This window comes from Nomascus leucogenys, chromosome 22a, assembly GCF_006542625.1.
Source record: "Nomascus leucogenys isolate Asia chromosome 22a, Asia_NLE_v1, whole genome shotgun sequence".
Lineage (NCBI taxonomy): Eukaryota > Metazoa > Chordata > Mammalia > Primates > Hylobatidae > Nomascus > Nomascus leucogenys.
In genome coordinates, this window is record NC_044402.1 from 97,979,847 (window position 1) to 98,556,562 (window position 576,716).

General features: G+C 37.9%; 3 protein-coding genes and 1 long non-coding RNA gene across 7 annotated transcripts; 3 read left to right on the forward strand and 1 right to left on the reverse strand.

Annotated features, from left to right (window-relative positions):
• Positions 1-20,054: 20,054 nt before the first annotated feature.
• On the forward strand, positions 20,055-23,078 carry MARS2 (methionyl-tRNA synthetase 2, mitochondrial). Its single transcript, XM_003253896.3, has one exon. It carries the CDS (start codon positions 20,092-20,094, stop codon positions 21,871-21,873), a length of 1,782 nt encoding a protein of 593 aa, XP_003253944.2. The 5' UTR covers positions 20,055-20,091; the 3' UTR covers positions 21,874-23,078.
• Positions 23,079-41,366: 18,288 nt separating this feature from the next.
• Positions 41,367-108,961, reverse strand: BOLL (boule homolog, RNA binding protein). 4 transcript variants are annotated; one of them, XM_003253897.3, is made up of 11 exons: positions 107,434-107,728; positions 104,023-104,166; positions 101,273-101,364; positions 99,362-99,416; positions 97,953-98,028; positions 93,953-94,080; positions 88,223-88,294; positions 78,346-78,393; positions 77,418-77,546; positions 64,557-64,655; positions 41,375-43,065 (listed from the first exon to the last, which is right to left on the reverse strand). In XM_003253897.3, the coding sequence occupies exons 2-11, from the start codon at positions 104,149-104,151 to the stop codon at positions 43,042-43,044; spliced, it is 852 nt and encodes a 283-aa protein (XP_003253945.1). In that variant the 5' UTR covers positions 104,152-104,166; positions 107,434-107,728; the 3' UTR covers positions 41,375-43,041. The 4 variants fall into 4 exon arrangements, with proteins under 4 accessions (XP_012362512.1, XP_003253945.1, XP_003253946.1 ...); XM_003253898.4 differs by lacking the exon at positions 107,434-107,728 and adding an exon at positions 108,372-108,961 and having other exon boundaries at positions 41,378-43,065; XM_003253899.3 differs by having other exon boundaries at positions 41,378-43,065; positions 107,010-107,697.
• LOC105739877 lies at positions 93,952-97,113 on the forward strand. The gene is made up of 2 exons (XR_001115851.1): positions 93,952-94,012; positions 96,324-97,113. It is a non-coding gene; the product is annotated as an uncharacterized LOC105739877 (long non-coding RNA).
• A 17,984-nt stretch (positions 108,962-126,945) lies between the features above and the next one.
• PLCL1 (phospholipase C like 1 (inactive)) lies at positions 126,946-471,959 on the forward strand. Its single transcript, XM_003253900.4, has 6 exons — positions 126,946-127,754; positions 405,974-408,448; positions 411,071-411,274; positions 423,476-423,551; positions 425,890-425,999; positions 468,873-471,959. Exons 1-6 carry the CDS (start codon positions 127,515-127,517, stop codon positions 469,053-469,055), a joined length of 3,288 nt encoding a protein of 1,095 aa, XP_003253948.4. The 5' UTR covers positions 126,946-127,514; the 3' UTR covers positions 469,056-471,959.
• The last annotated feature ends 104,757 nt before the right edge of the window (positions 471,960-576,716 follow it).

Sequence of the window (576,716 nt, forward strand, 5' to 3'; positions counted from 1 at the left end):
GTTACTTGACCTCTTCAAGTTTCAATTTCCTCTCCTGTAAATGGTACTTACTTCATAGGCTTCTTATGAAGGCTGAATGAGATAAGCTTATCTCATATCTTAACACTAGGCCTGGCTAATAGCACAAAATACATTTGTTGATGTGTGTACATTATAAAACAGGTTGGGAGTAGGAATAGGAAGGAAGTGATTCTGCCACTGCTTCCATTATTTACAAAATAAACCTTATCACAGTTGAGATTCTAGAGAATACAAGCCTGAAAAATTTTTTCAATCCCATTGAAGGCTGAGCATGAAAACTCTCAAAAGGGGGATGGATTCTTTATTTTATAGATCACTATTACCTTTTTTCTTTTCCTACTGCCTACTTGCCTTTAAATGTTTTATTTCTCAGAAAAATCTCAGAGAAAAATTCCACAGTCTTTCATGCTCCAGGATGAGCACTGTCAGTGGTAAGCAATTTCTGGATGAATTTGACTAAAAAGACATCCAACTCTGACCCAGTGTGACTCATTTGACTGTTCACAGTACTTTCATGCCTGTCATTTTCCGTATCCTCTTTGGTGTGGTGGGCTGTGAGGTCCTGTATGGCAGAAATGGAATCTTTGAAGGTCACTAGCATCTACTGAAGTGCCTGGAAGATTATTTAAGTGCCCATTATATTTATTAAATGCATGCTATATTCCAACCACTGAACTAGGTGCTGGTACACAAGATAATTACACATGCCCTCTGCCCTAAAGAAACTTACAGTGTAATGGGGAATACAAACTTATATGCAGATAATTTCAATGTAATTTGGTAGATGCTGAAATAAAAGTATGCAAAAGATGCTATAGAAACTCAAGATGGGGCCTCTAACTCAGCCTGGAGGATGATGTCTGAATTGTCCTCAAGGATAAATATTTTTAAGATGATAAAGAAAGGTGGATAGCATGTGCCAGGAGAAGAGCATGAGCAAAATCATGGAATCATGAAAGAGTATGGCATGTCGAAGGAACATGAAACAGTTGACAATTACTAGAACATAAAAAGTGAGAAAAGACTAAGCTGTAAGGGAGGCAAGGGGTAAGCTGTAATGAACTTTGTCTACCATACAAAGGGAATTTGGACTTTATTTTGTAGGCAACAAAGGTGAGTCAAATAATCAAATGGAATAATCAAGTGAGGAGTCTGAAGCAGGCAAGTGATATCAGTTTGCCTTTTAGATTGGTTACTGTGGCTGATTTCAGAAAGATGGTTTTACTTAGAGCAAGAATGGAGACCAGTCAAGAGGGTAAATGCAATAGTCCAGTAGAGAGCTGATGACTGAACGAATGTGGTACATCAGTAGGTCCTTAAGGAATTATTTTTACCTTTAGTAAAAGGAACTATAGTCCCTTAAGTTCATAATTGAACAATCACTTAAGTGATTTTCTCCTCCAAATTCTAACAAAATAAAATTTAATTAGACTCTTACGATATTTTAAAAACATTTTCATTTATCAATATGGCACACATCCCTGCTATTTTGACAATTATATGGGATTTCACTGCATTAATACAATGCTTACCAAGTAACATTTTGGTCATTTTCAAACTTTTACTGTGAAGATTTTTGTAAGGGTTACTTTTTTTCCTCACTTTGGATTATTTCCTAAATACTTAGATTCTACTTCATAAATGGTCAAGTAGTTTACACACAAGAAACCAGTTAGAGGATGGGCATAGTGGTTCATGCCTGTAATCCCAGCACTTTGGGAGGCCAAGGCAGGAGGATCACTTGAGGCCAGGAAAATCAGGAAGCAATAAGCAGAGAAAATGCATTCTAATGACTAAATAACTCACGTGTATTACTTATCTAAATATGTGGTTGGCCATAAAACTGTTTAAGGTATCAATCTTATATGTTTTAAGTTTTATCAGTTGTTACCACATATTTTGCCTATATCTTTTATGCCTATATATTTATATAAAAACACTTTCATTCAAAAATTTTTCTCTGATGGGTGCAGTGACTCACGCCTATAATCCCAGCACTTTGGGAGGCCAAGGTGGGAAGATCACTTGAGGTCAGGAGTTCCAGAACATCCTGGCCAACATGGTGAAACCCCATCTCTGCTAAAAAAAAAATACAAAAATTAGTCAGGTGTGGTGGTGCATGTTTATAGTCCCAGCTACTCGAGAGGTTGAGGCATGAGAATTGCTTGAACCTGGGAGGCGGAGGTTGCAGTGAGCCGAGATGGCGCCACTGCACTCCAGCCTGGGCAACACAGTGAGGCTCTGTTTCAAAAAAAAAATTTTTTTTTCTGCCTCTCCTTTGTGTCCTGAAGAATAATCTGCATCTCTTCAGTAGTGTATTTCTCTTTTTGGAACAAATATTGCTTTCTGTTAGTTTTTAAAAAATTAATAAACTTATTTTTTTAGAGCAGTTTTAGGTTCACAGAAAAATGGAACAGAAAGCAGAAAATTCCCACATGCTCCATTTTCATACATGCACAGCTTCCCCTACTATCACCATCCCACCAGAGTGGCATATTTGTTACAATCGATGAACTTACGTTGGCACATCATTATCTCCCAAAGTCCATAGCTGACATTAGGGTTCACTTCAGGTGTACATTCTGTGAGTTTTGACAAATGTATAATGACATGTATTCATCATTGTAGTGCTACACAGAGTAGTTTCACTGTCCTAAAAATTCTATGGTCCACTTATTCGTTCCTCCTTATTGCTTTAACTCTGATTCACCTGGCAATGTAATATAAAGGGTAAGCTATAGATCCAAGTCATTTCTCTTCCAGCCTGATATCTAACTGTCACAACCACATTTGTTTCCATAGAGAATCTTTTATCAATGATGTTTCCTCAGGCTTATCATATATTAAATACTAACAGTAATTAGGATAAAATTTTGAAATAAATGTCTTCTAATTCAGGTTACTTTTTCTGTAATGAATTATATTTATTTGCTGCCAATGGCAGATTTCAGGGACAACTTTCAGTTCTGTATTGTAAATAGGGTTTCCCCAAGTGCAGGTTTTTATGTGGCTAGGTATGATGGAGATGTATTATCAATTCTTGCCTGTGCTCTAGTATGGGCTCCCTTAGTCCTTGAATGAATGAAGGAAACTTATGAAAATGTAGCATAGGCCGGGTGTGGTGGCTCACACCTGTAATCCCAGCACTTTGGGAGGCCAAGGTGGGCGGATCATCTGAGGTCAGGAGTTTGAGACCAGCCTGACCAACATGGAGAAATCCCGTCTCTACTAAAAATACAAAATTAGATGGGCATGGTGGCACATGCCTGTAATCCCAGCTACTCAGGAGGTTGAGGCAGGAAGATCACTTGAACCCGGGAAGCGGAGGTTGTGGTGAGCCAAGAGCGCGCTATTGCACTCCAGCCTGGGCAAAAAGAGCGAAACAGCATTTCAAAAAAAAAAAAAAAAAAAAAAAGAGAGAAAAGAAAATGTAGCATAATATTCTGATAGCTACTAGGCAACTTTGGATCACCTGAGTTTACCAAAGACACAAAGCTTCTAAGAGTTAATTATGTATCATCCAATCCATTCCCTACAGAGAAAACTTTTGCATAATAGTAACTTTTAAATCTAGTCTATCTTGGATATCCCTTCTCAAAGAAGTAAATTCAACAACTCAAGTATTTATGGAGTGTCTACTGTATATGTAAGGCACTACCTGGACACAAAGATGAAAAAGCCACATGTTATGCTCTGCAGAATTCACAAGCTAGCAGACTAATGCTGAGTTTTAACTACTTACTGTACCATTGGTTTCATTATGCAGTCAAGTTTCCCAAGATGTTAATGACTTATTGAAAAACATCACTTATTGAAAAAGCTATTCTTTGCTTAATATTTAGAAATGCTACATTTATCACATTATGGTTTAGATAAACTATGGTTTAGATACTTTATCTAAACCACTTTATAGTTTACATAAACCATGATTTGTATTTTGACTTTTAATTTTGTTCTATATTCTGGTTTCTCAGCATCACACACTTCAAAATTTTTATGGGTTTATAATTTTTCAATGTCCAGAAATTATAAAAATATATTTCTTTTTTAAAAAAAGTTACTGACTATTCTTAACTATTTAGTCTTCTGGAGCAGTGTTTTCAAACTGTATGGCAGAACTCTTTGGTTCCAAAGAGGTGCCAGCTTTGGTGAAGAGAGAGGGTTTGATCATGAGGGGAGGCCAAGCAGGCAGGCTCTTGGTTTCCCTCCATTCTTTCTTCAAACAGAACAGCCTAGCTTTGATCAGTGTCATACACCAGTAACAAACAATTTAAAAGCCCTAACTATCAGAACACGACACCATTTACATTAGAAATAAACTAGGAATAAATCCATCAAAATATTAAGCCACACTTATATGTAGAAAATCATAAAACTTTACTGAACAGCGCTAAAGGAGATTTAAGTAAATGGGTATATATTCATAGTCATTTTTAGGAACCCTTAATATAGTAAATATGTCAACCTCCCCAGCCCTTGACACCTATCATTGAGCTATAGATTTAATGCAATGGTGACCTAAACCCAACAGGTCTTTTGGAGGGAACTTGTCAAGTTGATTTTAATAGTTATGTAGAAAGTAAAAGGGCAAAAAATGGCTAAGATTCTTCTGAAGAAGAATACGGAGGACAGGTAAATTCTTCATATATTAAAATTTAGTATAAAGCTACAGTAATTAAAATAGTGTTTTTAGCAAGGCATAGATAAATTAGCCAATACAACAGCTAAAGAGCCTAGAAACAGACCTGGCACATGAAAATGTAATATATGATGAAGGTGGCATGGTAGGTCAGTGGAGAAATGGAACTGAGAAAACTGGTTATCCATATGGGGAAAAATTGGATCCCTACCTCCTGCTATACACGAAACTTTCAGTTCTATATAAAGAACTTAAACATCCAAAGCAATTTAAAAAAAAATTCATTTATATTTCTTTTTCTTTTTTCTTTACTTTTTAAAATTTTACTTTAAGTTCTGGGATGCATGTGGAGAATGTGCAGGTTTGTTACACAGGTATACATGTGCCATGGTGGTTTGCTGCACCTACCAACCTGTCTTCTAGGTTTTAAGCCCCACATGCCTTAGGTATTTCTCCTAATGCTCTCCCTCTTCTTGCCCCCCACCCCCTGACAGGCCCTGGTGTGTGATGTTCCCCTCCTTGTGTCCATGTGTTTTCATTGTTCAACTCACACTTATGAGTGAGAAAATGCAGTACTTGGTTTTCTGTTCCTGTGTTAGTTTGCTGAGAATGATAGTTTCCAGCTTTGTCCATGTTCCTGCAAAGGACACGAACTCATTCTTTTTTATGGCTGCATAATATTCCATGGTGTATATATGCCACATTTTCTTTATCCAGTCTATCATTGATGGGCATTTGGGTTGGTTTCAAGTCTTTGCTATTGTAAATAGTACTGCAATAAACATACATGTGCATGTGTCTTTATAGTAGAATGATTTATAATCCTTTGGGTATATACCCAGTAATGGGATTGCGGAGTCAAATGGTATTTCTGGTTCTAGATCCTGCAGGAATTGCCACACTGTCTTCCACAATGCTTAAACTAATTTACACTTCTACTAACAATGTAAAAGCGTTCCTATTTCTCCACATCCTCTCCAGCATCTGTTGTTTCCTGACTTTTTTTTTTTTTTTTTTTTTTTTTGTGACGGAGTCTCGCTCTGTCGCCCGCCCAGGCTGGAGTGCAGTGGCGCGATCTTGGCTCACTGCAAGCTCTGCCTCCCGGGTTCACGCCATTCTCCTGCCTCAGCCTCTCCGAGTAGCTGGGACTACAGGCGCCCGCCACCATGCCCGGCTAATTTTTTGTATTTTTAGTAGAAACGGGGTTTCACCGTGGTCTCGATCTCCTGACCTCATGATCTGCCCGCCTCGGCCTCCCAAAGTGCTGGGATTACAAGCGTGAGCCACCGCGCCCGGCCGTTTCCTGACTTTTTAATAATTGCCATTCTAACTGGCATGAGATAGTATCTCATTGTGGTTTTGACTTGCATTTCTTCAATGAGCAGTGATAATGAGCTTTTCTTCATATGTTTGTTGCCTGCATAAATGTCTTCTTTTGGGAAGTGTCTGTTCATATCCTTCAACCACTTTTTGATGGGGATGTTTGTTTTTTTCTTGTAAATTTGTTTAAGTTCCTTGTAGATTTTGGATATTAGACCTTTGCCAGATGGATAGATTGCAAAAATTTTCTCCCATTCTGTAGGTTGCCTGTTCACACTGATGGTAGTTTCTTTTGCTGTGCAGAAGCTCTCTAGTTTAATTAGACCCCATTTTTCAATTTTGGCTTTTGTTGCAATTGCTTTTGGTGTTTCAGTCATGAAGTCTTTGCCCATGCCTATGTCCTGAATGGTATTCTCTAGGTTTTCTACAAGGGTTTTTATGGTTTTGAGTTTTACATTTAAGTCTTTAATTCATCTTGAGTTTATTTTTGTGTAAGGTGTAAGGAAGGGGTCCAGTTTCTGTTTTCTGCATAAGGCTGGCCAGTTTCCCCAGCACCATTTATTAAACAGGGAATCCTTTCCCCATTGCTTGTTTTTGTCAGGTTTGTTGAAGATCAGATGGTTGTAGATGTGTGGTGTTATTTCTGAGGTCTCTGTTCTGTTCCATTGGTCTATATATCTGTTTTGGTACCAGTACCATGCTGTGTTTATTACTGTAGCCTTGTAGTATAGTTTGAAGTCAGGTAGTGTGATGCCTCCAACTTTGTTCTTTTTGCTTAGGATAAAAAGCAAAAATTTTACACTTTTATGTGAAAATATGGATATTTATTCTGACTTAGAGTACAAGAGTGTTTTTAAGGTAAAAATGATAATCATAAAATAAAATTTAATAAATATAATTAAGGCTTCTGTTCATTAAGACTCCTTAATGTGAAAAGGCAAGATACAAATTGGTGGGTGATACTTGCAAATTATCAACTAATAAAGGAATAGTATCCAGCAATCCCATTACTAGGTATTTATCCAGAGGAAAGGATGTCAGTGTGTCAAAGAAACATTGGCACCTCCATGTTTATTGTAGCAGTAATCACAATAGCCAAGACATGGAAGCAACCTTAGTGTCTTTCAACGGATGAATGGATAAAGAAAATGTGTGTGCGTGCACACACACACACACACACATGCGAATACTATTCAGTCATAAAAAAGAATGAAATCCTGTTATTTGTGGCAATACAGAAGAACCTGGAGGACATTATGTTAATAAGCCAGACACAGAAAGACAAATACCATATGAGCTCGCTCATATGTGGAATCCAGCATAGTTGATCTTATAGAAGAGTGGAACAGGGGTTACTAGAGGCTGAGAAGGGTAGAGGGAAGTGGGGGTGATAAGGAGAGATTTGTTAAAAGATACTAAATTTCAGCTAGATAGGGGGAATAAGTTCTAGTATTCTACAGCACTGTAGTGTTACTTTAGTTAACAATGACCTATTATATATATTTTCCAAGTAACTAGAAGAGACGATACTGAATGTTCCCAACACAAATAAATGATAAATGTTTGGGATGACGTATGCTAAGTACTCTGATCTGATCACTATACACTATATGTATTGAAACATGACTATGTACTTCATAATTATGTACAGTTGTGCCAATTTAAAAAATAAATCTAAAAAAATGCATACAGAAAAAGTACATAAAGAACTCCTGCAAATAAGTAAAGAAAAAGACAAGCCAATAGAAAAAAGGCACAAAATATAAATAGGCATGTCACAGGCAAAGTAACACATATGGTTCAAGTATATATGAGGAGATGCTCAACTTCAATTGTATTTGGATAAATGTAAATCCAAACCACAACAAGGTAACATTTAAAAAAGTTGTGGCAAAGTATAAATAATACTGTATAAAACTTACCACCTTGTGCATTTTAAAGTGTACAATTCAATGGCATTAAGTACATTCACAATGTTGTACAATGAACACCACTATCTAGCTCCAGAACTTTTCATCATCCCAAGAGGAAACCCCATTACCAATTAAGCATTCACTCTCCATTCCAATTTTCCCCGAGCCCCTGGTAACCACTTACCTACTTCCTGTCTCTATACATTTGCCTGTTCTGGATATTTCATATAATGGAATCATACAGTATGTGGCCTTTTGTGTCTGGATTTATTTTATTTTATTTTATTTTATTAATTTTATTTTATTTTGGCTGAGTCTCACTCTGTGGCCCAGGTTGGAGTGCAGTGGTATGATCTCAGCTCACTGAACCTCTGCCTCCCAGGTTCAAGCAATTCTCGTGCCTCTGCCTCCTGAGTAGCTGGGACTACAGGCAGGGGCCACCATGCCCAGCTAATTTTTTTGTATTTTTAGTAGAGATGGGGTTTCGCCATGTTGGCCAGGCTGGTCTCTAACTCCTGGCTGCAAGTGATCCACCTGCCTTCGCCTCCCAAGATGCTGGGATTACAGGCATGAGTCACCGTGCCCAGCCATTTTTTTTTAAACACAAATTTATTTAATATAAATTTTAGATTACACAGGAACCTGCAGAAATAAAGACTTAAAGAAATAGGGAAAGTTGTGTATTTTTCAGGAAAGTTTGGCTGCAGAGGTATGATTGGATGACAGATGGATGTCATCTAATGGTAATAAACTGGGGGAACTCAGCAAAACCTATTTGTTGAGATTCTTCTTGGTGCCTCTGTCTTGAGAACATTTCTTTCCTCTGGGTATAAGGAGAAGCTCTTTGTCTGGAATGAGGATCTCGTGACCTACTTTCAGGGGAAGGTCAGCTAGGTTTTGAAAGAAAGAGAGAGACAGGGGTATCATCACTCTCTTGCTCTTTTTTTTCCTTTTAAAATTTTTTTAAAAAAATTTTATTTCAATACTTTTAGGGTAACAGGTGGTGTTTGGTTACATGAAAAACTTATTTAGTGGTGATTTCTGAGATTTTGGTGCACCCATCACGGAGCTGTACCCAATATGTAGTATTTTTTTTTTTTCATGGAGTCTTGCCGTGGTGCCCAGGCTGGAGGGCAGTGGCGTGATCTCGGCTCACTGCAACCGCTGCCATCGCCCCGCGTTCAAGTGATTCTTGCACCTCAGCCTCCCGAGTAGCTGGAATTACAGGCACGCACCACCAGGCCTCACTAATTTTTGTATTTTTAGTAGAGACGGGGTTTCACCATGTTGGCCAGGCTGGTCTGTAACTCCTGGCCTCAAGTGATCCACCTGCCTTGGCCACCCAGAATGTTAAGACTACAGGTGTGAGCCACCGCATCCAGCATCAATATGTAGTCTTTTATCCCTCACCCACCTCCCACCTTTCCCCCACAGTCCCCGAAGTCCATTATATCATTCTTATGCCTTTGTGACCTCATGGCTTAGCTCCCGCTTGTAAGTGAGAACATATGATACATGGTTTTCCATTCCCGAGTTACTTCACTTAGAATAATGGTCTCCAGCTCCATCCAGGTTGCTGTGAATGCCATTATTTCATACAAATGAAATAATGGCTGAGTAGTATTCCATGGTATACATATACCCCATTTTCTGGTATACAGCCAACCCACTTGTTGGTTGATGGGTATTTAGGCTGGTTCTATATTTTTTAGGCTGGTTATATTTTTTCAATTGTGAATTGTGTTGCTATAAACAAGTTTGTGCAAGTGTCTTTTTCATACAATGACTTCCTTTCCTCTTGGTAGACATCGACTAGTGGGATTGTTGGATCAAATGGTAGCTCTACTTTTAGTTCTTTAAGGAATCTCCATACTGTTTTCCATAGTGGTTGTACTAGTTTATGTTCCCACCAGCGGTGTAAAGGTGTTCCCTTTTCAACACACCCATGCCAACATCTGTTATAGTTTTTAATTATGGCCATTCTTGCAGGAGTAAAGTGGTATGTCATCCCAGTTTTAATTTGCATTTTCCTGATAATTAGTGATGTTGAGCATTTTTTCATATGTTTGTTGGTCATTCGTATGTCTTCTTTTGAGAATTGTGTATTTGTGTCCTTTGCCCACATTTTAATGGGATTGTTTGTTTCCTTTCTTGCTGATTTGAGTTCCTTGTAGATTCTGGATATTAGTCCTTTGTCAGATGCACAGTTTGTGAATATTTTCTCCCATTCTGTGGGGTGTCTGTTTACTCTGCTGATTATTTCTTTTGCTGTGCAGAAACTTGTTAGTTGACTTAGGTCCCATCTATTTCTTTTTGTTTATGTTGCATTTGCTTTTCGGTTCTTGGTCATGACCTTTTTGCCTAAGCCAATGTCTAGAAGAGTTTTTCCGAAGTTATCTTCTAGAATTTTTATGGTTGCAGGTCTTAGGTTTGTCTTTGTTCCACCTCGAGTTGATTGTTGTATAAGGTGAGAAATGAGGATCCAGCTTCATTCTTCTACATGTGGCTTGCCAGTTATCCCGGCACCATTTGTTGAATAGGATGGCCTTTCCCCACTTTATGTTTTTGTTTGCTTTGTCGAAGATCAGTTGCCTGTAAATATCTGGCTTTATTTCTGGGTTCTCTATTTTGTTCCATTGGTCTACGTGACTGTTTTTTTTTTTTTTTTTTTGAGATGGAGTTTCACTCTTGTTGCCCAGGCTGGAGTGCAATGGCACCATCTCGGCTCACTGCAACCTCTGCCTCCCAGGTTCAAGCAATTCTCCTGCCTCAGATTCCCAAGTAGCTGTGATTACAGGCATGCACCACCATGCCCAGCTAATTTTGTATTTTTAGTAGAGATAGGGTTTCACCATGTTGGTCAGGCTGGTCTCGAACTCCCGATCTCAGGTAGGTGATCCGCCTGCCTCAGCCTCCCAAAGTGCTGGGATTACAGGTGTGAGCCACTGTGCCCCGCCAACGTGCCTATTTTTAATACTAGTGTCATGCTGTTTTGGTAACTATAAACTTGTAGCATAGTTTGAAGAGGGGGTAATGTGATACCACCAGATTTGTTAGTTTTGCTTAGTCTTGCTTTAGTTATGTGGGCTCCTTTTTGGTTTCATATGAATTTTAGGATTGTTCTTTCTAGTTCTGTGAAGAATGATGATGCTATTTTGATGGGAACTGCATTGAATTTGTAGATTGCTCTTGGCAGTATATTTATTTTTACAATATTGATTCTACTCGTCTATGAGCATGGGACATGTTTCCATTTGTTTGTGTCATCTATGATTTCTTTTAGCAGTGTTTCATAGTTTTCCTTTCACCTCCTTGGTTAGGTAATATTCCTAAGTATTTTATTTTATTTTTTTGCAGCTGTTGTAAAATGGGTTGAGTTCTTGATTTCTCAGCTTGGTCATTGTTGGTGTATAGCAGTGCTACTGATTTGCATACATTAATTTTGTATCCTGAACTTTACTGAATTCATTTATCATTTATCAGATTTAGGAGCTTTTTGGATGAGTCTTCAGGGTCATTTTTATTTTTATTTTTACTTTATTTTTATTTTTTGAGATGGAGTCTCACTCTGTCACGTAGCCTGGAGTGCAGTGGCACAATCTTGGCTCCCTGCAATCTCTACCTCCTGAATTCAAGCAGATTCTTCTGTTTCAGCCTCCCAAGTAGCTGGGATTACAGGTGCCCACCATCATGCCTGGGTAATTTTTGTATTTTTAGTAGAGATGGGGTTTCACCATGTTGGCCAGGCTGGTCTCAAATTCCTGACCTCAAGTGATTCACGTGCCTTGGCCTCCCAAAGTGTTAGGATTACAGATGTGAGCCACTGTTCTCAGCCAGGTATATGATCATATTATTAGCAAACAGTGACAGTTTGGCTTCCACTACCGATTTGGATGCCCTTTATTTCTTTCTCTTGTCTAATTGCTCTGTCTAAGACCTCTAGTACTATGTTGAATAGAAGTGGTGCAAGTGGACATCCTTGTCTTGTTCCAGTTCTCAGGCGGAATGCTTTCAACATTTCTCCATTCAGTATAATGTTGGCTGTGGGTTTGTCATAGATGGCTTTTACTACCTTGCAGTATGCTGATTTTGCTGAGGGTTTTAATCATAAAGCAATGCTGGATTTTGTCAAATGCTTTTTATGTATCTATTGAGATGATCATGTGATGTTTGTTTTTAATTCTGTTTATGTGGTGTATTACACTTATTGACTTGCATATGTTAAACCATTTCTGCATCCCTGGTATGAAACCCACTTGATTATGGTGGATTATCATTTTGATATTCGGCTAGCTAGTATTGGATTTGGTTAGCTAGTATTTGTTGGATTTGGTTAGCTGGTATTTTGTTATGTGCTTTCCTGGTTTTGGTGTTCGGGTGATACTGCCTTCACAGAACGATTTAGGTGATACTGCCTTCACAGAACTATTCTTTTGGAATAGTTTAAGTAAGATTGGTATATTCTTTTTGAATGCCTGAGAGAATTCAGCTGTGAATCCATCTGCTCTTGGACATTTTTTTTTGTTGGCAATTTTAAAAAATACTATTTCAGTCTTGCTGCTTGTTATTGGTCTGTTCAGTTTCTATTTCTTCCTAGTTTAATCTAGGAGGGTTGTATATTTCCAGGAGTTTATCTGTCTCCTCTAGATTTTCTAGTGTGTGTGTGTAAAGGTGTTCATAGTAGCCTTGAATGATCTTTTGCATTTCTGTGGTATCAGTTGTAATATCTCCTGTTTCATTTCTAATTGAGCTTATTTGGATCTTTCTTTTCTTGGTTGACTTTGCTAATGGTCTATTAATTTTGTTTATCTTTTCAAAGAACCAGCTTTTTGTTTCATTTATCTTTTGTATTGTTTTTTGGTTTCAATTTCATTTAGTTCTGCTCTGATCTTTGTTATTCGGCTTGGGTTTGGTTTGTTCTTGTTTTTGTAGTTTCTTGAAGTGTGACCTTAGATTATTTGTGCTCTTCAGTTTTTTTGATGTAGGCATTTAATGCTATGAACTTTCCTCCTACCACCACTTTTACTGTATCCCAGAGGCTTTGATAAGTTGTGTCCCTATTACCATTCAGTGAATTTCCAATTTTATTCCACTGTGGTCTGAGAGGGTACTTGATATAATTTCAATTTTAAAAAATTTATTGATATTTGTTTTGTGGCCTATCATATGGTCTATCTTGGAGAATGTTCTACGTGCTGATGAAAAGAGTGTATATTCTGCAGTTTTTGGGTAGAATGTTCTATAAATATCTGATAAGTCCATTTGTTCTAGGGTATAGCTTAAGTCCATTGTTTCTTTGTTGATTTTCTGTCTTGATGACCTGTCTAGTGCTGTTAGTAGAGTACTGAAGTCCCCACTATTATTGTGTTGCCATCTATCTCATTTCTTATGTCTAGTAATAATTGTTTCATAAATTTGAGACCTCCCATGTTAGGTGCATATATATTTAGGATTGTGATATTTTCCTGTTGGACTGATTTTTTAAATCATTATATAATGTCCCTCTTTATCTTTTTAAACTGTTGTTGCTTTAAAATTTGTTTTGTCTGATACAAGAATAACTACTCCTGCTCACTTTTGGTTTCCATTTGCATGGAATATCTTTTTCCACCACTTTCTCTTAGATTTATGTGAGTCCTCATGTATTAGGTGAGTATCTTGAAGACAGCAGATACTTGTTTGGTGGATTTTTATCCGTTCTGCCATTCTGTAAAATTTTTTTTAACTTGAAATGTTATTATTTATATATTGGCGTATAATAGATTATTTAAAGCTGTTAAAAATTATTTAAAATAGTTTTTAAAATTATTATAATTTAAGTTCTAGGGTACATGTGCACAATGTGCAGGTTTGTTACATAGTTATACATGTGCCATGTTGGTGTGCTGCACCCATTAACTCGTCGTTTACATTAGGTATATCTCCTAATACTATCCCTCCCCCCTCCCCCACCCCATGACAGGCCCCGGTGTGTGATGTTCTCCACCCTGTGTCCAAGTGTTCTCCGTGTTCAATTTCCACCTATGAGTGAGACCATGCGATGTTTGGTTTTCTGTCCCTGTGATAGTTTGCTCAGAATGATGGTTTCCAGCTTCATCCATGTCCCTACAAAGGACATGAACTCATCCTTTGTTATGGCTGCATAGTATTCCATGGTATATATGTGCCACATTTTCTTAATCCAGTCTATCATTGATGGGCATTTGGGTTGGTTCCAAGTCTTTGCTATTGTGAATAGTGCCGCAATAAACATACATGTGCATGTGTCTTTATAGCAGCATGATTTATAATCCTTTGGGTATATACCCAGTAATGGGATGGCTGGGTCAGATGGTATTTCTAGTTCTAGATCCTTGAGCCATTCTGTAAATTTTAAGTGGAGCGTTTAGGCCATTTACATTCAACATTAGTACTGAGATGTGAGGTGCTGTTTTATTCATAGTGCTAGTTGTTGACTAAATACCTTGTTGTTTTTTTTCCATTGTGTTATTGGCTTATAGGCCCTGTGAGATTTATGCTTTAAGGAGTTTCTATTTTGGTGTATTTCAAGGTTTCATTTCAAGATTTAGAACTCCTTTTAGCAATTCTTGTAGTGCTGGCTTGGTAGTGGTGAATTCTCTCGGCATTTTTTTGTCTAAAAAATACTTTATTTTTCCTTCATTTATGAAGCTTTGTTTTGCTAGATACAAAATGCTTGGCTGGCAATTGTTTTATTTGAGGAGGCTAAAGATAAACCCAGTCCCTTCTGGCTTGTAAGGTTTCTGCTGAAAAATCTGTTGTTAATCTGTTAGGTTTTCCTTTATAGGTTACTTGATGCTTTTGCCTCACAGTTCTTAAGATTCTTTCCTTTGTCTTGACTTTAGATAACCTGATGACTATGTGCCTGGGTGATGATCTTTTTGTGATGAATTTCCCAGATGTTCTTAGAGTTTCTTCTATTTGGATGTCTAGATCTCTAGTGAGGCCAGGGAAGTTTTCCTTGATTATTCCCTCAAACATGTTTTCCAAACTCTTAGATTTATCTTCTTCCTCAGGAACACCAATTATTCTTAGGTTTGGCTGTTTAACATAGTCCCAACTTTCTTGGAGGTCTTGTTCTTTTTTTTTTTTTTTCTTGAGACGAAGTCTCGCTCTCTTGCCCAGGCTGGAGTGCAGTGGCCCGATCTCGGCTCACCGCAACCTCCACCTCCCTGGTTCAAGCAATTCCCCTTCCTCACCTTCGCAAGTAGCTGGGATTACAGGCGCACACCACCACACCCGGCTAATTTTTTTGTGTTTTTCCTAGAGACAGGGTTTCACCATGTTGGCCAGACTGGCCTCGAACTCCTGACCTCAGGCAATCCGCCTGCCTCGGCCTCTCAAAATGCTGGGTAATCCCAGCCATGCCCGGCCTGTTTATTTTTTTAAAATATTCTTTTTTCTTTGTCCTTGTCTGATTGGGTTAATTTAAAAGCATTGTCTTTGAGCTCTGAAGTTCTTCTTCTACTTGTTTGATTATGTTGTTGAACCTTTTAAGTGCATTTTGTATTTCTCTAAATGTGTCTTTCATTTTCAGATGTTTTGATATTTTTTTCTTTATGATATCTATTTCTCTGGAGCATTTTTCATCCATACTCAGTATTGTTTTTTAAAATTTCTTTCTCTGGTATCTTTTCGAGAAGCTTAATAATCACCCTTCTGAATTTTTAATCTGGCAATTCAGAGATTTCTTCTTGGTTTGGATCCATTGCTGGGAGCTAGTGTGGTCTTTTGGGGGTGTTATAGAAACTTGTTTTGTCATAATACCAGAATTACTTTTCTGATTCTTGCTCATTTGGGTAGACTATTTCAGTGGAACAATCTGAAACTCAAGGGCTGCTTCTCAGATTCTTTTGTCTCATGGGGTGATCCCTTGATGTGGTGCACTCCTCCTTTCCCTAAAGATGGGGCTCTGGCGAGCCAGACTGCAGACTGATTGTTATTGCTCTTCTAGGTCTAGCCACCCAGCGGTGCTACCAGACTCTAGGCTGGTGCTGCAGAATGTCTGTGAAGAGTCCTGTGATGCAGTTCATCTTTAGGTCTCCCAGTTGTGGATACCAGCACCTGTTCTGGTAGAGATGGTAGGGGAGTGACGTAGACTCTGTGAGGGTCCTTGGTTGTAGATATATTTAGAGTGTCTGCTTTCTCAAATGCTGGTTATGCCAGCAGTGAAGCTGTCACGTGGGCAGATTCAGAATCACTGGTTATCCAGGGTGTTGCAGGCAGTGGAATTAGCTGTTATTTTCTCCTTCCTTGGAACAGGGTTGTTCTGTCATGAGTTGCTGTAATGTCCTGAGTTGGTTGGCCTCTAGCCAGGAGGTAGTGTTTTTGAGATAGCACCAGAGTTTTTCACCAGTCTTGTGGAATTTGCAGTGGCCTGCCACTTATTTTAAAGGATCTGTGATTTGTTTTGGTTTTCCTGATATGCTCCTGCAGTGGTTGCTGGAGCAAAAGTTCATGGTGTGAATCTCCCCACACTGTTCTCTCCATCCAAGTGGGAGCTGCACATCAGCCCTGTCTCCTAACCACTATCTTCCCTCTCTCACTTTTTTCTTTTTTATTGCTGAGTAATAGTGCATCGTATAGATATATCACATTTGTTTCTCCATTCATCAGATGGTGGACATTTGGGCTGTTTCCACCTTTTGTCTATTGTGAATACTGCTGTTATAAATAAACACTAGTGAGATAATACTTTACATCTATTTGACTGACAAAAATTAAGACAGACAATACCAAGTACTGGAGAGATCTATTCAAGGGTATATTGCTGAGTAGAGTGTAAATTTGTTTAACCATTGGAAAATAACTTGGCATTATTTTGAAAAATGGAAAACTCATACTCTCTATGATCCAGCAATTTCATTCCCATGTATATGTCCAACAGAAACTTTAGCATATAGGCACCAGGAGACATATACGACAGTGTTAATAGTAGTATTGTTTCTAAGAGCGAAAACTTGAATCACTGAAGTGTGTATCAACGGCCATTTCTTTAAGGAGTTCTGCTTTAAAGGGCAGGAAAGAAATGGTGCAGTAATGGAGGATGAGAATTTTTTTTTTTTAAATGGGAGAAAAAATAGCACACTTGTATGCTGAGGCAGTACTTCAATGGAAAAGGAAAAAAAATAGTAAGAATTTCTGGATAACCTGGTTTCTCAGACACTGAGCTTCAATTTATCTGCCAGTTCTGGAGAGTGCTGTATATACCTTCCAGTTTTAAGTTTTACCTATGTTCACTTGCCATTTTTAAAAAAACTTGTATTAGGTTCAGGGTACATGTGCCTGTTTGTTATATAGGTAAATTGTGTGTCACAGCAGTTTGGTGTACAGATTATTTCTCCACCTAGGTAAAAAGCATAGTACCCAATAGGCGGTTTTTCAGTCCTCACTCTCCTCCCTTCCTCCACCCTCAAGTAGGCCCCAGTGTCTGCTGTTTCCTTTTTTGTGTCCATATGTACTCAATGTTTTGCTCCCACTTGTGAGAACATATGATAGTTGGCTTTCTGTTCCTGTGTTGGTTAACTTAGGATAATGGCATCCAGCTCCACCCATGTTGCTGTAAAGAACATGATCTTGTTCTTTTTTATGGTTGCATAGTATTCCATGGTGTACATGTACATTTTCTTTATTCAGTCTACTGTTGATGGGCATTTAGGGAAGATTCCATGTCTTTGCTATTGTGAAGAGTGCTGCAATAAACATAGGAGTGCGTTTTTTTTTTTTTTTTACAGTAGAATGATTTATATTCCTTTGGATATATACTCAATAATGAGATTGCCGAGTCAAATCATAATTATGCTTTGTGTTCGAGAAATCACCAAACTGCTTTCTATAATGGCTGAAGTAATTTACATTCCCACCAGCAGTGTATGTGTTCCTTTTCTTTGCAACCTTGCCAGCATCTGCTGTTTTTTGACTTTTTAATAATATTCATTCTGACTGGTGTGAGATGGTATCTAAATGTGATTTTGATTTGCATTACTGTAATGATGAGTAATGTTAAGCATTTTTTATATGCTTGTTGGCCACATGTCTATCTTCTTTTGAGAAGTGTCTGTTTATGTCCTTTGCCTTTTTAATGAAGTTTGTTGCTTATTGATTTGTTTAAATTCCTTATAGATCCTGGATATTAGACCTTTCTTGGATTCATAGCTTGAAAATATTTTCTCCCATTCTGTAGATTGTCTGCTTACTCTGTTGGTGGTTTATTTTGTGGTGTGGAAACTCTTTAGTTTAATTAGGTCCCATTTGTAAATTTTTGTTTTTGTTGCAATTGCTTTTGGCATCCTTATGATGAAATCTTTGTCAGGTCCTATGTCCAGAATGGTATTTCCCAGGTTACCTTCTAAGGTTTTTAGTTTTAGGTTTTACATTTAAGTCTTTAATCCGTTTTGAGTTGATTTTTGTATATGGTATAGGAAGGGGGTCCTGTTTCATCTGTATATGGCTAGCTAGTTATCGAAGCACCATTTATTGAATAGGGAGTCTTTTGCCCATTGCTTGTTTTTATCAACTTTGTTGAAGACCAGATGGTTGTAGGTCATTCTTAAACTGCTGGATTAAATAAGAGCACATCAACTGAGTATCCAAAGTTATATTTTATATCTCTTATACAGAATTCGATTGGTCCACCTTTCATCATATCACTACAGAAATCAGATCCAAGTTACCATATGTGTTCAGTCAAAGGTTATTACACAGCAGTCAAAATGAATGAATTACATGCAACATGTATTAAGAACATATGAATGCAGTTACATGCAACAATATGGATTAATATAGTAACAAAATGTTGAATAAAAAGGCAAGTTGAAGACTACATGTAGTATTATATCCTTTTTAGAATATTTAAATACAAGCAAAATTAAACAACGTTACTTAGACATACTATGTATGTGATAACACAAATGTGCAAGAACAAAATTCAGGACAATGACTACCTCAGGGAGGAGGACAGTAAGAGAAGAAAAGGAGCACACAGATCTAAATCATTGGTAATTTTCTAGTTCAGTGTTTCTCCAACTTTAATGTGCATCAGAATCACCTTAAAATCTAAATTACTGGGCCCTACCCTCAGAGTTTTCTGATTCAGTAGGTGGGGGATGGGGCCTAAGAATATACATATCGAACGAAGTTCCAGGTGCTGCTAGTTCTGCTGCTCTGGGGACCACACTCTGAAACCACTTGTAGTTCTTAGATTGGGTTGTAGGTTCACAGCTGCTCCATTTTATTATTAAATGTATATGCTACTTAAATTAAATGAAAAAAAAAGATCAAAGATGACAGTGTGTTATGAACCAGGGATTAACATTAATTCAATTCTGGGCTCCTGAGGTTTCCTCCCCCCCAAAAATTCTAAGGTTCCATTACTAAAAGCAAACTTGAGAAACACTATTTTAAAAGAACTTCAAGACCATTAAAAAAAATTAACTATTTTTGAGAAATAAATTTGAAAATTATTCTTTATATGCACAGTGACAGCATATTGCACTCTACTTTCCTGGATCTCAATAAACTTTGGCAAGAACTTGGCAGATCACCAATCTACTTTTGTTGATTCAACAAAAACTGTTTAAAGACTTTTCTTCCATTCTCAGTACTTATCTTTCTCTCAAAGTGCTGTAGGTAATGATTTTTCATCTTTTTTCTCTCTCCCTCCCTTACAGATTGATTTAGGCTCCGAGATAAAATTTAGATGACATTTTAGATATTGACTGGGCATGTGCAGAGCCATACTCTGTCTTGCAATATGCCAGCCACGGACGGGGTTTAGACAAACGGCTGAATATAAAACTCTTGCCTACAAGCAGCTCAGCCTAGAGGGGGAAACAGATTCATAAATATAAAATTACAATCCAAAGCAGGAAACACAGTATGTTATACGAAGGCAAAGCGGTTCGTCTTCTTTCATAGCCTCTCCTAAACCCGGCTACTCTGAGCTATTTTTCTGGCAAGCCGCCGTCCTTTGGGGATCTCTGGCGCCGTGGCTCTCGGCCTGCGGCGGGCGCAGGCGCAGGCGCAGGCGCGGGCGGGGCGGGGCCGGGCGGGGAGGGCCGGCGCTCGGGGCCGCGTTTTATTGGCTTTCCGGCCGGAAGCTGCAGCGAGACCTGGCTGCGCATGCGCCTCTCACACGTGCTGTCAGAACACCGCCTCCTCCGCTGGCGGCCGGTCTGCACCATGCTGCGAACGTCTGTCCTTCGGCTGCTAGGACGCACGGGGGCTAGTAGGCTCTCTCTCCTGGAGGACTTCGGCCTACGCTACTACAGTTCGGGCTCCCTCAGTGCCCGCGATGATGCTTGTGATGCGCGCGCCTACTTCACTACACCCATTTTCTACGTGAACGCGGCGCCGCACATCGGGCACCTGTACTCGGCACTACTGGCGGACGCCTTATGCCGCCACCGTCGCCTCCGAGGTCCCAGCACGACCGCCACGCGATTCTCCACTGGTACCGACGAGCACGGGCTGAAGATTCAGCAGGCAGCAGCTACTGCGGGCCTGGCCCCGACCGAGCTGTGCGACCGAGTCTCTGAGCAGTTCCAGCAGCTTTTCCAGGAGGCCGGTATCTCCTGCACTGATTTTATCCGCACCACGGAGGCCCGGCACCGGGTGGCTGTGCAGCACTTCTGGGGGGTGCTTAAGTCGCGCGGTCTGCTCTACAAGGGCGTCTATGAAGGTTGGTATTGCGCCTCCGATGAGTGCTTCCTGCCTGAGGCCAAGGTCACTCGGCTGCCGGGCCCATCGGGGGATTCGTTTCCTGTATCTCTCGAGAGCGGGCATCCAGTTTCCTGGACCAAGGAAGAAAACTACATTTTCAGGCTTTCCCAGTTCCGGGAGCCACTCCAGCGGTGGCTGCGGGGCAACCCTCAGGCGATTACCCCCGAACCATTTCATCACATAGTTCTTCAGTGGCTGGACGAGGAGCTGCCCGACCTGTCCGTGTCTCGCAGAAGTAGCCACTTGCACTGGGGCATTCCGGTGCCCGGGGATGATTCGCAGACCATCTATGTATGGCTGGATGCCCTGGTCAACTACCTCACTGTAATTGGCTACCCAAATGCTGAGTTCAAATCTTGGTGGCCGGCCACCTCTCATATCATAGGTAAGGACATTCTCAAATTCCATGCCATCTATTGGCCTGCCTTCCTCTTAGGGGCCGGCATGAGCCCGCCACAGCGCATCTATGTCCATTCCCACTGGACAGTCTGTGGCCAAAAGATGTCCAAGAGCTTGGGCAACGTGGTGGATCCTAGGACTTGCCTTAACCGCTATACTGTGGATGGCTTCCGCTACTTTCTCCTTCGGCAGGGCGTCCCCAACTGGGACTGTGACTACTATGATGAAAAGGTGGTTAAGTTGCTGAACTCCGAGCTGGCAGATGCCTTGGGAGGTCTCTTGAACCGATGCACTGCCAAAAGAATAAATCCTTCTGAGACCTACCCAGCCTTCTGCACTACCTGCTTCCCTAGTGAGCCAGGGTTGGTGGGGCCATCAGTTCGTGCTCAGGCAGAGGATTATGCTCTGGTGAGCGCAGTGGCCACTTTGCCAAAGCAGGTAGCAGACCACTATGGTAACTTTCAGATATATAAGGCTCTGGAGGCCATGTCCAGCTGTGTCCGGCAAACTAATGGTTTTGTCCAAAGGCATGCACCATGGAAGCTGAACTGGGAGAGCCCAGTGGATGCTCCCTGGCTGGGTACTGTGCTTCATGTGGCCTTGGAATGTTTGCGAGTCTTTGGGACTTTGTTGCAGCCTGTCACCCCAAGCCTAGCTGACAAGCTGCTGTCGAGGCTGGGGGTCTCTGCCTCAGAGAGGAGTCTTGGAGAGCTCTATTTCTTGCCTCGATTCTATGGACATCCATGCCCTTTTGAAGGGAGGAGGCTGGGACCTGAAACTGGGCTTTTGTTTCCAAGACTAGACCAGTCCAGGACTTGGCTGGTGAAAGCCCACCGGACCTAGAAACTCAAGTTCTTACCGGCTTGCGGTAAAAAAGCAAATGTGTTATTTTTTTATTTCTTATTTTCAGGAAAGTTATACTAGTATTTTCTTAAGTGTGTAATCAAATGAGCACATAAGCTGTGTCCCTGTGAAAAGAGGTTTGTAGCCTTTCAGGTGCCTACTCCTATTCTTCATTTCTCTGTGACCATTGATCACTGTCCTTTGTGCATTGTGTGTCTAAGATGTCTTCAGCGGAAAGATGGGTAAGAGACAGTGTTGCTAATGCTGTTCATTCTTTGTGCCTCCTTCCAAACCACAGTTATTTGCCCAAACTACCTCTCGTGGCTGGTGTTTCATTGGCCTGGCCTCTGCTTCTCAGGCTAATTAGTGGAGTGACTCCTTTCTTTGAGGGTCAGGGTTGGAGGCCCCTTACCGGGGCTTTTACAGGGGGATCCTACTTTGTTACACATGTTGGGTTTCCTGATAAAAAGAGAGTATTTTATTAAACCTTTGAACCAGTGTCCTAGACCAGATGATTTTTGCCCATGTGCATCCCCATTTAAATTCCTACAACTAAGGCTCCCTGCTTTGTTAATAGTCCAACAGTTGGGTTGTGTAACATCACACTTCAACCGGTAGATGGCTCTAATCTCATACATTTAATTACTAAAGAGTGAGGATTCAGAATATTTAGAATAAATTAGTTTTCTGCTTTCTAATTTTGCAGCTCTTTCTATTTTTATTGCTTTTCTTAAAATAAGGGATAGCTTTGCAACCACTGTTGTTTTAATGGAAAGCAAAAAAACCCCCCAAACTTATCAGAATCCTCGTTCTTTTTCAGACTACTGAAAAATGACATTTACTCTGTTAAATGTTTAATAAGTGAATAAGTAAATGTATCAAGTTGTTTATATAATAAATTATAAAACTCTTGAGGCACTTGGTATGTTAAAAATTTTAAACTTTAGTAACATTAGGTTACAGGTATGATTTAAAAATTTGTAAATAGTTCAAAAGGGCAATGTTTTCTTTATATTTCTTATAGTCTTAATTTTGTTATCCATGTACATAATTTACCTCATGATTTCTTTTGATCAGGATCTATAATACAATATAGAAATTGTGTAATAGTTATAAATGTTAATACACAATTTTCAGGTAATTTTAACTGATTATTTCTTTTGCTCTTTTAACTTAAGTTATTAAAGTTTAAAAGTTTGTAAGTACCTTATTCAGATCTGTTCTGTTGCATTCGTTGAAGGTGATGGTGAAAGGAGGAACTGACCAATGCTTCAGGAGTCTCAAACTGGATTTAGGAATCTCTCTAAGGCTCCATAAGAGAACATCACAGAGAAGATGTTAGCAATTTACACAGTGACTACAACATAGTAAGCCAGAGTTATGTCTCATAGGTGATTAGACAGCTGGGCCAAAGTTCAAAATGAGAACTTGCCTTGGAATATACATTCTAAGTACGGTAGCAAGTAGAGAGGGCCTGCAATGAATTAAACTATTGTACTGGTAGTTCCCCTGGATTTATTCTAGGTGCCACCATTCAGTTCCAGTTTCTATTTATTAATCAGTGAAATGAGGAATTTTTGGTTGCTGGAATATTGCTTAGAAGAGAATGCTTGAAGGCATTCTAAAGGTGGAAGGACTGTTTCCACAAATGTTCCTTCAGACCCTTCTTATTCATAAGTCTGGGCTTTCCACATGACATGTTCAAGTTAACTGCTGGGGTTATTAGCACAGACTACTGGGGCATAGGATGTAGGAGTGTAATATCTCCTACAGGTGGATAGAGCAGAGAGTGGAAAAAGATAACATGTATTTACATGGATGAAGGAAAACATATTTGAAAACCAGTGAGACGATAACTTCTGCCTTTGAAGTGCTCTTATAGCAGTGTTACGGTTCCTACCATGGATGGAGACAGTGTCTTCTACTTGAATGATCTTTCCTATGGCCTAGTGCTGGTCAATACAATCGATCTTTGCTTGCTGGAGGGTGTCAATGGAGTTCTTTTAGTGCAGCCTGTCATTTGTGCAGGCACTTAGCTGGCTACCTGGATATTTGTGATACTGGAGGACACAAGAACATAGGGGAACCAGATAGGACAGGGCGTAATTATTAGAAAGGATATTTAATTTAATTAATTATTTATTTATTTTTGTGTGAGCAATAAAGCTTTTTAATCACCTGGGTGCAGGCGGGCTGAGTTGGAAAAGAGAGTCAGCGAAGGGAGATAGCGGTGAGGCCGTTTTATAGGATTTGGGTAGATAAAGGAAAATTACAGTCAAAGGGGGTTGTTCTCTGGCGGGCAGGGGTGGAGGTCACAAGGTGCTCAGTGGGGGAGCTTTTGAACCAGGATGAGCCAGGAAAAGGAATTTCACAAGGTAATATCAGTTAAGGCAGGAACAGGCCATTTTCACTTCTTTTGTGGTGGAATGTCATCAGTTAAGGCAGGAACCAGCCATCTGGATGTGTACGTGCAGGTCACAGGGGTTATGAGCTTAGCTTTGGCTCAGAGGCCTGACTTTCCAAAGACAGGATATTTTAAATGGAGGAATGTGTGGTAAGTCGGATCTGACTTCTATGGTGATACTGAAGATGAACCAGTTGGATTCTCTATAGGAGGCACAATAGATACAGCAAATATTCTTTGAGTAATTAGTGATGTGTTTGAGTTGATCCAGCAGTTTAAGAATAGCAAATGGAGAATAGGTGAAAACTGGAGGGGATGTACTTCCAAGAGGGGGCATCCTAACCACTTCTGGTAGGAGATGATACACTTGTAGAATTCCCTACTCTAGCACTGTTAATACTTTATCTGGCATTTTCTGGATTCCTTCGCCAGAAAGTAACTGTCTTCCAAATACTGTCCTTGAAGTCCTAATATTCATTTTGGTGTGTTCCTGGAAGCAGTATTGCAGGAGGTGATAGACCACTGCCTAGATCAGGTATTCATGGATGTCACATTAGGAGAGTAATAAAAAGACGTCAACTCACTCAGCGGACTATAATGCTCTCTGTGAAGTCGTGAGAAGTGGGCAATGCACATTTTAAGTGGCACCATTATATACTGGAGGGCTGTTTCACAAGTGAACTCATAGATGAGACACCTCAGAAGTCAGAAGACCTATGGCTATAGGAAGGAGCATAAGAAATAGATATAATCTCTGATTTTATTGAAACCTCAGTTTATTCTGCATGTAGACCTCATTATTTCTCTTAAGAATCTGTGGACTTTTTAGGGGCTATGAAGAGCCCAATAAATTGAATATGAAGTTGATGTCAGAGTACTTAAGAAGGGCCTAGGCTGGAACATGGGCCCTGGGACACTGGTCTTCCCCCTTCCCCCCACCCCCCACGGTGGTTGTTAACTGTGATTGGGACTTAGCTCTTTAGCTCTGGAAAATGTCAAAACTGAAGTGAAACCAGTAGTTGGTCAGGTTGTGAGCCCTCAATGAGGATGACATCATCATGAAGTAAGACCTGGGGTGCTGGTGGGTCCTTGCCTTGTCTTTTGTGAGAAAGTGAATATCAATGGACCTAAAAGGATGTAGACATATTGACAGCCATTTGTCTATTTTTGCAGAAATGGTTTACTAGTTCAGAGAGCTTGAGAGGAGCTAGGACACAGGGGTAACCAAGAGCAGATTCTAGAAGAAAGCCCTTGAGTCTCTTGCAAAACTAAGATAGTATAATGTATGTAATTTCAGCACAACAAAACTCACCCTGCCCATTCCTCTTGCAGGAAGATTGGAGAGGATTGGTTAACTCTTATCAAGAGGAACACACCAAATTCGGAGGTTAATAACAGTAACAACCAAGTTAATTAAGGTTAATGGGAATTTTAACCTTTTAGGAAGAGTATCTTATTCTTTCTGGAGACAGGACAGGAGAAGCCCAGGTAAAACTTCCTTCCTATGTCACCAATAACTACTTTGAGCAGAGGGGAAGGGACTAACCAATTTAGAGGTGAAATTAGCTTCTTCTCTTTAGTAGGTAGTCTTGGGTTACCCAGAATAGATCCTCTGAATTAAAGGAACTACCTAGCAGGAAACAGTTGGCCATATTTAAATAGTTTGTTTAGGATTGTATTACATTAGTTTCTACTTACTTTTCACAATGAGGGAAGGGAACTGGAGGGAACTACATACCAAGAGGATCTTCCTATGGCCCCGACAACTAGAAATAATATATCCTCTACCATGCCTCTTTTGACGAGTACCACTTGGGAGGTTCAGCCATACTTGGATGTTCACCAAGGTAAGCAAGGCATAGTACATATGTTTCATCCTTGGCCTTGAGCTGAATTTTACCCCCTTAGCTAATGGCACAGTTTACTCACCATGGATTTTAAAGTCCACTGCTCCTCACTTAAGTACAGGATGGTGTGAGATGTCAAGATGTTTCAGGAAACCAAGTGTGCCATCTGCAAGAAGAAAATTATAGCTCCAAGGAGAGATGAGCCCTGCCCTTGAGTCACTTCTGGATGAAACATCTGCAGAGGGCCTGACTCACTGGGCAAGCTGAAGGGACAGACCCAGGAGTAACTATGGAAATGGAGGATGCTACCTTTCTTAGATTATGATGTGGGAGAAATGGTACTAACACCTCCATGCTACTGCTATTAAGGCCATGCCTTGTACATGTACCCCTCATTAGTTGAGAATCAATTGTTTATGGGATTTAACATGATGATGAAGCTTCAAAAACTAGATAATGATTGTTATAGGTTGGTATCATCATACTATTCTCTTAATACATTCCATAAAAATATGACCAATTACACATTTTTTCCTGATTGTATATTTTTGGAACACATTAAATAAAACAGCTTCAGTAGTTTGGCTTCCTTTGAAACCAGTCTAGAAGCTTCTATTGGTTAAAAAGCTATAGGTATTAAAAATATAAAGTTAATAAACATAGTATACATCTTAGGTTAATCACAAAATAATACAAATAGAATGTATTTCTTTCAAGCCAGATGAAAAGAGAAGTGAAAGAAAACAATCCAACAGAAGCCAGGAAGGAACAATGCAATAGAAGACAGGTAGGAGAAAAAAGAGGCAAAGAAAAAGGAAAAATATTGTAAATAGAAAGCCCAAAATAAAATGGCAGAAATAAATACAAATATGTCAGTAATTGTAATAAAATAAAACTTCATGAGTCTTCTGTCAAAAGACAAAACTATTCAAAATTAAATTTAAAAAGCAATATATGTAGTTAAGAGGGATATACTTAAACATAGAAGAAACTAAGACATATGAAGAAACACTAGGCATATATTAACCAAAAGAAAGCTGGTATAGCAATATTAATATTACACAATCTATACTAGGGGGAAACCATTACTAAAAAAGTGGAATTTAAAAGGAATAATGCACCAAGTTACAATTATAAACTTGTATGACCTAACCACATAGCCTCAAAATGTAAAAAGCTAAGATTGAAAATTACAAGAAATGTTCAAGTCTATAAAAAAAAAAGGCCCACACGGTAAAAGTATAACAACTCATACTAGACATTAGCATTTCAGTCTTTAATGCTTACTACTAAGTGTATCATCACTGCTAAATGCACGAAAAAAAATTAAGGCAGTCAAGGTTTTGTGACTCTAAAACTTTGTCTTTTTCCATCTATACCTGTGTGAAAATAACAGCTTGCTTTCTGAATATAACTGTCAGCCAAATATACCTATTCAGTAAGTCCTCTCAGTGGGTTACTAAAAGGGGGGAATCACATGGCCATAATTTTGCCAAATTTTCTGTTAGTTCAGTAATAAGTTGAGGGGTGAGAACCAACAGTTCTGTATTCCTTATTTGTGTTCTCTCATTTATTTTTCCCTTGAGGTACTCAGCGCCTTGAGGTACTCTTCTTGTGTTTAACCCATTTATGCCTGAGGTTGCAATTTTTTGAATTTTTGCATTCAGACCTTGGCGAAGACCTTGAGCAGGATGTAAAATAACCCCCACATGCTTGGTGTTCCAATAATGGAACACTAGGCATAAATGGGCTAATGAGAAACTGAGGTACAGAGATTAAGCAACTTGGCTAGGGTTATACAGCTTGTAAAACAGGAGAGCCTGGGACTCAATCTTGTGTTAATGCTAAAGCCTTAGCACCAGCTTTAGTACCAACACCACAGTCAGTCAGTGTGTATATACTGAGGGCATTGTTTTAAGTATTGTGGGGAAGAGGAAGTAGTATAATGAGATTTAAAGATCTGAAGATGAAAAGTCCAAATAAGAACCTTGAACTGAAATACATCAGTTAGTGTTTCAAGATGAGGAACCTGTTTGTTGATAGCCAGATTATGAAACTGATGAGTGCCAAAATAGAAATTCAGAAAAATATACTTAACCTTTATCATGAAATATGGTATATTTCACTTTTGCTTTTAGTATTTTCTTTTATATCCTAAACCTGCTTATATGTGCTGTGCAAATTGTTAAAATTTTAAATAACTGTATAGTCCCTATTTTTGTTTGTCCTTGTTTTCCTATTTTGTTTCTTAATTTTAGAATGATGTTCCAATTTTTAGAATCCAGCAGTTCTCTAAGTGAAAGTATATAGTCATAAATTCATGAATCTAAGTATTTTTTAATGATATTTTACTAATTATTTAAATATATATTTATCTCTGAACATGAAAACATCAACATTCAAAAGTTTTATTTGAATTAACTATTATAGTAACAAAGCCAGAGAATTTTATTAGAGGCCACAAACACTGAAACTTTTTCATACATACAGTTTTAATACAAATGAACTTATTAATATGACATCCATTTACTAACAATTTAAGTTCTATGAATTTATCAAACATTTATTACTGTATTCTTATATCTTTCCTAACAAGCCTGCAGAAACCAGATTAAATACCCTTGACTGTGGTTGTTACCAAAGCAAATACCACCCTGTTAGCTAAAATGCCACAGATTGGATAATTCCTGGTAAATTAAACACCTCATATCACAGTTGAGATAAGCTCTTATACCCCCAAACTAAGAGACTTTACTATGAATTGCATAATGAATACACAATGCTGTATTTTACATTTTTTCTGAAGTGTAGCTATTTTGTTGGACATGATGTATCTTTGAAGAAATGTGTTGAATCTTATTTTTATATAGGTCTCTTAGCTATCATCTAAAATGTATTTAAAGAAATATCAAAAGGCATTAAAGTTCTTGCTAACTTGGAAGGCCAGGAAGGCCTATATTTTTATTCCATGTTTAAATAATTTTTTCAGGATTCTGTCTAAATGCAAGCAGTATAGTCCCATAGCAAAGCATGATGGGTGCTTTTTCAGGTTTTTTTTTTGGTATGGCAGGCTATGACTTTTTGACAGAATCAGACTGATAGATCATACAAAATGTCCTGGATAGCATATTTTAGATTACCTTTAAAACTCACTTAAGGAATTTATAAAGGCTTTCTCTCTTTTTTTTTTTTTTTTTTGAGATGAAGTCTAACTCTGTTGCCTAGGCTGGAGTGCAGTGGCGTGATCTTGGCTCACTGCAACCTCTGCCCCCTGAGTTCAAGCAATTCTCCTGCCTCAGCCTCCCGAGTAGCTGGGATTATAGGCACCTGCCACCGTGCCCGGCTAATTTTTGTATTTTTAGTAGAGACGGGGTTTCACCATCTTGGCCAGGCTGGTCTTGAACTCCTGACCTCGTAAGGTAAGAAAGGCCTCCCAAAGTGCTGGGATTACAGGCGTGAGCCACTGCTCCCGGCCTATAAAGGCTTTCGTAAAGAGTCTTCAATTTTGGTAAATTGAAGTTACTGCATTAATTTTTTATATTTAAATTTCTATAAAATTTATTTTACAGAAACATCCTATATTTAAATAAAAAGCAAAACAGTACTGAGTTCTGTTTGATTTTATAAGTAATTACTGGACTATTATATCAAGTTAAAATGTGTGAGAAGCCTATTGATTTATAGAATAAAATTGTAAGTACTAACATAAGCAAATTTTTGAAAATATATATGGTTAATTGCATGAAAGCTGATGATTGCATTTTCATGCCATTTTAAGAGTTGAAAAAAGTAGTTTTTGGCTTGGCTATAAAGGAAATATTTTTAACATTCATTGTGATATTGTTTAACCTACTACAAAAAATAATAATAGTCCTCAAAATAGTAAGTATTTTCTTATTTAAATGTTACGTACATGAAAATCAGCCTCTAGAAGGTAGTTAATTCATAACAAATTTTAAGTAAAACACTTTTGGTTGTAACTGATATCCTAAAATTAGTTTTTTAGCTTAAGGAGAATATGTAGCACTTCTTTCTTTTTCCATAATCCATGGAGATGATCTAAAAGTGGATCTATCAGCACTGAGGCATAAAATATAAATGTATAACTGTGTAGCTATTGTAAAAATTGGAATCAGTATGATATCAGTTAGAAAAACATAGGAAAAATAGTGAAATCTTATTGCTTAACACAGAGTAGAGAGAAGGGGACTACCCAAGTTAAACCAAGTTATCGAAACTCATCATTGGTAAGTTGGTTGAGGTAGATGTTTAAATATTCAGTATGTGAAGGTAGGTAGGTGAGTCTGAGCTCAAGAGTTTTAAATAAATTGTCTAAACAGCTAGGGCGTAAGCATGAAAATCTATTTGGTAAACATAGGATTGTTGCTGCATTTATTTTAATTTTTCCTTAGACATAAGGAAATAGACAACATTAGGATATTAAATATGTTACTTTAATTGAAAGCTATTCTCACAGACAGTTGGAAATAGCCTGAATAAAATAATGCTAACAGGTTAACTGAAGTCAGTATGTGGGTACCTATATAGGGCAGGAAAAATTTACACATATTAGTATCTTTTAAAATATTTTGCGTAATAGTTCAGATACTAATAAGGATTTTAGGAAATTTCTTTTATGTGTTGCTACAAATATATAAATGAATATTGTGTAGCTTTATTTTGGTATCAAAATTAGACATGTTAAAAGCAAAGATTCTGAGTGTGATTAGCAATTAATACACATTGTATTAAAATAATCTCAAATTGTTAATGAATACTTTAAAATTATCATCCTTTAGATGTTTTCTCCAAAACATCAAAGGAAAAAAAGGTATGCTTTTTAGGCAATACTTTTTATATTAATGAAACGTTTATATACTATCATTGTGTTGTTTCACAGCTATATGAGGTTAAAGATGAGAGTTTAGTCTCGGTATCTTCATTCATTTTTATACCATGATTTATAAAAATGTTGATAATTAAAAGTTAAAGCATTGATCTTTTATAGTTATTAAAGGTATTTTTGCTATCATGGATATGTTATATTACAAAATAAGAGCCAAATATCACAATTTAAGCAGAGTAAGTTTTTTGGGGGCAATACATTAATACATTTTCCTACCATCTCTGTTCTTCTGTACTTTATAGTTTGGAGTGAGAAATAAAGTAATATATAATATTTGTAGAACTGAATGAAAGTAATGTGGAAGCACATCAATACATTTTGGTAAAGAGCCAATTGCCTAAAATAAATTAGCTAAGAAAAACACTTCGATATCAATCTTTCTTGAACTAATATACAATGACTCTCAGACTCTTAAAATTTACAGATGGTGTGGAACAAAAATGCCTTGTTGTACACTTGAATAAGCCTGAATAATATAGGATTAACATGTATGCTGAAAACATCCGACAAGCTGAATATGAAATAGATTGTTTCATGATATTTTGACTAGGGCTCTAATAACACTCTGCTGGGCTTGTCCTACACAGCATGTTACTTTAAAAATAACTGGCTGGGCGTGGTGGCTCATGCCTGTAATCCTAGCACTTTGGGAGGCCGAGGCAGGTGGATCACGAGGTCAGGAGATAGAGACCATCCTGGTTAACACGGCAAAACCCCATCTCTACTAAAAATACAAAAAAATTAGCTGGGCGTGGTGGCGGGCGCCTGTAGTCCCAGCTACTGGGGAGGCTGAGGCAGGAGAATGGCATGAACCTGGGAAGTGGAGTTTGCAGTGAGCCGAGATGGCTCCACTGCACTCCAGCCTGTGCAACAGAGCGAGACTCAGTCTCAAATAAAATAAAATAAGATAAAATAAAATAATAAAATAAAATTAAAATAAAAAAATAAAAAAAAATAAAAATAACTGCAGAACTCAGGCCTGTAATCCCAGCACTTTGGGAGGCTGAGGCGGGTGGATCACCTGAGATCAGGAGTTTGAGACCAGCCTTGCTGACATGGTGAAACCCTGTCTCTATTAAAAATACAAAATTAGCCGGGCGTGGTGGCAGGCGCCTGTAATCGTAGCTACTCGGGAGGCTGAGGCAGGAGAATCACTTGAACCTGGGAGGCAGAGGTTGCAGTGAGCCAAGATTGCGGCATTGCAATCCAGCCTCGGGGACAAGGGTGAGACTTCGTATCACAACAAAAGAAAAAACCAAAACAGAACAAAAAAACTTCAGGAAAAAAAATTAAATAGATGGAGTGGCCTTAGGGTGTGCCAAAATATTCTTTAATGTAACTATGCTATTACATTTTATTCCTAAATCCAAATATTTGAGCTCAGAAACATTAGTACATTATCTTTTATGACAAGGTAAAATAAAATCACCTGAAGTTATTATTGGGTTATCTTCCTAATATTATGAGAAGATTTTTTATATATAATTCTTATTCTTCCCCAACAGAAGTACAAATCAACTTTAGATCTTAGAATGGATGTGAAATTAAAATAGTAAAATCCTAGTATTTCCTAGTATTGTGCAATCGAATTTTATTAAAGGCCAGAATAAATTTTCATGTAGTCAATATAAATATTGCTTATTTATGTAACTTATTTTTATTGTTTTATTAATCTAATCTTCTATAAAAGGAGTATAATGTTTTTACAGAAGAAAGTTGGGATATATATTAAACAGGCAATATTTAAAGAAAAGTTACTGTGGCAGTTATTTAATTTTAAAATGTTCTAGTTAGAGTGGCATTTTTCAATTGTAAAAAGCTTCTCTAATTCTGTGAAAGCAATCATAGCTTCTTTGTATGTAAAAGGTGAAATATGCGCGGTGGCTCAATGCCTGTAATCCCAGCACTTTGGGAGGCCGAGGCGGGCGGATCACGAGGTCAGGAGGTCGGGACCACCCTGGCTAACACGCTGAAACCCCGTCTCTACTAAAAATACAAAAAATTAGCCGGGAGTAGTGGCGGGCGGCTGTAGTCCCAGCTACTCGGGAGGCTGAGGCAGGAGAATGGCGTGAACGAACCTGAGAGGTGGAGCTTGCAGTGAGCGGAGATTGCGCCATTGCACTCTGGCCTGGGCTACAGAGCCAGACTCCGTCTCAAAAAAAAAAAAAAAAAAGATGCCATAGGGAATAAGGATCTTTATACTTCACGTATGGATGGCAAAAGAGGGCCAAAAATAGATATGGTGATAATCCAGATAATCATTAAGTATGTTTAAGAATAGTGTAAACTTTGGCCACTGTAATTGGTATAAAATAAAAATATGGTAGATTTCTGGATTTTTATATATATACAGATTATACTTTATAGATACTAATGTTTGCCAACATTTCTAATATAAACTTAGAGTTTGAAATGTTTCATCAAAACATTTAATACATGTAAAATATATACAAAGTTAAATACAGTAAAATCAAAATAATGTGGAAACTAGAATCTACTTGACATATCTTCCTAGCAAGATAGGGCTTTTTTTTTTCAACTGTACTATATTATACAAATGGCCTGTTGCTACACATATTCTGTACATGCCATGGCTATGTCTACAAATATGAAACAGCTGGAATAAAAGGGAAAAATCTAAACATCAAAGATGTTTGTACGTGGTTGTATATGAAATTATCATGTTGACAAAATAGCCAGATAATAACTAAATTTTTCAAACTCAACATTTTTGTTGTCTTATAGTTGTAAACTTTGTTCTATTTGTTACAGATTATAAGTCTATGTTACTTAAGTGTGTGAATGAATAAAGGAAACATTTAGTTTATCCTGCATCTCCAATGTTCTGGTTACTAAGATTTCTTTAATTCTCTTAAAAAAGCAAAAACATTTAACCTTAAGCACATCCAAACCCTCATATTTGTTACCAGATCATATATGGGGCTAGTTGTTTTTTATTATTGGACAAAACAGTTATCCAAGATTCTACTTAACAGAATCAGTAGAGGAAGGTGGAGTAAGAATTGAATCCTCTGCTCTGAAATCTTTTCTAGGATGAAGGTGTGGGCTTTGAGAATATCAAGGTTTCAAACCTACAGACGAAGGCTGAGAAAAGCTTCTCACAGAATGTAACCTCGGTTCCTATTAAGAGATTTAAAGAAAATTAAGGTTTAATGCATTTTAAATGGCTCTAATTTTATAATTACTTGGGGAAGATTTAAAACATCAGATTAACTGGGCCTGGATTCTGCGGAGAGAAGGTGTGTTTTAGGAAATTCCTGCTAGAAAAAGTAGGTGACCTTATAACCTGCTGCTGGACAAGGAGGCATTCTAGGGCTATAAAAAGAGACACACTTTAAGGGATCTGACGCCACATCCAGTGGTATTTCTAAACTATTAGGTTATGCTTTCTTTGTATCATCCCTGAACTTTGGTAAAGATTTGTTGAAAAAAAGATTTATGAACTTATGATATACAAAATTAAGATGAGATCTGATAGGTAATAAAGCAACTATCCAGAGAAAATCAGAGAATTATTAATATACTACTTCATGTTAATAGAGTAACATCCTGTTAAAACATGCAACGAATAGACTCTGTGTCCCAACAAATGATTTTTATTCGATCCACTGCTGAACATAAGAATCCTTTGAGATACTGTTTTGCTCAAGAAACTGAGAATAGGAAATTTCAGTTAAGCCATCCATAACGAATAAATGCTTACTTCAGGAGTCAAGATGTAACCAAATCCTTTTACCTAAAAATCTTGTAATTTTCCTTGCCTGCTTTAAGTGATTTGAGTTGTGATTGAAGAAGAATGCAAGCATCAAGGAGGTGGGGTTAACTTCATAAAGATGAACACAACTTTTGAAGTAGCACTTAGGCCAAATCAACTGCCCGGCCTGCATCTAATAACAGAAATTTAATACTAAGTGTTCTGTTAGTTTTTCCAAAAACTTAACTAGGGACTTACATAGTTAAGGGAAATGAGCTAAAGATTCTAAGGTAAAAGGCAAAATTTTTGTAAAGAGGTATGTTTCATTATATATTGTAATTTCCATGATTTAGGTACGTAGGCCACTCTGCTGACTTACCAAAGCATTGAGCATGTCTGCCAACAATCAATTTGCCACTGCTGGAATAGGTAAGTATCAGGAGTAAGTAATAAAAACAATGGATAATTTCTCATGGCATATAAGACCTAGATAACTCTAGGGTCGAGTGTTTTAAATTGTGCAATTACACAGAGAGTTTATTCTTATCAAGTATCTTAAAGCAGTATGAATAAGCTCTCTGTGTAAATGCACAATTATCGCTTGTGAAGTTATAAAATAGTCTACCAACTAGGAAAGAAACACATTTATGATGTATTTTAATAATAAGTTAAAGGTGGTTTATCAAAATCAGTGTTGTGAAAAAAATTCACTCCAATGACATCAGACTATTTTAACCTTAGGCACTGTTATAATTTTTGAGCTAAAAATACTTCAGTGGACAATTATGATAATGACCCATTTACCTTAGAGCCACATCCAAGTTTTATCAGTATAAAAAGTCTGGTACCTGTCATTAGGATATAAAAAGGAAAACTAAACTAGAATAACCCTTTCCCAAAATAGCAAATTCTACATGGAGGGCCTGTACTAAGACTGATACATGCCTACATTGTGGCAATTAGCAAGAAAAATTGAAAGGAAGAAAGAAGAAAAATAACATTTATTTTTGGTGAACTTTATTCTTTAATAAGCAGTGGAAATGTGCCATGTTCCCAATATACAAAGAGGTCACGGCACAGCCTCTAGGTATCTTCTGCTATAGCAGGGATTAAAGTTTTTCTGGGATACCTTAGAAGTTCTTTCTTCTCATGCTGTGTTCCTTCTTATATTTCCCAGAACGCTGACTTGCACAACGCTTTTGAAGAAAATTAAATTCTGGGGTAATTTATTTCCACTATTTTGGTTAGAAAACTGGTTCATATTTAGGTTACTTGATAAAAGCAGGATTAAACAGTTTTATGTTTATCACAATTTGTTTCTTTTTTTTAGAAGTGAAATATTTTTCTGATTCAGATTCCTGGATGCTAAAGGGATTAGAATAGATATTTATCTGAGTTAGATTTAATTTTGGTGATTCAATGAAAGATGGTCCATAACTCTTGGGTGGGACAAAAATTATTTTTGAAAAGCATTGTGTTAAGGAACTTTCTCCTACCCTCCTCCCACCACCACTCCCCAGAAATCACTTGCTTCCTTACAGGTGACCATTTATTAGTAAAAAAAAGTTCTGAGTTCTAACACTTAATAGTAATGTCACCTTGGGAAATTCTCTTAACCTTTCTGAGCTTCACTTCTGTCATAAAAAAGTGCCTGATTATCTCACAAAAATATTGAGTGGATAAAATGAGATAATGCATGTGAAGTGCTTGTACATTGTAAGGTGCTATATAAATATAAGGTATTACTCTTGTTTTGAAATAATATAGTCGGAAAAAACGTGGTATTTTAAGCAGGACTTTATAGCACATCGTCAACAAAGTTAATACCATTTTTACTTGGAATATTATCATGGACTTTGAACAATCTTCAATGATTTAAGCAAAGCTTTTCTGTAGAACAGTGAACACAGGTTAAGTGACCAAAATTTCAAGACTAGTATCTTAAGACTATTCCATAGTTATAGACTCTGTTTCTTCATATATAAAGTAAGGGATAATAGGATCTCTGGGATTTATTTGAGTCCTTAAATTATATAATTCTATGATTTCATATTTATAACATAGGAAAATAGGCTTATATCTAAACATAAGCCAATCTGTTTATATAGCTGTATCACTCACTGGCTAAACTGGAAACCATAAAGCTTCAAGGGTTAAACTAATAAAGCAGTCCAGGCCTAGCCCCTGTAGCTTAATCCCTTTTTAGGCCATACTTTTTGATCCTGATTTAATGTTACATTTATTGTGTAATATATTAATAGGGTTAGCTATATTCCAATTTCCCTGAGACAGTCTAGGCTTACGCTTACTGTATTACTAGAATTTTAGTTTTGAAAAACAGTTTTTGACTAGAACGATTTTATAGGCTTATTAATATGGCAAACTTCTTTGTTGGCCAATAATCACATATTTCAAAAAATATGTAATTTTAATTCTTTTTGGTGCCCCCTTTCTCTCTCAAGTATTCATATTTGGATGATAAGTAGATGATTACCCCATATAAGATCTCTGAGCAGAGATCAGCAAAGTCAAGAACTGGCTGACTAATAGAAGGAGAAGTTAAAGCAGAATTTGATATGACTGATGAAACATCAGAGGACCTCGTCTATAGGTGAATCACCTTGATTTCTATAAAGATAATAAAAATCAAGTCTGCTGCTCATCAATGCAGGTGGGGGTGAGATTCAAGAGGAAATATGTGTTGGAGAAGAAGGACTCCTAATTCTGAGTCCATATAATGTTGTTTCAGAGAAGGTTAAACTAATAATTACATTGGAACTTGGCATGTGTCTAAGGATGTAATCAGTTCTGAAAAAAGATGTAGTTATGTTACTACACATGACCCTATTCAGGCAGACTGTAATTGTAAGTCTGTCTTACTTTAATAGAACGAATTGTACTTTATTTAAATAAAGATGAGATTTCTTTTGAAACTGCATGACCCGAGATTAAATCATGTCAGTAAAAACTGTACTGTTACTTACCTTTAGCTAGCATGTATGAAGATGTTTGGCTTGAAGGATGTTTAATAAGGAAAGACCAACTGGATGATTTATATGAAGAAATGACATTTAGAATGAATTCTGGATGTTTCTCCAAATAATTCATCATTTAGAAGAAAATAAGGAAAGCTGAATTCTCTGTAATGGATATACAAAATTTAAGCAAAGGTGACAGTGATTTAGAAAGTAATTTTCATGAAGCAAGTGAATGGATTAAATGAGTTGTAGAGTGTTAGGTTTATATCCCAAATCAAAGTTTGAATCTTTAAAAAAAGTGTTTAACTTCAAAAAGTCCCATCAAAAAAAAAACACATTATCTTTTCTTCAGCTTTCTAAACTTTTCCCATATCATGGCATAACCATAATATTCACATGGCACAGTGGGGCTAAGGGAGCCTGTGTGCACTGAAGGTGATACGAAAAGGTGTCCTGAATTCTCCATTGCTGTTTTTAATATGGTTACTAAGATAACAAAGTAATTTATTCACTGGGGGGTAGGGGAAAAAATAAATAATGCTTTAGCCTACCAATACAAACAAATACATATACTCCAGTTCTGTAGGAAACCACCAGTTAAACATTTGATGCATGAAGAACTAAATCTTTTTTTTTTGTTTTGTTTTTGTTTTTGTTTTTGAGATGGAATCTTGCTCTGTCACCAGGCTGGAGTGCAGTGGTGTGATCTTGGCTCACTGCAATCTCTGCCTCCCGGCTTCAAGCGATTCCTCTGCCTCAGCCTTTTGAGTAGCTGGGACTACAGGCGTGCACCACCACACCTGGCTAGTTTTTTGTATTTTAGTAGAGATGGGGGTTCACCATGTTGGCCGGGATGGTCTCGATCTCCTGACCTCATGATCCACCCGCCTCGGCCTCCCACAGTGCTGGAATTACAGATGTGAGCCACTGCACCTGGCCAAGAACTAAATCTTAACAAGGAATTCAGACTTTTATATTTCTCAAAAATCAGATGTTGGTCAGTTCCCCCTAAACTAGAAATAAGTCCACAGAATTTTGATCCATTAATTACATGGGATTTATCAGTTGCTTTTTTGATACCCTCTACAAAGGGATGGAATGATAGCTGTTAGATAAAGCTGCAAAAACTCACCTGTTAAAAAATTAGAACCTGTCGCTAGCCTCAGATTCCCAGTCCAGACACCTAGAATAGGTGCCACACTACTTGTTAATAAGTAATATTACAATAATATTGTCTGTTCTAATTAACATGTTTTCTGTTATACTTCTTTATATCTATACATTTATGCATACATATATATTTGTGTATATATATTATATATAATATAGTTACATAAAAGCTCTAATCATCAAGATATTTCTATAAAAGGACTTCACTATAGATTATCACAAAGCCTCAGGTTTCAGATGATTATATTCCATTAGATTAATTAAAAAAACAGAATGAATGATGACATGAGCAATTGTACCCCAGTGGGCATCTGAAATTCAAATACTATGACATATTGAAGGACGAACTTAGAAATGTTTTTATCTCAAATGCTTCATGAGTGAAAGTAAAGCCACTATTAATGTAAATACCGCAAGTCCCATTTGATGGAGAAAATACTTTACTGAGATAACGCATAGATTATATGATAGACCCAGCCTTCACAAATACTTTTTAAAGGAATAAAACCTATCAAAGACAAAGGTATAGAGAGAATGCCACAAAACTTGTCAGTGGTTAGTAAAGGGAGAAAATAAATATTAAGACATTAGGGGCAGTTACTTTGAAGGCTTTATACCTCTGGAAAGAAACCTGACTCATTATAAAACAAAATAACAACACAAAACTACCATCTTTTAAAATGATATTTTTTTCCCAGGAAATAAAAACTCTTAGAGATGTGTTTTTATCTTCACCATCTCATGCAGTAAGAAATGGAGAAGAAAAAAGTAGGAGTCTAATCAAAGAACTTTCTTCTTAGACATTCTCTCTTCAGGCCTAAGGGTATACCAGACTCTCATGGGTACATCCCAAGAAGTGTGAGGATCTAGGTCCCCAAAATTTTCTCTGATGACCAACCACCAACTGTTGCTTATCTCCTGAAGTGACAAGACTCTTGGCAGGGGAGGAAGTGAGGGACTTTGGTCTCTAAGTATAGAGAGGTCACTTCTCACACTCCTGTATTTCAAAGGGAAGAGTAAGTCCAACAAACAGCAGCCACTGTAGTTGCTAATCAGAGAGTGGTATTCAACATGTAAGGATAAAGCTGATGCGATATTTTTAAGGACTTATGCACAGGGATAAAAACAAACACTGAATAGAGTTGAAAGAAACAGCACCAATTATGAATATTATTTATATTCATTCTTTGGGTAAAATTTTCCTCTTTGCCACTTTTAAGTCTATAGGGACTTCAGGATAAATTGGAGTCAAACTATAGATCTAGAGGCCAACCATTTATTACAGTAACAAAGAGCATGTTGAAGCATGATATTGAAGTTGTGTTGGATGCCCTCCTAACGTCCTTTGATTCTGTATTTTAATTCTATTGAAGTGCAATTTCTGGGAAAGATACAAATAATTTTTATGTGTGACCCCAAATCATTATTTTATAGTTAAGTGTAGCATAAATCCAGGAAACACACTCCTACATATGGGGGTTATCATGTATAAATTTGTTTGAAAATAATTGTACTGTTCTTGTTGGTGGAAATTTATAAAGCAATCTGTTTTAAACTAAATCATACCTCTTTCCAAGCCATCCTTCTGAAATCAGCTGACAGAGGAACTTAAAGCCTAATTTCCCAAGATTCTTTATCTTTTGACCTGTTACCATCTTTCTATCTCTGATTGTATTAGATATTTTTGGAAAACAGGCTGCAAAGTTATTACCTTGTGATTTTGGTACATGTACGAATATCTGTATTATCCATTTTATTCTAACCCCAGTGAATTTCAGATAATTTCTTCAGATTGGCCTTTCAAAATGGGTCCTAAGTAAAACCTTAATTTTCAAAATTATCAGAGATATACTACAAAATAGAAATAAATAAAATGGGCTTTACTTAGTATATGTAAGGAGAATTTTTGTTCTCTCAGTCTGTTTTTAGAAGTAACATGTGTGGGGCCGGGTACAATGGTTCACGCCTGTAATCTCAGCACTTTGGATGGCCAAAGTAGTAGGATCACTTGAGTTTGAGACCAGCTTGGGGAACCTAGTAAGACCCTGTCTCTACAAAAAATAAAAAATTAGCTGGGTGTGGTGGTGCATGCCTGTAATCCTAGCTACTAGGGAGGCTGAGGTGAAAGATTGGCTTACACCCAGGAGTTTGAGGTCACAGTGAGCCATGATCGCATAACTGCATTCCAACCTGGGCCCCAGAGCAAGACTGTCTCTTAAAAAAAAAAAAAAAAAAAAGTAACATGTTTGGGCTATTAAGCTAGGCCATGAAGAAGGCTGAATGATATCCTCCATTTATTCAGATTGTCAAACTCCAAAATTTTTATTAGCTTCTCAAAATAAAGCTAAATTCTAAGAAAGTGCATATGTATAAATTATGTATGTGTGTATATATGTATATAAACATGTATATATGTGTATGCATATAATCTATATGGTTGTGGAAGAAACACACTTGGGTATCAATTATCATCAAAATTCCTTATCCAATAATACGTCATTAATTTTTATTAACAGTCCAGGATTTGTATAGCATCTTGTTTAACATTTGAAAATCAAAACAAACTTTTTGGTTCTCAAGGATAGTGCTATTAAAAGAAAATCTTGAACATCAGTGGTTAGTAATTTTTTACTTGCAGAACAAAAACTTTTGAAATTTCATTGTGGGACTTAATCTATTTACATTCCTAAAACTGAGAATAATTAATGTATTTGAGATCCTTGTATGCTAGTATACATTCATAAGGTTCTACTGTTCTCATGAAACCATTTGACTGGCAAACATATTCATTACGGTTTCAAAAGAAAACACCCTATTTGGCTCACCAGAAAAACCTTTGTGATCTATATCCTATTATTTCTACTGCTGCTGCTGAGCGTGGAATACATTTGGGGTTGAAACAGAGGAGGAAAGAGATAGATTTATTAGGGTAATACCAACTTTTATGGCTCCCCTGCCCCCTCCACCTAAAATTAGGAGGTCAGTGAAAGAACTGCAAATGAATGTAAAGAGGAATATTTCCTGTACTACTGTAGAAATTTTAGAGATTAAAAACCCCTATGATTTGTTCTGCACCTTTTGAAAAATGAATGACACCCCTCCCATCTATTTTCCAATTTTATAGTAAAAATCGGATTTAGAATCAGAATCTGAAATTTTCCTTTGGTGTAAAAAATAATTTTGCATTTTATGAAAACAATTGCCCTTTTAAAAATTAATCACATATATAATTGAATATATTGGTTGCATATAAGAAGAAAAGGTTTAAGGATTAAAGCATTCAAAGAACAGTAATTTGGTGGAATTTCAGTCAATGTTGTGGGATCATGTCAGAGATGAACCCTTCTTTTATCAAAATTCCAAAGGTGGATCCATATTTTATAAAATTTGATGCCAAATAAATTATGTTATAGGAAGATTTCAATATTGTCTCAAACATTGGAGAAAAAATTTAATATAGTCAAATTACATGAAAAGGCAAGACTATTGATCATGTTGATGGTATTTCTAATATTTGGAAAATGTTATAAAAAAAGAAGTATAAATACTATTCAGATTCTGAAAACCATGGCAGACGCAAAATTAAATAAGGAGTAACAGTAATAAATGAATGAAAAATTAGACAAAAGCATATTAAATGACAAAACAGCAAAGCAAGTATAGAATTAAGTCATTAATATTAAATAGTATACTGTTGTAAAATATATGAAAGTATTAAAAGTATTATAATTAAAAATGATTCTTATCCTAAATATGAAAATAAAAAATAATATGAAACATAACATCTAATAGTTTGATAAGAAAAAATAACACAAAGCAGAGAAAATAAAAGACACCTCACTATTCCCAATGTGGTTATTATTTATGGAATGGATAAAACATGTTGTAGAAAACGTCATTACAGTTAGGTTAGCACATAAAAAACCAACATGCCATATCTACCTAAATAATTTTGTAGAACAGCTGAAAAAGCAAATTTCATCAAATTTAGACAGCTTATAGTGGAATAACTGAGTATGGTGAGGTATTAACTAACGCTAAATTTCACAACGGGCAGCTTCTAGCTGGTTCGTTGAAGCTGGATCTCGGCCACGCAAGGATCATTGGACAAGAAATCAGTTGAGCTGGACTAGAGCTGCCCAATTGTCTTAATAATGAATGCTCCACACTGTCTGTTAAGTAAAGAGAAAATATAGATCAGGAAGACTGAATGGAAAAAAAAAGATAAGTTAGAACAGATGAGTGCAGACCATCAATCAACATTCACTAACTATTTGCAGAACCTTGGTACCAATTAAATTAGAATGTTACAAAGTGAGAGGCTAGCAATTAGGAAGGCTCCAGAACTCAGGAAAACCTGCTCTCTGAGAGCTTAGAATCTGTATTAGACAATCTCTAGTGTTACAGTATAAATGTTGAGTAAATAAAATGAGGGATGGGTCAGCACAGATTATGAGTTACAACATTTCCTTCTATTAGGTGGATCTTAAAAACTTGTTTTTAAAAGGGTAATAGTGTTTTTGGCAGGAGGCTATTTAGAACGCTGTCCACAGCCCAAAAGTATCCTGTAAGTGGGCATAAGTAGGACAGGCATACAGGTACTTATGCTGTATAATTCAGAAGAATTCCATATACCTGTGTCATCCTGGGATTTTTTTGTTGTTGTTGTTCATACTAGTTTGGGTCAAAAAATCAACCTAGTTACTACTACCTTTTTGGCAATTTGGGCCTAGGCCAGCTCCTAATTTAGGGAATCATGCTATCCTAAGACATACTTTAAATTTCGGATAGGCTCAAAATTTTCCATATTTGTTCCACTATCTCTAGAGCAGTGCCATCCAATAGAATGGTCAATGTTGATGGGAATGTTTTATATCTACACTATCAAGTATGGTGGCCACTAGTCCCATGTGGCTATTTAGCACTTGAAATGTGGTTAGTTGCAACTCAGGAACTGAATTTTTAATTTAATTTAAATTAATTTAAAATTGAAATTCAATAGCCTCATGTGGCTAGTGGGTGCCATATTGGAAGCAGCATGGCTCTAGTGGCTCAAATTTGTTGGGTTTGCTAAAACCAAACTCTACAGACTGGCCTAGATTTCCCTGGCCTGTTTAATACCATCCAGTACCATTTACTAATGTTCATAGCTGTATTCCCAGTGTCTAGAATAATGGCAAACACAAGGTAGGTGCTCAATAAGCATTTGCTGAATGAATAAAATCTACTATGATAATACACAGCCATTCATACCTAGTTAACTACTTAGAGGTTATTGGCTGTAACCCAGTATACACTGGTCCTCTCAGGGGAAATAAAGATATATGAAGTCAAACTGTTTTATGTATGTGAAATTACTTGGTTAAAGGCTCACTGTGCTAGAGAGAACAGGGAGCAGTGCTAACTTCAGTATATTTATATATGAATAATTTAGGTTGATAAATATGGGAAAATGAGAGAATATATCTCACTCTGTCACCCAGGCTGGAGTGTAGTGGCGTGATCTCAGCTCACTGCAACTTCCGCCTCCCAGGTTCAAGCAATTCTCCTGTCTCAGCCTCATGAGTAGCTGGGACTACAGGTGCATGCTACCATGCCTGGCTAATTTTTGAATTTTTAGTAGAGGCGGGGTTTCACTGTGTTGCTCAGGCTAGTATCGAACTCCTGACCACAGAAGATCCACTCACCTCGGCCTCCCAAAGTGCTGGGATTACAGGCATGAGCCACTGCGCCCGGCCAGAGAATATAATATTTAATAGTAAGAGTGTGGCTAAAAGTTGATGAGAGTGATAAGAGGGGAAAAGGGAAAAATTAATGTCGGATAAAAAACTAAATTCAGATTTTATGCATGACTAAAAGATGGAAAGTGAAGATGTAGAAGTCTTGAAGAAATATATAGTAATCCCAGGCTGGGCGCTGTGGCTTACGCCTGTAATCCCAGCACTTTGGGAGGCTGAGCAGGTGGATCACGAGGTCAGGAGTTCGAGACTAGCCTGGCCAATATGGTGAAACCCTGTCTCTACTAAAAATAGAAAAACTAGCCAGGCGTGGTGGCGCGCGCCTGCAGTCCCAGCTACTCGGGAGGCTGAGGCAGGAGAATCGCTTGAACCTGGGAGGCAGAGCTTGCAGTGAGCCAAGATCACGCCACTGCATTCCAGCCTGGGCGACAGAGCGAGACTCTGTCTCAAAAAAAGAAAAGAAAAGAAATATATAGTAATCTCATTAGGCAGTAATAGAGCTTTGAAAAGGGATTTGGCAGTGGAGAGAGAAATTAATACAGCTGACCCTTGAACAACATGGGTTTGAACTGCATGGGTGCACTTATTAAATATATGTGAAGTTTTTGTCTGAGACAGTCTTACTCTTTTGCCCAGGCTGGAGTGCAATGGCATGATCTCAGCTCATTGCAACCTCTGCCTCCTGGGCTCAAGCGATTCTCATGCCTCAGCCACCTGAGTAGTTGGGATTACAGGCATGTGCCACCATTCCTGGCTAATTTTTGTATTTTTAGTAGAGACAGGGTTTTGCCATGTTGGCCAGGATAGTCTTGAACTCCTGGCCTCAAGTGATTCCCCTGCCTTGGCCTCCCAAAGTGCTGGAATTACAGGCATGAGCTACCACGCCTGGCCACTTATATGTGAAGTTTTTTCAATAAATATATCAGAAAATTCTTTGGAGATTTGCCAACAATTTGAAAAAACTCGCAGATGAGCTGTACTGCCTAGAAATACTAAAAAAGTTAATAAGGCACTTTTAAAGTTAGGCATGTCATGAGTGCATAAAATATATGTAGGGTCATTGTATCATTTACTACCATAAAATACACACAAATATTTAATAAAAAGTTGAAATTTATCAAAACTTCTACACACAAACATAGACATGGTGCCATTTGTGGTTGAGAAATGTAAAGATGCAGTACTATATCATAAAATTTACTTCATAAAATTTACTGTAGTATACTGTACTACTGTAAACATTTCATAGCCACTTCCTGTTACTATTGCAGTAAGCTCAAATGGTGAGCTCAAGTGTTGTGTCTGCTTAAAATACTGTGTGATGATAATCATCTCTGCGTGAGCAGTTCACCTCTCCAGTAAAATGCATATCAAAGTAAAATTTAATTTCTCTTAGTTTTTGCATATTTCTCGTGTTTAGCGCAATACTGTAAACCTTGAATAACACCATAGGACCCTTATGAAATGCTACTAGTGATGCAGAAAGTGCTCCCAAGAAGCAAAGTCATGACATTAGAAGAAAAAGTTGAATTGCTTGATAGATACTGCAGATAGAGATCTGCAGTGAGGGTGCCCACCATTTCAGGACAAATGAATCCAGTGTAAGGACCGCTGTAAAAAAAAAAAAAAAAAAAAAAAGGAAATTCATGAAGGCATTGCTGCAACTATGCCAGCAGGCACAAACACCTTGCACTTTTTTAAAAAAAATAATATCTTTTTATCTTGTATTGGAAAATGTGGATTTTATGTGGATGTGGGATTGCTAAGATAAGAAAGGCATTCCTATAAACTCTAATATGATTCGAGAAAAAGCAAGGTCATTATATGATAACTTAAAGCAAAAGGAAGGTGAAGGATCTAAAGCTAGATAATTTAATGCCACTAAAGGGTGGTTTGATAATTTTAGAAAGAGGTTTGGCTTAAAAAATGTCAAGATAACAGGAGAAACAGCTTCCAAAAGGCAGCAGATGAGTTCCAAGATGCCATTAAGAAAATCATTGAGGAAAAAGGATATCTGCCTAAACAGGTTTTTAATGCAGACAGAAGTGCCTTATTCAAAAAAATAGGCAAAGGACTTTATTAATAAGGAAGAGAAGCAAGCACCAGGATTTAAGGCAGGAAGGTAAAGGCTAACTCTAGTGTTTTGTGCAAATGCAGTCAGGTTTATGATCAGTACTGCCCTTATCTATAAAGCTACTAATAACTGAGTCTTGAAGGGAAAACATAAACACCAGATGCCAGACTTTTGCACTGAAGGCATCAAAGTGGTCGACTTGTCCCTAAACACAGTGCGTCTAATTCAACCTCAGAGGGTCATAAGGACCTCCAAGGTTCATTACACATGATATTCTATGGAGAGAATTGTCAATGCTATGGAAAAGAATCTCAAAAGAGAGAACATCATGCAAGCCTGAGGGATTGCAACATTGAAGGTGCCATTGTTATAGAAAAAGCTGTGAAAACCATCAAGCCTGAAATAATAAATTCCTACTGGAAAAAACTGTGTCTAGATGTTGTACATAACTTCACAGTATTTACAACAGAGCCAATCAAGGAAATCATGAAAGAGATTATTGATATGGCAAAAATGGTGGAGGGTGAATGGTTTCAAGATACAGATTTTAGAAAAATGGAAGATCTGGTGTAGACACTACACCAGAGGAATTTACAAAAGACAACTTGATGGAGATGACTGCTTCTGAACTAGTACCAGACAATGATGAAGAAGACATAGAAGATGCAGTGCCAAATTGACATTAGACAGTCTGGAAGAAGGGTTCTGATTATACAAGACTGCTTTTGACTTCTTTTACAACAATGGACTTAGAAAACTCCCGTAGGAAGACAGTTTAGAGGACAAAGAGAATTGTGCTATAATTAGTAGTTGATAAGAGAGGAAGAAATATATTTCTTAAACAGACATTGAAAGATCAAACTGAAGGCAAAGAAAGAGAGTCACATCTTAGGAAAAATAAAAGTTGAGGACAGGCTAGTTGACAGTATTGAATTAAAGAAAATCTAAGAGGACATGGACTAGCACAAGACCCTTGGGATATGGCTAATAAGAAGCTGTCAAATATATCTTGGTAATATATCTTAAGATGAGCAGTTTGAATAGATTGCAATATTGAAGAAACAATTTCATATGAAATAATTTCATATGGAATAAAAAAGACACCCCTATATTCCTCCCCCACAACTTTCTAAGACAGATAAATTAAAAATGTTAATGATGTGTAGAATACAAAATCCTGCTACCTGCTCTCATCATATGTCCTGAAAGTAGAGGAAGATGTTATCTAAAGAATGTTTAAAAAACTATTCTGTAAGAGATTAAGGTTTCATAAGTTGAATTTTATGTCATGAAAAGTACAGTGTCTATCCATGTAGTCTAGGTTCTAAGGGAAAAGAAAAAACATTAGGTAAAAGGAGAAAACAATGTTCAATTAGAAGGAATGATAGACTCAGAATGCAAGGAAAGTAAGTGCTCAAAGTAAGAATGGAAAACCATAATTGGATATGTAAATAAAACAATAAGATTTTTCCCTACAAACGAAGTGTTAAGATTTACTCAGAATACTGTATCAATCAATACTCATCCTTACACAGTAATGAATGAATATCTCAAATTACCTTTTACTTACACTTTCCCCCCACTTAAGTATTTTGGCTAGGAAGGACTTATCGCAAATGTAAATATCAAAACAGCCCAGAGGCTCAGGGTCAGATAATCCATGTTAAACTAAAAAGTAGATTTAAAAGATGTAATTAAAAATGAAATTATAACAAATGAATTTCTGCTATATTTCATATTATACTTTAAGAGGATACATTAACCTGTTAATGAATTAACTCAAGGGTCATAAAACTATGGACAGCAGGCCAAATCTGGGTCATCATCTGTTTTATAGATGAAGTTTTACTGGAACACAGCCTTACTCATTGTTTCTGTTATGTCTATGGCTACTTTCATGCTACAATGGCAGAGTTGGGTAGTTTTGATAGCAACTATGTATTTGAGCCTGTAAAACTGAAAACATTTGGTATTGGGCCCTTTGTGACCCCTGGTTTAACTTTCCAGGCTGGAAAGAAATTTTCAGGCTGAGAACTTCTGATATACTATGAAAGGAAACCTTAATAAGGTGCTTTAAGTGCATAGGCTGAATATATTCTTGCTATGGACTGAATGTTTGTGTCCCAGCCAAGTTCATATGTTAAAGCCCAGTCCCCAGTGTGATGGCATTTGGAGGTGGGATCTTTGGGAGGTAATTAGGTCATGAGGGTGAGCTCTCATGAATGGGATTACTGCCCTTTTAAGAAGAGACAGGAAAGAGCTTGCTTCTGCTCTCTCTGCTTTTCACCTTGCAGAAATGAGAAGACAGACATCAGCAAACGAGGAAGTCAGTCCTTAACAGATACCAGACCTCCCAGCACCTCAATGTTGGACTTTCCAACCTTTTCATCTCCAAAACTTTGAGAAATAAATGTTTGTTGCATAAGCTACCCAGTTTATGATATAGCTGTTATAGCAGCCTGAACTAAGACAACTTTTATTTCATAGTTTTTTATTTCATTTATTTCATATAATGTGGGAATAATTTATTACCAGACTTAAATATATTGGATTCACTTTAATTAAATGAAAGTGCAAATCAGAAATGACAAGTTTAATAGAAACCTTGAGAGAGAGAAGCTATAAAATACTAGTGCTTTTGAGACTACAAAGAACAGGATTAACTAGATACATGTTTAGATATTTAGGAAGATAAGTATCTGTGCACTTGTTACCATGGTTAAGTTAAATCTCTGTTTATTCTGTGTTTTACTGTTAGTTGAAAAAAAAATGATGAGGGGACATCCTTGCCTTGTTGCTAATAGTTTTTATTCATTTCAAAATAGAAAAGTGATACCTTTGAGTCACAAATGTTCACATAAGAACTTCTAGAAATATACATTATAGTACTTATAACTTAACCTGATATCCTAGAGAAGATCCATTGATATTTCCCTCATTTATTTCTTTTACTTCTTTCCAAAACAAGGTAAAATTTAACTTAGGTCCTGCCAGTTTCAATAAAAAGTACATGTTGGCACTGAATTTTGCGATATTTAAAGGAAATAGCCATTGACAATTTAAAGTAACAGTTAAAGTTACAAGAAAACTATGGGCTCAGGTCATGAAGAAAGTTGAAAGTCATCTTGAGGGTAAGGTCTTATTAATTGTATTTACAGCACTGTAAAATTATTCTTCAAATATCATGCTCAATGGATGTCTGATGAACTACTGAGAATGAGCTCTTACTTAAGGCTTGTCATATGGTAGAGCCTATATGTTATTTCTATGTGAAGGGTAACTTATGTGATTTATAGAGTTAACTAGTGGCCCATAATACATGAAGATTCTGCCAGATTTGACGGTACATAGCAATACGTAACAGAAATGGCAATAATAACTTAAATCCTTAAGTAAAGTTTTATTTTAGCTACAGTTTTTTTTTCTTTTTGACAGAGTTTTGCTCTGTCGCCCAGGATGGAGTGCATTGGCATATTGGCTCACTGAAACCTCTGCCTCCCGGGTTCAAGTGATTCTCATGCCTCAGCCTCCCGAGTTGCTGGGATTACAGGCATGCACCACCACACCCAGCTAATTTTTTTTTGTATTTTTAGTAGAGGCAGGGTTTCACTGCATTGGTCAGGCTGGTCTCGAACTCCTGGCCTCAAGTGATCTGCCCACCGTGGCCTCCCACAGTGCCAGGATTACAGGCATGGGCCTCTGTGCCCAGCCTATTTTAGCTATAGTTGTAATATCATCCTCCAATTAAATATATACATTTTTTTCCAGATTAGAAGGATAAACACACTGATCTGATTTTTTATTCCCTTTCCTTATTTTTAAGAAACTTACTTAAGGAGCAGCATTCAAAAATGAGAAAAAAACTTACCAAAAGTCAATATAGGAAGTGAAAATAAAAGGAACTGAGGTAATCTCCAGCTCATATAAGCATTATATGAATAAGACAAAATTGACAGTATGGAATAGAAAAGATATCCTATAAATATTTTTTAAGTAAAAATTATTTGACAAAACTTTAAAGTTGAATGAGGAGGCTTTTAAATAAACCTTGGTTTAAATTTCCAGGATGACATGAAGAACTCCTCCTTAAAGGTTTACAAGAAGAAATAGGTAGCTATTTTCCCATTGCAATGAAGAGCTAATACAGTTTGGGTTAGGAATATCTCACTGCAGAAAGAATTTATTCTGCAAAGATAAAGTGTTCTGCAATGTACAAATACTTTAAAATTTGCTATTATTTTCAAGTTTAAATATAAACAAAAAATATAACACTCTTAAATAACACTGGTTCATGAATGATATACCTAAGGTCTAAAGTACTTAAGAAAGAATGGCAAAGAAAATGTATGAAATGGAATTTTATCTGAATGTATTTTATCTGACTTAGTTGTATACAGAGAAACTAACTCATATTGATAGAATTCTATTTAAAGTGGGGTGGAGCCAAGATGGCTGAATAGGAACAGCTCCAGTCTACAGCTCCCAGCAAGAGAGACGCAGAAGACAGGTGATTTCTGAATTTCCAACTGAGGTACCAGGTTCATCTCATTGGGGATTGAAGGACAGTGGATGCAGCGCACCGTGCGTGAGCTGAAGCAGGGCGACACTTCGCCTCACCCAGAAAGTGCAAGGGGTCAGGGAATTCCCTTTCCTAGTCAAAGAAATGGGTGACAGATGGCACCTGGAAAATTGGGTCACTTCCACCCTAATACTGTGCTTTTCCACTGGGCTTAACAAACGGCACACCAGGAGATTATATCCCACACCTGGCTCGGAGGGTCCTACACCCACGGAGCCTCGCTCGTTGCTAGCACAGCAGTCTGAGATCAAACTGCAAGGCAGCAGCGAGGCTGGGGGAGGGGCACCCGCCATTGCCTAGGCTTGAGTAGGTAAACGAAGCGGCCCAGAAGCTCGAACTGGGTGGAGCCCGCCACAGCTCAAGGATGCCTGCCTGCCTCTGTAGGCTCCACCTCTGGGGGCAGGGCACAGACAAACAAAAGGCAGCAGTAACCTCTGCAGACTTAAATGTCCCTGTCTGACAGCTTTGAAGAGAGTAGTGGTTCTCCCAGCACGCAGCTTGAGATCTGAGCATGGGCAGACTGCCTCCTCAAGTGGGTCCCTGACCCCCGAGTAGCCTAACTGGGAGGCACCCCCCAGTAGGGGTGGACTGACATCTCATACGGCCGGGTACTCCTCTGAGACAAAACTTCCAGAGGAACAATCAGGCAGCAGCATTTGCGATTCACCAATATCTGCTGTTCTGCAGCCACCACTGCTGATACCCAGGCAAACAGGGTCTGGAGTGGACCTCCAGAAAACTCCAACAGACCTGCAGCTGAGGGTCCTGACCGTTACAAGGAAAACTAACAAACAGAGAGGACATCCACACCAAAAACCCATCTGTACGTCACCATCATCAAAGACCAAAGGTAGATAAAACCACAAAGATGGGGAAAAAACAGAGTAGAAAAACTGGAAACTCTCAAAATCAGAGCACCTCTCCTCCTCCAAAGGAACACAGCTCCTCACCAGCAACGGAACAAAGCTGGACGGAGAATGACTTTGACGAGTTGATAGAAGAAGGCTTCAGAAGATCAAACTACTCTGAGCTAAAGGAGGAAGTTTGAACCAATGGCAAAGAAGTTAAAAACCTTGAAAAAAAATTAGACGAATGGCTAACTAGAATAACCAATGCAGAGAAGTCCTTAAAGGACCTGATGGAGCTGAAAACCACGGCACAAGAACTACATGACAAGTGCACAAGACTCAGTAGCCGATGCAATCAACTGGAAGAAAGGGTATCAGCGATGGAAGACAAAATGAATGAAATGAAGCAAGAAGAGAAGTTTAGAGAAAAAGGAACAAAAAGAAACGAACAAAGCCTCCAAGAAATATGGGACTGTGTGAAAAGACCAAATCTACGTCTGATTGGTGTACCTGAAAGTGATGGGGAGAATGGAACCAAGTTGGAAAACACTCTGCAGGATATTATCCAGGAGAACTTCCCCAGTCTAGCAAGGCAGGCCAACATTCAAATTCAGGAAATACAAAGAACGCCAAAAAGATACTCCTCAAGGAGAGCAACTCCAAGACACATAATTGTCAGATTCACCAAAGTTGAAATGAAGGAAAAAATGTTAAGGGCAGCCAGAGAGAAAGGTTGGGTTACCCACAAAGGGAAGTCCATCAGACTAACAACTGATCTCTTGGCAGAAACTCTACAAACCAGAAGAGAGTGGGGGCTGATATTCAACATTCTTTTTTTTTTTTTTTTTTTTTTTGAGACGGAGTCTTGCTCTGTCACCCAGGCTGCAGTGCAGTGGCACAATCTTGGCTCACTGCAAGCTCTGCCTCCCAGGTTCACGCCATTCTCCTGCCTCAGCCTCTCCGAGTAGCTGGGACTACAGGCGCCCGCCACCACGCCTGGCTAATTTTTTGTATTTTTAGTAGAGACAGGGTTTCACCATGGTCTCGATCTCCTGACCTCGTGATCCGCCTGCCTCGGCCTCCCAAAGTGCTGGGATTACAAGTGTGAGCCACCGCGCCCGACCCTCAACATTCTTAAAGAAAAGAATTTTCAACCCAGAATTTCATATCCAGCCAAACTAAGCTTCATAAGTGAAGGAGAAATAAAATACTTTACAGACAAGCAAATGCTGAGAGATTTTTTCACCACCAGGCCTGCCCTAAAAGAGCTCCTGAAGGAAGCACTAAACATGGAAAGGAACAACAGGTACCAGCCACTGCAAAAACAAGCCAAATTGTAAAGAACATTGAGGCTAGGAAGAAACTGCATCAACTAATGAGCAAAATAACCAGCTAACATCATAATGACAGGATCACATTCACACATAACAATATTAACCTTAAATGTAAATGAGCTAAATGCTCCAATTAAAAGACACAGACTGGCAAATTGGATAAAGAGTCAAGACCCATCAGTGTGCTGTATTCAGGAAACCCATCTCATGTGCAGAGACACACATAGGCTCAAAATAAAGGGATGGAGGAAGATCTAGCAAGCAAATGGAAAACAAAAGAGGCATAGGTTGCAATCCTAGTCTCGGATAAAACAGACTTTAAACGAACAAAGATCAAAAGAGACAAAGAAGGCCATTACATAATGATAAAGGGATCAATTCAACAAGAAGAGCTAACTATCCTAAATATATATGCACCCAATACAGGAGCGCCCAGATTCATAAAGCAAGTCCTTAGTGACCTACCAAGAGACTTAGACTCCCACACGATAATAATGGGAGACTTTAACACCCCATTGTCAACATTAGACAGATCAATGAGACAGAAAGTTAACAAGGATATCCAGGAATTGAACTCAGCTCTGCACCAAGCTGACCTAATAGACATCTACAGAACTCTCCACCCCAAATCTACAGAATATACATTCTTTTCAGCACCACGCCACACCTATTCCAAAATTGACCACATAGTTGGAAGTAAAGCACTCCTCAGCAAATGTAAAAGAACAGAAATTATAACAAACTGTCTCTCAGACCACAGTGCAATCAAACTAGAACTCAGGATTAAGAAACTCACTCAAAACCGCTCAACTACATGAAAACTGAACAACCTGCTCCTGAATGACTACTGAGTACATAACGAAATGAAGGCAGAAATAAAGATGTTCTTTGAAACCAATGAGAACAAAGATACAACATACCAGAATCTCTGGGACACATTCAAAGCAGTGTGTAGAGGGAAATTTATAGCACTAAATGCCCACAAGAGAAAGCAGGAAAGATCTAAAATTGACATCCTAACATCACAATTAAAAGAACTAGAGAAGCAAGAGCAAACACATTCAAAAGCTGGCAGAAGGCAAGAAATAACCAAGATCAGAGCAGAACTGAAGGAAATAGAGACACAAAACACCCTTAAAAAAATCAATGTATCCAGGAGCTGGTTTTTTGAAAAGATCAACAAAATTGATAGACCACAAGCAAGACTAATAAAGAAGAAAAGAGAGAAGAATCAAATAGATGCAATAAAAAATGACAAAGGGGATATCACCACGATCCCACAGAAATACAAACTACCATTAGAGAATACTATAAACACCTCTACACAAATAAATTAGAAAATCTAGAAGAAATGGATAAATTCCTGGACACATACACCCTCCCAAGACTAAACCAGGAATAAGTTGAATCTCTGAATAGACCAATAACAGGCTCTGAAATTGAGGCAATAATTAATAGCTTACCAACCAAAAATAGTCCAGGACCAGATGGATTCACAGCTGAATTCTACCAGAGGTACAAGGAGGAGCTGCTACCATTCCTTCTGAAACTATTCCAATCAATAGAAAAAGAGGGAATCCTCCCTAACTAATTTTATGAGGCCAGCATCATCCTGATACCAAAGCCTGGCAGAGACACAACAAAAAAAAGAGAATTTTAGACCAATATCCTTGATGAACATTGATGCAAAAATCCTCAATAAAATACTGGCAAACCGAATCCAGCAGCACATCAAAAAGCTTATCCACCATGACCAAGTGGGCTTCATCCCTGGGATGCAAGGCTGGTTCAACATATGAAAATCAATAAACGTAATCCAGCATATAAACAGAACCAAAGACAAAACCCACATGATTATCTCAACAGATGCAGAAAAGGCCTTTGACAAAATTCAACAACCCTTCATGCTAAAAACTCTCAATAAATTAGGTATTGATGGGACATATCTCAAAATAACAAAAGCTATCTATGAAAAACCCACAGCCAATATCATACTGAATGGACAAAAACTGGAAGCATTCCCTTTGAAATGGCACAAGACAGGGATGCCCTCTCTCACCACTCCTATTCAACATAGTGTTGTAAGTTCTGGCCAGGGCATTCAGGCAGGAGACGGAAATAAAGGGCATTCAATTAGGAAAAGAGGAAGTCAAATTGTCCCTGTTTGCAGATGACATGATTGCATATCTAGAAAACCCCATCATCTCAGCCCAAAATCTCCTTAAGCTGATAAGCAACTTCAGCAAAGTCTCAGGATACAAAATCAATGTTCAAAAATCACAAGCATTCTTGTACACCAATAACAGACAAACAGAGAGCCAAATCATGAGTGAACTCCCATTCACAATTGCTTCAAAGAGAATAAAATACCTAGGAATCCAACTTACAAAGGATGTAAAGGACCTCTTCAAGGAGAACTACAAACCACTGCTCAGTGAAATAAAAGAGGATACAAACAAATGGAAGAACATTCCATGCTCATGGATAGGAAGAATCAGTATCATGAAAATGGCCATACTGCCCAAGGTAATTTATAGATTCAATGCCATCTCCATCAAGCTACCAATGACTTTCTTCACAGCATTGGAAAAAACTACTTTAAAGTTCATGTGGAACCAAAAAAGAGCCCGCATTGCCAAGTCAATCCTCAGCCAAAAGAACAAAGCTGGAGGCATCACGCTACCTGACTTCAAACTATACTAACAAGGCTACAGTAACCAAAACAGCATGGTACTGGTACCAAAACAGAGATATAGACCAATGGAACAGAACAGAGCCCTCAGAAATAATGCTGCATATCTACAACTATCTTATCTTTGACAAACCTGACAAAAACAAGCAATGGGGAAAGGATTCCCTATTTAATAAATGGTGCTGGGAAAACTGGCTGGCCATATGTAGAAAGCTGAAACTGGATCCTTTCCTTACACCTTATACAAAAATTAATTCAAGATGGATTAAAGACTGACATGTTAGACCTAAAACCATAAAAACCCTAGAAGAAAACCTAGGCAATACCATTCAGGACATAGGCTGGGCAAGGACTTCATGTCTAAAACACCAAAAGCAATGGCAACAAAAGCCAAAATTGACAAATGGGATCTAATTAAACTAAAGAGCTTCTGCACAGCAAAAGAAACTACCATCAGAGTGAACAGGCAACCTACAGAATGGGAGAAAATTTTTGCAACCTACTCATCTGACAAAGGGCTAATATCCAGAATCTACAATGAACTCAAACAAATTTACAAGAAAAAAACAACCCCATCAAAAAGTGGGCAAAGGATATGAACAGACACTTCTCAAAAGAAGACATTTATGCAGCCAAAAAACACATGAAAAAATGCTCACCCTCACTGGCCATCAGAGAAATGCAAATCAAAACCACAATGAGATACCATCTCACACCAGTCAGAATGGCCATCATTAAAAAGTCAGGAAACAACAGGTGCTGGAGAGGATGTGGAGCAATAGGAACACTTTTACACTGTTGGTGGCACTGTAAACCAGTTCAACCATTGTGGAAGTCAGTGTGGCGACTCCTCAGGAATCTAGAACTAGAAATACCATTTGACCCAGCCATCCCATTACTGGGTATATACCCAAAGGATTATAAATCATGCTGCTATAAAGACATATGCACACATATGTTTATTGCAGCACTATTCACAATAGCAAAGACTTGGAATCAACCCAAATGTCCACCAATGATAGACTGGATTAAGAAAATGTGGCACATATACACCATGGAATACTATGCAGCCATAAAAAATGATGAGTTCATGTCCTTTGTAGGGACATGGATGAAGCTGGAAACCATCATTCTCAGTAAACTATCACAAGGACAAAAAACCAAACACCGCATGTTCTCACTCATAGGTGGGAACTGAACAATGAGAACACATGGACACAGGAAGGGGAACATCACACTCCGGGGACTGTTGTGGGGTGGGGGGGAGGGATAGCATTAGGAGATATACCTAATGCTAAATGACGAGTTAATGGGTGCAGCACACCAACATGTCACATGTATACATACGTAACGAACCTGCACATTGTGACATGTACCCTAAAACTTTAATAATAATAAAATTAAAAAAAAGAATTCTATTTAAAGTTTGCATAATGAAAAATAAAGCAGAAAATTACTGCAAAAATACACTAAACATTCTTACGAAGTGAACCATTGAGACATAATTATTTCCAGGTTGCATGATACATTTGAGGTAAAAGTTATTGTAAAATTTATTTAAAAAATGGATAAGATCAAGGGAAAATGTGATCTATTTTCTCTCTTTAGTAGCTTTTGGAATTTTTTCTATTATTCCTGCCATTCTGAAATTTCACAATAATTGGCCTTAGTGTGAGTCTTTTGCAGTAATTGTGACAAGTAGTTGGTAGGCCCTTTCAATTTAGAGACTCTTGTCCTTAAGTTTCTAGGAAGTTTTCTCGTATTAATTTATTGATAATTTCCCTCAATGATTTTTCTCTATTCCTCTTTCTGCAATTTAAAAAATATTTGACTTCTTGGATTAATCTAATTTTATCTTTTCTCTATTATTATTCACCTCAGTCTTTTTTGATTCTACTTTCTGAAAACTTTTGCCTGTAATATTTAACTCACACATATTTTATTTCAGTTTTCACATTAGTGGAAAAACTAGTGACATTTTAGAATAAGGTGTATAGTTTAGATGACTGTACTGATGTTCATTTCCTGTACCAATGCCCTCTAGCCAAAGGATGAAGTAGGCGAAGGATATACAGAAACTCTTATTTCTATAACTTCTCAGTAAATCTGAAATTATTTCAAAATGCAAGGCTAAAAAAATTAAAAGGACATATGTTTGAGAGAAAAAGTATCAGGCTGTCTATGCATGTACCACTTCTCAGTTTTTGCCTATTTCGGAGAGGATATTAATTGTAGTTTCTTTGATATTTTCTTCTGCTCCCTGCATTGTATGTTTCTTATGAATTTCTTTTTTTCTGTTTATTTTGTTCTCTCACTCTAGAGGTTTTCTTCTAACGTGGTTGCATGTCATAGTTAAGAGGGAGGCACTAAAATCCTAATGGGAAATTCTTTGTGCATGGTTTGTCAGTGATCTTCATGCAAGGATTTAAGAGACCAGCTAACTTTTTCTCTACGGTAGAAAGCATGCTTAGATTAGAATCCTGGATCTGCCACTTACTCAACTATGCTACTGTGGGCAAGTTACTTTTTAAGCTTAAAGTGATCAAAGTTAACACTGCCAGTAATTAGACATTTTGACATCTTATATCCCCTGATATGACACACTGATAAGGGCATATCACCTCTGTGATATTATTGTCCCAAATTCTTAACCTTTATCTAATTAAGAGAAAACATAGGCCAAACTCAAAGTGAAGAGTATTCTACAAAAAAATCAGTATTTTAAAAAAGAATCAAGGTCATGAAAGACAATAAAATACTACGTAAATGTCACAGATTGGTGGAGAATAAGGAGACATGACAAATTAATGTAGGATCTTAGATTAGATCCTAGAACAGAAAAAGAATATAAGTTAAAAAAATGGTGAAGTTTGTAGTTTACTTAATAGGTCTGTAGTTTACTTAATAGTACTTTATGAATGCTAATTTCTTGGTTTTGCTAATTGTTGATTATGTAAGCTGTTAAAATTAGAAGTTGAAGAGATACATGAACTAATAATACATGTATTATTTTTACAACCTTTCTGTAAGTGTAAAATTATTTTAAAATAAAATGTTAAAAAATAGGTTAAAAGGCCAAGGATGTTTGGTAGGATGGGATGATGGGGGAAAGATAACTGCCAGGATATCTATGCATGGGTTGTCTCTCATTAATTTTGTTTGAGGCATGATGAATCCTTTTTTGATTTGTAAATTCAAGTCACAGTGTTTTTGATTTTGTTTTGCTGTTAAAATTTCTGCACATTCTTTCTGTTCCATTTATTCTGTATTCTTTTCTTGATAATTACTATTTTTTGGTTGGACCTGTCTCTCTGCTCTCTCTATTCTAGCATTTTATCTCATCATTTCATCTTTCATGTTATTTTCTTTTACATTCTGGAAGAATTAAAAATATCCTTCTCTATCAAGGATTTCATTTTCTTTTGTGACTACTGGCCCTTTATGACAAAGGCAAATATGATTCTTTCCATCATGTCAGTAGTTTTTGGGCAGTATTTTCTTACACTAGCCAGCAACCATTTCATTTTTCCTGTTTTTCAGTTTGCAATTGTTTTTTAAAGATCCATTACTGAGAACATGGGATATATCTTAAAAACTATATTTAATTTCCTCTCATACATATGTTCTTATACATATATACATATTTATACTATTCATCCTTGCCTTCAATGTAGTGCCATATTCAATTTTTTTCACAGAATCCATATAATATATACTTTTCTGTTTACTCATCCTTGAATGGGGATCTACCCATGACAATTAGAATTGGTGCCATGAACACTTGATTCTCCTTACTGTCCTATGTCGCCTCTTTTAGATTTACATCAAAAAGGAGGCTTGGTAGACACAGAACTTACACAATTTCTAATGTCTAAGTGGGTGAGCATTTTTTGCTCCTTCTGCCTAGTTCTTTATGAGTAAAAAACTTATTCTAGAGAATCTGAGTCTGTCTATTGTCTGACTATATATAGCATACATGAAAATTTATACCCTCCTTATATATTCAGAGTTACAAGGCACCAGCTTTTCCTGCCTCTGCCTTCTAGATTACATTGCTTTATACTTGTCCTTCCTAGGTTTTTCAGAATACAAGACAATTTTAGTCTCTAAATTGATTTATAAGAAGTATTAATGATACTCAAGTGAGGAAATTGGTTGGAAAAAAGATACTGGTAGTGGAATCTTTTTGTAAAGTAGATATAGTTGCTAATTTTTAGGTAAGTGCACACTCTAGGCCTCTGAACTAGAAGTAGATAGTGGTAGTAGTTCAGATCCCTCTCCAATTTACTTCTGAATCATACTTTGTAGAGCATTAGTTGTGTTTTTCATTTAAGTCCAATCAGTACTTTAATTAGAAGAAATTCCTTATAGCCTGGGCAAGTGGTTAAATATGATCCTTAATAGCCATATGTTTTCATTGATTGTTAGTAGACATGGGAGTTAAATAAAATACACATTGAACTTAATCCATATAAGAACAAATTTATTAGATACTTATATTAATGCAAAAATGTAAAAACACTGTGAGAAAACCGAAACACTTTAGAATTCTCCACTCATACCCTTCATACCTTGGGGTTTGATATTTATCTTAGAAACATAGTAGTTCATATACCCAGAAACACAGATTTTCTTTTTGTTCCTTCCTAGTCTAGTTCAGTGGGATAATTTTGACATTATGTGGTTTTGCTTTTTTTGACTTTAAAACTTAATTCTGTTTTTTTTCTTTTTTAAAATTATAGATGGGGTCTCTCCATATTGCCAGGCTGGCCTCAGACTCCTGGCTCAAGTGATCCTCCTGCCTTGGCCTCCCAAAGTGCTGGAGTTCAGGTATGAGTTACCACAACTGGCCTAAAACTTGATTCTGTATAAGATGTTACTGCTGAATTAGGGAATGATGGCCCTAATTAGTATCATATTAATCTAGTTACCTCTATATTGGTCTGTTTTGTATTTATTTGTTTTTGTATTTGATTTGGCAGAGTATGTGGGCTGTGGCTTACAGTCAATGAGTAGTTTCTGGTAAACAGTACTTCACAGCAGTTAGACTTGTGCTTCGAACTCTGCATAAGGTTTCTATTTTATGGAATAGATTTGTTGTTTCAAGATAGTTTTGACATCTGAAATTCCTACTTTGGGATATCCTCAATTAACATTCATAAAGTTGTAATCATTAGAGTTTTAAAAATGAGTTTTACGCTTATAAAAACAACAACTCTTCCGAAGAATATTTCCACCTTTCTATTTTAAAAGTCACCAAGATTTTTGGTACTAGAGAAAATTTGCATTGGAAGTAAAAAAGGCTAATGTTTCAAATGTCATTCACTAATACTTTAATATTAATAATATGTTCTAGAAAAAGATTGTTTCGTAACGTAGAACAACATTTGTATATTAAGATTTCCATGTTATAATACAAATGCACTATAAATAAAAATAGATAATTTGCCACATAGTAATACATGCATATTAAAGCATTTCTACAGCATTATATAGTTCTAGAAAACTACAGAAGTGGTTTTGGAGTTTCTGTCTCTGAGTGGGGTAACGTTTTGTATTGAGGGCCACTAAACCACCTAAAGAAAAATATTGAGTATAAAATGCATGGAACATTTAACCTTAAAAAATAAAAATGAGAAACACAAAATTCTACATAACTGTCTTGTGTTCCAGTTTTGACTCTGGAAGTCTATTTTTTTTTCCATCTCTAACAAAAGAGGAATTGGTAATTTTTTTTTTTTTTTAAGGAATGAACTACTGATACCCAAAACATTTATAAATCTCAAAAGCATTCTAATAAGAGAAAGAATTCATAATTAAACACCTGTATATCGTATGACTCCATTCATATGACCTTGCAGAAGGGCAAACGGAGAGAAATTATATTAGTAGTTGCCAGTGGTTGTCAGGGAAATGGGTGGTGTGAGAGGATTGTCTACAAAGGGGCATGAGGTAGCTTTTTGGGAATGGAAACATTCTATATCTCGATTATGCGTGTGGATACCGACTGTATACATTTGTTAAAATTCATCCAACTGTACTTTTTTTTTTATTATACTTTAGGTTTTAGGGTACATGTGCACAATGTGCAGGTTTGTTACATATGTATCCATGTGCCACGTTGATTTCCTGCACCCATTAACTCGTCATTTAGCATTAGGTATATCTCCTAATGCTGTCCCTCCCCCCTCCCCCCACCCCACAACAGTCCCTGGAATGTGATGTTCCCCTTCCTGTGTCCATGAGTTCTCATTGTTCAATTCCCACCTATGAGTGAGAACATGCGGTGTTTGGTTTTTTGTCCTTGCGATAGTTTACTGAGAATGATGTTTTCCAGTTTCATCCATGTCCCTACAAAGGACACGAACTCATCATTTTTTATGGCTGCATAGTATTCCATGGTGTATATGTGCCACATTTTCTTAATCCAGTCTATCGTTGTTGGACATTTGGGTTGGTTCCAACTCTTTGCTATTGTGAATAGTGCCGCAATAAACATACGTGTGCACGTGTCTTTATAGCAGCATGATTTATAGTCCTTTGGGTATATACCCAGTAATGGGATGGCTGGGTCAAATGGTATTTCTAGTTCTAGATCCCTGAGGAATCGCCACACTGACTTCCACAATGGTTGAACTAGTTTACAGTGCCACCAACAGTGTAAAAGTGTTCCTATTTCTCCACATCCTCTCCAGCACCTGTTGTTTCCTGTTTTTTTAATGATGGCCATTCTAACTGGTGTGAATTTTTTTTTTAATTTTAGAGATATACACGGTCTCACTCTGTTGCCCAGACTAGAATGCAATGGCGTGATCATAGCTCACTGTAACCTTGAACCTTGGGGCTCAAGTGATCATCCTGCCTCAGCCTCCTGAGTAGTTAGCACTATAGGGGTGCACCACCATGCCCGGCTAGTTTTTAAAATTTTTATTTTGTAGAGGCAAGGTCTCACTATGGTCTCAAACTCCTGGCTTCAAGCAATCCTCCTACCTTGGCCTCCCAAAATGCTGGGATTACAGGCATGAGCCACCACAGTTGGCCAGAATTGGTAATCTTTATATGACTATATTAAAGAGTAAGATACCAGTTTCTCCGTACAATTTTCTCCTATCCAAATACCACCCACCACTCCATCCTTTATTCACATTATTTAATTTGTATAATTGTATAAATTACACAGTTTCCATCCCTTGTGACATAGCTCTCTCTCAGTAACTGAAAATAACTATCACTTACCTAATATGGCATAGCAACATCAGCCATTTCTGCAGAAGTATATTTGGAGTAAATGTTAACGACAGAAGAAGTCTGTTTTAGGAGATTTTCTAACAATACTAAAAATGAAGCCTCTATAAGTAATGTTTAGTAACACTATAGGTTTTGACAATATGTCAAAATTATAGTTTTATTTCATGTTTGGTGTATAGTGGTAAAGCCAATGAAGGGATGCAGTGAGTGGGATTGGGGTGAAGGGACACGAGAAGATCGGAAGGCTCCTGAAAGTAGACTGTCTTGGTATTGAGTTCAACACATAGGATGGGCCAGAACATAAATATGAGTGTGAAACAGCTAATATCCATTATTCTAATGCAAAGACTATGCCTACCTTCCTCACTAAAGTACACTGTATGCAGGATTCATATTACCATCTCAACAGTTGATCAGTCTGTGGCTCTTTACTGCAGATAAAGTTCATTTCCTTAATGGAATGATGCAAGAGTTTCACCAAGAAACTTGTTCATAAGGGAACAGGAAGAATTCCCTGCTACATAGTAGATAGTCAAAATATATTGAGTATATACATGGGTATAACTAGATTATCATTCTTTGGCCTGAATCTGACTAAGGAGGCATGAACATGATTCCCAAACTGGAAAAGGAGATAATTAATTGTTTTCACCTCCCCATAAATGCCACATGTCATCAACATAGATAATAAAAATCAGAGTAGTGTATATTAAATATCTAGAATAGGCAAATTCATATAAATAGAAAGTAAATTAGAGGTTACCAGGGACCAGGGGTTGGGAGGAAGCCCATAGGAAGAGTTATTGCTTAATAGGTGCAGAGTTTCAACTTGGGGTGAGGAAAAGGTTTGGAAACAATGGTGATGATTGCATGGCATTGTGAATGTAATTAATGCCACCGAACTGTACACTTAACAATGGTTGAAATAGAAAATTTTTAAGTTGCATATGTTACCACAATAAATAAAAAAAGACCATTATAGTTAATTTAGAATTATATTTCCTTCACATGAAAGAGTTTGCTAATTCTGTACTTCTGATCACAAGTGTGATGCAAATATCCAAAATTGTTCCTTTCTAGAAGAGAAAGTTGGAAAACTTGAAATACAATGGAAGAAAAACAAAGTAAAAAGTCAAAACAAATTTCTTACTTTAATTGGTTCAGGCTGCATCACAGGCGCAGGCATAGTGATGGCACTTGGAGCATAAACCTGGTGATACGTTGCTTGAACTCCATGATCAGAATAAGGCTATTACAAAAAAAGAGACAAAAAATATCACCTTTCATTTATTAATTCAAAATATTTACTCAGCATTTACAATATACTAATCATCTAGCTATACAATGTAGAAACAGTTAAAAACACATTCCCTTATGTTTAATTAACTTATAATCTGATGAGTTAATATAATGAATTAACTTATAATCTGATGAGGGAAATAGACAGTAGTCAGAATGATCACAAATCCTATAGACACGTATAGGGATTCAACAGGCAAGGTAAGAGATTATGTAAATGCAGTTATGGCTTGTCCAGCAGATGGTGGTACCATTCATTGGAATATAGAATACAAGGAAAGCTTAATATTCATGTAATTGTGTTAAAGGGTTGGAGAGAAGGAGTTAGGTTTGTGATATACAAAATTTGTGGTATTTGTAGAAATTCTAGTAGAGGTATACTGTTGATAGATGTGGCTCTAGACCAGCACTGTCAAATAGAAATATATGATGGGTCCAGCACACCAACATGGCACATGTACACATATGTAACAAACCTGCACGTTGTGCACATGTACTCTAAAACTTAAAGTATAATAATAAAATAAAAAAATAAAAAATAAAAAAAGAAATATAACGTGAGCTACATATGTTATTTAAAATTTTCCCATTGTCATGTTAGAAAAATAAAGGTAGAATTTTTAGTAATGCCTTTTATTTAAACTAATACATATTAAATATTATCATATAAAAGTACAATCAATATAAAGATTACCAAGATGTTTTACATTCTGTTTTTCCTTTTTTTTTTTTTTTTTTGAGATGGAGTCTTGCTGTCTTCCAGGCTGGAGTGCAATGGCACGATCTTGGCTCACTGCAAGCTCTGCCTCCCGGGTTCACGCCATTCTCCTGCCTCAGCCTCCCGAGTAGCTGGGACTACAGGCGCCCGCCACTACGCCCGGCTAATTTTTTGTATTTTTAGTAGAGACAGGGTTTCACCGTGTTAGCCAGGATGGTCTCGATCTCCTGACCTCGAGATCTGCCTGCCTTGGCCTCCCAAAGTGTTGGGATTACAGGCGTGAGCCACTGAGCTGGGCTACATTCTTTTTTCATACTGTGTCTTCAAAACCCAGTATGTATTTTACACTTAGAGGACATCTCAATTCGGTCTTACCACATTTCAGGTGCTCAATTGCCACATGTGGCTAGTGGCTATTATAGTGGATAGTGCAGTCTAAAACTCAGGAGTGAGATGGGGGCTAGATACATGGCTATGGACGACAACATCAGAGTGAATACATGTGGTGAAAGAATGGAGAACCAAATATGAAATCTGCTTATAAAGGAAAACAAAAGGAGGTAAAAGGATTGCCAGAAGAGAGTAGTATCATGGAAACCAAGGGTAGGAAGAGTTTTAGGGAGTAGGTACAATGTCTCTGAGAGCTTCAAATAAGATTAAATAAAGAAAGGAAAGTTTGTGTCAGTTAGGAAGTCACTGAGGACCTTTACCCAAGGCAGCTTCAGCAGAAAGGTAATGAAGTAGACTTCAGCAGGTGAGGAGTGAATGGGTAGTGAAGTAGCAGAAATTCTGAATGTAGACTACTTTTTCAAGAAACTTGGCTTTGGAAGGTAGCAGAAAATTAGGGAATTGGTGGGATTGTGTGTCACAGGATAATATTGCCTCTTACAAGGTGTTGGGCACTATACAAAGAACTTGGTATACCATATCTCTAGTCTTTACATCAATCCTGCAAAATAGTTTTTCCTGATGTCCTCATTTTCCAAATAAGGAAATTATGAAAGCAAGACCATGAAGGGTTAAGCAATTCCTCAAAGTAACACAGTTAGTAAGTGGTGAAGCTGTAAACCAATGGAGAGCAGAAGACTTCAAATACAAGAGAGAAAAAGAACAGTAGTTGGAATGAGGTCCCTGAGGAGGAGGGAACTGATAGCATCTAGATTGCAAGAGGTAGAAATAACCTTGGACAAGACTGAAAGTCACTAAATAAATATAAGAAGCTAAGGATGAGTTAGGATACAGGTAAATTTGTATTTCAGGGGTTGGAGGCTGAGTTGGTTTCCACAAATTGGTTCTTACTTACTCTGCAAAAGAGAAGACAAAGCTATATTCTCAGAATGACATGGGCAGGCGGTGGAGTGGGTACAATCTGGTAGTACTGAGGGCTTGGCAAAGGTTTAAAATAATCATTGAAATAAGTGAGTGAAGAAGGTAACTTTTTTAAAAAAAAAAAAAGAAATCTGACTATAACGTTCACAAGAAAAGTTGTGAAGTTCTTAATTTTAGGGAAAAAAACACTTCAACTGTAAACCATCCCACTCTATTCATTAAGTTATATATTAGTCAGACTATACCTTCTACTAGAAACAATATCAAAACAAAAACATGCAAATATTTTGTATGGAAATACACAAAAGTACAAGTTATAAGATAATGATGAGCAATATTTTCAGAAAAGCTTTATTAGATTCCATTAAATAGTGCATATATTCTGATGGTAAGTAAGTGTCTGATATCAGGAATTAAAAATATGATTTAATGCCAAAAGAGATTCTGACAAAAAATCAAATGTAAAACCATTCTTATCTCACTACCTGCTCCTTGCAAACCAGAAAACAACAAAATATAGATTTTTAAAATGCCATCATCAATTAAAGAAGAAAATGCCTGTGACTCTCAAACCATACACAATGTAGAATGTCTGCCAAGTGCTGTGCAAGTTGGACCAATATAAGGGAGGATTCTGAAGCCTCCTCAGACATGAGAAAGGATGACGATTTCCCTAGAGGTCGACGTTCTGGAAGACCTCCTCAAAGACACTTTAGAGTCTTGAGTGCAGAAGTATGTATCGGTCAGGGTGAGGTAGAAGCACAAAATATCTCCACAGAGATCCTATTAATAATTAGGATAAATAATTAATAATAATTAATAATCCTGACTTAATAACAGGGGAGGTAGAATTGATGGAGAAATCATGTTTATACAATTTTTCTTGTCTACTATCTAGCCTTTTACCTGAGGAATACTGCTGGAGGTGAAGCAGGGAGAAAGTGGGAAAGGAAGTAGCAATTGCCACATCCCAATACAGAACCCCTGTGATACAAAGGGCTTTACAAGGAACAAAAATGATCTCTGACAAGGATGTGGAGGAAAGGGAATCCTTGTACACTGCTGGTGGGAATGTAAATTAGTATGGCCATTTTGGAAAACAGTAGGGTAGTTTCTCAGAAAATTAAAAATACTATCATATGATGTAGAAATCCCACTACTGTATATACATATCCAAAGGAAATGAAGTCACTATGTTAAAAAGATATCTCCATTTCCATGTTCACTCCAGCATTATGTATAATAGTCAAGATATGGAATCAACATTAGTGTCCATCAGTCAGTGAATGGATAAAGAAAATGTAGTATCTGTATACACAATGGAATACTGTTCAGCCTTAACAAAGAAGGAGATCCTGTCATTTATGACAACATGGATGAACCTGGAGGACATTATGCTAAGTGAAATAAGCCAAGCACAGAAAGACAAATACTACATGATTTCACTTATATGCAGAACGTGAAAAAGTCAAACTCATAGAAGCACAGAGGGCCGGGCGTGGTGGCTCACAACTGTAATCCCAGCACTTTTGGAGGCCGAAGCAGGTGGATCACGGGGTCAAGAAATTGAGACCATCCTGGCCAACATGGTGAAACCCCGTCTCTACTAAAAATATAAAAATTAGCCGGATGTGGTGGTGTGCGCCTGTATTCCCAGCTATTTGGGAGGCTGGGACAGGGGGATCGCTTGAACCCAGGAGGCAGAGGTTACAGTGAGCCGAGGTGGAGCCACTGCACTGCAGCCTGGGCGACAGAGCGAGACTCCGTCTCAAAAAAAAAAAATAAAATAGATAAGTGGGGCATGAAATAAACAATAAAGAAATCCTAGTAAAAGTATTGATGGTAAATCTTAAGATCCAACTGTGGAAATTATTGTTTCAGAACAAAATTATGATATTACAAAAGTAATAAAACAATGTACTTAAACTCGGAGGTAAATGATAATTTCCTAATCTTTCACCACGCTGATTTAAAACATACCATGCACATGGTACTGGTACAAAAACGGACACAGACCAATGGAACAGGATAGAGAACTCAAATAAGACCACACATCTACAACCATCTGATTTTCAACAAACCTGACAAAAACAAGCAATGGGGGAAGGATTCCCTGTTTAACAAATGGTGCTGGGGAAGTCCAGGGAAAGATGGCCAAATAGGACCAGCTCCAGTCTGCAGCTTCCAGTGAGACCAATGCAGAAGGCAGGTGATTTCTGCATTTCCAGCTGAGGTACCCAGCTCATCTCACTGGGACTGGTTAGACAAGTGGGTGTAGCCCACGGAGGGTGAGCAGAAGCAGGGTGGGGCGTCACCTCACCTGGAAAGCACAAGGGGTTGGGGATCTCCCTTCCCGAGCCAAGGGAAGCCATGAGGGACAGTGATATCTGGCCCAGATACTATGCTTTTCCCATGGCTTTTGCACCTGCAGACCAGGAGATCCCCTCGGGTACCTACACCACCAGGGCCCTGGGTTTCAAGCACAAAACTGGGTGCCCATTTGGGCAGACACTGAGCTAGCTACAGGGTTTTTTTTGTTCATACCCCAGTGGCACCTGGAACCCCAGAGAGACAGAACCATTCACTCTCCTGGAAAGGGAGCTGAAGCCAGGAGCCAAGTGGTCTTGCTCAGTGGATCCCACTTCCATGGAGCCCAGCAAGCTAAGACCCACTGGCTTGAAATTCTCGCTGCCAGCACAGCTGTCTGAAGTCGACCTGGGATGCTCGAGCTTGGTCGGGGGGAGGGGCATCTGCCATTACTGAGGCTTGAGTAAGCGGTTTTCCACTCACAGTGTAAATAAAGCCACTGGGAAGTTTGGACTGGGCGGAACCCACCTCAGCACCGCAAAGCCACTGTAGCCAGACTGCCTCTCTAGATTCCTCCTCTCTGGGCAGGGCATCTCTGAAAGAAAGGCAGTAGCCCCAGTCAGGGGCTTATAGATAAAACTCCCATCTCCCCGGGACAAAACACCTGGGGGAAGAGGCAGCTGTGGGTGCAGCTTCAGCAGACTTAAACGTTCCTGCCTGCTGGCTCTGAAGAGAGCAATAGATCTCCCAGTACAGTGCTTGAGCTCTGCTAAGGGACAGAATGCCTCCTCAAGTGAGTCCCTGACACCTGTGCCTCATGACTGGGAGACACCTCCTAGCAGGGGTTGACAGACACCTCATATAGGAGAGCTCCGGTTGGCATGTGGAGGGTGTCCCTCCAGGATGAAGCTTCCAGAGGAAGGAGCAGGCAGCAATCTTTGCTGTTCTGCAGCTTCTGCTGGTGATACCCAGGCAACAGGGTGTGGGGTGTATCTCCAGCAAACTGCTGCAGTCCTGCAGCAGAGGGGCCCGACGCTTAGAAGGAAAACTAACAAACAGAAAGCAATAACATCAACATCAACAAAAACCCCATCCAAAGGTCATCAGCATCAAAGATCAAAGGTAGATAAATCCACGAAGATGAGGAAAAACCAGCACAAAAAGGCTGAAAATTCCAAAAACCAGAATGCCTCTTCCCCTCCAAAGAATCACAACTCCTCGCCAGCAAGAGAACAAAACTGGATAGAGAATGAGTTTGATGAATTGACAGAAGTAGCCTTCAGAGATGGGTAATAAACTCTTCTGAGCTAAAGGCACATGTTCTAACCCAGTGCAAGGGAGCTAAGAACCTTGATAGAAGGTTGCAGGAATTGCCAACTAGAATAATCAGTTTAGAGAAAAACATAAGTGACCTGATGGAACTGAAAAACACAGCACGAGAACTTCGTGAAGCATACACAAGTATCAGTAGCTGAATTGATCAAGCAGAAGAAAGGATATCAGAGATGGAAGATTGACTTAATGAAATAAAGTGTGAAGACAAGATTAGAGAAAAAAGAATGAAAAGGAATGAACAAAGCCTCCAAGAAATATGGGGCTATGTGAAAAGGCCAAACTTAGGTTTGATTGGTGTACCTAAAAGTGATGTGGGGAATGGAACCAAGTTGGAAAACACACTTCAGGATATTATCCAGGAGAACTTCCTCAACCTAGCAAGACAGGCCAATATTCAAATTCAGAAAATACACAGAACACTGGAAAGATACTCCTTGAGAAGAGCAACTCAAAGACACATAATCGTCAGATTCACCAAGGTTGAAATGAAGGAAAAAAATGTTAAGGGCAGCCAGAGAAAGGTCAGGTTACCCACAAAGGGAAGCCCATCAAACTAACAGTGGATCTCTCTGCAGAAACCCTACAAGCCAGAAGAGAGTAGTGGCTAATATTCAACATTCTTAAAGAAAAGAATTTTCAACCCAGAATTTCATATCCAGCCAAACTAAGCTTTATAAGTGAAGGAGAAATAAAATCCTTTACAGACAAGCAAATGCTGAGAGACTTTGTCACCACCAGGCCTGCCTTACAAGAGCTCCTGAAGGAAGTACTAAATATAGAAAGGAAAAACCAGTACCAGTGACTGCAAAAACATACCAAAATGTAAAGACCATCGACACTATAAGGAAACTGCATCAACTAATGTGCAAAATAACCAGGTAACATCATAACGACAGGATCAAATTCACACATAACAATATTAACTTAAAATGTAAATGGGCTAAATGCCCCAATTAAAAGACACAGACTGGCAAATTGGATAGAGTCAAGACCCATTGGTGTGCTATATTCAGGAGACCCATCTCATGTGCAAAGACACACATAGGCTCAAAATAAAGGGATGGAGGAATATTTACCAAGCAAATGGAAAGCAAAAAAAAAGCAGGGGTTGCAATCCTAGCCTCTGATAAAACAGATTTTAAACCAACAAAGATCAAAAAAGACAAAGAAGGGCATTACATAATGGTAAAGGGATCAATGCAATAAGAAGAGCTAACTATCCTAAATATATATGCACCCAATACAGGAGCACCCAGATTCACAAAGCAGGTTCTTAGAGATCTACACAGATTAGACTCCTACACAATAATAATGGGAGACTTTAACACCCCATTGTCAATATTAGACAGATCAACGAGACAGAAAATTAACAAATATATTCAGGACTTGAACTCAGCTCTGGACCAAGTGGACCTAATAGACATCTACAGAACTCTCCACCCCAAATCAACAGAATATACATTCTTCTCAGCACCACATAGCACTTATTGTAAAATTGACCACATAACTAGAAGTAAAACACTCCTCAGCAAATGCTAAAGAACAGAAATCATAACAAACAGTCTCTCAGACCACAGTGCAATCAAATTAGAATGCAGGATTAAGGAACTCACTCAAAACCACACAACACATGGAAACTGAACAACCTGCTCCTGAATGACTAGTGGATAAATTACAAAATTAAGGCAGAAATAAATAGGTTCTTTGAAACCAATGAGAACAAAGACACAACATACCAGAATCTCTGGGACACAGCTAACGCACTGTTTAGAGAGAAATTTATAGCACTAAATGCCCACAGGAGAAAGTGGGAAAGATCTAAAATTGACACCCTAACATCACAATTAAAAGAACTAGAGAAGCAAGATCAAACAAATTCGAAAGCTAGCAGAAGACAAGAAATAACTATATTAGAGCAGAACTAAGGGAGACAGAGACACAAAAAACCCTTCAAAAAATCAATGAATCCAAGAGCTGGTTTTTTGAAAAGATTAGCAAAATAGATAGACCACTAGCCAGATTAATAAAGAAGAAAATGGAGAAGAATCAAATAGACACAGTAAAAAATGATAAAAGGGATATCATCACTGATCCCACAGAAATACAAACTACCATCAGAGAATACTATAAACACCTCTACACAAATAAACTAGAAAATCTGGAAGAAATGGATAAACTTCTGGACACATACACCCTCCCAAGACTAAACCAGGAAGAAGTCGAATCCCTGAATAGGCCAATAACAAGTTCTGAAGTTGAGGCAGTAATTAATAGCCTACTAAACAAAAAATGTCCAGGACCAGACAGATTCACAGCCGAATTCTACCAGAGGTACAAAGAGGAGCTAGTACCATTCCTTCTGAAACTATTCCAAATAATAGAAGAAGAAGCACTCCTTCCTAACTTATTTTATGAGGCTAGCATCATCCTGATACCAAAACCTGGCAGAAACACAACAAAACAAGAAAATTCCAGGCCAATATCCCTGATGAACATTGATGCGAAAATACTCAATAAAATACTGGCAAACCAAATCCAGCAGCACATCAAAAATCTCATCCAGTACCATCAAGTTGGCTTCATCCCTGGGATGCAAGGCTGCTTCAACATATGCAAATCAGTAAATGTAACCCATCACATAAACAGAACCAATGACAAAAACCACATGATTATCTCAATAGATGCAGAAAAGGCCTTCAAAAAAATTCAACACCTTTCATGCTAAAAACACTTAATAAACTAGGATGGAACATATCTCAAAATAATAAGAGCTATTTATGACAAACCAATAACCAATATCATACTGAATGGGCAAAAGCTGGAAGCATTCCCTTTGAAAACTGGCACAAGACAAGGATGCCCTCTCTCATCTCTCCTATTCAACATAGTATTGGAAGTTCTGGCCAGGGCAATCAGGCAAGAGAAAGAAATATAGGGTATTCAAATAGGAAGACAGGAAGTCAAACTATCTCTGTTTGCAGATGACACGATTGTGTATTTAGAAAACCCCATCATCTCAGCCCCAAAACTCCTTAAACTGATAAGAAACTTCAGTAAAGTTTCAGTATACAAAATCAATGTGCAAAAATCACAAGCATTCAGCATTCCTATACTCCAATAATAGACAGACAGCCAAATCATGAGCGAACTCCCATTCACAATTGCTACAAAGAGAATAAAATAGCTAGGAATACAACTTACAAGGGATGTGAAGGACCTCTTCAAGGAGAACTACAAACCACTGCTCAAGGAAATACGAGAGGACACAATCAAATGGAAAAACATTCCATGCTCATGGGTAGGAAGAATCAATATTGTGAAAATGGCCATACTGCCCAAGGTAATTTATAGATTCAATGCTATTCCCATCAAGCTACCATTGACTTTCTTCACAGAATCGGAAAAAACTAGTTTAAATTTCATATGCAACCAAAAAAGAGCCTGTATAACTAAGACAATCCTAAGCGAAAAGAACAAAGCTGGAGGCATCACACTACCTGACTTCAAACTATACTACAAGGCTACCAAAACAGCATGGTACTGGTACCAAAACAGAGATATAGACCAATGGAACAGAACAGAGACCTCAGAAATAACATCACACATCTACAACCATCTGATCTTTGACAAACCTGACAAAAACAAGAAATGGGGAAAGGATTCCCTATTTAATAAATGGTGTTGAGAAAACTGGCTAGCCATATGCAGAAAACTGAAACTGGACCTCTTCCTTATACCTTATACAAAAATTAACTCAAGATGGATTAATGACTTAAATGTAAGAGCTAAAACCATAAAAACCCTAGAAGAAAACCTAGGTAATACCATTCAGGACATAGGCATGACTAAAACACTAAAAGTAATGGCAACAAAAGCCAAAATTGACAAATGGGATCTAATTAAACTAAAGAGCTTCTGCACAGCAAAAGAAACTATCATCAGAGTGAACAGGCAACCTACAGAATGGGAGAAAATTTTTGCCATCTATCCATCTGACAACAGGCTAATATCCAGAATCTACATAGAACTTAAACAAATTTACAAGAAAAAAACAACTCCATCAAAGTGAAGGATATGAACAGACACTTCTCAAAAGAAGACATTTATGTCGCCAACAAACATATGAAAAAAAGCTCATCATCACTGGTCATTAGAGAAATGCAAATCAAAAGCACAATGAGATACCATCTCACGCCAGTTAGAATGGTGATCACTAAAAAGTCAGGAAACAACAGATGCTGGAGAGGATGTGGAGAAACAGGAACGCTTTTACACTGTTGGTGGGAGTGTAAATTAATTCAACCATTGTGGAACACAGTGTGGTGATTCCTCAAGGATCTAGAACCAGAAATACCATTTGACCCAGCAATCCCATTACTGGGTATATATTGAAAAGTTTATAAATACATGCACATGTATGTTTATTGCAGCACTATTTACAATAGCAAAGACTTGGAATCAACCCAAATGCCCATCAATGATAGACTGGATAAAGAAAATGTGGCACATATACAGCATGGAATACTATGCAGCCATGAAAAAGAATGAGTTCATGTCCTTTGCAGGGACATGGATGAAGCTGGAAACCATCATTCTCAGGAAACTAACACAGGAACAGAAAACCAAACACTGCATGTTCTCACTCACAAGTGGGAGTTGAACAATGAGAACACATGGACACAGGGAGGGGAACATCACACACCAGGGCCTGTCAGGGGGTGGGGGATAAGGGGAGGGATAGCATTAGGAGAAATACCTAACGTAGATGATGGGCTGATGGTGCAGTAAACCACCATGGCACATGTATACCTATGTAACAAACCTGCGCGTTCTGCATATGTATCCCAGCATGTAAAGTATAATAAAAATGGTCCTGGGAAACCTGTCTAGCCATATATAGAAAATTGAAACTGGACCCCTTCCTTACACCTTATACAAAAATTAACTCAAGATGGATTAAAGACTTAAATGTAAAACCCAAAACTATAGAAACCATAGAAGGGCTGGGTGTGGCGGCTCATACCTGTAATCCCAGCACTTTGGGAGGCCAAGGCAGGCGGATCATGAGGTCAGGAGATCGAGACCATCCTGGCTAACATGGTGAAACCCCGTCTCTACTAAAAATACGAAAATATTAGCCAGCTGGGCATGGTGGCACGTGCCTGTAGTCCCAGCTACTCAGGAGGCTGAGGCAGGAGAATCACTCAAACCTGGGAGGTGAAGGTTGCAGTGAGCCGAGATCACGCCATTGCACTCTAGCCTGGGTGACAGAGCGAGACTCTGTCTCAAAAAACAAACAAACAAAAAAACAACAAAAAAACCCCAAAAAAACCAAAACACACACACACACAACACACACACACACACACACACACACAAACCATAGAAGAAAATATAGGCAATACCATTCATTCAGGACACAGGCATGGGCAAAGACTTCATGATGAAAACATCAAAAGCAATTGCAACTAAAGCAAAAATTGACAAATGGGATTTAATTAACTAAAGAGCTTCTGCTCAGCAAAAGAAACTATCATCAGAGTCAACAGACAACCTATAGAATGGGAGAAAATTTTTGCAATCTATCCATCTGACAAAAGTCCAATATCCAGAATGTACAAGGAACTTAAACAAATTCACAAGAAAAAAACAAAGAACCTCGTTAAAAAGTCGGCAAAGGACATGAACAGACACTTCTCGAAAGAAGACATTTATCCAGCCAACAAACATAAAAAAAGCTCAACATCACTGATCACTGGAGAAATGCTAATCAACCACAATGAGATACCATCTCACACCAGTCAGAATGGCGATTATTAAAAAGTCAAGGAACAACAGATGCTGGTGAGGCTGTGGAGAAATAGGAACGCTTTTTTACACTGTTGGTGGAAATGTAAATTAGTTCAACCATTGTGGAAGACAGTGTGGTGATTCCTCAAAGACCTAGAGGCAGAAATACCATTTGACCCAGCAATCCCATTGCTGGGTATATACCCAAAGAATATAAATCATTCTATTATAAAGATACATGCATGTGTATGTTCATTGCAGCACTATTCACAATAGCAAAGACATGGAATCAACACAAATGCTCATCTGTGATAGACTTGATAAAGAAAATGTGGTACATATACATCATGGAATGCTATGCAGCCATAAAAAGGAAAGAGATCATGTCCTTTGCTAGGACATGGATGGAGCTGGAAGCCATTATCCTCAGCAAACTAACACGGGAACAGAAAACCAAACACCGCACGTTCTCACTTGTAAGTGGGAGCTGAACAATGAGAAACACATGGACACAGGGAGGGGAACAACACAGACTGGAACCTGTCAGGGGCTGGGGAAGGTAGAGCATCAGGAAAAATAGCTAATGCATGCCAGGCTTAACACCTAGGTGATGGGTTGATAGATGCAGCAAACCAACATGGCACAGGTTTACCTATGTAATAAACCTGCACATCCTACACATATATACTGGAACTTAAAATAATATAAAATAAATAAAATATAAAATAAAACATACCAGGCACAGTTCCTTGCACACAGATGGTGAAGCTATAAGTAATGGATCAGAAATATAACTTAAAGATGCTGAAGAGGATATTAAAGTTTGTAATTATAAATTTAATTTACATTTTTGTAGGAAGAATTTTTTTAAAGATTTTTTCTTCTTCATCTTAATTATATGCTTTTGACTAATAGAATGTTAGTAACAATACAGATTGACAGGCAAAATGAGAATGCAGAGTATTTGGAATTTTACTATTTCAAAAAGATCAAATCAAAGATTAGCTTAGTGGAATGAATGGTTGATTTGGGAAATGGTTCAGAACTAGTTAGTGAAAAAGTCTAAGATGATGCATTCTTAGATATAAGAAAGGGGAAGAGAGTTGAATGAATCAACAAAACAGAAGATGAAGCAGTTTCAATGAGGGTCGGGAACAAATTTAAAAAAGAGAAAAAGAAATAAATGTTAACATGAGGTAGTTATAGATTAATTACTTTAAGACTAATACATACCTCTGGAACTGAAGTTTCCATCAGAGACAGTGGAGGAGGAACACATCCACCATCCTGTGCAATTTCCACTGGTTGATAAATAACCTCAGAAGGTTGCAGGTATAAGAATGGAGCAGAAGAGGCAGGAGGCTAAAATACAAAACCATATTTCTAATTCAAATATGATTAGTTATTTCTGTTAAACCAAATGACTTAGCCAACAGATGAGAGAAGTATTTGTTTCATATTTTACTAAATTTTTTTTTTAGGAATAGCACAGAAGTATCTCAGCAATGGATTAGAAACTAATCTGTTATAAATTCCAATTGTGTAGCTATAGTTAAAGAATCTTATCACTGGTAAGCACTAAAACTTCTTAATGACTCAGAACCTCATATATAAATAAAGATAATAATTATGGTTATATTAATATCATCAGTAAAGGTTGTAATAGTGTGACCTATGGTATTTAAATGGACATAAATGTCTACTCTCAGCTCTGTGACTTCTAATGGAAGTGGGAAAATGTCAAACAATTTTTTGGTGAAGTACTATTTGTTACTAAAAGTTGGGAAATAGAATACTTATTTAGGAACAGAATAAAAAGTGAAGCCAAATCCAAGTGAAGTTAGAAAAATGCTAAATTTTCAAATAACACTAATAGTAAAAAAGGGTAAGTTTTCATGTTTATACAGTACACATTTATAAAATGCTTTCATTTATGCATTATCATTTGATATTCACAAACATCGTGTAAGGAAACTTACAAAGGTATAGTATCATTACATCCATTTTACAAATGAAGAAACTGAAAATGAACTGCCAAAAGAGTAAGTTAATAAACAGAAGAAGAAGGTCTCAAATCTAAAAAACTTTAGTATTCATGCAGTCATCACAAGAATATAATGAAAGAAAGATTTAAAATTATATATTGAAAGTTAACATTTACCTGAGGAACACTCCACTGCCACTGTCCTGGTAGATACTGTGTGGTGGCCTAAAATTAAATAAAAGAAAAGAAAAACCCATTCTGATTATAAACAAGGGTTAACACTAGATATCTACAGGCAAAAATATGAAGTTGGACCCTCACACCATACACAAAAATTAACTAAAGCCGTATACAAAAATTAACTCAAAATGGACCAGAGACTTAAATGTAAGAGCTAAAATTATACAACTCTTAGAAAAAAACATAGATGTAAATGCCTGTGACCTTGAATTAGGATATGTTTTTAAAATTTTGATTCCAAAAACACTAACAACAAAGCAACAACAAAAAATAGTTAAATTAGATTTCATCAAAACTTTAAAAACTTTTGTGCAAGTGAAAATACAACCCACAGGATGAGAGAAAATATGGAACTTATATCAAGAATGTATAAAGAACTCTTACAACTCAATAATCAAAAGACAAGTAACCCAACTTAAAAATAGGTAAATGATACGAATAGACTTTTCTCCAACGAAGATATACATATGGCCAATAAACACAAGAAATAATGCTCGACACTACTAGCCTTCAGGGAAATACAAATCAAAACCATAATACAACATCACTTCATACCCACTAGGATGGCTTTAATAAAAAAAGTAGATCATAAGTGTTGACGGGCATGTGGAGAAATTAGAACCCTCATAATCTGCTGGTGGGAATGTAAAATGGTGCAGCCCTTTGGGAAAATAAACACTTCCTTAAAAGGTTAAACAAAGTTACCATATGACCCAGCAATTCCACTCTAGTTATAAGACCTAAAAGAAATAAAAATATACGTTCACATAAAAATTTGTATGTGAATGTCCATTGCAGCATTATTTATAACAGTCAAAAAGTAGAAACAACTCAAGTGTCCATCATCTGATGAATGGATAAACAAAATGTGGTACAGTGTATCCATACAATGGGATATTATTCGAGAACGAAGTACTGAGATATGCCATGTCTCATTTATCATGACATAGATAAATCTTGAAATCATTATGCTAAATGAAAGAAGCCAGTCACAAAAGACCACAAATTGTATGATTGTTTTTATAGGATATATCCAGAATAGGCAAATCTAGAAAAACAGGTAAGTAGATTACCAGTTGCCTAACGCTGGGATAAGGGGAAAAAGAAGACTCAACTCGTCTACTGTAGCACAAAAACAGCCATAGACAATAAGTAAACAAATGTGGCTGTGTTCCAATAATGTTTTATTTACAAAAACAGGCTGCTGACTGGAGTTTTGTCTACAAGCCATAGTTTGATGACCCTGCTATAGACCAAAATGGTCTGGCATTATAGTTCACTTATCCCCAATTTTTCACTAAAATTAATGAAGAGTGCTGGTTAACTGAAAGAGGATGTCATAATATATAATAAACAACAATATATTATTTACTTTAATATAAATTATGTTAAATATAATATAGCAAGAAACTGACATATGTTACCGTTAAAAAACCAGCTTGCAGTCCAATACCTGTATCTTATTTGGGGAATTATTGCTAAAGACTTTTTAGATTAAATGTTAGCCAGGGGAGCAAAACTGACCTCATCACATTTGGTAAAAGGAAGCAAAGAGTCCATCTTCTTGTATGACATTGTTTAGTTCCCTCGTAAGAAAAGAGAGGCATGATGTCAGCAAGATGGCTGACCAGAGATGCCTGGCATTCATTTTCCACTGGCTCCCCACCCCGCCACAAGAAATGACTAAGGCAACGAATAAACAGCTGCAATTTGACAGGAGCATCAAAGGGAGAGTGCTAGAGTGCAGCAGGGGAGTGGAGAGACACCTGTGGTGATTGCAAATCCAGGAGCGCAGCATGGAGCCACTCAGCCTCTGCAACCCCTTCTCTTCTGCTAGGATTGGTTTTGCCTGGAGTCCTGCAATTTCTTATTGCAGGGAAAAGGTAAGCAGAAGATCCCCACCAGCCTGCATTGCTACTGCAAACACCCACACTCCTTGCAACAGGAGAATCCCGCAGTCTCACAGTTTGAAGAGCTGCTGGGAATTCGTGGCTGCATTGCCCTGAATTAGGAGTACAAAGTGTGTACTCCCCACCCCCTCAACCCCACCCTGTGAGTGAAGCTGCTGCAGCGTGACAGCATCTTGAGGCCATAGTCACCTCTAGGGGGCCAGTAGCTATTGCACATCTCCAGTACTGGGGTTCCATTTTCATTCTGCCAAGTCCATACCAGTGGCTGAACACAACCCCAGCAGCATGGAACCTGAGGCTCAAGATTGGCTGTGATTCTGGTTCTGTACAGTAGGGAAACCAGCTTCTGTTGCCCTCACCTCCAGCTAGAGGAACAATCTGGCTGACCTGCCCAGGGTAAACCCACTCTTTAGCTGGTCAAACTGCTGCACTCCCCTGAGCAGGAGAAGTCCTCAAGCCTCGTAGCAGCTGAATGCTGCCAGGATGGAATGGTTACATACCTGCATACGGGGCTGAGAAACAGCCCAGAGGTGCCTCATGCCCTGCAGACAAGCCCCTGACCTACCCTGTGCATGTAATTAGAGCCCAAGAAACAGCTCTGGGGACTGCCATTGGCAGAAATGTCCCCAGGAGAGTGGAGTGGCTGTGTGTCCATCCCTCAGGCCTAAGAAATGGCCTCGTGCCCACCCCTCCAGCAGACACATCCCCAAGACAGCTGAGCAGCCTGGAACCTGTGTCCCAGGCCTGAGAAGCAGCCCCATAGGCTGCTTCCAGTGGGCATGATCCCAGGCCAACCAATAGCCCTGTGCCTGCATTCTGGGCCTATGGAACAGCCGTCACAGAAACATTTCCAGGCCGGGTGATCCACCCTATGCCTCTGTCCCAGACTTGAGAAATAGCTCCGTGGGCCAACCCCAGCAGACATGCCCCTAGGCCAGGTGAGCAGTTGTGCACCTGCATCCTGAGCCAGAGAAACAGCCCCTGACAAACATATCCCTAGCCAACTGAACAGCCATGTAGCTGTATCCCAGACCTGAGAAACAGTCCCATGGGCTGTCCCCAGCAGATGCACCCCCAGGCCAGCCAAGGAGCCATGTGCCTGCATACCAGACCTAAGAAACAGCCCCACAGGCTGCCTCTGGTGGGCACTCCCCTAGGCTGGCTGAGAAACTGCATGCCTGTGCTCTCAGCCAGAGTAACAGCCCTGTGGCCCCAAGCCCAGTGAGCCAGACTTACCACGTTCATGTACACAGCCCTGACCTGAGGAACAGCTGAGCAAGCCCACCCCGGCAAAGCCCCACCACCATTGTCACAGACTCTCTTGTCCCAGGTCACTGAGTAACTTGCAAACACAACTAGAGTATTACAACTTAAGAGACTAAACAGAGACTACCCTGCTGTGTCCACCTAGAACCAAGGCCAATGCACCCCACTGAACCAACACCCCAAGATTCATTCATAGAAATAAGTCTTGCCCTATGAAACCTACTCCAAATTTGAAAAGGCGACTTTTGTACCAGATGTGTAGAAATCAATGCAGGGACACATCAACCATCAAGGAAACATGTCACCTCCAATAAAAACAGTAATTCTGTAGTAACAGACCCCAATCATAGGGAAATATTTGTATATATTTCATAATGCCAGAAAAAGAATTCAAAATAATAATCTTAAGGAAATTCAGTGAGATACAAGAGAATACAGATAGACAATTCAACAGAATCAGGAAAACGACTCATAATTTGAATGAGAAATTTAACAAAGAGATAGATATCATAAAAAAGAACCAAACAGAAATCCTAGAGCTGAAGAATTCAATGAATAAAATAAAAATACAACTGAGAGCTTCAACAATACACTAGACCAAGCAGAAGAAAGAATTTCTGAACTTGAAGACAGGCCTTTTGAAATAACACAGGCAGACAAAAAAAGAACAATGAACAAAACCTACAGGATTTATAAGACACCATGAAGAGGAAAAATATTCATTCATATAATGGGCATTCCAGAAGGAAAAGAGAAGGGAAAATGTGAGGACAACACATTTAATGAAATAATAGCGGATAATTTTCCAAGTCTTGGGAGAAGAGAGGGATATCCAGGTCTGGGGAGCTCAAAGAATCCTAGTAGATTCAATCTAAACAGATCCTCTCAGAGGCACGTTATAGTCAAATTGTTAAAAGTCAAAGAGAAAGAAAGAATTTTAAAAGCAGCCAGAAAAAAGTGTCAAGTCATAATTAAAGGAATCCCCATTATACTAACAGCAGATTTCTTAGCAGAAATCTTACCAGGGAGAATGGGATGATATATTTAGATATATTCAAAATGCTGAAGGAAAAAAAACCTGCCAGCCAAGAATATTACACCCAGTAAAGCTATCCTTCAGAAATGAAGGAGAAATACAATCTTTCACAAGGCCAGGTGTGGTGGAATCCCAGTGCTTTGGGAGACTAAGGCAGGAAGATTGCTTGAGCCCAGGAATTTGAGACCAGCCAGGGCAACATAGCAAGACCCTATCTCTTAAAAAAAATTAGCAGGCATGGCACATGCCTGTAGTCTCAGCTGTGTGGCAGGCTAAGGTGGGAGGGATTACTTGAGCTCACGAGTTTGACACTGCAGTGAGCTATGATCATGCCACTATACTCTGTCTCTAAAAAAACCAGCTCTTTTATAGACAAGCAAAAACTGAGAGAATTTATCACCAATAGATTGGCCTTATAAAAAAAATACTCAAGGGAGTCTTACATCAGGAAGTGAAAGGATGGTAACAACCATCATGAAACATGCAAAACTATAAGATTCACTGGGACAGCCATTACACAAAGGACAAAGAGAAGAAAAGAATCAAACCTTATAATTACAGAGAACCCAGCTGCAAAAAATCACCAAAAAGAGAGGGAACAAGGAACATAAGATACGCAAAATAACCAGAAAATGATAAAGAAAATGACAGGGTGTCCTCACCTATCAATAATAACACTGAATGCAAATGGGTTAAATTCTCCATTTAAAAGATAGAGACTGGCTGAATAGATTAAAAAAAGAGACCCAACTATATGCTACCTAAAAGAAACTCACCTTACCCGTAAAGACACACATAGGCTGAAAGTGAAGGGATGGAAAGACATGTTCCATGCAAATGGAAACCAAAGCAGGCAAGAGTAGCTATACTTATATCAGACAAAACCGACTTCAAGTTAAAAGCTTTAAAAAGAGACAAAGAAGGACATTTATATAATAATATAGGGATCAATTCTGCAAGAGAATATAACAATGTAAATACATATGTACCCAACACAAAGCACTCAGGTATATAAAGCAAGTCTTATTTGATCTAAAAAGAGAAGGAGAAACCCCAATAAAATAGTGGTTGGGGACTTCAACACCCCACTCTCAGCATTGGACAGATTATCTAGAAAGAAAATAAACAGGCCGGCACGGTGGCTCACACCTGTAATGCCAGCACTTTGGGAGGCCGAGGTGGGCAGATCACAAGGTTAGGAGTTCGAGACCGGCCTGACAAACACAGTGAAACCCCATCTCTACTAAAAATACAAAAATTAGCTGGGCTTGGTGGCATGCACCTGTAATCCCACCTACTCAGGAGGCTGAGGCAGGAGAATTGCTTGAACCTGGGAGGCAGAGGTTGAAGTGAGCTGAGATCACGCCATTGCACTTTAGCCTGGGTGACAGAGAGAGATTCCTTCTCAAAAAAAAAAAAACAAAAAACAAAAAGAAAAGAAACAAAGAAACATGGATTTAAACTGCACCATAGGCCAAACAGACCTAACAACCATTTAGAGAACATTTAACTGAACCGCTGCAGAATATACTTTCTTTTCATCAGCATATAAAACATTCTCCAGAATTACCATATTTTAGGAAATGAAACAAGTCTTAAAGAATCAAAAAACACTGAAATTATATCAAGTATCTTATCTGACCACAGTGGAATAAAATAAGACATCAATGACAAGAAAAACATTCAAAACTATACAAATTCATGGAAATTAAGCAACATACTGCTGAATGACCAGTGGGTGAAGGAAGAAATTAAGAATGAAAATAGAAACACAACATACCAAAACCTATGGGACATAACAGTAGCAGTATTAAGAGGCAAATTTATAGCAATGAATGCTTACATCAAAAAACTAGAAATATTTCAAATAAACACCCTTACAATGTACCGCTAGGAACCAGAAGAGCAAGAACAAGCTAAACCCAAAATTAGTAGAAGAAAAGAAATAGTAATAATCAGGGCAGAAATAAACAATGTTGAGACTACAAAACAATACAAAAGATTAACAAAACAAAAGGTTGATTTTTTAGACAAACCATTAGCTAGTCTAAGAAAAAAAGAAAGTAGACCCAAATAAATAAAATCAGCAATGAAAAAGACATCACAATGGATACCACAGAAATACAAAGGATCATTAGAAATTAACATGAACAACTATATGCAAATAAATTAGAAAACCTAGAAGAAATGGATAAATTCCTGAACATATACAATCTGCTAAGACTAAACCAAGACTGAAGAAATTGAAAACCTTAAGAAACAAGGCTGGGCGCGGTGGCTCATGCCTGTAATCCCAGCACTTTGGGAGGCCGAGGCGGGTGGATCACGAGGTCAGGAGATCGAGACCATCCTGGCTAACACGGTGAAACTCCATCTCTACTAAAAATACAAAAAATTAGCCGGGCGTAGTGGCGGGCGCCTGTAGTCCCAGCTACTCGGGAGGCTGAGGCAGGAGAATGGCATGAACCCGGCAGGTGGAGCTTGCAGTGAGCCGAGATTGCGCCACTGCACACTCCAGCCTAGGCGACAGAGTGAGACTCCGTCTTAAAAAAAAAAAAAAAGAAAGAAGAAAACCTTAAGAAACAAATTTAAGTAACAAGATTGAATCAGTAATTAAAATGTCTGTCCAGAAGAAAAGTCCAGAACTATATGGCTGAATTCTACCAAACCTTTAGATAAGAATACCAGATCTTCCCAAACTATTCCAAAAAATTGAAGCAGAGGGAATTCTCCCTAATTCATCCCATTAGTTTGATTATATTAAACGAAAAAGTTCCTGCATAGTGAAGAAAACAATCAACAGAGTGAACAGATAACCTGTTGAATGGGAGAAAACATCTGTAAACTACTTATCTGACACAGAATTAATATCCAAAATATACAAGGAACTGAGACATCTCAACAGCAAAATAAACAAAAAATAAACTGATTAAAAATGGGCAAATGATCTGAATAGACATTTCTCAAAAGAAGACAAATGGCTAACAAATATATGAAAAAATGATCAACATCACTAATTATCAGGAAACTGTAAATCAAAACCACAATGAGGTATTATCTACCCCGGTTAGGATGGTTATTGTCAAAAAGAGAAAATAACAAATGCTGGTGAGGATGTAGAGAAAAGGGAACTCTTATACACTGTTAGTAGGAATGCAAACTAGTACAACCACTATGGAAAACAGTATGGAGATCCCTGAAGAAACTACAAATAGAACTACCATATGATCTGGTAATCCCACTACTGGGAATTTATTTGGAGAAAAGGAAATCATTGTATCAGAGAGACATCTGCACCCCCATGTTTATTACAGCATTATTCACAATAGCCAAAATATGAAATCAACCTAGGTGTCCAACAACAGATGAATAAAGAAAATGTGGTATATATATACAGGATGGAATACTATTTGGCTATAAAAAAGAATAAAATCCTATCACTCATGGCAACATGGATGGAACTGGAGGTCATTATGTTAAATGAAATAAGCCAGGAACAGAAAGTTAAACAACACATGTTCTCACTCATATGTGGAAGCTAAAACACACTGATCTCAAAAATCTGCCACCTGCACAGATATTTTTGAAAGAAACAAGTTTTATTTTTTCCCCCTTTCTTGTAATAAATGATAAAATTCCAAGTCTTTTTCACTGCCTTTCGAACCATGTTCGGAAGAGAGTAGCTTATCCTCTGCTGGTCTACACTGGTTGCTGAATTTACTTGTATTCCTGTTTTTGTATATGCTGCATTTAGACTTACATATGGCAAGAAGGCATTTTTGTTGTTGTCGTTGTTAAAGGAAACAAACTCTCAAATCATGAAGTGATGTAAATGTTGCATATGCCTACAAAGCTCTGAATTCAGGTCCCATTGCTGTCACAAAGAAATGAATGTAACTCCTACCCTAATCCCTTTTTTATATAATAAAAGTGCCTTAGCATGAGTTGCAACTGTCGTCACTACCGTAAGCTGGTTTACAGATGTTTTCCACTGAGCCACTGAGCATCACAATGAAGAGTACCATGTGCTACAAAAAAAAAAAAAAAAAAAAAAAAAAAATCTTATAGAAGTAAAAAGAATACTAGGGGCTGAGAACGATAGAGGGAAAGGAGGAATAGGGAGAGGTTTGTGAAAGGATACAAAATTACAGCTACCTCAGGAATGGAAAACCAAACATCCTATGTTCTCACTAGTAAGTGGGAGCTAAGCTATGAGTATGCAAAGGCATAAGAATGATACAATGGACTTTGGGGACTTAGGGAGAAGAGGGTGAGGGATAAAAGACTACAAATTGTGTTCAGTGTATACTGCTTGGGTGATGGGTGCATCAAAATGTCACAAATCACCGTTAAAGAACTTACTCATGTAACCAAATACCATCTGTTCCCCACAAACCTATGGAAATAAAAATTAAAAAAAAAACAAAAAATCCAAAACACCCCCAAAATTACAGCTAGATAGGAGGAATAGGTTCTAATGTTCTATACCACTATAGGATGACTATGATTAACAATAATACATAGTTTCAAATAGCTAGAAGGAGGCTATTGAATTGCTCCCAACACAAAGAAATGATAAATGTTTGAGATGATGGATATGCTAATTACTCTGATTTGATCACCATATTATATGTATCAAAACATCACTACATACCCCATGAATAGGTATAATTATCATTTGTCAATGAAAAAAATTTAAAAAAGAAAAAACACTACCAAGGATTAACTACCGCTTTTTTATTTTTTATTTTCTAACTACTCATTTATTTTATTTTATTTATTTTTAAAACTTTTATTTTAGGTTCAGGGGTACATGTGAAGGTTGTTACATGGGTAAACTCGTGTCACAGGAGGTTGTTGCACAAATTATTTCATAGCCCAGTACCCAATGGTTATCCTTTCTGCTCTTCTCCCTCTTCCCACCCTCCACCCTCAAGTAGACCCCAGTGTCTACTGTTCCCTTCTTTGTGTTCATAAGTTCTCATCATTTAGCTCTCACTTAAAAGTAGGAACATGTGGTATTTGGTTTTCTGTTCCTGTGTCAGTTTGCTAAGGATAATGGCCTCCAGCTCCATCCATGTCCCTGCAAAATATATGATCTCATTGTTTATGACTGCATAATATTCCTTGGTGTATATGTACCACATTTTCTTTATTCATCTGTCATTGATAGGCATTCCATGTCTTTGCTATTGCGAATAGTGCTGCAATGAACATTCGCATGCATGTGTCTTTATGGTAGAATGATTTATATTCCTCTGGCTATATACCCAGTAACGGGTCTAATGGTAGTTCTGCTTTTAGTTCTTTGAGGAATCTCCATACTGCTTTCCACAATGGTTGAACTAATTTACACTCCAACCAACAGTGTATAAGTGTTCCTGTTCTCTGTAACCTTGCCAGCATCTGCTATTTTTGACTTTTTAATAATAGCCATTCTGACTGGTGTGAGATAGTATATCATTGTGGTTTTGATTCACATTTCTCTAATGAACTATCTCTTTGTAATTAGCAAAGTAGTTGCATGAGAAAGAAATAAATGAAGTTAGTTAAGAAAGGACTGAAAGTTTCAGAGAGAATTTTAATTGTAATTTATGTTTACCTGGTAGTGATATGCAGGTTGCTGATAAATGGGCTGAGCTACCATCACAGGGGAGCTACATACAGAACGTGACTATAAGAGGATGGAAAAAGAAAAATTAGGCATAAGCCTTTAAAATAGCTCACAATAAAATTTATCTCAAATTATTACCTAAACCCAGTCAACTTCTGGTTTATGATTAGAAATGTTATTTTTCTACCTCTTATTGATGTGATTACCAACTCTGCTAAGTCTATTTATTAAAATCATCACAATATTTCTACTTCCACATGGTTTCATTTCCATCGTAATGCTAAAACAACCACCAGAAAAGTTGTTTTTAATCTGAAATGTACCACCTCCAAAGATTATGAAAATATAGTTCTAAGAGAATACTTAGAGGAAAATGACAGCAAGACTTAGGGCGACGCTGCCTGTTTCCATTGTGGGGACCAGCAGGAAACAGTTAATGTTTATAATAGTATTTAGAACTGAATGAATAGTCATATCTAATTTTCCCACTAGTTACAAATAATCAATGTTCTATTCCTTTGTTATACCTATAATTAAAGCAAAGATACTTTATTTTTATTTTAGTAATTTGACATTTAAATGAGTTAATAGTTTGATAAACTTGTAAGTGAAAAATCTGTGTCTGAAAAAAGTACAGGTAACACTTGATTATTCAAAGTGAAAGAGTAAGCCCCAAAACAGATTACTTAAAACCAGATCTTTAATAAAACAGGCAAGTTGTATTGCAAGATAGTAAAACTGGCTCTAATATAGCAATTAAAATTCAATGTCTAATGTGGGATCTAACTTATATTGTTTTGTTTAATGTTTGCACCCCCAAAACCGAGGAAAAGTATCATAGTTTTGTACAATTCACAGACTATGGTATGCTAATAAAACTGTATCACAAATTAACATTAGAAAATAATAATGTAATTTCCTATATTAATAAAGGAGAAAAAATGGTAATTTCGACAGAGACAGAAAATACATCTGTTAAAATTCCATACCTTTTTATGATTAAAAACTCTTAACAAACATAGTAGAAAATGGCTTCCTTAATTAATTTAGGGCAGTAACTCTCAACCATGAGTGATTTTGTCCTCTAGGGAACATCTGGCAATGTTGGGAGCCATTTTTGATTGTCATAACTATGGGGAGACTAGGGATACTTCTAAACATCCTACAGTGCACAGGACAGCCTTTCACAACAAAGAAATTATCTGAGGCCAGGCGCGGTGGCTCACGCTTGTAATCCCAGCACTTTGGGAGGCCGAGGCAGGCGGATCACGAGGTCAGGAGATCGAGACCACGGTGAAACCCCATTTCTACTAAAAATACAAAAAATTAGCCGGGCATGGTGGCGGGCGCCTGTAGTCCCAGCTACTCGGAGAGGCTGAGGCAGGAGAATGGCGTGAACCCGGGAGGTGGAGCTTGCAGTGAGCCGAGATTGCGCCACTGCACTCCAGCCTGGGTGACAGAGCGAGACTCCGTCTCAAAAAAAAAAAAAAAAAAAAAGAAATTATCTGGTTCAAAATGTCAACAGTGCTAAGATTGAGAAAGTCTGGTTACAAAGTATGCATGTGTGTGTGTGTATGTCTATATATGTATGTATACACATGCATATATACATATGTATGTATACACATGCATATATACATATGTATGTATACACATGCATATATACATATGTATGTATACACATGCATATATACATATGTATGTATATATGTGCATACATGTAAAGCTTAATGGTGAATCACTGAAATTGCTCCCTTTTTCAAGAACAAGGTCATGATGTTTTCACTACATCAATACTGTAGCAGAGACACCGTCAGTGCAAAAACTCCAGGAAAAAAAGAAGTGAAAGAAATAGAAGTACACTGAAGCATAAATAATTCGTAAATGAGAGCTTGGCAGGGTTACTGATAGAATATCAATACTGAAAAATCAAGAGCATTACTATACACCAGCTATAATCTATTAGGAAATGTTATTTAAAAAACAGCATTCATGAAAGCAACAAAACTGTAGTCTACTAAGAATAAATTTGACAAAATGTGTCAAGCTTTTTTACGGAGAAAGAAAACTTTTTTATGGATAGAAGTAAAATAAGACAAATAAATGGAGAGATGTATCATGTTCATGGATAGGAAGATTCAATATTTTAAAATACTGAAATGTCCCAAGTTATTCACACTATTTAATGCAATTCTAATAAAAAAAAACAAGGGCTTTTCACTGAAATAAACAAACTGAATTACAAAATTTATACATATAAAAGCAAAGACGTAAGGATAGATGAGAGACTCTTGAAGAAGAACAATGTACTTTAAGATTTCAAGACTCATTATAAAGTCAAAATAATTAGAACTGGGCAAGGTGAACAAATACACCAATGGAACAAAATAGCAGAAAAAAGGCCCACACACATGGAAACTTAGTATTTGGCAGAGGATTAATTTCAAAATAGTAGGAAATAGGTGGATTAGTCAATACATAAATTCAAGATTTAATATCTAGAAGTGAAAAGTGGCAATACCATAGCATTAAAAATAAAAAATAGAATATATTCTTGTAGTAAAAAAAAAAAAAACTAAAAAAGAAGAAAAAGTCTTGTGCCAGTTTTCAAAGGGAATACTTCCAGTTTTGCCCATCCAGTATGATATTGACTGTGGATTTGTCATAAATAGCTCTTATTATTTTGAAATACGTTCCATCAATACCTAGTTTATTGAGAGTTTTTAGCATGAAGGGCTGTTGAATTTTGTCAAAGGCCTTTTCTGCATCTGTTGAGATTAATCATGTGGTTTTTGTCGTTGGGTCTGTTTATGTGATAGATTATGTTTACTGATTTGTGATGTTGAACCAGCCTTGCATCCCAGGGATGAAGCCAACTTGATCATGGTGGATAAGCTTTTTGATGTGCTGCTGGATTTGGTTTGCCATATTTTATTGAGGATTTTTACATTGATGTTCATTAGGGATATTGGTCTAAAATTCTCTTTTTTTGTTATGTCTCTGCCAGGCTTTGGTATCAGGATGATGCTGGCCTCATAAAATGAGTTAGGGAGGATTCTCTCTTTGTCTATTGATTGAAATAGCTTCAGAAGGAATGGTACCAGCTCCTCTTTGTACCTCTGGTAAAATTCGGCTGTGAATCCATCTGGTCCTGGACTTTTTTTGTTTGGTAGGCTATTAATTATTGCTTCAACTTCAGAGCCTGTTATTGGCCTATTCAGAGATTCAACTTATTCCTGGTTTAGTCTTGGGAGGGTGTATGTGTCCAGGAATTTATCCATTTCTTCTAGATTTTCTACTTTATTTGTGTAGAGCCCTCTCTTGTCACTCCTATTCAACATAATATTGGAAGTTCTGGCCAGGGCAATCAGGTAGGAGAAAGAAATAAAGGGTATTCAATTAGGAAAAGAGGAAGTCAAATTGTCCCTGTTTGCAGATGACATGATTGTATATTTAGAAAACCCCATAATCTCAGCCCAAAATCTCCTTAAGCTGATAAGCAATTTCAGCAAAGTCTCAGGATACAAAATCAATGTGCAAAAATCACAAGCATTCCTATACACAATAACAGACAGACAGCCAAATCATGAGTGAACTCCCATTCACAATTGCTACAAAGAGAATAAAATACCTAGGAATCCAACTTACAAGGGATGTGAAGGACCTCTTCAAGGAGAACTACAAACCATTGCTCAACGAAATAAAAGAGGACGCAAACAAATGGAAGAGCATTCCATGCTCATGGATAGGAAGAATCAATATTGTGAAAATGGCCATACTGCCCAACGTAATTTATAGATTCAATGCCATCCCCATCAAGCTACCAATGACTTTCTTCACAGAATTGGAAAAAACTACTTTAAAGTTCATATGGAACCAAAAAAGAGCCTGCATTGCCAAGACAATCCTAAGCAAAAAGAACAAAGCTGGAGGCATCATGCTACCTGACTTCAAACTATACTACAAGGCTACAGTAACCAAAACAGCATAGTAGTGATACCAAAACAGAGATATAGACCAATGGAACAGGCCTCAGGCCTCCGAAATAACACCACACATCTGCAACCATCTGATATTTCACAAACCTGACAAAAACAAGAAATGGGGAAAGGATTCCCTATTTAATAAATGGTGCTGGGAAAATTGGTTAGCCATGTGTAGAAAGCTGAAACTGGATCCCTTCCTTACACCTTATACAAAAATTAATTCAAGATGGATTAAAGACTTAAAATGTTAGACCCAAAACCATAAAAACTCTAGAAGAAAACCTAAGCAATACCATTCAGGATACAGGCATGGGCAAGGACTTCATGTCTAAAACACCAAAAGCAATGGCAACAAAAGCCAAAATAGACAAATGGGATCTAATTAAACTAAAGAGCTTCTGCACAGCAAAAGAAACTGCCATCAGAGTGAAAAGGCAACCTACAGAATGGGAGAAAATTTTTGCAATCTACCCATCTGACAAAGGGCTAATATCCACAATCTACTAAGAACTTAAACAAACTTAGAAGAAAAAAATCAAACAACCCCACCAAAAAATGGGCAAAGGATATGAACAGACACTTCTCAAAAGAAGATATTTATGCAGCCAAAAGACACAAGAAAAAATGCTCATCATCCCTGGGCATCAGAGAAATGCAAATCAAAACCACAGTGAGATACCATCTCACACCAGTTAGAATGGCGATCATTAAAAAGTCAGGAAACAACAGGTTCTGGAGAGGATATGGAGAAATAGGAGCACTTTTACGCTATTGGTGGGAGTGTAAACTAGTTCAACCATTGTGGAAGACAGTGTGGCAATTCCTCAAGGATCTAGAACTAGAAATACCATTTGACCCAGCCATCCCATTACTGGATATATACCCAAAGGATTATAAATCTTGCTGCTATAAAGAAACATGCACATGTATGTTTATTGCAGCACTATTCACAATAGCAAAGACTTGGAACCAACCCAAATGTCCATCAATGATAGACTGGATTAAGAAAATGTGGCACATATACACCATGGAATACTATGCAGCCATAAAAAAGGATGAGTTTATGTGCTTGGCAGGGATATGAATGAAGCTGGAAACCATCATTCTGAGCAAACTATTGCAAGGACAGAAAACCAAACACCACATGGTCTCACTCATAGGTGGGAATTGAACAATGAGAACACTTGGACACAGGATGGGGAACATCACACACTGGGGCTTGTTGTGGGGTGGGGGAAGGGGGGAGGGATAGCATTAGGAGATATACCTAATGTAAATGATGAGTTAACAGGTGCAGCACACCAACCTGGTACATGTATACATATGTAACAAACCTGCACGTTGTGCACATGTACCCTAGAACTTAAAGTATATAAAAAAAAGAAATGCAAAAAATAAAAAATAAAAACCACCAAAGCAGTATTATATGTCATTTATGAATACATATATTTGTAGTAAAAATATATAAAATGGATAGGAAAGATATTCTGCTTACTTCTGAACAGGAAAGAGGGTAAGGAAGTGGGGGTAAGGAGAATTGATCTGAAGCTATCTTACTTTACTCCCCATTTTAAGAACTTAAGTAAATGTGGCAAAATGTTGATGTCTATTAAATTTGATTGATGTGTGTTATTATTTGTAATTATCTGTGGTTGAGATATTTCAGAAATATAACAAACGTTAAAAAATTGATAGTAATAGATGGAAATCCTTTTTAAATGAAATTACTTACAGGCCAAGGTGGTGGGACAGAAGTTACCTCTGGAGTATGAAAATAAGCAACACCATTATGGTAAGTATAAGGATATCCAGTTGAAGTTGTTAGATACATTGTTCCAGCTGCTGGCATTATACTAGAACCTAAAGCAAAGATTAAATAATAATAATTGAAATGTTCAATTTAACTGTTAAAAATGTAGTTTCTAAACACTTCAGAAAAATATTTATCTTAATATACCTATGTAGCTATGGTAAAAATTGAATGTCACAGGTATTTAAAAACAATTCCTTATGTCAAAGTATCTTTGAAGCCTGTATTTTTAAACTCAATACCTTAAAGCTTTTAGTTTAAGATGATTAAAGGAAAAGATAAACAATGCTAATAAGAAATACTAAAAATGTATCAATTCAGATTCCAACACCAGTATGCTACACAGAGCTTAACAATTTAGATTATCATCAGCAAAGTAATTATTTGTACAAATATAAATTATGTGTAATTTAAAGTTACTTCAAGACTACATACACTGTAGTAAAGTTCCTAAGGTCTTGGCTAGAACTTTTATTTCTGAAAGGCCAAAGATGATGGAGGCAGTAAAGTTGGAGAAGATTCTACTTTCCTGAAGACATTTTGGTTCCACCCTACTGATTCTTTGGATATCCTACCAGCAAACATTCATTCATGCTATGGCTGTCTTTTATCTCTCTTTTCTATGATCTGTTCTCTATCTGGTCTCCCTTTGCTACAACTGCTGCTGTTGTAAACATGACCGCAAGTCTTCATGTGGCTAGCCTGGGGTCTCCATCTCTTTTCCCGGGCCAAGTTATATAAACCCCCACCACAAACCAAAAAAAATAAATTATATCTATATATATATATATAGTATATATATATACTCTCTCTCTATATATATAGAGTATATATATATATATATACTCTATATATATAGAGTATATATATATACTCTATATATATAGAGAGAGTATATATATATAGAGTATATATATACTCTCTCTATATATATAGAGTATATATATAGAGAGAGTATATATATATATATATAGAGAAAGTATATATATATATATATATATATATATATATATATATATAGTCACTGAAGAGACTTTAAAAGTTAAATTAGCCAAATTAGATTAGGGTCTTAACCAGCAAGGTTATATAAATTAGTGAAACTGACAATCCTTCTTTCACCTATACCAGTGCTTCTCAAAATTTCACATAAATTAGAATCACCTAAATTGTTTTTTAAAATGCAAATTCCAGGGACTTATCTTCAGAGATTTTGAGTCAGTAAATCTGGGACAGGGCCTAAGAATTTGCATTTTGACAGCTTCCAGTGAACTGACATTGTCTGCAAACCACACTTCAAATAGCATGGGCCTACCACTTTAAGTAATACTATTGCTCCTCAGCTTTTATATTTTCACTGCATTTGATCTAGTATTGTTATTATTTATTTTAATGGTTCTTAATTAGATCCTTTTGAGAATTTGATGAAAACCAGGGACGATTTCCTCAGATATATATACAGTCAAACACAATTTTACACACAATTTTGGAGGTCCATGGATTCCCCCCAAAAGATACTCAACTATTATTCAAAGATAATGATAATGGTTCATTATTCAAAGAAAATGAACCATGCTTTACCTGCTAAATAAATAAATTTTCAGTGCATACTATTTCAAGGCATTGAACAGGGCCCTAGCGATACAGCAAAAAATACAAAAATTAGACATGAGATGGTCTGTATCCTCAAAGAAGTTAGGTCTGGTAGAGAAGATAGTCATTAGTTGATTACACAATTAATTAATTAAATACAATTTTGATAAATACATGAGGCAGTATAGGGTACGATACTGAACATTTCAATTATTATATATACAAAAATATATAAAATCTCTCTCTCTATATATACATATATATGGAACATTTGTGATGAAATGATGTTTCAGCTAAGCTCTAAAGAATGAATTGGATGGCAAAGAACATTCTAGGTAAAGAAAATAGTATATTAGATTCTGAGAACAGGAGTATAGTATGTTCTGGAACTGAAAGAAGGCTAGATGGCTAAAGCATGGAAAGAAAAGGGAAGAATACTTCAAAATAAGCTGAACATAAGACAATAAGAGGTGCACTTTTGAAAGATCACTCTGGATGCCTTGTGAATGATGGATTGGAAGGTAGAAAGATTGGATTCAGAGAGACCACTTAGGATGTTTTTCCAGGAATTAAGGTAAGCAAAGTGGTTAGTTGGGACACGGTGTTGGTAATGGAGATGGAAAGAAATGACAGATCTAAGAAAAAACTAAGATAAGAATCCCTTATTTGTAAATGTACTTTTAATACCTATTTTTCTTAGCAGAAAAGTCAAAAGAACTTTGGAGTCAAACAGTCCTTCATTTGAAGGCTAGTGCTACCACTCACCATTAGGCTATTTAACCCCATACTTCTTAAAGTTGGATAAGGGATGGATGGTATACCAGGAGATATGAAAAAGCAGAGGCTGAACATAGTAATCTTCCTACAGAATCAGTTTTATTCAATTATTTTTGGGAAACACTTTTATATTCAAATAAACAATATGATATTATGGAACAGAATGCAAATTATACATGATATTTTTACATAAATCGTGAGACTTTAAAGAAAATTTGCAATTCCAGTATGCTGCAGTGGGTTAGGAACCACAACATGCCAAGATCAACTCTCCTCTAGCTTTAGGAGTATTTCAGCAGAAACATTTTTAAAACAATGACTTTCCTTTTTGGGAATGAATTTTCTATTTACAAAAATAGAGATAACAATACGTCATGGGATTCTATGAAGATTAAATGAAAACCCATAACATTGACGCTTGCACTAAGTAGTTTTGAAAAAACTATTTGTATATTTGAAAGCATTCAGCATAGTGCTGATTTATTTTCTATTTCAGCAAGTGGTAGATGATACTATGAACATTACTATTTAGTACATATTGCTGGTGATAATGGGCTAAAGGACTGTTACTATATATCCTAGCTTAACAACAGTAGTCTGAAAATATTCAGCATTCTGCCATATTTAGTGCATTCCATTTTGTATTAATCTACTGAGGATACTTTGTCTCCTAAATTAACAAATACTAAGTCAAAATTAAACTTAATATACGTCAATCTCTTTTTTGTTGTAGTTGTGGCAACTGTACTAGCCGAATATCTATTATTTCTAAGTCAAAAGCATAACAGTCCAAATGAATACAATCTATTAATTTGTTAACAGATTATATATAATAACCTAATGTTTTAAACATTCCCATAGACACTAGGATGTGGCTAAGGGAAAATAAGTTAGTTATAAATTTTACACCACGTTTCTCCTTCTAGCCAGACTGTTCGGAATTTTAATAAATATTAAAGGTAAAAAGTTAACTATAAAGATGCCTAACTTAATAAATAGAGTGAGGAAAGAATAATAGCATTGAAAGCATTAGAGAAATTTGAGGAAGGTAGATACATAATTTAGCTAATTCCTAAAGCTTTAGGGATTGTCCCCCTGAAAATTATGACATACCTGGCTGAGTTACAGTACACAGCATGCAGCGAGTTTCTGATATTAGTTCTATGTTTTCACTTTCAATATTTTTACTCTGATTAATTTTAAATTACTTTCTAATTAAAATTTTTCTCATTAGTAAGTCTAAATTATTAAATTACTTCTAATTACTTTTGCTATTTTAAATGATATTTTCATCACAAAAGATTTTTTCCTTTAATAATGTAACTACATGGAATATACTTAAGCATCTTTATGTATATAAATTTTTTCCCAGCCAAAAAAAAATTGAGATATATTATTTTGTGGCAAAAATATTCAGTTTTTCCACCAACTTTGCTAAAATAACTTTATTAGATGAAAGAAACATGATCTTTTAATAAAGTTCTATAAAAAGTCTTATATTTCAAAAAAGAACCATGCAAAAACATTTAAAAATACATTAGTTCTCAATACATACGAGGGATCCCTACTTGTTGTTTTCTTATTGCTGGACCAATGTTCAGCTTCTTATCCTTATAATTAAGTTTTTCAGCCTAAAATAAAAAAGAAATTATTTTATTATTTTAGCACTATTATTTATAAAATCAATAAGAAAAAACTAGTTAGAAAGAATTTCAAAAATTCAGACTATGATATTCTTTGAAAGTAGCAAGGAATAGTGGGAAAGAGCAGTCTTCAGACTGAAATAGATCTGGGTCTGACTGCAATTCCCGATTTTCCCCATTTGTAATACCGTCAATCCTCATTACTCGTGGATTCTGTATTTGTGAATTTGCCTATTTGCTAAAATTTATTTGTAATCCTAAAATTAATATTTGTGGCAATTTTGAGGTTATTATGGACACGTGCAGAGTGGCAGAAAATTTGAGTAGCCTGATGCACATGCTCCCAGCTGAGGTCAAATAAGGCGCTATTCTTTCTTCTTGTTCCAGTGCTCATACTCTAAGAGAGAGCTTTCTATTTAGTGCCATGTTTTCTCCACTTTCGTGCTTTTTGTTGGTGATTTTGCTATTTAAAATGGCCCCCATGTGTATTGTTGAAGTGCTGGCTAGCACAAGAAGACTGTCATAGGCCTTATGGAGAATATATATATATATATATATTAGATGTGCTTAATGCTATTGGCCATGGCTTCAATGTTAATGAACTAGTAATCTGTTACATATGATGCCTTTAGATGGAAAAACACATAAAACAAGGTTATATATTGATGGGTTCATGGCAATATTATGACCAGAGGTTCTTGGGAACATTATCTTGTATTTCCCCTAGAAAGAGGAGTTCAGCATTTGCTAATTCAGTGTTCCTAGCAATGTTAGAGAACATAACTGCCACAAATAAGAACTGACTTTTGTATATATTTTATACATACAAAATATACATACAAAGTATATGATTTTAATAACATACAATTCAAATTCTACTTTTTTTCTAAAAAAGTTAAATGTTATATTTGCCTTAAAGTTATTACACTGAATTGCTGGCTATAGGCTTTTTCTGTGAATATTCTTAGTTTATATAATGTTTTTCACAGGAGGGAAATCATCTCAGATAACCTCACTGTTGGAATCCACATTTGTAGTGTTTTTTAAACATTCAAAATGCTATTAACACTTTGCAAAAGATATATCCCCAAGTTCTTAGTTTAAGTAAAGAAAGCGAAACATTATATTACAGTTTCACAACCATACTCGTAATGATTTTGGAATTTGCTCTTCTGCAGATTAAGTTTCCTAGAGACCAATGCCAATCTTAAGATGCAAATCTTTTTTAAAAAGCAATTGATTATTGTATTTGAACCCTGAAAAGATTAGTTTCAAATACAAAAGTTCCAGAAATGAAGTTAAATACACCAAAAGATCATACCTCTTGTAAAATTTTTTGTGCATCTTCTTGTGTTTCAAAAGTGACGAAACCATACCTAAATAAATGCATTAATTATTACTAATTAATCATTTTCTTAGAATGTTATATTAATTATATTAAAATGTTTTAAAATTTTGTTTTTAAATAATGGGCCACTGTAGGAGTAGGCATCTTTCTATGCTGCACTAGCATGGGAAACTTAGAAGAATCATTCACAGCTTAACACTGTCACCTCCCTTTAGTCAGGGAACTAAAAGAAAAAAGAACCTCTGAGATCTTGAAATAGCTTCAGCTCTCAGCTGTATGCAAGGAAGAAAAGCACAAGAGATTCATGCTGTGGCTTGAAAATTGGGATGCAATAAATTTCAATCCAGAGCAATAATCTCCTTTTAAACTAATAGAAGTTTGGCTAAGAGAAATCAAAGTAGAAAAATAACTAAAAAATTTAAAATTTCAACACAATAAAATTTCTTATATTGGTGAATGACAATGTAAATGTATTATTTTATTATTATTAGCACACATAACTGATAATGTAATTATTAGTATATTCCCAAACGATATCAATTAAAATATGTACGACCCAGATTTCACATCTGTTTTTCATACATAATTAACTTCAAGTACAATTCATATAATGTTCAAGATACAAATACACATAAATGATGTGCTCCGTGTCCAAAAAGCCAACATAGGTAGAGAAAAAAGTAACAAAAGAAAGAAAAAGTGTATCTGTCAAAACATAATTGCTATTCAGATAACTTAAACTCTTCTGAGTAATGCTAAATATCTTCACTATTTGCTTCAATTCATAATTACTGGATCATATACAAAGTTTCTTCTTTTAAACAAAGGAATTTCTCTTTATCTATTTGCCCAAAAAAGGAATTATTTTTACACTATTTTTTTGGTAGAACACACACACCACCCAGTGGAAAAGGCATAAAATACAGTTTACATTTCCATGTATGTTTTTCAATGATTAAAAAATGGATATTACCAAAACAGCAAATTCTGTTAGTCAAACACAAGAGGTAAATCTCACTTCATCTTAACATTGTTTGGCATTCTGAGGAAGTATCTCATCTGTTTAAAAATAACCTTTCTGTAGAATCCCATCTCTTCCAGAGTATCCATCTGTTGAATGCTGTTTCTCACTAATGCCACCTCAGTGGGTCCCTTTTCTTATGCCTATAAATATTTATGTTTTGCCTCTCTTTCAAGAAAATAAATACAATACTTTACTGCCTTATCTATTTTCTTTTAACTTTGCAGTCCAACTCCTTAAGTGAGTGTACTATGTAAACTATCTTTTTCCTTTCTGAAATTCGGCTTTGTACACATAGCAATCCACCGAAACAGCTCTATACACATTTAAAGACACAGTCTATTGCTTTCTTCTCAATTTTCACTATCATTGATATGTCAATTAAAAATCATTCTCACTAGAATTATATTTCTCATACTGGTCCCCTAATTAGGTCTCTGAGGCACAACATAGAGACATTTCTTGGTGTCAGCTGTTTTCAAATAAAGCTCTCTATGGCCTAAAGCAGGGATACAATTCCAAAAGAATCTGATTCCTTTTGCTTCTCATTCCTCAGCTAATGTACATCTGCTACTCACATTAAGTGCTTGCTGCCTACCACGGAATGGTCCCTCCACTCATGCAAAACTAACTTCTCAACAAATTAAGAAATATTACAGTGTCTCCTCCCTCCAAAATACACACACACACACACACACACACACACACACACACACACACACGGAAATCAAACGGTAGGAGGAAAGAAGAGGGCATGATAGTCTCTGCTGGAAAATGGAACGAAAGTAAACTGGCATACAAAACCTAGTCATCCAATGAAAATAGAGTTGTTAATTCTATAGACAATCTGTAGTGATACTAACCCTTTGGATACTCCAGCTCTGTCATTTACAATCTTCACTTCTTTCACAGACCCATACTGGGAAAAAAATTTTCTTAAATCACTTTCATTTGTCTAATGGCATAAAAAGAAAACATTAAAAAACATTTTAGTTGATAAAAGATGAATAATTCTCATGCTTGCTCTGGAGACAGAAAAAGTTATAGATAAGATGCAAGAAAAATGCCTCTCATCATCAAAACAGTGCATAAACCACTAGGTGATTAAAATCAAGGTAAATACCTTGCTTTATGTGATAGCTATGTTGTTAAATTACTATATGCCAATAAAAATGTAAGCTGAATTATTTTAAAACTACCAAGCTCACTATTTAAAGAAATCTTTAAATGATTCTTGTTCTCTAGCTGGCCAGTTTTAAAAAAAACCAATTTGGATTAGGAATGCTATTTCCATAGTAAGGGTACAATACTATTGGCTCTTGTGGTTCAGAGACAGTCATGGCAGTGGAACTAGGTTGTGTTGGCCTACATCAGTCATTCTATTTTAATCAGTAGTCTCAGGAACTCCTTTCCTAAGTCAGTTTTAGGAAGGGAATGTATTTCCAAAAGTGCTTGAACTCAACTGTGAGAACAATGGTGTGACTATAAGATTTAAAGTTATTAGATTCCTTATCTGTACTCAATATACATTTCAGCTAAATTCAGACATTGTTTTGATAGTAAAATAAAAATTGGAATAATAATTAGATTTAAAGCATACAAGGCATCTACAAAGATGGTTTTGGCATGTCTTTTTTTTAATTGAAATAGTCTGATAATAGACTCATATCACCTTTTCTCAGAATACTGACACTAAATTCATTGCAATTTCATTTTCTGGTTTAGCTATAACTGTTTGTCTACAAGAGTAACTTTTCTCTAGAAAAAAATTTCTTTATATACACTGCAAAAAGACATGCTTTAGTGCAGAGCTATGCCTTTTGGGTTTAACTGCCACCTCACTACTTACATACACTATTGGTTTTTAGTTGGTAACATAAAGCCTGCTAAGCTGGATAATGACAAATACTGATTCAATCTAAGAAAAACTGAATGCCTTTTATTTCAGTTAATAGAAAATGAAATCAATGCTAGAATAAGAATTGTTACTAGATATTTGAATACAAATTAATTCCAACTATTCTCTGGTAGAATAATCACTAGCTCAATTCTGTAGCTCCACTTCTTCAGTGACAAAGAGACAGTCAAGAAAAGTAAGAATTAAGAGGGATAGGCTGTTTGCTTATAAAAATGAAAGGTTAAAAAGTCTGTGACTACTTGCTATTAAAGTAGATGATTTCCTTGCTGGCCTTTATCTGTGGTTTTGAAAAAGGTATAAGTATACAGGAGAAAGCCCTAGCAGTTACCTTAAAACTATGGCTGCATTATAACAACCGTCTCCAAAGTTCATGCTGTAGCTGATGGGCTTCAGTAACCTAAAATAACTTGGCCATACGAATGTTTATATTTATTGATAACTTATTTTTAAAAGCATGCTAAGCTATTGTAATGTAAATGAATTCCCAAACTGAACATTTCTGCCAGCCATCAGTATTTTCCACAGATAAAGAAAATCTTTTTAAAAATAAATATTTTATAAGAAATAATTTTTCTTACTTTATTTTTAGTGAAACAATCATATACTTGTTTCGGACTCATTGTTTTGGCAAATACACTAAGTGTAACATTTCTCCTGTGCAGGAAAAAAGAAATTCCACCCAAATTGTAACAGATTGATTATACGGAAATAGAGAGTTATAAATGTCAAATATCACACCTAATGGCATAAGGAAGGTTTTTTTTTTGTTGAAAATGATAACTCTCCCTATAATTTCTAATACGTAAAATAGAAGCTTGGAAATCCTTCTATATATCCATTTGAAAGTAAGAGTATTACACTTAAAATATCTATGCATGCCTTTCTTGTAGGTGTTTACTCTTACCTCCCCTCTGCGGGCTGGGAGGCACTGCACGTCATCTCATGAACTACGCTTCCTTGAAACAGTGGAATGGTTGATTACATGATGTAAATATATTACTTTTTAAAAAACTTTTATTTTAGGTTTGGGGTACACGTGCAGATTTGTTACAAACTCGTCATGGGAGTTTGTTGTATAGATTATTTCGGCACCCCAGGTACTAAGCCTAGTACCGAATAGTTATTTTTTTCTGCTTAAATATATTACTTTTAAGATGCTTTATTCTGACAAGGACACAGGACTTTTTTGGTGATCAAATCCTAAATTCTAACATAGAAAGTGCTTTGCAAAGAATAGATGCCTAGGAGGTTGCTCAGGAATCTGAGATAAGAGTTGGGGTAAAGAAATAGTATTTCATAAAACTAAGTTTTTAAAAAATGAAGTCTCTTTTGAAAATTATAATCATCGATTATTTTGGCTACTGGAATATTAGGGAAGAAAGTATAATTAGTTCTGGTATGGAAGAGTATGGAGCTATAAGACAGAAAACTAGGCTTCTAGTCTCACTCTGTCACTATGTGGCTAAGAGCCTACAGCAAGTCAGTGAGGATCAATTTCTTTATATTTGACGAACAGTTTTTAATGCTTTATGTAACCTACATGCTGGTTGAAAAGATTCTTTATAATAAGATATTCGAAATCTGTTAACCATTATGCAAATATGTTATTATTTTATAGTTGCACAAAGAAACAATTTCTGAGAAATAAAGACTTCTAACGAAAAAATACACTTTACTGCATGCATAAATAGGTACCTTAAAGTCAATTCCTCCTACAAAGATGCGATTAGGGATCACTGTTCCATATCTTGGGGCACTTGTTGGGTTATTCAAAGGCACAGGCGACACAGGATTAGGGGATGGAGATAATGAATCTGTTTGCATCTGGTTTGATGTTTGCTGTAAAATAAATTCTTTTACACTTTTTGCACTGGGTATAATGCAGTCTGCTTTTGATGCAGACCAAAAACATATATCTTTCAAAAAGAAGAGTCATTTAGGCAAAATATAGTATTCTAGGCTTTACTTTTAATATTATAAAAATTATAATTAGAGCTAAGAGCTTTTTAAGGCAACAGAACTAGGAAACACAGAATCTACTCCACTATAGAGATTTTAAATATTAAATATATTACTTAAAATGCTTATATTATTATCAAACCTATTACTTAATTATTAAGGGGAATATTAAACTCATGAAGATGTTTGAGAAAAACAGTCCCAGCCTGACACAATCAACTAGGCCCTGGTATTGTTAGGAGTTGGCCTGGCACTCACAGCTAGGCTGTGGTGTTCTCTTGTTAACAGAACACCAACATCAGACAAAGTCACCCTATGACTCTGATGGATCAAGATTAAAAACAAGACCACTCCATAATCATGTTTGAATGCTGACAAAAACAAAGGCATTGCCCAAACCACAAGAATAACCAAACAACCCTCCATTCTGGCTGATATGAGTGACTGCTCCTTCTTTATTAGCTATAGTTTTAGCCTCGATCCATTTTTCTTTCCTTTTAGATAAAAGTTAACACATCCAATCATAGAATTACTACAACTTCCTGACACTATACATTCCAGAGTAAAGCCCTACTTCCTTAAACCCTCTCTAAAAATTGCTCAACACAAGCCTATATCCTGTAAGTTCTAACACCTTCTGATTGAGAGGCCCCATGGTTTATGTTTTCCCTTGTTTGAACAATTAACAGACCCAACTTTACTAAATGACGCATGTGTTCCTGGTGGTCTTTAACTAATGGTCATTGACAAGCTAATAAACTCTAACATTCACATTCACCATTTTCAGCCTGAAAGTCAAAATTTTAAATGCACTTGTCAATTTGAAGATTGGACTGATTTTGTTAAAAAATTATATACTTGTAGCTCGTAAATGTTTATTCCAAAGAATTAGCTCAGTACATATCCACATGTTCACAATTCTAAGTTAGAGGACCTAATTTAAATTTTAATAAATATATATAAATGTATAAGCCTTTGCAGAATGGTAAGATAATAGACTTTTAAGGTATAACTGAAAAAAAAAACCAAGACTTGAGAATCGCGTTGAAGAGAAACCAATTCAAGAACTGTTGAATTATTTTCCATCTGAAAACACTAAACACACTTCTGAGACAAACTCCATAATATCCTAAAGACAAACCCCATAATATCCTAAATATGTGCCTCAAAAAACTTGAAGTAAACTGGGTGTTGTGGCTTGTGCCTGTAATCCCAGCTGCTTGGGAGGCTGAGGCAGGAGGATTGCTTGAGATCAGGAGTTCAAGACCAGCCTGGGCAACAAAGAAATACCCCATCTCAAAAAGAAAGAAAAAGAAAATAACAAAAGCTTGAAGTTCATAATTCCAATTCTCTGAGAAACAAACTCATGAAAATGAATTTCCAGCTCAGGTAATAGAGTTGTTCTTTTTCAAATTTGTTCTGCTCTTTCTTCTCTGGCCAATACAATCACAATCCCTAAATTAATCTTTGCAAGATGTACAGAGAAATGACTAGGGCAGGAGTGGCAATTGGGCTATAGGCTGGACCTTATGGGCTCTCTTCCCCATCCAGCCTTAAGGAAGTATGTACTCCTAATAAGGGAATATGTAAATACTTCTTTTAAAACACAGAAAAGCCACCACATTTCATAATTACTATGTTGTAGTTTCCAATGAAAGAAACTGGGAATCTAATCTTAACAGCTTTCTCTCTGGGCACTTGGAGGTTATTTGTGACTTCAGTCACTTCGCTCAGTAGGATATAATGCCAGAATGGGTAATTCTGGAATGCTTAGTATTTTTCAACTATGGATTTTGTATTGCTAGAGATAATATAACAGCTCTAGTAGATGTAATCTTGTCTTTCTGCCCATTTGTTTACAGTGTCAAAATTACCTATTTGCTAAATTAAAAAAAAATTCTTCATGAAATTCTCTTATTGAAAATTAGATGTACTAATTTGTTCGCAAGTTTAAGTAAAAGACAAACCCCATTATATTTCACTGAGAGAAGGATGAAATGAACGGAAGTAAACAGTGCTTTATTTCCAATCTCGAGAAACTAAAGGATACTCCCTGAGAAAAGAAAAACAACCCTTCACACTCAATTCACTTCATTCTCCTCCACTCTCTAAGGCTCCTGTTCTATTGTGGGCTCGCTCTGCTTAAGTTTTCTCCCTCATCATTTTCTAACATATGATTTAGTTTACTTAGTATGTTTATTATCTGTCTCCACTATTATGTAATGCATTAGGGCAGGAGTTTTGCTTTTTTCACGGCAGCATCTAAAGTACTGACAGTACACAGCAGGTGCTCAATAAATATCTGTTGAATGACTAAAAGTGAATCATTTCTTCAGTAGAGACCTGCTCACGATATGCCAAATAGGCTGAAGGCTAAAGAATACAGTATAACAGCAGTCTAATATATATATATACACACACATATATACATATATATACATTATATATACACATATATATACACATACATATATATATATACACATACATATATATATATATACACATATATATATATATATATACACATATATATATATATTTGAGACAGAGTCTTGCTCTGTCGCCAGGCTGGAGTGCAGTGGCGTGATTTCGGCTCACTGCAACCTCCGCCTCCCCGGTTCAAGAGATTCTCCTGCCTCAGCCTCCCGAGTAGCTGAGACTACAGGGGTGCACCACCACGCCCAGCTAATTTTTTTGTATTAGTAGAGATGGGTTTTCACCATGTTAGCCAGGATGGTCTTGATCTCCTGACCTCGTGATCCGCCCGCCTTGGCCTCCCAAAGTGCTGGGATTACAGGCGTGAGCCATTGCACCAGGCCTACAAAATATTTTAATGTTAGCAATAGCAAGGCTCAGGTGGAGGCAACATCTAAGTTCATTATAAACAATTAGCGACGCATTGAGTTAAACAACAAAGAAGGCCTCAAATTCCACTAGCAATAATTCCGCACGTGTTACGGAAACACCTAGATGGGGACTGTTGTCGGGTTTGAAGGCTCCTCCGCTTGCTAAAACTTCCAGCACTAGAGAGTTTATTAAACTTCTCCAAAGCAATGTGCCCTCACTGGCTCCTCCCCTTGAGAATCAACCTCGAGATCTAGCATCTATTTTGCAAACGAAGACAGCAGGAACGGGCGGGCTAACCGTCGCAGTCACTGCCTCGGCGCTCCTCCCCCTCCAAGGCCAGCAAGTTGCCGCACTGGGGGAAATGGCTGCAGCGACAACTTCCTCGAGTTCTCTCGGGTCATCGTGAACTTGGGCACTGAAACGAGGATCCACCCCCTCCCCACCAAAGTGCGGGAGGGAAAAGAAGGCTAGCCAGCGAGAAATTTTGCCCCGCAAATCCGCCAGCAGCAGTGGCGGGAACCCTCAACGGCACCGACCCCGCCGCTGGCCTCGTGCGCAGCTGGTCCCCACCCTCTCGCGGCGCTCCCTGATTGGCTGCTGGCGGCGGGACGGGGCGGGACGGGGCGGGGCGGGACGGCATGTTGCCGCTGCGCCTCGGGCCTGTGCGGGCAGTCCTCGTTCACTTCCCCAAGTCAGCCCTGACTGGCTCGGGAGCACAGCCAATGCTAGAGTGTCCGGGTCCCGCCTGGGCCACAGGCAGGCCCCTGCCAGGTCTCTCAGACCTTCCGGTCCTCGCTGACCAGTTGGGGAGTGGAGGCGTCGACCGCCCTGGCAACTCCTCGCCTTGGGCGGCTGGGTCGAGTTCGGCCGGAGGGAGCGTCAAAGACGCTGCCTAGCCCAATTTCGGCGGGAAAGCGGTTTATCTGCTCGGACTCCGTTGGGTGCCTGGCCGCCCGCCGCCTCCCGAAACATCCACGCCTGAGGTCCCCTGGTCCGTCTACACCCAGTCCAGGCCCCGTGGCGGCGCCTTCCTGACCCCCATGAGACAGCCAGACGAGGTCTGCGGGAGGGCGGCTCCTGGCAGCGGTCGGTGGGGCACCTGGCCACGTTTCTTCCCAACCAGATAGCGAGCGTTTGGGGCCTTCACCTCGCCCCTCCAGGCCCTCGGGGACAGGCTCCACGCTGCTTTTTCTCCCTGCTACCCCGCGCCCTGGGGCCCTGATCGCCGTACTCACCGGCCCGGACTCGGTTTCCATCTTCCTCTCCGCTCTTCAGAGACGCGGGGTAGGGAAGAGAAGCCTACAGTTTGAAGCCACCTTCACGCCAAGGCAGCTGCGCTGCTTGTCCTGCCTGGGACTCTCGCCCCCTGGCGGTGAGGGCGGCGGTGGCAGCTGCAGGGGAGCAGGCTCGGACCCGGGCCCTGAACCTGCCACCTGGCGGGTGGGGAGAAGCGTACTGCGTCGCCTCGGGTGGCAGGTGGCGGTGCGGGCGGGCGCGGCAAGCCGGAGAGGGGCGCGGGCGGGCGAGTTTCGGCTGTGGCCTTGGGACTCCGAGCCGGGGCGTCTCAGGGGCAGAGCGCACGGCACAGCGGGGCGGGCGTGGGGCGTGCGGAGCGAGGGCTCGGTTCTGGGACCCCTCTCGCCTTCTCAGACGGCTGGGGAGGAGAGAGCGAGCGGTCAGGCAAAGCTCCATGCACGCCTTCCCCTCTCCTCCACTTGAGAAGAGTCGGCCTCTGGGACTGGTGGGTTTCGAAAGGTTGAGGTGACCTTAAGGCTTTACTGAGGTGGAAGAAGCCGGTTGACGGGCGACTTCCGAAGACTGGTGTAAAGCGAAGAAGGTTCTAGAGTCAAACTCTGACTCTTGGGGCCTGACGCGCAAAACTCGGGGGCTCCCGAGAAGCCGCGGACGCCGCTCTGCACCTGTTGCCGCCGTCACTCATCCCGCCAGGCGGGCGGGGCCGCGCGGGTGGCTTGGTCAGGACCTGCCATTCAGCCCAGGCTCCGGTGCCCGCCCCGGAGGGCGCCCCAAGCGGGTCCCGGCCCCGCTGAGCACCTCCAGCAGTGGCACAGCCTCTGGAGGGGTCCGGGACGAAGCCACCCGCGCGGTAGGGGGCGACTTAGCGGCTCCAGCCTCCAACAGCCTTGGGATCGCCTTTGGAAGAAGATTGCGCTTTTTAAAAAATTAATGAATTAATTAACTAATTATTTTTATTTTTGAGACGGAGTCTCGCACTGTCGCCCAGGCTGGGCTGCAGTGGCGCGATCTCGGCTCACTGCAACCTCCGCCTCCTGGATTCAAGCGATTCTCCTTGTCTCAGCCTCCCTAGTAGCTGGGATTACAGGCGCCCGCTACCACGGCTAATTTTTGTATTTTTAGTAGAGACGGGGTTTCACCATGTTGGCCAGGCTTGAACTCCTGACTTCAAGTGATCTGCCTGTCTTGGCCTCTCAAATTGTTGGGATTACAGGCGTGAGCCACCGTGCCCGTCCAGTTAACTAATTATTTAGACACGAAGGCTCACTCTGTCGCCCAGGCTGGAGTGCGGTGGTGCAGTCACGCTCACTGCATTCTCGACCTCAAGCGAGCCTCCCACCTCAGCCTTTTGAGTAGCTGGGACCACAGATAGGCCCACGCCACCACACCTGGCGGAAAGAAGACTGCTTTGTAAAGAATACGTATTTCTAGTAGGTAGCTAAAATGATTACAACGGGATAAACTTATAGTAATGATTATCATTATTATAGCTGCCATTTATCAAGTACTTTGTTTCAGGCACAATGCTTTGTGATTAGTATCATTTAATCTTTTCATTCTCACAGCAACCTTTCAGATAGATGCTCCAATTATTGTCATAGTACGTAATGAAGCAGAGATTTGAAGGATGAGTAATTTGGTCAAGATCTAAAGCTGTAGGAGGTTTAACCGTCGTCTCCCCCCTACCTACAGTTCTTGATCTTAACCATTTTGCCATATATTTTTAAAGAATCAGCAGTAACAACTGTTAAAAGTTACACCAGTAATAACTATTGTACACACTACTATGAAAGTTTGACTTTGGGTTACTTTGCCTTCAAGATATAGAATTAAAAAGAGAGTGACCATATTAATTTTTGATTTATTCAAAGATTAGCTCTTCGTATTATTTTACCCAAAAAAAAAAATGGGAAACAATTTTTGTTTATCTTACCCGAAGAATCCCTAAAGTCATTATACATTTCTGCATGCAATTTAAGCTAATTTTGTCGGGTTTAAGTCTCTGTGCAAATCGAGAATACAAACCTATTTAGATGAAAACTCATATTCTAAAGCATAATAATTTTACTGTTCAATACCAGTAGAACTAATCTTCTTTGGGCAATTTTTTTCCTAGGACTGTTGATGGATTTGGGTAGATGTTCCTATCCTCTCTTGCCCAAATTTTTTTGACTAAAAACACTTATTTTCGAGAACTACATTCTCTTAAAAAATGTACTCAGCGCAGTAGGTGTTTAATCTGACAAAAATTTACATAATTTAGGGAACACTAACTGTATTTCAAGGCTGGTGTTGGGTACTAGAGGGATATACTTTATTTTCAGTATGGCAATTCTCTGTTCTGCCTCTTACTATTAATTCTTACACCAAAAGGAATGTTCAACTTTAAAACTTGGATAAACCACATAATATTATGCAATGCACTCTAATTTAGTAGACACGGAGTTCCTATTCTGTGCAGTAAATAACGGAATATAATATGGTAGATATGAAGATGAAGAACAGGGGTGTCCAATCTTTTGGCTTCCCTGGGCTACATTGGAAGAAGAAGAATTGTCTTGGGCCACACATAAAATACATAAACACTAATGATAGCTTATGAGCTAAAAAAAAAAATCACAAAAAAACTCATAATGTTTTAAGAAAGTTTACGAATTTGTGTTGGGCCACATTCAGATGTGGCCCACGGGCTACCAGTTGGACAAGTTTGATGAACAAGGTCAAACCTCTGTTCTCAAAGCATTTTAAATCCAGAAGGATAGAAAAAACTAATTACTCAAAACAGTGTAATATAAATATGCTTATAAGAAAATAAAATACAGGCATAACAGTATAAGTGGTATATGAACAATGATCAACGGTCTGTGGGAGCATAGAGGATAGCATCATAGAGCACAGCGTCCAGGGCTGGGTAAGAGCATCGTTAAGGCTGGAATGCTGGTCTGGGCAGAAAAGTTGAGGGAAAGATATTGAGCCTGTATCATGTACCTAATGCTGGGCTAGTCACATTCTTTTTAAGTCTTAGTTCTCTCTTTTTCTTAGTCTCTCTTTTTCTCTCTCTCATTGGAAACCTGAGTCTTAGAGAGGTAAAAGTGACTCTTGTGGTCACATAGCTAGTAAGTGGTGGATGCCATTTTCAAAACTTAGTTCCTTTTTTTTTTTTTTTAATTATGCTTTAAGTTCTAGGGTACATGTGCACAACGTGCAGGTTTGTTACATAGGTATACATGTACCATGTTGGTTTGCTGCACCTATTAATTCGTCATTTACGTTAGGTATTTCTCCTAATGCTATCCCCCCACCCAGCTCCCCACCCAACAACAGACACTGGGGTGTGATGTTTCCCACCCTGTGTCCAAGTGTTCTCATTGTTCAGTTCCCACCTATGAGTGAGAACATGCAGTGTTTGGTTTTCGGTCCTTGTGATAGTTTGCTCAGAATGATGGTTTCCAGCTGCATCCATGTCCCTGCAAAGGACATGAACTCATCCTTTTTTATGGCTGCATAGTATTCCATGGTGTATATGTGCCACATTTTCTTAATCCAGTCTATCATTGATGGACATTTGGGTTGGTTCCAAGTCTTTGCTATTGTGAATAGTGCCGCAATAAACATACGTATGCATGTGTCTTTGTAGTAGCATGATTTATGTTCGGGCAAAGTGCACTTTGTCATGTTACTTATACTATGGCAATAAAGGTAATTTTATTCTGGAGACCTTTGTAAATAGGGACCATTGAAGATGATTGAACCAAGAAGTTGTATAATCAGAGCCAAATTTTAGGAAGATATTTTCATATCAAAGAAGAGTTTTTGAGGGGCACAGACTGGAAACGGATAATTAAATTTGGAGGAGAAAACAATTCAAGTGAAAAATAATGGGGACCTGAACAAAGATGACAGGAGTGAGAATCAAACACTGGGAAAAGGTTAAAGAGATACCAGTGAGGAATTGAGACTGTTGGGCGTGGGTGATGATGGAGAGGGATTGGTGAGGCTTATTCAGAAATCTGGTTTCATATATGGGAGATACTGTTTACCAAGATAAACATAAAAGTATAGCACATTACAAATTGCAAACATAAACGTCCCATTTTCTTAAGTTTTCTGCCAGCTTCCCAATGTTTCTCATCTTTTTTCTTCACACGATCTGTTCCGAACATAGTCTTTGTTTCAGGGATTTACCCAAACCTACCCTTCTTTCTTGCCTTCGCTAGCTGGCAGTTCTTTCCTTCTTGCCTCTTGAGTTTTCTAACTTCAGATTCTAGCTCCTAATATCTACTTCTGGCTCTCGTTTTCTTGATAACCCTTTGGATGCATTCTCTAGTTTATAGATGTGGATAACTATTTTGTGCCTCCTGTGGGCGGGCTTTATGCTATGGCATGGGATACAGCAATGATTAAGGCCTAGTTCTTGCTCTGGTAGCAAGACCTAGTGGCAGCCTGTGGTCTAGTGCAAGAAGCAGCTAAGCAGCCTGTGGTCTAGTGCAAGAAGCAGCTAAGTAAGTAAAAAGTTTATACATTCATTGTGCTAAGCATGGCAGTAGAAGAGTTGCCAGGTACAGAGATAGCCCAGACCAGGGAGTGATTTAACTTGGTAGATAAAACAACATGAAAAGATATGTTTAGAAAATGCCTCTGTTTCCATTTTACTTTTTTTCTTGTTTCCAGATCTATTAACTTATTGTTTCATTTTGGAGGATTTTAGGTGCTTTCTTTTTCTCTGTAATGGTTGGAGGTTTGAAATAGGAGAGGTGAGGGATAGAGTTAAAAATATGCCTTAAGGAAACAAAGAGGACAGCTCAGATCTTCTTTTCTCCTACAGGGAACACAACACTTGGAGAGGGTTTTACAGAGACGAAGACTAGAACAATATTTGATTTATTGATTTTTTTTGGGTAAAAATTAGTTCATTTATTTGCTTATGCTGTTTACTATGAGCACTACTTAGATGCAAGAACATACAATATAGAACCTACTGCTTAGCATAAAGTATGAACTCAAAAAATATTTGTAGAATAAGGGAATAAATGAACAGATAAGCCTCACCCCATTCCACACTTTATCTAAGCCCCCACCATTTGATTCTTACTTTAGACACTTGGACCATTAAGAGGCTCACTAGGTGGACTGTCCGCTAATCCTTATCAGTAGACTGAGATCAGATACTTACTTTCTTGTCCTTAACTCCCAGAAGTGAATTTGGACATGTTTAACTGTAAAGAAAAGTTTTAGTTGTGATGCTTAGTAAGAGGTGGCTTTTTTTTTCATTAAGATATAAACTAGGAGACTTCTTGGTACTTTAGACAGGCTAGCTCATGGCTAGAATACAGCTGTCCTTCTAGACCACTATGACATCCTTCTGGATTAAGAGTGAAGAACAATTGATTATTGCCAGATAACCTTTTTCTTTGTTCCTTTTCCTCCTCAATGGATATGTGGATTCTAAATTTTAATTGATTTCTCCTGATTGATTTTCCCATTAGCAATTTATGAGAGTACAGATTCCTTTTCATTGGCACACTGTAAGTTCTCACTCTTGGAAGCTTCTGCCAGCCTGGTGGTAGGCAAATCTAAAAAGCTCACTGGTTGGTCCTTTAATAGCTCTGATGTTCTGTAGTTCTTTTTTTAATTGACAAATAAAAATATTTTATAAATACATAGTTGTATATATTTATGTGGTATAATGTGATATTTTGATATATGTATATATTGTGGAATAATTAAGTCAAGCAAATTAACATATCCATCACCTCATCTGCTTATCATTTTTCTTGTGGTGAGAACATTTAAAATCTACTCTTTTAGCAATTTTGAAATGTATCAGTAAAACTTACTCATTCTATCTAAGTAAAATTTTGTACACTTTGACCAATGTCTTCCCTTTTTCTGTTTCTATGAGTTTGACTTTTTTAGATTCTCTATGTAAGTGAGATCATACAGTATTTGTCTTTCTGTGCCTGGCTTATTTCACTTAACATATTGTCCTCCATGTTCATCTATATTGTTGCAAATGACAAGATTTCCTTCTTTTTAAAGGCTGGATAGTATTCCATTGTGTACATATACCACATTTTCTTTACCCATTTATCTGTTGATGGACACTTAGGTTGCTTCTATATCTTGGCTTTTGTGGATAATGTTGCAGTGAACATGGGAGTGCAGGTATCTCTTTGACATACTTTTTTCAGTTTCTTTGAATATATAGCCAGAACTGGGATTGCTGCATCATATGGTAATTCTATTTTTAGTTTTTTGAGTAACCTCTGTACTGTTCTTCAAAATGACTGCACAAAGTTACATTTCCACCAACTAGGCTTCCCTTTTCTCCATATCCTCACCAACACTTATTATCTTTCACCTTTTTGATGATAGCCATATAACAGGTGTGAGGTGATACCTCATTGCAGTTTTAATTTGCATTTCTTTGATGATTAGAGATGTGTGGCAGGTCTTATTCATTTTTGTACACTGTGAACTTAACTCTGTAATGACACATAGCAGGCATTCAATATTTTTTCTTAAACTATTGAGGTAGAGCAGTAGTACCCCAGGAATATGGGAATAAAATATTAGAGCTCATATTTTTATTTATCTAAATTGATAAGAAGTAAATCAAGCTTTGCTAATATTTGATATGTAGATTCCACTCTTACCCTTACTTGGTCCATACATGGGTAAAAATATTTTGAGGGAAGATTAGGAGTTCTAGAACATGGAGAAGTTGATAGCTCCAACTCATTGCCAGGTCCATGAGCCCAGCTAAATGAATTTTAAATTATGTTGTGTTAGTTTGAATTAAACTAACTCAAGATGGATGCATGGCTTAAATATTCCGGAGAACATAAATCAAAGATAATTCTAGTGAACATTTCAAAAATTGCAAAGTGTACCCTTCTTCTATTCTTACTACAAGCACGTCCTCAGCCACATCACGAAGTAAAAACAATGACAATATATCATATAAGAGGTCAGCTCCCCAAAATTGACTTTTTAGTATGTGGATGTACACCCTCTTCTGTAAACAACAGAAGGCCCTAAATGGATATTGTGTCTTAAGATATTAGCTAATGGTGGTATAAAGCCATCACCATTAGCAAAACATTTTAAAGCATCTTCTTAAAACTTTTTGATGTATGTTTTATAATGTGCATAAATACTAATATAGAGACATAGTAAATGATGGGCATCTTCAAAAACCAACAAGAATTTGCAAATACAATGTGTGGAAACTCCTACAGAAGAGCATGGTCCTCAAGATCTGCTTTTTTTTTGTTGTTTTGTTCTAGAAGGTGGAGGAAATACACACTTAAAAAGGCAGACACACTTAAAAAGATGTAAATATAGTACACTAGGTATAAAAGGTATTAATGAAGAATAAATGGTAACTTGAGCATTTTGGAAACACTTTCTGGAAAAGACAATGTCTGAACTGAATTTTGAAGAAGGAATGATGGTTACCTCAAGGAACAGAGGTGGGAAAGGGATTTCATATAACTAAGATGTGAAAGCATGAAATGCATTTAGTATTCAGTGGATTTCAAGTAGCCTAATAGTCCTAGAGTGTGAAAGAAGAGAAGTGGTGTAGCCAGAGAGAATTCCAGGGATGTAGATAGGAGCCATGGCCATGTGTGCCAAAGAGCCTGGACTCTATTCAGCTGGCACTGGGAAGCCAATAAAGCTTAATAGTGGGAAGTCAGATTTGTACTTTACATAAATCCCTCTATCTACAAAATAGAGGGAAGATGGATATTAGGACAAAACACATGGTCACTGTAATCAACTTAATTGGTGTTGGATGGGAATCAGGACAATCCAAAAGTAGATTGAAGTACATGTAGAAATGTGATATATGACAAGAAGGATAATTCTACTCAGTGAGGAGACAATAGGATTATTTAATAGTGTTGGCACAAATAGACATTTATCTGGAAGAAAATAAAAATAGACCCCCATCTTATTTTTAAAAATTTATTTGACACTTATACACATTCATTAACACTTATATAAATATAAAAACCAAATCTAGAAATAAGTTATAAACAGACCAAATACATAAATAGTTTCAAAAAGCAATAAAAATCTTGCAGAAAAGGGTAGGATTTATATGTACAATCTAGGGGTGGAAAACTGCATCTTAATCAACAATGGAGACTCAAAAATTATAATCGAACTGATAGACATTTTTTGATGCTGTGAAAATTAATATAATGTGTAGGCAAAAGTTTCCATAAAGTCAATAAAGGATTGTTCTAGATAACTACTAATGTAGATGACATAATAAGGATAATATTTACAATGTGCTGATTGAGTTCTCTGGGAAGCATATGGAGTTAGGGGTGCAAAAGGTTTATTGGGGAGTAAAATATTTGGGGGAAAAGGGAGGAGCAGGTGGTGCCATCACTCCAGTTACAAGCTGACTCAGCCAGCCAAGTGGGAGCTGTGGAGCAAGGATGTCTGTTGGTGGAGTCCTGTGATGGTGGAAATGGAGAAGGGCATGCCCTCAGCTATCACTGCCTCACTCATTCATTGGCCATGGGCTGCCTGAAGAAGAACTTTATGATCTTGGTTCAAATTTGAGGTGGACCCTGAATAAGTGAATAGCTGCAGGCTGTCAGTGAACCATATGCTTCGCAGCTGGGGACTGAGTCCTTTATCGTAGCAGGGTCTGGGTGTGGCAACTCCGTGTTTGTCATAAAACTCTTACAAAATCCTGAGAAAATGGCATTTGATCCAATAGAAAATAGGGCAAAGCACATTTGTAGACAATTTACTGAAGATCAAGACCAAATGGCCAAGAAACATTGGAAACAATGTTTAGTAATCTGGAAAGTGAAAATTAAAATAACAATAGACTATAACTTTATACCTATAATAGTCACACAAATTAATGAGAGCTACAATACCTTTTAAGGTGGAATGTGAAGTATTGTAGCTCTTTCGGAAAGCTATCAGGCATTATCTATCAAAGGTAAGTGTATGCCTTAGACCCTAAAATTTGACTCCTGGGAGTCTATCTTATGCAAATAAAACTTTTGGTTCATAAATGTATGTATAAAAATGATTTTTACAACATTGTTTGTAGTTGTGAAAAACTAGAAATAAATTGAATACCCTAAATAGGGCAATGGCTGAATGAATTAGGATATATGCTCACCATGGAAATATTATGCACTTATTTAAAAGAAGGAATTAGTAGCTATTGCAGAAAAGGTGGTGGGATTTTTTACTAGCTCTTATTGAATGAAAAAAGAAAGATGCAGAGGAGTATTGTATTAGTCTGTTCTCACATTGCTGCAAAGATTCTATCTGAGACTGGGTAATTTATAAAAGAAAGAGGTTTAATTGACTCACAGTTCAGCATGGCTGGGGAGGCCTCAGGAAACTCACGGTAATGATGGAAGGGGAAGAAAATATGTCCTTCTTCACAGGGTGGTAGGAAGGAGAATGAATGAATACCCAGTGAAGGGGGAGGCCCCTTTTAAAACCGTCAGATCTTGTGAGAACTAACTTATTACGGTGAGAACAGGATGGGGGAAACCATCCCCATGATTCAAGTATCTTCACCTGGTCCTTCCCACAACACATGTGGATTATGGGAACTATAACTCAAGATGAGATTTGCACTGGGACATAGCCAAACCATATCATTCCACCCTTGGCTCCTTCGAAATCTCATGTCCTCACAGTTCAAAACATAATCATGCCCTTCCAACAGTTCCCCAGAATCTCAACTCATTCCAGCATTAACTCAAAAGTCCAAGTCCAAAATCTCTTCTGAGACAAGGCAAGTCTCTTCCATCTATGAGTCTGTAAAATCAAAAGCAAGTTAGTTACTTCTTAGATACAATGGGAGTACAGGCATTGGGTAAATACACCTGTTCCAAATGGGAGAAATTGGCCAAAATGAAGGGGCTACAGGCCCCATGCAAGTCCACAATCCAATAGTGCAGATACTAAACTTTAAATTTCCAAAATGATCTCCTTTGACTCCATGTCTCACATCCAGGGCACACTGATGCAAGAGGTGGGTTCCCATGGCCTTGGGCACTCAGCCTCTGTGGCTTTGCAAGGTATAGCCACCACCTCCTGGCTGCTTTCACAGGCTGGCGTTGAGTGTCTGCAGCTTTTCCAGGTGCATGGTGCAAGCTGTAGGTGGATCTACCATTCTGGGGTCTGGAGGACGGTGGCCCTCTTCACACAGCTCCACTAGGCAGTGCCCCTGTAGGGAATCTGTGTGGGGGCTCCAGTCCCACATTGCTCTTCTGCACTGCCCTAGCAGAGGTTCTTCATGAGGGCTCTGCCCCTGCGGCAAACCTCTGCCTCGACATCCAGGGGTTTCCATACATCCTCTGAAATCTAGGTGGAGGTTTCCAAACCTCAGGTCTTGACTTCTGTGGACCCACAGGGTCAGCACCATGTGGAAGCTGCCAAGATTTGGGGCTTGCACCCTCTGATACCATGGCCTCAGCTGTACCATAGCCCCTTTTAGCCATGGCTAGAGTGGCTGGGATGCAGGGAACCAAGTCCCTAGGCTGCACACAGTAGGGGGGCCCTGGGCCTGGCCCACAAAACCATTTTTTTCCTCCTAGACCTCCAGGTCTGCGATGGAAGGGGCTGCTGAAAAGGTCTCTGATATGCCCTGGAGACATTTTCCCCATTGTCCCATTGTCTTGGCAATTAGCATTTGGCTTCTCATTACTTATGCAAATTTCTGCAGTGGGCTTGAATTTCTTTCCAGAAAATGGGTTTTTCTTTTCTACTGCATCGTCAAGCTGCAAATTTTCCAAACTTTTATGCTCTGCCTCGCTTTTAAACATAATTTCCAATTTCAGATCTCTCTCAAGTTCAAAGTTCCACAGATCTCTAGGATGGGGGCAAAATGCCACCAGTCTCTTTGCATAGCAAGAGTGACATTTACTTCAGTTCCCAACAAGTTGCTAATCTCCATTTGAGGCCACCTCAGCCTGGACTTTATTGTCCATATCATTATCAGCATTTTGGTCAAAGCCATTCAAGTCTCTAGGAAGTTCCAAACTTTCCCACATCTTCCTATTTTCTGAGCCCTCCAAGTCTCTAAGAAGTTCCAAACTTTCCCACATTTTCCTATCTTTTTTTGCATCCTTTAAACTGTTCCAATGTCTGCCTGTTACCCAGTTTCAAAGTTGCTTCCACATTTTTGGGTATCCTTATAGCAGCACCCCACTCTACGGGTACCAATTTTCTGTATGAGTCTGTTCTCACATTGCTTCAAAGATACTACTGAGACTGGTCATTTATAAAGGAGAAAGGTTTAATTGATCACTGTTCAGAATTGCTGGGGAGGCCTCAGGAAATTCACAATCATGGTGGAAGGGGAGGCAAACATGTTCTTCTTCACAGGGTGACAGGAATGTGAATGAATGAACACCAAGTGAAGGGGGAAGCCCCTTATAAAACCATCAGATCTTGTGAGAACTAACTCACTATCATGAGGATAGGAGTGGGGAAACTGCCCCTGTGATTCAATGATCTCCACCTGGTTCCTCCCACAACAAGTGGGGATTATGGGAACTAAAACTGAAGATGAGATTTGGGTGGGGCACATCCAAACCATATCAAGTATATATAAGATTATCTCTCCCCCTCATTTTTTTCTGCTAAACAATGACAACATATACTTTGTTTATGTGTGTGTATATATTTATATATATATACATATATATATAATATACACATACACACATATACATAGATGAATGTTAACTTGAGTTACCTTGCAAGGAGTGGGGAGGGTTGATGTGGGTGGAAGAGGGAAGATATGTCCAAGATAGGCAAAAGAAGAACAAATTGTACCAAAAATGCATACATATGATCTCTTTATGCTATAATTTCTAAACCTAAATAAGAAAGGCAGAATCGGGGCTTACATAGCTTGCAGTAAGGAGATAAATGAGAAAAATGGGTCACAGAAATGGAAATCATTATATGCAATTTTATTGGATATATAAAAGTTTTTAGTTTGTACCAGTTTACTAGATGCCAGAAATATTTACTGGCTACATATAAATCAAACAGTATCCGGCCATATGAACTGAAAGCATAGTTGTGGAAAGCACAGGGCTTTCAGTAAACTTACATATCTCTATCACTCAGCAGAGGCTAGGTTATATTACAGTAACAAATGAGCCTCAAATCCAAGGGGTTTACAACAAAGGATGCTTTATTGCTCATGTTACGTGTCTATTATGGATTGGCTTCAGTTCTGCTCCATGCCACTTTCACTCAGGATTCAGTCCCTATCTGGTGAACAATCTCGAGACTGAGAAAATGAGATCATAGTTAAATTTATGCTGGCTTTTAAAGCTTCTGCTTAGAAGGGGGTTCTTTCACTGGTCAAAGCAAGTCACACGGCTGAGCCCACTGTCAATGGGATGAGGATGTATGACCCTCCTCCAGGGAGGATCGGTAAAAATCCCCCAGGGTATAAAGATCTGCTTTATGGCAAAGAGTGTTAATGAAGTGTTTCCGTGTGATCACAGTAGTGAATGTTATTAATGATTGGTGGATTAATGAGAGGTGAGAATTAAGATGAGAAATAAGAGGAAATACATTGTGTATGCTACTTTTTATCATTAAATAAATGCTATTTTTATTATCCACTGGGTGTTAAGTATAAAGACACTCTTTTTGATTTTTTTGTTTCAATCACAGATCACAGACCATCTCATCACATTTTCATAAAACAAACAAAGTAAAATCTCTTTAATCCATATTCTGAATATAGAAAAATTATGGTAGGCAGAAGGGTAAAATTTTAACTACATATTTCATTTTTCTGAATTTTAGAATTCACAGCAGTTTATTGATGAGAAATATAATGATCATCACAAATCAGAAAACATATTCCTTCCTTTATAAATTATGGTATAAAATAGTACTGTTTTGTGCTTTTTGCCCAGAGTTTAAGTATTTGCTTGTCCAAGAATTTTCCAAATAGATTTTATCTGCAGCTATCAGTTTAGTTATTAAAATTTCATTTTGGTTAGGAGAAAATTTGAAGAAAGTGCTGCAACCTCTTATTACACAAAACGTACAGTGCTTCTTACTTGTTATTCTATTTCACAAGCTAAATTACATTTCAGTCCTTTACTGTTGTCTAATATTTCAGATGTTTCCTACAACATACTTAAACAAAATTTCAAAAACAATTGTAAGATTATCTGAAATGTTTCACCAGTACAATTGATACAGAACAGTGAATGGCACAAGTCCCAAGTGTGGTTCAACAGCTGTTGCTCCCGTACTGTGGGCTGAGTAGAGGCAGTTGTATCCATGGTGACCTATATGACTTAGTGAGAGTGGGAACTGGGATTCTCACAGGGGTTAATGACAGAGCAAACGCTGGCAAGCCAGCTTTCATCAGGCATTTGGCCTCAAATGGTTTTTTTTTTTTTTTTAAAGAAAGGATTCACTTTTTCTAACTCCTCATTTTGTAAAGCAGACAAACTTTGTATTGTGCTTAACAGAAGAGCTATATACCTGAAAACTAACTTGGAAAGAAAGGGCTTACAAAACAAACTATACTTTACTTTTGTCCTATATTTTAATGTAAAACATGCATTATGATTTTATATTTATTCAAATATTGCACTCTGCTTCTTCCTCCCAAAAGGTTTAAGGTAGACTAGAATGAAGGAGTATCAATAAAGTCTATAGAATAGGTGTAAGAGTCTTATACATTATGAGTGGAGAAAAGAAGTGCATTAGAAAAGGAAATATGACTCTGCAGTTTCTTCCAATGGGCCCTATGACACTAAAAGGCATTAATAAACTTCATACTTTGGTATAAGTTGGAGGATAAAAACCTCACCATCATGTAGGTGATTTAGATTTGGGGAACGTACCTGGGATTTGGGGGCTGGAGGGGAGAAGGAACCTATTGTATATTCACTTCTGCATTGAAAATGTCAGGCATTGGGTGTATATCTGGTTTGAAAAGATTTCTGTCATAACTTTGTACCTGGAAAAGATCCCGGTTGTCAAATAAAACAGAGAATCAAGTTTTTATGGGGGCCTTATTGGTGCCATTTCAGTGGTACTTTTCATAAGTGCCTCTGGCTTCTGCATCAGTGGGGGAAAAAACCATGACATGAGTTCCAACTCCAGGATCCATGTCAAAGTAAGTTAATACATAGAAAATAAATAAACACTGTCTATTTTTAAAAGACCTTTGCCATGCACAATGCAGACTACTACCAGATGATTGGCCTGGAGCTCCTGATAGTGCCTTAGCCCCAGGGTCTTCATGGGGTAATTCCTGTGGGAATGGTGTTAATGGATAGAGGCCCACACATTCTGCTCTCCTGCAGACAGTAGAGGTTTCTCAACCTCTGAAAGAAGCAGCAGTAATCAGTCATTGAAGAACATTGGCTGTAATTAAAGATTTCTTAGATTTATTGCCTTTCAGTACTTTAAAGATTTATTAAACTGGGGAATCTAGACCTATTATAAGCAATTCGTAACTTCTCATTTTTGTAGGACTGTTATAATGGAGCACACTTTACTTGTTCTTTGAAATAAGATTAGTTGATTTTTATGTTTTAGTTACTGAAATTTCTTAATTCCTAATATAAGTGACAACTTTCAAGAAAAAACTTGAATTTCAAAGAGGTCATATATCAAGTTTTACTTATCTTTTATTGACTTGCATGTATTTACTCTACTGTAATATTCACTCTACAGATTACCCTACAAATTCTGTTTTCTTGAGCTGGCAAAACAAAATGATCGCCATGTATACTGGGGAGGGCTATGACTGAATACAAAGATGCATGCAACTTAACTGAAAATGCTGTATGTCCTCTTCTTTGATTACGTGCAATGTGTCTTTTAACTTATTAGGAGAACTGTCTCAATATAAAAATATTTTTCTTACACATATGTGAATGAGATGATAAATGTGTTTCCTCACGCACTAATCAATCAATCATACTGGTCCACGTTGATGACATAAAGGTCATGCCGATGTTGAGAGAAGAGGTTGTCATGGTTAATATGAGTGGTCCCAGATCTGAAGGAGTGGCTCTTCATTCTCCAGGACAGCTACTGGACTTGTATCTTATGAGAGCTTTGGGTAGCAGGAAGAATGCAGGCTTTGAAGTCACTAACATGGCCTCAAATGCTGGTTCCTTCACTTCCTAGTTGGCTCTAACTTCAAGCAAGCTACTTGACCCTTTTGATCCCCAGTTTTCTTATCTGTGAAGTGGAGATCAGAATACTGCAGAGAGGATTATCTGATACATAGAAAGCAGTTATCAAAGAGATAGTTCTTTTCCCCCCACTATGACTTCCTGGTAGTATATGGAAAGTCTTAATATTCTCACTGTTTTTTTCTCAGGCCCAGGATTCTGGACTTCCCTGCCTGGAAGGACTATATTGACATATCTAGTCTTTTAGTCTGGTCTAGGTATTTTCAGGACTGCTAGAACTTGCTTAGTTCTTATTGGTTGTATTTCAGTCTAATTCTAGATTTCAAGTCATTCCAATTTATAAGTGCCCTTCTTCTAAGATTTGTAGCTGCTTGGTGTGGATCTGTTCTGATTTCTGCTCTAAAATGGAATTCTAGGATCCTTGAGGATGAGAAGTTCTACCATGCAGACAGTGACAGAACCATTTTACTTTATCAGATTGATTATTTTATTTAGTCACAGGACTGCAAAAGTCCTCTGTCCATAAATATTTATTGAGCACTTACTCTGTTCCAGACATAGTTCTGGGAGCTGGAGATACAGCAATGAATAAAATTGCAAGGTCTTTAGGCACATGGAGATTGCATTCTACATTTCAGTGAGGCAGAGATAGGGGGAAAGTAAAACAGAATATGTAAGTAAACAATTCCATGGAAAAGACAGTTTGTTCACAGTGATAAAATCCTGTGAGAAGACAAAACACAATAATATGAGTGACATGGTACGTACTGAGGATTGTAGGGGCAACTTGAGATTTGTAGTTAGAGAGTCATTTCTGACGCAGTAACATTTGAATTTCCTGCTCGTTACTATTATTCACATCTTACCTTCCTACCCCTGCTCACCCCCAAATTCCAATCTGCCAATCTAGGAAGTGTCACCATGACTTGGTAAAAGGTTGGGAGGCAAGAGTTGTAGGTGACAGCTATTTGGAAAGAGGGACTGTTAATGCAGGGGTAGGAATGTGCCCATGGCTGCTGACTTAACTGAATCTAGCTAGTCTCTTCTCTCAGTTTTTGAAGTGGGTCCACAAAGCAGAATCTGCTCCTGGATAGGAGCAAGTACATAAGAGGTTTTTTTTTCAATTGCAAACATGAGTATCAGGAAAAGCCTTCTGAGCTTATGCTGGAAGACAACAATATAAACGACTTGCTAGATCAGGGTCCAGCTAGTTTATCAAAGCAGAGTAATTTAGACAACAAACTTTATGGATAGAGGCTCAGAGCAAAGGAATCAGAGGTGTGTGTGTGTGTGTGTGTGTGTCTGTGTGTGCACTTTCACATGAGGATGAGAGGGAAGGATGCCAAGGAAGAGAAAAGAGTCCAACTGGACATTGTCTAGTTGAAAGATAAAACATTTTGCAAGTTATATGCTGTAATTTCTGGCCTCTGTTTTTTTTTTTTTTTTAGATCACTGACCTTGAATGTTTGTTAATAAAGTGATGCTAATTTTAATATTTGTAAAAATAAATTATTATCATAATGGTATACAAATCTGTAGGATGAGGAACTTATAAATGACATTAATATCCTATAACAAGATAATGAGTGAGATAAAGGCAGTTTTACATTTTTCAGAGGACAACCGAAGAATGGGACTTTTATTAGAGTAACAAAGAAAAATGAAGCACTGACAACTGTAAATGACAGAAGTCAAATGTAATAATAGTTGAATATCAAAGAAAAAAATGATAGCCTAAAATAAGATATATTTCTGAGGATAGCAATTAAAACTATTTCCTATATAGCATAGACAGGAATTTCCTGAACTAAAGGAGATGGAAGACATGTATGGTTGTTTTAAGTCTGGGTACACTTTATTTTCTTCCTCTAGTCTGTGCGTTATAAAGGCATATCCGTGGAAAGGAAACTTTTCTTGGGTTACCCCTCCTGTCTTTTAAAGATGAGTGGGAAAAAGAAGCCTTTGCTGTTATGGATGCAGTTCTCAGAATCTCACTAGAGGGTGGTGTTGGTTCTAAAACCAGAGGTCACTGCTACTCTCTACAGTACATTCATTACTAGGCTGCATTTATGTTTAAAGAAAAGGTAAAGTCAAGCCTTCTCAGTATTCCCTAGTAGTTGGTAAATGTCAAATCTGAAACCTCCCAAGTGCCCCTGCCAGTTCTGGCTGGTTGTAGCCCAGAGGAGACAGATAAAGTAGTGAGGAGATTATCGGAGGAGTTGGGTGGCAGATTCTAATTTCGGCTCCTGCACTAACTAGTAGACAAGGCTCCCTGGGCCTTTGTCTCAACTGTAAAATAAAAATGATGTCCTAGTTGATCCCTAAATCCCCATACAGCTCTAAAATTATGAGATTCAAACCAAATTGTTGGTCTAAAATGCTGAATAATTTCTCATGCTCTTAGCCAGACTAAGGAACAAGTAAAATCTCAAATTATTAAATTATTAATAATTAAGATACAATGTAATGTTATAAGTGAGGCTTAATATAGATTCTAATATCAAAGAAGTTAAAAATTAAAATGCCAAGTCTTTTGTCTTACCAGGGAGCCTTAGAGCCATGGTTTGCATCTGAGCATTCTGTGGATAATTTCAGTGACTTAATTCATCATCCAGAGATCTCTCCCTTCTTGGTTGCTAGCTTACTGGAAATGAGCAAAATATGTTTTTATATAGGATTATATAGAGAAAGGAGGCTGAACCATTGTCAAATAGGAATGTTTTAGGATAGAGACTAAATTCCCCACCTGCATTTATCTGACTTGGATTGTATCAGTGCTTTGTTAAGAGTCAGTCTTCGGAGGGATTTAGTTGGTTCAGTTTCCTTTCACCATCATCTCTTTCATCTGACTCCCCTTCCTTGTTATATTTACTCACATTGCAGCATGACCTTAGAATCCTTTCCTGGAACCTGAAGCAAATTATGGAACCCCAAGATCCCAGTAAATAGTTTATCTCTGCATGGACTTGACTTCTAAGAATTGGCCTGAGAGCCTGCAATTAACCTCTGACCACGCAAAGCTTCACCCCGTCACCTCAAACGCTTAGACATTCATACTCAATACCCCTTTTCCTCCAAATTGCTTTGTTTGGCAGAAGAAGGTTTCTTTCTCCCCCCTCCTTCCCCGCAACCTGGATTTTGTTCCATCTCAGGCTTGTTTCGCAAATCTAAACTTCCTAAAATATACACGGAGCGCCTCCGGGTTCGCACACGCGTGCGCGCGCGTACACCCTGGCTCGAGTACACTAGCCCTGCTGGGCCGGCTCCCGGTTGCAGAACACATTCCATTCTTCGCGCTCGGGCACACCCCTCCGCAATGAGGATTGGTCGGGCCGAGCCCCCTCGGCGAGGCGAGGCTCCTAAGAGGCCCAGACGCCTGCCAATCCCCAAGGGCTGTCAAAACAAGTCTCCCTCTCTGTCACAACAGAGCTGAGTGGAGGCCGCCGCCGCCGCCGCCGCCGCACTTCCTGGGACCGCTGCGCCGCAGTCCGCGGGCAGGTGGCGGGTGCGCCCGGCCGCAGTCGCCCGGCTGTGGCCCCTATCGGGCCGCCGGCGTCCGGGCTTCAGAGGCCGCCTGGCTGGGCGCCGGTGCCTTTTGTCTGGCGCAGGGCCGGCGTTTGCATCACATTTCGGATACCTCCCTCTCTTTTTCTCCTCTCCTTCTGCCTCCCGCTCACATCGCCTCCCCACTCCCGCCACCGTCCCCGCCGGACTGCTAGCCTCCTAGACCAAAGCCCGAGGACGTCTCTGCCCGAGCGATGTCCCCTCTCCAGAAAGTTGCCGCCGCCGCCGCCGCCGCCACCGCCGCCGCTGGGCGGTGAAACAAAGTCTGGCGGGGCCGCCTCCTGGTGCAGGAGCGCACCCGTGCCTAGCGGCTGGACTCCGCTGCCGGTCGTCCCGCTTTCCCCCGGGGAGCCCGAAACGCGCCAGGCCATGGCCGAGGGCGCGGCCGGCAGGGAGGATCCGGCACCGCCCGACGCGGCGGGGGGCGAAGACGACCCCCGAGTGGGCCCGGATGCCGCCGGGGACTGCGTGACGGCGGCCTCTGGGGGCCGGATGAGGGACCGTCGCAGCGGGGTCGCACTGCCAGGCGTCGCGGGGACCCCAGCGGACAGCGAGGCGGGCCTCCTGGAGGCGGCACGGGCGACCCCCCGGCGTAGCAGCATCATCAAGGTAAGCGAAGCCGCGCTGCACCGGGAGCGTGGCTGTGGGTGATGGGTGGGTCGGGGACCCGGGCAGGATGTGCGGTGTCCGGAGGCATCCAGGCTCAGCATTGTTTTCTCCCACCTCCTTCAACGCCAAACCTTCCTTCCTTATCCGGAGGTTCCCAGACTCAGCTTTCAGCCGTGAGACGCACAAGTGACTTTTTCTCCCCACTGACGGCAGAGGAAAAGTTCCGCTCTGCGTCTTTGCGTTCTGATAGATGCTTTCCCTCATTTTCTCTGCAAGCTTCACTAAACCGTTGATGGAGGGAGGAAGGGAGAACTCAGGATAAATGCAGATCCACCGGATGGTTGTGCATTGCTTTCTAATTAAGGGTTAGCTTTTCCCATACAATGAAGAAAATGCACAGCTTACTCTCAAGTGAAAAAAAAAAAATTCCCTCTAGACTTAAATGATCCCGAAATCCCAAGACATGTGAACTTTCCCGGCAGGGAGGCAGAGTTTTAAGTGGACCCTGCACCACAGTAAAGAGCAATGCAAGAGCCCAGAGTTTTTGCGCTGCAGAAAGCACAACCGGAAAGCAATCAATCCCCCAAGCATTATCCCTGGTCCTTGTGGTTACCACCACATCCAGGGAAAACGTTTCCTGACCCGCTAATCACCTCGCAGAATTTCTCTCCATCCATTTGGCAAGGAATTTGTAAACCTCTTTCCTCCCCTTTCTCTTTCCATCTTCCTTCCACTTGGGGCTTGTTTCATCTGTTTGAGATTTCCTCTTTTGGGAGCATGACTTTGGGGTAAGGTTATTTAGGTAAGAACCCTCACACAGGCTCTGGAAAAGGGCCTCAGTGTAAATGCATGTGAGTAATCAATCAAATGCATGTCAGATTAAAATTGATTTTGGTGGAGCAGTCAGTATAAAATGATATGTATGTATGTATATATATAAGTATATATGTGTGTGTGTACATACACACACACACACACATCCCTCAATGACAATGAAAGATGGACTTTTACTTACTATTGAATTTATTGGGTTCACTAATATATTCAAAAGCTCTGTTCAGGGTTAAGCTGCATAACCAGTGCATCATGCATGTTCCAAGCTCCCAGCACCAGCTTAGGTAGACTGACCACAGAATGTGGCTCCAGTATAGTTTTTTTCCCAACACTGACACATGGAAATTTAAAATCAGTGGAGAGGTTTCTATAATATAGAAAGAAGAGTGGGTGGTAATTACAAATGACTTGTAGTAGTTTCTGTTATTTTGTGGCTTTTTGATTATGTAACAGGAGTGTTCTGTTCTGGGTGTGAATTTGGACAAAGGGAAATTACTATTTTGTTTTTAACCCACGGGTCAGAAAGCACACTGTTTTGAAACTTAAAAAACATCACAATTAGGAAACACATACATTTTGGATTCTACTGTATTGATACTACATGGTATCCTGTGTGTGTAAAACAGGCACCGCAAAAGACTTTAAAATATATGACAGTAAAGAGCAAAGGGCTCTATAATGTTGTAAAAAACAAAAGTAATGGAGTATAAGGAATATACAAATTCTTGCAACTGAGTTTGCCACTTTTGAATTGTACTATGATGGTTTATATTCTCAGAAGGGTCATTGCTGAGTAATGGTGCCTCTTTTGTTTTGAAGTTTCTTTTTGTGACAAAAAAGGAGGCAGACAACAGAGTATTAACTTGATTTTTCCCCTATTTAATAGTAAATGCAATTAACATTTGGTAAATGGCCTTTAAAATTAAAGATATTAGAAAATAAAGTGAATTATTATGTTAGGTTTTTATTGAAAAAGTAGCACATACATATAATTTAAAAAATCAAATATTGCAAAGGAGTGTGAAGGAAAGACCCTCAGACACTCCACATTCCCACTTACGTAGTCCACCCTCATAGATGTTAACACTTTCTTATGTATGCTTCCAAAATATTCCATGCATATGTAAGCAGATATATCTATATGTGTCTATGATGAACTATAGCAGCTCCTGATTTCTACAAAAAAATCTGGCTAGAGTTTTACGAGTCTCCTAGCTTTAAGCATTTTTGGAGCCTAGAGGGTAGTCTAAGGTCATTGTGATGAATAAACTAATCTTCAAGGGTAATCTGTTAGGTCTTGGTGGGCAGCAGTCATTGGGGTCTGTTCCCAGAGGCCTTAACGCCCTTCTAAGGAGAAAAAAAGGCAGGTGGTAGGCTCTGTTCCACTCCTTCTCTGAGATCAAGAACCTTTCTGTTGACATTCTTGAATCTGCTGCCCTGTGGTTTGTTTCCTTTAGCACAGTAAAAATGAGTTTCCAAAAAAAGTTTAGATCATGTAAGAAATACATAGCACATGTTCTATATTAAGAGAAAATGCATTTTTCACAGTTTTGCCAAGAGTTTTTTTTTTAATTTGGCATTGAAATGTACACAAAGAAGAAAAGCTTTAGTACATTTTATATTAATCAAAATATTAAATGCTTTTCCAAATAGCTGTAGTGCAGTAATAATTGATATTCATAACGCTGAGCCACTGAAAGGTTGTGAATCATCAAATATTAAATTCTTTTCAGCTGAATTTAAGGTATTGTTTCAGAATAGTGCTATCCTGCCAGAAAACAGACTGTCTTGTATATTAATAAAAAGAATGTTTTTAGTAAATTTGCCCTCCATAATTTGTGAAAACATATGTTTAGTTGAAAAAACAATTTCCTTCTGAGCTGAGGAAAACAATGACAACATTTATCTGTATGCATCTTCAGAAATTCTTTCTACTGCCATTGTGTTTCTTCCCCCCATATAACCAATCCTAGGTTTAAAAACATTCAATGTGAGAATTAAACTAAGTTTTTTAAAAATCTGTCTACTTTTTCCTATGTTTTTCTGTGTGATTGTTTCAACAGCATTGACATTGATAAATGCTGATGTTTTTTGGTAAGCGCATTGTTATATACCACAATAATGCAATAGAATCCATTTTAATTTCTTCTTGATGACTTGTGGTTTGAAATGACAAGTTGGATACCTGCAGTATTGATAATCTCTAACAGTTGTTTACTATTCTGCATTTGAATATATTTCTAATTAAGAAATAAGACCATTTATTTATCTGGTATTTGATATCAAACTTACAGTATTTAAAATATTTAACATTTTAGATTATAGCTTATAGCCCTATAATCTGCTGCCTTATGGTTTGTTCCCTTTAGCATAGTAAAAATGAGTTTCCAAAAAAAGTCTAGATCATATAAGAAATACATAGCAAATGTTCTATATTGAGAGAAAATGCATTTTTCACAGTTTTGCCAAGAGATTTTTTTAATTTGGCATTGAAATGTACACAAAGAAGAAAAGCTTTAGTACATTTTATATTAATCAAAATATTAAATGCTGTTCCAAATAGCTGTAGTGCAGTAATAATTGTAATGTTTTGGAAATAGGAAGCAGCATAGCTTATTTGCTATATTAGATGGTGGGAACTGAGCTACATATGTATTTTAAAAATAGCAGTTGATTTTTCTTCCATTGTATGTAACACATTGACGGGTTCTACTTTTTTTCAACTTCCTTTTGTTCTACTTAAGAACAAATTCTCTAGGCAAGGAAGAATAGAAATTGTCACTTGGATCTCATGGATATGGGTGTGGGGATGAAGACGGGAGTTGGGAATGAGGTGTTGAGACCAGCACTGGAGCAGCTACCTGGGTGTTGTTCATGTCTCATTATTTTATATCACGGCGAGTCTCACTCTATCGTGTCACCGTGGGCTGTATGGTGGATTTTTGAACTGCAGCCTCAAAGGTGCCCCTTGGGTACCAGTAGACCCCTATCAAGATTATGGCTTTCCTCAGAGAGGCAAGAGGAATGCAGTTCACATTAAGTGCCTACTACTGTGAGTCATATACTAAACTAGGAGCTTTCATACATTTGTATCACTTAAACCTCACAGGAAACTCTCTAAAGTAGGGAAGGGAGGCACAGAGAGCTACTGTAAAAATGTGGAGTGATGACTGAAAGTCATGTCTGCTTAATTTCAGAGTTTGTGCTCTTGGGCTGGCTCTCAGATGCAAGAAGTCCACAATCCACAAACACTTTCTAGGTTTGAAACAACCCGAACACGTGAGATAGTGACAGAAGAGTATGCATTTTAGGTCCTACGGTTTGTGGGGTAAATTATGTTTTCTCAGCCCTCTTTCCTTCAGTTCAGACATTTGGAGCTTGATTCTCTAGAGGGAGATTGCAACCTTTTCTGTCTTTTCTGTCTTTGGCTATTTTGTTAGGCCTGTGCTGTACTTGAAAAGGCAGAGCAATCTGGCAGGTGTTCTGCTTGGTGTCAATATATGGAGCTTACACCCTATTGTTTTACCCCAGGCCCACTTTCCCCATACCCCTGCAGACAGTGGAGTTTGTGAAGCATTGTATTCTCTTTTAGGCTGATACGCAGGCAGAAAAAATACCTGGGTCATAGGAATATATATTAATCTAGGGGAGTAAGAAAATGGGGGAATCTTCTTTTGGAGCTCTGAAAGTGTGTGTGTGTGTGTGTGTGTGTGTATGTTTGTGTGTGTGTGTGTTTAGGGATAGTTATGAAGGGAAATTAAATGTGATTAAAAATTAGTTAAAAATTTTAGGCACCCTATGGATTATATAGGCGTTTATAGATTGACCCGGGAATTAATCAGCATTTATAGATTTTATTCTCTACAAATATGTGTTAAAAGTTCCAAATAACCAACTTATGGATGGATTTTGGAGAAATAACCAGAGGAGCTGGCCAGCCTTTACTTTACCGTAAGGGTTGCTGAGAGTGTGCCCTGGGGGCTTTAGCTGCGGCTCTCCTCCTGAGATGTGATTTGGCTGCATGAATAGCATGAACCTCTTAGGTAGATTTGGTTTATGATCTCCACAACTTCAGTTAGAATGTTACTTTCTCTCAAATTGCCGTAGTAACATGGTCACATTTCACCTTAGAAGTGGTTGCTTCTAATTGCAGGGTCTTTCTGTTGTGATTTCTTATGGCACCTCTCAAGAAAATGAATAAACTTCAGGTAAAGAGCCTTGTCTTACTTTGATGAAAGGTTTTTGAAGTGTCTGTTGATTAGTGTTTGCTACTATTATCAGAATTTACAAAGTTTGTTTTCCCTTTTGGAAAATATATTAAGGCTAAAAAAAGTGTAAGTTAATTACATAGCCATTGAGGGGTTAAACACGCATTGTGATTGAGACTGAATAGTGTTTTCCCAACCTTTCCCTTTTTACCATGGAGAAAACAGGTAATTAAATTTTGTACAGTAAAATGTCAATTGGACATTTATTGCCAAATAACACCTCAGGCACAGCAGGGCGTTATGAAAAGATATCAAGAGACAGCCGACTTTACCTTGGTGCTACTGAACAAGCAATTCATTAACTGCTTCTAGGCAATGCCACAGCAAACTAATCAGGCAGTGGCCCAGGCAGTAACTCAATGAAGGAATTGCGTCAGTCTTCTCCGCGCCCTCACTCAATTCTGTTCAGCTTTAATAACTGTGAATATTAAAAATAACTCCACGTTGGCCGGGCGCGGTGGCTCACACCTGTAATCCCAGCACTTTGGGAGGCCGAGGCGGGCGGATCATGAGGTCAGGAGATCAAGACCATCCTGGCTAACACAGTGAAACCCCGTCTCTACTAAAAATACAAAAAAATAGCCGGGCGTGGTGGTGGGCTCCTGTAGTCCCAGCTACTTGGGAGGCTGAGGCAGGAGAATGGCTTGAACCCGGGAGGCAGAGCTTGCGGTGAGTCGAGATTGCGCCACTGCACTCCAGCCTGGGCCACAGAGTGAGACTCCGTCTCAAAACAAACAAACAAACAAACAAACTCCACATTCAGGAGCAATGTCCGAACTGAGATGTGCTTAACACTGTGTATTTAAAAAAAACTCTCCGACTTTAGATGCCTAGACAGAGCTAAGAGGCAGGATCTCAGCAACAGTAAATGAGCCATTGGTTATAAGAAGGAGGGAGAGAATCATTGTGTTGGACTTTACATTGAAATCTAAGGTAATAAATCAATAAACTTTATTATGGTGAAACCTTTCAGTTCTGCAAAATCTTAGTGTTTTAATAATGTAAAAGAGGTTTATTTGTAGTTTTGTTGACTCTTATTCACCTCCCTATCTATCGTAGTTCATCTCTGTATTCTAGTTCCTGTAATAGGAAACAATAGACAGAGTTTATTGTAATTAATGATTATACTAAACTGACAATAACTATTAGGGCCAAATGGCCAACTTCTGTAACAACAACATTCAGTCTTACATATTGGCAAGTGTATTGTGTATTTCAGCTAACTTTTAATGACAACAAAATCATAGTATGACGAAGTATTGGAATAGTCCATTGGAGTTAAAATTGGATTTCATTTGTAGTTTTATCTGTAACATCTTTTGTGAATGTAAGAGAGAGATGTATCCTAGTTTATTTTCAGCAGTGCCATTTAAATTCATCTTATTAATAATCAATCTAGCATTACTTTGAGAAAAGTAGGATTGTACATGGTGAGTAGAAAAGAAGCATTGTTTACATTATCATTATCACTTCAGAAAGAAGGCAAGTTAATTTTGAAAATAATAAAATCTATCAAGGCAAAACAACATAAACTATTTTAGTGTGTTTCATTTCCATATATTTCTTAATTTGTATTTGTAAATTTATGAAAATGTGTAGCTATTATAGGCAAGGTTATTGTGTTTTTCCTTAACTATACATCTTTGTATTCAAAAGTTTAAAATATGTTTGGAAGATAATATCTGCTTTATTAATTCTTATGCTGACCGTTTTCAAGAGCCTTTAATTTTTAACATTTTTACTTCTTTTCTCTTGACTTTTAGGTTCAGGGGGTATACATGTGTAAGTTTGTTACTTGGGTAAATTGCATGTTGCTGAGGTTTGGTGTATGAATGATCCTGTGAGCTAGTGAGCATAGTGCCCAATAGTTAGTTTTTCAACCCAAGTCTCCTAACCCAACCTTCCCCTTCAAGTAGTCCCCAGTATCTATTGTTCCTCTCTTTGTGTTCATGTGTATTCAGTGTTTAGCTACCACTTATAAGTGAGAACATGTGGTATTTGGTTTTCTGTTTCTGCATTAGTTCACTTAGAATAATGGCCTCCAGCTGCATCCATGTTGCTGCAAAGCACATGATTTTGTTCCTTCTTATGGCTGTGTCGTATTCCATGGTGTATGCTTTCCACATTTTCCTTGTCCAGTCCACCATTGGTGAGATGATTCCGTGTTTTTGCTATTGTGAAGAGTGCTGTGATGAACATACAAGTGCATGTGTCTTTTTGGTAGAATGCTGTTGGATATATACTCAGTTATGGGATTGGTTAGTCAAATGGTAGTTCTGTTTTAGTCTCTTTGAGGAATCTCCACACTGCTTTCCACAGTGACTGAACTAATTTACATTACCACCAGCAATGTATAAGTGTTCCATTTTCTCCAGAACTTCACCAACGTTTGTTGTTTTTTGACTTCTTAGTAATAGCCATTCTGGTGTGAGATAGTATCTCCTTGTGATTTTGATGTACATTTTTCTAATGATTAGTAATGATGAACATTTTAAAATATATTTGTTGGCTGCATGCATGTCTTTCAAAAGCCTTTTAAAAGATGCTAAGTATGTACTAAACACAGACTAAGCCCAGGCAATATGTACAGCAGGCAAACTTGTATTATTTACACGGTACAATATCATGGTTAGAAATGGTGGGACTGTGATGCTACTGAGTATTTAGAAATCAGAGATACTCAAATTCAGAACACTTTCTCTGTGAGACATTCTCTGATGTGAGGGAGATGGATGCACAAATAAGGCAAAAAGAGACAAAAGAACACTTTAGTGTTAGCTGGGACCAAAATTACAGTGTAGAACCCTAGAAAGCTAGACCTGACCATGTTGTAGGCACTTTTCCCTAAGTCCCAAATGACTTCAAACCAAAGCAAGCCAAATAGCCTGTATATTTAAAGCCCACACCCCACCTCCCAGATCTGACAGCCGATGATGAGGGTGGGCACACCTTCTAGGGTGTAATCAGGGGCACACCCATTAGGGCCAGACAATAGGGAGTCAGAGACATGGTCAGCAGGGGGAGAGTATGTTTCCCCTCTAAGCCTCCCTTGGCTCAGGCTAGGTTAAGGCCTGGTTCAGGAAAAGGGCAATGGCATCAGAAGAGTGATGGCCCTGCTCCCCTACAGGTCAGCCCTGATTGTTGGGTTGGGGAGGAGAGAGAGAAGACGATGCTAGGTGCACTCTGACCTCTCTCTCCTTTGAAAGCTTCATCCCCATATAACATACCCCATCAATGTCCTTGAACTTACAGTTTCTTAATCATTGATGATGACTAATTTTTGGAAGTGGGAGTGGGGTTGGAGGTGAGGGAATTGGAGCGTCATGCTCCCCCTAGAGGCATATATAAAAGATGCAAAGTCATCTTCAGCATTTAGTAAACTCCAGCTTTGAAATATTTTGGAATTATTGATTTCATATCATACTTAAATATTATATATTTAGAAATGTTATTAATAGTAAGTAGCTTTATTTTTATGTTTAATCTAATAAAACACCTAGTAACATCTTGAATTGGTTTTCCTACTGAGCAATTTTCTTTATAATAATAGCAAATACTAATATAGTTTGTATGATGAGTTTAGCATTGTTTTGAGCATTAATGTGTATCGAATAATTTAATTCTCACAATAACCATATGATATGCATATTATATTATCTCGATTTTTACAGATGGAGAGATGTTAAGTGACTTGCCTAAGGTCACATAGCTAATAAATGCAGAGCCAAGAAGTAGGTCCAAATAATCTAGCTCCAGAGGTTGCTTTTAATCTTTATGCTATATGTTCTCGTCCTCTAAAACAGTATTGATTTAAAGCTCAGCTGGTGTGAATAAAATAGCAGATTTTTTATTGTTATTTTAAACACTAAGTTCAGCTGACAAATCAAAAAGAATTTTTAAAACAGTTTTGGGAAACTCAAGGATTACTTGAATATACATTTTTTCTCAGTTTCATAGCCTTCCTTTCACATAAAATACCCATGAATTTACTTTAATATTGCATTCCATTTTCCCTTGAGAGGAATGGGGCTCCTAGTAGTACAAGCATACTTCACATTGTCACACTTTGCTTTGTTGTACTTTGCAGATATTGCATTTTTTTAAACAAATAGAAGGTTTGTGGCAACCCTGTGTTGAGCAAGTCTGCTGGTGGCATTTCATGTCTCATTTTGGCAGCGTGTGCTCACTTTGTGTCTCTGTGTCACATTTTGGTAATTCTTACAAGATTTTTAACTTTTTCATTGTTATTATATCTATTATGGTGATCTGTGATCAGTAATCTTTGATGTTACTATTGTAATTGTTTTGGAGTGCCGTGAACTATGCCCATATAATACAGCGAACTTAATTGATAAATGCGTGTGTCCTGACTGCTCCACTGACCGGCCATTGTCAGTGTCTTTCCCTCTCCTTAGGCCTCCTACTCTCTGAGACACAACAATATTGAAATTAGTTCAGTTAATAACCCTATAATGGCCTCTAAATGTTCAAGTGAAGTAAAAAGTTTCACATCTCTCACTTTAAATCAGAAGCTAGAAATGATTAAGCTTAGTAAGGAAGGCATGTCTAAAGCTGAGATAGGCTGAAAGCTAGGCCTTTTTTGTCAGTTAGCCAAGTTGTGAATGCAAGGAAAAGTGCTTGAAGGAAATTAAAAGTGCTACTCCAGGAAGCATATGAATGATAAGAAAGCAAAAACAGCCTTCTTGCTGATATGAAGAAAGTTTTAGTGATCTGGATGGAAGATCAAACCAGCCATAACATTTCCTTAAGCCAAAGTCTAATTCAGAGCAAGATCCTAACTCTCTTCAATTCTATGAAGGCTGATAGAGGTGAGGAAGCTGTGGAAGAAAAGTTGGAAGCTAGCAGAGGTTGGTTCATGAGGTTTAAGGAAGGAAGCTATCTCTATAATGTAAAATTGCAAGGTGAAGCAGCAAGTGCTGATGTAGAAGCTACAGCAAGTTCTCCAGGAAATCTAGCAGAGATTATCGATGAAGCTGGCTACACTAAAAAAACCTCAAATTAGAAGAAAGTGTCATCTAGGACTTTTATAGCTAAAGCAGTGAAATCAATGCATGGCTTCAAATCTTCAAAGGACAGGCTAACTCTCTTGTCTGGGGTAATGCAGCTGGTAACTTTAGGTGGAAGCCAATGCTCAATTACCGTTCTGAAAATCCTAGGGTCTTTATGAATTATGCCAAATCTACTCTGTGCCCTATGAATGGAACGACAAAGCCTGGATGATAGCACATATGTTTATAGCATGATATACTGAATATTTTAAGCCCACTGTTGAAAACTACTGCTCGAAAAAAACATTCCTTTCAGAATATTACTGCTTGTGGACAATGCACCTGGTCACCTAAGAGCTCTGATGGAAATGTAGAGGAGATTAATGTTTTCATCTTGTTAACATAAGATCCATTCTGCAGCCTGTGGATCAAGGAGTAATCTTGACTTTCAGATCTTATTATTTAAGAAATACATTTCATAAGGCTATAGTTGCCGTAGATAGTGATTCATCTGATGGATCTGGGCAATGTAAATTGAAACCTGGAAAGGATTCACCATTCCAGGTACCATTAAGAACATTCATGATTCATGGAAGGAGGTAAAAATATCAACATTAGCAGGAATTTGGAAGAAGTTGATTCCAACCTCGTGGATGACTTTGAAAGGTTCAGGACTTCGGTGGAGGAAGTCACTGTAGACGGGGTGGAAATAGCAAGAGAACTAGAATTAGAAGTGGAGCCTGAGAAGATGTGACTGAATTGCTTCCATTTCATGATAAAAATTGAATGGATGAGGAGTTGCTTCTTACGGATGAGCAAAGAAATTGGTTTCTTGAGATGGATTTTACTCCTTGTGAAGACGTTATGAGCATTGAAATGACAACAAAGGATTTAGAATATTACATAAACCTATTTGATAAAGCAGCAGCAGGGTTCAAGAGAGTGGACTCCTATTTTAAAAGAGGTTAGTTGTGAGTAAAATGCCATCAAACAGCATTGTATGCTACAGATAAATTTTTCATTAAAGAGTCAATAAATGTGGCAAATTTCACTTTTATCTTATTTTAAGAAATTGCCACAGCCACCCAAACCTTCAGCAACCACCATCCTGATCAGTCACTAGTGTTCAAAATGGAGGCAAGGCCCTCCACCAGCAAAAAGATTATGACTGGCTGAAGGCTCATAATCATTATGATTATGGCTAATGATCATTAGCATTTTTTAACAATAAGGTATTTTAAGATTAAGGTTATATACATTGTGCTTTTAGATGTAATGCTATAGCACATTTAATAGACTACTGTATAGTGTAAACATAACTTTTATATGCATGGGAAACAAAAAAATTTGTGTGACTTGCTTTATTGCAATATTTGCTTAATTGTGATGGTCCAGAACTGAGTTTAAAATATCTCTGAGGTATGCCTGTTTATTTTTATTCTTTGACTGAAGTTATCTTCTTTACCATGAAGCAAGAGTTTATTGTCCAACTTTGGTATAAATTATATAGGCTAAGGATGGACCATTACTTAATTATTGCAATCTGTTATGAATTATTTTATATTTTGATAGATTTGTCTCCCAGTGTCAATAAATAAATAAATAAATAAAATAAAGAGCATTTAAGTTTCCAGTCCAAGGAAGTTGTAACTTTTGTTTAGTGGTAGGAGAGATGATGCTATATGGTCAAGATTTCCTCCTAATTAGCTTTGAGGTAGATATAGTGCCTTATATGTAGGAGGAACATGTTAAATATTTGTTAAATTCCATTAAACTGAAATTCTGTCTGATCACTTAATTTCTTATTTTTGGTAGAAATTCCAAAGTCAATATGTGGGAAATTCAAATATATGATTATGTGATGAAATTGGTGCCCCTGTGGATGCTTAATTGTGTTAAAGGTAATGAATCCATTCTGCTGTGCAGAGATTTAGTGTCACGGCCAAATGGTACCTAGAAGTCTGTCTCCATAACTTGGAGACTACCTGGTGTTAAAGGTACAGTAAGCTTTCTTTTGTATGTCAGTTTTAATTATCTATCTGAAGTTATGTTAAATTATTGAAAGGTACAGGTCTTTGGCTCTCTCTCTAGTATTACAGCACTTATGCAATAAAGTATTTGGTCACATTCTCTCAAAGTGATTTTTTTTCCTTGTCCAAAAAGAAAGGGTTCTCCCAAGCATTTGAAACCTAGAAAACTTTTTTTCCTGATACTTTCTCATGTTTATTTAGTGTGGGAACAAGCTAGTTTTGTGATAAATGAACTGATGTTTCCATGTGCGTATGAGTGTGTGTGTGTGTGTGTGTGTGTGTATACTTACGCCAGGCATATTGGAAGTCAGAAGTCTCAACAGCAGGTAACATTTATTTTATTTTTTTTTAGTAGACATGGGGGTTTTGCTATGTTTCCCAGGCTAGATTTGAACTCCTGGGCTCAAGGGATCCTCTCACCTCAAACTCCCAAGTAGCTGAAACTATAGGCCTGTGTCCCCATGCCTGGTTTAGGTAACCTTTTGATCCCCAGTTTTCTTTCCTGCAACTGGGAAGATGGTCTTTATCCAGAGACATTTCATCAAAGTAAGAACTTTATAGGCTGTGAGAAGTCACACTCAGAAATGTTAGCTGTTAAGCTTGACCAGTAGTTGAGGTTTCTGAAAGGAGTGAAGAGAAGAGAGGGATCAAGGTGTGCTAGAGGGGAATGGAGTCAGATGGGACCATGCTTATAAATGAGCTGAGTAAATGCCTTGACAAATGTCTTTACTTGAATCATTCTGCCAGAAGTTGTACATTTTGGAATTTATTTATTTATTTTAATTTTGATGGTCTTTGGTTTTTTTGGATAACTTTTAACTGATGGGCACCTGACACCTTAACACACTTAGCAGTGGTCGTTGGACACAAAGCTCTTTTGAGTCTAAAGATTCCTGAGAAGAATCAAGGGAGGACTGTTCTGGGTTGTTGATGGTGATGATTGGCATTAAAAGTAAGCTTTGTCTACTTAGCTATTTTGCTAATCCCAGCTCTAGGAAAGTCCAGGGAGATTCTTCATGGTGGCACCTTCAGTATGATAGATTTACCAATAGGGAGAAATGACCTGACAAACAAATCATTGTAGAAGTTGGTGTACTAGGATGGAAGTAGTTGTGAGTGCTGGAATTAGCCACCACTCCTTTAAAAAAGGCTCTAAATATTCACATACTCAGGCAACCATGACCTTCCTTTCCTTACTAAGAAGCCGCCTTCACTACCTTCACTTTTCTTTCGCCCAAACCCTTTTCCCCAGGCTGAGTAAGGGAATGACTGGAAGGGAGAAAGTAGACTTAGAGGTTGGGGCGGGGGGTGGCTATGGTTCCTGAAGAGAGCCTATTCCTTCCACTTACCTCATTGTAGGGTGAAGAGATAATGACCCTTTCTGAGGTTGAGAAAGGACTCAAGTGATGATTCTTTTTTGTTTGCTTGTTTTGAGATGGTGTCTCACTATATTGCCCAGGTTGAACTTGAACTCCTGGCTTCAAACAATCCTCCTGATTCAGCCTTCTGAGTAGCTGGGACTACAGCACATGCTACTGCACCTGGCCGAGAGATAACTCTTGAGTGTAAGATTGGACTGGTAATGGTGGTGGCATTTAACTGTCTCCTTCTTCACCAAATCTCCCCATAAGTTCAGACTGGTGTCTTTCTGTCTCTTCTTGAAATACAGAGTTACTCGACCATCAGAGCCCCTGATGCTCTCCTGTTTGTGGAGAAAGAGGACACTGTAGAAGGCATCCAGTCCTCTTGCTGCTGCCCCACCCAAAGAGGTTTCTTGGGTGAAAGGACCCTGGTAACAAAAGGCTGGGACAGGGGCTGGTGAGGGGTGGGAGGGAAAAGGTCAATGTTCATGCCAAATCTCCCACACCAGGATAATAAATGTGTAGGGAAGAAGGGCACTATGGGGAATAAGCAACCTCATAGAGAGTCAACCTTTGGATGCCTGCCTCACAGAACCAGTGGTCAGTTCAGTGTTAACTTGAGGAGTAGAGAAAACCAACCCAGTGGGGCCTGCAGCATCCCTATGGGGCCATCCTATGGAGAGACCTTGGTTTCATTTATTCATCCTCCAGCTTAAGCCTAGAAAGGAAGTGTAGCAGGGAAGAGAAAGGGAGAAGTGGGTAGAGTAGACCCACCCCCAGGCCTAGCCACTAAATCCACCATTCTAGCTTGCCGTGGGGGCTGCAAAGTAGAGAAGACTTTGAATTAAACATGAAATTGAAGTTTTAAAATGAACAAGACTGAGTAAGGACTCAAAAGAACCCTTCTGATAATGGAAAGAGAATGAAACACTATGGAATCTGATTAAGCTATCAGTAATAACTGGAGTACACAGAAACAAAGAGGATCTGAGAATGGGCAGTTAGGGAAAAAATATGTTTATACCACAACTTGAGACTGCTTAATTATTCAATTACATTATTATAGAATTGGAGAGCCGAATGGGAGCTTAGAGACCATTTTCCAATGCTACTCTTTCATTTTACTAAGCCGGCTGTCTACCATCACTCCCATTCTTTCAGAGAATCATTAAAATGAGATTATTTGTGATAATTAGATAATGTAATTAGAATTGTTTATGATACCAGGGATAGGTAGTGGAGGTTTCTTTCAAGCATTCATGTTATAGAATAATGATGAGCACACCATTGTCAAGATCTTACAATATCTTAAATTCTTATAACAGTCTGGGAAGACCTGTAGCTATCATCATCACTTCCACCTTACAGATGAGGAAGCCAAGGGTCACTATTATGTGTGTGTGTGTGTGTGTGTGTGTGTGTGTGTGTATGTAGTAGGGTTGGGGGAAGGTATATTTTTACTCTTCATTTTCTTTTATCTTCCAAACCTGCAATCTGAAAAAACAAACAATGATTTCAGAATATATTCATCTGGCTGGAATGGAGCTGAGCAGAAAAACAAAAGTTAAGGTGGTTCAACCCTGGATTGTTTTGCAATAAAAGCAACCACCATTTATTGAGTTAGGTGCATATATGTTATTTCATTTAAGTTGGAAGTAGGAAGGATCTAAGAAAAAGCAATGGATCTGAAGTAATTGTTTTTGCACAACTCCTAGAGTTGGAGTTTGGGCTTCTCACTCTTCAAAACTTACATGTCAGCAACCCCAAGTATTAGTTTCTTGTTGCTGCTGTAACAAGTTGCTACAAACTTAATGGCTTAAAATAGCACCGATTTATTATCTTATAGTTCTAGAGTCATTTATTGTGTTCGTCTGTGCATTGTCAGTGTAATGGGGTATGTATGCCAGCTTGTATGGCAGTGTAAGATATTAAAAGAAGAACAAAGCCCAGTTTTCTTAGCACTGCTTATATCAAAGTCTGATTTCCATATAAGCTCACATCACAGGGAATCAGTTGCAATCTGGTTTCATGGATAACAAGACCAGGTTATGGAATGTTTTTCATTGCATAAAGCCTGTTAAAAGCCAGAAGAGAAAAGCAATACTTTCTGCTGACATTGGGATCAACTGAGAATGTAGTGGGCTTAGTGGCATTAAATAAGATAAAAAGTTGAAATCAAAATTTAAAACTCTCTAGATGTAGATATTAGATATTTATTTACATAAAATGCAAATTCTGAAGTGGATATTTTTGCTGTTCTGAACTTCTTCAAGAAAAATCTGGAGAAAGCAAAACTGTGATTTAAGTTCTTTACCCACTGTGCCTAATACCTTACTATCTTTTAAAGAATTTGCTTTTTTATAAGCTACAGAAACATTGCTCTGAGGCTTTGTATGGACATTAAAGCTTAACTGTGTTTATCTGATTATGTTTGAAGCCTTTCTGTATTCTTATTAATGGTTTCAATTTTGATATTTAGGTCTTACATTTGAAAATGGCTTAAGCATTTTAAAGATCAAGTAGATGATTAAGGTAGGTTATTTGTCTCATTCCTATAAGGATCATGGTGCTATAACCCACAAGGACTGTCTTTGTAGTTTTCTTCAAGTGCTCTTTTTTCCCCCTATCATTTGGGTCTTTTCCTTTATAAACTGTTCTGTTTTCAGTGTTCAGGAAGTATATCACTGGTGGTGGTACTCAGCCTTCCAAAGTATTGTTTGCTTTAGATAGTTGGCTTGATCTACATCTGAACTTAAAATCTCACTATAAAAATCTTTTTTAAAGGGGGAATTTAGCTGAGAATATTTATACATGAACTTCTGAGCTTTTGAAGTGAAGAGGTCCACTCTCCGTATTTATAAATACTTTCATTTGATGAGAGGCTATGTTGCTCTGACAAAGGGATCCCTGCACATAGTGGCTCAAACAAGATAGTTTATTTCTTTAACAAGTAACACTAAGCAGGTTATTACAAATCAGGTAGGTGTCTCTGTTCCATAAAGTAATTCAGGGATCCAGATCATTTGGTCTTCTTTTTGGGCCACCCCTTAAGATGCTGACTTGTCCCTTTGATGAAAATGGCCTATCACCACATTTGCCTTCTATTTTATAAGAAGGGGGATGAGGAAAGTGGAGGGCAATTAGTTTCTTTTTAAGGAAGTGACCTGTAAGTTTCACATGCCACTTTTGTTCATATCCCACTGGCCCATTGGCCCATTGTCATATGGCCATACCCAGTTGCAAAGAAGACTGGAAAATGTAGTCTTTATCTCAATGGCCATGTGCTTAGGTAGAGATTAGGAGATTCTTATTAGTAAAATGAACAAGAGGAGACTGTAAGTTTTTGTTAAGGGTAAAACAGTTAGTCGTGGGATATATTCTTAATTTGGAGAAGGGACCAAAGTGTTTTGTAATAGGAGCGAATCAGACATTATTCTGTTTTGGGGTTCACATTGTTTAACCTGGTTAGGAAAATTGACCAGAACATGGCTCTTGTGCTGCTAGGGTCTGTTTCAATATCTGTATGAGCCAGTTGGCTTCAAAATGATGTCTCACAGGCATGGACTGCACTTTTTATCCTGACTTTCAAATGTATACCATATGTGAATCATAGATAAACTCCAAGCAAGAACAACTTAGGATGCCTCGAGTAACTGTTGTGTGCCACATGCTGTCTGAAAGATCCTGTGGTGAACTTTTAGGAGAACCTTTGGAGGTCATTTTGCAGTTAACCACACTAGGGCAGGAACCCTTCTAGATGTGCAGAATTTGCTTCCAGTCAGCAGGGAGTTGCCTCCCTTACTAGGGAGCCAATTTCATTTTCAGGCTGCTTTTGTCGTTTGAAAAAATTCTTACGTTGAGCCCAAATCAAGTTATTCTCTGACACTTTTCTTAGGCAGTCCTATTTCTACCTTTAGGAGCTATAAAGAGTAAGTTTAAGTTCTCACATGACAGCTCTTGACATATTTGAAGGGAGTTACGTGGGTGTCCCCTCCCACACTCCCACTATAATAAATAACCCCTGACATTTATTGGGTGCTTACCATGTTCCAGACACTGTTCTAAGCACTTTACGTGTCTTAACTCATACCAATTCTTACTAGTCTTATGAAGCAGGGACTGTCTACCCCATTTCATGGATGAGGAAATTGAGGCATAGACAGTTTAAGTATTTGCCCAGATTCACACAGTAAGTGGCATGTTCTGATTTGTCAGTGTTTCATTTGAAATGGTGTTCCTAGGCCTCAACACTGGCTCCTATGCCAGATGCACTGTGGTCCACTGTAGTGGACTGTTTTACCTTCCTTCTTTTGGATCCTATATTTCTACAAATGTAACCATCAGGAGAATTGTTTTTCTGGAAAAAAATACATATTCCATTGACCACAGTTCAGCAAAGTTGTCTTTATGTTAAGACACTATGCTCCTGAATTTGAGAGGATGTTATGAGTTCACCAAAGGTAGGCTTGATATGGCAGCTGGATTCAATTTAATATGATGTATAAAGCTGTTGTACTTTTTTTCAATAGGGAAGCAATTATAGGTAAAAATCATAGGTAAAAAATCAGTTAAAACTGATTTTCTGTTTTTCCTTTTAAGAGATGGGCTTTCCAGGCTGGTCTTGAACTCCTGGGCTCAAGTGATCCTCCCATCTTGGCCTCCCAAAGTGGTGGGATTACAGGCATGCACCACTGCACCCAGCTTAAAGATGATTTTCTTAATAACTATGTGAAACAATAGAAATAAATTAGGGATTAGGAGAATGACTAGAAGTTTCTAGAATTAAGTGCTAGGTCTAAGAGGTGGTATAGCACTACCATTAAAAGGTCCTAGAATTGGACTGCCAGAATTGGAATACTGATTGTCTCTCTTTCTCTATATATATATGTGGTTGGTGGTTTTTGGGAGGATTTAAATGAGAGAATTCGTGTAGAGTGCTTACCTAAGTGGTTGATACAAGGTAGATAGTCAATGAATGTTAATTATTATTATTTGGAAATAGGAAAATAAAATCTGAGGCTAGTTTTGAAAGAATTGTCAGGACTTCTCAGATATGAAGAAATAAAGAAATAGTAATTCTTAAGACTTTGATCATAGAGGGCTTTGAATAAAATGGTATGTTTGAGTCATGGAGCAAACCTTGTCTTTTGGCTGCCATATCTAACCAGGTTGGAGTTGTGATGGTCATTTTTCTGGTAGATGGGGCAGTTCCAGTGTTTCTGTTCATATTGGTCATCATTGATTTTCTCTAATTTCTTGCAGTATTACAAAGAAAAATGCCCAGAGACTTTAATTTGAGTTGATATAGTAAGTAGTTACTTTTTTACGCTTCAAATTTCTTCCAAAAAAGTTTTGTAAACCACCCCTCAGTGTGTGTAATTGTCACTCTCTCTGTTCTTTCTTGACAAACAAAAGCACAATTTTTACTAAAGGGTCAAGTTTGTTTAAAAGTGGTCTCCACTTTCCTCAAATTCTAGAGTAAAAGAATGAGCTATATATGAATTTAGCATAGCTCAATTTAATTCAGCAAATGATTTTTAAGTACTTACACAATTTGACACTATATTGTGTTCTTGGTTTTGATACATTTGTGTACTTGGTTTTGATCATTCTTTTATCTAAAATTTCTTATTAATGAACAATATATAATGTTTTTTTTCCTTGCTTCAAGTTGATTGAAATTTTAGAAAAGTCCCCGTAATTCTCATCTTGACACAAACTCAGACTTAAGAGACACCTAAAACTCTGTGAAGGCATCTGTTAGAATAACTTTCTTAACTTGTCCAAACTGATTGCACCTTACAATTCGATGACATCTTTGAATTTTGCTTTTTTACTGAGCAAAAGTCCTCTTACAGCTGATGACTTCATACTCCTTTTTTTTTTTACTCTGGAATTATGGCCATTTTGGTAAAATTTGTACTATATGCAAAATGTGAAGGAAAACTTAAGTATTTAGAAAATCAGTCTGTAATCCAAGCACTTTGGGGAGCTGAGGTGGGAGCATCACTTTAGCCCAGGACCTCAAGACCAGCCTGGGAAACATAGTGAGACCCCATCTGTACAAAAAATACAAAAATTAGCCAGGTGTGGTGGTGCATGCCTATAGCTCCATTTACTCTGGAGGCTGAGATGGGAGGATTGCTTGAGCTCAGGAGGTTGAGGCTGCAGTGAGCTGTGATTGTGCCACTGCACTCCAGCCCGGGCAACAGAGCAAGACCTTGTCTCAAAAAAAAAAAAATTCATGTCTGACTCATACTCAGATATTCAGCTTGTTTGTTTAAGAGTCTGTCTTTCTTGTTAGACTGTAAATTCCTTAAAAGCCAGAACCCTTTTGAGCTGCTCAATTTTGTGGTCCAAAACGATGCTGTGTAAAGGCAGGGGCCTTAAATAAGTAATGACTGGTCTTAAAATAAAACCTTAAAATTAAGGAAAGGGGTGAACCATAAAATTGGCAGCTGTGACTCATTTTATTATAAGTAATAATTTGGTTAAGGGAGCAATATTGCCTTTTTTTTCTGCAGGCTTTTTGACCAAGCATGCTGAAAATCAGAGGTGTCCCTGGTTTTTTGCCTTAGGTGTTTTTCACCTGCCAGGTTCTCGTGGGTAAGACACAAGTCAGTGGGTGGAGGAGAATATAATGAATATAACATTCTTCTGCTTCTTTCTTTATACCTATTAGATTGAAACATAGCTTTCTTTACAAAAGCATTCTGAAAGAATTGGAATTTTGGCTGTAATCTTTGTGCAAGCCAATCATGGATTCACTCTGAAATTCAGCTGCCTTATGACACTGGATCCATTCCTAGTACCACAGTAAAAAGGAGTCAGTGTTCCTGGAAGTTTTAAGGCTATAAGCTCTTTCAGTAGAAGGCATAGGCAGTATTCTTTTAGCTAATCAGCTATAACGTTGATTTTCACAAAGATGAAATAAGTTAGAAACTATCCTATAAACACTGGGAAATTACAATGTCTCCTACCAACTCCATGAAGAAAGGGACCACATTTTAGACTTTTCTTGCATCTTCTGTAGCTCCTACTAAGTGTTAAGCATGTACTTGATTTATCTCCCATCTCTCACCCAAACTAAACCAAGACAACTCATTCTCTTCTACCTTCCTTAAGGGAATCTTGCCCTGAGTTAATGTAGTCTACCATTGCTAGGTTGGCTTTCCTTAACAGGAACTTACGTCTTTGAGAGACAGTGTGGGCAGGTAAGAGGACACAGATTTGATAATTTGATCTGGGATCCTGGAATCTCATTTTTGCTACTTTCTAACTGTGTGATCATAAAATTTTTTTCTGAGCCTCAGTTTCTTCATTGGTAAAATGGGAATTTTAATGCATATCCCACAGGTTTGCCATAAGGCTTGCAGGTGAATAATGCAATATATCTGTTATATATTTTAGAAATATTTTAGGCTGTGCCTAAAAAAATGGACTTGACAACCCATTTATCTAGCAGTTCCTCTAATAAAGACACTGCCCATTGGCTACTAATGAAAAGTCGGTAATTCACTAAAAAAATTTTACGACAGGGTCTATATACTTTCCTAGCAGTCATACCTGCCAGTATTTCCTTCTGGGAGGCTTTTCACTGAGCCTCACAACAGCAGTGGACTAGTGTATGAGAAGCAGTCCTATTGGCTGCCACTATCTCTTAATCAAACCACGTATGACATGTATTTAGTCAGCGACCCATCTGCTATCTTGAGTTACCTTGTTCACAATAGCATAAGTGAATGATTGTGAATATGGACCACATCTGGCATGGGTGGCCTATCATCTACCTACGCTTCATCCTGTGAGATACAACTAAAATGAAAACAATGTTCTTTAGGTAATTATATATAAAGGAATTTCTTAGTTCTGATAGATTTTGAGTCTTTCCTTCAAATATTGAAAATTGAGTTGACATATAATTGATTTATATATGAGGGTGAGGAAGAATGTGGACCTCTTATTATTTAATGTTTTATGTTAAATCTTTAAACGTATGCTTAATATCTCTGTTGTGGATCCAAGGCCATTGAAATTTAACTCTACTAACAGCCTTTTTGGCAATGCTAATCAATTCTTTTTACTATAATACATTTGGCAAAGTTACTTTTAATGACTGATTCATTCATTCATCTGTTCATTGATGCTTCTAGAATTTATGACAAGACTATATTTGCAATATAGAGATTTGAAGGTGAGGCAGACATGCACAATACCCAATGTATTAAAACTATAAGCCCAAATAGAATATAGGTGCTGTAACAGAAGTATAGTATAGATCTGAGCTCCAAGCCAGGTGCTTAAAAATGTTTATTGAATGAGTGAATATACCCAGGCCTGGATATCTGTTTGCTGGATATTTCCAAGTTCCTAGATTTTTCCTTCTCTGTTTTTCATCTCATGAATAGCACCACTATCCTCAGTTGCCTTTGCTAGCAATCTGGATGTCATCTTTGTCTCCTTTTTCCCCTCTTCTATCATATCCAATCTATCACTATGTTCTCTTGGGTCTACCTACTAAATAGTTCTCACTGCTACACTAGTTCAGGCCACTAGCTTGGCCTGTATCATTGTGGCATCTTCCTATATGGTAGTTCTGCCTCCAACCATTTTCTTTTGCCTGATTAATTCTCCAGAGTAGTAGCTAGAGTATTATTTCTAAATGGCAAATCCAACTGTATCATTTTCTTCCTTAAAACTTTTTGATGACTTCTCATTGTCCTAGGAATAATGTGCAACTCCCTTTACATGGGTCAGGAGGCCCAGTGCAATGTGGAGCCCGCTTTTTCTTCCAGTTCCAATTCCTACCACTTCCTACTTCTCACTTTCCAGTCTATGAGATGACGCTGTGTGTATATATGCATATAAATATATATGTGTGTATATATATAGGCATAGTGCCCTGCTCATAGTTGCTCAATATATGTTGGCTATTCTTATTTTTCTAAATGTGCTTTCTTGGAAACTGGCACAGCTGGGAAAAATGTTTTTAGGAGCATTAAACAAGGGAGATTGGAAGGGAGAGAAGCTCAGAGTCGACAAGAGGATATAATCTAGGTGTTGGCAACAAAGTGGATATCATGATAAAGGTTAAAAAATAATTAAATCCATTAAACTTTTGAAAAACATATTTTTGGGTTGGTTTTGAAAAATAATTCAGTGTAGCATTAAAAAAGTACTCTGTTGGATCTTAAATTTATCGTTTCCTGAGATTATGATCTAGTTTAGAAAAGTTGCCAGATATTCGCTCTTCAAGATTTACATTGTTTTCCAAAGTCCCCCAAATGGTCATAGCACTGTTGTTAAGTGTTTAGTTGGCTACAGAATTTCCTTAAATTGTGATTTTTAGTCAATGGAATATGATGACTCACAGGGAATGTAACTGTTTTCTGCTTTAGCTTACTGATCTTTATCTTCACATGGTCAAGAGTCTATGTTTCTATTACTCTCACAGATTAGCAAACATGTTTTTTATAAGAGATGAAATAAAATATAATTTTGCTAACATTTTTTGTCTAGTATTACAAATACTATTGATAACTTGAGATTGAATCATTTAGGTCATGTTTTAGAGATGAATAGAAAAAAGTTTGTTATTATAGTTTTTCTTTTGTATTTTTATAATTTGGGTTGGAAGATTCATTTTCATTAGTTTGGAGTAAATAGATCTTTTGTAAATATCAGTATTTCACTGGTGTTTATATTAATTGTGCTTTATTTGATAAAACCATTTGCAAGAGATTGGTTGGTTCATGGGATAACTGTTGTCAAATTGCTTTGAAATAGTATAAATGCCACATAGAAAACCTATATTATTGAACCTATATTATTGAGACGTTTTGATGATCAAAATTACCTTTGAGTTCAAAACTTGTTTTACTAACAGTAAAAAAGCACAAAACATTTTATTTAATGTTTTTGTGATTTTAAATTGTAGTCAAAGTTTTGATTTTTTGCTAATTCATATCTATATTCGATTACAGAATTGTTATTTAACATAGGATTTAAAAATTCTTATGCTTGGATTATTATAATTTAACAATCAAGTATGGCTTTTGAAAAAATATTCAATAATGCTAATTTTGAAGTTTAGAACAAATCTTTTAAAACTTGTAGCTTTGCAATGTCAAAGGAACTTTTGTAAAAGCATCCATATAGTGATGTGAAATATGCTTATGTGGGCAGAAACTTGATTGCTGTGATCAATTTTATAATTGTATACATAAATCCATAATTGAATATTCCAGTCGTTGCCATTTGTGTAAAAGCAAATACTAAAAGCTGTTATGTCCCCTTAGGAAACATATCAAGAACAGATTGAAACAGAATGTCTTTAACTGTCTTAAAACAATTCCATAAACGGTCACCACTTTAACTCAAAAGTTAGGAAACCTCTTGAATCCATTGCAGTTCTTTACACAGGCTGCCAGCTGATTGTGTAATTACATGCCATATAGCACAAAGCATGATTTATGATGCTATTGTTATGGTGTGCTTACTAAAAATAATGAAAAATAGTAAGTATAGTATTAGCAGAGGTGCTGTAGGTGGTTGCCAGACAAAATGCAAGGCATGCAGTCAAATTTGCATTCCAGATAAACAGTACATAAGTTTTTAGTATAATTTAGGCAAAATTATTTATTGTTTATCTAAAATTCAAATTTAACTGAGCATCCTGTATTTTTATTTGTTAAATCTGGCAACCCTAGCTGTACGTGATTGGGTAGACTATAGGTAATAGTAAAGAAACAGATTTTTGTGATGAAACAGAATTTCTTCCCTAAGTTCCTCCAGAGTCAATAAAGAATATCTTGGTTACCCAGCTAGTAAATCATATTTGAAGCTAGTACGTGAACTTAGAGAGTTAGCTTTAAGAGCCGTGCCCTATCACCACCTCTCATATTGGTGTTTGTGAAATTAAAAGTAATTCAATTGCAACATTACACACTATTTCATACTGTATTATGTTGAATTTATGCATCGTTAAAATTATTAAAATCCATTTTTAAATTTTACATTAAGAAATTAACTTATTTAATACATTAATTTTTTTTCTTTTTAAAAGAGGCATTTTTGATGAGAATTTTCAAAAAACATGTAGATTTTTGCTGTTCTATTATAAGTAGTATTCATTAGTCTCACCAAATGTTTTTGTTTGCTTTATGATTAGTAGTGATTTGCCTTTCATTTTCTTGTTAAGGCTGAATTACTGTGTTTGTGCTATACAACTGGGAAGCAGCCATAGTTTGGAGCGACACATTACTCTGGTTGTTTCTCTAGCTTGGCTGGCCTTGGTCTCTTCTGCTGTAGCCATCAATCATCCAGTGCTCTTTGCATGCTATGGGACATATTTTTTCCCATGAGTGACAGTGGTTGCCTTTTATGACTTAGCCCTCATTAATAATTAGGCAGGGATTACATATGAGATCTTATAATAATTCATGATCTACATTTACTCATTTATAAGTATAAATAAGTGAAATCTAACAGTCACAAAATACCTTGAAACTGGAACCTCTTAAATATAAAGATGAAAACATCACATCATAAGCCCCATTAGTTAAAAATATGCTTTTGAGAATGGTTATAATGACTTAGCTGAAAATTCCAAAAACCAGAATGCCTCTTCTTCTCCAAAGGATCGCAACTCCTGGCCAGCAAGGGAACAAAACTGGATGGAGAATGAAGTTGACGAATTCACGGAAGTAGGCTTCAGAAGGTGGGTAATAACAAACTCCTTCAAGCTAAGGGAGCATGTTCCAACCCATTGGAAGGAAGCTAGGAACCTTGAAAAAAGGTTAGAGGGATTGCTAACTAGAATAACCAGTTTAGAGAAGAACGTAAATGAACTGATGGAGCTGAAAAACACAGCACGAGAACTTCGTGAAACATACAAAAGTATCACTAGCCAAATCAATCAAGCAGAAGAAAGGATATCAGATATTGCAGATCGACTTAACTAAATAAAGTGTGAAGACAAAATTAGAGAAAAAAGAATGAAAAGGAATGAACAAAGCCTCCAAGAAATATGGGACTATGTGAAAAGGCCAAACCTATATTTGATTGGTGTACCTGAAAGAGATGAGGAGAATGGAATCAAGTTGGAAAACACTTTTCAGGATATTATCCAGGAGAACTTCCCCAACCTAGCAAGACAGGCCAACATTCAAATTCATGAAATACAGAGAATACCACAAAGATACACCTTGAGAAGAGCAACCCCAAGACACATAATCATCAGATTCACCGAGGTTGAAATGAAGGAAAAAATGTTAAGGGCAAATACAGAGAAAGATCGGGTTACCCACAAAGGGAAGCCCATCAGACTAACAGTGGATCTCTCTGCAGAAACCCTGCAAGCCAGAAGAGAGTGAGGGCCAATATTCCACATTCTTAAAGAAAAGAATTTTCAACCCAGAATTTCATATCCAGCCAAACTAAGCTTCATTAGTGAAGCAGAAATAAAATCCTTTACAGACAAGCAAATGCTGAGAGACTTTGTCACCACCAGGCCTGCCTTACAAGAGCTCCTGAAGGAAGCAGTAAATATGGAAAGGAAAAACCAGTACCAGCCACTGCAAAAACATGCCAAGTTGTAAAGATCATTGACACGATAAGGAAACTGCATCAACTAATGGGCAAAATAACCAGCTAGCATCATAATGACAGGATCAATTTCACACAAAGCAATATTAACTTTAAATTTAAATGGCCTAAATACCCCAATTAAAAGACACAGACTGGCAAATTGGACCCATCAGTCAAGACCCATCAGTGTGCTGTATTCAGGAGACCCATCTCACATGCAAAGACACATGTAGGCTCAAAATAAAGAGATGCAGGAATATTTACTAACCAAATGGGAAGGAAAAAAAGCAGGGGTGGCAATCCTGGTTTCTGATAAAACAGACTTTAAACCAACAAGGATCAAAAAAGACAAAGAAGGGCATTATAGAATGGTAAAGGGATCAATGCAACAAGAAGAGCTAACTATCCTAAACATATATGCACCCAATACAGGAGCACCCAGATTCATAAAGCAGGTTCTTAGAGACCTACACAGAGACTTAGACTCCCACACAATAATAGTGGGAGACTAACACCCCACTGTCAATATTCGACAGATCAACAAGACAGAAAATTAACAAGGATATTCAGGACTTGAACTCAGCTCTGGACCAAGCAGCCCTAATAGACATCTACAGAACTCTCCACCCCAAATCAACAGAATATACATTCTTCTCAGCACCACATAGCACTTATTCTAAATTTGCCCACATAATTGGAAATAAAACACTCCTCAGAAAATGCTAAAGAACAGAAATAATAATAAACAGTCACACAGACCACAGTGCAATCAAATTAGAACTCATGATTAAGAAACTCAGGAACCACACAACTACATGGAAACTGAACAACCTGAATGACTACTGGGTAAATAACAAAATTAAGGCAGAAATAAATAAGTTCTTTGAAACCAATGAGAACAAAGGCACAATGTACCAGAATCTCTGGGACACAGCTAAAGCAGTGTTTAGAGGGAAATTTATAGCACTAAATGCTCACAGGAGAAAGTGGGGAAGATCTAAAATCCACACCCCAACATCACGATTAAAAGAACTAGAGAAGCAAGATCAAACAAATTCGAAAGCTAGCAGAAGACAAGAAAAACTAAGATCAGAGCAGAACTGAAGGAGATAGAGCCACAAAAAACCCTTTAAAAATCAATGAATCCAAGAGCTGTTTTTTTGAAAAGATTAACAAAATAGATAGATGGCTAGCCAGACTAATAAAGAAGAAAAGAGAGAAGAATCAAAGAGACACAATAAAAAATGATAAAGGGGAGATCACCACTGATCCCACAGAAATCACAACTACCATAAGAGAATATTATAAACACCTCTACGCAAATAAACTAGAATTCTAGAAGAAATATGTAAATTCCTGAACACATACACCCTCCCAAGACTAAACCAGGAAGAAGTCAAATCCCTGAATAGACCAATAACAAGTTCTGAAATTGAGGCAGTAATTAATAACCTACCAGCCAAAAAAAGCTTAGGACCAGACGGATTCACAGCCAAATTCCACCAGACGTATGAAGAGGAGTTGGTACCATTCCTTCTGAAACTATTCCAAACAATAGAAAAAGAGGGACTCCTCCTTAACTCATTTTATGAGGCCAGCAACATCCTGATACCAAAACCTGGCAGAGACAAAACAATAAAAGAAAATTTCAGGCCAGTATACCCGAGGAACATCAATGCGAAAATCCTCAATAAAATACTGGCAAACCAAATCCAGCAGGACATCAAAAAGCTTATCCACCACAATCAAGTCAGCTTCATCCCTGGGATGCAAGGCTGGTTCAACATACACAAATCAAGACATGTAATGCATCACATAAACAGAATTAATGACAAAAAACACGTGATTATCTCAATAGATGCAGAAAAGGCCTTCAATAAAATTTGGCCAGGCACAGTGGCTCATGCCTGTGATCCCAGCACTTTGGGAGGCCAAGGCCGGGAGATCATGAGGTCAGGAGTGAAACCTTGTCCTTAATAAGGATACAAAAATTAGCTAGGCGTGGTGGCATGTGCCTGGAATCCCAGCTACTCAGGAGGCTGAGGCAGAGAATCACTTGAGCCAGGGAGGCAGCTTCAGGCTAAACACTCTCAATAAGGTAGGTATTGATGGAACATATCTCAAAATAGTAAGAGCTATTTATGCAAACCCATAGCCAATATCATACTGAATGGGTAAAAGCTGTAAGCATTCCATTTGAAAACCGGCACAAGACAAGGATGTCCTCTCTCACCACTCCTATTCAACATAGGAAGTTCTGGCCAGGGCAATCAGGCAAGAGAAATAAATAAAGATATTCAAATAGAAAGACAGGAAATCAAGTTGTCTCTGTCTACAGATGGCATGATTGTATATTTAGAAAACCCCATCATCTCTGCCCAGGATCTCCTTAACCTGCTAAGCAACCTCAGCAGTCTAAGGATACAAAATCAATGTGCAAAAAATCACAAGCATTCCTTTACACCAATAATAGACAGAGAGCCAAATCATGAGTGAACTCCCATTCACAATTGCTACAAAGAGAATAAAATACACAGGAATACAACTTACAAGGATGTGAAGGACCTCTTCAAGGAGGACTACAAGGAAATAAGAGAGGACACAAACAAATGGAAAAACATTCCATGCTCATGATAGGAAGAATCAAAATAGTGAAAATGGCCATACTGCCCAAAGTAATTTATAGATTCAGTGCTATTCCTATCAAGTTACCATTGACTTTCTTTACAGAATTAGAAAAAACTGGTTTAAATTTCATATGGAACCAAAAAAGAGCTGGTATAGCCAAGACAATCCCAAGCAAAAAGAACAAAGCTGGAGGCATCATGCTACCTGACTTCAAACTATACTACAAGGCCACAGTAACCAAAACAGCATGGTACTGGTACCAAAACAGATATATAGACAGTGGAACAGAACAGAGGCCTCAGAAATAATGCCACACATCTACAGCCATCTGATCTTTGACAAACCTGACAAAAACAAGCAATGGGGTAAGATTCCCTATTTAATAAATGATGTTGGGAAAACTGGCTAGCCATATGCAGAAAACTGAAACTGGACCCCTTCCTTACACCTTATGCAAAATTCAACTCAAGATGGATTAAAGAGTTAAACATAATACCTAAAACCATAAAAAACCTAGGCAATACCATTTAGGACGTAGGCATGGGCACAGACTTCATTACTAAAACACCAAAACAATGGCAACAAAAGCCAAAATTGACAAATGGGATCTAATTAAACTAAAGAGCTTCTGTACAGCAAAAGAAACTGCCATCAGAGTGAACAGGCAACCTACAGAATGGGAGAAAATTTTTGCCCTCTATCCATCTGACAAAGGGCTAATATCCAGAATCTACAAAGAACTTAAACAAATTTACAAGACAAAAACAACCCCATCAAAAAGTGGGTGACAGATATGAACAGGCACTTCTCAAAAGAAGACATTTATGTGGCCAACAAACATATGAATAAAAGCTTGTCATCACTGGTCATTAGAGAATTGCAAATCAAAACCACAATGAGATACCATCTCATGCCAGTTAGTATGGTGATCCTTAAAAAGTCAGGAAACAACACATGCTGCAGAGGATATGGAGAAATAGGAACGCTTTTACACTGTTGGTGGGAGTGTAAATTAGTTCAACCATTGTGGAAGACAGTGTGGCAATTCCTCAAGGATCTATAACCAGAAATACCATTTGACCCAGCAATCCCATTACTGGGTATATACCCAAAGGATTATAAATCATTCTACTATAAAGACACATGCACACGTATGTTTATTGCAGCACTATTCATAATAGCAAAGATGTGGAACTAACCCAAATGTCCATCAGTGATAGACTGGATCAAGAAAATGTGGCACATGTACACCATGGAATACTATGCAGCCATAAAAAAGATGAGTTCATGTCCTTTGTAGGGACATGGATGAAGCTGGAAACCATCATTCTCAGCAAACTAACACAGGAACAGAAAACCAAACACCTCATGTTCTCACTCATAAGTGTGAGTTGAACAATGAGAACACATGGACACAGGGAGGGGAACATCACACAGTGGCATGTCAGGGGTGGGAGGCTAGGAGAGGGATAGCAGGAGGAATACCTAATGTAGATGACGGGTTGATGGGTGCTGCAAACCACCATGGCATGTGTGTAACTATGTAACAAACCTGCACATTCTGCTCATGTATCCTAGAACATAAAGTATAATAAAAAAACCATAGTGTTAAAATGTGCATAACAGAAATTTTTACCATTTTAACCATTTTTAAGTAGATAGTTTTGTGGCATTTAGTATATTCGCATTGTTTTATTCCCAGTATACAGGTCCATAACATTTTCGTCATCCCAAACTGACCCTGCCAATTACTCCTCATGTTCCACCCCTCCCCACTCCTGGCAACCGTCATTATACTTTCTGTCTCTATGAGTTTGCAAAGGCCATTTTTAATAGTGCCAAAACTTGATATCCACTATTAATAGGAGCAGCATGATATGGTAGGAAAAATTTGGGACTGGGGCCAAATGCTTTCTGTCATGTTCTAGTTTGTAATCTGGGCCAAACTGTTTGATTTCTCTGAGACTCTGTTTCTTCACCTCTAAAATGGAACTAGCAATTTACTGTGATGTTGTGAGAATTACATGAGACAATGTATGTAAATCATTAGGCTCATAATAGGCATTTAATAAATGATATTAGAAATATAGAATGTTCTCAAAGTATTCTTATTTTATTTTTGTTCTTAAAATACTAACTCTTTTTTTTTCAGTCGGACAATTTTTTAATGACTTCTGCAGGAGCCAGTGAGACTACTGCAGTGTAATGTTAGTATGTTAGCATGTCATTGTGAATTCAAATCTACCTATTTCCCAGGTTGGTCCACAGTATGTTACAAATGAATTTTTTTTCCTTGGAGAGTAGAAATCACAAGTTGTTGCATTTTATAAACTGAAGTTTTAAACAATGTTTTGCTATATCTATAGAAATAAATATTTTTGGCTGTTGCCAGTAGAAAGTAAAGTAGTGATTTAACTCATGAATTTTATTTTTGGCCAGTTTTTAAATCATCCTCTAATTTTCCTATTAAAATTATTTTGTTTGTAAAAAATCCTTACCGTTTGTTCAATTCACTGTCTGTCACTTCCGTCTTAGAATATATAGAATAAATAAAAGGAGATTTAACTTAAGCTTGCTAAATTTTTGTTAGCTCTGTTAAAACAGGTCTTCTGTATTCCAGAAGTCAAAGAGTATCTAAACCACCCAAATAATCAAGTTATGCAAATTAGTGAAATTCCTATATTGTTAAGTTACATATTTTACTATTTCTGATGTATTAATTGAAAAATATTTACTGGGCAAATTCTCTTTTTTAGAGATGGGTTCTCTGTTGCCCAGGCTGGAGTGCAGTGACACGATCATGGCTCACTGTTGCCTGGACCACCTAAGCTTAAGGGATCCTCCTACAGGCACAATCTACCACAGATAGCTTATTTTTTTAAAGTTGTTTTTGTTGAGATGGAAGTCTTGCTGTGTTTCCCGGGCTGGTGTTGAACTCCTAAACTCAAGTGATCCTCCTGCCTTGGCTTCCCAAAGTGCTGGGATTATAGGTGTGAGCCACTGTGCCTGGCTTTATTGAGCAGATTCTGTCAAGTATTAAGTATCAGTTTTTGTGAGAGATCAGAAAAATCTAAATCATGATCTCTTCCCTGAAAGAATTTAGAGTCTCCTTGGAAAGGGAGGCCACTTGTGCATTAAAGTTTAAGGTTGCAGTTCAGAAGGTCAGAGTCATGGGGTTTGTGAGACTAATGACGAGTTAGGCCGTAGCCGTGTCGTATTTGAGGTGAAGATGGGATATCCTAATTTAAATGAGACTCAGGATCTCAGGACAAAAGACTGGCATGCTATCCAACATAAAGGGTTTTATATGCATTAATGAAAAAAGCAGAATGTTGGTATAATTTGTAAACTTTGCTCTCTAAATAGTAAGTGTATTTTAAATATTCTACAAAATAATCAAGTTTGATAAAGTTTTCAGTTGCTACCTCTTTCTGTGGTCTCTGTCTGCTTAGCCATTTTCTTGAAATCAGTGGCTTTCTAAAGGAAGAAGGACATCAGGAATATGTTAGAATTGTGCCTCAAGATCAGCTGACTTCAGGTCATATATCTTCACCACTTTCTCGAGAGAAGATAGATACCAAAAATCTAACTTGGCTAAGCTAAGGATGAGAACTGAAGTATGAAGGATGGAGAGCCGGGATTGGGTCAGGCCTGTAGAAAGGCATCTAGTTATGACTGATGGGTGACCCATTGAATCAACTAAGTGAGTGGATTGGTTTCAGTGCACAAAGTTAGTGTGTAAAATTGTTAACTAAAATTAGGTTTCTGGAAAAATTTTGGGATTTTATTACAAAACTATGTTAATCCTTAATTATCATAGGAATCATTAGGTGCATATGGAAAGTGGAAGAAGATATGCATCCAGTTAGAATATTATGCAATTTAGCATCACCAGGGAAGGGAAACAGCAGCATTTTTTTGAAATTAGGGGTTCCTTTTTTCCAATTACGTTTTTCAAAGATTGCTGTAAACTGTGATTTTTTTTCAAAGAACAAATAGTCATTCCTATATTGAATTCAGCTGTGTGTTTAATAATTTTTACATTCTAAAATTTGTATGTGGTGTATAAAGTTTCTTTCCTCAGTAGCTGAAATTGATAGGTTAAGTTAAAGATGAAAATATCTAGCATTTGCTCTCGGCTTGAAGGGAGCGGCATGTTTCTCAGGAAGCTCTCGCCTGGGAGCTCAGTTTGTTTGAGTTCTGTTATTTCTAGTGATGCTAGCTAATCATCTTTTAGAGTTTCAGTTTCCCTTTGGCTATGTCAAGAGGTCGAGTATGATAAACTGTCTTCTGCTTTCCTCACTTAGATGGAGGGCCCATGTAATTCTACTTTCAAAGAGCATTTAGCTTCTCCAAAGAAAAACACTTAACCAACTAGTGAATCATAAGAGTTCTAAATGCTTTTCTTAGTAATATCTCAGTTTTACTCCATAGTGGCAGAAAAATTTAGACAGCTATTATTTCCTCAGTTTTAGTGTTGGAGAAAACTAAGGCCGGGATTTTTCAGGAAATGAATGATGTTTTAACTTGAAAAGTACTGGATCATAAAGAACATAACATGTGGTATGCTTTCAGTTTCTTTTAGAAAAAAAATCATGAATTGAAAAAGTTTTAAAAGCTTTCCATGTATGCTAGGTATTTCTGTACCATTCTGGAGACACTGATCAAAGGAAATATAAACACGTATATCACAAAGGATTGAAATTTGACTTTAAGAGGGTGAGTGGCTTGGTACACTTCCCGTTTCACAGGGGAAGAGATGGGAATTTGCAGAAAAACTGACTTAGTTCTGCCTGGATATGTCAAGACCATGAGCCAGAGCTGGTCACCATCCTGACCCACAGTAGATCAATGGTTCAGTTGTAATTTTCTCCCTGATTTATCTAAAGAGATCACTGTTAAGAATTCTGTTAGAAACCTGCTTTATCTTAGAAATATGACAATGAGTAAAACTGTGAAATTTTTATACTGTTTTGGTGCATACGCATTTATGTTGAATACTATTCAATGGAAAAGCATTGCCTTATATATCTACTCTGTTCAGTTTTTGAATCTCTCATGCCGTTGTCAACTTTTACAAAAGAAGAATTTAATAGCACATTATTTCTTCTTACATCCATTTTTGAAAAGCAGTTATTCTCAACACTACCCTAAATATTTAAAAAGAAAAACATTTCTCTAACACAAGGTTTTGCTATTTGATATCTCCATGTCAACTCTGAACAGGGTACCTTTGCAAAAATCTTTGAAAACAACCTTTAGAAATAGTCTGGAATCAGTTTATGTCAAACAAATGTATGCTCTAAATCAGCAATCCCCAACCTTTTCAGCATCAGGGACTGGTTTCATGGAAGACTATTTTTCCAAGGGATGGGGGGATGGTTTCAGGATGAAATTTCCACCTCAGATCATGAGGCGTTAGTTAGATTCTCATAAGGGGCAGGCAACCTAGGTCCCTCACATGTGCAGTTTACAATAAGATTCAAGCTCCTGTGAGAATCTAATGCTGCCACTGGTCTGACAGGAGGTGGAGCTCAGTTGTTAATGCTCAGTTGCTCACCTGCAGCTCACCTGCTGTGCCGCCCGGTTTCTAATGGACCACAGACTGATACCGGTCCGTAGCCAGGGGATTGGGGACCCCTCTTCTAAATAATAATTCTAACAAGCCACCTTAATATTCAATTCAAGAATGCAGTCCATGATCAAGTAAAATGTTGTTAGAAGAAACAGGTTTTATATTTCATATCTCCAGAGAGTCTTTAAGACCATTAGACTATTCAGCAAAATTATGCATACATTATTTTTATTTTTTGCTTCCTGTTAGCAAAACCCACATATATTATTATTACTTTTTTAAAAACTGCATTAGTATGTTCTAAAGCTTCTTTTTCATTTCTTTTGTGGTTTTAATATTTGGAGAGTGAGCTAGAAATACCTATCAGAGGTGAATTCTAGGAAAATAAATGTAAGCAGTAACTCTGGCTCAATTTATTTTTCTTCTCTACAAGAACTGCTTAAAACCTGGCAGTGGAAGACTATTCTCTTGTCTACCAAGTATTATAGTAGGAAGTGCAAGGTCATCTCTAAATATAAAAGATTCTACGTTTCTAAGGAAAGAGTATATCTTAAGAAGGGTAAATGAAATAGTTGGCTAGAGGGAAAGGGAAATTTCCTTATTTCACCCTGAAACTTGGCAGCATTTCTGAAACAGAGCTTGAAGCTTTGAGATGAATTAAAGATAATTTGTTTCACCTTCTGTGGCAGCTCTTTTGCATCCAATTTACTTTCCCCCTGTCTGGTCAGGAAGGCACTTCATCGTTTTGTAAAACTTCATCGGTTGATTAAAATGCAGATAGCATGCCTCTCGGTGAGAAAATAATTCTAATATTGTCAGTTTTAGAGATCTGCCTACATAAAACAGGTGAGATAAAATGTGTTTTCAATTCTGAATTTTTATGTAGGCTTGTTCACTAACTTCTCCATTTCATCATCAGAAGCTCACCCTTTCAAGCTACTTTGCTTTGTGTGTTGTGGGGAGACTGAGGGTGGGTAAGGCATTTTGGCACGACTCAAACTGGTCCATTTTATTTCAAATAAGTCCTGATGAAAGAGCAAATCCTACTCTCACCATCATCTTCTTTAGAAATAGGAGGAATAAATGCTCCTAAAATGGATGCAGTGTAAGGAAGGGCAGGGCAGACGCCATGATCTGGGTGCAATTCTTAAGCTGATGTGTGGCCCAGTGATCCTCATATTTGGAAGCTGAATGGACCATAGCACCCTAGCTTCCTTTATAGTCCCCTTTGTTTGGTTTTATCAGTTGAGGGAGATGGCCTACTTCTTTGCCATGTGAATAAACAACAGAATGCAACTAATCTTCTAGTGGAAGATCATGGAAAAAGCTGCTACCTATGACCATAGAAGTACATTTCAAAATTTGGTGTAAGTCAGAAATAAAGTCCTGGAAAGTAGTTAAATTTCTTCAACACTTCAGGGCTAACTTTTTTTAAGTTCATAAACTTTACTTTTTAGAGAATTTTTAGATTTACAGAAAATTTGAGCAGAAAGTACAGATAATTCCCATATACTCCTCACATCCAACCCACCCCAGTTTCCCCTATAATTAATGTCTTGCATTAGTGTGATACATTTGTTACTTTGATAAGCCAATATCAATATATTGAGACCCATAGTTATTTGTATTTTTTATTTTTTTCTTCATGAACCCATAGGTAGAGATTCATAGTTTAAATCAGGGTTCACCCTTTGTGTTGTCCATTCTATGGGTTTTGACAGATGCATAATAATATGTATCTATCATTATAACACCATACAGAGTAGTTGCACTGTCCTAAAAATCTCCTGTGCTTTGCCTGCCATCCTCTTTCCCTCTTCCAAACCCCTGACAACCACTGGTCTTTTCACTATTTCCATAGTTTTGCCTTTTTCAGAATGTCATATAGTTGGACTCAACTATGTATAGTGTTTTCATACTGGCTTCTTTCACTTAGCAATGTGCATTTAAAGTTCCTCCATGTCTTTTTGTGGCTTGATAGCTCATTTCTTTTTAACACTGAATAATACTCCATTGTATAGATGTACCACAGTTTGTTTATTTATTCACTTATTGAAGGACATCTTGGTTACTTCTGAGTTTTGGCAATTATGCATGAAACTGCTATAAACATTTGTGTGTAGGCTTCTGTGTGAATGTAGTTTTTAACTCATATGGGTAAATATCAAGAAGTATAATTGCTGAATCAAATGGTAAGGACATGTTTAGTTTTGTAAGAAATGTCAAGGTAACTTCTGATGTTCTGTAAATACTTGTAGATTTGAAGAAAGAAAAATGAAGCAGAAGTGATGTGATGCCTTTAAGAACTGAGATCCTTGCAATTGATTGGAAATCAAGTGGTCTATTGCTATATGTATTAGCTTAGTTTTATTGAAGACATGTAGGGAAGATCATCCCTTCTCTATTCTGTTCTGGGTAAAAACTGCTCAGGAGGTTTTAGCCTATGTTTTTAAAAATAGCTGGGGGAAAACGAAGCCTTCAGTAAGTCCAGATTTGTTTGGCCTCATAGGATCTGAGATTGCCAATTAGGAATGCCTGTTAAATTTTGTGTCAAAACTCCCCAAAATTCTTGCCTTTTTCTTTATCATTCCTCCTATCTTTCCCTGTAACCATAGCCTACCTGCCCCTTACATGATCTTTCAATAGTCTTGTTTATTCTCCTACCCCTCATTCCAGTTTTGAGGAGAAAGGGTGAGCACACTTCTCCTTGATGCCTCCTTCTAAAGCTTTAAACTCTTGTTCCAGTGCCATCTCTGGGAACCCTACTCCTCTCTGGAGGCTGGTGGACAGCTGACATTCTGACTTTTCTCATCTGCATTAATGTTTTCCACTGACCTCCAGGACCCTCTCACACTCTTTAGTTTTATTATTCTTATTCACTCTCTCATTCCTCAAAATTGTCATCCCCCATCAGTACCTCTAAACACTGTCTCAAAGGGTCATATAATCTCTGGGAACTAATGTTCCAGCTTCAAAATTGCAAACTTTGAATCTCTCTTATCTCATTTGTCTGTTCATCATAATTCTGTTTTCTCCTCCCTCACTCACTCTTAATGAACCTGTACTTAACCTTTTCTGTGGTTTCTGATTTCTCAACACCCATATTCTAACCCATTAGCTCCCTTGATTCTTTTCTCGGATCCACAATCAACTCTATCAACAAGGCTATTACCAGCACCTAAAATTGTTCTTATCTCTTGTCCTTATGCCACTTATGCCTTGTCAACCTCTGTCATATACTTTCTGCACTCTATTTCTCTCCCTTGATGGAGAAAGTTATAAGGTAGAAGCTTTTCGTTTCACATACATGCACAGAGTGATATTTAACACTGAGCCTCATTTGCTGGGCAGTAAGGAATAGGAAAGAATCCAAATTTGTTAATGCATTCAGGTCACTCTAGCACTCCATGATCTGGCTTTAATGTAAATTTTCATATTTGTATTCTGTTACTCCTTTATAGCCTCTCCTGCCAAACAGTACTGTTTACTTTTCTCATGTTTCTTTATTCATCTGTATGTTTTATCTTACACCAGGGATGGCAAATAGATTTCATCTTATATGACTGTTCTGCTCATTGTGGCAATGAGCAGGACTATGTTGAGAAGGATTCGGATGCTCAGAACCAGGTCAGCAAGAGATTGCAATAATCGACTAGTAATTCCATCATGGGTATGGAAGATGGAAGGACCATGCATTAGCTGGGCGTTGCCCAGCGTTTGCCACATATTTTCCCCTTCTGCTTTACATTCTTCATGTGTGATTCTATACATCCTTCAAGGTTCAGATTAATTGCTAATCAAAAGAAAACTTATATTTTTATTCCACATATCTTCTCTTTATAGACTACCATATCACTTTAGATATTCTCTGTGTGAAGACAGGTATTATTGGGTATGAGTACATGTGTTCTTCTTCCTTCTGTATTGTTAGCTCCTCCAAGGTAGAAATAATTCTTAATTATCCAATTTTGTTGATCACAATGGAAGCATGATGAGAATCCACAAGGAAAATCTCAAACAGTTGGCATGAACACAAATGGAGTATCCTGAACTCACTTTTGACTTAAAGTAAAGGTCAAGATGGATAATGGAGGAAGTATCCATCCCAGGCTCTGCTACTGCTCTGCTTCCATTTGGTTGTCCTTCCCAAAACTTTACATACTTCCAAATTGAAAGATTCCCTAGATCTGAAAGGAGAAGGAACAATTTTAGTAGGTCTAGTGAAGAATATAGAAACTTACTCTTATTGCAAATAGTTGAAACAGAACCAAGGAACATTTGTGACTTGTCTAGTTTCACAGATAATGCTAACATTAATCATGGATTTCCGAATCAGGTTTTTCATCTTTTTACTAGGCAATGCAGCACCATATTTAATAATTATTTTACTCATTTTGGGGGAACATGTATTGGTTGTGCTATTATTTTGTCACATATCAGGTTTTATGCAATTAGAAATTAACCCATGGGTTTTGTTAAAGAAGTACACATTTTCTGTAAAGTAACTTTTCATTAGGAAGAAGCTTATGGACATTATTATTATTATTTTTGGCAAGTAAACTTTTATTTGAAACATATATACAGAAAAGTGGTACAAATCTCAAATAGATAATTTGATGGATTTTCAAAACAGTGAACCGATCTGTGTAACCAGCACGTAGATCAAGAAATAAAATGGTGTCAGCACCCCAGAAGCCACCCTAACACCTTCTCCCAGTTGCTGCCTCATCCTAAAGGTGACCACTCTCCTAACTTCTGACCCCGTGGGTTAGTTTGACCCATTTTTGAGCTTTGTATAAATGAGTCTTATAATATGCATCTTCAGGTTTGGCCTCTTTCCCGCCACATAATATTTGTGAGATTTACCTGTATTTTTGTGTGAAGCAATAGTTTATTTTTATGGGTGTTCAGTATTCCATTGAGTACATATACCATATTCTGCATCTTAAATGATTCTTTTACACTTACTATCACCCTTAAAGTGGAGTTGAAAAACTGAGTATAAAATGTCTAAGATTATAAGGATCTTTATGTTATTTAACTTATTTATCATTTTCATTATTTTAATCTACTTCATGGAAATTGTGGCTAAGGATTTCTAATATGAGCTCTAAAATTTTCGTATTATATTCTAGCTATCTGAATACAGTGAATCAATATTGTAGGCCTTTGGAAAGGTTTTTAAAGTAAATATTACCTGAAAAAACTAGTTTGTTGTAGGATTAAACTCTCTGTGTTCTGTTCTTATAACTTCATATATGGCATTTCTTGAAATGACTGAAGGAATTCTTGGATTTAAGGGTCATCTGAATTTCCCTAGGAAGTCGTTTAGACATTATAAATGATGGTTTATTCAGAAGAAGGAAAATGAGAGATGGAGATTTCCTGTCAGTGCAAGGATATTGGAAGACAGACTTCAACATATTATTTATATATATTAGTATCTTATCCAGTTCAGCTCAAGGCAGATAATAGGTGATGTTTTGGTGCTGTGTGTATAGGTTCTAGTAGATTAACAAGTTATTCAGTCTTATGGCTGTGTTTTCAGATTTGAATCAATTAATATTTGTAGAACATCCGTGAGATAAAAAGATCAAGATGAAGGCAAAAAAAAAAAAAAAAAAAAAAACCACAAGAGCTCTGAATTCCCACCTTTGAGGGGTGGCATACAATTTATTCAGGAAAATGACAAGTCAAAGATTCTACAAGTTTGACAATTAGATACTAAAATAAATATTTTACACACACAAGCTAAGTGTGTGTAATTGAAGAGGGTAAGGAGGGAAGAATATAGAGTATTTCTCTTAAGTAGACGAGGAAGAAAGATAGGACATTTGAGTTAGACTTTGGAAGTAGGAGAAATGAGATAATTGGCATAGAAATGTTGGCCATGAAGTGGTGAAAGCCATTGCCATGGAAAAAGAAGGCATAAAGGAGCCTGGCAAGAAATGACAAGATTCACTGGTGTGGAGGGAGAGGGAATGAGGACGAGTTCAGCCTTTTCTTGGGAATTTGAATTCATATTCCAGGTAAAAGAATGCCAGTGCAGTGCTTCTCAGTAGTTTTTAAGCCCATGCCTCCTTTAGATAAACATATATCTTTACCACTCCATCCTAAAACTCTGATTACCTTTCCTCCCCATAATATGTAGGTGATTATATTTCCTATGTATCTCCAGCCAAGATGATTTTGTTAAGTTTCACTCTCTATAGTATATATTGTAGAGAAAGGATTCCCCCCAAATGTAAATTAGATGAGAATGTTGAGTTAATAACTACATACATCCCGGGGACATTCTAACATGCCTCTGTGTGTATGTACTTCTTCATTTCTTCTCCATCCTTTGAAAATTACCAAGGCTAAGTGCCATAGCCAAAAGAATAAATGAGAAAGGTGAGGTTTCCTCTCCAGTGCACTTGATACTAATTGAAATAAGGGTCCACAGACTAGGAAATTTAGTGAAATGGGTGTATTAAAAGAACAAGGGTCTGATTGAACAGTCTACTCTGAGAGGAAGAGTGGTATAAAATAGAATATGAGGAAAAAATCTGAAAGTACTGTTCTGAACTACGCTATTAAAATAGGCTGTATATACACTTTTTCTAGGTTTTTTGGACTTTGGGTAGAAAATGAAGTGTTTTGTTTTAGCCATTTGAAGGATTATGTGTCTGCATGACATTTGGTGGAGGTATTTGATAAGGACAGGAAATAAAAGATTAGCTAATAAGAGAAAACAATCAGGACTGGAAAATTAGATTTGGAGATGATTCATATAGAGATCATTATAATCGCAAAGGCAAATTATGTTTAGGAGGCTCTGTATAGAGAACAGCTAGCCAAACCCTGAGGGAATATTAATGGTAGTACGAGAGAAGCAAATATTAGGTTTCTGTCTGAGTATTCAGATGACCAGAAGGCAAATCACCAGGAAAATATATTTTAAAAGTTAAAATTAGGAATCGTTTTGGGGAGGAATTTATTTAGATTTAAAAACACATTTATTGAGGACCTACTATGGTGAGTGCTGGAGTTGTAAGTATAAATAGGATAGAGTCCCCTAAACCTCAAGAAGCTGACAAATATGGTAAGGAATAAAGAACTGAAGACAATTGGGGTGTAATGTGATGGGTGAGTGCCCAGTAATTTACAAAATAATTATTTTCTAACTTAATTTCACCCAGGCAAGAAAAAGTAGTGCAAATATTTAGGGTAGGAGGGTGAGAAAGCAAAGAAGTTGCACAAATATTGTGGTTTTATAGTAAATGTTGGCAAAGTGGAGACATATATGGATGATAGATCCTCAGGGATGTTTTATGGGTTTAATACATACAATGGAAATTCTTTAGAAAAGTATTTGAGGAGTTGTGCAGCTGTATTGCTGATATGAGACTTGTGGTTTCTTTTCCACATTTTATAACTATGAAGTAGTAGGCTGGGTCGTTGAATAAGTGTGTGTTCTTTGGTTTGCATGAATGGTATGTACTTTGAATTCTCAAAATAGAACTCCAGTTTATTTTCTCAGTAGTCCCAGTGAGAAAAGCTGTATTTCTTAAATATGGTCAGAAAGCACTTGGCGGAGGAGTGTTTACTGTAGAAACCTGTGATTGTCTGCAGGTACCAGCATAAACATGTTCCCATTCCTCATCCCAGGGGGATAATCTCATTATTAAACCTGTGCAACCTTCAAGTTAGCTTATTTTTAATGTTTGTTTCATATTTTAAAAGCAACAAGTGAACATGGAAAAAAGTTTAACAATAAGAAAGAACATATAATAAATGGTAAGCCCCAGATCCTCAGTGCCCCAGATCCTCAGCACCCCAGAGGCAAATACTGTTAACAGTTTCTAGTGGGTCTTTCATACAATAGATGTTTTTATTTTCATAGAGAGAATGGCTTTTATTTGACCTCTGGAAGGCATAAAGGTAACTGTAGTTTCCTTGCAATGCAGTTGGCAAATTATTTTTACCTTCTTTTTCCAAGCAGACTCTGAAACATGAGTTTTGAGAAGCAGGATTAAATAGTCTGACCTAAGAGACACAGATACTTGGATTTTTATGTAGACATGTACTCACTGAAACTGAAATTTGGAGGAACTGGAATTAATAGCATTTTCCCTCATGTAATTCATGGAATTTATTGCTTTGGCTCTAATTATGCATTTATGTTATATTCTGAATAATGCAAAGGAGAATATTGAAACATTTTAGGCCATCAGAACACTTTTCCCACTCTCAAGCTGTCTCCCTCTTGTATTTGTGCTGAAATGCCAAGCTGCATGTGACCGTAGAAGAGTTGGCAGTATCTGTCTTAGAATAAGCTTTCACATGCAGCTTCAAACACCTTTGTGGTTTGGGTTATATTTTGACAGTTGCTAGGTAGCTTGAGTCAGAGAGTGCAGCTGTGCAATTTAAGATGCGTTTTCCTATCCTTTCCTCTAAAGAGAGCTAAAAAAATAAAACTATAATCAAATTTCTAAAGTGTTAAAGGGGATCAAACTATTTAGAACCCATACAATAGAATGAAGTAGATGAATTCTGATAAAGCACATATATACTAAAGTATACCAGTGAATTTATTTCAGATGAAACTAGGTAGGCTCATTGTAAACAGATGAGCTTCTGAAATTTCTGGACTATTTCATTGAAAGGTAAAACAATGGGTTTGGGAGCACCCACACTTCTTGGCACAGGTGAGTGGTTGGCACTCATTAACCACCGAATTCTGACATGAACATACTGTTTATGAAGAAAAGTCAGGGAAGGAGACTAGGATTTCTAATAAGAAAGAGTAGAAGAAAATGTAGAAATTCAACTTACTTGGTAAAATGGGAGTACTTCAGGATTAGAAATGGGCTCTTACAAAATGAGAAATAAAGATAGCTTTTTCACAAGCTTCCTATTCTGAGAGTTTTTCTTGTTGATTTATAGAGTGTAAATGTACTTCTTCCTGAAGACAAGGACTAGGCCGAGGTAGGTTTGATGTAAACGTGGGGACTCATTTGTTACGAACCCATAATAGACTGCTGTGGGAGAACATTGTGAACAAAAGAAGGAGTAAAAAAATAAACAAAACATTTTGTGGCCAAGTTATCTAAGACAGATCCTGGAGAAGGGCTGATTGAGAAGGTAAACTAGAACAAACGGCGTTGGAAATAATAGACAAGGTCAAAATATTTCTGGGCAAGAAGGACAATCAAACCACTTGCAGGTATTGTGTTGCTGCCTAGAGACTGGTTTGGCCTGACCCAAGTGATGGTGTCTGGAGCCAAACCTTTTATCAGGAGAAATATAGGACCACAGAGATGAGACGAGTACTACCAGTCCTGGGGAAGTAAAAAGAAGGAAAATTCCTTTCTTTAACTAGAGGGGATGGAGCCTGCAGTCAACCTGTGTACTTGCAGAGCTATATGTGTTTGGTATTCTGATATACTTCACAAAGTATATTTTATGCCCTAGGTGCTGACTAAGTGAATTGACAGTGAAGACTTGGTATTGAGGGAATTAAAGGGCAGAAGGGGTTCTGTTCCCAAGGCTATAGTCCATAGAATATTGGCAAGGTGGAGACAAACATGACATACCATCTTCCCTGCCTTCTTTAATCCCTGGATGGATGGTAGCAGGCAAGAGAGTAATAAATGCAAGGAACAGTAGGTTTGCAGTACCCTTGGTATTCTGTCATATGTGTAATTGAAAGCCACAACAAAATAGCAATAGAAAAGAAAATATTAGTGAGGCAGCTCATGCCTGTAATCTCAGCACTTTGGGAAGCTGAGGTGGGAGGATTGCTTGAGGCCAGGAGTTTGAGACCAGCCTGGGCAACATAGAGAGACCCCATCTCTACAAAATAAAAAAAAATTAGCAAAAGAAAAAAGGCTTTTGTGTGTGTGTGCACATGTGTGTGTTTGGGGGAAGTCTTAATTTTTGCCTTGAATTTTAAAGGAAGATGTAAATGATTAATCCATCCCATTACTGGGTATATACCCAAAGGACTATAAATCATGCTGCTATAGAGACACATGCACACGTATGTTTATTGCGGCACTATTCACAATAGCAAAGAGTTGGAACCAACCCAAATGTCCAACAATGATAGACTGGATTAAGAAAATGTGGCACATATACACCATGGAATACTATGCAGCCATAAAAAATGATGAGTTCATGTCCTTTGTAGGGACATGGATGAAAGTGGAAAACATCATTCTCAGTAAACTATCGCGAGGACAAAAAGCCAAACACTGCATGTTCTCACTCATAGGTGGGAATTGAACAATGAGAACTCATGGACACAGGAAGGGGAACATCATACTCCGGGGACTGTTGTGGGGTTGGGGGAGGGGGGAGGGACAGCATTAGGAGATATACCTAATGCTAAATGACGAGTTAATGGGTGCAGGAAATCAACATGGCACATGGATACATATGTAACAAACCTGCACATTGTGCACATGTACCCTAAAACCTAAAGTATAATAAAAAAATAAAGTAATGATTAAAGTAATTATGAGATGTGCAGATGACATAGAATAATGGAAATTAAAAAATAAATATTTATTGCCTTTTCTCCCCTGCTTAAAAAAGCAGTACAGCTTAATGCAAGAAATTTGGAGAAATGTAAAAGGAGAATGGCATTTAAAAACAACCTTAAAATGTTTTTTTCTTGAAATATTCAATGATGGTGGTGGGTAGAGAGTGAGAGGAAGAAGCTCCTCATGGACTTTGAGGAAATCAAGAGGTTTTAAAGAGCAATAAAAGGAACTGAGCACATCTCCTTTAGGATCTGTAGAACTGGCCTTAAATCAATACAGAAATGTCTACCAAGAGGCAATCTCTCTGGGGAGATTATTAAAGTGAGAGTAGATTATCATTTGAGTGACTGGTTCAGGTTCTCTTAGGTGCTCTTGAAGTACCACTGACTGTTGAAGCATGTGTCTGAAATTGCCTTTTAACACAAATTTTCAGTGCTTCTCTTAGAGGTTAAACACACACACACACACACACACCACACACACACACACACACACACACACACACACGACTGCAGCCAGGAAGCCTGGCTCAGTCACCAGGTAATGGTATGCCCTTGGGCAGGTGATTTAACCTTTCCAAGGTTTAGCAATTTCCTCATTAGTAGTGTGACAGGATTGAATCAGATTTTCTCCAAGGTTTCTACCTGCTCTAACTCTTTTGTTTTAAGGAATTGATCTCATTTTCTCTTCCTGTCTGTCTCACCCCACCATTTCCCCTTGTCCCAAGGTAATTAAGCCATTTCCAGTTCAGACAGTGAGCTAAGTGCTTTTTGGAACATACGAACTCAAGGAATGCACGTTTTTGTCAATTATTTGAGAAAGTGTGAATCCTGCATGGAGTTTAGAATATATGATTGTCAGAATTATCTTGATAAATATGATGTCTGTGTGTGTTTGTGTGAAATAGGGAATGCATGTAGGAATAAATGAGCAAGCTTATAATTTTTAGTAATATTTGGAATGAGAAAAATTAGGAGGGTCCAGTACTTGATAAGAAGGTGGGTTTCATTAAGTAGAATAAACCTGAAGGCCATATACATATCAGGAGAGTTACTTTACGGCTTATATGTTTTTTCCCTTCCAATATTATAGAAGACAGGTTATATTGTCTGTACAACAACTACACCTACCTACTCCAGGTCTTCATCTTTGGAGTGGGGACCTACGGGAATCCCTGAGTTGGTATAAAGTTTATTTCAAGCGAAGACATTTGAGATTCAAGAACACATATTGGAGCTTCCCTTATCTGACTAAAAGCAGCAACTTGTGGGAAATGAGGCTACCATAAAACCTTTCTCCAGGAGAATTTCATGGCCATGAAGAAGACAGAAAGACCACTTGCACCTCCATAAACAAACATTATCACAAACTTATCTACCATTTGCTCTCCTAAAAATTGATTTGCCTTTTCTAAGGAAGCCTACCTGTTTTTCCCATAGGAGCTTCCTCCCCTTTCCCCACAAAGTTAGGTATGTAAGTCTCATATTCTAACCACCCCTTTGAGTTAGTCATCATCGGGCACTCCCACACATATGTGCATTGCACGTGTAAATAAACTCCTTCTTTTCTCTTGCTATTTTATTTTCTGTCAGTTTAATTCACATACCTCCAGGAAATAAACCTAAGAGAGCAGTGGAAAAACTTTTTTCCTCCCTGACATCTGTTTTATGTAAATGCAGTTTTATAAACATGAAGATAGGTTTTCCAGAAACTTCAGACTTAGGGAGCAGTTCTACATACATAGAAAAAATACAACAAAACAGTCAGTTCAGATGCATTTTAGTAATTACGTAGCTTATCAAGTAATAATCAATCTAGAATCTGAAGAGTTTTTTCTATTGCACAGTGATGGAAGTATTGATTAGCTATCTGTCTGGAATAAAAGCAGTGCTCTGATTGGCTGCAGTGGTCTTTTTTTGAAGAAGCGTATGAAGCTATTGGTGTTTATGGGAAGGCATGCTGCCTGAGCCGCTATAGGAAGAAAGACTTTCCCAATGACACCTAAAATCTGGGTACAAGTGATAAGAAAGAGAAGAGACAGGAACTGGGGAAAGTAGTGAAAAGCAGTAGAGACAGTGGGGGAGAAAAGGCATTGGCTCCAGGGGGAGCAATTTCACTTCTCTTACCCCTCACCTGCAGGTCCTGGTGTGGAAATAGGCATGTTAGGGGAGACCAGGAGGACAAGAAGGTCTAGCCTTGGACAAAGTTCAAGGGGCCTTTAAACCCCAACAAGATGAAATAGAAGAAGTACTGGCACCTGGCCCCCTTCCCCTGACTCCACCTCACCCAAACCCTGATGATTATATATTAAGATTGCATTTCTGTACCAGTGTGAGGCCACATGATAGATGGCTCATGGCTGGGCATTTGGATTTGCTGTTGGTAGTAAAAGGTAAATGTAGAACAATTTCCAAATAGCTCTCCTCCCTCATATGAATAAGGATGGTTGGCATTTGATTTTGCTGTGTATTTTAAAGCTGCAGCAAATGCAGTGAATGAATTCAGCGACAGGCTTTGGCCATGTTTTTGATGTACCGGCTGGTGATAGTCGGAGGTAGGAGGGACTTAATAGCATGTGGAATGAGGGCAAAAATATCATTCAAGGCAATGTGCCTTTCAATTCCTGGCACCCCCTCTTGCACAGCTGCAATGTGGCAGGGTGGGGGAGGGAGCAGGGAGGATGGTGGGGAGATGGCACTGCTGTGTGCTGCAGCCTGCCCTGGCCAGCCAAACTCTTGACAAGGCAGCTGGAGAGTACTGATCCTGGCTCTAGATTGTCATCTGATTACACATTGTTTTACCACCTTCATAACTGTTATCTGTTTGCTACAGCTTGTAAAAAAATCTCTATGCTTGGGATGGCATGGTAGTGATTAAAAAGAGATAGGAAGTACTTAATATGCTCATTCATTTTCATTTATTATAGATTAAAGGAGGAGATGAAGGTGTGTAACTATCTTTTACTATTGCTCTCAGGATTAATATATTGCTTCTGTCATTTAACATTTTTATACTGATGGATTTTTCTTCAGTGTTCATATATGTATAGAAATGTTGATAGATGCCAGTCACTGCTAATTAATGTTATAATTCTAAGATGCTGGCGGGTTGTTGGTAGCTTTGGCCAAGGTCCCTTCTTTAAACCTCTCTTATTTTGGGCCTGAGGGTGAAACTAGATGCTTCCTTTAGAAAACAGAGCTAGGCTTGAATCCCAGAGCAGCCACTAGGTTATCTATATACATCTATAATATATATCTATGTCTGTCTATCTGTATAAATTTTTTTTATTATGGTAAATATATTTAACATAACATAACATAGCCATTTTTAAGCATTAAGTACATTCACATTGTTCTGCAACTGTTACCATCCATCTCCAGAACTTTTTCATCTTCCCCAGTTGAAATTCTATAGCCATGAAACATAAACTCCCCATTTTCTCCTTTCTCCACTCCCTGGTGGCCACTGTTCTACTTTCTGTCTTTATGAACTTGACTCTTTTATGTACCTCATATAAATGGAATCATATAATATTTGTCCTTTTATCACTAGCTTATTTCACTTAGCATAATGTCTTTAAGGCTCATTTGTGTGGTAGCAGGTATCAGAATTTCCTTCCTTTTAAATTCTGAATAATATTCCATTGTATATATGTACCACATTTTGTTTATCCATTCATCTAATGATGGACACTTGTGTTGCTTCCACCTTTTGGCTATTGAGAATAATGCTGATATGAACACAGGTGTGCAAATATCTGTTTGAGTTCCTGCTTTCAGTTCTTTTGGGTATATTCCCCGGAAGTGGGATTGCTAGATCGATCATATGGTAATTCTAGCTTTAATTTTTTGAGGAACTGTGATATCATTTCCTAGGACAAACTTTAATTTCTCTGTGTCTCACCTTCCTTATTTGTGAAACAGGAATAATCATCCTTAACTGGAAGAGGGCTATCAGGGTTAGAGATAATGTAGTTAAAGTGCTAGCATTTCTTGCCTCTAAAGCCAGTAGCAGCAAAACGTGTAGTTTCTGCCTAAATCTTGCTATTTCTCACTGCCTCTGCTCTTGCTGTCTCTCTGTTTGTAATGCCCTTTCTTACCTGGCTCCCTCCTATACATCCTATAAGACTTGTTCAAGGGCTGCCTTCTCTAGGAAGTTGTTCCTGTTTCTACCCAAGCTGTATTGCCCCTTTTTATGCTTTTATGGCACCTCTATCATTGTACCTACCACACTGAATAGGGATTATCTCTTCATTCTTCCATCTCCTGTTTGTAGACTAATTTAATATGTACTGAAGTATCTAATATGTGGTCAGTGCTGGGGATTCAGTGGTAGCAGACACTTACAGGATCTATCTGCAGGGGGCTTCGTCTGGACCAGTTCCTCAGGGTGTGTTCCTAAAGACCACCTGCATCAGAATCCATGGAAGCTTTGGGCACCCATGCTGGGTCTGAGAATCTGAATTTTAACATTCCCCTTGGGTGATTCTTATGCACATTATTAGCTTGTGAGTTCAGAGGTTCCATGAGGGCAGCCCCTGTGTCACTTTAACACTGCATCCTTGGCCCTGAGTGCAATTCCTGGCACAAAGCAGTTACACAAAAATATTTGTTGAAGAAGGAGGGTACTCTGAATTGAAATGGGTCTGGAATTTAGGTGTGACCAGCAATAGTATGGGGTTAAGATTAACTCTACCTTTTCCCAACAAGTGGAATACCAAGCCAATTCAAACATAAATCTAAACATATATTGATTTCTTACTGAGTGAGGCTTCTCTCTGCCTCAGCCTCAACTCTGGGAGATTTTCTAAAGGAAGGAAATGGACCCCTTTTCATCTTAAATTACATTAGATTGTTGACTAGTTGAGAGTCTTCATGCTTCTTTAGTTTCCAGGAAAAAAAAAACTTCAAATGAGCTTTTATTAAGCATTATAATATTTGCAAAAGTATATAGTGCAAGAATTTGAAATAAAGTTTTCTGGACGCCATAATTTATGTTAAAATTTATTTATAAAGAAATACGTACATAATATTATAAAATTTTGTATACAAGGACTCTACTTGTATATCTGTATACTAGGACAATATTTTTTGTTGAAGTGTAATGAGGTAAGTTTATTTTTAAGCATTTGTGTAAGGAGAAAAGGAGGGAAGATGCAAATTACTTAAGGGCCTGAAATTACTAGCACTCAGGAGTTACTTGAATTAATTATGGAGGGTCTCAGTTGGATGGCTTGTCACTTTTTTTGGTACTATAATGCCATGCTTTCCCCTCCCCCACTCTTTTGCTTTTGGTTTAAAGCTTAAGCTAAATATTATTCTGAAAATTACATGTTTAAAATAAAGACAGAATTTTTACAGCTTGTCCTGTGGTCATTGTGAATATTCTTTTGGATAACTGAAATGGTCAGTCACTAGGATAAAGATCCCTGTGTTAGTTGAGGCCCTCTTTTGGCTAATATTCTGGGAGCAAGTAACTTAATAAATCTCATAAATATTCAAGTCAGTATACTGATTTCCTCATTTAGTTTAAGGAAACTGGGGAAAGAATTTTGTTAAACTGAGGGGTGGGCTAAGGGAATAAACTGTTCCTTGCATCCGTGTTTGTGACTGGCACCTGACATTAGTTTCCTCTCAGCTTACATACTTGCCTGTTCTACTCTAAGTAAATCCCACTCTTCATTTTAGCTTTGCCCTTTTTCCTGGCACACTGCTATTTTTTTCAGAGCTGAAGCCACTTCTTAATCCCCACATGTGGATTCTGCCCTGGTTTAGGTTTTTCTACCAGTCCTGTTCTTAGTGACTTAGTCTGGTCATTCACAACAAATCAACCTTTGGTTGGTTTTGCTATGCCTTTGTCTTATTCTATTAGTAAGCCTTTTTTCTTGTTCCTTGTGACCAAAATTCTGCACTATCACTTTCTTTCCACCTTTTCTGATAGCCCAGCTAGTCTGGTCCGGGGCTCCTGCTTGGGTTCTACAGGCTTCTCCAGAACATTCTAGTTGGCTGGGTTTTAATTTATCTGCTGCCATGTCTTTCTATAATTCCAAGAGCTTAGTTACTTACACCTCTAGCTAACTTTACTCCTTGCCTAATGTAGGTTTGCCAACTTGATGTCCTTCACTTGTTCCAAATCACTTCTCCACTTGGGTTAATCTTCCTGTCCTAGCCTTGTTTAACAGGGCCCATCCTGCTTCACCTGAATCCTGATTCAGACGACCAAAGACCAACTCAGTGGCTAAATTGTTAACATCTATGCTTTTAATCCACTACAGGAGAAACATCCTGGTTAACCTCTGCTTCTCAGTCAGTTGTTCAAATGTGCCATTTGAGCACCATAAAATATGTCACTTCAGAATGTCACTCAGTAAGGGCATCTGTTTTAGCTTGGTCACCTCCTTTGGACCTTAAACAGAGTCCAGCCATATCTACAGCAAGCATCCCCACCAAATTTTGTCTCACTGCATAAGCTTTACTTTCTAAGGTGATTTTGAATGGAGCTTTAAGAACATATCAGACAATTTTGATTTACTTGTCTTGCTGTGCTTTTTATTTTGTTGGTCCTAGAGGAAACACACATATGCATAATATTTTGTTTCCCAATTTAGGGAGTTCATGGACTACTTAGAGGTCCAGCCCCATAGGTCATAGTGACACTGTGATGGAACGTTTACTTCCTTTTTATAGTTGTCATATCCAACCATGCTATTGTAAAGACAATTGATAAATGAGATAGAAGTTGAAATAAGTTAGAGGAGAATGATGCTAAAATTTCTTTAGCATTATAGGATCTTAGATTTATGCTATTTGGCTTACTGTTACTACAATGACAGTTTTCTAAATGTTATTTTTATAAAACAACTTACCAAAATGTACATATGCAGGAAATGAACTTGAAAAAAATCAGAAAAGCATTTATTTTTAACAGAATGTTATTGTCAACATTTTACAATTTATTGTATGTATGCAGTTATGAATTATATAAAAGTGAGTTTTGGCTCAACCAAACATCATCTTTTATTCTGGTAGGGAAGAATCAGTTGGAATTTTATTAAAATTCAACCTGGACTATTTTACTTGGAAGTTGAAGAATTACAGCTAGCCTAGTGGTTTATACAATATATAAGATATGAAAAACCCTTCACAGGACATTTCATTGATTTGTTTCCAAGTTTAGTTCAGACAACCAAAGACCATTTTATAGATAAAGATGCAATGAGCCATTATTTTGCCATTATTTGCAATATTTGTGACTTAACATTTATTACCTACATTATTCTTCATTACCTTTATTCTGTTGTTTAAAACTACTTTTAAAAATACGTTTATGATGAGGCTTTTTGAAGTTTTTTCAAAGTGGTCTAACTTTAAGAAGATTGTATATTTAGAATTCCTGTACTTTAAAAGTATTTATTGAGAATGAGGGGTGGGAAGAGGGAGAGGATCAGGAAAAGTAGCTAGTGGATGCTGGGCTTAATACCTGGGTGATGGGATGATATGTGCATCAAACCACTGTGGCACATGTTTACCTATGTAACAAACCTGCACATCCTGCACATGTACCCCTGAACTCAAAAGTTGGAAATTTAAAAAAAAGAGAATGAACTTTTTTTTTTTTGAAGATCATTTTGATAAGGAGAAAGTCAATAGGTTGACAGAATTTTACAGCTGAAGCTACCAGAAATGGCATGTGGCCCTCTCTGAGCCCTTCCTGCATTCTTTTCTCTATACCAGGCTGCCTGGCATGCTTTTAAATCACCACCAGTACAACCTCTGCAGAGATCTTCAGCTATATTCTCCAGCAGCTTAATTTTTCTCCCAAGGTTAAACCTTACACAGAAAGTTTGTTCTCTGATAGGCGTAGGTACACTGAATAAAATACTACAGTACTGCTGATCAGGGCTTTTGACTTTGAAACTGAGCTGCAAAACAAATGATCAGCTGATTGTATCAGTTTAGTGAGGTGAAAAGCTAGGAATTCCTTGCAAACAAGCAGTCTATTTTAATGTTAAAAGAGAAGAAATCTGGTTTCCATGTTGTAGTAATGATTCACTAGTTTTCTAGTGAAGGTCATTTGAAAGGAGAGTGAGCAGTGATGGGTCTAGCTGAACACAGAATGATTAATTAGAAGTTATTAAAACCTGGTTTCACCTTGGGCTTATTGTGCATAAGCAAGTTTATATATGCACTTGAAGAAACTTGATACAAACAGAATGAATGAAAAAATGCAAAGGCAAGGGCCTAAAATAGGTACGCAAGCAAGATAGCTGCACTCAATATTTCTGGAATTATATAACCTTGCCCAAGAGGAAGTTGACATATGGTGAAAGGGATCTTGAAAAAAAATGAAGCCAAAAGGGTCCCTGATTGAGGGCATTTACCCTGCAGTTTCTTCATCTAATCAGAGAAATGGACAGGAAACCAGGCCCTCTTACTCCTACATCATGGGGCTGTTGAACATACCTCATGAGAGAGAAGTACTTAGATAGGTTTTGCAGTGGGGTATGTTTCGGAATGCTGAAGTAGAGGTGTTTTCAATTGATATAAAACTTGGTGTGGAGTAGATTACAAGGTCAAAATGAGTATGTGATCTATTGGTAGGGAGGTAGCATGGGTATTGCAAAGAGCACATGTTTTGGAAACAAAGGGACCTGAGCTGAAATCCTGGCTCTCCAGCATGCCATCCATGTGATCCCAAGGCAAGTGACAGCCACTGAGTTGTAGCTCCTCTTGTAAAATAAAGTAATGCTAACCATTGAAGTGTATTTCCTGTGAAGTTAATGAAGCTTAGTGAATCAAGCCCTCCAAAAGGGCCTGAGCCATGTGTTCACATGGCTATCTGTTTTTATTAAGACTATGGTCTCCATTCTGATTTCTCCTCTATCGCATTTTCCCTTATGCGAGGTGGTACTGGAATGGCAATGGATATTTTTCGGTTTATAATTATATGTTTACTTCCTTTGTATGTACATTTTGCATTATTTTCCTATTTTTATATTGTGTGTACTATTTTTCCTAATGAAAGCTTCCCAAATTGGATAAATTTCATGCCTCAAAACCTGTGGATCTGCCATGTTTATTTCATAACTTTCTTATTAAGATTAAGCAAAATAATCATGTAAAGCACTTTGTCAGTTATTTATTGCCAAATAACAGCCCATTCCAAAACTTAGCAGCTTAGAACAGTAACTATTTTATTTGTTCACAATTCTGTGGATCAGCACTTCAGCCTGGGCTCTGCTTGGTGGTTCTTCTGCTGGTCTGGCCTTGGCTCACTCTTGTGATAGCAGTCAGTTGGCAGAGAGTAGGTGATCTACGATGGCCTCAGTCAACTGTCTGGCAGTTGTCAGGCTATTAGCTGGTTACCTTGTTTCTCCTCCATGGGGTCTCTCTAGTGGACTAGCTCAGAGCTGTTCACATGTCATAGCCTTTAAAAAGGGAGAGAGAGAAAACTGGAAGGCCTCGTGATCTCTATGCTTAGAACTCCCACTTGTGCTGCATTCTATTCATCAAAGCAAGGCATAAGATTAGCCCAGATTTAAGGAGTTGAAAAGTAGATTCCATTGCTTGACAGAATGAGCTACAAAGAAATGTGGCTGTTTATAATCTACCACTAGCTCTGTGCCTGAAATAGGAGATCCTGAAATATGTTAGCTTTCTCTTCTTCCTCTTCCTACCTTGCTTCTTATTTCTGCTGAGGTTAAATAAACACGAATTGAAGAGAAGCTTCCATGGAAGAAGAGAAGAACTAGACATAAATAAGGCTTCCTCAGCTGTGTCTGATACTCAATTTTATAAATTCTTAATCTGCTGTTTAAATTAGATTGAATTTTAAACCTACTTATACCTTCTAAAAATAAAATGCTTAAAAATTTTACTGTATTTTCTTTTAAAAAGTTTGTATATGAGACATTAAAATGTCTTGCCTTTTTCAGTTTATATCTGTGAAATTGTGAAATATATACAGTGATGCACCACATAACAAAATTTGGCCAACTATGGACCACACATACAACAATGCTCCATAAGATTGTAATGGAGCTGAAAAATTTCTATGGTCTCGTGAGTTGTAGTGGTCATAAAGTCATAGTGATATCTATTACCTTTCCTATGATTAGATACACAAATACTTACTATTGTGTTAAGATTGTTATAGTACTCAGTACAGTACATACAGTACAGGTTTGTAGCCTAGGAGCAATAGGCCTGGGTGTATAGTCAGCTCTACCATCTAGTTTTAGATAAATACATTCTATGATGTAAGCACAATGACAAAATTGCCTAACAATGCACATTACAGAACAGATCTCTGTCTTTTTAAAAATTTTTTTAAGTTCAGGGGTACATGTGCAGGTTTGTTATATAGGTAAACTTGTGTCACAGGGGTTTGTTGTATAGATTATTTTGTTACCCAGGTATTAAGCCTAGTACCCATCAGTTGTTTTTCCTGATGCTTTCCCTCCTCCCACCCTCCACCCTCAGGTAGGCCCCAGTATCTGTTGTGCCCCTCTATGTGTCCATGTGTTCTCATCATTTAGCTCCCACTTACAAGTAACCATATGTGGTATGTGGTTTTCTATGCCTGTGTTAGTTTGCTAAGGATAATGTCTTCTAGCTCCATTAATGTCCCTGCAAAGGACATGATATCATTCTTTTTTTATGGCTGCATAGTATTTCTCGGTGGATATGTACCACATTTTCTTTATCCAGTCTACCAGTGATGGGCATTTAGGTTGATTCCATGTCTTTGCTATTGTGAATAGTCCTGCAATGAACATATATGTGCATGTGTCTTTATGGTAGAGTGATTTATATTTCTTTGGGTATATACCTAGTAATGGGATTGGTGGGTCAAACAGTAGTTCTGCTTTTAGTTCTTTGAGGAATCCCTACACTGCTTTCCACAATGGTTGAACTAATTTATACTCCCTCCAGTAGTATATAAGTGTTCCCTTTTCTCTGCAACTTCACCAGGATCTGTTATTTTTTGACTTTTTAATAATGGCCATTCTGACTGGTGTGAGATGGTACCTCATTGTGGTTTTGATTTTCATTTCTCTAATGATCAGTGATGTTGAGCTTTTTTTCATATGCTTGTTGACGGCATTCATGCCTCTTTTGAAAAGTGTCTGTTCATGTCCTTTGCTACATTTTAATGGGGCTGTTTTTCTTGTAAATTTGTAAGTTCCTTATAGATGCTGGATATTAGATCTTTGTTAGATGCATAGTTTGCAAAAATTTTCTCCCATTCTGTAGGTTGTCTGTTTACTTTGTTGATAGTTTCTTTTGCTGTGCAGAAGCTCTTTAGTTTAATTAGATCCCATTTGTCAGTTTTTGCTTTTGTTGCAATTGCTTTTGGCATCTTCGTCATGAAATCTTTGCCCGTTCCTATGTCCAGAATGGTATTGTCTAGATTGGGATCCCTGTCTTAAGTGGCACATGACTGTATTTGATCTTCACCCAGTTTCCTGGCATACAACTCCTAAAATCCTTAAAATCCCCAAAGTGATAAGTGTCTTTTTGTTTGCTAATGAGATGACTGGTGGCTGGCAGCCCCTAGGTAGCTTCAGGATGGGGGCTGATCACAAGAAAGACCAAGGCATGATTATGTAGTTGGAACTTTTTAAGCCCTATTCCCCAACCTCTGAGAAGGAGAGAGGGGATGAAGTTTAAGTTGATCACCAATAGTCAATATTTTAATCAATCATACCTACATAATGAAGCCTCCATAAAAGCTTTGGATAAGCTTCCAGATAGCTGAACACATGAAGATTTCTGGAAGGTGGAGCACCTAAAGAAAGCATGGAAGCTCTGTGTCTGTTCCCCCATACATTGCCCTATCCATCTCTTATCTGGTGTTCATCAGTATCCTTTGTAACATCCTTTTAAATAAACTAGAAAGTATAAATAAGTGTTTCCCTGAGTTCTGTGAGCCACTTTAGCAAATTAATCAAACTTGAGCAGGGGATTGTGGAAACCCTGATTATAGCCAATTGGTCAGAAGCACAGGTAAAATAACCAGGAATTTGCAATTGGCATCAGAATGGTGGTAGGTGGAGGATAAGGAGGGGAAGCCTTGGGGACTGAGACTTCAACCTGTGGGATCTGAACTACCTCCAGGTAGATAGTGTCACAATTGACTTGAATTAGAGGACACCCAGCTGGTGTCTACTGCAGAAGTGATTGCTTGCTTGGTGTATGGGGGGGAACCCCTACCCCTACATTTGGTCACAGAAATCTTTTGTGTTGACTGTTGAGTGAGAGTATAGGAGAAACTGACTTTGTTTTTTTCCTATATCCTCAATATCAAATAAGGCATTTGCGGAAGAAAGCTTGGTTTTGGAATGAAGATGAATAATAATTTAAAATACGGAAAAAGGAATATATTTAGCAATTTGACAAAGGTTCATGGCATGCTTCTTTTTCAGTTTAATGGAATTGTGTATATGTGATTAAGAAAACCAATAAAGCAAACTTCTAGCATTTTCCCCTTTAAGTGATAATTAATTGTCTCCTTGTTGAATAATTAAATTAATCCGAGTCTACAGATAGATGAGTTACATGGATGTTTAATAATTTAGATAGCATCTATAACTTTTAAAAGCCTGTTAAATGATTATGAGAATCAACCAGGTTCTCCTGGTGATGCCATGATCATAATAATCAGCATTGCAACTAAAAACAATCATTTGGAGAATTAGTTTGAAATACTGTTCTTTATATAACTGACAATAATAAATATTTTCTGATGAATGCTAATTTGATTTGATGATTATTGGAGAGCTAAGAATAATGAGTGAAAAGAGATATGGAAATAAAAGGAAAAGGAAGTACATGCTACTACTTGTCTTTAGTTTATTTCTAGTGAAATCAGATCTATTAGTCAAGACATTTAGTTGCAAAAGACAGAAAATGTAAAATGGGAAATTATTGGTCATATAAAGGGAGGGTTAAGAGGAATACATTTCAGTATAGCTGGATGTAGGGGCCTGAGGAGGTAATGAAGACCCAGTTTTTCTTTCTCCATGTTTTTTGTCTCTTTCTTCTGTGTTGGTCCAGTCTCAGGCTTGATGTGGGAACACTTTAGTTGTAATAGTTTAAATCCCTGTATTCTTTTGGTTTAAGTACAGTAGAAAAGAATGGTTTTCTAATCTCAGGAAAATGCCTGAGATTAGCTCTGTTTAGGACTGCTTGATCTGGTGTGAGTCATGTGTCTGTCCAACCCCAGATGAACTAGAATGATGGAATACATTGATTGTCTCAGGCCTCTCGCTTCACTTGTTCTTCTGGAACAAAGTCAGGGACCCTCATCCTAAGCCCACAGATTGAGACTGGGGAAGAGTAGATTCTAGATAACAATAGGAGGCTTCAAAAGTAGGGTAAAGCTGACATGGCAAGCCAAACACAGCTAGGGTCTATTACAAATGTAACATACATATTCCTGGAATGCAGTAGATGCTCAAAAATATGTCTTGAATTAGAGATGGTTGTTAGAAAAGGATATTTTAGCCTTTTGAGTTTTTGTGTATTTTGCTGTCAGAACTCTGCTGGGTAAATATAGATAAGAGTTTGCACTCTCTGGTCTTTTCTTAAAGCATTTTTTTTTAAAAATGATTATGTTCCTTTCACACAATTATTTAGCAATAATAATGTTCTGATTTTACAGATGGAAGACACTGAATATGATGAAAAGGCTTGATGCTGTTTATAAAATTCAGTGTTGGACAAACTTAAAATGTTTTCTGCATTAAAAATTTGTAAATTGTGTTTAAAAGTACTCAAAACAGTTATATTTGCATCCATCAGTTATATAAAACAGTATTATGACTATTAGTCTGATAACAGATAGATAAATGTGATCGATTATTGCATGTTTCTGGGTAGCTTGTCATATCATAGCCATTTCTAGAATTCTTGGACACATTTAATGTATTCCTTTAAAAAATCAGAATGGATATTCTGATTTGTTCTGTCTGTTGGTAAAATTCAAGTCAGAGATGAATTAGCTCCTGCCAACTTGGCCTATTTAAGTAGTATAGGGGTTTTATACAATAAGATATCATAAAATTTCCATTTATTATCATAGATTACTGTATAAATAAGTGATCATCTAATCAATAGTCCAAACTAGGACATTGTTGAGAGTGACAGGGGAAAATTACATTGTGAGACCAGGCAGAATCTAGACAAACCAGGACTTGAAGTCACCCCATGTATAAACAATACAACTTATTACCTGTACACTTAATATTAAATTCTCTCTATAAGGAACAGTGCAAAGCACTTTGATAAGATAGCTGTTGGTCATGTGACTTCTTTGGTATGGCCTATTTTTCCTTTAAGAATTAATAACATCTTAAACACTCATAGACATGATAGCATTTGGAAAGTCCCAGTGCTTCTTTCTGCATTTTTCTAGCAGAGTATTTAGTAGGAGGAATAATTAATTTTTTGAATGACAGATTTAGCTCTCTAACCATGTCCCTGGTCACCTCTTAGACTAAAATAGATCATGCCAGGTAAACTATGATAATAATGCCTGATAAAGATATCTTGATGGTGTAATTGACAATAACTCAATAAGGCAATGGAGGTTAGAAGAACAATAAGAGGTCTTCTACTGTCCCCTGCCTCGTTGGCCCTGCCAATTTCAGTATATCACATGGAAGTTATTTGTCTGTTATCCTTGCCCCTCTGGGTGGCATTTAAGATTTGAGCATCATGGTAACAGAGGGCCAGAGAATGAAGGAAACAAATCTCATATCAACTCTTTCTTTTTTTTTTTGTTTCTCTATGTTTCGTTTATTTTTTAAGGGGTGAACTCTCTTTGTTAAGTATAATTTCTATTCTATAATAATAATTTAATAAATAATAATGTGAATTCATATTTCAATAGCATTCTTTTTTTTTTTTTAACACAGAGTCTCACTTTGTCACCTGGGCTGGAGTGCAGTGACACAATCACAGCTCAGTGCACCCTCGATCTCCTGGGCTCAAGCAATCTTCCTACCTCAGCCTCCCGAGTAGCTGGGACTACAGGTGTGTGCCACCATGCCTGGCTAATTGTTTTGTAGAGATGGGGGTTTCACCATGTTGCCCCGGCTGGCCTTGAACTCACGGGCTCAAGCCTTCTGCCTGCTTTGGCCTCCCAAAGTACTGGGATTACAGGCATGAACACTGCACCTGGCCAATTTCACTCTTTTAAAAAATCTTATTTCAACTGGACACATTTTTATACAGTATAAAAACATGTTAAAAATCAGCAGTTACAGAAGCGGTTAAGAACTTCCTTGTGAAAGCACTGTTCACTCAGTCTTTATCTTCCAAGTGACTTGAATGCTCTTAATACTAATTGCACCTTGATCTAAGCCACTTTATATTAAACCCTTTTATTTAAAGTTAGTTGCTTTTGAGCCCACTGCATAGAGACCCTCTAATTCTGTGTAGTGACTTGTACTTTAGTGCCCAATTAGAGTGTGAATCAAAGTTAATTAGCAACAAATCATCTTTTTATAATTGAAGAATCTAAGGTACAGCAAGATAAGTGACCTACTGAGGGACAGAGTTCAAAATAAAATAGGTTTCAGTCACTCAGTGAAGTGCTCTGCTGGGAGATCTCCCCTGGTCCTGTGGTCCTTTAGTGAAATAATGGGGAAACCAGCAGGGGAGGCAGGTCAGATAGTTTATAATGGTGAGTTATAGGCTGTATATTATAAGGAGCATTTCTCAGCACTGAAGAAATTTTGCTGGATTCCAACTCACCTTTCCAGACTATTAAAAGCAAAACAGGACTGTTTTTCAAAAATTGGAAAGTAAACCTGGCTTCTTGTTAGAAGTTTGGAAAATATTGAGAAGTTTTAGACCCAGTCCCTTTAACCTTAAGTAGCTCACATGCAATAAGATGGAAGGGGCAGGGGAGATCAGCACAGAAAACTACCAATATGGCCATAAGAGCATGGAAGCTTAGGGTCAGTGAATTCTTGAATTTACCTTTTTATAAATCTTTAAAAACAAATTTGACTTTAAAAAAGCACAAATATAAATTGGAAATGCTAATTAGCACATTAAGTTAGATGAAACATATCAGTGGAATCAAACTTCATGCTTCAAATGATATATTTTAATTTTTAAATATTACAGTTTAAGCTGGGTGTAGTGGCTCACACCTGTAATCCCAGCACTTTGGGAGGCCAAGGTAGGCAGATCACTTGAGCTCAGGAGTTCAAGACCAGCCTGGACAACATGGTGAAACCCTGTCTGTACAAACAATACAAAAATTAGCTGGGTATGGTGGTGCCTGCCTGTAGTCCCAGCTACTCAGGAGGCTGAGGTGGGAGCATAGCTTGAGTCCAGAAGGTTAAAGGCTGCAGTGAGCCGTGATCACACCACTGCACTCCAGCCTGAATAACAGAGTGAGACCCTATCTCAAAAAAAAAAATTATAGTTTAAGAAATGAGCAAAAATGAATAGCTAGGCAGAATTTGTGATAGCTTTTCTTAGATTAAACATCAGAAATATCTTGAACATTTGCCTTGGCCGAAAATGTTCTTCGTAAACAGTGAGAAAAATCTACAGTTTTATTTTAAAAAAGAATTAGTTATGTTTCCTAGTACTTTCATATTGAAGTAATTTGTCACTTATTCTAGTAGATAGACAAGAATAGGGCTACTTACCTGAATGTTAATGTGGCAGATGCTACCAGAGCCAGTCCTTATCCCCAGGACCTTCCACGTTGCTCTTGTGAACTTTCTACTGTCAGCACCTGCATCTCTGTGTCTGAGGGCTGCCCCTCAAATGCAGATTTGCCCATGGACAACAGTTCATTCTAGGGAATTAATATGCCCATTTTTCCAGCAGCCCTCATCTAATAACTCTCTAGAGGTGACATATAGATAATAACTCTCTAATAACTCTCTAGAGGTGACTCTCTAGAGGTGACATACAAATACCCCAGCTCCCTCACCCTCAGATGAGATAATTCTGAAGCCGTGTTTTGCACTAGTTCTCAAAGCTTCCCCTGGGAATTCAGCTCCCAGCACCCACTCTGGCAGCTGATTTATTAGATGCTTTTCCTTCTTTGTCTCTCTTCCCCACTTCCCTACCACTGTTCCCTACTTGGGGTCTGCTTCTGGAGAACCCATACTAAATCCTAAAATTAGGCATTATCGTTATTACACTTCTGTGCACTACCTGGATTAACCCCATGGCGATCATCATTTGGGAATTCTCAAGTGTTTTACATAAAAGGCACCATTCATAAAGCTAAAGAAGGACCAGTAGGATCAATAGTGCACACTAATGGATTGAAAGAGTTATCTAGCATGACCCGAGATGCATTAGCAAACACAGGAAATCTGACCTTGGGAGAAAGCCTCTGACCTGAGCCTGGAGAGTAAGACTGAAGTCAGAATGATGAGCCTTCCTTGTCCAATGTCACATAGCTTTTGGATTTGCTGTGGAGCTGGAGGTTGAGGGAGGGGCATTTCTGCAATGCCTCCTTTTACTTTTGCATGTCCTTCCTGGCCTGACTGATGTTGGCAGTGATCTCATTTTATTCTTTCTCCCTAAATCTTCTACAGCAGTATACACATAGATAGTGAATACTTGTTGATTAATGGGCCACTGTGCTGTGCTGTCAGGTGCTATATTAAATTCTGTTATAGCTGTTACTTCTAGGATCTGTAGGTATTTTTTTTTTGTACCATAAGCCCCCCGGTCTTTGTTGCTATTACATTATGGAGCATTGTCAAATATTCCATTTTCTTTTCGAGGAGTCCTTGGCAAAATTAGCATCTGATGATTTATTTTTGAAAATTAGTGATAAAATATTGATGAAATATGTTCCAGCCTTAACCAGTAGCAATTAAGCCAGTTGTTGCTGACACATCCCTGCTACACCTCGCTTCTCTGGCTGTGGTTTGCTGGGATCCCCAGGGCAGTAGTTAGATAAACACTGCCATCATCTTCCCTACTCTGCTCAAGGATTTCTAGCATGGCCTACTGTCTCCAACTAGACGTCCTTATCGACAATTCCTTAGAGATATCACTCTGACTCTTGTGGTGATCTCACAGAAATAATCATTAAAAAATTGAATATGCTGCTATGTGCTGTAAATTGTCTTTCTCAACCTAAAGTCATACCTCTTTAACCATTGTTCATCATTTCTGTGACAACTGTATGAGTATACTGCGTACTTTAAACATGACAATGATTGATCCTGTAGGTAAAATACCAAATGGTTGAAAACAAACGGCAAGGATTTTTACAATTGAAAGGCCTACCCACCCTGTGACCACTGCATTATTCATTAGAAATAGGTATTATCTTAGCTATTATAACTGCTGGAAGTTTTATGAACCTTTTGTGTCCAGTCAAAACTGCAAACTCTGCATATGCTTGCTTATGAATACTACTTCTAGCTAAAGAAGCGTTCATATAGTCTTTTCCATTTAAATACATGGCTAGGCATTTACTGAAAAGTGAGCTGTTTTACTAATGGTAGATTACTGCAGTGTCTTTCATATCAGCTGTTGCTTATTTGACAATCTCAACTAGGTGGAACCTAGGCAAGAAACAGGTAGGACGCTGAATTGGCTCGTGAGATAACCTAAGAGATATCCCAGTGTCTGTGCAGTACCTATTCTTGTGTACTTTATCTTTATTTACTGGAAAACCCTTCTACAACCACATGCAAAATCTGTTTGTTTTTAAAAGATTTTACACTTTTTTTTTTTTTAAGACAGGATTTTGCTTTCTTACCCAGGCTGGAGTGCAGTGGCATGATCATAGCTGACTGGAGCCTCACCTCCTGGGCTCGAGTGATCCTCCCACCTCAGCCTCCCAAGTAGTTGGGACTAGAGGTGCATATCACCATGCCTGGCTAATTAAATTTTTTTTTTTTTTTTAAGTAGAGATAAGGTCTCGCTACATTGTCCAGGCTGGTCTTGAACTCCTAGACTCAAGTGATCCACCCACCTCAGCCTCCCAAAGAGCTGGGATTACAGGCATGAGCCACCATGCCTGGCCTTTACACATAATTTTAACAGGTTTGGTTCAGTTGTATAATTTCCTGGTTAGTAGCAAATAAGAAGGGAGAAAAGAATAGACTACCAGAGAAAAATACTAAGAAATTATACTTTATTAATACTTAAATGATTAAAGTTAGTGAAAGAGTGAGTTTTAGTCACATTTTAACTTAAAAACTGATAATTGTGTTAGAAGGCTTAAGACAGTTTACTGAGTGCCTGTTATGCGCTGAGCAATGCAATGCAATGTTTACCAGAGTCCTCTCTAGCTCTTACATCTTGTCTGTGAGATAGACATTATTATTGCCATTTTAAAAATTAGAGAACAACCGAGGCTCTGATGAGTGAAATGATTTGCACAAGGCCAAGTAGTAAGTAACTGAGTTAGAATTAAAACCAGGACTGTCCGATTTAAAGGCCCTATTGTTTCTATCATATCAAATTGCTTCCACATGGGCCATTCCACAATGTACTCAGTGAAATTATTATTTTAAGAGCAATACACTTCCTAGAGGAACTTAATAATAACCTCCTCTGATGCCCCTGAATTTACATATCTTTTTTTTTTGCCTAAATGGGAATATAAACAAAAATAATGATTATTTTGATTTATATTTACATACTAACTTTCACTTTGTATAGATTCAGTTTGTGACTCTAATAATACTATTTCTGGCTTCAGGCCTGTTGATGTTCGATTCATGCAGTCACATACTTGTTCTTTAAATGGTTGTGGTAAGGATCATGTGAAGGAAGCAACAGCCAGAAAAGCATCAAGATAATTGTGACAACTGCCACTGGTGGTACAGTGATTAAAGAGAACAGATATGTAAAAGTAATTTCTTTGCTGAGCCATCACTGGTGCAGAGAGCAAAATAATGGGGACAGATGTGACTGAAAGAAGTTTTGATGTTATCCTAGTATTTGGTTTTAATCCCTCCCTACCTCTTGATACCATCAATTTTTATCTGTCATGTAAAAACAGCAGCAACAGCTCATAGTAGAAGGTATGCTGCAACGGTAAATTTCATGGCGAGACTTCTTACATAATTCAGGAATCACATGAAAGAAAACCACAACATTATCGTCTAGCTTCTTATCTGATTTTGTAAAAAAGTTTCGAGCATACTTTTTTTTTTCCATGAGTGTTATTTATCAGAAATCTTAAATGGTAGAAACCAAACTTTGTGAAACAGGAAGGGTAATAAAAATTCCTGTGTATCTGGGCGGCCACGAAGCATCATGGAGTTTTTGTTTTGTTTTTTTCTGTGGAGTTAACTGGTTTTAGCAGTTCTACTGAACTTTGGCTAAAATGAATTACACAAAGAACTGATTAGAATTGACTCATGCTAGAATTCGAATTACTAAAGCATGCAGAAATAAGAGTAAATGCTAAGGGGAGCTTTGCTGCTTTTAGGGTGTTTGATGTGAGTTCTGATCTGGTCTCTTACTACCTTCAATCTATTTGATACTATAGTACAAGGGACACTCAGGTACATGTAGGCTCCAAACCCTTATCTGGTCACATCTTCATGAGCCACACTGACCTTTTTAACATAGAATGTAGGTTAGAGGCCTATGGTTCATTTTTGCGGCGTTAGAGTCCCACCCACCCAAGACCCAGTGAATGAGAATCTCTTGGTGTAGGGACTAGAGATGGGCATTTTAACTATTCTTCCTGGGTGAGTCTGATGCATATTTGGGAACCTCTGCACAGGCCTAAGTATGATTACGCCTTCTAAATATGTGGCATTTCTACCCTCAGAGAGTGCTACCATATTTGTTAGCAGGAAGGGAAGAGAGAAAAGTGTCAGCCTTGAACAGAGGAGAACTTTGAACATCTATTCAAAGAGTGGAAAACTTTGAACCTCTTTATTCTACTACCCATACCTCCAAGTCCAGCTGCCTTGGTATAATTATGTTTCTTGAATATGCACATTTTCCTTTGAGCTCGAGTAGAACTGCTTCTCCTTGGATGTGGAATTGATGTGAGTAGATAGGAGTGACGCTTTTCCTTAGAGCCGAGATTCTTACTACTGGGGGGAAAAGGACCAGGCTGCCCCTATTCCTTATCACACTCCTTTACCCTGATCATTCCAATTCACTATATCTGATACCATCTGTGATTCAGATGCTTACCCCTGGAGAGGAGCTGTTTTTCTAGATATTAAACTACATGACCAAGAGTGAACATTTTGTATTGTGTAAAATTCCATGTTTGGGATGGTGTTAGAGGCAGAGATACTTCCTGGGTCTAATGCCATACAGAGAGGCTTGATACTTACCCTTAAGCAGGAATGAGAGGTACATTTAAATTACTAGACTGATTAGACTCCTGAATTTAGACTCCTAATTTAAACTCCTGAAGAGTTAGCTGAGGGATGTGAGGGGCCTGTACAGTTGCAGACACATCTGTTTCACCCCAAACAGATCCTGTACTGTCTGGGGAGAAACGCCTAGTCTTCCCTACATCCCTGGCTTCTGATTTTTTGGGGCCTGTTCTTAGAATGAGGTTCATAAGGGAAGGGGCAGTGTGGCCCTCTTGAGACCAGAGGGAATAGGATAGGGCAGAAGTTCTCAAGTGTTGGTGAGCACCAGAAACACCTGAGGTTCTTGGTAAAATGCAGATTCCCAGACCCCCACCTGGATCCACTGAAGGGAGTGCCTTAGTTTCCTAGGGCTGCTGTAACAAATTACCACACCCTTGTTGGCTTAAAATGGAAATTGATTTTCTCATGGTTTTGGAGGCCAGAAATCTGAAATCAGGGTGTCAGCAAGGAGTGGTTCCTTCTGGAGGCTCTGAGGGAGAATTTGTTCTGTGCCTGTCTCCTAGCTTTTGGTGACATTCTTGGCATTCCTTGGCTTATAATAACATCATACCCCAAACAATACAAAGCAAAAGTAACAAAATACCACCTAAATTAAGTTAGGTGCACTCGTTAGTGTCCCCCTCCCCGAGTGCTTTGAGTGAATCTCTAATTTTGCATTGATTGGTCTGTTTAACACACAACCCATAAGAACACGACCAGCACTGCAACACTCACCTATCTGACAAGGACACCTGTGCTTTCCCCTCTACACCCTCTACAAAGGGACTTGGAGGCTCTCTAACAAACCCAAGGACATGCTTTCCGTGGGAAAGAAGTGGGGGCAGGTACTTAGCTCCTGGGACTCCTGGTGAATGGCTAGTTTGTTCAGCTGTGCTGTCACTTTATTGCTGTAGACACTAAATTTCAGTCTGTATTACAAACCTTTTGTGAGTAACTTGGACTAATATTTACAATGCTGGAAGATGTAAAATTTAAAAAGCCAGTTGACCTGAAATAATTTGTGAGTTTTTTCCCCCCTGGCCTAGTCCAAGAGCTTTCTGCTTAGCTCATCAGGTCCTCTGGTGACCTTAATTTACTTTTAGGTAGCAAATTTCCTGTTCCGTGCAAGCAGAGGAAGCTCTCTCAGTGAAATATAGCCAAATCAGCACAATACCAATCAACTATCCTATTAATTTCTTTATACTAGTCTGGAAGGCATTTAGGGCCTTGAATCTCTTTGCCTGCCTGTGTCCTCCCTCTTTCTCATTTGTAATCTGTCTGTTTTCCCCATTAAACTGTAGGCATCAATGCCAACCATAAGTTTTATACCAAATATATGATGGCATCCCTTCCTGGGAGGCACTGTGCCCTAATGGTTAAGGGCTATGCCACAGATCCACGATTGTATTCAGCTCTACCATTTACTAGATTGTGATCATAGGCAAGTTATTGAACTGCTCTAAGCTTCATTTTTCCCATCTGACGAATGGGGGCAATGATGACAATGATCATGAGACCCACTTTATTGGATGATTGAGAGAATTAGATTAGTTAAGCTTTATAAAAGGCATGGTACACAATAAATTATCAATTAGCTATTTTTGTGATTAAATTATAATTATATTATTATTATTTGTTTAAAATGCCAGTAAGATAAGCTTGAGTAAAAGATTTCTTACACTAGGAAAGAAGACAATAACTACAGGAGGACAGGCTGAGTAAAATTATTTGCATAATAACCCACATTGATTAGGCTCTTAGTAGGCATTAGCACAATCCAAAGTTCTTACATTTATGATCTTATTTGATCATCATGGCATGCTAAGAACTATTACTATTATCTCATTTTCCTGATGAGATAACTGAAGCACAGAGAGATTAAGTATCTTGTTCAAAGTTTGTCAGTGTTAACAAGGGTCTAAGATTTACCCCACATTATGTTATAGTCACTCCACTGGCTTCAAAAGATTAATGTAGGGAAGGTTTCTAAATTGCTCATTTTTATAATATAATTATTCAACATGTTTATGTGTATTCAATACAAATGGCTTACTATAACATTATTCAAAAAACTTCCTATTAATACACATATCACAAACACATGTTCCTTTAGGGTGGGGGTAAAAAGCCCCAGTATCTTAACTTCTAGGTAGGAGCCTGCAGGCACGGAGTGCTCTTTTTCTCTCTGGTGGTTGCATAGGTTACAGAGCCAGCAGGGAATCCAGTGCCTGTGGCCAGTAGAGGAATAACATGGACCCTGCAGAGAGACTGTCATCAAGCTGTGCTGGGCAGGTTCTTACACTTTGTGGCGGGGAACTGTCTTGCTGGGAGAGGTTCTTCTGGGCTGTGGCTGCTCACAGCCATGCTATAATTGGCTTCTGCAAAGTAGCAAGCATGTTGGCTTTGCTACCCCCATCCATCTGGCTGAGTTTTACGCACATGCAAATAACGGAACCCTTATTTGTGGCTATCCCTGGGACTCATGAGTCACAACGCATGCATCCATACGGTCTACAATGTCATACAGCCAAAGCTGGGGGTGGGGATTAGAACATTTAGATTCAGCCAGTCTGACTTTATCGTCTCTGTGCCTCACCAATATATCAGGCCACCTTCCTCCAATAGGAAAATCTTAAAAAAGTCCTGACATTGGTGTCTCAATCTTTGCCAGATTTTTGGCACACCACAATCTGAGCTTAAATTGCGATGCAAAATATTTCGGACAAGGCTCAGCATTGCTACTTGTTTGTTTGCTTATTTTTTGTTGATAACCCAGGGTAGTTCATTTCATTTCCACCCTCAGCTGTTCACTGATAGCTTTTCTTCTTAAAGGAAATAATTTTTAGTACTTGTTGATGTTGACTTTAGTAACACAATATTATCAATAGTATTTAGAATGGTTCTTTAACCAAAATGTAATTTCAAATCAACCTTATGAAATTTTACTTATAAGTTTTTCATTTTATAGCACTTGCTCTGGGAAATGGCTACTTGTCAAAATAATGACGGATTCAAATCTCAATGGCGTGTAGTCACATATCCATAGTAAATATGCAGTCACAAGTCCTTTCTGGTATTTCAAATTTTCCCACTTTGTTAACATCAACTTACTGATATAAATTCTATTTTCTTTAGATTATTTTTGAATAGTGCAATTTGAAGGCTGATGAAATTATCTTCATTATAGGAAAAAGTAACTTTAAACATTATAATATAGTTTAGAAGCTTTGGAATATGTAGATAAACAAAAAGAAAATAAAAATAATAATCTCATCATCCAGAGATAGCCATTGTTAAAATTTGTTTTTTATAATAAAATGATTTTTTAAAATTTACTGCTTATTGCAGGAAAATATACTGACAGAAATTATCTGTTTACACTAACCTTGATAGATTTCTTTAAAAAGAAGCCCAAGTCCTCCAACCTATTTAAAAGTAAGGAAATAAACACTTTATTTGAAATTTTAAAAGGTGAAAAAGCACAAATTAAATATTAAGTTTGATACACAGTTGTTTTAGATTTAGATTGTTTATGATTTAATAGTTAGACTTTTGGGTTATGTAGCATAATTTTGTGTTGGGATTCAATTTGCGTATGGTACACTAAGGTTTCTTATGCATTGATAGCATATAGTATATTTTATGCTTGTTTTCTAGGGTTTGGAGTGTAATTTTATGTATTTAAATTTATAATAGTCAAAACAACCAAGATGTTCTTTAATAGTAGGATAGGTAAATAATAGTTTACATAATGAAATACTATGCAGTGATGAAAATGAGTGAACTATAGCCATGTTCCACAACATGGATAAATCTCACAGCCATAATATTGAATGAAAGAAACAAGATGCAAAATAATACATATACTCAGGCCAGGAGCAATGGCTCATGCCTGTAATCCCAGCACTTTAGGAGGCTGAGGTGGGCGGATCATTTGAGGTCAGGATTTTGAGACCAGCTTGGCCAACATGGTGAAACCCCATCTTCACTAAAAATACAAAAACTAGCTGGGTGTGGTGGTGTGCACCTGTAGTCCCAGCTGCTCGAGAGGCTGAGGCAGGAGGATCACTTGAACCCAGGAGGTGGAAGTTGCAGTGAACCAAGATCGCACCACTGTACTCCAGTCTGGGTGACAGAGGGACAGTGCATCTCGAAAACAAAACAAACCAAAACAAAACAAAAATACTGTATGAATGTATTTATATAAAGTTCAAAAATAGATATAAATAAACTATAGATGGGATAAGGACAGTCAGGAAATCATAATACAGTTAGGAATTCAGGATATTTGTTGCTTTTGAAAGGAGGAAGAGGGTAGTGATTGGGAAAGGCAGGAGGGAACATCTAGAGTACTCAAAATGATCTATTTGTTGACCTGGTTGATGGCTAGTAAGGTGCACTCGCTTTTAAAAAGACCGCATTGAGCTTCCTTTATATTTTGTGTACTTTGCTGTGTGTGTGAGATACTTCAGTATAAAAAGCTAAATAATTACTACAGAAGTCATATTTATTTGATATCTACTCTTTGCTCCCGACATAACACCCAATCTTCCTGTTATTTCCTCAGGGAAATATGGTCTGCTTTACTGTCATGGTTTCCAAGGATGCATTAAGCTTAAAAAAAACCGTAGAACTGCTACCATTTGTTCTGTCTCTATTGTGATAAAATTTCCAAGTCATTTAAATATTTTCTAGATGGTTGATAAATTTTATTAGTTCTTGTTTCCAGCAGATGTGTGAGACAGGCTGGTATTGCAGTCTCTATTGTTCAGATAAGGAAAGTAGACACAGGGAGAGTAAATGTTTGGCTGAGCCTGGAATTGAAATGCAGTTCTTTTTTAACATTCCTCTGTGCTGTCTGACTATATAACACTGCTACAGTCACAGATAACTCAGAATTTCCCCAAAACTTGGACTCCCAGAGAAAAAAGATTTTCATGAACACGAATAGACACTAACTATAAAAACATTTTTGTAGATGAAATTTACATTTGTATCTAAGAAGTATGGTTAAGCACATTGAGGGGTTACTCACTGATTCAACAAACATTTCTGAGCATTGGGTATTGTGCCTGCCTCTGCAGGAGATGGAACTAGGAATATTACTATAATACAAATGTGATAAGTGAAATAATAGAGAATCCCACAGCGTTTTGTGGAAAATATTGGCTCAGAGGAGGGGCTGGTAACCAGCTTCTTAGGAAAGAAGCATTTGGAAGGTCTTTTGAAGGAGGGGATGCCGGAATCTAATCTGAAATATACAGGGATGCATTTTATTTTATGTAAAACTTGATAGGTCAGATTTCCTACATTTTTCCCCTCATAATATTTTGACCTCCCAATTTTAAGAAACTTTATATTCTTAGAGAACATTTTTTTTTTAAATTTAAGGAACAGATTGAATTTCCAGAGATGGCAGCTGGATGGTAAACTCCTTGAAAATAGGACATCTTATGCTACCTTGTTTTTTTTTTCCAGGGTCCAGCAGCATAGTAGCCTGTTCATTAAGATTATTTCAGGATTGTTTTTGGAGGGGGCTATTTTTGGTAGAAGTGAGTTCTTCACTTTAATACTACACCTGCCTTCTTTGTCAGTGAATCTAAAGTGCCGAACTGTTAGGTTTGAGGTTGTTCAGGTATTTTATTTCAGCTGAATTCTAACATCATCAAGTCATGCATATCAAAATCCATTTACAAATAAATTCAATTGAGCTGCATAGAGCCTGTTGGTGGTATTAATATTTAAAAACACGTTATGCTATAGATTTTATTTACAGGCATTTAGATGAGCATAAAGCTCTAAGGCAGCAAAATCCCATGTACAATACTAATGCCAACATAGGCCACTTTTCAAGGTTGACTTTTTTGTTTTTCAGATGTGATATGTGCATCATCTTATTCTTTATGTGAGGTTCAATAGATGATCCCTTGTTTGTAAACAGAGGTCAGGCCTAACCAAATTTCAGCAATGAAATTCAGTTACAGAAAGAGAATGTAATAGCATCAAAACCTTTATGCAGAAACAGTATTTTGCATTTCCTGATAGACATATCCTGGCATCTCTAATGACATCCACTAAGGTGGTTCTCTAAAATATTTTATAATTGCTGAGTCGTTAGGTAATATGGAGAAAATGCCTTAGATCCTTTCTCTTTTTTTATGGGAGGAATGCCTGGGAAAATAAATGAAAGTTCAAGTGGGAGACAGCAGAACATTAGTGATAAAGGAAGCAACATGAGGGGCTGGTGTTTATAAGGGCTTTTAAAGTTAATTATACCATTAAAAAATTTTGTGAAATGTAAAATACTGGCCCATAGTATAGGATAGTTGTGGGAAATATCTCCTGGAGGTGATACTCTCATACTCTGCCACTTTTCCACATCATCTTAACATTTGTAGTAACCTAATGATGGAAAGGAAAAAGCACTTATGGTCCAGATATAAAAAGAAGTCATATATTTTACCAAGTGAATGGTAAACTATTCTTAGCCAATTAGTAGCCTAATGATCTGCCTAGGCCTGACTGGTTTAAAATGATGGTAATTCTAGAATATAAACAATTGCTTAAATATATGTCAAAAAGAAAGGAAATGAACGCAAGTCCACTGCCTTAATTTCTTAGAGCAAATCCTAAAATAAGTGTTTTGGGAGGTTAGAGTAAATGAAATAAAAATGAAATTACAGTAGTTTTGTAACAGAGTTCTTAAATGAGGGCCTTTGGATGGACTTTTTCAGGGGATCCTCAAACCTCTTAAAATTGTGTGCAAATGTAGTAAATCAAAGCCCTTTTTCAGGAGTAAGTAGGTCCTATACTTTTATCAGGTTCTCAGCAGTTAGGAACCATTGATTAAACCAATTCCTGGTGTGTGTTAGTTAAAGATAGTGGGTAAATAGTTGGGAAATATAACAAGCCTGTAAAATATGCCTATGTATATGGTAATAAAGATGAAAGGAGCCTGTATTTCTGGGAATGCAATAAAATGATGTCTATGTTATTAAAATGTTTGCATAGAGAACTTTATTCTTTTGTTGAGATGCAAAACTTTTATTTCCCTCTGTAATATGTTGCCTTGTCCTGCAAACAGACAATGAGAAATAACATTCTCCATGATTAGAGCTGTGCTTAGATCAGAAGTTTGGACATTCTGTTTATTTTTCTTCAGTTATCACACTTTGCTTGTACCACATCACAGATTGAATAATGAATAAAGCAAGGGTGGCCTGGTAGTAGCAAGCATTTGACTTGTTACTGAAAATGAGCTTACTGGACTTTGAATTGGTTACTTCATATCCCCAAGAACAATTTGCTTCCCCAAGAACAAAATGCTATGTACATTTTGCTTTTTGTTAAGAACAAGGTCAACTGTGATTAAAGTCAGCCTATCTTTTGTAATATGAATGCATTTTAAATGGATTTCCATTTTCTAGGATACATAAGCAAGATATTCCTCAAGTCAATGGGGGATGAAAGTGCTCCAGAAATTATCTGTGATCTTGGATCTGTGGAAAACTGTGTGTGTGTGCGTGTGTGTGTGTGTGTGTATGTGTATACAAAGCTCATTGAACAAAGTATGATAGAAAAGTAATGTCTACCTTAGGATCAAATTGAAGTTTCCACACCATTTTTTCACCCTCGTTTGACTAGGCTCTCACAGTGGTCTCCAAGATTGTGCATTATCAGGTTGGGGGAGGGAGAGTCAAGGAAATATTTTACTCTGTTCTTTCTCCATAGTTTCCCTGAGATCTCAAACTGGCAGCCAGCTGGCTGAAGCCTGCCCACAGACATGTTTTATTTGGCCCATGCAGTGCTTTTACAGTGTTTGTGCCAACATTTTAATAGGAAGATTTCATATATGGATCTGCATTTCTGCATTGTCTTGAGAAATCAGAAGACATGGGAATAACTGGCTGGAGCTGAGGGGCAGTCGTCTCCCTCCCCCTGGGGCACAGCTTCCTTCTGCAGCTCCTTCCATGACTTCATGTGCTCATACTCAGCCCAAGCAGTTATTTACCTGCTTGACTGCTGGAGGCAGTTTGAGACTGGCTTAAGGCTGCCTTTGAGATTGCCTTGGTCTTCTGATTAATAACCAGGTTTTGTATAAAGCTATCTTCTTGATCCCAGAGAGCCTTATTACTTAAGAATACATAGATATGTGACCATCAAATCTAATAATTTTCAGGTTCAAAGGATTTAGAATTTCTAATTTGGGCTTGAAGTTGGAAAGGAGTACAAATAAAAGAGAATATAAATGCCTAAAATGCTTATCTGTCCTTACAAACATTCAATTTCTGTTGTGTATCAGAGCTGGTCTGAAGCTGTAATTACAGTGGTGCTGTAACTAACTTGTGCTTGCTGGTTCTGGAATTTGATGATAAAAAATGGATTTTTTTTTGCCTTAAGACAAAGAGTTGATTGATTAAAAAGGCATTATGGTATATGTAGACTTCTAGGATGTTATTATTTCTTTATGCTTTGTACAAAACCCTGAGGAAAACTTAATAGATTTGGGTTGTCTCTTTAATTTGTGAGGCTATAAATTTCTAATTTTAAATGTTCAATTATTTTGGCCAGGATAAAGTGCTGTGCAAATTCAGAGAGTCTTCCTTTCCAGTTGTTCCAAACAACCCTTTCTGGTTATGGATAAATCTCCTTGCCAAAACTCATATTCAACTTGTTGGAGGGCTAGCCTTTATCTTTCTACCTAAGGTCTTTGGAAACCATTTTTAATCCCACTAAATTCTGCAGTTTAATTAAGATAGAGTGGCTGAAACAAGGTATTTAGTAATATTATGAATGTGAAGGTAATTAGTATTTAATGTCTAAAAGAGAAAAATAAAAGCTTGTCAGTGTGCTAACTTGGAACGATTATATTTCTTTTGAAACAATTTTGTTTTCACATACTGCTAGCCTAGCAATTAATTAGAATGCATAAAAACTCAGGGGATTTGAATGTGGGAATGGATAAATGTTTTATAATGAGGTAGAGAATTATTGCCCAACCTTAGAAATGAAAGCTACAAAAAATTATGAATGTCCAGATCAATAGCATTTTTTAATATTATAAATCACTTTTGGCAATGCTTATGTATGAGCAGAGCAGTGATCTAATGATTATGAAATTAGATTTTTTTCCTCTCTCTCTCTTTTTCTCTTCTATTTTTTTCCTCATAGAGGCAGCCAAAGGACTTTGGGTAAACCACTATAACTTGCTAAACTTCCCCAACAGTGAAATTTTTAGAAATATGTTTGAATGTTCTAAGTACAGATTATATTACTTCTGTGATTTTTTAGGCTGACCAGAGGTGACATCTATTTTTATGTGAAAAGTAAAAATGAGATGATCTGAAAGAGTTAATTTTGATAACTACTTTTTTTACTTTTTAAGTAATTTTATCGTTTTATTTGTCTTCAGGTGTTCTAAGACACAATGGAAAACATAAGAAAAAATGAATTTCCTTTCCTAGACTATAAGGAAAAAGGCAATCTACTCCAAAAGAAATGAGAATATGCTGCATTAGGATTTTATCTAGCACATCTAGAGTTTAGAATGAACATTATGTATAGGAGAAAAGTGGAATATTTATAGTTTTTTGTTTTTTAAAGAGATGAAATCTCACTGAAGGTTCTTTATATAGCTCCATTATGGGAAGAATCACCTGGGCAGATGTTCAGAATAAAGTCATCATGGTCCAAAAGCAAACATTTACCAATGCATGACAGTTTTTGTCTTCTTTTAGGCAGTTGCCTTCCCTTTATTAGTGCCTGACAATTTGCTAGTTAGAATAAAACCATATCTTATGCTGGTTTATTGCTTTAAAATTATGCCCATCTGAAAATGTCTAAATGTGCAGAAATGTACCTTTTAAAGGTTAGAGCTGTAGGGAATTTAGGTTGCTAGGGGACTCTGTGGTTCTCCTTCAGAATTGTTAAAAAATTCTCTGCCAGCCTGTGAGCTCCCTGAGGGCAGGCACTGTGCTTATCTCTGTAGTATCTCCAACTCCTAACACAGTTCTTGGCATGTAGTATATGCTCACTTTTCTTATCTAACTGACAAGTGAAGGAGTAATCAGCTGCTAGTGTTTCTGTTGCTAATATGTGACGGTTTCAGCACCTTGCGAGGCAAGTGTGCGACTTTGGGAGAAACAGAGGTTAACCAAACAATCTTGCAAATTAATGTAAAATCCCTGCTTCACTAATCAGATTTTTATCTCTGTTATAGGGGGACAGCCCTCTTAGTTTTGTGAGCAGAGCATAGTTTGTGAAAGAGCCCATGGTTTTCAGGCCCAGGTGGTGTTTCTTTTGAATTCTTAGGCATCTAGTTTGGACTAGCTTCATGGTTTTTGCCATATACTGCTCTGTATTGGAGCAGTCTGTCTGGAAGAAGGAACAGTGCTTTGTGTGTGTGTGTGTGCGTGCACGCGTGTGCGCGCGTGTGTGTATGTGAGCTAGTTTTCAGTATCCCCTCTGCTACTGCCCATGTGACCTTGGCAACTCACTTAACCTCTAGGCCTCATAGTTATCATGCTAAGATTGGGATTTATAACTGCTATGGCCCCTTTAAACTTCAGTATGCTGTTTGAATGCATGTTTTAGTGCTTTTATTAGTCTGTATGTTCTTATGCAGCTTTTTGGTGTGTGTTTTAAAAAACTTTTTATTATAGATAACTTTGACCACACACAAAAGCAGACAGATCAATAATATGAACCCTCAAGCATTCATCACCCAGCTCCAACAATCAATCCATCAACTCATGGCCAATTCTGCCCCATTCTGCCCCATCGTCTTACTCTCCTTATTATCTGGAAGCAAATCTTAGATACTTGTTATTTAATCTGTAAATATTTTGTATTTATATGTTTTCTCACCTCTCAGGCACCTAACACAGAACCTTGTATACATTATGTAACAAGATGTTGGTTTTGAGTAAATGAATGAGAGTGGGTTGGGAAAGGTAAGAGATGAGGCACCTCACCCCCCACCCCAAATTATAAATATTTAAAACATTTTAAAAATTGTTAACCTATAGTTTCTCAGGGTAGTGGATGGGGAGGAGCCAAGGCTTCCAGTTATTGGGAATCCTAATGTGGTGTGGAATATTAAAGGGCAACTTTATCTATTACATGTAATCACTGTATCACTAGGGAGCCCCAGCATGTTCCAAGAAGTTAAGGTACATGCCAAAGGTAAGCAAAAAAAGGCATGCAACCATATGGGTGCATCTTGAGGAAATATATTAGTATTAGGAGATAGCACAACCTAAAGGCCAAACTGTGTTCATCTAATTTAATGGGAATTTAAAAATTTATGGGAAGGACTTGACACTTGATACTTCTCTTTATTTTACACTTTCTATTACCTGTTTTCTAAACATTCTTTATCCTTCACAATAGTCTCTTTTCCTTCTTTCTTTTCTTTTCATTATTTTCTCAACAATGCTAAAGCACTCAAGGGAGTTTTGTTGAGCATTGAATTAGGCATAATATATTTTAGCCAAAGTATGCATGCTTACTTTGGTTGTATTACTCCCAAATGTATAGGCAATATAGTCTGCATACCAAAATAAAATAAAAACAAGAATAAAAAATTCTAAGTAAAAAACTTTCCTTTATGCACTAAAAGTATTGGGTAAGACTGTTAAAAGCAGCATTATGTACAGTAAATATAAAACTGCAAATATATACTATATGTATACTTACTATGTATAGCAAATATAAAACTTCAAATAATCTAAATATCCTTTAACAACAGAATGGATAAGTGGAATACTATGCACTAATTAAAAATAATAAACTATGGCTACCTGCAACATTATGGATGTATTTTACAGACATAATGTTAAGTGAGAGATTATATGTTGCACTATTCCATTTACATCAGGTTCAAAAACAGGCGAAATGAATCTGTGGAATCAGAAGTCAGGATAATGGTTAACTTGATGGGGGAGTAGGTGATGAGGGGACAGAGCTTGAGAGAGGATTCTAGATATTGCAGATGTTCTATATCTTGAGTTGGGTGGTGGCTACACAGGTGTGCTCATTTTGTAAAATTTTATCAAGCTGTTCATTTAAGATCTGTGTACTTCACAGTATGTAATTATATTTAAATGAAAAAGTAAAAGGAAAAAATCCTTCCTTTTGATTACTTAGGAACACCTAAAGTTTAAACCTATTGTCAGCCTGACCATATAAAAAATAGGACTTGCCTTACTAATCAGATTTTCTCTGTTATATAGGAGATAGACCTGGTAGACCGAGGAAGAAGTTATAGACACATGAAGTTTTTACTGTACAAAGTATTTGTTTCTCTGCCTCGTGGGATAATAATCATCAATAAACTGTGAAATGATTGTTACAATAAAGTACTAGCTGGATACATCAGTGTTGGAAGCTGTGGAAAACTTATCATTATTTTCCTACAGGGTGCATAATTAATGGGTCATGTAAGGGAAGGTCCTGAATCAGGGTTGGAGTATGTATTATACTTGCCAAAGGAGTATGACAAGGGGACTTCAGAATGAAGTTCAGCATATATTTAGTTGCAAGAGCAACTATACATATAAGTAGCATTTTAATACAATGGAAATAAACCTGGGCCTGAATTGATAGGTGAATACAGTAAAAAATGTATTGCCTTTAGAAAAGGGTAAAGCAAGTGATACTCACATGATATAAATAGTAACACTTTTAGATAGGAAATAATTCTTCCTTATATCAAGTTGACTAGGGCTATTTTGGGTATCATGTGCGGAACTGGTCCTAGATAGGATTTTGCTACTGGGAACATTTGGCTCTGGTGCCTTTTTTCTTCTCTTTAAGTATAGAATGGTATCATATGAGAACAAAACATGAAGTTTGGAGTTAGACTGCTATTATTAGTTCAAATCTTGTCTCTATCTTAAGTTGTTTGACTTTGGCAAATAACTTCTCTGACACTAATTGTTTCATATTTAAAATGGGGATTCTACCTAACTGGGATATTTAATAGATATATCAATCTATCTTTGTGTCAGTTAGGACTCAAAATAACTGTAAACACACAATAATTTATTCCACTTAAAAGAAGTCCAGAGATAGTCTAGCATCAGTACATCTGCTCCCTGAAATGATCAGCAGCTTAGGCTCCATTTAAACTCTTTAATCTGCCATTCTCAGCACATGAGTTCTATCCTCAAAGTGGATGTTGGAGCTCCAAGCCATCTTCCTCATTCCAGACAGCCGGAAGAAAGATGGGGCATAGGGCAAAAAGTTTAGCTCCCAGTTGAGTTCTGTCTCTTTTAGTTGTCCTAGAAGTCCTGTACAATACTTCCGTTTTGTTTCTTATTGGCTAGAACTTAGCAACATAACCTCACGTAGCAACAGAAGGAGGCTGGGAAATGTAGTCTTTTAGCTGGAATAAAAATGGGGATTTGTTACTAAGGAAGAAATGGAAAGTGATTTTGGCTGTCAACCAGGAGTCTCAGCCACGATGTTCTCAACAAAACTCTTCATGACCCCCCTCCTTAGCAAATTCTGTCACTATCCACCAGAGAGCTCACTCTGAAAATTTGAGGTTCATTCACCAATCCTTTTTTTCCCTTCATTCCCCATGTGCAAATTAGCAGCAATACCACAGTTCTAAAATACATCCTGAAATCGGAACCCTCTATCACTACTATTAAATCCACAATTTAAATCACCATCGTCTCTTATCTGGATTCTTTCAGTTACCTCCTGATTGATTCCCTGCTTCTTGTGTTGCTTTCCACAGATCATTGCCTGCGTAGCAAACAGAATGATTTCCTAAAAAAAAAAAAAAATTGAGATTGTATTGTTCCCTTGCTTAAAGCCCTCCAACAGCTTCCCATTGCAATAAAAATAAATGTCACCTTCTTATTTGGCCTATAAGGCCTGACGTGGTTTGGCTCCTGCCTCTGTAAACTCATCATCTACCCCTTGTCCCCAGGTTCTCATGCTCCAGCCACAGTGGCTACCTTCCTGTCCTGCGAATGTACCAAGTATGTACTGCCTCAGACTTTTGCTCTGGAACATTTGTTCTCATTTTTGCATGGCTAACCCTTTCTGAATTAGTCAGGGTTCTCCATAGAAAGAGAAACAATTGGTTTTTTATATTTTTAAGGAGATTTTATTATGGAGAATTTGCATATGCAAATATGGAGACCACAATGTGCCATCTACAAGCTGGAGACCCAAGACAGCTGGTGGTGTAATTCAGTCTTGAGTCCGAAGGCTGAGAGCCAGAGAAACTGATGGTGTGAATCCCAGTCTGAAGGCAAGAGAAGGTGAAATGAGATTTCCCAGCTCAAGCAGTGAGACAAGAGACAGAGAAGGGGGGACAAATTCCTCTTTCTTCCATGTTTTGTTCTATTCAAAATGGATTGGCTGATGTCCACAGTGGGGGGGGGGGGCAATATGTTTTACTGAGTCCACTGATTCCAATGCTAATCTCATCCGGAAACCCTCACAAACACACCCAGAAACGATGTTTAATCTGGACATCCCATGCAAGGTCCTATCAAGCTGACACAAAAATTAACCATCACACCTTCCCGCAGTTTGGGTTTCAGCTCAAACATTTTTCCCTCAGATAGGCCTTCTCTGACCATCTTTCCAACTTCATGTCCAAGACATCCTTTGTCTCCCTATCTAATTATATTCAATTCGGGGCTTGACATGTGCTTCCACCCTGCTCCTCTAAATAGACAAAAATTTTGGCCATGTGCTGAATTAACCACAGTGTGGAGGAAGACATATTCTCCTGCATCATCAGTGGAGAATGAATACATTGGCTAAAAACCTCTTTAGAGGGCACTTGTACAGTATCCATTAGAACTAAAACTATAGCTTCATGAGGGAAAGAGACTATGGCCATAGTAGGAGTTCAGTAACTTGTTGAAAGAATGGTGCATTTGAAGATTAAATCACAGAGTATCTGATTCCAGTTCTTTTTAACTTCCTTTTTTTCTCCATAGCTTTCATCCCATATTTAAAGTGTCCTCTGCTAAGATGCCAACACATATCCTTTAAAGTAAAATTCCTGGCTGGGGGCAGTGGCTCACGCCTGTAATCCCAGCACTTTGGGAGGCTGAGGTGGGTGGCTCACTTGAGGTCAGGAGTTCAAGACCAGCCTGACCAATATGGTGAAACCTTGTCTCTACTAAAAATACAAAAATTAGCTGGGTGTGGTGGTATGTGCCTGTAGTCTCAGTTACTCAGGAGGCTGAGGCAGGAGAATTGCTTGAACCTGGGAGGTGGAGGTTGCAGTGAGCCGAGGTCACACCATTGCGCTCCAGCCTCGGCAACGGAATGAGACTCTGTCTCAAAAAAAGAAAAAAAAAAAGTAAAATTCTTCAAACGGATGCATCCCAGTTCCTGGGGGCAAGGCCTCAGAATAAACCTAGTGCATCTTCCTGGATTGTCAGTTTATTTGAAGGTTTGCGGAAAAAAAAATTATCAGAAAGAGTATGGACATATTAAAAATGTGAGGGCCTTTCGATCTACTTTCTAGGTCCCTGGGGGAACAAGCTCAGTGTCTTTGACACTAGGGGCTATTTGATGAAGTTTGAAAAGCACCATTTAAAGGTGTTAGCTCTTGGGTGGATATTTGCATTTTGATAGAGAATTCTTCAATCCATCATAGAGTATTCTTTAAGGAATTATGCTTACTGGGTTTAGCTCGGGGCAGTGGGTGCCGGATCAATCGAAAGTCTTCCTGAAATGCTAGTGATAAAGCAATATCCAGGAAGCCTTAGGTTTGTATATTCTGTTATTCTCTTCAGTTTGCAAATGGCTTTAACATACATTATTTTATCTAATTTGCTCCTCACATCAACCAAGTTGTGTATAGGCATGTAAAGAATTAAACACTTCAAACAATATTACATTTTAAAATAACTTAAATGTAATTCCCTAGAGACCTGCATCCTTAGTTCCATTCTCTAAAGGGGAATTTCTTCTGTATCTTTCCAGACATATTTTATTAAACACATACTATCTCAGATCTTTGGGTGTGATCTCCATGTATATTTTTCATAGGCAAATGAGGAGTAAACTACAATATATTCTGCTTTTTTAAAAAGGTATACTGTTTTACATTGGAGTGTAGTGTTTTATTGTATGAAGTACCCTAAATTCAGTTAATTCTGAGGGAGGGGAGATGTTTGAGTTGTCTTCAGTATTTAGCTGTAATAGCTGATGCTCTTAGGAACATCTTTTACATGATGATCATTTTTTTTCTTTGCCCACATAAATAAAATAAATAACAAATTCCAAGGAGAGGAATTGCTGTGTTTAAGGCTGTGTTTAGTTCTGCTAAATATTGTAAAATTGCCCTCAAAAAACTTTTAACACATGCATTCCCCACTGATGGTATATGAGAGTAACTTTTTCCTACACCATGGTCAATTCAGTATATGAAAAATTTTGATCTTATTTTAAAATATTGTTGATTTGTATAAATTTAAGAGGTACAAGCACAGTTATGTTACATGAATGTATTGGTAATGGTGAAATCTGGGCTTTTAGTGTAGCCATCACCCAAATAAACTACATCGTACCCATTAAGTAATTTCTCATGCCTCATTCCCTCCCACCATTCCGAGTCTCCAATATCTATTATTTCACACTCTATGTACAAGCACATGAACAATTTAAAAAGTTTTGTTAATAAGATAGGGAAAAGCCCCGGCTCAGTTGCTCATGCCTGTAATTCCAGCACTTTGGGAGCCTGAGGATCACTTGAGCCCAGGAGTTCGAGACCAGCCTGGGCAACATAGTGAGACCCTGTCTCTACCAAAAATTAAGTGCAGTGGTGTGTGGCTCTGCTCCCAGGTACTTGGGAGGCTGAAGTAGGGGGATTGTTTGAGCCTGGAAGGTTGAAGCTGCAGTGAGCTGTGATTGTGCCACTGGACTCTAGTCTGGGCGACAGTGAGACACTGTCTCAAAAAAAAAAAAAGGAAAAAAATCTTATTTTTACTAGCAGTTATTTAATTGAGATTGAGCATTTTTCCCCCAGGTGTTTCAAAGCTATTAGCAATAATTTTTTTTTTTTTTTTGTAAACTCTCTGGTTGTATTTCTCACCTAACTTCATTGAGTTGTTGGTCTTTTTCTTTTTTTTTTTTTAATTTGTAAAGATTCCTCATATGTTAAAGATAGGTAATTAACCCTTTCTGCCATATGTGTTTCAAATATTTGTTCCCAGTTAATTGTTATGGTGTTTATGAGCAACCGTCTACATTAAATTAGGTGAAAGTGGGTTTAATTAGAAACATTAAGGGCTTATGAACTGGCAGAACAGCATGGAGAGAGAGCAAGAAATTGAGAGAAAATGTCAGAGGTTGAGTCATGGAGCTGGGGCTTTCTAGCTTTGTGATCCTGGACAATCACTTAATGTCAGGAGACCTCAGTTTCCTCAACTATAGAATGGGGATAATTACAATACTTCCTCATAGAGTCATAAAGATTTAGTGACATCATGCATGTTAAAGTGCTCTATACATAAGACTAAGTGAATATTAGTTTTTGTTACTGAACTATCTTGCATATTGGGATACAATACTTCAGGAAATAGAAATTTCTGTCTTCAATTGTTTTTTGAAAGACAAAACTAATTTTTACATTTCAGATGTTTTTCTGCTGTTAGCATATCTCATGATTCCTGCTGATTCCATAATTAAGGAAGACAAATTTCTAATATTGGAACTAGAAATAAAAGATCTGATTATTAAATGCTAGTGAGTAATAAAGGATTATATGATACTAGTATTGAAAAGTAAATTAATTATATTAAAATGGTAAGGCTAAATCTTATTTCCTTTTTCAAAATGTCAGTGGAAAAATTTGCTAAAATGCAGTTCTTTTATTTGCAGTTTTTTTAGATCATAAAAATAAAATGTTTTCAGTTTTGTATATGTGTAAAGAGAATGTGTAGAATTAGAGCTTTAAAAATTTTTGATCTGGAAACTACCTAGACATCATCTAGCCCGGGGCTTGTTTTTACAGATGAGGAAGTGAGAAATTCCGAGAAGCAAAGTGACTAGTGAGTCATGTGGCCATTGCAGAACAAAAGGGAAGAAATCTTCTGTCTCCTGTCTCCCAGTGTAGGGCCCCTTTCACTGTCCTATGTCATTTGGATGCATAGGTTGCATTTTTGCTACATGTTTGGGGTTTATGACACTAGCTATACTCCTTAAACTTGTTAAATGAACAGCCATGGTTTTCTAGCCTAGAGGGTAATAAGTTATACTCAAATTTTGCTCTTTTGGAGATACGATTTTGAGCTGCTTTAACCAAAAAAAAACAGGCTTTAAAAACTCTTCCTATACTTTTGCTTACAGTGAGTTTTAATATTCTGTCAAACATTTCAAACTTTTTTTTCCTATTTACTTCAGGTCTTCATAGAGTAAGGACATTTTAGAAGAACCCAAGAAGCAAATATGTTCAAGTTTTTAGGCTATACCAACACACATTTTTCTGTTGATATTCAAGCATAATATATATTTAAAGCATTCAAAGTTGATCCAAACTATAATAAAATCCTAGCATGACTAGCAAATTTATTTCTGTTTTTTTCCTTGCAAATCTTAGTTTTGTTTGTGTTTTAGGTTAAATGCTAAAATTAAGGAAATAAATACCAATAAATTGACATGTTCTTCCTGTGGTTGGTGTGATTTTAATTTTAATTTATTTTTCTTTAAGCTATCTTGGGTTCATGTAAAATATTAATTGAAATGAAAGTTGCTTGTAGGTTTCTTATATAGTATAAGAAAAAAGACTGGAGATACCCCTCCACCTCCCCATTCATCCTTCTCATAGCAGAAGCAATGCCCCAATTTGGTGCTAGTAAGAGAAGGTCATTGACATCAGCTTGCATATGCAGCTTTGGTATCATGCTAAATAGAATAAAACAGTATTTAATAAATTCATCTTGGACAGTGAACACTTTGAAAGGGGAGAGAAGAGCCAAGAGGGAAGGTGAAATGAGTTTGGAAGCTGATTTTCACAACTGAAAAAATTAACAACAGATAGTTTCTTTATGCTGAAACTAATTGGTATTGTCAAAATTGAGCTATATCATTTCCACTGGAAGCCACAGTTCTTATTAGAAAAGTGTTATGAGATAAGATATTTAAGGCTATTTAAATATTCTTCTGAATCCCAGACAATAGGAGGAACAGTTGTGAGAGCCAGTTGCTAAGGACAACCCATTTCCTACTTTCTTCTTCTCCCTCTTAGCAACACCACCAACCTTTGGATCACTGCCAGCCTTTGGAAATCCCTGTCCTTGGAAGGAGAATAAATGAAGCCATCATTTACTGTAACAGCATTTATTCCCTAAGCATTTAAAATGGGAAAAGCTTTAAAATGTAAAAAAGATATACATGCTTATTATACAAAATTCAAATTAAGAAATAAAGAAGAGAATAAATGTTATTCATAAACCTACCACCCAGAGATAACCACCGTTAACATTTTGGTGTATATTCTTCAGGATCATTATAGACTTATGTTGCAATTGGCTTTTTAATTTTTTTGCTATATATATATGTATGTATATGTATATATGTGTATATATATGTATGTATATGTATATATGTATGTATGTATATATGTGTATATATGTATATATATGTGTATATATGTATATATGTGTATGTATGTATATATGTGTATATATGTATATATGTATATATGTGTATATATGTATATATGTATATATATGTGTATATATGTATATATGTGTGTATATGTGTATATATATGTATATATGTGTGTATATGTGTATATATATGTATATATGTGTGTGTGTATATATATATCTCCTGGGTATCCTTCCAATCAATACATAATCAATGTCATTTTTAATGAATGCATATTCCACTGGATGGTTGTACTGTAATTAATGTAGGTAGATTCCAAATGATAGAGTTTTAGGTTGCTTCAAAAATTTTTTTTTTTACTTAGTATAAGTAATGCTATAGTAAATCAGCAACTATTGAACACCTACTCTGTCAAGGACATGCTAGATGTTGGAGATACAGAGATAAATAGTATGCATCCCCTACATTTAGGTACTGAAAGAGGAAACAGGCATGGAAACATGTAATTGCAATACTGTGTGAGGTGGACAACAACAGAGGCACATATAGGCCCATGTTCACACTAAGGATGGAGTGACCCCTTCTGTGTGGTTACACTGAGAAATTGGACCAAGGATGAGACAGTCTTAAAGCATAAGCAATTGTTTCCCAAGAATCACCTGGGAGAGTGATTAAGATTGCTCCATCCCAGTTCTGTCTCCCAGAGAGCATGATTCAGAAGGTCAAGGGTGGGGCCTCAGGTGGTCCTGTTGTTGCAGGTGATCTGCTCTTGACACTTTGAGAAATAGGCGTTGGGCATGTGAAGGGGCTGAGGTGGAATTGGAAAGGGGATTACTGCCAGATGCTGGAGGAGCTTGACTGTCATACTGAGGGCTTTAGATTTTTTTTTTTTTTTGATAGGTGAAGTCATTGAAGATTTTGAATGTCATGATTAGAACTGTGTTTGAGATAAGCTAATCTGACAGGCAGAGTATTATGGAAATGTTTTCCCAGCTTCTTGGGCAGAGGTAATAAATTTTTGTTTTGCTGGTTATTTTTATCAACAATAAATCAAACTAAGTGCTGGCCAGGCAGTGTTCAGTGCTTCTCAAACTTGAATGTGCTTATGAATCACCTGGAATCTTGTGAAAATATACGTTCCTACTTGATAGTTCAGGGTTAGAATCTGAGATTCTGCCTTTCTAACAAGCTTCTAAATGATGTTGAGGGCCCTGATCTGTGCACTACACAGGAGTAGATGTGCCAAAGGAGGGTTTTTGATTAAATGAGAATTTCCACTTTATTCTTTACACGTGAGTGTGCTTTATGATCTTAAGACTTCAGGAAGCTCACTTTGCTATCTGGTATGGTAATATCCCTAACAAAGTTCTACTTCCGTTGACCCCTTTCTCTGTGCAAATAACATCCTGTTTACTCACGATTTACTAAGTGAAAGCTTCAATGCAGAGCCAACCAATACATACGTAACTCAGAGCCAATTTTCTAGTTAAGTCTTAAGTGTTTTCATAAAACTGAAAAATGTGGCTGGGTGCGGTGGCAGGTAAGGGAATACGTCTGAAGTGGAGAGAAAGGGAAGGGCCTAGGGAGGAGAACATGAGAACTCCAAAGGAAACAGTAATGCTCTGCTTCCCAAACTGTCTGATCCTAACTGACTGTCTGATTCCTAAACTGACTGTCTGATCCTAACTGACTGTCTGATTCCTAAACTGACTGATCCTAAACTGAATGCCTGGTCTGGAGTCCAGTGTGTTTTCATCTCAGCATGCAAATTTAAACCCAAAGACAGTTAGGTGCTTAAATGCTCTAGGGTAGCTGGGCTTTAAGTGGCTACTTACCACAGTGTTTATTTGAATGTTAGAGAAATAGCTTCAAGCAACAGAAGGCTTGACTTAGAGTGGTTTAAACAAATAGGGATTTAATGTTTTTGTATAATTAGAAGCTGGAGGCAGGCAGATGTTTGTTTTATTGTTCTTTGTACCATTCACATATCTAATGAGTATTTATGTAATTAATAACTAAAACAATGTTTAAAGATTATTTTTGGACCAGGTACGGTGGCTCACGCCTGTAATCCCAGCACTTTGGGAGGCTGAGGTGGGCGGATCACGAGGTCAGGAGTTCAAGACCAGCCTGATCAACATGGTGAAACCCTGTATCTACTAAAAATACAAAAATTAGCTGGGTGTGTGGTGGCACGCGCCTGTAGTCCCAGCTACTCAGGAGGCTGAGGCAGGAGAATCGCTTGAACCCGGGAGGGGAAGGTTGGAGTGAGCTGAGATCGCGCCACTGCACTCCAGACTGGGCAACAGACCATCTCAAAACAAAACAAAAGACAACAAAAAAACCTGAAAAACGCTATTGAGTAGGAGGAACTTTCACAGAATAAGAGGTTGGAAGTTAGTTAACTGTATTGAGTTACAAAGCCACCATTGCTTATTTCTTGGTATAGTTGTTCCTTAATCAAATTTCTTAATCAGATATAACCAACAGATGAATTATAAAGTAGAATTTGGAATATCTGTAACTTTAGAGTACCTCTTTTGTTTGCCTTCACTACACATATACTGTCTCTTATTAGATTTGAACCCTTTTTGCTTCAAAATAGATTCTGTGTGTTGGCTAGAAAGCATAAATATCCTTTAGGGAAGAATAATTAAAAAACCAGTATCTTGTCTAGTGTTCTTGAGTAAATTCGGTGCCATAGTATATTTGTTGTCAGATTTGGGAGTGAGATAGGTGGCAACTAAATATATATACAGGGAGCATAATACATGCAAGGAGTATACAACTTTTACATTCCTATAGCACGTTAGGGTTTATTCAAAGCGAGGTCCTTCATTTGACCCTCAGAAAAGTCATGTGAAATAGGCAGCACAGGCATCATTACAAATGTGACTTTACAAGTGTGAGAAGGCTGAGGTTCAGAGAAGTCAAATGATTTGGCTAAGGTCAAAAGCAAGTCACAGTGAATGCCTGGTCTGGAGTCCAGTGTTTTCATCTCAGCATGCAAATTTAAACCCAAAGACAGTTAGGTGCTTAAATGCTCTAGGGTAGCTGGGCTTTAAGTGGCTACTTACCATAGTGTTTATTTGAATGTTAGAGAAATAGCTTCAAGCAACAGAAGGCTTGACTTAGAGTGGTTTAAACAAATAGAGATTTAATGTTTTTGTGTAATTAGAAGCTGGAGGTAGGCAGTTGCTAGTGCTGATTCTGCTGTTCAGTGACCCAGGCTCTTTGACTTTTTGCTCTGCCGTTTTGCATACATTGACTTTCATTCTCAGGCTTGTCTCCTCCTACTTGCCAAGGTGGCCGCCCTAGCTCTGGGAGAAGGGTGATGGAGTGTGTGTGCAGTAAGGGGTGGGGGTGGGGGGGGGTAGTGCCAGCCTCATCTGTCTCTCTTATCAGGAAAAGAAAAAGCTGCCCAGAAATTCCACCAGCTGACTTCTATTTAAGTCATATTGGCCAGAGAGTTGGTACATGTCCTCTTGTCTATCCCCTGTCCATGCCCCGTTCCTGCCTTATGAAAAGGCAAGGAAAGTAAATATTTAGCTTTGTCAACCTTAAAGGTAGAGGCAGGCAAGGGAGACAGGTGGTTGACAATAGGTGTTGAGTGAGCCAGTCTACAGTGCCTGTCAGTCTTACTGTAATTCTATTTGGAGCAAATAGCATTGGATAAACATTGAGTGAACATCTTCATAGTTTCCTGCCACTGATGAATTTTGTGATTATTGCTTCTGAGTGCTAGGCAGCTCTTTTCCGCTCACTTCTGGGGAAAGTCAAATTTAAATAACTGTAATTACATGGGAGAAGGGAAGGGGTGCTGGATTCTTAATAGTTCTTTGTCAGTGTAACTAGCTCACGATTTTTTTTTTTGGGTGCAATAGTTACACATCTACCTTATCATCCTTTGTGAATGTATATTTTATGCATGCATGTAAATTAGTTAAGAATTGGAATTAAACTGTGGCCGCTTGTCTTAAGAATTGTTTAGGATCAGCAAGCCTTGGATTGTGTGTGTTTGCCTAGAGCTGAGTGTTTTTATGAAGAAGCAAAAACCTATTCATGAGTGTATTTAAAGCTGCAGCCAAGTGAAGATGTATATTCCGTTTCTCAGGTAAGTGAAATGTAAACAGAAGTTTTGGAGTCAGATGGACTTGTGCTATAATCCTGGGTCACCTCCTGAACCATGGTCCCTCCTTTTCCAAGTGAGGATAGGGGATTCATGACATGGCACATGACTGGCAGCACCACAGAGCTGGGCTAACTTCACTATGTTTTAGCTCTCTTTTTCTTTCTAGTTCTTTGTTTTCCATACAACACCATGGCTTGTTGAACTTGGAAGCTGTTTATCTATTTCCCTTGATAAAAAGGTTTAGTTTTTGTTTCTTACAGAAAGGGGAAGTAATTTAAAAGTGTTGGCCCAGTGGACTTCCCTTTTGATTAAATACACAGCAATTATGTTTAATAAAAAAGATACAAGTGCCAGACAAAATTATCATAAGTTATCACTTTGGAGAGAGCATACTCTCTACCAAGAATAAAAGTGCTCCCTCAAAATAGAATCCATTGACATCTCTCCCCACCCTCCATTCATCTCCATTTCACTTCAGTAAGCTATCTTGAGTAAGAGAAAGTAAAAGGTGCCACTCTAGGGCCATTTTGAAAGGAAAATATTAATTAGGATGTGTGCATCTAAGAGAAGAATATAGGTAAATAAAAGATCAATCATTTTAATTTTTTTGTTATATATTTTACATATATATACATATCAAGCAAATTTCCATATGTAGAAATTCATGTAATTCTTAATGAAGTCAAGGAGTGCTACTTTCCTGACGTAGTTGCTTTTGTGATATTTATAAAGCAGGTTGTAAAATATAAGTATATACTACTATCATTTTGGGTTGCTAGTTATAATGAAGAATTCAGAACATTTATATATATGCACTTTAAATAGTGTGCTCTGGAAACAGTTTTTTTGCATACACATTTGGTAAATAATCAAGAAGCATTTCCATGATAAGTTGGATCTTGCCATACAAGGGCCATTTGTGTTTATTAGAAGCAAAATGTGGAACTTCGCAATTTAGTGTTGTAGAATGATCATGAGAACCAAACATTAACATGTGAAATGTTGGGCCTTGAGTTAGAAGCCTTGAAGGAGAATGGAACACATCAGTGAAGCTCTAAGGCCTGTTGGTTTTGAAGGTTATTGGAACCATACCCTGCAATTCCTGTTGAACTGATCATCTTTCGATTATACTGTCATGTATAATGATGTGGTTTTTTTTTTTTTGGTAATTGCTGTCCTCATTCAACATTATATATTATTCTTTATTTTAGGGGCTAAAATGCATTTTTAGAATGCCTGGCTGAGATTAGAATTATACATTTGAGAGACAGAAGAAAGCAAACTACTTCTTAACAAAATTGAACCTGTGACTTTGACCCAGTAGTCTCAGGCTTTCACTGAACTAAATGAGGCAGATTATAAGCTGTGTATTGTTTAGTGGAGCCTTTTTGTTCTGTTAATACTCTGAATTTTAAATTGTTGTATAGATTATTCTATCTAGTGTACAAATTAATACCAAATTCCATATTAATTCAAGTATAATATGTACTTTACAAACTCTTAGCTTAAAAACATTTTTCATTATGTGACATGAGAGAAATATGCATAAGTAAGTAGAGTAGTATAAATAAAAAACAAAGAGCATCCTAGAGCAAAGCCCTATGTGCCCATCTCCTAGCTTCAACAATTCTCAACTCATGGTTTCCCTTGTTTCACCTGCTCCTCTTTCCACTCTCTTCTTTTTCCAATCTGGAATCATATCATTTTTATTTTATCCGTAAATATTTCAGCATATGACTCTAAAACATAAAGACTAATCCCCAGTATTAAACAGTTTGAAATGGCTATTTTATATGGTAGATGTGTAAAATGTGAGAATGGTGCTTAACATCAGGCATAATAAATTGCAGATCGACATGGTTTTGGCACATGTCTGTGTTCAAGCTCATTTTCTATAGGCCACCACTTTTGCTGCTTAAAGTTTGGTGATCTTTGTTTACATGCAATTTAGTTAAAATGCTAAAAGAGTTTTGCATTTGCTTTCTTTTCATTGGTGGCTTTTTTCCAGATAGAATTTGTTTTGTGTCCACAGAGTGATTGGTCTCTGTTTTACATGAAAATGTTATCTCTAAGAATGGTTCCATGTGACCACCGATGATTCTCCAGTTGTGCTTTTCTGTCTTAAAATTACCCTCTGTATTTTAGAGCAGATAGAAAGAAGATAAAAACCCCTAAATCTGAGATTTGGGGTTTATGACAGACATGTCATTTTCATTAGAAAACTATATACTGCTTTTAGTATTTTGTGATTAAGCCAAACACTATAGTTGAACATTTCCATAATGATACCTTTGGGGACAGAAGTATTTCTTCTTCTTTTCTTCTTCTTCTTCTTCTTCTTCTTCTTTCTTCTTCTTCTTCTTCTTCTTCTTCTTCTTCTTCTTCTTCTTCTTCTTCTTCTTCTTCTTCTTCTTCTTCTTCTTCTCTCCTCCTTCTCCTTCTCTTCCTCCTCCTCCTTCTCCTCCTTCTCCTTCTCCTCTTCCTCTTCTTCTTCCTCTTCTTCCTCTTCTTCTTTTTTTCTTCTTCCTCTTCTTTCTTCTTTCTTCTTCTTCTTCCTTTCTTCCTTCTTCTTCCTTTCTCCTCCTTCTCCTCCTCCTTCTCCTCCCCTTCTCCTTCTCCTCCTCTTCCTCTTACTCCTCTTCTTCTTCTTCTTCTTCCTCCTCCTCCTCTTCTTCCTCCTCTTCCTCCTCTTCTTCCTCCTCTTCCTCTTCTTCCTCTTCTTCCTCCTTCTTCCTCTTCCTCTTCTTTGTTGTTTAACTTGTTATATGTTGTATCTAGTTGTGCTGAAATAGAGGATTTAATTTTCAGATTAATATGTAAGGATGTACATTATAATGTATTTGCATTTTTGTAGAAGACAATGGAGGCAGTATAGAGTGTTTGTGATTTGTAGTGTGGCTTTTGAGGCCATACCATCAGGGTTTGGCTACCTGCTCTACCAACTAATAGCCATAGGGTCTTGGCTAAGTCACAGAACTTCTAAAATCTTTAGTTTTCTTATCTAAAATATAAGAATAATAAGGGTACCTAACTTATTTTTAAATATGCATTAAATGAGAAAAAAACAAAAATTATTATTGTTGGCTTTAATTAATAAAATATTTATTTGTTAGTGAACATTTTTAATGCTGTAATTACTTGTTTAGTGACCAAAAACATAAAGATTGCTGGTTTCTGGATGTCAGGTGAATATGCATTAAAGGATTATAAGTGTTAAAGCATTAAGAGGCAAATTTGTTATTCTGAGGTCTGGTAGCTACTAAATATTTTATATGAGAATTTTCACATATGTCAGATCTGTGATCCATTCAGCTCTAGTATTGCATATCCAATATTACCTCAAGAAGCATGTGACAGGAGCTGAAACTGATTTTTGTTATGTCAGAAGTGGCTGTAGTTTACCTGAAATCCCATTTAGATTCATGATCATGAATTCATTAAAAGTTCTCATGCTACAGTTGTATTTTCAGTTTGTGCCATATATTGTTGTAATAAGTTCCACAGGCTCACCATCTCTGTGTAGAGCAGCCAGGCATTTTAGCTAAAAGGCATCTGTCCAGTTTGAGAAGGTACAGCTGAGCTGAGTTGTAGTGTTCTGGCATTTGTTCCCTTGCAGACTGGGACTAGTTAGATCTTTCTGATTGGCAGGGCTGGATGTCCTGATCTGAACACCGAGTGTAGTTAGTTCAAATTTCAGGTCTTGGCTGGCTCTATGAGTTCTTGGGGGCCTTCTTGCCTTAACTGTGCCATGAGGTAGGTTACTGGGCTCAAGGGTCTTGATAGATCAGAGGACAGGGGAACGTTCTGAACCAGGAAAGCAAGTACTGAAATGGAAATCAGAGAGACACCTACCTGCTTCATGAAGTTGCCAGATCCCGTTCTTGGGCTCTGTGAACTTATAGCTTGTCATTCTCTAAGTGTACTTTGTTTTATTTTTATCAGGTTGGCATTTCACACCCCAGAGATGCTTAATGTGTCATTTGCAAAATTTGAAACATCAGATTACTCAGTCTCTTCTAGTCCATTTATAAAATGTACTGCAAGGCTGATCTTGGCATCATGCCCAAGAGAACCCTCATGTTTTACCCTTCTTCTATCTGAGAAGTACCTGTTCATCCTTAACTTTGTGCCCTGTTCCTAGTTTTGTCTTCCTGATAGAACATTTTTACAATACTTATAATTTATTAATATAAATTTGTGTGTGTACGTATTTCCTCGTTTCCTTAGTCCTTGACTCAAATACCCTGTGTTCGAACCTGAACTCTGATACTTGCAAATTGGTCATACTCACCTTTTCAGCCTCTGTTTCCTCAATTGTAGCATAAGGATAATAATAGTATTTACTTAGAAAAGTTGTTGTATACACTGCATACTGCACTGTAGAGCATTCAGCACAGTACCTGCCATTCGATAAAGACTCACACAATATTACTGGTTTTCTTATTGCCATCACCTCAACGACATAGGCTCTCTTTAACCAAAATAACAGCATATTTCTGTCTCCTTTTTGTTGTATTCCTATCTGATCTTCGATATTCATTGAGTGTCTAGTATACAACTCAAGTACTGTTTTCCAGACACTGGGAATAGTGTTAAACAAAACAGATTCTCTGCTCTCATGGAATTTACAATCCAGTGGAGGAGAATGAGAGTACATAAATAAGAATAATGACGCCAGTGATTAAGTATCATGAAGAATTTTTAGACACATATTTCATAATTTATATATATTTAGGTTGTCATTTCATTGACTTAGACAGACTAAGGATAAGAATAAGAATAAGACTTTGGAGGAAATGAATTACTATCACACAAAGTCACTTTCACATCTAGGATGCTTTAGAGCCAGAAAACGGTTTTGTCCATCTGGCACTGTCTGAATACCTACTGGTACTCAGCAAAAATTAATTCAAGAGGACAGTGTAGTTTAGATTATTTTGTTTCACATGACAATTTCTATTTGGAAAGTAATTCAAATAATAGTAGAATGTTTATGAACCTTAATTAAATGAAGTCTTCAGCTAGTATAATCTGATGGGCTATAGAGTTTTCTAACTGTCCATTGCTATACCTTAACCAGACTAAGAAGGATTCTGCCTCAGGGTCTTGGCACATGAGTTCTTTCTACCAAGAATATTCTTCCTGTAGACTTTTGAAAGGTTTGCTACCCCACTCTGCCCTTCACGATGCTACCTAAGCTAGTACTTTCCTCGCAGCACTTTCTAGTCCCATACCTGCCTCACTTTTCTTTATAGCACTTAACACCTCCTGACATACATGTGTTTATTGTTTGTCCCCACCACTAAAATGTAAGCTCTTTGAGAGCAGGAATTTGTGTGTTTTGATCACTGCTGTATTTCCAGCACTTAGAAGAGTGAGTACATATAGTAAGTGGCCAATAAATATTCACTAACTGAATAAATACATAAAACAGAGCTTACCAACTTTACAGAGGAAATACTTTAGAATCTATTAAGTAGGACAGTAAATTCTAAGTTTAGGTGAAATGGAGCTAAAGATCATGATTGTTTTCATAAGAGGAGTAAGAAATAGTGATTAAGATGGAATGGAATGGACTGAGAGGAAATAAAGTGAATCTTGGGAAAATTAAGAAAAGAATAAGAAAACAGAATTTAATGTTGCGTTTTTAAATGTATTGTCCAAGAGTATAAATATTCAGAAACATTTGAGTGCAGAAGATGCTGTGGGTCTCACCAATGTGTGAAAGAATAGTCCTTGGACCTCAGGATCATTGTCTAACTTAACCCTAGTACAAAATCCCTGGAGAATCTGGGCAAAATAAATTGAACACTTGACTTCTCATTTCAGTTTTTATTACTACCTCTTAGTCTTTTGTGCTGTTACTGTTAAGTTTTTTAAAACTTATTATTTATTATAAGTTGAAACTAATTATTTATTGTATGTTTACAAAGTGAAAGGGTTGTCATAAATAATGTTTTTTCAAAACAAGAAAAAAATGCTAACTTTTGACAAGCAGTAAAATCTAAGGGCTTTTCTGGAGGGTTTTTCTTCGAAGATGCAAGAGTAAGTTGGTTGGAGTGGAAGTCCCATCCCTACCTCAAGGCTTTCCTGTCTACAGTGATTTTTCTTCAAAGATTGTAAGCATTTTGTTTAAGCCCTTGTTGCCAGTCTCTCCCTTACTCAACTTTACTTTCTGGGATTTTGAAAAAAGTCTCTAAACTAGGGAAACAGAAAAATGGATTAGGTACATACACATTGAGAAGTGATGTCTTTTGGGATTGAATTTGTGACTAACTGATAATTTACTCAATAATAAAGATATGTGTTTCTAAAGTGTACCCCTTTCATGATAAGGGCTACAGACAATAGAAGTGAAGCTTTTTCGAATCAGAATCCAGAATCAGTATGTGAGGAGACTTTCAATCTACTTTATTCATCATTACTCAGTACAGGTTGAGTGCTTATTTTGTGTAAGACATTATAAGGCATAGGAAGTTAACTAAGAAATGAGGAATTTAAAATCTAGCAGAAAAGGCAAAAATATAGAATCTTTTTGATACACGTCAGTACTATAATAAATAAATAAAATAAAAGCTGGTGAGATGCACAGGACAAAGGGATCACTACCAGTAAAGATTCAGAAAAGGCAAGAGGCAGTAAGTGGCATTTCTGTTGGAACTTGCATGAGATTTTCTGATGAGGTAAGATGACAATATGTCATGAGCAGAGGCATAGAGATCGAATATTATGGGTCACGTTCAGGCAACAGCAATGTTTCAGAAGAGACAGAAGGGGAGCCAGTGTGGAAAATGTACCTTAAGAAGGAAGGATATTTCCAACTGAGAGAGAGAGAGGAAGCAGAGACCAAGAGGATAAAGATTCAGAGCAATTTGAAGACATCAAGGAGATTCTTTCAAAGCTTCAAGCTCATTAGATTTGGGAGCAAAGTTATTCATTGAAAGGAGGCAGATGAGAGTTATCTTCAGACCACTTATTCCAAGAAGTTTACTTCCGAAAAATATGTCTTGAGAGGTTAGGTGCCTTTCCAGCTTGATACAAAAAACTAGAACCCAGGTCCTCTCATTTCGACTCCAAGTGTTCTTTCTTGCCCAAAGTCAAAATTCCCTAAATACCTATAAACCAAAATAGTTTCCTATGTTAAGCACTTCTTATCAAACAAGTGACTTTGATCTATGCACATGAAATGCAGACTAGAAAAGAAATCATATAAACCCTCATAAACATCTTATTTTTAGAGGGAAAAAAGGAGATTTGTTGCTTTCAGTTAAATGAAAGTAACAGAAGCACTATGTGTCAAACAAGGATGGCATACTGGTTGTGGCTCCAGAGACTGTTGGGGGCACTGAGCAGCCCCATTTTCTGCATTACGACCCTTTTGTGGGCCTGATACGCAGCTATCCTAGGACAGCCAAGGAAGGAAATTCTGGGCTTGCTGCTCTTGTGAATCTATAGACCCTGGAATGGATATAGTTCCAACCAATGTCTTAGTTTTAGTTAATTTCATGGGTTTTGCAGAACCAGAAGTTAGGTACTCAGAGTGGTTTCCGGTCATTCATGCCACTTGGTCATCCAAATAATTGTTGGACTTCAGGCAGCATGGCAAGTTTGGGTTTGGCAGCTGTCAGTCCCAAGTGTGAACGTGACATTGGATCATTGATGTCACAGGAGGACATCAAGGAGAACAAAGAGCTATGGCTATAGAGGAAAAAGTTTGAGGAGACAATATTTTCCTGTTTTTTATCTCTGGAATAGACAGCTCCCTAATAGTTTTGTAGGCTAATGGATCATTTGCCCAGATATAAAAGTGAACATACTGGTATGAAGAACAGGATGAACTTACCACTCTTGGCATTTAAAAATGCCAAATGCCAGGCTTTTCCATGTGCATACATGTGTATGCTGAGACTAAAACTCTCCTTGAGAAAACCCTGGGCCAGCATATAGGGAGTCCTGGGAATGAACTTCTCTGATTCTAAGTGAGCTGAGAGTCTTCACAAGAGCTGGAGTGTCTTGGACTTCAGAGATTTCCCAGCCAGGTTTTCAGTTACAAGCTTTAGTTTCAGAGACAGATCTCAGCATCCAGCTCAGAAGAGTGCTGATTCTGCACTCCTGTTACTATTGATACACTGTACAAAATATATGTCTAAAATCTGTTGATACAGTTCATGAGATTTTACAAATATGAGGCATTTAACCTAAACAAAACATTTATGGAAAGTACCAGAAATAAATTTTGGTCCATCAGTGAGCCAACAGGTGTTAGCGTGTTTTGATACTACCATTTTCCCCCCTTAATATTAGCCTTTGTTAGTTAGGAGAAACCATAATTCCCCAGCCCAAGGTTGGGAACTTTTCTTAAAGGATCATATAATAAATGTTTTAGGATTTTCAGAACATATGATCTCTATTGCTACTACTTACCACTAGCTACTGTTGTAAAAGCAGCCACAGACACTATGCAAACGCATGGATTTGCTTATGTTTCAATAAAACTTTATTTATAAAAGCAGGTGATGAGCCCCAGTTTGCCTGCTCCTGCTCTAGTCCAATGCCTGTATTTTACTAAATCTCAGAGAAATATCTGGCTAAAGGTTACACAGTTTCAGGCTTGGGACAAAAATCTAGATATCTTCCTTTTTACTCCATTAAAAATTTTTTAGTTTTTTTTTTTTTGAGACGGAGTCTCGCTCTGGCGTCCAGGCTAGAGTGCAGTGGCGCAATCTTGGCTCACTGCAAGCTCCGCCTCCCGGGTTCATGCCATTCTCCTGCCTCAGCCTCTCCGAGTAGCTGGGACTACAGGCGCCCGCCACCACGCCCGGCTAATTTTTTTTTTTTTGTATTTTTAGTAGAGACGGGGTTTCACCGTGGTGTCGATCTCCTGACCTCGTGATCCGCCCGCCTCGGCTTCCCAAAATTCTGGGATTACAAGCGTGAGCCACCGCGCCCGGCCTTAGTTTTTTTTTTGAGACGGAGTCTCGCTTTGTCGCCCAGGCTGGAGTGCAGTGGCGAGATCTCGGCTGACTGCAAGCTCCTCCTCCCGGGTTCACGTCATTCTCCTGCCTCAGCCTCCTGAGTAGCCGGGACTACAGGTGCCTGCCACCACGCCCAGCTATTTTTTTTTTTTTTTTTTTTTGTATTTTTGGTAGACACGGGGTTTCACCGTGTTAGCCAGGATGGTCTCGATCTCCTGACCTCGTGATCCACCCAACTCAGCCTCCCAAAGTGCTGGGATTACAGGCGTGAGCCACCGCGCCTGGCCTTTTTTTTTTTTTTTTTTTTTTTTTTGAGACGAAGTCTCGCTCTTGTCACCCAGGCTGGAGTGCAATGGTGCGATCTCGGCTCACTGCAACCTCCACCTCCTGGGTTCAAGCGATTCGCCTGCCTCAGCCTCCCGAGTAGCTGGGATTACAGGCATGTACCACCACACCCAGCTAATTTTTGTATTTTTAGTAGAGACGGGGTTTCACCATGTTGGCCAGGCTGGTCTCCAACTCCTGACCTCAGGTGATCTGCCCACCTCGGCCTCCCAAAGTGCTGGGATTACAGGCGTGAGCCACCATACCTGGTCCAAAAATAATCTTTAAACATTGTTTTAGTTATTAATTACATAAATACTCATTAGATATGTGAAAGGTGCAAAGAAGAACAATAAAACAAACATTTGGTGTGAACATCAGACAGTCAGTTTAGGAAGCAGAGCATTACTGTTTGCTTTGGAGTTCTGCATGTTCTCCTCCCTAGGCCCTTCCCTTTCTCTCCACCTCAGAGGTATTCCCTTACCTGAATTTTGGGTTCTTTATTCTCTTGTTTTTCTTCATGGTCTCATCTCATGTACTTACATTCTTTCTGTAGGGTTTAAAAAGTCGTTCCCTTAGATGGTTTTATTTCATTTCTTTTGTACTAGAAAGTTTAGAAAAAGATAGTAAAATTTGGCTTAGTGGATAGTCACAGATTTCCTTTATTGGTTTTTTTCTTGGCAATACACTGAGCAGGCCCAGGAAGTCGGAGTAGGGTGCCTACAGTATATGACTTTAACTCATTTCATGGCCTATTCTTGGGTTTCTTGTGCCATCACAGAGCGTCATGGGCTGACAGACGAGTGTAGGAGTTTAGTGGCTTTCTACTCCCACCCCACTTCCTGAGGAAATAGTTGTGGTAAATCAGGGCTGTTTCTAGGAATGGCAAGGTATATTGGTCTGACAGTGATTTTATCTTTGAACTAAATGCATATGATAATATGTGCATAATTCTGAGTCATATTAATTAGAAAAAATTTTTTAAAGAAAAATTTTGTTTGTTGCATATAATAAAAATGTCAATCTTAAGAATAATATTTAGTCAATTATCAAAAGTATAATTAGCTCTAATATTTATGAATATCACATATGTGAATATTAGATCTTAGAATGTGATTTAGATGGACACATTGCTTGCTTTGTAGGTACCCAAAACATTTTTAGCATCTAATTTTTCAGGGCATGCCATAGGTGACTCTGATAAAGCATTTTGTTATCTACTTGCACAAGTGCTTCATTTTTTTCTCCTTTTTTAATTAAAATTTTTTTAAATTATACTTTAAGTTCTGGGATACATGTGCAGAATGTGCAGGTTTGTTACATAGGTATACATGTGCCATGGTGGTTTGCTGTACCCATCAACCCGTCATCCAGGTTTTCAGCCCCACATGCATTAGGTATTTCTCCTAATGCTATCCCTCCCCTAGCAACCTATCCCCCAACAGGCCCCAGTGTGTGATGTTCCTCTCCCTGTGTCCATGTTTTCTCATTGTTCAACTCACACTTATAAATGAGAACATGCAGTGTTCAGTTTTCTGTTCCTGTGTTAGTTTGCTGAAAATGATGGTTTCTGGCTTCATCCATGTCCCTCCAAAGGACATGAACTCATTTTTATGGCTGCATAGTATTCCGTGCTGTATGTGTGCCACATTTTCTTTATCTAGTCTATCATTGATGGGCATTTGGGTTGGTTCCAAGTCTTTGGTATTGTAAATAGTGCTGCAGTAAACATACAAGTGCATGTGTCTTTATAATAGAATGATTTATAATCCTTTGGGTATATACCCAGTAATGGGATTGCTGGGTCAAATGGTATTTCTAGTTCTAGATCCTTGAGAAATCGCCATACTGTCTTCGACAATGGTTGAGCTAATTTACACTCCCACCAAACAGTGTAAAAGCATTCCTATTTCTCCACAGCCTTGCCAGCATCTGTTGTTTCCTAACTTCTTAATAATTGCCATTCTAACTGGCGTGAGATGGTATCTCATTGTGGTTTTGATTTGCATTTCTCTAATGACCACTGATGATGAGCTTTTTTTCATACGTTTGTTGGCTGCATAAATGTCTTCTTTTGAGAAGTGTCTGTTCATATCCTTCACCTACTTTTTGATGGGTTTTTTTTTTATTGTAAATTTGTTGAAGTTCCTTGTAGATTCTGGATATTAGCCCTTTGTCAGATGGATAGATTGCAAAAATTTTCTCCCAATCTGTAGGTAGCCTGTTCACTCTGATGATAGTTTCTTTTGCTGTGCAGAAGCTCTTTAGTTTAATTAGATCCCACTTGTCAATTTTGGCTTTTGTTGCAATTGCTTTGGTGTTTTAGTCATGACGTCTTTCCCTATGTCTATGTCCTGAATGGTATTGCCTAGGTTTTCTTCTAGCATTTTTATGGTTTCAGGTCTTATGTTTAAGTCTTTAATCCATCTTGAGTTCATTTTTGTGTAAGGTGTAAGGAAGGGGTCCAGTTTCAGTTTTCTGAATGCCAGTTTTCCCAACGCCATTTACCAAATAGAGAATCCTTTCCCTATTGCTTTTTTTTTTTTTTTTTTTTGTCAGGTTTGTCAAAGATCAGATGGTTGTAGATGTGTGGTGTTATTTCCGAGGTCTCTGTTCTGTTCTATTGGTCTATATCTCTGTTTTGGTACCAGTACTATGCTGTTGTGGTTACTGTAGCCTTGTAGTATAGTTTGAAGTCAGGTAGCGTGATGCCTCCAGCTTTGTTCTTTTTGCTTAGGATTGTCTTGGCTATACTGGCTCTTTTTTGGTTCCATGTTAAATTTAAACTAGTTTTTTCTAATTCTGTGAAGAAAGTCAGTGGTAGCTTGATGGGAATAGCATTGAATCTATAAATTACTTTGGGCAGTAAGGCCATTTTCACGATGTTGATTCTTCCTATCCATGAGCATGGAATGTTTTTCCATTTGTTTGTGTCGTCTCTTATTTCCTTGAACAGTGGTTTGTAGTTCTTCTTGAAGAGGTCCTTCACATCCCTTGTAAGTTGTGTTCCTAGGTATTTTATTCTCTTTGTAGCAATTGTGAATGGGAGTTCACTCATGATTTGGCTCTCTGTTTGTCTGTTATTGGTGTATAGGAATGCATGTGATTTTTGCACATTTATTTTGTATCCTGAGACTTTGCTGAAGTTGCTTATCAGCTGAAGGAGTTTTTGGGCTGAGACACTGGGGTTTTCTAAATATACAATCATGTTATCTGCAACCAGAGACAGGGAGACATGGAACATGTCTCAAAATAATAAGATCTATTTATGACAAACCCACAGCCAATATCATACCGAATGGGCAAAAGCTGGAAGGATTCCCTTTGAAAATCGGCACAAGACAAGGATGCCTTCTCTTACCACTCCTATTCAACATAGTATTGGAAGTTCTGGCCAGGGCAATCAGGCAAGAGAAAGAAATAAAGGGTATTCAAATAGTCTTTTTTTTTTTTTTTTTTTTTTTTTTTTGACAGTGTCTTGCTCTGTCACCCAGGCTGAAGTGCAGTGGTGTGATCTCGGCTCACTGCAACCTCAGACTTCTGTATTCAAGCCATTCTCCTGCCTCAGCCTCCTGAGTAGCTGGGACTACAGGCCTGTGCTACCACGCCTGGCCAACTTTTGTATTTTTAGTGGAGACGGGGTTTCACATGTTGGCCAGGCTGGTCTTGAACTCCTAATCTCAAGTGATCCACCTGCCTAACTCAGTGTAGGTTGTTCCTCAGGGATAGTGAAAAGTTTGAGTTGATCCGTTCAGATACCTTTACCTTCAGTTACTTTGGGAAGTGACTGGTTGCTGACCATGGCATAGGATGAAAAGAACTGCCATGAGAGATTGACACTGTGTTCCAATATCTCTCTCAATTATCTCAAAATATTTTTCAAATTTCAATTCCAATTGTAACTACCCTAGTGCATAATTTCATATTTTGATTACTTCAATTCAGTACCTTCTTATTTGGACTTCTTGCCTCTTTTTCAATGGTTCTCAGTTCTGGCTGCACATTGAAATCACCTGAGAGCTAAAATACTAATGCCTGGTCTATCCACAGAGATTTGTATTTAATTGGTCTGGGGCACAGCTTGAGAATATTAAAATCACCTTACATTCTAAGTGCTCTCCAGATGATTCTAATGAGCAGCTAAGGTGAGGGCCACTGCTCTTGTACAAGAGGGTCATCTTTTTTAACCTATCATCTGACGTGAGTGATATTTGAGAGGGAGAATGGATAAGACTTGGGAAGTGATCACATATTTAGCATGAGAAAGAAGATGAGTATAATATGTTGCATAGGCTTTGAGCTTTTGCAGTGGATGGATGAAGGTGCCATTTACTGAGACAGCAAAAATAGACATACTGCTTAAGAGAAAAAATGATTTAGTTTTGAACGAGAGAATTTGAGCAACCCATGGGGAAATCCCTTTGAAAATCACAATCGTTAGGAAATATTAGAGCTGACTAGAAATAAAATAGGAATGTATTCTCTATTGCTAAAAATAGTAAAGAATACCTGCCAGGTGCTTAACTTTTGCTTATGTATTTCTTGCAAAAGAGAATGAATTACTCATTCTATCTTTGGGCAGCTAAAATAGTTTGAAGATTCTTCCATATATTGACCCCGAATCTGCCTTGCTGCTAACCTCTGTCCAGTGATCCTTTTGATGTCTTTGGAGTTATTCACAACAAGTCTACTTTCTCTTCCATGAGATAGTCTTCAAGCCTCAGAAGAAATTTTACTCTCAAGTGTTCTCTTCCTTGGGCCCATGGCCACCAGGTCCTCATTTAATATGCTTGCAATAACCATACTTTCTAACTCATCTTCTTATCAAGTCAGCTAAACATCAATGTTAATGAAATACCTTAGACCTGATTAAGGGAATAAGCATTTCCTAATCATGTCTTTATTTAATAACATTTAATATCCTAACTTAAAAAAACCTCTTGATATATTTGCAGTATAGAAGAGGTGATATTGTCTGAAATAATGCTCTTCTTTTTTTTCTATACTCCATTATATATTTTTAAAAATTACATTTAAAAATAGAAAATACGTGTAAAAATACTTTATATTTTGTTGAATAAAATATTCTTATAATTGATTTAAGAATTAGCTCAACGTGGTCAAGTATTTGTTTTGTTTCAAGATTGATGATAATGGTTATTTAAAAGTCTGTAAAGTTATAGAAGAGAAGAGTCACTCAAGGACCAAACACGAGACTCGTGCTATTTCTCTTGAAGAAGATTTAATCTTCAAGGATAAATGCGGCATTCAGTTTCCCACTGCTGCTAGTCCAGAAGGTATGCACACATTTGGATAACTGAGCTCCCTTTTCTTCCCTTGGAAACTGTTTTGAGCTTGGAATTTGTTGTTTAGATCATGATTCATACGTCAGAGGATTGGAGAGTCTCCTTTAGGTACTTGGCAGAGCCAGGACATTTTTCCATATATAGCCAGAAAAACCTTTCTTGCCCATTCTGGTTTGAAAGAATGTTATTAAAAGTTCATTCCTGCTTTATTTTCTTTTTCTCCTTTTTTTCTTTTTTGCTTAGGAACAGAAGTGGGCACTAAAAATTCGTGCCTGGAAGAACTAAGACTTGCTCCAACATAGAAGACTGGCTGCGTGTTCTGAGAACCTCCCCTAGGTGTTCTTGGTCATTCCCTTTATAGCACTCACAGGCACATCTGTGGGTGGCAATTATTGATTCCTTCCTGGCCCACTTCCTCCTCATGGCTCTGGGAAGCCCCACAGGCTGACTTTGCAGAGATGAATCAAGGCAGTGGCTAATCTCCTGAGTCGTGGCCAGAGGCTCTTTGGTTACTCTCTGAAGATGGGATCTGTTTACCTCAGAGTTCCCTCTCTGAGGGTATTTGGAATTTTGGATGGTAGCCTGGAATTCTGGAGAGTGGAGTTCTCCAGGGAAAAGTTGTGCTGGTAGCAGTCGGCTTATAAAGTTTATGCTGTCTGCCCTTTGATAAGGGTCATAGGATGTAGTAAATATTGTTTGGGAAAATAAAAAGTCCAGTGGACCCTCAATTCTGGCTTTGCATGTACTGTGACCTCTAGGTATCAGTGTAGGGAAATGGGAAGTGAGCTGTCTTTGAATCTCTCCTTCATCTGCACCTATTGAGGTTCTACTCAGATTTCAAGCTCATCTTGAAGTGAGAGTGAGATAGACTTGTGTTTGAATCTTTGACTTTGGTCAAAGTGTGGAGCTTTGGTCAAGTTAACTTGCTTATTTGGACTTGTTTTCTTCATCTGTAAACTGGGGTTAACAATGCCTATTGCACAGGGATTTAGGTGAGGATTAAATAAGATTAGGTGGGTTAATATATACAAGATGGTTAGCATATCTTCTTAGGCAAGCAAGTGTTTTTAGTCAAAAGGAGATGGATTTTGGAACCATTCATACTTCGGTTCCCTGGTGGATCTCTTCTTTCCTAGCTGCACAATTGATCACTGAAGATGCCCAAGCATTTTGTTCTGTAACCTTTGGTTTCATCTTCTGTAAAACTGTACCATTCTCAGAGGACTGTTTTAAGATTTAAGTGGACCATCTTGTCCTACTTGGGCAGGAATTAGTGGACACTCAACAAATATTAGCTCACCTTCTCCAAGGGCTTTACCCAAGCCCTCCTTCCACCCTACCACCATCTCAGAGACGATTGCTCCTTTCCTTGCCCTTTCAGGTTTTTTGTTTGTTTATTTTTGTTTATCACCTCACCTCAATATCTGGGTGAGAAACTCTGTTTCTTACTGCACATCAGTCTCTTCTCTACTTGATGGTCAATTGCTTTGAAGCAGAATCTTCATCCTATTCATCTCTGTTCTCACGGGCTTCTGATATCAAACCATATTCCTTTATTCCTGACAACCCGAAAGTATCCCCTTTCCCCTCAATTCCCTTAAACTTGAATTCCAGGTTAATTCAGAGTTAATTTCTTAACCTTTTCTGCCCAACTCAAACATCCTGCAATAAATGATGTGAGAAGTAAATAGCTTAGTGTTCAATATAATGCATATTACATTTAGTATTTACTTCTAAAAAAATAACTTGTGTTTCTATTATTGTTCTGTAAAATGTAAGAGGGAAGCTAGAATAAAGATGATTCAGAAGTGGAAGCTTTATATTTTGATATAAAATTAGTGGACAGGGTGTTTATTTAAAGTAAACTAAGCCCAAACACATTGTGAAATGAATCACAATCCAGAATGTTGATATTTTGGGTATAATACACCTTATTCAAAAACTGCAGAAGCACACTGATTCAGTCATCTTTTAATAATACTTTAGTTTTGGGAGGCTGAGGCGGGCAGATCACTTGAGCTCACAAGTTTGAGACCAGCCTGGGCAACAAGGGGAAACCCCATCTCAACAAAAATACAAAAATTAGTGCTTGCCCCTTTAGTCCCAGCTACTCTGGAGGCTGAGGTGGGAGGATCAACTGAGCCTGGGTAGGCTGAGGCTGCAGTGAGCTGTGATAGTACCACTGAGCTCCAGCCTGGGTGACAGAGTGTGACCCTGTCTCAAAAAAATAAATAAATAAAATAAAAAATAAAGTTTAGCAATTTAGAAAAGAAATTTTTTTTTCTTGATTTTCGGATATTCCCGTTTATATTTGAGGGAATATCCGAAAATCAAGTTTTCTCCAAGAATAGAAAAAATAATCAGGTTTGCTTCAGAAATTATGGTTTAAACATTAATTAGAACTGCATAAAATATTGTACTTTATTTACCTTTGGAAGATCACCCATTACTTCCAGGCATTAAGAGTATGAATTAGGCCAGGATTTGGGAGTTGATAATACTGTTAATTATTCCCCTCTTTTCCTTCTCTTGTTTCTTTAGCTTCCTGTCCAATTTGTGAGAAATGCCTAATACCCTGAGTCTGGCACCTGAACACTTTTAGCATATAATATTCATTAGGATAATAGATCAAGAGTTTTCAGTAAAAACATTGGGCATTTGCTCAGTGATCTGCGACATAGCCTGTGCCTTTTGTCCCGAGTTCCAGTTTATGCTGCCCTTGAGTCCCTGTCAGAACACAGGGAGAAACATTCCCGGCCCCCTGGAAAGCATTCCTTGCATGCATAGGAGTCTCTGGAAAGTTATACTTTTGAAGAAAATGGAGAGAGCCGCTACCACTTCATACATCTTAATGTTTCCAGGGTTATTGTCTAATGAGAGTCCCTTTAGACCTCCTTAAAAATACATTTGAGTCACAGCATTGGACACTTCCACAGGGAACACTGAATCTATATTAACTGCCTTAGCTATCATACGAGGTGATGGTTGGGAAGAAGGTGCTGTCTGGAATCCATCAACTTGGTTTTCTGACTAGGCAAGAAAAATGAAAAGCTTTCTCTTATGCCGGATCTTCAAATTTTGGTTTGGAAAAGGTCCTCTGAGTCCAACAATATAAGCTGAAATATGTAGAGATAAAATGATAGGACCAAAGCTGAAAGTGTACATTTTGGCTTAATGAATAGGAAATGAATAGCTTCCCCTGTCACACGACTTCATGGGTGTTCTCTCTGGAGGCAGAAGTCACTTTTAGTTACTAGGAAAAAAAGAAAGCCAATGTGAAAACACTTGGAAGATATCCATGTATATGTTAAACATATTTGGACTCCAAGGGCCAGTTTGCCAAGTTAGAGTCCCATATGCTAATGAAGTTGCTAATTCTAGTCTCCACCAATGATATTCAGCTGTTGGAAAAGGCTGCTTCATCACTAAAGCCTTTTTAGCATAAAATGCAAGTAAAATAAAAGCAGCAACAAAAAGCAACCAGTTTACAGGGGTGTTGCAAACTGACCTAAGCCAATGTGTCATGAGAAACGATTAGATTCTTTCAAGAAATAACATTTACCCACAGTTAGAGGTGGGCAGAGGTTAGCTATTCCACTACACATTCCCCTACCAGGTTACAATAAAAGCAAGACTTGATCAAATTTCATCATACATATAATGTTTAAATGTTTTTAGGTAAACATTTATCAGACAGCTTGCTTTATAAACTTGAAGAAGTCTCAAATGATCAAGGAAGAAATGCTTTGTCTACTCATTGCATGAAAGATTTACTCAAGGCAATAAGAATACTCTAGGGGAAGAACTCAATTAACTTTTTACCGGAATCCTCCAAACCTATGGCTGGGACACAAACTATGGTAGTTTAGGGATCAGCCTTGGACCCCATGGTGGAGTGGTGGAGGCAAAGTTTTCTCTTTCCTTTATCATAAAAGGGTAGGGAATGTCTTGGTTATATATATATATTTAAACAATTCACCTGTCTTGAATGTACATTAATTTTGCCACTAACAGTCTATTTTTAATATCCATTGTACTAATTAATATGTCATTATTTTAATCAAGAAAAACTCATTTGTAACATTCATTGTGTTAATTAGTAAAGTCTCTGGTCATGACTAGAAATAGAGAGAGTTGAAGCATTTGTAGTAATCACTGATAGTGTGGTCTTTCTGGTTAAATGTTAGCTAACCATCCCAGGAGTATGGATCCCCAATTAGGGTAACTGAAACACTTTAGGGTATATTAAGTTAATTTACACATTCATAATGTTGGAGCACTTAAGAGTAAATTGCAGACGTCATGACATGGGTGTAAAGAAAAAGCAAAAAGTGAATATCTGATTTATATTGCAGTGAAAATATATAGGTCCTATTTGCTTTCACATTAAATTTTATTTATTTATTTATTTTTGAAATGGAGTTTCGTTCTTGTAGTCCAGGCTGGAGTGCACTGGCACAATCTTGGCTCACCTCAACCTTTGCCACTTGGGTTCAAGTGATTCTCCTGCTTCAGCCTCCTGAGTAGCTGGAACTACAGTTGCACGCCACCACGCCCAGCTAGTTTTTTGTATTTTTAGTAGAGACGAGGTTTCACCACGTTGGCCAGGCTTGTCTCAAACTTCTGACCTTGTGATCTGCCCGCCTCGGCCTCCCAAAGTGCTGGGATTACAGATGTGAGCCACTGTGCCTGGCCATATTTTTATGTTAAAATACTCAGCACATGAAAGAGATACCGTTAAACAACTTTATCAAATACTAGTCCTGTGTCTCAGGGTGATTTATTAATAATCAGTTATGTCAATAAACAGTTATTGAATACCTACTGTGTGAGGGGGTTACAGAGATGAGAGGACACAGTTCTTGTCTTTGGCTCACTTTAACTGATGTAAGTAGGACCACAACATAAGGCAATTGCTGCACAATGGAAGGGTGCATCATTTATTACAGGTGAACAGGAGGCCCTGCAATAGTGGCCTGGAAGGGAGTAACACAGTGGCTGAGAAGGGCATGTTGTTTCCTCATAAATAACCTGGAACATGATTCATATTGTTGGAATTAAGACTTGGATAAACAAGCATTTATTTAAAACGTTGTCAGGGACATGGAGCTCTTCCCAAGGAGCCAAAATACCATTTAGAGTTCTAGAGATCCTGCGTTCTTGTTTTGACTGCATGCCCTGGATAGTTTGCAGTTCAGGTAAGAACAATTCCAACTTCCAGATGAGATTAGAGCCTAGAAGGGGTTTAATCTTCAAATCATCTGCTAACTTAAAAACAAAATTTGGAAACAGTAATGATTAACCTGATTAAAGCTGTTCTCAAGGATCGACCAGTAAAAGAAGTGATAGCAGTGTCAACAATACCACATAAAGTAGCAGGATTTGTATGTCAGCAGTCCCATTTTTCAAGATGCCAAGTCTAAATCTATTTCCTACCCATATTTAAATGAGGAGCCAGTTTGGGAGGAATTTTACTTGTCAAGTGTGAAAGAGAGAAAGAGTTAGAAGACACTCTTTCCAAGAATTCTGTGGATAAAAGGAGGTTTTTTTTTTTTTTTTTTACCAAACCTCAAAATTTTACTCTTCGGAAGGAGATTTTTTTTTTTTTTTTTTTAAAGTCCGATGACAGCAGGATGTGAAGTTCCCAGTTCAGTGGTGCTGGGAATTAAGCAAAAGAAGGTGGAGATCTTTCTTCTTTCACAGAAGCGGCTTGTTAATCGTCAGGAAGGATTTCAGACAACCTAGTGATGATTTCCAGCTCAACTGCTTCCCTTCCATGAGGCACCGATACCCTATTTGTGTGTGATAAGGTGATGATTTCCCTTTCATCTCAAAGCTCTGACTCAAGTGGCTGGAGGGGCTTGGTGATGCGAAGGCTGAGAGAGATACAGAGATGAAGGGTCATTTCTTTACCAATGACACTTCTTTAGGTATCTCAGTTGTTATTGTTTCTAGAATTAGCATAAGATTTTTCAGAGGACAATAGGAGAAATAGCTAAGTTAGCATCAGACAATATACCAGCTTTAGTTGCTATACCTAAGAGCCTGGTAGGCATACGTCTGTGGTTGCTTGTGGTCATATTAGTGCTGCAACTCGGAGATGTTGAAACCTTCCTTTGTCCTAACCATTAAATTCTTGAGGCAAAGATTGCCTAATTCTTCTCTGTGTTTTACTTGGTAGGAGTACATTTTCAGCATTCAGATAACATTATTTTGACTACTTATCAGTAATTTGTTTCATTCCTTTTCCACAGATAATATTTTTTTTTGGTAGTTTCCAAAAATGACTGATTTGGTGTTTCAAGTATTTTTAAGCACTGGGAAAGAGTATAAGTTGTTTTTAGCTTTTTATCTTTCTCGTTTCTAGGCAGTATGGATATTCCATAGTGGTTAAGATTATAGGCTCTGGACTTAAACTCTGTGGATTCAGTAGTGGCTCAGTTACTTACTAGCTGCAAACATGGGCAAGTTTAATGTTCTCTAGGTTTCAGTTTTCTCATTTATAAAACAGAGATACTGATAGTATTTACGTTTAGGGTTGTTGTGAGGAGGAAAGGGAATAATCCATGCCGTACACTTATATATGTACAATGCAGTCCATGCAATGGCACATAGTTAACACTCAATAGATATATCATCATCATCATCTTCATTACCAGCAGCTGCAGCAGCTTAGAGAACAGGACAGAGTCATAGTTAAGAGAGCAGGCTTTCAGAGAAGGCCAATTCAAATTGCATACCAGATACTGCCCAAAAATAAGAGTGAAGGGAAAATCAAAGATGGACTCTGATGCCCGGTGCCTAGCAAAATGATGTAGCCTAAAAAGTTATTACCTGCTCAAATAAAAAACGGGCAAAAGAGCTGAACAGATACCTCACTAAAAAAGATACATTATGACAAGCATACGGAAAGATGTCATTTTTGTCATTAGGGAATTGCAAATTAGACAAGATTAGGCATGTTCAAGGTAGTATGGCTGTAGATGGGAATTGCAAATTAAAACAACAATAAGATACCACTGTACATCTATTAGAATGGCAAAAATCCAAAAAAACGGACAATACCAATTGCTGGCAAGGATGCAGAGCAAAAGGACGCTCATTCATTGCTTCTGGGAAAACAAAATGGAACAGCCACTTTAAAAGATAGTTTGACAGTTTCCTACAAAGCTAAATATAGTCTTATCACACCAGAGAAAGCCTACATGTGAATGTTTTGACAGCTTTATTAATAACTTCTGAAAACTAGAAACAACAAAAATATCCTTTAATAGGTGATTAGATAAATTGTGGTATATCATAAAATAAAATATTATTCAGTGATAAACAGAAATAGCTATCAAGCCACAAAAAGAAATGGATGAATCTTAAATGCATATTGCTAAGTGAAAGACTACATACTCTATGGTTCCAATTATATAATATTCTGGAAAAGTGACTGTAGTAATAGTAAAACTATTAGTGGTTGCTGGCAGAGGGAAGCAGGGTTGAGTAGGTGAAGTACAGAGAATTTTTTAGGGTGGTGATGCTATTTTGTATGATATTGTAATTATGGATATATGATACTATGTATTTGTTAAAACCCATAGAACTTTATAGTACACAGAGTGAACCTTAATGTATGCAAATGAAAAAGTAATTTAAGGGGTTGGGGGATCCTAGGATTGAATGCAGAATGTGACAAGACAATAAAAGGAACCAAGTACAAGGAACCAAGTCTCCTTATGTAAGTGGATGATTCTAGGACTGGGCAGGAGATGTACAAGATGAGCCTGTAGTATCTTGTAGAGCCATGAAGTAAGGAAGAACTTAAAACAAAACAATAACAACAACAAACAAATCCACAAGAATGGGTTATATCAAAGGGACCCAGGAGCCAACTGAAAGAGCTTCCAATGGCCAACACTGGAACTGTCTGAGCAACAACATAAAGTAGTACTGGAACCTGCCCCACTGCCACCCCAAATAAAATAGATCCGTGAGTCCATACTGATATAAAGAGTACAGTGTGGAAAGGTGGGTTAAAGTAACTTTACAGTGGAGAAAACTGACAAAAGCTAGCCAGGTGAGCAAGGTTAACCTCAACAGTGAGAAATCATTTGGTAGTGTATATTCTCTATACATACATATTTATCACTTGATGTGATAAAAATGGCACCTTACCTCTCTTGTCTTCCTCCTCCAAACCCATAACTCCAGTCTGATCATGAGAAAAACATCGGATAAATCCCAGTTGAGGGACATGTTATATAATACTTGACCAGTACTCAAAACTAATAAGGTCATCAAAAACAGGAAAAGAATGAGAAACTATCCCAGCCAAGAGGAGCCTAAGGTGAGACATGTCAACTAACTGCAATGTGGTTTCCTGGATGAAAGCCTGGAACAGAAAGAGGGTATTAGGCAAAAACTAAGGAATTAGAAGAAAATATGGATTTTAGTTAATAATAATGTATCAGTGATAGTTTATTAACTATAAAAACATGTACCATAAAATGTAAGATATAAATAGGAGAAACAGAGTGTGGTGTATATAGGAACTCTCTGTACTATTTTCATTATTTTTCTACAGTCTGATACTGTTCTAAAAATTAAAGTTTATTATAAAAAATAATGGTCCATTTAAAAGAAGATTTTTAACAACGGTAAAGTTGGCCAGGCACGGTGGCTCATGCCTGTAATCCCAGCACTTTGGGAGGTTGAGGCAGGCAGATAGCTTGAGCCCAGGAGTTTGAGACCAGCCTGGGCAACAGGGTGAAACTCAATCTCTGCCAAAAAAACCCCCCAAAACAAGAAAAAAATTAGCCGGGTGGGGTGGCGTACACCTGTAGTCCCAGCTACTCAGGGAGCCTGAGGTGGGAGGTTCACTTGAGCTTAGGAGGTTGAGGCTGCAGTGAGCTGTGATTGCACCATTGCACTCCAGCCTGGGCAACAGAGGGAGACCCTGTCTCTCTCTCTCTCTCTCTCTCTCTCTCTCTCTGTCTGTCTCTCTCTCTCTCATAGTGTTAAAAGATTTTACTTAATTCATAATGAAGGAAACAGGCAGATGCTATAACTAGTTTAAAGATAAATCCAAAGATCAGATATATTTATAGATCAAAAATATTGAAATGAACATGCAAATGGAGGCAAAACTAGCTTCTTTTGCTGTGAGGAAAGCAAGTCAATTTAACCTCCACTGGACAGGACATAATGTGCACGTCTATAGACAAGAATTGTTTTGTATTGAAATCAGTTATCTATAATTTATAGAGTTGTAAGACAACACCCATAGGATCAGAATCAGATACCCAGAAGGATGTTTTCTAGACAATGTATAGTTTTCTACTGAAGCACAAAGATTTCCTTATAGGGCATTTACCCATATGTGGTTTACTATCATGATGTTTTAACATAACTAAAAAAATCAAAATTAAGATAGTTGTTGTAAGCTCCACCTCCTTGCCAATTCTAATGATGTTCCTGTGTCTTCAAAACCCCCATTCATTGACTTCCTTTATAGTTGTCATTAGTTCTGTTCCAAAATATTTTGGCTGTCTGCCTTCCTGACACAGAGTAAGAATGCATTTCCTAGCCTCTTTGAAGTTAGGCATATGACTTGTAATGACCAAAGATACAAGAGAGGAAGTGACTTATGTTCCTTCCAGGAGGAAATTTTAAGGGCTGGTACGAGGTTTGCTACATTTCCTTTTCCTGCCTGCATGAATGGGAAAAATGTGTCCAAACGGAGCTTCTGTATGCCTGATTCTCTGAGTGACTAAGGAGAGCAGAGCACTCTCCTGGTGACCTGTGTTGACCTTGAAGCATGAATGGGAAATAAACTCATTGTGTTAAGTCTCTGGAAGAAAATGACAAGTTCTTAGATTGCTTGGGTTTGAATCCTGGCTACACACCATTTACTAGTTGTGTGATCTTGGACAAGTTCCCTAACCTCTTTGTGCTTTGATTTCCTTAACTGGAAAATGAGGGTAATAATAATGCCTAGCCACAGGGCGGTCATGAAAATGAAATAAGATCATATATATTGTCTTCTGGCACAAAGTCAATAGCAACTGGGTTATTGTTTATCCATTGGTCTTTTTGACTCTGCAACTCAAAATTTATCAGTGGTCCCTCAAATTAAACTTTTGAATATGAAACATTAATTACAATGCTATTCAGAATGGCACAGCTATTTCTACAGGGGAGAGTGAAAGGGACAGCTGTTCCACAGACTGTCTCAGAATGCTCATTGGAAGACTTGTGTGTATCATCTTTCTCTCCAGTACTTTTGATGTTGAGTGGTTTGTGAAACATGAAGAAACTGGACACTACCATGTAGCATGGGATGCTACATCAGTGACAAGCAGAGTACAGAGTGCCTGAGGAAGACTGAGATTTCTTTCTTGGAATTGGAAATTATTACTATTTTTCTAGCTCCTTTGAAATGGTAACTTCATATTTTGAAAAAAATTATTAACCAAATGGCTGCTTCATTTTATTATAACATTTCTAATGAGTGAACAATTGAAATTAATGAAATGATTGCAAAATAGAGTAAGTATATAATAACATATGCAAAAGTATCTAATGTTGCTCACATAGGTTTATGCTGCTCAAATTATTATAGTTCTTACAGACAGTATCTAGTGTAAAAAGATACACCTGCTGTGGTCTTGTGCCCTCTGAAGAATGTATATAGAACTAAGGGTGGAATGAGTTGGCATATTTTCTATAACTTTGTTGCAGCTGTTTTCCAAAAGTGGGCAAATATCCAGCATTATTTGCAAGCCAATGTAATGTTCTTTGCAAACCATGAAAGCCTTTCGTATTTTGATTTATGAGCAGTTTAATTTCCCAGCTCAATGAGAAAGGCTATGGAGATGAAATTGAATGTATACTTATGCCTTTAGTATCTAGTGATTGTACAGTCATGTGTCGCTAACGACAGGGCATTGTCAGGCGATTTTGTCATCATACAAACATCATAGAGTATACTCACATTGACAAATTTAGAAGGTGTAGCCTACTACACACCTAGGCTACATGATACAACCTATTGCTCCTAGGCTACAAAGAGTGCAGCATGTTACTGTACTAAATACTGTAGGCAGTTATAACACAATGGTATTTGTGCATCTAAACATACCTAAAAATAGAAAAGGGACAGTAAAAAATACAGTATTATAATCTGTCATATATGAGGTTGGTTATTTAACAAAGCATTATGTGGTACATGACTGTATTTCTTCTGAAAATTTGGTTTATATTGAATGATAGCAAACCAGCATCTATCAGTTGCTGAGTGTTCCTTATAATGGCATGGAACCTATGAAATAGGAAAACAAGAGGCACCTCTATTAATTAATAGGGGTCTTTTTCAAAGTTTGGGGTGAAAAATTGCTAGTTGTGGTAAGAATGTATACCTTGATTATAAATATTGGTGTGGAAAAATGTCCTCATACTTAATTCAGGCAGATATAAGCTTTTATAGTTGAATTAAATAAATGGATAAAAGTTCAAAAAATATAAATCAAATTTAAATAAATAAATAAGCATTTCTTTACTTTATACTTGGAGAAACAAGCATACCTATACTTATCCACCAAAATCTCTATTTTCATGACTTGATTTCTGTGCACACTCCACTCTTGTTCCACCTCTGTACCTTTGATCACGCTGTCTCTCTCACCTGACATACACTTCTTTGAGTTTAATGTACAACAGAAATTTCATATCTTTTCTGAAATATCAGAAAACTGAAATCCAGTTCACACTGCTATTTCTCTCATCAGAATTTTTACAACTCTTGTAGTGGGTATCTCATAATATAACAGTCATGCAAACTCGTGTTATTATCTTTATATTTCATGTTTCTATATTTTCTCCTTTTGTATTTGGGCGGTGTTAATGAAGGAAAGTGCCCTATCTAGCAGAATTCTAGGTACAGATAGAGACAAGTGCAGGTTGATTGATGAATTCTTAATTGAGAGCAGTCATATCACAAATACACAAACATCTTTTCAGGTGAACCCTCCACTGGTATTGACAATGGAGAAAGCTCTGAGAAATTCACCTTCAGATTTGAATTAATTTGAGTTGTGGTAAATCTTAGTAACAACAACAAACAGTAGCACTAAAATGTATGTAGATGCATTAGGCTAAGTATTTTATGGTATCACTCTATTTAATCTTTACAACAACCCCATGAGCAATACTATTATTATTGATACAGCACTGTACAGACCAGGGAACTGAAGTACAGAGGGCTAAACTGATTTAATGAAGCACTCACAGGGCCAGGACTGGCTCCAGCTCACTGTTGAGCACTGTGCAGGCCTGCCTGTCAGCTCAGGGAGAGCAACAGTTGAATTTAGCATCCTTCTCATCTGGGGGGTCATGAGTAGGAACGTATTCATTATATTCTGAGGACTTAAGTGGTTAACTGAAAACCCAGAGCATTTCAGATATTACATCTAGAGTTTTTAACGTTACATTTAGATATTACATTTAGGGTTTCCATAATATTTGAGAATAATCTAGAACTGACCATAGAATAAAGTGAAAGGAATGTAAATTTCTAGCTGATTCCCTACCCATTTGTTGAATAAATTCGGGCAATCAAACAATTCTGAGATGCAGCATAATATTATGGCTTTGGTTTTTAAGATAGAAAAAGTGGTTTATAAATGAAAAGATTAAGAATCATTTTTTTACTTTTCCTGATGGGCTTTTGTGGACACTGTTGTAGTTCTCAATAATCTTGAATTTATGAATGTGCTGGCTAGGAAATTATCAACACCACATGCTGTTTCCCACACTGGAAACTTTTAAGTATTGAGAAAAAAAATCTGTATTTATATGGGTGATAAAGTGAAAAATAGAAAATAAAATTTCCAGAGTTGTGAGGGATTTGTTTATGTGCTACAGAAGTATATTGGGGAAGTTTTAAAAATTGGTTAGTTGAAAAAAATCAGTTAGCTTGAATTTTGAGTGGGGTGGTTCAGTTCTAGCTAGTGGATTGCTTAATTATCAACATTTAGCTACTGAGAAGAAATTTCTTCCCAAGTGAATACAGTAGACTCTTGGCTTTCCCAGATTTAACATTTTCAGTTTCTATTATTTGGGAATGAACTTTAAGCTCTTCAATGTGGTGATTTGTAATTGTGTCAAATCATAAATATGACAGTGAGAATGCAAGACTAATTTGTTGGAGCCACTCCCAGCCAAGGAGAGAGCCTGTACCCACATCTTCTCAAGTGTGTATTTTATGGAGGAAATCATATGTTGTAGTGGTATTTACAAAAGCCTGAGGACATCCATCACAAATGTTAATGGTCTGCTAGTTGTACTTAAACTACAACTTTTCTCTATGCACTCACTAACACTCCCTCCCTCCGTCCCTCCCTCAGACCTCCTTTACACCAGAGCCTCCTGCCAAACCTTCCCACACCTTTGTCATTAACCCTTCTCATTTCGATCTCTCTTTTAACTGAAGGCCTGATTTTTCTACTCAGTTTTAAATGCTCTTAAGTATCATATTTTGTCACTGTATTTGTAGCATATCTGTCCTTTCTTCTGGATCTTAAATACATTCTGAATGAATTTCAGTCTTGTTTTGAAGGTCAGCTTTCCTTCTATTCAAACCATGTTTGTCAGTTATGGCTTTTGGTTTGTCTTTGAGGGGGTCTTGTTTTCCCTCTCACCTTTATGAATCCTTACTTGCTGCTCTACAACATGTGTAAATTTCCTTTTCACAGCATGTCAGCAAATAACTTGTCAAGCTTCAGTGGCTCACTGTGATTTTTTTCTACCTCCAAAGAGTATATGGGTAGATTCAATAACATGCTGTAGAGCCCCAAACCATCCTTGTGGGAGAGGTCAGAGTTACCCTCAGATTTTGTAGTATAGACTCAGGAATAAGTAGTGACACATAGACAGAAAACATCAGAATGTGACAAGCAATGGCTGAACCCACTTGTGGATTTTGCACCGCCATTTTACCTCTTTGGGCAAAATAAGAGATTTCTGTTTCCGAGCCTAGTCTATTCCCTTAGAACCTTTCCATGTTATCCTTTATCTTTATGCAATGTTTCCCATATGTCAGCCATTCATGGCCATTCACCATCCCATTTTTTGTTATGAGCTTTCAAACTCAAATTATAATTTATGTGATATTTAAAAAATTTGTCTCTTTAACTTTGTATTCATTTGATGTTTCTCTTTCTAATCGTGACCATAAATAAAAACCCACTATCACATGCCACAAACATAAATAAGATCGAAAGCAGTCTTTTTATCATTTATCTACTATTGGCCTGCACATTTGCTGAAACTGCAGCCTATTCTTTCTTTCTTGAAAGTGGGGAGGAGGAAGCCTTCTGGTTATCGGTTGCTGCAAAACAAGCCACCCAAAACTTAGTGGTTTAAAATAACACTTTATTACTATCACTCATGTTTTTGTGGGTTGACTTGGCTAGCCTGTGGTTCTTGTTTGGGCTTGGCATGAGGTTTCATTTGACAGCCGGGGCAGGGATTATCTGAAGGCTTGACTGGGCTGGATGTTCATGGTGGTTGTCTTATTTGGCTGGGCAAGGGCTGCTACCTGTTAGCTGGGACCACCTGAAGCTATTTCTTGTAGTGCCTACACGTTGCTTCTTCATATGGTTTGTCATCACATATGGCAGCTAAGATCCAAGAGTGAGTGCTCAAAGAAGTCTCCGTGGACACTGAGGTTTCTTAGGATCTAGGCTCTGAAGTCCCACAACATCTTAACCACTTTCTATTGATTTAGTCTAGTTCAGATTCAAGAAAAATAGTAGGGAAGAATTTGTGGCCATCTTTTATCTATCACAGTTATTGTCGGAGGGGTGTTAAAGAATAGCAAACTTAAATGTTCTTTGTGATGTAATCAGAGGGATTGAAAGAGAACTGAAAGGGGAATGGCGTTCTACCATGTAATTTAATGTTATTTAATTCTGTCTCCATTCATTACTTTAACTCATCTTGGCACCACCAATGTCAGTGAGCCCCTCCTCAATGTATTCACCCTCTTCTGTGATGCTTCATATCTCTTTTCTTTGGGATTTCAAGAAGAATTTGGTTGATATGTTCTTATATCATTTTGAGGGTTACCTTCTGTCTTTTCCTAATGCTAAAAATACAAAGAAGAAAGGTAGAAAGGCAAAAGTGCATTGTAATGAACAAAATTAGTGTTTTCAAGGCAAACAGCCAAGTATTACATAAGTCAACTCACAGGGCATTTTTACAAAAATTCTGGAGAAATGGCTATGCTGGTTTCCAGATTTAGAAACCTCTCTGGCTCACTTGAAAGGACTATTTGGGAGGAGGGATCCTATCACTAGACACCTTCCTTCATGGGTCAAACTTTTGATTCAGGTGTGCATGGGTGAGATACTAATATTTTTCCTAAGATGAAATAATTTGAGTATCAAAATCTATGTTTATTATGGAAAATTTTAAGGTTATATGGTTTCTCAGGAATAACCCAAACAGACACTGATGATTAGCATTAGTGATGTTATGGCCAGATTATGTGAAAATTGACAAGCAAATATGGTGTAGTTTTCCCCTCTTTTAGGAAAAGCACAAAGAAGGATCCATTTTGTGAAAAATGAACAAACTCTTAAGGTTAAATTTAGAACCAAGGGTCATTTTTAAATGAAGTTTAATGGTATGATTTTTTTGACTGGTATATTGCTTTATATCTGTATCTAGTCATTATATGCATATATTTCAATTAGAAACTTCCTTTCATCAAGTTTCAATTTTTCCTTTTGCATTTATTGCTCAATACATGATTAGTCATGAGTAAGCATCCAGAATGATATATGTAGTAGCTCTTCACTTTGGACAAGAAATTTCTCCTAATTTATATAATCACTCAACATGACTTAATTGTCATGGTTAAATCTCCTTGACTCTGTACTCAGTGGCATTAAGCAAGCAAATGTTGCTTATTTTTCACTAAGTACTAACTATGAAGAGCTGTTAGGAGACTCCAGGAAGTTAACTTACACGAAAATTCTCTCTTGACCCCATTATATTTTTAAAGAAGTATAGATACTAGCCAATGCTGGGAATATGTCTTAGATAAATATTCAAGATGCTCTGAGTGGAATCTGTGCTAACATTATTACCACTGGTATGGTTTTTGCTCTGAAGATTCATGAAATGAATTATTATTTTGAAAGTGTTCAGCACTGTTAGGGACCTCTCTTTTTTTTTTAACTTGGACTGAATCCCACAATTCTAAAAGTATTTATGAAAACAATATGATGAAATGTTAAAGATGGAAGTGTATCCTTGAACTTTGATTTTAAAAAGGTGTTAAGTCACTGATGAGTCCTTGTCTTCACCTTTGCTTAGTTCCAAGATTAAACTCAGTCATAAACATGATATTTATAAAGAGTTTCTCATAACTTAGATATTACAATAGTAAATGAAACAACAGAATTGATTCACAATTATGTATACATCTCAGCACAACAATGCAAAATAAATATGCCTAGAAAAATATCTGGAAAAATATACCACCATGTCAATAGTCATTGCTTTGTGTTTGGATTATATTGTTTCCCCTTTGGTAATCTTTTTCTTTCCACTTTTCTTTAATTTTTTCCACTTTTCTATAATGAAAACATTTTAGCATTGGCATATGTCACTTAACTAAATGAGATTCTGTGATTGCTAATGTATATGCTTCAGTGAATTGTTAGTTTTTAAATTATGTTAATGAATAAACAGTTTCCAGGCCAGTCATTTTCTAGCCTCATTAATGCCATAGTGACATTTGTTATACTGTACTGCACCATTTTATATAAGGGACTTGAGCATCCTTGAATTTGGTATCCTTTTGGGGTCCTGGAACCAATCCCCCATGGATATGGAGGGCCGACTGTAAACGCCTTCTCCTGATTTGGGTTTTATACATTTGTATCAGCAGTCTTATAAAAACCCTAGAAGGAAGCTCCACCTTCCAGAAGATAAGCCAGCATGCTCCTTAACTGTTGCATGAAGATTCTTTCCTGTTTCCACTCTTTGTTTGGTGGGCAGGAAGGCTCCTGCTCTTCACTTGGAAGTGGCTGCAGCTCAGTTATTAGCAGATAAGCAGGAGTGGCCTGGCCATTTCTGTGACTCACAGTGACTTAGTGGGATTCACATCAAGAATTCCTTCCTTTTCTCTTGAGAGTTTTCAGGTACTTCAGAAGGTTAGGTAGAAGGGATTTGAGTGGTTAAGATGTATTTTATAGGAATAATTGAAAGCTGGGCATTTGATGTGTTTTGATTTTAGAACAGAGTACTGGACAGCTTCACATTTGGATTCTGGGCATGTATGAATTCTAATGAGAGAGTTAAAAATAGTGCTAGGTAACTAGTAAAGTAAGTGACACAGAAGACTTTCCTTTAGTTCTTCGTCTATCTTTGTTTCTCATTCGTTGACTTGCATTGCCTCATCCTTTCTCTACTCTATCAGTGTAAGGTTATAGAATAATAGAGAGAAAAAGAAAACAAAAATAACATACTTAATTTCAATTTATTTATTGAATCAAACATTACCTAAAGTTGTTCTTTTGATATTTTTTTCTCCTATAATACACAGATGTCTCACTGAGTATCAAATAGTGAGAGGGAAAAAGTCATTCCCATGGGGTGAATCTGCATGGAAGAGTATGCACTAATCTGTGCAAATGACTACTAATCTTAGAACTTCTGAAGTAAAGAACAATCCATTACTACTGCTCTGTATAAATATTAACAACCTAAAAGTAACTTAAGTGATCTGCAGTGGAATATGTGCCATTTAGATCTTTTAACTACTTCACACTTTTATAAGACTTACCACATATCCCAACCTCCCACTTTAAACAGACGTTTTTGAAAATACCAGTCAAGGAGAATCTTTAATTACTACATTGCTTCAGGAAAACATAGAATTTTGGTAATAAGAAACACTACTTCAACAGATCTGTTCTTCACAAAATAGAGTACATGCAAATGATATGACTGAACTCAACTTCAGATGTTTGGCAGTTGAGCTATTTGGTGAAATGTCTTGAGAGAAAGATCTTTGGGTTCTTTTATACTTGATGACTTTAAATCTGTGAAAAGTAAGGGGTTAAAATAAAATGAAATAACTGGGTCTTTTATTTTTCTTCTTAATAGTTTATTGTGTGAAGAGGACTCATTTTCCTACTATACCTTATTCTTTGGTGCTTTTCATTTCCTTGTAAGTTTTGGAAAAAAATGTATGTTCTTAGATCTCTATGCACCATACAGCGACCATTGGTCAGGACTTCTGACCTGCAACACGCTGCAGATGTGAGGAAGAATTGTAATCAGTAGGTCATCTGCCTCCATAATTTTCAGGCAGCCATCTTGCTCCTACCAGGACACATATGGAGGGGCATGTTTGCAATTTTATTAATGACATTTTTAACTCACAAAAGTTCCCACATAAGGAGGCCAGCACTGTCAAAGTTCTTTTTTCTATCTAGGAAGGGATTATTTGGTTTATTGTGCCTTCTATGATCTTGTTTTCTATAAAGATAGGCTGCTGAAAGTGGTAGACAGTTACTCTTTACTCTATGCCCTATTCTACATCAGTGCTGAATGAGCAGGGGCTGTGGACAGGTCATGAGGGAGGGGTCAGTTGGAGGATGGCAGGGCAGGTAAGTGAAGGGTTTAGGCTAAGTCACATTATATGCTCACCCTCTTAAGTTTCGTATGGGTAAATTCCAGCTGGAATAAAAATAAGAGCCACCTTGATGGGAAAAAGAAACTGGGAGGTGTCTTGGAAGGGAAGATAGAGCCTAAGAAGCAGTATCTATTGCTAGCAACAAAGCCTGGGCTCCCTTTGCCCCCATAAAAGTGTTTAGATCTGGTCGGTGAAGGTCAGACTTAAACTTTCCTCACCCACCTCAGAGCAGCATTCTGGAATAGTTGCTATCATTTATAGTGCTCTGAGGATATTTCAGGGTTTTGTTTTTTTCTTTAAAGGATAAAGTCATTGATAGAACTATAATTACAAGGAGGCTCAGCTGTTGCTGTAGGTGGTAACAACTTATAAGGCAGTCTACACTGGCTGATCTTCAATTAAATTATTCATTTCTGCATGCAAATTCCACCCATTCTTTTCCTTTTTATGGCAGAAGCTACCAGTACCTTTATACAAAGGATCTTGGTGGGGTTCCTGTCTTCCTGTTTGGAGATGGCCTTATTGAGTATGATTCAAGAAATAAACAGGCGGACCTCTTGCCTTCCTCATACCAACCTACAACCATCCAACCAACTAACCAACCAACCAACCAACCAAACACCCACCCACCCGCCCACCCAACCAACCATCCAATCACCCAACCAACCAATGACCTAATCTTTTCACCATAGGACAGAGGCCTTTAATCCCAGTTTTAAATTCAGTGGGAAGCATAAAGGACTATGATAAAATTATTTCTTGAGTGTTTTATTACTACACAGGTCAGTTGAACATGAAAGGGAAAGTAGAGAGGTTTAAATTGTTAAGGTTAAAATTGTCAAAATTGGAGGGCTGTGGTCATTTTACATAATTTACATGTGTGTACTCAATTTTGTTTAAGGCTAGATTGTAAAATATCCTGCATAGAGCAGACTGGACTATTTTAAAGGAAATTCTTTTGAATGGGTAATGAGCAAGACATGATGTGACTAAAGGACCTGAAAAACTGCCAGTTTCTTAGTTTTGGGCTTCTGTGATCCTCCCCATACTTTCTCTGTTGGGTCATTGCTACTCATATTGATTGCACGGTCCTCTGATACTCACTCATTACACAGTTGCCATCTGATGAGATGTGGCTAGTTTCAGTGCTCTGATTCTGTAGAAGGAGATTATGCAGGGAACTTGGGTATTTTCTTCAGCTTGTGATGGTTTAGGAATTGCTGTCTAGGACCTCTTTTTATACTGCACTGAACACAGTTATTTCCCATTTTGAGGTACTTACGCTTTTTTGACAACCATTTTTTAAAAATTTAATTTAATTTTAAGTTCTGGGACACATGTGCAGGACGTGGAGGTTTGTTACATAGGTAAACATGTTCCATGGTGGTATGCTGTACCTGTCAACCCACCACCTAGATTTTAAGTCCTGCATGCATTGACTATTTCTCCCGATGCTCTCCCTCCCCCTACTCCCCAACCCCAACAGGCCCCAGTGTGTGCTGTTCCCCTCCCTGTGTCCATGTGTTTTCATTGTTCAGCTCCACTTATAAGTGAGAACATGTGGTGTTTGGTTTTCTGTTCCTGCTAACTCACTATTTTGCATGTGTATAGAAAGGCGTTTTTAACTTACTTCAACTCAAGACCAATTTCTTAGTCACCTATTATGCACAAGACACTATTCCAGGTATTGCAGGAGATCAAAGGTAAGTGAGACATGGGCTGTGGCAGTAAATTCGTATTAAAGCAGGGTTGGGAGATGGCATTCAGAATGGTGAAGAAATAGAAGAGCGTGTTAGGTACTTCACTGTGAGTGTTAAAAGGAAAAAGAGATCACCTGAAATTGGGAGGCATCCTGATTTGCTTAGGTCTGCTGGTTTTGTTTTGGTGAGGTTTAGGGCCAATCAACAGAAACTTAATACAATAAGTTAGAATTTCATAAAGGAAATAGTTTAAAGTATCTACTCCTGTAAACAAAGTATGTGTGAGAGGAGCAGTTACTGGCCATCTGCCTTTTAAAAATGCTTGCCCTTGGCCGGGTGCGGTGGCTCATGCTTGTAATCCCAGCACTTTGGGAGGCCGAGGTGGGCGGATCACAAGGTCAGGAGATCGAGACCACCGTGAAACCCCGTCTCTACTAAAAATACAAAAAATTAGCCGGGTGTGGTGGCGGGCGCCTCTAGTCCCAGCTACTCCGAGAGGCTGAGGCAGGAGAATGGCGTGAACCCGGGAGGCGGAGCTTGCAGTGAGCCAAGATTGCGCCACTGCACTCCAGCCTGGGCGACAGAGCGAGACTCCGTCTCAAAATAAAAAAAAAAAAAATGCTTGCCCTTGACTTAAAGGTATGAAAGAGAATTTTAAAAAATTTCAGTGAGTGTGGTGGGCATTATAGCCTAGTTGATTCTTAATTATTCAGGAGCTAAATATCAAGTTGGAGAATTATCTAAGTTGTTCTCTTTTTCTCTTTCTTTTATTCCTGCCTCCCATCTGATCTTTGCGTTGTTCCTTTTTTTTTTTTTTGAGTCGGAGTCTCGCTCTGTTCCCCAGGCTGCTGTGCAGTGGCGCAATCTCGGCTCACTGCAAGCTCCGCCTCCTGGGTTCATGCCGTTCTCCTGCCTCAGCCTCCCAAGCAGCTGGGACTACAGGTGCCTGCCACCATGCCCAGCTAATTTTTTGTATTTTTAGTAGAAACGGGGTTTCACCGGGTTAGCTAGGATGTATTGTTTCTGTATACTAATTGCCTCAGAGCTGGTAGAAAGGAAAAGAACAAGATTAATAGATTAATTGCAAATCTTTAGATATATTGTTAAGGAAAAGGCTGTGATATTTGGGCAAAATGAGGGTAATTGGTGAATTGACAATTTGTTCTGGTTCATTATCATCGTGGATAATTGAGAGCTAATGGAAGTCATTGGAACTGGGCCTGCAGGGTGATTTAAGATCAGGATGTTTCTTAAGGGTGGGAAGAAGGTTCTTGATGTGATACAGTACAGAGCTCTTTCTTATTCTATATTAAATGCCCATAATGGTAGACTGGATAATTGTCGCGAGCTATGGCCTCTATAATAATTTTGTAAAGTCTTACTTTCTTCCTTTCTATATATTTTTTTGGGTACAGTATTTAAATTACTGAGCTTAAAATAAACTTCCTGGAAGAGTAATCTGGGTTAAAAATGGTTATAGCTGCAGAAATACATACTGCGAATTGCTCCCGGAAATCTGTATGGCAAATGTAAGAGCATTTTGGCTCAACACACTTAACTCTAATGCATCTCATCCAGTTAGAGTTTATGGCAACTGTCATTCAATATTAGCAGCTATAGTTAAAATATGAGTGTTTTAAAATGAATGTGTTCATGGTTCCTTTCTTATCTCAGTAAAACCAGTTTGGTTTGCCAGCAAGTTTGTTTGTTTGTTTTTTGTTAGATACCTTCTAGGTTGTAAATGGACAGGAAGCTGTCTTTCTTTTTTTTTATTATTATTATACTTTAAGTTTTAGGGTACATGTGCACAACGTGCAGATTTGTTACGTATGTATACATGTGCCATGTTGGTGTGCTGCACCCATTAACTTGTCATTTAGCATTAGGTATATCTCCTAATGCTATCCCTCCCCCCTCCCCCCGCCACAACAGTCCCCCGTGTGTGATGTTCCCCTTCCTGTGTCCATGTGTTCTCATTGTTCAATTCCCACCTATGAGTGAGAACATGCGGTGTTTGGTTTTTTGTCCTTGTGATAGTTTGCTGAGAATGATGGTTTCCAGCTTCATCCATGTCCCTACAAAGGACATGAACTCATCATTTTTTATGGCTGCATAGTATTCCATGGTGTATATGTGCCACATTTTCTTAATCCAGTCTATCGTTGTTGGACATTTAGGTTGGTTCCAATTCTTTGCTATTGTGAATAGTGCTGCAATAAACATACATGTGCATGTGTCTTGATAGCAGCATGATTTATAATCCTTCGGGTATATACCCAGTAATGGGATGGCTGGGTCCAATGGTATTTCTAGTTCTAGATCCCTGAGGAATCGCCACACTGTCTTCCACAATGGTTGAACTAGTTTACAGTCCCACCAACAGTGTAAAAGTGTTCCTAGTTCTCCACATCCTCTCCAGCACCTGTTGTTTCCTGACTTTTTAATGATCGCCATTCTAACTGATGTGAGATGGTATCTCATTGTGGTTTTGATTTGCATTTCTCTGATGGCCAGTGATGATGAGCATTTTTTCGTGTGTTTTTTGGCTGCATAAAGCTGTCTTTCAAGAGATTTCTTTCTTCAGCTCTTTTAAAAGTAGTGTGAGCTGGGGATGATATATAATATGATAAAATACCTAATGGATCCCTGAATCCACTTTCATTGAGTTCATGGAAGTTTGTAAATGTGCAGCTGTAGTGGCAGAGTGTTTATTAGTGCTGAGAAGATCACTGTTCTTGCTTTTGATTTTGTGAAGTCGGCATATTCACATCCACAACGCCTTTCTTGTAACCATAGCAACCAAGACAGAAGGTTTCTTTTTCTCTGTCTCATATTCAAAAGCACTATTAAGATGATTGATTTTATTTGAATGAGATATTTGCAGATAAGAGAGGCATAAACTTAAATTCTGACCTCTGGATAAGTTTTTTTTTCTTTGTTAGGAAAGAAAAATATTTTATAGTTGACAAGTAAAAACATTTTATAGTTGACAAAAATTGTATATATTTATGGTATACCAAGTGATGTTTTCATATATGTATATGTTGTGAAATGATTAAATCAAGCAAATTAACATATCAGTCACCTCACATACATATCATTCTTTGTTGTGAGAACATTTAATATCTCTTTTACTTCTGTACAGCAAAAGAAACTATCAATGGAGTAAACAACCTATAGAATAGGAGAAAATATCTGCAAATTCTGCATCTGACAAGGGTCTAATATTCAGAATCTAAATGAACTTAAACAAATTAACAAGCAAGAAACAAACAACTCCATTAGAAAGTGGGCAAAGGACATGAACAGACACTTTTTCAAAAGACGACATACACTTGGCCAACTAGCATATGAAAAAGTGCTCAACATCACTAGTCATTTGAGAAATGCAAATTAAAACCACGATGAGATACCATCTCACACCAGACAGAATGGCTGTTATGAAAAAGTAAAGAAATAACAGGTCCTGGTGAGTTTGCAGAGAAAAGAGAACACTTATACACTGCTTGGGTGGGAATGTAAATTAGTTCAGCCACTGTGAAAAGCAGTGTGGCAATTTCTCAAAGAATTTAAAACAGAATTACCATTCTGTATACACCCAAAGGAATATAATTAATTCCACCCTAAAGACTCATGCACATGTATGCTCATGACAGCAATATTCACAATAGCAAAGACATGGAATCAACCTAAATGCCCATCAGTGGTAGACTGGATAAAGAAGATGTGGTGCATAGACACCATAGGATGCTATTAATATGTAACCATAAAAAGAACAAGATCATGTTCTTTGCAGCAACATAGATGGAGCCAGAGGCCATAATCCTAAGTGAACTAATGCAGGAACAGAAAACCAAATACTGCATATTCTCACTTATAAGTGGGAACTGAACATTGAGAACACCTGGATACAAAGGGGAACAACAGACATGGGAACCTATTTGAGGGTAGAGGGTGGGAGGAGGGAGAGGATTGAAAAACTACCTATCGGATACTATGCTTATTACCTGGGTGACAAAATAATCTGTACACCCAACCCCTGTGACACGTAATTTACCTATACAACAAACCTGCATGTGTACCCTTTGAACCTAAAAGTTAAAAGAGAATCTCTCTTAGTGAATTTCAGCTATAACATATGTTATTACAGACTATAATCACCATGCTATACAATAGATCTCCCAAACTTATTTATTCTATCTGACACTTTGCACCCCTTGACCAACATCTCCCACCTACGCCAATTCCCAGTCCCTGGCACCTGTCATTCTACTATCTACTTCCAAAGTTCAGCTTTTTTAGATTCCACATATAAGTGAGATCATGCAGTATTTGTTCTTCTGTTCCTAGCTTATTTCACTTAGCGTAATTCCTCCAGGTTCATTCATATTGTCACAAATGACAGGATCCCTTTTTTCCAGCTGAGTAGTATTCCATTGTGTGTATGTATACATATATTAAACACACATCCCCTCCCCCACATTTTCTTTATCCATTCATGCATTGATGGACACTTAGGTTGATGCCACATCTTAGCTATCATGAATAATGCTGCAGTGCATGGAGTGCAGATATCTCTTCAGCATATTGATTTCATTTCCTTTAGATGTACACCAACAAGTGGTATTGCTGGATTATATGATAATACTATTTTTAATTTTTTGATAAACTTCCATTGTTTTCCATAGTGGCTATATTAATTTATATTCCCACCAACAATGTACAAGCCTTTCCTTTTTTCTGCATATCTTTCCAGCAGTTATCTTTTGACAATAACTATTCTAATGGGCATGGGGTAATATCTTATTTTGGTTTAATTTGCATTTTCTTGATGATTAGTGATGTTGAACATGTTTTCATATACCCATTGGCCATTTGTATGTCTTTTGAGAAATGTCTGTTCAGGTCTTTTCCCCGTTTTAAAATCCAGTTATTTGTTTTCTTGCTATTGAGTTGCCTAAGTTTCTTATGTATTTTGAATATTAACTTCTCATCAGATGTACAGTCTGCAGATATTTTCTACCATTCTGTAGGTTGTCTCTTCACCCTGTTGATTGTTTCCTTTGCTGTGCCAGAACTTTTTAGTTTTATGTAATTCCATTTGTCTATTTTTGCTTTTGTTGCTTGTGCTTTTAAGGTGCTTAAGGTTTTTTGCTTGTGCTTTTAAAGTCATATACAAAAAAATCATTGCCTAGACCAATGTCACGTAACTTTCCCCCTGTGTTTTCTGCTAATGGTTTTATAGTTTCAGGTCCTATATTTAAGTCTTCAATCTGTTTTGAGTTGCTTTTTGAATTTGGTGTGAGATAAAGGTCCACTTTCATTCTTCTGCATATGGATATCCAGTTTTCCCAAAACTATTTATTGAAGAGACTGTCCTTTCTTCATTGTGTGTTCTTAGCACACTTGCCAAAGATCAATTGACCGTAAATGCATAAATTTATTTCTGGGATGTCTATTCTGTTCTGTTGCTTTATATATGCTACTTTATGCCAGTACCACACTCTCTCAACTACTGTTGCTTTTAGGATGTTTTGAAATCAAGAGGTGGGCTTCCAGCTTTGTTCTTTTTCAAGATTGTTTTGGCTATTTGGGGTCCTGTAAGATCTTTTATGAATTTTAGAACTGCTTTTTCTGTGTCTGTGAAAAATGTCATTGAAATTCTGATGGGGATTGCATTGAATCTGTACACCATTTGGATAGGATGGACGTTTTAACAATATTATTTTTTCCAATCTATGCACATGGATAATCTTTCCATTTATTTATGTCTTCAATTTCTCTCATCAATCTTTTGTAGTTTTCATTGTACAGATCTTTCACCTCCTTGGGTAAAATTATTCCTAAGTATTTTGTTTCTTTGAAGCTATTGTAAATGGGCTAGATAAATTTTGTAAAGCCTCTTTGTCTCATCTCCCTCACCAGCTACTTCTGTTGATTTGGGTCACCAAGCACACTATAATGTTTTCTGCCATATCATCCTTGAAATGTTGCAGAGATTGTTTGGACAAAGACATTTTAAAAATAAACCTTAGGCATAGAATTTTGAAAACAAACATAAATTATACACAGCTACAATGGAAGATTAAATATAAATCGATCAGGTGCTTTACAAAAGGATTGAAAGAACTCACGGTCAATTAGTGCCAAAGAGAAGGCACTAATAAATAAAATAAAACCAAGAGAGGATCAAGGATTTTTTTTTCCATGTACAGGAATGAATGACTTGGGGTCCCATAATGTTTCCTAAATATTTAAGGTGGTATTTGTGTGGCTGTGCTCACTTTGTGCATTGTACTTGGGACCTGTTGGGCAACAATCCCAAGGCTAGAGATGAGTAGAGAAGTTATTCCCACGTCACTGGCACAGACCTTCAACTCTGACATGATCACATCTGTGTCTCACAGATATCTTACGTTTTACATGTTTAAATTTCTTAATCTTCCCCTAGAATTATAGTTCTTTTCCCGTCTTCACGAGTCAATAATTCTTCTATCTTCTTAGGACCTTGGGAGCCATCTTTGACATGTTCCTTTACATTCAGTGCATCATCAGTTTATGTTGATTGTACTTCCAAAGTGTATGTTTACCAACTTCCACATCCACCTCCATTGTCACACTGTAGTATTCCAAGCCACTGACTCTTCCATTTGAACTTCTATAGTAACCTCCTAATTGCTCTTGTATCTTCCATAAGTTTCTTCCAAAATTCCAGAAGAGTTTCCTCAAACTTGTCTCCACAGAAGAGAATATGTAGAATATGGTACAAGCTTTGCTGCTGTGATGTAGTGTTCTCTAAACAGAGTGTTTCAGACAAGATAGACATTTAATTATGCCTCAAATAATATCTAAGCTAGGCAAGGGGTCTTTAGCTTTTTTGGGTTGTCCTACCATTTTCAAAACACGGTTTTTATCTTGGGCCCAAATCTCCACTTGTTGCCATCTCCTACCAGCAGTTAGTGGGGAAAGGGCCAGGGGAACACATACCTAGTCCTTTCAAAGGGAATACCTAGAAGCTTGGAGAGTTTATATAACTTCCTGAAGGTCGCACAGCTGTTTAGTGGCAGGGCTGATTGGATCTGAGGTTTGTGTGATTCAGAAGCCACTATATCTCTTTTATGGGGAAAGAAAGATAACGCATAGCTGTTGCATTCCAAGTTGACACTGAAGCTATTAAAACCCATATTTTGAAATAATTGTGCAAAGTTTCATTAATCTCAAGTAGAGACAAGAAAATGGCAATATTAAGAGTGAAAAGATAAATAGAAATAAGAACATTTGAGTTTGTGAACACAAATGGTTGGAATGATCCTGTTTGTAAATTGTGAATTATAGGGAACAGATATTAAATATTTCATAAGAAAAGAACATACCTTCCATTAATGGGGGTGGGAACAGTGGTGAGAAGGAGGATCAATGGCCCTATCTCCAGTGGGAGTTCTTAACTGGGATGAAGTAATGTTCTCAATAAAATACTTAATTTTCTATTTAGTTTCTTGATTACATCCATTTAATAGTTTTAGCAGAGAGATGTTGGTAAGTATAAGTAACTGCTGCTTTCCTAATATCAAGTAGAAGACAGGTGAAATCAGATTTTAGGATACCTACAGCAGTGTCTCTTAACCCTGAATGCACATTTGAATGACCTGGGAGCATTTAAAAAGCCCAGATCCAGGGTTGCCTCCGCAATTACAAAATCAGAATTCTGGGAATGGGACCTGTATTTGTTTTCCACGGCTGCCATAACAAAGTACCACAGTCTGGGTGACTTAAAGTTGATTTTTTTTTCATAGTTTTGGAGGGTAGAAGTCCAGGATTTAGGTGTTGGCAGGTTTGGTTTCTTCTGAGGCTTCTCTTCTCTGCCATCTTCTCCTCCTGGTTTCTTCAATGTGGTCTTCCCTTTGTACCCATCCGTATCCTGTTCTCCTTCCTTTATAAAAACAACAGTCTTATTAGAGTGGGGCCACCCTAATGACCTCTTTTTACCTTTTTACATAACCCATCTCCAAATACAGTCACATGCTGAGGTACTGGGGATTGGGACTTCAACAGACTTTTTTTTTTTTGTTTTTGGCAGAGGAGGGGACACGCAATTCAACCTATAACAGGATCAAAGCATTAGTGTTTTTAATCTGCCACTGTCTTCCCCCAAGTGATTCTAATATGCAGCCAAATTTGAGAGTCAATGCCCTAGGTGGGATTCTCAAACCTGGCTGCATTAGAATCACCTGGGTAACTTAAACAAACCAAAAAACAACACATACCAATACTTAGGCATCACCCTCAGAGATGTGATTTGATCAGTGTGGGGTGGGATGTTGTTAGTTTACAAAGTCTCCCAGGTGATTTTAACGTGTAACCAGGTTTGAATATCACTGCACTAATATGTGTTTCTTAACTATATAAATGGAAACATATTTCTTACCTTTCTCCAAATTTTTTTTTGAAAATTTTTAATAAATACAAGTTATTTTAATGAAAGATATATATTTAATGATGTAGTATTCAGGTCTAAAAAATGAACAAAATACTTTTAAGGTGTTATGTTTCAAATAACATGTGGGTTTTGTGATATAATTTTCTTTGTGACTTATAGTCCTTTTTTGCCTAATGAAAATAAATCAAAAGAACTTGGGCATATCACTCAGAAAGCAAATGAAATGAAGAAACTGACTAATGATCGAGTTGACTAAAGTGTCATAGCTTTTAGTGAGGTAATTTCTTGATTAAAGAAATGATGTTTTTCAGCTTGCAGAAGGAGGCTAGAATTTCCTTTCCAGATGATATCAAAATCTGATAAAAATTCCTTGATTTAATCAGGCCAATTTCTGTGTTTTGAAGTAAAGCCACTTATCTGGCATTTTTCATTAAGGCTTGACAACAGCTGGCTGCTTCCCAGAATGCAGTGCTGTGACAGAGCTTATAAAGCCATGGATCAGCTGCCTTTGTAATTTGCTTAAATTGATTATGTGTACATTTCTTCACTCTCTGGACTTAAAAGAAGCCTGCATTTGGGTGAGGAGACAGTATTATTATTTCAATGACAAAAGACTATATCTATTATGCCATATTACACATAGACACACTGCCTTTTCCATTGTGCTCTAGTAGTATTTTTAGTTTCAATCTTTTTGGAAAGTTATTTTAAATACTATGATTTCTATTTCAGCTGAATTTTGTAGCTTTAATCAAATAATTAAAGAAGCAATATTTAAGATCAGAAAAGTATTATTTAAATGATGAAAGTATACAGTCTTAGGAAAGTAGTTGATTTTTATTCATCCTTTCTCTATGTTGATATCTGATACAGAGACTTGCTGATATGCTTTTTTAAGTTAAAAAAACTAATAAGTAATCATTTTCTGAAGTTGCAGGGTGCCCATATCTTGCTGAAAGTTCTACAAGAATTCCAAGTACTGAGATTAAACGAGACTTAACTATACCAAGAAGTTTAGGTACCTTGTTTAAAAACAAATGTTGCCCTAGAAGTCCACTAGCAAAGTACCCAAAGAGAGGAACCAAATTATGTGTTTTCCTTTTGTTGAACTAAGTAGTGACCTGGGAAGCAAGTGCCCCCATGGACTGAGGTAATGATTTTATCAATGAAGGGGGATACTATTTTTTTTTTTTTGAGACAGGGTCTTGCTGTGTTGCCCAGGCTGGAGTGCAGTGGTGCAATCACAGCTCTCTGCAGCTTTGACCTCCCAGGCTCGAGCAATTTTCCCACCTTAGCCTCCCAAGTAGCTGGGGCTGCAGATGTGTGATATCGTGCCCAGATAATTTTTCATTTTTTTATAGAGATAGGGTCTTACTATGTTTCCCAGGCTGGTCTCGAGCTGTGGGCTCAAGCGATCCTCCTATCTTGGCCTTCCAAAGTGTTAGATTACAGGCGTGGGCCACTGCACCTGGCTGGGAGCTACTTTTGGTTGAAAATTGATTAAATAAAAAAGAATAAGAAATGAGGGTTTGTGTTTTAGTTTTAATCATTTTCACCTTGGAACAAGAAGGTGCAATTTGGCCAGCAACTCAAAGCTGCTGTAATTCCCACTAATTGTGTGGGTTAGCCCTCACCATTCTACTTTCTCTCTCTCTCTCTGCCATTATTGGAAAAGATAAGAAAACATAATAGGCTTATTACAAACATTAACATTGTAGCCCCACTGGTGCCTTTAATACTGTTTGGAATTATTTTATTCATATCTTGGGGATCCCTATACAGTGGCATCTAAGCTTAGCTACCCACAGAGATCCCCTGGGGAGCCTGTTGGACATGACCTCTCAGGTTCATCCTGGACCTACTGAATCAGAGTTTCTGGGGATGGAACTGGGGAGTCTCTCTGTTTGAGTTGGTGATTCTTGGTGCAGTCAGCCTTCTTTCACTCTTTTCTCTCATTGATTTGTCCCATTTCATTGATTTGTGCCATTTGCTAGAAGAATCACTTTGTTTTAACTGTTCTGGTATTTACCTCCTCATGTGAAGAATATTTCCTTTTGTTACATTAGAAACATTCTCTAGATAGTCATTGTCTTTCTTTGAATTTCACAGGAAAGGGCTCCCTGGTCACAAAGCAAACCCCTCCACTTTTGCTTTTCAATCAGTCCATTTCCATCTTTAGTTTCCCTTTTCACCACCATTTAACTTTTAAAAAAAATTACATCTTGCCCTTTTGCCTTTGAACAAACATAGATCTCCCCATCTAGGAAATTCATTCCTCCGCATTGCCACTACCATTGAATTTCTCATTCTTTCCCCACCAAACTTCCAGAAAGAATGATTTATTTCTTCCGTTCCACTAAAATTTATGGTTCTTGTTCTTACCACTCTAAACCTGCTCCCATTGCTAATTTCCCCCTGTAATTATGAAATCAATTTCTCCCTCTAGCAGTTATATTGGCATTTCAAAGCAGGAAATAAAAAGTATGAAGAGAACTATGAAAGGAAAAGGTTTTTATTGATCTTTTTTAGAAATGAAATTTGAAATACACAAGGGACACATGAATTTTATCTTTCATGAACATTTGATGAGTAAGTGTGGGTGCCCCAGTAAAGATTCTGGCTTCCTGCAAAGGATAAGGTCAGAAGTACTGTCCTGATTTATCCTTGATGTGTTCATCATAGGTTCTTTTGTCTAATGGCCCATAGCTAAGTGAGGCTTTGATTATGGTATCTAATGATGAATAATCAAAGTTTATTGCAAGATGTTTTAACCAGACTTCTCCTGATTTGGAAATTTTTTCCTGTTATTACAATGCAAGAATCCCCTTATAGTAGAATATCAAGCCAGGTGTAGTGGCTAACACCTGCAATCCCATTACTTTGGGAGGCCCAGCTGGGAGGATTGCTTGAGCCTGAGAGTTTGAGACTAGCCTGGGCAGTATAGTGAGACCTTGTCTCTCCAAAAAAAACAAAAAGTTAGCCAAGTGCAGTGGCATGTGTGGGATTGTCGGGGGTGGGGGAGCCTGGAATCACTTGCGCCCAGGAGGTGGAGGTTGCAGTGAGTCAGATTGTGCCAGTGCACTCTAGTCTGAGTGACAGAGTGAGACCCTGTCTCAAAAAAAAAAAAAAAAATCCACATTCTCTGCAGTTGCCCATAATTTATAAACTATTTTTATTTTTCATTATTTCTTGGTTATTTAAATTTTAAAAATTATGATGAAAGTATTACATGAAAATAATTGTTAAATACTTCTATAAGACACACACACACGCACACACACCTATATATATTTCTTCACTTCTCTCATTGATTTGTCCCATTTCATTGATTTGTGCCATTTGCTAGAAGAATCACTTCGTTTTTAACTGTTTGTTCTGGTATTTACTTTCTCATGTGAAAATAATATTCCTCTTGTTAAATCAATTTACTTTCTATAGGATATGTTAGGATTTTTACTCATTTAAACCTTATACTTCCTATACCTTTCCTCACTTCTTCCATATATAATTGATTATGTCTAAATTTTTGGTTACATCTTTTTTTTTTTTTTTTTTTTTTTACTTTGTTGTGACTACATAAGTGCTTTCCAGTGTTGAGTGATCTGCACTGGAATGTGTGGCTGCCTTTTGTATTTATTTTTGTTGTCGTTTTTACCTAGAGTTAGTAATTGCCTCATTTTTTCCTTTGTTTAATTTTCTTTGAATGTCTAAGTCTTCTAATATGCCCAAACAGTTCTGTAAAATATCTCTCATTACAGTGTTCTATGTGGCCAAACAGTCAGATAATTTACCAGTTCCTTTTTCATTCCTCCTCCTTGGAGCCCTTTGCTTCCTGCCCCAGCATGCACTGTGCTCTCTGGGCATAAGGCACAGCTGTCACTCTGGGAATGTCCATTGCCTCTCTTCTCTGTTTCCTGAATCCATTTTCTCTTCTTGGTTTATTCCTTTGTTTTGGTGGAGTATCTCCTTTAGTGACTTCTTGAGAAAGGTTACTTATAAAATGAATTCTTTAGAGTTTGCATATCTGGGTAGATAGCTTGCATAGACTAGTTCAGTGCAGGGGGATCAAACAAGTTAGCCAGATTTTTCACTGAGGCCCTCTCAACATATCATTCTGCGTAAGTCTTTTTTCTTTTATCTCTGAAGAGAAAGAGATAGTTTTGTCTCTTCAGAGAAGAATTCTCAGTTTCCTGTCAGGGGAATGCAACCTGAATGCTGATTCTGGGGAACTTAGTGATCAATATACAGATTTTCACACAGTGTCTCTATATTCAGCAGTGGATCTTTTGCTTGCCCTCCTTTGTGACTGCTGTGCCTGAGTCTCAAGGTCCTATGGCTCACATTCTCTGGAGAATAAACCTCAGATTTCTAGTGGGTGGTGGAGGTTACAACTTTGGAGCAGTGGTGTGCTGGTAAATGTTTAACAACTAGCTCTCTGAAACAAAGCAAAACTCTGACTTGTAGCATGTGCAGTTTGTGTTGTGTAAATACTTTCACTAGCATTGATTTCAAGCTAAGAATGTGAGGTCACTGCAAAGTTGGAAAGAGACGTTAACAATAACTCTTGCAAGCCGGTATAAGCCAGCTGCAGCCCACCAATGATGGAAAGTCTAAATACCCATTCACTTTAGCAACTTCCCTTACCTTTAGCTTCTAAAGTATCCAGTATCTCAATTTCTTAAACATTTCCAGGGACAAATTAGCTTGCTTCTTTTAGTCATTGGCTTGACTTTTCTTCTCTCTGCTGTTTCCTCCAACTGCTTTCATCTTCAGATGTTAGACTACAGTCACTTCTTTATTTCATTGAAACTGGAGTTTGTGTTTTTGTTTCCTATCATCTTTGTGGTTATGGAATTTTGAAAGAAGAAACAAGAGCAAAAGTATCTTTCTTTTGCCATCATGAAACTGAAAGTTTTACTCATTTTTTTAAATAAAAACTATAGAGTTGGACAATGACATTCCTTATTGTTCACAGTATTTTAAATATCTAAATGTTTAAAATCTAATTTATAGCATAAGATCCTGGGAAGTACTTTTTGACCTTGCTATATAGAAAAGATTAGTCACGGCAGCTTTGTAATATACACATTTCAGAGGATGCTTGGGAATTACAGCAGTTCATGGCGGGATTTTGAACTTAAAAGATGTGGGGAGAATGTGGGTTGGTCTGGAGAGATATCAGTTTTTGAGTTAGCTGTGTTGGACCCTCATAGGTTCTTTATTAGATATTCTAGCCAAATGCATTGAGCTCTAAGATACGTATGCTTTTTAGGGGAGGTAGGTGAGGGTGGGGATGAGGGCATGTTTATTCAGTTTTCAGATTAGAAACATAGAATTAGAAATGCAGAATGTCCCAGTAAAATGTATACACCCCTTAGATGTTAATAGCACAAACAACCAATTGCTTTTTCTATTTCACGATCAACAGTGTTCTTCAAGACAGGATAACATAGTGGTAAAGGCATGGGATGCTCCTGAGTGCCGTGGTCCCAGAGTGCTGCTCTGCCAATTGGTGATGGTGGGAACTTGAGCAAGTTTCTTCAACTCGTGGTGCCTCAGTAGTCTCATCTTTAAAATTAAGATAGAAATAGAAACTCCTCATCAGTTTGTTTTGAGGATTAAATGAGTTAATATGTTTAAAGCTCTTATACTTTGTGAAGCATAATAAGTGCTAGATAAACAGCAGTTATTATTGTTGTTTCTGTTGTTATAGAACAAGTGATGACCACATTGGCATTGGTTAACACCCATCCACTTTACTTATTAAAATTTATATTAATATACTTTAATATTACATTAAAGTAATATATGTATATATACACACATTTTTATCAGAATATGTTGTTGAATGTGATTCATAACTATTTTGTACCTTTGTCACTCCTCTGATAATTTAACAAATATAAATTTAGTGTCAACCATGTACAATTTTACTATGCTAAATGCTGAGGTTATAGAGTTTTAAAATGAAACTAGAACATTTCTTCAACCATAATGCTAAAAAAAACCTCCAGATAGATAAGGTTTAAACCTTTAACAAAAAAAGGAGAGCCATAGAAGTATTGATGGGATATATGATTGAATGTTTTTATATATTTGGAGAAGAGGTTTTTCTATTTATTTATACGAAAAATCAGAAACCCTAAAGTAGAAGATTGACATATTTGACTAAATAAAATTTTAACTTTTGCCTGAGGGGAGTCTCCAAAACAAAGTCGAGAGGGGAACACAAACTGGGAAAAATAATGACAGTACATACAATAGACAAGAGTAAATTTAATTACCAATCAGTTGGAAAATGTCAAACAGTCTAAAAGAAAACTAAAAGAACAGACTGTTTACAGAAAAAGAAGTGAAAAATGGCAAGCAAAGATAAGCAAAAGTCCTCACTATATTTTAAAGAAATCAAAAACAATTTTTTTTTATTTATTGGAAATGAGGATGCTAGTGGAAGTTAGAAAGATATATGAACAGATAACTAACATTTCCAGAGTTCTGGAATCAAGGGAGAATATACTCTGGGGCAGGATTGTCTTGACCTTTGCCCTGAGTACCTGGCCTCCTCTCTGCTTTCAAGATACTCTGTTGAGTAGAATGCTCCTGCAGGCTCCTTTCCTTGGAAAAATGCCTTGGCAGGTTACCTGTGATTTAATGAGGCCTTCCAGCTGTGCATTAGTCACAGCTAGCAATTACTTCACGTTCATATGAGCCAAGCATGTTCAACATTTAAAAAGCCTCCCTTCTGAAAGAGCCTGCATTGGCTGGTGTGTGGCCATTTGGTTGGGTTTTGAGATTGCTTTCTGAGACCTTCTACTGCAGATCCCTGTGTACATCTTCCTCAGGGGCCCCCACTCTAGAGGAGAACAAAATAAAGCAAATCCTTAGGGCTTCTGGAGGAGAAGGGACTAGATGGGTTTGCTTATGGGTTCATTTACTCAGTAAATATTTATTGAGTGCTTACTGTGTGTCAGATAGTATTCTAATCATTGGGCAAATAGGGGTGAACATAAGTTTTCATGGAGCTTATCTTTTAGAGGAGTGAGGACAGATAATTTAAAAAATTAAATAAGAATTTCAGATGACTGCTATGAAAAAGATGAAATCAGGTAATAAAGAGTAAAGGGTAGAGGTGCTTAGATTAAAAAAATATATATATATACACATTATGTATGAGCAAAATAGTGCTCCTCAAACTTTAGTGTACATCAGAGTTACTAGCAGGACTTATTAAAACACAGATTGCTTGGCCATGTCCCCAGAGTTTCTAATTCAGTAGGGGCCTGGTGTGGGGCATGGGAAACAAATTTTCAGGTGCTGCTGCTGCTGCTGCTCTGGAGACAGTTTGAGAACCACTGGAGCTGGGCAGAGGGTAATCCTGGAAAGCCTCTGCAAAGAGGTGATATTTGGTTAGAGACCTTAATGACGAGAAGCAACCATTGATGTGAAGATGAGCAGTGGTGGGGAATGTAGGCTGGGAATGTGCAAAGTAGAGAAGCTGTTTGTGGTTTGAAGGAAGCAAAAAGGCTCTGAGGCTGCAATGTAATGAATGGAGACAGTGGCAGCAGATAAAAGCAGAGAGGAAGATAGTCTGAAGATCGGCCATGCAGAGTGATGATCCTCTGCTCTGAGTGCACACTTAACAAAAACCTCCAACCATACCGGAGCCCACCACAAGAGAAAGACTCAGATTTCATTAATCTGGGTGGCACTAAAGTATTTTTCAAAACTCCTTAGGTGATTCTACTAAGCAGCAAAGGCTGAGAATGATGGATAGGGGTCCTTTGCAGCCATGGGAAGTTAAGATTTTATTTCAAGTGTCATGAAAACCATTGGAGAGTTTTAAGCAGCAGAGGACATAATTAGGGGGTAGTTTCTGGCTGCTGGTTGTAGAATGGATTTTGTAAGGGATTAAGAATGAGTGAGGAAAACAGTCAGAAAATGTCATAATTGTCCAGGTTAAAAGTGATGTTGGCTTATTTTATGTGGTAGTGGTGGGGATGATGAGAAACAGGATGGTAGATGGGATTTTGGGGGTAGAGCAGAAAGGATTTGTTGATGGATCGGAGGACATGAGCAGTGAGAGAGTGAGTGAATTCAAAGATGGCTCCAAGGTAACCTTTTAACTGGTGAGAGGTGACACCGTTAACTAAGGACGCTGGAGTAGAAACAGGTTTATGGAGAAATGACAAAATTTTGTTTTGGATTTATTAACTCCAAGATGCCTTTTTGGAACAGTTAAGAACCAGGTTGTTTTTGGAGAAAGGGAGTGGGACTGAGGGTAGACAGATGCCTTACTCCTTTGACAGGCTTGTGATAGCCAGCTGGGATAGGATTATTTTTTATGTGGACTTTATATGCATTTTGAAATATGTAAACTTTCCTGTAATGTGTGGCTTAAATTTTTTTTTGTTTTCACCCACTACCACCCCTGGCAAATATTTGGCTTTTTAAAGGGGTAAATAGAATCAGAGTAAGAACTTTCTAGAGGTTTAAACCTGTGAGCGTAGTGGAACATGGTAGGCACTCAGTGTATAGTTGTTGAATGAATGAGAATGCATGAACTCACTTTTATATATCAATCCCATTTAGCATTTTGATGAAAGATGTGGGTTCAGATCATATTGTATAGGGAACATCAAATATCCAGTGGTTAAAGATTATGTCTCAATTATTACCATAAAGTAACTGTCGAATGATTCCACTGAATCCAAAGGGGCAGAGGGTTTTGGTATAAATGGTGTTGTGTTCCTTGGGTTATCCTTGGTAAAGGAGCAGTAAATAGGATCTAAGACCCCTGTGGGTTTCTAGTCCCATGTCTCTGATCATCTGTTTGCCCTTTGTCATGAGCCAGTGTAATCTGTGTGATTTCAGCAAAATCAGTCCAAATTTGGGATCTGCTTCACAGAAAGTCCTCCTGCTTCTCTGCATGCCAGAGCCTGCCAGGGGGAATGTTCAGAGATCAGAGGCAAGAACTCCCATAAGCCAGCTTGGTGCTGTGTATGATAATCTAGTTGGGATCATAGCTGATTATCTGAGATTTCACAGATGATCAACATCTGTCTATGAGTGCCTTTTCTGATAAACCAAAAGTCAGAATTTGTTTTTAGTAAGGAGACTCAATTCTACAACTAGGGAGATCAGAGAGGCTGCTGAGAACTGTTCCCAGACTATATTCAGATGCCCAGATTTGTGAATGAGCAGGTGAGATCTCTCCCTAGTCCAGGATGCTGTATCTGAAGGTTATGAAATAGAGAGGCATACTCATTTCTCCTTATCAACCCCATTCAGGGACCAGTGATTCCACTTCAATCTTGTGTAGTGGGGTAAAAAGTTAAACTCATGATCTTAACAGCCATCACTCGAGTTCTTCTCAAGGAGGAAAAAAACCTATTTGTGAAAATACCTTGATAATTCACTTAGGGGTACAAAAGGAAACCAGAGAACAAATCAGAAGCTAGACTCAAGGTAGCAGATGAGAATGGCTAGGTTGATACCCTTACATAACAAGGGGAATTCATTGTTCTCTTTCTAAGGAGGTAAACAGAAGGAAGAGGGAGGAGAGAGAAACTTCAGGGTGAAGGGACCTGAGGAAATAATGTAGTGGTAGGATGTCTGAAAACTAATTTAAGAAGGGAGATGTTCAATGTTCAGTTGGAAATTGTTTACTTTGCTGACATGTAAACTCCCTTATGCTTCCCTTTAAATAATTGATAAAGTCTCTTATATTAATGGATGCATTGTGTGAGTGGGATTTATGAGTGGGGAACTCAAGAAAGTCTGAGCTTCATATCCAGTGTAATGGTGGAGAATAGAGAGGGCTATGGGAAGTGGGAGTTGAGATGACTTTGAGAATGCAAGTTCTGCCCCCACCTCCACCATGCAGGTGCCTAGGGAATCCTCAGAAATTTGGGGCAGAGCTTTGGCAGGAGACTCCAAATCCAGGTGACATTTGCATTGTAACATTTGGATAGCAAAGACAATTTCTCTTGACAAAATTTAGGGTTCTCTCTCTGTTAAAGTGATTTGGCTCATCTTCAGCTTTGCTGGATGTTTCATTAAACCCGTGCTTCTGACTCAGGGGCCTCTCCACTGGCTGCTTCCAACTAGTAGAGTGTCCTTTGTTTGACTTTTCTCTGTTTTGGATCTTGTTCTCCTTCTCTTGCCTCCTCCGCTTTGTGGGAGACCAGTTCTTCAGTTCCACAGCTGGGGGTCTGTTGTACCCTGTCCAGCACCTGAATTCAGCCAGACCTCTAATAACCAGGGAAGGGAGATCAGACATGACTAATATTCTGGGAAATTGTTTTCCTGAGCATAAGCATGGGTGGGGCATTTGTTTTTTCAAAGACCATATATTGCATGATCAGATAGATTTAAACCAGAAAGGAATATAGTATATCAGGTAACTTTAAAAGATCATTGAAGAGAGGAAGAAACAATAGAAGATTCACTAGTAGCCATATTGTAACTCCTAGAACCAGTGCCTTGAAAGTACTCTACATAATGAAAACGTCACAGTCAGCACACATGTTTTTGGAGGAAATATTTACAAATGCTAATATAATAGAATTTAAAAATACATTTTAATATTTTTACTGAGTCTATTTTGCTACTTCAGATTTTATTAAATGTAAGTAGGCAGAATTGTAAGATAGGAATGTGGTTTATATGTGGATATTAACCTTTTGACTTCACTAGAATAGTTGCCTAATATTCTCCTATAATGAAGTTGTTTCCAGTAATAAAATTGCATTGCAAAAACTGCTTAGGTTATCTGAGGCCAAAATTAGACACCTAGAATAGCAAGAAAATAATTCTCGCCTGAGGGCTGCTTTAGACAGGAGAAGCCTGGTTGTGAAATATTGTATTGTGTTCCCTTCTGTAGAAATTGCTGCTTAGGAGGCTGTTTGTGTTCTAGCTAAGAGACTGGAGGTGGGAATGATGGAACTAGTGGGCTAAGAAGGTCAGGGATACAGTAGGTTACAAGACTGGAATGGCTATAGAACTTATGGTCCATGATGAAGTTTGGTGAAGGTATAATTACAAAATGAACAAACATACATGTTTTCATGCCATACTTGTCTCTGAAATAAAATTGCATGTAAGTACCTATAATGGTCTGCTATTGTCTATGCAGCCCTTCCCCCTTTCTTCTGGCAACAGCACTCTCTTCCCTTTGGGAATGACTTGAGTGTCCAGTGGATACTGCCTTGTGCTTCACATGACCCTGCTCCTTCCCTGCTTCCATTTGCTCTCTTACCAGGGCCACAGTGGACTGGCCAGGTTGGGTACCTGAATTAAGCTGACTCTTCCCCTGAAATTTTCAAGCATATTGGAAAAGAGTCAGTTCCTTTGGCTGTGGAATTTATAAGAGGTGAAACCCAGGAGCTTCTGACAGCCAGGTTTGCTGCCAGAGGAGGAAGCCGGTCTGCAGTGAGAAGGTCAGACCGTGGAGAGAAGCATACTTCCTGCAGTTTGAGCGTTCAATCCCTTAATAACACGGGCTATTTTAGCATTCTTCTAATATATTTTTAATTTTGCTTTAAAGTAATCTAATCTGGATTTCTGTCACTTAACAACAACAGAAATTCCAGCAAACACATAGGCACTGTCCATAGGTAGGATGTTTAAAACACTGAACTGGTTGCTTGTGGGACGTGACCAAGGAACATGAACTTGTGTTGGTAGAAATCCCATTGATGGATTGAGTGATTTATTGTCTTCTGATAAATATTTAATGGTTCACAAGGCCAGTCCAGAAACCTGAAGACTAATCTGTCTCTTTTGATTAGCAAGACAGTTGTCCAAACTCAGTCTGTCTTTGTAATAAGCATTTGTGATTAGTTTACCAGGACTGATAGGATCCTGTCACTGTGACCCCTAACTGAGCAACCAAGTCCCTTCTCAAACCTGAATGAGAACAGTCTGGGTGTTTACACTCAAGACTGTTTATTGGCAACATAATTTAGCAGTGAAAGTTTTCTTTACAATCCTTCTATCCCGTGATAGCCTCTTTTCTTCTCTGTGGGATTCCCTGGTGTTCAAGAAAGTGCTCTTTCAGAAAGTCAAGGGATATTCTCTAGACTTTTTACCTTATTTATGTCCTATCTTAAACCTTCCCAGCCCTAAGTTAGTACCCTGCTGGTGATTAGTTCAAGGATGTGATAACCTGCTCTGTGCTGAAGTGAAATTCTTCAATAATGGCCTATTTTGTTGGTCTTTTCAGTTAGCACTTGGCTTTTAATTCACCAGATGAGTTAGTTAGTTGTGGATTGAAGGTGCATAGCAGGAAGGAAAAATTTTGTGGAAGCAGCACCCAGGTACCAGCAGTAGACGTCATTAAATTTATTGATGCTGAAATTCTCTTATTGGAGAGCCTCTCCGTAACCATTCTTGGTAAGCAATATTTTATCTCAAGTCTGTTTTCTGGTGGGGATCCTACATCATTGCTCTTGTGTGGATGAATCATGTCTAATATGGTTGGCAAATCTCTTCTTGAGTTGTAGCTCCCATAATTCTCACATGTTGTGGGAGGGACCCAGTGAGAGATAACTGAATTATGCGGATGGTTTTCCCCATACTGTTTTCCTGGTAGTGAATAAGTCTCTCAAGATCTGATGGTTTTGTAAGGGGTTTCCCCTTTCACTTGGCTGTCATTCTCTCTTGCCTGCTGCCATGTAAGGTATGCCTTTCACCTTCTGCCATGATTGTGAGGCCTCCCCAGTCATGTGGAACTGTGAGTTCATTAAACCTCTTTTCCTTTATAAGTTACCCAGTCTTGGGTATGTCTTTATCAGCAGCATGAAAACGGACTAATACCATGCCTTCATGTACTGTAAGAATAGGCACCATTTGTAGAGAGCTGCCCTGTGCCAGATATAGCTGGTGCCTCCACACTGTATCTCATTGAATTCAATTTTGAGAACAATGTTATGAAGTAGGTATTGTTATCCTTAGAGATAACATATAGAGAAGTTAAGCAGGTTGGCTGAGGTCATATGACTAATGGGGAGATGTAACTCAGGTTTGCTGACTCTGAAGGTTCTTTTGTCTATATAATTTCCAAAGTTTGGTTTTCCATACCATTCTAATAAACCCAGAAGACACTTACCAGTGCTGCTTACTTCAAATTGGACTCCTTGCCTGTATGAGTTACCTTCTTACCTGCCTTTAGTCGTGGTGTGGGCAGTGGGTGCTGTGTTAATCCCAAGGGAACAGAAAACCTCTGGAAGCCCACCATGGATCATGACTTAACGTAGCTGTGGAAGAGTCTTGATACCAACCAAGAATCACTAAATGATGATGCACAGGCTGAGTGCAAGTTGCTTGTCTGCCATTTTGCTCAGAGGTTAATTCCTCAGGGTAATTGGGAATTATTGCATGTTACCTTAGGGTGGTTGAGTTATTGATTGAGAACCTGTGAGTCTGATTCCTAGAGGCATATTAGAGTTCAGATCTGAAGGTTCTAAATGGACCACAATCATGCTCTTACTTATATTTTAGTATATCAGTAATGAACATCTTATCATTTACTCAATTTTAGAAGCATCTGGATTGAAAAATATATTAATATTCTGGTACCAAACTGAATTATATCTCAGACATCTAAGGATCAACATCTTTTCTATGTGTTTTTGTTATCTTTTCTAAGTGTTTTAAACAATTCTTCATGTATTCCAGAGTTATTTTTTTTCTAAAATATTGCTCTATTTTTGCTAGCTTCCTGAGTAGACACCAATGCCACAGTAGAATAAATCTGCATGTATTTTTACTGGTCTACACCTTGGCAACAATACACATCTCCATGATGGGACAGAACTGAAATAATTTTGCCCTGTGTGTACATGGCTGTTTGTTTTTAAAAAATTTTCTGACTCAACTGTGACTGACTACATAATACTGGGTCCGACATCGTATCATTTGGATACATGGATATTTAGAACTGAAAGCTCATGAGAGACAATATGGAGGGCAATAAACTGGCATGAAAAGCCTTTTGTTTTTCCATACCAGCTAAAGGATCTTGAATCTCTTTTTCTCTTGGCCTTAGAATGAGGTGACTGAGTGAAGTGAAATGAAATGCAAGTTTCATTTCAACTTAAAAGCTGGAATTCTCAAACGCCAAATAATTGGAGATTTGCTTTCTGAGGTTCGATCACAAAACATTTTGTAAATAGCAGAAAATTGACCACACTTTATGTTGTTCACTGTGTTGGGATAGAATTTAAAGACAGGAAGACCTGCAGAGAGGCTTAGCTTAGTTTCTCAGATGTCTTGCCTCCTGTTTCCTTCAAAATGATCAGGAGAGATTTTAATCTCTATCATTTTTCAGCATCTGTGGTTTCTTTCATGAGCAAGCATCATAGTGGGTGTCAAGAATTATATGGTAATTTAGTATAATACGATGGCATTATGTAATGCGTGTACACTTGCGAATAATAGTTTTGGAGGCGCTTCTTTGCTGAAGTATGATTATATTCAGAAACGACTAGCTTTATAAGTGATAGTAGCTACTGACTTCTGTGAATTTCACACTGAAGTTCATTAATGACAGGGACTGTTTTTGGTATTCTGGGATATGCACTATTTCTAACCATCTTTGTTCTTTCTCTACATGGCAGTTAGGAAAGAACCTCTCACAGAATCTAGGAACTAATAATCAGTGATAATTTTGATTTATTTTAATTTGGAGGCTAAAATGTATTATGGGAAATTGTCTCTTTGAGGGGAAACATTTAAAAATTATTTTAAGAATTTGAGGAAGCTATGTGGAGAATTATCATCCTGGAATTACAAACAATTTCTAATTCCAGAGGGCATGATATATATTCATTTTCTAGGCAGTGTATATACCAGTTACTATCAGAATATGCTACATTTTAGGAACAAGTATCATCTCCGTCAATCTTTTCCTTCCCATTCCTATACGCTTTGCCTTAGTTTAGGCATCTATTACCACCACTTTTCTAGATATTTGTAGGAGTCTCCTAGCTTTTCTCCTGGCTCTCAGTCTTTTCTTAATACAGCTTTGCAGACACTCATCAGACAGATCAAACCCAGATGGGATCAGGTAAAAGCCTTTGATGGCTTCCTAGTACCTACCAAATAAAACCCAAACACTGCAGCTTTGCAGTGATGGTCCTTGACAGTCTGGTGTGAGTCCAGCCTTGTTCCTATAACTCTAGCCAGAACTCTGTGTCCTGGTTGATTCAACTACTTTATTTTTATTTTTTATTTAATTTTTTTTCTTTATTTCTTCTAAAAAAAAAAAAAAGAAATGGGATACATGTGCAGAACATGCAGGTTTGTTACATAAGTATATGTGTACCATGGTGGTTTGCTGCTTCTATTGATCTGTCCTCCCCTTACTCCCCCATCCCCCATCAGGCCCTGGTGTGTGTTGTTCCCCTCTCTGTGTCCAGGTGTTCTCATTATTTAACTCCCACTTATGAGTGAGAACATGCAGTGTTTGGTTTTCTGTTCCTGTGTTAGTTTGCTGAGGATGATGGCTTCCAGCTTCACCCATGTCCCTGCAAAGGATGTGATCTCATGCCCTTTTATGGCTGCATAGTATTCCATGTTATATATGTACCACATTTTCTTTTTTTCCTTTCGTTTTTTTAACTTTTTATTATTTTTTTAAAAATTTTACCCTAAGTTCTGGGATACATGTGCAGAATGTGCAGGTTTGTTATATAGGTATACATGTGCCATGGTGGTTTGCTGCACCTATCAACCTGTCATCTAGGTTTTAAGCCCCACATGCATTAGGTATTTGTCTTAATGCTCTCCCTCCCCTTGCCCCCCATCCTCCGACAGGCCCCAGTGTGTAATGTTCCCCTCCCTGTGTCCATTTGTTCTCATTGTTCAACTCCCACTTATGAGTGAGAACATGTGGTGTTTGGTTTTCTGTTCCTGTGTTAGTTTGCTGAGAGTGATGGCTTCCAGCTTCATCCATGTCCCTCCAAAGGACATGAACTCATTCTTTTTTATGGCTGCATAGTATTCCATGGTGTATATGTGCCACATTTTCTTTATCCAGTTTATCATTGATGGACATTTGGGTTGGTTACAAGTCTTTGCTTTGTAAATAGTGCTTCAGTAAGCATATGTACCACATTTTCTTTATCTAGTCGGTCATTGATGGGCATTTGGGTTGGTTCCATGTCTTTGCTATTGTGAATAGTGCTGCAGTGAACATACATGTGCATGTGCCCTTATAGTACAATGATTTATAATCTTTTGGGTATATACTCAGTAATGGGATTACTGGGACAAATGGTATTTCTAGTTCTAGATCCTTGAGGAATCGCCACATTGTCTTCCACAATGGTTGAACTAATTTACATTCCTACCAACAGTGTAAAAGCATTTCTATTTCTCCACAGCCTGACCAGCATCTGTTGTTTCCTGACTTTTTAATAATTGCCATTCTGACTGGCATGAGGTGGTATATCATTGTGGTTTTGCTTTGCATTTCTCTGATGATCAGTGATGTCGAGCTTTTTTTCATATGTTTGTTGGCCATGTAAATGTCTTCTTTTGAGAAGTGTCTGTTCCTATCCTTTGACCACTTTTTGATGGGGTAGTTTGTTTTTTTCTTGTAAATTTGTTCAAGTTCCTTGTAAATTCTGGATATTAGACCTTTGTCAGATGGGTAGATTGCAAAAATTTTCTCCCATTCTGTAGATTGCCTGTTCACTCTGATGATAGTTTTCTTTGCTGTGCAGAAGCTCTTTAGTTCAGTTATATCCCATTTATCAATTTTGGCTTTTGTTGCACTTGCTTTTGGTGTTTTTGTCGTGAAGTCTTTACCCGTGTCAACTAATTTCTTTACTTGGTTATTCTCTGTTTTTCCCTTCATAGGCATTTGCTTGTGCCACCTCTTTTGATATTGTTCTCCTATCTTATAATCAAGTCAAGCCCAACTATTCAGGCCTTTTTAAAAGCTTTTAATTCCATCCATTTTTTCCAACTCACTTCCACTAGGAATTATGTTTTCTTCCTTCAACTCTGCTAGAGTACTGAAACTCACTTAAAGCATTATGATTGTTCCCTTGTGTTATAATTATTTCTTGTGTATAAGTTCCTTCTACTAGATTATGACTTTTTGAGGCAGGGGCCATGTCTTTTGTTTTGTTTTCCTTTGGATAGTACGTTGCACAGGGTTGACCTTTATAATTGTTAATTGAATGGGCCAGTGGGTGAAGGGTTTTAGTTCTGGTGAAACCTCTTTTTTTTGTAGCTTCTTTATTCCTGCTTCTTTCTTTGTTTTAGAAGCCTCTCACTAGTATAAAGTTGGTGGGTTTTACATGATATTGGATACATGTAGATGTGTTAGTCTGCCCTTAGGCTGTTAAGTTGTGACCACTGGCATTCTAGTCCTGGATATAGTTCCCAGGTTGCTGATTCCCTCACATATTCTCAGACCGTCTCATCTATAGGGAACAGCCTCCCCACTCATAGCCTATTGGCCTCTGCTCAATCAGGATAATCCCTCCCAGAGAGCCCGTCATCCTGCTTCAAGATCTAAATGGAGGAATGTTACTTTTTATGCCAAATGCCTTATTTTGCCCATGTCCTTCCTTATTTTCTTGAGCATATTCCTTCTATCCCAAGTTAAATTCTGTGATAATTGTTGGTTTCCATTATTTTTTTTTCCCTCAGTGATTTAATTTTATCATACGAGATCTATAAAATATTTTCCATGTTTTAAGTTGTCCTGAAGCAGATCCACTTTATTAATAGACTAATTTTAATCTTTACAAAATCAAATGCAAAGTGATCCCAAGTTTATTTCTGGTTCTAAATGATCAAAAAGACCATCATATTTCTGGCTTCTCTCAATTTTCTGTCATGTGGCTTCCCTCGTCTAGTAGCTTTTATATTTGTGTAGTTTCAGTTTATTAGCTGATAACAACTCTTTGGTTAAGGGTTTGGTGGGCTAAAAAGTTTACATATGAGTTAATTAGCCTTTTTTTTGGTGAGGAAGAAAACTTAAATATTCTATGAATCCATATTATTTCTAGTTTCCTTTTGTACCAAGTTACCAAGTTATAAAGCAGGGGTGTCTAATCTTTTGGCTTCCCTGGTCCACATTAGAAGAAGAATTGTCTTGGACCACATGTAAAATACACTAATATTAACCATAGCTTATGAGCTAAAAAAAAAAACAATCACAAAAAAACTCATCGTATTTTAAGAAAGTTTACGAATTTGTGTTGGGCCGCATTCAAAGCTGCCCTGGACCACATGCAGCCCACGGGCCGCGGGTTGGACAAGTTTGCTCCAAACTAAACTATACACCTTATTCTAAAATTACATTGATGAAACACATGGCATCTAAGCACATTGATCTTGGCTTTAGAAAGTATTTCAAGATCTTTCAAGTGGCACACTTCAAGATGTGACACTCTGATGGTCACTATAAATGTCAAGTTAGCATGATAGTGAAAATATGCCAGAACACCCATAGCAGGAGAGTTTAGTAATAATAGCTACCATTTATTGCATGCCAACTATGTATGAATATTTACACCCTTACCTCATTCAATCCTCACACCACAGAGATAATGTGAGCTGTGAAATGTACTCTACTCTCAAGCACAGGAGCTATGTAACTTGTCCAAGGCCACTCACATGGCTAGTAAGTGGTAGAGTTGAGCTTTTTTTTTTTTTTTTGAGACGGAGTCTCGCTCTGTCGCCCAGGCTGGAGTGCAGTGGCGCAATCTCGGCTCACTGCAAGCTCCGCCTCCCAGGTTCACGCCATTCTCCTGCCTCAGCCTCTCCGAGTAGCTGGGACTACAGGCGCCCGCCACCACCCGGCTAATTTTTTGTATTTTTAGTAGAGACGGGGTTTCACCGTGGTCTCGATCTCCTGACCTCGTGATCCGCCCGCCTCGGCCTCCCAAAGTGCTGGGATTACAAGCGTGAGCCACCGCGCCCGGCGAGTTGAGCTTTAAATTCAGGCATTTTGGTTTCGGAATCTGTGCTCTTACCCACTAATCTGTATTGCCTCTTAATTGCTACAGGGTTCTCAAACTTTGGCATGCATAAGGATCGTCTTGGGGAGCTGCCAAGATATATCATCACTCACTCTACCAGGATTACTGTTCCAGTACAGTATACTGAAATATACTCTAGACAGGGAATTAGAAAATTTTTTGCGTGTGCCCAAAACTAGCTATGTGACTTTGGCCAAATCACTTGTATTCGTCAGGGTTCTGCAGAGAAACAGAACTAATAGGATATGTGTATATATAGATATAGAGAGAAAGAGATTTATTATAAAGAGTTGGCTCATGATTATGGATGTTGGTGAGTTCAAAATCTGCAGTGTTGACTGGCAGGCAGAGACCCAGGAGAGCTGATGGTGCAGATGATGTCTGAAGTCAGTCTTCTCCAGAATTTCCTCTTGCTTGGAGATGCTGGTCTTTTTGTTCAATTCAGGTCTTCTACTGATTGGATAAGACCTACCCACATTGTGGAGGGTGATCTGCTTTACCCCAAATTCACAGATTTAAATGTTAATCCCATCCAAAAAATATCCACCAAGTTGACACATAAAATTATTCATCATATCACTCAACCCCTCTGAGTTCCATAGATGAAATCTCATTGGGAAGATCACCAGGGATTGGGCCACATGGTTATAACTACATAATAGATGCACCAAAGTGGTGACCAGTGGAACACACCCTGAAAAGTGATGACTTTAGTTTGGCTCATCTAGAGTTGTTTTTTTTAAAGCAACCAGTGTTTAAAAAAATTGAATTACCAGAAGTTGCTGACAAATTCTACATAAAAATCTGTATTTCTAGTTTCTTGGGGGAAAAAACCAACAACAAGCAACTGATGATCTGGTGACACTGCATGACAACAGTGTAGCTGAGTCACAGATGCCACCTGTAGGAGTGGCTTGCAACCTCTCGAATGCCTACCACTCCTCCCATCTCATTCACCTGGTTCATTGCACTTATTTCTGTGCGCTTCAGAGCTCTTGTAGGCATTTAAGTTTTTGATCCTTGCCTCCAGAGCTACTAAACATCTGTGGCAGCTCCACCTCTCAATTACAAATGACAAAGGGAGAACTAGGATTTCTGTAACACAATGAATGCCTGAGCTTGGGCTGGAAAACAGAGCTATCTCTTCATTGTGAGTGTGTGTGGTTTATCACCTTTCCCAGAGTTCCCTTCTCTGGGTTCCTCAGATCACTGCCTTCTTTTACATTAATAAAAAACATGCTTTTATATTCCTGCATACTTCTTTTTCATAGGGGGTGATAGAAATTGTGAGCTGCCTTCTTCAGAATCACTGAGTGGGGTCACTAGATAAAAAGATGGGGGAACATTGATGTAAGAATAGAAGCTGCTAATTTTGCATGGAGTTGAGTTAGTTCATGAAGGAATTTCAGATGTAAGAATTGCTTTCCCTTTAGCAAGGCTGGCTTTATAGGAAAACAGAATGATCAGTCTAATAGTAAGATTTCATTTTACATAGCCTCATTACTTCCCCACTTGTTCCCTGAATGCTCAAATTACTTCAACCAGGACAAATAGCAGTTCATATAGCAGAGATTGAGAGTAGCAACACATGGCTTAAATTGACAAAGGAACAAAGTGGTGATATTAGAGCCATACTGCAAATACATTTTGGTGGGGGGACTAGGGAAAAGATGAAACCAAGGGGCACTGTATAGTCTGAAAACTGCAGAAGGGAAAAGTGTACAATAATGGAGAAGCTTAGAGGACCAAGATTTGCTTTACCATCTGTGCAGTATGACTGGCACAGCTACATCTTTTCTTTTCATCTTAACATGTCTATGGCCATTTTTAGGGGGACAAAATAGATATAAATTGTCATTAGGGAATTGAGAATTAATTCAATCAGCCATATGGTTTGCAAACAAGCTTTACTTTTCTGTGTTTAAAAAATGTATTTAAGAAGTATAGCATTATTATGGTTTCTCTAGAAGTCATCCTTCATAAAAGTAATTCGGTAATGTTAGAATCTCTGTCAGTTTCTTGGCAAATAGTATTCAATTATAAATTTATGCTCCACAGGACACACAATTTTAGAAATGTTCTGGAATGTTTCCACATTTTATTTTGGAACTTGGCATTTGGTTTCTCTTTAATAATCTCAATCAATAATGGTTTATACTAGTCATAAATGTGTTAGCTTTAAATAGCTGCCATATTCCATTTCAGTAAAAAGGCTTTTCCCTTTCCCATAGTGTATATGTGAATGTTCATTTTTTTTTTTTTTTTTTTTTTTTTTTGAGACGGAGTCTTTCTCTGTCCCCCAGGCTGGAGTGCAGTGGCGCGATCTTGGCTCACTGCAAGCTCCGCCTCCCCGGTTCACGCCATTCTCCTGCCTCAGCCTCTCCGAGTAGCTGGGACTACAGGCGCCCGCCAACACACCTGGCTAATTTTTTGTATTTTTAGTAGAGACGGGGTTTCACCGTGTTAGCCAGGATGGTCTCGATCTCCTGACTTCGTGATCCGCCTGCCTCGGCCTCCCAAAGTGCTGGGATTACAGGCTTGAGCCACCGCGCCCAGCTGAATATTCATTTTTGTGTGCAAAGTTTTTTCCTTGACACTTGGATTCCTGTGGATAAATTATTTGAAGATCATTTGGGAGGGTGGAGAGAGAGAGAGACAGGGCGCATAGGTTTTAATGTCTAACATTAGATTTTTTGCTTGGGTGGTGTATGCTTGCCTCAAGATTTTTCATTCTTAGAACATTTTCTATTACTTTTTCTTTCTACTAATTTTGAAGATATTAGGGTCATTATTAACTCTAGCCAGTTGCTTATTTAAATTTTGAATAGATTTATAGCTTTTTAATTTTTAAATCTACTTAAGAGTTTATTTATATATCCCTTTTCCTTGAAATCATAGAAAGAGAACTATTATACTTAATACTAGTTTTATTCTTCCTATGGTATCTTTTGGAATAACCTTAGTAAAGGACTGACTATAGCTATTGGAGGATTGCTTATTATGCTTTTCTGCTAGGAACTGTAGTCTTATAGTATTAATATTTGGCTCAGACAAAATAAGCTTAGGTCCTAGGGCCATGGCAGTTAACGTCTTTTTTTCTCCAACCAAGTAATAGACTCTATGTGAGAGGTGGTTTTGGAAATGAAACTTTAGACCTTAGGGGTTATTTCGATTTATAGGATAGGTGATAATGGTGCTTTCTCCTGGAACAAAGGATGAGATATTTCCTGCCTCTTCAACTGAGGTAAAGAATGGAAAGTAACAAGAAATATACTGTGTTTTAGAACATAAATAAATGGACTGGGAGGAAGGCTGTATCTATTTGAAGTAGTTATTCTATTTTAATTAGTAACAAAAATAATTTGTATTTGAGTAATATAAGTGATCAAACTATCCTTGGAATTTATATGGCATAATATACAGTAAAGTTGTTTTTAATGAGAGAAAAATATATTGTAAAAGACTCTATGCCCTCAGAATAGCTTGCAGAGTTTGTTCATAACTCCTTTATCTTAATTCATATCCTCCTTCTCCCTTTAAACATCTCTAAACACAAAAGGAATGATGGTACATGTATTAATAAGTCATTTAGGATGTCAATGTAGAGACCACCCAGCATAACTATGAGCAGACTGCTGATGCTCAGAGTCACCACTTGCAGTTTGGGACATTTAAAGTGGAGTAAAATATAAATGGCTTATCTGTGTGACCACTTGATTAGCCACAGGTCGATTATCCTTAGTGACTTCAAAATTTATCGTTCGTTTTTGTCTTCAACTCAGAGTTCTTCTGGATCATCCATCACTGCATGGTAACTAACATAAACTAATTTAATTTCTTTTTAATTTTTAATTTTTGTGAGTACACAGTAGGTATATATATTTATGGGGTACTTGAGATATTTTGATACAGGCACACATGCCTAATAATCACATCAGAGTAAGTGGAGCATCCATCTCCTCAATTATTTGTCCTTTCTTTGTGTTACAATAGTCTGATTATACTTTTAGTTATTATAAAATGTATAATACATGATTGTTCATTGTAGTCACTCTTTTGTGCTATCAAATACTAAGCCTTATTCATTCTAAGTATAATTTTGTACCCATTAATCATCCCCACTCCTCACTCCCCCAACTACCTTTCCCAGCCTCTAGTAATTATCTTTCTACTATCTCCATGAATTTGTTTTTATTTTTAGCTCCCACAAATAAGTGAGAACATGCAAAATTTGTCATTCTGTGCCTGACTTAACATAATGTCCTCCAGTTCTGCCTATGTTTTTGCAAGTGGAAGGATATTATTCTTTTTTATGACTGAATAGTACTTGATTGTGTATATGCACCACATTTTCTTTATCCATTTGTCTCTTGATGGACACTTATGTTGTTTCCAAATGTAGGCTATTGTGAACAGTGTTGCAACAAACATGGGAGTACAGATATCTCTTTGATATACTGATTTCCTTTCTTCTGAGTATATACCTAGCAGTAGGATTGGTGGATCATATGTTAGCTCTATTTTTAGTTTTTTAAGGAACCTCCAAACTGTTCTTCATAGTGGTTGTACTAATTTACAACCACTATGGATTGTACCACCTATGGATGAAGGTTCCCTTTTCTTCACATCCCTGCCAGCATTTGTTATTGACTGAATTTGGTTAAAAGCCATTTTAACTGGGGCGAGATGATATCTCATTGTAGTTTGGATTTGCATTTCTTTGATGATCAATGATGTCGAGCATCTTTTTATATGCCTGTTTGCCTTTTGCATGTCTTCTTTTGAGAAATGTCTATTCAGATCTTTTGCCCATTTAAAAGTCAGATTGTTAGATTTTTTCCTATAGAGTTATTTGAGCTCTTACATACTCTGGTTATTAATCCCTTGTTAGATGGATAGTTTGTGAATATTTTCTCCCCATTCTGTGTGATATCTCTTCACTTTGTGGGTTGTTTCTTTTGCTGTGCAGAAGCTTTTTAACTTGATGTGATCCCATCTGCCCATTTTTGCTTTGGTTGCCCTTGCTTGTAGGGTATTACTCAAGAATCTTTGCCCAGTCCAATGTCCTAGAGAGTTTTCCCAATGTTTTCTTGTAGTAGTTTCACAGTTTGAGGTCTTAGATTTAAGTCTTTAATTCATTTTGATTTGATATTTGTATATTGTGAGAGATAGGGATCTAGTTTCATTCTTCTGCATGTGGATGGCTATCCAGTTTTCCCAGCATCATTTATTGAAGAGGAGATCCTTTCCCCAATGTATGTTTTTGTCACCTTTCTCAAAAATGAGTTTGCTGTAGAGGTATGGATTTGTTTCTGGGTTCTCTCTTCTATTCCATTAGTCTATGTATCTGTTTTTAAAACGAGTATCATGCTGTTTTGGTTACTGTAGCTTTGTAGTATAACTTGAAGTCAGATAATGTAATTCGTCTAGTTTTCTTCTTTTTGCTTAGGTTAGCTTTGGCTGTGGTGTGTCTTTTGTGGTTTTATATAAATTTTAGGATTGTTTTCTTGCTGTGAAGAATGTCATTGGTATTTTGATAGAGATGGCATTGAATCTGTAGATTTCTTTCAGTAGTATGAACGTTCTAAGAGTATTAATTCTTCCAATCCATGAACATGGAAGAATCTTTGAGTTCTTTGTGTCCTCTTCCATGTCTTTCATAAATGTTGTATAGTTTTCATTGTAGAGATCTTTCAGTTTTTTGGTTAATTCCTAGGTATTTTATTTTATTTTATTTGTAGCTAATATAAATGGGATTGCTTCATTGATTTATTTTTCATGTTGTTCACTGTTGTCATATAGACATGCTACTGATTGTTGTATGTTGATTTTGTATCCTGTAACTTTACTAAATTTGTTTTATCAGTTCTAATAGTTTTTTGATGGAGTCTTCAGGTTTTTCTAAATATAAGATCATACCATCTGCAAACAAGGAAATTTGACTTCTTCCTTTCCAATTTCAATGCCCTTTATTTCTCTCTTGTCTGATTGTTCTAGCTAGGAGTTCCAATTAATGGTGGTAAAATGGGCATCCTTGTCATGTTCCAGATCTTAGAGGAAAGGCTTTCAGTTTTTTTGCTGTTCAGTATGATACTAACTGTGGGTCTGTCTTATATGGCTTTTATTAAGTTGAGGTATGTTCTTTTTATACCCTGTTTTTTGAGAGTTTTTATCGTGAAGGGATATTGGATTTTATCAAATGCTTTTTCAGCATCAATTGAAATAATCATACGTTTTTTGTCTTTTATTCTATTGATATATCACATTGATTAATTTGTGTGTGTTGAACCATCCTTGCATTCCTAAGATAAATCCCACTTGGTCATGATGAATGATCTTTTAATATGTTATTGAATCTGGTTTGATAACATTTTATTGATGGTTTTATTGGCCTGTAGTTTTCTTTTATTGATGTATCTTTGATTTTTGCATCAGGGTAATACTGGACTTGTAGAATGAGCTTGGAAGTATTCCCTCATCCTCTATTTTTTGGCATAGTTTGAGTAGGAGTAGTATTAGTTTTTCTTTAAATATTCGGTAAAATTCAGCAGTGATGGCATCAGGTCCTGGGCTTTTATTTGCTGGGAGACTTTTTACTACAGCTTCGATCTTTTGTTTACTTGTTACTAAATTCTTCAAGGTTTGGATTTCTTCATGGTTGAATCTTGGTAGGTTGTATTTGTCTAGGAATTTATTCATCTCTTCTAGGTTTTCCAATTTATTGGCATATAGTTGTTCATAGCAGCTTCTCATGGTCTTTTGAATTTCTGTGGTATTGGTTGTCATGTCTCCTTTCACATCTCTGATTTTATTTGTGTAAGTCTTCTGTCTTTTTTTCTTAATCTGGCTAAAGTTTTGTTGATTGTTTTTAATCTTTTCAAAAAATCAGCTTTTAGTTTCATTGATCTTTTGTACTGTTGTCTTCATTTATTTCTGCTTTCATCTTCACTATTTTTTCCTGCTAATTTTGTGTTTGGGTTGCTCTTGCTTTTCTAATTCTTTGAGATACATTGTTAGATTGTTTATTTGAAGTTTTTCTTCTTTTTTGATGTTGGCACTTATAGCTATACATTTCCCTTTTAGTACTGTTTTTGCTGTATCCCATAGGTTTTGGTATGTTGTGTTTCCAATGTCATTTGTTTCAAAAAAATTTTCAGTTTCCTTCTTAATTTCTTTATTGACCTATTGGTCATTCAGGAGCAGGAGCATGTTGTTTAATTTCCATGTGTTTGTATAGTCTCTAAAGTTCCTCTTGTTAATGATTTCTAGTTTTATTCCACTGTGGTTACAGTCTCACCCAAGGCCCACAGCATGTACTACCTGGCTACCACTCTTGACTATTCAGGGCCCAAGGGCTCTTTAGTCAGCAGGTGATGAATCCTGCCAGGACTGGGTTCTTCCCTTCAAGGAAGTGGGTTTTCTTCTGGCTCAGGGTGTGTCTAGAAATGTCATCTGGGCATCTGGGAGATAGGGCCTCAGGACTCTGCCTGGTGCCCTATCCTACTATGGGTGAGCTGGTTCCAAGTTGCAAGACAAAGTCCTCTTTACTCTTCCCTCTCCACTCCTCAAGCAGAAGGAAGGAGTCTCTTTTGGAGCTGTGAGCTGTGTTGCCTGTGGTTTTGGAAGAGATGGTGCACATGAGCTGGTCTCACTAGGTCACATGCCCCCAAGTTCACTGGCTCTGAGCCCAGCACAGCACCAGGACTTTCCCAAGAATTGCAGTCCTTGTGGCCTAGACTGCCTTTCAAGTTTATTTAGGACCTCAGAGTACTTTAGCCAGGGTGACAAGCCTTGCCAGAATTCAGGTTCTGACTTCTGGGTTGGGTGATTCCCTTTTGGCTAGGGCTGGCCTGAATTCTCCCTCCATTGAGTTTTGCCTGTATTGCTTTCTGCTGTGACAGGGCAAGACTGAGTTTCAGTGTAAAGTGTAACAATCACTGTGCTCTCCCTTCCCCAGGCACATAGATTCTCTCTTTGAACAATGCAGCTGCTGCAGGGGATGGGGAAGGGATGGCACTGGCAATTCGGGACTGCCTTTCCTACTTCTTCAGTGCCTCTTCCACCAATATGAAGTTAAAACCAGGTACTGTGGTCACTTACCTGATTTTTGGTTCTTAAGATGGTGCTTTTTTTTCTGTGAATAGTTGTTCAATTTGGTGTTCCTTCAGGGAGGATGATTGATGGAGGCTACTATTTGGCCATCTTGCTCTGTCTCCATCCATACTAATTTTTTTTTTTTTTTTTCGAGACGGAGTCTCACTTTATCGCCCAGGCTGGAGTGCAGTGGTGCCAACTTGGCTCACTGCAAGCTCCACCTCCTGGGTTCACGCCATTCTCCTGCCTCATCCATACTAATTTTTTTATATCTGCCTAGGCCCTGTAGCTAGAGTAAGGTCAGAGTCTGGGGCAGAACCAAACATGGAAGCAGAGTCTGCTGCTTGAGCTCAGAGACTAGAGGGTCAGAGACTTGAACGGGTGCTGACATTGTGGATCCCCAGTGAGAACTTGCCCCTGCAGCCTTATAAGAAACACAGCTTTTCTACAGGAGAATCACCACGTTACATTAGCAGGTTTTTTTTTTTTTTTTTTTTTTTTGAGACGGAGTCTAGCTCTGTCGCCCAGGCTGGAGTGCAGTGGCGCAATCTCGGCTCACTGCAAGCTCCGCCTCCTGGGTTCACGCCATTCTCCTGCCTCAGCCTCTCTGAGTAGCTGGGACTACAGGCGCCCGCCACCACGCCCGGCTAATTTTTTGTATTTTTAGTAGAGACGGGGTTTCACCGTGGTCTCGATCTCCTGACCTCGTGATCCGCCCGCCTCGGCCTCCCAAAGTGCTGGGATTACAAGCGTGAGCCACCGCGCCCGGCCCTTTTTTTTTTTTTTTTTTTTTTTTTGAGATGGAGTCTTGCTCTGTCTTCCAGGCTGAAGTGCAGTGGCATAATCTCAGCTCACTGCAACCTCCACCTCTCAGGTTCAAGCAATTCTCCCACCTCACCCTCCAGGGTAGCTGGGATTATAGGCACGTGCCACCACACCCAGCTAATTTTTGTATTTTTAGTAGAGATGGGGTTTCACCATGTTGTCCAGGCTGTTCTCTTTCTGCTCACTTACTGATAATCTTGACCTGAATTTAGAAGTAATTTGGGTATCATTAGATACATATGGGCAACTGGAATGAATTCTAAACTGAGTAATTAGAATTGAGATAATTAATCTGCTTTCCATTTTATATTTCTTTATTTACTTTGGGGGTTTCTTTAGTGATTCTCCCAGGACTTGTATGTGGGTTCATTATTTACTTGACAGTTAAAAAGTTGGTCAGAAAAGTTATGTCTGCCTCCTGGTCATAAATGAAAAGGTAAGAAATCCAGAGGAAAAAATTACATCTTCTCTCTTGGTTTATTTTTAATATCAATAAAATGTCAGTGCCCTTTAAATGCTGAACTTTATTATGCATATGAACTTTGAATTATTTTTGTTCAGAAGAGAGAAACGTGGAAAGAAATTATATGCTCCCTCATATAACTCAAAGGCCTGATCCATCAAAGCTAGAAAGGTTATTGTCATCTTGGGTGACTTTTGGTTTCTCCCTTGTTCTTGTAAGGCCTACTCTCTTCCACTCACCAGTATCTTCTAGTAGCTTCCCCCTGGTGATGTGTGGCTGGCTGAGTAGCTTCTTGAGAACATAGCCATTAATGAGCTTAATTGTCTTTCACTTACTATTCTAGTGACATTCTATTACCTCAAGATAACATACAAGTCTAATTTACCTAAGTGGATATTGCTTTTGTGTGTTACATTATGCTTTAGAATTTCAAGGTTCTGAAATTATTTTATGCTTTTTAGGAATCCAAAAATTAAGTTGTTTTCTGTTATTTTCTTTAATCTTCACTAGTAAATGAGATTAACATGGATGGAAGTCTGGCCTTGGGAGAACTAAACCCAAGTGGTCACATAAAACCCAGGAACTATGTCAGCCTTAAAAGGCCAATCCATCATTCCTAGCAAGGTGAATGTACCACACAGAATTATCAGAGACCCCTCCTTACAAAATGGTAATAACAAAAATATTTGTCATTTTTGGGGTACTTTCTAGGTTTCCTTATTAAATGGTAATAACAAAAGTATCCATCATTTTTGGGGTACTTTCTAGGTTTCCAACTCTTTAGAGATATTATTCTAAGGCAATCAACTGGGAAAATAGAAATAGTTAAAAATCATTTTCTTTGCATTGAAGGGCTTCCAGTATACCATGGTGCTAAGTTAATTTTCCAGTTTTAGTTTCCATTCCTCCATAAAAAATTATTTTAACTAATCAGAATGGTCTGTTTCTCAACAAAGCAGTCTCTCAATACCAGCACAGGATGCTGATTAGGAAATTAAAATTGTTCTTCTGGAGACTATCTTTGGTTTTTCACTGAATTTCTTATTCTACTGGAGGTTTTCAGAACATAGTGCAGGTATTAGTCGCTGCAAATTACTCCCCTTACCCGTCTTTTGAGATCTTAGAATGTTCTGGATGATCTGATGGCTGGTTCAGAGATGGCTATTTTATAACTTTAGAGTGAGTCATTTAAAACAGGGTCCCCAACCCCCAGGCCACGGTCTGGTTAGGAACCTGGCCACATAGCAGGAGGTGAGCTATAGGTGAGTGAGCACTATCGCCTGAACGATCCACCTCCTGTCAGATCAGTGGCAACATTAGATTTTCATAGGAGCGGTAACTATTTGTGAACTGCACATGCAAGGGATCTAGGTTGTGTGTGCCTTATGAGAGTCTAATGCCTGATGTTCTGAAGTGGAAGAGTTTCATTCTGAAGCCACCTCCCACTCTGATCCGTGGAAAAATTATCTTCCATGAAACTGGTCCCTGGTACCAAAAAGTTTGGCGACTACTGATTTAAAAGGACAATTTACACAAAATCACCCTCAAAGTGCATGTGTGAGTCTAGCATATGTTGTACTGTACATTTTTTATAGGGTGTGCATAGTGGCAATATGTTCTCTATAACAGAGTTGAGATGTCTGCTTTCTCAAGGCTAGACTCTGAGTTAATTAGGTGGAGTGATCCTCCAGATGTGTCAGACAGTTCCAGGCAAGTGCTATTTATGGATGCTTCTCCATTGGTGCCAGCAGTAACTTGACTGTCCCCTCAACTCCCTAAGCCTTTTATCGTTCTCTTACTGAGAGCTTTCCTCACCTCCATCCTATGTTGTAGATCTAGCTATCTACTCTTTTGCTCCCTTCTTGTTTTTCACATTGCTTGACTCATAATGTTTGCTTAATACATATGGTAATCATTGATATTGTACAGCAAATATTTCCAGCTCTCAGTCTTCTGAGCAGATGATAAGATTGTACTTTCTACCATCTTTGGCCAAATGACTCACTTTGACCAATGAAATGTGATCAGAAGTGATGCAAATTATTTTCAGGTGAAATCATTTAATATCCACTGCTCAACTCCTACCTTTCCTTCCTATTCACTGTGATGGTATGTAGAGATGAAGTCTGAGTCCCTGAATGACTGCAATGTCCAGAGTCTCCTGCTGACCTGCAAAGTGCGTGTAGTTTAAACTAGAAATATACTTTTGATTCTTTGAGCCATTGAGATTTTTGGGTGTTTTGTATACAGCATAACCTGACTTATTCTGACAAATGCACTGGACCTGTACTTTCCAATATGATAGCCACCAGCTACATGTGGCTATTGAGCCCCTGAAGTATGGCATCTTATTTCATTTTCTGTTGCTGTAATGGAATACTCAAGGCTGAGTAATTTATAGAGAAAAGAAATTTATTTCTCACATTTCTGGAGGCTGGAAAGTCCAAGAGCATGGTACCAGCATCTGATAAGGGCCTTCTTGCTATGTTATGCTATGGTGGGGAGGTAAGAGGGCAAGTGAGTGTGTGCAAAAAGAGAGAGCATGGGGGCCAGGCTCACTTAATAAAAACCTGGTCTTGCAATAACAAACCCACTCCCATGACAATAGCATTAATCCATTAATGAGAGCGCAGCCCTCATGACCTAATCACCTCTTAAAGGTCCCACCTCTTAATACTGTCACAATGGCAATTAAATCTCAATAAGAGTTTTGGAGTGAACATTCAAATCATAGCATGTGGCTAGTCCAAATGGAGATGTACTATAAGTGTAAAATCCATGCTGAATTCTGAAGACTTAGTATGACAAAAAGTATGTGAACTATCTCAATAGTTTTTGAATATTAGTCACATGTTGCAATAATATTTTGGATATATTAGGTTAAATAAAATATAGTATTACAATTAATTTTACCTGGTGCTTTTTACTTTTAAAAAATTACACATGGCTTGCATTATCTTTCTGTTAGATAGTGCTACACTGAACTACAAGCTTATTGAAGACAAGAGTTGTATCCATTTTACCTTTTTTCCCCCACAACATCCAACAGTGTCTGGGATATGAGATATGCAACATTAATGTAGGTTTAGTGAGCAAACTGTGTCTCCATTTATATGTAGTTTAACATTTAACAAATAATGCAGTTCTCAACATGAAGTTTGTTTGTATTTTTGTGTTTAATAATTCCTTCTTTTAATTCCTTTAGCTAAAGAATAACTCAAATCTTTTTCAACCATCAGATAATTGAATATTATATTTTGATGTCATGTTTATGCTATAATAAAAAGGCTGGGGTTATGCCCATTAAATACTTGTCCGTATGAAATTTTTTAGCAAGGTCACTCTTTATGGCTAACATTTTCTTATCTTTGTAAAAATAACAAAGAAGCCCCTGTTTGTTCAGTCATAGTTGTGACCTTTATTTCTTTTCCAATATCTGCCACTTAGGATATTTATTAAATTAGGCCCCTTTGCGTGGGGCCTTGTGCTACAAACCATAAGGAAACAGAAAAAGAGAAATGGAGCTGCCATGAAGTCCTTCTGCAACATCAGCTGTGGGGACTCCACATGTGAGGAAGCAGTGCTTTGGATTTTTAGAGGAGTGAGACAGAAAGTAAAATAGGTGGTAAAAGGAGTCACTGAAAGGAACAACATATCTCAACAAATAAAGGGTGGGGGAAACACAAAGTACCAAATAGGCTGGAAAACATGTTAAGCACTTAATAAATTATAGCTATTGCCATGAAAGTGTATAAACCCAGGAGTTATGGATGGATGCATACTAGGCTGTTCCATTGGCTAAGGAGCGGCAGGGGAGGTGACACAGGGGAAGGGGAAGATAGATACTCTCATCAAAAGACCATAGAATTAGCAAGAACTTGGCCACAAACCAACTTATATACTATTCCATGTGCATAAAATCACATATTGTGTGTACGTGCATAGAAAGATATTACAACAGTGGTTACCAAACTGTAGTGATTCTTTCTCTGGATGGTGGCTGAATCTCAGGTGATTTTTACTGTCCTTGTTACACATTTTGAATTTTTCTCCAAATAAGCCATGTATCATTTGTATACTCAGCAAATAATCTGATCTAGCATTTTTGCATTTATGGGTAACATCAGGACAAAGATTAAGAACCCAACCAAACACCGCATGTTCTCACTCATAGGTGGGGATTGAACAATGAGAACTCATGGACACAGGAAGGGGAACATCACACTCCGGGGACTGTTGTGGGTTGGGGAGAGGGGGGAGGGACAGCATTAGGAGATATACCTAATGCTAAATGATGAGTTAATGGGTGCAGCAAACCAACACGGCACATGGATACATATGTAACAAACCTGCACATTGTGCACATGTACCCTAAAACCTAAAGTATAATCAAAAAAAAGAACCCAACCAAAAATTGTCTATATTATTTGCATTCTGTTGATTGCTAATTTTTAAAATAAAACTGTCAAATTATTATAAATATAAAAGTAATCAGAAATATACTGCCAGTACATGCATTTTGGTTATCACAGAGTATTTTAAATGTGCATGTTTATAGGCCTAGTATCCTCCTCCTTGAGTTAGGCTCCAGTTGATTTTCTAAATGACACAGGGAAGTAGCCGGTTCAGGTCATGGAGGCATCTTATCTGAAAGTGAACATTTCTTCAGAAAGAAAAAATGCTTTTGTAAGATTATAGAAGATTTGGGAATTATGCCATGAGGGCACATGCTGAGTAATATGTTTTTGAGGCAGGCTGCCAAGTTTTGTCAAAGAAAGGCAAGTACAGGGTTTGTTTTGCAATGTCTGGAAAACTTGGAACTCTAATTTCTTGGAAAATCTTTCCAAGATAAATTCAGTATGAAGGCATTCTACCTCAAAAAATTACATGTAGCAAGAGGAAAGGAAAAACAAAGTGTAACAAGATAAGAGATGAGAAAAGGAGATTTTTTTTTTTCCCCAAGAGATGTGACCTTGTTGAGTTCAATTACATGTCTGACCAGCATCAGAGAAAACATCCTCATAATGTTAATTTTACTCAAACTCCTGAGTGTGGGTAAAGTAAAGAAATTATCTTTCATCATCGGTTCACTTTTATCCATCTTTAAAAATGTACAAAATATAAGGTGTCATATATTCAAAAATATTCTGAATTGCTGGAGATCTTGAACAAGTCGTTTACATTTTCTGGGTCCATTTTTCTCCTTTGTCTAATCTGGAGGGTTTAGATGTAAAAAGTGCTATGGTCTCTCCTAGGTTTAATTTTTTTAAGTAAAACAAATTATTATTTTTGACATATTCACATACTCTTTGATATATATCAGCAAAAATTTTCCTTATCAAGGTCTAATTCTTATATGGTGTAGAAAGCACTGTGGTTACTTCATAGACATGATCGAAAACTAGGACCTTCCCCATTGTCCCTTCCAGTTCTCCATACACTTTGAAGCCTTTGCATGGTTGTCAGAAGGGTTGTAGTGATCGATAAACAGGAAGAATCCAACTGACACAGGTTCTGTATCAATGAGATGGCTGTGCAGAGCAGGAGACTCAGCAATATTCTCCCCCTGGCAAGGATAAACTACCCTTTTCCTCAAGTCTTCTTGGAGCTGCCCTGCTGCTGTTGACTCTGCCTAATGAGGTGGGAGATCTGCTCAGCTTCTTTAAGAAACACAATCTGGGTCTTCATGAGGTGAGTCCCTACTGTTCTGAGAGGCTCTCAGCCACAGTAGTGCATGGAGGTATGAACTAAGAAGCTGTAGAAGGAAACAAGTGCACTTTGCTTGGGGACTGCTTACCACCATCTTTCCTTATGTGCTTGGGAGCTGGTGGAAACCAGTTCAGCAGATTTTTGAGTGACTTTTGAATTGAAGGTGAATTCTAGGAGATCTGACTGTCCCAAGTAGGATGATGCTTTAAGCCTTTCTGATGTGTTTACCATAATTCAATTGAAGAACATTTATGTATAGTTTATTCACAAATCCTACATTTATTGAGTGCCTGCCATATGCCGTTTTGGTGGGGAGAAGTATAAAAATAATAAAAAGGTATAATGCAGTAGAGAATGACTAGGTACTAATTAAAATTGAGACAGACTCATAGAAGAGGTAACATTTCACTCTCAGTGAAAAGAAGAGCAAGCCATGAAAAGGTTTGATGTCAAGATATTCCAGGAGAGGGATTGGCAAGGGAATGGTGGGAAGGAGCTTCACATGTTCAGGGAAAAGAGAGAAGTCCAGTGTGGCCAGGGTACATGAGCAAAGGGGAGCATGACAGGAGTTGAGGTCAGGGAGGTGGGCAGGCGTGAGGTCAAGTGGGCCTTGCAGGCCATGGGGAAAAATTTGGATTTTATTGTAAGAGCAGTTAACCATTAGAGGGTTTAAGCAAGAGAATGATAGGACCTGATTTATACTTTTCTTGGTTCCTGTGGCTGCTAGGTGAAGAATGGATAGTGGAGGAGTAGAGAGAATAGGGAATTAGTCATCTAGTCATCCAGCTGAGACGTGATGGTGACTCAGACAAGGTTAGTGGCAGTGGAGAAGGAGAGAAGTGTCATGGCTTTGGGACGTATTTCAAAGTAGAGCCCACAGGACTTGCTGATGGCTGCCTGTAAGAGAATAAGAAAAGGCATAAATCAAGGAGGATTCCTATGTGTTGGACTTCGAAAAACTGGGTGTATGGTAGGGCTATTTATGAGGAGGGAGAAACCTGGGGAGGAACTGGTTTGGAGGCTTACCAAGAGTTCTGATTTTGCCATATTAAGTTTGGGTGACCTAATAGATATTGAAGGAAAGCTGTCAGACAGGCAGCTTGAATTGCTATGGAAAGTCCTGGGCTGGAGATTTCAATTTGGGAACTATTGGCATGGATCTGATGTGAATTGTGAAAAGATAAGTAAAAGTTTAAACCAGTCCTGTAATTCATCTTGAGCATGTGCTACTTTCAGTCAGGAAAAAAAAGAAACCCTCCTTTATGAAATGATATGGTAATTATTGCTTACTACTTAGACTCTTTGTAGCAGTTGATTTTCAGGCAATTAGAATAACCACATCACTTTTATCTGATAATTAGAGCTAATTTGCAAGTACTGATGATAGGCTCATTCACTGAATAAACAAAATGCAGAGCACAAAGTTTGTTTCTACAGCCATATATGTGAAGTTCCTCTTCAGGTCTTTTGCACCACAGGGCTGCTGAATTACTGCAGAGTTTAATTCAGAATTTTCACTCTTGTTCATTGCTAAGCTCATGGCTTTATTCTGGAATGGTATTGTGTACTTTGGGAAGAATGCTGTTGTGGGAAATTCTGACCCCTTCTTCTCCCAATCTCAGCTGCGCTGTCAGAAGCTGTTTGCCCTGACAGGCCCGGGAGGTTGGAAGCTTGCTATAGTAAGAGAGTGATGCTTCACATTATTGAGTGTCCACGAAATGCTTATGACAATGCCAGTTGTTTTGCATAGATTATCTCTAAATTATATTAAAAGCCCTGCAAGGTAGGTATTTTTATTTCTATTTTAATGATGAGGAAACAGAAGCTTAAGGTGACATGGCTAGTAAATTACAAAATCAGGCCTAGGGTCTGCCTGCTTCTGAAGGCATCTACAATTTTTATTCTGCCAGGCTGTTAAACTGTCAAAATTTGCCTTATTCTTGCAGTCTTGCTTTCTTCTATCAACTCTTATGTCTTTCCAGCCAAAAACCCAATTGGGTATCATCTACATTTCTGTCTTTAAAAATCATCCCGTAAGGGCCAGGCACCCCTGTAATCCCAGTACTTTGGGAGGCCTAGGTGGGAGGATTGCTTGAGACCAGGAGTTCAAGACTAGTCTCTGCAATAGATTGAGACCCCCATCTCTAAAAATACTTAAAAATTAGCTGGGTGTGGTGGCACGTGCCTATAGTTCCAGCTACTCAGGAGGCTGAGGCAGGAGGATTGCTTGAGCCCTGGTGATCAAGGCTGCAGTGAGCTATATTTGTGCCACTGAACTCCAGCCTGGCAGCCTGGGTAACAGAGCGAGGCTCTTTTCACCCCCATCCAATAACAACAACAACAACAACAGAAAAAACAGAAAAAAGTCCCCTGAAGTATACACACCCCTACCCTCTTATGACTCTGGTTTCTGTTTAAATATTTCAGCCCCATCCTCAAATTCATACCTTTCTTCTCCCCAACCATACCTTCCTACTACACTCTAGGATTCTATTACTTACACAGACCTCTCATTCTTTAACTTTTCCCTTAACATTTCTCTACACTCTTGCCAAAACACACTCTTGGCCTTATTCTAAGTTACAAGTTCCTGAGCCACATTCTCCACTCGTGGTCATTTCTTTTACTTTTTCTGGCTCTCAGAGTGAGGGGCAGGAGCCAGAGAATTTCCTGCTTCCCACCAGCACATCCAGTCTATTGCTTGTTCATTGTCTCTCAAGAACTTGTGTTGTGAACTCCATTCTATCCTGTGTACCACACTTCTTCCATCTAACATTCAACTCACACCTTCTGCTCACTTCTCAACCTAGAAGAGTCCACTTTTGCTGACTCTGTCTTTCTTCTATCATCTCCTGGAACCTGCTAAACACTTTACCTGGTGTTCCAATCCCTGGTCTCAGAGATCTTTGCCCTGTGGACCTTAAGGAACTTAACTTTACTCTCCTCTCCTCTCCCCTCCCCTCCCCTCCCCTCCCCTCCCCTCCCCTCCCCTCCTTTTCTTTCTCAGAGTCTCACTCTGTCATCCAAGTGGGAGTGCAGTGGCATGACCTCGGCTCACTGCAACCTCTGCCTCCTGGATTCCAGTGATTCTCCTGCCTCAGCCTCTTGAGTAGCTGGGATTACAGGTGTGTGCCACCACGCATGACTAATTTTTGTATTTTTAGTAGAGACAGGGTTCCACCATGTTGGCTGGGCTGGTCTCAAACTCCTGACCTCGTGATCCACCCATCTCGGCCTCCCAAAGTGCTGGCATTACAGGCATGAGCCACTGCGCCCGGCCAAGGAACTTTATTTCTAAGTCACTCTTGCTCCTTATAGGCACAGCCACACTTCAGACCTGCTCAACATTTGAAACTGCCCCTTATCTGAAATGATCTTCTTGGATGATATCTAGTTATAGTTCTGCCTCTTTGCAGTCTTCTCTCCTGCTGAATCTTGGCTTTATTCTCACTGTAACAGCTTCTTGCCTCATCCATTGCCTTGACATGCCACACTGGCCTCACCTGCCTCTCTACTCATGTGGACCGTTTGGTCTGCCATTTGAGCTCAGTTTTTAATTTTTTTAATTTTTTTATTTATTTTTTATTTTTTTATTTTATTTATTTTTTTTATTATACTTTAGGTTTTAGGGTACATGTGCACAATGTGCAGGTTTGTTACATATGTATCCATGTGCCATGTTGATTTCCTGCACCCATTAACTCGTCATTTAGCATTAGGTATATCTCCTAATGCTGTCCCTCCCCCCTCCCCCCACCCCACAACAGTCCCTGGAATGTGATGTTCCCCTTCCTGTGTCCATGAGTTCTCATTGTTCAATTCCCACCTATGAGTGAGAACATGCGGTGTTTGGTTTTTTGTCCTTGCGATAGTTTACTGAGAATGATGTTTTCCTGTTTCATCCATGTCCCTACAAAGGACACGAACTCATCATTTTTTATGGCTGCTTGAGCTCAGTTTTTGATAGCTCCATGGACTTCAGGCTCTGATCCTATTTTACTTGCTCTGCAAATCTCCAATTCTAGGGATCACCATCTGATCTCTTTCCTCCTCCTCTTGTATTACTGAGTACAAAAAAAGGACATGAATCCTGATTTTTATTAACAATAAGGAAAATTTACTATAACATTTTAGCATGTAACCCACAGTCCCAAGATTGGTTAATTTAGTGATCCAATAACATCATCAAAGACCTTGGATCTTCCCATTTCCCCCCACCCCCTCACCTAACCCCCTGTTGCCCTATTAGGACAGCTTCAGTCTCTAGCTAGCCACCAGCTGCTGCATTTCTAGGGGCCATGAAGAGACCAGACTCAGCAGAAAAATTGGTTTGATTGGTTTTACCACAAATATCAACCCACAATTAGAACCTCCTCTGGCTTCATTGCAGTCTCATTACAAATTAGCTCCTACTTGTGTTTCTCACTGGAACTATTCTGAGCTTTTTCCAATTCCAATCTTATCAAGCCCCACCTACTTGTTTCTTTTTTTGTTTCAAAAGTGTCTTCCATATCTGTTCCTATTGCCCCTACCCTAACTTGCACCCAACAATTGTTTACCTTGCTCCCATCCATTCATTTCCCTGTCCCTTTCCTGCCAGGTTACTGTTCCCGAAGCCGGCACTGAGTGTGGCACTTTTTTGTTCACCCTGCCTCTAGTGGGTCCCTGAAGTTCAGATGGCTTATTTTGGCATTTGGGATCCATTAAGACCTGGCCCTGCACTACATTCTCAATTTTAATTTCCATTATTTTTATTTATGTACTGGATAAGCCAATCAAAATGGAAATCCCTGGCTATTCTTTTACTGCTCCCCAGATTTTCCCACCTCTGTCTTTGTTCCCTTTCTCTGAAGAGGACTTCCCCTCAACTCCGCAAGTGAAATTACTGCACACTTTGAGGTCTAACTCCAGTGGCACTTCTTTTAAAAGCTTTCCTGGCCTCTCTCATCCTCCGCAAGAAATTATAGTCTTTTCTGAATTTTGTAGTAGATTATCTTAGGTTACTTTTTAACTATATGTGATATTTTTTATTGTAGAGTAAATCCTCACTTTGTTCATATGTTCTTGGAAACTGAGACGTTAAGTGAAACCAATTTTACCATAGGCTGATTGATATAAAAAGTTAAGTTCCGGCCGGGTGCGGTGGCTCACGCCTGTAATCCCAGCACTTTGGGAGGCCGAGGCGGGTGGATCACGAGGTCAGGAGATCGAGACCATCCTGACTAACATACGGTGAAACCCCGTCTCTACTAAAACTACAAAAAGATTGGCCGGTTGCAGTGGCGGGTGCCTGTAGTCCCAGCTACTAGGGAGGCTGAGGCAGGAGAATGGCGTGAACCCGGGAGGTGGAGCTTGCAGTGAGCCGAGATGGCGCCACTGCACTCCAGCCTGGGCGACAGAGCGGGACTCCGTCTCAAAAAAACAAAACCAAAACAAACAAACAAACAAAAAAAGAGTTAAATTCCTAAGGCATATTTCTGGCCACAAAAACATCACCAAACCTCTAAATAAAGACAAAACACTTCTAACATTAAACATTAAAATAAATGTAAGCTATACATACATTTAAGAAATATTAATAAAAACAAGTAAGATAATTATTTAGACACTTCTTCCAAATCAGAGTTGTGAGTGATCAGAGCCTATCCTGGCAGCTCAGGGTAGCTCAGGGCACAAGGTGGGAACCAACCCTGGCCAGGAGCCATTCCCTCCCAGGGTGCACTCAGACACACCCACACTCACTCAGACTGGCACCACGCAGACATGCCAGTTCACCGAAGGTGCACGTTTTTGGGATGTAGGAGGAAACTGGAATAACGGGAGAAAATCCATGCAGATATGGGGAGAACCTGCAAACTCCACACAGACAATGGCCCTGTCTGGGAATTGGTTTTTGTTCCCATCAACATAATAACAGAGTGACGCTATTCAAGGACCCGCTTTACATCCACTATGGATTGCTCTGTAGCCCCAGTTTTCATAGTTTCCACTAATATCATTTGAACAATTTTTCAGTTGCTTGGTGTTTGATTGTTTTAATTGTTTAGACTTTTTTCCATTTTCCTGACCCATGATCCTACGAAAGCTAATAGTATCTGTTATGGACTTAGAGGACATCCGGCTTCTGAGGCCCTTTGGGACTGTACATGATTTTGCTTGGAAAAAGCCCAAATACTGTAACTAAAATTCTTCCCGTGGTTATTTTGTCCAATTGATATGAGGTTGTTTTTGTCTTTTTGGTTTTGATGCAGTGTTTTAGTAAAGAAACATAGGAAACAAGATTTTACTAATATCACTAAGTTAACTTCGAGGTACCCAGTTGTTGCTAACGTAGTTGTCTACATCACCAAATATTACTGATCCCACCATTACAAGACCTCTGAAATCTATCCCTTTCTCTCCCTTCACATTGCAGGGGACTGATTTCTGACCCTCACCACCTCTCTGCAACCAGCTTCATCCTACAGCTATCTGTCTGCAAAAGAATCATCTCTGGTTGTGCCACTTCTCTGCTTATGCACATTTTCTGATTTCCTATTGCTTCCAGAATTAAGTCCAAGTCCATTTGTGGGACCTCTGAGTCCCTTTAGATTTGAATCCCAGTTGCCTTCCCCAGGTTCATCTCTTGTCACTCAGCTGTGTCTCCTGTCCCCAGCCACACTGAGATTTTCACTACTGCCAGAAAGACCCATGCTCTTCTGGGGCTTGAAAGATCTCTCTAATTTCTTCCCCTGACCCATTCCCATTCATTATTTAATAAAAACTCAAGTATTACCTCATCTGTGATACCTTTCCCTACTTCCTCAGAGAGCAGCCGCCTTTCTGTGTTCCTATACCATTCATTCACTCATTCACATATTGAAATCCAGGTAGTTAAAAACTGCTGGGGATTAAGTGACCTAGAAACCTTAGTCAGTGGACTGTAAGGGGCTGTATAGGGATGTAAAAAAGAAAATGACAACATTGAGGGCTGGGAGGGGACCAAATTAGAGAGACCCCATGCATTAGAACAAACTCGAGGAGTTAGTGTCTGAATGTGTGTGTGGGAATGCAGAAAGCGGAAGAGAAGAGAACAATCCCCATATTCCTGCCTTGAATGACACAGGTATGTGGCTGTCCATGGACCCAGGAAATGAAAGGGAGGAGCAGGCGAGGTGAGAAGTGGGACCAGTTTAGCTTTGAGGTGCCTCTAGGACATCTGAGTGATATGTCCAGTGTGCAATGGGATTTATGGATCAAGAGCTCAGGAGAGGAAGCTGAGATTAAGTTAAGTTTCTGGGAGGTTCCAACAAGCAAATAGCAGTTGATGTTAGGAAAATTTCTGAATTTACCAGGTGCTCCATGCCCTTCTTTTGTTCCATATCATATTGTATATCTGGTGACATACCCTGCTTCCGCATAAGGACACTCACTTATTAATTCACCTTGTATCCTCAGTGCCTACTACACTGCTTTGCACATAAAAATTTCAAGTGAGAGAATGAATATGAGTTCACTCAGCCATGTCTTACTCATGGGTGGGAGAATACTGAAATTGATCCATTTAATAAATAATGTATTGAGCACCTTCTATGTACTGGGAAGTCTCCTGGCCACTGGAAATATAGCAGTGAAAATGATAGTGGGGGAACAGTAACTCAGTAAATAAGCAAGATAATATGAGATCATAAAAATGATAATAGCTAATACTATGGAGTTCTTATTGTGTGTCAGGACCTGTCTTGAGCATTTAACATGAATTTTAAAATTTAATCTTCAAAGTATCTTATAAGGTAGGGAAATTAATCGAGTAATATGGTGGCAAGTGGTCAGAGAAGGCTGTTTGCAGTTATAATGGAGCTGAATTTTAAAGGAGCCAGCCTCAAGGAGATCTGGAGGAAGAATGTTTCATGCACAGTTCAAGTAAACTTAGGTTTTATTAGGTTCGTTTTTGCCATTAAAAGTAATGGCTAAACTGCAATTACTTTTGTACCAATCTAATAAAACCTTCTTCTTTTAATGTGAAAAGAATACAGGCTTTTCTTAATCACTGCAAGTCGCATTCACTAGCCTTCAAATACTCTACACCTTAGTTCACCTACAACCAATCAAACTAGCAGTAGTTCATTGTACAATCTAAGGTTAGGGCAAAAGACCTTTCCATGTACATTAAGACACACATGTAGCTTGTAGTGAGTGGGGATTGGGGAATTTTACCTCACTTGTACTCACTAATGTATGATGATAAAGATCAATAGGAAAATGATATGAAAACAAATGTAGAAAAATGATTTAGATTCTAAGGTAGATTAAGTTAGGAAACAGCAAAATCATAAAGGTATACCTACTTTATCTGCTCACTCACTCAGACTAAATTCTTAATGGAAAAGTTTCTTAGGAACAAGCAAATATAAACAATTACTTTTTAATTCATTTTTCCTCATCTATATAGGTTATTTGCATGTAAATCATATCAACACACAAACTTTACTTTGTCAATCATTTAGGGCAACTATGAAAAGATTAATACAGTAGTTGGACTTTTAATTTTCCATCTTGTTCTTAGATAGAATTTTTGATGAGACTGTGATGGCTAAAGGGAGGAAGGAAGTTCATCAAGGGCCCGAAATGTCTGTCTGTTATTAGAAAGGAGCCTTCATTTTCCAGAATGAATTTATCCATAGCAATCTGTAAAATAAATCTGTGTAGAAAGACTTCTCAAACTAGGCATGATAAGTTAGGGCCATACTGCAGGAAAGAAGCTTAGAAGGATCTTCTCATCCAGTGCCCTTAGTTTATAACGCAGGAGAGGCCAACTGTCTTATCTAAAGTCACAACCTAGAAGGGATGGGATTCTGGGTAGCATTTCTGGATAAACTTGCATATTTACTTAGAATTATGCATTTTAAGCTTATCTATGTATTTTAATTATTTTAAGTTAGAAAACTGTAATATAGTTTTAATTTTTAAATATATTTTATTGCCTTAAGAAGCAGTAGTTTAATTTATGTTGGCATTTTGTATTTACTCATGGGAAAGTAAAAACTGTTATAATTCAATTTGATTTACTGAATTAGTGAATAAATTTATTTTTGTCTGAATTTTTATTGAAAGAGATGAACTTTAATCAATAGAATTTATATATATATTTGTATATAAGTCTAAAATTGAAACAAAATTAAAAGGTGATGCAATTAGGAGCCCCTTTGTATCTCTGTTGTCTTTTGGGCTTCCTATTTTTGCATTATTTCCACTTTTATTGATAACCAAACACTTTCCAAATGTTAAGTGTATAATTTCAGAGGGCTAGTTAGGAATTTGCTGAAGAGTGGTAGAGAAAGCCATACTTTTAACTATCTTTAAGCCTCCTCATGCTTTCTAAGAAATTAATCTTTTTTTCTGTTTCCCGATCTCTTCCATTCTGTCTGTTTCCACCCGGTACTAGATCAGCTCTTATCATTCCTCCTGCAGTTTAATCCACATTCGGTTTCCAGGATTTTACGAATCTCAAAAATTTGAAAGCTACTGACCATTCTGGAAAATAATCAGTTATGGGTAAACTTACATATATAAACTTTAATATATCACTTCACATTTTAAGTGGACCTTACCATTGTTTTTGCTTCCTTTTGTGATATAAATGTGGGGTAACCTGATCTGCTGAGAGAGTGGCTGTGATCCAAAGATGTGAGTTGAGTGCCCAGAAGGCAGGGCTGAAGCCTTGGACGACCTTGTATCCATCTTTAGCTACAAGTCAACTGGCTTCTCAAGAACAGAAGAGCCTCAACGATTTGTTGATTCAAAACTTTTAAATATGAATTTTTTTCAGATTAATAGTTTTATTTGTCTAACATTTAAATTTATATATTTTTCTTAGCTAAATGGTTGTTTGCTTAGTTTTAAATTGGTAATAATAAAAATTGGCTTACAAATGAACAATATTGATAGAGTAGATTTTAGTTCATTATTTGTAAAATGCATATTTTCTTTCCCCTTTATCCCTGTGTTCAAATGAGGAGTTATTATTTGCTTCAGGAAGCTTCTCTTGGGGATTAAATAAGCATTTTCTTTTCTTTTCCTTTCTTTCTTTATTTTTTCTTTTTCTATTTTTTTTTTTTTTTTTGAGACAGGGTCTTGCTCTATTGCCAAGGTTGCCAGGCTGGAGTGCAGTGGTGCAATCACAACTCATTGCAGCCTCAACCTCCTGGGCTCAAGTGATCTTCTCACCTCAGCCTCCTGAGTAGCTGGGACCACAGGCGTGTACCACCACAGATGGCTAATTTTTAAAAAACTTTTTGTAGAGACGGAGTTTCCCTGGGTTGCCCAGGTTGGTCTCAAACTCTTGAGCTCAAGTAATCCTCTCGCCTTGGCCTCCCAAAGTGTTGGGATTACAAGCATGAGCTGCTGCACCAGGGCTAAATATGCATTTTCTATAAAAGGTTTATTGGGATAGTATCTGGCCTATAGGAAGGATGGAATTTATGTTAGTTTTTGTTGTTACTACTATTATTGCCAGACCCTGTGCTAGGCACTGAAGATAGAAAGCAGATAAAAGTGTACTATCTCAAAAGGATCAAAGCCTGGTGATGAGGCCTGTAGGGATCGAGTTAGAATTATGATTGTTTTCTAAAGATGGAAGTTTGTGGCTATTTTGTAGTTTGGGTCTGGAGCCTTCTGCCAGTTTACACACCAGGTCTATGCATCTGTTCTTTAATGTAATACCTAGACCTGCAAAAATACACAAAGGATTACAGAAGGTGAATAAAGAGTAGTATTTCCATAACATAGCACGGAACCCAGCAGCCTCTAGTTAAAAAGTTTTACTGTGCTTCCAAAGTTCTTGATTTAACTTTATTAGTTGAATCTTCCATATGCCTTCAAGGGAAGCATAATTGAAATACAACTAGCAGTTGTATTTATATTAAGTTTGTCTAGTTTGTTATCAAAGTATAATTTTTGCTTTGTTGAAGAATTTTTTAGATTTGTTTTGATTAGTCTGTGTAGTGATTAGGCAGATCTGTGGAAAACGGGTGCTTTCCAATTTCTTGAAATTCTAAACATGTTTTAATGGTTTGTTTCAACATGTTTTACTTTCAATGTTTTAGTAGCTAAAGGCGCATTACTGATTAGAAGACAAATAAGCTCTTTTGAGTTACTTTACAAATTTTCATTTATCTCTCATGGTAATTTACATTTACGAGAGAACTTCGGTTACCTTGAAAACATTTGGGACTAATTTTTCTTAGCACCGTAGATGGTAATGTTGATATGTGGAACAAAATCTTCAATAGTGACTGGCTCTGATTTCCAAGGAAGTTGAAGGTACATTGAAAACATTTTCAGTATTAAGAAAGTACATTAAAAATAACCCATTTAAATATGCTCTACTAGATCCTCGGTAGTAATAGTATCATGTTCACAGTTTCTTCTGTTAAATATTTGGATTTTTCAATAATGGGGTTCTTTCCTTTTAATAGTTCTCTCCTGGGTGGTCCATAATACCAACTTTGTTAAATTTGCAAAAGAGATTTATATTTCAAATTTAAGTGCAAGCAAAAGCTAATGTTTCTACTGATGTTGTTTATAACAAGAGAGCGAGAAGGCCCAGTGAAACTGTCAGAAGAATGATTTATCTTATTTACTGCGTTAGAAATTGGCCTGTTATTACTTCATTGGCTTCTACAAAAGAGCTTGTAAATAAAATGTTATAGCCCTAATTGAAAATAAAAGGATAGTGAATGGAATTTAGCCCTATTCATCCTTTTGGATTTAAGCATGATTCATTTCAGCTAAAAAATTTAAAAATCCTCACTTTCATTATGAACATTTTTTTTTTTTTGAGACGGAGTCTTGCTCTGTTGCCCAGGCTGGAGTGCAGTGGTGCGATCATTATGTACATTTTTTAATGCAAGTTTAATGGGTATCCATATCTCAGATTAGCACAGCAATTTTTTGAGGCATTTAGAAATTCCCAGGTGTACTACCATGGGCAGCTGAATGCTTTGGTGCAAGCTCAAGGTAGGATCAGAGCAACCTAGGGTGAAATCCTACTAGCTGTGTAACTGTCGCCCACTAGCTGTATAACTCTGAGCCAGTTGGTTAAGCGTGCAAAGTCTCAGTTTCTCTACTTGTCAAATGGGGAACAAAACAACCACCTCACAGGGTAGCTTAGAGAAGAAAGAGAAATTCATTATGTAGAGCATATTGCAGTGTTTTATTAATTATACTTGGAATCCTTTTTAAAAGGATGGCAGTAGGCTGAATTACATTCCTGCATGGCAGTAGGCTGAATTCTTACCCAGTTCAGTATCATCTGATATTGAATACAGCTCAGTTTATATAGGATGAAGTGAATAAATAGTCTAAGCCAGAGGAGTTGGCAAACTATAGGGCCTTCTGCCTGTGTTTGTAAGTAAAGTTTTATTGCTAATTACCCTGATTTGAGAAACATGACACTGTACCCCATAAATATGTACAATTATTTTATATCAATGATACTAAAAAAGTTGTTCTATTGCAGTTCAGCCTTGCTTATTCATTTAAGTACTGTCTATGTTTGCTTTCATGCTATCATGGCAGATTAGTTGTGGCACAGACCTTGTGACCCATAAAGCCTACAATATTTACTGTCTGGCCTTTTACAGGAAAAGTTTAGCTACTCCTGGTCTAAGCTATTGTCAGGGGATTGCTTAATTGATATTATGAAGTTTTGTGGTTTGCACAAATGAGAGGATCCATTTTAAGTGAATTGCTGTAGGAATAGACTACAGCATTACTTAGCTATTTTTGGGCTCACCAGAGAAGTCCAAGGATTATCTGTGATTAGTGGTGAGATCCTCTGGAATAGTTGGGAGTAAAAACCTAGGACCTACAGAAGGGCATTTGGACAGGACCAAAACCTTCTGTGGTTCAATTTCAGAGTGGGGGGAAGCCAGGGAGTGATATTAGATTCCTATATGACATCCTTTATCAGCCTACAGCTATGGAAATTGTTCCAAGCATTCATTACAAAGTGGATTTAGTTATTCTTAAAAGGTCTTTATGAATCATCCTAAATCTTAAATTAAAAGATTGTAACCAGATATTACTATGTAGAGACCCTGGAATGAATGCATTTTACCTGGTTATTAGAGCAGCTGCTTCAGGTGCCAGAGTAGGCAAAACTAGACAAGGCTCTGTGTGCTGCAAATGACTGAAGGTCTGAAGCCATGTTCCACTTAATTTAATCATTTTTAAAAATTATTATTGTAGAGCAGGGTCTCACCCTGTTGCCCAGGCTGGAGTGCAGTAGTGTGATCATAGCTCACTGCAGTCTCAGACTCCTGGGCTCAAGTGGTCCTTCCACCTTAGCCTTTGAGTAGGTAGGACTATAGGCCTGCACTACCATGCCTGGCTAATTTTTTAAATTTTGTAGAGATGGAGTCTTACTATGTCGCCAGGCTGGTCTTGAACCCCTGGCCTCAAGCAATCCTCCCGCCTCAGCCTCCCAAAATGTTAAGATTATAGGTGTGAGCCACAGAGTCTGGCTTCAATTTAATAATTTTGAAAGATTTAACATCAGATCAATTGCTGGCCTCTACTGGAAGTTCTGAGAAGTCTTTCATTTTTCATACTAAGTAATATTCTACCATCCCAAAGTCTGCTTTTCTCCTTAATTGATCTTTGGGGAGTTAGACAATACAATCATCATTCCTGAGAGCTATTTGGTGCTTTAGAGTTTACAAAGTGCTTCCATTTACACAATTTTATTCAAATAACATAATCACCTTATAAGTTAGAAGGGTTGGAATCATCCCTGTTTGATATTGATAACAACTTCAGGTTCTATGAAGTTAAGCCACTTGCCTAAGGCCATACAACTCTAGAGGGTGAAGGAGGGACTTGATTTGTCTTCTGACTTCATATCCCATGTTTTCTCTGCCAAGTTATTTTGTCTGATGTTAACTCTCAGCCAAGTTTACTGAAAAATAGCTAAAATATAAAGTCTCATTAGTTTTTAAAGTAAGCATCCAGAGGAGAGAACATAGAGACCTTTTCACCAGAAACACATATCATCTAGATCAGAGTTGGCAAACTGTTGGACCATAAGTCTCATCTGGCCTGCAGATGTGTTAGACTTAGCCTCTATAAGATCGGCCTGTACATGGCTTTATTAAACAATTACATGGATTTAGCTGTTAAGTAACATCACAAATAACTCCTGATTTCCAACTTCTTTAGAAAAGTCAGATCTGGCCACACTGTGCCCACATTCCTGCATGGCAGTAGGCTGAATTTAAACAATTGTCTCCTTTGGAGGGGGCATTTGCTTTCTAGTTTCTACAAGTCACTATCATGCCCTGTTGCCCTCCCGTTCAAACCTCACTTCAATCATTTAGGGTACCTACCTGACTCCTGGAAGCATTTGAGTTTGTGATCCCTGATCTAGACTAGGATACTCATTTTGTGAATGAAGAAGTGACATTCGAAGTAGTAAGTCAATTAGGCAGCACCAAGATTACAACTTGTTTTCCTGAGACAGAGCCCTTTTTTGGATCCTGACTTCATGGCCAGATTATCATTATTGAAGAATAACAGAACAGCAAGGGAATAGTAATTAGAAATGGCAAAATGATACACACTTTTAAATAAATGGATATGGTTTTAGTGAGGGTCTGCTATATATTTTGTATTTATGCCATATGAGCCAGATTTAAAATATTTCATTACCAGCTAAACATCAGACTATGTATTGTATGTTTCAGTTTTGAAAACATGGGTCACTATAAACTGAATGAATGAATTTCATTTTCTTATGTTGGAGAAGTTGACTGGAGGGTGCATTTGTGAATGAATTTCAGCACTGAGACTGAGTTTCAGTTTTAGAAGCAGAAGATGCCTCATGTTAGATAATAGCACATGTTAAAGAGAAACTGAGGGAAAGAGCAGTGATGGGGTATTGCAGGTATATACTGAGAGACTGGGATGAGTGGATGCAGGAGCTGACTAGCACTGTCAGCCACAAGGAGGAGCACACAGAAGCTGAGTGAGAATAGGCAGTTTAAAGGAATTGACGGTGGGACCTACCCAGTGATGAGAATGGGTGTCAGATATATAAATGAGCTGAGTGAGTACAGTGTTTATCACTTATTTTTATTTCAATAGCTTTTGAGGTACAGTGGTTTTTGGTTACATGGATGAATTGTATAGTGGTGAAGTCTGAGATTTTAGTGTACTTATCACCCGAGCAGTGTACATTGTACCCAATATGTAGTATTTTTTATTCCTTACCCTCCTTCCTCCCCATTCTGTGTCTATTATATCACTCTGCATGCCTTTGCCTACCCGTAGCTTAGCTCCCACCTATAAGTGAGAACATGCATTATTCCAATTCGCTTGGAATAATGGCCTCTGGCTCCATCCAAGTTGCTGCAAAAGATGTTATTTTGTTCTTTTTTAATGGCTGAGTAGTATTCCATGGTGTATATGTACCACATTTTCTTTAGCCACTCATTGGTTGATTGGAACTTAGCTTGGTTCCGTATCTTTGCAATTGTGAATTGTGCTGCAATAAACATTTGTGTGCAGCTGTATTTTTGATACAATAACTTCTTTTCCTTTAGGTAGATACCCAGTAGTGAGATTGCTGGATCGAATGGTAGATCGATTTTTAGTTCTTTAAGGAATCTCTGTACTGTTTTCCATAGAGGTTGTACTAATTTATGTTCCCACCAGCAGCGTATAAGTGTTCCCTTTTCACCACATTGACACCAACATTTATTGTCTTTTGACTTTTTAATAATAGTCATTTTTGCAGGAGTAAGGTGATATCTCATTGAATCACTTATTTTTTGTGAAGTGTAATTTCTAGGATGGATTATATAGTTCAAACCCAAGGGGATAAATTATATCCTATTGAGTGAAAGAACTAACTAGGGGACTTCCAAAAAATAACTATAACAAACAATGAAGAGTAGAAATTCTTGTTTTTTGAATGAACCTACAAAATGCATAAAACAAAATATTCGATGAAAACATTTTCATATTATGATGGCTGTTCTTGTTACTATTCATTCATTCAATAATTATTTATAGAAGTTTGCTAGGTGTAGGGCACCATACTGAGCACTGGGGAAAGGTCTCTGCCTTTGAGTTGCTTTTGACCTAGTTGGGGAGATAAAAAAGGAAGATATGGAATATTCTACATAAGGCAAGCCCATGTAAGTCAATGTTTTGGTGGCTTAGGGAAAGAGACACCACTTCTCCTAGCTTGATTTTCTGAGGGATGAGGATCAGGGATTTGAACTAGACCTGAGGGGATGAGTAGGATTTGAAATACCAGAGGAATGGTAGAAGTTTGTTTAGGGAGGGCCTTGACTCCCAGGCTAGATAATTTGCATTTCAAAGAGATGGTTTCCAAAACTGACCAAGTGATCTTGGTGCTAAGATCGTAATATACATTTAAAAGTGTTTTGGTTACTCAGGAGGCTGAGGCATGAGAATCATTTGAACACAGGAGGCGGAGTTTGCAGTGAGCTGAGATCGCACCATTGCGCTCCAGCCTGGGTGACAGAATGAGACTCTGTCTCAAAACAAAACAAAACAAAACAAAAAACAAAAAGTGTTTTGGGATGGATTACTCTCAGTGGAGTTTGTAAAATGCCTTTGTGAATAGCTGCAATTTAGAAAACAGCTTGCTCAGGAGAGAATCAAAACCTTCCTAAGCAGAAATAACCCCTCAGACTTGCACCTGGTCCCCTTGGAGATTCTCCCAGGTATAACTTAGGATACACAGAGCCTAATATATTAAATGAAGGAAAATGTACAGATGAGTGCCTCCTGGTAATAGATTACAGTTGGAGAATCCCATTTTGCTAAAGATAGTATTGAGTCTGGAATGGTATTTAATTTTCATTTCCTGTATAGGCCTATGGAAGTCACCTTATATTGGAGTCTTTATAAAGTCTCTCATGTTACAGGGTGCTGCTCAATTACCTTATTTTGAGCAGCAAACCACTTGAGGAAGACACATTAGACTTAAATGAGCTCATCAGAGCTATTTTTATTTGCTCATAGCGATGTAGCTGACATGATGGGTAAGAAAAAGGAGGCAAATAAATGGAATACAGTTTCTGTTATTATTCCTAGAGATATGAGTTTGCAATTGCAGGTGCTGGATATAATTTTAAACATGCCTTTTAAAGCAATGCAGCAGATATTTTGTGGATATTACAAACATACACCTCAGGACAAATGGAAAGCTAACCTAGTATGACTGGAATTCATGGTGTATGATAAGATTTCCAGTGAGGGTATGTATTAGTCCATTTTCATACTGCTATGAAGAAATACCTAAGAGTGGTTCCACATGGCTGGGGAGGCCTCACAATCATGGCAGTAGGTGAAGGAGGAGCAAAGGCACATCTTACATGGCGGCAGGCAAGAGAGAGTGTTCAGGGGAACTGCCCTTTATAAAACTGTCAGATCTCATGAGACTTATTCACTATCACGAGAAAACCCACCCCCATGATTCAATTACCTTCCACAGAGTCCCTCCCATGACACATAGGGATTATGGGAGCTACAAGATGAGATTTGAGTGGGGACACAGCCAAACCGTACCAGGGTGGATTCAGAAAATGTTTCTCTAACAGTTTAGACAGATACAAAGATGTACTTTTTGAAAAACTATTTGGTGACTTAAAGTTTAAGTGGAAATGAAGAGTCTGGATAAAACTCATGGAATTTGTAGCATTCCAAGATTAATATATAATTTTATAGGATGTGTTATAGAATATGGATAATTAAATTAATTATATAAGCATTAGGTTTGGACAAGTATTAATCCTGGAGGGAGTGAAGGTTAATTTTACAGTCAATTTGAGTGGGCCATGGGGTGCCCAGATTAAACATTGTTTCTGGGTGTGTCTGTGAGGGTGTTTCTGGAGGAGATTAGCATTTGAATTGGTGGACTCAGAAGACTTCACTCCTGGTGAAGTTGGGCGTCATCCAATCCATTGAGGGCCTGAATAAAACAAAAAACAAAGGAAAGAGAAACTCACCCTTTTTGCTTCCTGCCTTCCTGCTTGAGTCGGGACCTCTCATCTCATCTTCTCCTGTCCTTGGACTGGGATTTATAATTTGGCTCCCCTGGTTCTCAGGCCTTCACACTTAGACTGGGCCTGGCTTTCCTGGGATTCCAGTTTGCAGATGGCAGATAATGGGATTTCTCAGACTCTATAATGGCATGAGCCAATTACTCATAATCTCCCTCTCCACTTCTCTCTCTCATTCTCTCCATCCCTCTCTGTGCATATATAATCTCCTTTGGTTCTGTTTCTTTGGACAACTCTGACAAATACAGATGGTCATTATAAAGCAACTTTATTTTTGTCACCCACTTTTGTTCTTTTAAATTTATTCTGTGCTCCTACTTATTATTGCTCTGGTTTGAGATTTAGACACAGCCTCATGGTTCTTCCAGTCACTTCTACTTCCACTGGAAGTACAGTTTGCTTAGTATATTTATTCCAAACTTCAAAGTTTATTGAAGTTAAAGCTTCCCCTTTCTCCCAGTGCAGGACTGCTGCAGACGAGCCCTCATTAGTGGGAGATGTGCTGAGAAGCCCTTCTCTTTCCCACTCAGTGCTTCTACTTCCTCTCATCCTCTCCTAGCTTACTCCCCTTGAAGCACGGTGGGGTATGTCATCAGAGTGAGGAGAGGTTGGAGCTGAAAGCACCCACTGTCTTCTGTGGGGCCTGGAAATCTCTCCCTCACCGGAGATCGCTCATCTGTGCTTGTCTTCCATGGGTGAAAGCATTTCTCCTGGTTCGTCTGTCCTGATGCTTTGCTTAGCTCTGCACACACCTCCAGTTTCCTTTTGACGAGGCCCCTTGCTTGCTTCTCAGCATTCATTTTTTTTTATGATTAGCAAGATTTTTTTTTTATTATACTTTAAGTTTTAGGGTACATGTGCACAACGTGCAGGTTACTTACATATGTATACATGTTGGTGTGCTGCACCCATCAACTCGTCATTTAACATTAGGTATATCTCCCAATCAGCATTCATTTTTAAAACTGTGGCAAAATATATATATTACAAATTCATCATTTTAACTATTAAATTAAATTAATTTATTTTTGAGACAGGGTCTCACTCTGTCACCCAGGGCTGGAGTGCAGTGGAGTAATCATGGCTCACTGCAGCCTTGACCTCCTGCGCTCAGGTGATTCTCCTACTTCAGCCTTCTGGGTATCTGGGACCACAGACATACACCACCATGCCCAACTAATTTTTGTGTTTTTTGTAGAGACAGGATTTTGCCATGTTGCCCAGGCTGGTCTCAAACTCCTGGGCTCAACCAACCCCCCTCCTCAGCCTCCCAAAGTGTCGAAATTACAGGCATGAGCCACCATGCCTGGCAATTTCACGTATTTTAAAGTTATAGTTGTGTGATTTTAAGTGTATCTATAGTGTAGTGCAACCATCACACCACACATCTTCAGAACTTTTTCATTTCCCCATACCGAACACTGAAACTGTACTCGTTAAACACTAACCCTCCATTTGCTCCTCCCTCCAGCTCTTGGCAGCCATCATTCTGCTTTCTGTTTGTATGAATCTGACTACTCTGCAACCTCACATAAAAGAAATCATACAATATTTGTCTTTATGTGACTGGCTGATTTCATTCATGTTGTAGCATGTGTTCAAAATTTTCTTGTTTTTAGAGGCTGGATAATATCCACATTTTGTTTATTGGTTCATCTTTTGAAGGGTACTTGGGTTACTTCCATCTTTTAGCTGTTGTGAATAATGCTTCCGTGAACATAGGTATGCAAATATCTGTTTGAGTCCCTGTTTTCACTTTTTTGGGGTATATACCCAGAAGTGTAATTGCTGGATTATATGACAATTCCATGTTTAATTTTTTGAAGAACTGTCACACTATCTTCCGTAGTGGCGGTACTATTTTACATTCCCATGGGTTCCAATTTCTGCATATGCTAGCCAATACTTGTTCTTTTCTGTTTTTATTTGTTTGTTTTATAATAGCAATCCTAATGGGTGTGAAGTTGTATCTCATTGCGGTTTTGATTTGCATTTCCCTAGTGACTGGTGATGTTGAGCATTTTTTCATGTGCTTTTTGGCCATTTGTATATCTTCTTTGGAGAAATGTCTATTCAAGTCCTTTGCCCGCTTTCTAATTAGATTGTTTGTTTTTGTTGTTGAGCATCAGCATTCTTGGGTAGGATCTCTGGTGACCCTGTGCTGGTCCCTGTGTGCTCCATCATCAGGGTCGGGGAAGCACACAGATGGCACACTCCAGTGGAGGAACTGAGGAGAGCTTGGTGGAGAGATTATTCTCAGAAGTGTGGGCAGTGTTGAGATGCTAACAAGGGATGTTGAAATGCCTTGTATAACAGTGTAGAGTCATTATCGCCCTGGGCCTGAGAGGACAAGGAGAAGGCATGAGGACAGAGAGCCGAGAGAGAGCTGCATCTGCAGGAGAGGACTGCCCAGCAGAAGCTGTTGACTTCTCTAAAACCTGTGCTAACCCAGCAGGGAGGAAACTGGGGGGATAAACACCCCATTCTCTCTCCCCTTCCTTGTTCTTGTCTTCTGCAGGTGCCTCCCATTGGACAAATGTAGCTGGAAGTCTGTGATACTTTCCATCAAGGTCAGTCTCTTGGGCGTACAGCAGGATGGTAACAGGTGGAGGCTGGGTCTACAGTGGTAGACAAGATATATCCAGTACATGAGTGGAATTCCTCTTTGGTCCACAGGATCTTCTACCTGTTGTTGGGAGTGCAGTTACTTCTCAAACCACAGGCTTTCCTCTGCTGCCCTAGGCTGCTTCAGTGAGTCACCTACCCTTTAGGATTCTCTAGAGTGTGAGTTAGTCGCCATTCCACCACAACCAGGAAACATGTAAGCTCTAAAAATTCCACTGAAGCTCCTTACTCTAGGCTTGAGGTAAGGGGCAAGTTCTTCCCCAGTATCTTCTTGCGGGGAAGATGAGACTCATAGCACACCAGTAACTTTCTCCAAATAGTCTTCTGTAATCTCCAACTACCTAGACTTTTATGCCCTCAGTATAGGTGAGGAGAAGGGTAAGAGCTAGGAAACTGCAAGCTTTACACAGTCCTTTCACACCTCACTGTGAAATATGCTGGCTATGGGCTAGGAACTTTAGCAGAAACTGGGGCTGAATTGGTTGTATTTTAACATCCTGTAGCAAACATCATATGCAGTCCATATCCCTAAAAGTTTGTGTATTTTGGTAAATACAAACACATTTTTAAGAAAGTCATCTGAGTGAGAAATGGGAAAGATTGCTTTATATTTGGGATGACTTCATATTTGGGGATATAAGATATGCTTTCTTTGACATTTTCCCAGTGTAGAAACACAGGCCAAATAGGGTAACTCAAGAATTCCATGAAATTTATCCACGTATCTCTTAGCTTTAAATAGCTAAAACCTAAATTAGGTAAATGAAAATATTTCAGCATTTGGTAAGTGTGCCTAAATTAAAGTTCACACTAGAAACATTCTTGTTTAATTTCAGGTGAGTTCGGTAGAGTAGTTTCTTTGGCATAAATAATTTCACATCTAACTGTTTATACTTTTAAATATATTTTAATTGTGAAGGTCTGATTTCTGAATCTAGTTTAGAATAAACCTCTAGTCATTTTCTTTCTTATGTATGTGATCCCCAAAGCAGACGTGTCCTAGGCATCAGTTTTCTTATCTAATCAGAGAACCAGTGAAGAAAAGGAGGAACCTGTCATCTCTATGCAGAAGCAAGGGATTAAGCTGTCATTTCTCAAAGCCTTTCTCCAATGCTTGCCCCATAAGTTTCAGGTTTTAAATGAGTTTAGTGGAATTCTGCAGTCTTAACATATGACACATACCCATGACTTTAGTAAATTACAGGTACTAACTTTTGTCCTTTCTGGTGCAGATGTGTTATCATTTTGCTCTGTTTTGTTTTACAATGTCCGCCTTCTCTGTGTTATTAATGTAGTGTCATATGCTACCATCTTAGGTAAAAAGCTTTTTCTGTTGTTTCCTGTGAATCTCCTAGGAATGGACCCATTTGGAGAACCAGACTGTTCATTCTTTCCTTTCCCGCCTTTTCTCTTCTTCCACTCCTTCGAAGTATTGGTTGAGTTGCTATATTATGTGTCACAGGCATTGTTCCAGGTATTGGAGAATCTGAAATGAAACACAAAGTCCCCCTGCTCCAAGAGCTTGCCATCGCCATCCAATGGAAAGGAAAGCAACAAGTAAATAAAAACTGCCACATGATATACATGTCAGATAGGAGACACATGGTATAATGAGAACACCACAGAGGGGCCTAATGGGGTGACCCAAACTGGGTCCTGAGGGTTTATGAGACAATAGTTCCATAATCAAGGAGAAGAAAGGCAACCCTGGGCGGAGAGCACAGCATGGGAAGGCCAAGACCAGGGAATCCCTGGCATTTGAGCAGTCAACAATCTCAGCGTCAGCCATGTTTGTGGTGTGGTACAGTGGTACTTTTGCTGAGGCATACATTTTAAATTCATGCCCTGGGTGGCCAGCATGCAGGAGCAAATCACTTAATGGGGGGGCGTGAGCCCAGCTGGCTGCTGGTATCTGCTTCTCTGTTTGGCTCTGTCTTTTGCTTGCTATCCTAGATGAAATAACTCCTATGAAATGAAAGCAAGAACTTTCTGTCTTAGTGACAAATGGTCATCTTATGAGAGTTGAAAGGTTAAATTGTCACATGAATATATGCACAGGAAATGTGATTTAGGGGAGAAACAAGTGCCTCTGCAAACATTTTTGTATTTGGGAAGTGGGGATGATTGCAAGGTTTCTGCCTGCAGCGAGAGGGAGGGTGCTGCATACATCATGTTGTGTGAAGAGACAGGGGGCATTGGAGGAAGAGCAGCTTTGTGCAAGGTGATGGGGAAGAGGGAAAGGGAAAGGAGGGAGAAGAAAGATGGAAGGAGATGATGAGTTCTGTTGAGTTTGAAGAGAGATCCAGGCCAGAAATGCTGGTTAGGAAGGCCCTGGGTGCTGCATGGTAGTGGAAGTCACAGGAGTGGACTAGGTCATTTGAAGAATGCACAGAGAGATGAGAAGGCTAAGGAAAAATCTGAGATACAGCACAGGGCATTTTTAGGGTAGTGAAACTATTCTGTATGATACTGAGGATATGGGAGATAAATGACATTATATAGTTGTCAAAAGTCATAGAACTACATAACACAAAGAAAACTCTATTGTAAACTTTGGAATTTAGTTAATAATAATGTATCAATATTGGTTTATCAGTTGTAACAAATGTACCACCAGAATGCAAGAGGTTAATAATAGGAGAAATTGTGCAGTGTGAGGAGAGGTGAATATTACAGGAGCGCTGTATTTTCTGTAAACCTAAAACTGCTCTAAAAATAAAGTCTATTAATTAAAAAAAAATGCCAGTGAAGATCAGTTATGTGCATAGCAGCTATACTTCTGCAGAATCTCCTTGGTGAGCATGCTTTTTTCAGGCTTACATAATACAGAAAGAAAGAAAAATAACACTCCCCTCACAGAGAAATAATCAGCTGAACAAATCGCTAGTTGTCAGAATGCAGGCTGTAGTACATCCTGTTTTTCTAACTCCTCTAAATTTACTAGTAAAGCAACCCAAATTGCATGGAGGAGGGGAGGTCATTGCTTGCTGTCAAGGCTGCACTAATGACATTAGGGTGGCATTAGCATACCAGGGCTCTCCTAGCCCTCACTACACCACATTTTGAATGAGTTTTGCTTGGACAAGTGTTGAGGGTGAGGTGGCGGGAGAGGGAAGGAGAGAGATAGCCTGTGCTTTGTCCTATTACCTGAACCAGACTCAATTGTCAAACATTTTTGGTGTCGTTTTCCTGTGCTCACGGAATCCTGAGAGTGTAGCACTACTGTGGGGAGGGCGGGAGCCAACAGGTATAGCTGGCTTATCCCAGCATTTCTTCCTTCCCATCTGTGCACAGCGTAAGTGGCACAGTCCACAGAGTCCACTCCCATTTTCTCTCTTCTGGTTTTGTGTCAAAGCTCAAGTGGCAGCCGAGTGGTTTCTTGTGATCTGCTGAGGTCAGCTTCTGATAATTAGAAGTGACAGGTGATGACTATGTTAATCATAACCTGCAGCCACACCACCTTCCTCTGGTTCTGAGACAATGTGTAGTAGAAATGGTTATTTGTTCATCAAGCTGGTCCCCACAATTCACACCCAAAGAGGCCTTTCCATGGCCCTGCATGCACTGATGGCTGTTTCAGGTAGACAAGTCCAGCAGTGTTGGAACCCAGATATCTCCCGTTCTGTGTGAAGGAGCTACCTAGTTTCTGGAATTTAACTAGATTAGAACCTCTAGTGATGCATTATAGGTCTGAAGAAGCATGCCAATCATGACCTTTATCTTCCATTTCATGAACCCTTGGAGTGGAGCCTTTAGAAAGAGGAAACAGCAGAGAGAGGGCCTTACCTTGTGGCCCATGCAGTGACATTTTAGGAACTGCAAAAAGGGTCCCTTTGCCTCCCAAAAAGTTCCCTGAGGCCGATTCCTTTAATTCTATATTTAATGTTTCATTTAGTAACACTTTAAATTGAGGATTATTGTTTTATATTAAAATATAATTGCCTTCTGGGTATTACTCTTTTCAGTTATAGCCTTTATGGTAAATGGGTTGCCAAGAGCTCAGAATTTGATAAGGCAAATGGAGGAGAAAGCATGAGGGCTTGGTGGGTGGCAGTGGTAGAGAGTGATATGCAGCGAGACAGAAAGTGAAAACTGAGGCCAGAGGAGAAGAAACTGTGCCTATTTTTTCAGTTTTTCCTGGGAGTTTCCTCGAGAAGAATGGAGCAGGGTGTGTGTGTGTGTGTGTGTGATATGAGATTGCTTGTGTGCCTATGTGCATATGTGTATGTGTATGTGTTGAATGATACTGTGGAAAGGTTGGGATAAGAAATGATAGCTGGGAAGAGCCAGACATCAAATGCAATCTTCTCAACTAACATTCTTCTTAGAATGATGCTTGGTTCCCTGGAGACTTTATGATCATGAGTGCTAAATGTGTGAGGGGTGTGTGTAGGGAGGCAGGCAATACACAGTGATGGTTTCATAGGTGTCCAAGATGCTGCTACCTTTGTAAAATCATTATTGTCCCTTCATCTCTAGCCTGTTAGGTACCAATGTATTTATTGCCCACTCGAACTACTTCCTCTCATCATGGGTGCCTCCTGTTTTTGAGGCAACATAGGAAATTAGGACTGATGACGCTGCATCAGAAAAGCTTTTGTTTTCACTTGGTTTAAGTCTGATAGAGAAGTTGGCTGCATAGCACCTCCATAGGCAGTTGCTCCAATGACTTAAAATGAATTTGTCCTTCTGCTTCAACTCTCCACAGTTAGCATGTGCTCATTCACCCACTCCTTTTTATGGCCCTTGGATTCCCCCAATCCAAGGTGAACTACTTCCTTACTTCTATGTTCTCACTGTCTTATGATCTTGATCAAACAGACAACACACTCAGCGAAGGTGTGGGTGGGAACAGAACCCACCCACATGATTGTGAATCACCTAGAGACTGGTAGCAGAAGAAAATCACTGCCACCCTAAGCCTTGAGTGGCCAGAGGAGAGAGACACATTCATTTTTAGAACTAGTGAGAGCTACAACTCTGGCAAGGAACCTCCCAACAGGAGTTGTGGCCATAGGTAGGAGAACTCAAGACCATAACCTGGCCAGGAAAGATCAGAGAGGAACCAGTATCCTGATCTTTGTCTATTCAGCTGAGTCTTTCCATTGGTGGAAGCCCAAGAGAAATACAATACCAGGGTCCCTAAAGGTCAGCTTCCCAAGGCACAGAGCAGGGCATAGAAAGGTGGTGTGTCATACTGGAGGGGCAAAAAAGCTGGCACCATCTCACTTTCTGCATGTATAAAATGAAGATGTAAACTGCCAGGATTAAATGTGATCTACATACAATCATTTAGCACAGCACCTGAACAATAAAAAGGACTCTATAAATGTAGTCTAGTAGTAGCAGTGATAGTAATATTGGAATATTTTTACTACATTTTAGCTATATCGTAACTAAGTGGCTTTCCTTGTAGCCTAATAATTAACATCCCTTATCATATCCTAAAATTTGTAAGAAATAGGCTTAAGTGAGACTTGCTTGTTTTGTGATATTCATACCTGTAGATGTGAATGTATAGCTACATGCTTCTTTAATTTGGACAGAGAGAAATGTAGAGAGTTGCAATTTCATGATTTCAATTCTACAGAATTCTATAGATTAGATGTATAGGGCATTGCTGCCGTAATGGATACCATAACAAAGAAATACCCCGTCTTTTCCTGTCTCCATGACTGAGCATCTGCCTTAGTGCAGATTCTGGAAAAGAGGGGATAGACCATGAACTTTAAATTGCATATATAGATGTGGCTATGGGAATAATATAGAACCAACATTCCTCCCTTTCTTCCCTCTCCTACATATTATATATGTAATACATATGTGTGTGTGTATGCATATCTACAGAATGTGTGAGTTTGAGGAAAAAAACAAGATAAAACACATTCTGTAGGTAGTGCAGTCACACATAGCTGAAAAATCTATGAGTTATCAATTATCTATTTGTTTGGAGCAAATTCCTGCAAATCATTAAATATACAAATTGTCACTTTCATTGTTAAATTACCCAAAGTATAATCTCAAATAACCTCTGACCTCCTGGAGTTGATGACAGTTTTATACTGAAAACATAATTTTTTTTGTACATCCGTAGTGTATCTTAAATTACCTAAAAGAAAGATGATGCCAGGGTAGTTAAGGAGGGAGGTTTCAGTTTTGGCCAAGTTTCATACATTTTAATTGCGATACTTTGCACCCCATGGATACCTGTGAATGCAAAAATGTCTGCTTTGTTTGGACTTCTATTTATTTTTATTGTCTTCCCACTTTTATTTTAGATTCAAGGGATACATGTACAGGTTTGTTATCTGGCTATATTGTGTGATGCTGAGGTTTGGGGTACAAATGATCTTGCCACCCAGGTATTGATCATAGTTGTCTGTAGTTTTAGAAGAAAAAATAAATGAGACTCAATTTAACACTGGTAATATCCCTTCTTTCCCAGGGAAATTTAGTGAGTTGAAAGTTGCAAAAGTAATGCTGTTAGTGTTAGTCACTTTTCAAGAGTGTTTTGCCATTTAATATTCATTTTTGGGGTCTTCTGTGTGGTCATGTGGGCCTACTATATTATACTTTGAAGAGATCAGTGAAGTCATATAGTTTAAACTTTCACTTGATGAATGAGCAGACTGGTGTTCACAGGGGCAAAGTGACTTATTCGAGGTCATAACACTGGTGAGCTGGAGAACATTTATTTCCCTTTTTTTTTTTTTTTATCTTGGAGACTTTTATTGAAAGGAACTATTCAAACTTTTAAGGTTCATATTTCTGAGTTCTGAGTGTTCTAATTTGATTATTCATCAAAAATATGCACAGTTCCTATTCTCATGGAGCGGATAGTTGATTTATGAATATATGCATATGTATCCTGTTAACGAGTCATCATGATTAAGTTAACTTAGTTAAGCTACTTAACTTTTCAGAGCCTGAAGTTTCTTATAGGCCCAGCAAGTTTTATTGGAAAAAAATGGGCCTTGAAGGCAGAGAGATGTGGTGTTTTTCTGTTTACTAGCTGTGTAAGTAACTCATAGAGGAATAATAGCCTCCTCATGGGGTTGTTTAGAGGGTAAAATGAGGTAACCTACATAGAATACCTGATTTATGCATTCCTACTGTATCTGTAAGTTGGAGATGACACTGTGCAACCTATTTACCACATGGCATTGTGATTACCATGGAGACAGTGGTTGGAAAAGGGCACTGTGAACAGTGAAGTGCTACTGTCACATCACTTATTGAGGGATTTTTTTTGTTTGCTTAGTTATTTCAATGTAAGCTTTCTATTGAAGGACAACATGCACACAGAAAACTACACACAAGAGTGTACAACTCTATGAATTTTCACAAAGTGAACATACTTGTATAACCAGAACCTAGATAATAAAAGAGAACCTCCTAGAAGGCCCCAAGGTGCCCTTTTCCAGTCACTACCTCATCTCAAACATAATTATCCTAACTTCTAACTCCATAGATTAATTTCTCCCATTTTGGAACTCTTAACCAATGGAATTATACAGAATGTTCTCTTCCCTTTCTGGCTTCTTTGACTCCTATTATGTTTGAGAGGTTGATCCATTTTTTTTCTGTGTAGTTGTGGTTCATTCATTCTCATGGCTCTAGAGCACGGGTCCCCAAACCCCGGTACGGTCTGTGGCTTGTTAGGAACCAGGCCTCACAGCAGGAGATGAGTGGTGGGCAAGCGAGCAAAGCTTCATCTGTATTTACAGTCACTCCCCATCACTCCCATTACCACCTGAGCTCCGCCTCCTGTCAGATCAGTGACGGCATTAGATTCTCATAGGAGCGCGAAACCCTATTGTGAACTGTGCGTGTGAGGGATCTAGGTTACGTGCTCCTTATAAGAATCTAATGACTGATGGTCTGTCACTGTCTCCCATCACCCCCAGATGGGACCATGTAGTTGCAGGAAAACAGCTCAGGGCTTCCACTGATTCTTCATTATGGTGAGTTATATAATTATTTCATTATATATTACAATGTAATAATAATAAAAATAGAGTGCACAATAAATGTAATGTGCTTAAATCATCCCGAAACCATCCCCACCCCCTGGTCCATGGAAAAATTGTCTTCCACAAAACCAGTCCCTGGTGCCAAAAATGTTGGCAACTGCTACTCTAGAGTGTCCTGTTGTACCCCACAATTTATGTATCTATTCTTCAGTTGATGGGCTTGTGGGTTGTTTCTAATTTTTGGCTTTTATGAATGGTGCTGCCATGAACATTCTTATATGTGTCCTTTGAGAACATATGTATGCATTTTTGTTGTGTATATATCTTGAAATAAAATTTCTGGGTGGTAGGATGGGTATACAAAGGTTTGATTTTAATAAATAGTGACAAATAATTTTCCAAAGTGTTTGTACCAATTTACATGACTACAAATAGAATATTTTTTAACATCTGTAAAATTGTTACATTCATAGTGGGGATATACAAAAATACAGCTTGAATCATTGAAAACTGGGCTTATGTTTTTCTCTTTTGTTGACATTCTATTTTAGTTATGTTCTTAAATTGCATGGAATACAGCCTCATTTCCAGTAACTTAGCTTGTGGGGAAGAAGGGTGTTATTGTAAAGTTCTTATGCATATAAACTCAGAAAAAGCTAAACAGTGAAGCTTTAAAAAGGCCAGAAAAATGTACAGGTGTTAGGCTGTGGGATCTTGAGTGTTCTGCTCTTTAGGATTGATTCTGGTATCCTGAGAGTCTATCCATCCTTGTGGGAACTGTATTCTGCAGGCAGGTACCATAAGGTACTGCTGTAGGCCAGCATCCATTCTGAGTGAGCATCTGTTTTGGTTGGTTGCTCTTCTACCATGCACTTTGTTAAACATTTGGTCATCATCCTGCTTAAGGGGAGCCCATATTTGCAATCATTTGTCAGGATTTCCAGCCTTCTATGCGAACTATGTACCATTTGTAAGCAATCAACTTCTGGAAGTTATCTGCTCTCATTGGTTCCTAAGGAGTAGATGCATGTACTGTCCGCCCTTCTAGATTTAGAGGTTGTTAGATACTCTTTGTTTATACTAGATGCTAAATGAACTACACAGAATCATAAGAAAGCCACAAGAAAACTTTAGCAATCACAATTTTTTAACTAATAATGTGAGTTTTTAAATAATAGACATATAATTCTTAATGTAAACTTCTACTAAGACTACTTTACAAATTTTTTTTTAATATCTTAAAAAACAAGGGGCACTTCTTGCCATTTTGTGCTAACTTAGTCTTTATTGGTTGAACTAGTGTTGGGCAAGGAAGGAATTCGCTATAGGGAGTAGGGAAGACAGATCTAAACAGTTCTGAACTTATGAGCAAATTAATGAATAATAGAGATGTTCCTTATGGAACCCAGGCATGAAAACCATCCTTGGACCTGTCACATCTTGGAGTTATGTGCTGGAATCTTTTATTGGTTCCTTGACTTTAGTTGTAGTTTAGGAAGTGTTAGCCAGAAACTTGAACTCTTGCTTCTAGCTTTTAGACCTTCTACTTAAGACAGAAGAACTATATATTTCACCTCATCTAACTTCTAGTATTTCAGATAATTTCTTCTCAGATACTTTTTTTTGGCTCAACCTATGCTTAATATTTTTAGCTAATGTTCACTCTGTCATCATTAAAGTGGTTTGCAGAAGAATATGTGGCCTACGCAGAAGAATATATGATCTATGCAAATAACTTCTCACTGTACATTCTCTATACAGACCTATACAAATATTTTCATAAAACTTCTGAGCTGGAGGTGGAACTATTACAAAGTGTTGTGGTTGAAAAAGGTTGATGGATTGAGGTTATTCCTCAAGACCTCCTTCTGCCACAAAACTGAATATCCTAATTAGAGAATCCATTAGAAGGAACTTGACCAATTCTGTGGCTTAATTTATGCCACAAAGTGAAGTGATTAATATTATTCAATGCATGCATAGGACCAGAAATTCTTATTTGAATAAGATATTCAACTTATAGGGTAATTAAAAACTAAAAGTAAACTGTCATTTCACTGCTATATTCCTATAAATTAAATTAAGCTTTAAACATTATTTAAGGATTCAATGTAATATATTTAGCTTTTTTTTTTAAAAGCAAGTCTGGAAGCTGGGCCAATTTCTATAAATGTTCTGCTCAGTAGCTAGCCTTTTGTGGAAACTCAATAGATCTTAAACACTTGGTTCATTTAAATTACTCTTCTTTTTGCTTTCAAGAAAGATTGAGAAGAGTTACAGGGAAGTTTAGTGGATTAGTCATTCAGTTCCTTGATGGATCACTTGCATGTGCCAATGCCAGGGAACATTTAACTGATTAAAACATTCTGAATGAATTTGTCATTTGGGGGTACTCTTTGAATGAGTATCTTTATTGCATTGACTGTGTCCTACTGATATGACTTAGGCTTACTTCCAACATTAATTCTAAAGAGGCTCTGGCTAACTTATCTGTAGAATGTGTGTCCAAGTCAAGTTCGTGATGTATTTGGTTAAAAAAAATCTTTGTGGCTCTTGAAAGAAATACAAAGATTTAGTAGTCAGTATTGTTTATAAAGTCTAGGGTGGTCATGTTTAAATAATAAATCTGAGAATTAGATGAGTACTGTTACACATTTTTTTGTTAATAAATCTTAAATACTGGAAATAATAGACTTAAGAAAAATATTCCAACATTGAAAACCCAAGTATCTAAACATATTTCAGTCTCATATACCAAAAAATATGAATTTATAGCATTTTTGGTCAGGATAAACACCTCCTGCATCTTTTTGTATAAGAAGTATTTTGAATGAAAATAGACTTGCCATGTCAGACTGATTATTTGAAATTTAAGTTCTGTTTTCAATTTTAGGTTCTTAAAAAGGTCCAACTTAGCCAATGAACATAAAAGTGCTTACTGCTAATTTAGCTGCTGCTGCAGAACATGAAAGGAAATCATGAGGCCATTAACACATCTAGAAATAGTCATTTTCTAGCTTTCGGTTCCTAAGATAGCTTAGTGAAAATAAAATATTCAGACAAGGCAGGATAGGGAGGTGAGTTTTTAAAGGATTTTCTTTTTAAACTTTCCTTCCCTCCACCCTCGCTCCCTCACTTCCACGCTCCTTTATGTCTCCTTCTTTATGTGTGTTAACTTAGAACTTCACTTCAAGATTTTCTGAGTGCTAAGTGATAGGGGCAGTGAGGTATACACTTTATTTCCCTGTGTATGCAATGAGTTAAAAAGATGTGAAATTATGGCAAATTCACCAGCAGATTTCAAAGGTGAGAATGCCCTTCTTGTACCAGGGTTAATATGATCTCCAGCCATCCATTCACAGATCATGCTCACTCTGTTGATGGCAAAGGAAAGTTCTCTTTGAGGCCTTGAAATGGAAACTGCACATCATGCCTGGAAAGTCCCTCCAGGCTAGTGTTCAAGAAGTCTTTCTTTCACACTTCAGTTTCTTCATTGCGTGATATTTACTGACTGCCTACCCTACGTTAGACCCTGTGTTAGGTCCTGCAGTCCTGTTCACAAGGATATTATAGTCTTGAGGGGAAGGCAGACATTCATTAAAGACTCACCCCAGTGTTGACGGACAGGCTGGGATAAAAATGTATGCGGCACTGTGAATGTGTGACAGGTGTGGGCGGTGGTCAGCGAAGGCTGAGACTGGTTAATTGGGCAGAGGCAAAGGGTTGCAGGCAACTCTCCTGAGGTGGAGAGGCAAGGCTGGTGGCAGGGGCGGGGAGGGTGTGGAGAGTTGATATCACAAAAGGCGGTGCTGAAAGATGCAAGGGGACCGAGGACTTCTTTTCAGCTGAGCAAACAGTGCACATTTCTTCCACTCAGACTTTTCCTTTTCTAATTAAAAAAATGGGGACATCCATACCTTGATAACACAGTTAATGTGCAAATATAATAACTGCTTAATAAATCCTTGTTGAAATAGGAATGCTGATTAAGTCACTTAGGCCAGCAGCTGAAGGAGGCTTAATATATTCAGAGATGATTCCTAGGTGTCTAGAAAAGGATATTTTAAACTAAGAGAAAAGAGGGGCAGTTCACCAGTTTCTCCCCTTCAAGGGAAACAACATAAAAGGACTGGAGTTGTTTAAAGACAGGGTGAGAAGTCTGTTGACATAAAACAGGAGAAAATGAAGTTTGTGATGTTTTGATGCAGAAGTAAGTTATCATTATTGTTGAGTGATAGTAGCATTAATTTTCTGAAGATGGGCAGCTCCTTTCATCCCATTAAATGTGTATGTGTGTGGGCATGTGTGCTTGCATACTTAAGGCTAAATTAATTTTTGGTACAGTAGGGTAGGGTTGCTAGATTTGGTAAATGAAAATACAAGACATCTAGATAAATTTGAATTTCAGGTAAACAAAGAATAATTTTTGGAGTATATATATATGCCCCAAATACCCTACCAGAGGGGAATTTTCCTCTTAAGAACTCTGGAGGTGTGTTGCCTCATTTCTCCCATGTTTTTAATCATTGCATGTATAATGTTTATGTTTATTCTCAGTTTATTTCTGCGACATATATTTTTAGAATCTAAATTTTCCCAACAGTCTGGAACCTTTGGTGGGTGTACATAATGTGATGAAGGATTCTCTTCCTGGAGAGGCTGCTGATTTATAGCCAAGATTCTGTCTTTGTGCTCTGGGCTTCCGTCTCTCTAGTGTTAATATTTCAAGAATAAGACTAGAGCATATTGCTTACTTCAGTGCCCTCTGGAGCAACAGAAAGCTGCCTTTGCTGCAAAGTACCCTGTGGAATGATTGTTGATCTGCCTTCTAGAAACTGAGCTGTGCCCAAAGCCTCTTACCAGTTTCTAAAGGCACCTGCTTTCATTTTCCTAGGAAGGTTCTTTAGGTGAGCGATAGTCACCCCTGTATCTCTGTAATACCAAGTGAGCAGCTTGTTGTGTGTAGATACCATGAAATAGAAACAGATTCATGAAGATAAGGATTAGAAGGTAATCTTTAGATTACAGAAACAGATTCATGAAAACAACTGTTGCTTTGGATGGCTGGATTTAAAAATGTTCCTCCATATTGATGATATGGTATTTTAATTAAAAAATAGGATCAGATCATGACACATAGAAGAAGCTATAATATGCACAATGATCTGCTTTTCTAGGAAATGAGTATCTTTGGGGATCAGCATTGAGCTCACTACACATGATAAAAAATAAAACTCATTGGAAATCTAGAAATTGGCAACCTAAAAATTGAGTCAAAATGTGTTTTAACCACCCCACCCCCACTCTTGTTTGTTTTTATTCACCTCTGATAACATACTGGCTGTTTAGTTATATTTTATGGTTGTTTTGGCTGTCACAAACTCATACAGAATAGCCAGAATTATCAGTCTCAACAGGGACCATGAACACATATGTGTGTAATTCAGTACATAAATTAAAAAGTAGCTAATTTACAATATTACAGGCACAAAGGAGCCCGCTGATGTGAAGTTTCAGTGAAACAGTGCAAAGAAATGATGTTAATTAAATATCACTATTTCTCAAAGTAAAGGTTGTCATTGTATTAGTAGAATGTTAACCCTTTCTTTTATGGGTCAGGTATATCAACTTCATCATAAACCCTCTTCAAAAACATGCATTTTAGCACTTGGATGTAGTCAGGTCTGTGTTTCATTAAGCATTTGTTTAAAGTTCAGATTCCAGCTCTCTTGCTCTACAACCATTGATATTTCTCAATTTATCTATAGTTTACACCCTGACTGTCTCCATAAAAGATATAATGTTTATAAGGAAAGATATATGCAATTAAATAATAATTTGAATGCTTGTACAGGGAGAGGGAAATAAATATGCCACCCAAACCTAGGCTAATACATTCATTGAAAGTGAGTACTAATAATTATTTCTAAGCCTCCAAGCAGCCAAGGCAAAAAGGGACTCCAGTAACATAACATGCTCATTATTTCATTGTTTACTTTTACTACTCCCTATTCCAAGTTGAGATTGTTAGAAATATGTTAGTGATCACCTCAAGTGATCTCCAGAAATGTAAAGTTTGACTTAAAATCACAATGACCTCTTCCAATTATTTTCGTACTTTATTGCATGTGCTTAAGTAATTCTTTGGGCTTGGTTTTAGATTTTTAAAAATTATGGTAAAAAACACATAACATTAAATTTACCATCTCAACCATTTTTAAGTGTAGGGTTCAGTAGTGTTAAGTATACTCACATTGTTTTGCAGCAGATTGTGACAACTTTTTCGTCTTGTTACACTGAAACTCTATGCTCATTAAACAACTCCCCATTTTTCTTTCTCTTCAGACTCTGGAAATCACCATTCTACTTTCTGTTTCTATGAATCTGACCACTTTAGATACTTCATATGAGTGGAATCATACAGCGTTTGTCATTTTGTGACTATTTCACTTAACGTAATGTCTTCGAGGTTCATTCATATTGTAGCATGTGACAAGATTTTCTTTTTTTTTTTTTAAGGCTGCATAATATCCCATTGCATATATTTACATTTTCCTTACTCATTCATCTGTTGATGGACATTTGGACTGCTTCTATCTCTTGGCTATTGAGAATAATGCCACAAGGAATGGATGTCCAAGTATCTCTTCAAGATCCTGTTCTGAATTCTTTTGGATATATACCCACAGATGGGATCATTCGATCGTATAGTAATTCTATTTTGAATTTTTTGAGGAACCTCCATGCTATTTTCTGTAATGGCTGCATCATTTTACATTCCCACCAATAATACACAAGGGTTCCATCTTCTCTACATCTTTGTCAACGCTTGGTATTTTACACTTTTTTGATGGTGACCATCCTAATGAGTATGAGGTGATATTTCATTGTGGTTTTTATTTGCACTCTCCTAATGATTAGTAATGTTAGCATCTTTTCAAGTGCTTATGGGCCATTTGTATATCTTCTTTGGAGAAATGTCTGTTTAAGTTCTTTGCCTATTTTAAAATCAATTTTTGTTGTTGTTGTTGAAGTTTCTTTATATTCTGGATATTAACTGCTTTTCAGATATATTATTTGCAATTATTTTCTCCCATTTTGTAGGTTGCAATTTCACTCTGTTGATTGTTTCCTTTGAATGAAAAAGTTTTTGTGTCATTCCATTTGTTTATTTTTGATTTTGTTGTCTGTGCTTTTGGTGTCATATTTAAGAAATCATTGCTAAATTCAAAGTCCTGAGGCTTTACCCCTATGTTTCTTTCTAGGAGTTTAACAGTTGTAAGTCTAATTTTTAGGTCTTTAATTCATTTTGAGTTAATTTTCATGTATAGTACAAGGCAAGGGCCCAAATTCATTCTTTTTGCATTTGAATATCCTATTTTTCCAACACTACTTGTTGAAGAGGCTGTCTTTTCTCTGTTGTGTGGTCTTGGCACTCTTGTTGGAAATCATTTGGTCATATATGCAGCGGTTTATTTCTGGGCTCTCTATTTCACTCCGTTGGTTTATGTATCTTACTTTAGGCCATACCACACTGTCTTAATTACTGTTGCTTTGCAGTAGGTTTTGAAATCAAGAAGTGTGATGCCTCTGACTTTGTTCTTTTTCAAGATCGTTTTGGCTCTTTTGGGCCCCTTAGGATCCTGTAGAATTTTGTAATTATTTTTCTATTTATGCAGAAAGTGTCATTGGGATTTTTATAGAGTTTGCATTGTATCTGTAGGTTGCTTTGGGTATTATGGACACTTTTACAATATTAAGTCTTTCAACCCATGAGCATGGGATGTCCTTCCATTTACTTGTATCTTCTTTGATTTCTTTTAGCAATGTTTTGTAGTTCTCAGTGTACAAGTGTTTTATCTCCTGGGTTAAGTTTTTTTCCTAAGTATTTAATCCTTCTTGAGGCTATTGTTAACAGAATTATTTTCTTAATTTTCTTTCCATATTGGTCCTGTTAATGTATAGAAAATGCAACTGATTTTTGATCATCGATTTTGCATCATCGATTTTTCATCCTGCAAACTTTCCTAAATTCATTTATTAGTTCTAACATTTGTGTGTGTGTGTGTGACTTAAAAGATCATGTCATTTGTGAGCAGAGACAATTTAGGTTCTTCTTTTCCAAATTTTAGGCTTCTTATTTCTTTTTCTTGTCTAATGTTCTGGTAAGAACTTCTAGCAATGTATCGAATAGTTGTGGCAAGAGTGGGCATCTTTGCCTTGTTCCTGATCTTAGAGTAAAAGCTTTTAGTCTTTTCCCATTGAATATGATGTTAGCTGTGAGCATTTCATATATGGCTTTTATTATGTTGAGGTAGTTTCCTTCTATTCCTAGTTTATTGAGTGTATTTATCATGAAAGCATGTTGAATTTTATCAAATGTCTTTTCTGCATTGATTGATATGATCATTTGGTTTTTGTCCATTTTCTTAATTTGGTTATTACATTGGTTAATTTTTGTATTTTGAACTATTCTTGCATTTCATTTATAAATCCCTCTTGATCATGGTGTGATCAACATGTGACTGAATTTGGTTTGCTATTATTTTGTTTAGGGTTTTTGCATCAGTATTCATCAGACATATTGGTCTACAGTTTTTTTTATTCTTGTGTCTTTTTCTGGTTTTGATATTAGGATAATGCTAGCCTCATAGAATGAGTTTGGGATTGTTCCCTCTTAATTTTTTTGGCAGAGTTTGCGAAGGATTGGTAATCATTATTCATTAAATATTTGATACAATTATTCAGAGAAGCCACATGGTCCTGGGATTTTCTCTGTTGGGAGGTTTTTTTTTTTTATTACTGCTTCAATCTCCTCACTAGTTATAGATCTATTTCAGTCTTGATAGGTTGTATGTTTCTAGGAATTTATCTTTTTTTAGATTATCCAATTTGTTGGCATATAATTGCTCATAGTAGTATAATACTTTTTATTGCTGTGACATCAGTTGTAATGTCTCCTTTTTCTTTTCTAATTTTAGCCATAGAGCCTTCTCTCTTTTTTTCTTTGTTAGTCTAGCTAAGGATTTGTCAATTTTGTTGATTTTGGGGGGAAAACCATCCCTTGGAGTCACTGATTGTTTCTATTCTTTATTTGATTTATCTCTACTCTAATTTTTATGGTTTCCTTTGTTCTGCTAACTTTGAATTCAGTTTGTTTTTCTTTTTCTAGTTCCTCAAGGTATAAATTTAGGTTGTTGATTTTAGATCTTTCTTCTTTTTTAGTGTAGATGTTTACTGCTATGCACTTCCCTTTTACTACTGCTTTCACTGCATTCCATAAGTTTTGTATGTTGTGTTTTCCTTTTCATTTGTCTCCAGATATTTTCTAAATTATCTTGTGATTTCTTTTTAGACTCATTAGTTGTTTATGAGTGCATTGTTTAATTTCCACATATTACTGGTTTTTCCTATTTTCTTTCTGCTATTGATTTTTAGTTTTATTTTATTGTGATTGGAGAAGATATTTCATATGATTTCAATCTTCTTAAATTTGTTAAGATTTATTTTGTGGCCTAACCTGTGGTCTATTTTGGGAATGTTCCATGTGTGCTTGAGAATAATGTGTGTTCTGCTGTTGTTGGATGTTGTATATATATATCTGTAGATCCAGTTGGTCTGTTGTGTTGTTCAGGTCCTCTGTTTCCTTATTGATCTTCTCTCTGATTCTGTTGATAACTGAGAGTGGGGTGCTGAAGCCTTCTACTATTATTGTATTGGTGTCTATTTCTCTCTCCAGGTCTGTCAATTTTGCTTCATTTATTTAGGTGCTGTAATGTTAAGTACAGATCTATTTTTTTACTGTTATATCTTCCTGGTGAATTGACCCTTTTATCATTATACAGTATTCTTCGTTGTCTCTTGTGACAATTTTTGTCCTAATGTCTACTTTGTTTGATACAACTGTGGTCACTTCTCCTCTCTTTAGGTTCCTGTTTGCATAGAATATGTTTTTTTAACCCTTTTACTGTAGCCTATGTGTGTCTGTAAGGCAGGTTCACTGATTACCAATCTGTAATTCTAATTTCTATCAATTATATGAGATAGAACACTCAAACAAGTTAAGTGAAGCAACTTTATAGGCACAGTTAGGCAGCAAGGGACAACAAAAGCCTAGGATTCATAGTTCCTCAAAGCTCAGAGTGAATGGAATCTTTCTGTGTGTTACCTACTTTGCAGTGCAGGTGAAGAACTTTGAAAGCAGTTTACTCTGGATCGTATACCCAGGGGCAGTGGGGATTGCTGGGCTAAAGTGCTGCAGGGCATCCTATTCTTGGAGGGACAGGAACAGAGCCCAAGCTGTTTCAGATACTTTCTCCTTATCTCAAGATGCTGCACTCCTGGCACATCCTACAGTTATTTTTGAGAACTACAGTTGAGAAAGTGGGGAAGAGTGCAGTCAGTCAAGGCCATCTTGGAATTCGTTCTGCACTGTCTCTAGTGCTAAATTGAGTCCCTTATAGACACAACATATGGTTGGATCTTATTTTTTTAAGTCATTTGGCCAATATGTGTCTTTTAATTGGTGCATTTAAGCTATTTACATTTAAGGTAATTACTGATAGGGAAGGACTTACTATTGCTATTTTATTGTTTTCTTATTGTTTTTGTCCCTCATTTCTTCTCTTGTTGTCTTCGTGTTTCATTTTTTTTGTAGTAACATGTTTTGATTCTCCTCTCATTTTCCTTTGTGTGTATCTGTGTGTATATGTATATATGTGTATATATAAAAATTTATATATATTACATATATATAAACCTTAATGAGTTTGAGTAAGAAGCAGTTCATGAATTAGGAAACACCAAGCTAAAAGAGGTTTAGTGTTCTGATGACAAAGCATCCCTTACATATATTCTATAGATAATTTCTTTGTGGTTATCATTGCAATGAGATAAAACATCTTAAAATTATGACACTGTATTTTAAACTGATAACAACTTAACTACAATCATGTAGAAAAACTTATATTTTACATCTCTGCCCCCTCCCAGTTTATGTTATTGATGACACAATTATCTGCTGTCATATTTCATATCCATGAACATAGGTTTATCATTACTTTTTATGCTTTATTAAATATATTTTTGAAATCTTTACCAGATTTATGAGTGTTAATTTTTCTAGCAGGCTTTGATATGGTTGGCTTTGCACTTGCCTGGGGTGCAGGATCCTTTTAACTGGTTTCTAGATTTCTCTCAGGGCCATTGGTCCATTGGTCATTTTTAAGTTCATATTTTTGTGGTTGAAGGGGAGTCCAGGGCTTCCTATTTTGCCATTTTAATGATATCGCTCCTGATTCTAGGTTTTATATATGGTGATATTGAAGATCAGTTTGTGATTGTAAGTGCTGCAACTAAATGAGACTGTTATCATCATCCTTTGATTGTGCCCACTTTATTAGGACTATTGCTTTTCCCTTAAGCCTTTTTGTTTTCCAGATGAATCCCATTAATTGACTTTTGGGATTTACCTTTTGGGTCAATCTTCTTACTCCAAGACTCTGTGTCTATGTGCCATGCTGATTAATATTATACTAGAAAGTGGTTTGCTGTTTTATTTGACTACAGCTTAACTAAAAATCTTTTGACTTTCTCGAGGAAAATCTGAGAAAGCATTTTATAGGTAGTCTGAATTTAACGCAAATATGGGTGGCAATTAGACCAATTATAGACAAACAATGTAAGAAAGCTGTGAGAATGTGTGTGAGATGAATAATTATGAAACACCAGTGAACCAGTGCAGCTGGGGATTTAAACATCTAAGTGGGCTTGATGTATCATTTTATGTAGCTGAAGTAAATTAAAACAATATTTTGTGTGAACATTAAACTTTTCTTCCTTTGGTATGAATACTCTGGGGATTTGGAATAAGCATGATTATTATAATTCACACCTCTTTTAAAATCTTAATGTTGTTTGTGGCTAGTTGAGCATGTGAGACTGTAAAGTAGTGAACTCTGCTTTCTTTATGGCCACAGCTTTTGCTCCTAATTCTTCTTGGCCTGTTTCAACCTGTGTGTCATGACTCCCAAGCTGAACTAGGTAAAAGAATGTGAATGGATCATCATTTCTAGAAAAGCATCTCAGAAAACCATTTAGATAATTGGTTTAAAAAGTTGCCTTTTATTTCATAGAAAGCAGCACAGTCTAATACAAGGAACTGGTGTGCTACACATGAGGACATGCTCTGCCTTAATGATTCTCTGGCTGTCTTAGGTAGAAAAGTTTGGGGTTGAAAGAAAAGTGATGTCTGTTTCAAAGGAATGAAAATTCTTAGGGTGTAACAATAGCTTATTAGTGAAGAGCCTAACTTTGGCTCAAGCATCAGACTGCTTGAGTTCAAATACACATTCCTCCATTTACCATCAATGTGAGCTTGGTCAAGTTATTCCTACAATAGTCAGTTTCCTCATCTGTAAAGTGGGCACGATGGTAGGACCACAATTTAATTGGTTCTGATTGGAATTAAATGTACTACTCTGTGTATAAAGAAGTGATTAGCCCAGTGCCTGGCACATGATGAGCTCTCACTAGGTATTGGACCCTTTTTTATTGTTAATTTTGTTGTTGATGTTATCTTTATTATAACCATGTGGGAAGTTTTATGCTGAAAAATATATAATTCTGAATTTTTTTATAGATAATATGCAACAGCATCTGTAATGACTTCATAAACAATTCTTGCATTTTCCTCAAGTGTTTATTTTAAATGATTGATTCATGGCTCAGTTCAAGTGTACACACAGATTAGCCTTTGCAAATAATTCACTTAATACTAGCTACACCCTGTGGCAGTTGTTTTAAGGTCTTTGATCTCTAGGGGGTGTACAGAAGTGTTCTATTTGTGCAAATTGTTTTCCTTTTTATGTCATCAATTCCGAAAACGTAGGTTTATTACAGGAATATTTCCCCCCAAATATTTTTCAGCCTCGTGCAATTTTGTATAGCAGTAGCCAGTGAAGTTATCCATATTGCTTCCTCTGATATAGTCTCTGAGTCAACTTGTTTTAATGTTTAAAAACTTATTGCCTACTTTGTCCTTGACACTTATATGTTCAGCATTTCAGTGGAAGATAAAATGAAGAAACTCTTGATTTCCACTCCACTAGAAACAGGCTGTTTTCCTTCTATTTCATCAAATCTCAAAGCTTACGGAGATTATAACTGCATGTTGGTTATTTTACTGTTCTTGCCTATCTATCTATCTATCTATCTATCCATCTATCTATCTATCTATCCATCTATCTATCTATCATCTATCTATTTGCCAATCTATCTTTCTATCTTATTCATTTTAGGGATAATGAAGAAGCATTTAGTGGGACCCCACAAGCATAATAAAAAGTGTCACTGGAAGATATATTTACAAGCATAAATATAAAAAGCAATATAGTACTTAGCAAAAAATATAACACATTCTCTCATAAGGCACATTTTTTCCACACTTTTATTTTGTTTTTACAGTTTAAAGTAGTCACTTAAAAATCAGAAAGCAAAAGTTTTTTGACATAGATTTAGTTGGTTTATAGTAAGTCTTGTTGGTTATGGTGAGTAATCAGTTAATACCTGTTAAGCTAATAATGAAGTAAGAAATATATTGACTTTATTTTTTGGTGTGGAAATGACTTATTCATTCAACAGATACTTATTAAGTGGGCCAGGTACTACTTGTTAATACAAATGGTGAATAAAGTGGCTTACACTCTAATGAAAGAGACAGACAGCTCCGAGTTAACAAATGAATACAAATATACTTACATATGTGACATGCGTAGTGTAAGACAACAAGGGTGGTCACGGTGGTGGTAACCTACTCCAAATAGTGTACTCAGAGCATATGCATGATAAATGAAGTTGTTGCAGTATGTTTAAAACACTGGAGCCAAAATTCTGAGTGCTCATTTGAAAACACTTTATGGTAAAACAGTGGTGCTTAGAATGATGCATTAAAAAATATGTATGACTATCTTGCTGAAGGTAAACTTTTTTTACAACTTACCTGACATGATCTTTCTAAATTACAATGGATTGTATGCGTTGGAAAACATTTTTGTAAAATGTACAATGAGTCTGACATGTGAGTGAAAAAAACCTTTTTTCTTAACTTTCAAAAGTGCTAATATGCCCTGTGTAGTATCACGTAAAATAGTGACACTAATGCCTCACTCAGTGGGGAGGTAGATGTGGCTGAGGAGGAACAGATGAATGGATCCAGTCAGTAGTAACACATTTGAAGTTCTGGCTGATCAACAGGGTCTTTTACTTCTAGGGTCAAGGTGGTAACAGCCAATTAATAGGAGAGCAGGTTGGAAGAAGAGTAAAAGATCTACCTGCTCATGTTGCTTGTCGTGCTCACAGAAAACAAATCAGTTTTGTGTGAGAAAATTGTTTTCTCTCTACTTGAAAGCATTGAATTTGCTCACCCTGGAGCTTTCTTTGATGCTCCTCTCTTCAAGTCCCATGTGGCTGTCTTCCTTCTAAGAAAGCTATTTATAAACTGCAATGCTCTACGCAACTGTAAGCACGGTGGCTGCAGCCTAGTGGAAATATTTTGGGGTCATAGGTAGTTCTGTATTCAAATCCCAACTGTGGCTTTTTCTAGCTGTGAGACTTGAGCAAATTATTTAACTTCCTGAGCTATAGCTTCCTCGACTCTAAAGTGGGGGTAATAAAACTTCCTTTACAGGATTGTGTGAGGATTAATGAGACTGACACAGGTAAGGCGTCTTCTACCATGGCTGGCACTTAGTCTGTTTTGCTTATTACTTAGGGCTCAACTTTGAACGAACTTGAGGTTACAAAGCTCAGTATCAGGTTATCTTCATGTTGTTTCCTCTGTAAGCCTCATTTCCCCCAGAGCATGGTGAGAGTCTTGAAGACAGGAAACATTTTGTGCTTTTCTACCTTCCTTGTGCCTTGCAGAGTCCTCAGCATCCAGTCAGCACTTAATGCTTATACTGCCACTTCTGCACTGCCTTTCAACAAGTTTCTCAGTTAGAGACCATGAAGGGCATGGAGACTGGTGCTTTTCATGCTGTGCTTCTGCAGATTTTGGTGGGGAGGTGGTAATAGGGGAATGAAAGTGGAGCCATATGAAATAAACTCTTAAAGGCATGATAGTGACCAGGGAAATAATACGTGCCATATTGTGTGACAATCCCTGTGCATTGCCAAAATTGCCCAGTGTATTTTTATTATGATTAAAACCACAATGACACATATGATGCCCATTTAACATGCTCCAAAGACACAACAGGAATTCACCTTCACAAAGAACAATAGACATGGGGCCAAGACCTTGGATTCTGACCAGTTTTAAACACCTGCTTCCTCCTAAGACAGTCTAGAATTATCTTACAGGATTCAGCCTTAGAACTGAGGGCATGGTTTAAATTGTAATGTCTGAGGAGACTCAGGTTGGCTGAATAAGAAGGGTGACAGTGCCTTTGTCCAATTAAATCTGCAGAGGTTGTGTTCCATCCGATGCAGTTGCCTACCATAAAAGAGGAATCTAGGAAAGATCTTCCATATAGCAGGCACTCAGTACTTATATAATGAATGAAAGGACAAAAAAAAATTGTTCTCTTTGTATATCTTAATGTAACCCTAAGAGTTCCAAGCCAGTTGTTGACATTATTCTAACATAGCATAAAGATTTGGACAGACCTGGGTAGCACATTGTAATGACATTTGGCTTGTTGATTTCTCAGCTCTAAGAGAATCTCTGCTTTTCCCAATAGGCACACATAAGAATGTTCTTAATGCTTTAGGAATAACATAGTTATCCAAAATGTTAAACTTTATTCTGCAAAATTTTAACTCAAAAAATATTTTTCAGCAAGTTTACATGTATTCCCTGGGCAACACTGGTCAGACATTCATTCAACAGTAAACGTTTAAGTATATACTATATACTGTTCTTGATTGTCTAGGAATTTCAAAGATAAATGAGATTCTATCTTTGCCACTTAAGACTTACAATTATTGGCTCCCAGGCAAGATGGCTGAATAGGAACAGCTCTGGTCTGCAGCTCCCAGTGAGACCAATGTAGAAGGTGGGTGATTTTGGCATTTCCAACTGAAGCACCCAGTTCATCTCACTGGGATTGGTTAGACAGTGGGTGCAGCCCACGGAGGTGAGCAGAAGCAGGGTGGGGCATTGCCTTACCCAGGAAGTGCAAGGGGTTGGGGAACTCCCTCCCTAGCCAAGGGAAGCCAAGAGGGACCCTGCTGTGAGCGACAGTGCTATCAGGCTCAGATACTACGTTTTTCCCACAGTCTTCGCAACCCACAGACCAGGAGATTCCCTCAGGTGCCCACACCACAAAGGCCCTGGGTTTCAAGCACAAAACTGGGTGGCTATTTGGGCAGCCACTGAGCTAGCTGCAGGAGTTTTATTTCATACCCCAGTGGTACCTGGAACACCAGCGAGACAGAACCGTTCACTCCCCTGGAATGGGGGCTGAAGCCAGGGAGCCAAGTGGTCTTGCTCAGTGGATCCCACCCCATGGAACCCATCAAGCTAAGATCCACTGGCTTGAAATTCTTGCCGCCAGCACAGCAGTCTGAAGTTGACCTGGGACACTCTAGCTTGGTGGCAGGAGGGACCTCCACCATTACTGAGGCTTGAGTAGGCAGTTTTCCCCCACAGTGTAAACAAAGCCACCCAGAAGTTTGGACTGGGTGGAGTCCACTGCAGTGCCACAAAGCCACTGTAGCCAGACAGCCTCTCTAGATTCCTCCTCTCTGGGCAGGGCATCTCTGAAAGAAAGGCAGCAGCTCCAGTCAGGGGATTATAGATAAAACTCCCATCTCCCTGGGACAGAGCACCTGCAGGAAGGGGCGGCTATAGGCGCAGCTTCAGCAGACTTTAACATTCCTGCCTGCCAGCTCTAAAGAGAGCAATGGATCTCCCAGCACAGTGCTCGAGCTCTGCTAAGGGACAGACTGCCTCCTCAGATGGGTCCCTGACCCTTGTGCCTTCTGTGGGGAAATATCTCCCAGCACGGGTCGAGAGACACCTCTTACAGGACAGTTCCAGCTGGCATCTGGTAGGTCCCCCTCTGGGACGAAGCTTCCAGAGGAAGGAATACACAGCAATCTTTGCTGTTCTGCAGCCTCTGCTGGTGATACCCAGGCAAACAGGGTCTGGAGTGGACCCCCAGCAAACTCCAGCAGACCTGCAGCAGAGGGGCCTGACTGTTAGAAGGAAAACTAACAAACAAAAAGCAGTAGCATCAACATCAACAAAAAGGACAACCATGCAAAAATTTCATCCAAAAGTCACCAACAGCAAAGACCAAAGGCAGATAAATCCATGAAGATGAGGAAAATCCAGCACAAAAAGGCTGAAAATTCCAAAAATCAGAATACCTCTTCTCTTCCAAAGGATTACAACTCCTTGCCAGGAATGGAAACAAAACTGGATGGAGAATGAGTTTGATTGACAGAAGTAGGCTTCAGAAGGTGGGTAATAACAAAATCCTCCAAGCTAAACGAGCATGCTCTAACCCAATGCTAGGAAGCTAAGAACCTTGATAAAAGGTTAGAGGAATTGCTAACTAGAATAACTAGTTCAGAGAAGAACATAAATGACCTGATGGAGCTGAAAAACTCAGCCCAAGAATTTCATGAAGCATACACAAGTGTCAATAGCTGAATCGATCAAGTGGAAGAAAGGATATCAGAGATTGAATATCAACTTAATGAAATAAAGCATGAAGACAAGATTAGAGGAAAAAAAGAATGAAAGGGAAGGAACAAAGCCTCCAAGAAATATGGGACTATGTGAAAAGACCAAACCTACATTTGATTGGTGTACCTGAAAGTGACAAGGAGAATAGAACCAAGTTGGAAAATACTCTTCAGGATATTATCCAGGAGAACTTCCCCAACCTAGCAAGACAGGCCGACATTCCAATTCAGGAAATACAGAAAACACCACAAAGATACTCCTTGAGAAGAGCAACCCCAAGACACATAATCATCAGATTTACCAAGGTTGAAATGGAGGAAAAAATGTTAAGGGCAGCCAGAGATTGAAAGACTGAGTTACCCACAAAGGGAAGCCCATCAAACTAACAGCATATCTCTCTGCAGAAGCCCTGCAAGCCAGAAGAGAGTGGGGACCAATATTCAACATTCTTAAAGAATTTTCAACCCAGAATTTCATATCCAGTCAAACTAGGCTCTATAAGTGAAGGAGAAATAAAATCCCTTGCAGATAATCAAATGCTGAGGGATTTTGTCACCACCAGGCCTGCCTTAAAAGAGCTCCTGAAGCAAGCACTAAATATGGAAAGGAAAAACCAGTACAAGTCACTGCAAAAGCAAACCAAAATGTAAAGACCATTGACACTATGAAGAAACTGCATCAACTAATCGGAAAATAACCAGCTAGCATTATAATGACAGGATCAAATTCACACATAACAATATTAACCTTAAATGTAAACGGGCTAAATGCCCCAATTAAAAGACACACACTGGCAAATTGGATAAAGACTCAAGACCCATTGGTGTGATGTATTCAGGAGACCCATCTCATGTGCAAAGACACACACGGCTCAAAATAAAGGGATGGAAGAATGTTTACCAAGCAAATGGAAAGAAAAAAAAAAGAAAAAAAGAGCAGGGGTTGCAATCCTAGACTCTGATAAAACAGACTTTATACCAACAAAGATCAAAAAAGAAAAAGAAGGGCATTACATAATGGTAAAGGGATCAATGCAAAAAGAAGAGCTAACTGTCCTAAATATATATGCAACCAATACAGGAGCACCCAGATTCATAAAGCAAGTTCTTAGAGACCTACAAAAAGACTTAGACTCCCACACAGTACTAGTGGGAGACTTTAACACCCCCTGTCAATATTCAACTGATCAACAAGACAGAAAATTAACAAGGATATTCAGGACTTGAACTCAGCTCTAGACCAAGCAGACCTAATAGATATCTATAGACCTCTCCACCCCAAATCAACAGAATATACATTCTTCTTAGCACCGCATAGCACTTGTTCTAAAATGGACCACATAATTGGAAGTAAAACACTCCTCAGAAAATGCAAAAGAATGGAAATCATAACAAACAGTCTCTCAGACCACAGTGCAATCAAATTAGAATTCAGAATTCAGAAACTCACTCAAAACCAAACTACTACATGGAAACTGAACAACCTGCTCCTGAATGACTACTGGGTAAATAACGAAATTAAGGCAGAAATAAATAAGTTCTGTGAAACCAATGAGAACAAAGACACAATGTACCAGAATCTCTGGGACACAGCTAACGCAGTGTTTAGAGGGAAATTTACAGCACTAAATGCCCACAGGAGAAAGCAGGAAAGATCTAAAATCAACACCCTAACATCACAATTGAAAGAACTAGAGAAGTAAGAGCAAACAAATTCAAAATCTAGCAGAAGATAAGAAATAACTAAGATCAGAGCAGAACTGAAGGAGATAGAGACACAAAAAACGCTTCAAAAAATCAGTGAATCCAGGAGCTGTTTTTGTTTTGAAAAGATTAACAAAATGGATAGCCAGAGTAATAAAGAAGAAAAAAGAATCAAATAGACACAATAAAAAATGATAAAGGGGAGATCACCACTGATCCCACAGAAATACAAACTACCATCAGAGAATACTATAAACATCTCTATGCAAATAAACTAGAAATTCTAGAAGAAATGGATAAATTCCTGGACGCATACACCCTCCCAAGACTAAACCAGGAAGAAGTCAAATCCCTGAATAGACCAATAACAAGTTCTGAAATTGAGGCAGTAATTAATAGCCTACCAACCAAAAAAAAGACCAGGACCAGACAGATTCACAGCCGAATTCTATCAGAGGTACAAAGACGAGCTGGTACCATTCCTTCTGAAACTATTCAAAACAATAGAAAAAGAGGGACTCCTTCCTAACTCATTTTATGAGGCCAGCATCATCCTGATACGAAAACCTGACAGAGACACACAAAAAAAGAAAATTTCAGGCCAATGTTCCTGATATCATCAATGTGAAAATCTTCAATAAAATACTGGCAAACCAAATCCAGCAGCACATCAAAAAACTTATCCACCATGATCAAGTTGGCTTCATCCCTGGGATGCAAGGCTGGTTCAACATACACAAATGAATAAACGTAATCCATCACATAAACAGAGCCAATGACAAAAACCACGATTATCTCAATAGATGCAGAAACGGCCTTCAATAAAATTCAACACCCCTTCATGCTAAAAGCACTCAATAAACTAGGTATTGGTGGAACATATCTCAAAATAATAAGAGCTATTTATGACAAACCCACAGCCAATATCATACTGAATGGGCAAATGCTGGAAGCATTCCCTTTGAAAACTGGCACAAGACAAGGATGCCGTCTCTCACCACTCCTATTCAACATAGTATTGGAAGTTCAGGCCGGGACAATTAAGCAAGAGAAAGAAATAAGGGATGTTCAAATAGGAAGAGAGGAAGTCAAATTATTTGTTTGCAGATGACATGATTATATATTTAGAAAACTCCATCGTCTCAGTCCAAAACTCCTTAAGCTGATAAGCGACTTCAGCAGTCTCAGGATACAAAATCAATATGCAAAAATCACAAGCATTCCTACACACTAATAACAGACAAACAGAGGGACAAATCATGAGCAAACTCCCATTCACAATTGCTACAAAGAGAATAAAATACCTAGGAATCCAACTTACAAGGGATGTGAAGGACCTCTTCAAGGAGAACTACAAACCACTGCTCAAGGAAGTAAGAGAGAACACAAACAAATAGAAAAACTTTCCATGCTCATGGATAGGAAGAATCGATATAGTGAAAATGATCATACTGCCCAAAGTAATTTGTAGATTCAATGCTATTCCCATCAAGCTACCATTGACTTTCTTTACATAATTAGAAAAAACTACTTTAAATTTAATATGGAACCAAAAAGGAGCTGGTATAGCCAAGACAATTCTAAGCAAAAAGAACAAAACTGGAGGCATCATGCTACCTGACTTCAAACTATAAGGCTACAGTAATCAAAATAGCATGGTGCTGATACCAAAACAGAAATATAGACCAATGGAACAGAACAGAGACCTCAGAAATAACACCACACATCTACAACCATCCAATCTTTGACAAACCTGACAAAAACAAGCAATGGGGAAAGGATTCCCTAGTTAATGGATGGTGTTGGGAAAATTGGCTAGCCATATGCAGAAAACTGAAACTGGACCTCTTCCTTACACCTTATACAAAAATTAACTCAAGATGGATTAAAGATTTAAATATAAGACCTAAAACCATAAAAACCCTTGAAGAAAACCTAGGCAATACCATTTAGGACATACGCATGGGAAAAGACTTCAAGACTAAAACACCGAAAGCAATTGCAACAAAAGCCAAAATTGACAAATGAGATCTAATTAAACTAAAGAGCTTTTGCACAGCAAAAGAAACTATCATCAGCGTGAATAGGCAACCTACAGAATGGGAGAAAAATTTGCAATCTATCCATCTGACAAAGGGCTAATGTCCAGAATCTACAAGGAACTTAAACAAATTTACAAGAGAAGAAACAACCCCATCAAAAAGTGGGCGAAGGATATGAACAGACACTTTTCAAAAGAAGACATTTATGCAGCCAACAAACATATTTAAAAAAGCTCATCATCACTGGTCATTAGAGAAATGCAAATTAAAACCATCATGAGATACTGTCTCATGCCAGTTAGAATGGCAATCATTAAAAAGTCAGGAAACAATTGATGCAGGAGAGGCTGTGGAGAAATAGGAACACTTTTACCCTGTTGATGGGAGTGTAAATTAGTTCAACCATTGTGGAAGACAGTGGGGCGATTTCTCAAGGATCTAGAACTAGAAATACCATTTGACCCAGCAATCCCATTACTGGGTATACCCAAAGGATTATAAATCATTCTACTATAAAGACACTACTATAAAGTATGTTTATGGCAGTACTGCTCAGAATAGCAAATACTTGGAACTAACCCAAATGTCCATCAATGTTAGACTGGATAAAGAAAATGTGGCACATATACACCATGGAATACTATGTAGCCATAAAAAAAGAATGAGTTCATGTCCTTTGCAAGGACATGGATGAAGCTGGAAATCATCATTCTCAGCAAACTAACAGAGGAACAGAAAACAAAACACCACATTTTCTCACTCATAAGTGGGAGTCGAACAATGAGAACATATGGGCACATGGAGGGGAACATCACACACCAGGGCCTATCGGGGTGGCAGGCAAGGGGAGGGATAGCATTAGGAGAAATACCTAATGTGGATGACGGGTTGATGGGTGCAGCTAGCCACCATGGCACATGTATACCTATGTAACAAACCTGCACGTTCTGCACATTGTATCTCAGAACCTAAAGTATAATAATTAAAAAAAAGGAAAAAAAAGACAAATTATTTTTATATTAACACTAGCATTTCATATCTTAAAGCAACTGATGTTTAAGAATTACTACACGTGGTGGCTCACGCCTGTAATCCCAGCACTTTGGGAGGCCGAGGCTGGTGGATCACATGAGATCGAGAGTTCGAGACCAGCCTGACCAACATGGAGAAACTCCATCTGTACTAAAAATACAAAATTAGCAAGGTGTGGTGGCGCATGCCTGTAATCCCTGCTACTCCGGAGGCTAAGGCAAGAGAATCGCATGAACCCAGGAGGCAGAGGTTGTGCTGAGCCAAGATCATGCTACTGAGTCCAGCCTTGTCAACAAGAGTGAAATCTGTCTCAGAAAAAAAAAAAAAAAAAAAGAATTACTACAATGAGTGGTACATTTTTTACATTAGTGTCTTTTATGTGGCATCATGAGAATTTCTGATGAATTAATTTCCCTAATTAACATGATTCCATTATTCCTAGTGACTTTAAAAAATTCCTAATGATAGTTCCATAAACAACAGGACCATTGAATTTTTGAGATTTCTCTGTGGTTCTTTTTTTCCTTAGGATATTTTCCATTGGAATATATGGTTGAAATTTGATGTTTGAAAATCTACTTGATGTATAATTAGGCTTATTTCTATCAGTTTGTTTTTTATTTTTAAGAGTTGTTTTGAGTTTTTTTTTCCTTGTTATTTAACCTTGGTTTTTAATAATCTAAAACTTGTACATGATTCCAAAATCAAAATTATGAAACAAGGTACATTTGGAGTGTTCTTTCCTGTCTGTTCTCTATACCTTTTTAACAAATGAATTTTAAAAATTAGTTTTTAGTGTATGTTTTAGTTTACTTATTTCTTTTTAAAAGCATAAGCAAACCCACACACATGCATATATAAAATAATAATATGAATATTTATTCATATATCAATTCATAAATCTTTTCCCCTTTCTACACAAATGTAGTATACTAGACGCACTCTACTGGACTTTGTTTTCTCATGTAACAGTACATTCTGAAGATCATTTTGTTTCTTTTGATAGCTGCACAGTACCATATTATGTGGCTACATAATGTTTTATTCATTAGGTTGTACATTGATAGACATATGGGTTGTCATATCGTGCTTTAAATAAATATTTCCCAAGTGGCTGATCAGGTAATCTGAATGTCTATGTCTGTCCATTGGTGGTTATATGTCTCTTGGAGACTAATACCTAACAGAAATCAATTTTTTGTGTGAGTTGAATATCATTTTTTTAGTTTTGGCACAACCTTGAGGAAAGCAGTGTGACAAGCCTGGCCCCAGATCCCATGGAGAACTAACCCTGGACAGCCTGGGAAAACTCCTACGTGAACATGGAGAACCCAGATCAAGGAGTGTTTGGAGAGTGATAACAATCACTTAGGACTTAACCTTTTCTGAAAATCTTAAAAATTTTAAGATTGTGAATTTTTAAAATAGTGATTCATAAACTATTTAGGTGACTTGCTCTGGAGCCATTGGACCAAAGATTTTGTTCAAAATGAAAACAACATGTAATCATATTTGCAATGAGGCCATTGTTGTCTCTTTATAGGTTTAGTTTTAAGGCTGGCATTAAAGAGTTTTGCAAAATTATTTATTTATTTTTCTAATTCCTGGGCACTGCATCTGCCATCCTGAAAGAGGCCTTCAGGTAGGTGGTGGTGTATGCATTGGTCTCATGAATTCATGCAGTATTTGCCATAGTTTTCTCTTGGGAACAAAGTGTATTATTGGGAACAAAGTGTTCCATAATCAAATAAATTTGGAAAGACTTAAGTTTATTTATTGCAAGATTTCTTAGTGCTTTAATAACTAATATGCATGTAACTTCTCAAGACAGGGATATAAAATGCTGGTTTTCACAGACTTTTTCCTTTATGGAGTCTATTTTTCATGGAGCATGTTTTGGGAAAGTTAGGTGTAATGGTTAAGTTTCTTATAATTGTGAATGATTTAGTGAGTTAATTGGAGGGAGAGAGAGAATTAATTGAACAGAGTAGTTGTTATCATTTCTATGTTACAGGAGAGGAAACTGAGGCTTCAGTGTTAGTGACTTGCCTACCATGGATTGAAGACAGATTTCTGGATTGTAAATTGTTAACATCATCAAATTTAAAGACTTAAAGGAATAAAAAGTATGGAAAGGGTTTAGTAATTCTCTTAAAAATGTCCAATTTATATAAGGAACTCAATTAACTAGAACGAAAACAAACAACTTGATTAAAAATTGGGCAAAGGACCTGAATAGACCTTTCTCAAAAGAATACATACAAATGGCTGGCAGGCCATTTTAAACAGGGTATATGAAAAAATGCTCAACATTACTAATCATCAGGGAAATGCAAATTAAATCTAGAATGAGATATTACCACTCACCTATTAGAATGGCTAGTATAGAAAATACCAAAGATTACAAATATTGGCAAGGATGTGGAGAAAAGAGAATTCTTGCACACTGCTGGTGGGAATGTAAATTAGTGAAGTCATTATAGAAAATAGTATGGAGAGTTCTCAAAAAACTAAAAAAAGAACTACTATATGATCCAGCAATTCCACTATTGGGTGTATATCCAAAGGAAATTAGTATGTTGAAAAGATGTAGCTGCACTCCCACGTTCATTGCAGCATTGTCGACAATTGCCAAGATATCAACCTAATTGTTCATCAGTGGATGAATGGATATAGAAAATATGGTATATATACACATGGAATACTATTTAGCCTTTAATAAAAAGGAAATCATGTCATTTGCTACAACATGGATGCACCTGGAGGCAATTATGCTTAGTGAGATCAACCAGACTCAGAAGGACAAGTACCACCTGCCCTCTCTCATATGCAGAATCTGAAAAAAGTCTCGTAAAAGAGTAGAATGGTGGTGGCTAGGAGCTGGGGGAATGGAGGAATTGGGGAGATGCTGTTCAAAGGGCACAAAATTTAGTTAGGAGGAAAACGTTCAAGAGACCCATTGTACAACATATTGACTATAGTTAATAAAAATGTATTGTGTACTTGAAAATCTCCAATAGAGTAGATTTTAAGTATGCTTATGACAATGATAAATATATGAGGTAATGCAAATATTAATTGGCTCAATTTAGCCATTTCACAATATGTTTGTATTTTGAAACATCCTGTTGTACACCATAAATATATATGATTTTTGTCACTTGAAAAAATCCTAGAAAGGGGAAAAAAGAATATTAGTAGAAAACTGATACAATTCAAATAATATCTGTGGTTTACTTAATAGTACTGTACTTATGTTAATATCATGGTTTTTGATAACTTTAGTATGGTTATATAAAGTGTAAACATTAGGGAAAGCTGGAGAAAGGGTAATTGGGAACTTTGAATCTTTTTCTTTTCTTTTCTTTTTTTTTTCTTTTTGGAGAGATGGGGATCTTGTTCTGTCACCCAGGCTGGAGTACAGTGGCACAAATCATAGCTCACTGCAGCTTCAAACTCCTGAGCTCAAGTGATTCTCCCAGCTCAGCCTCCTGAGTAGCTGGAACTACAGTTATGCACTACCATGCTTGGTTAATTTTTTATTTTTTCATTTATTGTAGAGACGGGGTCTTGCCATGTTGCCCAGTCTGGTCTTGAATCCCTGGCCTTAAGCAATCCTCCCATCTCAGCCTCCCAAAGTGTTGGGATTTCAGGCATGAGCTGCCATGTGCAGCCAGGAACTTTGAATCATTTTTACAGCTTTTCTGTAAATCTAAAACTTTCTCAAAATAAAAAGTTAAAAGTAAAAATTTATACCAACATATATGAAATGAATTAAATAAAAATGCATATATTACATCAATTGTTATTATGTAATGCAAAAATTTCCTAGTCTTACTAGGATGTTTTTTCTTTAAGACTAAAACATTTTCTAGGCCATTCAGCAGGAGTGGGATTGGGCTTGCCACTGGCCTTCCCCCTTGCTACAGATGTGGGCTTATGGATATATGTAAATACTGTACATCAGATGGCGATGCCTTTGCTCAGAGTCCTTGCCATCAGAACCCTGATAGGAGGATTTATCCTGCTTTCAACTTAGCAGAGAGAAAGAATTACTTTTACTCTTCAGTTTATCTTTTCAGTCGTTCCTTTTCCCTGACATTTTTCCCCCTTGACTGGAGTAAAAGTAGTTATCCTTAATGTGACACTGGAAGAGAGAGATCACGGTCATATTTTTTGTACACAAAACTTCTCTACATCACATCACATTGACCTTTTCCTATTGGGGGAGAAGGGTATTTATTGCCTGCTTTCTCACCAAGTTCTCTAGCTTTTGATGTTTAAAGTTGTTATTTCATGAAATTTCATGAACTTATTTTCTTTGAGGTTTCTAACATGACTTTGGCCCATTCATACAAATGATTCCATCTTGGAGCTCCCCCTGCCATTGCCACCACCCCCACTTTCTGTTTTTTACAGAACATACATATTAAGTCTATTTAAAGAGAAGATATTACAAACAAATATACAATACTATTCAAGCATTCTGAAATTAGATATAGTTGGATTCAGATGAATTTAATAAATAAAAAAACAAATTCATGAGTGACACTTCTTAACATGGTATATTCACAGCATATCAACAGAGAAGGAAGGAAATTTACTTCATTATTCACAGTGCGGTCATGATCTTCAGCAGGTGTTCAAGAACTCTTTGATGCTGAGACTAAAAGTAATTCATCTTCCTAAAGACTTTCTATCTTTGGGAGGGTGACATTTCCTGTCTGGCTTTTCTGATGATTCTTACAACTTAATTACTTTTGGCATGTCCAGTTGCTTGCTTTATTTACTACATTGTATAGGTCAAACACTTGAACCTCAGGTTTATGTTTGTTTTATCAAACTTAGAGAATATAATTATTTAGAGAGTAATTTTCAGATTAGCACAAACATACATTTTCTACTAGAGAGTATCTATTCTTAAAGCTCACTTGTGAGACATTATATTTTTCCTGTTGTGAGGATGAGATGGCATTCTCTTTGGGATCTAAATTGCTTCCGAGGCAGGCACTTTTGTGTACTGTTATCACTATACCCCTGAAGAACAACTGGAATTGCAGGAAAAGCAGGATTTTAGACAAATGAAAGTGGGATATACTGTCTGGGCTGATGGCTACGCTTGGCATCACCAAATGGGAGACTTAAGAGCCTTCTGCAGCCACGGCTGCAGTGGCTGATTATTCTTCCAGCCATGTCTCTTCCCTCTTCTCTTCTCTTCTTTCTCTTCTCTTCTCTTCTCTTCTCTTCTCTTCTCTTCTCTTCTCTTCTCTTCTCTTCTCTTCTCTTCTCTCTTCTCTTCTTTTTTTTTGAGACAGTCTCAAAAAAAGAGGCTGGAATACAGCGGCGCAATCTTGGCTCACTACGACTTCTGTCTCCTGGATTCAAGTGATTCTCCTGCTTCAGTTTCCTGAGTAGCTGGGATTACAGACATGCATCACCATGCCCAGCTAATTTTGTATGTTCAGTAGAGACGGGGTTTCACCATGTAGCCTAGGCTGATCTTGAACACCTGACCTCAAATGAGCTGCCTGCCTCAGCCTCCCAAAGTGCTGGAATTACAGATGTGAACTACAGTGCCGGGCCTTTCTTTCTTTTTTTAAATTTTAAGTTCAGTCAGGGGTATATGTGCAGGTTTGTTACATGGGTAAAACCATGTCATGGGGGTTTGTTGCACAGCTGTCATCACCCAGGTATTAAGCCTACTACATAGTAGTTATTTTTCCTGACTTTTTCCCTCCTCCCACCCTTCACCCTCCACCCTCCAGTAGGTCACAGTATATGTTGTTCCCCTATATGTGTCCATGAGTTGTCATCATTTAGCTCCCACTTATAAGTGAGAACATATGGTGTTTGATTTTCTGTTCCTGTGTTAGTTTGCTAAGGATAATGGACTCCATCTCTGTCTCTTTCTTGCTTGCTTTTGTTGAGCAAGGGCTGGGGAACACTGCCCGGTGATCGTGTCACCTCACACTGTCACCCCAAAATTTTGGATTCCAGAATAACTAATAAATAAAAGTTTTTCCACAGTTGGGGAAAGGAAGATAAAAAAGTTTAGGAAGCAAAGAAGATGGTAATGGGATTTTTATGAGCTTTCCCGTCTTCGAAGGCCAGCAAGGTAGTTGAGTGTGTGTGTACAGATGCTGCATGCTAGCAATAGTATGATGGTAATCATAGTAGTTATCATTTTCTGGCACTCACTATGTGTCTGATGTGGTGTAAATGTTTTACATGCCATTAATGCTGTTAGTTTCTTTAACAGCTCTATGAGGTGAGTGTATTGTTACTCTGCTTTGCTAATGAGAAAACTGCAGTGTAGAGAGCTTAGTGGAGCAATCTAACCAAGTTTACAGTTAGCACACTGCAGAGGCGGAATTCTCACCAACATGTTTTCTACTCCATTGTCTCTGATTTGACCCAGGAGGAATGGTGATGGTAGGCACTTGAGCTATTGAGTGTTGTAATATGGAAGACAGACTTTCCATGTTCGTAAGGCACAGGAGTCTGCTAAGGATTTCCTTTTTTGCTTCATTTTACATTTTATGCAAAGGTTCAAAATTGATAAGCTTTATTAAAATACCAATTCCTTAATAAAGTGCCCTAAAACATATTTAAACAAAATCCCATACATCATGCCTTAGTTGCTTTAGTAATATAATGGTAAATAAATATTTCCTGGCCAGCCATAGTGATTTACACCTGTAATCCCAGTGCTTTGTGAGGTGGAGACAGGAGGATCACCTGAGCTTAGGAGCTCAACACCAGTCTGGGCAACATAGTGAGACCTTGTCTCTACAAAAAAAAATAAAAAATATAAATAGCCAATAGCTGGGTGCACATACTTGTAGTCCTAGCTACCTGAGAGGCATGAGGATTGCTTGAACCCAAGAGTTTGAAGCTATAGTGAGCTATGATCACAGCACTGCACTCCAGCCTGGGCAACAGAGCAAGAGGCCCCGTGTCTTTGTATATATATATAATATATAATGTTTTCTAACTTTTGTGGTTATGTAATTATAGAAATATTAGCAAAATTAAAGGAAGGGGTGAGATTTTATATTTATCAATTGTGTGGATTGACCATTCAGTATTGGTTGATTGATTGAGACAGGGTCTCCTTCTGCCACCCATGCTGGAATGCAGTGGTGTGATCAGGGCTCACTGCAGCCTTGACCTCCTGGGCTCAAGCAATTCTCTCATCTTAGCCTCCCCAGTGCTAAGGTTACAGGTATGAGCCACCGTGAATGGCCAGTGCTTTTTTTTTTTTTAATCTTTCTTCTTACACATCACTTTTGTTTTTATATTATTGTTATTCATATATATGTCTTGTCACCGCCCTATTGAGTTGGATGCTCTTTGAATGTTTTTTATTTCATAGGTTCTCAATAAATGTTTGTGCCACAAATGACTGAATATTACTTGTTACTGTGAAATTTGTGCCTTTAAGTATGTTGAGTGACAATTAGAAAACTAATGATAATTATTGCATCAAAAATAATTTGAGAGCACAAATCTTATAGCATTGTCATGTAAGATGGGTACATATAGATTTATGTTATCCTTCATTTGTTGGGCATGTAGAATGAATCCACAATAAATTCAACAGAAGTAAAGCTTATTTCTGCATGTATATCTAGATAAACATAAAATATTGATTCTCCGTTTTGGAAAAAAGGAAAAGATAATGACTAAAATTTCTTTGTGGTCTCTACGATGGTTTAATCACATGGCTCTCAAAAAACTAATCATTTTCTAAGAACCAATCTGTCTGTGTGCTAGCAGACTGTGAAAACCTATTGTTTTCCTTTCTTTCTTTCTTTCTTTTTTTTTTTTTTTCTTTCTTTCTTTCTTCCTTCCTTCCTTCCTTCCTTCCTTCCTTCCTTCCTTCCTTCCTTCCTTCCTCCCTCCCTCCCTCCCTCCCTCCCTCTCTTTCCTTCCTTCCTTCTTTCTTTCTTTTCTTTCTTTCCTTCTTTCTTTCCTTTCTTTCTTTCTTTCTTTCTTTCTTTCTTTCTTTCTTTCTTTCTTTCTTTACCTCTTGCCTGCCTGCCTGCCTCCCTCCCTCCCTCCCTCCCTCTCTCTCTCCCTCCCTCCCTCCCTCCCTCTCTCTCTCTCTCTCTCTCTCCCTCCCTCCCTCTCTCTCTCTCTCTCTTTCTTTCTTTCTTTCTTAACCAAACGTCAAAAGAAGTCAGCCTTTAAATATTTGGACGTTTTCCTCTGAGATACGGCTGCACTAGGCAAACACACTGACATTAACATTTCTAAAGCAGGCTCAAAATAAATGAGAATAATAAAAAAAACTCCTTCCAATACCTAATTGCCATTTTAATTAAAGCTTCTGTGTGTCATCAATGACAAGAGATTGCCTCAGAAAGATAAAATAAGACTGTGTGTCTTTGGCTTTCATGAAGACAAAAGGATTGTGCAAGAAATCAAATACCCAGATAACTTTGCTGTTACTTTTTAAATTAAACAATTTTCTAAGCATCAGGTGAACCAAATTATTCATAAATTAACATTTTTTTTAGGCCATTACATCTCTAAATCTAGTTTATGGATGGATTTCCTGGTTTGGATGCTTAATCTAGTGTATGCTAGAATCTTACATCACAGGCTGTTTTATAGAGATAAAGGAATCTGGAAATGGAAATCACTTTCCTAAATGGCTTTTGATTTGAAATTTTATTTATTCAGGTTACCTTAAGGTTATAAGATCAAATAAGAACATACTAGAAAGAGCTTTGTAAAAGATAAAATATTACTTATTATCTTAATTATTGTTATCTGGAAAACAAAGTTAAATGCATGTGTTTATTCCACCCCTCCCTCTGACCCAAATTAATATATCAGGAAATTGGGAATTTGCTTTGGTGCATCTGTTTAAATGCTAAGAACTGGGACTTGGGATTTGCTGCTCAAGAATCCCTAGCCTAGCATCCTAAACTTTATAAAGTCAAATAAAAATAGGGTCATCAGGTAACATGGAAAGAGCAGGCTTATCTTTCCTCTCAGCTTCTGAATGAAGTTGAAAATGTGTTTTACTGTAGAACAGGTAAAATGTGATTCTTATAAATGGGAACAAAAGAATAATTTTAATGATGAAGATGAACCTGGAATCTAAACAACAAAGATATAATGCAATCAGAGAAGCACTGAGACTATGCAGTACATTTGACACAGAAAATACCAAGAGCAGCATTAGCACTTTTCTGAGGCCTTATCTTAATTAAACTTGGCCAGATGAAGTTTCTTTGGTAAATGGAGGTTCTTCTCACAAAGGCTTTCATCCCTTATTGCAGGGAGAGCCACATTTTCCAAAGAATTGCCCCGTCACTGGAGGGAACCCAGACAGCAAACCCCAGAACTTACTGGCATCAAGAGTGCTCCATTTGAGGGTACCATGAAGACGGAGATTTGGAGATATTGGGTGTTCTCAAATGCGACAGATTTTACCAATACCGTTTTCTCTTGGGATTAGTACAATGTAAACCTCTTGAGAACAGTATTTGAGTCTCTGTATTTCCTCACATGCCTACTATCCAAGAATTCAAAACACACATGTGGTTGAATGAGTACCCTTAAGCCCAAACTGCTGACTGTAACCCTTTATCCAACCTCATCTTGTTTACCTTTGTGTAACATTGGAAATCACCCATCCCCTTTTCTGTTGGAAACTTTCTTTAACTTTCCTGATTCTCCGTTTACATGATTTATTGCTGCTGCCTCTTTCTTTCTCTGGGTTCCAGTCTCTACCCCCTCAAGCTGGCTATTTCCTAAGATTCTGTTTCCAGCCCTCTTCTTTATATTCTTTGTCTGGCTGGCTGTGCATTAGAATCGCCTGGGAGGTAACCGCAGCCTGCCCTGTCCTGCCTAGTGTTCCTGTGTGTGTGTGTCTGTGTGTGGTGCACACGTTTTTGTTTTTATTTTTTTACTTAAAAAAATTTGATTTTTATTAGTTTTTTCTTTTCTTTTTATTATTATACTTTAAGTTCTAGGGTACATGTGCACAACGTGCAGGTTTGTTACATATATATACATGTGCCATGTTGGTGTGCTGCACCCATTAACTAGTCATTTACATTAGGTATATCTCCTAATGCTATCCCTCCCCCCTCCCCCTACCCCACAACAGGCCCTGGTGTGTGATGTTCCCCTTCCTGTGTCCAAGTGTTCTCATTGTTCAATTCCCACCTATGAGTGAGAACATGCGATGTTTGGTTTTTCGTCCTTGCGATAGTTTGCTGAGAATGATGGTTTCCAGCTTCATCTATGTCCCTACAAAGGACATGAACTCAGGGATCTAGAACTAGAAATACCATTTGACCCAGCCATCCCATTACTGGGCATATACCCAAAGGATTATAAATCATGCTGCTATAAAGACACATGCACATGTACATTTACTGTGGCACTATTCACAATAGCAAAGACCTGGAACCACCCAAATGTCCAACAATGATAGACTGGATTAAGAAAATGTGGCACATATACACCATGGTATACTATGCAGCCGTAAAAAACGTTTTTGTTTTTAATGTTTGCAAGTAAGTTACAGACTTCCTGTCCCCTTGTACCTCAGTGTGCATTTTGAAAAACAAGGACATTCTCTTGTATTATTACCACAATACAATTATCAAAACCTAAAAATTAGTGTTAATAGACTTCATTCAGATTCTGCTGATTGTCTCATCAATGTCATCTCTAACAAAGGGCAAAAACCAATTTTTGTGGTCTAGGAAATCAATCCAGGATCACATGTTGTGTTGTGCTGTCATTTTTAAAGTCTCTTTTAACAGATCAGTTCTTCGGTATTTCATTGTTTCTCATGACCTTGACATTTTTGAAGTGTACAGGCCAGTTATTTTGGGTTAATCTGATGTTGTTTAGTGATTAGATTCAGATTATACGTTTTTGGCAAGAACACCACTGAAAGAATGTTGTGTCCTTTTTCATGTCTCATCATGATATCTATTTCTGCCCTTATTTGTGTTCACTTAATTAATGTGGTATCTACCATATTTCTGCACTGTAAAATTACTCTTTGTCCCCTGTAATTAATAACTATCATGTGGGAGACACACCGAGACTATGAAAATAAATATATCTATTAGTGATAATGATGGTCAGTTTTCTCATTGTTGAAGAAGAAAGGAATTATAGATATGAAAAGGTAGAATGATAGAGTGAACCCATGTGCTGTTGGATTAAGATTAGAGATAACTGTATGAATTAGTGGTTTTTACAGCTATGTAGATCAATCTGATTGCCTAGCTCTATCCTCTGAGAGGATAAAGAAGCAATGATAATTCAGTAGCAATTAGCATAAGTAGTACCATTATCTTGGTTTCTAAATGCTATTCACCAATACAAATCAACCAAGTCTTCTTCCTTGCTGGGGCAGGAAAAGAACAAGATAAGCCTGGAACAGGTGTTGTTTTTTGTTTTTGTTTGTTTGTTTGTTTTTGTTTTTTTCCATTTGAAAGTAAGAGAGTGAGCAAAGAATGATGGGGACATGTCAAAAGGACACATGAGCCAGCTCAAAGGGGCTCCTACTAGCCAAATACAGGACAATGTGACCATAAAAATAAATGATAGTAACAGATGGAATAAGAATCCATGAGTCCATACTGATAAGAACAAATAGATGAACAAATATGTAAAATGGAAAGTTAGTTATTCATTACAATAGAATTCCAACAAATAAATGTATATGGTATGGCTGGATGCAGTGGCTCACCCCTGTAATCCCAGCACTTTGGGAGGCCAAGGCAGGCAGATCACCTGAGGTCAGGAGTTTGAGATCAGCCTGGCCAACATGGCGAAACCCCATCTCTACTAAAAATACAAAAAATTAGCCGGGCATGGTGGTGTGCACCTCTAGTCCCAGCTACTCAGGAGGCGGAGGCAAGGAGAAGCCCTTGAACTCAGTAGGTGGAGGTTGCAGTGAGCCAAGATTATGCCACTATACTCCAGCCTGGGCAACAGAGCCAGACTCTGTCTCAAAAAAAAAAAAAATGTATGTGGTATGATTGATTGAAAATCATCATTTGTTAACTACCATATTAATGGTTGTTTGAGGCAAGAATCATCAATGAATTCTCTTTTTTAATAACATAGATTTGTTCTTTCTGACTCCTTCCTATCCATTCAGTGCACAGCTTTTAGCACACAATTGCCTTGGTCAAATCTGTTCTTAAGCTGGGCTTCCCCTTCGCATTGTACCATGTGTGTGAATATCTAAGACCACAAAATACGCTGCTTTTCCACTACTGAAGTAATGTCTTACCTCATCTCTGTTGAGATTCTTCACACATTCCAAGGAAACACTTAGCTAATTTTCTATTAGTTTGAATTAAGATGAGATGCTAGAGAAGTGTGCTAGAATCATTTTTCTTTGCCAGCTAACGTAAGTGCATTTTCAAACATGCTATTGATAAAATCTGGATAAGTTAGAGGGAACTATCTGCCTGGGAAGCAGATAAATGAGAGTCTGTTGTGGGCAAATGAGACTTTTGGGCTTCCTTCTATATCATAGAATAGATGGGCCTATAATTTCATCTTCTGTCTTGAAGACAGGTGTTGAGAATTGACCTAAGCTGATTTGGTCATTCATAGCCCTTAGTGTTTTTTCCTCCATGGTTCATACATCAAAAGAGGTTTGAGCTGAGTCAGTGTTAGGCACTACACAAAACTTTGCTACTAGTTCATAATGAAAGCAAGCCAGGCAAAATTCTGCTACACACAGAGACCACTGATTACATAAATACTTAACAGCAAGCAAAGTAAAAAACATTTTTTACAGCTTGTTACACAACTTGTTAGGAAGTCCCAGTTCTGCTACCTTGCATAAAGGTTCTTCCAAGGCAGACAGGGCAACATCCCAGAGGCTGGATCCTGTTACCGTTACCCTTATCAATCCAGTGGGCAATGCCAAATCTTCTTAAATCAACAGGTGGACACTGGGCCATTTAGGAAAAAACCTCAGGTTTGTCTCTGGGGGAGAGGCTCTCTGGATCCTTATCCTCCATTACACTAGAGTGGAGAATATCTCTAAAATATTTTTGCTACTCCACATACTCTTGATTGTCTTTAATTTTACTCGAGAGAGTCCATTTCTAAATTCTTCATATTAATAAGCCACTAGTTTTACCAATTAAAATTCATTGCTAGTATACATTATACTGATTATTAAAGTCTTAGGTGTTAATAAAAATCGGGATAATAGAAGTACTTACAGTGGTTGCTTCTGGAGTATTGCCTTTCTGATAAAATACTGGATAAATGTACAGTCTTGATGAAATACAGTGGGAGAACATTACATACTATAGTGCCATCTTGGAAATTAAAAATGCATGTTAGCTATTTAGAGGTTAATGTCCTGCAATAAAGGAAACCTGCTTAGTTTTGTTCGACCTTGCATTTCCCAAACTTAGTTGACCCCAAGTCCTTTTTTCCATCGCACTATTGAAATTAGTTTTTCCTGGGAAAGGCTTTAGAACATATTGCTTTAGAGATTATAGGAGAAGCTTCCTTCAACATCCACTTAACTGACACTCAGCATTCCGTTTATAAAACTTGAGGAAAATAGGCACCTTTCTTAAATACTCTCTATCAGTTGAGTTCTGTGCTTACAAAGAGTCAATTGAGATTTTTTCCAAAACCGTTTTATTCTATTTGTACTTGTAATTACAGTTACATAACTTAATTGAATATTACATAATCTCGTGACTTTTGAGTGTAAATATAAAGAGTTATTGTTTCTTTGAAAAATAAATTGAATGTTTTGGAAAGACTCTGGAAAGAATTGCTGAAAGTGTTATTAAATAAGGTGAGGGTAGGACAACTATGAAAGATTTGGGAAAAATATAAAAAAGAATTTCTAATACAACTTAACTTTGTAAGCATCTTTTAAGTTATTGATGCATTTTCAAGAAACTGAAATGTATCATTATTCAAGAAAGAGTTCAAGTAGAGAACTTGAATTAGTGGAGCCATACTCAAAAGCCTTATGTTTAAATAAAACATGTAAGGTATATATATGCCAATTTTTATTATTTCCTGCTTCTACTGAATTTTTTGATTAAGCGACTAAGTATAAACCTTGTAAGAGTCTGAAAAGGGCTTTTGTTCTAGAAAGAGAGAGAGAATTAAAGACAAGACTTCACAAAGCAAAGTGTGTACACACACACACCCACACATACCCCTTGCAGCATGTTTTAAAATATTCCGCATAGATTTTGCCCATATTTCCTCAAGCCAGGCTCAGTTGTCTTCAGAACCCTTTGGCATTCTTGACACACTGCTTTTGTGTTTTTTCAACTTTATTCTAAGTCTGTGGCATTGCTTAATACCTTATTAATGAAAATTAGAGTTAAAAATCGAATTTCTCCCTGGGAGCGGTCCATATATATACACATGGTTCATGGCTGGAAACAAAGTTTACTACTAGTGTATTTTTTCAGTGTTATTTTGTAGTAAAAGTTCTTAAAATATTGTGTAATAAATAATATTTGATTTCTGTCTATGTTCTCTTAGGCTTGGTCCCATGGCAGCCTATAATTCAAGGTTAAGGTTATGTTGTTATTTAAGAATTTTTAGCATCTGTACTTGTATGTGCTGCATAAACAAAACAGTTATTCTATTGCAGACCAGTTTTTCCTTTTGAAATGTAGAATACAACAATCACTTCTCAGGTTTAATTAAGACTGTGTTTGTGCAGAGGTCTGTAGTTTATAAAAGCAGTTAAGCAAAGAAATGCTTTTGTTATATACAAACAGAACAAAAAGGGAAAATACTGTCTTGATCTTTTCATTAAAGGTCAAAAAAAAAAAAGAAAAAAAGAGTTCACTCAATTTTTTATCTTGTGTTTTTTCACAAATACCAGAAACAGAGCTGTAAGATAGTAATTTGTTAAACTACACATTAAACTGGTATTTGAATATGAAAAGGTATTTCCACCCAGTGCAATATTGCTTTTTTGAAATACTAAAAGCCCTAACATTAGGGTGGTAATTGAATGAATGCTTAAAAACAAACCTGTCTGCTTCATTTTGACAGGTTCTTTGTACATTTTTGTGGAGGGTAAACATGTCAGGATGTAGTAGACTAAGGAAGGAGCTGGTATTGAACAGGGTTCATAGTCAAAGTGACATAGTTTCTCATTCTCAAGAAGAGTAGTTGGCATGGTTGTTTTGGGACCTGCAATGTAGTTTTTCTAGATTCAACATGGAAAACATTATTCTAAACTCTAGTGATCTATCTGCCCATAGCGTATGCTGAGCAGCATGGATTATACATTTTTGATACCTGTAGACGTTTTAGGAGCCTTCTTGATGTTATGTTGAAATCTTATTCCTGTAGTTATCCACATAATTTTCTACCAAATCACCATGTAGAACTGATGCATAATTACTTCTTAGGATTTGTTTGTTACTGTAATAATGAAATATTTTCTTGTCTTTTGGTATACCCATGTGTACTGTGCTTTTTATTTTGTAAGTCCCATGAAGGAGAAAGGACTTCTATTTTTGTTTTATTGGAGTTGAACTCTTCTTGAGCCTCCTTCTTGGAGATTCTCAGGTTTCTGATCATTCTTGTTATAGTTAACTGATTATTTTTGCTTCCTTAGATCAATTTAGACGGTCACAATATAGTACTTTCAGAAAATTTGTGAGAGCTTTTATTATATTAGGAAGAGTAGCCATTTAAGTGTGCAAACACATCACTCATTGACTGGCTCACTGAACATCTATGAGTCAGGTAGCTGCTGAGAACTAGAGATGTTAAGCTAGATGAGATAGTTCTCTGCAAGATTGGTCAATATTCCTTTTTCAGCTGCTACGTTCTAGAAAATGTGTGGTACCATATGAAAACATAATTGAAATGGAGAACATGTTATTTGCTAGAATGGGGCAAACATATGTCTTAACCTACATGAAAAATATGGGAGTGACATTGAGATTGGAGTTAGGGAGAGGGAATAGATCACATTTGGACATTTTGTGCGAAGTAGGGCAATAAATTATGTCTTAAATACGACTTGATACCAAATCCAAAAGTAGAATGGTTGCAATAATATTTCTTCTAGTTGTACTTCTTTTTCTGAATCTTACTTTGTTATGGAAATCATAGAGCATGCTGATATTCTCAGCATAGACGGGGAGTTGTGGAGGGTAAGGGAAAATATAGGCAAACAGGACAAGATTTTCATCCCATGGGCATTAGTGCATTTGAAAAACTGGCTCTTGGGCTTCATGTTTTGGACAGTCAGGACAGAGGTCTCACAGGGGTTATTTGCAGGTTTTGCTTTTTTTGAGGATGCAGCCATCCTAGGACTATCATGACTGTCATGTGGTGTTGAGAGAAAGGAAGGTAGAAAAAGGATGCTTTTTGAAAAGCTTTTCCCCAAGACCTATCATTGGGTCTTCTTTCTCCTGGTGGAGACAGGGGAGGAGAGGCAGAGAGGAACCCAGCTGTCAGCAATGGTGCAGTGGGTCCAAACTGCTTCTCTTTGGCGGGTGGAATTTCAGTTCTAGAGGAGGATCTGAGGAGGCTTATGAGCTTCCCTGGGAATTGCTTTCTTCTTCCAGCTTCTGAAAGGTTCTCTTCATTTGGCCCCCAGGAGGAATGAGGAACACACTACAAAGCTTTCCATTCTACAGGCTCTGTGAGCTGAGTGGTGAAGTTGCACATTTTCTAATTGGAGAAAACATGTTCCCGTACATTTTAGGTTGGCTGAGAAGAAATGCCTGAGATTCATGGATTGAAGTGTGCCTTCAACTGGTCTTCTGCTAGAGTTTCATGAAGAAACTGATAGATGAAACAATAAATTTACCCAAATATGTGAACCAAAGGACTGTGTGAATAGAGAGGGACTGATTGTGTCTACTCAGTAAATAGGCCAAAGAAAGGGCAACAGGCGAATCACAAGGACTGTTTAAAGCCCTGGCCAACAGAGGATGGGGGGAATTGTGTCTTTTGCATAAGTTGCACCCAGTTTGAAATCTTCTTAGTATGCTCCCAAAGCTGCTCTGTGGCTGCCAGCAGTGTTAGGCTGAGATCTCTTAATCCTCATATAGATCAGCATCTCTCTAAAATAAATCACTTGACTGTTTTCTGCCTAACATTGCAGGGAGTGTCTTAGGAGATTAACCCTTAGATTTGAAATGTCTGAAAACTGCTTCTCTGTTTGACAATCTTGAATTTTACTTAGCTCTGCTGCTCTTTTTAGCTTTCTCAGAAGAAATGGATTATATTTTGCTACCTTTGCCACTGAAGTACAAATATAATTGTTGTTATTTTCTTGTCTCACAGAGTATATTTTGACGAAAATAAGTAGATAATGTTCTGTTTCCTAAGTTCCAACCACAGTGTTTTTTTTTGTTTGTTTTACACTCAGTAATTCACATATTGTTATTTCTAGGTAATTATATAATTTTTCAGTCAGTAATTTACTAAGCACACATCATGTTTTCAGCACTATGTAAGGAACTGCAAATGAATTTCATGCAAATGAAATCTGAGGCATGGTTCAAGTCTTCATGTAGGTTACAGTATTTGTGGAGAAATAAAACCAAATCAGAGGAAACAAAGAACAATTAAATGTTCAACTGTGTAGTACTCATGATAGGAATCTCCTGGAAGTAAATACTGAATATGGATAAATGAATGAATGAAATGTTCATTCGAGGAAGAAATCATTGTGGACTAGAATGTGTCATTGAATAGGTGGGATATGAACATAGCCATGAAACATAAATAGGACTGGTAAGTGGAGGAGAGAATATTCTAGGTGAAGAGAGCAAAGGTAACAAGGTTGATCATGGAGTTGAGCATGGCATGTGTTTCGGACAATAAGAGGAGACCAGATGACAAAAATCGGTATGCAAGAGAAACAAAAAAATAAAGTTGGGTATCCCCCCTTCCTTGATAAGTGAACCTCAATTTTGTGCCTATCTGCAAGTGATGAATCATGATTGCTCTAACCCATTCATGGTTATTCTATCCTCTGCCTTTCCAGTCTCCTTTGGAGCTAGGGCAGCTCTGTGATCTTGTTCTGCCTTCAAGCTGAAGTCTGCTGATGGCATTTCTGGAAATGTTTTTGTTCTCTGATAAAATGTTGGCACCTCCTTTTCCCCTCCTCCTTGTCTTGAATGAAGATGCAAGGTCTGTAAATATACAGCAACCTTACTGTCATGAGGAAAAGACAAAGAGGTATTGTTTCTGATACTGCTGAACGGCTAAACCCACACCAACAGCTGTCTACCTCTGGACTTCCTGTTGTGTGAGAGAAACCAACCTCTGTTTATGTAAAACAGTATAAATTATGGTTTTAGTTATTTGCAATGTTTTAACATTATTTTAGAAAGGTTAATCTGCAATAGCACACCAGCTGAACTGGAAGGGGATGAGAATTGAGGTGGTGGTTTTAGCAATATGGGTCTTAGGTGAAGAAGTTCTGGGCAAGACTTGTGGCCAGGGGAATAGGGAAGAAGGCAGACATCTCAGAGAAGAAGCGAAAGTATTCAGTGCAGATTCAGTGAAGGATAGAAGAAGCCAGATAACTTCAAAGTTTCTAATCAGGAAGATAAGTGGGCCTGCATTACAGCTTTGGGGATAGGCAGATAATGGTAAAGACGAGTTCTGTCTTAAGGTATGTTGAGTTTGAGATTATGATGATGGAACATCCAAGTGGAAATGTTACGTGCATAGTCAGAAATACAGCATTTGAATTGAGGCGAATCTATACAATGCCTATGACCTTGGGCATGGAGAAACCTTGGGCATGGAGAAATGACACCACCAGTTATGAGCTGAGAGGAAGAAAAGAGGTCATTTGCATAAACAGAGACAGAGAAAGGAGATAATACGGGGTTGGTATGAATATGAATATGTTATCATTAGTATCCAATGATCTAGAGAGATAAAGGTGAGGAATGAGGAGAGAATTTGGTAAATCTGACAAAAAGTGAATCTGATAAAAATAGGACACCAGTGATTTCCAAGAGAGGACATATTGGCTGCCCAGATCTGAACAATTAAGTGGGAAGGGAAGGGAGTCTAAGATGAAAGTGGTAGTGAAAGATCATTTATTGAAGGAGCTGGGAATTGAGAAAGGCTGATTCTTGCAAGGGTGGTAGACCTAGTAAAAGATGGTTTTAAAAAGAGTGAAAACTGGGAGGAAAGAATTTCATGGAAAGGCCCAACATTTAAATGGAAAGAAAGGTATAAACAACACAGAGAAAGTTAAAGAAATGTGTGATGTTGGAGAAAGACTTTAGTTTCAGGACAGTTCAGATATTCCTCTGAAATTGGAGGCAGGGATGACAAGGAGGCTCTGGAATCTAATGAGTGGAAGCAAATATACTTGTAAACAGCTGTCTCTACCGGGTAGGTGAAGTCCTGTGTTAGGAGCTGGTCTGGTGGTAGGGAGAAGTGAAAGGGGAGCTTGCCACTTCATGCAGTTACAAAATCATGCAGCCTTGCCATCAAAATGGCAAAGATTGTCAAGGGTAAGTCTGCGTGATTTTGTATCTTTCTCAGGCAGGACCATAGCAGAGAACCAGAAGCTGAGGAGGAGACCCAGCATCAGGTGGAGGTTCATAGGGAGTTGTGAAGGTGAGAGAATCTAGAAAAATGTTCCTGGAGAGGGAGGAGAAATCTAGTGTTCTCAGGAAGAGGTTAAAGTCCAAGTGCAGATTGTCCAGAAGGTTTGGTTGGGGGAGGTGGCAGAGAAGGGGATGGTGACTTGAGCAGAATAAGTCCAAATCTCAGACAGAGCTTGAAATGGTGAGATCCAAAAATTGCTTCTGAGTACCTGGACACAGCAGCTTGTTACAAGTAGAGATTTAATTCTTGTTCTTTTTTTTTTTTTTTTTTAAATGAGAGGCTAATTTGTCACACATTTCTTTTACTTTCTCTGTGTATTTGTACCTTTCTTTCCGCTTAAGTGTTGATCCTTTCCACAAAGTTCTTTCCTCCCAGTTTTCACTCTTTTTAAAACTATCTTTTACTAAGTCTACCACCCTTGCAAAATTACACAGCATATTTTCAGTATATTCTAGTGCATTATTTACTTATAAATAAAATTGAGGCCAAGTATAAATAAGGTACAAATTTACTGAGTTTTATCTCACTTTGGTGAGACTTCTTAAATATGAAATAAAAAGCCATCAATGTTCCAATTCTGGCAATATATTCCCCTTCCACACATTGAACTACCGTCTTGCTGAACTCAACCTTGGGTTTCTACAGTGTTACTGAAACCTGCCATCCATTCACAGTGGCTTCTCCTGGTGATTTCCATGAAGCACAATTTTTTAAATGTCCTTAAAAAAGCATGCTACTTTAATTATATGGCAGATGGTGTGTTGCATGGTTTCCTAACTGGTGTTACTTCCACACTGTACTTGAACTATATAAAGAAATTTGCTCTCAACTCAGGAGGAATCCTGCGAAGCTCAAGTTTATATTAACTTAGGAACAATTTCTGTAGGTTGGGACAAATTTTAATATATATGTTATAGTACTAATTTTATTATGTAAAATCTACACATAAACCAAAACCATAGAGGTTTAAAATAATCAATGCAAATTATGATTAATTTAGTAAGACTTTAAATTGTTATTTTCTTCTGATTTTTAAAAGTGAGTCATTATCATGGTAGAAATTTTGAAAAATGGAGAAAAATAGAAAGAAAATAAAAATTCCTCTTAATCTCAACTTCCTGGAGATAGTCACTCTTCACCTATTTTTGGGTGAGGGGAGGGGCACTTTATTTTTTAAACTGAATCATATTAAACAACCTTTGTTTCCTACCTCAATAGGTCAATTGACTTTTAATTCTAGTTTCATTTTCTGAAAACTCTGTAAGGTCAGCAAGCAAAGGTGTTAGAAGTAGGTAGCATATAACATAGGAATTAGCAGATAGCTTATTTCTGTGGAAAATAGAAAGACTGACTAATCTGTGACCTCCAGTAACTTTTTACTCAGAAAAATGAGGTTGCAATGAGTAGAGTCTCCCATGTCACTATTCTGTAGAAGATAAACAATGTTTTAACTTTATTATCATTTATACCATATTCTATTCAGGATTAACTCTAAGCATAGAACATTTTAGCTTTATACCTTGATTAGAATAATTTATTTATATCCCAAAACATAGAAATTAATTTGGGGTGTTAAGTCCCTTTGTTGTCAAGTTATTTTTCTCTTAACATTTGTATATGGTTTTTGGTATTATGTTTCCTAATGGAACTCACATGTCCATTAGAGTCAACTGATTATTCAAGACAGATTTGCTTTAATCTCCCAGTGTTTATTCAGTTTCATTTAATATTGTACTTTTATGAGGGTTATGAATCATAGGAATGTAGATAATATGAAACATATTGCATTATTTTAGATGGAAAGTTAGACTTTGTAATTTAGATAGGTTGTCCTCATTTTATTACGTAGCGCATTTTCACTATTATCTTAACGGTGGAAATATTTGATGAGTCAGTTCATCTTGTTTTATAGAATTTCCAAATTGACATTAAAAGAAATAATTGTTTTGCATTAATTTATATTTAATATAAGCACTTGAGAGGTAACCAGGAATGGGAGGAAAGGAGGAAGACATTCATGGATATGCATTCTAGAGTAATGAATTTCAACTGCCAGAAATCAATGGCTCTGCCAGATTCCTATGTTAATTTTTAATGAGTAGACATTTACTTAGAAATTGATTTATTTGGACTCAGATGAAAAGCAAAAATGGCTGAAAATTGTCAATAATAGCATACAATTGCCTCTTTAGGTTTAGCTGTGATTATTTTTGAAATAAAATCCTCAGGGATGTTGGAAGTGAGCCCTAACAGGGTACACATGTACCACTTTATTTGACAGAGATCTTCATTGCATATATCTTACCACTTTTCATTTCAATGTAACGAGCAATCAAAAACTGCTTGTTGAGTATGAATTAAAAGGGTGACTGGTGGGGGTGGTAGTATTTGTCCCTTTTGATGTTTTCATAGTTTAAGTTTGAGGTTGGCAAACTATAGCCTGCAGGCCTAGTCCAGCTTGCCATCTGTTTTTGTAAATAAAGTTTTACTGGAACACAAACATAATCATTGTTTATGTATTGTTTATAGCTGCTTTCATGCTACAGTGGCAAAGTTAAGTAATTGCAAGAGGAGCTATCTAGACTGCAAAGCCTAAAATATTAGTATCTAGCTCTTTACTGAAAAAAATTTTCAACTAAGTTTAGTTAAACTTTTCCCTTATAGTACTGTATTTCTTAAACCTGATGGTATGCTATTGTTTAACATGTCAATATGGAATCAAATTACCAAGATGCTAAAGGAGAAAGAAACCTGGCCGAATAGGAACAGCTCCAGTCTACAGCTCCCAGCGTGAGCGACGCAGAAGATGGGTGATTTCTGCTTTGAAAAACTTTTCAGATAAGACATAAATAAGTAAAACAGAGAAAGACGTATCACTTTATAATCAAGGGCTAAATTGTATGATAGTATCAAAAAACCCTTGTCAGGCTCAGTGGCTCACACCTGTAATCCCAGCACTATGGGAGGCCCAAGCAGGTGGATCACTTGTGCTCAGGAGTTCGAGACCAGCCTGGGCAACATGGTAAAATCCTGTCTCTACAAAAAGTACAAAAAATTAGCCTGGTGTAGTGGTGTGTGCCTGTAGCTCCAGCTACTTGGGAGGCTGAGGTGGGAGAATCATCTGAGCTTGGGAAGTCAAGGCTGCAGTGAGCTGTGATTGAGCCCCTGCACTCCAGCCTGGGCAACAGAGTGAGACCTTTTCTTTAAAAAACAAAACCAAAACAAAAAAAACAAAACCTTCATATATTCTGTATCATAAATATATGTGAATTGAAAGTCACTTTAATGTGGTCAGAGTCAGAGTTCTAAAGTTCTCAAAATTGCAATGTTAGCATACTAATAAAGTAGGATATGTTTTGATGTTTTCGTCTAGAAATGGGAACATCAACTTTGTGCCATATAGTTATATGGTTGTATCTAGGTTAGCCAGGGTTCTAAAGGAATCTAGAGCTTTTCTAGAAATTGTGGGGTCAGAAAGGATGATGTACTAGGCTTGCTTGAGTATGAGCCAGGAGAGATGTGTGTGTTTGTGTGTGTGTGTGTGTGTGTGTTTTGTTTTGAGACGGAGTCTCGCTTTGTCGCCAGGCTGGAGTTCAGTGGCACGATCTCGGCTCACTGCAACCTCTGCCACCTAGGTTCAAGTGAATCTCCTGCCTCAGCCTCCCAAGTAGCTGGGACTACAGGTGCACACCACCATGCCCAGATAATTTTTGTATTTTTATTAGAGATGGGGTTTCATCACGTTGGCCGGGATGATCTCGATCTCTTGACCTTGTGACCCGCCCACCTTGGCCTCTCAAAGTGCTGGGATTATAGGCATGAACCACCATGCCCGGCCAAAAGATGCAGTAATTTCATGTAGTTCTATGATCAGTATATAGGGATGCCGCCACAACTGTTTCTGAAGAACACAATTTTAATAGGACCTAGGTAGGGAGGCTTGGGATTAAAACATGTTGAAAATCTGTCTTCAAGGACTAAATGAAGCTGGAATAAATAACATGGCACATAGTTGAACATATATTGTGGAAAAGGGTGATCTTGGAAGGGGCACTAGAAGCAATTATAAATTGGTGTGAACTTATATGTGAACATAAATAACACAAGATGATACATTGGGAACTTGTGTCATTTACATTTGGTTTTGTATCTTGAGTGTCTTGCATTATAATAAAGCAGATCCCAGCTTTAAAGAGTGGAGTGTTTCTGCTCTATATTGAAATAGCTATCAGAGGTCAGGGAGGTTAAAATCAGAAGTAGGTACTCTCCTTGCATAACTCTTCCATGCGAGTGATAGCAGATTAAGAACCTTCTGTAGTAGGACCATTTTGTTACACATTGCCAACCACAAAATTTCATAGAGTCAAAAAATAAAAATAAAAAAAGAGGTCAATGTGGTGGCCTGGACTAACTGGGAAAAGCTTTATGGAGAATATTGGATTTTCTCTCAGTTTCTGTTCTGAGTAAAGTATGAAGCTGCCTTTATAAAGAAGCAAGTTGGTGACTCTGGGATTTGAATGAATTTCCTAGTCCTCTTGGGCTACTATAACAAAATACCTTAGGCTGGGTAAATTATAGACAACACAGAAATTTATTGTTTTACAGTTCTAGATGATGGGAAGTTCAAGATCAAGGCACCAGCAGGTTTGGTGTCTGGTAAGGGCCTGTTTCTCATCAATGATACCTTTTATGTGTTCTCACATGGCCTAAAGTGGCAAACAAGCTCTCTCAGACCCTTTTATAAGGGCACTCTATTAGTCCATTTTATGTTGCTATAAAAAATGCCTGAGACTGGGTAATTTATAAAGAAAAGAGGATTGACCTGGCTCACAGTTCTGCAGGTAGTACAAAGAAGCATGGCACCAACATCTGCTTCTGGTGAGGCCTCTGGAAACTTCCAGTCATGCAGAAGGTGAAGGGAGAGCAAGTGCATCACATGGTGAGATAAGGAACAACAGAGAGGGAGAAGGAGAGAGAGTGTGGAGGTCCCAGACTCTTTTCAACAACCAGATCTCATGTGAACTCTTTACCATGGGGAGGGCACCAGGCCATTCATGAGGGATCCATCCCCATGACCCAGACACCTCCCACTAGGCCCCATCTCTAACATTGGATATTATATTTCAACATGAGATATGGAAGGAACAAATAACCAGGCACTAACCATATTCACCTCCTAGCTGCCCCACCTCCCAATACCACTGCACTGGGGACTAAGTTTCAACATATGAATTTTGGGGAGCATAAGCTTTCGGACCATATTCAGCAATGAGCATGGTTTGTGTAGAAGAAGAACTTGGGCAAAGTGAATGGCTTATGCCTCAAGTTGAGTGGATTAGTTGAGTAGTAAGAAAAGTGAGGGGAGATGAGGGTGGGAGAGTGGTGGAACATAAGGGAACTAAGGCACCACTTGGGTCAGCCTAGTTTCCGTGATTCTGTTACATTATGGGATTGCGTGTTTAATGCTCCGTAACATCTCATAGAGTGAATCATAGGGAGACCAAGTGGTGTGCACAGGTCTACCTGGTTTGGGAATCACTGAGATTGCTTTGCTCTGCTCCAAGTTGCAACTGAAGACAAATCACATTCCTGGAGGGAAAGGAACATCAAGTGACTAAAATGCAACAGCATAAATCCTCTCTCATAACAGACAGCACCTGTAGCCTTTTGACCCTTTGTTCTAAATCTTTTATAGAAGAGCATAGGATGTAGATAGGAAATAAATAAAATTGCCTCCTGATTTTATTTCACTATGGAGCTGGTTGGGAGTCTCTTTCCTTTTCAGAGAAGCCACAAAGAGAAAGAAGAAAAAGCAAAGGCAAGACCCCTTCTCTTACATATCCCAATGTACTTTGAGTGTAGTGTTGCTTTTTAATGAAGGTGGATGGCAGAGAGAGATTTTCAATATAGCTTAACCATAAATTTTCTTAAGGGGGTTAGGTGATGCTGTCCAATACTCCAGGGTGTGGTGGTGGAGCTGGCAGAGGCTACAAAAGCAGCAGGTGCCTATAGGTCCAGAATTCCCCAGCTCATTAGAAGTGCTGTAAATCATAGCATCCTTCATGCCTCTTGAGTGAAAGTTGGCACCTCCAGCTTACAACTGTGTGGTGGTCACACTGTCCCTGACTTCAATGATGTTAACAGATAACAACTTCCATTGAATGATGAAACTGGGTGAGCCAGTGCCAGTAATGATGGATTGGGTGGCTGAAAGATTCTGCAGAGAAGACAGCAAGAGGATGCCAAGGAAGCTGGTCTGTGTGTAACTAAAAGACTGGTAAATAGGAAGAATTGATGGGCACATCTATCACCCACCGGGCCACTGTGTCCTGAAAAACCTTGTATGAAAGCTTTGAGAAAGGCTTTGGCAAGGATAAATGCCCCAGCACATAGACAAGTATGGGTCTCTGCAGGCTGGACTGGTTGAGGAGGGCAATGAGGTGAGGTTTTGTGAGTTGGAAGTTGGCCTCCTGTAGTGTGCAGTCTGACACAGAAAAGGTTCTAGCTCACAATTGCCTGGTTGGAGCATGGAAACAGCTCCAGCTTAATATTCAGGACATCTGTCTGCTGACACCTGTTTTTTATTTTTTTCACTACGTTTTCATGGCTGTTTGTAGACAGTGGTAGGTGAGATTGGAAGAAATAAGAGACTTGAGGAAAACAGAATTAAACAAGAAAGTAAAAGTAACTCTTCAATACCCAGTACATGGTTAATATATAGATGCTTGAGGATCCTTTATCCCTCTTATGTCTCAGGAGATGGGGTGCTGGGGTTGGGGGGAGGGCAGGGAAGGAGTAAGGGAAAAAGGGAAAAGAAAAAGAAGATATCATCTATTTGAGTATATAAAATGGAGATGTAGTAAAGATATCATTTTGGGAACCTTGAAATTGATTTTAAAAAAAAGAAAAATACACCACTTACTAGAACTTTTTCAGTTCAAAGCTGAATGCTAAAAGGTTGTTTTGTGTGCTGTATGACAGACAAATATTTTAAAATATGTCTCACAACATTCCTTTGGCTTAGGTGGTGATATTTAAGTTAAGACTTACATATATCAGTTGACCAGTTTGACAGATAGGAAATTATTTGGAATTAAAAATTCCCCTTCTAGCTTTTCCCCTAAAAAGTCCCTGTCATGATTGTTCTCTCCTTTGCCTCTTCTTTCCTAATTCTTTATCTTCTCCCATATGCAAAAGAACATCTGGCAACTATCTCTTTAGAGGCATCCATGATCCTGGATTGAGTTTGTTATCCAGTCAGCACCTTCGTGAGCTGTGTTTGATTTTCTGAAATTGGGTTTCTGCAAATGGCCATATTTCAAAGTGCTATGCCATATAATTATTTGAAGGGAAAACATTTTAACGTGGTACAACAACAATGTAAAGAATGAAAATTATGCTAAGTGAGTTCTGTCTCTTTCAAGTTCAAATTGGTAGGTTTTCCTGGCTTGAACACAAAATGAAATCAAATTGAAGGGTCAGAGATACAAGAAAATTATAAGGAGAACAAACTCATTAGAAAGGGAACTGAAAAATGGATAACAAAAGGAACAAATACAGGGATTGTCCATATCTAGGGAAAAACAATCCATAGGTTCTATGGGGGCTTTAAAAATACAGAGGATTGAGAAAAAAACTTTGTATTTTGCAACAATTTTAGGTTAATAGAACATTTGTAAAGATAGCAAAAATAGTTCCTGTGTACTCTATATCCAGCTCCCCTAATGCTAACATATTACAGTTTTATATTTTTAATGGTTATGATACACATGAGTCTATGATTTATAGATGTCACTACTTTCTTATAGTATTAGAAGAAAATTAGACATATAATTTTCTACTTGAAAATTTATATTCTTGTTTACACTTTAAGAATATGTAATATCTTCCAACTGCATTCATATCAAGAAGAACAAAAACAAACAAACAAAACCCCTGATCATATCTTAAAAAAAACAGCCCTTCTCTGGGTTATTTACATTTTTAGCAGGATGCAAAACTTTATGCCCAAGTTTTCCAAATTTAGGTATGTTACCATGGCATTTTATCCTGGAAAATTGCTTTGACTAGAAGTTTCTCTGGCAAATCTCACTTTTATTTATTTATTTTGTTTTATTTTATTTTATTTTATTTTAGACAGATTCTTGCTCTGTCGCCAGGCTGGAGTGCAGTGGTGCGATCTTGGCTCACTGCAACCTCTGTCTCCTGGGTTCAAGTGATTCTCCTGCCTCAGCCTCCCCAGTAGCTGGGACTACAGGCATGTGCCACCACACCCAGCTAATTATTATTATTATTATTTGAGACCGAGTTTTGCTCTCGTTGCCCAGGCTGGAGTGCAATGGCGTGATCTTGGCTCACCGCCACCTCTGCCTCCCGGGTTCAAGCGATTCTCCTGCCTCAGCCTCCCGAGTAGCTGAGATTACAGGCATGCGCCACCATGCCTGGCTAATTTTTTTGTATTTTTAGTAGAAACGGGGTTTCTCCATGTTGGTCAGGCTGGTCTCGAACACCCTACCTCAGGTGATCCGCCCGCCTTGGCCTCCCAAAGTGCTGGGATTACAGGCGTGAGCCACCGCACCCAGCCCCTAATTTTTGTATTTTTAGTAGAGACAGGATTTCACCATGTTGGCCAGGATGGTCTCAATCTCTTGACCTCATCGTGATCCGCCTGCCTCGGCCTCCCAAAGTGCTGGGATTACAGGCATGAGCCACGGCGCCCAGCCCAAATCTCACTATTTTTTTAGATTAAAATGGAACTATTGCGGGGTATAATGTAAAATTTATGCATTTTTAAAAAGCAAGAGATAGCTTAAAATGGGACTCTTTGGTGGTCTCTGGCAGTGTGCAGACTCTGGTGATATGAGTTCACTCTGTTTCTTCTTTATAGATATAGAGGTTAAAAAAAAAAAGAAAAAATCATTACCTTACACTAATTGACATAAATTTTGGAAGCGTTATTTCAGCACCAACCAATACAGGTTTCCCATAGTCCTTATTGAATATCATAGAATTTTGATAAATATTTGTGAAATGAAGCAATGAGTAAAAATAAGGAATATCATTTTGAAATGTGGGGCCTTTTCTGTGTCTCCTCAAAGCCCACCTGGGAAGTGCTCACCCATTCCAGGTAAGACAGGCTCTGCTGATTCTGGGCCTTGGCCTGGCAGGGGAGAAGGGACTGACTAGGTTAAGTATCTCCTCAAGGTGCTGGAGGCCTCTAAATAAAATGAGGTACCTCCCCCTTCATTCCCAGCCTGAAAGAAGACTGGAGCCTCGAGATTACAGTTATAGTCTCTGCTTATTATTTAGAAGTAATCATATGCTATATATAGCCCATGATGGTATAAATGTTGTAGCTGAAGGGCAACTGACAAGAGAAGGCAGTGGAGACTTGGGAAAAAGTGGGATTTTAGGTCTGAACGATCTTCAAGTTCTAGCCTGGGCTGCAGGATAGAACCCTAGGTTTGGTACTTTGACCCTCGGTTTGGTACTTATCCTCTTGAGGCTATATTTCATTATATAAAATGGGAAGTCAGTGATCTATAGTGAGAGCTACATGTAAGAGTGGATTTATTTTACGAACTAATCGTTGGCCTTTTTTGCTGTCAGATCTATTCCTTTTCTCCCACTCCATTATCTGCATGGCTGAAAGTTCAACCCCTGCCGGCTGATTTCCTAGCTCTTTCCTAGCTGGGTTTAGCCAACGAGAGGCACTGGCAGGAGATGGGCAGGCAAACACAGCTGCTGTGTTTGCTTTGTGGCTCCAGCTTGTGTAAGACAGGCCCACTGTGGTTCGAGCTTTTTCCATGACTCTGGCCCTTTGGTGCTGGTAATACCACCCTCTCCTTCTGTCCCTCCAGCCAAGGAGTGGTAGTAGCTACCTGCAGTTGTTAGCCTCTGGGTTGCCTCTTTATTCTCTCTTGGCTTCTTAGCTCTTTTGGCAATGGTATATCCAATTCACTGTATTACATTCCCTTTCTTTAGAATGTTGGAGTGGTTCCTATTTCCCTCATTGGATCCTTATTGATCCAGTCCATTTTGGTAATCTAGCTGTGAGCTGAAGTACTTCAACTAGGCTGGTTGTGATAGAAAGGAAGGAGAGACCTGCCAAAGGAGAAAGAGAGCAGTAACCTATTAGATAGATGGGTAAAAGATCAGGAGAAAGCAAGCAATTCAGATAATTGTGACTGCCATTGTTGAAGATAGGCCTTTGGAAGGGGAGCTGGTTTGGGTGTAGAAGCTATGGGTTTGGTGTAGAGCATGTCAAAGAAGATAAACTTCATGATTTCACTGCCTCTGAACCCTTTGCCTTTCCCACTTCAGTGTATTGCAGCTGCAGGAGTATTTATGGAGTTGCCTTTCTCTCTTGGGAAAGGGTAAAAAAAGTTCAGAGAAAAGAGATCAGGGGTAGCTACACTTATATCAGACAAAAATAGACTTTACGTCAAAAAGTACAAAAAGAGGCAAAGAAGGTCATTACATAAGGATACAGAGGTTAATTCCTCAAGAAGACATAACAATTGCAAATATGTATGCACCCAACATCAGAACACCTAAATACGTAGGTATAATAATGTGATTCAAGTCCAATATTCACACATTTACACATAGGTGTGAAAGTGTAATTCAAGTCCAATATTTATTGATTTTTTGTTTAGATGATCTGAACAGAAAATCAGTAAGTGTTGGACTTAAATTACATTTTCAACCAAATGGACCTAACAGACATTTGGATGAATACTCCATCCAACAGCAGCAGAATACACCTTCTTCTCAAGTACACATGAAACATTCTCTAGGATTGATCACATCTTAGGCCACAAGACAAGTCTTAACAAAATTCAGAGAGGACAGCAGTATGTGGCCCAGAAGGGAATGCCTGCTGGTGGCTTGCTAAGCCTGGAACACATCTAACACCATTGACTCCAGCCCCATCTCTGTAACTTTTGGTAGTAGAATAGGAACCCATTCTTTGCCAGTTGGGCAGCAGCTCTTTACCAAGGGACCAAGATGAGCAGGCTGTTCCTTTTGTCAGTGCAACATTTGCAAGAGGAGTGCTGTGGGAGGAGATAAAAATTGACTTCCAAATGGCCAGCAAAATTTCAGAGACATTTTTGGGACTGGCTTTTAGGTTCAGACTTAATAAGTAAAACAGCAGATACTTGAGATTTTGATTTCCCTGTGGGTTAAGGTAGTTCATAGTGGGGATGGCCAACATTGCTACAGCAAGCTGGAATCAACTTCCTCAATGTACTGGGGCATTATGGAAAATAATGATCTCTGAGGGAGAGAAATGATTCCACATCTTTGGGAACAATATCTAGATATATTAAGAAATGACCTCAGATGAAAAACAAATATAAAAACATTTTGGCAAATCAGAAGGTGCACATTATATGGCATTCATGATGTTTTATATAGTATATGTGTGTTGGGAAAGAAGAGTCTAATAAATGAAGACAAACAGGAAACCCTTCCTAAACTCTCTTCCCAAACACTTCTTAGTCACGTTGTACAGGTCGAAGGTTCTGGGAAGAAACAGCTAGTGCTCTGACCTGCGTTCTGCAAATATAACGTTTCCTGTTTTGTAGGAACTTGGGGCTGAAAAATGCATAAACCAATTGATTTAAACTCTTAAACCCATAATATTCACAAACCTCAAGGACTGCTGGTCAAAGCCTCTCTCTCTCTCTCTGTCTCTCTGTCTCTCTGTCTCTCTCTCTCTCTCTCTGTGTGTGTGTTTGTGTGTGTGTGTGTATGAGAGAGAGAGAAAGAGAGAGAGAGGGAGAGAGAAAGATCTATTCCAGATGTTCTTGGAGTATCACATTACATCTAATTTCCAGATAGTCTCCAGATAATTGAATAATTGATTCATTTGAATCTTAAATACATCAATATTCTATAGTTTCTCAAACCTTTTATTTTGTTTTTTTTTTCAACTCTGAGTGAATTAGGTTTAGTTGGAGAAAACCATTTATGTTATGTGCTTCTAAAATATGATGAGGTGAAGCATGAAGCATGGCTCTCCTTGGAGTGATGTTTACATTAATAAGGCTTTTTATCTCACAATGACGTAGATAATATAAAATTAAAATCAACTGCTGATCTCAGGGAGCAAACAGATTTTTACGATAAGGATTGTATAGCCACCTTTACATCTTTTTCTTTCCTTTTAAATAAATGATGAGAGCTCCAGTGCTGTCATAAAATCACATTTATTTGTAGTGATAGCGATGAACTAATCCCTGCTTCATCACCCTGATCAGCAGTCACATACACACAATGGAACCTGACATGCTGGCAGCCTCAGCTCATTACAGCTTTCCAACCAACCTCCAAGCTTATGGCTGGAAGTCAAATGGGGTGGGTAGGTTCCAAGTAGGAAAGAAAAATAATTGGCTTCAGAGATAAAGGGATTATTTAAATTTCCATATGAAATTTCCACAATTTCTTGGCTTCAAATTGAGAGGGAGTTACATTAAGATGCCTCTGTTTCAATTTTAAAATTAAAAGCATTCAAAGAAGTGGAGAAAATTATTATAGACAACAACCATTTCAATAACATGTCTGTCTTCATGTTGTTTATCACACTATTAATTACCTGCTAATTAAAAACAAAACAACTGGAAAAATTCTAGCAACAAAATTTTTCATCAGGAAGGCTTTTGGTTTAATAATTTTTTTCTTATCCTTACAATATCAAGGTGTTCCCCTCCCCCCCAAAAGGATTGATTAGTTTAAAATCGATTAGTTTAAAAGATTGGTGTTTGATCAGAATGCAAACATCAGTGGGACAAAGTGAGACTTTTCTGGTGCTATGTAGTTTTTAGAGACCAAGGCCTCTGAGTCAGACAAACCTAGGATTACATTTAAGCTATCTCTCCTTTGACCCAGATTTGAATCTCAATTTATCTTTCCACTTCGTGATCTTGGGCAGGTTACTTAATCTTTCAAAGTCCCAGTTTCCTCATTTGCAAAATGGTAATAATGAAACCACCAGGAAGACCTGTTGTGAGGGGAAAATAGGATCATGTGTGTAAAGAGCTTACATAACAGAGAGCCTGGCATATAGATTCATAGTAGCTGTTTTTTAACAAAATTATTTTTGCACTATTTTCTTTTGTGACTATCAGCATTTGGCAATGTGCTTACTGCATTACTAAATTTTGTCTTGATAGAGCAGTCCCTGAGCGATGGTTGAGACCTCACAGTGTAGATAGACCTGTCGAAGTGTTGGGTGTTGCTGACTTTGATTTGCACCCCTGGATACCACATTCAGCATCTGAATAGCTTTAGCAGCAATGGCAAAAGATGAATTCCATTTCAATCAGTGCTATCCACAACCTCGATTTGGGGTTTTTGAATAAAAATAGGGTTTTATGCTTGAGGATATAGCACATTTTGAGCTGCTGAGTGAGACTTGCACTTGGCATGTGTGGGTGCCCTGGTGAAAACTCAGGGAGCTTTGCATTTCATTATATTTTTAATAATGCTTGGCAAGTAGCAGAATTAAACTTGTGAATCATTCGAACAACCACTTTTCTTAATGGAGATGAGCCTCTTTATCTTTTAGGAGTTAATACTCTGTGGTTCTAAATTAGAGTCTTCGATGCGATTGTATTCCTCTCAACCAGTATTAAGAACTTATTATAATGGAGAGGTTCATAATGAAAGCAGTCTGGGGAACAAAGCATTCCAGGCTCTTGATGGTGCTGGGTTGAAGGAGAGGAGGAGCTGGTGAGGATGTGGCCAGGACCTGTTCCCTGGTGTGAGGGTAGTAGGGAGGATACTAACCTTTATTTACTGTGTACTAGATGCTTTGTACACATTGTTTCATTTAGTCTTCTTGGTACACCTTTAAGGCAGGTATTGTCATGCCTATTTCAAAGGTGCAGAGAGATGATTTATCCAAGATTACATAGTGAATAGAAAAGCAGTAATAAAGGGAGAAAATATCAGTTTTGGTTACCCAGTATATTTTGTGAAAATCCATCAAGATGTATATTTATAATTTGTGTACTTTTCTGCATATATGCTCACTTCAATAAAAATTTATTTATAAAAACAAACAGATCTTCCTGACAAAGTCTATGCTCTTTTCTATCATACTGCCACCAAAAAAGTATGATGCATGGAACTCCAAGTGCTTTACAAGGAATTTCCTCCGTCAGTCACAGCTAGGTGTGGTGAGAAATAGTGCTACTCTTATTAACTAGACCTGATTTTGAAAGACTTGAATATTTCCAAGGGAAGATACACTTAGAGAAGTATAGTTTTCTAAAACTGCAGATGTCTATGTGTTAGACTTGGAAGATTATTCCAAAATCGTGTTCTGAAAATGCATTCAGCTTGTTGCTGAGTTGTTCATAGTAATGAAAAATTGGAAAAAAATAGAAATATCCATCAAAGAGGGATTCAACAAATAAATACTATGTGACTGAAAACTTACCTATTTTGAATGATGCCTCTGATATAGTGTGGAGTGACAACTGGTTTTCGAACTGCAGATATAGTATGATGATATTTTTGTAGTCGTTTTTTCTTTATGTAACATATTTGTATAAATAAGTGGCTGGAAAGATATTTGCCAAAATATTAATAGTGATACCTCTGCATTTTTGTGTGATACTGGTTGAATTTTACCTCCCATTTTATGTCCTCTGTATGGTTGGTTTTATATAGACATTGCTTTCCTACAATTCTATAAATAAAATTTTAATTTTTAATAAAACAGTACCTTTAATCGAAGGCTGCATCCCAAATTAAGTATGTCCCTTCTCAAGGTGTCTACTGTGAAGGAGGAAGAATTCATTTTAGTGCATGAGTTTCAATACATCAAAATAATATTAAATTATAGTCAAATCATAGAAAAGAATTTTCAGGAATAAAAAGTGCCATTTAATAAGATCAAACACTTGCAATTATCAGACTGCTTGGCTTCTGTAAACATTTTTAAAAAATCACTTTGAGGGATATAGTTTATAAAATTAACAATTATAACAAACAATTTTAATTATATTAATAGATATAATTAAGAACTACTTTAATTATATTCTGTATAAACAAGTTGCTTTATCTACCTGTACCAGATACCATAGCAATCTAAAAAATAGCTGTTTTACTTATCCAAATATATCTCTTAGATAGGTCAGTTTGAAAAATTCTCCATTCTTTTTAGATTTTAGTATAAAGATAAAGACTATGATTGCTTTATTTTATTCTATTTCATTCCATTTTAGCGATTCCTTCAATCGGGCTGAAGACAGAATTAAAATCATGCACATTAAATACTCATGCAAAAACAGATTATAGAGCAGGATATGACTTTCATTTTTGTCTTTTTCTTAAAGATTTCCAAGGAACTAACCTAAGAGAATCCTGAGTACATCTTACTGTGGGTGTCATTGATATATACTGTTTCATTGCCTATAACCCCCAACAGGAATCATGAGCTCTGGCTGAGTTCATATAATTACTACCCCCTGAACACTTAGCAGTCCTGCCATTGGCCCCTTCTGGATAAGCAGGTTTCCTATTCTGGCTACTCTCCTGTATTCTTGTGTGACTTTATCCATCAGAGACTAACTCAAGCTTTTGGGCCATAGCCAATGCTCCCCTCCCAACATGTATACCTATGAAAAGGGACAACATGACCTGACAAAATTCTCTTTCTGATTTGTGAGTTGATACATATGAAAAGTCTTAGAACATATAAAAAGAGATCAAATATTTAAATTGGACGTATCTCACTTATTTAAAAATACATGAGGAATCAGGATGTTATTATCTGGAAACATCTGTTTGGTTTCTGTATAGTACCAGTAAAGTTGATTTTTATACTGTATGTTTTACATACTTTGAGGTAGAAAATTATATTTAGGTTAACTATGCCTACAGACATCATCTCTTTTACTTAGGCAAGGCATTTCATTTGTGGGGGAAGAAGTACTTTGCTTGACAGAGAAGAAGAGACCCCAAGGAGCCTGGTGTAGTTGGAAAAAAGTAGTTTTGGCACCGAGGGAGGAGAAAGCTGAGAGAGGATGGGAGAGTGGGTTCAGACAAGCAAGCCCCCTGCGTCTTCTACCCAGGACACACACACTCAGAATCTTAAGTACAATCATGGAGTTTAATTATGTGTGGATTTCTCAGGAAATTGGGAAAGGTTCTGAATTCTCTGTTTTGCAAGCAGGGAAATCTTTGAGAATAGAGGTAGCCCAGGCAAACAGAGTAGGAAAGAGACGGCATTCTTGTTGCAGGAATTCTGTCGATGCACGAGGACAGAGGGGCTTTGCGCTGTCATGGGCTGTGGAATTGGAGACAGGCCATGTTTAAACTGATCTCTAAAGGTGTCAGGTTGGCAGGGCAGCACAAGGTTATCTGGCTGCACAAGGTTATCTGGTTGCACATACTGTTATGGGCCTGGGGTGTCCCCTCCCTGTGTACAAATGCAGTAGCCACAGGTGCTGCTGACAGCTCACAAGCTTCTGATACCCTACTGAATTTGAATCTTGTGAAAAAGATCACTAGTTGGCTTTTCTCAATTCTTTTTCATTAAAAATGAAGAAATCAGAAACGACCATTCGCTTAAAATGTGGAGAAACAAAACCTTTGATGGTCTGTCCATTCATTTCCTGCCATCTTCACAGTTGAAAAGTGTACTAACTTTCAGTGACTATGGTAAAGGGCAGTGGATCCCAATTCAAAATTCAGCAGAAAATTTATGATCTAATTTTGATAGAGATATGTGAATTATCAGTGAGTTGAAGCTGTCTCTGTGTTAAATCATTACAGATGTTAAATTTAGCAAAGACATATAAACTCCTGGGTGTGGAGACTGCTGAATGTTGTAGTGTTAAACACAAATGTACTGCTTGTTGGATTGGTCTCAGATGAATTTTCCTGCTGAGCTGACACAGTAGCTCTGGCCGAGTTGGAACATTTCAGTCCTACAGTTCACCATCATGCTGTCAATTTGTCCATGGAGATAGTTTATGGGAATGCATTGACACACATGTACATGCTGTTGGAATCTTGGTGGATTTCTTTCTTTCCTTCCTTTCCACTGCCCCAAACTTTTCTATAGAACTTTTTGATTAGCATATTTCAAATTTATGTTTTGAAAATAATTAATGTATTTCAAATTTATGTTTTGAAAATAATTAGGTTCAATTGATCAGAGCTTTCTACCTTTGCATCACTGTTTGTTTAAAGAAATAATGTTGATTTTTTTTGGTTATAAAATAGTGGTAGATGTCATCCCTTGAGGTGACTTGAAAAATGCCACCTTCCTTTAAAGTACCATTAAGTAAAATGAACATAAGGAATGTTAATCGGATTGTCTCAGGATCAATGCACTGATATTGATGTGTCAAATATTGTGGTTATTAGCTGAAAGTATTTATTAACACTAATAAGCCAGCAACTCTATGGAACTTTCCATTTAACTTTTCTCGTAAGCTACTTTGGGGGTAAACAAATCCCAATTGGAAGTAAGGACTGCAAATCAACCCAGCCAAGTGTAATGATTAGCAATGGAAATATCCCATTGTGGAATTCTAGTTCCATCTGCTCGTGAAAAAAAGATTACAGATGATTATAATTAGGAACTGAGTGTGTGGGAGTGAAAGTAATGATTACTGAAAGCCACTGATCGTGGTGGGAGTGGGGGTGTGTTATAAAGATGAGAACATTTTATCTAAAAGGTGCACTCTGTTAATTAGTAACTTTCCATACATTTAGATCTTACTGGTACAATTTCTATTGTTTCTTGAACACTAGGAAATGCTTGAGGTGTGAATAATGTTTTCCAGTGTGATTTATACTACCTACATATTATAAAGGGATGTTAACCGTTCGAATCCTCTTTAACGGCCCCCAGCAGTGAAGGAGGGTGGGCAGGGAGAGGAACAGCTGTTGCCTAAGAGGGGACGGAAGGGAGGGAAGGGGAACTGGAGAAGCTGGCTTCATTGGTATATGGTCTGGGATAATGGGAAGCACTGATTTAGGAATTATCAAATCATTCCTCCATTGCAAATGTATCATCATTATTATTATTTTTGAGACAAGTCTCGCTCTGTCACCCAGGCTGGAGTGCAATGGCACCATCTCAGTTTACTGCAACTTCCACCTCCCGGGTTCAAGCAATTCTTCTGCCTCAGCCTCCTGAGTAGCTGGGATTACAGGCATGTGCCACCACGCCTGGCTAATTTTTTGTATGTTTAGTAGAGATGGGGTTTCACCGTGTTAGCCAGGATGGTCTCGAACTCCTGACCTCATGATCTGCCTGCCTCAGCCTCCCAAAGTGCTGGGATTACAGGCGTGAGCCACCATGCCTGGCTGCAAATGTATTATAAAGGTCAATAGATATGTTGATTCTTACTTTTTCCCTCCATACACGTTGCACAATACTGAGAAGAAATGTATTCCATCCTGTCTAGCACGGCAGTGGTTGGACTTCAATAAATGACAGCTCCCTTCCTCTTCATCTGAGTACATTGAACGGCTACAATTCATTAGTCAGAAATTTGAATTGTTTAGAACATGGTAAGATTCTGGAGCCTAATTCCAGGAAATAAAGTGAAGATTCAAAGGAAGCCCCAGACTGCTCCAAACCTGCCCTTCAAATTGTTTGTCTCATTTACACGTTATTTTTTTGAAATGGCAAAGATTATCCTTTCTGATAAATTTTGTGCATTAAAAAACAAGTTTTATCTATTCTAGGGGAGCTCCAGATTTATACAAGACAATCGTGATAAATTCTTTCTTAAAGGAAGAAATCCTTTATTATGCAAATAGAGCTTCTTTATTAACTTCTGTATATTTGAATGGAGGTTGGACTTTTCTCAGTTACCTACAATTTATACGTAACTCAATTATATATACTTCTCTAGAACTGCTTATATAAAATAATATTTCTTAACACATTTAAAGTGGTGACTCCCTATTATATTGCAATACCTTCCTCTTTTTTCCTGAACAATGGAATTAAAATTCAAGTGCTGAAAAAACATGGTTTCAGTATCCTTATATTCTTAACATGGAACTATCATATAATTAAATGCAATGTCTAGTTTTTTTCATAAGTGTACGAAGTTGAATATTCTTATTTGGTGCAGTGTTTTCAAATTTTCCTGACCATAAGAATCACTTGGGGGTGCGCCTAGGGTATCATTTGTTAAAAAAAATAAATTCCTGGCATCCCCCTTTAACCTACTGAATCAGATGTGTAGAACCTGGGAATAAACTAAGTCAATGAGCTATCTCAGGTGATTCTTATAATCAGGTAAGTTTGGGACGAATGATGTAATGCAGTAAAACTTAAGGGTGTATCAGAATCGCCCTTGTCTTATTAAAACCCAAATTTCTGAACCCCACCCCTAGATCCAGTGGGTGTAGAGTCTGAAAGGCTGCAATTTTAACAAGGTCCTTGGTGATGCTGTTGCTAGCAGTCCAAAGATCACACTGTGGGAACCACTGATGTAGTGGAAAGAATGTAGTCTTGAGAGGAGACAGATCTGGGTTCCAGTCTCATTTAATAGCTGGAAATTTTTTAGTATAGTTACTTAATACTATGCTAAATACTTCATACTATACTGAACTTTTTCCTCTTTATTTTCAATTTTTTAAAATATCCTTAAATAAATTTATACACTCATACATATATATTATACTTGGGTATAAATGCTACCTTGAATAAATATGGAGCACAGATGGAGACCGAGAAGGAGGAGGCAGAAATGAGAGCAAGGAGGAGGCTGATAAGTAGGTTCAAGGGAGAGTGAGTGGTCTGCAAAGTAATAACTGTGTCCTAGAATAACCAGAACCCAGCAAAACAACATAATCAGAAGCAAACTCAAAGTGAATGTATTAAAAGTCAAGCTAACTGTTTACTTTGCAAGGAGAAGAGAAAGGTCACTTGGCTGTAAGAGTATGATAGCATTGATTAATTTGAATGCTTTGTCTGAATCATTACTGTCGAGATTCTGAAAGTTCAGATACTGAAAAGAAGAAAATAATGTTGACATGGAGAAACCAATCATGTGAGAGCTGTTTTTCATGTCAGTGAGGATAAAATGATTGCTACCTGCTCTTTTTACACACATGACTAATGACATATTTGTAAACTTAGTTTTCTAAGAAAGAAACATAGCCATCAAATTTTGGGTTCATATCATTATTTAAATACGTATACTGTGTTCCATCAGCTTTTCTTGGGAAGTATTTTTATCCTCTCTGATGATCTGAAAAACAAAAGCCAATTTGGGTGTAAAATCCAATGTTCAGGCAGAAGCCTTATGTGGAGATAGTGTTCCCACAGAATTTAACTCCTGGAGTAGTGGTTAAGAGCAAGTACCCCAGGAGTCAGATATCTGGGTTCCAATCTTGCTTTCACATCTTAAGGCCCGTTGTGTTGCCATAGGAATGTTCAATAAGCTAGTAATCATCATAGTACATAGCTATGGGATTTCTACAACTTTTATTCAACAAGTATTTATTGAGTGCTTGAGAGGTGCCAGGCATGGTGGCAGGTACTGGGGATATCCACTCTCAGGGAGCTCTGGGAGACAGGCAAGAAACATGTGAATAAGAAAGTTGATATAATAATAGTAGGTGTTAAGGATGGAGCAATTAACAAAACTAAAACATAAGTCCCTGCTCCTCCAAGTTCCATTATAGTGCCTTATATCCTAGTTTGTTTACCTTCCATAAACTCATCAAAAGTCACATGTGACTTAGATTTACTGACTAGGTTGCTACTTTATTCATCAGATTGAGCTCCTTAATTCAGGGATTTAACAGAGGTTAGTCTGCAACTTAAAAATAACTTCATTTCTATCCTCTCTTAGGCATTAATAGATTTTGTCCATATTACCAGTGCAAATAACAGTGAACTTTATGTTTTTATTCTCTATTTGATGTGCTTGTAATTTAAGGCTTAGCCACAATTAAAATGTTCACTTTATAATCTATTAGAAATTCTATATAATTTAATAATTTTCATTTTGTTGAGGTCAAATTCAACTACAAAATCTAGGAAGCTATTGATTCCCACTAACCGCACCATTTTTGTGGTCTTAGTATGTTTGAAAATGTAAGTAAAATTTGTTTCCTGGGCCAAAAGGAGAGTACTATTTTAGTTTTGTGGAACTTTGCCAAAATTGTATTAATTATTAACTGTGATTCATTTATGACTGTACTTCTTCTGTAGGATTTTAACTAATTTAAAGCAAAGACTGAATGAAAGTCTTTATGTTTTGCAGACAAGAGAGCACCCATTTATCCTCAGCAAATGGATTGCTGGAGCAAATAATTTCAGTGGACCATTTGGTATAGGGAAGCTTATGGAGACAGAAGCTTATGGAGACAGAAAATTCAAGGGATTAGGATTTTTGAAATGCAGAATAAGACTGAGGGGCAGCCAAGATTTATGTAGTCTTCAAGAACATAGACTATGCAAATACACACACCTACATTCTGTAGACTGCATTGTAGGGAATAATGGACACACTCAATATCCTCTAAGATTAGGATAGAGAGAAAAGCTCCACTCTATTTGAAGGAAGGGAAATTTTTAGCACATCAGAATAATATGAATCTAAGTTTTTCGTTTTCTTCGGTGGTAGTCCTTTCTGGATTGGTTTAGTTGCCACCTTGCCAGAATACTTTAGGAAACTTCTTTAAAAAAACTTCTTTAGTCCAAGGCGTACTCTCAATCCAGGATGAGTAAGGCTTTCAACCTTCCAGACCAAATAAATAAGTCAGAAAGCTTTTCAAGTCTAAATAACCTAATTCTTCTTACAGAATTCTCTCCACCAATTGCTTGGTAAATGTCAATTCAATGAAATGACATTCACGTTCAGAATCACGGTAAATTTTTGTTTTCCATATCCTTCAGAATCATTTTTTAAACTTTCTCAAATCTTTGGCTTATCAATGATGCATTATTCTGTCACCCTATTAATGTATGTTTCCTTTGTCATTCATAAAACAGTTGTATTGTTTGGCCTGATGCAAGGATGTTGATTAAGCACCTGTGAATATTTGCTTTATTGGCATTGAGAAAGAAGAGAAAATGATTTGTTTTGCCAACAATGAATTATTGCATCTGTTTGTGGCTGTTAAATAATTTAATAGAACTTAAAGGGCCTGTTTTCCCTTGATTAAACTATAGGAAAATATCAGTCTCTGCCTCACCTTGGGTACAAAGTTGGATGTAAAACGTGTTTTTAATTTGCCTTTTGCCAGTTTAGGTGTTGATAAGACACTGAGGGATTTTTATATTATGCTATTTTTACATTTAAGTTGAAGATCTCTTTAAGCTTGAGACAAGGAAAAAGAGTGTTATAAACAATTTTATTTCTAAATAGCTTGTTCACTTTTGTTATATAATATTAGTAATCATGTCAAATTCCTGATTATACCAAATATCAGAGGGCTATGAATTATTATTACTGAAAATTTCAAGGAATATGATTTATTTAGTAGAAATCCTGAGATTACCAATACCACCATTTTCCCTCTCCTTTGTCAGCTTTTCTCCTAACCAAACTCAAAATGTTCTACATTCTCAAAGGTCACTGCTAGGTACTCTTCTCTTTTTATTCTGCCTTCTTTCCTTAAGTTATCTCATTCAGCCCCATGATTTCGAAAACCACTAATAACCTGACAGTTCCTAAATCCCAAATTTTTATCTTGAACTCAGAGGTTTATCTTAGGATCTAGTTCCTTATTTACAATTGTATTCTCAATACTCTAGAGCCACTTACAAATCTGTTCCTTCTATAGACTTCTCTGTTTCTATAAGCGGCTCCTCCAGCCTCTCAGTTGCCCAAACCAGAGATCTGGGGATCCCTCTCCCTCTCCCCATTGCTCCCAATTCAGTTCATCAGTAGCTCCTCAAATAAATCCACTTCTCTCTTGTTCTCACCCTAGTTCAGTATATTCGGAGCTCTCTTGCAATCACCAAGTGGTTACTCCATTAATTTGTATCTCCAAATCCATTCTCTAGCAGCTAGATATATTTTTTCTTTTGAAAATGTAAGAACTTTCACTTCTTTGCCTTAAAACCTCCATAGAATGAATTCCAGATCTATAAAACATGGCTTTTACAGCCCACTGCCACAGCTTCATTTCATTTCCTCCCTCCTCTCCTATGCATTTGCTGTAGGGGCCTGTGTTAGTGGAGTCTCCTCAGGATCTTCCTGTGCTGTTTCTTCTGCATGGAATATTTTTCCCACGCTATTTGCCTGGCAATTTGCCTAGCTTGTGTTAGTTCCTCAGGGGATGCATAGTACCCTACTCCAGTCTAAATTAGTTCCCCTCTACCTAAAATACTCCCTATTTTCTTTCAGAGCAGTTCTTATCATTTTAAATTACATGTTTATGTGATTATCCTTTAATATATCTTTCTCCTACAGGTGCCATTACAGTATATGCGCTATATATCCAGCTCAGTGCCTGGCACTAAATTGGGACTCCATAAATATATGTTGAAGGACTTCAAATATTCCAAAATATGAAGAATTTTCCACACCATGTCCTCTTCTTTCGTGGCCTTCTTTTTTTTTTTTTTTTTTTTTTTTTTTAGAGATGGAGTTTTGCTCTTGTCACCCAGGCTGGAGTGCAATGGCTCAGTCTCAGCTCACTGCAACCTCTGCCTCCCGGATGCAAGTGATTCTCCTGCCTCAGCCTCCCGAGTAGCTGGGATTATAGGTGCACGCCGCCACACTCAGCTAATTTTTGTATTTTTAGTAGAGACAGGGTTTCACCATGTTGGCCAGGCTGGTCTCGAACTCCTAGCCTCAGGTGATCCACCTGCCTGGGCCTCCCAAAGTGTTGAGATTACAGGCGTGAGCCACCGCGCCTGGCCTTTGTGGCCCACTTTTTGAGCGGCATTTTTGCCAAGTAATATAGCACTTTGGGAAGAGATAATTAGTGTAAGTAACAGTTCTTTTTATTCAACATTCAGTGAGGGAAAATATCAATAATGGTAAAATTTGTATTCCTTCCCATAGTGAAGGGTGAGAAAATACACTGGGAACTAGAAAAGTATAGTAGTAAAATGCAGAGGTAGTATAAACTTAGAGGAAAAAATTTCACCAGGAGTAGAAATACCTGGGTTTGGCATCTGACTCTGCCACTGATTTATGTTTTTGGCATGTTGTTCAGTCTCCTGTGTCTTGCATTTTCTCATCTCAAATCTTCAGAGATCTTAACAGAAAACAAATGTGGAAACCCTTTGAAAAAATTAAAACTTCTTAGAAAGGTGAGATGTTCTTACCCTCCTTATTTTGATTTTCATTTTTGAACATAAAGTAGTTTTACTTGGAGGTTCTTAAAGTAATAATGAACACAATCATTCTCATAGATAAGACTAGCTGTCACTTTCTCTCAATTCATGCAAGTGTTATTAAGAAACCACCTAGGGATGATAATATGAAATTAAGTGTAGTGAATTCATTATGGATTGTCTTTCTCATTTTTTACAAGGTTTCCTGATAGCAAAGCTAATAAAGTATAAATATGTTGAGGTGTCAAGTCTTTTTTTCTAAGAGATTAATTAGAGCTCAGTCCCTAAGCTATTTGTAAATTACTATACTTTTTCATTGTAAAGTGTTTAGTGGAAATGCTGTTTTAATAAAATGATTATAGATTATAAATGGTTTCATTAAGTACTTTATTTCCCTGTCACTGTACCAGTTCTACAGAAATAAATGACTTTAACTTTCTTTTTGCTGATAATTTAAATGAGATCTAAAAGATGAAACATTATTTTGAAACAAATTTAATTTACTTGACCCTGCATAGCTTGGAATCTTTGCTGCCCATGATCCTTTTATGATTAAATACTAAAGAAGAAAGTGTAATATGAATATTTTTCTTTTATTTCTACATCATGGGATTCACACTTCCTGGGGTGAAATATCTTATTATTTTCAGACAATATTCGTAGATGTACTATAAATTTATCCTCTCAGGGGTTGTGCTGGTCAGTTTCATCAACAAATGGAATTCAAGATCCCTTAGTAAAATGAATGAACTTATGTAACAACCACACCCTACACATAATTCAAATGTGTGTTAAATATCTTTGTGTTCAGACAAATTGATAGCCTAGAGATCAGTATGTGCTAGCTTATAGTCCTGCAAACAACTGTGATGTTTATTCCATTTAAAAATTGCTGCCGGGAGCGGTGGCTCACGCCTATAATCCCAGTACTTTGGGAGGCTGAGGCAGGCGGATCATCTGAGGTCAGGAGTTCAAGACCAGCCTGAACAACATGGAGAAACCCCATCTTTACTAAAAATACAAAAAAATCAGCCAGGCATGGTGGCAGGCGCCTGTAGTCCCAGCTACTCGGGAGGCTGAGGCAGGAGAATGGCGTGAACCCGGGAGGTGGAGGTTGCAGTGAGCTGAGGTCACACCACTGTACTCCAGCCTGGGCAACAGAGTGAGACTCTGTCTCAAGAAAAAATAAATAAAAAAAAAAAAAATAAATAAATAAATAAATAGTCTAGATAAGCAAACATAACTATGTCAAATTTCATAAGATTTTGTAAACTTCTCTCAGTGCCAAGAAAGTAAGCCACCTGGCAGTTTTTTTGTTTGTTTGTTTGTTTGTTTTTAAGTGAACCATCACACAAGGATATGTACCAGAGCTGGGCACGGTGGCTCATGCCTGTAATCCCAGCATTTTGGGAGGCTGAGGTAGGAGGATCACTTGAGCTCAGGAGTTTGAAAACAGCTTGGACAACATGGCAAGACCCTGTCTCTACAGAGATAAAGAAACAGCCTGGAGTGGTGGTGCATGCCTATACTCTCAGCCACTTGGGAGGCTGAGGTGAGAGGATTGCTTGAGCCCAGGATTTCACGGCTGCAGTGAGCCATGATCCCACCATTGCACCCCAGCCTGAGTGACAGAGCAAGACCCTGACCAAAATAAAAAATATGCACCAGAATTGAGTGTTAATATTTCACCTGAATTTGACTCAGATTTACATGGGCTATGAGAGCATTTTTTATTTTAGTTACCATTTCTTATTACTTACAATTATATTCTCATTCTGCAGATATTCTCAGGAGGCAATAAGCCTGGTGGTAATTGAGCAGATTTAGTTTTTTGAAAAAATATATTGACAACTATATTTTTCCTGAGAGTGTAAAAATGATTCAGAAAATATCTGCTATTTTAAGTAACATTTTGGGTGAAATATTGCATTCATTAGTTGAATGTCCTGAGATTTCACATGTTAAATGTAGAGTTAAGTACAATTAGTAGAAGAGTGTTTTAAGTGGCAGAGATGGGCAGAAATTATTTTGTGGAGTGAGATTAGTTGAGTTCAGATAAGGACCCTCTATTAAAGAAGAAATAAAGGAATGTGGATTAGAAGACAATGAAAGACTTTTTGGTGAACTAACGTATACTTTCTGAAGATGTGGGAGTGTACTGGAGGGTGGAATGCAAAGGCAAATTTGTAGTTACATATCTAGACATGAAAATAGAGGGATAGGCCAAGTTCACCTGATGGAGAGCTTTTAAGGCTACATTCTATATTTGATGATTATGGTTGAAATTTTATAATTATTAATAGTATGTATGCTCTGAAAGGTAAAAGACCTTGTAAACTATATGGAATTCTTACTGAGCCCAATACTTTGGGATATACTTAAATCCTAATTCAATATAGCAGATTTGAATCTTATTATCAGTGGAGTGCTGATTGAAATCAAATTGGTTTAAACATCTAGTAAGGAATTCTCAAGTTTAACCTTCTTTTCCTCCTCTGGGAACATTCATATGCTTACATCTACTCTCAAACCTTAGAGGTAGAAAAGATTTAAGAGAAGATATACATTTTCATTCAAATTGATTGTTTAAATATTTATGAGACTAATTTTCCAGACACATTATAAAACTGAATTGTGCTTTGGACATTCTTTTCACCATAGCTAACTAATATTAGTAGTTCTAAAATGTAAGATACTAAAATAATTTCCAAATCAGAGGTCTGACATGATATTTAAGGGCTATTTTTACATATTGTATTAGAAGTGCATTGACCATTCCCAAGAATAATAAGTATTTCAAAAATTGTGTGTAACTAAAATAACACCAGTATAATTATTTTAATAAAAATAATTTCAAAAGAGCCCTTGAACTCCTGGGCTCTTTGAAATTTTAACCATTTTAGTTATGACTCAAAAAAGCTTAAAAAAGATGGATGTCATTAATCTCTACAAAGTGTATCTATCGTTCTGATAATTCATGAGGTAATTATAGGACTAATGCTTTCTAATTGTCTTTAATATGGAAATATCTTTAATATGTTTTCTCATAGTGTATGCTAATATATGTTAATTTTAAATAATTTAAGCAATACGGAGAAAGAAAATTCCATAATTTTGCTCCCTTTTTCTAGAGATAACCACTATCACCAATTGGAATATATTCTTCCAGACTTGTCATAGGTAAATGGTAAGCTCTCAAGCTCTCATATTATACTATAAGTACTCTTCTGTTATCTGCTTTTTAAGTATACACACACAATGCATTTTAAGAGTTATAGGTCTGCATCGCCCATTATATGGGCTGTATAGAATCCTGTTACATGAAATGTACCATAATTTATTTTGCCAGTCCTTGGAATGGATGTTTAGTTTATTAGTTTATACTTACTCTTTAAATATCAGCAGCGTGGCAGTAGACCACCTCTTACTTATATCTTTGCTCATTTACTCAAGTATTTTCTTCAGATTTCTTTAAATTCCTAAAAATTAAATTGCTGGATCAAAGTAGATGCATCTTTAATGTTTTAAAACATATTATTACATTACCTTCCAGAAAAGTTGTACAAGTTTATATTCAATGTACTGTTGTATAAAAATTTCCATTTCCCTACCTTTAGTAATCTGATAGGCAAAAATAGTCATTTTATTTGTCTATACCTTTGTAAATATATATATATATACATAATGTATAATTATTTGAGCATCTTTTTATATATTCTCTAAACAGTTATATAATTTTGTGAATTTGTCTTTTCCAAAATTTGTTGGTGAATAATTTTTATAAATTAAGAAACACATAGCAAATATTTCCAGCTTGAATTTTTTAAAAAATATCAACACAGTTTTAAGTTTCTATATGGTCAAATCTATCAATCTTTTCCTCTATGCTTTCTGATCTTAATATATTTGTTAAGAAAAGGTCTTCTTCACCCAAAACTATACAAATATACTCTTATAGTTTTTCCTAGCATTTCTGTGTTTTATTTAATATTTAATCTATTTAAAATTATTTTTTGTCTGACAGGAAGCAGAAATCTAGCTTTTTTGTTCAAATGAATACTCAATTTGTTAACACTAATAATTGAATAATATATTGTTTCCTTTATTATTAAAATGCCTCTTACAACTGCATCCATTGAACCTATCCCATTGGGCTTTTCATTACAATTTTATTGTGTTTGTCTGCTAACTAGTGAAGAATTTGAATTTTGCCAGTAGTATATTTTTGGTAATTTTTAATATTTTCATTTATTTAATTTTTCCTTTTAACTTTAAGTGAAATAAAATTATATAAGTTTTGCACATATCTTGTTAAGTTTATTCTTGACTTGTTTATAATCTTAATTACTAATTTGAATGGGATTCCTCTCACCCCCACTCACCCCCGCCATTATGTTTAGAAACAGGTTGGCATATAAGGCAGCTATTAATTTTTCTATATTTATATTATATTTTGCCACTATCACTTTTACTGGTTCTAATAAGTTTTTCATTGGATCTTTTGGGATTTTCTAGGTAAATAGTTATATTTTCTGCAAGTAATAATGATCTGTCACTTTCTTTACAATATTTTACACTTAATTTCTTATCTTTAACTTATTGCTTTGGCTTAACTATCCAAAATTATATTAAAATATAAAGTAAATAAATAGTAGGCTTTTTTGTTTTGTTTTGCTTTTTGATTTTCATGAGAATGCTTCTAAATCTTCACCAGTTGGTAAAATGTTTCCTCTAGGATTCTGAAATGGTTTTGATTATATTAAGGAAGTTTTCTTCTCTCTCAGTTTACTGAGTTTTGTTGTGAATTGATACTGTATTTTGTCATATGTCTTTGGGGTGGTTTTAGTTATGAACAATTGTTTTTCTCTTTTAACCTATTTACTTATTTAATTACATTGATGGACTGTCTAATGTTGACTCATTCCTACATTCCTGGAATAAATCTGACTTTTTGAAGAATATATTTCTTTAATACATTGCCATATTTTACTTATTTTCATAAAAAGATCTATAATTCACTTCTCTGGAATTTTATCAGATTGTGGTCTATGTTTTACAAAGTACTTTAGCATGCTTTATTTCCTTTTTTCCTTGACACAGCCCTATGAATCAGGCTAGGAATTATATTTTTTTGACAAATAAAAATTATAGAGATAGAAATTTGCTTTGCAAAAAGTCATGCCAGTAGGTAGTGATGGTGAGTAAAATTTATTAATCTCTAATCCAATACTTCGGTTTGGAGAGAAGGAATTTAATTAGTTCAGTAATTTCTATCAGTACAATATTTATGGACTTTGAGTTTTATTATCTCAAATAAAAACTATGCTTACGTAGTTTTCTTTTACATTTTTCTAAGTTAAGAGAATGAATTTGTTTCCATTTTGACCATGGAGCCTTCACTGGGTATGAATGGGGGTGAGGGAGAGTTCACCCTAAAGGAGTCCCTGAGCTGAGAATATTCGTTCTCTGATATCTGCCATCTGTTCCTTGAACATGAGCAGATGCTGATGTTCAGTTAATCAGAGGTAATGCAATAAGGATTAAAGTGTTAGATAGTTCTAACCCATTCCGGAAGTTATGGGTAAAACTTAAAACCTTTAATCAGATTCATCTTGACGTCGAAGCCAAGTTGGCTAGTTGAGCCAAAGGTTCTATATCTCTATGATAGCTAGTCCCAAGGGCATATTCTATTATTGTCATAAGAGAAAACATATTAAGGATGTGTTTGCACATAGCATTGGGTCAAGATAACTGACATTCTATTTTATATGTGGTTCAGAGATCTGTCTTATGGAAAACTCAGAGATTGCTTTAAGGGGTTTGTTGCGAAAGAAATATTCAATTAGGCAGTTTAAAATAATTTAAATGTCAGTTTTACAATACAGACTTAATACAAATGCAAGAAGGAGTCCATTTGTTGATATATACACCAATTTATTAAATGGTAGAATAGACTGCTCCAAATCTAGAGAAAGATCAGTTTAGACTATTAATGTATTATTTCTTAAGTTTGAATAGAATTAGATTTTTTAAAAATTGAAATTGAAATTTAGTCTCCTTGTCCCAAGTGACATACATTTATAAAATGTTTTTAAAAAGTAAATTCACTGTTTTTAAATCTTCTACAGAATATTTTTTGTAATGAAAAACCTACATGTGTATATTACTGTACAGTACAATAGAACTGATTTCATTTCTAAGAAATACCACTAGTAGTTATATATTTTATATGTCATTGAGTTGAATTTGTAAGTGATGCATATAACCTGGAGTTTTGTCCTTACCAAATGTTGCACAGAAAACCATAAATTCCTGGAAGTTGACTATTTTTCAAACTATTTCATTAATGAAAATTTGTGCTCTGAAGAAAGGCTGATTATGTCTCTTATTTCCACTTAAGCTGGTATAACTGTAAATGATTTTCTTATTTTTATAAATCACATCTGTTCTAAAACTCAGCTCCAATAACACTCTATGATAATAAATGGCAAAACTCACATAATATTGAAGCACATTGGGTATCTCCTTTTCAGTTTTAAATATGCTTAATTCAAATTTAGATGACTAAAGAATGTATTTGGACTCCAAAGTGACTAAAATCAATGAAAATAATATATTGGTGTGTCATAGTTGAGGGTAAATATTACCATTAAAAACTGGTAAGTCGAGAATGGCATGAACTCGGGAGATGGAGCTTGCAGTGAGCCGAGATCGCGCCACTGCACTCCAGCCTGAGCGACAGAGCGAGGCTCCGTCTCAAAAAAAAAAAAAAACAAACCAAAAAAAACCCTGAAAAGTCACAATGAAGGAAAAATGATTCTGTGAACTCACTACATAGGACACAAACAGAGGTGGGAAATTTTGTCAGGAATGTTCGTGACATGAACTCTATTTAATAATGTTTTATTTCTGTTGATATTTTAATTTTTCAGATAAAGTATTTTAAGTAAATGTGCAACATTAATTAGAATAAAATATAAAAGTATGCGTCGATTTGAAAGCCTACCTAATTACATATAATTTTCTGATGAATGCCCAATTAAGCATCAAGTTATATGTTTATACCTGTGAAATAATTGGAGCATTACATTTAATCTTTGTAACAATACATTGAAAGAGATGTATTAGCCATGTAGGTATTAAAAGTATACATTTAGCTAGCCTTCATCATTGACTTTCCTTTTAAAGGGACATGACATCCTGTTTTCCATCAAGAGAACATTGAATTAATCCTCACACCAGAAACAACAGTCAGTGCTGGCATAAGCTCCACCAGGATTCCTGGGCCCTGCTGGGCAGGGGTCTCCTGAGGAAGGACAGAATCGTATCTCAGTCTCCAAGCCCACTTGGTTCTTGGCACCTCTGCTAAGAGTTGCGCAGGCTACCTATTAATTTTAAATGTATTGTTTTTGAGTGTGAGGCAGACATCTGTCTTAGAGGGACAGGACTGATAGCTGCAAGTCGTTCCTCAGAGGCCGCTGAATAAATCGTCAGATGACCTTTATTGCTGTCACCCTTATTTTGTTCAAATTGACGCAGCTAAAGCACAGTATTAACAAAACTACGCATTGCATGCAGCAGTAGGATTAGTGAAAAGGACCGTGTTGTTGACTAGAAAAATGGAAGTTCACGTATCTCATAACCGCATATGAAGAAGTGGACTGGGAAGGATACAAGAGGAGATTGACAAGATTGAAATAAGAAACAAGGCCTTTACATGAAAGCAGCTGACACTACAAAGGACGTAGTACTTCTGTTTAATATGCCTCATCAGCCTTTTATGCTCCTTTGTGGGCTTGGCTCATGAACATCTTTAATGTTATTTAAAGCTGTTTTTATTGTTTATTTAGAAGCATTCTTTATACATTTTGCTCTAATTATTAAATTTGATGACCTTTGTTCTTATTTACTGATTTAATTAGCTACAAAAATTCATACATTAAAATTTATTCCAGACAACATTAGTGTTGGGATTAATGATTCTTTAATCATTTTTTTTTACGCACTTGTACAATGCGTAGCCCAGAGTAGGGGCCCAGTCAATCTTTGTGTAAATGAAAGTTGTATTTGAAATAATCCATGGGATGTGTATAATATTCTTGCAGAAAAACCCTAACTGGATGGAAACTATGCAGAAGAAGAGCTTGAAATAATCACTTTTATTTAGAGTGTCCCTTTTTAATAAGTTCTAATGAGCAAATGATTGCAGTGAGGTACAGCACAGTGGAAGCTTCTTCTGTTTAACAAAAACAAATCAATGGTATTAACTACCCACTCTGAAATGGACTCTTTTTTTTTTCTCTGCACTCTATCACTAGCTTTGCCTGTAGAACATCAATTATTTTTGCTTCCAAGTGAAAAGAGTCATTTCAGAGAAGATGTATAAAATTTAGAGGGTCACTGGCTGCCTATATTTTAATTAGTATCCCATCCCCACCACAGCGTATATATCAGAGTGGGTTTCCTAAAGGAGATGGCTTTAGTGTATTTTATTAAATGAATCACCTTTTATAAATAAAATTTAATGGTAAATTCAGACATAGAACTTAATTTGGCTAGAGAAATATGCATGCATACACTTAGCATTGCCTTTAATTAATTCTGTTGACTTAGAAGATGGTGTAGACAATAAATGCTTTTTTTATTGGTCATAAAATAACTGTTCAGATCCTTACCAATAAGGGACCCACTAGGGAAGGCCAATGGCTTACTTGGGTTATGCTTCAGCTACTTCTCAATAGTGGCCATTAGGACCTCCACTCCCACTGCATCACACAGTGACCCTGGGTAAGTCACATGGTGTTAACCATAAATAAGTGCATCACCTGTTTGTGTCTCTGCATTAAGTAACTGGAGTTGACCATGGGAATAAAACTTGGGAAAATTTAACGTGAAATTAATGGTATAATTCTACAGTTGCAGACTTCCCTTTTCTGAAACTTGAAGGCAACAGATACAGTGATGATCCCATCTCCCCCACCATCTTGAATTTTGTGTGAACTGTTAGGCCTTGTGTATGGGTATGGATTTTCTCCAGGCCACTTAACTGCCAAACATGGATGTGATTTTGGGCATAGGCCCATTGGACAGGCAAAATGTATGCATCAGAACTGAATTCCATTCTGTGATCACAATCCAGGTTAGTGGAGCCAACATTTTTGAGGATAGCCCTCTCCTGGATTTATTACTCTCTGCCTCTGCCTGTTGTTCAGTCTCATTTGGGGCCACTCTATCTCACTTGGTATATGGTAGTAGCCATCCTGGCTGTCTTTCCCACTGAAGGACTTCTGTTCCTTCCCTGGGACCCTTTACTCTCAGTCTTGTCATGGCAGCAGTTTGGGTCTCATTTCGTTCTCTATCCTAGGCATCTTAAAAGGAATATAAAACATTCTCTTGCCCAAGTTAGCAGTAACTGCTTAACTGCTGAATTCGGTAAGCTTATCTTCAGATCTTAATTTCCAGCATGCTTTCCTTTTAGTCTTGGCTTCTGTGGAAGCTCGTTCTCCTGGTTTTCTTACCCCCTTAGCTCTTTTTTTCTTTTAGGTCTTCTCTCCTGCCCAGCCTCTAAATACTGGTGTTCCTCTGGGTTTAGCCCATCTCCAGCTGCTTTTATTTAATAGGCGATTGTACTATGCTCAAGGTTCTGTTTATCTCTTTACAGGTATAACTTTCAACACTGAAACTGCAGTCCAGACTTCTCCCTGGAGGTTTGACTCATATATCCAACTTTCCATTGGACAACTTCACCTAGATGGCCCATAGTCATATAAAATCCACCAAGCGGCCCAGTTTCCGCTTCAACTTCACTTCCCCTGATATTTCATACCTCATTTGGTAATATTTCCATTCACTTCTCACTCAAAACAAAAACCTAGAAGTCATCCTTTACTCAGTCAAGAAGTCGTTTTACCTCATGTTTTTTGATATTTCCCACTCTTCTTCATCCTTTTTATTAGGAACCTACCTAATCCCTTCATCCTTTTTATTAGGAATCCTTTTTATTAGGATACCTTCCTAATCTACCTAATGCCTTCATCCTTTTTATTAGGAATCTAGCTCAGACCATCACTATCTCTTTATTGTAATGCTGAATTAAATAGTCATCTAATGTACCATCTTCAGTTTTGTCTGTATCAAATCCCTTTAGCATATATGCAGAGTGATATATCTAAGATAAAAATGAAACCTTATCAGTTTCCGCTAAACTGTGTAATGTGCTAGCCTTTATCACAGAGTAGGTACCTATTCTTGTTTGTCAAATGAATAAATGAAGAATAAGACCAGAGGCCTCTCAATATCCAAGGTTGGAGCTTATCCGGATTCTAGATTGTATATTGTCTACCATCCTTTGAGAATGTCATGTATCAACCATATTTTTGTTTCTCAGTTTTGCTTGGAACTTCACAAAACCAGAATGAATAGCATATTTTTATAGTGTATAGGTTGTATATAAGAACAGATAGGGTCCCTATGGTGAAAATCAAACCTATGTGCCTATATGCTTATCTTTTAGTATAATCTATTAAATTTTTATTAATAATTTCTTAAGAGATCTTTTCAAATATAAATCTTTCCCTCCCTTACAATATGTAGCTGGAGTTCAGTGTTATGAAACAAAGATTCCTTCTCATCACAGTTTGACAACTGGTGTTTTGATTTCTAGTCTTTAGAGTTGTGTAAATTTGTTCTAACAAAGAATCATTTTATAACCGTTTGCTTAAAAACAACTTGCCAAAACACCAAAAAGTATATGTGATGATATAATTAGATGTTTAAATATGCTCATGAGGTCAAAGGCAGGGAAGCTTGGGCTTGGTATTTCCTTTACTCACTTTTAAATTTTTGTACAATGCTTCAGTGTGCATTTTTTTCCCTGTGTGTTAAAATATACATAACATAAAAGTTACAATTTAACCATTTTTAAGTGTGTAAGTACACTTAAGTACATAACCATTTTTAAGTGTATAAGCATTAGGTACATTCACATTTTGTGTGCAATTTCAGTATACTTTTTCCTGAAATTATATTGAAATAATTCAATATTTTCATGATTGAGATCCAAAACTTGCATTGAATAAGTAGAGTTTTTGGGGGGCTTATCAATGTGTTTTGAAGAAAAATGATTTTTTTTTTATTTTGGTTAAGGAGCTTGCATTATATCCAATCTTATTGGGCTTAGGGAGAGCAAATGTCAATGGGAATTTATGGAAACATGTTTATTAATTTGGCTTATCTGAACTTTGTTTCCAATTTTAGTTTAATAAAAGTATTAAATATTTTAATACAATTATTAAAATATTAAATATTTAGGAAGCTGAAAATCTTTTACTGTTGTGAAGAGTCTCATTTAATCATGATTGGTATCCTATTCCTAACAGTAGTAGATAAGCAACAGTGTTGTAGAAAATGATTTAAAAATTAAAAAGACATTTGGCCATTTTCCCCTTGTATTTTGAAATGATTTCTGAGTTTAGAAATCAGATCTTATAGCATAAGATTAGATAGAAATTATCTTTATGATATAAATATAATAGAAACAGTGCTCATAGATAAATCAGTCTTGTGTTGTTTTAACAAAAGAGTAAAGTATTTGTCTATTGCTTTACTAGTTCATGAGACTCTTCTTGATTCTGATGATTGAATCCTTTATAAGATATTGATTAATTTCAAAAGACAGTAGATCCAAAATATGAAGTATTATTTAGAGATGTTCAGAGACCATATAAACACAATTTTTTTAAAATTTTTTAAAATTTAACTTATTTAAATGTGATTCCTTTCTTGCGAAATGATAATTTGGAGACTTATGCATAGAATGTTAGGAAGTAGAAAGGATTGAATTCAATGCCTGACTAATTATTGGACTCAACTAAAATATGAGGTTAAGCTTTAATTTAGGGGACAGAGGCGCGACAATGCACTATTTATCTTAATAAATTTAAAGCTTTTGTTGTAAGCTGCTCAAAGAGAGACTTTGGTTGTGGGGCAGGAGTTGTGTGGAAGGGGTATTGGTACTTCAGCCTCTTGCCTTCATTCTCATGTGAAGAGAGTTAGCTTTGAAATAAGCTGAAAGACCTTGTAGTTTATAAAAATCTCCTGGAAATACGTTATGGTCATTGGAATCAGTTCAATCATCTAATGAGCTAGACATTGGCTGAAGCACACCTGAACTGATAATAAACTTGGTTTCTTTTGGAAAGTGCCAAAAGTACCCATCTTCCCAATACGTACATAACATAAAATTGACCATTTAACCATTTTTAAGCATGTAGTTGAATTGTGTTAAGAGAGACTTGACTCTCAATCATCATCATCATAATTATGTTTTGTATTTACCAAGAAGGAAAACTGATACCCAACCTTCAACTTTTTCCAGTCTGTTTACCTTAATATTCCTACTTTCTCACCACCAATCTGCCAAGATCTTCTTGAGGGAATACAGATGTAGGGGTGGAGGACTCTGGTGGTGGTGAAGCTTAGAAGGAGATTTGGAGTCGTCCACCCTTCTGTCCACTGAGGCATCATTTCCATCTCCCCTCCTCCGAACCTGTCAGAGCCAATAGCATGGCTATTGAAAGAACAGCGTGATTGCTCTCTGAATCCGACATTTTCCTTTCCTGTGGCAGACCTGGAGAGATATCAGAGTCCTGAACCTTTTCCAGCGTATTTTGAATGTACATAATCTTGGCTGTAGTCATCAGCAGACAAGATAATTATTCGTTCACACATGCTCCGGCCAAGTTTTAGCTTATTTGGAGACTTGTAATGACTTTGGATTCTGTCCTTTGTAAAATGACAACCTAAGAATCATATCTTTTTACTGGTTCCAAGTTTTAGGTGGGATTTTGATATAAGTTTTATAATCATGTAGGAATTGTGGGTCAAAGCAAGAAATAAGCATTATGGGCAGGTGGATTCTTTTGCAGTCTAGATATAAAACATGTATTTCTTGAAGGCTTGTCATTCTAGGAGGGAATGTCTTGATTTAAGGAGATATGGCAGAGAGGAGCCTTGTAAGAGAAAGCTATTCTGACAAGAGTGGTTTTGTTCTTACAAATAAACAGTGGCTCAAGTCAGTAGCAGAGTGATAGACTGTGGAGAATGCTAGCGTAATATCATACTTGGGGTATAGGAACCATATACATTCATTTAGAGTAGCATTAATTTCCCACTTAATATTTGTTAGAAACTATTAGAGATTTTGTCACTCTGCTGACAACAATTCTATTTGGAACATGAGCTGCTTATACAAACATCATTTTTAATGTGAAAGCTCTCATTAGCTTAAAAGGCAAGTCAAATGGTTAGCTTTAAAAGCTGAGTCACAGTCTCATTTACCATCAGAATTCACAGTTTTCTTCTTTATTTTACTTGGTAGATTAATCCCGTCTCAGCAATGCCATTAGGTGCCTGCCTTGATGGTGTGGAAAAATACACACAAACATCTGATATTTCTGAGCATTTGGGTTGTGACAAATTTAAATGTGTTCTAATAGAGCATCTGTGTATAAATAGCTGAAGATTTATAGATGTTTTTTAACTTAAGGATGAGGAAACTGACCACTATAGGATAATTAAAAACAGCAACTCTTTGTAAACGCAGGAGCTAAGTTGTTAAATGCCAGGGTGCCAACAGGCAATATTCTGTAATCTAAATTGGGTAATTTGTATCACTGTCACTTGAAGATCTGATATATATTGGAGTCACTGAATCATCCCACCAACATCTCATAACTAAAGCAAATTTTGTTTCCTTTTCATGGGTAGGGTTTTAGTCAATTGAATAATAAATTATCCTGTCTTTTCTGAATCATAGGATAGGCAAGCTTATATAGGCAGAACTGATGAAATGAGGCCCCAGAGAAGATATTCTACCCTGTTTTAAAATATTTCTAATGAAGGATATGGTCCAGACTACTTTGGTTATACTTTTCAGTATTTGAAATAGTAATCTCATGTGGTTGTTTTAAAAATATTTTCAGTTTATCACTGAGGATTCGTCTGAAATGTTCGGAAGTCAGGAATGAATTAACTTCTATATAACACCCAATATCCTGGTCAGTACCTACTCATAGTCCTGCGGTTACTGGGTGTAAAAGGCAATGCTCCTCTTCCTTTGAAAAGCGTAATCTTTCAAGCGCTTACAGTTTGTAAAGAACAGTCACGCACATTTTCTCTTTTCAGTCTCACAATGACACTATGTTATATAAAAAGATTACTAATTCCTATCAGAAATTAAGATTGAGAGAGGTTAAGTGACTCACTCAAGGTCATATATTTAGGGAGTGGAATAATTACAACTCAAGAACATGGTGGCACGTGCCTGTAATCCCAGCTACTCGGGAGGCTGAGGCAGGAGAATCGCTTGAACTTGGGAGGCGGAGGTTGCATTGCACTGAAATCACGCCACTGCACTCCAGCCTGGGCGACGGAGTGAGATTCTGTCAAAAAAAAGAAAAAAAAAAGGTTATTTTTCCTCCAAGGACAAGGTACTTTGCACTCTACATTTTGCTGACTCTTTGGCATGCCTATAAAATTGGGCATGGTAAACATGCATTGTGACACTTTTGGGAAATTTGTTCCTGGGGCAATCACGTGAATTGGGATGTGGTGGGGAGCATCATTAATTGAGTCTGTGGTCAGAACAGAGACTAGTATAAAGAAATACTCAGTTTAAGTGGCGTCAGTCAGATATTCAGTGTAAATGAATTGGGAATGATAGACATAGTGGACAGTCCAAGACTGAAATGAAATCCATCATCTCATGAGTATTCAGGGGACTGGAACTATATTTTAGGAAGAATGATAGGTGAGAAGGTCTAGATACAATCAAGAAGGAAACAGCCTCAAAAAATAATAAACCTGCTTAAGATACCCTCTTCTGAATGGATGGAGTTTGATGATCTGTTGGCCCTGTTGGTCAGGGAAGGGTGAAATGGGCTGAGGAAACTGGAATTCTATAACACTAAGATCCAAGGACACTTCCAGAAATGGCATTTGCAAGGTGCAAGTGTTCCCTGTAAAATCTTCTGGCAAAGGGCTTTGAAATTTAACTTATATTGGAAGAACCTTGAAAAGTTAGTAGAGCCATTCATATTTCTGTTTGGTTTAAGCTGTGCTTGCTAATAACATTACACTGAAATGCAGGTGTGAATTCCTATAATGTTAAAATCAAACTGTTTACCTCAGTTTGAAAATTTGCTCAAATGAGAGTGATTGGCTATTGTTAGCTCTCAATTTGACTTTCAAGACACCTTGAAATAGCTTGAGGAAAAAAATGTGATTTCTAGTTAAGCTGTTCAGTTAAGCACTTTGTGATACAAAGTATGTTAAGGTAAAACCTTTTATTTAAATCAACTTTAAGAAAACCTGTTTAAGAGATTGCAAAGTATAAATGAGGAAACCTTAAAAAAATACAGCTTTATTTCTTTTACATATCTATTGGGAGTTGAGCTAGGTAGTCGAGGCACCAGCATGAGGTTCTTAAGAAATCTGCTTTAATGAACAAATCAGAGTGATTTGTACTTAATACTTGATTTTGTTTCAAAGGCCACACAGGCATTTGAAAAATAAGTTTTTGCCTGAATCCTATAATTTCAGCTTTCTTAGCAATTTCTCTTTTCTGAAACAGTGAAAAGGTAAACTTTAGGCTAGCCTCTGTTCAAATAATCACAATATGTAAATTGAAGTTTGAGGAGTTCATAGAGTGTTACTGAATTTGTCTGTTTTCTAAAGGAAATTGATTCATTCTTTTCAAATTATTTTACAGGATCCTTCAAACCAAAAATGTGGTGGGAGAAAGAAAACCGTGTCTTTCAGCAGCATGCCATCGGAAAAGAAAATTAGCAGTGCAAATGACTGCATCAGCTTCATGCAAGCTGGCTGTGAGTTGAAGAAAGTCCGGCCAAATTCTCGCATTTACAACCGTTTTTTCACTCTGGACACAGACCTCCAAGCTCTTCGCTGGGAACCTTCAAAGAAAGACCTCGAGAAAGCCAAGCTTGATATTTCTGCCATAAAAGAGATCAGACTGGGGAAAAACACGGAAACATTTAGAAACAATGGCCTTGCTGACCAGATCTGTGAGGACTGTGCCTTTTCCATACTCCATGGGGAAAACTATGAGTCTCTGGACCTAGTTGCCAATTCAGCAGATGTGGCAAACATCTGGGTGTCTGGGTTACGGTACCTGGTTTCTCGAAGTAAGCAGCCTCTTGATTTTATGGAGGGCAACCAGAACACACCACGGTTCATGTGGTTGAAAACAGTGTTTGAAGCAGCAGATGTTGATGGGAATGGGATTATGTTGGAAGACACCTCTGTAGAGTTAATAAAACAACTCAACCCTACTCTGAAGGAAGCCAAGATCAGGTTAAAGTTTAAAGAAATCCAGAAGAGCAAGGAAAAACTAACCACCCGCGTGACCGAAGAGGAATTTTGTGAAGCTTTTTGTGAACTTTGCACCAGGCCAGAAGTGTATTTCTTACTTGTACAGATATCTAAAAACAAAGAATATTTGGATGCCAATGATCTCATGCTCTTTTTAGAAGCTGAGCAAGGAGTCACCCATATCACCGAGGATATGTGCTTAGACATCATAAGGAGATACGAACTTTCTGAAGAGGGACGTCAAAAAGGGTTTCTTGCAATTGATGGCTTTACCCAGTATTTATTGTCATCAGAATGTGACATTTTTGATCCTGAGCAAAAGAAGGTTGCCCAAGATATGACCCAGCCATTATCTCACTACTATATTAATGCCTCTCATAACACCTATCTAATAGAAGACCAGTTCAGGGGGCCAGCTGACATCAATGGGTACGTTAGAGCTTTGAAAATGGGCTGTCGAAGCATTGAACTCGATGTAAGTGATGGTTCGGATAATGACCCAATCCTTTGTAATCGAAATAACATGACAACTCATGTTTCCTTTCGAAGCGTCATAGAGGTAATAAATAAATTTGCCTTTGTTGCTTCTGAATACCCACTCATTCTTTGCTTGGGAAATCACTGCTCCTTGCCGCAGCAGAAAGTAATGGTTCAACAGATGAAAACGGTCTTTGGCAATAAACTCTATACTGAATCACCTTTGCCCTCAGAATCCTACCTCCCATCACCAGAAAAATTAAAAAGAATGATCATTGTGAAAGGAAAGAAGTTGCCTTCTGATCCAGATGTGTTAGAAGGAGAAGTAACAGATGAAGATGAAGAAGCTGAAATGTCTCGAAGGATGTCAGTAGATTACAATGGTGAGCAGAAACAAATCCGACTCTGTAGGGAGCTCTCTGATTTGGTATCTATTTGTAAATCTGTTCAGTACAGGGATTTTGAACTATCTATGAAAAGCCAAAACTATTGGGAAATGTGTTCATTTAGTGAAACAGAGGCCAGCCGCATTGCAAATGAGTACCCAGAGGATTTTGTTAATTATAATAAGAAGTTCTTATCAAGAATCTATCCAAGTGCCATGAGGATTGATTCCAGTAACTTGAATCCACAGGACTTTTGGAATTGTGGCTGTCAGATTGTAGCTATGAATTTTCAGACTCCGGGTCCAATGATGGACCTTCATACAGGCTGGTTTCTTCAAAACGGGGGATGTGGTTATGTTCTAAGGCCATCTATCATGCGAGATGAAGTTTCTTACTTCAGCGCAAATACAAAGGGCATTCTACCTGGGGTGTCTCCTCTAGCTCTTCATATCAAGATCATCAGTGGTCAGAATTTCCCAAAGCCCAAGGGAGCTTGTGCCAAAGGGGATGTCATAGATCCCTATGTTTGTATAGAGATACACGGAATTCCAGCAGATTGTTCAGAACAAAGAACTAAAACTGTACAGCAAAACAGTGATAATCCTATTTTTGATGAAACTTTTGAGTTCCAAGTAAACCTACCTGAGCTGGCCATGATCCGTTTTGTTGTTCTGGACGATGACTACATTGGGGATGAGTTTATAGGGCAATATACGATACCATTTGAATGTTTGCAGCCTGGATATCGGCATGTTCCCCTGCGTTCTTTTGTGGGTGACATCATGGAGCACGTAACTCTTTTTGTCCACATAGCAATAACTAATCAAAGTGGAGGAGGAAAGGCACAGAAGCGCAGTCTTTCAGTGAGAATGGGGAAGAAAGTTCGGGAATATACCATGCTCAGGAATATCGGTCTTAAAACCATTGATGACATCTTTAAAATAGCAGTTCATCCATTACGAGAAGCCATAGATATGAGAGAAAATATGCAGGTAGGAGAAACATCTCACACTCTCCTTCCCTATCCCTGCTTATTCCTACCCTTCTAATGTTTTATTAATAATCTGATTTGCAAAAATTTATCAGAGAGATTGTTTAAGTCTGGGTGTGGTGACTCATGCCTGTAATCCCAGCACTTTGGGAGGCTGAGGCAGGTGGATCACTTGAGGCCAGGAGTTCGAGGCCAGCTTGGATGAAACCCTGTATTTCTAAAAAACACGAAAGTTAGCCAGGTGTGGTGGTGAGCACGTGTAGTCCCAGCTACCCAGGAGGCTGATGTGGGAGGATTACTTGAGCCTGGGAGGTCAATGATGCAGTGAGCTGTGATTGTACCAGTGCACTCCAGTCTGGGCAGCAACAGAACAAGACCCTGTCTCAAAATAAAAAGAAAGAAAGATGTGTAAACTTGTGTACCATTGAACTAAGTTCAGTATTGTCTGTGATAAAGCAGATATATTTTATGTTTCTAACTGTGAATGCTATGTTAAGTTTGGACTGAACTAAGATGTAACAAAATGCTGTATATTAAGTATCCTTAGTACAAACCTGAATCAATATATGGAAATGTGCATCTGAAACAATGGGAGCAAAGTAGAATATACAGTGTATGTGTGTAATATATAACAATTTATACAAACACACATACTAATTACCAGTGTATATATAACATATTTGCATATATGAACATGAAAGAGAATTTGAAGTGATATAAAACAAGCATAATGTCTATTAGGTTACTTTTTAGTTTTAAATTATGTATAATGACAACAATAATAAATTACTCCCCACAAGAACAAGTAAAACTAAACAAAAAAAATTGGCACTCAAACCTGTTGAAAAATATTTAACCTTGTCTTAGAAATGTGGTTTAATTGAAAGAACATGGGTTCTTGATCAAATCTATCTCTGTGCAATCTTGAACAAATTATTTCAGGTCTGTGATCATCAATATTCTCCACATAAGGTAAGAAAAATAGTTACACTTATCACAAGATTATTATTAGAGTAAAATTAGAGTATATGGAAATTGACTAGCCTCAACATTTAGAAATTCAGTGTTAAGTTTTCTTTCCTTCATTAATGCTTATAATCTGAGACAGTGGTAAACTTAAAAAAAAACTACTTAATATACTTATTAGGCTAGTGTTATTGAGATGCAAACAATAACAGATATTCACCGAGTACCTGCAATATGCAAAGTGCATATTATTCAGTTCACTTTTTTTCTTTAGCTGATGTGTTTATAATAATCCTCACCAAAAATCCCTGTTTTCAAGATAGATAATAAATTTGAAAATGTTAATGCATTTCCTAAATATTGCAAGTTAACAAATAGCAATGTTAGCCTTTAAATCCAGGACTGCCAGTATTTAATAGAACAACAGGGTGACTATAGTTAATAATAACTGTACATTTTAGAGTAACTTAAAGAGTCTAATTGGATTGTTTGCAACTCAATGGATAAATGCTTGAGGGGATGCATACCCCATTCTTCATGACGTGCTTATTTCATATTGCATGCTTGTATCAAGATATTTCATGTACCTCATAAATATATACACCTACTATGTACCTGCAAAAGTTAAAAATTAAAGAAAATAAATCCAGGATTGCCGAATACCAAAATCCATTACCATTATCGTTCATGTGATGCAGAACCACAAACCCATGGCACAGTTAAATACTTGTGGTAAGTAGCCTTAGCCACCATTTAAAAAATAAAGTCTAAATATCAGCATATTCTATGTAACTTTTTCTGACATAATTCTAGTACTATTATAAATCCCTATGTTAGATTAGTTATAAACCATTTCTGCACTTAACTTTATAGATTAGACTTTACATATTTTATATAATGATTGAAATATGTACTTTGCATATTTTATATTATGTATTTAAAATACATAAAAGAGTTATAGATAAAGTGTATCCAGGTAGCATTGATAGTTCATATTATCTTAACATAAAGTCTTTGGGGTTAAGGATTATTTGGAGTCTAACCAGAAGAAAAATGAAGGTGATCATTGTCATGAAATTCATGAGACACCTAATAAGTTAGGTACTGTTCACTGTGGGTGAAATGTAAAATAGTCATAATTTCTATTTCAAATGAATTTTTTGAAAAGACTGTAACATGGACAAATGTAGCTCTACATGATGTGCTTTCAGTGTGTGTGTCTGTCAGGTGCCTTTCTGATGAAGTGACAAAGGAATGCCATTGATTAGTCAGATGGAGAGTGTTGAGCAATAGCATCCTGCTACCTTGAGGAAAAAAGCCCAAGCGAAATGCACTCCAGTATACAACCCCAGCCATTATGTTTTCCTGATCACCATGATACAAATCAAACACAACATTCATGATCAGCCAGTACTCAGTTGTGTGACTATCCCAGTGGTCTGCTCTGAAAAGCACTGCATAGCCTTGTGTCCCACTCTGCTTTGCTTTCATGGGATGTTTGTGGTGATTGCTAAAAATTGAGCAAGGTGAAGTATAGTCATGAATCAGCTCTCTGTATTATCTTTTAAAAATGAATATACTTTTCTGTAAACCTGGGAGTGCTGGCGGTGATGTGTCAGGTGGTCAGAAGTGTGATTCCATGTTTTCTTCCTCACAGAACGCAATCGTGTCTATTAAGGAACTATGTGGACTCCCTCCAATTGCCAATCTGAAGCAGTGCCTGTTAACTCTGTCATCTCGGCTCATCACCAGTGACAATACCCCTTCAGTCTCACTTGTGATGAAAGACAGCTTTCCTTACCTGGAGCCTCTGGGTGCAATTCCAGATGTGCAGAAAAAGATGCTGGCTGCTTATGATCTGGTAGGAAATTGCAACTCCATATTTTTTTTATCTGTGTGTGTGTGTGAAATCACAAATAGCAGGGACACCTCTGTGGAACTCCAATGAATAACACAGGGTGACTACCTTTGAAACATGGATTGGAGGTAGCAGGCAGAGCCGGCCCATTCAGCTTCTGCTAAGTCTCGGTGGAAAACTCTGAGAAAATGACTTGAACCTGGAGCTGCACAGGTTATAAGTGGAAAACTCTGCTTTAGCAAAGAATGGATTATTAAAAAATCCTCAAAAATATGTACACTCATCATCTAAATGACTTTAGAGTGCAATATAACCATTTAATTATATATCTATGGGATGTAAACATGTCTCAGTGCTGCCTTATGACGGTTGAGACAAAATTTATATGGAATCTATATTTTTCAGCTATTTCCTAGAATGTACCCCTTATCCTCATGGTCCAAAATGGGTGCTGAGCTCCAGCCATAATATCTGCATTCCAACCATCAGGAGTGATGAAAAGATGTAAGACATAGCTTCTTCCTTTAAGGATATTTCTCTGGAATAGTATAGATCATGTTTGCTTTTATTTCATCAGCCTGGAGTTGACACATAGCCACACGTAGTTGCAAAGGAGAATGGAAAATATCATTTCAAGGGGCTATATGCTAAATGTTGTCTCTTCTGTTACTAGGAAATAAGGAGAGAACGGATATTAAGGGACAACCAATAGTCTGCTACAGAGGTGAATAGGCAATTCAGTTACCCCCCACCCAATAACAATGAAAAATTAAAAACATTTAACTTTAAAATAAATTTTTAATTAGAAATTAAGAAAATATAGTAAGATATTCCCCTCACCATTAAATTGACATGTTTTTTCTCTTTAAAAATAGTACCTCTGATCAAGAATTTAAGGAAATGGATACTCTCATTCATCTACTTTTGTGGAAAAATAAATTGATATAATATTTCTTGGAGAAACAATTGGCAATACAATTTAAAATGCTTATGAGTTTGATCTATAGAGTTCCTTTTCTTGGATTTATTCTAAGCCAGTAGAGAGATGCATAAACATTTATGTTAATAATGTCAACATAGAAAGATTAAATAAGTGAAATATAATAATCTATATTATAGATTCCTTTGAAGATACTAAAATCATGTGTTAGAAGAATATTTAATGGTATGGAGAAGTCCTTACAATGTTTTGTAGAAAATTTGATTACAATAAAATGGGAAATAGGATTTAAATTACATTTCTATGTATATGCTTCTAAGTTGCTAGCAGGTTATTAATAGTGAATGTTTTTATATGAGAGTGAATTTTATTTTCTTATTTATGCTTTTCTATATTTTTTCTGTCTTCACCAAACTCTTTATAATGAACCCAACTAATTTTATAATTGAATAAAATAAACCTTAAGGAAGAAAAGATGAAGATTTTATCATTAAAAAACAAGTAGAAGAAAGATATTGGAGATAAACATTCTACGAATGAAAAAGAAAAATTTCCACAGGGCATGTTCTGCTTATGAATGACCATACCTGTTATAAAATGTACTTCATGGTTGCTAGGGGAAAAGTTTACCTATTACCTGTATCTTATTTTTCATGAAATCAATTTTTTCATCATAAAAATGGGGACTGAAAGCTATTGAGTGAATAGGTATAATTGCCATCTAAGAGGTGAAATTAGGGTACTAGTTGCCATAGAGACAGACAGTAGAAATCACTTATTCCTCCACTTCTCTTTTAAGCTAAGAAAGAGAAATCATTCATGACGAGGGAGGTCCCTGAAGATGGCCTGTAATAAGCAGAAGGATACCTGGTCTGGGGCTGGGCAATTTCCATTTCACACCCCCGAGTGTCTGATAGTGTCTTATTTTTTCAGTTTTATCTGCTGAAGCCAAGACTGAAATATTAGCCTTTTCTCATCTGTATTATTAAAATGCAAATTGTAATTGCAGGCAGAGCATGGTTTCCAAAGATTAAAATAAAAGGCTACGGTGGGAGCAGAAGTACTTATAATGAAGTCTTTCGTGTACAGTTCTCTAAGGAAAACCATTTTGGGAGGGAATTGAGTGTAAATATCCTTATACCACATGGTAAACTTGGTAGAATTCAAAAGTGATTAAAAACACCATTGACGTCTCTCTTGAGTATTTATGTTGGGGGATGGGGTGGGTAGGGACAGATACATGTAATGATGATATTGGCCTTGAAATTAAAACACCATTTTTACTTTTTAGGATTTGCATTGTATTGGTTGGCACCTTTAATGGTCTTAGTGTATTACTGTGTATTAATTTTAAATAGGTCTTCTAAGATCTCTTCAGATCTAGAGCGAACATTTAAAAACAGAGATCAAGGGGCTGGATTATACTTGCAATCCCAGGACTTTAGGAGGCCGAGGCGGGTGGATCACCTGAAGTCAGGAGTTTGACACCAGCCTGGCCAACATAGTGAAACCCCGTCTCTACTAAAAATACAAAAATTAGCCGGGCATGGTGGCACCCGCCTGTAATCCCAGCTACTTGGGAGGCTGAGGCAGGAGAATCGCTCGAACCTGGGAGGCGGAGGTTGCAGTGAGCGGAGACTGCGCCATCGCACTCCAGCCTGGGTGACAGAGCAAGATGCCATCTCAAATAAAAAATAAAATAAAATAAAATAAAAACATAGATCAAATCAAGTCACTTTCCTGCTTAGAATCCTCCAGTGGGTTCCATTAAAATAAAACGGAAACTCCTGACTGTGGCTTTACAAGGTCATTTATGATTTGCCCCTGCTTGTCTACCTCACCTGCCTCTCCATCCTTGCCCAATCTCACTACATCTCCCAACCTCATCCGCCTCTCACAACTTCACCCATCTCTCCAGCCTCACCTGCCTCTCCAGCCTCCCCTGCCTCTTTAGTTTTACCTGCCGCTCCCAACTGCACCTGCATCTCCAGCCTCACCTGCCTCTCCCAACCTCACCTGCCAGTCCAGCTACACCTGCCTCTCTCAGCTGCTTCCCCAGCCCCATTTGCCTCTCCCAACCTCACCAGCTTGTCGCAGTCTCACCTGCATCTCCAGTCTCATCTGCCTTTTCTAGCCTACCTGCCTGTCCAGCTTCACCTGCCTTCCCCAAACTCACCTGCCTTCCCCAAACTCACCTGCCTCTCCAGTCTCATCTGCTTCTCCAGCCTCATTCCCACACCCTCTATTTTGCTTACCCTCTTCCAGCCACACTGGCTTTCTTTGCACATATTTATGGGGTATGGTGTGATATTTCCATACATGTATACAATGTGTAATGATCAAATTAGAGTAATTAGCATATCCATCACCTCAAACATTTATTTCTTAGTGGTGTGAACATTTAAAATCCTCTCTTCTGGTTATTTTGCAAGGCAGCTGTACTTACCACTATACCACCGACAGCACCTCTTCTAGCTATTTGGAAATATACAATATATTATTGTTAACTATAGTCACTACTGTGCAATGGAACACTATAATTTATTCCTCCTTATCTCTGAATTCTTAGCTCAAATGTCATTTTCTCAGAAAAGCCTTCCCTAACTACCCTCCCCATCCATTCCTTTGTCACATAGCCATGTTTTATTTCCATCTTCCTGCTTAGCACTATTGAAAAATACTTTGCGTGAACTCTTTAATTTCTGTCCTCTTTTACTCCTCAATTTGAATGTAAACTCCATGAGGTTAGATCCTGTCTGTCTACTTATTACTGTCACCTCTGGCACCCAAAACAATGTTGGCACATAGCACATTATCAGGTAATGTTCATTGAATAAAAAGAATAAATAAAAGCATCTATTGTTGGTGAAAATAGTGTAGTTTTCATCCTATAATTGAACATGTTTTATGATAAGTTACTAAATCCCCTTGATTTTACCTCTCTGACACCACCCTTGCTGAATTGTTCCCTGTCTTATATTTGGCTAAAAAACTTACAGAGTAAGGCAAAACTATGGAGACAGTAAAAAGATTATTATTTGCCAGGGGCTTTGAGTGGGGCAGGGAGGGATGAACTGGTGGAGCACAAAGGATTTTTAAGGCAGTGGAACTATTCTGTGTGATACTGTAATGGCAGATACATGTCATTATACACTAGTCAAAAACCTATAGAATGTACAACACAAAGAGTCAACCCTAATGTCAACTATGGACTTTAGCTAATAAGAATGTATCAGTAGTGGCTTGTCAATTGTAGTAAATATACCACACTAATGCAAAATGTAAACAGTAGGGAAAACTGGGAGGTGGGGGTAGAGTTAGAGGGTGAGGACTCTGTACTTTCCATTTACTTTTTATGTAAACTTGAAACTTTTCATAAAGATACAGTCTACCCCCCCCCACCTACCACAGACTATTAATAAAAACTGATTTGGATGAATAAGGGAAAAAAGCAGGCCGGGCGCGGTGGCTCACGCTTGTAATCCCAGCACTTTGGGAGGCCGAGGCGGGCGGATCACAAGGTCAGGAGATCGAGACCACGGTGAAACCCCGTCTTTACTAAAAATACAAAAAATTAGCTGGGCGTGGTGGCGGGTGCCTGTAGTCCCAGCTACTCGGAGAGGCTGAGGCAGGAGAATGGCGTGAACCCGGGAAGCGGAGCTTGCAGTGAGCCGAGATCGCGCCACTGCACTCTAGCCTGGGTGACAGAGCGAGACTCTGTCTCAAAAAAAAAAAAGAAAAGCAAATCCAAGATTTATTGCCTAGTGGTGGGGTTGGTGTGGGGAGAAGGTATTCCAAAATGAACAGCTTGGGTTCAATTTAGACTTCAGTTGCTTGAACGTTTGGATTTCTCAAAAATGGTAATGAACTTCATAGATGCCATCCCGGAGAAAAAATTGTTACCACTAAAAAATGCAGAATATGTTTAGAATAAAAAACAACCTGAAATCTTTCCTGAACAGATACAAATGTTTTCTTTCTTCAGTATGGAAAGAAATAAATCAGGCAACTTGGTAGCCTACATTTGTTGAAAGCAAACTTGAGTGCATCAAATTATACTATTATCAAGGGAAAATAAAATAAAATATTCTAGAAAACACTGACCCTGAGTTCATCTGCACAGATTTTTCCCCCAAGTTTAGCTTTCCCTATTTATTACCCACTATAAATAAATAAACAAATCCCACTATTTATTACCAAACACTTACTCATTAAATATTTGAAAATATTTCCTCCTGAGGGTTTTAAAATTCAGTCTTAAAAGCCATTTTTTCTCTCTCTCTCTCTTTTTTTTTTTTTGGAAACGGAGTCTTGCTCCGTCACCCAGACTGGAGTACAGTGGCGCGATCTCAGCTCACTGCAAGCTCTGCCTCCTGGGTTCATGCCATTCTCCTGCCTCAGCCTCCCCAGTAGCTGGGACAACAAGCACCCACCACCACGCCAGGCTAATTTTTTGTATTTTTAGTAGAGACAGAGTTTCACCATGTTAGCCAGGATGGTCTTGATCTCCTGACCTGGTGATCCGCCCGCCTCGGCCTCCCAAAGTGCTGGGATTACAGGCGTGAGCCACCGTGCCCAGCCTTAAAAGTCCTTTTAATATTAGTCTTGGAATTATAATTCCGTTATAGCAACTGTGTTGGTATCAAGAAATCAAAAATCGAATGTATTTTTAGCAAAATGGGCCTATTGACATGGCATAATTTCCGAAGAAAGGGAAGGCACACTCTCCCCTGTCTTAGCACATCTTATTTAAAGTATACATTTTCTGTCTGCTTCCTGGGACTTGAAATATCAAAGTTACAACCAGTTCCCTAGGGTTAAGACATTTTATCTTTTTAAAAATGCAGCAACATCCCTGTGAGTAATAACACATTGGGTTATCAGTAATTCATTCATACCTTCTAGTGAATTTAGCAGATCCTGTTCTACAAGCAGGATTTAACCTGGGAAAAGGGAGAGATGGTAATGACAGAGGGTTCACCAAGTCTGGGTAAGGTGAAAGTGGGGTTGCTCAAAGAATTGCAATTTGCTTACGGGCAACCCTGTTTACTATTACCATTAATACTCTTAATACGATGTTGCCATGTAAATGCCTATCTCATATTTTGTGCAACTGAAGCAGAGATGACTTTGCTGATATAAAACGTGTCACAGCTGGAGGTGGGAAGTGTACAGCTTCTATAACAGCACTAGAGGGAACTGGGAACACTATCAATCAATAACTCTGGCAAGTAGAAAAGGCTCTAAAAGTCGAAGGTAGAATGGATGCCTCTTTCGCAGGCTAAATACACAAAGAGAAGAGCTGTTGGCATTGGATTGTTCACTACAGCGCCATTTCAGTGGCCCTCTGCTCATCAGGAAAGTTTTCCAGAAACTGTCCCTGGAGCTTAATTTGAAATCAGAAGACCATTTCTAAGTGACTCTTCCGTTTATTTTACTGTGATTCTTCTTCTTTTTTGGCTCAGGCCTCTGAAAGAGCAAGCATCACTTCCCCACTCTGGATTTTTACTTTCTCTGGAAAAATATCCCACTGAAGTAGGTAGTATAGTCACACAGTCACTGTCTTTTAAGGCTGATAATGTCGTATAATTATATTTTGCAAATAAAAGTAATATGACTTTTTTTCATTTAGGATTCATCTTCATTTGGGGGTTGTTAAGAATGAAAATTGGTTACAGAAAGAGTTACTTAGTGTTAGAGCCAGAAAATGGAGATGTTTAATTTGATAAACATTTTCTGAACTCCTTTTAATGTGCAAGCCGCTGTGTTAAATGCTGTGGAAGGTTCAGCAGACCTTTTGCTTCAGCAGCTTACCAGCAGGAGATGTAACCTGGTGAGGTACTACCCAGCCCTAGGAGTCTACTATTGGGGATGTGAATATGTTACTCATCATTTAACATGGAGTTGTAATAGCAGGTGATTACATTGGAAAACATTTTGTAATTTTAGTAGGGCACTATCAAAACTAGTTTGTTTGAATGGGTTTGACTTTTTTCATTCTGCAATCGTGTTTTTATGCATGTAGATTTAGCTCCAACTCTAATGTTTTACTCTAGTCACATTTCTACATTTTATTCTATTTAACCAAAGATGAATAAACAGAGACAGAATCAGCACAGATAGTCATGATAGAAAGAATGACAGTTCTGTAACTTAAGAGAAATAGGAAAATGTGTAGGAACACATATATTTGCCACTTGTAAAATAACGTTTTCTCATTTGATATGTCATTTTGTATATGTCTTTAGGCTTTTAATTAGTCAACTAAACAAGCATATTTTGGATGCCTACTATGTGCAAGGCAGTGTGCAAGTTGCTAGAGAAAGAAATAGTATGAAGCCAAACTTCTGTCCTTGAGGAATGGGCAACCCTGATGGGAAAGGAGGACTTACACCTAAAAAGGGAAGGAGTAGTGACACGCAGTGTTCAGAGAGTTGACCACATGATATCTTATGTCCTTAGCTGGAGTCTTAGATCATTTAGTCCTATGATAGTCTTAAATATATCATTCTGAAGTGGAATAGCTACAGGAGGTTGCAACTGTAAGAAATAAGCCCAAAGCATTCTCCAAAGGTGACTTCTGTGCTAACTTATTTAACATTAACATAAAAGTTAAAACTTTACTATGGTAAGAACAATTTTTTTTTAATCTGTTGTTTAAAAAGGGAAATCAAAACAGTCGAGAGAACATAAGTCAAGGGTTATTTAATCTTTTACTAAGTCAGTTGGGGGGTGATTTGGAGAGCAGTTGCAGGAATCTAGCAAAAAAGAGCTAACTGCTGTCTAATCACGCTTGCAATGGAACGAATACACTAGTAAGTATTACAGTTAAGCCAGGCGTAATGGCTGGATTAAATATATTCTCTTATATCAGTGTTATAACCAGTATATATTCAGCCTCAGGATGGGAAAGAGTTCTAGTTATGCCTATAGTTTCCCAATTTAGTTTTGCTTATTGAAATCCATTTAAATTAAAATTGGGTTAAGTCAAAGATACGCTCCTTCCATCACTGTCTCTCATTGTGAAGTTTGTGTGGAACTCTATTAGTTTGCATTTCAAGAAGTATCTTTGCTTGTATAGTAATAGAACCCAAAAAAAGAACTGTCTGCTGGCATGTGCCCGAACAGAGCTCAGTGTTTAAAAACAAGATCCTGTGCACTTGGAGTATGGAAACTTCCTTCACATGTGGGTACAGCAATGTCTTTGGACACATTTTCTGTGTAAGGGGAAAATTATCAGCATCTTGAGGAGTGGCAAAATTTCTACTTGGTACGAGGATCTCTAGGACCATGGATATCAGAGATACATATCCATAAGCAAGTATTTCAGGTTGGCTTTTTTTGTGGAATTTTGTCCATGCATATTCAAAGATGGCTTTGCATTCTTGAATCCTCAGGCTTTGTAACACTTTTGGTTAAAGGTAGTAAGGTAGTCAAATTGGCCTGAAAATTCTGGAGAAGGTTTATTAAGGCTACTCACCTGGAAATTTTATGAAGGAGCTAAATTGTAATGACAGCTGGATAAAAACAAATATTTCTAATGACTACTCAAGGTATAGCTGACAACTGTTTGGGGAACAAAACAACAAGAGAAAAAAAAAAATGATGTTTATGCCGAAAGGGCTCCCTGAAGTAGATTTTGTCACCATTGTGAACGTGGAGACAAACGTCCTCTGACCTGCTGTGTGCAAGTTCACTTGTCCTGCGCCATTACAAATCAGGCTTGCAAATGTGATGCATTAGTCCCAGGATAGAGAGCTCTGTTGCATACACCAAAGGCAGTGGACTTCCAGTGAACTTGCAAATATTCTGACTTTACGCTTGTTTCTGTATGACTGAGAGTTGACCACATTGACAGGCTTGATTGCTTAAAAACAAGATGCCAATCTATTAGCAATGCTTTTATTTGTTTCATTTTAAATATTTAAGGAACTTGAGAATGAAAGGAAATAATCTTCATTCTAGTTAGCAAATATATATGTAAGAGCAATCTGATTTACAAATGTACCAAGTTTAATAAAATTCATCTTGTTTTAAATGATCTGAAAAGATGAGCCACTGCAGAACCACAGAATCAAAACCTAGTTTTTTTTGCTTAGAAGGAAAGTAAGAGCTAGAGGAATTATTCCAGTGTTCTGAAAAGGAGAGGACAAAAAAAGTCTAGAGTAGATTAGCTTTTTATTGACTCACATTTTCTTGAGCAATAGCTTCTCCAAAGTTCGTAACTCCTTCCTGAAAAAACAGAGGACTCAGGTAAATACCTTTCTTCCTATGTTTCATATGAAAAAATATTAATCATGGTTGATGCATGTTGTGAATTAGACTTGGAGGGAAAAGCAGTCATGGCAAAATTTATTTTCATGATGCTTAATTTGATGAATGTTACTTTATTAAGTGTTTATTACCAACTTGCACTTGCAATAGGAATTCTACACTTTAATGTAGTCTGCTCCTCAAGAATGCCTAGATTTTAGTCTAAATTATTTCACTAGCTAGTTGTGTGGCTTTAAGCAAGCTAAGTTTTAGCTCAGGTTTTTCATCTATAAAATGTGGTTGTCCATGATAGACTGTCTTTAAGATAACTTCTAAGCAGAAAGATTTGTGGTTCTAGGAATTTAGGTGTAATTCAGGATAAAATGGGAATCTATGCAAGATTTTTGAGTTCTAATACGATGAAAGTGCATCTTTTCAGTATTATTAAATAATTACATTGACTGCAATGATTCTGGGCAATTAGTTAAACTTCTTACTGGAAAGAGCTGGAAGGATAGTTTCTTCACAAAAGCTGGACAATTTAATCCATCTTTGAGTAACAGTATCACTGCCCCCTTCAGTAAAGTTTTCTTTTTAAAGACATAATTTTACTCTTAACTCGTCACTTTACACACCCCTGCTCTGGATACATCTAATGCATAAAGTAATGTCAATCTTTATCTGGGTAAGTCCTCTATTCTTTTAGAGACAAAGCCCTGACAAGGAAATAAGATCCATTAGGAGATATTCATGTGACAGAACCAGAGAAAAGCTCTTTGTATTACTACAACAGGCAAAGGCAACCAGCAGCTCAGGCTGAGACATCAGATATGTAAATCAGGCCACTGCCAGATTCTATCGACTGAGTCAACCCAGCCGTCATGGCTGAGTCGTGCTGACTTCCCGGCTCAGGGATTATCTGAGGACATCTTCTCACCTTCTCTGCTTGGCTTTTGCACTTTGTATTTTATTTCCATCAGTATCAGTTAGAGATCTAGGAAGGAGATGAAACTCAAATCGACCATTTTTTCTCCCTGACAACTTAGATAAATTACTTAGTTGAGAGGAAAATTTGAAATTTTTGACTTAAATTGTGGTTTGGATTATTGGTACATTTTAGCTATTCATCTCATTTGTTTTTTCTATAGCTACTAATAATTGAAAGTTGACTGCAGAAAATAGAATAAATTTATTGTTCTCAATACAATAGAAGCTGTTGACATAGAGAAAATCGAATGCCCTTATGAAACAATTTCATATGAGCAATGATTTTATGTTCTGAGAATGTTAATGATGAGATATGTGAGGACACAATTTGAGACTTTTATTACTAAAAGATTTCAGGTTATTTCTGAGGAATCTCTAAGAGAAGCTTGTTTTGAGGTAAAATTATACTTGATTATCTGTTTATGAGGTTTATTAGACAATGGGAAAAACAGAAACAACTTTATACTACGGGGTTAACAAACATTTACTTGGGGGCTTTTGAGAAGAACTTGAACTGTAAGGTTTTGGAGTATGTTTTGATCCTAAATTTATTTTACCTCAAATAAGCATGTAATAAAGTTTTAACATTTGTTTTACTTTCTGATGTTTGAGTATTAGATTTCTACAGGGGTAATCCTGTTAAAAGCTTTATGCTTATTTTTCAGTGCTTAATTTGAAATAGAATTAAAAGCATACAAAATTACAGAAAAATGAGGAAGCCTAGAAAAAAAAAGAGTGGAGAAATCTACAGACAAAAAGAGAGATGGGAGTTCAAAAAGATAATTGCAAGTTTGAGAAGTGGTCAGTAATAAATAAAATGTTTTATTGCACACACATATGTGGGTAGCAGAGAGGGAGAAGAAATAAGTATCATAAAAGTAAAACGGGGAAAAAAAGTGATTATGTAAATGGATGGATGCATCTGGGAATACAAAGCTGAATAAGATTGAGTCCCTGCTCTACTGGAATTACAATTTACTGGAGAAGTAACAAGATGGAAATAATATAGGTGAAGAATAAATCATAAGATAGAAAATAAAAAATTCCATGAACAGACTAAAAAAAATAGAATGTTTTGGGAATATGGGGAGTCAGAAGGAGACAGAAGGGGAAATCAGGAAACTCATAGAGGAGAGGGCACTGAAGTGAGCTTTGAGGCCTGGTAGGATTTTGATCAGGGCAGATGGCGTAAGAAGTCTTCCCTAATAGAAAGAAATGTGTGGGAGGAGGAACACGTAGGGTGCGTTTAGAGAAGCGTGATTCATCCATGTCAACTGAGACTTAGGGGAACTGGAACACCATAGCTCTAGGTTAGAAAAATTTTACTTCATTCAGTAAGCAAGGGAGAAAATGACAAAGCCAGGAATTAGTTAGTACTGTAGTTTTGGATGATGATTCTGGAAGTGGTACTTAGGAAGGGGTGAGATGGGAAGGACTGGAACCTACTGGTAGCTGAGTGGGACTTCAAGCCCATCTTTGAGTGCTGCACAGGGAGCTTTGAGAGAATTTGGAGAAGATAGGAGATACTTCGTTTTTTTTGGTGGGAGTGGGGTGGGGGAGAGACAGGGAGGATAAAATGGAGCAGATAATATTTTTAAAGGTGACTTTGCTGCCTCCGGAAGGATAAACAACCCTATTCTGGTACTCATTGCTATTATGTTCCAATACCACTTGCCTTGATAGTGCAGTAATCTTTAGTGTTAAGGGAGTGGAATTAGGTATTTATGAATATGTCCTGGGACATAAGGAATGTATATACATTTATTCGACAGCTACTTATTTGGTGCCCACTTTGTGCCAAGCGTGTTACACAAAGGAGTAATCATAAGGAAGGTGACACTAACCTCAGTGTTAGGATGGATGGGGGTTGGAACAGAGCTTATCCTTCCCCCTCCCATCTGTTGTGGTGAGACTATGGCTTCCTGTTACTGGAGGTATCATGTGGGTCTCTCTGTATGTTGTCTTCCCAATGAGCCAGTTCAAGGATTCTGACAACCACCTTTTTGATGTTTATTTTGTAACAGATGATTCAAGAGAGCCGGTTTCTCATAGAAATGGCAGACACAGTCCAGGAAAAGATTGTACAGTGTCAGAAAGCAGGTAATTGTTTTTAATGTTTTTCTATTTGTTTTTTTTTTCTATTTTGTTTAGAAACTATAATAATTCTTGGTAGATTTTTTTCGGAAACTTTCTGCTTCTTCTCTTAAAATTCAATTATTTTATAGAATTGCTTAACTATACTTTAAATTACACTTTAGTCTTTGTTTAGTACAGACGAAATCCAAGTGATAATAGGTGGGTTGTATGTGAGCATACAGGGTTGGGGTGGTATCTGAAGAAGTCTAGAGGGATGAGGGTTTCTGAATCTAGTTTTGTGGTTTGGAATCCCATCAAAACCTTCTACTGCTGGTATTGAAGCTATGGTTCCATACAGTCCCTTAAAACCCACTTCAATTTTACAATTGGAACCAAAATCCTATTAATCTTCTAGGCTTTTGCCCCATTACTAGTCTTCACTTTAGGTTTAGATTTGTTCCTTCTTTTTAAGTATGGGATGAGTCACATATCTGTGATAGTGCACTTGTTTATTTCTGTTCACCTTCATCCACACCCTTGTGCTTTCATCTCCTGAATCCACAGCCTTCTGTATCCACACACCCAATAATGATTATGACGAGGAAGATGACAACAATAGCAACTGCTTGATACATATGCATGTGCTGTACCAAGCACACACACTGTCTTACTCATGACAACTCTGCAAAGTAATCATCATTATATCCAATTTATAGATGAGGCACCTGAGATTCTGAGAGACTGAGTGACTTACCCTAGGTGCCATATCAACATGCGGTGGAGCTGCCCTTCGCATTCAGACCAAACTTTTAAAATGGTGCTTTTCACTGGCTGACCAGCAGGCTTAGATGTTTCTGTTGACAGGAAGCACAAAAATAATAATACCCGATACTTACATGATGCCAGGCACTGCTCTGAGATCTTTATATGTGTTGATTCACTTAAGCTTTACCTCCGTCCCATGAGGTAAACCCACTTGTTAACCACATGTCACCTGTGAGGAAACTGAAGCCTAGAACTGAAACTAGAACAAGGAGAATGGTGGTAGATCCCTGACCTCATGTAGGCTTCTCCAAGCCCATTTTGAGTACAGTGTTCACTCCTGGAGGCAAGTTCCTACAGAGCTCAGCTCCAGGAAACTGGGCAATGCAGTGGCCTTGCCTGGATGTCGTCGTTAAAGAAGAGTTTCATTGGTAAGCTGAATATGTTCGAATGGTTAACCTAGAGAAGACTTGAAGGGATTTTACCCAATATCTTTCTTCAAATATCTAAAAGCTTGCACTGTAGAAAAGAGTTTAGACCTTTTTGGTCTGTGTCCGGCTAGCACCAAGGAGTAGAAGTTCCAAGGAAGGAGATTTTTGGCTCAGTATCAGTCATAGCTTTCCAGAGATGGAATGAGCTATTCATAAGAGAATATGATTTCCATCTTTAAGGTGCTAAGACAAAGGCTGAAGAAACGTGATGGTGATGGTTTTCATAATCTTTAAGCTCCAGCAGATGGTTGAGCTAAAAATACTTTAAGGTCATTCCCAAATCTGAAACACTTGGGTATTCAGATTTAAAAATGCTATTTTTAAAAAAGCCTTTTTATTTTTAGTCAACATTACTAATTACTCATTGTTATCTATGTGGGTTCCAGGACCTACTATTAAGTGACAGGGATGGTTCATAAAGAAAAATAAGACATATACATTCCTCACATATGGTTGCCATTGACACATCAGACCATTTCATGCATAAACCAGGGAGAGGACAAACAAGGTCGATGTAACCTGTTGGAATAATTTGCTTCTTACTTACTTACTTAATTAAAATTTTTTTTTTAATTTTTAATTTTTGTGGGTACATAGGAGGTGTATATATCTTTAGGGTACATGAGATGTCCTGATACAAGCATGTAATGTGTAACAATTATATCATGAAAAATGGGGTATCCATCCCCTCAAGCATTTCTCTTTTGTGTTACAAACAATCCAATTATACTGCTTTAGTTACTTTTAAATGTACAATTAACTTATTATTGATTATAGTCATCCTGTTGTGTTATCAAATACTAGGTCTTATTCATTCTTCCTATTTTTTTGTACCCATAGAATTTACTTTTTTTCTTCTCATGTCTTTTTCTATGGCTCTTGGCTGTTTTAAATGCAGTTTAGCCTAATGCATTGACTATTGTCAATTTGTGCATAAGGACAGCTACTTGGTGGGATGAACAGAATGAAAAGGATGATTCAATTTAGGGATTTGGAAATTATGAGAAGACAGGAATGTGAAATTATATTTTACTGATAATATTTTCATTGTAAGATGCCCATTTTTCTGAGATATATGCTCAAATTTCTTACGCATTCTTTCTTCAAAGGGATGGAGTTCCATGAAGAACTTCATAATTTGGGGGCAAAAGAAGGCTTGAAGGGAAGAAAACTCAACAAAGCAACTGAGAGCTTTGCTTGGAACATTACAGTATTGAAGGTAGATGAAACATTCAGATGTCGCCTGTGCCTTTACTTTTCTCCTCCTCATCTCTCCAATGTGTAGAGAAATGTCAAGGATTAAATATGATGGTTTGGATTTTTTAACCTTTACTTTAGATTCAGGGTTACCTGTGCAGGTTTGTTATATAGGTAAACTGCGTGTCACGGGGGGCTGGAGTGCAGATTATTTTATCACCCAAGTAATAAGCATAGTATGCAATAGGTAGTTTTTTGACCCTCTCTCTCCTCCCACCCTCCATCCTCAAGTAGTCCCTGGTGTCTGCTGTTCCTCTCTTTGTATCCATGTGGTCTCATTGTTTAGTTCCCACTTATAAGTGAGAACGTATAGTATTTGGTTTTCTGTTTCTGCATTCGTTTGCTTAGGATAATGCCCTCCAGCTCCATCCATGTTGCTGCAAAGGACATGATCTTATTATTTTTTATGGCTGTGTAGTATTCTGTGGTGTATATGTACCACGTTATCTTTATCCAGTCCACTGTTGATGGACATGTAGGTTGATTCCATGCTTTGCTATTGTGAATAGTGTTGTGACAAACAGACATGTCCATGTGTCTTTATGGTAGAAGGAATTATATTCCTTTGGGTATATACCCACTAATGGGATTGCTGGGGTCAAATGGTAATTCTGTTTTAAGTTCTTTGAGAAATTGTCACACTGCTTTCCACATGGCTGAATGAATTTACGTTCCCACCAGCATCGTATAAACATTTGCTTTTCTCCACAACCTTTCCAGCATGTGTTATTTTCTAACTTTTAGCTATTCTGACTGTGAGATGGTATCTCATTGTGGTTTTGGTTTGCATTTCTCTAAGGATTAGTGATGTTGAACACCTTTTTGTATGCTTGTTGGCCACGTGTATGCCTTCTTTTGAAAAGTGTCTGTTCATGACCTTTGCCTACTTTCTAATGGGGTTATTTTTTGCTTGTTAATTTAAGTTCCTTATAAATTCTGAATGTTAGACCTTCGTTGGATGCACAGTTTGCAAATATCTTCTCCCATTCTGTAGGTTGTCTGTTTGCTGTCTTGATAGTTTCTTTTGCTGTGCAGAAGTTCTTTAATTAGGTCCCACTGTCAATTTTTGTTTTTGTTGCAATTGCTTTTGGTGTCTTTGTCATGAAATGTTTGTTAGGTCCTATGTCCAGAATGGTATTTCTTAGGTTAGCTTCCAGAGATTTTATAGTTTTAGGTTTTACATTTAAGTCTTTAATCCATGTTGAGTGATTTTTGTATATGGTATAAGGAAGAGGTCCAATTTCAATCTTCTGCACATGACTAGCTAGTTATTCCAGCACCACTTATTAAATAGGGAATCCTTTCTCTATTGCTTGTTGTTGTTGACTTTATTGAAGATGAGATGGTTGTAGGTGTGCAGCATTATTTCTGAGCTCTCTATTCTGTTCCATTGGTCTATATGTCTGTTTTTGTACCAATACCATGCTGTTTTGATTACTGTAGCTTGTAGTATTGTTTGAAGTTGGGTCAAGTGCTGCCTTAAGGAATGTGTGGCTTGATCTCTAGGTTCATACTCTAGGAGATGGGGAGCTGCATACTGGAATTGACATGGTTTTTGCCTTAATAAGGCAATGAGGTTTTCGGTGCAGGCAGGGTACAGTCCATGTGTGAGATTAATTTGCCTGGTGTATGTGTGTGTGTGTGTGTGTGTTTACTCACATGAATACTTTTGTTCAAGTCAATATGGCTGTTCTTGTTTGTGAAAAGAATAATGACAAATGCTTCTGGGGAATGTTCCAACACAAATTATTTCGAAGAGACAAAGTACAGGATATCTAGGGCCACTGAGGATTTTTATTTTAAGAACAGTTCCTATAAATACATTTCTTTTTGCAAATAGCTTTGGAAGTCATTTTCTTGAGATTATGATTTGCTCTCTACTGCATATTAATTTTAGAATTTTGAAGTAAATATGCCACTTTTTATATTTTCTTACATGAAAAACTAAATGATTTAGGCAGACGGAATATATTCTTGACAGCTACATGGGAGAAAAATCGCTACAAACAAAATTAATAATTGCTGACCTTTAAAGGACACTCATTTTGTGCTAGGTACTGTTTTATGAGGTTTATATGAATTAACAATTTAATACTCACACCAACTCAGTATTGTTATTAATCTCATTTTACAGGTGAGAAAACAGAGGCATTGAAAGTCTGTGTATATTTCCCGAGGGCACTTAGCTGGTAAATGGTGTAACTAAAGTTTGAGCTCAGGCAGTCTGGCTCCAGACCCTGTGTCTTTAACCTGTGCTGCAGAGATGCTTCACATATTTATGTGAAAGCGTTAGGTTAACTGTAAGACATATTACAAATGTCTATTAAAAATTCAGTCCACAAGTGATAAGCTCCTACTATGTATTGGGCTCTGTGCTAGGCATTGGGGATACATGGAGAACATGAGATATAGACCCTGACCTCATGAAGTTAGCAGTCTGAGGCCAGTGGAGGAGGGGGATGGACAAGGCATCATTTGCTTAAGGAGCAGGGATGAACTTGAGCTGTAGTGTTAAAGAGGTGCTTATTATAACCCTAGATTATAATGTGGCAGTGTGCACCCTGGTATATACATTTTATGTTCAGAAGATTTTATATGGGCTTGTTAATGTGCCAGTCACAGAAAGGTGCTAGGGATACAAATATCAAGAGGATTACCTGGGTCTCCAAGACTAGTCTATAAGTAGAGACAGACATGTAACTAATAATGGCCATCAATTGTTCAGCACTCATTTTGTGATTAGCACTCAAGGCTAGGTACTTTATGTACATTTCCCCTTTCTTCCTTGCCACAACAGTGCAATCTTGCAACATGACATGCTGACTCTGATAGGACTCTCTCCATCTCACAAATGAGGAAATTGAGGCTTGTGGGGGTTGAAATTTCTTGCCTGGCATCACACAGCTAGTAAATGGCCAGCCTGCAATTTTTAACTCATGCCCATGGTTCTATCCACTACACTGTTCTGCCTCCTCTAAAACTCCATCCATGTGGCTGTGTCCCTGTATTAGTCTTTTCTCACGCTGCTAATAAAGACATACCCAAGAGTGGGTAATTAATTTATAAGAGAAAGAGGTTTAATTGTCTCACAATTCAGCATGGCTGAGAGGGCCACAGGAAACTTACAATCATGGTGCAAGAGGAAGCAAACATGTCCTTTTTCATATGGCAGCAGCAAGGAGGAGTGCTGAGCAAAAGGTGGAAAAGCCCCTTATAAAACCATCAGATCCTGTGAGAACTCACTCACTATTATGAGAACAGCATGAGGATAACCTCCCTTATGATTTGATTACCTCCCACCAGGTCCCTCCCACAACACATGGGGATTGTGGGAACTACAACTCAAGATGACATTTGGGTGGAGACACAGCCAAACCATATCAATCCCATTGGGTCCAGGCAGCCTAGCGCAGGAATAAGAATGCAGGCCCCGTGTGATTACCTGACAGTGGTGAGACTAGCCAAGTTATATAATCTCCCTCAGGGTGGTAATAATACCTACATCCCAGATTTTGTGAGAATTAAGTGAGATAATACATACAAAAGATGTAAGTCACAGTGCACAAAACTAGACAGCATATATGTTTTTTGTTTGTTTGTTTGTTTTTTTTGTTTGTTTGTTTGTTTGCCAGGTGAGGATGAACATGGAGGAACCAGGTTTTTGTTATTTTTATTTCTTTGTTACCTTCTGACTTAAGCCCACTTGGTGTTGTCAGAGATTTGTTAATGTTTTTGCTTGGTTTAGTGACAGAAGCTGATTGCTAGATGTGATTGAGCAAATGCTGTTCAAATTATTCCAAGAGAGAGCTTTTCAGACAGAATTGATTTTCTATTATTATAACTCACGTACTAGCTGCTGGCATTTCAGCTTGAGCACTAGAGTAGTGGATTACTACTAAACAAGAGTAGAGAACATTTCCACACTTCCAATAGCTCCTTTTTCCTCTCCATTGAGTTTGGGGCCTGTTAATCTGGTGTCCTTTCCCCAAGAGCTGGACAAATGACCTCCTTTGAATTTGAATTATTAGCTGAGAGAAAAAGAGCCTGGGCTCTGTTGGAGACTTTTTATTCCAGTGGTGCTGCTCTAAGAAGACATCTTTTTCTATAAGATTCTTCCGGCGCAGTGGCTCACGCTTGTAATCCCAGCACTTTGGGAGGCCGAGGTGGGCGGATCACGAGGTCAGGAGATGGAGACCACGGTGAAACCCCGTCTCTACTAAAAATACACACAAAAAATTAGCCAGGCGTGGTGGCGGGTGCCTGTAGTCCCAGCTACTCGGAGAGGCTGAGGCAGGAGAATGGCGTGAACCCGGGAGGCGGAGCTTGCAGTGAGCCGAGATTGCGCCACTGCACTCCAGCCTGGGCGACAGAGCGAGACTCCGTCTCAAAAAAAAAAAAAAAAAAAAAGATTCTTCCTTTAGTTCTTATGCATTAGATCTGAAACACTTGGTTCCTACTTGATTCTCCAGCCTTGCTATTGATTTTCAGAGCTCCTCTAACTATTTTAACAAATGCTCTTTGTTTATAAGTTTAGTAGATTCAATTTACCTTGCTTCCAGTTGGTTGAATGATTAATAACCATCCTGGAAAGACATAATCACTGAATTAGGAGGCTGTGGTATGACTTACCTATACAATTCTGCGTTGCCTACTGAAAAAGTTTCCTTATACATGATTTAGACTAGTATTCCATACTATCTAGAGAGAGGGAGTGGGAATTAACCAATTCTGGTTAAATGTGTTGGTTTGTATTTCTAAAAATATTTAATTCCAGTGTAATTTCCAATAAGTAAGGAAGGAGCTGGAAAAAAATGAGAAATGTGCCCTCAGCAAGTTGGGGGATTGACAGCATGGAGTGGTGCAAAGGGGCATTGGCTTTAGAGTAAATTGAGCTGAGACTGAAAAATAAATTGTTTAGTGTTTTCTGCAGTTCAATATTACATTTGTCTGATATTAAAAATGACAGGGAAGCTGGAGAAAAAATTGAAGAAAGAAACGTGACTAGCTCTACAATGAATGAATAAGAATTATAATTACAGTGTCCAAATTGTTCCAGAGACCAGGACTTAGTATTTAGCAAGGAAACTGAAATCGAGGTGCTTCTGGAAGATCCCATACTTGTGTTTTTCTTTAATTCGTATTTTAGCACCTACATGGGTCCATGTAGGGACTTGCTTAGCGTATCTTTTGCATTTTTCCACACTTTTGCCATATGTTTATATCCAACTGTAGCAGTCAGTTTGCTCTTCCTTTCTTTCTTTTTCACTATTGTACACAAAATTGGTCTCCTTACATAGCCATTGTGTTTACTTAGGAGGATAGGATGATTCAGTCCTCAGTACCTTTTCAAGACAATCACTGGTTCAAAATAACTCCATTCCATTCCACCCTCACATGTTAACAGACCTTTCCCTCTGTTTCTTCTCCATGATGTCCTTCAGAAATCAGTTTTGTGTCTTAGTCTGTTTGTGCTAGTATAATAAAATACCTGAGACTGGGTAATTTATAAACAACAGAAATTTATTTCTCACAGTTCTTGAGGCTGAGAAATCCAAGATCAAGGCAGGAGTGGGTTTAGTGTCTGGTGAGAGCACAGTCTCTCCTTCCAAGATGGTGACTTCTTGCTTCGTCCTTTAGAGGGGAGGAACTGTGTCTCCTCAAATGGCTGAAGGGAAAGAAAGGCAAAAGAAGGTAAAACGGCCTAGCTAGTTCCCTCCAGCCCTTTTATAAGGCACTAATCACCTCCTAAAGGCCTCACCTCTTGATATTATTTCATTGGGGATTAAGTTCCAACATGAATTTTGGAAGGGACACAAACACTCAAACTATAGACATTTGGTTGTTAACATAATATTAAAATCTCACAATGGAATTTTTTCCTGTTTTTTAAGGCTTTCAGAAAGGGATACTACAACTTCATTTACATAGCTAACATATTCTAGTACATTGTTAGTAATTTTGGAAGTGTTTCACTCATGAGAGTTCTGAAGATCTCTTGGGAGAAAGAAGTGGACTTATGCTATATCACTGATAAAATGCTATTTGCAATGAAGTGGAATTCATCTAAAGTCTTGAACTGTATCCAGAGTGATTTGACTTTTTAAGTACAAAAAGAACTGCATTGTAAAGGTGATCACATCTATAAAACTGAAATTAGAAAGAACCCAAGGGGAGCATTTTAGTGAGCTTTCCCAATATATATTTTTCTAACTTGTCCTGTTGGCTATTTTAGGAAACTAAATTTTATTACTTTGTGTTTTTAAAAGTTTTATGTAAAAATCAATTTTAGCAGGCTGGAGAAGTATCAAGTAGAGATATATAAAAATAATATTAAAGAAATATAATTAATAAGTATTTTATTACAAAGGAAAAACTATGAAGTAGGTAATCACTAGAGCTTAAAGAAGAAATAAAAGGGTTAAGAAGTAGCTGCCCTTCTTATTTATTCATGAATTTCATTGATTACTAGTAGAATAACAGGCAATAAATAAAAAATGAATAAAACTATTACCTCTTCAATGGTCATTCCTATTAAATATGTATTTACACTTTTCCTGGATAGATTTCCAACTTATAATTTAATGCATTCCAATGTGTGCCATGATTCTGGTCTGCTTTTATAAATTTATGTTTAGTATATGTGACTATTATTTTTCCCCCTAATGCTTTTGCTTTTTATCACTACCTAAGCCTTTGCTCCTTCTGCTTTTATTTAAAACATTTTCAATTTCCATGGGAAGAGCAGAGATTGAAGCTTCTCACTTCTCCGTGTGTAGTTATGTTTCTAACCCAGGCAGATTCCCTCACTGAATTCCCAAATTTCAGGACCTTACAGTTCTGGGGAATCTTGCTACATAGAGGAAATTACATGGATGTCAGTGTAGAAATATGCTTTCAATTAGAGCCTGAAAACACATTTGAAGTCTCTGTTCATTGTTGAGAGACGAAAGGAAACAGATGATGGGCTAATGGGAAAAGAAGTATGAGGAGAGGCATCCATCTCTGAAAGCTGAGTGAGAGTGAGAAGTGGACTACCCTTCACTTACTGGCCACAGATATTTAAAATCATTCTATGAGATACTGTGGAGAGGGGCCTGTTAGTGTGAATGTTCAAACCAGGCTCTTCCAACAGACATAGTGGCCATGCCTTTGGGGGCTCCCTGAGGGTATATAAAGAAGGGAGATGGCCAGTATTATCCACATTGTCTATTGAGAACTTTTCCAGTGGTGTCTCTGGCATCTGCCAGCTGTTGTTGCTGTAGAATCTAGAGAAAGGCTAGGGTTCCTTTTGAGTATTCAGAAAAAAAACACATATTTACAAAGTCTAGAAACAGACCTCCAAACAACAACAATAATGCATTAATAATAAACCATTCTTAATATTGATATTATTATACTATCCATTATTGAGAAACAGCAGGCAAAGTGATTAAGTGTACAGATGCTGCAGCCAGGTACTTCCTAGCTGTGTGTCCTTGGGAAAATTTTGTTTTGTCTCTATGCTCTTGTATCAATTGCGGTATGCTGGGTTGTGCTATAGTAATGAAAATCTGAAAATCTACTGCAATATAACACAATGGCTTATTTCTTGCTTTGTACTACATGTCAATCACAGGTAAGTAATTGTCACTCAGGAACACAGGCTAATGGAGACTCCATCCTAGCAAACACTTCCACAATCCCAGAGGTAGGGATGCAAAAATGGGCTTTAAAAGCTTCTGCCCAGTAGAGTCGCATGTCTCTTCCACTCACATTTGACTTGTCCAAGCAAGCCACAGTCAAGTCTGATTTCAGTGGAGTGGGACAAATGTAAACCTTCTCAGGGAAGAGGAGCAGATATTGGTAAATACAATCTACCAGTGACAGGTTCTTCAACTATCCCTGCCTCATAGGGTTATAATGTGGACTAAATGAGTAAATATATATAAAGCAGCATCTGGCACATGCTATACGAGTGTTTGTTATTTTTATTATTAAAAATGAACATTCAGTGCTTACAATAATCAAGTGATTTTTTACACAACATTTTAATTACTTTTACCGATAACCCTGTAAAGTTACTCATATTATACCCGTTTTACAGATAGGGGAAATGAGGCTCAAGAGGTTAAGAGCCTTCCCATTGGCACATAGGAAGTGAATGATGGAGCAGGGATTTAACTCTAAAGGCCATGTTGTCATCCCACTATGCTATATTGTCAAAATACTTACAGCACCATAGTAATAATGGTTTGTATTAACTGAGCACTTTCTATGTATCAAGTATCCTACCAAGTGCTTTATATTTATTATTTTACTTATCTAAGGGAGTGAGTGTCCTGTCCATCTAGCATGAATATTTCAATCACCTTGACAGAATATGCTTACTGTCAGTAGTCAGTGGTTAGTGCAGAAAGCTACAGCGAGAGAGTGTAGCTTGAGAACAATTTATTTACAACACTATATTTACAAAACAACTCTCTTTTCTCAATCTAGTTTCCCAGGTATACTTTTCTAGTGGAAAATAGAATGAATTGACCAAGTGGTATAACCAGTTCCATCTGCCCAGTAGTCACATTTCTCTTTGTAAGTAAATCAGTTAACTTCCTTTTTTATTGGTCCATCTCCTATGAGCTTGATTAGCGTGAATCAGCTTCCCAGGGCCCGATCACCCCTGAGTGAATGGATACAGATGAGTCCTTGGACAGGTACGATTGGCAATCACGAAAGCAAAGCAAAACAACAACAATCCCAAAGCAGAAGACCAGACCCAGGACCCCTGAGAGCCCAGCCAGCCTCCTCTTGTTTCTCTTGGACAGCTTTGCTATTCATTGGCTTTTAGTCTGGACATTGCCAGCTGCCATTTCTTGATGGGACAGAGGAAGTTTAAGAGCCACGCCTCTAGCAAAAACTTTACAAAGGCTATACTCCTTTCATATTCCTTCCTCATGCCCCCTCCTCCACAGCCAGAGTTCTACTGTTCAGACCTACAATCTGTCCTTTATCAACTGAGGAGTTACCACCGAATCTATTCTGTGTCTTCTCTAGGCAACATTTACTTCTTCAATTTTCATTTTGTTGTAAAGTTTATTTTAATTTTTTTGTCTATTACATGTTTAAAAATAATGTTGGAATTTTGGCAAACAGTTACGGTAACAGTCATGCCAGAAACAGTTGGTGAATGCAACTGGGAGGGGCAAAATAGGGATGAAGCCAAAATTGAGGGTCTTATTCCAGTGGCAGCCAGTTTAGTCTCGCTCAACCTAGTAAGCCCTAAACTCACTTGGAATCTTAGCCAGCTGCTTTACAATGGATATCATTGATTACCAGGAAGAAGGTGGGTGGCAGAAGGGAGAGAATGGGTGGATCACTTCTAGAAAAACAGCTTGAATCTCATGTGTCAGTACCATTATTTTTATACACAAAAGAAAATATTATTAGGCCTTATAAAGTGCAGAGTATACATTTAGAAGGCATAGCATCTATCTGGGGGTTATAAACCAAGTTTGATATATTTATCCTTGGACTAGGTATTTGAAAAGATACTCCTAGACACATTTATAGCATCTTGTTATTGTCTGGCTAATTAGTGCAAAATAAAGACCCTTCTCTCCCACCTCAAGAAGGTGATGTTGTTTATTTCCACATTGGCATTTATAAATAAGGAAGTGCAATGCATAAATGAGGCTTTTAATCCATAAATTAGCAAACAATAATTTAACAAATTTTTATTTTATTTTATTTTTGGTGAAACCAAATTTATTAATTCAACAAGTGTATCTGTTACATCTTTACTAGGTGACAGGCTTTGTGCTTGGGAATGTACTGGTGAATAAAAATGTGGCCTTCTGGTCTCAGAGCTGACAGTCTGGTGGGGGAAGCTGTCGTTTAACAATCACATGATGTGTGTTAAATTTGTCCTTATGATGGGTGCCTTAAAAAAGTACATGGCACTATGAGAGTGTGCAATGGGATTTGACCTAATGGGAGAGGTCAGGGAAGTCTTCCACAAGGAAATACCAGTTCAGTGGTGAGTAAATATTCTAGCCTTTCATAGATTCCAAAACCCTGCCTTGTATCTTGATACTTGAGTGTGGTTGCCAAAACAATTTGAAAATAATGGTGAAAAGAAAACACATCAAAATAAAGATGTGCTGGACCTCTTCAACGTGGTCTGGGGAGTTCTGAAATTTCTGCCTTGCTCATTTAATTACCACTCATTAGCATTATGGCTAATTTGTTATTATATCAAATCTGGCCATATTAATTACAAATTAATTTAATCATCCACCTTCTAAGATATAATCTGCAGCAAAGTTTTTTAACCATGTGTATCCATAAAATTCATTTGATAGCTTATAGTTGCAGAGGAGGATGAGAAATCCTCCTGAGGATTCTCAGGTTTCTGAGAAATTTCTACAATTTAAAGCTGAAAAGATGCAGAGAGAGAGAGAGTTATATAATATAGAATATTAGTATTAGTGTTAGATATATGGGTAAATTTTTTGAAGTATAATTGATGCATCTATAATTTCAAAAAAGCCACAAGTTTAACACATTATTTCAAACAGCTCTTATCCAACAATATAGGACAGTTCAAATATAATGTTAATGCTTCTTAGCAATAGGCAGACTGGTTACATGGTGTCCAGATTTCTGCCTTGGGTGGCTGCATCCCAGCTGTGCTGCCCAGGAGTTTAGTAGAGATAAAAGCTGGGCTGTTGACATGATTATGGAAGCACACACCACTTTATCTCCAGTAGAACTAAATTTAGCATCTCTTGGAGGTACACTTTTTTTTTCAGATGAAAGCTGCATTTTATAATGAATCTGAATAATTCAAAAGTGGCAGGATCCTAATGAATGGATGCATCATAGACCAGAGGACTTGGCTCCAACTTGTGAAGTTATTGAAGGTCTTACTTTTCTTTCAGGAAAATTTTCCTTAGAGAAAATTTGTTTCTTACACACAGAGTTTTAGCCTAAGGTGAGTTGTAGCTTAAGTGAGTTTGATGTCTTAACTCTGCATTAACTATTTCTTACAGTGATATAAGTAGAAAGAAAACATTGATAACCAAATTGTTTCATTCTGGTTTCTTATAGCCCTTGTAGGTTTTATACTCACAAGCTCCTTTTCTGATATTGTTACTCAAGGAAGACAAAAATGGGCTACATCTATCTAATTTCCTTATTGTTAACCCAAATCAGAGCAAAATGAGTTCACTTCTCTGTGTGTGTGTGTGTTTGTGTGTGTGTATATCTATATCTATATATACATATACATATATACACATATATATGGTATGCACACAGACATTGTCAAATAAAATCAAATCTGAATTTAGATAGAGAATCTGTTCAAAAGAATTATCACAATAAAGAGAGGGGACTACTGTGATAGGGGAACTATTGTAATGTGGAGAATGCTCCTACCTTAAGATCTGTAAGCATTTGAAAGGCCAGGCAGAAAGGATTTTTCTTTTATAAGGAAGGGCAAAGAAGATCAGAAAGAAGCACATATGAGGGAGTGGGTAGCATGATCCCACAGTTGATCCTACAGTTAGGAAACATCTTTCCTGTGGTCAGTCCTTTCTTGGTAAGAGGCAATTAAGGAGAGGCTGTGTGCTGACTCAGGATGAGAGTGGGTCAAAGTTCCAGGGCCTAAGGGGTAGAGAGAAGCCTAATTAAAGTTTGGCTAAGTCCAGGTAGTAGGTATTAATATTTTGTCCAGATTGGTTAGTGGACACAAACAGACGAACAGTTCAGCTAGCCATTTATGAGGCAAGAAAGGGAATTTGAAAGGTCTGTGCCTGGCCATGTCACAGATAAACAAGGGAGATTCCATGAGTCTTAGCTAAGTCCTATGGGGAAGAGGGGTTCTTTGCAGTAAATAAGGTCTTTCGAGGAACAAAAAACGATGGGGGGATTTCTTAACTATCCCTGGTTTCCTGGAACACAGGGCTCAGATAAAGTTGAGCATTGTCAACATATGCATTTATATATTGTATTATGCTGCTAATAAAGATATACCCGAGACTGGCTACTTTATAAAAGAAAGAGGTTTAATGGACTCACAGTTCCACATGGCTCGGGTAGCCTCACAATCATGGCAGAAGACGGAAGAAGAGCAAAGGAATGTCTTACATGGTGGCAGGCAAGAGAGCTTGTGCAGTGGAACTCCATTTATAAAACCATCAGGTCTCGTGAGACTTATTCACTACCACTAGAACAGTATGGGGGAAGCCACCCCCATGATTCAATTATTTCCGTTTGGCCCCGCCCTTGACACATGGAGATTATTACAATTCAAGGTGAGATTTGCGTGAGGACACAGCCAAGCCATATCTCATATATATAAAAATTTTATGAAATATAACATTATTAAATATATAAAATATATACATATAAATATATAAAATATACTTATTAAATATATAAAACAGATATAAATATATATAAATATACATGTATATATAAAATGTTATGTGTGTATATATGTATATGTGTATGTACATATATGTAAATGTAAAAATCTAAAGGATAGTTTAGGTTAAGTATAATGAAATTAGATGCTACTTTTTAAAAGTCATATTGAAAAGATCATAATTATGGAGCAGCAAAAAAGTTGCCCTGGAGTCATAAGTGGTTATTTTCCAGTTTAATTAAACATTTCTTATTTCAAGAAGATACAATGTGCTCAAAGATACATCAAATATGAGATTACATACTCATAGTAATAGGCCAGGAGGATAAATCTTTTTTTCTCCTTATTTCCCACTTTTTGTAAAATGATTTTGTATTATTAATTACTCTCCATACATTATTGATACTTTTAGTATTTGTGGTAAGTGAAGATACCTATCTATGAATGCAGGATAATTAATAACTGAATTTTCCCTTTAAGGAAAAACTCATGGCTTTATGAGATTAATTATAGATTCTTTGAAAAATGTATCCCCTTGGAGTCTTAAAAATACGCTTAAATTCATAAAAATTTATGCATAACTCTTCAGATAACTACTTGAATAAGGCAAGAAATACGGATCATTATCATAATTTTATTAATGCTTTGAAAAAAGGTAACTTCCGGAAGGAAAAGACTCTCACAGAACCATGACTTAGAATTAAGTATTAGACTTTTGCATCATTGCATAATATTATGGAAAGGTTAACAAGTCGTTATGTAGAAGCTCCAGGGTTTCAGAGACAAAGAAGAGAATCCTTCCCTATGCAGTGAAATATGCTAACCCCTCATGATGGGATTTGTAAATCTGCCAGGACGAAGCTATGTGTTCTAAAAATAGCTAAAGTCTTTGAGTGTTTATTTAAAAGATAACTATTCTCAATGGATTTTTAGGTCAGTTGTACTGAGGGATGGAAAGTTCTTAAATTGCTTTACAATGTATTCCAGGGAAAAAATATTGCAATTCAAATCTCTCAGAGGGATTCCTTAATCAACTAGAATATTCTGGATCTCCCAGTTGTCTGCTACTCAGCAGCTGGCATTATGAAAAAAACTAGAATAAAACTGGTTCATGAATGTGTTGCCTGGGAATTTTCCTTTTCTTGGGTCAAAAAAACTTCCTGATCAATTACAAATAAATCTAGTCTCAGAAAGTTGAGCTCCTTTTCTTAAGCATGTGTTAAGAGACATATTTTTCATATACGTTTAAAATATACTGGATACCCTGAAAATATAACTTGGGTTTCAGCAACAAATTCTGATTTCCTTGGGTCAGAAATATGGGTCTCTATCAGTCATTTTCTGTTTTTTTTTCTTCTTTTTTTTCAGATTCAATTGGGCTTCACTTTTTTGTAAGCAAAGATATATAGAAAGGGAAGGTTAAATGTGTTAGAATTACTCATGTTCTCTGGTGGTACATTATTGTAACAGAAGTTTATTCCTCCAAACTGCTTGGATGGGCACAATTTGAACATATGCCGAAACAGTCCTATAGACACTTCGAGACTTACATACAGTTTATTTGCTGGTGAAATCACGGATGGTTACACACCGCTTCCTCATTCCCTTACCTTCCAGATGGCTCTCCACACTTATCACACATGTTGCAGAAACAGGTTCTTGTTTATCGTGGGTTTGCTATCAGCCAAGAAACTGATATCTAAGACTGCTAAAAAACAAAGCTAGCGTACAAAGTCTTGTATAGGAAAAGCATGTTTTAAAGGTAACTATGTCCTAGTATTAAATCTGAGCAGGTGAGACTGAAGCTTCTTAACAATGTATATTGTGTATCCTCTGAGTCAGCCCGTAGAGTCTTTACATGTACTCTGAAACTAGAGAGGGAAAAAGCCAGCAACTTCCTTCCTGTTCTCCTTTATCAATAGTACATTTTAGCCTGGGAGAGGAAGAATACCATCGAAAGGAGCAATTCTATGTATGCATAGTGTGTATTTGTATATGTGTTATATCATGGGCTCTTGTTTCTTATATTAAACAACTCATTTATTAAACCCTGCTTATTGTAAGCTCTGTAATAATACATGTAGATATGATAATAACAATAATAGAGGAATGAAATTTTCCTTGGAGGTTTTGGTTAACTAAATGTATTCTCAGCTGTTCTTATGAAAAACATAAAAATGTGTAAGCAATATAATAATTACAAATGCTATCAAGATGGAAATTACAATTTTAAATTCTGAAAAATACAGTCTTTGCTACTAAATCACAGTTTTATCAACCAGACTGAATCATTTGGTCATCCTCTACTTAATAACCACCACCTTAAAAATTGCTGGGTTCATCTCAGGAAGCATAATTTTGTTCTAGAGATTTTTCTCTGGTCAGAAAGCGAGAGGGAGAGGAGAGAGAGAGAGGAGCAAATAATAAAGTGATTACTACTGTCCTTCCTCTTTAAATAACAGCTCCTAGGAAGGTCAGATCCTTTGGCTGTTTTGTCAAAGATAGGAAGAGTTTTCATAGAGATCTCTGAACTACAGGAGACTTTAAAATTAATTACATGAAACTTTATGAATTTCATTGAAGTTAAACATCAGCACAACCAGAATTACTTTCCTGGAGCTTTTGATTAGACATTTCTATACCAGTTTGTCTGTCATTTCTTTTTTGCAGCATAAGGTTTAACAGTCTAATCCCTGAATTGGCCAGAGCCGCTGCATACTCCTATGTCAGTTGTGCACTGCACAACCGTAGGGGGTGCCATTCCCACTGAATGTATATGAGTAGTGCCCTCCGGATTTGTCATGTAGTTACCATGAAGTTGTCAGTCTAAGCATTTTTCTATCTCTAGCCTTTTGTTCTCCATGAAGTTTTGAGTGCCTTTAACTATTATTACATTAATTATAATTATTGTCTAATGTAGTGATTTTCCCTAGTAAGGTTTACATTTAGGATAAATCTTTAGTCATTTCAAAAGGATTCGTATACAGTAGTGTGTCTTCTTGTGAAACTATTGTTATTTGTGTATTGAAGCACAGTAGAGAAGCCCAAGAATCCAGAGTATTACATACATCAGTTGAGGAAAATGTCAATTGTAACTCAGCTAGATCTTAACTTTGATTGGTTTTGACAACCAAACATAGTTGATTCAGTTTGTAACTTGACAACAGAAACTGTAGACATTTGGAAAATAATATCCAGTCCTCTTTTCAAATCTAATACATCCTTCTTGTGTAATAAAATTTAATTAAATTCATTTAATCTTCTGAAAAATGCTCTAAATTCATTTAAGAGAGTTAAAAATAAATAAATATTTTAAAAAGCCTAAGACTTGAGTGAGAGAAATGATTTGATATTAGTCTGTTAGCTTCAAGAAAAAATGCCAAGTTCTTGACCTGGATAGAAGGTCCTCTGTGATGGGGGCTTTGCTTACCCCTGTCTCTTCACATTTTATATTCTCCATGCCCGCAGTTCTGTTTCTTGGAAATATCAGGCAGTTTTGGGATTCCATGCGTTTGCACTGCTGTTCCTGCGAACTGTGATGTTCTTTCCCTCCTCAGTCACCCACCAGCTCCTCTTCATCACTTACATCCAGCACTAGTGTTATCCATTGCCTTTCCAGGGAAGCCTTCCCTGCTCTTGTCCCTCCATACCCCTCACCCTCCAATTCTCATCAAAACCAAATTATCTCCTGTTTAGTGCCAGATCTGTAGCTTATACATAATTTTATTCCCATGCTCACCACCCTGACTAACTAAATGTTGATGATGTGTCCCTGTGTCTTTTTCTCATACAAAATCCTGCTCCTTCAGGGTGGGGACTGTGCTTTAGTGCAGTGCTGAGTTTTAGGAGAAAACAGAGGATTACAGAAGCTCTGCAAGTTGTTCAAGATGATGCGACTAACTAGTAAGCCGTAGGGATGAATGCACACCTTGATCTGTGTGACTCCAAAACCTGTCCTTAATATCCACAGTCATGGTGTCCAAGGTCACTGTAGATGCCTGTGTACCAAAGCTTGTTCTTCATATTGGACATTGTGTCCAACGTCACCATTGGATGCCTATGTGTCATTTGGGAAGATGGACGTTTCTGCAGTTCTTGGCAGCTCCGTTTTCTCATGGGGTTGAAATTTTGTCCGGTTTTTCCTACTTCAGCCTCTGGGGAGTTTCATTTTTCCTGGTCTACTCTTTAAAAAAAATTAATTTTTATGGGTACATAGTTGTATATATTTGTGGGGTACATAAGATGTTTTGGTACAGACATGCAATGCATAATAATAACATCATGGAAAATTGGTTATCCATCCCCTCAAGGATCTATCCTTTGTGTTTTAAATAAACCAATTATACTCTTTTAGTTATTTTAAAATATACAATTAGATTATTATTGACTATAGTTACTCTGTTGTGCTATCAAATACTTGGTCTTATTCGTTCTAACTTTTTTTTGTGCCCATTAACCATCCTCATCTCCCCTCATTCCCCACTACCCTTCTCAGCCTCTAGTAACCATCCTTCTACTCTCTATGTCCATGAGTTCAATTCTTTTAATTTTTAGCTCCCACAAATAACTTAGAACATATAAAGTTTGTTTTTCTGTGCCTGGCTTATTTAAGTTAACATAATGACCTCCAGTTCCATCTATGTTGTTGCAAATGACAGGATCTCAATCTTTTTTATGGCTGAATAGTACTCCATATGTACTATCACATTTTCTTCATCCATTCATCTGCTGATGGACACTTAGGTTGCTTCCAAATCTTGGCTATTATGAATAGTGCTGCAATAAACCTGAGAGTGCAGGTAACTCTTTGATATACTGATTTCCTTTCTTTTTAATATATACCCAGAAGTGGGATTGCTGGATTGTATGGTAGCTCTATTTTCAGTATTTGAGGAAGCTCCAAATTGTTCTCCATAGTGGCTGTACTAATTTACATTCCCGCCAACAGTGTATGAGGGTTCCCTTTTCTCCATATCTTTGCCAGCATTTTTTATTGCCTGTCTTTTGGATGTAAGTCATTTTAACTGGGGTGAGATGATATCTTATTGTAGTTTTGGTTTGCATTTCTCTGATGATCAGTGCTGTTGAATACCTTTCCATATGCCTGTTTGCTGTTTGTCTTCTTTTGAGAAATGTCTTTCCAGACCTTTTGCCCAGTTTTTAATCAAATTATTAGAGTTTTTCCTACAGAATTGTTTGAGCTCCTTGTGTATTCTGATTATTAATCCCTTGTCAGATAGGTAGTTTGCAAATATTTTCTTCCATTCTGTAGGTTCTCTTCACTTGTGGGTTGTTGCCTTTGCTGTGCAGAAATTTTTAACTTGATATGATTTCAGTTGTCCAGTTTTGCTTTGGTTTCCTGTGCTTGTGGGGTATTACTCAAGGCACATTTGCCCAGACAAATGTTCTGGAGAGTTTCCCCAATGTTTTCTTGTAATAGTTTCGTAGTTTGAGGTCTTACATTTAATTCATTTTGATTTGACTTTTGTAAATGGTGACAGATAGGGGTCTAGTTTTATTCTTTTGAATATGGACATCCAGTTTTCCCAGCACCATTATTGAAGAGACTGTCTCTTCCCCATTGTATGTTCGTGGCACCTTTGTCGAAAATGAGTTTATTGTAGGTGTGTAGATTTGTTTCTGGGTTATCTATTCTGTTCCATTGGTCGATGTGTCTGTTTTTATGCCAGCACCATCCTGTTTTGGTTATTACTGCTCTGTCTTATAATTTGAAGAACCTGGCCTACTCTTTTACTCAGTTTCATCTTTTCCTACCAGAGTATTCCATCTTTTCAGAATACAGGCAGGCTCCCATATGCACTGGACTGGTAATTTGCTTTTGGCTTTTTCTCTCAATAGGACCAGTGCCTATCTTTATTTTTCTCTTCCTTCTGGTGGCCATCTTTTGACTATCAGGCAACTGGTGACTGTTCTCAGAGTTATTTGATATAATTGCACAGGTTCCTAGATCAGTGCTTCAGCTCCTTCAAGCCATTTCCCTCAATTCATGCGGTGCGCAGGCATCGATATACATGTGTACACAGATATCCTGAGTATACATTATATACAATTTTTGGTGGCCCTATTCTATATTCTATTCTTCTAATGCCTATGTTTAATTTTTTACTGTTACTCTAGAAGAAGCACACAAAATATGCTTAAGATGTGATTGGTGAATTGAATTATATGAATTTAAATCTATAAAAAATATTAACAATTATCCCAGTGGAAGAAGACATTGGTCACTATTGCCTTTGGTTGCTCATAAGAGGATTAGAAAAAGACGCTTTAACTCCCTTTAGGTTTATTGTCTTTTTCTAGCATGGTTTAGATATTAACAATCAAAGCGACTGAACTTTAGATTTTTTATATGATCTTTTCTTAAAATCTGGGTAACTTTTATCTTTGAGTTTCTTCCTTCCTTTGTGAATCAAAACCATCTTCATCACTGCCAATCTTTAAATATTTACCAAGAACTCATCATCTGTCTAGTGCCATAAATATATGAAAATGCTTTTAGAAAATGCTCTCCTCCCCGGTATTCACTTATGCTCCAAATTGGCAAACCCTTTGGTCTCAGTTACACTTTTGGAATAATCCTCTCATCTTGAGATCATCATTATTTCTATTCAATAAACTAGAGAATTATTGTAAAACAAATTGGGTATACCAGAAAGAAGTGGGACATTTTAGAGAAAATTAGAATATTCACCATAAAGCTGGAATCAAGCATATGACTGATTGGAACTGAATTTGTTCTAGTTTTAAAATATATTTTTAAAATGTAAAATACACTTAACAACAAATAATCACTTATAGTTATAAAATATGTATTCTCTCTAGACAGTGTTCTAAATGTTTAGTACTTATTAAATCAGTAAATTCTAATAGCAACTATGTGATATATGTACACACTATTATGACATCCATTTTCTACAGGAGAAAACCAAGGGACAGAAAGGTTAGCTAATAGCTAAAGAGTAGTAGTGCCATGATTGAAACCCAGACAGTGTGGACCCAGAGTCCTTGTCCACTGTCTGACAAGACTGCCCCACCTGGTCCATAGCTGTTTCATATACAATGAATGAAAAAGCTCAATAACAATGGTAAATCGACACTTCATAATGACAATTAAACTCCTAAACTTGTAAATATATAAAAGCAGAGAGATAGATGCTCATCTTCAGATGGGGAGGGAAGGGTTTGTTATTCATGTTACAATAGGCAAACTATCCGTCAATTTTAAATACAGAGGGTTCTAGTGTGGTTGGCTGTAGATAACAAGTCCACTTGCAACAGAGATTGGACTATTAGGAGGGGTTGACTGTTGTGGACTTGATGGTGTCCCCTTCACAAATTTGTATGTTGAAATCCTAAACCCCCAGTACCTCAGGATGTGGCTGTATTTGGAGATAGGGCCTTTAAAGAGGTAACTAAATTAAAATGAGGTAATTGGTGCGGCGGGGGATAACCCAATATGATGGGTGTCATTATAAGAAGAAGAAATTTAGACTTAGGTACAGAAGGAAGACCATGTGAAGACATAGGGAAAAGATGGCCGTCTATATAAGCCAAGCAGTGAGGTCTCAGAAGAAACTAACCCTGCCAACACCTTGATATGGGACTTTTAGCTTCTAGAATTGTCAGAAATAAATTTCTGTTGCTTAAGCTACAGAGCAACCCTTGCTCTGTGACCTGTTAGGAACCAGGCTGTGCAGCAATGAGCATTACTGCCTGATCCCCGCCTCCTATCAGATCAGCAGCGGCATTAGATTCTCATAGGAATGGGAAACCAGTTGTGAACTGTGCATGTGAGGAATCTAGGTTGTTTGCTCCTTATGAGAATCTAACTAATGCCTGATGATCTGAGGTGGAACAGTTTCATCCTGAAACTGTGCACCCCCCTCCAGCCCCCCAGTCCATGGAAAAATTGTATTCCATGAAACCAGTCCCTGGTGCCAAAAAGGTTGGGGACCCTGGCTTAAGCCACCCTGTCTGTGGTGCTTTGTCATGGCAGCCCTAGCAGACGAATACAGGGACCTAGGAGGAGAAAGCTGAAGTTTGAGTTTCCTAGTGCAAAACTCATCAGGACACAAACTTAAAACTCCACAGTTTTCTCTTGATCTTTGGCAGAAAAATGTAATTTAATTAGGATGCATTTTTATGTAAAGTGGGATGCCCTTGGCCACATGACTTGCTCTTTATGTGGGCAGATAGGACAGTCTCCTTAACCAGTGTGATTAGAATTTCACTAGCTTATCTCTCAACAAATACACCCATTGTTACTCCACTGGCTTCTGCCTTTCCCAGATATACCTGTCATAATATAATGTAATTAAAATAATTACAATTGTCTGACCTTGAAATTACTAATTAGCATGATGGTCAGTCCTTTGATAATTTTCTCCAGAAAACTCTTGTTAAAATGGGCCTGCATAAAAAGCTGGGGGCAATGTACTAGTTATAAAAGGATAGGCTAATTTTTGGGTAAGTTGACTATTCCTTGCCAGAATTAAGAAGTTGGAAGATGAGGTTTCTTGGGGGTGGTTAGTCATGGTCCTGGGAAATTGGGACCTAGGCTGAGGAGAGTAGGTATTCAGTGGCACTCAATTTATTTTTTCATTCAACAAACACAAACAAAACCTTGCTTTGGCCGGGCCCTGTGCTAACTCCTGGGATGCCTCAATGAACATGATAGAAGCAGCTACTGCATTCAGAGTTTATGTTCTTATGGGAGATACAGATATTACAAAGTACAAGCCATAATTAGTTATTTAATTGTAATTGTGGCAAGTGCTGCTTCTGGAAAGAGGCTAGAGAGAATGAAAAATAATTTTATTTAATTCATTATCTTGCTGAAGGTTGGCACTTTTTAGCCCGTGCTGTCCAATGCAGAAAGCACTAGCCATAGGTGTGCTATTTTAAATAATACAAAATAATTACAGTTGAATAAAATTAGATATTCCATTCCTCAGGGGCGTTCGTCACATTTCAAGTGCTCAGTAGCCACATGTGGCTAGTGGCTACCATAATGGACAACAGAGATACAGAATGTTTCTGCACTGCTGAAAGTTTCACCAGAGAATGCTGTCTGGGCTCTAGAGTTGTGCCAGACCTGTAAAGTCAAGAAAGAGGGCCCTTAACTTAATTCCTTAGAGAACAGAAGATATATATATTTATGGCTACCAAAATAGTCCACTTTTGGCTGCAGGCCATAGTATAAATCTCATTTTAGTTTGGCCTTCAAAATGAAGAATGGGCTTGGTTTTAAACCAAGGACAGATTTCCTTTCCTCTTAGTCTTATGAGTATTGGGGTTTTGCATTTTGAGAGTGCTCATTTTTGTATGTATGAGTAATTTGTCCATAGGAACTAGGGGATTTTTATATTTTTTCCTTTTATTTAAAATATCTGAATACATAAAATAAACAACATGTGGTTTACAGATATGAGGAGTGTTGGAATCTGTTACTTTAAAATAGTATAGCAATGTTTGGACTTTTCACAGCTGAAAGAATTAAACTCAGCTTCAGTACCACCAATCCCCATTTTTTTCGAGTACAAAAGAAAAAAGAAGAAAAGAATATGTGGATGGAGAATAAGGAAATCAGCTGTGTTGGTTTAATACCCTTGAAGGTGACATTAGTAGAAGACTTTATTAAAACATGCAACCTGAAGCTGAGGATTATAAAATATAATATGTCATGGTGTGAGATATGCTTTGGCTGCCACACCTAAAGGTCACTCTTTGAAGGGAGCTGAGACAGCTGCCAGGATCCATCGATTTCTTTCTAGTACTAAAACATCCTCTGGCAGGTGTCAGCCTGGCTGTTTGAACAAAAAAATATGGAAAATTAAAGCGTAAGCAAAAATGGGCCATGAGATTCTCCTAGTAGACTGAGCAGAATGCTCCAGTGTTTGTTCTGAACAGACATGTGTAAATTTTTGCTTTAGCAATACAACAGATACATGAAGTATTCAAATATTAATCAACATATATTTTCTTTAGTGGAATATAGCTTCTCAAGTCTCTAGGATAACAAAGTTTTAAAATCCTGTCTAGGTGTATATAATTCTTTAATTTGTTTCTAGTGGGGCTGCTCCCTCAGGTTAAGTAGGACACTTTCCCTTCAACAGATTTCATTTTTCTTTGATTAGTTTCCACTTAACTCCTTCTGGCCATCCCTCTGCAGTTCTCCAAATATTCCACGTGTATGCTTGCCTCTATGTCTCTGCATTCACCATTTCTCTTCTGTGCTTATCCCCCAACTCCTCTACAATCTAGAAGACTCAGCCTTGAGATCTTTTTGAACAAGAATTGCATTTATGATGATAAATCTGTGCCTGTCCTACAAAAAAAGCCCTTGTCTCCTTCTGAGGTGATTTTGCTTAGTGGCTAATCTTTTCAACTTTTTGTCTTTAGGTTTTGCAGAAAATGAGGAAAGATGGAAAGAGTGAGAGGTCACATGATTTGCTGCCTGGGCTGTGGGTACCACCCAGGGGCTGTGTGGAGGGAACCATCCCTACGTTAGCACTGAGCTCATAACTATGAGCTCAACCTAGATTCTAAATCTAGGTGCTCACATTCATTTCACACCCCTAGCAAGTTAAAAATGATAGAGCCAGGCCAAGCGCGGTGGCTTATTCCTGTAGTCCCAGCACTTTGGGAGGTTGAAGTGGGCAGATCCCTTGAGCTCAGGAGTTCGAGTCCAGCCTGGGTAACCTGGTGAGACCCCAGCTCTACAAAAAATACAAAAATTAGCTGGGCATGGTGGCACATGTCTGTAGTGTCAGCTTCTTGGGAGGCTGAGGAGAGAGTCGCTTGAGCCTGGGAGGGTGAGACTGCAGTGAGACATGATTGCACCTCTGCACTTCAGCCTGTGTGACAGAGTGAGACCCTGTCTCAAACAACAACAAGAACAACAACAACAACAACAAGATAGAGCCATTTACTAAGCAGATTGGCAGGTGAGGGACGCTGGTTTTAGCTAGTATAGTGAATGAGTGTGTGAGTGTGTGTGTGTGTGTGTGTGTGGTGTATTCTTAGTCCCTTTTATACTGACAGTTGAAAAACTGACCTTTGCCCTTCTCTCTTCCGTGTTATTTCTGATGTTAGTAGGCAGTTTGTAGCACAGCAGGATGGAAGAGTTGCAAAGGGAATTGTCCATGGGGTGAACCTTTTCAATTGCCCTTCCATCCACATACCCTCTTTACTGTGAACAATCATAAATGCATAATGATAACATTTTCCACTTGCTAAATCATGCTAATGACCCCTACCAAATAGAGGAAAGAACGTTGTCTTATAATACCAACAGATTATTTAAACCTGAGAGCTTTACATCATATTAGATTAAGTCGTATATATTAAAATTTTGCAAACGGTAAGTATAAAGATACTGTCTTACACATATAAGAGGTACGGCTATTTTAATGTATTTTTTAAATTATATGAAATAAACTTTATTGGACATAGTTTTACATTACCATTTTTTCTCTCTTTCACCAAATTGTGAAAGCGAATAGCTAGATATGCTTTCTGCCTTTGAAGAGGTATGACAGTTTCAGGTTTTGCTAAGAAAGATAGTTTCCATCTGAAAATGTGTGTACATAGTGTTTACTTCTAATTTAAATGCCTATTTACACAAGTTGGAGATACACCAATGTTTTTTGATGATGTGGTAAGTTTTCAAAATCGATTTGAGGTCATTTTTATATGCTTAGAATGACTTAGGTGCAAATCTACAAGGAAGCAGAGGAATAAACCACAGGGTTTTAGAAGCCCTTTCTGATCATTGGAGCACAAGCTTTTTGTGGACAGCAGGCACTCCCTACCTAAGTCCAAAGCAGGGGAGCCACCTGCTGGACAGTGTGAAAAATCTTCATTTTCTGACGGTGGTCATCCCTGCTTTTTTACTTTTAAGTTTAGGTAGATTTACTTACATATAAATTTATGTACTTTGTATTTTGCTGAGTAAATTTCTCACTTCACACAAATAAAGCGGCTCTAAAATAAGGAGAAAAAAAATTAGGATGCTATGAAACACAAATTTGAACAACGATCAGTCCTAGAAGTAGAGGCTTTTAGTCATTCCATTTCATATTTTGTCTTTTTCCTTTGACTCGTAGTTGAGCCTAACTGCATTTATATTGTAAACCAAAATTAAATTCTAAGCCCCTTAACCGACTGAATGGACCTGTCCTCTGGGGACAAGGGGATTCCAAAAAATTCCAAAAAGCTAGTTCAGGCCATGATGGGAACCTGAAGGTGTAACCACCCAGTGGGTTCACCTTTCATGCTACCTAGAAAGAGCTGATTTATCAAGACAGGGGAATTGCAATAGAGAAAGAATAATTCGCACAGAGCCAGCTGTGCGGGAGTCTGGAGTTTTATTATTGCTCCAATCTGTCTCCCCAGGATCAGAGTTTTTAAAGACAATTTGTGGGAGGGGAGGGGCAGTGAGTCAGGGACTGCTGATTGGCTGGGTCGGAGATGAAATTATGGAGAGGAAATCATGGGGCGTTACTGTCTTCTTGCGCTTAGTCAGTTCCTGGGTGGGCATCACAGGATCAGATGGGACAATTTCTTGATCTGGTGGTGCCAGTTGATCCATCAAGTGCAGGGTCTGCGAAACATCTCAAGTACTGATCTTAGGAGCAGTTTAGGGAGGGTCAGAATCTTGTAGCCTCCAGCTGCATGACTCCTAAACCATAATTTCTAATCTTGTGGCTAATGTTAGTAGTCAAGAAGGAGGTTTATTCTGGGAAAGGGCTGTTATTGTCCTTGTTTTAAACCATAAACTATAAACTAAGTTTTTCCCAAAGTTAGTTCAGCTTATGCGCAGCTTGGAGGTTAGAGGCAAGATGGAGTCATTTAAGTTGGATCTCTTTCACTGTCTCAGTCATAATTTTGCAAAGGCAGTTTCAATGGTAAAAGGGAATTGGACACGCTGCATTATACCTTCCTCCCTTTGGAATTCGGGCTGAACTGATGGGTCTTAAAATTAAAACAGAGATCTTAAGACAAAGTAGACTCTTTGTAGCAATAAGATACCAAATTCCAACCTGACTCCAGTATAGCATCACATGACAGCAGGCCCTGAGAGAAGTCAAGTATTTTACCCCAAAATGTATTTCTTTGACATGTTTTAAAATAGCCCTGCAAAGCTGTCTCTTGTGGGGGAAATTTACATTCTTTAGAGAAGCCCCTTCCCTTTCCAGGTCTTTTTCTGATCCTGAAGAGTTTAGCTCAGAGTCTGGTACCTTTTAAAGGTATGAATAGGAAGCATTTGCCATCTATTGCCTCTAAGGATGGCCACCTATAAGACTTTATCTACATAATAAGAACGTTGGTCTCCAACACCCCTTATCTTTGCCCAGACACTCCTTTCTATTGATTCCAGGTTTTTAAGTTAATAACTTAACTCCTTCAACCAATTGCCAATCAGAAAAATCTTTGAATCCACCTATGACCTGTAAGTCTCCTGCTTCGAGTTGTCCTGCCTTCCCCTACCAAACCAATGGACACCTCACATGTACTGATTGATGTCTTATGTCCTCCTAAAATGTAAAATATCAAACTGTAACCCAACCTCCTTGGCCACATGTTCTCAGGACCTCCTGAGGCTGTGTCACAGGTCATGGTCCTCACATTTGGCTCAGAATAAATCTCTTCAAATATTTTACAGAGTTTGGCTGGCTTTTTTCATCAACAATATGTATATAAAAGGGCTTTTCTAAAGGACTTTCAGCCCTCCTCCAGCTCATCTCCTTCCTCTTTCTTTCCCCTCGCCTACATAGTCAAACTTCTTAATAGAGTTGTTTATACTTGCTGAATCCACTTTCTTACCTCCCACTCACTTCTTAGCCAACTTTAATCTTTCTTCTTCCCCTGACACTCCATTAAATCATTCTCACCAAGGTCACCAATAACCTCCTTGTCACAAAATCTCATGGGCACTTTTCCAGTTTTTATCTTTTTTGACTAGTTGGGAACATTCTACATGGCTAATCACTCCCTCCTTTTTTTTTTTTTTTGAGACAGGGTCTTGCTCTGTCACCCAGGCTGGACTGTGGTGGCATGATCATGGCTTACTGCAGCCTCAACCTGCTGGGCTCAAGCAATCCTCCTGCTTCAGCCTCCCAGGTAGCTGGGACTACACACACATGCCACCACACCCTGCTAATTTTATTTTTTGTAGAGATAGAATATTGCGATGTTTCCCAGGCTGACTCCCCACTTCTTGCAACACTGCTTCCCTTGATTTCTGGGACACCACCCCCTTCTCTCTTCTTCCTACATCTCTGGCTCTTTCTTCCCAGAATCCTTTGCAGGTTCCCTTTCCTCTGCTATTCCTTAAATGCTGGTATTTCTTAGGGTTCTAGCTTAGGCTATCTTCTCACTCCACCTTCTGTCCCTGGGGGACACAGTTCATGCAAAGGGTTTGGATTATCTTCACCATGCTGTCAAATCTCAAGTGTGTATTTTTGGCCCAGGTGTCACTCTTTATCTCTGGATGATCCCTGCTCATTCTCCCATATAGTTTATACACCAAATTACCTCCCAGGCATTGTACCTGGGAGGTCACTCAGCCACAGCAAGGTTGGCATGTCTCCAACTGTGCATATCTCTATCCATATGTCCTGCTTACCCTCCGTGACACCTCTGGAATTCCCACTTGAATGAATAAATGACAACTCAGAGTTATCCAAGCCTAAATCCTGGGGATTATCCTTGATCCTTTTCTTAACCCTCCACCTCTAATTGGTTAGCAAGCACTGTTGGGTCAACCTCCTTAATACCTCCCTAGGAAACCTCCATTCCCGTAGCCGTCACTTTAGTTATCTTCATTTATCACCTGAGTTAGTGAAAAGTCATTTCTCCTCTATCCTTGTCCCACTTCATAGCACAGCAGCTGGAGTGATCTCTTTGAATGTAAAGCTGGTCATGGCCATTCTCCCCTCCTGAAGCCCTTCCAGGGCTTCCCACAGCTCCTTCTTAACTTCTCTTCTGAAGCTCTTTGTGGCCAGTCTTCTCAGCTCCCCTGCTTCCTCTCCAGCTTCATCTCTCATTGCCTTCCTCTTCCATGCACTACTGCAGCCACATGGAACTTTCTCCACTTCTTCAGTGGCACCAGGGATGCTTTCATGCTGAGTGGTCACATGGACTGCCCCTTCTTCCTTGAAAGTGTGTAACCCTGCTTGTACCCCTGCTCCCTGAGAGCCCCCATCCTGTTGTTTTCACACTACATGGGGCACTGTTATCTGTGCTTCAGGTGTTTGCTCAGGTACGGAGTCTTCAGGATGCCTTCATGGACACCTCCCCTTCTCCTGCCTCCCATCTTCAAGAGAGTTAGGTATCCCTGTACGTATTCCCACAGAACCCTGCTATTCCACTATCATAGCACTTTAATTGCTTTTTTATCTTTCACTAGACAGTCTCTATTATTTCAAGCAATTAGGTGATGAATTTTAACATAGCAATTTTAACCTGAGCCCTAATTAATAAACAATAGACTTTTAGCATATGAGGTCAAATCAAAGAATGTCTCATCAAATCCCCATGTTTTAGAGAAAAGGAAACTGCTGCCCACAGGAGTTAGGGACATTTCCAAAGTCACAAAGTCAATTCGTAACTTATTAATCATTCTTCCCACTGCAGACATCAGCCATACCCACTATTCTTTCTATCCTTTTGAGTGATGCTGGTTTTCTCTACAAGAAGCTTGAAAGCCTTAGCCGGGACATGGTTTAAACTCTATTTTGCCTTGGTTATCAAGCAATCAAATGGTGTGGTTAAAATTGTAGCAGGCCTGTCATTTCTCATTTAAAAGAAAACAGGACTCATTCAGGCTTCTTGAAGTGAGACTGTTTGTGACAATGCAGGGAACACATCTCCTAGGAAGAAGAAGAGGAGCCACAGAATGGGCAGCCTCATGGAATCTCAGGCTAGAAGATCCTTCACAATTGAAGCAGGCTTTAGAGGACTGTGTTATCTTTTCCTTTTCCGTTTCCCCTCTCCTTGCCTTAAGAGCAAGAATTGTAGATTTTCACTCTAGTGCTGTGGCCTTACAGGGGCTCACCTCTGCTGGTCTTTCTTTCCTCTCTATATTTTCTAGCTCTTCATTCTGTTCACAACTGACTAAGACTCTTAGAATTTTTCAGTTTCAGTCTCGGAAAGAGTTAATCCAATTGGTTTGTCTAATTACTGTCATTACTGCCTGGCATCAGGACATCTCATAGGTCACTGGTCAGCTACTGATTGGCCACACTTGGGCCATGGTGAATCCTTGGTCCAACCAGTTTTGGCTGGGGAGGTTGGTTCTTATATTGCAGAGCAGGGCCATTCCAACTCAAGGTCAGCCTGGGGCTATTTTCTTTAGCAGAGGTCTGTGGACATGGACAGCATTGCATAAGGCCTGTCAAATAAACTTCTGGATTCTCTACATGGTGATAATTTAAAGTTTCTTTAAAAATGTGTTTTTTTTGGGGGGGTCCACATATTCAAAGTTCTAAGAAATCTCAACTACTGACATATTAAGGAATTGAATATGAATGTCTTCTCCCACTAGATACTGATAGTTTGATTTTCACAGTAAGATATTCTGGGAAGAAACCTGGATAGGAAGGATTAGGGAGGCCTTATCATGACACTCACAAAGTTGAATGGGTTTGGTGAATGTATGGTAAATTTTTTCCAGGCATATATACTTACAAAGTTGATTTAAAAATAAGAATGTAAGAGTGATGGTATTTGACATTTAGAAGAAATGTTTTGACAAGTGTATGTGATGATTTAATGGTGCGTATTCCATAAAGTCAACAGGAGTGAAGCTGTGGAAATGTTTGTCTTCTGAGTGAGTGGTATTTACTGCTGTGAATTTGCTGTTCTGTTTCCCCATACACTCTCCCTCACTCATGCTTTTACTCTAACTTCACGTAACTGAGTTGCTATTTTCAAAGGTGCTAGTAATGTGTGATTGGATTCTGGATTTTTAAAAAAGTAATAAGATGTTTTGGGACAACTGGGCAAATTTAATATGTACTGTATATCAGATGCAAGTACTGAGTGAATGTTAATTTCTTTGGGGTTAATAAGAGATTTGTAGTTATGTAGAATGTCCTCATTTTCATGGTCTGCACACTGAGGTATTTAGGGTGACGTATACCTTGTTGGATAGATGGGGATAGATAAGTTGATCAAGCCAACACGACACAATCTGAAAAATTGGGAAATATGGATGCTACTCATTCAACTTTTGTGTAGGGTTGAAAAATCTTTAAATAATATAAAAAGTTGGAGGAAAAAGCGTAACTAGTAGTCTGCTGGTGTAGATGGCTTGAGTCTGAGATCTGAAATTGGAGACAGTCTCAGATTAGAGAAAATAGGTCTTGACTTTCCTTGCAGTAACATTAATCTGGTGTTTAAATGGATGCTTTGCTGAATCTGGGGCACCGAGAGTGAATATCTCATTAATGACCAAATCTCCAAACCGGTCATTGTGGAGGAAGCTGAGTTGGCCACATCCTTGATTTAACTAAGAAGTAGCATGTCTTATTTGATAACTGCCTTAGCCTCATTCGTTAAAACCTGACTCATTGGGTGGAGGGTGGAAGAAGTTGCCCCTTTAGAAATATCTTGCTAATAACTCTTCGGCCACTTCAGCTAACACTGAACCTGGAACTCATGCCAGCACAGAAGGGTGGCTACAAGGCTACGGGATGGGCCAGCCATACACATGCCATGATTCACTCTCAAAGAGGACAATTTCAGCCTCTTTAAAAGCATTATGATTTTGCAGAGAATAGATAATAAATGTCCTTGGTAGAAGGACATATCTAGACCAGATGTAATACAACTGTCATTGGGCTGTAAGGAATGCCATGCATGTAGAAGGCAGAGTGAATTGTGCCCTTGGAGTTGTGTAACAAGGGACAGATGTCATGAAAAACCATTTACTTGCTGAAATCCAGCACTGTGGAGGTGGTGAAGCAGCTGAAGCCATTTTTGTGATCAGTTCACTCTATGGTATACTGTTGTTATTGTATCTGCACTTTTGTTCTGGCATGTTTGCAGAATTACTTTTTGGACGGATCAAGTAACCAATAATTTGAGCAACAATTTAACAGTAACTTTTTAGAGTGAAACCTTACCAACCAAATACCAGAATGTATTTAAAAAATATTCTACTAATATTCGTAACTATCTTGATAGCCTTTGCTCTGGGGTTTGGGCCATCCTCTGTCTTTCAAGCTGTTATAAATGATCTTTTTTGAAATGGGAATATCATGAGTTGGTCAGGTAGAGATTTCTATAGAAGCTCCTTCTGTATTCGGCTTATGACACTCATGGCGGTAATATGAATTCAGATCTCAGGGTCATTTATTATCCACGGAAAGTTAATTTGAGATGTTGGAACTTTTAAACAGTGTTTGTTTATTGTGCTAATCACAATCTATTACTAAATTTCATTTGAAACGCAATTAATTACCTTCATCACCTTGCTAAAGATTGGCATTAATCTTCTGTCCTATCCTATTATTTCTGTTGGCATAGAGGGAGATGATCACAATAATGGGAAGGAAAGAGCAGAGAGCAGGGGAATCAACAAGCAGTGACTGCTATTATTTTATTGAATGGTTCTTTTGTCAAAATGACTGCAAGAAAATTCTTAGAATACCAGTATCATCACACAAACCTAAATTCATAAGGCTTCCTGCAGTTGAATCATATTTTTAAAGTTTAGCTTGGGGTTTTCTATTATTCAGCTCACTGGTGTTGAAGCAATTTTGTTGACATTTTCTGTAAGTGGATTAGGCTTGCAGTCATTTGCCCAAAGCAGACAGATGGCTTCTTAAACAGAGCACCCCAGTAGGAACCTATCTTATGGTATCTTCAGAAATAAAACAGGTCTGTCACAAAAGATAATGTTTGGCATTAATTTCTTTTAGTGACAAATGATTTCAGCTCATTTTTACTTTCTCTGCTGGCTTAAATGAAACAGCTGTTTTACATTTTTTATTCCAATAGTGAGCAACGCTTTGGTGTTTGACACTGAACAATGTTGTAGCCTCTAAATTATGAATAAGAAAATAAGCTTTTGAGAGGGGAGGATGATGCCTTTTGGGGTCCCCCAAGGAAAGTTGCCACATTAATGCAATTGTCATTTTTATTTTAAACATTATGGGGTCTTTTTTTGGACTAATGAGTAATGCAATCCTGGCTTTTATTGTCGCATTTTATTCTCTCCACTTTGTCAACTTGTCTTTTAAAGTTTCAAGGTGCTTTTGTGTCCTCACATTTTTATGAGGCAAAGGACAATGGACTTATCTACACCATTGTTATTTCTGTTTATATAATAGAATAATAATTGCTAACGATCATTAGAGTTTTCCATGTATGGCAGGCATTGTTCTAAAGAATTTAGATGTATTATCTCTCTTTTTTTTGTTTTTTATTTATTTTTTTTATTATTATACTTTAGGTTTTAGGGTACATGTGCACAATGTGCAGGTTTGTTACATATGTATCCATGTGCCATGTTGGTTTGCTGCACTCATTAACTCGTCATTTAGCATTAGGTATATCTCCTAATGCTGTCCCTCCCCCCTCCCCCCAACCCACAACAGTCCCCAGAGTGTGATGTTCCCCTTCCTGTGTCCATGAGTTCTTATTGTTCAATTCCCACCTATGAGTGAGAACATGTGGTGTTTGTTTTTTTGTCCTTGCAATAGTTTACTGGGAATGATGTTTTCCAGTTTCATCCATGTCCCTACAAAGGACATGAACTCATCATTTTTTATGGCTGCATAGTATTCCATGGCGTTTATGTGCCACATTTTCCTAATCCAATCTATCGTTGTTGGACATTTGGGTTGGTTCCAAGTCTTTGCTATTGTGAATAGTGCCGCAACAAACATACGTGTGCATGTGTCTTTATAGCAGCATGATTTATACTCCTTTGGGTATATACCCAGTAATGGGGTGGCTGGGTCAAATGGTATTATCTCTCTTAATCTCACAAAAAATCTATGAGGTGAGTACAATTATTATAGCCATTTTATGGATGAAGAAACTGAGGCACCCAGTGATCTTGCCCAAGGTCAAAAAGCTAATAAATCTTGGAGCCAGGATTTGAGCCCAGGTACAGTAAGAGTGGAGCTTATGCTGTAAATTCACTTATAAGAATGGCGATATGGTTATGATTCAAAGTCTCTAGTCTAGATTGTTATTCTATGAGAGAAATGAGGAATCCTTAGAATCAGATTTATTCCTTCATCACTCCTGGGGTTCCACTCCTCAGCTTGTGTGTTCTGCCATCTTGGGCAGCCAGCTTATATGGAAGGCTTGTGGGGGCTCATGGGTGCTGCAAGGAGAAATCGGTACAGGGGCCCTGAGAATTGACTGATGAGGCCTCACATTAGTAGCATCCTTCAAAATGTTCAGTGGATGCCTGTCATGAATATGATTCGTTAATAATCTTCTTTTTGGATCTAATCCATCAGGGCTTATGACGATACCTTTGAAGTGAAAACCAGTCATTGTTTCCAGCACTTATCCCACTCATGAATCCTCTATCATTGCTTTTGTATTTCAGTTTCCCGAAGATCTGGCTCAGATTAAAATTATTAAATGCTTCCAAACCCTGTACCCACACTGAAGACAAAAGTTAGAAATCAAAATATCAGCACAAGGATAGTATTTATGTCTGGGACATTCATGAAGTTCTATCAAGAAATTCTTTTATAAACCAAAGAAATCTTAAGCTAGTTTTTCTTTTCTGCATTTCTAAGATCTATTTGATGACATGTGCACCATATCATGTAATGTACCTAAATTAAATAAAAAACACAAAAAAACAAATAAACAATATAGAGATTAAGAAAAACAACTCTTGGCCTGGGAAGCTGGCATTATTAGTTATTTCCTTCACACTTATTTCTTGTGTGAACCTGGGCAGTGTAATTTTTTAGCTTTCCTGTGTCCATTTATTCAACTGAAGGTTATAAAAGCAGTCCTTCGAATGTCTCAAAAATTTGAAATAATTACTAAGAATGGTTATTTAGCAGAACTCAATGATGCTGTCACTAAATGACACTTTATTGTTTTCCACTTTCAGTGTTTCTTTCAGTATAAATGTCAAGGAAACAAAATAAATCCTAAATAGAGAAAAAGTAAGGAAAAATGGAATGTATTAGGCAATTTGGTGCTGTGCCATAAAGGCGGTAACCTTCCAGAACACTCTCCCATACCATGTATATCTGTAACTGTAAGACTGGAGGAGGATTCTTGCCTCTCCTCCAGGCAGGCATAAAAAAATCCTTGTACTGTGTTTCACTGATCATAAGATGCCAAGAAATAAATGAAGATGCCTGTTCATCTTGCAAATCATTGCTCTCTTGTTACTTTCTATGGGAAGGCTTGTCTAATCTCCTAGTCCTCACAGCAATACATTCTTTTTCCTCAAGTACTTAGCATAATTTAAGGTTAGATATAACTTTATTTTTGTGGTTATTTTATATATACCTGTATCCCACACTAGACTTAGGTTCCGTAGGGGCAGGGATGATGTCTGTGCTGACTTTTGTAACCCCCAGAGTCCAGCCTGGTGATTCTCAATGGGTGCAGTACTGCCCCCTAGGATGTGTTCTGGGAAATTGTAGAAGTGATTGGGAAGATTCTCCTGGCATTTAGTGGAAACAGACAGGAATATTTGATGTCATGCTCTGGGCAGGACAGTACAACATGATGAAAAATGTCCTGTGTCCTGCAAGATTTCTGTTAAGTCCTGCCTGAGTAAACCCTCTATATTAGTCAGTTGTCATACAGCTATAAAGAACTACCTGAGACTGGGTACTTTATAAAGAAAAGAGGTTTTTTTGTTTTGTTTTGTTTTGTTTTGTTTTTCTCAGTCCTTCACGCTGTACAGGAGGCATGGCTGCGGAAGTCTCAGTGAACTTATAGTCATGGCATAAGGCAAAGGGGAAGCAAGCACATCTTCACATGGTGGCAGGAAAGAGAAACAGCTAAGGGGAAGTGCTACACACTTTCAAACAACTAGATCTCCTGAGAACTCACTATCACAAGAACAACAAGGAGGAAATCCGCTCCTTTGATCCATTCACCTCCCACCAAATTCCCTCCTGCAACACTGGGGTTTAGAATTCAACATGAGATTTGGGTGGGGACACAGAGCCAAACCATATCACCCTCTAAAATACAAATCAGAATACTTTAGTATATGATACTAATTAATTAATTATTATTATTTTTTACAAGAAGTTGTTTGAAGGCCAGTACTTGAGTAAAAGGTAGTTATCGAGAGGTAAGCCTAAGTGAAATAAAGACATTGTTTCAAAATTATTGAATAATTTACTCACTTTGGGTATTTTGTCCACTTGATCATGTAATTGCTACACAGTAATATTAGAACAAATTGGGAAGTCAGATAATGGTTTTAACCTGATGCCTTATTTTTTATTATTGATAATCCATGGTAGGCATCCGCCTGGGTCCCACAAAGTATCAGCTGATATTATCAATCACAAGAACAATGGCCTTTGGAGTACTTTTAAAGATTTGGCAGTTTTGCTGGGCATGGTGGCTCATGCCTGTAATCTCAGCACTTTGGGAGGCCAAGGCGGGTGGATTACCTGAGGTCGGGAGTTTGAGACCAGCCTGACTAACATGGAGAAACTCCATCTCTACTAAAAATACAAAATTAGCCAGGTCTGGTGGCCCGTGCCTGTAATCCCAGCTACTCGGGAGGCTGAGGCAGGAGAATCGCTTGAACCCAGGATGCAGAGGTTGCTGTGAGCCAAGATCACACCATTGCACTCCAGCCTGGGCAACAAGAGCAAAACCCTGTCTCAAAAAAAAAAAAAAAAGATTTGGCAGTTTTGATGTGGTGTATGGACATTATTTACTTCCTCATTTATGGGATTATCAGCTTTTTCTTTCCACAGTGAAGGTTTGTATTTGTCTTGGCATGTTATGCCTACCTTAATTGAAGTTGTTTCTTTCCTTCTTTTATTCTATGCAAATACATCTAGTCTATTGCCATTATTTGTTTTCATACTAGTGTCTATCTCTATATTTGCATTATCATTTTCCATTAAATATGTATTTTTTGAGTGGAATGGCATCTGATCTTATTTCTCCTTCGTATCTAACTGCATTCATATTAAGTACAGGCATCTGCCTACTTCAGGTTTCTGGTGTGCCTGCCTGAGCATTCACATATGGCAATACATGTTATTTTATTTTAAATGACCATTCCCTTTTTCTCCTTTATATTATAGCTAGGGTATTATATTTACTTTATTTTAATAATACATAAATAGGTTATATTATCTGTTACAAAATATTTGTTTCAAAGGGTTGGTTTTGATAGGTTGAGAACCTCAGGCCAAAGTCTGGTATACAATAAGTGTTTAATAAATATTTGTTTGCTGGATGAGTGAATAAAATGAAAACTAAGGTGCAAGTCCTCATTAATAGCTAAGAGAGACCACCATTGTTCCCAAAGCACAGGGAAGAGATGGGTGTATCTCAGTTCACATATACATAGCTTTGAACAAGGTATAACAGGGACAATAATGAGAATTTGAAACATTAAATTTCATACTTTTTTTTTTTTTCCCGAGATGGAGTCATGCTCTGTCACCCAGGCTGGAGGGCAGTGGCACGATCTTGGCTCAATGCAGCCTCCACCTCCTAGGTTCAAGCAATTTTCCTGCCTCAGCCTCTTGAGTAGCTGGGATTACAGGTGCCCGCCAACACACCCAGCTAATTTTTGTACTTTTAGTAGAGACGGAGTTTCACCATGTTGGCCACGCCTGGCCCATACTTCTTTTGTAAGCTCTGGTCAACAAGTGCATCTCAATGCAGTGGGTTTTATTGAGTGATACAGATGTTTTCCACCAGTAACAGGACCTATTGTTAGCATTGTTGCCACTGGATTATTAATGGTTTTTTAAATTATATTATTATTAGTGAGTAGTGTTTAAATAATGTTGAAAGACTTCACTTATATGTAGAATTCTATATATACAAGGACATAAAAATTGTCTCATATTAAAACTATTTTAAAAAACATGGCTAATACAAAGGTTTTCTGCTTAAAATGCAGTTAATTTACTATTTTGAAGTAACTGGGGTCCTTCATTTCTTCAACATTCAAGTTAGTCAAGACTTCTTGATAAGTAAAGCTATTGTAACAAAGAAAGCTTGATAAGAAAGCTATTGTAACAATGCAGGTGTTATTTGAGAAAGAAATGTGGGAAAAGAAGATGTTTCAAATTTAACTTTCAAATTTAATTTTCATTATGTTGAATTTTAACAGAGTATGATTTCAAAATTTTTTGAGCCTTTCGTATGGCTTATTCAACATGTCATCTGCTGCATTTTACAATTTTCTATGGACTCTTTGGCATTAAATTATTATTAACATTTCTTTAAAGTGTCTTCTATACTTTATAAATTATTTTTCTTGAGAATTAGATTCTCAGGAACTAAAAAGATTTATTTATATTCAGTTTCCGTAGTTTTCATAAGTATTGTATTAATCAGAGTTTGTGACCAATCCTAAAATACATCCTTTACATAACTAATTAAAAAATGAGCGTTATATACAGTTACAAAATCTAATGTCTCAGGTGAGCATGTCCAGTGTAATTCTCTTCGTGTTCCTATACAGATTATTTTTATTGCATTATATAATAAAGATTTGAAAAGCAGAGTTTCATTTGTTTTGGGTTTAGAGTTTCAGAAGAATAACAGATAAAGCTTCATTCAGCCAAGACTGTTAGAACAGAACTACTCTATGACTATTCATCCATATTTCTTGAGTGTTCATGGAGTAAGAATTTAACTTTTTAAATAACAAGTAGAATGCAGTTGAAATATTTGGTTGCTGAGGTGTTGCAAAACAATAAATCTGAGCATTGATAACAGTGCAGTGGACACTTCTATTTTTGTGCAAAATTAAGGTATTTTATATGCAATTTCCTAATAGCTACACCTTCGTGCCTTTTAAGTCTTGTTAACATCTTGTATATAATTCCTACACAGATAGGCCTTCATTCTAGAGAGCAAGAATTCCAGGCCATCTTTGAATAGTTTCACCCAGTTTTCCAAACAGTGTAACATACCAAGAGTGTAACATCCAAAAAAAAAAAAAAACTCTGACATGACATCAAAACATTTTTGATCTGTTGTTTTAATTTCTCAAATGAAGGACATCGTAGCAGTTGTTTTACCTCTTCAGAGCAAAGGATTAAACTTCTTAAATGATAACGTCCCAAAGGACAGTTTTTGAATTAGTAAGATGGCAGTTGTGCACAGCCTTCCACAATATGGTCCACCAATGGACCAAATAAATAACTACTCATCCCACTATGATGTCTGTGACTGGTTTCTACTGCAGCACTGTCCAAGGGTGATTCTACTGTGGGTATGGACTCTCCCATGGATAAAAGAATATCAGAAAACCCAGTCTGCTGATGAGTGTGGGCTCAAAAATACTCACACGAGTTGACTTGGAGACAGAGCTGCATTTGTTTATGTGTGTAGTTTTGTATATGTGAGGGTTTTCCTATTCCCAGAGTCCCAATTAGCTGCTTTAAATATTTGTGGTGTGCTCCGAAACAACCCACTCACTTCCTTTACACGTGATGAGAACACTAGTTATGATGTTCTCCTGCTCTTTTGTGTACTAATATCACAAGGGATAGTGCGGTTCATGGGAAAAGTGGGTGTGAAGGAGCCTGGGATGTCTTTTGTGAATAATTCTGCCAGATTGTAGTCAAAACCATTTTCATTGGTGGGGGCAGGACTGCATTTTTTGGTAAAAATGGAAGTAACAGAAATCCTAAATATCTTTTGATGAGTTATAAGATATATAACTAAAAGGTAATTTACATTTAGAATTCTACCCTATTTTATGGTTAGGATATAATGAGATGTGTGTGAACTGGTTTACGTTTAGTATATCAAGTGTTCAATAAATGTTAGCTGCTGTTTAGTGTTGTGACAATATTTCTTGTCAGTAGTAAATTTATTAGTGGTAATCAAAATTGTGGTGATATATCACCACAGCAATGCACGGCAGCCCAATTTGCAATCTAAATTGCATCAGTTATTTCCTGATTTCTAGATAATGTACTTTAATTATCATTTAATGCAGTTGGAAAGATTTAATAAGGAATGCTTAAAGTTTGTTTTATAAATATTCACTAATTGTCACTTATTTTTAAATTCAGAATTTCTGTAAAGATCTCTGTGGCTTTGCATGAGTCCATGTTACTTTCTAAATGTGTTGGACCTTTCAATAGAGCCTTACATTCAGAAGCCAAATCACTGTGGAGGCTAAATGGTGGCCATTGCTCTTGGGACTTCTATTAGTCTTGTTGTCCCATCAGCATCAGTCTACCTGAGGTGCTCTCTATTACCCTTACTTTCCTTTGAGTTAAAGCATCCTTCTCTTTTTTTTTTTTTTTTTTTTCCTGAAGGATCCCCAGTACCAGAGGATACTTCAAATCCCCATGAGATTGCTAGTATGGAAATGCCGGCAGCAGCTTGACATTTTTTTTCAAGTTGAGTGTTCAGTGGTCAACTTGTACATTAATTCTGCATTTCATGCCGTAACAATCCTAAACTTATTTTAGTGTACAAGAGGTGTTTACATTTCTATATCACCAAATAAAATGAATTCTCCTGGGGTTCCTCCTCTTCCCCTAAGACCTCTGTTTAGGGAGAATAAGATTAAAACACTTTCGTAAGAATGACTTGTTAGATAACTCTTTAAATATAAACTACAGACGAATACCTTTAAATGGCTTGGCTGACCTGAATACCATGGGGGGTGCCGGGGGATGGTTTTTGGGATGAAACTGGATCAACCTCGGATCATCAGGCATTAGATTCTCATAAGGAACATGCAACCTAGATCCCTTGCAGGCTCAGTTCACAATAGGGTTCACACTCCTGAGAATCTAATGTCGCCGCTGATGTGACAGGAGTGGGAGCTCAGGCAGTAATGCTCACTCACCCACTGCTCACGTCCTGCTGTGCAGCCTGGTTCCTCACAGGTCACAGGGACTGGTATCAGTCCTTGGCCCCAGGGTTGGGGACACCTGCTGTACCTAATATGTTTTGGAGGAAATGATATACAGGACAAAGATGTTTAGGGGGAGATCTGGTATAAGCTGGCTGGTTAAGAGAAGTTTGGGGGTGTTTGTGACAGAGAGAAAGAGATTGCTAGATGATTAGGGAAAATTACTGCATATAAAATGGGAAAAATGTCAGCATGCCAAGGGAAAATGCCAGGGTGGTGGTTGTTAACAATCAAATTCACCCTCTCTACAATTTCCACCAGAATGTGTCTTTTCTGATTCCGGTGCCTTGATTAGGAAGACCCAAAGAAGAGATGCAGGTTGTCATTCCTGGAACCACAGAACAGAAAGATGACTGCTATTCCTCCTGCATAAAAAAAGAGAAAACAAAAGTTTATATCAGTGTTTCAATGTACACTCTTCACAACACAGCCTTTCAGTTTTGCTTCTTTTATTAATTAATAGTTTACCTATTTTTTTTTTTTTTGCCTGTATGGTACAGCCAGTGTGTGTTGTCTCCAGGGGTATCAGGAGATGATGTAGTTGTGTTAGTTATGCACTGGTACAAACTGTTTTCTCCCATTGGCCATTGTTTTCTACAGAGACTGACTTCTATTTACCAGAAATGGCACAGTCTGGCATTTGGATGCCACCTCTTAGAACCAATGAGATGACATTCTAGATTATTAAAATATGTTTCATGCCATGCTGTGGGAAAAGGGGATGTGAGAATTTTATGCATTAGTAGGATAAAATGATGTTTTTGTATGTTTCACTGTTCTCTTGCAATTAGGAAAGTTGCCAGTTTTGCTACTGCTATGCTTTTAAAATGCTTGATGAAACTTTCAAAACTAAATGAAAAAGGAACACTTAAAAGTAATACTCTGAAAATGAAGGAGGATATAATCTCATTACTAATAGATTATTTTTAAAGGAGTCTTTCCATTTATAAAAATAGTAGTACATATACATTATACATATCTCTGTAAAACAGACTCTGGTAGATGCATTTTAAATGTTAGTCAAATTTTTAATAAAATATAGATAGTACCAAGATGCTTATTATATATAGCAGCAGATAATGTTAACCACTTTCCAAATCACCTTATTGCATTGTGGTTCCTATACTTATGATCATTTAAATCATAAAGAGCTCTTCAACATACTGTGTTTAATCTTAGAACTGTGAGGAAGGCTGAAGGATATTTTCGTCATTTTTGCAGAAGAGAAAATGGCCCAGATAAAAATTGGTGGAAGATGCTCCGACCCTCGTCCCTGCCAGTGTGTTCTTGCTCTGCCCTGTCTTCCTGATTCTGGATGCTGTCTCTAAGTTGTGTCAGGCTGTGTCACATGGGCAATGCTTTTCTTTTTATCTGCATTGCTTCCATGGGTAACAATGAATAGGAGTCTCTAGGGTGCCCTGCAGAGAGTGCCTGCTTTGCTGTTAAAAGATGCCTATCAGGTAGTGGTTAAAACCACAGACCCTGGAGCCAGGTGCTGGACTTTAAGCTCCAGCTCTACCACTTAGCAGCTGTATGACTTTGGGAAGTGTGACTGTGCTCTGGGCGTCAGTTTTTTAAATCAGTAAATTGAGAGTAATGAAAGTACCCATCTCATAGGGATGTTGTAACGAATGATTGAATGAACATATATAAAGCACAAAGAGTGACCACACTGGCAAGCACTTCATATGTTGGTCTGTTATTATTATTACTGAAGAGTTGCACTTTTCAAAGTGGATGTGACTTCACTTTTTTTTTAACTTTATGTTCTGGGATACATGTGCAGAATGTGCAGGTTTGTTGAGCAGACTCATTCATGATGTCTATAGTGTTAAGAACAGACTTCCCAAAGTCTGCTGGTGTAGTGAATATTTTTTCTTTAGAAAATACATCTCTCACTGACAGAATCTTTAGGCTCTAATCTCTAGTCTTTAGTCTCAGACTAGATTGTAAACATGGTGTGGGGAATAGAGCACTGATGCAGGAGGCCAAAGGCCTGAACTTTAGTCCCAGCTCAGCGATTAACCAGCTGTGACCTTGGGCCAGTCAATTAACTTTGTCAGGCTCAGCTTCATTTCTCCTCAGGAGAAGGCAAAACTGTCCACCTCCAACTCTTCTTCCAAAATCCCATACCATAATTGATGTACTTGAGAAGAAGTTCGCTTTAACACAAACATCAGGCAAAGCCCAACTATTTAATCATCCCATATGATTAAAAGATGCTATTAGAAGGATTTAGCTATTTTTTTTACAGAGGATAGAATTGGCAAGTGCATATTTAGGTTTTGAGAAATAAAATATTCCAAGCTTTTGTAAAATACAAGTTTCTTCGTACACCTTAAGGAAAAAGCACTTATTGGCCTTTCATAAAATAGGTGGATTATCCTTTCTCTGAGCCTCTGCTTTGTAGAATAATGCTCCAGCAATCGTCATAACCCCATATCCTCCCATAGTGTCCTTTACTTTCAAGGTCACACTTTCAGGCACTGCCATGAGAATGGAGAGGAGAGGGAAGAAGCTACTTCCTCCTCTGTCTGTGCACCGTAGACACCTGTCCCCGCTTCCCCACACTCAGTCATTCAGCCCTTGGGCCAGTATCAGTATATGCACTTTATCATCATAACAGTGAACTAAAATAAGAAATAAAAATAGCAGGAAAGATATCTGTTGGGCACTGATGTAAATGACAGCTAATGTGTTCCTGCAATCCTTATTTCCTTTTTTTTTGATTAACATGTTGAGCCTCTGGAGACTCTTTTTCTCCCTCTGCCAGGTGGGAACATCATCTTCAGGATGATGCAAAAGGCAGAAGTAATGTGGGTAACTGATAATTTAACAACAGGCAGGTTGCAAGGATGACCCAGTATATTAAAAACCAGCTCACCAAGCATAAGGGTATGTGTTTATTTTCACTTCTTTAAGGAAGAGCTTCTTTCCTTGTTTTCTCCTAAGACTAAGAATGCTGGATCTGGGTGGGGTAGGTATTGCAGCAGTGTGCAGAGTCTCAGACCATGGTGATGGAAGAGTTGATGTCCTCAGCACATAAAGAGGAGGGTTCCTCACAACAGGAATCTCAACGGACTGCCAGCAACCACATAGCCAGTTGGTCAGGCTCAGGTTGAGGTACTTGGCTTAACAAGCAAAGTCCCTTAATAATGTTAGAAAAGAACCTTGGGTTAAACCCTGGAAAAGTGAGCTTGCAGGTCTGGGTCTGCTTCCTTATTCAGCAATGGGCAGTAAGGACATAGAGTGATGTCACTTAGCACATGCCTGGCCCATAACTGTCTTCTTTGATGCCTATTTTTTTCTGTTTGTAGGGCCAAGGAGATCTGTTGAAGAATGCCAAGAATGAAGCTATAGAAAACATGAAGCAGATCCAGCTGGCATGCTTGTCCTGTGGACTGAGTAAAGCCCCCAGCAACAGTGCTGAGGCCAAGAGCAAGCGCAGCCTGGAAGCCATAGAGGAGAAGGAAAGTAGCGAGGAGAACGGGAAGCTGTGACTCTGGGCATTATCGACACGTTCACCCATCTTATCAAGGATTCTGGTTTCTCATTCTTGTTTTCTTTCTTTAAACGTTTTATAAGTTCACAAAATGATGCCCTATCTGGGGTATTGGACATAGATATTTTCACAATGTCAGTATTTCAGTGTAGTTAATTTATCTAAATTAAAGCCTTTAGTATCAGTGTTTGAAATTCTGAGACATGTGTCAACACCCCTGTGTGGATGCCTGTGGAGGAGTGTGTGTGTGTTTGTGCATGTGTGTGTGTATGGCAGAGAGAGAAAGAGAGAGAAATTCTGTTAAAATCTATTCTGTGTTGCATTATTCATTTAGTGAGTTATTCCTTGATAATTTTGGGACAATTGTTTTAATCTGAAATTCTAAAGAGCACTTACTGTAACCTGTCGCTGTGTTTAATTTTACTTCTCTGCCTTTGACATTTAATTTAGTGATCTTAGCATAGCTTATTATTAAAGGAAGCCAAATTTATCAAAGCATAGATGTTTTGGTAGATTAAATATAGATTGGAAAAATTCCTAAGAATCAGAGTAGAAATAAAAGTGAATGAAAGATTAAACAGATGATCAGAATTTCTAGAAAGATTAGCAAAGTCATTTCTTCAGTTAGAAAACTTTAAAAAATATTTATTAAATAAAATCAATTTTTAGGAAGTTTTCTGTAGTCATTTACTAAACATATGATTTCACTAGAAAAGCTGATCATAAGTGAATTTGTACCTACCTGTGTGGTACTCTGAAACACACTGAAAGCTCTGTTGCAATTAGGATTTTGATGTGACAATAATATTGTTGTATAATTTCAAGATTTGTAGGAAGGTCTCATTCTTCCAAGCTAAGAGTCTAGCACTCATTTTCTGTAACAGATATGGCAGCTTAGAGGTCTTGGCTTTGTTTGGATGTAATTTAAGGTACTAAATTTAAATTTAAAGATATTGTTCAAACAATATCATATCGTCACATTGAGCTGATACAAATTCTGTGGGTCCGATAATATCTTTGTGATAATTTAAGAACTAACCAGTTACCAAACATCTACGATATAACCCTAACACATACAGAAAAGCATACATGCAAAAAGAAATGACTAATTAGGGTACATTTATAATTGCATCTAGATAATTTTTACCCTAATGTCTTCATAAAGTACTTGAGTGTAATGTTTGTTACCTCCAACAGAACTAAATGTTCTATGGTTATGAAAGAATATATTTATTTAAAACATTGCTTTTATTTTGAAAAGCTTCTTAATTAATTTGATTAACAAATATGCTAATTTGGGGAAACCTAGAGAAGATAATTGTTGAAATTTTGCAAATATAAACATCTCCTATAGCTTCTGTGTTATTTCTGACTTCTTAACACTATTACGTTCATGTTGCACGTTACTGAAAGAGTAAAGATATAAAAAACACTTATTGTTTTCTTTTATTGTGATTTGAAAAAGCAAAGCTAATGAAAATGGGTTACTACATCAAAATTATCTTAAAGAGTTTGCTATTTCTATGGACCAGATGTGATGAAATTATTCCCTGGGTTTAAAACTGGGCACTCGAGGAGGAGGTACCTGAAGTCATTTGAAGGCAAGTTTCCAATGGTACTACAATGGCCTGAAAAAATTTCTTTACCCTCTGTTATATTTAACTTGCTGGTAGGAGGAATAGTGGAATGCAGGTGTTAAGCCCTTTGCAGTGAAAAAGAGGTTCTATAGACAGAAACAAAACCCACCTTACATCAGCTGATTGGTTGATTTTACTAGTGTACCTCTTCATCTACTTGAATTCTATTTGGTAAATCCATGTCTTTACTGGATATACAGTTAGGTGGGAAGAGAAGATAAAGGATGACAAACTCTTAAACAGTATTTCTACATTTGTTTCCTCCAGGGTCAAATCCAGTCCTTGGAAGTAGCTTCCCTAGTTTATTTTATTTGTCCTAGAGCTCTACTCACACTTAAGACCACCCAAAAATTCTCGAAAACATAATATGGATTCTGCCTCATCTAATGCTACTTCTGGCAGTGGGTCGTCAGCCATACTCTGCTTCATTCCACTGGGTGTCCTTGCTAGATGGGGAGTGAGATGTGGAGCAGGGAGGAGCTTTGGATTCTGGGAGTGGAGGTGGCAAGGGAAAAGTCTCCTAGTCTCCTGTGATGTTCCTGCCTCCAGATAGAATAGCAAAAACAAATGATTTTTTTTGTGTGTATTATGCCTCCATGACATTGTTACATTCTATGAGAAGCATCTGTCTCCTTTCTAGACTTGAACTGTGGTAGAAAAAGCCCCCTTCTCTCTTCTATCTACTTAGATTTGGTGATGCTAGGAACGTAGTGTTTTAGATATTAATTCTATTTTTATTTATTCATTTTTACATCACCAATAGGATCTGAGGTGGAGATGGCAGGTATTATCACTGGCATTTTACAGGTGAGAAAGCCCAAGGCCACTGAAGTAATAAATGGAATAATTGATTTTGAACTTGGGTCTGTCTGATTTCATGTGCAAGATTATATACTTACTGATTTTGATTTTAAGTTTATTCTCAACATTTTAAACCAGACTATTAACTCTTACCTTTATAACCACAGATACAAAGAGCTGTATCGCTTATTTTCTGAATATAAAATATTAATGGTCAATATAAAAATACAAAAATAGAGAACTCTATACAACAGAAAAGCAAAATTACCCACTAATAACATTTTGATTTATATCCCTTTAGACACTGTTTAGAGTTTATACATATATGTAAATATGCTTTTATTTTAACAAAATTGAGATATTATATAAACTGTAGCAGGGTGTTTAAAATTTTAACAATATGTTATAGATATCTTTCTGTGTCAATAAATGTGTATTTACATTAGAGTTCCAAGCCTTTGAACTGAATCTAGTCCAAAAATGATGTGTTTTATTTGGCCATTGAACACTTTTTAAAAAAATGTTTAAGCAATAGACAGCTTTTAAAATTCAGAAAATGTTACCTATAATTCGATGTCCTGCATGTTTTAAAATACTGGATAATCTAACAACACAGGACACTTTCCACTGCCCATCTCACAACCACCACACATATACTTTCTTGCTTGGCATCAATTAATTGAAACTGCCCTCTCCAAAAGGGGCATATGCTGTCCAATTTTTTAGAGAGCCTTTTCATTCATTTATGTTACATCCGGACCCTGCGGACATGATAGGTGGTGAAACTTGATGAAAATTATCATTTATTGAGAGGCCAAAATGAGAGAATTGCTTAAGGCCAGGGATTGAGACTAGCCTGGGAAACATAGTAAGACCTTGTCTTTAAAAAATAAAAAAAATTAATGATCATTGATAATAATTACATAGTATCTTATTATATGGCTTACTAGAATATATTTAACCAATCTCCTATTGTTAGATTTTACTCACCTAATTTCTTGTTATATAAACATTCCAATAATAAAATCCATTTTTGCAAAGTTGTTCAACTTTTTCTTTGGGATACATTTCTAGAAGTGGAATTGTTGGGTCAAAGGATACAGAGGTTTTTTGTTTTGTTTCGTTTTTGTTTTTTAGGGATTTTGAGATACATTGCCAAATAGTCTCTGGAAAACTTGTTCAATTTAAAACCCCACCAGGAGTTTATGAGAGTGCTCAAATCTTTGCTAATGATAAATTTAGTTTTTCTTATTTTCATTTTTGCCAATCTTCTAAGTTACAAAAATCTTATTTCTCTTTATCTTTAATCTCTAATGAGATTGGATGCATATTAATATGTTCATTGACTCTAAATAATCTCATTAAAAGTAAAAACTTTTGTACTCCAAAGGATACTATGAAGAAAGTGAAAATAGAACCCACAGAACAGGTTTGCAGGTCATATATCTGATAGAGACTGGCATCCAAAATTTATAAAGAACTATTACAACTTAATAAAAAGAAAATCGAATTTTTAAAAACTGGTCTAAGGATTGGAATAGACTTTTCTTCCAAGAAAATATGCAAACAGGAAATAAGCACGTAGAAACATGCTGAAGATCATTAACCACTAAGATCACTTAAATCATAGCCACAATTAGATATGACTTCACACCAAATAGGTTGGCTATAATAAAAAAGACAGATAATAACAAGTGTTAGTGAGGATGTGGAGAAATTGGAACCATCGTACCCTGCTGGTGGAAATGTAAAATATTTCAGCTGCTTTGGAAAACAGCTTGGCACTTCCTCAAAAGGTTAAAAAACATGGGGTTACCATATGACCCAGCAATTCTACTCTTAGATTTATACCCAAGAGAAATGAAAATATATGTCCACACAAAAGCTTGTACACAAATGTTCGTGGCAGCATTATTTATAATAGTCAAAAGTAGAAACAATACAAATGTCTATCAACTCATGAAAGGATAAATAAAAATTACATATTCATACATTGGATTATTCAACAATAAAAGAAATGAAATACTGATACATGCTACAAGAATATACCTTGAAAACATTATGCTAAGTGAAGGAAATCAGGCACAAAGGCCACATGTTGTACAGTTCTATTTTTATAAAATATCCAGAATAGGCAAATCAATAGAGATAGAAAGTAGACTAATGGTTGCCAGTGGCTGTGGGGGTCTGGGAGTGACTGCTAATGGGTATGAGTTTCTTACTGGTGTGAAGAAAATGTTCTGGAATTAGAAATAATGATGATGTTTGTTTACATAATTTGTGAATGTACTAAAAACTATTTAATTGTGTATTTTAAAGGGTGAATTTTATGGTATGTAAAGTAACTTAGTAAAAGGGTTATAAAAGGAGAAATAAAAAGAGAATTTAAACAACGAACAGGGTATCAGAGAATAGTGAAATAGCTTCAAGAATCTAATATATGTGAAACTGGAGAGAAGAGCAGGAAAGAAAAATAGTTTGAAGAAATAATGGCTAAAAGAATTCTCATTTGTAATGAAAACTCTAACCTCCAGATCCAAGAATCTCAAAAATTCCAAGGACAAGAAACATGAGAAAAACAAGTTAGTCTGTTTTCTGCTGCTGTAATAGAATGTCACAGATTGTGTAATTTACAAAGAAAAGAAGTTTATTTGGTTTACGGTTCTGGAGGCTGAGAAGTCCAAGAGCATGGCTTTGGCATCTGGTGAGTGTAATTCCATGCCAGAAGGGCAAAAGGTGGAAGGTCAAGAGAGCCCATGTGAAGGAGGTTTTGCTATTATAACAAAGCCACCTACTCTACAACTACCCCACTCCAATGACAACACCCTTCATGAGGGTGGAGCCCTCATGACCCAATTACCTCTTACTTGGCCCCACTTCCCAACACTCTGGCATTGGGAATCCAATTAAGTTTCCAACACATGAGTTTTGGTGACACCTTCAAACCATTGCAACAACCAAGGCATATCGTAGCCAAATAGTTCAAAAGTAGTGATAATGAGATAATCTTAAAAGAAGCCAGTAAAAAAATACATATACAGAGAAAATAAGAAAGACAGCATATGTCTTATTGTAAACCATGCAGATGAGATGCCAGTGGAGCAACTCCTTCAAAGTATTGAAAACGAAGCAAAAACTGTAATCCTAGAATTCTATACCCAGCAAAAATGAATTCTAGAATTCTATACCTATTCAAAAATGAAGGTTATACAAAAAAATTTTCAAAAGCTGAATTCATCACCAGTAGACTTACATTATAAGAAATGTTAAAGGAAATCCTTCAGGCTGAAGGAAAATGATGCCATGTCAAAATATGGATGTACAAAAACAGATGAAGAGAGAGAGCTAGAAATAGTAACTGCAGGGATAAATATGGCTGGCCGTTTGTATCTAGGGGTTCTGCATCTGTGGATTCAACCAACAATGGATAAAAAATACTTAAAAAACTGATAAAAATAACTACAAAATTAAATACAAATAAAAATACAGTATAATTATATAGCATTTATATTTAATTGGATATTATAAGTAATCTAGGGATAATTTAATGCATACAGGAAGATGCATAAAGGTTATATGCAAACAGTATGTTATTTTATGAAACAGACTTGAACACCTATGGATTTTGGTATTTGCAAGGGGTGAATGGGGTATTTGCAAGCAGTGAATGAGGAGGCCTGGAACCAATCTTCTGCTGATATTGAGGCACAACTGTAAAAGGTGTATTACTTAAATCTCTTATTGTAAATTGTATAAGTAATGAAATTAAAAGGCAGAAATTGTCAGACTGAATAAAATGAAAAGACCAAACAATATGCTGCTTACAAGAAACACAATTCAAATATAAGGACACAAATAGTTTAAAGGAAAAGAATTGGAAAAGATATACCATGATAACACAAGTCAAAAGAAAGCTGCTGTGGATATATTAATGTCAGATGTAGTAGATTTCAGAGCAATGAATATTGCCAGGCAAAAAGAAAGTTATTACATAATAATTAAGGCATCAGTTCATCAAGAAGATGTAATAATCCTAAGTATTTATGCAACTAATATCAGAGCTTCAAAATACATGAAGCAAAAACCAGTGGAATTGATAGGCGAAACACACAATTACACAATTATAGTCAGAGTTTTCAGTGTATCTTTCTCTATAGAGAGAACAACTAGACAGGAAATCATTAAGGATATAGGTGATTTAAATTGTATGATCAACTACCTCAACATAATTGGCATTTATGGAACACTCCACCACCAACAGCAGAGTACATGTTATTTTCAAGTACACAGAAAACAGTTACCAATATAGACCATACTCTGGGTCATAAAACACATCTCAATAAATTTAAAAGAATTAATGTTATATAAAGTATGTGCTCTGACCACAAAGGAATTAGAGATCAATAAAAGAAATATCTTTGAAAAATCTTGACATATTTGAAAACTAAATAACTCACTTCTAAATAACTCCTGTGTCAAAGAAGAAATTAAAAAGGAAATTAGAAAGTACTTTGAATTTAAGTGTCAAAACTTCCAAATTCATGGGATAACACTAACACTAAGGAAATTTATAGCAGTTAACACCTGTATTAGAAAAAAAGAAATTTCTCAAACCAGAGACTTCCATTTTCATCTTAAGAAACTAGAAAAAAAGAGAAAATTAAGTTCAAAGTAGAAAAAAGAGACTAAAGATTAGAGTAGAAATCAATAAGATAGAAAACAAACAATAGAGAAAATCAATAAAACAAAAAGGTTGAATTTTTGGGAAGATCAATAAAATTAATAAACCTCTAGTCAAACAAGGGAAAAAAGGAACACTCAAATTACCAATATCAAGAGTAAGATCAGACATCATTTCAATATTGAATCAAAAAAAGAGTGAGAATACATCACTCCAAATTTTAAGGATATGAAAAGGATAGTAGGCAAACATTATGAAGACTTTCTGCCTATAAATTCTACAACTTCAGTGAAATGGGCAAATTCCTTAAAAGACACAAATTGCCAAATCTCAAAATGATGAGTTAAATAACTTAGACAAAAAGTACATGCTGTATGTCCAGTAACATACATTTTTGGAAGCGCAAACTAATGAATAGTAACAAAAAGTAGGTAAGTGGTTGCCTGGGGTCAACGTAGAATGGGGGGGTGGTGAGATTACAAAGTGGATAAGGACATATTTGGGAATAATATACGTGTTCATTATCCTGATTGTGGTGGTGTTTTCACATGTTAGACATATGTCAAAATTTAAATTGTATATTTTGAATATGTGAAGTTTGTTTTATGGAATTATATCTCAATAAAGCTCTTAGAAATACATAAGAGCACCTCTAAGTTAATAATTTTAAGGCAGCTTTAAAAAAATATAATACTTGAATTTGGCGGGTGCAGTGGCTCACGCCTGTAATTCCAGCACTTTGGGAGGCTGAGGCAGGCAGATTGCCTGAGCTCAGGAGTTCGAAACCAGCCTGGGCAACATGGCAAAACCCCGTTTCTACTAAAACTACAAAAAAAAAAAAAAATAAGTCAGGCTTGGTGGCAGCCGCCTGTAATCCTAGCCACTTGGGAGGCTGAGGCAGGTGAATCGCTTGAACCGGGAGGCAGAGGTTGCAGTGAGCCAAGATTGCACTACTGCACTCTAGTCTGGGTGACAGAGCAAGACTCTGTCTCAAAAAAAAAAAAGATGGTTGAATTTTTCTTTTGTCTTGGAATTAGTGAATTCATAGATTAAGCTTTTTTCAGTTTATAGATGTTTTCTTTTTCAAATTTTTATTTTTTTTGGGTGTGTTGTATGCACGTATGTTTGTGTTTAGAAATTAGAAACACACACTCATACATGCACACAGCACACACATGGAAATATATAAGAATATGAAATATTTGCTTTTGTTGCAGCTGCTCTGGATTCTTTGGGGACAGCAGTTGGCCATATCATCATTATATCCTTTCCCTCATCTTTTCTGTAATCATGTTAATTTTCTTCACTTTTCTTTGAATCATGGGAAGTATTCTTGTACCTTTCCTATACAACAAAAATTCAACTTTATACCCTTTTCCTTTATAGTACTTGACCACGTTTTGCATGTCAAAGCCTTTCTTATTTATCTCCTCATCCAGTTCCTTCTTTTGTCTTATGATTGATTGTCTGATTACATCTTTAATAGTTAGCATTTACTATGTCTTCTACATGTGAAGTACTGTGTTAAATGCTTACATGCATAATCTTGCTTAGTTTTCAGTACAGCCCTAGAGGCCAGGTGTGGTGGCTCATGCCGGTAATCCCAGCACTTTGGGAGGCCAAGATGGGAAGATTGATTGCTTGAGCCCAGGAATTCAAGACCAGCCCTAGGTAACATAGTGAGACCCTATCTCTATAAGAAATAAAAACAATTAGCCATGCATGGTGGTGCACACCTGTAGTTCCAGCTACTCAGGAGGCTGAGGTGGGAGGATTGCTTGGACTTGGGAGATCAAGGCTGAAGTGAGCATGATTGCACCACTGCATTCTAGTCTGGGCAACAGAGTGAGACCCTTGTGAAAGGAAAATATCTTGGCCTCCCCAAATCACTAAGGAAAACTCAAGCTGGAAACTGCTTAGGGCAAACCTGCCTTCCATTCTATTCAAAGTCATCCCTCTGCTCACTGAGATAGATGCTTATCTGATTGCGTCCTTTGGAAAGACTAATCAGAAACTCAAAAGAATGTAACCATTTGTGTATCACGTATCTGTGACCTGGAACTCCCTCCCTGCTTCCAGTCTTCTTGCCTTTGCTTCAAGTTGTCCTGCCTTTCCAGACCAAACCAATGTACTGCTTACATATATTGATTGATGTCTCATGTCTCCTTAAAATGTATAAAGCCAAGCTGTGACCTGACCACCTTGAGCACGTTTCCTCAGGACTTCCTGAGGCTGTATCATGGGCGCATCCTCAATGTTGGCAAAATAAACATTCTAAATTAACTGAGACCTGTCTCAGATTTTCTGCATTCATATTCTGTTTCAAAAACAAAAACAAGAACAAAAACAAAAGCAAAAGCAATCTTAGAGGTTGGTATTTGATATGTTTTGGCTGTGTCCCCACCTAAATTTCATCGTGAATTGTAGTTTCCATAATCCCCACATGTTGTGGGAGGGTCCTGGTGGGAGGTAATTGAATAATGGGTGTGGTTACCCCATGCTGCTCTTCTTGGGATAGTGAGGGAGTTCTCACATGATCTGATGGTTTTATAAAGGGCTTTTCCAACACTTTCGCTTGGCACTTCTCCTTGCTGCCACTATGTGAAGAAAGACATGTTTGCTTCCCCTTCCACCATGATTGTAAGTTTCCTGAAGCCTCCCCAGCCCTGCAGAACGGTGAGTCAATTAAACCTCTTTTCCTGTATAAATTACCCAAGTTTGGTTAATTTATTAGCAGTGTGAGAATGGACTAATATGGTAAATTGATGCTACAGAGACACTGCTATAAAGAAACCCAAAAATATGGAAGCAATTTTGGAACTGGATAACAGGCAGAGGTTGGAACTGTTTGGAGGCCTAAGAAGAAGATAGGAAAATGTGGGAAAGTTTGGAACTTCCTAGAGACTTGGAAGGCTCAGAAGACAGGAAAATGAGGGAAAGTTTGGAACTGCCTTGAGACTTGTTAAATGGCTTTGACCAAAATTCTGATCATGATATGGAAAATAAGGTCCAGGCTGAAGTGGTCTCAGATGGAGATCAGGAACTTGTTGGGAACTGGAGTAAAGGTCACTCTTGCTATGCAAAGAGACTGGTGGCATTTTGCCCCTTCACTAGAGATCTTTGGAACTTTTAACTTGGGAGAGATGATATAGGATATGTGGGGGAAGAAATGTCTTAGTGGTGAAGTGTTCAAGAGAAAGCAGAGAACAGAAATTTGAAAAATTTGCAGCCTGATGATGTGATAGAAAAGAAACCCATTTTCCGGGGAGAAATTCAAGCTAGCTGCAGAAATTTGCATAGTAACCAGGAGCCAAATGTTATTCACCAAGACAATGGGAAAAATGTCTCCAGAGCATGTCAGAGACCTTCACAGTAGCCCCTCCCATCACAGACCTGGAAGCCTAGGAGGAAAAAATGGTTTCATGGGCTTGGCCCAGGGCCCCCCTGCTGTGTGCAGCCTAGGTATTTGATGCTGTGTCCCAGCTGCTCCAGCCATGGCTAAAGGGGGCCAAGGTACAGCTTAGGCCATTGCTTCAGAGGTGCAAGCCCCAAACTTTGGCAGCTTCCATGTGATGTTGACCCTGCAGGTGCACAAAAGTCAAGAATTGAGGTTTGTGAACCTCTACTTAGATTTCAGAGGATGTATGGAAATGCCTGGATGTCCAGGAAGAATCTGCTGCAGGGGCAGGGCCCTCATGGAGCACCTCTGCTAGGGCAATGTGGAAGGAAAATGTGGGGTTGGAGCTCCCACACAGAGTCCCTACTGGGGCACTGCCTAGTGGAGCTGTGAGAAGAGGGCTACCATCCTCCAGACCCCAGAATGCTTGATTGGCTGAGAGCTTGCACCATGCACCTGGAAAAGCTGCAGACACTGAACACTAGCCCATGAAAGCAGCTGGGGGCAGGGGGTGGGGAGCCTGTGCCCTGCAAAGACACAAGGGTGGAGCTGCCCAAGGCCATGGGAGCCCACCTCTTGCATCAGTGTGACCTGGATGTGAGACATGGAGTCAAAGGAGGTCATTTTGGAAATTTAAAGTTCAATGACTGTCCTATTGGTTTTCAGACTTGCATGGAGCCTGTAGCCCCTTTGTTTTGGCCAATCTCTGTCATTTGGAATGAGCATATTTGTGTAATACCTGTAGCTGCATTGTGTCTAGGGTGTAACTAACTTGCTTTTGATTTTACATGTTCATGGGCAGAAGGGACTTGCCTTGTCTCAGATGAGACTTTGGACTTGCACTTTTGGGTTGATGCTGGAATGAGTTAAGACTTTGGGGGACTGCTCGGAAGCCATAATTGTGTTTTGAAATGTGAGAAGGACATGAGATTTGAGAGGGGCCAGGGGCAGAATGATATGGTTTGGCTGTGTCCCCACCCAAATTTCATCTTGTAGTTCCCATAATCCCCACGTGTTGTTGGAGGGACCCCATGGGAGGTAATTGAATTATCGGGATTCCACCCATGCTGCTGTTCTCATGATAGTGAGTGAGTTCTCATGAGATTTGATGGTTTTATAAGGGAGATTTCCCCCTTTTGCTTGGCACTTCTCCTTGCTGCTGCTATGTGAAGAAGGACATGTTTGCTTTCCCTTCTGCCATGATTGTAAGTTTCCTGAGACCTCCCTAGCCCTGCTGAACTGTGAGTCACTTAAAACTCTTTTTCTTTATAAATTACCCAGTCTTGGGTATCTCTTCATAGCAGTATGAAAATGGACTAATAGAGTCTTATTATAATTCTCATTTCAAAAAAGGAAACTGAGGCTTAAAGAGTGCTCTTCCTATCTACTGCTCCATAACAAATCACAGCAAAACCTGAAGCCCATTATTTTGTTTACAAATCTGCAATTTAGGTAGGGTTCAACTTGGGTGCCCATTTCTGTTCTACTGGCATCACTTGGGGGTAATTTGAAGGAATAAGCCTGGAATTATCTGGAGGCTTGTTCTTGCCCATACCTGGCAATAGATGCTGACTGTTGGCTTAGACCTTAGCTGGAAAACCTATAAGTAGTCTCTGCATGTGGCCTGGGCTTCTTCACGACATAGTGGTTGGGTCCCAAGAGTGAGTGTTCCTAGACAGAGCAAGCCAGGAAGAAATTGTTCTACAAATTATGATGTACCTAGCTTTACAAGTCACACAGATCATTTCTATTACATTATATTCATTGAAACAGCCACAAAGGTACACCCAATATCAGGGAGGCGGGTAGGATAAACATTAACTCTTGATGATGTAACAGTGAGGTTCTGGAAGAATACGTAAAACCAGAAATGTTGTGGTTGCCATTTTTGAAAATTATAATATTCCACAAATAAATTAAGCAATTTTTATAAGGTCATACAATAATTAATGGCACTGGAATTTCTTATTTCATAGAAATCAGGTGTTCTTAAATTTGAGTATGAAAGAGATGCTAATTCAATTTAAAACTTTTACAAGTGTGACCTTCCATTACTCTTGTTTCTTTATGTTACATGGTCTTGTATTACAGTATCTTACTTTATATTGTAAGATATTTTTGTAAGATTCATTCTGATTTTTTTCTGATTACTTTTGTAATGTTTTATCTAAACCTGTTTTTTCCCTTAAGAAATGGCATCCATTTATTCTTGCTAGATTTTCTTTTCAGCTTTTATGTTATTAAAGCTCTTACTTAAATTTGAGTGAAAAATTAAATATTTGGTCTTAAGCTGCAGGATCTGATGTTATTTGTTTAGTGAGCTTCTTATGTTAGGGGTAAGGACCCAAAACATACCGAAGTGTAAGTGTTTCACTTCCTAATAAAAAATCAACCATATGGTAATAAAGAGGAATGACTTTACATGGTTTTAAAATACAATGTATTATTATTTTTAGAGATGGGATCCAGCTACATCGCCCAGGCTAGTCACGAACTCCTGGGCTCAAGTAATCTTCCTGCCTTAGCCTTCTGAGTAGTGGGGATTACGGAGCAAGCCACTGCATCCAGTGGTTTATTTTATTCCTAAATGGTGTAATAATTTCATTTCAGTGGATAGTATCTACGAAATGATTTGTTTTGCAACATTCCTAATGTTTTACAACAGTTTTTAAAATCTTCATTTGGCTACTGGGGAAACCAAAGCATATTTGTTTCTCTAGTAGATCCTAAAAGCTATTTTGACTGGCTCTTTACTGAGTGAACTTTCATTCATTCACAGGAATTTTAGCAGTATCTTGTGAACAAGATAAAGGAAACCAGAAAGTAAGTCTTTCAAAATATCTTTAGGGCATAGTTGATTTCAGTTTAAACTCAAGGAAGTTCTGAGGATGCAATGATAGGCATTTGGATTCCTTTCTTTATCATAGTTATCATAGTGAGCATGTTATTGGCATCATGGTGATGTTATGTAAAAATGGTCTTCTAGGCTCTAAATTCTTTCTAAAGTCTTCAAATTTCCACAGGCCCAGACTGGGAGAAGTGAATACATATATTGGAAAAAAAAATATATATCCAATAATATATATTATATTGTAGTCTTATTCTATCTGTGAAATATATTTTTCTTTCTTTTTTTTTTTTTTTTTTTTTGAGATGGAGTCTCACTCTGTCACCCAGGCTGGAGTGCAGTGGCGCAATCTTGGCTCACTGCAAGCTCCGCCTCCCGGGTTCACGCCATTCTCCTGCCTCAGCCTCTCCGAGTACCTGGGACTACAGGCGCCCGCCACCATGCCCAGCTAATTTTTTGTATTTTTAGTAGAGACGGGGTTTCACCGTGGTCTCGATCTCCTGACCTCGTGATCCGCCCACCTTGTCCTCCCAAAGTGCTGGGATTACAAGCGTGAGCCACCGCACCCGGCTTATTTTTCATAATTGTTTAGAAACTGTGGAAGAAGGACAGAAGTAATGAATGAATATTTTCTTACTCCAAAATGTATTTCAAATCTTAGAGGAGTTGTATATATTCTATTCAATTAGCCTTTCAAGCAAGAGAAATACCAAGCTGTCCGGAAATATGTATATATGAAATATATATACCTATATACATTATGTATATAATGTATATACATACATGTTAGAAAATAGATATGTAAGTTGGAATATATACTTATAGGAATGTGTATACAGTTGGCCCTCTATATTCATGGGTTCCACATCCTTGGATTCCAACCAACCACAATGGAAAATATTTGGAAAAAAAATTGCATCTCTAATGAACATGTGTAGACTTTTTTCTTGTCATTATTCCCTAAACAAGATAGTATAGCAACTATTTACTTAGCATTTACATTGTATTAAATATAAGTAATCCAGAGGTGATCTAATGTATACGGGAGGATGTGCTTTGGTTACATGCAAATACCATATCACTTTATATCAGAGGCTTGAGTATTTGCACATTTTTGTATTCAAGGGAGGTCCTGGAACCATTCCTCCTCAGTTGCTGAGGGAAAACTGTAGTTTGTTTATTTTTTGTCTCTGGTAGATTGGATGCTGCTCTACTGATTTTTTTGTGTCTGCATTGGTCCATTTCCAAGTGTGCCACATAAATATTGTCATCTCCTCTGTACTAGGTCTTCATAAAATATAACACATAAATGTTTAGATTTTAGAATTACTAAAACAAACAAACATACTAATAGCTTCTGACACATTGCTTAGAAGTCCTTTTAACTGTCTTTTATTTATGTAACCACAAATTTCAGCATTTCTCAACAAGGAATTCAAACCATTGACATAGGCGAGAATAACAATAGCTTTTATATAAATATTGTACAGCACCTCTTATCTCTAAAGAAAGTGATAAGACACAGCTGAATGGACAAAAATTTTATTCACATAGAATCTTAAGGGCATTGTAGCTATTCAATGATTAAAAGTTTAGCTCAGTAGCTAATATTAATGTCTATATTTTTAAAGTTCTCTTTGTCTGTTTTACTTAGAAAATACAGTTGCTACCAATCAGCGCATATAGTATAAGTAATTTGACCTTGCAAGCTGGAGAGTCCAGATTTTAGATTTTCTGCACAGTCTCTCATCAGTATATCTATACTTGAGACACTATGCATTCTGATTTTTCCTTCATAGAATATAAGGAGTTAGGTTAAAAAAAAAAGCCTAAATAACACATTGAATTTGCAGTATTCCAACCTCTTTGCCATCAAATTTGGGTCAGGTTTCAGTGGATAGTACCTATGAAGGCCTGTATTCCTTTTGGCAGAGCAACAGGGGGACACATGGTAAAAGATCCTGGTTTACAATTATAGCTGCTTATTCTGAATTTCTTCTTTCCCTTCTCATGGCAGTCTTCTTGTTGCTGCTCCACTAAACTTTGGGTATTTTTCTTTGTTTCCATGATCTCTTCATTGATTCCCTCTTGTGCTCAAATTTTCATTTAGCCTTTCAAGCAAAAGAAATACCAAGCTGTCTGGAAAAATTTAAAAACATCACTCATAGGCCACCATACAAAAATAAGTCAATTAACACTCTGCGTTTGCTCCTCCAACAAATCAAATCCTCTATTATCCTTGTGCTATCCTTATTGGATTTTTAACTCCTATGTGCCATTCTAACTTCTAACTGATTAATTCTTCTAGAAGAAGACATGTTTCTGAACCTGTTCTATGGGCCAGACATTGCATGGTGAGCCACCCTCCATTGTGAAAACAAAGGGCTTTCACACTGAAGCTGTGTATTGTAGAGGTCACCAAGTGAGGAGGCTTTTGTTTTGGTTGAAATATCACAATAGAGTTGTTTACTATCAATTTCTCTGTGCCATCAATTCAATTTAGTTGTGAGGAGGAATTCAACATGACAATTTAAGGAATTATAATTCTGCTACTTTAAAAATCAAATTGCAAGAAAAAATGCTATTAAAATTTGTTTCTATATTTGTTCATTTGTTAACAGTGTCAGATTTTACCAAATTTTGTTTGTAGAGAACATTTTGACACCTCTAAGATTTAAAATAAATTTCTGAGTACGAAAGTGTTCATTCATTACTTCTGTCCTTCAACAGTTTCTAAATAATTATGAAAAATATATTCCACAGATAGAATAAGACTGGGCTCATTTTTTATCAGTGATAGATTGTGTTCTTTCCTCAAGGTATGTGCAGGGAATGCCTCTTTGTTGCAAATTACAAAATAATGCCTTCTTTCTTTCTTTCTTTTTTTTTTATCTTTGAGACGGAGTCTCGCTCTGTTGCCCAGGCTGGAGTGCAGTGGCACGATCTCAACTCGCTGCAAACTCCACCTCCTTTCTTAAGTGATAAACATGCCGGCAGTATTCTCTACCGTCATAACTAGAAGAATTTAAAGTCAAAACGTCATGTAAAAAGTCTTGATTTCTCAACAAGTACATGCCCCTTACCACCTGTCCTTCCTCCAGTCTTCTCCCTCTTACTCAGCTGCATCGACATCTTCCTAGAAGCTCAGGCTAGAATTCCAGAAGGCCATCTTCATGTCACTCCTCTCACTGCCCATATCCAATCTATGACCAATTTCTGTCAGCACCTCCTCCTAAATATATCCTGGGATCTTCCTGCTTCTTTCTATCTAGAATTGTGTCGTCTGCTTGTATCACTTATCATTGTCTTCTCAGGGTTATTGAAAAAGCTTCCAACTAAATTCCCTTTAGTCTGTTTTTCTCCACAGTAGTCAGAGTGAATGAAAGAAATATGTGTATATATGTGTATATCTGTATCTAACGATATATGTGTGTGTATAGTTGTGTCATGCTTCTACTTAAAACCATCAAATAGCTTCTGATTGCACTTAAAACCCAAATTCCTAAGCATGATCCTTATGACTTGTGAACTCTGGTTCCTGCCTACTTACTGCCTTTAGCATCTGCTGGTCCCTCTGCCATTGTATTCTAAGCTCAAACCCACCGAGATTATACCTGTCTCTGTACTAGATCTTTTCTCTCCCAGTGACTGGTTTCTTTGTGTCATTCTGGTCTCAAATGTTGCCTTTTTGTAATGACCTTCCCTGACCACACAATCTGAAGTAATGTCCCCAAATATTCTCCAGCTAATTACTGTTTTATTTCTTTGGAGCATTCTGTTTATTTGTTGGCTTCCTTGTTTATTATCTGCCTTCTCCAAGTAAAATATAAACATGCAGAGACCTCATCTGTCTTATTCACCACCCTACCCCTGGCTTCTAGTACAGTACCTGGAATATAGGAAATGTCCTATAAATATCTGATTCATGAAGGTTATAAAGCAACTAACATATAATAAATTAGCTAACAGAAATTGCATAAGGAAGATCAGACTTTGCTTCAGGAAAAGCTGACTTTTACTAAAGGGTTCATTCTGGAATTCTTTAGTCTCCACTGGAATATTTTTGCAGGTGCAGTAATTCTACATTTTAAAACTGAACTCCTGGCTGGGTGCAGTGGCTTGCGCCTGTAATCCCTGCTCTTTGGGAGGTCAAGGTGGGCAGATCACCTGAGGTCAGGTGTTTGAGACCAGCCTGGGCAACATGGTGAAACCCCGTCTCTACTAAAAATACCAAAATTAGCCAGGCATGATGGCACACACCTGTAATCTCAGCTACTTGGGAAGCTGAGACAGAAGAATTGCTTCAACCCAGGAGGCAGAGGTTGTAGTGAGCCAAGATTGGGCCATTGCACTCCAGCCTGGGTGATGAGTGAAACTCCATCTCAACCACCTCCCACCCCCGCCAAAAAAAAACCCTGAACTTCTTCCCAAATGTATCTGTTGTTACTGTGTATCCTACCTCTGAAAAAGGGCATTATTATAATTTGAGTTTAATAGAGTAGGCTGCCCTTTGTACAGCAAGGGTAGCTGATGTTTTTCATGTTTATGTATTCAAAACAACGTAATCTCTTTTGCCTTATTTTCAGACTTGGTACCTTGGAATATGGCTAATGTTAGCAAGTGAATTTACTATCATTCTGTAAGGGTCAGCTCTGGGTTTCTAGATTACTTTGGTGAAAAGTGTGACATAGGGAATAATAAAACTCTCTGCCTCTAGTCCTCCCATGGGACAAATTTGGGAGATACTTTTTATGCTGCTCAGGAGGTCCTGGTGAAACCAAACCTTGCCATCACTGGTGCAACAGCAGTGACTCGCCTACACTGTTGTTGTTTTTCCCCTTTCTTACTCTTCCTGGTGGCTCACTCCTCTGCCCTGGAATCAGAATCAGCTCTTAAATAGACTACTAACACACAGGTCTCGTTTCAGGAAATGATTTGCGGGGAAGCTAAGGCAAGCCAGTTGGTATCAGGAACAGCTTTCGAAAGCAGCTGGTTAGGATAGATTCTGGAACACTCACTCGCCCGACAAATAATAACAAGGACCTTTTGCTAGTGGTAAGTGACTGATTCCTAATGTAACCTGTGGCATGCTGAAGCATCCCCAAAACAAAGACTCACCTGGGTAGATTCAGATGAGCTACAGGTGGGAGGCGAAGGATTTACCCACACAATAGCTCTAGCACCGGAATAGTAGGAGGGTCGTGGTAACTTAAAAGATTATGGCACTGGCTACAAAAGCCCTCAAGAAAGAAAACCACTGGGTCAGTTTAGCAAACTATCAACTCAGAGTGAGCGTAAGATCTGAAAGTCGTTCAAGGTAGCATTTAAAGAGATTCTCTTCTCATAAAGCCACAGGCAGACTGTGTTGAAAATCAGGCCTGCATTGTTGAGATAAGGGGAGAAAATGCACAGGAGTGACAGGTTTCCTGCGCAGAAAATGAGGGCCCTGATAAAGAAGACTTAAGATGGGAATGTTTGGATGCGTGAGTCCAAAAATGCTAGAGCCTCCAGATTCTTCTGGGCTATCTCAGTCAGCAGAAGCAGCCTCTTTCTCCGTGTCCTGAGGCGGAGAAAGCAGCCTGGAGACCATTACAACCCTGACCTGAGAAAGATGCCGTGGGAGGTGAGGCTTGTCTTCCTCAAGATTCATCATCACCTTGACTTATTCCTCCAGACCAGTACCTGAGGTAAGGGTTCAGCATAGAGGGGAGTAAGTCCCTGCTCCTGGGGAACACAGCTTACTCATGGAGAAAACTGGCTAATGTATACTGGTGAAACCAGGAGAACCCTTGTGGGATGGGCTCTTGAAAGTGTTGGATCAGGGGAAATAGAATACAGTGTTTGCAGAAGGGGATGTACTGACATGGGGGAATTCTCCCATAACACAGGTTTCCTGGAGACAGCAAAAACTTGCAGCTGGACATAACGGGCTGCTGCATGACTCCTGGAAGCAGGGACACAAGGGTGCCCTACAATTTTAAAAAGGTGTAAATGCCCGGTGGGGTCAGTCTCAACAGTCCCTGCTTTCTCCAAACAGACCAAAGCAGCTCTGTTCCCAGTGCTTTATCACTGGGAGTTCCACGTAAAGTATTGCTTAGTAACAGCTTTCTGCTGCTGTTAAAAAAAAATGAAGGAAGCACTAGATTAAGTGCACCCCAAAACCCTTTCCAGCCCCAACGCACCATAGACCCTGATTGGTTATGCTCTGGAGTCTGACTGCCCAAGGTCAAAGTCTCGCTTCACATCTTCTGGGCTGTAAGAACTAGGACAAAATATTCCACCAGCTTTAGCCTCAATTTGATTTTAAAATTGGGTAATAACTTTATCTACCTCATAGTTATTGTCTTAAATTGTAAAAACCACACATGGTTCTTAGCACGGGAGTGACAGGTCTTGGCACAGTGCCTGACATAGTAAATACTCAAGACTTATTAAAAAATATAGAAATGTCTAAAAAATAAATTCCTTTACCAGGTTAGATAGGGCATAGATAAGTGATACAGTTACATCTATACATATTATATAGATTTTAAACCATACAGCATTTTAAATATCAAATATAAGTATTTAGTAGCTGCATTCTAAGTAGAGCCCAGCAGAATAACAACTTATTAGGTGGAAATTGACATTTTTATAGGTCAAAAGAGGCTGAAGATAGGCAATTCCTTTTTTTAAACCTAAGATCCAAAATGCAGCAACTTTTGGAAAAGGATGGACCTTCCTGAGGTACAGGTTGGTAGGGGTGCTGCCGATGACTCCCTACTCCTGTGAATGCAGAACTAAGCTACCTATTTCTTGGTGATGACCTCACAGTGTCCACAGACTGCTGATTAGGCCAACTTTCATCACTACTTCCAAACATGAGTTCTGTGATGAAGAACAGAGTTATATCAAGTCAGAATAACTTCCTGGTTCCATGTCTGTTGCAGCAAAACCAGTCAGCTTAATCCTTAGGATGCTTATTTGAAACCCAGATTAAGAAAAAATGTGCATGAAGGTAGGCAATGGTGTGGCTACACTTGTACCTACAGGCCTCATGATTGTGTGAATTGCAAAGCTTAGTACTGCTTGTCTTGGGGAAGAGTCAGAGACATGAAAATGAGAAGTGTTTTCAGTGAGAATGTTGTTATCCCATATGTTATACTTCAAGGTTTAATGGCATTACAATTTAGGCAATCTATTGTTATTTTCTCTCATTTTGCTTTTTCGCAGTTTGTATAACAACCAAAAAGAACATTCAGATAGAAATTTTGTAATGCCTGAGTCACATAGAGACTACTTATATATTCCTTTCATCTTGAGTTTTTCCTTCTCTAGAATTTTACCAGGTAAATATATGAGCACAGGGTTGATGTCTAAAAGGAGTCCTTTCCACTTAGCTTATGTGGTCCCTGGAAATGTCATAGAATCTTTGGACTCATTCCCATGACAACAGGCAACTCTATCACCAAGGACACTGCCAGCTTTTCTTAAGGTTTGCTCTATATTTGAGATTCAAAGCTATCTGCTTTAATAATATTTATTTTTGGATGCATTATGATGCACCGTGACTGCAGAAATGACTTATTTGTTATACACACTTGAGATGGGAAGATAATCAATGCCTCTTCACTAAGGAAGCAAAATATGGATTATGTTTAAAGGGCTTTGCTATGCTGCATTATTGGAAGTTTTTGTATGGCTAGGAATAAGCTAAAAGAATGGGGATAGATAGAAAGTATCAAATTAGGCATGGCTAACTGGAACACACACACATACACACGTGCACGCACATACATATATGCACACCATTAACAGCAAAACAGTAGACATCATAGAATAATAAACAGCCACTGTGCATGCTCAAGCTCTAAAGCGGAAGGGTTTATTTTCAGCCATCTTAACTGTGAAATTTGTCATGGAGATAAAAGCTTTATTCCATGGTGTCTTGTCACCGAGTGTCTGTGCTGTTAGGGATATTAGCAAGGGTCACCGGGGTATGACTGTATTTCTGCATCTGAGCCCTCATTCTTTTGTCCCATCTTTCTATGATGGGACATGAGGGGAGGAAATTATTGGTGACATCGGTAGATATGATCTATTAAAAGAAGTGTGTCTGGTGAAATGAAAACAAAGTTGAAAGGCTACACAAGAGAGACTATGAAAAAAATTAGCAATGCCTCCCCCACTCACAGAGGATAGTTTGGGGTGGGACTTACATAGGTTTAGAAAGATCTCCAGGTGATTCCAATGTGTGACCAAGACTGATTAGCTTAATCACCTTAGAGATTACTAACATTTAACTTGGTAAATGTTTCTTTTTGCATCATATCACTCTGACATATGGGCCTACATTCCAGTTTTAATCAAGATACACTAGGTTATTTTAAATCTTTCAAGGTATCCTTATCCATATCATCTCACTAAATTCTCAGAATCATCTCATTAATAGGGAATGTACTGCCTTTTGCCAGAAAAAGAAGCATGCATTGTGTAACTCAATGACACAGTCACATTTGTGGCATACAATCTGATTCTAAAGCTGGTATTTTACTATTCCACACTGTCTTCATCGTCTATCAGATCATATTCTCGGAACCTGAGGTTAGGTAAAAGGGGATGGCAGAAAGTGAAGGACAGGTTTGGGCATATTAAGGTTGAATGTTTCTCTGTGTATTTGTTTCCTGAGGCTGCTGTACAAAGTACCCCAAATAGGGTGACTTAACACATTCTCTTGTGGTTCTGGAGGCCAGAAGTTTGAAATCAAGTCTCCCTGCAATCCTGGCATTCCTTGGCTTGTAGCTGACTCTAGTCTCTGCTTCTGTCTTCACGTAGCCTTCTTTGCAGCTCTTCTATGTTTCTGCTGCAAACCTCTGTATTATTTCTCTTATGGAGACACTTGTCATTGGATTTAGGGCCCATCATAATCTAGGATGGAGATCTCATCTAGAGATTCCAAACTAATTACACCTGCAAAGACTCTATTCCCAAATAAGATCATAGTCTGAGGTTCCAGGTGGCCATGAATTTGGGGGTGGGGGGACACTATTCAATCCTCTATACTCTGCAGTCGACATTTGGATCTACTAGTCACTCCTCAGTGAGGAAAGCAGTGCTTCTGTCTTGTGAGATTTGTACAGAATGGAAAAAACGGGTGAGAACAGGCAACTGAGAGTCAGCCTTTCTGGGAGCCCTGGAAAAACCCAGGTAGGTTCTATAGAACATTTCTAGGAGATCTTCTGAAGGATTACAAAACTGTGGAAACCTTTTGCTCTCAAGGCAATTAGTCACTCACGTAGAGTGGCATAAGAAGGCTTGTCTTCCTCTCTATGCTTGTTGGTTTAACAGGAATTACTGGGTACAGTATTTGCTTTTTTTTTTTTTTTTTTACAAGCATTAAACAAAATTTGGGGGCACAGAGAAAAAGCCATGGACTCTGATCTGGAGGAGTTGACAGCTTGGAGTGTGAGGTAACCTGGTCTCCTACCAGAGGAGCTAAACAGGCTTATGGGAATACCAGCTAGCTTGTCAGCTAATGACAAGAGTTCCTAATAAAAATAAATAATCCATGAAGGAAATGGGCAAAGACTTTGACCAGGCAAAGAGAACAAAAACCAGTGTCAAGGTACCCTGGGGATATGACACTGTACATTTGCAGAAGGTTCTTTCCACAAAGGACGGATCTGGGGCACATGGAGGGGAAGTGATGTCCCTTGTTCCCTGGAATGTAGTAAGCATTCAAAGGTGTTGGTGGGTGGGAAGAAATCTGTGACTATTCCCAGGAGGAGCTGCTTTATACAGACAGGTGTTTGCTGGGAGGTGATGGAGGTGGAGAAGGTGAAATTGCCTTGGTTAATTGGAAACACTGAGTCTTACACAGAACTTAATGTCCGCCGAAACTTATAGAGTATACAAGGTAGAATTTCACCTGTTGTCAATCAAGGTTAGGTAACCCATTGAAGTATGTTTTCTAGAGAGTTTCAGCAGCTTATGGGTGGTCTTGTAGGGCTTGAATGTGTACCAGTTGTGCCTGGGTCCAGTGATCTTTCTCCACTCTACTTGAAGAGAAGTGTGTATGTAAACCATGATTCTTCCTCCTCAAAACCTCTTGCTTATTCAAGTTAAGCTAAAGTTTTGCTTTTAAGAAATTTTAGAAAGAAAAGCCATAACTTAAGAATACTTTTTTTTTTCCAGAAAATTTTGTTCTTTTATTTCATTATTTGCAAGTAAAGCAAATATAGGACCTTAAAAGTCACTTGCAGTTAAGGAAACACCCTAACCTCACTATGTCTACCATGTTTCCCAAGGTGTCTCTCTTGGCCTTCCCGCCCCCTTATAATTCTCTACTTGGACTATACCCTGTGGCTTTCCTTGTGCCTATTCATTTGTGCATGTGTTCCTATTTGCCTATAATGGCATCCTGTTTTAAGATCCTTGTAGAGACTGAGACTAAATCAAATGAAACAGTTTAAGATAATGGTGTTAGTTCAAACCGTACAGGTTTTTCCACTGGTGCATTTAATTACTGTATTAGGATTCAGAGCTGGTGGTGAGTACATTTTCTTCCTGATTAAAATACACCCAGGGAAAGTGACATTGAAAGGATTTGACCCAATTCACTTTGGAAGTCTTCTGTTGAGGAACCTTAGAAGACTCTCAGTGTTGAATATTCAGGGCCAGAGGTACTATATCAGTATTTTATTTCTTTGCATTTTTGTCTATGGGAATATCCATAGATGTCAGGAAGTAGTATAGGTGTCAGGATGTTTCTTCAGCTCCACAGCTTATGAATACACATGCAGGTCACGTTAAACAAAATAATCCATATTTTTATCCCTCTAACCCTCATAGCTGACATAGGACTTGCAGTCCCACTTAGATGAAAACCTCACCCAGTTATGGGCTGAGAGTCCTCAGGGAACATCTCACATGCTCACAAATACCTTTCTCATACTGTCTTCCATTCTGACCCCTCTCCAAGAATTTGTTTGGGAGCAAGAGGTGACATAGTGATTGGAACAGATAATGTCATGGTCACAATAGTATATATATAGCAGTGGTTATATCGATTTGGTATGAATTTCTTTCTGGAAACCAAAACTTAGTTTGAGTTATATAGGATATGGTATAAGTACAGCTTTCTTCATCCAAAAATATTCTGGTTAATTTAAGAAATGTGTTATGTGTTGTAAGTCTCTAACTTCATGTATAAATTTCATAACCTCAGTATTTCGATATCTGATATTTCCACATTTAAAACATTACTAAAACAAAAATTAATTTTGCCTTAAAGTTAAAATAAGAAGAATATATTTAACCTTGTAGATGTTGGTAGTATCTGAAGCCAGGTTGAATCTTGTATTGGGAGGAAAGTAAGATGGCTGAAAATCAAGACATTGATTCTTAAATCACTATTTATCAGCTCTCATTTTAAAGTTGTTAACAGGCCAGACATGGTGGCTTACACCTGTAATTCCCATATTCTGGGAGGCTGAGGCAGGAGGATTGGTTGAGCCCAGGAGTTCAAGACCAGCCTGGGCAACAAAGTGAGACCTCTTCTCTACAAAAAATAGAAAAAATCAGCCAGGAATAGTGGTACAAGCCTGTAGTCCCAGCTACTTAGGAGGCTGAGCTGGGAGGATTGTTTATGCCCAGGAGGTTGAGATTGCGGTGAACTGTGATCATGCCACTGTACTCCAGCCTGGGCAACAGAGTGAGACCCTGTCTCAAAAAAAAAAAAAGTTGTTAACAATCTTTTCCTTTATGCTACTCAAGGGATTTCTAGAATTATGATGTTTACCTTGCATAATTTATTGTTACAAAGACATTTTTATTTCTATTTCACCTTTATCATGCTCTTCTGGAATAGAGAGAGGCATGGGTGTCACCCTCCTTTTCCATTTGAAGACCTGGAGGCTCAGGAAGGCACTTAAGTGTCCAAGATCATACAGCTTTTGTGTGGTAGAGCTGAACTTTGTAGCCAGGTCTCCTGGCTCCAGCCTTGTCACATTCCCTCATGTGGCCTTTAGTGGCATGAGAACAAGTGTCCCTGTTCCTTTGTACTTGGCATCAGGGATTCTTTCTATGGCCATGGTTAGCCTGGGCTGCCCAGGAGAACACATGGCAGTCTCAGTTCATGGCTTTCTGGCTTGCAGAAAAGAAATTAACTTTTGAGAGCCTACAAAGTGCCAAGCATCAAACAGTTCTTGCAGCTACCCTATAAAGGTAGATATAATCACCAGTTTTTACCGACGAGTTTTAAATTCAAAGAGGTTTAACTTGCCAAACACCTCATTTAGATGATGGAAAAGTTGGGATTTAAGTCCAGGTCATTTTGTTCTTTCTATTGTATCAATTGCCTTCTGATTATGTCTAGAAAGAATAGACAAGGAAGCAGGAAAAGAGTCACAGAAAAAAAATACTGTGCTCAGGGAGATGGGAGGTTCTTCATACTTATATGAACTTCATTTAGTGAGGGTTAGATAGTGGGCTAATCTGACTACTAGGCAGAGATATAACTGCTTAACTTGTGTGACTTGAGAATCCCTGGAGCACTCCTAAGCAACCTGAAAATGTTTCTCTCACCAACATGCAGGAAACTATATCTTGCAGTCCTTTTTAAAAAATCAAAATGCTCCTGCAAAGATCATATACATTAGGGTTAATTTGTTGAACTAGAGATTAATATAAGATTCAGTAGCTCTCTGCTGTATACTCTAATTAAGATCCTCCAGGATGAAAAACACACAGCAGGTGTACTGGAAAGCAGTCGGTGAACAGGGGCTAATCTGGACAGAGCAGGCTGAAGAGGGGCCTCAAAGAAGAAGATGATCTGTAAGCTGGCAGGGACCAAAGCCCCACATGAAGCTGTGAAAGTGACAAATGGAGAGGAGAGAAAGTTCCAGAGGCCCATTTTTGCCCATTTTTACCATGTATTCCACTGCTACTGTTACTTACATTTGTCCCCTGCTTTCATTTCTATGGAAATTCTGGAAGTTTTCCTTCATCATTAAAAGCAAGGTTATTTTATTTTCGTAGACCAGCATTTCAAATATTCTGTGAATTCTGATTCATTATTTTTCCATACTCTGCGAACAGTACCATTCAACAGCAAAACATTATCACTTGATTAATAAAAGCTTACTCCTGACAGTTCATTTTTGAGAAATACCAACTTATAGTCACTTGTCTCTATTCGTGATCCTGCAGCACACTAACTTTTTTGCTCTCAGTATTTGGCAAAATCTTACTATTGCAGCAACTGTTCCCCGAAATTCTCCTGTTGTTCATCATGGACCTGACAGCCCACGTTCCTCCTGCTGCTTTTGCTGACACCCATTTTAAGCTTGGCGCACCATAAATAGGATCCTCGGCCCCTGCTGGCTGCCTCATTATCTTCATCCAATTTCTACTCCTTTACACCTATCAGGTTTTCTATAGCCAGTCAAGCATACCCATAATTAATGAGTGGTTTTCTACTTTCTCCTTCTGCATATAATATACAGTTTCTTCCTAACAGGTCAGGTATGTGGTTTTACTTTTTAATTTTTCCTTTTTAGCTAGCTCAGAAATCTGCCATCCAACATCATCACTCACAATGTGACGAGGCTTGGAAACCTTGGGCAGCACGTGAAAGGGACAAAAGATAAATTAGTGCAGTTGATCTGCCTGTAATTAGAGGACCCAATTTCTTTTCCCTTGTCTTGTGTTTACAGCTAGTGAAAATGGTCAAGAGACCACATTTATATTTTGCGCACTGATTTGTTTTGGCATGTGTTTTTTAATGACAAATGAACATAGTATAATTATCTCAAGTCACCCTGACTCTACAGAGACCCTGTGATCCAGATGACAGCATCTAGCCATTAGCTCCTTCAGGTCCACCTTAGCTGCAGAAGGGTACTCAGTCTATGCTGACCCTTTCCTGGTCAGCCGCATGTAGTGAGTCAGTGTGGCAGGGGTACAAAGAACCAACTGTCTGGATCTCACTTGGGATGTACTTGCCAGGGACACCTCAGAGTTCCCCTCCAAGTTGACCAAGGCTTTGCTGACCTTGGCCACAGTTTGATTATCCTTCTGCCGAACCCTCTTTCGGTCCTGTCCCTTTCCTTTCACAGGCTGGTTCCTCATAAATGTCTTGCCCCCAACTCAGTATCAGTATCTGCTTCCAGATAATCCAACCTGTGACAGTGAATGACACTATTTATTTTAAATAAGTCTATGCTTTCTGGCTTCTTGGAGTCTCAAAAATAGAGGTGCCCAGGTTTCTGTTAGGATTTCTGAGACGCTCTACCTGGGCCAGGTCAGGCAGTCAGGGTGGAAGGGGAGGCTTGGAAGGCAAGGATGCAGGCTTATTCCTGGGGAGGCCTGTGGCTCTGGCTCTGATTACTGCAAAACTCCTCTGTGAAGAGGCAGCTTTTGTCTTCCTGCCTAGCCCCACTCCAAGATCAGAGCATGTGGGATTAAAACATGGCAGGCTGTTATTTACAGTCAGGTGTCAGTGGTTAGACTTTCCATGGTGCAGCTCCTTCCTGTCATGCAAGAGAAGGTAGAACATCATGGTGAAATGTGCAGGCATTGGACTCAATGCAGGTCTGGGCTTTTGATAGCTTTATTGAGAGACAATTAACATATAATAAATCACATATTTAAAGGGCTTGACATATATAGCATTTAAAAAACTGGTCTGTTTCCTGTGTGTGTGTGTGTGTGTGTGTGTGTGTGTGTGTACACACATACCATTATCACAATCAAGATAACAAACATATCCATCATCTCTGGAATTTCCTCTTGACCATTTGCAATCCTTTCCTCTGCCTGTCTGCCCCAGACCCCATCTCCAGGCAACAACTGATTTGCACTTTGTCATTATAAGTGTTCCTTTTCCCACAACTTTATATAATTGGGATCATTCAATATGTATTCTTCATTTTTGTCTGCCTCCTTTCACTCAGCATAATTATTTTGAGATTCATTTGTGCCGTTTCATGTATCAATTATTCATTCCTTTTTATTGCTGAGTAAAATTCCATTCTATAGATTTACCACAATTTCTTAATCCATTCACATATCGAAGAACATTTGGGTTGTTTCTGGTTGTTTTTTGGGGGCAATTATGACTAAAGCTGCTATAAATATTTGTGTTCATTTCTTTAGGGACAGATCAACAATTTTTTTCTGTAAAGGGACAGATTATAAATATTTAGGCTTTGCTGGCCATATAGTTTCTGTTGCAACTCCTCAGCACTTCCCCTGAAATATAAAAAGAACCACAGTCATTACATAAATAAGTGTGGCTGTGTTCCAATACAACTTCATTTTCAAAAATGTGTGACTCTTGCTTTAGGGTAAATACTTTAGAGTGGAATTGATGGGCCATATGGAAAGTGTATGTTTAATTTTATAAGAAACTGCCAAACTGTTTTCAAGAGCAGCTCTATTTTGCAATCTCACTAGCAACATATGAGAGTTCCAGTTGCTCCTCATCCTTGTCAACACTTGGTATGGGTAGTTCTTTGTTATGTATTTTTTGTATTTAGCCCTTCTTATAGGTATACATTGGTCATCTTTGTGGTTTTAATTTACATTTTTTTTTTTTTTTTGAGACAGAGTCTTGCTCTGTCACCCAGGCTAGAGTGCAGTGGTGCAATCTTGGCTCACTGAAAGCTCTGCCTCCTGGGTTCAAGCGATTCTCCTGCCTCAGCCTCCCAAGTAGCTGGGATTTCAGGTGCCAGCCACTGTGCCTAGCTAATTTTTGTATTTTTAGTAGAGACGGGGTTTCACCATCTTGGCCAGGCTGGTCTCCAACTCCTGACCTCATGATCCACCCATTTTGGCCTCCCAAAGTGCTGGCTGATGTTTCATGTGCTTGTTGGCCATCAGTATATCTTTAGTGGAGTGTTTGCTCAAATTTTTGGTACATTTAAAAAAATTGGTCTGTTTCCTGTTTGTTGGGTTTTGAGAGTTCTTGAACCTGGATACAAGTCCTTCATCAGATATATGGTTTGCACATATTTTCTCCCAGTCACTAGCTTGTCTTTTCATTTCTTAACCTTTTTCAGAGCAAAAAAGTTCTAAATTGTTATTGTCTAATATGTCAACTCTTTTTCTATTATAGACTGTACTTTTGTTGTTATATCTAAAAACTCTGCCTGGCCAGATGTCTTGAAGATTTTCTTCTGTATTTTCTTCCAAATATTTAATACAATTTTATTAACTATAATCCTCATTTTGTACATTAGAGCTCTAGGCTTTTCGTACGTATGTGTTATTTCATATCCTTTGATGAAATCTGCCTGTTACCCCCTTCCCATGATAACCATTGTTTCTTTATCTTTTTATGTTCTATATTTTTTTATAGATTACACATATAAGTCAGGTTATGCAATATTTTTCTTTCTATGTCTGGCTTATTTCACTTGGCATAATGCCTTTCAGTTTTATCTATGTTGTGGCAAATAGCAAGATCTTCTCTTTCAAGGCTGGGTAATACTTCATTGTACATATACGCCACATTTTATTTATCCACTCATCTGTTGATGGACATTTAGGTTGGTTCCATATCTTGGCCATTGTGAATGATGCTGGATTGAACATGCAACTGCAGATATCTTTATGAGGTGGTTATATAATCTCCTTTGGGATATGCACAGCAGAGGGATTGCTGGGTCATATGGTGGTTCTATTTTTAATTTCTTTGGGACCCTTCATACATGTGGACCATTTCCATAATGGCTGTACCAATCTGTATTTCCACCAGCAATGTTCTAGGGTTTCTCTTTCTCTACACCCTCACCAACATTTGTTATTTCTTATCTTTTTGATAATAGCCATCCTAACAAGTGTGAGATGATACAGTGGTTTTTACTTGTATTTCCCCGATGATTAGTGATGTTGAGTACCTTATGTATCTGTTGACAATTTTTATATCTTCTTAGGAGAAAAGTATGTTTAGGTACTTTTTAGGAGAAAAGTATGTTCAGGCCCATTTTTTAATCTGGCTATTTGTTTTTTGTTTTTTTTTGTTATTGAGTTGTAAGAGTTCTATATACAATTTGGATATTAACCCCTCATAAGATATGTGATTTGTGAATACTTTTTAGTTTGATGTAGTTCCATTTATTTATTTTTGCTTTTGTAGCCTGAGTTTTTGGTGTGTTATCAAAAAAATTGTTGCTAAGGCCAGTGTCGAGGAGCTCTTCCCCTGTGTTCTTTTCTAGGATTTTTATGGTTTCAGGGCTTACATTTAGGTCTTTTATTCATTTTTGAGTTGATTTTTGTGTATGGTGTAAGTTAAGGGTCCCATTTTATTCTTTTGCATGTGGAGATTCAGTTTTCCCCACACAATTTATTGAATACACTATTCTTTTACCACTGTGTTCTCTTGGTACCCTTGTTGAAAATTGACTGTTTATGTTTGGATTTATTCTTGGGCTCTCTATTCTGTTTCATTAGTCTATGTTTCTGTTTTTATGCCAGTACCATACTGTTTCAGTTAATGTAGCTTTATGATACAATTTTAAATCAGGAAGTATGATGCCTCTTTGTTTTTCTTTTACAATATTGCTTTGACTATTCAGATTTTTTGTTGTTGTTGTTGGCAGGCAGGGTCCTATAAAAATTTTAGGATTGCTTTTTCTATTTCTATGAAGAATGCCATTGGAATTTTGAGAGAGATTACATTAAATCTGTATATTATGTTCAATAATATGAATATTATAACAATATTCTTCTGATCCATAAACACAGAATCTCTTTCAATTTATTTTTGTTTTCTTCAATTTATTTCATCAATGTTTTGTTGTTTTTAGTATACAAATCTTTCACCTTCTTGGTTAAATTTATTCCTAAATTTATTTTTTAATACTTTCATAAATGGGATCTTTTTTTGATTTCTTTTTCAGCTAGGTCTAATTTGCACACAGAAATGCTACTGATTTTTGTATGTTGATTTTTATACCCTGCAACACTCGTGAGTCCATTTAGTAATTCTAAGATTTTTTTGTGAAATCTTTAGGGTTTCTATATGTAGAAACATGTAGGATCATGCCATCTGCAAATAGAGATGATTTTATTCCTTCATTTTCAATTTAGATGCTGTTTACTTGTTTTCTTGTCTGATCACTTTTGCTAGCACTTCCAGTGCTCTGTTAAATAGAAATGGTGAAAGTGGGCTTCCCTGACTTGTGCTGGTTCTTAGTTAAATATCTTTTGGTAGTTCCCTGTTGGTTATGGTGTTAGCTGTGGGTTTTTAATGAATGCCTTTATTATGTTAAGAATCTCCCCTTCTATACCTAAACTGTTCAGAGTTTTTATCAAGAAAAAATGCTGAACTTTGTCAAATCTTTTTCTGCATTAAGTAAGATGATCATGTGGTTTTTATCTTTCACTCTATTAATGTGATGTATTACCTTGATTGATTGCATTTGGTAAACCAGCCTTGCATGCCAGGGATGAATCTTACCTGGTCACAATGTATAATTTTTTTCACGTGTTTTGAATTCAGTTTGCTAATATTTTATTGAGGTTTTTTGCATCAGCATTCATCAGAGATATTGGCCTGTAGTTTTCTTGAAGTATCTTTGTCTGGCTTAGGTATCAAAGTAATACCCAATTGTTTAGGTATTACTGGCCTTGTACATGTGTTTGGAGGTATTCCCTCTAGCTCTGTTGTTATGAAGAGTTTAGGAAGTATTAGTGATAATTCTTTTTAAAATGTTTGGTAGAATTCGGCTATATTCATCTTTGGTTTTGAAAGATATATTCAATGAGTAAAGAATTCCAGTTGCCCACTTTTTTTCTTTTTGTACTTTCCAGATGATCCTCCACTGTTTTCTAGCTTGCATTGTTTCCCACAAGAAATATACTGCCACTCTTATCTTTGTTCCTCTGTACATAGTATATCTTTTAAGATATGATACTTTTGAGATTTCTCTTTATCACTGGTTTTAAGAATTTGATTTTGATATGCCTTGGTGTAATTTTCTTCAAGTTTCTTGTACTTCAGATTTGTTCAGCTTGTTAGTATGATGTGGGAGGTTATACTTTTCATCAAATTTGGAAAAATTTTGACCATTATCTCTTAAAATATTTTCTGTCGCATTTTGCCCTTTAAGGACTCCAATTACATCTCCCTCTCTCTCTCTCTCTCTCTCTCTCTCTCTATATATATATATATATATATATATATATATATATATATATTTAGCTGCTTGAAATTGTCCCACAGTTCATTGATGCTCTGTTCATTTTTTTTCAGTTTTTTTCCCTTGCTATTTCAATTTGCATGGTTTTTATTGCTATCTCTTCAAATTTACTAATCTTTGTCCTGCAATGTCTAACTGCTATTAATGCCATCCATGAGGTTTTCATCTCAGACATCTCTAAAAGGTTCAAACTGGGTTTTTTTTGTATCTTCCATGTCTCTACTTAACAAGTTTAATCTTTCCTGTAATTTACTGGGCCTGTGGAATACAGTTACAATAACAGTTACAGTACATTTACAATAATAAAATAATACAATAATACTGTTTGATGGCTTTATCTACTGATTTTATTTTCTATATAATTTCTGGATCCATTGTGATTAATTGATTTTCTTCTTATTATGGGTTGTATATTTTTGCTTTTTTATCTGCCTGGCAAGTTTTGATTGGATGCCAGAAATTATATATTATATCTTTTAATAATATATAAAATGCAATTTATATATTTTAATAATTATATATTATTTTTGTATTCCTTTAAATATTCTGCACAATTTATTCTGCAATATTCTGCAGTGCAGTTAAGCTTTTTAGAAACAGATCTTTCTGTGCCTTGCCCTCAAGCCTTGTTATAGTGTTTAGTCTAGGGTTAACTTTTTCCTACTACTTAAGCAAAACACTTTTTAGTTTTCTAACCAATGCTCCATTAATGATGAGGTTTTCCACTCTGGCTTGGGAGCAGGAGCTATTCTTGATCCTATGTGATCTTTGGGCACTGTTCTCTCCAATCCTTTCCAGTTACCACCCCACCCCCTACCCCAGCTAAGACCTCAGGTTGTTTCCTTAAATACGTGTTCTGATCAGTACTCAATTGAATACTTGAGGGGGACCCTTAGCATTCTCTCTCTGTGTAGCTATGACCTTTCCAGTACCATGTCCTTTGAATTTCAGCCACCTTGTGCTCCTTAGATTCCCAACCTTGTATATCTTCAACACAAAGAGATCACTGGCTCTGCCTCGGTTCCTGCTCCCTACATCACAGTCTGGAAAAAACTTTTTTTAGGCAGTAATCTGGGGCACTCTTGGGGCTCATCTCATTTATTCCCCATCTCTTATGTATCACTGTTCTTTGTTCCCTGATGTGCAAAGTCATAGGAGATGTGCAATGTTTAATGCCAATGTTTCATATATATATGCATATTTTGGTTTTTTAGTTGTGTCACACAGGAAGATAAATCTGGTCTCTGTTACTTCATATTGGTCAGAAGTGCAAGTGCAATATCTGGGCTCCATTCGTCTCCTATTTCATTTTCTTTTCTTTACTAACAAGTCTTGAATGCTGCCATAGTTTTAGAGATGGAACTGGAATGACATTGTGGAAATGGCCTCTGGCCTATAGGCCCTGAGAATGTGTTTGGCTAATTTGTAAGGCTCTAGTATGGCAAGGGCCAACCTTCTTGCAGTTCAAACCTTTCCCATTTGGTCTAATGCTGTGGGCTCTGACCTTGACCTTTATCTCTTTGGAGTTGCTGCCAGGCTATAATCCTATCCAAGACTGACATAGGTGTGCTTATGTTGCTGACAGAACTGTAAGTGAGCAAGGTTCTATTTGGTTTCTCTGGAGGCCTCTCTTCCTGGCTTGCAGATGGCCACCTTCTTGCTGTGTCCTCACATGGCCTCCTCCTTTGTTGACTGTATAATGAATGATGTGGTGATTCTGCCACACACAGTGACTATGTATGCACATCCCTGGTGTCTCTCCTATGCCCGAGTCTCCTCTTCTCATAAATACACAAGTCAGATTGGATTGGAGCCCACCCTAATAACCTCATTTTAGCCTACTGACCTCTTTGAAGGATCTGTCTCCTAATACAGTCACATTCTGAGGTGTGGGGGGTTTGGGCTTCAACATGTGAATTAGGGGGAGACATAGTTCAGTCCACAACAAGCAGAATGTTGATCTTGGTGATTCTGTATGATAGATACGTGGCTGTTCATCATATATTTCTCTCTACTCTTGTTTTATGTTTGAAATTTTTCATAATGAAAGAGTTAAAAATACTGCATACTTGAGCTAACACATGGAAAAATTTTGCTGAAACAAATGTTTCTTCATGAAAATGTTTTATTTATTGTCCTCTTGTGACATGCTCAACACACTTGCATATACACACATTCACACCCACCAACACACATACACACTCCTACACATAGCATTGTAACCTCAAGCACTCTAAGTTCTTGGAGCACAATTACCTCTGTCCTATGTTTATTTACACACACCCACTTCTTTTATTGCTCTTATCATATTGGGCCATGACTATCTTTCCAAGTATACTGTAAGAGCCCTGAGCAAAAATTGTGCCATTTTTCCTTGAATGTTTAAAACTTAGCACCATATCTAGCATGAAGCAAAAACTCAATAAATGTTAGTTGAAAGAATAAATAGAATGCAAGATTTACTCAATAATTACTGCTGATATTTACTTGATTCGCAGAGATAGCTTGATCTCTTGGTTGGTCTTCCATCTCAATTAGCATTTGTCTCCTTCTACATAATTCACAACAGCAAAACAAATAGATCCATAAAAAAATTTTTTAGGACTCAAACGTCAACTATTATTTCTATATTTATAGTACAGAAATTTAACATTTCTTAAGATTTTTTAAGCACCATATCTCAAGTACTATCAAAACTGGCTTTGGCAACAATAACCATGATGGTAGTTAGCATTTATATATTGAAAAGAGATTGCACATATTTTTCACGTATTTCCCATTTGAGCCCCTGGGAGGCAGGCAGTGTGGGTGATAGTATCTTCAATGCAGGGGTGAGGAAAGGAGCTCCTGGGCCAGCAACTTGCCTCCACTCCCCCAGGTGATGTTTGCAATGCCAAGTGCCATGGCTTCTGACTCCAACTCCAGTGAACTTCCCTGTGGATATGTTCCCTTCATGATGGAACAATCAATCGTAACTCTCATATTATTTTGCTCTTTCTATATTACAAAAAGCTATGGTTGAATGATTATGCCTCTGGAAATGACCCCTTTTAAATTGCTGTCAGTTTGTGTTAAATGTTACTGCTTCAAACTGGCACTTTCATCTATCAATATCAAAACCTACTTTCATGTTTAGCTGATTGTGTTTAATTTCTGAAGTGCTGAGTCTTATGATGTTTTTATATTTTTGGGAAGATTGAATTTATAAAATGGACACACAGGACAACTTTATGCTGTGTAGTATATTTTGCTTTTTATGAAATAGGCACTTTTAAGTATCATCTTTGTTAGGAATACTGCTTTCTCGGGTCTATTAATTATCTTGATATGAACCGAAATACTGTTCATTTCAGAGGAAGGCTGGGCTATAAATAAGGAAAATCTTTTCCATGAACTTTTTACCTTCAAATCTTTCCTCTGAAATATACTTTCATCATTTTAGTTCAAGAAACAATTTAAATGTACTCCAAGAGTTCAGAATGATTTTTCCCCATGGACTAGAATACCAAGTTCTCTTTTCTCAAATACCATGTGCGATAGGATGAGGTATTAGTAAAAAGAAAATAAAAACTGTTATTCTCCTTGTTGTGAACTATTTCCTTTCACACCCCACCCCCATCCCAGAAAAGAGAAATCTGACCTTGCTTCCTGGAGGCGGGCCTCCTTTCCCTCCTGCCATCCTTACCTGTCAGCCTTCTGGGTGGAGCAGTTTAAGGGTTTCTAGATCACTGATTTGGATTAGCCTGGATTGTCCCAAAGGTAAATGGCTGACGGTTAGATAAGGCAAGTGTGGACAAACCCAAGAGACAGAAAGTCATCTTCAGAAAAAGGGGGGATGATGGGGACTGAGGGTTTCCTTCAGTGGCAGCACCAGGCCCAACTTGCATGCAGTGGACAGATAAGGGATGGCTGGACAATGGCTGTGGCACTGGACACCAAGTGCCTTGAGAGCATCAGTGAGGGTCTCTGTGGCCATGCCTGAGATTAAGGAGACAGCTGTGGAAAGGGGTGCCTATTAAGTGTACTCAGACAGCACACTCAAGGGATAGGGCCAGGCCAGGCACAGCACAGCAGTGTGGGGTTGCAAAGGGAGTGGCAGCAAAAATGACAATCACCATGGACTACCAGTGTCCTGCTCTGTTTATATCCTCTCCATTCACTCATTTATTATTGGTCTACCTCTCTGGTAAGTTTCTCATTATTTTTTGATTGTATAATGAATGATTCAGTGAGTTTTCCAGCTATTATTTAAAGCTCCTCAATTCTTATATGATAACAGAGAGGGCTCCAAAACATGTCTAGCTCAAATTTCTTGCCACCCTGTGATTCCTGTTGCTATGGTTTGGATTTGTGTCCCCACCCAAATCCTATGTTGAATTGTAATCCCCAATGTTGAAGGTAGGGCCTGGTGGGAGGGAATTGGATCATGAGGTTGGTTTCTAATGGTTTAGCAGCATCCCCCTAGTGCTGTTCTCATGACAGCGAGTTATTGTGAAATCTTGTCGTTTAAAAGTATGTAGCACCTCCCCACTCTCTCTCGTGATCCTGCTCCACCATGTAGGATGCCTGGCTCTCCATTCACCTTCTGCCATGATTGCAAGTTTCCTGAGGCCTCACCAGAAGCTGAGCCAATTAAATCTCTTTTCTTTATAAATTACCCAGTCTCAGGTATTTCTTTATAGCAGTGTAAGAATGGACCGATACCCTTGTTTATATGTCAAGCCTTAGCAGCACCCTCTCTCCTGTTGCAGTGGTACAGGTCCTTTGAGTAGTCCTGGTACTCTTTTCATTATGTCACTTCAACACTTGAATTCCTCAGAAGATACTTGTGTGAAAAGAAATTTGTTCATATCTTCTAGATCTTTGTATCACTTGGGATGTTTTTGGTTGTGCTTTGGTTATCTACTGCTGCATAAAAAAACTGTAAAACTTAGTGTTTTAAAACAATTTGTTATATCTGTCATGATTCTGTAATTTGATGGGGCTCAGCTGGGTGGTTCTTGCTTGGTGTATTTTGTGTGGTTGCAATGAGATGGCAGCTTGGGCTAGAGTCATCTAAAGACTTGACTGGGCTGGATATCCCAGATGGTCACTCACGTGACTAGCAGTTGATGTGGCTGTTGGTGACAAGGACTCCCTACTTGAACAAACTTCAGTCAGGCTTCTCCAAGCCATCTTCTCTGCCAGACCTCATCCTTGGCCTCTTATTCTTGGTCTGCCCAGCCTAGTTTTATCAAGAATCCTGCCAAGTGAATTTAGCAAGAATCTTCTACCTTTACAGTTTATCAAGTTCACCTTATTAATTTTCCATCCACTGACTTCCTTATCCTGCCCATTAGCTATAAACCCCCAGTTACTACTGTTGTATTCAGAGTTCAGTTCCATCTCTCTTCCCTATTGCAGTAGTTTTGAATAAATTATTTCTTGCCTGCTTAACTTATTTGATGCAATTTGTCTTTGAAACCAGCTAGAAAGTCAGGTTGGGCTATCAACTAGAGTACCTATGTGTTTCCTCTCCATGTGGCTTGGGCTTCTCACTGCATCATAGTCTAAAGGTAGTTGAATTTCTTACATTGCCACTACTGTCTTTCAGAGGGAGCCTTTCAAGAAGACTGTATGGATGCCAGGCATGGTGGCTGACACCTGTAATCTCAACACTTTGGGAGGCTGAGGTGGGAGGACTGCTTGAGCCCAGGAGTTTGAGACCAGCCTGGGCAATATAGTGAGACTGCATCTCTAAAAAAATAAATAAGTAAATAAAAAAGAAGACTGTATGGGAACTGCAAAGCTTCATATGACCCAAGCTCATAAGTCTCCCATTGTATTCTATTGATCAGGCAAGCCACTAGGGCCCACCTGGATTCAAGGGGAGAGGAATTGGACAATACTGCTCAGTAAAAGAAGTAAATAATTTATGGACATTTTTAATCTACTATAGACTATAAGGAATAAAAGGAAAACACACCAAAAAGTGGCCTAAATAATAAGACTACTTACTATACTGCATACCTAGAAGTTTGAAGGTAGGGCAATTCTAAGTTTGCCTCAAATGTCAACAGAGACACTTTTATTTATGTTATCCTCTTTTGCTGATTCTCACAGTGGTTGCTTGGTTCCAAGTAATCTTATGAAGACAAGAATATCCAGAGGTAGAAAGCGGGAAATATTCCTGTTTTTGCTTTTTTTTGATTTTTAAGAATAATGAAAACCTTTCTAGAATCATCCCAGTTGATTTCCCCTCACTTATAACTGGACAGAATTATATTATACATTCATATTTAAACCAATTACCTGGCAAGAGAATAAAACAACCATGAATGGCTTGAATCAGTCATGATTCAGTCCCTGGGCTGAGGGTAACCTCAATAAGAGAACACAGCTACTCAGAGAAAAATGAACAAAATTAGGGCTTCATCAGGAACAGGTTCCTGAGCAATGTAACAATGCCAAATGTCTCCTGAGGTTAGATATGAAGCCCAGCCCATGAGGTCAAACCTTTGAAAATCCATTAGGAAAGTGTCATGGTAGAGATCAACACACCATCTCTTACAAGTCTGACAAAGTGTTAGAATGGATTTCTGTTTCTATAATTTAGCACTAGATTAAGTAGCTACGTTTAGAAGCCTTACTCTACAAAAAATTAAATGTTTGAAGAGATTAGTTCAGCAAGACGTTTATATTGTGAGAGGCATGTGGGTACCAAATGGCTAAGGGAACAATGGATATATATCTCCCATTTGTGCGTGGAAAACAATGTAGCAATTTCCCATTTATTCTCTTTCTTTCAAGTCTCCTCTCTTTACTCCTTCTCTCCCACTCCCACCCCCACTCTCTCACTCCCTGTTGTGGAGCAGAAACAGGTGAATGTGTGAAAGCTAAGTGTGTATACCACGGAACTCTACTGTGCACCAAGTGGTTGTTAGATCCCTCTAGAGTCCCAGCCATCTTTCCTCTCTGGAGAGCCTGGGCTAACTATGCTCCAGGAAAGCTTTGGAAGCCCCTTTATTTCTCTCTCTTGATTCTGGCAAGCAGCCAGCTTTCCTTCTTCTCTGCCCTGCTCCAGTTCCTTTTAGCTCTTCAGAATCAAAAATAACCTGCAGACTGAAGGTATCCCCAGCCCCCAAGTGGACCTCCAGCTGACAAAGTGGCCACTAGAGACCCTAAAACAGCTTCCCAGGGCTCTTAAGTCAGCTTTTCCATTCAACAAGGTTTTAGTAAACTGTTTATGGTGCCAGGCTCTCTGCTAGGTGGCAAGGACACTGTGGTAAACAAAACTTAGTCATAAATCACATTCCTTCTAAAAAACAAACGAGAGTTTAATCTAGTGCCACCTGTCTTTGTACCTCATGGAGCACACAGGAAAATTATATTTTGCATTATATTTTGTATTACACACCTGGACTTGTGCTATATCGTAGCCCTTAATAGAGGGCTCTCTGTAGATTGCTATTCATTCCAAGCTTACCAGCAAGATAAGAATTCATGAGTTCAGGAAACATTCAGAGAGACCTTTATGAAAATACTCGTCAAGCATAATTTCAACTGTTGTAAATTTGGGAATGACTCAATTTTGTCATCACTGAAAAAAGGTACAAACATCAATATCTTGTGGCACACCTGTTATCTATTTGCAGAACCTCTAGTTTAATGAATTCTTTCATTTTCCCCTAAAATCCGACCCATAGCCCTCTAAAAATTTTAGGGAAGGAGAAAGAAGGAATTCACCACCTCCAGGCTGGGCACTGTCCTGAAGCCCTCATTGCCCTTTTCTACGGTGGTCTTTGGTGTTTGTCTTCATTATAAATTGTTGACTTTCATTTCTTCTTTTAAATTTTTATTTTTTAGAGACAGGGTCTTGCTTTGTTGTCTAGCCTGGAGTGCAGTGGCGTGATCATCGCTCACTGCAGCCTGGAACCTCTGGACTCAAGTGATCCTCCTGAATAGCTGGGACTACTGGCATATGCCACCATGTCCAGCTAATTTTTTAAATGTTTTGAAGAGATGGGGTTTTGCTATTTTGCCCAGGCTGATCTTGAACTCCTGGCCTGAAGTGATTCTTTCACCTCAGCCTCTGAAAGCGCTGGGATAACAGATACGAGCCACAGAGCCCAGCCTACTTTCAGTTCTTTTAGTCTTCTAGCAGTAGGGACAATAAAGCTAGCTCAGGCACAGCCCAGGCCCTTCTTGTCCCTTACTCCTGTCTGCATGCCACCTTCACCTCTGCTCTCTTCTCCATTGCCAGGCTGCCAGCCCTCACCTGTCTCTGCTGTATGGCAGTACCTACCCCCACTGCATCTGTGTCAAGTGGCAGTGACCTTTGTGGTGGGCACACATGCTGGTGGGGAACTGACCATGGTGTGGTTAATGTCTGTGTGAGTGGGAAGGATTTAGGAGCCATCAGAATCTTTTATTTCCCATTTTCATCCATGACAATAAAGATATTGGATGATATCACTGTTATAAGCTAAGATAACTTCAAGGTTTTCTTCTTCCTTTCTGGTAGCACTTGCTTTTGGAAGTGAGAAAAAGGTCCAGATACTCCCTTCAGTCACTCATGGATGCTGCAGGCTGAGCAATAAATAACTCTCAGGTTTTCTCTTTGCCAGCTTCCCCAACATCTTCTGGCTTTCAGCACATTTACAGTTGTCTCTGGTCCAAGTTACTGGAAAGAGACCTCCTCAGCGTTCCAGGTTCTACGAGGAGCTTATTCTTATTTAAAAACCACACACATGTTGCTGCTGTGGTTTAGTCTATCATAATTTCTCATTATTCTTGTAATACAGTAGTTCACAATAGTTTTCTAAGTGGTCCTCTAGCTCTCCTCAACCTCAACTCCCTGTCACCACCCTAAGCCATTAGTCAAAAGTGGCTTCCAGAAAAGGAAATCTTATCAAATCACATCCCTACTGAAACTCCTTCATGAACTGTCCCTGCTTATAAAATAAAGGCTTCCTTCATTTGCATTCTCTGTGCAAATGCCTTATCAGACACCACCCTATCTCAAATAGCACCCACCCCTCACACTGTGTCTCCTTACATTGGTTGATTTTCATCCTGAGCACTTATCACTGATACAGGAGGGGGGCAGGGCATGCTGGGTAGAGAAGGGCAGGGTCCCTGATGAGGGCTCCACCCTCAGGTTTGTGCCCACAGACCTAAGTGAGGACAGACACTCCTGCTTTCACGCCCAAACGTTGCATTTTTCCAAGACCACTCTGGCCCACCACGTCCCCCATCCTGTGACTCTAAAACCCCCAAGACCCTAGCGGGCACACACATAAGCAACTGGACATTGAGAGGAACACACAAGCAGAAGAAAACACTGGCAGATGCTGGCAGGCTATCGACGGCAGAAAGAGGCAGACGCCGAGGAGAATTCGGTTGGAGGAGAGTCTAGTCCTGGGCGACCCGACTCCATGGGAAGACCATCTTCCCACTCCACCCCGCTTCTGGCTTCCCCATCTTACCTCTCTGAGAGCTGCGTTTACTCAATAAAACCTTGCACCCATCTTCCAAGCCCACATATGATCTGATTTTTCCAGTACACTAGGGCAAGAACCCCAGGATACAGAAAGCCCTCTGTCCTTGAGATAAGGCGGAGGGTCTAATTGAGCTGATTAACACAAGCCGCCTGCAGACGGCAAAACTGAAAGAGCACACTGTAACACACACCCACAGGGGCTTCCGGAGCTGTAAACACGCGACCCTAGATGCGCTGTGGGGTTGGAGCCCCATGACTTGCCCCTCTGCATGTTCCCCCTAGGGGTTTGAGCAGTGGGACGCAGAAGAAGCGAAACAGAAACTTTTCCTGTTTCATCACCACATGCCACAATATATACGTTTATTGTCTGTCACCTCCCCGCTAGGATGTAAGCCCCATAAAGGGTTTCTGTCTGCTTTTATTCATGGCTGTCTGCTGGCATGTAGTAGGTGTTCAGTAAGTAGCTGATTGTGAAATGTTGAATGAAAATATATTTTACAATCAGTTCCCAGCCCACATTCAGAGTCTCCAGCTCTGCTCCTGGACTCCATCCAGTACTACCTTCTTCACACATGGAATTTGCCACGTGCTTTCAGAGCTCTATAATTTGGGATAATTTTTTCTCTTTGCCTGCTTGCTTTCTTTCCCACCTGCACAGACTATGCCTTCTCTGTTCCTTTGGCACTTGGAACAGAGATCTCTTTAGGCATGGAACACTGTAATTACCTGTTTATTTGGAAGGTAGTAGAAAGTCCTGGGTATGAGTATGGGAGCTAGACTCAGGTTGCTAAGGTTTAAATAATGACTTCATCCTTTACTAACTGTGACTTTGGGCTAATTGCATAATCTCAGTTTCTCTGTGTACTCATAGACAATAATGAGAAGGATGATGGCAACTATTTATAGAGTAGGGCCCGACACATAGTAAGTCCTCAGTGAATGCTACCAGGGGTAGCAATGCTGTTGCTTTTTTCCATGTATGAGTGGATCATGGGCAAAGATTTTTTTCTTTCTTGCGTCTAGCAATGTCTCTGTCCTCAAGGGTACCAATCAGTATTCTTTCTTTTTCTTTCCCTTCATTTTTCTCTTTCTCTCCCTCTTTCATTCATCCATTATTATCTACGCAGGCACCATGTTAGATACCATTCATAGATACATAAAAAGAATTTTAGTACAACGTAAAAGGTATATTAATAGAGGCAGAAACAGTTTGGTGCTTTGAGAGTTGTCTTTATGGATGAAAATACTATGTGAGCTAAGGACTTGGTGTCTTGAAGGGCAAGGAGAATATAGATTGAGGTCATTTCATTTAGAAAGTGATAATTGTGTTATTTTGTAATGATAGTTTAAAAGGCATATTTAATGAGGGAATAAAAATATATATAAATAAAATTTCATTTTTAATATCTTTAGTTTGTAAATAAACCTAATACCATTATAACTTAAGACCCACTAATTTTGAGTATGTGTTGGAATTTATTTCTGAATCTAGTTAAGGCTAACTTCAGGCAAGCTTTTCAGCAGCCGAAGGATAAAAAGAGGTTCTCTTTCTTCCTCCCCTCTTCTTTGTCCTTGTGCCATTTTTACTGTCTAAACTTGCACTCAATTTATCCAAGTAGTTCTGTGATCTTTAGAAAATAGATTCTGAAGTCAGTCTCATAAATATTAAAATCTTTAATAATTCACATCTTTATTTTTCATATTTTTAATGAGTGGAAATAATTCTTTTTAAAGGTATCTGCTATAGGTTGAATGTTTGTATTATCCCTAAAATTCATATGTTGAAATTTAAATCCCCAGTATGATGGTATTAGGCAGTAGGGCCTTTAGGAAGTGATTAGATCATGAGGGTGGAGTCCTCATAAGTGATTAGTGCTCTTATAAAAATACAGGAGAAAGCATCTCTCTCTGCTTTCTGCCTTCTTTTCTCTGCCATGTGAGGATACAATGAAAAGGTGGACATCTACAAACCAAGAAGCCGGTCCTCACCAAACACTGGATCTGCTGGCATCTTTATCTTGGACTTCCCAACCTCCAGAACTGAGAAATACATTTCTGTTATTTAAGTCTCCCAGGCTTAAACAACATTTTAAAACTAGCAGCTTGCACTAAGACACTACCAGAAACAATTTCTTATAACTCAGGTCCTTGTGCATTTATATGTAGTAGAAAAAACACAGATAAGTTAATATCTTTACTACATGTTAGCAATTTGATTTTGGGCAAATTAATAAATCTCTGAACATTGATGTCCTTACTTGAAAATTGGGGCTAATCATACTTACCTCATGGAATTAGCTTTTTGGAGAAGTAAATCTAGTCCTAAACATAATGTCCTTAACACAGTACCTGACTCAAAGGCAAGCAATTCATGAAAGCTTGCACCTTCAGTGCCTATGTGGAATTCACTATAATAGTTCAGAATGGTGGTATCAGCTGTTTATTTTTTCCAGAATAGATAACCAGGTTTTATTAACCACTTCTTATCCCAGTCTCATCCAAACTGCTCCTCTTCCCAGCTGGCTTCATTAATACTTTCAGAAAAGTCTGGAGACAAAACCTGGAGGGAAAGAGGGGGAACAAGTTCATAAAAAAACAAAGATTCTTCTAGTAAGAGATAAACCCTAATTTTATTCTGTGCACATCTATCATGTCCCTTGCTGGTAAATTTCTGGAGAATAGACACCATATCTTAACTGGACTCCTCACTACCTTTCACCTCATTTGAAAATGAGACATACTAAAATAGTAACTACAACACATGGCCACACATAATGTTTTAGGGACCCTGGAGCGATAGGAGTATAGCGATAATGATATCTCACCAACATAGAAGTCACTTAAGCCTCTTAACTTTAGCAGTGTTGGGAATACTTGTGGAAGAATCAGAGCTGGAAGGAAGCCAAACTCAATGAAGTTCCAGGCTGTCTCCTTCTATTTCTTCCTTCCTTGCTTAGTAATTAGATTTTAGGAAGAGTGACAATGAGGAGAAAATGAATGGAAGGGTGCCAGCAGAAAGGTTATTTTAGGGTCATGTCTATAGATTCAAAAAACAGTGAATGAGTGAAAATGAAATAAAGCTGCTAAGAGAAATGAAACATGAAACTAGTCCCAGAGTTATCTCACACTCTTTCGCAAGTTTCAAAGTCAAGCAGCTTGCTGTTACATGATCAAATCTCTCTGGTTTAATCAGCCAAAATATTTAAGTGTTTATCATTCTCTCTTGGTGAATTGCTAGAACTAGAAGTTCTCAATTGTTCATTATAAAATAGGTAGTAGAATGTCAATTATATAATATGGACTCAGTACATTTAGCAGGGTTATACGATGGAAATTTGCACAAATAATTACGGAAGTTTGATCAAAGCTCATACCTTTGCTGGAAAAAATAGCAGCTGGACAAGCAATGCCGAGGAGATAGCTTTGTATGGTCTATTGCATATGTAAGCCGATATGTATTAGCAATGATTTCAGGTTTTTAGGTATTAGTAAGACTTTACTTGGAAAGAGAAAAGTCCATTCTCACTTCTGTAGCATGAGGACAAAACATGTGCAACTAAAGAACTGAGACCCACTTTCTCAAAATTGACCATTGCCATGGTGACCACTTAGTTGTCCACTAAAACTATTTTTGTTTTTATACCGAGCCCATGGCTGGACTACATTTCCTAGTCCTCCTTGCAATTAGGTGTATCCACATGACTAAGATCTCACAGTGGAATGTGAGTGCAAGTGAAGGTGCCTCCTTCACCTGGGCCCGAACACAGTGGGTAATTCTTCTCTAGTGTTCTTCTCCTCTATGCATTCCTCCATGTTCCTTTCTCCTCTATGATGGTCAGTTCTATGTTCCAACTTGGGTAGGCTATAGTCTCCAGTTAATTCAATAAAATGAGAATTGAGGTATTGATGTGAAGGTATTTTACTTATTTATTTATTATTTATTTATCTATTTTAAATAGAGACAGAGTCTCACTATGTTGCCCAGGCTGGTCTGGAATTCTTGGGCCAAGCAGTTCTTCTGCCTTGGCCTCAAAATATGTTGGGGTTACAAGTAAGAGCCACCACATCCAGCCTGTGAAGGTATTTTACAGATACCTTCTGTAACTGTGATTGATATCTGAGTTGGATTTACATAAAAGATGTTATCCTTGGACTGGGACCAATCCAGTCAGTTGAAAGTGCTTAAGAGCAGGAGTGAGATTTCCTTAAGGAGGAAGAAATTCTATCTGTGAACTTTAATTTCTGTTGTAGAGTTTGCTACAGCCTGCCCTTCCTAAGGTGCCTGCTCTGTAGATTTGAGATTTTCCTAGCCAATATCCCTTGGATTCCTACCCAAAATCTCACAAGCCAATTCCCTGCAATAAATCTCTTGATATATGTATTAGTCTGTTCTCACACTGCTATAAAGAACTACCTGAGATTGAGTAATTTATAAGAAAAGAGATTTAATTGACTCACAGTTCTACAGGCTGTACAGGAAGCATGGCTGCGGGAGGCCTCAGAAAACTTACAACCATGGTAGAAGGGTGAAGGGGAAGCCAGAACATCTTCACCTGCTGGCAGGAGAGAGAGAGTGAAGGGGGAAGTGCTACACACTTTTAAACAACCATATCTCCTGAGAACTCACTCAATATCACAAGAATAGCAAAGGAGAAATTCACCCCCATGATCCAATCACCTCCCACCAGGTCCTTCCCCCAACACTAGGGATTACAATTCAACATCAGATTTGGGTGAGAATACAGAGCCAAAACATACTATTTCACCCCTGGCCCCTCTCAAATCTCATGTCCTTCTCACATTTCAAAACCAATCCAGCCTTCCTGACAAGTCCCCAAAGTCTCAATTCATTCCAGCCTTTACTCAAAAGTCCAAGTCCAAAATCTCATCTGAGGCAAGGCAAGTCCCTTCCACCTATGAGCCTGTAAAATCAAAAACAAGTTAGTTACTTCCAAGATAAAATGATGACACAGGCATTGGGTAAATTCTCCCATTCTAAAAGGGAGACATTGGCCAAAACAAAGTGGCTACAGGTCCCATGCATGTCCAAAACCCAGCAGAATGGTCATTAAATCTTAAAGCTCCAAAATAATCTCCTTTGACTCCATGTCTCACATCCAGGGCATGCTGATGCAAGGAGTGGGTTCCTATAGCCTTGAGTAGCTCTTCCCCTGTGGCTCTGTGGGATACAGCCCCCACAGCTTCTTTCATGGGCTGGCATTGAGTGCATGAAGCTTTTTCAGATACATGGTGCAACCTGTTGGTGGATCTACGATTCTGGGGTCTGGAGGACAGTGGCCCTCTACTTATAGCTCCACTAGGCAGTGCCCCAGGGGGGATTCTGTGTGGGGACTCCAACCTCACATTCCCATCCACACTGTCCTAGTAGAGGTTCTCTATGTGAGCTGTGCAGCAGACTTCTACATGGACATCCATTTGTTTCCATACATCTTCTGAAATCTAGGCAGAGGGTCCCAAAGCTCAACTCTTGTCTTCTGTGCACCTGCAGGCCCAACACCACATGGAAGCTACCAAGGCTTGGGGCTTGCACCTTCTGAAGCAACAGCCTGAGCTGTAACTTGGCCCCTTTTAGCCACTGCTATAGCTGGAGCAGTTAAGACACAGGGAGTCATGTGCTGAGGCTGCACAGAGCAGCAGGGCCCTGGGCCCAGCCCACAAACCATTTTTCTCTCCTAGATTTCCAGGCTTGTTATGAGAGGGGCTGCTGTGAAGATATCTGAAATGCCCTGGAAACATTTTCCCCATTATCTTGGCTATTAACATTTGGCTCCTCTTCACTTATGCGAGTTTCTACAGCCAGCTAGAATTTCTTCCCAGAAAATGAGTTTTTCTTTTCTACCACATGGTCAGGATGCAAATTTTCCAAAGTTTTATGCTCTGCTTCTTTTCAATGTAAGTTCCAATTTCAGACCATCTCTTCTTGAATGCATATGAGCATATGCTGTTAGAAGCAGCCAGGCTACATCTTGATCACTTTGCTGTTTAAAAATTTCTTCCACAAAACACTCCCCAAGTCCTCTCTCTCAAGTTCAAAGTTCCACAGATCTCTAGGGCAGGGGCATAATGCTGCCAGTCTCTTTGTTATAGCATAGTAAGAGTGACCTTTGCTCCAATTCCCAATAAGTTCCTCATCTCCATCTGAGACCTCATCAGCCTGGACTTCACTGTCAATATCACTATCAGCATTTTGGTCAAAACCATTCAAAAAGTCTCTAGGAAGTTCCAAACTTTCCCACATCTTCCTGTCTTCTTTCGAGCCCTCCAAACTCTTCCAAACTCTGCCCATTACCCAGTTCCAAAGTTGCTTTTACATTTTCAGATATCTTTATAGCAACGTCCCACTTCTCTGGTACCAATTTTTTGTATTCGTCTGTTCTCACACTGCTATAAAGAACTACCTGAGACTGGGTAATTTATAAAGAAAAGAGGTTTAATTCACTCACAGTTCCACAGGCTGTACAGGAGGCCTCAGGAAAGTTACAATCATGGCAGAAGGGTGAAGGGGAAGCAAGCGTGTCTCCACATGGTGGCAGGGGAGAGAGAGTGAAGGGGGAAGTGCAACACACTTTTAAACAACCAGATCTCTTGAGAACTCACTATCATGAGAACAGCAAGGGAAAAATACACCCCAATGTATCCAGTCACCTCCTACCAGGTCACTTCTTCAACACTGGGGATTAAAATACAACATGAGATTTGGGTGGGGACACAGAGCCAAACCATATCAATATATGTCTATTCTACTGCTTCTGTTTTTCTGTTAGAAGCCAGGCTGATACATGCTCTATTCTCTTGTCTCTTCCATGTTCTCTTCTCCTTTTTCACTGGCTAGAACTCATGGTGACCTAGTTTTGACCATGTAGATGGTAGCACAATCCCCAAGAGAGAGTGAAGGAGCTGTATGAGAAAAGTACTCAGGTCCTTGAATGTCCATATGGAAAATAGTTGCTCTGCCAACCTGATCAACCCACATTAGAACTGTAATGTGAGTGGGAAATACATTTTTTGTTTTAAGCCAATTTCCTTATGAGTCTCTTTGTTACAGCTACGTATATCCTTTTCCTCTAATATAATTACTATTTTGAAAGTACAGTTGATTTTGGTGTTTCTATTTATAGATATTAATGTGACTGAGAACGCTGACATGTCTTTATATGGAATATACATGTAGGTTTTGTCTGTGGTCCAATCAAACTTAGTCTATAAATCACTATAAAAGTATTGAGTCCTCACTTATACCTAACACTCTGAAAATACAATAACGTAAAAATTAAATGTTGTTGGCAGTTCCAAGATGGCTGAATAGGAACAGCTCCAGTCTACAGCTCCCAGCATGAGCAACACAGAAGACGGGTGATTTCTGCATTTCCAGCTAAGGTACCGGGTTCATCTCACTGGGGCTTGTCGGACAGTGGGGGCAGGACAGTGGGTGCAGCCCACTGACTGTGAGCTGAAGCAGGGCGAGGCATCACCTCACCTGGAAAGTGCAAGGGGTCAGGGAATTCCCTTTCCTAGCCAAGGGAAGGGGTGACATACGGCACCTGGAAAATCGGGTCATTCCCACCCTAATACTGCGCTTTTCCAATGGTCTTAGCAAATGGCATACCAGGAGATTATATCCCATGCCTTGCTCAGAGGGTCCCACGCCCACGGAGCCTCGCTCATTGCTAGCACAGCATTCAGAGATCAAACTGCAAGGTGGCAGTGAGGCTGGGGGAGGGGCGCCTGCCATTGCTGAGGCTTGAGTAGGTAAACAAAGCGGCCAGGAAGCTGGAACTGGGTGGAGCCCACTGCAGCTCATGGAGGCCTGCCTGCCTGTATAGACTCCACATCTGGGGGCAGGGCATAGCTGAACAAAAGGAAGCAGAAACCTCTGCAGACTTAAATGTCCCTGTCTGACAGCTTTGAAGAGAGTGGTGGTTCTCCCAGCATGGAGTTTGAGATCTGAGAACAGACAGACTGCCTCCTCAAGTGGGTCCCTGACCCCCGAGTAGCCTAACTGGGAGGCACCCCCAGTAGGGGCAGACTGACACCTCACACGGCTGGGTACCCCTCTGAGATGAAGGTTCCAGAGGAACAAACAGGCAGCAACATTTGCTGTTCAGCAGTATTCGCTGTTCTGCAGCCTCCGCTGCTGATACCCAGGAAAACAGGGGCTGGAGTGGACCCCCAGCAAACTCCAACAGACACGCAGCTGAAGGTCCTGACTGTTAGAAGGAAAACTAACAAACAGAAAGGACATCCACACCAAAACCCCATCTGTACATCACCATCATCAAAGACCAAAGGTAGATAAAACCACAAAGATGGGGAAAAAACAGAGCAGAAAAGCTGAAAATTCTAACAATCAGAGTGCCTCTCCTGCTCCAAAGGAATGCAGCTCCTCGCCAGCAACGGAACAATGCTGGATGGAGAATGACTTTGATGAGTTGAGAGAAGAAGGCTTCAGACGATCAAACTTCTCTGAGCTAAAGGAGGAAGTTTGGACCCATCGCAAAGAAGCTAAAAACCTTGAAAAAGGATTGGATGAACGGCTAACTAGAAGAACCAGTGTAGAGAAGTCCTTAAATGACCTGATGGAGCTGAAAACCATGGCATAAGAACTACGTGACGAATGCACAAGCTTCAGTAGCCGATTTGATCAACTGGAAGAAAGAGTGTCAGTGATTGAAGATCAAATGAATGAAATGAAGTGAGAAGAGAAGTTTAGAGAAAACAGAGTAAAAGGAAACAAAACCTCCAAGAAATATGGGACTATTTGAAAAGACCAAATCTAAGTCTTATTGGTGTACCTGAAAACGATGAGGAGAATGGAACCAAGTTGGAAAAACTCTGCAGGTTATTATTCAGGAGAACTTCCCCAACCTAGCAAGGGAGGCCAACATTCAAATTCAGGAAATACAGAGAACGCCATGAGAAGAGCAACTCCAAGACACGTAATTGCCATATTCACCAAAGTTGCAATGAAGGAAAAAATGTTAAGGGCAGCAAGAGAGAAAGGTTGGATTACCCACAAAGGGAAGCCCATCAGACTAACAGTGGATCTCTTGGCAGAAACTCTACAAGCCAGAAGAGAGTGGGGGACAACATTCAACATTCTTAAAGAAAGGAATTTTCAACCCAGAATTTCATATCCAGCCAAACTAAGCTTCATAAGTGAAGGAGAAATAAAATACTTTACAGACAAGCAAATGCTGAGAGATTTTGTCACCACCAGGCCTGCCCTACAAGAGCTCCTGAATGAAACACTAAACATTGGAAAGGAGAAACCGGTACCAGCCACTGCTAAAACATGCCAAATTGTAAAGACCATCGATGCTAGGAAGAAACTGCATCAACTAACGAGCAAAATAACCAGCTAACATCATAGTGACAAGATCAAATTCACACAACAATATTAACCTTAAATGTAAATGGGCTAAATGCTCCAATTAAAAGACACAGACTGGCAAATTGGATAAAGATTCAAGACCCATTAGTGTGCTGTATTCAGGAGACCCATCTCATGTGCAGAGACACATATAGGATCAAAATAAAGGGATGGAGGAAGATCTACCAAGCAAATGGAAAACAAAAAAAAGGCAGGAGTTGCAATCCTAGTCTCTGATGAAACAGACTTTAAACCAACAAAAATCAAAAGAGACAAAGAAGGCCATTACGTGACGGTAAAGGGATCAATTCAACAAGAAGAGCTAACTATCCTAAATATATATGCACCCAATACAGGAGCACCCAGATTCATAAAGCAAGTCCTTAGAGACTTACAAAGAGACTTAAACTCCCACACACAATAATACTGGGAGACTTTAACACTCCACTGTCAACATTAGACAGATCAACGAGACAGAAAGTTAACAAGGATATCCAGGAATTGAACTCAGCTCTGCACCAAGCAGACCTAATAGACATCTACAGAACTCTCCACCCCAAAACAACAGAATATACATTCTTCTCAGCACCACATCACACTTATTCCAAAATTGACCACATAATTGGAAGTAAAGTACTCCTCAGCAAATGTAAAAGAACAGAAATTATAACAAACTGTCTCTCAGACCACAGTGCAATCAAACTAGAACTCAGGATTAAGAAACTCACTCAAAACCAGTCAACTACATGGAAACTGAACAACCTGTTCCTGAATGACTATTGGGTACATAACAAAATTAAGGCAGAAATAATAATTATCTTATAATTAAATATGTGGGTCTACTATCAGAGCTATAGGAGAAGGTTAGGTGGGAGGTTGGTGGGGAAGAGGAAGATGATGAGACTTTTTTGTGTCTGGTTGTATTTAACAAAGCTGTGGAAGCAATTAAATATGTGGGTCTCTATTATTATTATTAAGGTAAATAATATTAGTTATTGAAACAGACAACCCTTTAGTACAGTAGTCCCCATCTTATCCATGAGAGTTACATTCCAAGACCCCCAGTATCCACTGAAACTACAGTTAGTATGGAATTCTATATATACTATGTTTTTCCTATACATATGTACCTATGATAAAGTTTAATTTATAAATGAGGCATGGTGAGAGATTAGCAACAATAGTAATAGAACAATTAATATACTGTTATAAAAGTTATATAAAGGTGGTCTCTCTCTCTCTCTTTTTCCTTCTCTCTCTCTCTCCAAATAGCAAATTGTATTGTATTGTTGTATTATGGGTAACTGAAGCCACAGAAAGTGAAACCGTGACTAAGGGGAGAATGCTGTGTTAAACTAAACACAATAAAAGCTTATTTCACACTCACTTAAAAGTCCAGTGTGGGTGGGAGTGGTAGAATAGGAATCTGCTCCATATGATAACTAAGGCTTCTTTGATCTAGGACTTTTGTCCAGGTCTCTGAAATTCTTTTATTCACCCAGCAGAATGAGTATTGCCCATGGGAGGGTTTTATGGGCCAGCCCTAGAAGTAGCAATTTTACTTCCAGAGTAACATCACATAATCACTCTGAACAGCACAATGTTCAGAATGTATCTTTCACAATGGCTGAAAAATACATTCTAGCTTGTGCCTGAGAACTAAGATGAGAATATGGATATTGGTGAACATCAACAGTCTCTGGCATAGTTCCTGGAAGAACAGAGCAGAAGATGCACAGTTAGTAGTCACTTGGTTATAAATAATATGTAAAGTCATGAATGAAGAATAGATTGCCAACATAAAATATGCAGAATGAGAAGGGGGTTTAGGGCAACAATGTTGAGAAATACTAACCTAAGGAATGAACAAAGGAAGAGAACTCACAAAGGAAACTGAAAAGAAAGGCCAGAGATGTAGGAGAGTAGTCACAGAATCGAAGGGAAGAGAGTATTTCCGGAAAGTGGAAATGATCCTCAAGGTGAAAGGATTCTATGAAGTGTGAGGTGTGGGTTAAGGAGGATATTCCTGCTTTGAGCAAGAACTATCAGGGTTGAAAACTATATTTCAGTAGGTAGAGGAATGTTTGGGAGATTATAGGATATGAGTAGTAAGACTATTAAACTCTTTCTAAAAGATACAAGCCACAAACACAGGATATAATTTTTTAAAAATAATATACCACTCACAGAATTAAATACTTAGTAATAAATCTAACAAAGGACAAAGGATTTTAGATTTTGTAACAGAATTTTTTTTGTTTACCATATGGGGAATATATATATATTCACTGTACCAAAACCCCAAACCCAAAGTATTAAAAGAAATATCAAAATAGAATGTGTTTTTCTATACATTTATGAATTATATATGTATTTATAAATATCTATATTATAAATATTATAAAATAGATATTTATAAACATGCATAATTTATACATAAATTTATACATAAATTATACATATTTATACAGTACACATTTATAAATATCTGTATATCTACTTTTAACACCATGGGAATGACATACTTTTTTTTACAAGCCATTTCTTCTACTCATAGCATTGCAGACATCTATGGCAGGAACTGCTTGCAGCATAGCCAAAGGCCATTTCTCCCCTTCACCCTTGATAAGGAATTCTGATTTGGTTCAGATACTCATCTCTCTACCACAGGAACATGTGCTTCACCAAGCTGTTTGTGACAATTTTATTGTTTTTTTCCAGGGACTGATTTAGGAATGAGTGTTTACAATGTCAACGAGAGATGAAGGGAAGTCAATTAGAAAGTGTAGAAAAGGTTTTCTTTCTCCTAAGATGTGATGCAAGGCTAGGCATAGTGGTGTGTGCTTGTAGTCCCTGCTACTTGGAAGTGAGGGAGAATTCTTTAACTCAGGAATTTGAGACCAGCCTGGGCAACATAGCAAGACCCCCATCTCTAAAATAAAAATAAAAAAAGTGACAACCCCTTTTCTGCTGGACACAGCCATACTGGCATGTGACAACTGGAACTCTAGCAGCTACCTTGTAACATGAGGAGAGCCAGCCTCAGGACAGGCTGTTGTGCTGCTGTTGACACCGTGGAAACATGAATAGAAGCTGAATTTTTTTTTTTTCTGAGAGGGTCTCATTCTGTTGCCTAAGCTGGAGTGCAGTGGCATGATTACAACTTACAGCAGTCTTGACTGCCTTGGCTAAAGTGATCTTCCCAGCTCAGTCTCCCGAGGTGCTGGAACTACCAGCATGCACCACCATGCCTGGCTAATTTTTTTCTATTTCTTTTGTAGCGATGGGGTCTCACTTTGTTGCCCAGCCTGGTCCTAAATGATCTTCCTGCTTCAACCTCCCAAAGTGCTGGGATTACAGGCATGAACCACCATGCCTGGCCTGGATTTTTTTGTTTTTTGTTTTTTTTTTTTTAACTATAGCTCCTCTCCTTAGGAACTCCTTATATGAGAATTTTTTATTTTACATGTCTTATTGATTTGGGAATTTTTCTGTTATTTGCAGCCAAAACACTTACAATATAACATATTTTCATATCAATTCAGAGATTTAACTATTTGCTTTAATTGCTGTTTGGTATTTCACTGTGTGAATGGCTCATTACCTATTCATCCACCCAATCTTTCACCCATTCAGCATACGCTGTGGGCCAACCACTGGGGATAAAGCAGTGAACAAAACTGAATTTGTATCAACCCTCTTGGAGCTTTTTATTATTTATGTACTATATACTAACCATGGGGAAAATGACATGTAGGACATAAAATGAACTATAATATTTGTAATCCTTCTGTATTACAATTTAACCCGACCTCTCTGTTTTTAGGTCTTCTAGTAGTTATCATAATTTTAACATGTTTATACCTCTATGTCTTGAGTGAAGGGTTGTTTGAGGTCTGAATAATCAAGGCAGGTTTTCTTGGACAGTGCATACACAAGTGAGAAGCAGGTGGGCAGGCTGGGACCACCACAAGCATCAAGGTACAGAGGACATTGGCAGTGTTTCATTACTGGGTAGAGCTATGTTTGCCTCTTTCTGCACCCCCTACCCCATGTCTACTAGAGTGGTCCTAGTAGACATGAGGGAGAATGAGAAGGACAGCAGAGTTACCTCCAGCTCTGCATTTTTTTCTCTTTCTCTTTTAAGCACTCATAACTGTCAATAGAATGACTATAAGCAGGCAAGAGAATATGAAAAGAATATATAATTTTATTGTTCAATAAACAGATAGTGGTGAAATAAAATTTTGCAATAAAGAAGTCCAGAATTCTACCCAAATGGAACAGCAAACACTGGTAAAGGTAAAACTTGACAGATACCTTGCATATTGACTTGGTTGGCAAAATACATTTTAACTAAAAGGCGTGGACTTAGGTTTGCTCATTGACATCACAGATTGTGAATAACTATGAGAAAAGGGCTCATAGTGTTCACCTGTGGCTTAAGTAGACTCATCCTGTAATTTACCTCAGATCCCATGTCCTGGCCTAGAAATTTTGACAGATAAGGCACCTATCACCATCCCAGGCCTTCCACCCAACAACCTCAGTTTTGTTGAGATGGTAAATCCTCTCCATTTTTAACAACAAAAATATTTAAGCACTAGTGGAGATGAGTCTTTTCTCCATTGCTTGTTTTTGTCAGCTTTGTTGAACATCAGGTATTTGTAGGTGTGTGGCCTTATTTCTGGGCTCTCTATTCTGTTCCATTGGTCTATGAGCCTGCTTTTTTTGTACCAGCACCATGTTGTTTTGGTTACTATAGCCCTGTAGTATAGTCTGAAGTCAAGTAATGTGATGCCTTCAACTTTGCTCTTTTTGCTTAGGATTGCCTTGGCTATTTGGGCTCTTTTTTGTTTCCATATGAATTTTAAAATAGTTTTTGCTACTTCTGTGAAAAATGTCATTGGTAGTTTGATAGGAATAACATTGAGTCTGTAAATTGCTTTGGGCAGTATGGTCATTTTAATGATACTGATCTTTCCTATCCATGAGCATGGAACGATTTTCTATTTGTTTGTGTCTTCTCTGATTTCTTTGAACAGTGTTTTGTAATTCTCATTGTAGAGATCTTTCAGTTCCCTGATTAGCTGTATTCCTAGGTATTTTATTCTTTATGTGGTAATTGTGAATGGGATTGCCTTTCTGATTTGGCTCTCAGCTTGGCTGTTGTTGGTGTATAGGAATGGTGTAATTTTTGTCATTGATTTTGTCCTGAAACTTTGATAAAGTTATTTATCAGCTGAAGGAGCTTTAGGGCCGAGAATATGGGGTTTTGTAGATATAGAATCATGTCGTCTGCCAACAGAGATAGTTTGACTTCCTCTCTTCCTATTCGAATGTACTTTATTTCTTTCTCTTGCCTGATTGCTCTGGCTAGGATTTCCAATACTATGTTGAATAAAACTGGTAAGACAGGGCATCCTTGTCTTGTGCTGGTTTTCAAGAGGAATGCATCCAGCTTTTTCCCATTCAGTGTAATGTTGGCTGTGGGTTTGTCATAGATGGCTCTTGTTATTTTGAGGTATATTCCATTAATACAAATTTATTGAGAGCTTTTAATATGAACCATGTTGAATTTTATCAAAAGCATTTTCTGCATCTATTGAGATAATCATGCGATTTTTGTCTTTAGTTGTGTTTATGCAATGAATCACATTTATTAATTTGTGTATGTTGAACCAACCTTGCTTGCATCCTGGGGATGAAGCCTACTTGATCGTGGTGGATAAACTTTTTGATGTGTTGCTGGATTTGGTTTGCAAGTATTTTGTTGAGGATTTTTGCATCAGTGTTCATCAAGGATATTGGCCTGAAGTTTTCTTTTTTGTTGTGTTTCTGCCAGGTTTTGGTATCAGGAGGATGCTGACCTCACAGAATGAGCTGGGTTGGGGAAAGTCCCTCCTCAGTTTTTTGGAGTAGCTTCTGTAGGAATAGTACCAGCTCTTGTTTGTACATCTGGTAGAATTCAGCTGTGAATCCATCAAGTCCTAGGCTTTTTGTTATTGTTGTTGTTGTTAGGTTATTTATTACTGATTCAGTTTCTTCATTCCACTTGTTATTGGTCAGTTCAGGAAATCAATTTCTTCTGGTTTAGTCTTAGTAGGTATCTTTCTTATAAATTGCCTCATCAGTTAATTTATTATTGATCAAATGTGAAACTTTAATATGTTAAAAGGAAAACTTTTGACAAATTTAACAGAGTTTATTTTAGCAAAAAATGATTCATAAATTGGGTAGCACTTAGAACCAGAAGAGGTTCAGAGAGCTGCTCTGCGAAGTGCACAATGAGTGTTTACAGATGGTACATGGAAGTAAAGTATAGAAATATAGTACAGAAATAGCTTGATTGCTTAAGCTAGGTGTTTGCCTTATTTGGACATGGTCTGATCACCTGGCTGCCTGAGATTGACTAGGCTCATCTGCTCACTGGCTGGACTCTGCTGTTTGTTATACTCCTCAGTTAGGTTTTCAGTTTGTTTACATCCTATGTTAGTTGTGTTTTGTTACATAGGAACTCAAAGTATGGAGAATGCCTTGGGCCAATGGCCTTCTGCTTATTTAATTTAACAATATAACAATTATTAGATTTCCTAAAAATTTAAAGAAATTGTAAGTTGAACCTAAAGGCTTAAAAATAACAATGCTATATACCCAAGCATTAAACAAACAAACAAACAAACAACTCTCAAATTAATAGAACGTTCCTCAGGCAGGTCACTTACTTTCTTTGGAAAGCAGTTCTCCAAGCTGTCATCTAAGACAACTTAGCCAAGAGGCAAAATTTAGCCTCCATTACTGAGGCCTTGCTTGAGGATCCAGGGGCAGCAAGGAGTGGAATCACCCTCGCAAGTTGTTCAACCTTTACTCACATAGAGGGCAGGGTAAGTTGTATCCTTTTTCAGCATCCAGTTCCTGGATTGGTACCTGCCCAGCAAGAATGATGCTGCCAAAGAATTTGCCTGGCTCCCTCTTTATATTTCCCATTTGTAGTGTTCCATGTGGATCTAGAGGGCTTTGATTTATGGAAGGACACATGACTTAAGTTGATTCAATCAGAATTAATCTGGAACTTTTGTGAAGTTGTTTTGAAAGAGTGGCTCTTTCTTGGGGTTACTGAGATTATTGGCTATCAGCTTGGAGTTCCATTCTGTGAGTAGAGGACTTGCCTTGGAATAAAGCCAATATACAGCAGTAAAGCTAAAGGATGAAGACAGTAAGATCTGTTGCTGATGCCTGATATTTGAGCTCCTGGATCTACCTAGCCTAAAAATTTATTTTTAAGGTGTTCAGTTACACAAGTCAGTAAGTTCCACTTTATTTCCCCTGAAGCTAATTTTTTTTAACTGATAACAAGAAAGCTGGAATAACCCTTAAGCTAATTTAAATGGAGCTCATGACAGTTGCAATTAAGAGATCTTAATTTCTAAATGCATCAATAAGATTTGGCTGTTATAAGAACAAAAGTACAAGGGAATATTTTCCTTCCTAAGAATAATAATATAACTTCACTGTTAGGTAGAGCTTGCTCTGTCTATTGCCAGTGTAGGTTGACCTACAACAAGAACAAGAAGAATCACCCATCACCTTCAAATGATCTCTGCACAAGGCTATTTCTGATACATAACACCCTATAATCAGAAATTTATTATTTTGCCTTAATGTGGTACTTTCCAAGTGTACTTTATTATTTTATATTATTATTTTATTTAATTACACTATTATTTTGTTAGATTATATTATTTAGGTTTTCATTTCATTTATATTTTAACAGAAAAAAATGCCTTAAAATTAATCCGAATAGAAGCCCAGTATATAAAACAAATGGGAACAGAGGTACTTTAATAACTGAAAGAATGGTGGGGCTAAAACACTTCCACATAAATGTGGAGCTGCATAAGACAGTTTAACTTTGTCTGAGTCAAATAGGCACATGTTTTAGAAAGGTATATAGAATTTAAGGATATATAACAAATTTGAAGTCAATGAGAAAATTACTTACTATTTCTATCTTCTTCCCAAGCCATTCCACTGCCTCATTCACACACCCCCTGGTCCCGCTCACCAATGAATAAACCATTTTCAACATTTTTAACTGTTTCTTGTGATACTACTTCCACATTTTAAAATAAAATACTTGAATTGTCACTTCTTGTTGTTTTTAATTGTAGACATAATTTGTTATATTTCATTAGTAGATGAGAATTTAGTATTTAGTATTTATGTAACTATCACTTCCAATTCTCTTCCACCTATCTTCCCAATATAGTTACAGCACAGTTGTCCCATAGTCAGTATTTATTTGAATTATTCTGGCCATTTAATATTAGACTCTGCTAGTCAAATACTATAGTGTTATTCTCTTTTTTTCATAACTCTTTTTCTGGACTTAACTGTTTCCATTTCTTCACATGTTTAGTCTTGAAAATATACTTATGTCTTACTTCTTTGGGCTATGATGACAACATATCATAAACTGGATAGCTCATAAACTACAGAAATGTACTTCTCAGTTCTGGAGGCTGGAAAGTTTGAGATTCAGGCACCAGCAGATTTAGTTTCTGATGAAGATCTGCTTCTGGTTTATAAATGGTACCTTCTAGCTCTGTCCTTACATGGTGGACAGGGCTATTTAGCTCTCTGAAACCTCTTTTATAAGAGTACTAATTCCATTCATGAGACTTCTGTCCTCATGATCCAATCACTTCCCAAATGCCCCACTCACCTACTAATACCATCCCATTGGTAATTGCTTTTAACATTAATTTTGGGGAAACATAAGCATTCTGACCATAGCAACCTATTACTAATTAGGCCCCGAATTGGAACAGATTTGTCATCCTCTGTCAATACTATATTTCAAATAGTATGTTTAAATAAAATCTATCAGTTCTCCCTCCCTCCTCTCCTGCTTGATCTCTTCCTTCCAAGTCATCACTTCTTCTCTCCATTCTATAATGCATGCTTTCATGACCTTCCTAGCAGGTAACCTGAGATTTCTTTAACTGTCATCTTAGAATTTCTCTCTGCTGATCACCTATGTTGAGTCTCCTATATACTATATCTTCTATTTTTTCCTTTATATATTCGTTTGATTTGCTGTGTAGCTTGCTGGTAGTTTTCTGTAGAAGGTGCTTAGCAATTTATTTTCTAGAAAATCTGTGCGTATTTGAGAATATATTTATTCTACTTCTAAATTAAGCTTTTTATTCTGAGATAATTGTAGATCTGTGTCCAATTTTAAGGAATAAAACAAAGAGCTGTGTACCCTTTACCCAGTTTCTCTCAATGGTAATATTTTGTAAAACCATAGTAAAATATCACAACCAGGCTATTGAAATAGTCAAGATACAGAACATTTCCATCACTACTAGGATTCTTTAACTGGACCTTTATAACTATACTCACTTCCCTTCCCTAATGCTTGAACTAACCCCTAGCAACCACTAATCTGTTCTCCAGTTCTATAATTTTCTTATTTCAAGAATGTTATAAACAAAGTCATAAAGTAGATAAATTTTTAATGTTTTTTTCATTCAACATAATTCCCTTGAGATTTATGCAAGTTGTTTTGTGTACCATTTGTCTGTTCCTTTTTATGGCTGAGTAGTATTACATAGCATGGATGTTCCACAGTTTGTTTAACCATTCAACTGTTGAAAAATGTTTGGGTTGCTGATAGTTTTGGGCTACTATGAATAAAGCTGCTATGAAAATTCTTGTACAGATTCTTGTGTGAACATAAGTTTTACATATTTCTGGGATAAATGCCTAAGAATACAAATGTTGGATTGTATGGTAGTTGCATGTTTAGTTTTACGAGAAACTATCCAACTATTTTCCAGAGTAATGTATCATTTTGTATTCCCACCAGTATCGTATGATCTAGTTTTTCTACATTCTCACCAGCATTTGATTTTTCACACTTATTGAAATTTAATTCACTCCAACAGATATGTCGTGACATCTCATTGTAGTTTCAATTTGTATTTTATTGTGGTTTTAATTTGCATTTGGCACTTAATTTGTATTAATACAAATTAAATATCTAATGCTGTTGGACATCTTTTCATGTGCTTGTTTGCCATCTGTATATATTCTTTGGTGAAATGTCTGTTCATATCTTTTGCCCATGCTCTAATTGAATTATTTTTTACTGTTGAGTTTTGACCAGTACATAGTTTAAAATTTTTATGTTTTCCATCTCTATTTCCATGGGATATTTCTTATCCTCTGAATTCCAAAAATAAATAAAAATGATCCTGATCTGTTTTCTAAATGGGATACAATGGCTTCTCTTATCTTTCTGAGATTATTAATTAATCATATAGATTTCTTAGAGGGAGTCTTCTTCAGACATCTGCATTTATTTTATACCTTGTTTGTTTTATATTCTTTCTTCATTTTTCTATTGAGGCTTTCCTCAAACATCCTGGGAATTATGGTTCAGGCCTGCCCCTAATATTTGTGGGGCCCAGTACAAGATACAAATGCAAGCCTATATATCATATACCTAAATATTTAAAAATTATGATTCAAGGTAACAGACTGCAATTCTCCTATCTTGACAAGTATAATTCCAAACAATGATGATGATAATAATAATAATAATTAAAAATTTATGTAAAGCTAGCTTTTATAGGACTAGAAGTCATCAGAGCATCAAAGACAATTGAATTTAATTATTATAGCTCATTTCTGGGTGTTCTACAGATCTATAGATGTGTAGATGAGCAATAAAATAATTTATATATTATATTTATAAAATGTAATATGATATTATATAATATATAATATATATATTTATAGAATATATTTAGATAATAATTTATATATTCTATACATTATTTTTCTTGCCTTTAAGCAAATACACTAAATATGTCATAAGGAAGATTTTTACATAACTTGTTATTGACAATAACATTTTAATCGAAAATTTAAGTTAAAGTGAATGTAAAAGAAGTAAAAATTTTATTTTTCATGTATATTGTCCAAAAGCTCATTTTTATTCAAGATATTTAGAGGGCATATTTAAGGTTATAGACCATTATACTAGCTTTGTGATAAGTCCAGAGTGACTGTGTTCTTTAATAAATTAAATTTTGTGCTAATGATATATGGGGATCTCTAAAATGGAAGGCTAGGGAAGGGGCTACTCCTGTTCAGGCCCAAGAGTGGTTCTGCTCTGGCTTTTCACTCATCACGGAACAGGGGACTAAGAAGACATTTTCCAGGGTATAACAGTGAGGTTCATCAACCTGCAGGGTTCTCTCTGTGGGGAACAGGCATGCATCCAGCCCTTTGTTAGATTTCCAGTTGTCAGTATTTGAGCGTGTTCTCTCTAAGTAAGTCACTTTCTCCAGAGGAGAAATCTCCAATCCCTTCTGGCTGCTGGAATTCGGGAGGCTGAATAGATGTTCAAACTCCCACACAATCCTCACGAGCTCAGCCACACTTTGTAAGTCTCATCCTCCGCTGATCCTGGTTACATTTCTTCAGCGCAAATGAAATTCTGGATCTCCTGGGGCGTGAAGAAGGAGATCCAGAATTTCAATAACGTCATATGCAGGCTTTCAAGCAATCCTCTTCTTAAAGGCAAAAGTGTCACCCAGCTCCCCACCTCCCACCCCACCTTTCCCTGCTAAGTCCTTACTTTTTCACACGTGTGGCGAGGGGAAATCAGCCTGTTGCCTCTTAGTATTCTCTGCCAGATTGCAGTTTTCTGTGCTGTATTAATTTGGTTATTACTTCTCTGTCCACTTAGTATCTTCTAAATTTTGCTTCTCTAGTTCACTGTTGCCATCTCTCTCGTTCCTTTATTCTTATGGATTGATGCCTGTTAAATGTTTTAATTCTGTCATTCAATGGAATTTTTGATGCAAAGGAGATACATCTACCATGTTTACCTGGAAGTGATATCTTTTGGAATTTTCAATCCCCTGTAAAAGGCAGCATATCTTAGTTAGGTAATGTTTGCTTGCAAGTGCCACAGCTCAATCATAACCAATTTAAACAAATTCTACTATGAGTAGTAACAGGAAATTGTATTGGAAGGTGTCAGTCTGGCTTCCAGCAGGAAATAGAATTCACCCATATGGTTCAAATAAATATTAATGAAAAGAATGCTTACAGAGGTTCAGCAGTGCTGATTATAATTCTGAAAGACACAATCCAAAATGCCATAATCCCAATGTTGAAATCCTGAAAGATAAAAATCCCTAAACTCTAAAATCTCTAACGTCTAAAATTTTGAAAATCACAATTCCAAAATATTAAAATCCTGAATGTTGAAATCCTAAAAGCTGAATTCTGGGGAAGGGGTTAGCGCATTTTTGGTTGCCTGATAGTTCATCATGTTAGTTGCATCATATTAGGTGGAACTATTACCCTGTTATTGTCTTTACTTGGAAATTAAGTACAGTTTAAGGAGATGCATATGGGTGCCCAGTTGACAAGGGGTGAGCTTTCAGACTTAATTTTAGGCATCAACTTGATTGGATTAAGGAATATCTAGGGACCTGGTAAAACATAATTTTTGGGTGTGTCTGTGAGGGTGTTTCCAGAGGACATTAGTGTGTGAATCTGAGTGGATCAGATGGGGAAGATGTTGGAAATGTTGCCTGGCACCATCGAATCAGCTGGGGGCCAGGAGAGAACAAATTCAGAAGGCACAATTCTCTCTCTCTCAGAGCTGAGACAGACTTTTCTTCTGTTGCCTTGGACATCAGAACTCCAGGCTCACTGGCTTGATTATTATTGGTGTCGTGAAAGCAGAAAATTGCTTAATTGGAATGGCTGAGCAACAACCAGACTTTCAAATGGGCAGCATAGACTTACAAGATTTATAGGCCACAACCACTCTCCAAATACAAGTGCAATGAGTGTTTTGAAGGTCATAGAAGTGAAAACACAGGCAGAAAATACAAGAAATTTCCCCTGCCAAGTTATTCAATCATGTCCCTTCACACACAGCGCCATGCTTGCCTTCAAAAATCACTCTTCATTAGAGAATAAAAAGAATTTGACAGGATCAGCGACTTTCTGAACCAAAGACACTTGCTGACATAGAGGTTTTTCTAATATTAAAAAACACATTAAACAATTGACTACTTCTTGTTAGAATTTGTTGAAGAAGATACACTTTTTAATATGTAACACTAAATCTAACATAGAAAAACTAGCGCAGCTTCACTCTGACTAATGGATGGCGCTTTAAAAATGGTCCCTACTTGGCTGGGCAGGGTGGCTCACGCCTGTAATTTCAGCACTTTGGGCGGGTAGATCACTTGAGGTCAGGAGTTTGAGACCAGCCTGGCCAAAATGGTGAAATGCTGTCTCTACTAAAAAATACAAAAATTAGCCAGGTGTGGTGGTGCCAGTCTGTAATCCCAGCCACTCTGGAGGGTGAGGTGGTAGAATCACTTAAATCTGGGAGGCGGAGGTTGCAGTGAGCCAATGCACTACAGCCTGGGCGATAGAGCAAGACTTTTTCTCAAAACAGAAACAAAAACAAAAACAAAAACAAAAAAAAATGGTCCTTAATATTTTTTTGTCAACTATATTCAATTCACGGCCCCGTAGGATCCACAAATTCTATAACTTATTTGCTTGTTCATGTATCAACAGAAAAAGAGAAGCACTTTATAAACTCTTATTTGAAGAGTTGGTGAAATTTGCAGAAGAAAATGAATTGCAGAGAGTCTCCAAATGATAATGACAGATTTGGGATCAGGTGCAATCAAGGCTTCCAAAAGCAAATTTCAAAGTGTTACCAAAAAGTTCTTTTTTCTGTTCATTCCAATGAATTTGGCAGAAAATTCAGATGAGTGGATTGGCCACACGACACAGCAATGATGGAAACTTCAGTTTAAAAATGTGTCATTTTTTCTGAATGAGCATTTCTTCAAGCTGATGACATTCTAAGAGCTTTTAATAAATTAAAGCCACATTTGCCTGAAGAAGCCAGTGAAGTTACTGACTGGTTTGAAAATAATTATGTGGCCAGGCGCGGTGGCTCACGCCTGAAATCCCAGCACTTTGAGAGGCTGAGGCGGGTGGATCACGAGGTCAGGAGTTCGAGACCAGCCTGACCAACGTGGTGAAGCCCCGTCTCTACTAAAAAATCAAAAATTAGCTGGGCATGGTGGTGCACGCCTGTAATCCCAGCTGCTCAGGAAGCAGGAGAATAACTTGAACCCAGGAGGCAGAGGTTGCAGTGAGCTGAGATTGTGCCACTCCCTCCAGCCTGGGCAGCAGAGCAAGACTCTGTCACACACACACACAAAAAAGACAAAAGAAAACAATTATGTGTATAGTAGGAATAAAAAGACACGTTATGCAATGGTGTTGCTGTTCCATCACCAGTATTGTTTCTGCCAAATTTGTGGTTTGTATATGAGTGCGTGCAAAATGAATTTCCGAGTACCCAAAATAACATAGAAGCATGGCATGGAAGCTGAAAAAATTTAATAAGGAATGCTCACATTTGTGTGTATTGAATTGTAGAAGAATTTCAAAAAAGCAGAGCCATGTAGAAAATGAATGTGAATGGGCCGAGCGCAGTGCCTCACGCCTGTAATCCCAGCACTTTGGGAGGCCGAGGCAGGTGGATCACCTGAGGTCAGGAGTTCGAGACTAGCCTGACCAATATGGTGAAACCCCATCTCTACTAAAAATACACAAATTAGCCAGGCATGGGAGCAGGTGCCTGTAGTCCCAGCTACTCAGGAAGCTGAAACAGGAGAATTGCTTGAACCTGGGAGGCGGAGGTTACAGTGAGCTGAGATCGTGCCACTGCACTCCAGCCTAGGCAACATAGTGAGACTCCATCTCCAGAAAAAAAAAAAAAAAAAAAAGAAAGAAAATGAATGTGAATTTATTCTCTGAGGAGAGCCACACTCTAAAAGGAAAAAAAAAGGCAGCTATTCATTGGGATGCAGGACTTCAAAACAGTTGATGTGAAAGTTGGCCAGCTCTTACGGATTCTTTCTGTGCAATTGCCCATAATCTAGCCTGGTCAAATTTTCATTTTATTTTATTTTTTTTTTTGAGGAGGTTGTTTTTTTTTTTAAAGTTTTTTCCATTATTTTAAATTGTCAGCATTGTTTTTCAAAATTTGCTATGCCAGGTATTTCATCGTCACATCATTTTTAATACTGGAGGTATAAAATTATGTATAGACTTTTAGAGAGTTCTAATTCATTTTATGCAATTTTTTTTTTTGTTTTGCAAATGTGACTCCATGAAAGTGCATTATCACAAGGTTGACTTTGTGTGTAAGCATTGTGCATGTATGGGAAAACGTTGAAACTTCCTCAGTAAATGAAGAAATGTCTTTTTGCATATCTGTATTTATGAAAGATAAAATGTCTCGAGATCTTGGCTCTTTGAGCTAGTGGCGCAGTGGTGATGTGGTGATAACTTTTCCAGGTTTTTGACTGATCTCATCAAAAGACTGGAGTTGTGCATCACAGTATTTCATGTTACTGCAGTTATAAAGCTGGGTGCACACAATTACTAACCATAGTGATATGTGTATATATATTTTGCGTTTAGGCCTATTTCTTTATGAATACAGTTTGCTCATAACTGTGTGACTGTCAGTATACTTACATGTTTATGATTGCAAAAATATGTATGTTATTGCCAATTTTGTGCAAAGTGTCCTATGAAACTTTCTATTGTGTTTTTGTGTTTTTCAACTAAATTTCCTTTTACAATGTAAGTAAATGTCTTTTAAATGATTTAAAAGATGTTTTTCCAGGATTATATTTTTGGGATTTTCATCTTTCAAGATTTTAACATTGGCTGGGTGCAGTGGCTCACGCCTGTAATCCTGGCACTTTGGGAGGCTGAGGAGGGCGGATCATGAGGTCAGGAGATCAAGACCATCCTTGCTAACATGGTGAAACCCCACCTCTACTAAAAACACAAAAAATTAGCCGAGTGTGGTGGCAGGTGCCTGTAGTCTCACCTACTTGGGAGGCTGAGGCAGGAGAATGGTGTGCACCTGGGAGGCAGAGCCTGCAGTGAGCTGAGATATAGCCACTGCACTCCAGCCTGGGTGACAGAGTGAGACTCCTTCTCAAAAAAAAAAAAAAAAAGATTTCAACCCTGTGGATTATGGCATTCAGGATTGTGTATTTTAGGATGAGGGCCCAAAACTGAAATGCAAGTTTAAGGAAACAAGGGATGGTGAGAAAACCAAATCCCAGCAACAGTGTGAAATCATTACCGCCTCTAGGGCTAAAGGGAGGAGGGAGAAAATAATATTACTAGAGTCTGGTGAAAGTTAAAAGCTTTCTAGAGAGATAACCTGATAGGGGTTGTAGTTGTAGAGGAATGCAACTACTAGCAGAGAAGGCACTGAAGTATGAAGGAAGGGAGTAGGGAAGCAACACTCTGGTTTCTTTTTCTTCCACCGTCTGATGACCTGCAAGTGCCTTGCATTGGCCAACTCCAAGGGAAGTCAGGTAGCAAGGGAACCAGAGTGATGCAGAGTACTTTCGTCAGCTCCCAGGGCAGAAAAGAGATGGGACAGGGAAAACAGGTCTGGGGAAAGTGGAGATAAATGTAATATAACCAGAAAAGAAGAACAGAGTGCCTTGTAGATCAACAGAAGCTACCAGACTTCAGAAAGAGTGGTATCCCAGCCAGGTACAGAAACTTTAGCACTTCCTTGGACTTTACTGCTAATGCTTCGCACGGATGATGATTCAGTTCCTAATACTTTTAGTCCCCACATCCTTAATTCAAATTCTTGATAGATTTTTATTGGCCACAAGTCAGCCAGTCTAGCCTCTTTTCTTTGTTTGATACTCCTCATAATCTAATTAGCTATGACCAGAGGTTTAGATCATGTAGTAATCATATGGCTGTAAGAGTTTACTTCCCTGTAAACTTTAAGAAGGCAGTTTCAGACAGGGGACTGTGGCTGGGCAGGCACCCCCAAAAGTGTCAGCTTCTCAAATGTAAGTTGAGTAGTTATCCTACATTGCATGAAGTCATGAGCATATTATCAGAGCTCTCTCTTTAGGACAGAGGGTGTGATGGTTAACTTTAGGCACTGTCAACTAATGGCCACGAATAAAAGAAAGTACTAAATATATGTGTGTAGCTGGTGAGAGGGTTACTGAGTGAGGCTGTATAGGCTGTGTGCAGCACAACTCCAGACACCGTAATTCTGCAGCAATGTGAATCATGCTCCCCTGGAATTTTGCTGTCACATCCTTGTTCTCAACTTTGCTGAAGGCTTATTCTACCATGAAATCACTTATTTAGCATTTAACAAATTTGTACCTGAAACTAGGGGTATTCTGGAATCAAGTGTTATCCTCTCCCAATGTCTACCACTCATGGAAAGTGACAAAGCCAAACAGAGGTTTCAGTAGCTTCACAGGGGGTGTGTCCATAGACACCAAATGGCAACAAAACAGAGATTTCAAAACTCAGCTGTTTGCAAAAAGCACAATATTATTAAAATATCAATTGGGAGCTTTCTTAGGATAAAATGCTTTTTAAAATCTATTCACTACATACTGCATCTATGAAAGAAAGGAGATTTTTTAAATGATTGATAATTTTAGTCAAATTACTTGGGAAAGCCTGTTTTGGCTTGTCAGACAGTCATCCTAGGATTTAAAAAATGCTGTAAAGAAGTGGTCCCCAGACCGGCAGCATCACTTGGAAACTTCATAGACATGCAAATTCTCAGGCTGGCTACAGTTTGAGAAGTTAGAGAACTGCTGCGTTGGAATCACCTGATGTACTGGTTAAACCAAAGATCACTGCCCTCCCCACACTGTTACTAATTTACTAGGTCTGCCATGGGGCATGGGAATATGCTATTATTGGAGAAAAAGTTTTCTTAAGAAACAATTTCCACCCAAAGGTTGGTAAATGTATCAGGAGAAGTTTTTTTGGACTAGTGAAAGAGTATATGTCTCATGTAATCCTTGGGAGGACACTTTCCAGACAGTTGGATTGTCTACATCAAAATATAAAAAGTTTGGCAAGATTTCTCATTTTTAACGTTATTTGCTTTGGGATGGTAAAGTCTTAAGAAATCTTTTATGAAACATTCGCCCAGGAATAACTTCAAGAGCTTGAAGTTTCCTTCAAATTTTGGAAGAAAAATCAAGTCAGACCCTGTGTTTTACACATGTAACTAGTCATTACTGTAATTAACTGAATCTGAAAAGTGATTTTTGATCAGTATAAAAATCAAAATTGAGTTCATATTTCAGCGTTATTTGAAAACCATCTACCTTTAAAATCAAACATAGCAGTATCCCTAGATAAAGAGGAAGTGAAAGAAGCTTCTGGAAACATATCTTAGAACGTTGTTTCCCAGTTCTTCGGTGTTTCTGTGCTGCTCACAGACCCAGCAATTGCTATCTATGTGCATTAGAAGGCTGTGCAGTTACTAACACAGATGCACCATGCCGGTGAAATGACCCTTTGGAAAAAACATCAGTGATTCTATTAAGACACTGGGTATTACCATAGCACCTGTTACTGAACTGCTGTAGTGTCATAGTAGATGCAAGATTGATGTTTTGGAGCCATTGGAAGCAGTCATGACACACACTTTCCTCTCTTTCCTAATTTAATGACTGTCACCACATATGATTATCAGACATCCCCACAGGTTCCAGAATGTGGAAAGTCACTGGAGCTAGAGCAGAGAAGCCAAGCAGAAACACCTGCAAGGGATTTCAAAGGTGATTATAGTTCAGTTGCTGTATTTTCAGTGAGAGATACAGATAATGAAGCAAAGAAGCATCTGCCTTCCTTTCTTCTGGCTCTGTGCAACATTGTGACATGCACTCCCTGCATGACTGCAATCAATCACTTCCTTGGAGTACAGCTGTAGTCATTCACATATGTGTTCATTCAACAGACACTTATGTCTGATAAATATTTACTAAAGAAGTATGATCAGTGTCTGTTAGCAATAGTTTGAGGAGCAGATGTTGTTTTAGGAACTTGGTAGTCATTACATGGATGACAAGAGTATAACATATTTTTACAGTAACACCTGACAATGATATGATTTTCTTCAAGTTCATAAGGTGGCTCCATACACAGTGTTTTACGTTCCCAGCTCCAATCCTGGGATTAGATCAGAAAGAAATTATCCCCACAGTGAGGCAATGGAAACCTCCATTGAGTGATTTGCCCAATGTCTGGAGCTAATAAGTAGTGGAGTGAGTGGACACTTATGTGTGGATTTTTAATTCTCAAGTTCTGTATTTAACAATTAAATAACAAAAACAATGATGTTAGGGTTTGGTATTATCATTTTCCCTTTCTAGAATATTAAGGGTTAAACTTTTCCCTTTTTCCAGATGTAATTTAGCAAATGAAAACAGGTGATTTTTTTCCCCCCGTCACAATTCCTTTCCCAAGGTACAGCTGACTACACCATTAAGGATGGCGGTAAGGCTAAGCTTGGTGGCGCACCTGTAACCCTAGCACTTTGGGAGGCCAAGGTGGGCAGATCACTTGTGGTCAGGAGTTTCAGACCAGCCTGGCCAACACGGTGAAACCCCATCTCTACTAAAAATATAAAACTGCCCCAGCCTGGGCAACCGAACAAGACTCTGTCTCAAAAAAAAAAAAAAAAAAAAAAAGTGCCTAGCAGCCTAGCCATGGTGCCTAAAGTTCAGGTACATTACAAGTGTTGGGGCCTGAGGCCTAGGTGGTTGGAAAACTGTTGCCATTGAATGGAGGCCTCCTTTCATTGCCAGCACCAGTTCCAGCTGATCCAATCCTGGTCCCTTCTGTAACATTAGATTTAAGGGCTGGTCCCTCCTTCCTTAGATGGTGAAAATGACTGTTTCTAGCTGGAAAAAGAAAGCAAATGCCTTGTAAGAGTAGGGACACAGTATATATCCCATACAGCATTATGGCTGCTGATTTCGCTGCAGGGGAAGATGAGAAACTTCCTTGAGATTCCTCAAATTCCACTGTTAGCTTCATATAAGCTAAAGTAAAACTACACAAACAAAGAAAGTATATTCCATTTTAGCTAGGAGTATAAAGTAAAACAAAACATGATTCAAGGTTTCACTTGAGGTGCCTGCAAGTCTTGCACCAAGGATATGAGTATAAATAAAGTCATATTTGTGCCTACTGATGTAGATAGGCTATATTTCTAAGCATTTTGTGTATATAGCTGGTAGGCAATATCATTGCATGTTTAGTTTTAAAAAGCTTTATTTTTTACAATAAGTTTACTAGCCATGAAACATGCTAGACACCAAAGTCTTATTTTTAGCAAAAGAAAAAAAAATCCAAAAGCCTGCTTACCCTGCTGCAGAGGGGCAGATTGCTTTTCTCAGGTCCTGACAAGTTACTCCCAAGGCTTCTTTTTCAAGATACACAATGGTGTTTATTTTGGTCAAGGCAGGGAACAGAAATTCTACTTAAGTTTGGGCAGAAATACATTTATTATAGAGTAATCAGCTTACAGAATCATTGGGAAGGTTAAGGATTGAACCTTCAAAAATTGATTTAGGAACCCAAAGGTGGCCAGGTGCTGTGGCTCAAGCTTGTAATCCCAGCACTTTGGGAAGCAGAGATGGGTGGATTGGTTGAGCCCAGGAGTTGGAGACCAGCCTGGGCAACATGGTGAAACCCCATCTTTACATAAAAATACAAAAATCAGCCATAGGCGGTGCACACCTGTGGTCCCAGCTATTCAGGAGATGGAGGCAGAAGAATGACTTGAACATGGGAGGTGGAGGTTGCAGTGAGCTGAGTTCACCCACTGCACCCCAGCCTACTAACAAAGCCAAACCCTGTCTAGGAAACAAACAAACAAAAAAACCCCTAAAGGCCACCAAGAAGCTACTTGTATTGGGAAGTTACTGTTGCCAGAATCAAGCTGCCCTGCCCAAACCAAAAGGCCCTTACGATTAAGAAGGCCCTACAGCAACACAAATACATCTGATAGAGTAGCATCAATCCATTGAATTCTATTTTAACTTCTAGCTGCAAAAGAGTCTGGGAAATGCAATTGTTTGGTTTTCTAGCATAGAATTCAGTAATATGCATCCACCATACTTACCTACATTTTTTATTTCTTGTTTTTTTTTTTTTTTTTTGGGGGGGACGGAGTCTCGCTCTGTCACCCAGGCTGAAGTGCAGTGGTGCTGTCTAGGCTCACTGCAACCTCTGCCTCCTGGGTTCAAGCAATTATCCTGCCTCAGCCTCCTGCGTAGCTGGGATTATAGGCGCTTGCCACCACGCCAGCTAATTTTTTGTGTTTTTAGTAGAGATGGGGTTTTGCCATGTTGGCCAGGCCGGTCTCAGACTCCTGACTTCAGGTGATCCATCCCCCTTGGCCTCTCAAAGTGCCGGGATTATAGGCATGAGCCACCACACGCAGCCCTTACTACTTTTTAACTTACCTACTTCCCTAAGATGGACAACCAGATTGCTTGTTGTCTACTACCACAAAGCTCCAATGAAGATTCTTCTAGGCTGTGTGATGTGTTCTCTGGGATGGATACCCAGGGGGAGGGATAGTAGGGTCATAGGAAATATGCACACTTTTTTTTTTGACCAAGTACTGCCAGAATGTTACTCTCCAGAATATCTCTATTAGTCAAACTCCCAAAAGTTTAATGTAAAAATAATTTTATATGTATACATACTATCTGTCATAAACTGAATAGTTTCTACTGCCAAGCAAGAGTCAATTTATATTTAAAAGCCAACAGCAGGGTTTAAAAAAATTTCTTAAACATTATATCTAAAACAATATAATTAAATAGAAGATAAATCAGTAGATAAAATACTCTATTAAAATTATTTTCATTTATAAAAATGAGTGGGTAGGCTGGGTGCGGTAGCTCAGGCCCGTAATCTCAGCACTTTGGGAGTCTGAGGCAGGAGGATCCCTTAAGCCCAGAAGTTTGAGACCAGCCTGGGCAATGTAATAAGACCCTGTTTCTAAAACCAAACCAAACCAAATAAAAAAAATTAGCTGGACATGGTGGTGCATGCCTGTAATCCCAGCTACTTGGGTGAGGCAGGAGAATCGATTGAACCAGGGAGACGAAGGTTGCAGTGAGCTGAGATTGTGCCATCGCACTCCAGCCTGGGCAATAGGGTGAGACTCCATCTCGAAAAAAAAAGAAAGAAAGAAAGAAAGAAAATTTAAAAAATAAAAAAATAAAAATGGGCAGTAGCAGGGGCAGTAGAGAGAACGCTGCAACCTCTTGCATCAGAGAAAACAGTTCAAATCCTGCATGTGTGAGGCCAGGCAAGCTCCATAACCTCTCTTTGAGTCTGATTTCTTTGAGCACCAGTAAGATGGTGGTAATGATAATAATGATATAATGTTTTTGAAAAATAGAAGTTAATGGATATGAGGCAATTGGCAATGCCTGGCACATAGCCCTTCTGCAGGAAATGTCGTTATTATTCTGATGAGCACCTGTGGATTTGTCCCTGTGATTGCTCATCCACACCTCCTATCTTAATGAATTTTTGTAGTGCACAGAGACCTAGACTGTCTATTCAAGTTTCCTCTGGCTGCCCCCACCCTCCAGGGGCTGGAAGAGATATAAAGATAGGACAAAAGTTTCCTTGTTGTTCTTGTTGCTGTCTTGTAGAACTCAGAATGTAAAGAAGACAGGAGAACACACACACACGCACACACACATACACACGCTTTTTTTGTAACTTCAAGGATGACCACAGAGAATCACCTAGAGAGGGACGGCAGAGTGCAGAAGCAGCAGTAGATGGTGCAGACCTCCTATCTGGATGTGGAGAGTGCAGACCTGAAGCGTCCCCAGCCCGTCCTGAACACTGACTCCTGCATAGGTGCAAGGGGGCCTCCCTCAGCTGTCTTTGACTGCTCTCTGTCTTTGAGGGCCCATCGTCTGACTTCCCATAACAACCTATATTTCTTTTTAATAAGACTTACCACACTGTGCCATAATCTTCACTTTCATCTTATGAATGATTAAACAGATGTGTTCAGTTATTTGGCTACACTCAGGCTTGTTCTTGCTTTCTGGAAGGTTCTGAGAATTTCAGGTGGCATGTTTGCATGATTTGTCAGTTTGGAGTCAGGAGGGAGAAACCAGACAAGTTATTTGGACAGTGCGAATTTCATAGAGATAATTACATGGAAAGATAAATGGAAAGGAGAAAAAGAGAACACTGTTCCATCTTAGAGGCTACTGCCCTCCACTAAGGCTGGGGGCAAAAGGTACAGGTTGAAATTCCTGAAAGGCAGAAGGTTGGAGGAGGGACCTGTACAGGTAAAACTCAGGCAGGTGGAAAGAGCCTGGTCCGCTGAGGGGGGTGCACTAAGGCTGGCTCTGCAAGTGTTAGAAAAACTGCAAACTGCATTGAGCTGCTGCTACTGCACAGAAGGCAACTGCCCTGCTTGGTGCAGTATACTGCAGGGGTGACACAGGAACTACAAGAGTACAAAAAGCAATAGGGTCAAGGAGACAGTGCTTTCCTCCTCCCCCAGCAGCACTCTTCCTGCACCCCCTTACTAACAAAACCTAACTGGGAGTCAGCCTGCAAAGCAGAAATGGGATTCACAGAGTCTCAGGTCCAATAGCCTGAAATAGTTTATAGAAGGGTCAGTTTGAAGCTGAGAAATAATAGCATCATAACTGACACACTTCTAAAATACTTCATGCTGAATTTTAGAAAATTAGAGGGCGTATTCAAATATCCATCAATGGATGAATGGATAAAAAAAATGTGGTACATATATACAGTGCATTATTATTCAGCCTTAAGAAGAAAATCCCACCACATGCTATAACAGGGATTAAACCTGAGGACATTATGCTAAGTGAAATCAGCCAGCTACGAAAAGACAAATACGATATGATACTACTTATATGAGGCATCTAATGTAGTCAAACACAGAGAACCTAAAAGTAGAATGGTGGTTGCCAGGGGCTGGGGGGAGAGGAAAATAGGGAGTTGGCTTAATAAGTACAGTGATTCAGTTTTGCAAGATAAAAAAGTTCCGGAGATCTGTCATACAATAATGTCAATGTTTTTAACACTCCTAAACATCACACTTAAAAACAGTTAAGATGGTCCATTATATGTTGTGTGTATATGTTTTTTTACCATAATTAAAAATTTTTTAAAAATGTGGACCTATAGGCGCTAGCTATTATATTTCTAAGGCATTTTAAGTCTCTTCACTAACTTCTCAGCCTGCTTTTCATAGGTCTCTGTACATTGCTTTGCAGAGAATCCTTGATCCTTATCCCACCTTTAACTTGATTATTCCATGCTTATGCTATGGAATAATCTTTGATCTCTGCTTCATTGTTACTTTATGACAAGTATTTACTTAATGCTTAATATTCAGAATCAAAATGATAAATACAAGCAACTACTTATGAGATATGGTTGCAAAATAAGATATAGTCATCTTGCAAAGAGGCCCCGCTGTATGGCCACTGTTAAGATTTATATCAAGGCTGGGTACGATGGCTCACGCCTATAATCCCAACACTTTAGGAGGCCAAAGCAGGAGGATCCCTTGAGCCCATGAGTTTGAGACCAGCCTGGGCAACATAATGTGACTCCTGTTTCTACAAAACATAAAAAAATTAGCCAAGTGTGGTGGTGTGCAACTATAATCCCAGCTACTCGGGAGGCTGAGGTAGGAGAATAGCTGGGGCTCAGGAGACTGAGGTTGCAGTGAGCTTTGACTATGCCACTGCACTCCAGCCTGGTGAAAGACTTGGGACCCTGTCTTTAAAAAAAAAATTCCATATCAATAGAATGGTCCAAAGTAAAACAAATTGTTTAGGAGACCAGCAAAAACATTTTAATTCGGTTTATAGGACACAATGTTGAAATTTGTGTGTAGTAGAGCCAGGGCTATGCTGTTCCATGGTCCATTCTCTTTGTTAAATTGCCTGCTGGAGCCAGTCTTTGCCATGTTGCCTCATAAACTTTCACAGTAAATATCCCATTATTGGACACAGAGTGGGGAGTGATAGAAGGGAATGTAATTGCTTTAGTTTTAAATTTACCCTTGTCTAAATTTGTCTTTCACATACAGCACAAGGAGAGCCTATAAGTCATGAAGGCATTCACCCTTCTCAAGGCTGGATTGCATTTAAACCATTCCAGAGAGATGAGGGAAGCACCCCTTAGGAGAGGGAAGAGGTAATCCCACAACCTGTCTTAGTAACTCATCTCATGTTTGACAAATCTTGCCACCAGGGTCTTTGTAGGTAGTCTATGTCTCATCTGCTGCAGTTTCCTCCTCCCCTGACCCCCTTTTCTGGTTACATCATTAATGGATATTAAAACCAGCTGGACTCCTTCTTCTGTATAAGAGGATTTTATAGATATAAAAATGATTCAGTTTGTCAACTACCTTGCTAAATAATACTTTCCTGTAAACTTACCCCATAAATTTTATTTTTCAGGTCCTTTAATTATCTTTTTGATACTTCTCTGAATCATTAGTAAGCTTACCATACTGCTATAAAATTATGGGATTCAAGTTTTCGTGGAATGCTAGTATATTTCTAAGTTTTTAGAATTGAAATTTTTGAGATTAGTAGAATTACTTATTCTTCTATAATATTCATTACAAAAGTCATTGTTAAATCACCTCCTTTCAACTAAGAAAATCAACTTCTCTTTGAGAGATTTTTTAGTCTATAAGGAAAATAGATGGCAATAATAGAAAATATATAATTATATGTTGGTAAAAATGAGAAACAGGATGAGCATGTATAACTATGAGAAGCTCCCCCCATATCATAAATTTTTAATTATCCTCTTATTTTCTTAAATATATAATGAACAAAGTTAAAAACATCTTAAATCACATCATTTTGAGGTATCAGGACTCCATATTTTAGTGACCATCTTTTTGTGTTTCTCTTTATATTTATTTTCACACATTTATAATTTATCTTAAATGTGATTATGTCATTACTTTTATTGGTCATATTTTAAAACATTTTCTGTATATATACACTTGTCTTCACCTACTCTCCCTTCTCTTCCAAGTAACTAATGTATTTACCCTTCCAGTCTTTTTCCTTGGATATATAATTACATTTGAATATGTATTTAAAGGCTTATCATTGTATATTTTAGAGAAAATTATATAGCCTTTTTTGCACCTTGCCTTATCACTAAACAACTCTTTGTAGAAATTTCTGCCAGGCAACCTGTGTACATTTAACTTATTTATTTTCATGGCTGCATTATAGTATGAATGTAACACTATAAATCAACCAGTCTCTCATGTGCTTGTAATGTTCTTAGTTTCTATATCAGGCTAGATCTTCAGAATGTGCTTCTATTGCCATGAATATGTCAGAACAGTAGAACACATACTGGGCAACATAACGAGACTCCTGTTTCTACAAAACCATTACATATCTATGCCAATAAAATGAAAGTAAATGAATGGTATATCTTACACAAAAATCTAGAGAATTACAAAGGAAACAAAAAAGGAAGGAATTAATAAAGATAAAAAGGGAAAATAATGTATTAGAAAACAAAACAAAAAAAGAGTACTAAAAATAAGTTCAGAATCTGGTTCTTTGGGAAAAATCAACAAAATAGACAAACCACTGTCCAAATTAATGAAGAAATAACAGAGGAAGCTCAAGAATACACAAATCAGAAATAAAAAAGTCCAGAGGAGAGAAAACTTCAAAAATTATGAGACTACTTTGCACTACACTCTGAAAATAAATTTGAAATGGGTAAATTTATGGTGTAATACAATTTAACAGTAGATATAGAAAGCCTAAATGGACCAATTAAGAGACAAGAAATAGAAAAGTCAAACAACACTCCACTATGAAGCCCAGATGGTTTCACACAGGAATTTACTACAACTTTAAAGATCAGTTAATCCTAACAGTATTTAAACTATTCCAAAACATGGTTTAAAAATAAAGCTTCCAAATTCTTTTTATGAAGTAAATTGATCCCAAAACCTGACAAAATTTGCTCCAAAAAATAGAACTACAGGTCAATCTTACTGTCTTGTTCCTTTTGGGCTGCTTTAACAAAATATCTTAGATTGGGTAAATTATGAACAAGAGAATTTATTGCTCACCATTGTGGAGGTTGAGAAGTATGAAATCAAGTCACCGCAGATTTGGTGTATAGTGAGGGACAATTCCTCATAGATGGCAACTTCTTGTGGTATCCTCACATAGCAGAAGTGGCAAGCAGGCAACCTCACACCTCCTTTATAAGGCATGAATCCCATTCATGAAGTCTCCACTCTCATGACCTGATAACCTCCCAAGGCCCCCCCACCTCTTAATACCTCACTTTGGGGGTTAGTTTCATCACATGAATTTGGGGAGAACACTTACATTTGATCATAGCACTCATTGCCATCAATTAAAATATTCTAAATATTGACAAAGAGAACCCAACGACCAATTAATAAAATAATATATTATGACCAAATGAGTTGTTTTCGTGCAAAGCAAAGCTCATCATGAGAAAATCAGCTAATATGTATCTATCAACACAATAATACAAATAAGGAGAAAAATTATATGATTATCTCCATAGATGCAGAAAAATAATTTGACAAAATTAAACAGTTCAATAATATAGAATATGGTGGATACTTTATAAACAAGATAAAATATATATACCTCAGACTACTAAAGCCAGTTTTACTTAATGGACAAGCATTAGAGGACTTCCTGCTAAAATGAGAAACACAGCAAGGTTACACATCTCTACATTATGTTAGAGGTAGTAGGCAATGAATTTAAACAAGACAAAGTAATTTGAGAAATAAGAATGAAAATGAAAAAACAAAGCTATATCTACTTGCACATAATATGATTATATATCTGAATAGCCTCCAAAAATCAATGTGAAAAGTATCATAAACAAAAATTTAGTAAAGTAGCAATTTATAAAATAATATAAAAATTAAAAATAAGTATTACAGGTAAATATGTATTTAATGCTCAACAACAGTCATTTTGTGATTGTCTCTCCAGATTCTAGAAAAACTCCTTTTCTAGAATTCTTAGGAAGTGTTGATGGGAACAATATTTACTCAATTCTTATATGTTCACAACAGTTTTTCTGTGGTTTTATATTGAAAGGTCAATATACCTAGACATGAAATACCTGGACTGGGCACAGTGGCTCATGCCTGAAATCTCAGCACTTTGGGAGGCCAAGGCAGGTGAATCACTTGAGATCAGGAGTTTGAGATCAGCCTGGCCAACATAGTGAAACCCTGCCTTTATTAATAATACAAAAATTAGCCAGGCGTAGTGGCAGGCGCCTATAATTCCAGCTACTCAGGTGGCTGAAACAGGAGAATCACTTGAACCTGGGATATGGAGGTTGTAGTGAGCTGAGATTGCACCACTGCACTCTAGCCTAGGTGACAGAGTGAGACTCCATCTCAAAAACAACAACAACAACAACAAAAAAAACTACTTGGTTCATAGTTTCTTTTCTTGAGCCACTTTGATGTTATTCAATTTTGTTCTGGCATAAAACACTGCTGTTGTAAACTGTCTGGTCAATCTGATTTTTCCCCCTTATAAGTGACTTGGTCTGTTAGTCTGAATCTCTACATCCCCTATTCTTTTGGGTGATAGTTTTACTAGACAACGTTTTGATGTTTGACTGACTGGTTTAATTTTTTTTCCAGGTAGACAAAATGCCCTTTAAATATGTACCTTTCTTTTTATTGTAGGAAATTTTATTGAATTATAGATATTTTGTTGACTCCTGTTATATGTATGCTGAGGCTTCTTTGCCTGTCTTCTATGTTACTGTCTTTCAGATCCTTTTTATCTTTTCTGTCTTCATTTCATTTTGGTTTTTAAAATTTTCTTCCTTTCATCTCCTATTTCTTTTATGGCACAATTATTTTCTCTTGTGTTCCTTCCAGTTTGTCTTAATTCCTGACTTATAATTAGTTCTAATTTTTCTGCTCTGTCAGCTCTCTCTTGCCCAAACATCTAATTTCTGAGATTTGAAAGTTATGATTTAGGTTGTACTTTTATAGCTTTTACTATTACCTTAAATTATTTTAACTTGTTTAAAATATTATATATTTATATTTGTACATACATTTCTGGATGACTTTGTTGCTTGTGGTAATATTGTTCTACTCTTTATTCACTTTTTGCTTATAATAACTTCATAGGGAATTCAATTACAATTATTCTGTTGCTAGTGTTTAGGTGAGATGTGTTTTCCTGAACTCGTCAGGAGGGGAGAAGTCAGTATAGTTTGCTTAGCTTCACAAATCTAGTGCTGTCTTTTGTTATCAAGAACTGTTTAACATTTTTTAATCATGTACTCTCTGAGATCTATCTTCTCCACTGCCCCGCTTTTCCCCCCTCCCACTCTGCTGTTGCTGCATCCACTGTTGGGGTGTCCACCACTGGTTTAACTCCCTCATACTTTTAGCATGACCTGTGGACAAGAGATCTCATTCTGCTGACTCAGCTGACCCAGCTCTTGGCGAAGCTGTAAGTTCCCCCAAGGTCTAGCTGTGACTTTCATTTGAAACTTGATTGGGGTGGTCAGTCCTCTAGATCTCTGCTACAGGGTCATTTTTTAGCCCTTTGTAGCCCTTTAGAGTTTGTTTTGATGTGCCCTTATTGCCTTTGGGATCTGGGTGTGTTTCCTGATGTATCACCCCCTCTGCCATATCTGTGTTTTAACTTTGGTTGAGGTCAGATATAGAGCCCTTTCAGAAATAACTCCCTGAATCTAACTTGATCTCTGTATTTCTACCATTTTTTTTCTTTTGGTGGGAATATTACATCTTGCATCTTTTTCTACTCTCAGTGTTCCAGATTCTAAAACTTTGAGTTCAATACATGTTTGGTCTTTCAAAAAGCCTAGTTCTTACAAGAGGAGGTCTGGCTTTCATGGATTAACTTTCCATGATTGCTTCAGCTAGGCATTTAATAATAATATTTAGAAATTCATCCATCTTATTTGTTCATGCTTCCTCCCCTCAACAGCAGCACAGATGAAAAGCTGTCATTGTTATGGCTTAAATGCTTGGGGAGAGGGTAATGAACACAAATAAGTGTGTCCATGAAGACTGTAAAAGAAAATTGCCCCAAAGCTCATCTGAGACAGAACTTTTGTGGAATGTAATTCACAATCTCCTTGGAGGGGGGTGGGAAATAGCATTCCTGAAAAAATATTCAAGCAATTTCCTGAGGGATTCTACTGTGATCAAAATTTGTTTTGGGAATCCAGTCACTCACCTAGCCAGCTGATGTCTGTCGAGAATTTAATAACTTTTAACAAATCATTCTTTTTTTGTTGTTTTTTGAATCTAACAATATGTGCTTTTTAACCAAAGGCAATTTTGTCCCCCAGGGAACATTTGGCAATGTCTGAGGGTATTTTCTGATTGTCACAACTTGGGGTGTTGGTGTTACTGGCATTTAGTGGTAGAGGCCAGGGATGCTACCAAACATCCTGTACATCCTAACAATGAAGAATTATCAGGCCCAAAATGTCGATAGTGCTGAGGTTGAGAAACACCCATAGAGTCATTGTCTGTTCCTCTGAAATACCCTACTGAATCTTTGAATTGATCTGCTAAGGCCTTTTCCCTTGAATCAAGATTTAGTACAATTTTGATATATTTTCATAACTAATTTGTTTAAAGATTATTGTTTGTTTTTTAAAACAGGGGATAGGGAGAGAAACCTCAGTTAATCCCTAAACATATTATCCTACTATACTGGGTAGCTGTCAGGTCGCTGCGACCTGACCTGCTTTTCATGTGTACATAATTCCCAGGCCCAGCAGGAAACCTCAGTCTTTTGCCTTAAACAAGGACTTCTGGTGTCAGAGCTGATAATAAACTGGTATTGACCTTACTGATGTTGACCCTTGAGGTTAAGCCCAACAGCGTGTTGTTTAGTACTGTCTCCTAATGTTTTAGTTTCTAATTCAGCATGGCTCACAACCCATCAACTTGTCTCCTGGTTGTTTGAGTGCTTGAATTTATTTTTTGTTCTTAAGCAACTGTTTCCAACAGCATTTCTCAGTTGCTTACTTCCCCTATCGCAAGGGGAGTCTGCTTTACTGACACTGTTTTTCTTTTTGACTAAATGTTGTATTTGTAGAAACTAGCCTTCTTTCCCTGTTCTGCCACTAGGAAGGGGGAATATAGAGATCTGCTGTTGAGATGGGGGAGGAGAAAAGTGGAGAAATACCAAGAGCACTCCCATCCTGCCTATGAAAGAATACAGAGCACAGGAAAGACAGCGTGTGAAAGAGAGTAAAGCCCTTCTCTCTGAGTTTTGACAAATACCTAGGAGAAGAATGTATGTACCAGATTTTCATTTTTGCAAGACAGATGGAGGTATTGGGAGTCAAGCATGAGTTCACAAAATGGAGAAAGCAAGAAGAAAAAGAAAATTCTACAGAATTGTTTGAAAGAGATTTAGTAGGTTTTTTTCTTCCTACATTTTCATGGAAAAGGGGCAAATTTTTAAAGATGCAATTTACTTAGTGGAGGCTTTTAGTGCCTAGAAACACAAGATAATTGTCTTTTTTAAAAACATGAGAAAACATTAGCCAAACATTTATTTATTCAAGGCTATAGGAAATTGATGTGGAAGCTGGGAAAAATGTATTTTTTAACAATATATTTTTTCTTTAAAATAATGGCTTAAATGTACCGTTGCTTTGCTTGAAGAAAAGTGAGAACATTAGGAAAAGTATGAAATTCTAAAAATATACATTCCATTAGACTTCATCTTCTACAATATTAAGACAAAATTAGGAAGATTTTTAGGTATTTGAGATTATTACCTTGTACTGTTGGCTCACATCTTGTAACGTTATATTTTTTTGGTAATAACAGACTGCTGATTATTTTCCAAGCACTCCCAACCACTAAGAGTGTAAGTCTCAGCCTAAATGGCCTGTAATCATCTAAGAATTCTCCCATGTGTCAGCCAGCAGGCTCCCCTTCAATTCACCTCTGATGCTTGTGCTCACTCTTTGACTTACTTTTCTTCAAGTTTATTTTTTTTTCCCCTAGAAATAAATCCTTGGAGTTTCTTTCCAATTTGGGCTACCTTCTGAAGTCTTACTCAGTTGTCTGTTAAGATTTGTTTTTGTAAATTGGTAAACCTGGTTTAAACTTCCAAGTCATTTCTGAAGGTGTTACTATGTATGATGACAGTGATAAAGATTTGAAGGAGTTCATGTTTCTATCATGTTCCCTAAAGTATTAAGTAGAGTGTGGTTTTTTAAAAAGAGATATTAAGATATTTGACTCCAAGCATGCAAAAAAAAAAAAAAAGAAAAAAAAAGAAGATAGTCACTTGACAAAAGTAGAAGAATAGCTATCTATCTCCCCTGCAATGTGTATCCTGTCTGGCATTGGAGAGACAAGGATGAACAGAGAACAGAATCCCTGCTTTACTGGGTAATACCAGGACAGTATGAAACAGGATGAAATGTGGTCTGATAGGGAAGTAGAGGGGGTGGCACAACCATAGGAAAAGGGCATGAACTTAGGGAACTGGGACTTTTTCCTGGGGGAAGAGACATTTAAATTGAAAATCAAATGACCCCCTTGTGTAGTCCATTCTTATATTGCTATAAAGAAATATCAGAGACTGGGTAATTTATAAAGAAAAGAGGTTTAGTTGGCTCCCAGTTCTGCACGCTGTACAGGAAGCATGATTCGGTACCTGTACAGCTTCTGGGGAGGCCTCAGGAAACTTATAATCATGGTAGAAGGCAAAGTGGGAGTAAGGTGTCTCACATGGGGAGAGAAGGAACTAGAGGGAGGGGGAGGTGCTACACACTTTTAAACAACCAGGTCTCAGGAGAACTCGCTATCCTGAGAACAGCACCAAGAGGGTGGTGCTAAGCCATTCATAAGAAACTACCCCAATCATCCAATCACCTCCCACCTGGCCCCATGTCTAACACTGGGGATTACAATTCAATGTGAGACTTGGTGAAGACACACATCCAAACCATATCAACCCTTTTCAGTTTCTCCATCAGTGAAATGAGGAAAATTATATAGCTAACGTCCTATTGCTCAAAGTAGGACTTGGGCTAAAACCAGCAAATTTATCTGTGTTTTTTGTGTTTATAGATATGTGCCTAAATTTTATTACAGATATGTCTTGGGACTAAAAATTAACAAAGCCAAGACACTTGTGGAGAATTGGGGTAAATGATTTGCCCTTCTTGAACTTCACTCTGTGTTGGGGAAAGAGGTCTTAGGCTGCTGCCCAGCCACAGGCTAAATTGATCTGGCTGTCTTCAATTCTCCTTTTGAGTGGGTGATAGTTAAGCAAAATGTCTTTTTAAAAGTGTCTAATGTTAACAGCTAGAAAATTCCATTTAGTCTTTGCTTTGAGGAAGAGAGTCAGAGTAGCTATGATACCATCCCCAGCAGGAGATTCATGTATGTGCATCAGGGAACACTTTCAGAAATAAACCCTTGGTGGACTTTGGCCTGGTCCTCACTGGGGGTGGTCTCAAACCCTGGCTGTAATTGACAAGTAGGAACTGTGGATAATTTCTAGGCATGGGATCCTGGTATTGGTATTAAAACATGCTTCCCTGCTTAATTTAATGGGCAGTCAAGGTTAAGATACTTTGTAACAGGGAGTAGCATGCCAGGAAAATTGATTTTCAGTTCATCTAGTCTCGGAATGGGTTGGCATTGTTAGTAGTTACTTGTATCTACTGTTCAAGCAAGCAAGTGGCCAGCGTCTGCAGGCAGTGCCACGTGACTATAAAAACACTACGAGAATAGTGAAGGAAAGCCTTCCTGATGAGCCTACTGGATTCCACACTATCTCCCTGCTTTCCCGCAGTAACATGGTATATTCACAGGGCTTTGGAAGCTTGGACATACTACTATATGACCCTCCCTATTTGTGTATTCACGTGCAGTAAGCTGTCTCCTTTACATATATTTGCATGTAGCTTTGTCCATCAATACCTTTCTGTCAATTGCATCCTGCCAGCCTTGTGAGAATCCTGCAATTACACTTTACTTTTCCATGGGGAGCAAATATTTGAACCATTAGAACTGTGGCAGAATGAAATATTCTTTTTCTTCAACCATTATTTTACTTCCACTTTTTTATCGCTGGAAAAGATAGAATCTTTTCTGAGAGTAAAAAAATCAGCTCTGTTAACACAATGACATGTTAATATTTTATTCTTAAGAAGCAGCTAGGAGTGGCAAAAGGAAGGTTTGTTTTTCCTTGCAAATACTCCACCCTGGAGAATTTGACTTTATTTCTCATGATGGGTTACACCTACATGCCCTCCCAGGCAATATGGACATGAACAATAATACGGAAGATTTTATGAAAGCAGAAAGCAGAGTGACTTGTTGACCAAATATTTGCAATTCCTTTTTTAATAATGTAATTCTTTAAAACAATTTGTAATCTTTAAAAAATAACTTTAGTAATATATATTCATTGAAAAAAATCAAGGAATAAAACCAATTAAATATAAGAAAATAAGACTATTATAACCCAGAAAAACAATAATATTCTTCTGTGTAGATGAACTTCTAGGAGTGTCTCCGTAAATGTCCATGTAAATGTAAATGTCTCCAGGGTGAAGTATTTGCAAGGAAAACAAACCTTCCTTTTGCCACTCCTAGCTGCTTCTTAAGAATAAAATATTAACATGTCGTTGTGTTAACAGAACTGATTTTTTTACTCTCAGAAAAGATGCTATCTTTTCCAGGGATAAAAAAGTGGAAGTAAAATAATGGTTGAAGAAAAAGAATATTTCATTCTGCCACAGTTCTAATGGTTCAAATATTTGCTCCCAATGGAAGAGTAAAGTGTAATTGCAGGACATTTACACACATACCTCCAAGACCTTCTGTACCAGACCTTGACCTATTTGTGATCAGATCCATTCTTTCTCGGCTTTATAGGCAAAGAATGGGGACTGGAGTGACAGCTGCAGACAGTGCTTCCTGTTGTCCTCAATTTCCCCCTTATCTGGCTTATATCAGGGTTTGACCAATGGGACACCTTGGTGAGAGATTGGAGGGCTGCAGCAAGGAAGGAGCCAGGGTATTTTGACCACCACTCCCTGCCTTCAGCTTTGAGGGACGTCTCTTCCAGCTTCTATGTGATAGGACCATCAGGGTCCTCACTTTACTCAACATCAGCCTTTGGTCTCTACTGTCACCAACTTTCCCTTTGTCCCCCCAGCCTAGGGTTGGGGTAGTAGCTTCTTGCTTTTGCTAATCTCTCATCTTCCTCTGATTTTTCAACTCTTTTATCTCCTGTGTATCCAATTCTCTGACTTAAATTATATTTAAATGTTAGGGTGGTTCCTGTGTTTCTTGCTGGACCCAGATTGATATGGGTTCAAAGTGATATAAAAATAATTTTCTTTTTTTAATTTTTAGAGATGGGGTCTTGCTATGTTGCCCAGGCTGGAATGCAGTGACTATTCACAGGTGTGATCATAGTGCACCACAGCCTGGAGCTTCTAGGCTCAAGCACTCCTCCTGCCTCAGCCCCACAAGTAGCTGGGACTACAGGTGCTCACCACTGCATTGGGCAGGAAAATATTTTACTCTCACCTAGGAGATATCAAAACATAATGTTGAATTTCATCACAACTGGCTCTAACTGACTGAAATCGATTAAAGGCTATGAACTTTGGCCCTTCCTGGAACTAACAGAAGCTCTGGTCAATGAGCTGTGGGTCTTTTTTACAGACCAATGGAGTAATTTTATCATATCCAAAGGGGTAATTTTCAATGCCTACTTAGCATAACTGCTATGAACACATCTCCGTTTTAGCAATCTTAGTTCAGATTAAGCTGCAGAGAAAATGAGAACCAAAAGAAAAGGTAAATGAGAAATAAATAATAGTGGCCTTTTCATCATCCATATCCTCTCTCCTCCCTTTTGTTCAGGTGTTTGACCCTGCTTGCCTCAAAACTCCAGGGGTGGGCCTATACATAAGCTTATCCCCCTTGCTGAGGACTTGTTCAGGAATTGACATAGGATCCAATTTGTGCCAATAAGCACTAAAGAGTGCTGTGCTAGAGATTATGAGAAAAGTGCATCTTTTCTTTTCTGGGAGAGTTTTTTGTTTTGTTTTGTTTTTTCTAATCTTCCTCTGAATGTTGTTGGCAGCTGATGTGTGTCCCAGAAGTGCTGCAGTCACTTCGTAAGCAGGAAGCCACACACACCAGAGGGCAAAACAGCAGGGACCTGGAGTCAGAGCCACAGATGATATCAACTCTGAAACCTGCTTAGTATTCTAGACTTCCACTTATTTAAGCCAAGGAACTCCCTTTGTTTTGAAGGCAGGTTGAATTAGGATGTTTGTTACCTGTAGTATAAAGTATCCTAATTTGTACAGAAAATTAGCAAAATAAGTACTAGAGGTAAGTGTTCTGAGTCTAATGGTTAAAAAACAAAGGAAGAAAAGAAAAAGGAAGAAGGAAAAAACACCTAAGTGATTATATGTGAGCCAATTTTAAAACTTTTTATATGTGACCAATCACCTGACAAAAAGTCTAGAGACACATTATTTTTTAAACAAATATATTTTAAAAGAAGTTCTGACATGTTCGTCGATATTTTATGTTAGCAATTCAGATGAAAGTGAAATAGCTATGATATATGCTGTTTCATCAATGAGATGAGAAGAATTTGCTGACTTGGAAAATAGTTTTAGAACACTGGAAAAATTTTTCCTTAACTTTTTTGTGCTCTTTATGATGTAATGGCTACACTATATCACAACATCCTTTTAAATGTGATGTGCATGAATATTTTCTCCATCACTTTGTTAAGTGTGGAGTGACAACTGTAGACAGTGCTTCCTCTTGTCTCCTTCATCTGGCTTTTCTTAGGGCTTGATCGATGGGATACCTTGGTGAGCAACTGGAGGGCTGGAGGAGGAAAGAAGCCAGTGTATTTTGACCAAGCCCTCTCTGCCTTGAGGGACATCTCTTCCAGTTTCCATGTGACAGGACCAGCTTCCATGTGACAGGACCATCCTCATTTCCTTCAGCTGACCTCAGCCTTTGGGCTCCACCATCCGTGGGTCAAATCTGGCTGCCACCTCTTTTTGTAAATAAAGTTTTATAGAAACATAGCCATGATGTTCATTTACATGTTGTCCATGGCTGCCTTTTCACTATTACAGAAACATTGAGTAGTTATGACAGAGACTGTATGGCCTGTAAAGCCTAAAATATTTGCTCTCTGAACTTCTGTCAAAGATGTTGGCCAACCCCCAATTTAGACAATCAACAGAACAGTAATTCAAGCCCTGGTTTGCAGCATTTGCTGTTTTCTATGGTGTAAACCTGACCATCATGGCTGATTTCAAGCTACCAACATGATGTCACTGAATTCGAGGCTGGAAAGAGATGTATATTATTTTGTTGTATTTCCACCATACAGATGTAATGGATATAAATCACCCCAAGAGTATAGACAATAGTAAAATGTAGTAAAATTATTAGGAAGTGATGAGTTTTGAGTATTCATCATCATTATTTGTAATATAATTTTATTATAAATTTATACAGTTTAATTTTTAATTATGGCTGTATTTAACAACTGACTTGCAAAATTCCTGAAAATTTAACAATTGAATCTTGCAAGCTCATATTAGCCAGCTCCAGCACACCTCTGTTTATGCTGCATGTTGTAGTATAAGCAACTTAGGTGAATGAAGTAGGTACTGGTGGTTGCCTTTCTATATTCATCCTCTACCCCAGTCATATATCTTGAAGATTGTAGGATGTTGACTGTCCTCTAATACCGGTAGCACAGAGATTTGCAGACAGTATTTCTCAACAAACATTTGTAGGAAAGTTCTAGTGATTCTGGTACATAGCATACTTGCCCAAGTGTCTGAGTGATTCTATAAGCCAGGGGTCCACAAACCCCACAGCCGTGGACTGGTACCAGTCTGTGGCCTGTTAGGAACTGGGCCACAGAGCAGAAGGTGAGCAAGGGGTGAGTGAGCATTACTGCCTGACCTCTGCCTCTTGTCAGATCAGCAGAGGCATGAGATTCTCATAGGAGCGCGAACCCTATTGTGAACCACACATGCGAGGGATCTAGGTTGCACGCTCCTTATGAGAATCTAACTAATACCTGATGATCTGAGGTGGACCAGTTTCATCCAAAACCATCCCCCCATCCCCACCCTGTCTGTAGAAAAATTATCTTCCATGAAGCCAGTCCCTGGTTCCAAAAAGGTTGGGAACCACTGCTATAAGGTAACCCTTGTCTTCTGATTTATTATGTGTGTTACCTTGGCCATTGTAATTTTATGTGAGCCTAAGCATCAGATACTCTTTCACTAATGAAAATTATAATAACTGCATTCGTTTTCCCTCAAAAGAGTGAGGGAAAAATGGCTGAATTCATTTGAGATCCATTCATGACTAGAAACAAGTGAATTTAAAAGAGAATTGAGCTCCAAATGGTCCAACGGCTAGATTTTTTTATACCTTCAATTGTGTTCAAGAGAACATAGGATGTGCTGTGGGACGCTGTAAGAATCAACCCATCCATTCCTCAGTATAGGCATGCTTTGAAACATCGTGTTGTATATGATAAAAGCATACAATATTATCTGTCAACTGAAAAAAATTAAAAGAACCTATCTAAAGGTTAATTCATGAATAATTTCTAACGTAAATTTATGTAAATAGGCCATTCACAGTGTTGAGTGTACTCAATTTAGGATTCCTAGTTAAGGCAGAAAGCGCCTTCTAGAATATGTCACCTCTAAACCAGGTCAGTTGCTCTCAGGTTGAGAGTCTGAAGCCAGTTTCATTGGGCACAGTTTTCTGGTTCTTGTTGCTCATGTCTTTTCCCACACTCCACCTTCAGGTTGGGCTATGGTGGAATCTTTGAACACTGAAGTGGATGTGAGTTTCCATGGAACCCACTGGATCTGAAAATATCTTTGTGCATGGGGAGGTAGACCTATCAAATTAAAATCTCTGGGAGTACAGTTAAAGAATCTGTACCCCCAGGTAGTTCTCATGAGCTGTCAGACTGGAAGCCACTGCAGGGTTGTTTTTTCCAGACAGAAAACCAAGATTCAATAGTTTTAGTGACCTAATTGAGCCTACCTACCTAGTTAGTAGAACAGTGAAAGCCAGTGGCCACATCTCCTGACTCCCAGCTTAGTGTCTTTCCACTGTCACCTGCCAGTGGCCCCTCCCTGCCAAGTTGTCCCTTCCTATGTGGACTGGCTGACACTGGTTAAATCTAGGGCTTTGGAGGAAATCAGGGAGACATTTCTCAACTCCAGCTTTGTCTGCCTTTAAAAGGCAGTCACTTTAGCATAGGCCTTACAATTTTCTAAGTGCTATTTATTTTACTATTTCATCTCTAGGATTTAATACTTTTCTAAATGAAATGTTTATTATAAACATCCTTTTGCTGCCTCCTGAATAATTACAAACACTTTAGCTGCCTGCGAGCCATGCTTGTAGCACTGTAGCTCAACATGAGTTCCAAAGATTTGTTTCTAATTTAAAACAAGAATATTATGGTGAAGGTACTTAGCAAGAGACCTTCAGGCTACTGAAGTCACAGGTAGCTTGCCGCCACTGAAGACAGAAGTGACTGAGACCTGCAATTAATTATCCAAGTATTTCTCACCTGCATTCAAATCACCGAAGGGGAGGTGGTTGTTAAAATTCAGATTTCTGGCTCTTGACCCAGGCTCACTCCATTAGAATCTGCAGTCCTAAGGCCATGTGAACTTTATTTTATTTTATTTTATTATTATTATACTTTAAGTTTTAGGGTACATGTGCACAATGTGCAGGTTTGTTACATATGTATATATGTGCCATGTTGGTGTGCTGCACCCATTAACTCATCATTTAGCATTAGGTATATCTCCTAATGCTATCCCTCCCCGCTCCCTCCACCCCACAACAGTCCCCGGAGTGTGATGTTCCCCTTCCTGTGTCCATGTGTTCTCATTGTTCAATTCCCACCTGTGAGTGAGAACATGCGGTGTTTGGTTTTTTGTCCTTGTGATAGTTTGCTGAGAATGATGGTTTCCAGTTCCATCCATGTCCCTACAAAGGACATGAACTCATCATTTTTTATGGCTGCATAGTATTCCAGGCCATGTGAACTTTTAACAAGCATCTTTGATCAAATATTAAGCAAACATCGTGAGCTTCTGTTTGACATTGAACAAAGACTTCTTTGGGTCTCACTGGTAAAATGATGGGTTTCACTTCTCAGATTTCACGAAACACATTAAAATTGATTTTTTTTCTCACAGTGAGGGAAACTCATATGAAGGAGCCATGAGTAATAATTACGGCTTTAATTCTGCTGTTTGTTTAAAAATACATGCACGTACCCCTTTTTGCTGTAAGCATTCTAACACATGGTCTCCTCTTGCCATGCGTTTTTGGCAGTGACAGGCACTCATGGCAGGACTACTATTTATGCACAGCCTCTTGTGTATCAAATGGAGCATCATTGAATCCAGATATGTTCTGGATGAGAGCATCCACCCTGCACTTGGTGCAGGAGCTGACGGAACAGCAGGAAGGCCTCATAGGACAAGTTAAAGATGGAGTGTGCTACCTAATGGGTGCTGTGAAGGCTGCGAAGTTTGCTCTCCAAGTAGTTACAGTGGGTTGGCTCCTTTTGGGGCAGGTGGCCTGCCTCAATTGAGGACACCAGGTGTAGACTTTTACAAAAGGCCTCTGCTGCCAAAGATGAATCAGACTGGTGACATGGGAAATAAACAACGTGAAGACTTTCACTCAGCTTGTGTTTACTGACCAATCTCTGCTCTTTTTTTTTCCAAAAGGAACTCTACAAATTATTTGGTGACCAAAACTTTGGTGGTTTCTACCAATACTTGAAGATCCAAAAGAGTAGAAACCTATCCACAAATTAATGTCATGGTAGCTAAAAAACATGAGTTGGACTACACAAGAACACAACATCATGTTCCCATTGTAACATTTCCAAATGGAGACATTTGCCTTTTTAATGTCTTTGGTGGGAGAATGCGGGTCATCTTGCCAAGCTTTCCTTCATAAGGCACTTAATTTTTATGTTTCATTGCTTCTTTGCTTAGAACTGTACATCCTATTCTCCTACTCCTGCTTGTTTCCTAAATGTTTAAGCAAAAACATCTTAACTCAAAAATGACAAAACCCCTTAGCCTGTCAATGGAAAATCAGTTGCCACAAGGAAAACGTGGTAGAGGCAGGCTAGAAAGAACTTGGACTCCTAAGTTGCTCTTAAATTACTGCCGGCTTGCACTCAGACTTTTCCAGACACAGCCTGTGGAAAAGACTCAACCATGCGTATTTTCCGAGGAGCATTTCACAACACAATCTCCGTATATTAAGACTGCCTCCAGGCAGATCAAAGTCAAATCCAGACCATAATGGGATTTTGCCCACCACCTCTCTCTGCTCCTATTAATACTCCTCACTTCGCTTTCACTAAGACTCTGAGATCTTGGGATTAAGTAAGAGGAAATGAATTCTGAGATCCTAAAGAAAAAGAACTTTCCAGGTAGGAAGAAATTTCTAAAGTAGTGTTAAAATTAGGAACAATTTCTAGCTAATAATCTCTAAAAGTAGGTGTGGTGGTTCCCATTGGATGGTTTCAACAACAGAAATTTATTTTCTCACAGTTTTAGAGGCTAGAAGTCAGAAGTCAAGGTGTCAGGTTTGGTTTCTCCTGAGCCTCTCTCCTTGCCTTACAGAAGGCCACTTTCTTGCCATGTCATCAGGATTGTTACTGTGTGCACCCACCTATGGTGTCTGTGTGTGTGTGTGTGTGTGGCCTAATTTCCTCCTCTTATGAGGACACCAGTCAGATTGGATTACAGTCCATCCTATGACACCCTCATGTTAACTTAGTTACCTTTTTTAGGGTCCTATTTCCAAATACCTTCATATTCCGAGGTACTGGGGGTTAGGGCTTCACCGTAGGCATTACTGGGGACGCAATTTAGCCCATAACACCAAGTAACCCAGATTATTAGCAATTCATGAAAGAGAACAGCACAGGAATGATTTTAATTTTCTATCTAGTAATACTTATGAATTTGCTTTTGGTTTTGTTAACAAGGCAAAACTACAGGATTAGCTAGAATAAGCGTGTTTAGAAACAAATGTTTTACTCTAGTTTCCATGGGCTGCATCTGTCGACAAATATCAACCTAACTCCTTTTATTCAGTGTGTTACCTCTTTCCAGCTTTCTTAATCACAGCAATTCCTGAGTGGCCCCTTTGAACCCAATCAGTGTTTTTTCACCTCACCTCAGCCCTTCTTTTCTATGATCACATCTTTGACCTTATGATTTTATGCTTCTGAAATCTTGAGTCCTAGCATCTACTAGTCTACTTGAGTCATCTTATTTAGCAATGCCTTGACACCATCCATTAGCCCATTGGCCTTACCACTGTCTCATTATGAATCACCCTCATCCCCATCAGCGTGTCTTCTCATTCTTTCATCCAACTTAGATTCTAAGGTCTATCATAATAATTATTTTTAGCTTGTTTAGTCCTCTCTCCCTCCAGGGTTGGTAGAGCTACAATTGTGGTAAAAACCAAGCTCTCTGCTTCTTCCATGGCTTCTTTCCCATCAGCTGTAGAAAAATGCAACTTTTTTGACTGTGTTCACTTCTCATTGATAGACAGAATAATGTCCCCACCAAAGATGCCCATGTCCTGATCCCCAGAACCTGTGAATGTGGGACTTTGCAGATGTGATTAAATTACGACTCTTGAGATGGGGGAGATTATCCTGGATTATAGGGTGAGCCCAATGTAATCACATGAATCCTTATAAGAGGGTGGTAGGAGGTTGAAGTTCAAAGTAGGAATTGTGAAGATAGAATCAGAGGTCAGAGAGAGGGAGAAATTTGAAGATGCTACCCTGGTGGCTTTGAAGATAGAGAAAGGAATTATGATCAAGGAATGTAGGAAGCTGGAAAAAGCATAGAAATGGCATCCTCCTTAGACTCTTCAGAGGGATGTGGCCCTGACTGTACCTTGATTTTAGCTCCACAAAACTGATTTCAGAGTACTGACTTCTCAGACTGTAAAAGTTTCTGTTGTTTCAAGCCACAAGTATGTGGTAATGTGTTACAGCATCAATAAGAAGCCAATACGTAGAACAAATCTTAGATGACCACTCACTGACCACCATCTGGCCATAGCCCTGTTCCTCCTAGTGTGCTTGTTTCCTACTGAAATAGTCATTCCCAAATGATTATTTCAAGGGTACCTGCTTCACAAATCTCCTCTTATACCTCTCCCTACTTAGTATCTAACATTGCCTCATCTTTCATTGAGAATATAGAAACTTTCCAAAAACTATTATATACCCTTCAGCACCATTTTCACTTGCTGTGTCTGCTTTGTCTCTAGTTACAATAGTTTCCATCCCCCTGTAGAAAGCATATTCCTCTTCGTGTGTTCTGGGGTTCACCCTCTTCTTATCTTCTGAAGACATTTTCTGTCTTCCAGTATATATATATATATATATATATATATATATATATATACCTTCATACGGGTAAAACAGGGCTTTTTCCTTTAGAATTAAAATCCATTTTAATGTTTTAAAAAGTCTTCACTTTGTATCCTCCTCCAATCTAATTTATATGTAAAAGGAACGTGGACTCATTTCCTTATAATGTAATTAACTTAAGTGTGAAACATTTTATTTTTCCTTTGAGTTAGGTTTACAAAACAACTTAGGTTTAAAACATATTTTTAGAAGTTAATTTATTTTGAAATACTTTTAAACTTTCAGAGAAGTTGCAAGAACAGTGTGAAAACTCTCATATAACCTTCATCTATATTCTCCAACTATTAACGTTTTGCTACATTTGTTTAATCTCTCATCCATTATCATTTTTCTGGAGCATTTGAAAACAAGTTTTAGACATAATGTCCAATATCGTTAAATACAACAGTGTAAATTTCTCCAAACAAGGACTCTCTCCTATTGTAGCAACCACAAAAAAAGTGTCACTTAGACCTCCTGTTCCAGATCTTGACTGACAAGCCCAGGTAATTTAGTACCACATTCTTACTAGTCAAGTCTCACCCTGGCTGCTCCCAGCCTGTGACTGAACATGTTAGTGGTACGAGTGCAGGACACCAGATTCTTCTAATGGATAATTTTGAAGTCCTCCCATCCTGGCCAAATTTTTCTTAGAACTGTGATGCATCTATTTCTTGAGGATCCAAACTGAAGTGATGGTACTGGACATGGGGAGGTCCAATAAAATTGTCAGTAAGATGGACGTTTGGAGACTAGCTTACTCACTCCCAATGGGCAAAAAGGCACCACCCTGAATGATGTGTAGGGCATTGATTATTCCTGGTGCATGGTGGTGGTCCAGTTTCCACAGGTTTCACTGGAGGTGATCTGAGAAAATGTCCCTGTGGAAGAGAACACCCTTGCAGGTGCCATAATTCAGGTAATTAAAAGATAGAGGGCAACAATGCCTACAAAGACAGTGGAAATAGCTGGTTATTCCTATGATTTATTGCTCCCAGGCAGAGGGATGAGAAACTGAGATTAATGAGTAGTTGACTGAGATTAGTAAGTAGATTAATAGGTGGTGTCTACAGAAGAGGTCTACGGAAACAAAAAGAATAAATTCTAAGTGGGACCCAGAGGCATCCTTATAATCTAATTGTAGAAGATTCTCCTATAATCTTCTTTGTAAATAATAAGGATGTCTTTATCGTCTGCAGTGGAAGAACGTACACAGTTGAAGAGCAGACTTGGGATCTGAGTTGACATTCCTATCTGGAGAACAGATTAATCATGAGACCCCCAAGTGGAGACCTATGCAGACCAGTAACAAATGCAATCCTGACTGAAGTCAGGTTCACATTCTGCAGACCCGCCTAGTGGTGACATGCCCAGCCTCTCTAAATGTATAATTGGGATTGATATACTTGGCAGATGGAATAATACCCACATTGCAGCCTTTGGCTGTAAAAAATAGCATAGCGGAGAAAGTGAAGTTGAAATCTCTGAAGCTGACCTGCCTACTTTGGCCAAGATGAAATTAAAAAAAAAAATTCAGAGTGCCTGGCACAGAGTTGTGCTGCTCATTGTGATCATTAGTCACATTGTCAATTATTTTAAAGTTCTACCATTTCAGAAATTTTGATAATCTAATATGAATCAGAAAGATGTATACCTTAAAGGAAGAATGAGATGGCTGAGTTTTATCTATAACTTATTCTATTTAACAGGGTTATGTTAGTGCTCTGGACCGAACTGTGTCCACCAAGAACTCATATGTTGAAGCCCTACCTCCCAGTGTGATGGTGTTTGGAGATGGGGCCTTTGGGACATAATTAGGCTTAGATGGGATCATGAGGGTAGGCCTTTGTGTCACGATTAGTGGCCTTAGAAGAAGAGACACCAGAGAACATACACTCTCTCTTCACCCATGTGAGGACACAGTGATAAAGGAGACAGCTGTCTACAAGTCAGGAAAAGAGCCCTCACTAGGAACTGAATCTATCAGTACCTTGATCTTGGACTTCCCAGCCTCCAGCACTGTGGGAAATATTCGTGGTTAAAGTCACCCAGTCAATGATATTTTATATAGCAGCCGAAGCAGACTAATATAGTTAGAAACTGATACTCTACCAGCATGAATTCATCTAAGATGGCCAATAAAGAAATATATTTGGAATTGTTTCTCATAGAACAGATACAATTCTTTCCAAATGACCCATTATTTAGAGGAGAGTGAAGAAGCACTTCATTTTCCAATATGTTGATTACACTGAAATCTATTTTATCACAGACAAAAGGGTGACTCCATAGTATTTAAAAGTAGGACAAGAAGAGATAACATTACCGAGACTGATCTTTAGACCAACGTGTGGGTCTTGGGAAAAGAAATGTAAATAAGAGTTGACATAGAAAAAGAAATACTAAAGGTTTGAGAAAAGAAAAAGTTGAAGAAAAATTGGGAGATAAGAAGTTTTATTATTGTCTTGCAGAAAATCACTTAGAAAGGTCTTGAGAATAGACTCAAGAAGGTTCACAAGGGATGGGAGTTTAATGAAAAGAGACTATTTCTGTGTGATCAAATTATACTTGTTACTATTTCAGTGCAAATTCTGAAATGGAAAACTAGGAAAGCAGTTCTATTTGAGACATCAAGTGTTGCAGATGGAGGCTGAATTGATCTCTAGAGGAATAACTACAGAAAATCATTCTGAAAAAAGGATTTATTTCCTCAGTGATAAGGTGTGTTGAGAGAGAGGATCATGCCTTTGACTAGCAATAGAAGCAGAAATAAATACAAGAAAAAGATGCAGGAAATACTCATATTATTTAAATCAAGACAATTGTTTTCAATTAACTGACAACACCCATTTATCATTGACTTTATGCCAAACATTGTAGTAGGTAAAAGTAGATAAAATGACTAACTTAGGTGCTGTAAGTTACTTGACTGTGTACACTGCATTCTGGGACAAAGCCTGAATTCATTGTTATTTTCAGACATGCCTAGGCACATGTGAAATACTTGTAAAGAGAGCTGATCCGACATAGATTGGCATGAGTGATCAAATTGCTGAGGTTAATACTGGTTACTGTTTTTTTTTTTTTTTTTTCTCTGTCACCCAGCCTGGAGTGCAGTGGCACCATCTTGGCTCACTGCAGCCTCTACCTTCCAGGTTCAAGTGATCTTCTGCCTCAGCCTCCGAAGTAGCTGGGACTACGGGCATGCACCACCACGCCCAACTAATTTTTGTATTTTGGGTAGAGATGGGGTTTCACCATGTTGGCTAGGGTTGTCTCGAACACCTGACCTCAAGTGATCTGCCTGCCTCGGCCTCCCAAGGTGCTGTGATCACAGGTGTGAGTCACTGCGCCTGGCCAATATTGATTACTTCTTAAGGGTACTGCTTCATGTATTCAAGTAAATAAAACGTACACAAAGTACCCTAATGCATTGACTACTCACATCCTTCTATATCACTAGCAGTCACGAAGAAGCAGAGGATTTTCTTTACATTGGTGAATTATCAGAGAGTATCTTATTTTCAGGTTGCTGGTATTAGACACTGTTATGTTAAGAATCTCTGGCTGGGCACGGTGGGGCATGCCTGTAATCCCAGCGCTTTAGGAGGCTGAGGCAGGCGTACCACAAGGTCAGGAGTTCAAGACCAGCCTGGCCAACATGGTGAAACCCTGTCTCTACTAAAAAAATACAAAAATCAGCTGGGCCTGGTGGCATGTGCCTGTAATCCCAGCTACTCGGGAGGCTGACACAGGATAATTGCTTGAACCCGCGAGGCGGAGGTTGCAGTGAGCCAAGATCGCACCACTGCACTCCAGCCTAGGCTACAGAGCAAGACTCCGTCTCAAACAACAACAAAAAAATCTCCAATTACTCCATTATAGGCTTTTATATATATAATTCATTAGTGAAATTTAGTAACATATTTCAGGTGATTCATTAAACCAGTCCTCACTGAGCCCTTCTCTTTGCTGGTTATTGTGTTGAGTGTCAGGGATACAGAGATCCATGAGAGGTGCTATTCCTGGAGGAATCAGAGTCTAGTGGTAGTGGCAGCCAGGTGGGCAGATAATTACTGGATAATATGACATGTACTTTTTAGAAATAAAAGTAGAAATGGAACTGCCAAGGAGGGAATGACCAGTTTTCAGGATATCAGAAAAGGATTTACAGAGGATGATGTATTTTGGTTTTAAAAGACAAGTAATCCAGACAGGTTAATGGAACTACTGAGTTAGAAAAAAAATGAAACATCCAAAGAGCCCTGTGGTAGGATTTCTAGGAGTAGAGGAGGCTGATTTGAACGCAATTGTCAAAGATAATCAGACCGAGGTCAGTATATCCAGATGAGCAGGTGAATATAGTGCTTGATTTTTAAAAAAGCATCTCTGCTAAAGATGAGCAAAGCCCATACTCAGAGCTGTCAAGTGATGAGCATCTTTTTTTGAAGTGTATTAGCCTCTACAACTATTAGGAGTTACTGAAAATTTGATGTAAATTTTGGAAAATGGTTATAGTTAGTGACTTCTTTCTACCTTCCTAGTGGCCTGTCTTGATTCTTACCTGATAGATCAATAAACACATTTAGGAAAAGAACATAAATTACATTATGAACATATGCTTAGATTCAGAGAGACAGAATTGCATCCACATTTCAATTCAAAATAGGAGAAGGTGTACTTTTAAATCCGCTGTTTGGTTACCTTAAAGTTTAATAAGTGTTTATCAATTCTCATTGATGTATAAAATACATTCTAAGCAAATTCAGAGATACAGTCCCATTTTTAGTTTGGAATACATTGAGGATCAAGTGTTTCAACTCTAAGATAAGAAGAACAATAATGGGAACACAAAGTTCCCATTAGGCCACAAGGTTTAAGTAATCTAAGGCTGGTGTTGGCCAGGAGTTAACTGCCAATGACTCTCAGGTTTTTAAAATCTGAGTATATCTTAAGTTCTCCTTCAATTTTGAACATAGTTGTGTTGGATATAAATTTTTTGGTTGACAGATTGTTTTTCTTTCAATCCCTTGAATATCATCATGCCTTCAGGCTTCAATACTTTTTGATCAGAAATAAGCTGTCAATTTTATTGGGAATCCTTTGTATATAATGAATCACTTTCTTGTTATTTCCAAAATTCTCTTTTTGCTGTTTTCTTTTGACAGTGTGAATATTGTTGAAAGAAAAACGTTAGACAGATTAAACTGAACACAGTTTAATTGAGCAACTAATGACTTATGAATTGGGCAGCCAATCAGAACCAGTAGTTCAGAGAGCTCCACTTCAAAACATGTACAAGGAGTATTTATAGATAGGAAATGGAAGTGAGGTACAGAAACAGCTTGATTATTTATAGCTTGGCATTTGCCGTATATCGACACGGTCTGATCAGTTAGCTGTCTGGGATTGGCTGAAGCTTGACTGCTGTTATTGGCTGAGACACAGCCAGTTGTTACCAAAAATATATTTCTAAGTTAAGTCTTTATGTACTAAGTTAGGATGCAGCTCCTTATGTAGGACCTAAAGGTATGAGGACAGCCTCGGGTCAAATTTAGCATAATTTAACTCCATAATATATGTAGGTGTGGCTGTCTTTGAGTGTATTCTATTTGAGAGTTGTTAAGCTTCTCAGATGTGCAGATTAATCGTTTTTATTGAATTTGGGAAGTTTCAACCATTGTTTATTTAAATATTATTTATTTCTGTTTCTCTCTCTCTTCTCTTTTTTTGGGCTTTCCTTATGCATATGCTGGTACATTCGATGGTGTCCCATAGATCTCTGAGGCTCTATACATTTTTCTTTACCCTTTTTCTTTTATATTCCTCAGGCTGGATAATATTAACTAGTCTGTTTTAAAGTTTACTGGTTCTTTTTTCTGCCAGTCCAAATATGCTGTTGAGCCCCTCTAGTGAGTTTTTCATTTTAGTTATTATTGTATTTACTGTTTTTTATATCCATACACTTGAATATAATCCAATGGAAATTTAGCACTGAAAAATGTACAACTGCTACTGGATGGGGCGACCTTTAGAATCCAGAGAACCAGATTCGTGCTCCTAGAAAGTCTTACCAGGACAATCATGCTTAGCTCTAGAACAGGTAGGGCTGCTCCCCAGCCTACCTCCAGGCAGCTGACAGTGACTTGGTCCTTATTACCAGGAAAGCAACAGGAATTGTTTGTTTTTGTAGGTTTATTATAAATAGCCATGAGGCAAGAAATAGGTAAAAGGTTTTTACTCTCACCAAAGGCTAAGGGTTTGTGAAACTGCCTCTTTACAGGTAATTGACAGTAGGATATCCACTGTCTTCTTCAAGGACAGTCCTAAATCTACTTACTGGGTGTGGGTGTGACCTCATACTCGGACCAATAAATTAATGACCTCAGAACGTAAAGGTACAAAATCAGCATACTTCTCAAAGTCTGGGTTGTCTCATGTGAAGTAGCACAAAAAGAACATTAACAGTGTGTTCCTGCTTGAAAGTCATTAGATTTTGTCCAATCTCTTTTGAGCCGTTTTTCTAATTTGATTCAAAGAAGGCTGTATATATGCTTTTCCCAGGTTTTCTGATTTTAGCTTCTCATCTCAGAGTTTCTGCTCGAACAAAAATACAATCTCTTCACACAAATGAGGAATAATTTTTAGGCGTAGTATACTCTAAGTTCCAAAGGAAAAAGAAACATTTTTCTCTTCCTGACTGCCTGCCCCATAAAAAAAGCAACAATGTCTGCAGAGACGCCATCCAGTTTACATCAGTGCACTGAGCTCAGAGTTTCTCATTCCTAATGCCAGCTTCAGTGTTTATGGGGCTTCAGAGTTATCCCCAAAGACAATGGGTTAATATTTATTTTTTATTTTTATAGCTAAGGGAGCCCGTTCACGCATAATCAAAAACAAAGAAATAGCAAGTCTCATAAGAGAACTGAAGTTACTTTTATCTTGCAAGATAAAATATTTTTACAGGTTTTAAATGTCAGTTTTTAGTTTTTTTCCAGCTTCTACCCATAATAATTTCAAAATTCTTGAAGATCTGATTTTAAAGAGGTCATGCTATTGGAAATGCACCATTTCAAAAAATGTTTCCAAACACACACAAACATAAGAAGCAGCGTGCCCCTGCAGGTTGTAAATAAAATATTGAATGTGTGTTCTCCAAAATCACAAAAGTAACTATTTGTGAAACAATGATTTAATGGAGGAAAAATATACTGCCATCTCTCCTATTCCTGTTTGGAGGCAATTCAGTATCCCCACAGTCATAAATTTCTGGTTGAGTATTTGATATTATAAGGACTTAAAGACCTGACAGATGGAGACAGAAGTATGAACTACTGCAATACAAGGAAAGAGTCATATAAATTTTCCTTTAAAAAGAACAGAGAGAACCTGAAGTTGAACTTAGCAGGGAACAGTTACAATGAGCTTGGATGTCTAGTTGAGGACAGGCTGCCTGTGGACAAACAGGTGATGGTCCTTTTATAGTAATAAGCAGGGTTACCAGCACAAATTTGGCACAGCACTACCATGACTCCATTTTCTCTACATCACTGTGGGACTTCTTGTCCTGAGTAGAGAGAAGCTCCAACAAAGGCATTGTAAAAACACAAAAACCCTAATTTTAGAATTGAGAGAGACTGGTTACATTTTTGCTTTACTCTGTAACCTACTTCACATAAACGGAATGGAAAGTTTTGTTCTGATTCTATCAAAAGTGATAGAGTGCTTTGATTCTGGACTCATCTTAAAAATTCTTGCTGCCTCATCCATCATTTCTGTGACCTGCACTATAATTAGTTATGGCATGCTAATATCCTCAATCACAAAGTGGAAATTAATACCTGATATTTCTGCATATGAAGATCAAGTGGATAGAACACATATGTAAGTCTTATAGGAATTACTTTGTTTTCTATGATACTTCAGTTTTGTGAATTAAATAAAATACATAGATCAAAAATATTTGTGACCATAATTGTCATAATGAGGAGCCCATGGTAAGTACTTAATAAATATGTGTTGAATGAATAAGTGGAATAAATGTCAAATCACTGTATATTCTAACCGTAATTATAATAAACCCAGAATTCAAATATAAAACTATTTGTCTTAAAAAAATACACCATTAAAAAACCTTGTTTTTTTAATGAACCCTGAAAGATTAAATATCTCCCTTTTTTTTTTTTCTATGAAAAGTCTTCAGCAAATGAATCTCTTCAGGAATATTTGAAAGAGTTTACTTTCAGAACAATATACTCAATTTTCTAATATCAATAATACTAGGAATCTTGTGAAGAATGTAACCTAATAAATAAGAGGCTGTTGATTTCCCTAACAATTAGTTTACTTACGCCCTACAGGATATATTGGGTATGTGTGTGTGTGTTGGGGGTGGTGGGCAGGGTTGTACTGGCAGTGGAAGTCAAAGGTGTTGATTTACTCCTTCCAGTAAAAACAAGCTGTTACCTTATTTTCTGAGCAGTGACAACTCCTGATTCTGGGCACAGCTTTTGTAACTCATGAACAGCTAGTCAGAAGCAGTACATAAAGACCTAAAAAGAATAAAATGAGCTCTTGCCTGCCGCCATGTAAGACATGACTTAGCTTCTCATTTGCCTTCTGCTGTGATTGTGAGACCTCCTGAGTCATGTGGACCTGTGAGTCAAATAAACCTTTTTCCTTTATAAATTAAAAAAAATAATAAAATGAAAAAATTTCATTTATGAATGCTGGACATAGTGCAGAAGATCATTTATGAATTTTATTTACGAAATATGAATTATGTAGTTTGTAGGGGCCAGTTTTCAGTATCAATAGGATATCGAAAATATGACTAATTCCATATTGAATTTTCTTGAAATCTCACATTACTTTCTTCCAGATGAAAAAGAGGATTGATTAACTGGAGTAGATTAAGGTTTGGGAAGAAAGGCTGTTTTGTGATTTTTCAGGGCCTATGTTCCTCAATGATCTTTCCATTCCAGCCCCTTTGGGTCTGCAGCCCTTGCACACTGAAGCTCTTTTCTGCCACAGGGCCTTTGCACATGATATTCTTTTTACTCAGAATATTCTTCCTACCCCCATCACCTAGTTTACTGCTATTCTTCAGATCTTTTAGAAAATCCTTTAAAAATACTAAATGATTTTATATCAGCATAATCCTCTTCTTATAGTTTTAATTTATATTTGGGATATTAATTAATGTCTTACTCTCCATTAAACTGTGTGCTCCACAAAGGCAGAGCACATTATCTCTGTCTGTTTTGATTCCCCATTTTATCCCCAGCACAGTACTTGAAATGAAGCCTTTACAAGATCCAAGGAGAAAACGATTAATTTTGCCTGGAAGCGAGTGAGAGATGAAGTAAGCATGAAGTCTGACACAGACAGCATATCAGTTGAGCTTGGTGGGAGATAATATGCCAGATAAGGAAAGTATTCTAATCATAGGAACCACATGAATAAACGAGTAGAAGCAAGTGCTAGATGCATTCAGAAATCAGCACGGATATAGAGAAGGGAATGAGTGGAGACAGGCTTACAAAGGCAGATTGGGACCAGATTTTTTCGAGCCTTGGGCTTGTTAAGGAGTTTGGACATTTTCTAGGCAGTGCCATTTGAAGACTTAAGCAGTAGAATAACACAATCCCATCTGTGTTTCAGATATAACTCTAGCAGCAGTGTGGCAGGCAGTGAATCTAAAAATAGGATAATAAGTAATGTGCACATCACTTTTCCCCTATTTGCACAGTAACCCAATTTTTAGCCTTGACATACATCCTGTTTGTGCAGGAAAATTCCTAAGCCTAAAGAAGCAGCTCCTTGTCCTACCTTAAGAAGAGTTTTGTTAAAGCAAAAGGGAAAAGTGGCCATCAGCCATTGTATTGTGTCATGTGCCAATAAGTGTTCAAAAATGAAATCATTTAACAAAAACAATTTACTTGATACATGGAACTGTAAAATTCAAGTATTGTTCAGACATTCTCGGAACTGACCTTTAGGAAATATTGCAGGTAAATAGTTTAGGGGATCAATTCTGAAACTTCCAACAAAGTTCCAGGTCATCAGGAGAAGTCGATGAATTCTAAGACAGTGATCAGCAGTTTCCTAGAAATAACAAGCTATGGAAACCTATAATATTTCTTCATCTTACTAGACATCTTGCAAATGACAACACTTATGTACCAGGGACATAATAATATTTATGAAGACCCTCTTATGCACCAGATGCTGTTCTGTTTAAACACGATTAGCTTATGTAATCTTCACAACTTTATGAGATGCTATTATCATCTCTATTTTACATATGAAAAAATAGAAATGTAGAGAGGGTAAATAACGTGTACAAAGTTTCATAGGTAATAAATGATATAAACTAGGCAGTCTAACTCCTAGTCCTCACTCTTAACAAGTCTAGCTCTATCTCACCATGCAGAACTATGCTTAGCTTGGAAAGTTCCCTCTGTCTTCTATATCATCACACCATGTCCCATACTTTATTCTTTACAACTAAAGAGAATATATTAATAAATCTAGGCTTATATTTGACTCTCTTTCACTGTCTCACATAAAATCACAGGGATTTTTGCTTAGTAAGATTTTGTAAACATCTGATCTTAATCGTGGTCATTTAAAAAATTGCTTCAGGCTGGTCCTGACTCAGGAGGTAAGAAGTACGGGAAACAGAAGCTGTTAGAAATTCCGACTCAAAATGTGTCTACAGAGGCTATAGCTCTAACACAGAACTGTAATTGTCCTCCCTCTTGGGTATTGTCTTAAAGTTTATTATATCACCCTTGAAAAATTAGTTTCTTAAAGAGTGCACAATTCAATTTTCTTTTCCTAGTGCTCTGTTCCTGGAATTTATGCTGTTAAAGAAAAACACAAATAAATATACATTTCCTTGTCTCACTTTCACATATCATTCATCTTGCAAAACCTCTACAGTAACAGATACATCTGAACTGCATTTTGTATGATATTCTTGGTGTTGTATTTGAAAGTATTCTTACAAAGATCCTGACACCTCTTGGTGGGCTTGAGTAATGGAAAAAAATTTAGCATACTACATGGTGTGAGCTATTTTGATATAATATAAACTCATGAATGAGAAGATTTGAAGCAGTTATATATTAATAACTTAAAAAAGATTCTCACATGGTGATACTCTTTTGATCATGATAGCCTCCTGGTTTTATGCATGCCTTAGTTAAGTGACTAAACGTAGTCTGAAGAAATCAATAGAAACTATTAGAATACATTGTCTTTTTAAGTTGTAGATGTCAGTTACATATTGGAGTAGGTTAAGATTTGAGAATAAATGCTGCTGAGTGATTCTTTAGGGTCAACCTACTATAGGCTCCTCAATGATCTTTCCATTACAGCCTCTTTGGCTCTGCAGCCTTTGTATGCTGATGCTCTTTTCTGCCATGGGGTCATTGCACATGATATTCCTTTTTGTCAGAATACTCTTTCTGCCCCTCTCAGTTAAACCGGACTTATGTTTAAATACCATACTCCTCCCTGACTCTCCGTCTGCTCCCTAAATCAGTTGTGTGGCAGTTTCTGCAGGATTTGTAAACTCAAAAATGCCTACAGGGATCAGATCATGATGTCTGATGAGCGCAGCAGGACCAGAGATCCTTCTCTCCTCTTTCTTGAAACAGGCAATACTCTCTGCTATCTTTAGTTTTTCTACTTTTAATAGAATAGAAAAGTTTTTCTACTTTTCATGCCTTTTAATAGTCATCAATACAGGAAAAAGTTTCTTTACTGTGAGGAAAATTATGGTGCAATTTGAGGAAATAAATGGCAGCTGCCACGGCCTTTGGGTAGGGATCACCAACCTTTAGGTTGGGACACTGCCTTCTGCTGGCCCGCTTCCTCTCTGTCAAGTCTGTCTTTAAGAGGTTTATTTTCTCATTCTTAGCACTTAATTCTATATGTTAGAGTCCTTTGAGTTTCACATAATGAAAATGTAATTAAACTGGCTTTAATAATGAAGGAGTTACGTGGTTTACATAACTAGAGGTTGCACTGCAGAGGTTTCATTCAGGCTGTCTCCATGTCTATGTTTCTTTTGGCTCTGTCCTTCATGTGTTGACTACATTCTTGTACTGACTTCTCTCAAGTAGTCAAATGGCTGTAGCAGCCTCGGATGTCCCAGTGATACACCATATTGTTCAGAACAAGAGAGGGGTTCCCTTTTACCCTAGTCACTAAACAGAAATCCTGCACATTACACTGATGGAAATGGTCACTGTGCTCAGGCAGATGAGAATATAGTTATGAAACTTTGTGTCCATCCCTGAAGCTGAATTTTGGGCTAGATCCTCTAAACCATGGCTCCTACTTAATTGGGAACAAATGAAAAGGATTCTGAGAAGTTCTAGGCTTCAAGGTTCTCACAAGTCAAAATCTCAGAAAGAAGAAAAACAGTCACTCAGGATCCATATATTCGATATCACAGTGTGATCCCCTACTTCGGGGTTTGATCTTGTTTGATTCTTGGATCAATTGCAGTATGGAATATCATAATTGGGAAGCCAAGGATTGGATCATTTGCTCACTTTTGTGGCCAGATATCAGGAAAGATCCTATAATTATAATTGACACTTAACTCCCATATCACATGGATCAAGAAAGAG

Bases quoted from the DNA above. Each gene is read 5' to 3' on its own strand.
- MARS2 (XM_003253896.3), top strand. From the start codon at position 20,092: ATGCTGCGAACGTCTGTCCTTCGGCTGCTAGGACGCACGGGGGCTAGT.
- BOLL (XM_003253898.4), bottom strand. From the start codon at position 108,392: ATGGAAACCGAGTCCGGGCCG. The intron at 94,081-97,952 runs GTATGTATTGAG...TCTTTGCTTTAG, and splicing joins ACAACAAGTAGGGATCCCTC to GTTCTAGTATAATGCCAGCA. The intron at 78,394-88,222 runs GTAAACATAAAT...ATTTAATTTTAG, and splicing joins AACCTGCATATCACTACCAG to GCCACCACACAGTATCTACC.
- PLCL1 (XM_003253900.4), top strand. From the start codon at position 127,515: ATGGCCGAGGGCGCGGCCGGCAGGGAGGATCCGGCACCGCCCGACGCG. The intron at 127,755-405,973 runs GTAAGCGAAGCC...ATTATTTTACAG, and splicing joins GGCGTAGCAGCATCATCAAG to GATCCTTCAAACCAAAAATG. The intron at 408,449-411,070 runs GTAGGAGAAACA...TCTTCCTCACAG, and splicing joins ATATGAGAGAAAATATGCAG to AACGCAATCGTGTCTATTAA.